General features: G+C 35.7%; 1 protein-coding gene across 2 annotated transcripts; it reads left to right on the forward strand.

Annotated features, from left to right (window-relative positions):
- The first annotated feature begins 77,229 nt into the window (after positions 1–77,229).
- STXBP5L (syntaxin binding protein 5L) lies at positions 77,230–454,563 on the forward strand. 2 transcript variants are annotated; one of them, XM_082839711.1, is made up of 28 exons: positions 77,230–77,358; positions 78,573–78,769; positions 127,032–127,129; positions 172,297–172,378; positions 176,043–176,143; positions 209,008–209,142; positions 215,358–215,421; positions 238,947–239,030; positions 244,304–244,427; positions 275,781–275,859; positions 279,062–279,216; positions 284,237–284,309; positions 287,459–287,606; positions 288,521–288,588; positions 311,717–311,757; positions 315,431–315,648; positions 317,770–317,942; positions 320,868–320,993; positions 361,357–361,508; positions 376,642–376,707; positions 383,233–383,325; positions 429,088–429,258; positions 431,508–431,747; positions 443,039–443,399; positions 447,779–447,944; positions 450,391–450,502; positions 452,461–452,681; positions 453,259–454,563. In XM_082839711.1, exons 2-28 carry the CDS (start codon positions 78,581–78,583, stop codon positions 453,298–453,300), a joined length of 3,582 nt encoding a protein of 1,193 aa, XP_082695837.1. In that variant the 5' UTR covers positions 77,230–77,358; positions 78,573–78,580; the 3' UTR covers positions 453,301–454,563. The 2 variants fall into 2 exon arrangements, with proteins under 2 accessions (XP_082695837.1, XP_082695836.1); XM_082839710.1 differs by lacking the exon at positions 383,233–383,325 and having other exon boundaries at positions 77,263–77,358.
- Positions 454,564–468,524: the final 13,961 nt, after the last annotated feature.

Here is a 468,524-nt window from a genome sequence, read left to right on the forward strand (position 1 = left end):
CATCCCATAGGTTTTGGTTGTCGTTTTTTCATTGTCATTTGTCTCTAGGTATGTTTTGATTTCCTCTTTGATTTCTTCAGTGATCTCTTGGTTATTTAGTAACGTATTGTTTAGTCTCCATGTGTTTGTGTTTTTCACATTTTTTCCCTTGTAATCCATTTCTAATCTCATAGCATTGTGGTCAGAAAAGCTGCTTGATATGATTTCAATTTTCTTAAATTTACTGAGGCTTGATTTGTGACCCAAGATGTGATCTATCCTGGAGAATGTTCCATGTGCACTTGAGAAGAAAGTGTAATCTGCTGTTTTGGGGTGGAATGTCCTATAAATATCAATTAAATCTATCTGGTCTGTTGTGTCATTTAAAGCTTCTGTTTCCTTATTTATTTTCATTTTTGATGATCTGTCCATTGGTGTAAGTGAGGTGTTAATGTCCCCCACTATTATTTTGTTACTGTCAGTTTCCTCTTTTATAGCTGTTAGCAGTTGCCATATGTATTGAGGTCTTCCTATGTTGGGTGCATTTATATTTATAATTGTTATATCTTCTTCTTGGATTGATCCCTTGATTATTAAGAGTGTCCTTCCTTGTCTCTTGTAACATTCTTTATTTTAAAGTCTATTTTATCTGATATGAGTATTGCTACTCCAGCTTTCTTTTGATTTCCATTTGCATGGAATATCTTTTTCAATCCCCTCACTTTCAGTCTGTATGTGTCCCTAAGTCTGAAGCGGGTCTTTTGTACACAGCCTATATATGGGTCTTGTTTTTGTATCCATTCCGCAAGCCTGTGTCTTTTGGGTGGAGCATTTAATCCATTCACGTTTAAGGTAATTATTGATATGTATGTTCCTATGACCATTTTCTTAATTGTTTTGGGTTTGTTTTTGTAGGTCCTTTTCTTCTCTTGTGTTTCCCACTAAGAGAATTTCCTTTAACATTTGTTGTAGAGCTGGTTTGGTGGTGCTGAATTCTCTTAGCTTTTGCTTGTCTGTGAAGCTTTTGATTTCTCCATTGAATCTGAATGAGATCTTTGCCACATAGAGTAATCTTGGTTGTAGGTTCTTCCCTTTCATCACTTTAAGTATATCATGCCACTCCCTTCTGGCTTGTAGAGTTTCTGCTGAGAAATCAGCTGTTAACCTTATGGGAGTTCCCTTGTATGTTACTTGTTGTTTTTCCCTTGCTGCTTTCAATAATTTTTCTTTGTCTCTAATTTTTGCCAATTTGATTACTATGTGTCTCGGCATGTTTCTCCTTGGGTTTATCCTGTAAGGGACTCACTGTACTTCCTGGACTTGGGTGGTTATTTCCTTTCCCATGTTAGGGAAGTTTTCGACTATAATCTCTTCAAATATTTCTCGGGTCCTTTCTCTCTCTCTTGTCTTTCTTGGACCCCTATAATGTGAACGTTGTTGCGTTTAATGTTGTCCCAGATGTCTCTAAGGCTGTCTTCATTTCTTTTCATTCTTTTTTCTTTAGTCTGTTCTGCAGCAGTGAATCCCACCATTCTGTCTTCCAGGTCACTTATCCTTCTTCTGCCTCAGTTATTCTGTTATTGATTCCTTCTAGTGTAGTTTTCATTTCAGTTATTGTATTGTTCGTTCTGTTTGTTTGTTCTTTAATTCTTCTAGGTCTTCGTTAAACATTTCTTGCATCTTCTCGATCTTTGCCTCCATTCTTTTTCCAAGGTCCTGGATCTTCTTCACTATCATTCTGAATTCTTTTTCTGGAAGGTTGCCTATCTCCACTTCATTTAGTTGTTTTCCTGTGGTTTTATCTTGTTCCTTCATCTGGTACATAGCCCTCTGCCTTTTCGTCTTGTCTATCTTTCTGTGAAGGTGGTTTTTGTTACACAGGCTGCAGGATTGTAGTTCTTCTTGCTTCTGCTGTCTGCCCTCTGGTGGATGAGGCTACCTAAGAGGCTTAAGCAAGCGTCCTGATGGGAGGGACTGGTGGTGGGTAGAGCTGTGTGTTGCTCTGGTGGGCAGAGCTCAGTAAAACTTTAATCCGCTTGGCTGCTTATGGGTGGGGCTGGTTTCCCTCCCTGTTGGTTGTTTGGCTTGAGGCAACCCAACACTGGCACCTACCTGGGTTCTTTGGTGGGGCTAATTTCAGTCTCTGGGAGGGCTCACGCCAAGGAGTACTTCCCAGAACTTCTGCTGCCATTGTCCTTGTCCTCACTGTGAGCCACAGCCACCCCTCACCTCTGCAGGAGACCCTCCAACACTAGCCGGTGGGTCTGGTTCAGTCTCCCCTGGGGTCACTGCTCCTTCCCCTGGGTCCCGATGTGCACAGTACTTTGTGTGCGCCCTCCAAGAGTGGAGTCTCTGTTTCCCCCAGTCCTGTTAAAGTCCTGCAGTCCAATCCTACTAGCCTTCAAAGTCAGATTCTCTAGGAATTCCTCCTTCCGTTACCGCACCCCCAGGTTGGGAAGCCTGACGTGGGGCTCAGAACCTTCACTCCAGTGGGTGAACTTCTGTGATATAAGTGTTCTCCAGTCTGTGAGTCACCCACCAAGCAGTTATGGGATTTGATTTTACTGTGATTGTGCCCCTCCTACCATCTCATTGTGGCTTCTCCTTTGTCTTTGGATGTGGGGTATCTTTTTTGGCGAGTTCCAGTGTCTTCCTGTGGATAATTGTTCAGCAGCTAGTTGTGATTCTGGTGTTCTCACAAGAGGGAGTGAGAGCATGTCCTTCTACTCTGCCATCTTGGTTCCTCTCCAAGTGTTATAATTTTTAAATATATTTATAATTATAATTTTTATAATTACCTAAATAATTAATGTTACTGGTTCTCTTTATTTTTTATGTGGATTTGAGTTATTTTCTTGTATCCTTCACTTTAGCCTAAAGGTCTCCCTTTAGTATTTCTTGTAAGGTAGGTCTGTTAGTGATGCATTTTCTCAGTTTTTTGTTTATCTGGACTTTCTTTATTTCACTGTTTCTGAAAGAAAATTTTGCTGGGTGTAGAATTCTTTGGTGACTGTGGTTTTCTTTTAGTCCTTTGAGTATATCAACTCACTGTCTTCTGGCCTCCACAGTTTCTGATAAGAAATCAGTTGTTAATTTTATTACAGCTTCCTTGTACATGATAAATTGCTTGCCTTACTGATTTCAAGATTCATTGTTTTTGGCTTCCAACAGTTTGATTACAATGTGTTTCAGTATGGATCTCTTTGAGTTTATCCTACTTGGACTTTTTTGAGTTTGATTATGGATATGTTGATTAATGTTTTTCATCAAATTTTGGAAATTTCCAGCAAATATTTCTTCAAATATTCTTTCTGCCCTTTCTCTCTCTGTCTCTGTCTCTCTTGCACGCGTGCTCTCCCTCCCTCCCTCCCTCCTACCCTTCCTCCTTCCTGGGACTCCTGTTGTGCCTATGTTGATATTTTTGATGTGTCCTACAGGTTTCTGACACTCTGTTCATTTACTTCTACTTCTAGAAGCATGTATACATTCTATTTTCTCTGCAAACTGGATAATCTTGATCTATCTTCAAGTTCATTGATAATTTTTCTTCTGCCATCTCAAATCAGCTGTTGAGTCAGTAACAGCTGAGGTAGTAAATTTTTTATTTCAGTACTGTACTTTTCAACTCTAGAATTTATATTTGCTTTTTAGAAAATCATAATTTCTATCTCTTGATAGTTCTTATTTGGTAAGACATTCTTCTTTTATTTTCCTTTAGTTATTTGAACATATTTCTACTAGGTTATATAAAGTCTTTGTTTAGAAAGTGCACTGCAGTATTCATAGATTGCTTTTCTTGTTTCTTTGTATGTATCTTAATTTTTTTGTTCATAACTAGGCATTTAAAATAATGTGTCAACTTTGCACATCAGATTGCCCCTCTTTCCTGGGGTTTGTTGTTTTTCCCCTTATTGTTGTTATTGCTTCTTATTTGTTTAGTAACTTTTATAAACTAATTCTGTAAATTTTGCACATGTTCCATTACTAAACTCTCTGCTTGATTATCTTAGTGGTCAGCTAATAATTGCACAGTGATTTTCTTAAATGCTTTGAACTAATAGGTCTCCTATCCTTTGCTAATGAGCTCTGTGTGTGTGTTGGGGCACACCTTCAGCTCTCTGGTAGTTCACAACTCTGCTTTATCCCTCACTACCTGTTTATGTAGAACCTCAGTGTCACCCAGAGTCAAGAATTTAGGAGCTTCTCAATTCTTTCCTGGTCATGTTCACAGCCTTGCACATGTGTGTAGCCTTCTAGATTTCTAAGAATATGATGGAGCTTTTCAAAGCCCCCTAATGATATCTTATTCCCCAGCTTTTCTTCTTAGGTTTTTTTGATAACCTCTTATTTGTCCCAAAAATTATCTTCCTTGCAGGCATTTGTGACATTAAACAACTACCACAAATTGTTTTTGACAGATGCCTCAGGGAAAAGACTATATAAACTGAATGAGTTTTGGGCCAGATCAAATAAAGCCCTGTGAGTTGGGGCTTCCAGGGAGCTGTCAAACAAGTAAGATAATGGTAATTCTCTGATAAGGTGGTGTTCCAAACCAATTTTGTCTCCTACCAGTGGCTGCTAGGCTGATATTCACAGCTATGTATTCACAAGATTGTTAATATTCAAGGCTACTGAGGAGCTGGGAAGAGTGGGGTGGGAATAGGGCAACTTAAACACTAAAAAACTTCACCTGTTTTTTGACCACTTTTCTTAAATAAATGCTTCTCAGATTATAGCAAGTCTTTGGTTAATTTCCAGGGTTCTGAAACAGTTGATTTTGACTATTTTTTTGGCTAGTGTTCTCTTTGCTTTTATGGAGGAAAGGAATTTTACTCTACCATTTCTTATACCACCATTCCATAAGGGCTCTCTTGAATATGTTAAATTTGAATTATTTATTAGCATAAGGCAAGATTGCAAAATTAACAGCATGTAATCTAGAACCAGATTTGCTTGGTCTGCTGATTTCTAGCTGTGATAATTTTGCCTTAGTTTCCTCTTCTATGAAGGGAATATATTAATAGTAACTATCTCATAGGGTTGTTGAGAGTATTACAAGAGTTAATTGCAAGTACAGTATGTAGACTAGTAGTTGGCAAACCATCGTTTGTAGGCCAGTCTTGCTATTTTGCTTTTAAGGTCCATAAACTAAGAATATTTTTTTCATTTTTAAATGGTTTTAAAATCAAAAGAATATTTCCTGACACATGAACATATGAAATTCAAATTTCAGTGTCCATAAATAAAGTTTTGTTGATACACAGCCACACTCATTCATTTACATATTGTCTATGGCATCTTTTGCACGAAAAAAACAGGGTTGAGTAGCTGTGACCAAGGCTGTATGGCCTACAAAGTCTCAAATACTTACTATATGGCTATTTGTAGGAAAAGTTTGCTGGCCTCTAATATAGTACACTAAAAGGCATCAAAGAACTCAATAATTGTTAGCTATGATTTTTTACTAGACAGCTCATAGTTACTGTTCAGTCTCTGCTCTTTTTTAAAGGTATCTTTCACTTAGTCCACAGAGGTCTCAACTTTGTTTCATTAGGTCACATTGTACTCACCATGGCCTCCCAATCTCAGCATGGTCTGGCTCCTGTCTCCTTCTCTGAGCTCATCTTTCTGTCTTTCTCACTCTGATCTAGTTGCCCTGGCCGTCTGTCAGTTCTGGGAATGTGCCAAGCAATTTCCTTCCTCAGGGTCTTTGCATTTGCTTTTATCTATGTTTGGAACATTCTCTCCCTGACTCTTCACAAATCTGGATCTATGTCATTTTTCAGGTCTCAGTTTAAAAATCACACATCAACAAGTCCTTCCCAGACCCTAGAGTAGGGTCTCTCTCCCTTGCTATTCCTTATTCAAATATTCTATTCACTTCCTTTGTGGCAATAATAATACTCTGTCATTATCTTATTTATTTATTTATTTTTAACTGCTTTTTGTCTGCTTCCCCACTAGAACATTAGCTCCTTGAGAACAGGGACTTCATATTTCTTATTCCTTATTATAGCATGGTAGTGCCCTCGCAAAATATTTGTTCAATGAATGAATGATATTTTAGCTCCAACTCCCATGGTTAAGTATATTCATTCTCTCCTTTTTCTTATATTCACATGCCAAGGAAACTGATAGCCCTTACATATCATTTTGCTCAAGGGCATGTCATAGTCTCTGGCTGAGCTATTGTTTGGCTGACTGCTGCTGAAGGTTGTCTTGTTCCTCACAGAAAACCCTCCTCGGCACTGTTCTAACCAGTTCCAGGTCAACAGCCTCTTTCCTGTGTTGTCCATAACTGACTCACAGCAAACAAGCACCTTGGCTATGCTGTCAGTGGGGATGTAGTTACCTACCAGCTGCAGTGCTCTATTCTCTGCCTCAGGGTACTTCCGTCAGTCTCTAACCCTTTAGATACCTCACCGTTGACCTGGAGATGCATTCTGAACTCTGGTGTTCTCCCTGATACTCCTCTCACTGGGCTTGAGGTGGAATAGAGGGTTCCATGTTGGTGTGAGGTGGGCATGATGCGAAAGGAGAATGTCATCCCACTTCCACAGCTCACTCTAGAAGAAATCTTTTTCTCAGTCTCCAAAAACTCTCTCAGCATCTCCAGCCTTATTTTCCTAGGTAGGGAATGGGTGATCAACTAATGGTTACAAAACAGCAAGCCCTGCTTAGGGGATCTAGCACCTCACGTTGGAATATGGGAGTGGTTGGTGTTCGTTATCCTTGGAACTTTGGCCAAAGGCCGAGTCTTATTTTAACATCTCATTACACATGTCTGGTACCCTCTGAAACATTACGTCTCATGCATGAAACATTCACTTAACTTGTGTGCGTGTATGTTTTGTGTGTGTATGTGTGTGTGGCAGTTTTTATTAATTCTAAAGTTTGCACCATATGCTTTTCAATCTGTTCTGGAGGGTTTGCAAAGGTCTGTGGCCAAAATGTTTTAGCCTCATTTATGATCTAACTTAGACTATTGAGTTAATATTTTAAAAATCATGAGCAAAAATTAATTTTTTTTTTTTTGCAGTACATGAGCCTCTCACTGTTGTGGCCTCTCCTGTTGCGGAGCATGCACAGCCTCAGCGGCCATGGCTCACGGGCCCAGCCGCTCCGCGGCATGTGGGATCTTCCCGGACCAGGGCACGAACCCGTGTCCCCTGCATTGGCAGGCGGACTCTCAGCCACTGCGCCACCAGGGAAGCCCCCCAAAATTAAATATTTTAAAAATAGTTTCAGGTGTGTTAGGTGGGGTGGTAGAGTTTTTACTGCATGGCAGATTCTACTTGTATCCCTTGAGGCATCTTTTCTGTAACACAGTTTATAAAGGCAGCAGAAGGTAGTTCTGCGTTTATTACTTATGTGTTGGTGGAGTGAGAAAGAACAATTTCTAATTTCTGCCAGTGAAATTCTTTTCTGTTCCTGTCTGTTGAGCTTGTTCTGGCAGTAATCATATTCTCCCTCCCGTTTTCTCCCCCTAGCCTTAACAGAGATACATTTGTGCTCATGCTGGATTGATGTAGGAAAAGTGGAAAAACTCTTCTTTTTTGGAACCATTAATTTCTTCTTGAATTCAGAAATTAGGATTGAGCAGCCTACACATCTAATTGTCTTCTCTGCTATAAAGTAGAGAGAGCTTATGAAGACAGATGAAGAGTTAAATGCTTTGCGTCATCTTATTAGCAGCCTGTATCTCTTTAGCTCTTACTAATTATTTTCTCTCCACTTCCTTGTCTATTCAGTGACTTACCCCTTCTTAGAACCTTCTTTTTTTGAATGTGGGTGACATTGGGCCTGGATCAGAGTCAGTACTCAATATACGTTAACAAATGGATAAATGATTTTCTAGGAGTAACTCGCTATATGGGTACCATGGGTACTATGGCATTTAAGACGTCTCATGTTAGGGCTGCTTGACTAGAGAGCTGTCCAGGTACAGAGTGCTGAGGTCAAGTGGCCATAAAGTTGGAGGAGCACTACAAAGTGGAAGTCCCTGTTCCATTTGATGCTAACTGCCCTTGGACTTAACTCAAGCAAGAATAATTTGTGCGGGCTTCCCTGGTGGCGCAGTGGTTGAGAGTCTGCCTGCCGATGCAGGGGACACAGGTTCGTGCCCTGGTCCAGGAAGATCCCACATGCCGCGGAGTGGCTAGGCCCGTGAGCCATGGCCGCTGAGCCTGCGCGTCTGGAGCCTGTGCTCCGCAACGGGAGAGGCCACAGCAGTGAGAGGCCTGCATACCGCAAAAAAAAAAAAAAAAAAAAAAGTTTGTGGCCCCAAGGTTGATCTTAACTGGCTAGGAGAATAATAATGGTAGACTCAAACTCTGGCTTAAAAAAAATATCTGTGGGTCATATTTTACATCACTTCCAGTTAATGCCTGAATGAACAATTACTACTTCTCTCAGGAATTCAACCCACCAACAATATTAGCTGTTAATATTCAGCTCTTTCCTATAGTTCGTAAGGAGTTTTGTGAAAGATGATTCTCAGGAGCCCTGGGGCATCCTTGCACTGAAGGCTGACTCCCTTACCATGGAGACTGCACTCTCTAATCAGATAGGGGAGCTGCTGTGGTTTACCATGCATGCCTCTCTCCTTTGAAAGCTCCTTGTCTGCCTTATCTTTTAAATCTGTGTTCTTAACTATAGTAAAAGCTGCCATTTATTGATCTCTTACTATATGCCTGCCACTTTACATACATAATCATATTTAATCCGCCAGTGTTCCATCTTAAATCGTGAGTTATGCTCTGTCTTTCTCTATTCACCAGGAGAGCTTATCTGTTCCAATGGCTTCAACTATCATCGTCATACTTAATCTGGATATAGCCACATCACTGGGTCCACACATGAAAACCTCAATCAATGTTTCCCCATGGATGACTCGCCATCACCATTCTAATTCAACATTTTGGAAACTCTTTCATTTTCCTCCCCCATCTTCTTTTTCTGTGTGTGGAATCATCATCTTTGCTATCACCAAGACTTAAAACTTGTAGTCATCCTTGACTCATCCTTCTCCTCCTTTCATTCGTGTATGTATATATATATATATATATATATATATATATATATATATATATATAAAAGAGACTCACCAAGTCCTACTGATTTTCTTCCCTTCATTCCCTCTACCAGAATGTTACTTCAGATCTCCTCACGTCGCAGATGAATTACTGCAGATCACTTTTGGGGGCCTTCCCAATTCCAGGTACTTTGCTCTTTGATGCATACTGCTACCACACTTGGCCAATCTTTACACACTGTTTTCTCACATTACTCTGGTTGCCAGTGGCCCACTGAGTGAAGTTCACACCCTTATTCTGACCCTATTTATCTAACTTTATCCATGGCACCTTCTTCTTTTATTTACAATATGTAGTCTCTGCCTCAGTCAAGCCCAAGATCTTCTATGACTTTCACCTCCAGGTCTCTGGTCATAAGGTTCCCTTCATCTAGAATTTTCTCCCTTCCCTCACTTGGGATAAAAAATCCAAGGCTCAAAGAAGTTGAATGATTTTCCTGAGCTTGTATTGCAAGTGACTGAGCTGGATTTAAATCTATTCTTCTGACTCTCAAGACAGTGCTTTCTTTCCTTAGCCACACTGCTTGTTTCAGAATCAGATTAATATAGGATGGAACCATAAATGGAAACTCAAATTGCATTTGTATAGCACCTGCATGACAATAAAATACAGGAAAACATTAGCCTCTGAAGACTCTCTCCCTTATACTGGACCCTAGTCCTGGCAAATGAAGATATTTTAACATATCCAGCCAAATTACTCTGTAAAATATGGCTTAATTTTTATGGCTTTTCAATCTGTAATCCTTAAAGAAAACTTAAAATTCAAAAAAATGATAGTGGGATGCCCACAATTTGTTTTAAAATTACTAAAAATTCTCTATTCAAATTCAATTACAGAGGCATTGCTCCGAGTTGTCCTGGGTTTGTACTTTAAGATGCACCCAAAGTTCCAGCACTGTTTTTTTTTTATGATTCTAAAAAAGGATCAGATAGCACATGTTCAAGCTGAGCAAGCTACTCGGATGCCAATAGTATGTTTCTGTAAACTTTTGATTGTGGATTTCCTATGCAAATGGGATTTCTCAGGGTCCTGGCTAGTATTGCTTTTAAATGAGGACATGACCTTCAGTTCAAACAGATATCAAAGATCACTGGACGCTTATTCAAAGTCTTTCTTAGGTGTTCTTAGAATGCAGAGATTTGGATTTGTGATCTGGCTGCTAACTTGCTGAATAACCAACAGATATCTTTCTTCATCTCTGTTTCCTTCTCTAGGGAAGAAAGGTAACAACTGTCTCTTTCTATTCTCCCAGGGATATCAAGGATTAAGGATGTTGTGAACATTCTTAAAAGAGAGGTTGTATTTTATTGCATAAAAATATCATAAATGTAATCACATCATGACAATAGCTAAGTTTTATTACAGGTACATACAAAGGGCAGTTCTTGTTGCTCATTTATTCAGCTTCATTATTTACCATCACCACATTGATTTCTGTCTAAAAAGCCAGAATCTCAGGAACATACATAAAATTTGATTCAAACTATCAACACTTATGCAAATGTCAGATCTTTAGAGAGAATTAGAAACTAGACATTGTTAAAATCTGCCTCGGAGTCACCTTCTTTTTTCTTAGATTTTAGTGGTTCAGCTACACAGGCTAGTTGCTGATAGTAGCAGAAGATATGTCAGCCTCATCCTGAGCTCTCCAAGCCATGATGAAAAGCTAGTAACTTTCTGTGGTGAACACAGCAACTTCTCTCTACTGCTTTCCCAATAAAAGAAAACCACACATTATACAACAAACCAGATACCACTGACCGCTAATTCTGTTATTAGTTCAGTACCTACAATGTATAAAACATTCTTTGCAATGATGGGGCTGGGGAAGAAGGTTCAATGCTGCATAAGAACACAGTCTCTGCCTTCTAGGAACCCATAATCCAATGCAAATTTGTTGCACTAGCAATACTGTTAATTTGTAATTCATATCTAATAACTGAATTATTTTTCTGCATTTCTTTTTATACATGGAGTGCTGTAAAAAGCTTCATATGAGTGGTTCAAAAGCTTGGGTCTTAGGACTGGCTCTGCCATTGACCAGCTTATTTGACCTGGACAAGTCACTTTACTTCTCTGGACCCCAATGTCTTTAAAATCCAAGCTTTAAAGTTCTGCTCATTCCTCCAACATTCATCAGCTTTAAAGTTCTGCTCATTCCTCCAACATTCATCAGAACCTACTATATGCCAGGCACTGGTCCAGTTACTTGGGTTACCTTAGTGACCTAAACAGACGTATATCCTGCCCTCTCTTCTCTTATATTCTATAGGGGAGGAAGACAGACAATGAACAACATGATAATAAATATATAATATAGTATATTAGAAGGTTATAGTCCTATGGAATAAAGAGCATAATGAAGAGGGAGTGTGGTGTGGGGAAGAGTTGCAACTTTATATAGAGTGGGACTCTATATAAAGAGTCCCTATAGAGTGGGACTCTATATAAAGAGTCTCTATAGAGTGGGACTCAGGTGGGACTGAGAAAGTACCATTTAAGCAAAGATGTGGCAATGTCCTGTCCAATGCCCTCTCAAAGTATTTTTTCCTATATGGTAAGAGGGAAAAGAATTAGTGAAGTGCTAGGGCAAATACCACAGAGCAGGTCCACCCTTTCCTTGCTTTGCTCTTTCCTTTCCTTGCAGCTGAAGTTAGATATATGATCTAGAACTTCGCTGACCAACATAGTAGCTGCTAGATATATGTGGCTATTGAGCTCTGGAAATGTGGCTAGTCCAAATTGGGATATTCTTTACGTGTGAAATGCACATCAGATTTCAAAGAATGTAGAATACCTCATTAATGCTTTTACATCGATTGCATGTTGAAATGATAATATTGTGTGTATACTGGGTTAAATAAAATATATTTTAGTGTAGCTACCAGAAAATTTAAAGTTATCCATGTAGTTCACATGATATTTCTGTTGGGTAGCTCATACCTAGAACTTGAAATGGGTGGTTTGCTATTAGAGTGAATGTCATTCTTGCTTTGCTAGGTAAGTCATCTCTCATTTTGTTGAATGTCTTCCCTCCGGTGTCTCCTCACCCCCACCACCGTGGCCTCTGGGTCAAGAAATGCAATCACAGGGTTCACATTTCTAGAATTCAGGATACTTCAGAGCTACAATTAAGATGTGGTAGGGCCAGGGAAGGAAAAGGAATTTAGGTTCCAGAATAGAACATAGATTCACAAGGGCATGTTTTAGAAACTATAAGACAGAACATTTTTATTTAGTTATTATGCTAATTAGACTGAATTATTTCTATCTTTAATATTCATTCTGAACTTGATGACAGTTGAAAATGTTAGTGGTCACAAGTGGTAAATGAGGGCAAAACTGGTATAAAATAGGAACCATTTCTCCAAACCTCAACTAGTCATGGAAGTCAACAAACTTTGGAAAGTCAAATTTAAAATTAAGAGAAGGGCCCATATAAAATACAGATACCTCTTTTTGTTTTTTATTTTAGAAAGTCAGGTTATAGCATGGGATCAATTCAGCATACAGCTCTAAACAATTCACTTTCTAGAATCCTGAATTCCCCTGAATCATGTTTTTGGAAGTATTCTAAAGTCAGGCAGAATCTGAAAGATTGTTCAGCTACCTTTCTTTAAGAAGGCAAAGAATTAAATCTTCCAGCTCAGGGAGTTGTCTGTCCTCTTTATGATGATTCCCTAAGGATAGCAATAAATATTTATTGAATGATTAGAGATTTTACAGTCCCCTTAGGAGCCTGTTTCAGTATTTTATCCATCTGAGAGTAAGGAAAGCTTTGCTGGTATACAACTAAAAATAATATTCTTTACTCTAAGCCAATTTCTTTCCTTTCCTTTCCTTTTTTTTCCTGTCCCTGGAGAATGCCTGATGAGCACTAGTCTCTTAAAATTTTTCAAGTATGTAAGAAGTCTAAATGCAGTTCCCTCTCTTTTTCCCTTTGCAAATCATTCTATTAGCTGAAAAGCTCTACACAGTTGCACAGTATTGTTCCCTACCTTGTATTTATATATTTGTGCCTCTGTCTATAAATCAACTACTTTGAATTTTCTTTATTGAATTTCATTTTATTGTTCTATTTTCACATTTATCAGGGTCACTATCAACGTTTTTTTCCTTTCACCTCCTCTTACCAAATAGATGTATTTCTGAACCTGCAGTATCAGAATGCCATGAACCATGACACTCACACTCCTAAAATATATGTTCCAACAGGGAATCAAGACAAACCAGTTTCCACTGAAGATCATAGAAGAGAAGGAACAAAGAATGTGAGATTATGAGGAAGCCAATAACTGAAAATCAGATAGGAGTCACTTACCACAGAACACCAGGGAAGAGGAAAAGACAGAACTTGTTGAAAATAAAATGATTCCTGGATATCTCAATTTAAATTACATAATTTGGATCATCTCAAGAAATAGGCTATTTAGAAGTCCCCAGCCCATGCAGTTTAGAACAATTCAGTTTGGGCTCTTTTATTCAGAGCACTTTTCCTTGAGAAAAACAGAGAGTAAATCTTGTTCAGGTCCCAAAGTTTCTTCTAGTCATTTTTTTTAGACCAGTATCACCACTGGTGAGTTAGTCAATCTAACTGCTGTTGTCTTGCTGGGCACCAAATAAAACTCTGACTGAAGGATATATAACTTTTTACCGCTGGACTTAAGAATCATTTCTTCAATAAAAATGTAAAATACTCACGAGATAATTGCTTACTAGGGTAGGGTAATACTGCCTTTTGTGACTATGTGGGTCAGGGAGGGGAATTCCTAGAAAAGTAGCTGACAATTCCAGGTGTCTGATATAATTGCAATTATCTAGTTTTTTCTCTGTCTCCTCACTGGTCTGTAAGCTCCTTGAGCGAATTGATAGTGTCTTATTCATCTTGGGATCTCCAAATCACACTTCAGTTTCAGAACAATAGGTGCTCAATAAGTAAGTAGCTGATCAGTGAATGAATGAATCTGTAGATGTATGGATCAAGTAATCTATTTATGAAGAAAAACAAATGGCAACAGCAATATTTCAAAGCAAAATTATTCATTTATTTCCTCTAAAATCATTAGTAATAATCTAGTTTCTGTATAATTCTACGTTAAAACATTAAAGTAATAAAGTCCCTTAATTTTATATAAATTAGTTTGGTTGATAAAATAAGCAATATTGATATATAAAAAGAATTATATACATAATTTATGTGTGTGTGTGTGTATATATATATATATATATATATATATATATATATATATATATATATATGAAAGTACTTGGAAATGGAAATCAAGGTGATTATCAGTGTAACCTAAGCTTAACCAAAGAAGGTAGCAAGTCAGTCTTGAATCTGACTTCAATTGAATGCTGGTCATGAATTGATGGAGAGATGTTGAGAGCCATGCAGGCAAAGAGAAAAATCATTAAAAAATGAACAAAAATGGGAATTATCAAGAGTTGGCAGGGGGGAATGGTGATAATATCAGTTTGACTTATACCATGCAGAGATACTAAGAAATGAGGAAATATTAATACATAAACATCTATCTACCTGTTATTTATATTTGAGTCACTAGACAAGTGGAAGAAATTGGTTGTTCTTAAGAGAATGACAAGATGAAAACTTTTTTTGAAAGCTTTTCTGGGAAGAGCTGGAGACCAGAGGAAGAAAGTTCAGTCAGGGGGATATTATGATGATATGATAGTGAAATGATTAGTGTTTGTACAAGAATGACAACTATGGGATAAGATAGGAAAGAAGAGATACGAAAGACATTCAGTAAAACAAACCACAGAACTTTGTACAAGGATGTACATGGAACAAAGAAAAGAAAGTAAATTTGAGATTGTGAGTAAGGGGAAACTGAAGATACATGTGTCATCAATAATAACAGAGAATTTAGGAAGGTATAATATTTTGAAGGGGATAATTTTTGACCTGTTAAGTTTGTGTCATTAAAATAGGTAGCTCTGGAAGTAGCTGGAAATTTAGGACTAACAAGAGGAAGTCAGGGCTGATTTTTGCATATTCCTTCCTCTCAGCCTGATTGTTTCTCTACTCCAGGGATGATTTTCTATTTATTTGTTTGTTTATATGTTTTATTTACTGGCTTTGGACCAATTTGGAGACTGATATTTGCCTTTACAGGAAGCCTGTGTGAGCCTCTGAGCCAAGACAAATCTTTCATTTATTCATTCTTCCAAGTGATATGAACTGAGTACTTTCTCTGTGTTAGGAACAAAGCTGAGTGCTGTAGACACAAAGACAAAAAGATGATCTCTTAGTAGTCAACCAAACAAATAATTATAAAAATATAATAATCACCAGTGAAACCCAGGTTACTTATTCATCCTTGCTTGAGGGTAAAATTCAGAGTACAAAATTCATCATGAAACTAAGTCCCTAGTTTTGTCCCTAACATGCTCAGCAGAAAATCTGGCCTTTTCAAAAGCCTTTAAAATAGTTTAGGATTCCTTATTAGTGTCACACGTTTTCCCTTACCTACCACATGGCATCTCCTTTACACACTAAGGTGTGTGGAAAGTTCTGGATCTAAACCCACCTCAGTATTGCTAGAATATAAATTATGAAGTGAAGCCTAGTAGGATTTGATGCTGGACAAGTAGGGATGGTCAGATATCCATACTGGACTTCTCTGACTTCATAGTTTGCTTTTATGAAATGGTACCTAGTCTTCATAGGAATATTCCACAGGACTGCTCTTTGTTCAGAGGAACAAAGAAAAGCAAACAGATTTCTTTGTTTTGCATACTTGGAAATCTTTTGGTGTGAGTTGGGCTTGCTTCCTCTGATGGAATGCAGCCATTTGTCTCCTTTGGATGCTCCATCTCTCTTTTTCTCTTCTTTTTTTGTCTTATAACAGAGTCTGTTACCAATTTAATCCCTGGCTCTTCATGGCTAAGTATCTTCTCCCAGTCATCTAGAACTTTCTCCTAAGAGGATCTTTAGAGTTGCCTGATATTTTTTAAACTCTTACCTGCTTTGCTGGCCAAGGAAAGGAATCTGTTCTCTCACCAAGAGGTTCCACCCTTCCCCCTGCAGTAGTGCTGTGCTGGGCCTTCACCCTCGGATTTTCCCCAGTCTAGCTTTGGTTCAAACTGCAATTCATCATCTGTCTCCAGTTCCACAGATGAGCTTCTTCCTCCTGTCCTCTCTTTATATAGTCTGTAATGCTCTTTTGGATTCTCCAAGGATGTCCTAGACCAGTATTTTTCAAACTTTAAATTACATAGAAATCACCTGTAATTTAAAATGCAGATTCTAATTTAGTAGGTCTGGGCTGGAGCCTGAGATTCTGAATCTCTAATAGTATCCTTAGGTGAAACTGATGCTGCTGGTCTATGCATCAGACTCTAAGTAGCAAGGTTCTGAAGATTGTCTTCTTGGGGGTCTATCCTAGCTCAGGTCTAAGTAAGCCACCTCAACTGAAGATGAGATGGTGGCCACCACTACATCTGCCTGGCTGAATTATGCTTTCATTCACCTGCATTCCTGGGTCCCTGAGTTTCCAACCAGGCCTCATGAGATTCAGCATGAGTCCAAGTGGAATTAACCTCATATCTGGTCACCAAATGTCAGGGAACCTCATATAGGCCCTTCTACCACTCAGCCCCAAGGTTTCCAAAGCAGCTCTCTGTGCTCTCCTGTTTTTCTTTCTGTAGCTATTGCCATCCCTGGAGATCTGTCCCCCTACCCACCCCAGCTTGGCTACAGGGACACAGACTCCTTAGCTCCCCAGTCTCACAGTCTCTTGAGGATCACAGGCTGTGTAGGTTTTAAGGGTGTTCCTTCTAATTGTTTTGAAAAAAGTTTTTTACTACATTTATAGTAAAAAGTATAAACATAAAGAAGTTACAGAGATTAAAGCTCTTAAAATCCTGGTCCCTGTTTTGCAACAGCAGCTATCTTCCTCTGAGATGGTGAAATGGATGCCTAAAATCCCTTCTCTCTGTTATCAAAGTCCTGCATTCCTCTGGTTGCCTCATACCTGTCTTTTGGTTTCTCCCTGTTTCTCTGGTTATGTGACTTTCTTCCTTAGTTGCTGTCCAATATCTGACCCACTGTCTCATGACCCTCTCACTTCTTGTACATTCCAACTCTAACTTCCTACTTCTGGTCCCTTGCCTGCTCCAGCCTGTCCAACTCGCCATTTTGCTTCCTCCAAGGAGGCAAGGGACCAGGAAACCCTGTTGGTTTGAGAGCAATCTTTTAGATGTTTTAGAATGCTGGCTCTGCCAATATTACTTGACTTTGTTCCCTTAGACTGCAGCTCTGGCTCCTGACAAACACTTTGAACCTCAGCTGTGTTAGCACTATGCCTTTGTCAACTGCCCTGGTGTTCCATTATTTCTGCCACTGATTATTTTCTGTCACTTAATTTGGACTCCTTGTTCCTATCCCCATTTTCCAGTTCTAATCCACACACCTGCTGCCAAACTACAAGTATTTAGCATAGAGCAATTAGGGCTATCTCTCACATTTATACAAGATTTACTATTAACAAATTGACTGTCCTTGCTACATTTTAAACGAGTTGGAAAATCCAAAGTTTGTATCATAAATTCAAAATAAATTCAGAGGGAATATGCATTTCTTTAAAAGTTGACCAGCCATTCCTCAGCTGCACTGGCCTTTTTGCATATGCTGTTCCCTTCCAACACTTCCTCCCATGGCTCTGTAAGTGGCTGGTTCCTTCTCATCATTTACATTTTTGTTTAAATATTACCTTCCGTAGACCCCAATGTCCTTCTTGTTTCATTATGCTTGGATACTTTATTCTGTTTATTTTCTTCTTAGGCTAATCACAAGCTGTGCTTATATATTTACTCATCTCCATTTTTTAAAACTATTCACTAGGCTATAAATTCTACAAGGACACATGAACTATATCTGGCTAGTCCAATATTAAATCAGCAGCATGCTGATTTAAATAAATATATAAATCAGCATGCTATGTTGCAGGTGTTCAATAACTACTTGGAGAATGGATACTCGAATTGGATCTAACCTTGGTTGGAGGCAAATATGCCAGCATTATGTTATCAACCAAAAGAGTGTTTTAAGGCTTCTCAGTGATGGTGGAGGTCCAAAACTTTGAGTTGAAACAGACTGAATGGGAAGCCTGAAGAATCATGGGAGTTCTGTAATTCCAGAAACCTCACAAAAGTTTCAAGGCTAATCAGCAATTGAGCATAGTTCATCCCTTGACTTACTTTTTGCTGAAATCCTTCCTGAGACCATCAAACAATTATTGGATTAATAGACAAAGGATTAATGGGGTCTCTTGTTCAAATGGTTTGAAAAGCTGATGTAAGGCATTCATATTCTCTTAGTCTGTCCCTTGAAAGGTTATCTTTTTTCTCTGTCCTTAAATTATTTGCTGTAGCTCCTATATATAGTTCAGTATAGTTAAAAAACAGATGTGATGTCTCTAGGTGAATCAAGAGGTGAGTGGAGAGAAGTACAAACTGGTATGATTAGGGAATGGAACTATGCATGATTTCAGAAAATTTAAATATATGGTTAGAGCTCCTGAAAATAGCGCTGAAGAAAATTAAAATAATTTTCTGCTATGGTTGTGAAAAGGGCAAACAGGAGCACAGTGAAGAGTTTTATACAACATTCTCAGTCTCTCTTCTCAGAAGAAGGCTCTGTTAAGCTTAGACTATCCAACTTTTATTAAATCTAGGAAAAGCAAATAAGCTTCATGTAAAAGAATAAAACATATATGAATGCAGGGAAGTTTAACTATAAGAGGGAAGGAAGAGGAAAGTTATTCTTTGTGTGCAAAGCAAAAACCAAATTCTTTCCCTGAAGTGTGAAACCATTATATCCCCAAAAGTGCTTGGTAGAACTGAAGCCAAAAATGTGCATATGACTCAGCAATTCCAGTCCCAGGATATAACCAATAGAAAGGCATACACATATTCACCAAAAAAACATGCACTTGAATGTATATAGAAACACTATTTATAATAGCCTCAAACTGGAAACTACCCAAATGTCCAACAAAAATAGAAAGGAAAAATAAATTGTGGCATATTCACACAATGGAATACTATCTTGCCATGGAGAATTAAGATCTAAAACTGAACACAACAATATGAATAAACTTCACAAATGTAGCATTGAGCAAAAGAAAACAGTCACAAAGAATATATATGATATGATTCAAATGATATAAAATATGAATACAGGCAAATCTCTGCTATTAGGAAATAGGATAGCAGTTACCTTTGAAGAGGAAAATAAGGACTAGAAGGGGCCTTGGGGTTTAGGGTTTCTGGAATGCTGCTAATATTCTGTTTCTTGATCAGAGTATTGGTTAAATGGCTGTATTCAATTTGTGAAAATTAATCAAGCTATATGCTTATCACATATGCATTTTTCTATAGGTATACATTACATATTAATTTTTAAAAAGATAGTTCTCCTTTGGAGCTAAGTTTTTTTTTCTCCCCAACTTTCAGATAGTTACACTTTCCCCCCTGCTTTCATCCTTTTTGTTTGGCATCTTGAAAATTTAAAAGAGGAACAAGAAGCAGTGATTTAAATGGCTAAGCCCAAGTGAAAGGAATGATAATCAAAGAAAGCTTTTTCAAAAAGGAGAAGGAAAGAAAGCAAGATTAAAAAAAGAAAGAAAAGCAATCCCATCACCTAGTGTCAGCCCTTATAACTCCCTTTTTGTGACTGGGCTACTAGATCTCCCATAAACAGCTGCCATCTTCCTGTAGCCTCTCCATCACAGAGAAGCCAAGTCCTACACAGTCTGGGGGCTTTGTCAGGAAGACATGGCTGAATGGAGAAAGGAGAAAGAAAAAAAGGGGAGGAAAGGATAGAAGGAAAAGGAGTCACCATCTTCAGTGAGGCTCTTTATAAATCACTACCTGCACAATGTTTTGAAAATTTTACTTATTTTCTTGTCATTTAACTATCCAATGGACACTTTGAAAAATACACTCAGTAAAAAACATTAGATTGTGGTTTTCAAATCAAACACATTTAAGCTAGATATAAATTCTCCACTTATTCCTAAATATAACAAAAATACAAAACTTACTTCTCCTTTCAATACCATGATCAAATTTTATTTTTTATCTATTTCAAACTGTATTTCTGGAAGTAAATTGCTTTCATTCTCTAAAATGTCAATGGCCTACAGGAGATAAAACTAAAAATTACTTTCTGATAAGATTCTTTTGAGCGACTAAAACTTGATCTGGCTGAGGCTGAGTTAAGCAACAGAGTAAAAAGACAAGAGTCAGTTTGATTCCAGATATTACTGATGTATATGGTAATTTGTGATGGCTCTTACCTGTTCCTGAATTGTTTACATATTAACTTCTATATGAAAAAGTCCAGTTGGCTCTTTTGTCTTCACAATACCAAAACTTCAGGAACATCTCAATGATCTCTTTTCCATCCAGAAATAAAGCATTAACATAAACATTGTTACTGTTCTCCAATAAACTGGAAAACAAACTCTCAGAAGTCAAAAGAAGTCCCATGGCCTGGAGTCCTAGGTAAAGAAACTCCAGTGATTACCAGGTGCCAATTCCTCATTTTTATAGATGAGGAGGCAGAGGTGAAATAGCTCACTTAAGGTTAGACAGGAGTTGGTAACTGGAACCCAGGCCAATCCAGTCGTGGCATCCCTGGATAATATGTGATGCATGTTATCATATATTGTTTTTCAGAATCTGGTTTCAGTTCAGGGCACAGGAGAGAATTAAACTACTTTCAGTTTTTAAACTTTAGATACAATTATCATGGAACTAGGAGTATAGATTATAGAATAGATGTCCCCCAAAAACTTCTTTAAAAAAATGTGTTCCTACAAGGATATTTTCTCTGTGTGTCATCTTTTCTTCCATAATATTTTTTCTGCCCTTTTCCCAAATCACTCACTCTTGCATTATCTGTTTTTATTCATTCATTCTTCTCATTTCTGGGTTCAACTGGGAGATGATTTAAAAATAAATATATGGTTGAAATGTTCACGTATAGACCTTTCACTAGTTTAAAGGGCCTACTTATAAGAATATTGAAGTAGAAATAAAAGTTTATCTTAGGTAAAATTTTACTCAAATTCTATTTCCTTTTGAAAAATATTTTGATACAGAACATCATTCTGAATTTTTTTTTCATTCTGAATTTTTAAAAATAAATTATTTTCTCCTCCTTAATCTAGAATAATTGTGGAAATTTAAAGAATATTGGGTAGTAAATAAATATTTTGTTATGTAAGTAAATTTTTTACAAAGCCTTTAAAAGAAGAAAGCATTTATTTTTCTCCTTTGGGAAAAAAGAGTTTAAAAGAGTTGTCTTAGACACTAGGGTATCATGAGATGAGGATGTAATCTTTTACAGTTTACGGAGTATTTTAACACATATTAAACTTGCTTGATCCTTGTTAAAGTATGAGAAATAAGCAAGAGAAACATTATTATTACCGTTTCACAGATGAGGAAACTAAGACCAGAAGTGAAGAGATTTTTGCACAGTCAACTAGCAATTTAGTGGCAAGAAACAATTTGAAACTAGATTTTTGACCTCTTAGGTTCTGTGTTCTGTGACACATGGCTGCTGCCCCTTTTCCCCCTCACCTCCCCCGTACCCCTCCACCTTGTCAACTGCCCTTCCCATAGTGCTTATAAGGTGGCCTGTTCAGAGAATATACTCAGGAAGATATATTGAATTAAGAATTCTGGCTGTACAAGCCTCCACCCTCCTACCCAAGTGAAAAAATTCTGGATGGCCATCTGTTTAGTCAAGCATGTGCCTGATGGCTGTGGGAGGATCGACAACTGTACCACCATGGATTCAGGCCCCAGAGAGTAAATATTGAAACATGTGTTTGTTTCTGTACATGTGTCTCAGGGCTCAGTGATGGGCACATTTCAAAGATCTAAATAATAATAGTGATGGTGATGCTTCCAGCCCCAGTACTATTGCAGTACCTGAGCTTCACTTGAAGAGCTGTGGCCATTTTGCTGATTACACAGTCTCTCTCCCTTTCGTGCTATGTCTCCAAAAATCCCTGCTGTTCCCATACTTGCCTTGGTTCTCTTCTTCCTACTCTCACAGCCATATTTTCTCTTTTGAAGGGGCCACTGTATATTCCCAAGGATTCTTGACAGTTGACTTCTTCCAAGGAGATGCCTAAATTCCCATTTTTTCTCCTCTATATGTTGGGCTACCTCACTCCATGTGTCAGTTAGAATCAAATAACACATCATCAGGATTTTATGAGTATGGTATGTATCGGGTGTTATGGGAGTATGCAAAACAAATGGAAAGCTGTATCTTCCCTCATTACAACTGGTTTAGAAAGTAAAGGATAAGATCACCTAAGAAAAGCAACATTTAAATGGGTGCCAAGTGTTATATGTGATGGCACTTGTAGGAGAATCAAGGGAATTCTGAGTAAAGGTATCAGGTGGGGTTACACAGGGGTAGATTTAAGGAAGAAGAGAAAAGAGTGTCAAGTAGTGATTTAAGTGTGCTTAGACTCAATAATTTCCATGAGCACTCATTCCCAAACTACCCCAAATAAACATACTATCCAAGCTAAGAAAAACAAGTTTCCTATACAATTTCAGCAGTAAAATAAGACCCGTAACTACTCCCCTCAGATCAGGTTGCCATATAACCTGAGTTCCTCAAATTTAAAAGTCCTGGAGGTATACTGAGAAGAAATGAATTTCAAAGAAAATGATGCATGTAGAATTTTATTTATTTATTTATTATTTATTTAAGCAGCAAAAGGTAGATTATTAAATTATGTAACTGAAAAGTCCAGGGGATGTTGTTGTTGTGTGTTTGTTTTTCGTTTTGATGCATGTAGAATTTTAGAAAAAAGGTTAAGGAAGATTTTTCCATTTGGAGATAGAGGTTTGTACAAAGCCAGTAACAAGCATGGAGAAAGGAGATATGGCTAAAGCAAAAAGAAAGCCATGTCAGGTTGTAGGGAGAAAAAAAATGGAGATTGGAAAAGGGTAAACTGATGGAGGTTCCTGAAAGCCAGTTAAATGATAACAAAGGCTAACACTTCTCAAGCCGCAGTTATATACTGGGCTCCATGTTACATATCACAATAAGATAGGGTACTATCTTAGCTCTACAACAATCCTACTGTTTTGCCGAAAGATTTATGTTCTGCTGGAAGACTTACTTTCGGTTTTAGGTTTAGAGGATTTACCGGCAAAATAACCACTCCACACTGCAATAAGCAAGCAATAAGGAAATTTATTATATTAGTAGTAGGTTACAGTATAAGGACAAGCTATATATATATATATATACATACATCATTGACTTGGGAGCACTTACATCGCCACAGACGTTACTAGTTTGAGAGAACTTTCATCACCAAATTGAGAGAACAAGCATCATCATCAACCTGGGAGAATTTGCATCACCAGGTTGGGAGAACAAGCAATATATAAAGAGACAGAAGCGCATACATCAGCAATTTGGGAGAACTTCATCCAGATCCAAGCAATGCTGGGGAGTCCCTGGAATAGCAATCTGAAGTCACAGTTGGGAAGGTCCTGGGTGGTGCTTCCACCCAAAGGGTGAGACTCTAGAGTGTCGTCCAAAGGAATCCTGCTTTTATCGCCAATCTGCAAACTGATAATCATCAGCTTACATGCAAATGTGTAGCTCTGGCTATTATGTTAAATGCTTGTATTTCTAATCATAAGTCTCAGAATGTTCACTGATCCCCAGGAACTGGCCAGATTCCCAGGGCCCAGGAAGCTTTGTGACTTACTCCCTTTGCTGGTTCTCAAGAACTGCCAGACTTACTCCCTCCCCTATCTGTTGGTTCTCAAGACCTACTTTCGTGGCTTCTGCTGGTCAGCAGTTTGACATGTAACTCTTTTAAGGTCTCTGTTCAGTCAAAGGCCTATTATTGCCTATGAAGCCTGAACAAGACTATTTTTATTAACTTCCCTTACACCTACCAGAAAGTATTATGAATCCTGTTTTAGATGATGCAATAAAAGGCTTAAAAAGGTTGACCAAAGTCACACAGCTAAAAAGTGACACATCTGTCTGAATCTGCAGTTCATGTTCTTTCCCCTTTTCAAAATTTGAGTGACAAGTAGTTTAGATTGACTATGCTAGGAAGCTGGGGGTATTTACAGGTTTTATTTTTCAATTCAATTTTATTTTTGTCAGAATAATATGTGCAAATAGTTTTGAAAGTCAAATATAAGACATAACAAAATTTATCAGTTCCCTGTCCACTTCTCCCTCCCTGCCTCTGGTACTGCTCCTCAAAGGCAACCATGCCCATTTCTTTCAGTTTTTTTTCATTCTGTTCTGTTTCCTATATTTCAAAATGAAATACTTGACTGCTGTTTATTGTTTCATCATTTTAAAACATTATCTATCGATATCTTGTTTTTGTAGATGAGGATTTATCTTTTATATACCTCTACCTCTTCTTCCTCTGTCTACTCCATCCTGTCAACAATCATATAATTTGGGAGGGATAAATTAATACTTAATGTTTACATTATGATGATGATATAAATAATGTTTACTGCTTAGCCAGGTATTGTACCCTGATTATGTTTCCTTCTTGTATACCTCTTTGCCTTTTTTTTTTTGAGTAAGAAATTTCCTTGTTTTTTTAATGACTTTGTTTCTTATCCACTTACTGCTAATTCTTTCTAAATGAGCCATAGATTTTTAGAAACATCTCACAATACTATTTCTATATGGTCAATTTCATCAGATAACCTATCAGTTCCCCACCCCCCCTTTTTGTGGTCTTTGAGAACCTTCTTTCTGCCCCCATCTCCTGCTCAAATCTGGACTTGTTATCCTACTATCATCTTTCACTGCTCCCTTGTGTTAGAGTTCATGTTTCCTGAATTATGTAACTCTTTATTTCTCAGTTTACTCTGTTGCTTTTAGTGGTGCACATCTCCCAGAAGCATCCTAAGAAAGGGTATATGGAAGGTCCAGTTTTGAGTCCTTGAATGCCTAAAAACATCATTAGTCTGTTCTTATAATTGATTGATAATTTAATTTAGCATAGAATTAAGGTTAAAATTTCCCTTAGACTTTTGAAGGTATTTCTCCAGTTATCTTACAGCTTTCGGTGTTGATGTTGAAAAGTCCAGTCATTTCCAATCCTTTCTTTGTGATTTGTTTTTTTCATCACAATTTTCTCTTTATCTCTTATGCTATCATTTTCTATGAGCCTTGGTACTTGGCTTTTTTCTTTTTAATCTTTTCCCTTCTATTATTCATCTCTTTGTCATTTATTCTATATTTGAGCGCTTTCCACATCTTTGTCTTCCAAGCCTTTTATTGCATTTTTATTTTTATCATATTTTTGTTTACCAAAAGTTCTTAGCCTCTAATTGTTCTTCCCTTCCCATTTTTGCTTCATAAGTGCAATAACTTTTCCTTTTTTCCCACAGATATTAAATCATGAGTATTTTGTTCTTGGAAATTTTTTTCTTTTCCTTGCATTTTCTTCTATGCTCTTTATTTTCCTGTTTGTTTTGGTCTATTTTTCATGTTGAAGGCTTTCTTTACATGTCTGGTCACCCTAGCCTGACCATTCATATTTAAGAATGACATACTATAAAACTGGAAATTCCATGAGTGGGGGCAGTGTAGGGTGATAGAGCAGTCAGATAGTTTCTTCATTGAGGACCTTCAAATGCCAGTATTGAGTAATTATGTTTTTTCTGAAGTCATTCAGTTTCTACAGAGAAAAATCCCCAATCTATTTTTTGAGGTCAACACTCCAGCCTTTGTGAAGAGAACTTATAGGAGTAAGCAGAGGGGAGGGGAGCAGTCTTCCTATTCAACATTCAGATTTTCATTTATTTCCAATATTTTCCGCTCCGAACCTCACTCCTCCTCTGGTGATCCTAGGATTCACAAATTCAGAGCCTCCCTACTCTGTTTTTTCTAGGAAATAAATCTCTAGTCTTAAGCAAAGATAAAAGAAGAAGCCTAGGAGCTGTAAGCATTTGGCATATTGATTTCAATCAGTCCCCTCTTGTCAACGTCGTTTTTGCATCTGCATCCAGAGGCTCCTGTCCTTCCAAGTCCTGAAACTTTCAGCGGTCTTCTGGAAGAAATCGTCCAACTTCTCATTGGTATCCCACTCTACAAGCATTTTTACTGCTTCCTCTTTTCTGCTAAAACAACTGTTATCCCTTCATAGACAGAGCTTCTTTTCTTTTCACCTGAGTTAAAAACAAGACTAATATTACTTTACCTTCATTTTAATGGAGTTTCTGAGATATAGAATACATATGTGTATGCCTAATCTGTCATGTTTAACATAGTCACAGTTTGGTTTCCCTGGAAACAGATGCTGAGTTAGTTTGAGGTTCAAGGTTAGAGATCAATACTTGTGAAAGGAAAGAGGAGGAAGCAGGATTGAGCAGAGGGAGAAGTCAAACCATGATGCAGGTCTGACAAAGCCTCAGGCAACCCAGCAAAGAGCTCTGTAGTGAGCACTGCTAGTCAGAATTGTTCTTGATCCAGTGGCAATAGCTGGGTCTTTATACTCCTGCCTTACTGGAATGTGGGCTGCCCTGGGAAGGGTGTGACCTTGGATGTAAAGGAAAAGCTCATTTTTCCACCTGTGCTTTTCTCCTGTGAGTCTCCTTTACTACTCACGCAGAACACTTCACTTCTGACACTTCTGGTCACCGAATGTGTGGAAGTTTACTCCCACAGCAAGCAAGTCTCTGCAACACCAGCTGGGCGTCCCACAATTTAACTCAATTATGACACTATCTACCGAAGATAGTGCCAGATCCCACAGGATAAGGGCTCAGACCCACCACCTCCTACCCTACTTTAGATGCCTACTCACAGGGAGTAGACCCCCAGGTTACCCACAGTTTCTGTCCAGTTTGGCTACAAATCAGAAGTTCCCACCACCCCCTCCTCCACTTCAATTAATTTGCTAGAGTGGCTTGCAGACCTCAGGGAAACATTTATATTTAACAGTTTATTAAAGGATATGATAAAGGATACAGATGTACAGCCAGATGAAGAGATATATAGGGTGTGGTCTGGGAAGGTCTGCAGCACAGGAGCTGTGGTCTCCATGGAGGTGGGGAGTGTCACCCTCTCAGTAGGTGGATGTGTTCACCAACCTGGAAGCTCTCCAAACCCGGTGCTATTGGGATTTTTATGGAGGTTTCCTCATGTACTCATGGTCAATTACTAACTCCATTTCCAGCCTCTCTCCCCTCTCTGGAGAAAGGGAGCAGGGGGATGGGGCTGAAAATTCCAAGCTTCTAATCATGGCTTAGTTTTTCTGGTTACCAGCCCCCATCCAGGAGCCACCCAGAGTCACCTCATTAGAACAAAAAATACTCCTAGTGCTCTTTTCACTTAGGAATTTACAAGAGTTTTAGGAGCCCTGTGTTAGGGATGGGGTCAAAGAACAAGAGGCGCTCCAGGTGTTCTTACCACTTAAAAAATTACAAGGGTTTTAGGAGCTTTGTGCCAGGAACCAGGGGCAGAGACCAATGTATATATTTTCTATCATCTCACATTGGGCAAGGCAGCTCCCTAAATCTGAGGGTAACCCTGAAGGACCTGATAGCTGTAGGCTCTCTGCTGACTATGCCCCTCACAGCTGGGCAGCAAGTCCTTCCTTGAAGGGGGATGTGGGTAGTGTATCTCCATGTCTATGATAAACAGGAGGCCCACAATAGGTTTTCTTTTAAAACAGCTTAATAGAGGTATAATCCACATACTAAGTGATTGACCTACGTAAAGTATACAATTCAATGGCTTTTAGTATATTCACAGAGTTGTGCATCCATTACCATAATTTTAGAACATTCTCTTTACTACAAAAAGAAACACTGCTCCCCTTATCTGTTACCCTTCAGTCCTCCCGTCATCTCCAGCCCTAGGCAACCACTAACCTACTTTCAATTTCTATACATCTGCCTATACTGGACATTTCATATAAATGGAATCATACAATATGTAGTTCTTTGTGACTGGCTTCTTTCACACAATATAATGTTTTCAAGGTTCATCAATGTTGTAGCATACATCAGTTCTTCAGTTCTTTTTATTGCTGAAGAATATTCCATTGTATGGGTATTATTTATCCATTTATCAGTTGATGGACATTTCACTTATTTTCACTTTTTGGCTATTGTGAATAATGCTGCTATAAATATTCATGTACAATTTTTGGTGTGGACATATGTTTTCATTTCTCTTAGATATATACCTAGGAGTAGAATTGCTGGATCATATGGTAACTCTATGTTTAACCGTTTGGGGACCCGCCAAACTATTTTCCAAAGTGGCTACACCATTTTCATTCCCACCAGCTGTTTATAAGGGTTCCAACTTCTCTATATCATTGCTAACATTTGTTATTGTCTATCTTTTTAAAATTATAGTCATTCTAACGGTGTGAAGTGGTATCTCCTTGTAGTTTTGTTTGGCATTTCCTTGATGGTTAATAATGTTGAGCTTCTTTTCATGTGTTTATGGGCCATTTATACAACTCTTTGGAGAAATGTCTATTCAAAGTCTTTGCCCATTTTAAATTGAATTATTTGTCCTCCTGTTATTGAGTTGTAGTAGTTCTTTATAGACTCTAGATACAAGTCCTTTGTCAGATATATGACAAGCAAATATTTTCTCTCATTCCATAGTTGTCTTTTCACTTCCTTTATGATGTCCACTGAAGTACAAATGTTTTAAAATTTTGGTGATGTCCAGTTTAATGTATTTTTTCTTTTGTTGTTCATGCTTTTGGTGTTATATATAAGAAACCATTCTGTAATCCAAGGTTATGAACATTTACATCTTTGTTTTCTTCTATGAGTTTTATAGTTTTAGCTCTCACATGCAGGCCTTTGACCCATTTTGAGTAATTTTCGAATATTTTGTGAGATAGGGGGGCCAAATGTGGATATCTACTTGTCCCAACCACCATAAATGTTAAAGCTTGAGAATGGCATGATTAATTTTTTAAAAAGTTAAGAAAATAGCTATTGAACACCTATTCTGTATGCAGCACTATAGTAGACATTATGAGATATAGGACCACAATCCTCTTTCTGGTTATAAGTTTCTGATTCTTATGCACTAGACGACTTGCCTTTAAAATTTTACTTGTTGATTGCTAGTATGAAAGTGTTGAAAAGGATAATGGTCATGCACAGGGCATTTGAAACATGCCACTTAATAATTCTGCTGTGGTTGACCTCTATCTGTTAAAAAGTTCATTTTGAGTAGACTTGTTTAAGTGCCTATGAATTCAGGAAAAATGGCTTGGGTACTTAGTATTTGTCAAGCATTGAATTAAGTACCGGTGATACAAAGACATATGAAATATGTTCTATTCTGTCATTGCGCTCACAGTATAGTGGGAGAGAGTGACACATTCTGAAGAAATTTCAACCCACTGTAAACCATCATCCTATCTCACAACAAATCATCTTGTCCATGACAGTCTAAAAGCCTTACTGAAATCATAATTTGTCTTTAGAATTTCTTTTATTTAGCAAACCTCTAATCTTAATGAAAGAAAATAATTTTTTTTTTAAGATCCCGTACTGGGTCCTGATGCTCACTACTTCTTTATCTATGTGCTTATTCACCATTGTAAATAAATCTGTTTGTAATTTCATACTTGTTTGTCCATAGTTCCAAGTCATAGAAAAAATTACTCTCTTTTACCTTGCCACTTTTGTTAATTAGGTAAAGTTATCTTTTTCTAATCTCTAGGCTTCTTTACTATCTTCTATGATTACTAAACATTAATCTGTAATGGTTCTGTAAAATTGACTTTTCTTGCTAATTTAGTTAGGAAAAAATTTCAACCTTACATATGACTTTTTACATAAGAGTCTTCTTTTCCATTTTAGTAAATGCAGTCACTTCATAGTGGACCAAGTAGGGCAGGGAGATATAGTCCAAAATCAAGAGCTATAATGAACAAGAATTTACCTTATATGAGGTAGGAAAAACAATTTAAAAAAATAATGGATGACGGTGACTCTGTAATTTAATGGAATGGAAAAATAAATAAGAATGAGTATAAAGACATTTACAATGTTCTAATTTTTAAAGCACAGCATATATTTTTGGTGCTAAGGATCCTAGTAAAGGTAGCAAAAGCTTATCTGAGCCTCAAATCTCCTTATCCTAAAATAAACATACTTTGGTCTGAAGACATGGTGCAAGTTCATAAGTGTCTTTCCTACCATTTCTCTCAAATTCCGGCCTCGCCTTGGCTATATGGATTCTGGGAGTCTGATTATATTCTGTTTCCTAGGAACTGGCCTAACTGGCTTTCTCAATCCCTCTCAGAGCAAATTCCTTTTCTTCTGGCTCAAAAGTCCCAGAATTGTTTGAGCTCTTGCATTTAACTTGGATTTCTCATCCCAGAGATGTGCTTTATTTACAGGCATGGCAAAAGTAATTGACATGAGTTCCCCTCTTGAGCTCAGGTTATTGATTCTCACAACTCTGGGTAATTTGAAGACATGGAATTACCAGAGAACGTAATGTTTCTTCAAAGTTTGAGGATTTTGTAGAATGAGTGAATCTTCCTGACTGTCTATCACCTATTATTGCAGATGATGTACCCAGCAGAGGTTTATAAGATTGCACCAATTCATTATGGACTTCCGAACATGCTTTAAAGTTAGTCTTTTAAAAAAATTAAACCCATGATGTCTAATTTTTTCTTGTACTTGGTCTCCTTCTAAAAATATAAAGCTATAGTAAATATCTGCAAGTGAACTCAGTCTCAGTAGCTGGGTTCCTATTAACAAAGATTCTACTATAAGAATACTCATGAAGTAGAAAATGTTATTTTTTTAAAAACGTGATTATAAGCCAAACTCTACCAGTGCTCCCAACTCATGATTAGAAGTGAAATATCTTGTCTTTCCCCGATTTTCATGTGCAAACAAAGAATTGTGTAAGCAGTATTTTCTGTTTATCATTTTTTATTATAATTTCACTGTTTATGCTGCACCATGTTGAGAGGAGCATTATATGTGAAATCACTATGAATTATTGTTGGCAGAAAGAAGAACAGCCAGAATAAATGATTAGAAAAAGAATGAGGCAAGGGTCTGGTGGAGTTAGGTTGCAGTGCTGCAGCTGCTACCTCAGCATGAGAACAGAGACGTGTTATGCACGTGGTGGGGAACACATGGTCTGCTTCCATCCTTGCAGAGTTCCTATTTCCGCTGAGTTCTCTGCTGACCCTAGTTCTCAGCCCAGAAAGAACTGGCACAATGTTTACTGCCTGGAGGGATCAGAAATAAAGACCAAGGCCCCCATGGTGCCTTTGAATAAGTAAGCTTAGAAAGCCACAGAAGGGTGGACAGATTGCTAATAGCAGTGGGAGGTGGGTGTGCCTTCTATAGTATGGTCCTAAGTGAGTACTATCTATGGACAACCAGAAAGAAGAGTCAGATCTCTGCTAGAAAAAAAAATTTCATTGCCTGGGTAGGGACTGATCAGAGACACTGGCCCTCTGTATATGTACTGTTGAGAGGACTGCTTAGGAAGAATGAGCACACATAAGCAGCCATTCCCCTGTTGGAAATTGCCTCTTGGCATGGTGAGCTCCTCATTTTTCGCATATAACATGTTGGCACCTAGACACAAAGCTCCTTGGAAATTCTCCAAGTGCACTTTCTGGGACATGCCAGGTTCATAGCAGTCACTTGGGATCACAGAATCTTAGAATTTAAAAGCCAAAAGGGACCTTAGAGGTCATCCAGTTAGCTGTGTATGCCCAACAGACATGGAGTGAATCATGAGTTTTCATCAAGTTTGGCACCTGCTTGTGAATTTACATGATGTCACTTCAATGCTGACAAAAGAACAGCCCAGCTAGAGCCAACACTTGTGTGGGATGCTTCATCCACAGGCGTTAGCTGGTTAATTTGATGAGAAATCAGTTCTTTTTGACTCAATGGACTGCAGCATCAGACTCTTGCCTGATCTGGCTTCATTTTCCTGTCACTGTCACCATGATTGCTGGGGCTCTGATCCTATCCTTTCTCCACTCTCCTGCTGACTTTCTGGTGGCTAGCTAATTGGCTCACTCTTCTCTCCTCTGTCCAGCTCCCCTTGCACTCTGTATTCTCAAATTTATCCTCTCAAATCAGGGAGAAAGAGGGGCATAGATCAGGCCTCCTGTCTCAGGATGAAGGTTGATTGTCCATCTTCCCTCAACCTGAAGTTCCTCCCTTCTCTTCCCCTCATTCTCTCCCTCATCAGCACACTGGGAGGATTAGGCAATGGGAACACCTACACTGATCCTGATTTCAGCCTGTGGGTCAGGGCCTGAGACCAGGCCAGACATGGAGAGGGAACTGCAGAGATTTAGTTCCAAAGAAGACCTTTGAGTTGGGTAAAGACACAGGAGTCTGCAACCTTAAATTAAGGGGACCTGCAGCTATAGCAACAATGAACCAGAGGTGGGATAAGCTGCAGACCTTTCTCTTAAAATCACTTGGCCAAAACCTGTCTCCTCACCTGAGGCCATGAGCCCGAGAGAAAGATACATACACATCAGAGAGATGAACATTAAGGTCAAAACCAGAGAGACAAGTGTGACTGAGATAAACCAAAACAGGGAGACAAATTTTACCTTGGGGATGAATAAAAGCAACGTTTGTCCATTCCATTTCTAAATGAATAAGTAATCCTAATCTTGTTGGAGAAGCTTGAGAGTTATGATAGTTAAACATTTGTACTAAGGGGGAAAATCCCCATAAATTCTGAATCTGTGATTTTCAACCTTGGCTGCATATTGGAATCATCTGGGGAGCTTTAAAAATACTGATGTCTGGGTCCTAGTCTCAGAAATTCTGATTTATTTGGTCTGGGGTGCTGCCTGAGCCTTGGAATCTTTAAAATCTGTCTAGGTAAATCTAACTTAACAGTCAGGGATGAGAACCAATGTTCTGAAAAGGAATGATGATAAGTAGCAGGGAAACTTTCCAGAGATTAAGTTTCTTTTTCTTTATTCTAGGAAGAGAGATACAATGAAGCATCTTGGAAATTACTTCAGGACTCTTTTAGAAGGCAAATTACCTTGGAATCTGAAGTTGGTTCCTTTCAGACTGGCAGGTGTATAGGAGCCCTGGAGTCTGAACTCAGCAGTCACTGTCTAGATAAAAGGTGATATGACATTAGATGCTTTAGGTTTTGAAAGTTCAAAAGAAAAGTCTACTCAATCCTCAGTTTCAGATCCTCAGAGAAAAGAGATAGTGGTTCAGGGTTGACTGATGTCCTGGCAGGTGTCTGTATATGATTTGCTTTTGCTGCTCTGTGCCTGAAATTCCATTCTCTCTCTTATCAAGTTCCCAGCTCAAATATCAACTCTCCTCCCTGTAGTTTTCCCTGACCACCTCAGGGAAAATTAATCTACCTTGCATTCCTAGAGTACCATATGCATATTTCTATTCACGTACTTGTCACATTGTATTACAGTTATTTCTTTACCTGCCTGTCCTCTTTCCCAGCTAGACTGTGAACTTCCTAAACTCAGTGACCTTTTCATCTTTATGTAATAAATGTTGAGAGTACCTGACATATGATAGGTTCCTCACAAATATTTTAGAAACTAATCAGAACAACAGATTATGTTCCTAGACTAGTTCAAAATCCTGTTTCACTTACAATGTAATTGAAATAGATATACATTAACAATAGAATGGTAGAAAGCAATCATATGAAATCATCTCCATATTTAAAGTACTATGACATTGGTTTAAATACACAGAATAAATAAGAACATAAAATATAGAATATATAAATTTCTCAGCATGTTACCAGTCAGTGGTCCAGGCATCATGTGGAGTGGCTGGAGGTGAGGCTGGGAAGACTGACTGCAGCCTACTGTGAGAAGCTGTGTGTGCTGTAGGAAGCATTTGGAATTTACACCGAAGTGTTAAGGAGCCAGAGAAGTCCTCCAAGCAGGAAATAACAAAATCAGATTAGTAATTTAGAAAAGGATCAATGAGTTTAGAAAAGGGTCAGTCTCATGGCTTTCTGACAGATTTAAAATAGTGCAGCAAAGTGTGATATCAGGTAGGAGGCTACTGTCCAATTAAGAGATGGCAAAACGTGTCCTCTATTCTTAGTTCCAAATAATAGACTTACCAGTTGTTATGGGCTGAATTGTGTACACCCCAAAATTCATATGTTGAAGTCCTAACCACCCTCCTCTACTACTTCAGCATGTGATTATGTTAGGAGATAGTGTCTTCAAAGTGGTACTTAAAAAAAAATGAGGTTATTAGGTTAGGCCTTAACCGATGTGACTGGTGTCCTTATAAGAAGAGGACATAAGGACACATACATACACACAGAGGGGAGACCATGTGAAAATACAGGGAGAAAACAGCCATCTGCAGCCAAGGAGAAAGGCCATAAGAAACCAATTCTCATGACAACTTAATCTCAGACTTCTAGCCTCTAAAATTGTGAGAAAATAAATTTCTGTAGTTTAAGCCACCCAGTCTATGTTATGTGTTATGGCAGCCCTAGAAAACTAATACACCAATAAACTCTTAGGACACGACCCATTGGTAAGTTGTATACTGCTGTTATGTATTATTTTTCATGATTGGCTGCTCTAGGGCTTGGTACAGTTTAGGGGCTGGAGAACAGATATTTTAACATACAGTGTGTGACTAAATTGTAAGATAAGAACATCCTAGAAACCTAGGGTTTGAAAGCACAATATGAACCTTTCAAAATCCTTGAATAAAGATATTTTTCATCCATTTTAGCTTTCCCTCAATGAATATATTAGAAATTGATATTTTTCACTTTCTCTCCCCCTCCCCTCCCATTCAACTTCAAACATGCACTCACATCCACTTAATTGTATAACCTATTGAGAGGATCTGCAGTATGACTCTGTTGGTAGCAAGTAACCCTGTCCCACCATGGCTACAGTGACCACAGGAGAAGTAGTCATCTGACTCAAAGAGATCTAATGTATAGGCAAGGCTGACCAATCAGCCTCTCTGTCACACACACATGCATTAAGAACCAAGAAGCCTAGAAGTTGAGGGCATTGGCAGCTGAATACTGTTTATGGTGGAATCCTAGACTGAAAACTGAGAATGACTGTTACTGAGGTTGATTTGACTTTTCTGAGGCCTCTAGGTTTGTAAGAGATCTGTATCATTATAATAAACTCCAAATCCCCCCTATTTTTAAAAATTTAAGTATAGTTGATTTCTAATGTTTTGGGTGTACAGCAAAGTGATTCAGTAAGAATATATATATATATATATATATATATATATATATATATCTTTTTCAGATTCTTTTCCATTATAGGTTATTACAAAATATTGAGTATAGTTCCCTGTGCTATACAGTAGGTCCTTGTTGTTTACCTATTTTATATATAGTAGTGTGTATCTGTTAATCCCAAATTCCCGATTTATCCCTCCCCTCCCTTTCCCCTTTGGTAACCATAAGTTTATTTTCTATTTCTGTGAGTCTATTTCTGTTTTGTAAATAAGTTCATTTGTATCATTTTTTTCAGATTCCACATATAAGTGATATCATATGATATTTGTCTTTCTCTGACTTACTTCATTTTGTATGATAATCTCTATGTCCATCCATGTTACTGCAAATGACATTATTTCATTCTTTTTATGGCTGAATAATATTCCACTGTGTGTGTGTTTGTGTATGTGTGTACATATATATACCTTATCTTCTTTATCCATTCATCTGTCAGTGGACATTTACGTTGCTTCCATGTCTTGGCTATTGTAAACAGTGCTGATATGAATTGGGGTGCATGTACCTTTTCAAATTAGAGTTTTTGGCTTTTCCAGTTGTATGCTCAGAAGATTACTTGAGTCATTTTAAGAAGCCTTCTCTTCCCTGCAACCACATGTGACCTAATACAAAGGATAAAATTACTTCTATGTATGAGATTAAGCTTTAGAGACCAAAACCATGAATAACTATTGATATATGCCAAAATGTGTGTAATTCTACATATCCTTTTATTCTTTAGAATAGAGGACAAAGTTCATACCATATAGAGGGGGCAGAGTAGAGAAAGAAAAACAAAGGTGGTTAAATAGCTGCTTCCATGATTCATGTAAACTTTCTTTTGAATCTTTTAAAAATAGTATTTTCGGGCTTCCCTGGTGGCACAGAGGTTGGGGGTCCGCCTGCCGATGCAGGGGACACGGGTTCGTGCCACAGTCTGGGAAGATCCCACGTGCTGCGGAGCGGCTGGGCCTGTGAGCCATGGCTGCTGAGCCTGCACATCCGGAGCCTGTGCTCCACAACGGGAGAGGCCACAACAGTGAGAAGTCTGCATACCGCAAAAAAAAACCCATAGTATTTTCATTTATACATGAAAGAGCACATATGTATGCATATATGCATATGCCAAATTTACCAGAATACTGGATAGAGTGTTACTTAGAAAAGAAAGAAGGCAGAAGATATAGAATTGAAGCATGAAGTTCCATGATATATATAGAAAGCAAACAATTTAAAATCTATTCCTATAAATACTAAAATGTACATGCGAAACATGAACATAGTCTAAATTTTTTTTCAAGAAACTCTAAACAGATGCCTGAAGTTTTCATTTTCTTCAGCAATTTTAAGTGTTATGACTAACCAATTGAAAGGCTTTATCTAAACCCGTGTATTATTTTAATCAAGGAAAATTTAGTAGATTTCTGAATTATAATTGAATTCCTGTACGTGAGTATTTAAGTCATCCTTAATTCTCTGAAAATACCTGGTGGGATGATTCTGGAGTGTGATTCATTTTCCTCTTCTCTCTGACTCAGTTCTGCCACAGGAGCATTGCTTTCTATGGGCATTGCCATAGATTCTGACTAATGGCCCAGCTTCCTTTTCCTTGTAAGAGGGTTTGGGGAAGCTTTCTGGACTTAGTGGAACATTTCTGGCAGGGTTCTGCATTCAAGGTTAGGATCTGAAAATGGGATTCTAAGCTGATGAGGTGTGGCTCTCCAGGAAGAGGCCTGAGCGCTTCATCCCTCACTGACCCAGGACCCGCTGCGCCTCAGGGTGGCCCTCCAACTGGCTCTCATTACGAGCAGAGAGAAGCCAAGTGAAGTGAATCTGACCTTCCCTTCTCAGCATCTGTGACAGAGGAAATAATTGGAAATCAAAGATTAAGTGATCAGTCCAGGGTCAGAAACATGGGGGCCAGGCTGGCTCAGAGAACAGAAGCAGCAAAGCAAATGTCCATGTAAGGACAGGATAGGATGGTCTAGCAGTTAAGTGCACAGATACTGAAGTCAGGCTACTGAGGCTTCCACTCCAGCCTGCCATTTATTTACTGAGTCTCTTGACGTCCCCAAGTCCTAATGCCCCCATCTGAATAGACATATGGTAATCATAGAACCCACCTCATAAAGTTACTTTCAGTACTAAATGTGATAATATATGTAAAATGAGTTGAGTCTATCTCATGTGTGACAAATGTTTTATGCTAGTAATATAAGGCTCGCCAACCTAGAGGAGAGACACACCGTGAGGGGGAAGGGCCAGGGGCCGTAGCACAGAGGGGATACAGGATAGGTATAGGCTGCAGGTCATACCACCTTGCTCTCTACCTGTCATAGGTGTAGCCTGTGCTCTTCTTGTCTGGGCAGCTGCACCAACACAGAATAAAATAAGAGGTGTGTAAATTCCTCAGAAAGGAAAGAACAGCTGTGATTTTCTCCTCAACTCAGCTTATTTTTGTTCCCATGAAGGCCATTATAGCTACTGAGATTAAAAACAACCCCCCCCCCCACAAAAAAGCCTCTCTCCAGTGAACCAAGAGATTTAAGTGGCAGCACCAGTGACAGAATATTTGGTTGTTTGGCTCCTGTGTGCTGGCGCTTCTCCACCCCACTCATCTCCATCCTAGTTTTGGCTTTCTTAGTCAGACTTCTCTGCATAGCAGCAGAGGGTATGTGCAGCAGCTCTGTCCAATGACTGATGGACCTGCTGCAGCCCCCGCTGGGGAGGCCAGGCTGAGATTCAGACTTCAGAGCACATTTGGAGGGTATTGCTTCTCAGCTGCCAGTAACAGTATTAGATGTTGTGTTCTGTTTGTGATGGGCACTCTGTGGTCATTTTTCTTTTCTTTTTAATATTTACTTATTTATTTTTGGCTGTGTTGGGTCTTCATTGCTGCATGTGGGCTTTTCTTTAGTTGCGGTGAGCGGGGGTTACTCTTTGCTGTGGTGCGCGGGCTTCTCACTGCGGTGGCTTCTCTTTTTGTGGAGCATGGGCTCTAGGCACATGGGCTTCAGCAGTTGTGGCACACGGGCTCAGTAGTTGTGGCTCATGGGCTCTAGAGTGCAGGCTCAGTAGTTGCCGCGCACGGGCTTAGTTGCTCCATGGCATGTGGGATCTTCTGGGACCAGGGCTCGAACCCGTGTCCTCTGCATTGGCAGGTGGATTCTTAACCACCAGGGAAGCCCTGTGGTCATTTTTCTGATTAATCAGTTCTCTTGTCTACCTAACCCTCTTCCCAATGACCCTGTATCTTTACCCCATCTCCCTTTTCTTTCACCTCCTTATTTGCCCTTGTGAATAACTACGCATTTCAGTGTATTTGGATATAAAGTTCTCTCTCTAATCAGATGGACAATGAAACTTAAATGTGAATCTCTTTGGAAGGGTTCTACTTAAAGACAAATGAGGCTACTCAAAAGAAGCCCCTTAGCCTACAACCAAAGCCCGTCCAGGGGTATATGATTTTCTTCAGCTGGAGGACCTATAGACATTTCATTGAGCTCTCAGGTTCCCAGATTCGTGGGCCCCTCAGAATGATCATGTGTGTAATCAGACTATTCTTTTCAGAGCCTGGGACCCTGAACCTTCAGAGACATGTCTGGTGCCCCTCCATCCTATGGTAAGTCCAAGTTATCTTATTCACATGCATATTGTATTTTTGCAAAGCACACAGACCTGTTGTTTATTGTGACTAAGGTATTTATAACATAAGGAGTAGACCAGAGCACTGGGGTTTGACAAAGGTGCCCTAGAGATTGCTGTGGTCACAATGAGCAAGATTAGAGAGAGGCAAGCTTGCAGACCGCCCTCCCCCACCCCGCCACCACCCAATTCAACAAGAATAGCTCTGCTTTATGAGTTTTGCATATTTGGTTTTGCACTGGATATTCTCTGTTTGCCTGTTTAAATCCATTCTCTGCCCTTCTCCATCTTGCTCTTTGCCCCCAAGAAGCTGACTTCCATGGATTGCATCATCTGGTCTTCCTTGCCCTCTAGCTAGGTTCAGCTAAAGGGAGGAGCAGTAGGAGACTGTAGGGCAGAGGAGAGAGAATCAGAGGTGTTTATTTCCCTGACTCCTTCCCTTCTAGGTTGTGGTTTGGCAATGGCTACATTGCTCTATAAAAGTCCACAGCTCCTATCTGCTGGTGGCTTCCTATAGCTACAATTCTTGCCAGATTCTGGTAACCATTCTGTCTCCTCCTTTGCCCCTTCAAGCCTAGGGGTGGCCATTGCATTCCACTGTGGTTAGTCCTGTGTTATTTTTACCATCCCTTGCTGGTTTCTCTTTACCCTATCCAGTCTTTTGTGAATAGTCCATTCATTAAACCCTTTTCAGTCACCCTTTTTTGAGTTTTCCATCTGTGTTTGAATTTTCCATGCTAGGACTATGACTGATTCAGTCTTCTATTGTAAGATCTTGTTTAGTAGAGGATTCTACTGCTAAATAAAACCACAAAATTCTACTGCAAAATAAAACCACTTGGAGAACCACAACACTGGATCAATCAGAAGCATTGTAAGAACAAATGTCACATTCTTTGTGAATGTGAATTACCCAAGATGGAGCAAAGTCTTCAAAAAACTGTTGAATTAGATAATCTTTACCATACATTTTAAAGTTTCTTTTGAAGAGTACATTTAATTCAGTACTAAATTTAGTTACTAAATAGAGGCTAAAATGACTCTGGAGTCAGACAGACTGAATCCTGACTCTGGCACTTATCATCTGTGTGATTTTGAGTAAGTTATTTAACCTCGCTAAGCCTCCACTTTCTCATCTGTAAAATGGAAGTAATAACATTCTCTGTCTCATGGAATTGTTGTGAGAATTAAGTTAGATACTATATATACAGTGCTCAATACTAAGCTTGATACTTAGCTTGATACCCAATAAACTTTAACTCTTGCTACTATGATTTATAATAATAAAATACAAAAGAATATATCAAACTAGTATAAGTCAACAGTTTGAAGAAACAATAGTTTGAAAATCTAAAAGTCTGGATGGGGAAGCAACAAGTGCTTCACTCACACAAATGCCAGACCTATTTCTTCCTGGAGCTTGTAGGAGTTTAAATCAGTCTTCCTGTTCAAAGACCCATGGTGAACCAACATGCATCCTGGGCCAGCAGAGATTCACTGGTGCCATCAGTAAATTCAGCCAGGTGTACAAAAGGCAGTGAAAGTAGAAGTTACCTGAGGAAGTTACCAATGTTGGAGATCCTTCTTCAAATCCTGGCTCAAATGTTGCCAATCTGTTTATTTATTACATTTTTGGTTTACTGTCTGTCTCTTCCAGTTGGAATATAAACTGTGTAAAGGCAGGGTTTTTTTGTCTTATACACTGATGTTTGCCAGCTTGGTACTCGGTAAATATTTGGTGAATGTGGTTGAGTCATCTCTGCATTACACTGTGTGTGAGATTTGGCTAACGCAGTATGCTAAATGATAACCTCTGGGTAATTATTTAATTGTATTCAATAGATGTTTACACCAGTTTAACAGGTCAGTTGTCATTTATCACTTGTGTCTGGCCTGTACTTGAACTGTTTCTGTTTAGCCATCTCGCACAAAGTAGACACTCAGGTGTGTTAGTCCCCTTGTGTGTTTAACTTTTTGTTGGATATAGCTTTTTTTTTTTTAAAGATTATTCTTTGTGTACATGTATCATTGCAGGTGGGTATACCTCAAGGCGCATCTGTGCTTGAGAGCAGTGTTAAAAGTCCTCAGCTATCTATTTGCAGCTTAGCAGAGAGAAGACATTAATTACCTCTTTAGTATTCCCTCTAACTTTGAGTGTTCCCCCTCATTTCCTTCTTCTCCACAAGAGTGACACATTTAGTTTTCTAAGTTTTAACCATTTAGGTTTTTTTCCACATTGAATGCTTGATAGGACAGAAGCAAGCAAAGTCCAGCATAATTTTTCTTTGTCAGTCTGGGGACTGTTTGTACTGTCCCACCCACTGTTAGAAAACCCTGTGATTCCTGTCCAAATTATCTTCTAAGGGTAGCAGATACCCTTCACTGCTTTCTTCTGATCAAAGGTGAGATTGGAAATTAACTTGATAGTTCACATATTCAGTCCAAAGGCATAGTACAAAAGGCTGGATCTAAGTCCAAGACAAAGGACATGAGATGGAGAATACATGATACTGAGTAGAAGCATCTTGGAAGGAGAAACCAGAAGTTTTGTGAATCAAAGGGAGGAGAGCTTTTATAGGATACCTGTAATATGAACTGTTAAGGGTTCTCATCTGCTCTGGAGAGCAGTTACCTGTTTTCTGAAGACCCATGGGGATAAGGTATCCTAACAAGTGATAGCAAATAGGGTCCGTCTTAGGGCCAACTGTGTTCAGTTATGGTAGTAACTGACTGAAGTAGTGTTTCTCACAGTGTGGCCCACCAACCAGCAACATTAGTATCGCCTGGCAACTTGTTAGAAATGCAAATACTTGGTCCTTACCCCAGACCTACTGCCTCAGAAACTCTGAGGTAATCTCTATTTTAATAAGTCATCTAGATGATTCTGATGCACATCAGTGTTTGAGAACAACTGGTCTGGAGTAGTGTGTTGAGCTCAGGGGAGAAAAAAATGCAGTAATCCACTGGTGATGTTACCACGAACGTGGGTGGGAGGGGTAACAGTGAGTAGACCATGTAATTTGTGATCTCACTTCTAGACAGAGTTTATAAATATAACGCAAATGAGTGATCTAAACAAGCCACCGAACTTTGGCAACCCAAAAGTTCTGAAGAACTAAAAGAACAATTGGTCAAAGTAAATAACAAATGCAGATGGAATGGTTGGTGGCAGTGGACTGAAGGAGAGTCACATGACTCCTCATCTATGAACATCTATAAACAGGTAAGAGAAGATGGTTATTGGAAGGATAACATAATAGGCCAGAAAGTGAAAGGAGTAAGAACCAGAATGGGCTGGTTTGGGGAAAAGATTTATTCTGAGTTTTTAAAGCAGTTTGGAGATAGAATTGAGGGAGGGGAAAAGTACATATAGAGAGAGATGGAGAGAGAAAACTTAAAGAAATTTTGCTATGTGTTAGGATAAAATTGATATTTTTGAGAGACTTCTGTAAAGATTTAAATTTTTTAAAATTATTATTATCACAATAATTTCTATTTTGGTTGTTGAACTGTTGTTTCTTTCTGAGTGATACCATATTAAAACTGAGCTTTATTGGATTAAGTATTTGTATATTTATTTGTTACTTTGTTTTTCCTCTGTCTTCCTCTAAAAATACTTTATTTAAGGTAGCTTATAGACAACAGTAGTGCTAATAACTTGCATTTGCTTAAAGTTTTGTAATTATAAAACTTTATAATCTTTGATTATCTTTTTGGTAGAACATTATGATGAGGCAGGTGGTGAGGGGACATTATTATCCCCATTCTCCAGATGAGGACACTGAAACTTAGTGAAGTTATGTACCTTGTTCTGAGTGAAACAACTAATAAATGATGGATTTGGGATTCAAACTTGGGTGTCCTAACTCCAGATTTGGCATTCTGTTTATTACCTCATATAGTAACAAAGAGTAAAGAAACGTCTCCTGTTGGGAAGGGTAATTTGTTTTAAACTTTAAATTTACACCGTGTTTCATAAAATATGGTTCTACTTTTAAAGCTTTTTTTTTTTTTTGGCCATGTCGTTTGGCTTGTGGAATCTTAGTTCTCTGACCAGGGATCAAACCCGGGCCCTCGGCAGTGAAAGCGTGGAGCCCTAATCACTGGACCGCCAGGGAATTCCCTTGGTTATACTTTTAGTCACACCTTGTAAGGAATTAGGGTCTCATTTGAAAGGTGAGATTACTGCAGGTTTTTGTAATGGGAACAAGGTAAGTTTTTCATTACCAGAACTGGAGCAATGACAGTTTGAAAGCAGAAGGCACTCAGTCTAGCTTAGTCTAGTTTACAGAGGATTAAAATGACCTCTTGGTGAGAGTTATTAAGAGAGGGCTTTGAGGCTCAGCATATGTCTTAATAGAGAGGGTACAGATGGAATAGGATAGAAAGCGAGCTGGCTACAAGACTGTCAGAAACTGCTGCATTGTTTTTATCCTTTTGTACTCTGCTTATTTTCTTTTTCTTCTTCTCTTCCTATTTAATAGAGTTGTGTTGAAGGTTCCATCCTGCCTAGCCAAGCCAAAGGGAACCAAGGAAAGGGATTTGGTCTTATTGGGTTGGAGCTTTACCTGTAGACCTCTGAGAATTCAAAATGGTGGTGTGGATGGAAAGGTCAATTTCTAGGATTTAGAGTTGGGGTGATGTGGTCAGTGGCTCTTCTTACTAGAGATACCCCTTCCTTGGATAAAATGTTGGAGGAATGTGGTCTTTTAATTTTTATCTGTTATTTCCGCCTTAAGAGAGAGAGAATCTTCACATGATTTGATGAGAATTGAAACAGGGTAAAGGAGTGGGTGGGAGGAAAAATTAATAATTATCTTATAAACTCAGGAATTTTTAAAATGTTCTTTTAAAAGAAAACTGACACTAAAACTGTTTTAAAAAATAAATGTTTAGAATGAGGCTTTTTTCTATTGATGTCTGGTCTTTGCGTGTTCCAAATTCAAAAGGAATTTTTTAAAAATGTAAACCTCTGTACAGTGTCAGGTGACAAGCAACACAGCACAGCTCTCAAAAGCAAAAATAAAATAAATTTCAGAATATCTTTCTATTTTTCCAAGCTGAAGAGAACAAAGAATTAAGGGCTTTCTTTGCTTATAGTCTTCTAATTTAAAAGTTGGGGAGCTTTCCTATTCTGCTGATTAGGCTTTGAAGTCTAGAGTGAAACAGTGATTACAACAAACATCTACCCGCTTAGAGACTGGAATCAAGAAGCATATTGCCCTAATTCTTCAAAGACTATTGAGGAAGAGAGAAAGTGAAAAAGAGAGAGAGAGAGGGAGAAGGAGAAAGAAAGAGAGAGAGAGAGGAAGGAGAATAAATAAATCTAAAGATATAGTAATTGGAATATGGCTTTTCCTGATCCACCAAGGAGTTGAAAGATCACCACTGACAAATAAGAGTTCAAATATACACAAATGGGAATACTAGACTATATTTTAACAACATTAGCATATTTTCCTAGCCTTAAAAATTGTCATTGAAGTTCTGTTTACCAAGTGTTATTGCATAATCACCTACTCAAACTTGGCAGCGAAATGAAGCTTAGACTTCATTTGTTTACATTTAACTTTGTGGGGACCCATCCCTATATTGGCACATGCTGTAGGTTGGCATTTACATGCAAATTAGCCAATTATTTATATATTTTTTTGTTACCCCCACAGCAGAATGGTGAAACCAATTCCTTGGATGTATAATTCTAAGAAGAAATGTAATTCTAATGAAAAAAAATTCACAAATGCTGTCCAATAAAATGTACAATTCCAATGCTACCAGGATGACCAAGCACATTTTTATATATAGGAAGTGTACTGCCTTTTTTTTTTTAAAGGAATCCTTCATGGATATAGGAGAGAAAGAGTCATAAAGAAGAGAGACAAGTTGCTTTGCCACTATTCTATCACCACATGTTCTGCTGCTACTTTTGCAAAATGAATAGAGAGGTACCCAATTAACTTCCTTGAGTAATCAAATATTTAAAACAAGTGAATACACAAAAACCTTTCAGTGACCTTCATTTGTAGGCAAGGTAACCACAGAGAATCAATAAATATATTGACCAAACACTTGTAAGAAGAATGAATTTGTCACAGGGCAGTGTTGTTTACTGACAGTACACCTGACTTTCTTCCTGTCTCCAGATTCCCCTCACCTAAATCTACCTGGACACTTTGCTTCCTCTCAGATCTTGGAATGAGTTTATCCAACTCATTGATTTGAGATCAAGTCAGGTTTGTTGATGGCCCCTCTCTAACCTTAGTGTCTGTTCTAACTGTTCCGGGTTAGGTTCCTTTCCTATTTCCTAATTACACAAGTGACTGAGCTTCTTGTCAATTTCTCCATATCTCATGTTTTTCTGTTCTCTGAAGCTTATATATTAGTTTGCTAGGGCTGCTGTAACAAAGTACCACCAACTAGGGGCTTAAACAACAGAAATTTATTCTCTCACAGTTTTCTGGAAGCTAGAAGTCCAAGATCAAAGTGTCAGCAGTGTTGGTTTCTTCTGAGGGCTGTGAGAGAGAATGTTCCATGCCTCCTAGCTTCTGGCGGGTTGTTGGAAATCTTTGGTGGTCCTTGGCTTGTGGAGGCATCACCCCAATCTCTGCCTTTATGTTCACATGGTGTTCTCCTTGTGTGTGTATGTCTATCTCTTCATATGGCATTCTTTTTATAGGGACAACAGTCTTATTGGATTAGGAGCCCAACCTACTTCAGTATGACCTCATCTTAACTAGTTGTATCTGCTGTATCTTTCTGGACTTCAACTACCTTTCCCTTATCTACAAAAGGGAGGTAAAAAGGCATACCTCTTACTATGAGGATTAGTAATAATATCTGTAAATGCAACTAACACAATGAATTGTACATTCATTGTACAATTAGGTGCATTGCACATTAGGTACTCAGAATGTGGTAGTTATTATTATGGCATTTTAACTTCTTAAGATCACTCTTCCATTTTTCTACTGCATGCTCTATTTAATCAAGGCTCATCTTGGAGTCAGAATATAAACAGGTCATGGGATCTTGAAAGGAAGAATCAGTGAGGAATTGTATCTTCTATGAATCCTAGCCTTTGAGAGTTTTAAAAAACTTCAAAAAATAGCATTAGTTATTAATAATCTTACCGTACTCAGAAAAACAGGGGCAAATCACCAAAGGCAGTATTTTGAGTTTAACTACAAAATTTAGCTACGAACTACAGAATATTTTAAAACCACAGTATTTAGTAATCATTGCCTCTGAATCAAATAGCAGTTTTGTTAGGTACTTGTCAACTAAATTATGGGTAAAGTCAACTTAAAATATATTTGGGATTCAAAATGTGTTTCTAATTTTAAGAACCAAAGAACATAAATAATAGACTTTTATTAAGAAACAGGAGTAATTGTTGTTAGTTAATTCCTGCTGCTGCAAGTTTCTTAAATCCCAGATTCAAAAAAGAAATATGGAGCCAACTCTATGATCATATTTTACAAGACTAGAAAGCAAGTGGTATCACTCTTGGAGGAACAGATGGGATCCAATGGGTAATTCCAGTTGCAGAGAGCAAGCGCAATGGCTGGAGTGAAGCCAGAATAACAGTTGTAAGAAAGAGGCTCTCCAGAATTTAGGGGAAGCTCCAGGATGGAAGTGGAGTACCTGGAAGAAATACACACCTTCCTCCTGGGGAGGAGCCAGATGCCCTGTTCAGACAGGTTGAAGATCAAAGTATGACACCAGAACGTGTGTAATGCACAAGGAAATAAGTGGGATTTATGAGGAAGTAGAAGGTTTCTGGGTGTGTCTAGAGGAGAGAGGACTGAAGAAACAGAGTCAGGAACAGCATGACATCACTCAGGATCACTGATCAAGAGCAAAGTAGGGGATACACAAGGGGATTTCAGAATCCAGCAGGCAGTTACTTCTAAAGATGAGCTTGTAGGCATGGCCTAATTTCCACACTGTCAACCAGGACCTTCTGCCCACTATTCTCAATTCTTAAAGTGGTCAGGCCTGGCCAGGTGGACAACAGTGTGAGTCTTGGCAAGCAGCATCCTTATGATTTGGTACTGCAAAGACAGAATATCTTCAGGTGGTAGGTCCCAGAATACAGGCTAGGATTCTGCTAAACCAATATGTCCTGAAATATGCTGAAAAGGCCTTTGCACAGCAAGGCTGCTGGCATCTCCTGCTTCTTGTCTGACTAAGATGTCCCTGACTTCTTCAGCCAGTGACAAAATTAAATGTTCACTCCAAACCAAGCTATAACCTGGCTTGCCATGAAGCAGAAAATTGTTTCAATTTGAGCAATCCTGTATTTTTTAGAAGTCTATAAAATGAGAAAAGTGAGATATCAGATGACCAGAGTCAACTGGAAACTTCCTAATTCATCTCAGTTATTGATTTATGTAATGATTTCAGTCAATTGGCCTTGCACGAGAAGTAAAGTCCTCAACTGCATTTATAATTCTAAATGTAATATATTGGTGTGATATCTTGCTCTTTGAGTTGGGAATACCCCAACCTCATTCCAGGGTTGATAAATGGTTGTGATATGAACTAGGAGTGTTTGCTGTATCTTACCTAGATGAATAAGTAAGTATACCTAGATAAAATACAGAAAAATATCTGAAACGTTGCAGGTTGCTGCTACATGCAACCCACATTTAATTAGAAACCATATTATTTCAATTCTGCCTCCTAAATATCTCCCAAAACAATCCACATTTTTTCGAGGCCTTTTAGTCACATTATCCTAGTTTAGAGTCCATCATCTGGATTATTGAAACAGCTTCTTAATTGGCCTCCAGTCTTGCTCTCTCTCATTTATTCCAATTCTTTTCACACTACGGGAATTATGGTTTTTCTAAATATTTGATCTAGTCATTTCACTTCCTTGGGTAACACATTTAATGGAGCTTCACTTTTCTTGGGATAAAATATTCTTTTCTCCTATATTTCTTAAAGTGGTCTGCAAAGATGTTCATGACCTGCCCATCATTCACTTCACCAATTTGAATTCCATAATCCAGCCCTAATGGACAACTTTCAAGTCCCACATGCTAAGCTCTCTCACCTCCGTGTTTTCTATTTTATGTTCTCTCACCCTATAACGTGCTTCATTACCTCTCTCCCAGTCCTCTTCCCCTTCAACTTTCACAGCTACTGCTACTCTCCCTTCAGATATGGTAGGCACTACCTGTGCTCACCAGCATCGACCTTTCCCTCTTCATCCTTGGCTCATGGCTACACTACAATCCTAGCCTCCATTGCAGTTAAGTGTGACCATGTAACTTAATAAAATGTGGTGGAAGTGATGTGCCACTGTCAGGACTGGTCCATAAAACCCTGCCACAAGCAAACCTTCTTCTATTTTGCCATCCACCATCTGACTGAAAAGGATTCAGAGAACTTAGAAGAGGACAGAGGCCAAAGATGAAGGTGTCTGGGACTTTCATTTGGCTGTAACATGAACAAGGGTAAATCACTAGTGTATTAAATTGCCCAGAAATTGGGGTTTGTTTCAGCAGCTGGTATTACTTTCCTAAGCAATACAAGGTTTTAGCTTAGTTTTAAATTTCCTTGATAAACCTTCTTTGACCGACAATGTCTGTTTCTCCACTCTACTGTAAGCTCGGTAAGAGTAAGGGCAGAGTCCATTATTTTATTCACTATTGTAGCTTCAGTTCTTATTACAGTGTCTGTATACAATGCATGAAGAAACAAAAATATCTGTTGAAACTTTAACGAATTGGCTTTATATTGAAGCTTAGAAAATTCAAATTTGAGTTTTCAGAGGTTAAACGTATGATTAAATTTGGAAAAGTACATTTAATTTCTTTACAGAACAAAGAGAAAACTATGAAACACTGGAAAATTCTTACATACTTGCAAACAAATAACTTAAAAGACCAAATCAGCATGTTGGGGACAAGAACTTTAATACAAAGTGCCTCACTTTGCCACTCTAGCTTGTCTGATTTTTTATTTTACTTAGAAGAGAAAACCATGATAAGGATATCTGTCACCTAGAGTGTCAAGAAGCTTTTGAAAAGCTGAAATAAGCTCTGATTTTTCTTATCAGTTTTTAGAGCTCCAGGCATTTCAAACCTGTTCAAACTGGCAGTTGACATGTCTGATAATGGTTGGAGCACTTTATTACAAGACCACAAAGTAATAATCATCTACTTATGAGAAAAATGTTGCCAAGAGAAAGAAACTTGTTTTCTCTATAGCATTAATATGAAGTAATTTCTACTTGGACAAACCAAATCTCTAAATTTGGCCAAGATTTTTTTTGTGTGTGTTAAGTGATTGTTAGGCTCTCTCTTAATTAGGATGTGCTGGGCTTAACAGTGGCATATAAAAAATATTCTGGAATGACAGTGTGAATGATTTTCAGAGAAGGAAAGAAGAGAGAGAGAGAGAGAGAGAGAGAACATACTAGAAAATTCTCTGTGTGACTAGAAAGCCTAAGGTTTTCATGTTTCCTAGAACTCCTTCAGCTAATAGAATTTATACAATTGAGCGTCAAGGGACATATGGCCAAGATGGCAGAGTAAGAAGACCCTGCACTCACCTCCACCCACCGGCACACCGAAGTTACAACTATTTGCAGAGCAGCTATCTATGAGAACAACCTGAAGACTATCAGAAAAGTTTTCCCACAATTAAAGATGTAAGGAAGGAACCACAAGATGGGTAGGAGGGGTGGAGATGCAGTATAGTAAAACCCACACCCTTAGCTAGATGACCTACAAACAGGAGGATAATCACAACTGCAGAGGTTCTCCCCAAGGAGTGAAGGGGTTTGAGCCCCACATCGGGTTCCCCAGCCTGGGGGTCTTGCATTGGGAAGACAAGCCCCAGAACACCAGGCTTTGAAGAACAATGGGGCTTGTGTACAGGAGGACTGGAGGGCTGTTAGAAACAGAGATTCCACTCTTAAAGGGTTTGCACAAAATCTCACGTGCTCTGAGTATCAGCACAGAATTAGTAATTTGAAAGGAGACTGGGTCAGACCTATTTGCTGATTTTGGAGAGCTGCCTGGAGAGACAAGAGGCAACTGAGATCCACCTGGGGACATAAATGTTGGTGGCAGCCATTCTGGGGAGCTTGTTCTACCAGGACACTGATGCTGGAAAGCACCATTTTTTTAAAAAAAAGACTTTTATTTATTTATACAATTAATTAATTAATAATTGAAATAGTTTATTTACAATATTATATTAGTCTCAGGTGTACAACATAATGATTCAATATTTTTATAGATTATACTCCATTTAAAGTTATAAAATGTTGGCTATAGTCCCTGTATTATACAATATATCCTTCTAATTTATTTTATGCATAATAGTTTGTACCTCTTAAACCCATACCCCTATCCTGCCCCTCCCCCATTCCTTTTCCCACTGGTAATCACTAGTTTGTTCTCTTTATATGTGGGTCTGTTTCTGTTTTGTTATATTAACTTGTTTTATTTTTTTATATTCCACTCATAAGTGACAACATATAGTATTTATCTTTCCTGTCTCACTTATTTCGCTAACTATAATGCCCTCCAGGCCCATCATGTTGCTGCAAATGGCAAAATTTTGTTCATTTTTATGGCTGAGTAATATTCCATTGTGTATGTATACCACATCTCCTTTATCTATTCATCTGTTGATGGATGTTAATGTTGCTTCCATACCTTTGCTATTGTAAATAATGCTGCTATAAACATTGGTGTGCATATATTTTTTCAAATCAGTGTTTTCATTTTCCTGGGATTTACTCCCAGACATGGAATTGCTGGATCATATGGTAGTTCTATTTTTAGGTTTTTTGAGGAAACTCTGTACTGTTTTCCATAAGGGCTGCACTAGTTTACATTCCCACCAACAGTGCACTAGTGTTCCCTTTTCTCCACATCTTTATCAACATTTGTTATTTGTGGTCTTTTTGACAATAGCCATTCTGACCAGTGTGAGGAGATATCACATTGTTGTTTTGATTTATATTTCCCTGATGATTAGTGATGTTGAACATCTTTTAATGTACCTGTTGACCAACTGTATGTCTTCTTTGGAAAAATATCTATTCAGGTTTTCTGCCCCTTGTTTAATTGGGTGGTTTGTTTTTTTAATATTGAGTGATACTGAGTTGTATAAGCTGTTTATATATTTTGGATATTAACCCCTTGTCAGTCATATCATTTCCAAATATTGATTTATTAGTTCTAATAATTTTTTGATGGCGACTTTAGGGTTTTCTATATATAGTATTATGTCATCTACAGTTAGTGAGAGTTTTACTTCTTCCCTTTCAATTTGAATTCCTTTCATTTCTTTTCCTTGTCTGATTGGTGTAGGTAGGACTTCCAATACTATGTTAAATAGAAGTGATGAGTGTAGGCAACCTTGTTTTGTTCCTGATATTAGGGAAAAGCTTTCAGTTTCTCACTATTGAGTATGATGTTAACAGTAGGTTTGTCATAAATGGGCTTTATTATGTTGAGATATGTTCCCTCTATACAAACTTTGATGAGAGTTTTTACCATGAATGGATGTTAAATTTTATCAAATGCTTTTTCTGCGTCTATGAAATAATCATTGACTTTTATCCTTTTTTTTGTTAATGTGGTGTATCACATTATTGATTTGAGGATATTGAACCATCCTTTCATTCCTGGAATAAAATACCAAGATACATTATAATTAAAAATGATAAAATTTATAGATAGAGAATCTTAAAAGCAACAGGAGAAAAGTAACTGGTTACATACAAAGGGACTCCTATATGTATCTCTGCCAACTTTTCAGCAGAAACTTTGCAAGATAGAAGGGAGTGGCATGATATATTCAAAGTGATGAAAGGAAAAAACATACAACCAAGAGTATGCTACCCAGCTAGGCTATCATTCATATTTGAAGAAGAGATAATCAAAAGCTAAGAGTTGGCAACACTAGACCAGCTTTACAAGAAGTCCCTTTAGGGACTTCTCTAAGAAGAAAAGATCACAACTAGAAATATGAAAATTATGAAAGGAAGAGTCTCATTGGTGAAGGCAAACACACAGTAAAAGTGGTAGATTGTACAAAGAACTCATACAACTCAATATCAAAAAACCAAACAACCTGATTTTAAAAATGGATAGAGGACCTGAATAGACATTTTTCTAAAGAAGACATACAGATGGTCAACAGTCATATGAAAAGATGCTCAACATCATTAATCATCAGGGTAATGCAAATCAAAATCACAATGAGATATCACCTTACACCTGTTAGAATGACTTTTATAAAAAAGACCAAGAGATAAAAAATGTTATCAAGGATGTAGAGAAAAGGAAACTTTTATACACTGTTGGTGGAAAAGTAAATTGGTATAGCCATTAAGGAAAACAGTATGGAGGCTATTCAAAAACTTAAAAATAGAACTGCCGGGCTTCCCTGGTGGCACAGTGGTAGAAAATCTGCCTGCTAATGCAGGGGACACAGGTTTGAGCCCTGGTCTGGGAGGATCCCACATGCCGTGGAGCAACTAGGCCCGTGAGCCACAACTACTGAGCCTGCGCGTCTGGAGCCTGTGCTCCACAACAAGAGAGGCTGCGATAGTGAGAGGCCTGCACACCGCGATGAAGAGTGGCCCCCACTTGCCACAACTAGAGAAAGCCCTCACACAGAAACAAAGACCCAACACAGCCAAAAGTAAATAAATAAATTAATTAATTAAAAAAAAATAGAACTGCCATATAATTCAGCAATTTTACTTCTGGGTATTTACCCAAATATACCAAAAACACTATTTTGAAAAGAGATACATACTTCAATGTTCATTGCAGCATTATTTACAATAGCCAAGATATGGAAGCAACTGGTAGATAAAGTGTCTACTGGTAGATAAAGGGATAAAGAGTATGTGGTATAAATATACAATGGAATATTACTTAGCCATAAAAAAGAAAAAGCAAAAATAAATGAGTAGGAGTACATCAAATTAAAAAGCTTCTGTATAGCAAAAGAAATAATCGGCAAATTGAGAAAGCAACCTATGCAATGGGAGAAAATACCTGCAAATCATCTATCTGATAAGGGGTTAATAACCAAAATATATAAGAAACTCATACAACTCAATAGCAAGAAAACAAACAATCTGATCAAAAAATGGGCAGAGGACTTGAATAGACTTTTTTCTATAGAAGACATACAGAGTGCCAACAGGTACATGAAAAGATGCTCAACATCAGGAAAATGCAAATCAAAACTACACTGAGATATCACCTCACACTTGTTAAAATGACTGTCATTAAGAAGATAAGAGATAAAAATTGCTGGTGAGTATGTGGAGAAAAGGGAATGCTTGTGCACTATTGGTGAGAATGTAAACAGTATAGAGGTTCCTCAAAAGATTAAAAATAGAACTACATATAATCCAGCAATACCACTTTTGGGTATTGATCTGGAGAAATTAAAATCACTATCTTGAAGAGATATCTGCACCTCTATGTTCATTGCAGGATTATTTACAAACACATTGATAAATCAATGAATAAAGAAGTTATGGTATATATATGGTATATGTATATTATATATATATGGCATATATATGATATATATATATATCATATATATATATGGTGGAATATTACTGAGTCATGAGAAAGAAGAGAATCCTGCCATTTGTGACAACATGGATGCACCTTGAGGGCGTTATGCTAAGTGAATAAGTCAGACAAAGACAGATACTCTATGTTCTCACTTATATGTGGAATCTGAAAATGTCAAACTCATAGAAATAGAGAGTAGAATGGTATTTGTCATGGGCTTGGGATTGGGCGTAATGGGGCAATGTTGGTCAAAGGGTACAAACTTCCAACTATAAGATGAATAAGTCCTGGGGATATAATGTACAGCATGATGACTGTAATTCACAACACTGTATTATACACTTTAAAGTTATTAAAAGAGTAGATCCTAAATGTTCTAACCACACACAAAAATAATGTGACAGGATAGAAGTTATAACCTTATGTGGTAATCATTTCACAACATATTCACGTATCAAATCATGTTGTACACCTTAAACTTATATATGTTATATGTCTACAGTATCTCAAAAAACTAGAAAACACACACTCTCTCCCTCAGCGAGGAGAAGCAGGTACATACTTCCTCAAGCTGCTAGTGAAGCTCCTCATCACACCAGAAGCATCTTAATGAGGATTCACTGAGGAACCCCTGCTAGTCAGGAACATGTCAAGGTTGCCCCCTGTAACCACTACTAGTTAATGTTTCACTGGAGGTATTACTTATTTCAACTATATGAGAGAAAAAAACTAGTGATATAAAATCTGAAAGAATATGTAAAATTATGACTATTTACAGAGGATATCATTGTATGATTGTAAAACACATGAGAATCAAATGACAAAAACCACTACAAATAAGAAGGTAAGTATGTTGCTGGGATATAGAATTAAAACAAAAATAAATAATTTGTAAAAAAAACCAAGTCTTATAGTTATAAGAACATGGGCACCATATTAGATGGGACTAGCAGTCAGACAGATAATACTGGAATGGTGAGATATTATTCTCACATGTCAGAATTTTTTTTAAATTACCCATGATAAGAACAGGACTGGTCATCAAGTCTGGGGCATGGCCAAACATTTGGTCCAAGCCAGGTAGGTAGACTCAAATTGTGGCATTAGGGAAAATGAGTCACTGGTAGGCAATTGTGTAGAAAGAGTTTTGATAAAGTTATGGCTATGGATCTCTATTAACCTATTATGGGGATTAGAGATGTTTGATTAATTATGTTTTGAGGGTTAGAATCTCAGGACCTCCTTATCAAATACCTCTCAGTATCAGAAATTGGGCGAGCTCAACCATTCAGCTGACCCAGGGCATAGTAAGAAAAAATAAATGCTTGGAATCAGAAAATCTGGATTTGAGTTCAGTGTTGTGACACTTAATAGCTCATTGACCTTGGAAAAATTACTCTGTTACTCAGTTTTCTCCATGAATGTAATACTCCTTTTCCTCAGTTCCTTCCAGGGTTTTTGCTAGGCTCAGATAATATAATGTATATAAGATCTTTTTGTATACTTTTAAATGCTACATGAATGTTGCTTGTCATGATGATGGTGATGATGATAGCAATTCATATGCCCACTGTGGTGCCTGGATATTACTCAGGAATTACTAATCTCAATTACCTCCTTCTAAAAACCACAGCAGGCTCTTCAGCACTGTCATTCATAAACATCTCTGTCTGGATTCAGACAGCAAACAGATATCTAGGGTCTAATTGCTGGAGTCATGGCTGGGCTATTGGCTAGCACATTTCTGGTAAACTCTCAATGTTACTGCCAACCTGAGGTGTGTTTTTCAGCTCACAGACTCCTGTCATCTGTCAGAGGCTGAGAGATTTTTAGTGAGGGAAGAAAAGTCTAAGGGCCATTTGCCTTCTTGCCCTTGAAAAGAAAATATAATTGTTTGGTAGAAAAAACATTCAGAGGTCTGACAAAGGCCTAACATTCTTTTAAAATGTGCTTATTATGAAATAGTTCAGACATACAGAAATTCATACCAATTTATAGTGGACATTCACAAACCTACTGCCCATTTTAAGAAATAAAACGCCAGCAATACAATTAAAGCCCTCTGGTACCCCTCTCAGATTGCATCTCAGGTAACTAGTATCTTGAATTATTTTGTTGTTTATCATAGAGGGAATTTCTCTATATTTTTGCTACTAACCAACCTCAATTCTTTATAAGCACAGCTCTTACTAGATTTATCACAGTTGTATATCCCAATATTCTTCTTTATCTTCTTTATCTCAAGAACTCAGTTTGGTGGAATATACATATTTTGGTAAAAAGTAAAGCATCAATACTTATTATCTTTATACATTGCAGAATGTCTCCCCCACTCACCTCCCTCTTCCTGAACCTCTTCCCCCTTCTTTATTTGCATTGGCATGTGGACTTCTTGATCCCACCAGATGAGTCAGTCAAGATAGAACGGATGTCAATGTCTCCTGAAAAAAAGATGCCATACTTTCTTGTAAAGTCACGAAAAAGCATTAGTTTGAGCCAACACTGAAAACAATTGGGAGAGCTCACATAAAAGTCTGGATTTCTGGCTTCTTTTGAAAAATTGAAAAGACTGATAACATAGTGCCCATGTTCCTAAGTGGCAATAATCCACCTGAGCCAAAGAGCAGCTGCCTCTTTTAGATGGGGCCCTCTTCATTTTGCCATATGCCTGTCACTCCTTTTTGATCCCTGAGACTAAGACCAATAACATTTGCCATTTATTATCCTACTCGGACTGCTGATGATCCACATGGTAGAGAAAAAATTTTTCCTTTACCCATATCAGTACTATCAAAAGTGGTGAAACAAAAAAATCTATCAAAAAGGCCACCTCTACTCTCACTCTACCCTTAAATAAACACAGGTGCCTAGAAAAAACAGTGTTCCTTTCACAATCACAATGTTAAGAGAAGTCCCCTTATCATTCAGATGGTTGCCTCTGAGGTCCTCTGCTGTAAAAATGTACTCTGGTCATCCCCTTCCCCTGCCCTGCCCCCGCACACACAATCACCAGCCTCTTCTCTTGTCTAGATTCATATGTAGTTTTCATAGACTTGAGGCAATGGGTGTGGAAAATGAGGCAAGAGAAATATAAGAAGAAGATAAATGTCAAAACACTCCCAATGTAAGCTAGAGCTTTAAATTTAGGAGCGAGACACAGGAATCAACACTTGGTAGATAGCACTCTTTGCAAAACAATTTCACAGGGGAGACCCACTTTAAATATCATTTATAAAGTGTTGCTGGTGAGATTAAGGTGTCCGGTCTCCTAACGTCTCATCAGGAAGCCAGTCTAAAATGTGATGATGAAGGCTAAGCTCTAACCTTGGAAATTATATTGAGAAGTAAGGCTGTAATGACTGAAGCACTTTGTGGACTAATAGGGAATATTAAAAAGGAAGAGAAGGAAAGTGAAAAAAAAAATGATGAGTCTTCAGCTAGTTGTGTCCAAGGGCAAAAAGCACTGTCTGTCTGGCAGGTAGACATAAGAATTCTAGTCTCTAGCAAGGTTTTCTCTGGACAGAGCAGGTATAAATCTTTTGGCTTTTGCACAAATTATTCAGATACCTTCTCTCTGGCTTCAGGTTTAAGAAAAATCTTATAATTATTATTTTGGGAAGAATATGTCTTAACTAATAGATATGAGGTCAAGTACTCCCAGATCTGAGAATATCTGATTTACAAACAACTGGAACCTTTGGAATATTTTCTCAATATTACTCACAACCCTGTTTCATATACCATCCTTCCCATCTCTGATACCCCTGCTATTTGTTCTCCTATTGTAGAGCACATGAGAAGTGAGGTGTAGGTGGGAAATTAAACGTTATTTGTGTCTAGAAGTATCAACCTAGCATCGGGTGACTGCTCCTATGTCACTTCTCCTCCTTCCACTTCTTCCCTAGGTCCCTGTACCATCTCTGTCATGGGAGGGGGAGTGTCACGGGAAAGCTGCTGTCACAGGATAAATGTATTCTTGGTGTCTTTATGTAGAATTCAGAATGTCTTTTTGTCTATAAATAATATTATAAACTGTGGCTAAGTGTAGTCAAAATAATATGGAAAGCACCATACTCAAGCATGTTTTGGGGTGGATCAATCTTTTAAAATTAGCCTGGGACTTCAAGTATGATTGAAAAACATACCCCACACTTAAAAAAATAAGATCTATGTACACATGAGATTTGGGGAACAACCAGTTTCGGAATTTGGGAAATGTCTTTGCTCTATCACTATTATAAATTACTGCTCATCATTAATTTATAATAATCCTATTTTCATTATTTTTGATTTTTTAAACAAATGAATGTAATTAGGGGACCTGACATCCTCCAGGAGTTAGGGAAGACTAAGGAGGGCTAATTGGGGACCTGAAAGATGAGAGGAGTTAGCCACTTAACCAAATGGAGAACAGGTATCCCCATTAAAGGAGCAAGTATCTGCAAAGAATCTGAAGTGAGGAGGAGCTTGAGGTACTGGAAGGACTGAAAGGAGGCCAGTGTGGCTAAAGTATATTTCATGAGCTAAGGCTGGAAGGTAGGCAAGGACTAGATCAGACAGGATGTTGCAGGCCTTGTCACAGATTTTAGACTTCACTCTAAGATCCATGGAAAACCACTGGAGTATGTTAGTCAGGAGAATGACACGACGACATGATTAGATTTAGGTTTAGATCCAGTATGAGGTCTACAGTGACCCCACGAAGCTTTAGCTGTCCCCCTAATTTAGTCTGTAGCAAATAGCTGCCTCAGTCCACTATACTGCAACCAGTAGCATTCTGTATAATGCATTTTTATAGTGTAACCAGTAGCATTGTATATAATGCATTTCTTAGTCCATTCTTGGAGTAAGTCCTTAAAATTTAAGATCACTGTGCTGCACATTGCTTCTTAGAAAAATTGACTTTAACTTCTTGGCCTAAGGCATGAATGCAGGGACTAATGTTTTCTTTATTTCATCTTTAGTCTTTTAAAATCTAAATAATTTATCATTTTTTCTACTAGCCTCTAAGTTCCTTTCCTAGAAGTCTGACAGGGTTTAGAGTCAATGTCAACTCTTTTAGGCCACTAGGAATTCATTTAGGGAACTGAAGAGGCAATTTATTAGCAAACTGGCAGGGAAGCCCGTTTCTTTACTTTATATTTGTTTCTGCATTTGGGCCATTCTGCAAAGTAGCAGTTACTTAAGGTCTGAGAGATCACGTGCAGCAACCAGATTGCTTAATTTATGACTAGTGAAATATTCTACTGGGAGAATTTGGTTCATTATAAAATGCTTTATAAGCATATCTAGAGACTCTTTGGCATCAGTCTCCTTAAAAAGATTAAATAAATAAAAGTAACTAAATATAACCCACCCCAGACTTGAGCTATTGTCTTTTTCTCACATGTGCAGAACTATCTCTGATTATGCAGAGAGTTCAGCCTGCAGAAGCAGTGTGGCGGGGGGGCTGGGCGGACAGAATGAAGTCTTGGCCCTCCATTGCAAACTGTTGCCTTTCCAAATGATGCACACATGCTTGGTCCATCTGTCTTCAAGGACTCGGCAGAGTAGTCAGTAAAACTTTCTATTTAGTGTTTGAAGCTGCATTGCCAAATATTAATAACTCATTTTATTTATAACTGAGTCTCGAGAGTAGGAAAAACAGGTGGTACTCATGGAAAACTCAATAGTAGCCAAATTTCAAAGGTCAGATGCTTCAAGTGTGGAATGAGAGAAAGAATTTTGTGTTCATTCTCTTCCTGTAAAAATGTTTCCTGTGGTTCCTTTTCCCAATCATAAAACTTGTACTTAAGACTGCCCAGGACTTCTCTCTAGAACTGCCCCCCACCCCCAAATCATCATTCTCAAGAAGTTCCCCAGAATGCAGACTTTTAAAAATGTCCCCATCGTCCTTCATTTCCTTCCCACATGGTCTTGCTCTGAAAACTTATGGCCATCTAATCTCACAAATTTATCCATAAATTGTTTTAGTGATGATTGATGTTAAACCCCTCCTGGAGATGATGACTGTACAACACAATGTCTATAGTGGTGAAAGATTTCAGCTATGTGGCACGTCAGTAGGAAAGATAATTGTGGGCAGACAGGATCTTTCTCTTAGTCTCCCATCCTATGACCATGAGAATATTAATAAACTTCTGAGGGATCAAGAACTGAAGGGATGCCAGGAGACAGCATAATGAAGCTCAGATTTTCAACAGGGAAAAAAAGGTTACTTTTTGGTTTTCCAGTGTCCCTCTATCCTTCTTTTCATTAAAACACCGATACTTCTTTTGAGAAATTACCTCTTTCCCCACTGACATGGGATATTAGGGGTACTTGATGTCCCCTAGCCATGGGGTGGGCATGTAACTGATTATAACCAAGCTATTCCCAACCCCTGGATGAGCAACAAAAACACTGAATTTGTGTGGATTTCATTCACCCTAATAGGGACACCTTGAAGAGGCCGTTCATTTATTTTTACTACTGAGACACCCAGAATGGCTCTGATTTTCTATCTTTCTGAACCTGGTTATTTAATCTTCTCTTTTTAGTCCTTTCTATGAATTCCTTTTTGTTGCTTAAGATAGCTAGAGTCAATTTCTGTTGTTTGCAACTAAAGAACTCTGATTGACACAAATGTTAATTCTAAACTGGTGAATATGGTATTCATCCTGTAAGACTCTAGGGATGTGGACAGTCATTAGTATTATCTTTCCATTTCCCCTGCTACTTACTTGGTAGGACTGGCCTTCCTCGTCTCCTTAGAAGGAAAGTCATATGACTTTTTTTTCATTTTGGCCAATGAAACATGATTGGAAATGATATGGAGCATTTCCAGGTGGAAACTTTAAAGAGCCTGTGTGCAATTTGCCACTGTTCTGGTGATCAGGGAAGCTCCTGTCCAGATGAAATCTATTAGCTTGGGTGTCTGAGTGACTGATGAGGAGAGATTCTCTCCTGTTTTACATGAGACTTGTAGTGTGAGGAACATAGAAACTTTCGTTATGTTAAGTTATTGAGATTAAGGAGTGGGGAGTGTTACTGACAATACTACAAGAGTGACTTTATAGGATGTAGAAAAGTGGATAGTTTTCTGGTTGCCAGCATGCGGTGATAAAGGACATGTCTCTCACTTTTTAAAATCAGAGTCATTAGACTAGAAATATAAGGAAAATGGAAAAGACTGGTGTTTCTCCAACTCTAGTAATAATTAAATCTAAATTATTTTTATTTTAATGATAATCAAATATAGATAAGACTATATACCAAGATCATCCAATATGAATCTAATAAAGCTACAAAACCAGAATTATTTAAATTCATCCCATTAATTTCATGTGACAGTTGGCATTGTTTAAATGAGCTAAAATCACTGTTTAGCAATGTGAATGTGGTACTAACTTCCATGGGTTTGATCTTCCAATCCTACCACATGCCATGTGATGATTCAGGTCACCCACGTCTTTTCTTTATTTGAAACACTGCAGAATCTTCACTTACAGAGGACACAATGATGTCATTTGGCCTGCTTTTTGTGTGCATGCGTCATTTAAGTATTAAGGCATCCTCTGTGTTTTTTTTTTTAAACTAACAATTAAAGTAGTACTTCTTGGTATCAATGTGAGGATAAATGCAGACCCAGAAACAGAAGTGTAGCAGTCTTAACTTATAAAGAGGTCATCCAAATTATATTGAATATGTCTGTATCAATTTAAAAAATTTAAATAAAAGGACACTAGAATAGTTCTCATATGGAACTTGAGGACCTCTGAGGATATATCTGCGGACTACTAGGGGCAGCATATGCTAAGCTGAGAAACACTGAACTTGATATAAAATATCAAAATTTCAATAAGGCATGCCTTGTCTCACAATACTGGACATCCTTATGGATGCACAAGATAATTATATTATTAAACCATAGCAATAATTAGTTGGATGTTTATTAATGGGTCAGTATCAACCTGGAGGGAGGTTTCTAGTGGCATGGTTTGGAGCTCTATCCTTAGATTTATTTTGTTCTATCATTTCATCTAAGTCACAAATAAAAATGTAGAATATGTGTTAAACAAAGATCAATGATAATCTGAAGATGAAAACAAGTATGTTGCGTACAGAAATATCCAAAACAACCTCTAAACCATCTCCTCTTAAGATTTGATTTTTATGTCATCAGACGTCTATTCCACCCGCTACCCCACCTGTTTGCAGTCACGTACTGACCCCCGGTAGATCACTCCTCCTCATTTTTGTCACTCTTTCCAGTAACACTGCTGTCTTGATTCTTCGTAATTTCTTTATATACATAGATGATCCTTCCAGTTGCCTGATTTTTCAGTTTCTCAACTTCCTCTCTTCCAATGACCTTGTCTTTCACCTTACCTCACTCACCCTATAGGTCACAACTTAAACCTTGTGCTTGTCAATAAGTGAAACCTCTGCATGATTTCAATGTCAAACTTTACACACCGACTACCTCTTTCTCTAACCTTTCTAGTTCATTTCTTTTAGTACCTCAATTCCAACAATCCCTTGAACTCACCAAGACCAATAAAGTATCTATCCTGTTTCCTTTTCACTATCTCATCATTTATGTCTTCACTTCCTTAGTTATTCAGCTTGAATTCTGTAGTCAATCACTATACTAACTCCTTGCCTATACTCTCAGCCTCTTTCTACTTTCTCACTAAGTTGTTCTCACTTGTCTTCAATCCTAGTTAAATCCAATTTTATGCTTCTTGCATGCCTGTACTTGTTTAGTTGATATGACTAAAGAAAAACACACAACCAAGCTGGCCAGTCTCCATTAATATTCACTACCATTAATCTTAAATGGGCCCTTAATGCTGCCTAGGAATTATACTCCCACTCTGTTAGACATAGATAATTATTTCATACTTCTTTCTTGTTAAACCTCCAACACTTCTTCCTTCATCCTCACTTTTAGTTTATGATCTTTTTTCCTGAGACAATAGAAGCAATAATTAAAGAACTTTCAAAAGCAACACCACCTTTTCTATCTACCCTCACGCGTCTGTAACCATATACTCTGCTTTCTCCCCTGTTATTGTGGATAAATTTTATGTACTTCTAGATAAGATCAGGCCCTCAACCTGTGTTCTCAATATTTTCCCTTCTCTCCCACTCAAGGATATTCTCCAACTATTCTCCCCACTTTTCATGCATCATTGATTTCCTCCTCTCTAATGGATTTTTCCTAATGGTAAACAAACATGCTGTTTTTATTCTATCTCAAAAAAAAATCACTCTTCTCTCAATCTCAGTTTCTTCCAGCTCCATGCCACTTCTCTTCTTCTTTTTGCAGAAAACCCAAAGAAAAAGTATTTATACACTTGATCTCCAATTCCTCTATTCCCATTCTTTGTTGAATCTGCTCTAAATAAGCTTTTGCTCTTGGCACTGCATCACAACCACCCTTGTCAATGTCATTCATGACCTCAAGTCTTCATCTTACAGACTTTCAGCAGTATTTGACATAGTTGAGCACACTGGCATGCAGAACACGCTCTATCAGTTTTTCAGCTATCTCATTGCTCCTTTTCATTCTTGTTTCCTGGTTATTACCTACTACTTTATGTCAGAATGCCCTAGGGCTCAGTCTTTGCATCTCTTCTCTTTTCTATCTATACTCATTCCCTTAGTGGTCTCATCCAAAATCATGTCTTGAAATACCATCTAAACACTGGGACTCACAAATTTATATCTTTCTACTATTCATAGCTCAGACCTCTTCCTTGAATACCTGACTTAAATATCCAACTACCAACTAACAGGGACCAAAATAGTAACAGGTCCAAAATTAAATCCTGTTCTACCCTTCCTTCGAAACTTTCTCCTTCCTAAGTTTTTCCCTGACTAGTTAATGGCAACTCTATTCTTTTAATTGTTCAGGCCTGAGACTATAGACTTTCATTCATAGTGTACCATTATATACTAGAGGAGTATCACTTATTTAATGGTTCTTCATATTACTAAACTTTTTAAATTGTTGATCAACTACTTATCTTAATACTTTAAGTAAGATGACCTTTATTTTATGGTATCTAGGATCAAGAAGATAATCTCCATATTTCTGGGAACAATAATTTAAGAGGGCTACAGGTATTTGGAAAGTAATAGGAGTAAAATGACCAAGATATTGAAGGAAAGTAACATGTTTTATGAGGAATAGTTGAAGAATTTGAGGGTATATTTAACCTAGAAAAGAAATTGAATAAGAAGTGGTATCTATTATTAAATATTTCTAGAGTCCTTCATGTGAAAATGTGATTACCATACTTGGACTGTCCATTTTGGTTCACTTAGATCATTAAAGATGTGACAATTGCTTTCTTCTTCTGAGAATGGATGGACTTGATAATCAGGAGAACACGATACTGTAAGAATTAGGTCATTTAGTTCCCAAGATATCTTTTATATATTTATAACAAAAAAGGAAGTAAACAATACCTTGAGATGTTTTACAGTCTTAATATCTTGCTCTATGTTCTAAGGATTTTTGTATGGTTGTTACTTTGCAATATCTCTGCTAGGTACAGAGGAAGCCCATCATTCGGTGTCCTAAAAGAAAATGTTTACTTGGATGTTATCACATCTCACATGAGAAAGAGATGGGCAGGCATCTCATGGGTAGAGAAGCAGTGACAGGGTCATGTCCATGGACCCAGACTCTACATGAAATTTTTCTGTCTAATCCTCTTTAGACAGGGGCTTCTCTTCCACTCAAATATGCAAAAGTTTAAGGAAAGAGACATTTCCTTCAAGCGCTAAAAACAAATGGGTATCAATGTGATGTCTTCACTTATAGTTTTGAAACTTTCACTCATGCTTATAAATATAACCTATTATTTAATTTTTGATCTGACAAGGAGATGAGAGTCTTTCCCTGCACTTCAGCTGAGAATTCTCAAGAAAGCTGCTTTTAGGACCAGTAGGCGAAAGTTGCAGCGTGACCGACTTTGGCTTCCAGTAAAAATCTTACAATTTTCAGGACGTATTGCCTCTAGAGAGGTGATTCTCAACCTTGGCTGCATTTGGAATCACTTGGGAAGTATTAAAAAATTTTGATTTCTGGGTCCCATCCCCAGAGGTTGATTTAGTTGACCTGGTCTGTAGCTTCAGTATGGAGATTTTAACAATCTCCCATGGATGTTCCATTGTGCAGCCAAGGTTGAAAACCTCTTCTCTAGACGTGTTTTACTCCTTCTTGCTGTTGCAGGGGATAGGTAAGGGTAGGATACTGGGAAGAGGAGGGTAATGTTTCAGATACCTGCTGGAAGACCACTTGGAGCAAATATTGTTGAGATAGTTTAAATAATAAACAGTTGATTCCAGTAGATGACCTTTTATATCTTTCCCAACCTTGAGATTCTATTATTTTATATCAGCCTACCATAATGCATGTATATGGAATCAAAGAATTATACACAAGGACACAAATTCCACTGAGCTATATTAATGAGGATGATTTTGCTAGTATAGCTGTGTTCCTAGTTGCTGCTTCTTTGGGTGGGTGAGCTATTCTTTTATTCTGGCTGCTTTTCAGTGTACATGACACAGTTTTATTAGATTACGTTATGCACAGCATCACTGAGTCAAATAGATGTTATTAGCCTGCTAGAAGAAGCTTCTTAAGCAGCTGTGAGGGCTTGTTAATATACATTATGATGTTAATAGTGCACATGAATATATGTGAGTAGGTGGTAGGGGACAGAAATTTAAACCAAATAAAAAATGTGAGAGACTGCAGCACATGGGAAATAAATGCTCATTGCTACGAGTCTCAATTATTTTTCATTATTTTCAAGGTCAAGTTGGCAATTTTTCACTTCTACCCACAAATGCCCTTCCCGACTGATTGACTCTTACAGCTAGAAGCTCTCCTTACACCCAGGAGGCAAGCCTGCTTTTTTATTGTATTAAAAAAATCTAAATGCCAAAGCAAAAAGAATACTGGGCTTCTGTTTATTTTTATCTGAATATCAAAACACCTTGCAAATTCTAAAGCAATTAATTTAGTAGTAATCTGGGATTTTAAAAAAAGTTTCAATGATTTAAAAAATAATATGTTGAGGAAATTGTTATTCTTACTGAGAAGCCGAATAAAGCCTATTATAATCCTCCTAGGTAGGAATCTTCTAAATCTTCCTTCCCATGCTCCCTGGCATTGCAAAAGAAAATCTTTCCTTCACCATTACTTCACCATTTCTACTGTAGAATGAAGAAATATCTTATGTTCACTTATAACTGTGTAGGACTTTTTCTCATGAATATTTTTGTCCTAAAAATCAACCATAACTTGGAAAATTAGGGTAAATGATCTTTTTTTTTTTTTTTTTTGCGGTACGCGTACCTCTCACTGTTGTGGCTTCTCCCGTTGCGGAGCACAGGCTCCGGACACTCAGGCTCAGTGGCCATGACTCACGGGCCCAGCCGCTCCGCGGCATGTGGGATCTTCTCAGACCGGGACATGAACCCGTGTCCCCTGCATCGGCAGGCGGCCTCTCAACCACTGTGCCACCAGGGAAGCCCTGATCGTACTTTTGCATGTAGAGAAGGTGCGAGGTTCCCAGGGATTCTTAATTGTCATACTGATAAACAAAGAGAAAGACATATGTGAAGCTTGGTAGAAGCGGGAGAGTGTAGCTAAATGTGAGAAGGAGGGAACAAGGTGGGAGGTAAGGGCTGTTAGTAGGAGCATTCCCTCTTCAATTAACAAAGGGGTGGGGTGAGAGTGCGAAGGCACAGAGGGTGCTGATGTTATTATCTATTATTGCCTTGAAGATGATGGTAGGAGGACGAGAATATTCTCATTTAATGGCTTCCATTTTCTCTGTTAAGGGCAAAACCATCTGCTAGGGTTGTAATGAGAGGGGAGAAGTTGGAGGGTTGGGGAAAGTACAAAGATTATGAAATTGTTGTTATGGACTATGACCTTGTTTCACTGGTTATCTTATTTTACTCTTGAATCTTTAATATTTTTCTTTCTGGTTTTACCTCTCTGTCCAAGAATAGTCTTCATTTCTATCCCCTCAAGCCCCTCTCTTTTCACTTTTAAATTTTCTCTACTTTCTTCTTTTCCCGTACTACCAAACTTCTTGAAATAGTAATTTATGATAACTACCAATTTTTGCTCATATTCCATTTGCTCCTTAAATCCTTAGGGGTTGGGAAAAGATGACTCAGTGAAGGAGGTGAAAAACACCTCAAAGCAGTAGAAGGAAAATCAACATAGACCTGTGTTGAGGAAGCTAAGTATACAAAAAGATTCAGGGAGAGCTAAAACCAACCTTCTCAATTCTTTCAGCTCTTCTTCACTGAGGCACCTGTAAGAAATAATTGTTTATTCTTTCAATGCAATCACAGGGCTCTGCTTATACCATTCACATTACTCTCAAAATTCTGTTTATAAGTAATTGTTTGCATGTCTGTCACTTTCCATACTCAATTATTGTAGGTCTTTTGAGTCAGTATTACTCTTTCTCTTTCTTTTGTGCCCTATAACATCCAGCATTCTACCTAGTGCAAAATAGGCATGCGATACATACTTGTTAAATAACTGAAGTCTTTTATCTAATTTGTGGCTTAATTACATTTTCAAAAAATTCAGACCTGAAATTCTTGCATGGAGCATGAATATCATACACTAGTATTCATTTGTTCAGCAAATCTAAACACCTACCACGTGCCAGACACTACTGTAAGTGCCAAGGATATAACCATGAACGAAATAGACAAAATTGATGTTTGTAAGCCATTTTACAGATTATAAAACTGACTCATATCTATTCTTGGTATTTTTCCTCTTTTCTCATCCTGTACTATAAAAGGCTAAGGCCTTCAATAGGCCTGGTATATATAAGGGAAATTAAGCTCCTTCCTCATTCTCTGCTTTGCTTCTCACATCCTTTGGAACATATGCTTTTGTAGCTACCACCCTTGATTCCTTTAGCTTCTTTCTTTCTTGGATTGTGGAAATCTCTGTAAGAGTTGATGAATTATAAATATGGTAACCACATTTTAAGATTTATAAATAAGGGCATATATTCTTACAAAAGGTTTATTTTTTCTTATTTGTAAACAAATTGACATCAAAAGTCTTACAGTGGCGTAAGTCTTTATATCACATTAGATTATACATATAATGTATAACTTTCATTTAAAAAGTATACAATTACGTGAAGAGAAATTTAAAAATTCAGCCAAGAGATATATTAGTTAATACAATATTTGCATTGTCAGTTTCATCATCTGCTGTTGAAATGATGGCACATTATTCTCCGCATACTTGTTTAAAGAACTCGGTTTGCTTAATAATTATTTATTCTTTCCAGTTTTTTTCCAGCATTTCTTGGCAAGTCTCTGAGTACTTCATGTGGATTATCAGGAAAGAGTTTATAATACCCAGTGGCTGCCAATGGTTATCCCAATTTCCAAAAGTTGTTAATGAGGAAAAAAAGACAAAGCACAAAACAACAACAAAGAGTAAGCAAGTAAACAATAACAGCAACAACTTTTCTCTATCTGGAGTTTGGACAAAGAGAGACTGAGTTTATACATTTTCTTTCTGTTTAGAGGAACAATGTTTCCTTGTTGAAAACCTTTAAACACATTCAACCATCTTTGATCTATAGATACATTTTCCTTCCTGTATTTCACTAGCAAGTTCTCATTAAGATGTGACTTAAGGATACAGTGTTCATTAAAAAGACAATATGACTAAATTAATTGCCTATTTTCCAAGATTTACCATTCTGGGCCTCCCCAACTGAAGCCAGCCAAGCTTATAGTTTCTACGAAGATTTCCTTTCCAAAGGGCTAGTTAATTATTAATCTACAAATACCCAGCTGCCTACTTCCCAAGGTCCTAATCACAACAAATAGCATTTCAGTAGTTTTCATGTTAAGATATTTTACTTTAGCAGTAGAATTAAATTTTTTTCTTACAATTCTTTTATGATCACCAATATTCATATGAGACTTCTGGTGCTGAAAAAATAATAGCTAACATGTATAGAGGGTTTCCTATGTGCCAGGCTGAGTGCCAGCATGAATTCTCTCACTTAACCTTTACAACCATCCTATGAGGTTGGTAATTTTATCTTCCTTTTATAGATAAGAAAATTGAAACACAGAAAAGATAAATAACTTGTCCAAGGTCTCATGCTGAATAACTAGCAGACCTGATTTCAGGTCTGTCTGAAATCAGAGTTCCTGCTCTTAAAAATATATTATTGTGTATCCTCCTTCTCCACAGGTTTTGCCAAATTTTAAAATGGCATCATGGAAAACAGTGGTATTTGTTGAGTAGCTGGAAAGTTTTTTGAAGTGGTTTTAATGGTTTGTGAGAAGAGTGGCATAGAATATTTTAAATAGAAACTGTTCCAGAAAATCCAAGAAGTTTGGTCTCCATAATTAAAGAACACTAGATAGACACAGACATGCTTGAAAAACTACGCAAAACAAAGTAATATTTGCATTAAATAAAGGATTATGGCTGAAGACAATAGAGAGTGTGATAATGGGGAGGAAGGAGTGACGCAGAGAAATAAAATTTGTTTTTCTAACTGAGGAGAGCTAGAAGAAGCCATAAATCACTCTGGATGTTACTGAAAAAATACTTGTAAGCTTCCTCTACTTTGCAAAAGTTAAGAGAACAACAATGTTTTGTCAGCCCAAGCTAGCCAAGGAGCTGATTGAAAGGGAAAGCTTATCCTGCAGGGCCAGAGAAGACACACAGGGTTTTCTCCTCTCTTAGAGTCTGCAACTGGGCAGACAAGAAGTCACTCATCCTTCTACACTCCTCTCTTTGGGAACTTTTGTTTATGGGAAAGCAAAGTCATGCCGGCACCCTGGCTTATACTCTGAAATTCTAGGGTGCCAATTTTTGCAGAGCTAATAACTAATATGGACATTTTATTGTCCATATTATAAAAATCTTATCTTAACCCTTTGTTAGCCATTATAAAAAATTAGGTAATGGCGTTATTAAATTTTGTGATCGCCATCACAAAAACAAATGCATATTCCTACTTAAATTGGTCCAAGCATCATGAGTCATGGTGAATCAAAGCTTCAGGAAACAAGAGGCTGGTCATAAAAGAAACTGTTTCCACTTATCTCCATATTCCAAACCCAGGAAAGGCTGTCAACACTTTATAGTTGTTATCATCTACATTAGGGACAGAGCGTCTATGGTCTGTGGTCTGAATATTTTTCTCCTGTTCAATTTGTATAACAAATTCCAAGAGTTCGCATCTCTATTTAGTCTATAGTGGCAAAAATCCAAACTATTTTTAAAAGCCTTAAATATTCTTTTAAGATTTGGTTGTTTTCCTGTGAAATTATGATTCTGTAGGTCTATCTGTATTTCTTTTTTATCCTTTAAGCTCTCCCTGTGCTTATTTTCTCATTTTCCTCCTCAAATAACAATAGCATATGACAAAATTATAATTTTAAGTTGTTGATATAACTGAATGGAAGTTTATGTTATTTCTTTTTTTTTTAATTAATTAATTTATTTTTGGCTGCGTCGGGTCTTCGCTGCTGCGTGTGGGCTTTCTTTAGTTGTGGCGAGCAGGGGCTACTTTTCATTGCGGTGCATGGGCTTCTCATTGCTGTGGCTTCTCTTGTTGCAGAGCATGGGCTCTATGCGTGCAGGCTTCAGTAGTTGTGGTGCGTGGGTTGCAGTAGTCGTGGCTCAAGGGCTCTAGAGCGCAGGCTCAGTAGCTGTGATGCATGGGCTTAGTTGCTTCCTGGCATGTGGGATCTTCCCAGACCAGGGCTGAAACCTGTGTCCCGTGCATTGGCAAGTGGATTCCTAACCACTGTGCCACCAGGGAAGCCCCTGTGTTATTATTTCTTAAATTTCAAAATCAAACATGTGAATTACTGTTTCTTTCTAAGTTTAAAGTTCTATGAAAACTTTTATATTTTCTTCCTCCAAACTGAAATTACAAGCATTACTTAAATTATATGTTTTACCTTGTCATATTTTTCTGCTCTGTTTAGTTTATTATGCTTACCAAGTCTTATAATTTTAAAACCTTATTAATTTTTTTCAACATCTAAACAAAAATGTCAATGTAGCTGGTATGGGATATCACTTTACAAAAATGTTTATTGTAACTTGAGTTCTCCACAGGAACATAAGCTCATAATGAGGGTATAATGAGGGTGCAACCTTTTAAAAATAAAATGTAGAAATAACTTTGAAGACATATTATTTTGACAGAGTAATATTCCCTAAAAAAATCTGATTGAAGAGTTCCTGTCTGAGGAATTAATATCATGCAGAAATTTAATATACAAGGCACATTTATGAAAAAATGATCTGAAACTTTGCCAAAGATCTAGTATAAAAGTCTTCTCACCATTATCATTTATAATAGTGTAAAATTAGAAATAAATGAAATATCCAAGAATGTGGAAATGATTAAATACATTGTATAAATATCTGTATGACTGAATATATACTGACATTCAAAACAGTATTTCTGAAGAATATTTAATGAAATACGGAACACAAAATTTTGAGTTCACAACAAAATGTTTAGTTAAAAAACCCCCCAAATCAAAGTGGTATATACTGGACACTTCCAATTTGTTCAAAAATGTCCTGAAATGGACTAGAAATAAATGCTTAAATTTTGTAAAGTTTCTATAACAAGCACACCTACCTTACTTTTATAATCAGATATATATGACATTCATATAAATAGAAATATTAATAAAAAATGTGATCTCCAAGTATGTCTAACTGGTAGACAGAAGGTTTTTAGGATTCCTGTGTTTTTTTGCCTACTGTAGGCTGCAGTTCAACTCTGTTGGCCTGTACCTAAATGGATATCTTTTAAATTACTTTTTCAATGATGCTTTATAGTATTTAGGAAGAGAATGCAGTGAACCTTGACTAAATAAATTATATAAAGACAGAATTCTGGATTGGAAAGAACCTTAAAGATCATCTAGTCCAAACCTCTCCTTCAATTTCAGCAACAGTAAATCCAGAGATGCAAGCATCTTTTATATTAATAATAATGGGAAAATAAATTCAACTCTAAAGTAAGTTCCTATAAACTGTTTCACTAAAACAAAAGAATAATGAAAGTAATAACAATATATTTGTATAGTGGTTTGCATTCTACAAATTCATACATAATCACATTTTTTTCTTAAAATAACCTACATATATAAAGGAAAAACCGAGGGTAGGAGGCTGAAAGGAATTGTTAGTGCTTCAGTTAGTAAACTTAGTCCTGTCTCAAGACTAAATCCCTTTCTCTTACCACATCCCAACGTGATGGATGGATATGTGAAAATCTATTTTTAAATATGCACGAAGAGCTGACTTTAATTACATGTTTAATGGCAAATATTTGCGTTTTGCCCTAGAAGGCATGAGTTCTGTTTGCAATTCTGTCATTGATTGTGTGCTGAGCCATACTTTGTATGTTTTGGGTCTATCCTAATGACACTTGTCTGTTTATCTAAAACCCATGAGGGCTATGACATTATTTAATTAACCCTGTGGTTTCTCCCTTTGTGGGCTTGGAGTAGGCTGAATAAGGGATTTTAATGCTGGTTGCTATTTCCTGCCATATGACAAAAATCTGACAATTACCAATCAGTACCCCTCCTGAAGGATATATAATAAAGTCAGAAAAAAGTCAGACGAAGATTTAGGAAGGAAATATAATTCCTAATCCTTTTGAAAGTTTTGCCAGAAAGGCTATAGGTGGAACCTGTTTTTCAACTGTGTTCTCTTAATGAAATTCTAATTCTTAGACTGGCAAATACTAAAGGGTGGTGCTATAACTTGACTGAGGAGTCAGAAACGGGTGATAAGTTAAGTTGCTCAGTCCAAAAGCCAGTATCTCTAGTAAGCAGATTGGAAACGTTCACACTTGCTAATGTAAATAATTCCCAGCCTGGCCTTATGGTAAGTCTTGCATCATCATCCAGCTGTTATGATATTTCTGAGACTACGGCCTCTCTGAGCAATGTCTAATTAGTTACAGAATAACTGATTTTCTTTGGTGGGAATACTCCCCTGGGACTCTTAATATACTTCAAATTATACTGAGATTTATTGTGAGATAAGACTTCCTATTATCTTGCCATCCCAAATGTTCTCTGCTGCTAGTTCTCACTCCCCCGCCAACTCTCAAATGTCTTTTTAGGTCTAGTATCCAAACTCCTTAGCATATATTTTTCCTTTCTTTTATCTCTTCTGTCTGTTTTATCCTAATATTTATATTCTATAATAATTTCCTTTTCTGATATCAAATATCTATATAATGGGATTTCTTTTTTTTCTCTAAAGAAAGGTAACAGCATGAGGAAAGAGCTTTGAGGTATGACTTATAGGAGTCCAAATTCCTATTTCACAACCTACTAAATGTATGATATTGGACATACTACTTAACCCTTCTTTGCTTCCATTTTCTCACCTGTAAAATAGAGTTATCAATAGCTACCATACATGACTGTGTGAGAATTAAATAAGAAATGAAATGTAAAATTGTTTACACAGTCCCAGGTCATAATAGATGCTCTCCTCAAAGAACCTTGAATTTGATTGCCACATTATTATGGGCTGAATTGTGTCCCTCCTACCCCCAAATTCTTATTTGAAGCCCTAACACCCAGTACCTCAGAATGTGACTGTATTTGGAGATAGGGCATTTAAGAGAGTAAGTTAAAATGAGACCATTAGGGTGGGCCTTAATCCAATCTGAATGGTGTCCTTATAGAAGAAAATTTGGACACACAGAGACACCAGTGATGCACACCACAGAAGAAAGACCATGTGAGGATACAGTAAGAAGGAAGTAATATACAAGCCAAGGACAGAGGCCTCAGAAGAAACCAACCCTGCTGACACTTTGATCTCGGACTTCTAGCCTACAGACTGTGAGATACTTAGTTTCTGTGTTTTAAGCCGCCCAGTCTGTAGTATTTTGTTATGGCAGCCCTAGCAAACTAGTACACATATATTCACTATTTCAGAGGAATTGACCCCCACACTTCTCCTGTTCCTGTTTTTATTTAATTCTCCACTTAGCGATAGGGCAGTGATTAAGAGCATAATCTTAGAAGTTAGCCTTGAATTTGAAGACTGGGTTATATACATAAGTGAACTCAGGTGAACTTCTCAAATGTTTTTGAGTCGCAAATTTCTTCACGTGTGAAATGGGGATAATACCTATCTCATAGAGTTATAGTAAGGATGAAGTTTAAAAAGATGTTTATAAATTTCATAGTATACTGTCTGGCATACAGGTGCTAAATAAGTTGTAGAATTTATCAACTTTATGTATGATGGACCATTTGCCTGCATTTTGTCAATTTGGCTTAGTTTTCTCCAAGCCTGGTCAGTTTAGTAAATCTTCTCTTTATGAAGTGCCACACACATACATACTTTCTACGATTATTTGATTATTTTTGGGGTGTGGAAAAGCAGCATCTGTTAGCTTCCTTGTTGGCTTGAAGCCAAGATCACAAACCCATAAAGTGAGTTGTAATATATTTTAAACATATATCCGAAAAATCCTTCTAATGTATTAGACTTGTTTAAATTATCTGATAACTTTTCTCCAAGGACCAAGTTAGGCTATTTTTCTTTCTTGAAGTTCTTCAAACTTTTCATTTTAGGAAAACATCATGGCTTATCAGAAACTCCACTCCATGAGGTATTCTAGTTTGCAGTAGAAAGAACATAGTTCTACAATTTCAGTATCTGACTCAATTCTAAAGTTCTCTATATTATTTATAAGGTATATTTCATAGTCTGGTCTCATTCCCTTTACCAGATGGTTTATAGAATAACATCTTATTTCTCTTTAATTAATTAAGAATGGAATTTGCTTCCATAGATATTTCACTATGCTTCTCTTACCTAGTAAGAATTTTAGGCTATAAATGCTTATGCTGTCTCCTCATGTATATAATTCACCCTATCTCTTGCTCATTTCTTTTGCTCACAGTTTGTAAACTGGCATCATAATATCCTTTGTCCCCAGTGTCTCTCTCTCTCTCTCTCTGTGAGACTGCAATTATGTGAAGATTTTTACTTGCTATAATTTATTCAAATTAATATTTACTGAGCACTTACTATGTATAAGACACTGTGTTACGTATCTACTGTGGAGGAAGAAGAATATTTAGAATAGCCTCAAAGAGTCCACAGTCTCATTCTAATCATATTTTTTAGGCTTCTAATATTTGTTTGAAAACATTTATATATTCTGATGACTTTTCTTCCACTTCCCATTCCTATTTGTTGTCCCATCTGAAGAGATATCTACTCTGTCACCTCTTTTTTTTTTTGTGGTACACGGGCCTCTCACTGTTGTGGCCTCTCCCGTTGTGGAGCACAGGCTCCGGACATGCAGGCTCAGTGGGCATGGCTCATGGGCCCAGCCGCTCTGTGGCATGGGGGATCATCCCGGACCGGGGCACGAACCCGTGTCCCCTGCATCGGCAGGCAGACTCTCAACCACTGCGCCACCAGGGAAGCCCTCTGTCCTCTTTTTAACTCAAGAAAGCCAATGAATTCCCTCCAGGTCCTCAAGCAGAGTCTTTGTCAATCTGTTTTGTGTGCTTTTTCATTCTCAGTTCTCCCATAATATTTAGAATAAAACCACCACTTAGTTTGCTAAGATAGTATAGTGTTAGTGATTAGCAGCTTAGGGGGTTTTCTTGCAAACATTACCTGTCACTTTGCTGAATTAGGATATCTTCTTTCTTCATTCTCATCAAAAGACCAAACAATCACTTGCTATAGGTTTGTTTCCCTTTATTTGAAAATTAAGGAGTTGCCAATAGACCTTCTGATGAAGGAAAGGAGGACATCTAAATCCATTATTTTAGACCACAATGCCTACTTCTCAAAGAGTTGAAGCAATTCCCCTCTCCCCTTTTTAAAAGAAAAGCAAGACATAAAAAAGAGGAAAGCAAACTCTTCAGCCTCACTAGGCACCCATGCTTAGAGGTGAAATGGGCCAGGAAGAAGAGAAGAAAAAGAAGAAAAAGAGAGTAAGGACAGATACACATTGTTAGGAATCCAATATAAAATTTGGAACCCTACTAAAATGGGTTTACATCAGACATGGCATTTGCTTCACCCTTATTTTTACCCCTCCAAAACCAGATATAATTGGGTGCCATCTCATAAATCTTTTACTAATGACTGTCAATAACCCAATTGTTCAAAACCCTTTAAGCACCTCTTATGTGTGAAACATTGTGTCAGGTGCTGAATAAGATAGGAGAAATATACAATACCATGTCTGACTACAAGAGCATTACTTTCTAACTGTGGCAATAAGAGACTACTAGGCAGTATTGGAGGGGTCCTTGGGAGGTCTCCAAAGGAGTAAAATAGTACTAAAAAAATAAAAAAGAGAACATGAGCATTGAGCTGAGGATCCAAAAAAACTGTGCTCTATTCTCTCTGCCATTTCCTTGCTATGTGACCTTGGGCAACTCATTTCTCTTTCAGGTCTCCCCTTTCATCCCTCATCCCTTCCATTCGCTTCCTCCAAAGGAAAAAAAAAAAGAGAGAGAAAAGAAAAGAAAGAAAAAGAAGAGGTTATCCTAGAAGATCGCTAAAATGTAAGAATATATGGGATGATTACTAATAAGCTCTGTTGCATTGCCCAGATTGTAGTCTACAGCTTGCTATGGTCCCCTGAGCTGCCCTTCATTTTCGGAGATGAAGAAATCGAGGTCCAAAATTCCCCAAATTCAGTAGCAAGTTAGGACTCAGAACCACATCTTCCCATGCATCTTTCAAAATGATTATAGTGACTCATAGAAAAAGCTTAAAAAATATTTTTGACATGGCTTACTAAGTGAGAGAGATGTTTCTTAAAATTTTTTTTTTGTATATATGAACATGGGAGGAAGGGACAAGTCTACGTATTGGAACAAGGTGAGCGATTCATTCCTCAGGATCTGAAAGGCTGTATATTCCAAAACTCTATTGCAATAACAATCCATTTGGCAGATGTGACCTGTTAAACAATTATACAAGTAGCACGGCAGTGAGGGAAGCCCATAGATGCACCTGGAGAGCGGGAAGAGGCTCAGAGGTGGTAAACTGCAAAATAGTTGCTCAAATCACAATATTGTCCAGAGTCAGACCTAGGGAAACCCTTCCTGCAGCCTTGAAGGCGCCCAAGTTCTCACGCTTCCTGGCATTCTATTGATTCACACTTGTGTCCTTCAACAGGTAGCGCCAATTACAGCCCACAAAGCACGGCCCCCCAGCATAGTGGCCAATACCGCTGTCAATCAAATACTTCACCTGCCTTTCTAAATTTTCCCCTCCCCCTTTCATTGGCGCTTCTTTCGACCTATCCACAAATTTCTTCCGCGCCTCGCACCGCGGAACTTGGCTATTTGGAGCCTAGGATTGGAGCCGAGGCTACTCCCGCCCTTTGACGTACCGGAGCTCTCCGCCCCTTTCGCGGGCCCCTAGCAGCCAGGGGAGAAGGGGCGGGCGAGCGAGGGGGTGGTTTGGGGGCGGGGCTTGCCTCCCACGGCGGGAGGGCGGAGCCTGCGGTGGAGACTGCCTGCTCCGGTAGGACCTCGGAGAGCGCCGGACGCTGCTACCAGAGGGACTGGAGAAGCGGCTGGAGCCGGGCCGGACCGACGCCTGCGAGCCCGCATCTCTCCGCACTCACAGCTTTCCGGGCTGGCAGGCGGATAGTAGCGGCTGAGGAAGGTGCCTAAGTCGGGAGTCAGTCATCCCTCTGGGACGCCGACGCCGCCGTCCAACCGCGGCTCCCTCACACCTGTGTGTGTGTCTGTGCGCGTGAGCGCCCGCGCGCGTATGTCTGCGTGAGGGTGTTTGCGTGTGCTCTGGCTGGGCGCGCGAATGTCTGTGTGAGGGTGTTTGCGTGTTAGCGCGCCCGCGGGCGAGAGCCCGGCGCCTAGGCGCTCGGCCCGGGGAGGGACCGCGGGAGCGGCGGCTCTCCTTGCCCAGCAGGCTGTGGCGGGACTCGGGCCGCAACCGTCGTCACCACTGCCTCATGTCCCCCAAGAGCCACCAACGTGCTGCGGGGAGAGCGGACGGGCGGGCTAGCGAGGCGGCGGCTGCGGGCAGAGCGGGGCGGGGGTGGTGGTGGTGGTGGTGGTGGTGGTGGTGGTGGTGGTGGTGGTGGTGGTGGTGGTGGTGGTGGTGGTGGTGGTGGTGGTGGTGGTGGTGGTGGTGGTGTGGAGGGTGAGAGCAGCGGGGTGGGGGCAGAGACTCGGGGAGGGAAGGGGGAGACGGAGGGGGAAGCGGAGGCAGTCGGCGCCGCTGCTGGCCCCTCCCGTCGGCTGTTGCTGTGGGTCACCTGCAAGTGTTTTGGGGTCCGGGCTGTACCGGGTGGAAATGGAAAAAGGCCCCCTCACCACCCCGTGTTTCCTGTTGAGAAAAAGGGAGCTTTGAAGATGATGAGGGAAAGCCCAGAAGGTGGTGGCAGAATAAATACGAGCTCTCCCCCACCACCATTTTTCTGAAAATAAAATACTGTGAGCTCAACCTTTAGGAGGAAAGCCCACCTTTAAGAAAGAGAGTCTTGGTCTGATGGACTCTGGTTTGATTGTATAATAATGATGATATAATGCTAATGACGATGATGACACTGCCTTTTATTTTTACCCCGGTGCTGATAAAGCGTAGCTACAGCTGGGGATAAAGCCCTTGAAAATTTGGTGTCTGAGGAGGGAATACTGGTGCTTTTGGAGTTGTGTTTTCTTTTTCTTTTTCAAGGATATGCTTTTTAGAATTAAAATTTGACCAAAGGTTGATTTTTTTCCTTTTTTTTTACTCATTGAAAGCCAATGCTCGTAAAATGCGGACTGGCTACTGCCATGACTGATGAAAAGCTAAACACTTTTACCCACGTATAATTCCATGTGTTAAGTCACCCTTTCCTTTGAATTTCTCAACAGTTTTTAAAATGAAGAAGTTTAATTTCCGAAAAGTTTTGGATGGCTTAACTGCCTCCTCCCCTGGCAGTAGTAGCAGCAGTGGCAGTAACAGTGGTGGCGGGGCTGGAAGTGGTTCCATGCATCCAGGAGGGACTGCAGGGGTTCTCAGAGAGGAGATTCAGGAAACCTTGACTTCAGACTATTTCCAGATTTGTAAGGTAAGTTTTGAATTGGCTTAAAGCTTATTATTTCTTTATTTTACTACTGTGAGGAAAGAATTAAAACACTCCAGGGACTGGAAATTGTTGAGATGCCAGTATCAGAGAGTCTGGTGCAGAGAATTTTGTGGGTAGGTCAGTTTGAATTAAGATATTCCAAGCATCAACTTAAAAAGCAATGATAGTTTAAGAGGGAAATAAGCAAACATAAAAAGTAGACTCTGCAAGATAATATTAAGGCCCATTAATGGACTACTTTTTAAATTTAATATTTATGTATAAATAGTTAATCCCATGCTGTCATTCAGAGAAACTAATTTTATTTCACTGTTCAGTATAAAATGATTAAAGCTATTAAGATGTTGCTAGAATTAAGTGGATAAGAGCTAGATGAATATGTCCATTTTAAAATATCTAGTGGCAGTGTTTAAAATTCTGAATAAAAACACACCCAGATTTTTAAATTCTTAATAAACAAACAAACAAACGCTATGGGCTTAATACTTGTAAGAACTCAAAAATAGCCTGTGTTCTGGTTTAGTGAGGAAGCATTTTCGGTAATTATACTTTAATATTGAACTTCTAATAAATAAGCAAAAGAAAGAGTTTCTGATGGGGAGAGATGAGAATTTACAAAACAAGCATTGTGTTAATATATAGAGATAATTGTTTTATTTTCTGACATCAAGTGATTTATAATTTGTATTGTCCTTTTTTGGGGGGTAGCCTAAGAATGTGCTTTTGACGTGTCATGTGCAGTAAGAAAGTTACCAAGTCATTCATATGATGCAGATGAATATAGTTTTATAAATGTGTTTGAATACATGAGAAGAAATAGTAAATTTTTGAAATTAAGTATTAAATTTTTCAGTAATTCAACACAAATTTTTTTGAAATTATTAAAATTATTTTTGTAGTAAACAGATTATGTGTCATGGGATAAGTTTCAATTATTCCCTTAATTTCTGTTCCCAGTAGGGTCATTATAAAAACAAATCTATAATTACTAAAATATTATAAATTACATAAAAGCGAGTTTATTTAGAATTAGGTTAGATAAACAGATTTAATTCTAATCTACCCTGTGAAATTTGTATACAATACAATTTTGTATACAAAGTTGTATACAATTTTGTCCTCACTTTGAAATAATAGATATTTTGTCAGATTAGGGAGGAGCTTAATAGTGGTCATGAGGCAAATATGTGAAAGGGTCCTAAAGGCCAAATTTGAACTGCTAAGCAGGGGACTTAGGCCCTGATTCTCTAATCTTTGATGTATTACTATTACCATTCCAAGAATCTTAAAAAATTTCCAAAGTCTCTCAGTTCGTGAATATGATAGTAATGCAGGATAGTTTTAGTAGAGGTAAACTTGATATAGAAAAGATAAATTTCTGAAACAGAATGGCATTGGACTGTTGATGGTATAAACTGGTAGAGAAGGTTTTAAGTAAAACATTTCAGGGGAAATGGGTGAATGCAAGAGAGGAAAATGGGATAGATAATCACCTTCCTATTTATTTAGGCAAGACAGTCATGCAAAGTGGCTGAAGTTAAATATGTATTACTTCAAAAACATATGGGATGGTAGGTAGAGCACTGGCCTAGGAATCAGAAAATTTATATTTTATTTAAAGCTCTGCCACTTGCCAGCCACATATTCTTTGGAAAGCCATTTATCTGCCTTGTGACTTGATTTTCTCATCCGTAGTATGGTAATAAGTATTTCTGCTCTTCTTACCTAAGAGGGTAGTTGGGAAGATCAAACAAGACAATTAGGTGAAGGCAATGTATAAGTTGGAAAAGGCAGTGAAACGCATATTTATATGATTGTTAAAGTTTTAAAATCACCTTGTTCTTGGTGGAATGACTATAACCAGTGGGTTATAAAATATTAGGTAACAATATTCAAAGAAATTATAAGGATAGAAAGCTATGTGAGCTGAACACTAATAGTATTGAAATCTCACTAAATGGGGAAAGTTCTGTGACATCTTTAGATAGGAATATAGTTAATTTTAAAAAGTGGTTATATGACTTTAGGTTACCTGGACTGTAATAAAATGTGTAAAGATGCATTAAGGAAACTCCAAAATTAAAACTGTTACTAAAATGGGGAATTAATTTGGACTCACTGATTAGATGTGCAAAGAACATTCTATTCTGAGTACTAAGCAGTTGGTACCTTCTGAGTACTTCTACCTTTTCAATATGGCCAAAATTAAAGTACAAATCAAGAATCTGCTCTTTTGAAAACTATCTTCCTCTCTATTATTTGATTGGTTGTCAAATTCTATCCTATTTCCTTAGTATTTTTACAATTTATTCCCTTTTCACCATCTCCGGTACTTGTTCATTCCACCGTATTTTCTTGCCTGGTCTCTTCTTTTTTGTGTGTGTGTATGTAAAATTTATTTTGGATCTATAACATGTTTACTGATTTGAATAAGGCTTATTTCATTAACATGTAATTTCCCCCCTGTAACTGTTACTAACAATGCACTCTGTTGAATCTCTCTCTGGTATCAGGTTCTCTTTAACAATTCAGTCCAATTTCATAACCTTAAAAAACACCTTTATTGTGAAAAGGAGGGATAAAGTGTTTAAAAAGCTTCTCTGACTGCACCTTGTTTTATAGTTTTGATTTTGGAACATGTGAACATTTCATATAATTAAAAAATTTGGATCAAAAAGGAAAAAAACTCCTACAAATCTGAAACAAATACCACAACCTAGGAGTATATAAAATTGATAGTATAAACCACACAGAAAAAAACAATTATTTCAAATGACATTAAAACTCAAACTTTTGGGCTTCCCTGGTGGCGCAGTGGTTGAGAGTCCGCCTGCCGGTGCAGGGGACACGGGTTCATGCCCTGGTTCGGGAAGATCCCACATGCCGCGGAGCGGCTGGGCCTGTGAGCCATGGCTGCTGAGCCTGCGCGTCCGGAGCCTGTGCTCTGCAACGGGAGAGGCCACAACAGTGAGAGGCCCGCGTACCGCAAAAAAAAACCAAAAAACAAAAAACTCAAACTTTTAATGGACCTCCATGGTGAGGTATATCCTAAAGAGCAAAAAGAACCACAGTGAAATATTCAGTTGCAATTCATAGTTCTTTTTGACCACACAGCTTGTGCAAGTGAAAGCATGCAAGTGAAAGCTTGGAGTCCTAACCACTGGACCACCAGGGAAGTCCCACAATTGATAGTTCTGTTGTTAGTAGTAATACTAGTCTTGTAGCTTTGAAACTATTTTATGCATAATATACATTATATATGTATATGTTATGTATATGCATAAGCAAATACGCAATCATGTTAATGTCATTAAAACCAAGATTTTCAGTGTGAAAGCAAAGGGATACAAATATAATAATTGATGATTTAATTGTTCACTTCAATTGGAAATATCCATATGAATGCATGATTTAGTTTTCTTTCTGAAATTCACATATTTCCTAGCTTTATTTACTGAGAGGGCATAGAAATAGTGACAGTAGAAGTGAGCATCCCCAGTGCTGATCATAGTCTCTGAAAGCCATTTACCAACAAAAGGAAGAAGGGCTTCTTGAAAAGAATGGCTGATTCTAGGTCCCGGGCAGGAAATGTACCAGATGAACTTGATACCTCTTGCTATGCCAGAAAGCAGGAATGCTTTCCATACCACTGGGATTGTGTGTATACAGGGGTCAACTTCAAGGAGTTCACATTGGCCAAATTTGGGACAATTTGAACCTTGAATACTGCAATGTATAAAGCATAACGTATACAGGCATACCTCATTTTATTGTGCTTTGCTTAATTGCGCTTTGCAGATACTGTGCTTTTTACAAATTGAAAGTTTGTGGCAACCCTGCGTCAAGTAATTCTATTGGAACAATTTTTCCAACAGCATTTGCTCATTCCATGTCTCTGTGTCACGTTTAGGTAATTCTCACAATAATTCAAACTTTTTCATTATAATTATATTTGTTGTGATCTGTGATCCGTGATCTTTGATGTTACTATTGTAATTGTTTTGGGGCACCACGAACCTGTGCCCATTTTTTTTTTAACATCTTTATTGGAGTATAATTGCTTAATGGTGTGTTAGTTTCTGCTGTATAACAAAGTGAATCAGCTGTACATATACATATATCCCCATATCTCTTCCTTCTTGTGTCTCCCTCCCTCCCACCCTCCCTATCCCATCCCTCTAGGTGGTCACAAAGCACAGAGCTGATCTCCCTGTGCTATGCGGTTGCTTCCCACTAGCTATCGATTTTACACTTGGTAGTGTATATATGTCCATGCCACTCTCTCACTTTGTTCCAGCTTATGCTTCCCCCTCCCCGTGTCCTCAAGTCCATTCTCTAGTAGGTCTGCGTCTTTATTTCCGTCCTGCCTCTAGGTTCTTTATGACCATTTTTTTTTTTTTTAGATTCCATATATATGTGTTAGCATACGGTATTTGTTTTTCTCTTTCTGACTTACTTCACTCTGTATGACAGACTCTAGGTCCATCCACCTCACTACAAATAACTCGATTTCATTTCTTTTTATGGCTGAGTAATATTCCATTGTATATATGTGCCACATCTTTTTTATCCATTCATCTGTCGATGGACACTTAGGTTGCTTCCATGTCCTGGCTATTGTAAATAGAGCTGCAATGAACATTGTGGTACATGACTCTTTTTGAATTATGGTTTTCTCAGGGTATGTGCCCAGTAGTGGGATTGCTGGGTCGTATGGTAGTTCTATTTTTAGTTTTTTAAGGAACCTCCATACTGTTCTCCATAGTGGCTGTATCAATTTACATTCCCACCAACAGTGCAAGAGGGTTCCCTTTTCTCCACACTCTCTCCAGCATTTATTGTTTGTAGATTTTTTGATGATGGCCATTCTGACCGGTGTGAGGTGATACCTCATTGTAGTTTTTATTTTCATTTCTCTAATTAATGATGTTGAGTATTCTTTCATGTGTTTGTTTTGCCTGGTCTCTTGAAATCACTTCCTAACTGATTTTGTCACCTCTTGTTTTACCCTATTCCAATTCATTTTGTTATAATAATGGTTATTTCTGAATTATAATGTAATTATGTCATTTTCCCTGCTAAAAATTCTATGTTGGTTTCCCTAGAGCAGTGGTGATCTAGAAACAAGGGTCTTATGTAAAATCCAAGCAAAATAACACCTATTAAAACAAATAAATATGGTACTTTATTGGTGTACATTAAAAAAATAAATTATAATAAATTATTCAGTCAATAAATAAAAAACTTTTTTATATTTGGTTTTGTTGTATGATATTATCCATAGACAGGTCGTAGGATATTTGCTAACCTTAAAAAAGTAAAAGTACAGCCTTTATAATCAGTGACACATCTATATGAAGTTCAAAAAGAGAAATGGTAGAAGAAATTTTTGTTCAAGGTCAGCAAAAAACAGGTTAACGGCATCGGTTTACTGCAGTGTTTTAAGTTCAGTATGTATGCATTTGAATTCCCATGTTGTTCAGATGTTTGTGCAGTAATGAACTGCCTTTTCCAAACTTGAATTCCATGAACACAATTTGAAACCACTGCTCTATACACTAAACTTCAAACTGTTTAATTGATCTTTATATAGTTCCTTTCAAAAGGGGCTCATGTTTACCTTTCCATCCTCATTTCCTTGATACACTAAATATATTGTATTCCCTGAAAGCACCATATTTTCTCATATCTCAACGCCTTTTCTTAGCTTATTGCTACAGATTAGAATATCTCTTCCAGCTTTAATATAATTAGAGAATTCCAGTTACTTTTCATTACTTTGTAGTTGAAACACCATCTATATGAAACCAGCTCTGACCACTGCCTTCCTCATCTACCCACCCCAGGCAGAGTTAGGTTTTTTTTCCTCCTCTTCTCTGTTTGCGTATAGCATCTGCTCTAGTGTGAATTTAGCAACTTATTGTGGTTAAAAAAGATTTTTTTGTCACTACTATTATACTATGAACTCTGGGAGACAATTATATTTTATTTTCTTATTATTGTTAGGGTGCTCACTACCTGTTAGGCCACTGGTTCTTAACTCTGTCTAAAAGAAAGATTTCTAGTTCTACTCCAGTCTTAGAAAATCAGAGTTTCTAGGAATTGGGCCTAGGCACATGCATTTTTAAAAAAGACCCCACAGGAGATTCTGATGCACAGTCAATATTGAGAACCAGTATAGCAGGCACTTGATATACTTTATAAATGAAGTAGCATATACATGGTTGGTTGATTAATTGAAAAGAGATTAAAGCATAAAGTCATTAATAATGATATATGTCTTAAACATTTTATTTTAAATGAAAACATTTAAATATGCATCAATTTACAAATCACTTGATAAATGACCAAGATTATTTTGTTGCACACTGGTTCTCTGATTAGAGTTCTATGTGAATTTCTCATCCATAAACCGTCCCAAATTCATTACGTGCAATTTTCAGTTTTTGTTTGTTTAAAGTAGAATAAGGAGGAAACTTCAGTGTCAGATGAGATATATATTTCAACAAGCAAATAAATTATATATATATACGTATACATATATATGTATATATATCAGCTGACAGTTTATACACATGGGTGTATAATCTAGATGAATATATATATATATATATATATATATATACACAGACCTATATACAAAGTATAGATGAACATACATATGTGTGTGTGTATATATATATATACATATATTTTTTTTCTAGATTTATTTTGTGTTCATCCCTATAGCTACCTGGCCCACACCTAGTTAGTCTGGGAGCAGGAGGGTGTGAGTATTCTAGCTACAAGTTTACTAGTTTCAAGCATTTAATGAACCATTAGTATCAATCTGTGTTTTACAAAGAGAATGGAGAGTTTTTGTTAATCTAGTAATTTGCTTAAGTTAAAATTAGAAAGCTTCATCTGCAAAATATCCCATCTGACCTTCGTAACAGTCCTATAAAGAAGCCAAGGGTAGTGTTAATATTTTCCTTTTACTGAGAAGATATCTGAGACCAGAGAATTTAAGTGGTATCCTTACATCTCCAAGTTGGTAAGAGACATAGATAAGTTTAATGCTCTGGTTTTTGATTCTCAAATCCAGTACTTTTTCTGCTTCATTTTTCTTACTTATTAGAAAAGGCAACATGATTAATTCCTTAGGAAACATAGAGACTTTGAGAAGATAAAGACTATTCTGTTGCCTCTCCCTTAAAAATACATCTCAAATCTGACCATGTCTCTTCCACCACATGTCTTGCCTGGGCTACTATTTTATGGCCTTTTCGGGTTTCCCCTGCTTTCACTCAATCTTCACCACAGTCTCATAATAGGTAGAAGAATCCTTTTAAAATTTAAATCATATCATGTCATTCCTGCTCAGAGTTCTTCAATGGCTTTTCATTTCTCTTAAAAATAAAATCAAAAGTCCTGTTATGTCTTACAAAGCTCTAAATGATCTGGCCCCTGACAAGACATGATTTTCAACTGTTTTCTGTTACTTATTCTGCACCAGCTACACTTGCTTTCTTACTGTTTCTCAGACATGATTCCTGCCTCAGGGCTTTTGCATTTGCTGTTTCCTTTACCTGGAACGTTTTCCCCCCAAATAATTATATTACTTGTTCCCTTTACATCATTTAATTCTTAGTTCAACTGTTAACTTCTCCGAGAGATCTTCATTGACCACTGCTCATCCCCTTTACTCTCTACCCTTATCCTGATATTTTTTCTTGATAACACTTATAACTGCCTGTTATTAAATTATATATTTATTTGCTTGGTTTTTTGCTTCTCCTATTATAATGTAATTCCATGAGGACAGAGCTTTATTTTGTTCACAACTATCTCTAATTCCTAGAGCAGAGCTTGCCACATAGAAGGCAGTCAAATATTTGTTGAGTGAATAAATGAGAGCAAGGAATCTGATAGAGTGATGTATTAAGAGCAAAATAGATATATTTTGAACAATTTTTTGGAAAAGGCTTTTATTAAATACATTTTATATTACATAAACACAAGGAAACCACTGAGCAAAAGAGTGACACCACTTTAGGAACATGGTATATATTTTTTAGAAAGATATGGAAAAGAAGATTGTAGAAAGATTCAGTTAAATTTATTTCAATTTTTATTTTTGTTTCCAAATGATCTTTTTAGGGGAACAATTCAGAAATATTAGACTGACAGTGACAAACATACAGGATGTTCTATACCTAATTAACAAAATAGACAAAATAAATATATCATTAGAACCAGATGGCGTAATAGCTGAAGTTTGAATAAACTCTTAAATTAACCAACTCACTATTCATCAACATTTATAAGTTGAATTTATAAATAGTCATGGTGTCAGAGACAATGTGTAGGTAACTAGTGTAACTTCTTACATGGAAATGGATTTGTAATCATGATATTCATACCAAACATAATATCAGATCTTTCCAGATAAACTGGTGTAAGCTCAGAAACATGGTCGTGGACTGTGGAGAGTTGGGCTTTCCAGGACCCTGGAAAGCTGAAAGGAGATTAATTGCCTAGATATCCCTTCCTCAGGTTTTTCATTGTCCCATATTCTTCCAATTTCATATCATTTTACTTGGGAGATTCTGTACCTGAGATTGGCACAAGACCATGATCATAGTTCCACATTTCTGCAGTTTTCATTCATTAAAAGAACTATACAAGATTCGCTGAGATGTGTGGACTTGTCTCATTCTATACTTATAAATGGGTTGAATAAAACATAGTACAGTTGACACTGCAGGATAACTTATTATGGATAAAGCATCTGACAAAGACTTCATGCTCCCGTCACTAGAATGTACAGTAGCGAATAGACATCTTTAAGAATAGTAATGGAGGCAAACCAAAAGAATTAAGCTCTCTTGTTAGGATTGAGGTGTTAACAAATTTAAGAACCAAAAAGAATTAAAATAAAATTTTTTTAAGAGCTAGAAAAACCAAAGCCAAGTTATTCAGTACTCTAGGCTCTCTACTTTGCCTATCCTGAGAGCATAAGGGTGCAGGGGCAGACTTGAGTAAGGAATTATAGATTTGTGGGAAGTATGATTACAAATTTTTTAGGTTACCATAGAGAACAATTATGTTTTCTCACAAAAGGTCCTTTGGTGCTAGTATATTTTCAGCAAAATGAGCTGTTGGTCTCATTTAGTATGGCAGTTCTTATGTCCTTAAAAACAAACGGTGTCGTGCTTTGTGTATGTCTCAATATAGAACTAATTTAAAATCTTGTGTAATTTCTGACTTTGGTTATCTGTAGGATTATCAGTAATGATTAGAGTAGATTCCTATCTCTTGAAGTTTAGTGCATTTCTGTAGACCCCTTCCGACTTTACTTGAAGATGTGCCTGTGAAAAATCATAGTTAAATTTCATAGTTTACTTGTAATGATAGAATGATTATATTGATTTCCTACATTATGGTTCCATGAACCATTTACATATTAGTTTAATAGCAATAACTTTGTATCCATTAAAGGTTTCAAGTACAATAGAAGTCCTGTTCTAAGCTTTTAAATTGAGTTTTTCTTCAGAGAAAATTGAGTTTTTGTTCCTAATTAATTGTCAAAATAATAATCTTTATAAAAGATCTTAGTTATAGCAAGGGTTCTTTTCTTTTTTAATTTAAAAAAGAAGACAACTTTTCTTCTTTTTATTATTTGAAGGCTAATCTTTTGATGTGTGTTAAACACAAGTGTTTTTATTTAAAAATATATATTAAGCATACTGGGGAATCATTTCTACTTATCTAAGTAAAGCTAAAAGTTATCTATAAGGACTGCTAGAAAATCAGTGATTAAGTTTTAGAAAAAAAAATAGAAATTGTATTTAAAGGATTTATGGAAGGTAGTTGTAAACAATAGAATATAAGACTTCCAAAAAGTGCATAATAGGCCTACTGTGATACATGTAGAGAGGCTTGGTTAAATGGAGCATTCATAGTCACTGAAGGAATACAAGAAGATATTTTGACAAGTTTATCATTCAAAAAATATTTATTATACAGAGTTAAAAATGATTAGGTCATAAACCATTCTCAGCCAACTGACTCTAATGAGTGAAATAATGTGTTTTGGTTGACTTATCAGAGAAATCACTTATGGTACTTTCTGGACTTACGTAAGATATTAGAAAGAAGAGTATGATTTTAGTTCTATTGGAGGCCCCAAATTACCAATTGTTGTTGATGGTGTAGAGAATGACTTTGAATATATTATGTAATGATGATATATTATCAATATAATGAATTTTAATTAAAATATATAATATTTAATGTATTAATTTTAGTTGTGTCTTATAATTGGATTATGTATATACAGTAAGTATCTCTTGGATTGAAAATAGCATAAAAGCAACAAATAATGGTGGTTTTAGATGTAGGTTTAATACCTGGATTTAAAAGGTAGGGTAGCTAGAGAAAACTGTTATATTTCTTCAGTTTTTCTCCTCTGTTAATCACCTATAGATTTCAGTCACATTAGAAATCTAGTACTTTACCTAAATGAACACAATAAAATTAGACTGTCATGAAAATTTATTGGATGGCTTAATGTTCAGTCTAATTTGTTCATTATAAATTGACTAAAAACCTGTCTATAAGTCTGCAAACCAAAGAAAGTTTGAAAATAAGTAGTACAGTAAATTGAGAAGTTAGGTTGAGTCTGGGGGAAATGCTTAGTTTGTCAACATTTAAGTAGATGGAAAATGTAAAGCTAGCAAAGGAGACATAGGAGAACTGAGCAGAATGATATGAGGAAAACTCAAAAGTAGAAGCAGATAATCTGAAGCTTTCTTAAGAAAGATTATTAAGAGACAAATTCAAGAGTATCTCAGCATTGTAAAGAGATCAAGGATGGTGAAAACAAAACAAACGAAAAACAAGCAAACAAACCAAGAACTACCAAGAGACAGCTGAATTAGACCAAGAGGAAGTTGATTAGGGTAAAAATATTTATGGTAAAATGATGGACAGAATTAAGGTCACACTATAATAGAGAGTAGAATTCATAGGATTAGTACTTTTAAGAGTAAGTGTGTAAATTGATTTTAAATAAGAGAAAAGTGTTGGGAAAGTAGCAGAGATGGTAGATTCTGATAGCATTTTGGTATATTGTAGGGGGGTAATGCAGTCTATCCACAGAAGAGAAATTGAGGCTACCAGAAAAGGAAGAGTAGGGTGGGAAATAGAGGTATGGTTTGCCCTTTAAAGTAGTAAGGGTATCTTCCTAACAGAGTTTACTGTTGTTTAGAAATTTGCAAGGGCTTCTTTTCCACAAATGCCACCAACAGATTATACTTTTGTCAGCAGTGCTCTGTTTTCTCCTTTTAGTACCACCAAACTTAGACCTGCATCATTCATGGTATAAATTTTACTCTTGCAAGATAATTCCCTCTCTCAAGACAAGACAAGGTTAGCATGATATAAAAGCCTTGTTATTTTGTTTTTCAAGACAAAGGCAAGCTTCCCTAATTGAATTTATAGTTATTAAAAAAGAAAACAAAAACAAACAAAATAAGACACAAGAAAAAGAAATATCCTGAGCAGTAAAAGATTATTTTAAACGAAAAAAACAACAAAAAAAGTAAGGGTATCTGATTTGGAAATTTTTCTTTACTTGAGGAGAATACATATTTCATTTGAATTCTCAGTAAACTCTGTGCTTTATTTCCATATAAAAATACGTGGTTCTACTAGAAGATTGTATTAGTTTCTATCTCTGCTGCAACAAAGTACCAAAAACTTAGTGGCTTAAAACAACACAAATTTATTATCTTATAGTTCAGGAGGTAAGAAGTTTGAAATGGGCATCACTGGGCTAAGATCCGGGCATTGGTAGGACTGCATCCCTTTCTGGAGGGTCTAGGAGAGAGTGTTTTCTTTCCTTTTCCAGCTTTTATAGGCTGCTCACAATTCCTTGACTGGTGGCCCCCTTCTGTCGTCAAAGCCAACAGTGGCCAGTTGAATCTTTCTCGCGTTGCATCACTTTACCTCTCCTGCTTTCCTCTTCCACGTTTAAAGACAGTCGTGATTACATTGGGCCCACCAGGATAATCCAGATTAATTTCCCCATCTCAAGGTCCACTGATTAGCAGTCTTCATTCCATCTGCAACCCTTAACTCCCCTTTGCCATATAACCTAACATATTCACAGGTTCTTTGGGGAGCCATTATTCTGCCTTTCACAAAGATGCTCATTACTTTCACCTGTCTTTTGTTTTCAGTTACTTTATGGAAAACCAAATAACAACAGAGACAATAGTATAATAAACTCTTAGCTTCAACGATTATCAACTTTGTAAATCTTCATCTCCCATTTCATTATTTTAATGCAAACCCCAGACATTATACCATTTTATCTGTAAAAACTTCAGAGATCAGATAAGGACTCCCTCTCTCTTTTAAAAGCTATGAACCCCAAACCATTGTCACATCTAAAAACATTAACAAAATTTCTTTATATAATCTAATATGCAGTTAATGTTTAAACTTCCTAAATTGTTCCATAGTATCATTTTATAATTGAATTGTTTGGATTGGGATCCAAACAAGGTCCACATTTCATTTTCATCTGACTTGAACTTATCTTTAGTTCAATTTGTGTGCTGTTACAGAGTCTGTTGGTTTGTTTTGAGATCAGCTATCCTGTGCTTTTGTGTGTGTTGTTGAGAACAAAGCTCTCTGATTCATTTCTGAACTGGATGACTATATGTGAGGAAGTGGGTGGGCTGTGCAGTGTACCACAAGATGAAAAGTAGACTTAAAAGTTATTTTCTAGAGATGGTCACATCTTTTAAGGAATTGGAAAATAATATTTTAAGTCAGCCTGAGCTATTCCTACGTTTGTTGCTACTGTGGGGTATATTTCCCTGAGAATATTAGAAAAGAGGAAAATATTAAAGACATAGGATATATCAAAGTGAATAAGAGTGGAGTAGATTTTTTAGGTTGCACTCAACAGTATTAATTTTTATCTATGAAATAACTTACTGGAGGGATAGGATGGGATCCCGTTGCACGTCTCTTTTTTTAAGTGAATATTTAAAAGACAGGTGAAAAAAGAAAACATTTGCAAGGACTCACGCTACTTAGAATTATGTAGCAAGAAGCTGAAAGTGGATTGGTCAAGTCTATTAACGTAGATTTCTTCTACATTATAGGATATCAGATTAATAGACTAAATATACTTGAAGAAATGAATTAGAGTGCATTAAGAGGAGGAGCAGAATACTGATGAGGAACGTACTTTGATTTATTGAGAAATCCATTTATAAATAATTTGTACACTATTTTTATTGGTTACTTATATAATTCAAAAGCCTCCTGGTAGTTTATTTATTATAGGATCTTTCTTTGCTTTTTCCAGTTCTATCTTAACCAAAATTCCGTTGCTATTTGAGGTAATATTCAATACTCTTTTTTTAAATTCTGGTTTTAATGAGATATAATTGACATACAGCACTGTATAAGTTTAAAGTGTACAACATAATGATGCGATTTACATCTATCATTGATTAGCACAGTAAGTTTAGTGAATATCCATCGTCTCATATAGGTTCAAAATTAAAGAAATAAAAAATTTTTTCTTGTGATGACAACTTTTAGGATTTACTGTTAACAACTTTCACATATAATTAGCAGTGTTAATTATATTTATCATTTTGTACATTACATCCCTGGTACTTATTTATTTTATAACCAGAAGTTTGTACCTTTTGACTGCCTTCATCCAACGTCCACCCCCCACCCCCTCTGGTAACCACAAATCTGATCTCTTTTTCTATGAGTTTGTTTGTTGGTTGGTTTGTTTTTGAAGTATGACTGACCTACAACACTATGTTAGTTCCTGTTACACAACATAGTGATTCAGTATTTCTCTACATTTCAAACTGATCAATATTCAGTACTCCTTTGTTCTGACACAGGTATTAGTATTAGCCTAGGCATTAGGTGAATTCATTTACTTATTATGTATATTACTTATTATGTACTTATTTATTAAAGACCTATATTATGTATAACTCTATATTAGGCACTTTTTAACTAGGTCATCATTTTTTTGGAATGAGTTTGCAAGGCCAGCACACACTATATGAACCATTTATATTTTTATGGGATTAATGATTTGCATCATGTGTACTTCATTTTTTTGGCAAGTTTTATAAAACTTCCTCTTTTATTTTTTTTAATGAAATTAAAAAAAATGGCTTAAATTCTTTGCTTCTTCCCTCCTCTTTATTTGTACTTCTACTATTTTTGCATCATTTTTAACATATTTATTGTCTTTCTCTTTCTATTTCTATTCTCTTGACTAAAAGCTCTTTTATTCTAAAATGAAAGAACCTGGAAAATGTTTAAAACATATTTCTTTTGCCACAATTTTCATTCTCCTAACAAGTCTAATAGTTTTATTGGGACTATTAATATACCAAAATAGCTGTTTAAGTCACAGATTCTCTTTTATTTATCAGTATTCTCTTTAAAGGATTGAAAGGTGTTTAAACTTGGTATGCTCAGTGTAATCCTCAAAGAATTATCTTCAAATCATGCTATTTGATAACTAACCTAATTTCTGTCTTCATACAAAGCAGGATTATACATTTATGATAAAAATTTTATTTAATTTAAACATTTTTCACATGCCCATGTATTTTATTCTGAGGAGAGCTATAGGTTTAAGAAGCTTGGAGTAAAAGATAAATATCGAGGGGATTGGATACTAGGAGCAGAACACTCGAGAGCTGACAGCTGAAAGCAACATAAGAAAGAGCAGGGAAGCAATAATTTGAGGTATAATTTACACATCATAAAATTAACAGATTTTAAGTGCTCAATTCAATGAGTTTTCAGTTATAAACACTATGTAACCATCAGTCAAAATATGATATAGCATATCTTAAATTTTTAAAAAGTTTCTTCCTGCCCCTTTCCAGTCAGTTTCTACTTCCACCACTTTCCAGAGGCAATGAATTCTTAACTGTTATCACCATAGCTTAGTTTTGCCTGTTTTTGGACTTCATATAAATAGAATCACACAGTATGTATTGTGTGTATGTGTCTACGTGTGTGTGTATGTCTTCTTTCATGCAACATAATGTTTTTGATATATGTCTGTGTTGTTGAATCTATCAGCAATTTTTCTCTTTTTTATTGCTGAGTAATAGTCCATCAGATATTTTTATTGAAAAATTACATTTCTATTACAAATATAAACATGCTCATAACAGAAAATACAACAGGTAGAGAGAAAACACTCCTAAATTATTCAAATTTGTACTTTGAATACTCAGATACAGAAAATGATTAGTGATTTTTTTGAGGTACATTTTATATCAGAATTTTTTGTTTAGTTTTTTGTTATTTGGAAATAAATGACCACCCATATGAGAAGAGATGTTGTTTTTGCAAAGCTTGCTATAGCAAGGGAGTCAGTGACCATTACTTGCTTTTGGCAAAGACTCAAAGACCAGCAAGGGAGTGGGGAAAGCTTTATACTGAAAAAAAGGGTAGGCTTCAGGTATGCTCCTTTTTTTTTTTTAAATTGAAGTACAGTTGATTTACCATGTTGTGTTAGTTTCAGGTATACAACAAAGTGATTCAGTTATATATATGTATATATATATGTTCTTTTTTCAGATTCTTTTCCATTATAGGTTATTACAAGATACTGAGTATAGTTTCCTATGACATACTTGTTTATTTTATACATAGTAGTATGTATCTGTTGATCCCAAACTCCTAATTTATCCCTCCCCCCCTTCCCCTTTGGTAAGCATAAGTTTGCTTTCTACGTCTGTGAGTCTATTTCTGATCTGTAAATATGTTCATTTGAATCATTTTTTTAGATTCCACATATAAGTGATATCATATGATATTTGTCTTTCTCTGTTTGAGCTACTTCACCTAGTATGATAATCTCTAGGTCCATCCGTGTTGCTTCAAATGGCATTATTTCACTCTTTTTTATGGCTGAGTAAGGTCTGCTCTTATTGGAGGTTGTTGGCATGAGAAGCTGGAGGCAGACTAACTATAAGTAGGGCATCCTATATGATGGGTTTGGGAATCATATTTGCCTTTCTTATTAGTACTGAGTTTGAAGTGTTGTGGAGGAGGGGTCTGCAAAAATTAGGAAGCCCAGCAGTCATTGACCAAATCTTAATATTCTGGGCTGATAGCTGCAGAGGTTGTGGTTTGGCTTCCTGGAATGATTGCTGCAGGGATTGTGGTTTGGTTTTCTGAGCTTACTTGCTGCTGCAGAGTTGTGGACCAGAGCTCTGTTGTCATACCTGGTCCAGTATTACATATTGTATTGTATGTTCAGTCTCTCAGTTGTATTTTGGTTTGTGTTGTGGATCCTGTATAGAATTCTACATCCTAGGATTTTTTTTGCTTATTATTAAACATTAATATTTTTTTCATGTTGTTAAGATTTTTTTCTTTGCATAAGTTTAATGGCTTTAGAACAGTCCATCTAGTGGATGCACTCTTCCTTTATTATTGGAAATTCAGGTTGTTTCAGTTTTCCATTCTTTTAATAATGCTGTTATGAATGTCTGTGAGCATTAAACCTTCAGCATATTTATTATTATTTCTTCAGACTAGATTCCTAGAGGTAAAATAGTTGGGTTATATAGACATATATATATATATATGAGTTGGGTTATATATCTTGCTGAATTACTTTCCAAAGGATTCACCAATTTAAACTCACTTTAGTAATATATAACTGCCAGTTAAATAATAGTCACCAGCTTTAGATATTTTAAAATATTTTTTCTAATTCAGTAGATGAAAAATAGAATTTATTTTAATTTGTATTTTTTGATTATTAGTGACCTTGATTATTTTTCCATATATTTATTAACCAGTTGAGTTTCTTCTTTCATGAATTATTTTTTCATATCCTTTACCCTCTTATCTATTTGTTCTTAGTAATTTTCTATTAGTTTGTATAACATTTTTATAAAGCATACTAATCAATTGTCTATTATATTTTTGTGAAAATATTCCCTAGTTCATGATTTTCATTTATATATATACATATATATATTTACATGTATTTATTGATTTATTTTTTGTATGGTTAAATCTATTGGTCCCTTTTTTTTTTATCTCCTAAGCAAGGAAGTGCCTCTAAAATTCAGAGTTTTGGTTAAATACCTATTTCTATTTTTTTTCTGGTGCTTTGATATTCTATATTTTAATGTTTTTATCCAAACAGAATTTGGCTGCGTAGTGTGACTCTAAAATGATTTTTCCTCCAAATAGACAGTCAGTTTTAACATACCACTTAATAACTGATTCTTCCTTTTTCTACTGTTTGTGATACTCCTTTGTCATATATTAACATTTGATATGTATTAGGATTTGTATCTGGGATTACAATGTTTTTACATCTTTCTGCCTGTTCTTATACCAATACCATACTGACAATTTTCAGGCAAAAGACTGATCAAAATAATGTGTAGGCTGGGTTTTGGAATATTTGAAAGGAAATGCAGTGCCTGTGCCCATCAACCAAAGACTGTATAAATATGGTCAAACAAATCTGGGTTTATTACAACAAAGGAGATTGCATACCATAGGGAACCATGAGACATCCCAGTAAGAGGATGTTAGGAAGGGCTTGTTATATAGGATACAGGCTTGGGTCAGGTGATTTTAGCAAAGTTCAAAGAAACATGAATTGAGTGTTGTTAGAAAGTTGGGGACATTTCTGTCATTTGGTATCCTAAGAATTTTTATCCAGGAAGCAAGAGGAATGGCATAAAACTATAATTGCTAAAGAGCAGCAGTTGCTTGTGTTAGCTAGATGAGGGGAACGTTTAATCATTAGTGTGGTTTGCGCAATGTTCTTGTATTTATCTGACCTAGACATGATTCTGCAGTGGTTTTGTTTTTATCTTGCTTCATAGAGTGGCCTTGTTTGATATCTGTTCTGTGAAATTGTACATGTTCAACAGGAGAACACCATGGCCTGCCTAGCTGTTAGTGCCAGGCAAGCTCCAGCTGACAGCTGTTAGAGGCTGCTTTTTTTCTCTTTTAGCAATTTATTACTTTAAAAGTAGCTTTTGTAGCTAAAGTTCCTACAATATGTTGCTAAGCAGGCCTGGTTCAATACTTAGACAAGAGAAATTTTTCTTATTGACAACCAACAATCCATGTTGGTTGATTTGAGTTTGTTATATAATTGTTGGACAACAGCTATTGTTTAGTATAATTATATAGTTGAAATAGTGTACTTGAAAACAACTATCCTAAATAAGTATAATTTCTTGTTTTCTTTTCATTTGCACTATTTCTCCATTTATTCACATTTTCTTTTCCTCTCCATTTTGAGAAAATAATGCAGATTTTATTTCCTCTGTAAAATGCTCCCTGGCAGGCAGCCAGGTAACTCTCTTTTTAGTTTTTTTTTAAAAAAATAATTAATTAATTTATTTTTGGCTGCGTTGGGTCTTCATTGCTGTGCATGGGCTTTCTCTAGTTGTGGTGAGCAGGGGCTACTCTTCGTTGAGGTAGCTTCTCTAGTTGCAGAGCGTGGGCTCTAGGCATGCGGGCTCCAGTAGTTGTGGCTTTCAGGCTCTAGAGCACAGGCTCAGTAGTTGTGGCACATGGGCTTCGTTGATCTGTGGCATTTGGGATCTTCCCGGACCAGGGATTGAACCTGTGTCCCCTGCATTGGCAGGTGTTTCTTAACCACTGTACCACCAGGGAAGTCCTCTTTTTAGTTTTTTAAGGAACTTCTATACTGTTCTCCATGGTGGCTGTACCAATTTACATTCCCACCAACAGCGTAGGAGGGTTTCTTTTTTTTCCACACCCTCTTCAGCATTTATTATTTGTAGACTTTTTGATGATGGCCATTCTGACCAGAGTGAGGTGGTACCGCATTGTAGTTTTGATTTGCGTTTCTCTAATAGCGATGTTGAGCATTTTTTCATGTGCCTTTTGACCATCTGTATGTTTTCCTTGGAGAAATGTCTATGTAGGTCTTCTGCCTATTTTTTGATTGGGTTGTTTGTTTTTTTGTTATTGAGTTATATGGGCTGTTTGTATATTTTGGAGATTAAACCTCATTTGCAAACATTTTCTCCCATTCTGAGGGTTGTCTTTTCGTCTTGTGTATGGTTTCCTTTGCTGTACAAAGCTTTTGAGTTTAATTAGATCCCATTTGTTTATTTTTGTTTTTATTTTCATTACTCTAGGAGACGGATCCAAAAAGATATTCCTGTGATTTATGTAAAAGAGTGTTCTGCCTTTGTTTTCTTTTAGGACTTTTATAGTATCTGGTCTTACATTTAGGTCTTTAATCCATTTTGAGTTTATTTTGGTGTATGATGTTGGAGAATGTTCTAATTTCATTCTTTTACATGTAGCTGTTCAGTTTTCCCAGCACCACTTATTGAAGAGACTGTCTTTTCTCCATTGTATATTCTTGCTTCCTTTGTCACAGATTAATTGACCATAGGTGCATGGGTTTATTTCTGGGCTTTCTATCCTGTTCCATTGATCTATATTTCTGTTTTTGTGCCAGTACCATACTATTTTGATGACTGTAGCTTTGTAATGTAGTCTGAAGCTAGGGACCCTGATTCCTCCAGCTCCATTTTTCTTTCTCAAGATTGCTTTGGCTATTCGGGGTCTTTGTGTTTCCATACAAATTAAATTTTTTTGTTCTAGTTCTGTGAAAAATGCCATTGATAATTTGATAGGGATTGCATTGAATCTGTAGATTACCTTGGGTAGTATAGTAACTTTAACAATATTGTTTCTTCCAATCTGAGAACACAGTATTTCTTTCCATCTGTTTGTGTCATTTTCAGTTTCTTTCATCAGTGTCTTATAGTTTTCCGAGTACAGTTCTTTTGCCTCCTTAGGTAGATTTATTCCTAGGTATTTTATTCCTTTTGATGTGATGGTTACTAGGGTTATTTCCTTAATTTCTCTTTCTGATTTTTCATTGTTAGTGTATATAAATGCAACACATTTCTGTGTATTAATTTTATATCCTGCAACTTTACCAAGTTCACTGATGAGCTCTAGTAGTTTTCTGGTAGCATCTTTAGGATTTTCTACGTGGAGTATCATGTCATCTGTAGGCAGTGGAAGTTTTACCTCTTCTTTTCCAACTTGGGTTCCTTTTATTTCTTTTTCTTCTTAGATAGCTGTGGCTAGCACTTCCAAAACTATGTTGAATAAAAATGGTAAGAATGGGCATCCTTGTCTTGGTTCTGATCTTGGAGGAAATGCTTTCAGCTTTCACTGTTGAATATGATATTAGCTGTATGTTTGTCATATATGGCTTTTATTATGCTGAGGTATGTTCCCTCTATGCCCAGGAGAGTTTTTATCATAAATGGATGTTGAATTTTATCAAAAGCTTTTTCCACATCTATTGAGATGCAGCCATTTTTAAGTTCCAGCAGGTTAAAAAGAAGATTTGAAGTAACTCTTGCTTTTCTGAGAGTTCAACCCAGCAAATTAATTTAGTATTTTTGTATAGCTGGGTGGATATGCAAAATTCCATTTACTGTGGAAATAAAACTGATTTTCAAAAATAAACTATTTATAGAAATAAAGCTAATTTTTGAAAATCCTTTGGGAAGCTCTGTTGTGTATGAGTGAAGTAAGCTGTCTATAATACTCTGATTTTTCTTCTGAACTCTGTGACATCAGCTAAACTAGTTATTTTAACTAAGTTCCAGAGAGAAATTATTATCTGTCCTACATCACTGCAAACATTTTACAATGCTGAAACAGTCTCACTTCTATTTTTCGAACCCTTTCTTTTTAGTCACTCCTATACTGGCAAACATAGATTATTTGATAAAAGAAAATTATGTGAGGTAAAATAATATCCTTAGCAATTATGTATTTTGAGGATAGAATTGTATTTGGGAACAGGATGGCCAGGCTGTTGAATGAATCATACTCAAAAACTTAACTTACTGAGTCTGGTGGAGATGCAGGCAAGGAAGTGCATAGGGCATAGTCACAGAAAGCAGTTAATTTGTCTAAAGATTGTATTTGCTAGCTTTAGTGTGATCATATATAGTTAGAGATTAAGATTCAAGATGAAGGCTTGGAGGGAAGAGTGATGCAGGAGAACTGTGATATCACTTGGTACCTTTCTCCATTCATTTATTTTTAATTGATCGGTGTCTTTACAAATAAAGTAGGTTACTTGTGGAAAAAGTATAGTTGAGCTCTTATTTTCTTTTAATCCACTTTGACAGTCTCTGTCTTTTAATTGGTATTTCGTCTATTGATATTTAAAATCGTTATTAATGTAGTTGGATTAACATATATTATACTTGTTACTGTTTTCTATTTGTTGCTCTTGTTCTTTGGTCATTTTTTTTTTTTTTTGTCTTAGACTTCTTCCCTACCTTTCCTGGTTTTAACTGAGCATTTTATATGATTCAATTTTCTCTCTTTAACTTATCAATTATACTTCTTTTTATGCTTCTTTAGTGATTGTCCTTGAGTTTGCAGTATACATTTACAACTAATCCAAGTCCTCTTTTAAATAACACTCTGTCACTTCATGGGTAGTACAAGTTCCTTATAACAATGTATTGCAAATTTCTCCCTCCTGTCCTTTATAACATTGCTCTTGTTCATTTCACTTATCTGTAGGTTATAATCACCGAATTCATTGTCGCTATTATTATTTTGAACAAACTATCATCTGTTAGATCGATTAAGAATAAGAAAAATAAAAGTATTTTTTAACCTCTATTTATTCCTTCTCTTACACATTACTTTTCTATATGTAGATTTAAGTTTCTGACCTATATCATTTTCCTTCTTTCTGAAGAAATTCTTTTAACATTTCTTGCGAGGTGACAAATTCACTCAATTTTTGTTTGTCTTAGAAAAATTTTATTTCTCATTCACTTTTGAAGAATAATTTCACAGGATACAGAATTACAGGCTGGTGGTTTTTTTCTTTAAACACTTTAAATATTTTACTCCACTAATGGTTTCTGAAGAGAAGTCTGATATAGTTCTTATCCTTGATTCTTTACAGGTAAGGTTTTGTTTCTCTGGCTTCTTTCAAGATTTTTCTCCTGGTCTTTGACTTTCCACAGTTTTAATATGATATGCCTATGTGTAGATTGTTTTGGTATTTATCCTGCTTGGAATTCTCTAAGTTTCCTGAAACTATGATTTGGTGTCTGTCATTAATTTTTGGAAATTTTCAGTCATTGTTGTTTCAAGTATTTGTTCTGTTTCTTTCTCTCTTCTCTTTCTCATATTCTCATTACATGTATTACACCTTCTGTAATTGTTCCATAGTTCTTGGATATTCTATTCTGATTTCTTCATTCCTTCTTCTCTTTGTATTTCAGCTTTGGAAGTTTCTGTTGACATTTCTTCAAGCTCACTTATTCAGTTCTCAGCTGTGTCCAGTTTATTGATGAACCCACCAAAAGTGTTCTTCCTTTCCATTTTATAGTGTGCTTTATTTCTAGCATTTTTTTATTCTTAGAGTTTCAATTGTTATACTTACATTACCCACCTATTCTTGTGTACTATTTTCCTTTAGAGCCCTTAGCATATTATCATAGTTGTTTTACATTCCTGGACTGATAGTTACAAAATTTCTGCCATATCTGAAGCTGGTTCTGATGTTTGTTGTCTCTTCAAACTGTGGTTTTTTTGGTTTTTAAGTATGTCTTCTAATTTCTTGTTAAGGGCCAGACATGATATACAGTGTGTTTTCCCCATGATTAGGTAACCTCCTTATATAATACATTATGGAATATATGAATACACAGATTGAATTCAGGACTATTTTACTTGGCTCATGCAACTGGGATGCAGATTGAAGACTTACAAATCTTGGGGAAACCATTGAATCCCTTGGAGATAATTTGAAATCATCACAAGATTTTAGACATGGAAGAGAATTTAGAGATAATAAAGTTGAATGTATGCCTTTTACAAGTGCAGAAATCAAGTTCAAAGACATTAAGATTATATTAAAGTAACATTAAGGTTAGACAGTGTTGACTATTGTTATATTTTTGCCAAGTTTTTTGCAAAGGAAAATAACCCATTCTGTGCTCTTGAACTAGAGATATAGTTTGAACTCTATTTTAATAAACACCTCATAATGTTTTATTCAGTATAACACATCTATTCCCATATTTCATTAATGTCTTTTTATTAATGTTAATCTCTTGAATGCCAGTTCTTATTCAAATAATGCTTTCATATGTCTCTTTGCCTTTAACAAGCTGTTCAATAAAGCTGTACTTTTTTTTTTTTTTTTTGCGGTACATGGGCCTCTCACTGTTGTGGCCTCTCCCGTTGCGGAGCACAGGCTCCGGACGCGCAGGCTCAGCGGCCATGGCTCACGGGTCTAGCCGCTCCGCGGCATGTGGGATCTTCCTGGACCGGGGCACGAACCCGTGTCCCCTGCATCGACAGGCGGACTCTCACCCACTGCGCCACCTTAATTTTCATAGTAAATTAGCAACGGATAACTACTTTGCAAACAACTCAATGTTTACTTCATTTTTATATTTGAAATTTGTTCTGAAAGGAAAGCTAGATAGCCTCCTTACTCTCCTTAACAAAATAAATAAAAAGAATTTAAGTCTTAGGAATTAAGATTCTGTGCATATTTGGTGAATGAACTCCACCGCTTTTTATGAGATGGAAATAGTAAGAGAACTTTATGGGCAAACCCAGCCAGCCTACAAGGACTATGGGTGAGGAATTGGGTAAACTAAAGTTATATTTTGGGGAAATACGGGTGTTTTTGAGCTCTTGATGTAAATTTTATTTTTGTTTTCTTGGAATTGTTCCTCATTGTCTCTGTGATAAAAGTGGTGCTCAAGAATGTGAGCAGGTCTTTGTTTTGGATGAAACAATAGCACTATAACACAATAGTTACTATAGCACTGTTTGCTAATAGGAAACACTATGGATACATGATATGGTAATTTACAAAGTAATTTGGGTGAGTTTTAGTTGTTTTTTATCTTGCTGAACCCACAATTGCTACCTGAAAGCTGACCAATGCCACCTTCAGTTTTAGCTTTTGTTGGCATTGAGTTAAAACAATTTCTAAAAGCAAAATACCCTGTATTAAACCCTAAGACATTCATTAAATAGTGTTGTGAAAAGTACGCAGGGGGGAATACACCCCTGCTATAGGAACACCCCTTTATACAATATCCTTCTTACCCCTACTTATTTGAAGATATGTGGTATATTTGATGTTTTCCTTATGGAAACCAATACTAATAAGAAGCATATGAATCTATTCTACATAGTATAGTGCTGGACAACTATTTTTAGTAAAACTTTTGAAGTTTCTTTGAATTCTTAAAAGGTATTTCAATTTTTTTCAGATTCCTCTAAAAGACAGTACTAATCTGGTCGAATAGTATATATGCCAGAGGATCCTTGAGACAGATAAAGAAATTGAAAGACAAGGAAAGCTTATTTACCCTCTGATCTATCTATTTGACCAGCTGAGCATTCTTTTTTTTTTTTTTTTTTTTGCGGTACGTGGACCTCTCACTGTTGTGGCCTCTCCCGTTAGGGAACACAGGCTCCGGACGCGCAGGCTCAGCGGCCATGGCTCAAGGGCCCAGCCCCTCCACGGCATGTGGGATCTTTCCGGACTGGGGCATGAACCTGCGTCCCCTGCATCGGCAGGCAGACTCTCAACCACTGTGCCACCAGGGAAGCCCTAGCTGAGCATTCTTTAACAAAAATATTATAGGGAAGAATTTTAATATAGACAAAAATAGAAGAATATAAAAAACTATATGTATCCCTCACTCAGTTTCAATAGTTATCACATTTTGCTGTTATTATTTTGTCAATTACCCCTTTCCTCAAACACACGACTTTTTTGTTGGAATATTTTATTTTATTAAATTTCATTTAAGTATAATTTCAGATATACAGAAAGATTGCAAAAGTAGTACAAAGAATTCCATATATCTTCACCCAGATTCCACAAATATTATTTTATCACATTTGAGTTACTATTCTTTCTCATTTTCTGTACTGTTTGAAAGTATGTTACAGACATGATGCCCCTTTGTCCCTAAATACATAAGCTTTTATTTTCTTGAAATAAAGACTTAAAAAAAACAACACAGTACAATTATCAAAATCAGGACATCTGCATTGGTATAATATTACTATCTAATCTATAGACTTTATCCAAATTTTGCCGGTTGTCTCACTAATGTCTTTTATGACAAGATAAAAATAAATTTATTTCTGAGCCAGGATCTAATCCAAGATCATATGTTATATTTAGCTGTCATGTCTTTTTAGTTTCCTTTAAAATGGGGCAATTACTCAGTCTTTGACTTCTCTCATCTTGATATTTTTGAAGAGATCAGGTCAGTTATTCTGTAGAACTTAGAAACAATTTACTGGAGTTATTGGTTTACTGGAGTAATTTAAAACAAATCCTAGAGCCTTTGTGGAGCATCTGCCCTGCTCCTTCCCCATCTTTAGCAGTCAGAGCTCCCCACCCTTCACCCCTAGCAGCCTCCCAGAGAGAGGACTACAGAGGCAGAAGCCCTTCTGCATGTTTTTAGCCCCTGCCTTTCCCCTGGAATCTGGGAAGTGCTTTTGTTTTTACTTTTATAGGTCAGCATTGTATTCAAGACAGAAGCTGTGACTGACTGTCAATGCCAAGGAAAGGGGTTTCCTGTGTGTCCCTGGGGTTTTGGGCTCTTCCCAGAGAGAGAGGTGTTCAGTGTCCCCCACTGTCACTGTCACACCCCACACAGCTCATGAGATGTGTGACCTGTGTTGGATGTTCAGTGTTTGGTAGCAAAGAGGTGGGGGATGGTGGCAAGGAGGTGGCACCCTCTTGGGAAGCCAGGCAGTGTCCCCTGTGGGTAACACCATGAGTCTGCCAGAGAAGCCCACCACGCTGGCATGTAGTGTTTCTCATTGAAAGCTGTTTCTCAGGCATTCTTTCTAGCCCTTTTTCCCCTTCAGTGTGCCTCAATTGTCTCCTTCACAGAGTGAGAGGGCTGTGACCCTCCCTCTACTGGACTAATTAAAGAAAGACACTTGTGTTCCCAAGTGGTGGTTTTATTTTTTTTAGTTCTTATGTTTGTGTGGGAAATTGTGGATAAAGTGAAAGAATTGTAAATAAATAATGTATTTCCTCCTCCAAAAAGTAAAAATAAAACAAGTCCTAGATATTTATTATTTCACCCAATAGTACTTAAGTATATATTATTAACATGTAAGGATTTAAAAGAAGCAACCATAGTGATACTATCTTAGCAAAATTAATTCCTTAATATTATTTAATATCTAATACTTGTTTAGTTTTTCCCGATTGTCTCAAAAATGTCTTTTTATAATAGATTTGTTAGTATAATGATACAAAGGCCATGCGTCCTGTTTCTTTGCATATGTCCCTTAAGATTATTTTAATTTATAATAGTTCCCTTTCCTTTTCTTCCATGCTATTGATAGTTGAAGAAACCAGGTCATTTGTCTTAGAATTTCCCACATTCTGTATTTCGCTGGTTGCTCAACTGAGTGCTCTTAACCTCAGACTTTTTAAAAAGGTGGGCAGTGGCTTAAGAAGGAAATATTGGTGCAAACCACTTCCCCTTGGTCAGCTCTCTTGGTTCCAGAGCATGTTGTTTTCATGGTGGAGGCATTCTTCTTTATAATTGTTATAATGTTGATGATGACTCTTGAATCATGATTTGGCTCTGCTCTTCAGTGTCTGCCTAAGGTGCTCTTTTTACAGTCAGGCATAGGGATCAAGTCCAGTCTAAAAGTATCAACTGAACTAGCATGATGGTCACTGTAAGAATTTTAGTATATAATCAGGGCTTATTTTGTCTCATAATTCTATTTCACTCCATCTAATACAAATATGACTTGCTTTGTTCCTAGTCCTAAAATTGTTACAACAAAAATGAAGGCTTATTTTTCATTAGCTTGTTCTACTTCTGAGACTAATTTATTTAGAAGCAGGGGCCTGATTCTTATTGACTCATCTGCTTTATCTTGCCTAGGGAAAGACAGTTGAATAAAGTAGAACATAAACTATTTTTGCCAGTACTGACCAGTTCAAGCTAATGCCTTTCTGCCACTCCATAGGATTTAGGTAACTTGGCATTTAAATATTTTTTCATCATTTTTTTTCATGTTTCATCACACACACAGACATAAATATACCCACATTTTCCACTAACTAGACTAAATCATCAGCCTGTCAGGAGGAGAAGGTAACAGTAAATTTAGAGATGCTAAACATAGAGTAAGTGGATTTTAAGGACCTGACAAAGCCAAGGATAGTCAAAATGAATATCTGGTATCATTTTTTACATTAAATTATAAAAGAAGGCAATGATAATAGTTAAAATTTATTTAGTGCCTACTTCTGGTCATGCACCAGAAATACAGTAAGTATGCAGAAAGTATGAAGCACTTTGGAGGGATTACGTCTTTTGGTTGTCATCATAACAACCCTATGAAGTAAGAACTGTTCTTATTCTCATGAATCAGATAAGAAAATTAAAGCTTAGAGAGGTTATATGAATTGTCTAAAGTCACATGACTAATAAGTGTAGGGCTATGATTCAAAATCCAGTCTGTTTAACCTGAGAGTTACACTCTAAGCCAGGTCAAATTTGCCAGTTTTTATGAGTTGTTTCACTATTGCCAAGTCATTTATCACTAGTAGTTCTCTTAATTTCTGCTTATTTATCTGAAAATAACCTCCAACCACTTAAATACTTGAATACTATCTTGGGTGTTTTCAGACAGACCTGCCTAGTAACAAAGGCAGTCCTGTCTGTAAAATAGGCAGGTCTATCTACAAAATCTTGTTACTGACAATCCAAAGGCTTTGTTTCCTTTTTTCTTTTCCTTTTCTGGCTTTACAAATAATCTTTTATTTTGCTCATGATTCTGTGAGTTAGCTGGGCAGGTTTTCTGCTGTGGACCCACCAGCTAACCACAGACACAGGCTCAGCTCTCTCCCATGTTTGGGATCAGCTGTTGGGTTGGCTGGTGGATTAATGATCTAGCATGGCCTCACTCACATGTCTGGAGTTTGTGCTGGCTGTCAACTATGATTGGTTTTCCTCCCTGTGGCTGCTCATTCTCCATTAAGCTAGTTTGGGCTGGATCACATGATGATCTTGAGGTTCTAAGAGCAGCAAAAGACCAGTTCCCAGTGTACAACACTTTTCAAATGTTGGGTCATATGTACTATTGTCCTATTGGTCAAAGCAAATCACATGACTAAGATAGAGAGGAGGGGAGGATAGGCTCTACTCATTGATTGGAGGGAAAGAATTTTTGGTCATTTTTCCATCTATCAAAGAACTCCAGGGTGAGAAATACAGTGGCACTTTTGAAACATTTTAGCCAAGACTTAGAGTTCAATCAAACATCAAGACTTTGTGTGGTGTGATTGAGAACCTAAAATTATTTTTCTGAGTAGTTATTTAATTTCCTGAATTCCAATTCCTGAATAATTAATTCCCTTCCTAGTAATTCTTGATGTTTTCTTTATCATATGTTAAATTCAACCAAAAATCATGGTCTGCTTCTGAGATATCAATTCTATTTCATTCATTGGTATCTAGTCCTACCCTAGTAGCATACGGATTTATTTAATCATTACACATTTAGAACATGTTTTATTAAGTGGTAGACCTAGTTTTTTCTTACTACACTTTTTAAAAGTGTATATATTTCTTGCTAAACTTAAGAATCTTAATCTACCTCCTCCAGTACACGTAAAATGCATTGAGATTTTGATTTTAAAAATATATTAAATCCATAAGTTAATTTGAGAAATAAGTAGTACCTTAATATTTTTCCTATCCATGCAGGTATGTGGATCTCATTCTGCATTTGTTCAAATCTTTTATCTTGGTCTTTTTATCCCATATATTTCTTGTTATAATGAATCCTGATTCCGATATTATGCATTGTTAGTTTTTGCTACTATGAATAAGCATATTTATCCTGAATCCAGATCCTTTAATGAAATTGATGAGTAGATTTAAAAATTTTCTTTCTTTCTTTCTGAAAAATAAAAATTGTATATAAGATATACAGCATGATGTTTTGATATATGTGTGCATTGTGAAATGATTACTACAAACAAACTGATACATCACTTCCCATAGTTGCCATTTTGTGTGTGAGTGTGATGAGAATCCTTGAGATCTACTCCCTTAGCAAATTTCAGAGATACATATATTATCATTAATTATAGTCACCATGTTGTATATTAGGTCTCCAGACCTTATTCGTCTTATAATTGAAAGTTTGTACCATTAAATATCTCCCCTTTTTCCCCACCCCACCAGCCTCCTGTAACCACTGTTCTACTCTCTGTTTCTATGGGTTTGACTTCTTTTAGATTCCACATATATGTAAGATCATGTAATATTTGTCTTCTGTGTTTGGCTTATTTCACTTAGTATAATGTCCTCCAGGTTCATCCATGTTGTCACATATGGCAGAATTTCCTTCCTCTTAAAGGCCAAATAATATTCCATCATGTGTGTGCACATGTGTGTGTGTGTACACAGTATTTTCTTTATCCATTCATCCATCAACAGACACTTAGGTTGTTTCTGTATCTCGTGAATAATGCTGCAGTGAATATGGGAGTGCATATAACTCTTTGAGATAATGTTTTTATTTTCTTTGGATATATACCCAGAAGTAGGATTGCTGAGTCATATCATAGTTCTATTTTTAATTTCTTGAGGAAGTTCCATACTGTTTCCTATAGTGGCTGCACCAATTTATAATTCCACCATTTGTATGTCTTCTTTGGAAAAAAATGTCTGTTCAGGTCCTTAGCCCATTTTTTTTTTTTTTTTTTTTTTTTTTTTTTTTTGCGATACATGGGCCTCTCACTGTTGTGGCCTCTCCCGTTGCAGAGCACAGGCTCCGGATGCGCAGGCTCAGCAGCCATGGTTCACGGGGCCTAGCTGCTCCACGGCATGTGGGATCTTCCCGGACCGGGGCACGAACCCGTGTCCCCTGCATCGGCGGGCGGACTCTCAACCACTGCACCACCAGGGAAGCCCCCTTAGCCCATTTTTTTTAGCTGGGTTATTAGTTTAGTTTTGTTTTTTTGCTCTTGAGTTATATGAATTCCTTATATATTCTGGATATTAACCCCTTATCAGATAGATGGTTTGCAAATATTTTCTCCCATTTTGTAGATTGCCGGTCAATGGCTTTCTTTGCAGTACAGAGGCTTTTTAGTTTGATGTAGTCCCACTTGTTTATTTTTGTTTTTGTTGCTTGTGCTTTTGGTGTCAATTCCAAACAATTGTTGCCAAGACTAATGTCAAGGAGCTTTTCCTGTATCTTTTCTTTTAGGAGTTTTATGGTTTCAGGTCTTATGTTTAAGCCTTTAATCCATTTTGAGTTGATTTTTGTATATGGTATGAGATAATGGTCTAGTTTCATACTTTTGCATGTGACTATCCAGTTTTCCCAATACCGTTTATTGAAGAGACTATTCTTTCCCTATTGAACATTCTTGGCACCTATGTTGAAAATTGATTATATATGCATGGGTTTATTTTTGGACTCTCTATTCTGTTCCATTGGTCTATGTGTCTGTTTTTATGCCTGTACCATACTGTTTTGATTACTACAGACTTGTAATATAGTTTGAAATCAGGAATTGTGATACCTCCCACTTTGTTCTTCTCTCTCAAGATTGCTTTGGCTATTTGGAGTCTTTTGTGATTCCATATAAATTTTAGGATTTTTAAAATTTTTGTGAAAATGCAATTGGAATTTTGATGGGAAATTGAATTGAATCTGTAGATCATTTTGTGAAGAATGGACATTTTAACAATATTAATTATTCCAATCCATGAACACAGGATATCTTTCCATTTATTTGTGTCTTCTTTGATTTCTTTCACCAGTGTTTTAAGAGAATTATGAGCCAATATCCCTGATGAACATAGATGCAAAAATTCTCAACATAATAGAATCAAACAGAATTCAACAGTACGTTAAAAGGATTATATACCATGGTCAAGTCAGATGATAAATCCCTAGTAAGCAAGGATGCTCAACATACACAAAGCAATAAATGTGATACACCACATTAACAAATTGAAGGATGTAAATGATATGATCATTTCAATAGATGCAGAAAAAGCGTTTGATAACATTTAATATACTCTCATGATAAAAACTCTCAACAAATTAGGTATAGAAGAGTGTACCTCAGTCTAATAAAAGCCATATATGACAAGCCCACAGCTAACATTGTACTCAATGGTGAAAAGCTAAAATCTTTTCCTCTAAGATTAGAATGAGACAAGAGTACCCACTCTCACCTCTTCTCTTCAACATAATACTGGAAGTCCTAGCCAGACTAATTAGGAAAGAAAAAGAAAGAAAAGGCATTCAAGTTGGAAAGGAGGAAGTAAAATTGTCTCTGTTTGTAGGTGACATGATCTTATTATATATAGAAAACCCTGAAGACTCTCCTAAAAATCCTGTTCAAACTAATAAATTCAGTGAAGTTGCAGCATAAAAAAAAACAACATATAAAAACCAGTTGCATTTCTATATGCTAACAATGAACTATCTGAAAAAGACATTAAGAAAACAATCCTGTTTAGAATAGCAAGAAAAAGAATAAAATACTTAGGGATGAATTTGATCAAGGAAGTGAAAGATCTGTACACCAAAGGTGTTTGTTCTTAAGGTTTCTTTTTCTTCATCTTTCTACTGCTACTACCCAAGGATCAGGGATTATAAATCTTTAAGTATTACCTTTGGGATTAATGTTTTTCAACATGAAAAATACCTTCTTTCATAGCTTCTATTTCAGTAGATGAGGTTGGTATTCAGCTTCCAGTCTTCTCTTTCTTAACTTTTTCCCTACTATTATCTTGACATCCCTCCCACACTTTAGGAGTATAAACACTGCTATCATTATGATAGTCCCATTGTGAAAAGGTGTTTAGTCAATGTGTTGTTTTATAAAATGTGTCTCCCAGGTGTTGTCTTTACTAGGTATTTGTCTTTTGAGTTTTTGTTGCTGTGGTATTAAAAAATGTGTTGACCTTCTGAGAGTTATATTTTGGGCAGCGGACTAAATTAATGGAAATTATGGGGGTATATGGAGCCAAAAAATATTTACACTGCTTCTGAAATTCTGCTTTGGTGGGTAGAACTCTTAGAGTCAGCATAAATAGCTCACATTTTGCCCTCTCAAGCATCCACCTGTTTCTCAGTTTTTACCTAATGGACTGACTGTGCTGGCTATAGTTGAGGCCTATTACCAGCAGCAACTTGAGGTGGAGGCCTGACAGAGCGCAGGGTCACTGGCCTATATTTTTTCCCTTTGGTGATCTCTGCCGGCCTTTTTCTTTCCCCTTTGAGTGTGGACCTTGTTCTCCTATTCCTTCTTTTTTTTTTAAACCATTTAAAAAAAAATTTAAGTATAATTAATGTACAATGTTTTGTTAGTTTCAGGTGTACAGCAAAGTGATTCAATTATACATATACATATATATCTATTTTTTCACATTCTTTTCCATTAGAGATTATTACAAGATATTGAATAGAGTTCCCTGTGCTATACAGTAGGTCCTTGTTGTTTATTGCATATACAGTAGTGTGTATATATTAATCCCAAACTCCTAATGTGTCTCTCCCCCTCTGCCCCTGCTATCCCTTTTTGTTCTCCCATTCTTAATTATAAATTTCTGAGTTCTTGTATCCATTTTTACTGTACCCTGAACCACCATACTTTTGCTATCACCATGCTCTTGTTTTTTTCTGCCCTATTTTTTTGTAAAATGAACTGTTTTTACACATTCCAAGAAAATTAATAAGCTAACACTTTAGATTTTTATAAGTACCTTGAGGTATAAAGCCATAAGAACTTAAAGGTTGGCATGGATCAGTTTCTTCTTAACATGAAATAGCTTATTCCAGAATGGCTCTGAGTAGTGGGAGGAAAAAAAAAACATTTTTAGCTTTTGGGGACTTCCCTGGTGGTGCAGTGGTTAAGAATCCACCTGCCAATGCAAGGGACACGGGTTTGAGCTCTGGTCCGGGAAGATCCCACATGCTGTGGAGCAACTAAGCCCGTGCGCCACAACTACTGAGCCTGTGCTCTAGAGCTTGTGAGCCACAACTGCTGAGCCCGTGTGCCACAACTACTGAAACCCGGACGCCTAGAGCCTGTGCTCCACAACAAGAGAAGCATCACGCACCACAACAAAGAGTAGCCCCCGCTCGCTGCAACTAGAGAAAGCCCACGCGCAGCAACAAAGACGAAGACGAAATAAATAAATAAAAAGGGGGAAAAAAAGCATTTTGCTGGTTTGTAATGCCCCTTTTTCCATACCCTATGACTCAAAGATCAGGGATGACCACAGCTCCTCCTTTTTTTGATACAATGTTAATATTTTCTTGATTGAAGCATGAAGCATCCTTCACTTGATTTTATTTACACAACTTAGTGAAGTTAGGAGCAGAAGTGTTTGGTTATTGTCTTTGTGGTTTCCCTTGATATTGATTCTACCCCAAGGTGAAACTCTGATATTTCTTATGATCCTTTTGAAAGGCATTTCTTGTTCTGATTTTAAATTCTTATCATGCAAATCAGAAGGTTACATTCTTTCATCCTGAGACAAGATTAGAGTACCAAAAAGCTACATGGCTCTCATTTCCAAAGCTATCAATCGAACTGTTTATCCATTAGCTTGGTGACTTTGGATAGGTTGATTAACTTTACTAAGCCTCAATTTCTTCCTCTGTAATGACACCACCTACCTCATGGGGCTACAGAAATAAATGCAAATTGAATGAGATAAACCATGTAACGTGTTCTTCACTATACCCTGTACATAGTAAACAAATGGTGGTGACAGCGACCCTGGGGGCAAGGACTGTATACATATAGTCTTCATTGTCTATTTCTAATGTAGCAAGAGGAAAATTTTCATTTTCACATTCTTTGCAATTGACAGTAAATAGGCTGAGGAAAGAAAGACATCAGCTCTGCATTACTTCTTTGGTAGAGAGCAAAATGCTGTTTCTGCAAGTAGATTGTAAATTTAGATCTTATTTTATTTGTAATGGAGGCTCAAAATGTCTACCCTTCCTATTATTGGAAATTTAAGAAGGTGCCATCTGAGGAAGAGAGGTGGCCCTCAAATACTTAAAGACTATTTATACTAATAGAAATAACAATAGTATCAGCTATCTCAGTGGACTGTTTGAAATCCAAGTATGTAGCTCACAAGGGAATCAAACTAAATAAACAGCAAATCACTTTTAATAGTCTAACACAGTAACTAAGTAGATAATTAGTCCTTTTGAATCAGGGAATATGCCACTAAATATAAGCCCATTGTTTGTTTCTTTTAAGGAATACATTCTTTGTGAGAAATATCTATTGGTCTATCATGTGTCTTTAAGTCTGCCATTGTTTCTAGTACAAGTATTTGTATTAGGAGTATAGTATGGAATTGGAAAACACCTTGAAATAATTTAGTTCATTCCCTTTATTTTATAGATGAAGAAACTGAGAGCTTAAGTAATGTGTACAGGTTAGATAGTCAATGACAGAGTTAGGACCTGGACTAGCTCTTCTAACTCCTAGTGCAATATTCTTCCACATCATCCTACCTGTAATTTTGCTTCACAAGATTTTTATTTTCTTTTCTTTTAAAAGTGATTTTTATTTTACCCCTAGTCCAGATTATTTTTCTATGACTACTGATTTCCATTTTTCTTATTTATCAATGGGAAAAGATCTTTAAGTTCCCAGAAATTTGTTTGATAGCTATATAGACATGTAAAATAGTTTCAAAAAAGATGTATATATTTCCTTTAAGCATGATACAGAATTAAGTTGAAATGTTAAATAAGTTGGGAATAGACACTAGTGTAGCCAGAAAGAAAATAAGGGTATCAAATAAGTAGGGTTTAAGCGGAAATACTAGGATAGTAAGAAAGATGGAATAGAAGTGATGACAGGAAAGGTACTGTGAGTGAATATAGAGAATGCCAAATCTGGGTTCTTGAAAGAGGTCTGGAAGTCTATGATGATAAGGCTGTGTTCATTTGAGGCTGGTGATATTAATTGTGATGCTCAGTTGAATTTAAAGGGAAGGAAGAATGATGTAGTCAAGGTGTATGATAGATTGAAGCAAGGATATTGAAGACATAAGGCTGTTAATAGGGCTCAGAGTAGAAAGAAAATATATAAGCCAGATGGTAAAATCACCTAGAAGATAAAAATGAGTCCTGTGGATGGAAGAAACAAAACATAAACGGTGGAAGTACTTTGGAGAGAACAATCTGGCCACATTGAAGACATTCTATCCTTCAGTTGTGTCCTTTATTAAATAGTAAAGATGATAGATTTGGATACCTTTGGGTATACCCATGGTTACTTGTTATTAGTGTGCTCGTATTCATATTACTTATGTCAATACATATTTGTATATATATCTCTATACGTTTCTGTAGTGAGAATTAGGCCTGTTCATATGTTACTTGGAGTGTTTTTTTGAAGGTATGTTTTAGCATACCTACGTGATATTATGAGAGAACGTGATAATATGAGAGATAATGAGATAGTATTAGAGAAGATAAATTCATTTAATTTGCACGTGATTCCCTCATGTTTTGAAAGGACACCTTTCTATTAAGTGTAAATACTATAAACATATATTTACATAGTATGCTCAATTTATAAAGCACATTTACATGCATTACCTCATTTATGAGTCAGATTTTTTTGGTAAGATTAACAGTGTGAACTATAGAGTCCAAGTTACTCACTATATGTGTTAAACTGTTGTAATAAAAATCAGTAGTTTTTTGAATGCCTGTAAGGCTGTTAAGCTTGAAACAACAGAATCTCTAACCTCAAGTAGTTTGTAATATAATATGGTAGGAAGAAACACAATTAGGTAGTAAAGAATAACCTACTTTTACATTAGATTTAATGATACATTAGTATCTATAACATATTCCCAATTAAATAACTATATATATTAAATATATTATCCAAGTGTGGGTTCTTTTTCTGTTCATCACCTTAGCATTATGTAATTGCATGTGGTTACAATAATTCACGAAGGTGCTCAGAGGGAAAAGGGTGAGAATGATAACTATTGAACATTTAAAGTAAAATCTCAAGTGTGCTTTCATTACTATGGAAAGTTGAGACAATAGCTCCAGATACAGAGATATTCTAGATAAAGATTTTATTTCAATACTTATAAAATATTTGGTTGTAATTATTCATCTTTCTTAAAAATATAAGAGAATAGTTTTTGAAGGAACTACTGCTTACATGGACAAATCATATTGATGAACTTTAAAAAGCCTAACTATTTAATCATAGCACTAAGCTTAGTGAAGGGGACACATTAAAGGCATGGTCCCTGCTCACAAAGGAGTTAGAACTTATTTGGGGAGATCAAAGGGCAATATCATTCTTCAATAAGTGCTACACTGTGGTGTTGGTTTAGAATTTTAGTAAATATTTCATGTAGGAGTGAGACCTTGACTTGGAATTTGAGAGATAAGTAGGTAAATATTTTATTTTCGAAAAACACTAATAATTAGGACCTCATTTGTTTATTACTATGTATAAATAAAATTTCCAGTTTTTCCTATGTGTAAATATATTTTCCTACAAAAAACTAGGTTTTTGTAGATACTTTGGAAAGAGATGCTTTTAGCAGCTTAAATCACACAACAATAATGAAAAAGTTTCTGAAGTATATAAACAAATAATTGCTTCTTGAATACTAAATCCTGATGGGATTTTGTTGTCCTAGCTACAACAGAAACTACATCAGCTCTGCATTTCTAATAGAATTTTAACAGTTGTGTTGTAACTTCTGTAGTATTAAATAAACATTGATACATATGAATATAATTCTATTATTAATCACTAAGTTCTAGTCTAGTGAAAAATATTTTGTCTCCCTAACCATTTTATATATTAGAAAATATATTATTCAATGCTACTGAATAAAACATTTATTTTTAGACTTTTAAAAAATTTGACAGACTTCAAATTAACAACCAAAAATAAAAATGGGGATTTCCCCCCAATTTTATTGGTAATTGGTTACTTTTAGTGGAGGGAAAAGTTGCTGATTTTTGTCTGCTTACCTTGTATCTAGACGACTTACCAGATTCTTTTTCTTCCAAAAAATTTTAGTAATTTGTTTTTTACTTTCCTATATTTATATATTATTTCAATTTCTTGTCTTACTAAATTAGCTTGAATCTCTAAAACAAAGCTGAACAATAATGGGAATAATGAACATGTATTTCTTCTTCCTGACTTTACTGGGAATACTATACCTTTCTGCCGTTTAGTATTTTATTTGTTGTTATTTTTGTTATTGTTAATATTTATCATATATAAGAAGTTTTCCTCTAATCCTATTTTACATAAGATGTTTACTTGGATTGACTGCTGAAGTTTATCAAATGTCTTTCCAGAACGTACTGATATAATCATGAGGTTTTATCTTTTTATTTGTTCATTTAATGAATGTCAGTATATATCCTCATATTGAGCTGTCTTGTGTTAATTTAAATGAGATTAGGCAACCAAACTCTATCTAAACGCAACAGAGACATACTTTAAAATTTTATTTTCTCTTCCATCCTTATGAAAGAAAAAGTACTAACGATCTTCTTATGGCTTTTTCAAGAAAACTCACATGTATTTATATTTTTCTGAAAATGCTATGTCAATTTAAATATTGTCAGGGGAACACATTAATAAATAAAACAACCAATCAGAATTATAGACTGCTTAAAAACTAAAGATTGCATTCACAAGAGGTAGCATCAATTTGTAGGGTATAGGCTCCTTTTTAGAAATGGCATTTGCAAAGATATTTATATGATGAAGAATATTATTTGCTTTTCTGTGTCTGTATCTTGTCAAGGTTTATTTTGTAAGCCGAAGTACCCTGAGTTTCAAGGCTAAGGCCTGAAAAACTTAAATTAAGGAAAAGAAAAGGATGAAATATGTTAGTAACAAATGAAATATGAGGTATATGTACTTACTTAAATTTTTGGGATAAACAATAACTTGGTCTTGGTTTATCATTGTTAGTATACATTACTGGATTGGATTTACTAGTATCTTATTTAGTATTTTGTACCTATATTCATAAGTATTTACTTTATAATGCTTAAAACAATCTGAAATTATGTATATTGTACTATGTGATGTGTTTCCTGTGAAATCACTAGGACAGACATTTTCATCACTCGTGGCCTTTGCAGCAGCCCATCCCTCTTTCTGTTCCTGGACCCAGGCAACAGCTGATTTGCTTTTAAGTCATTAGGGATTGTTTGAATTTTATGTAAATCGTCTGTCCCTTTCTCTCTCTTTCCCTCTCTGTCTCTTTCTCCTTCCTCTCTCTGAATCTATATACCTGTTGTGTTTAACATATTGAAAGATAATGTGGGCAATTGGGGAAAAGTTTGGGGTTGAATTAGTGACAAAAGCACATAAAAACTTAGCAAATGCAACTTAAAAAAATGTAACCTCAGGGAATAAAACATTTGTGAGGCAAAATAAGAGAGCAGTATTAATAGAGTGTTAACACTAACTGCTATGATTTATTGAGAAGATAGGGATATGGCAAGTGTGCTTGTATGTGTAATGAGGAGGTGGGAGAAAAGAGAGAGAATTTTTTGAAGTCAGTAAATAGCAATATAAAAATGTTATTTTCAGGGCTTCCCTGGTGGCGCAGTGGTTGAGAGTCCGCCTGCTGATGCAGGGGACACGGGTTCGTGCCCTGGTCCGGGAAGATCCCACATGCTGCGCAGTGGCTGGGCCCGAGAGCCATGGCCGCTGAGCCTGCGCGTCTGGAGCCTGTGCTCCGCAACGGGAGAGGCCACAACAGTGAGAGGCCCGCCTACCGCAATGTTATTTTCAGACTCATTAGGTAAATGCCAAAACAAATAGCAAAAAGATCCTCTAGAAAGCAGGAAATGGGTGAGGGAAGGGGACAGATTATTTCTAATTTTCGTGACATGTCCTGTAGAATTATCTGACTTTTTAAATTATGTGGCGTGATTGAGTTTGATGAAAATAAAACTAAAATGAATATAAAATTTTAAAATATTAATGATAAAATCACATTTCTGTTATATCTACTTCCAAATATCTTATCAAATGGGGGTATATTTGGGCATTATTCTAATTTAATTTTTTTTTTTTAATTTTTTGGCCACGCTACACAGCATGTGGGATCTCAGTTCCCCAACCAAGGATAGAACCCGCGCCCCCTGCATTGGAAGGGTGGAGTCTTAACCACTGTACCGCCAGGGAAGTCCCTCTCCTTTAATTTTAATATCAACTGCCTTTTAGATCTTTGAGCGTGGTGGTTTTCTCAATCTTTCAAGAGATTTAAAAGTCTTAATGAGAAACTGGTACCAATACATCAATTGCCAAGGGCATTTGCATGAGTAGGTATTTTGCCATACTTGTGCATATAGCACAATCTTACCTTTCTATCGCAAAGTGACAGGGTTTCATAGGAACTTGTTATTTTTGTTACCATTATGCCACTCCATGGTGTCATATGCCTATCATAGTTCTCTTAGTCTTATTCTTCATCTAAGGGAGCAGGAAATCATTCAGCAATATTTTCAGGGATCTAAGATGACATCACATCTAGAGAAGAGCTATGGACATACACACATATCCCTAAAAACCCTCAAAGTTCAAGTAATTTGGCTGTTATTGGAAACAAATATCATTGAAATTGAGGGACTTTTCCCATCAATGGGAGTTGCTCCAGTTACAGTAATAATTGGTTTTTGCTTACCAAAATATGTGTGTCCATGTGAATGTTCTTTTTTGTAGTAGAACAGCCCAGATATTTTATCTCAGATTATATGACTTTATGACTTACTGAACAAATTTTGAGACTGTGGTTAATTTCCAGTTTCTGGATCCAAGATCAGGAATGATTTACCCCACTCTACCCTTTGCCCAGAGTGTAACATTTGTAGACCTAACCAGGCAAGTGAACTTACATCAGAAAAAGTACATATTATGTAATCATAAATATTGAGAGGCAAATTGTCTATCTAGAGGAAGTTTAAATAGAATTAATTTATTTCATAGTTGTGATATTCTATCTTCTGTAATCTATAGGTAGTTTTATTTTCTATATATGGTAGTTTTCAATTGTTGCATTCATGTTATTAGATGAAAACTGGTATATGATATTAGGAGTTCTATGCTCAGATTATAGAAATGATAGCTTTGGCATATCAGTAGTATAGAGATGATAAATATAAGCATGAATCACCAATACAGTAGCAAGTTGGAATCCTAGTAGTATAGAATCAAAAGCCATATTTGTATCTTTTAAAAAATTAATTAATTTAGTTTTGGCTGCATTGGGTCTTTGTTGCTGTGTGCGGGCTTTCTCTAGTTGTGGTGAGCGGGGGCTACTCTTCATTGTGGTGCACAGGCTTCTCATTGAGGTGGCTTCTCTTGTTTCAGAGCACCGGCTCTAGGTGTGAGGGCTTCAGTAGTTGTGGCACGTGGGCTCAGTAGTTGTGGCTCGCAAGCTCTAGAGCACAGGTTCAGTAGTTGTGGCACATGGGCTTAGTTGCTCCCCGGCATGTGGGATCTTCCCGGACCACGGCTCGAACCCGTGTCCCCTGCATTGGCATGTGGATTCTTAACTACTGGGCCACCAGGGAAGTCCCATATTTGCTTCTTTCATTTTTCAGACTAATGAGCAATACTAGGGAACATTCCCCATAAACCAACTTGTTGGTCTAATAAATATTTACTTCTTTTTAGGAATGAATGGTTGGTATGGGTGTTAGGATGACAGTTAAGATGTTTTAACAGGCCATAATAACTGCAGCTTAAACATTGTAGAAGTTTATTTCTCTTTCATGAAATCTGTCTAATTTTAAGCAACCAAGGACTGATTCAATGGCTTTATGGTATCTAGAACCCAACAAGGTCTTTCTATCTTGGTGCTCTACTGTCCTTGACATATGGCTTTCATCTCATGTTCTAAGTTGGCTGATCCAATTCCTGCCATTGAATCCATTTTCCAGTTAGTAGAAAGGTGAGAAAAATAAGTTGTATTTGCCCTTACGTTTATGGGTTTATATCATTTCTGCTCTCATTCCTTTGTTTAGAATCTAATCTCGGCTGTGGAGGCTGGGAAATGTAGTGTGAACTGGATTGCCATGTGCTGAACTCAAAATTTTAGTACTATAGAAAAAGGGGAGAAGAAGATAGTGGGAAGCAGCAGACAGTCTCTGTCATAGGTGGTTTTGAGGCTGTTTTGAAATATTATGATAATATTAAGCCCAGTCAGCCAGGCCTAATATGAGTTCTTCTTTGTCTCATACTGCCCTTGTTCCACACTGGCCCTTCGGTGTTCTCATTTGTATACTGAGGAAATTAAAATGAAAACTAAACTAAAGCTAAATGTTCAGAATTCCTTCCTAGCTGTGTTGTGGTTAGATTCTGCCAATGGAAGGTGCCAGATTAAAAGACACGAAGAAAGTAAGTCATTTTATTTCTGCTAGTGCCTTTTGCAGTGTCAGCAATGAGTACAAGTTTGTGTCTTTCATTTCAGAGATGGTAACAGCTTCCTAACTCAGGGTGACATGACCAGCATTTCCACGTATTTGTAACCATCTTTTTTCGCTCCAGATATCTAGAGAGATTTGTGTAACTTTTGGTACAGTTGGCCACCTTACCTCATCCCCTGTAATGTTGTGAAGGGAGAATGCTATGGACTGAATTGTGTTCTCCCAAAATTCATATGTTGAAACCCTAACCCCCAGGGTGATAGTATTTGGATATGGGGCCTTTGGGAGTTAATTAGAATTAGATGAGGTCATAAGGATAAGGCCTCATGATGAGATTTGTGGCTTTATAAGAGGAAGAGACAGAGATGCTTATCTCCCCATCATATGAGGACACAGTGAGAAGGTGGCCATCTGTAACCCAGGAAGAGGGCTCTTACCAGCAACTGAATTGGCTAGTAACTTGATCTTGACTTCCTAGCCTTGAGAACTGTGAGAAATAAACATCTTGTTTAAGCTACCCAGTATTTTGTTATAGCAGCCTGAGCAGACAAATAGAGAGCAAAACAAAGCAAGAGAAACAAAATAATATTAGGAAAAATTAGATATTTAAGAACCTCATTTTATTTGTTGGTGATCAGCTTTGCTTATTTCACCAACTGAACATAAACTATAGTATTTCAACAACCCTTTCTGACTCTGTCTAAAATTGAGAATTTTTCACCTTGACAAGTTGTCTTCAGTTGTCCTACATTTTTCTCTGCTTCAATTTTTTTTTTTTACCACATCTATGCCATTCCAATTGATAGCCTTGATTCTTTTGAAATCAGCCCGGTATCCCAACTGATCCTAACTTCTTATTGTATACATTGTCTGATGATGCAATATCAGAATATTTGATATTCTTGAGGAGAACAGTATTTTTTCTTTCAAATTAAAATAAAATTCACCCAGTTAAAGCATACATTTCACTAATTTTTAGTATATTCACAGTTATGTAACAACTACCATAATCAGTTTTAGAACATTTCATCACCCCCAAAACAACTCTGTACTCATTAGCAGTAAATGCCCATTATCCAGAGCCCCTCTCCCCCATTCCTAGGCAACCAGTAATATATGGGTTGGCCAAAAAGTGCCTTCAGTTTTTAAGTAAAAATAAAAGATACATTTTCATTTTCAACAAGAACTTTATGGAACAACCTATTCACCCTTTTGTTCCCCTACCTTCTGCCATTTTTCAGGCAACTTCATAATTCCATCTTCTCAAAACTTTTTATCTTTTTGAGCAAAGAACTTTTCCAGGTGCCTTTTACAGTCTTCCAGGGAATTGAAATTTCTTCTATTAAGAGAATTTTGTAAAGACCTAAATAAATGGAAATCTGAAGGTGCAATGTCTGGTGGATATGGTGGATGAATCAGAACTTCCCAGCCAAGCTGTAACAGTTTTTGCCTAGTTGTCAAAGAAACATGCAGCCTTGCATTATCCTGATGAAAGATTGTGCGTTTTCTGTTGACTAATTCTAGATGCTTTTCATCAAGTGCTTCTTTCAGTTGGTCTGACTGGGAGCAGTACTTGTTGGAATTGTTTCGTTTTCCAGAAGGAGCTCATAATAGAGGACTCCCTTCCAATCCCACCATATAAACAACATCAACTTCTTTGGATGAAGACTGGCCTTTGGTGTGGTTGGTGGTGGTTCATTTCATTTGCCCCAGGATCTCTTCCATTCCACATTATTGTACAGTACCCACTTTTCATCACCCGTCATAATTTGTTTTTTTTTTTTTTTTGCGGTACGTGGGCCTCTCACTGTTGTGGCCTCTCCCGTTGCGGAGCACAGGCTCCAGACACGCAGGCTCAGCGGCCATGGCTCACGGGCCCAGCCGCTCCGCGGCATGCGGGATCTTCCCGGACCCGGGCACGAACCCATGTCCCCTGCATCGGCAGGCGGACTCTCAACTACTGCGCATGCACCAGGGAAGCCCCATAATTTGTTTTAAAAACGGAAGTTTTCATTATGTTTAAGTAGAGAATCGCATGGGAAATATGGTCAAGAAGTTTTTTTTCACTTAACTTATGTGGAACCCAAACATCAAAGCAATTAACATAACCAAGCTGGTGCAAATGATTTTCAACACTTGATTTGGATATTTTGAGTATGTCGGCTATCTCCAGAGGGGTATAACGTTGATTGTTCTCAATTAATGTCTCGATTTGATTGCTGTCACCTTCAACTGGTCTAATGACCGTGGAGCATCGTCCAGCGAGAAATCTCCAGCATAAAACTTCGCAAACCACTTTTGACACATTTGATCAGTCACAGCACCTTCTCCGTACACTGCACAAATCTTTTTTGCGTTTCAGTTACGTTTTTACCTTTCTTGAAATAATACAGCGTAATATGCTGAAAATGTTGCTTTCTTTCTTCCATCTTCAATTTTAAAATGGCTACACAAAAATTCACCAATTTTGGGCTTCCCTGGTGGCGCAGTGGTTGAGAGTCTGCCTGCCAATGCAGGGGACACGGGTTCGTGCCCTGGTCTGGGAAGATTCCACATGACGCGGAGCGGCTGGGCCCGTGAGCCATGGCCGCTGAGCCTGTGTGTCCGGAGCCTGTGCTCTGCAACGGGAGAGGCCACAACAGTGAGAGGCCCGCATACAGCAAAAAAAAAAAAAAAATTCACCAATTTTGTTGGCTTTTTTTAAATGCACACTGATATGACAGCTGTCACATACAATCTAACAAAATTGTTTTGAATGGAGTTAAAGATGACTAAGAGCTATTAGAGCCATCTTACAGAAAAAACTGAATGAACCTTTTGGCCAACCCAATAATTTCTGTCTCTATAGATTTTTCTGTACATTCCATGTAAATGGAATTATACAATATATGACTGGCTTCTTTCATCTTCAAGGTACATCCCTGTTGTAGCATGTATCATAGTTAAGTTGCTTTTATTGATGAATAATATTCCATTGAACAGACGTACAAATTTCATCTACTCATTCATCAGTTGATGAATGTTTGAGTTGTTTCTACTTTTTGAATATTTTGAGTCATGTTGCTATGAATATTTGTATAAAAGTTTTATATGGATTTTTTTATTTTCCTTGGTTATATACCCAGGAGTGGAATCCCTGGGTTATAGTGTAACTCTATTTCACATTTTGAGGAAATGCCAAACTATTTTCCAAAGAAACTACATGATTTTACATTTCTACCAGTAATGTATTAAGGCTCCAATTTCTCTACATCTTAGTCAGCCTGTATTAATATCTTTTTTTGTATCCATTCTAGTGAGTATGCCGTTATAGCTCATTGTGGATACGATTTGCAGTTTACTAATGGCTAATGATGTTGAGCATCTTACCATGTGCTTATTGGTCATTTATATATATATAAATGATCTATTAAGATCCTTTGCCCATTTTGTCAATTGAGTTATTTGTCTTTTTATTATTGAGTTGTAAGAGTTCTTTATTTATTCTGGATATAAATTCCTTATCAGATATATGCTTTGCAAATATTTTCTCCCATTCTTTGGGTTGTCTTTTTACTTTCTTGATAGTATCCTCTACAGCACAAAAGTTTTTAAGTCTCACGAGGTTCAATTTATCTATTTTTAATTTTATTGCTTGTGCCTTTTGGGTCATATGTAAGAAACCATTGCCTAATCCTAAGTCACTAAGATTTAAGCATATGTTTTCTCCTAAAATTTTTATAGTTTTGGTCCTTACATTTAGGTCTATGATCCATTTTGAGTTAGTTTGTATATATTAGTCCAACTTGATTCTTTTGCATGTTGATATCCAGTTGTTGCAGTATCATTTGTTAAAAGACTGTTCATTTCTCATTGAATTGTCTAAGCACCCTTGGCAGTAATCAACTGACTGAAAATGTGAACATTTATTTCTGGAATCTCAATGCTGTTCCATTGATCTAAATGTTTATCCTGTGCCAGTGCCTTATTGTCTTGATTACTGTAGATTTGTCTAAATTTTAAAAATGTGAATGCTCCAACTTTGTTCTTCCTTTTCAAGATCATTTTGGTGTTCTGGGCCTCTTGAGTACCCATATGAATCTTAGGGTCGACTCGTCAATTTCTGCAAAAAAAAGCCAGCTGGGGTTTTGTTAGGGATTGCATTGATTCTGAAGATCAATCTGTGGAGTATTGTCACCTTAACAATAGTATTTTAATCCATGGGTATGAGAAGCCTTTCTTTTTATTTAGATTGTCTTAAATTTTTTTCAAAAGTGTTTTGTAGTTTTTAGCATGTAAGTTTTGTACTTCTTTTGTTCATTTTATTACTGAATATTTTATTCCTTTGGCTGCTATTATAAATGAAATTTTTCTCTTAATTTCATTTTTGGATAGTGCATTGCTAGTATATAGAAATATAATTGATTTGTACATTAATTTTGTAATCTTGCTTAACTTCTTTATTAGTTCTAATTATTTTTCAGTGTATTTCTTAGGCTTATATACACAAGATCATGTCATCTGCAGATAGTTTTAGTTCTTTTTTCAAAAAAATCTGATGTCTTTCTTTTTTTCTTGCCTAATTGCCCTGGATAGGATGTAGAAGTGGCAAGAGCGGACATACTTGTTTCATTCCTGATCTTAGAGGGAAAGCACTTATTCTTTCACTAATTAGTATGATGTTAGCTGTAGGTTTTTTGTTATTTATCAGATTGAGGAAGTTCTCTACAGTTCTGTTTATTCAGTGCTTTTTAACATGAGTGGGTGTTGGATTTTCTGAAATAATTTTTCTGCATGTATTGAGGTGACCATGTGATTTTTGTCCTATGTTCTATTGAGACAGGATATTACATTAATTTTTTGATGTTAAACCAACCTTGCATTCCTGGGATAATTTCTACCAAGTCACATTGTATTTCCTTTTTATATGTTGCTGGAATTGGTTTGCTAATATTTTATTGGGGATTTTTATACCTATATTAATTAAGAATTAGTGGTATTTAGTTTTCTTTTCTTGTGATGACTTTGTTTCTGGGATCAGGGTAATACTGGCCATAGAGTGAGTTGGGAAGTGTTCCCACCTGTTCTGTTTTTTTTTGAGAGAAACTATATTCGATTATTGTTATCCACATTGATCTGCATGAAGATTATGAATATCTTCCTGTTGACAATTCTGTTTATAAGTCAAAATAGGAAGGACAGTTCAGAATCAAAGGGAAACACCTCAGTTAAGGATCATGAATAGAAAATGGGTCTTCTTAGTAATAATTTTTTAACCAACTTAGTTGAGAATTCTTTGGAGGTTATAGAACAGTAGTTGGTTGGTTAAAGACATTGTGGTATATTCATACTATAATAAGCTCTGCAACTTTTAAATAGGTTGAAGCATTATACATCTAAACATATTTTTTTGTGGAAATATTTCTATGATATACTGCTAAGGGAGAAAACCAGATTACAGATCTGGTTATATATTAGTTAATATGCATATGCATATATGTTCATATATGCTTTAAAAGAAAATGAGGAGTTTATGCAATGAACTCCTTACCGTGTTTTCTCTGGGGAATGAGTTTTAGATAAACTACATGCTATAGTTAATCTTTTCATCTTCAAATGTTTACAAAAGCCATATTTTATTATAAAGATATTTCCATTAAAAATAGCTTTTGGAGCACTAAATATGTGGCTGAACAAGGTATAGAATCCCTTTTATCCTGACCTATGTGGGTCCTCTATTTTTTTGGAAAAGGTATAGCACATTTCATATTGAAATTAGCTCCTGTCTAATATTGCATATTCCTTTTTTACATGTTAGTCTTATCTCTTTTGTGATATTATGAACTCTTTGTATTTTCTTTCCTTTCTTTCCCGCTGTGTTATTATGAAAGGTTTCAAACATACAGAGGAGTTGAAAGAATTATACTGGAACACTCATATATGTATTTATGTGTTGTCACAATTTTATTGTACTGTTTGATGAGTTTTGACTAAAGTATACATGTTTGTAATTCAAACCTTGTCAAAATATAGAATATTATCTTCACTCAATAAAGTTCCTTCATATCCCTTCCAGTCAGTTCTCCTCAAATCAACCACTGTTCTGATTTTTTTCACCATAGGTTAGTTTTACTTGTTTAGAATTTAATATAAATGTAATCATACTATATGTACTCTTTGTGTATTGCTTCTTTTACTTAGCATAATATATTTGAGAATCATCCATGTTTTGGCTTCTGTCATTAGTTTTTATCTTTTAATTGTTGAGTAGTATTCTATTGTATGCATATACCACAGTTTTGTTTTTGAATTCTCTTGTTGATTGTCACCTGGGCTGTTTCTAGGTTGTTATGTATAAAGCTGTTAGGGACATATACAAATTATTATGTGGGCATATGCTCTTCATTTCCTTGGGTACATACACAGGAGTGGAATTTCTAGGTCATAGGACAGGTATATGTTTAGTTTTTAAAGAACTACAGCACATTTTTCTAAAGTGGTTGTGTCATTTTACACTTCTACCAACAATACTTGGTAGTAGTTTTTAAAAAATAAATAATTATTTTAGTCATTCTGGTGGTTGGATAGTGGTATCTTGTTGTGATTTTAATTTTTATTTCCCTGATGACTATTTTCACTGTTTTCTCTCTTTCAGACAGTTCGGCATGGTTTTCCTTATCAGCCCACAGCGTTAGCCTTTGATCCAGTTCAGAAAATCTTGGCTATTGGGACGAGAACTGGTGCTATACGAATGTATCCTTATTTTTTGGTTCATTATTTGCTATATTAATACGAATTACATTTCCTTAAATATTTAGGTAAGTGAAAATATTTATGACCAAATAAAGTTTACTGTTTCTTTAGCAATGAGTAACCCACATCATCAAATTTATTGGCATATATTTAATGTCTGTGAGATAAGTATTGATGCTCCTTTTAAAATCCCTGATATTGGTGATTTGTGTCTTCTACTTTTTCCTGATTAGTCTGGCTAGAAGCTTATCAGCTGCACTGATTTTCATAAGAACCAACTTTTGGTTTCATTGCTTTTCTGTATTGTTTTCCTATATTTTATTTCATTGATTCCTGGTTTGATTTTTTTTATTTCCCCTCTTTTGATTAATTTTGGGTTTCATTTTATCTTCTTCTAGTGTTTTAAGGTGGAAACTGAAGTCACAGATTTGAGAACTTTCTTCTTTTCTAATATATGCCTGTAGGGCTGTGAATTTCCTCCCAAATTTTGTTTTAGTGTCATCCCGTTTCTGTAAATGTTTTCCTCTAAAAGTTTTATAGTGTCTGGCCTTACATTTAGGTCTTTAATCCATTTTGAGTTTATTTTGGTGTATGGTGTTAGGAAGTGTCCTAATTTCATTCCTTACATGTAGCTGTCCAGTTTTCCCAGCACCACTTATTGAAGAGGCTGTATTTTCTACATTGTATATTCTTGCCTCCTTTATCAAAGATAAGGTGACCCTATGTGCATGGGTTTATCTCTGGGCTTTCTCTCCTGTTCCATTGATCAATATTTCTGTTTTTGTGCCAGTACCATACTGTCTTGATTACTGTAGCTTTGTAGTTCAGTGTGAAGTCAGGGAGCCTGATTCCTCCAGCTCCGTTTTTCTTTCTCAAGACTGCTTTGGCTATGCGGGGTCTTTTGTGTTTCTATACAAATTGTGAAATTTTTTGTTCTAGTTCTGTGAAAAATGCCATTGGTAGTTTGATAGGGATTGCATTGAATCTGTAGATTGCTTTGGGTAGTAGAGTCATTTTCACAATATTGATTCTTCCAATTCAAGAACATGGTATATCTCTGCATCTGTTGGTATCATCTTTAATTTCTTTCATCAGTGTCTTATAGTTTTCTGCATACAGGTCTTTTGTATCCTTAGGTAGGTTAATCCCTAGGTATTTTATTCTTTTTGTTACAGTGGTAAATGGGAGTGTTTCCTTAATTTCTCTTTCATATTTTTCATCATTAGTGTATAGGAATGCAAGAGATTTCTGTGCATTAATTTTGTATCCTGCTACTTTACTAAATTCATTGATTAGCTCTAGTAGTTTTCTGGTAGCATCTTTAGGATTCTCTACGTAAAGTACATCATCTGCAAACAGTGACAGTTTTACTTCTTCTTTTTTGATTTGTATTCCTTTTATTTCTTTTTCTTCTCTGATTGCTGTGGCTAAAACTTCCAAAACTATGTTGAATAATAGTGGTGACAGTGGACATCCTTGTCTTGTTCCTGATTTTAGAGGAAATGGTTTCAGTTTTTCACCATTGAGAATGATGTTGGCTGTGGGTTTGTCATATATGGCATTTATTATGTTGAGGTAAGTTCCCTCTATGCCTACTTTCTGGAGAGTTTTTATCATAAATGGGTGTTGAATTTTGTCGAGAGCTTTTTCTGCACCTATTGAGATAATCATATGGCTTTTATCCTTCAGTTTGTTATTGTGGTGTATCACATTGATTGAATTGCGTATATTGAAGAATCATTGCATTCCTGGGATAAACCCCACTTGATCATGGTGTATGATCCTTTTAATGTGCTGTTGGATTCTGTTTGCTAGTATCTTGTTGAGGATTTTTGCATCTATGTTCATTAGGGATATTGGTCTGTAGTTTTCTTTTTTTGTGACATCTTTGTCTCGTTTTGGTATCAGGGTGGTGGCCTCGTAGAATGAGTTTGGGAGTGTTCCTCCCTCTACTATTTTTTGGAAGAGTTTGAGAAGGATAGGTGTTAGCTCTTCTCTAAATGTTTGATAGAATTTGCCTGTGAAGCCATCTGGTCCTGGGCTTTTGTTTGAAGATTTTTAATCGCAGTTTCAATTTCAGTGCTTGTGATTGGTCTGTTTATATTTTCTGTTTCTTCCTGGTTCAATTTCGGAAGGTTGTGTTTTTCTACAAATTTGTCTATTTCTTCCAGGTTGTCCATTTTACTGGCATATAGTTGCTTGTAGTAATCTCTCATGAGTCTATGTATTTCTTTTTTTTTTAAAAAAACATCATTATTGGCATATAATTGCTCTACAATGGTGTGTTAGTTTCTGCTTTATAGCAAAGTGAATTGGCCATACATATACATATATCCCCATATATCCTCCCTCTTGTGTCTCCCCCCACCCTCCCTATCCCACCCCTCTAGGTGGTCACAAACCTTTATGTATTTCTGCACTGTCAGTTTTCACTTCTTTTTCATTTCTAATTCTGTTGATTTGAGTCTTCTCCGTTTTTTCTTGATGAGTCTGGCTAATGGTTTATCAATTTTGTTTATCTTCTCAAAGAACCAGCTTTTTGTTTTCTTGAGCTTTGCTATTGTTTCCTTCATTTATTTTTTATTTTTTTTTTTGCTCTCATTTATGATTTCTTTCCTTCTGCCAACTTTGCTTTTTTTTTTTGCTCTTCTCTAATTGCTTTAGGAATAAGGTTAGGTTGTTTGAGATTGTTCTTGTTTCTTGAGGTAGGATCGTATTGCTATAAACTTCCCTCTTAGAACTGCTTTTGCTGCATCACATAGGTTTTGAGTCATTGTGTTTTCATTGTCATTTGTTTCTAGATATTTTTGATTTCCTCTTTGATTTCTTCAGTGATCACTTGGTTATTTAGTAGCGTATTGTTTAGCCTCCATGTGTTTGTATTTTTTTACAGTTTTTTTCCTGTAATTGATATCTAGTCTCATAGCGTTGTGGTCAGGAAAGATAATTGATATGATATCAATTTTCTTAAATTTACAAAGGCTTAACTTGTGACCCAAGATATGGTCTATCCTGGAGAATGTTCCATAAGCACTTGAGAAGAAAGTGTGTTCTGTTGTTTTTGGATGGAATGTCCTATAAATATCAATTAAGTCCATCTTGTTTAATGTGTCATTTAAAGCTTGTGTGTCCTTATTTATTTTTATTTTGGATGATCTGTCCATTGGTGAAAGTGGGATGTTAAAATCCCCTACTATTATTGTGTTTCTGTCGATTTCCCCTTTTCTGGCTGTTAGCATTTGCCTTATGTACTGAGGTGCTCCTGTGCTGGGTGCATAAATATTTGCATTTGTTATATCTTCTTTGATTGATCCCTTGATCATTATGTAGTGTCTTTCTTTGTTTCTTGTAATAGTCTTTATTTTAAAGTCTTTTTTGTCTGATATGAGAATTGCTACTCCAGCTTTCTTTTGATTTCCATTTGCATGGAATATCTTTTTCCATCCCCTCACTTTCAGTCTGTATGTGTCCCTAGGTCTGAAGTGGGTCTCTTGTAGACAACATATATATGGGTCTTGTTTTTGTATCCATTTAGCCTGTCTATGTCTTTTGGTTGGAGCATTTAATTCATTTACATTTTAGGTAATTATTTATATGTATGTTCCTATTACCAGTTTCTTAATTGTTTTGGCTTTGTTTTTGTAGGTCTTTTCCTTCTCTTGTGTTTCCTGCCTAGAGAAGTTCCTTTAGCATTTGTTGTAAAGCTGGTTTGGTGGTGCTGAATTCCCTTAACTTTTGCTTATTTGTAAAGGTTTTAATTTCCCCATCGAATCTGAATGGCATCCTTGCTGGCTAATCTTTTTTGTAGATTTTTCCATTTCATCACTTAAAATATGTCCTCCCACTTCCTCTGGCTTGCAGAGTTTCTGCTGAAAGATCAGCTGTTAACCTTATGGGGATTCCCTTGTATGTTATTTGTTGTTTTTCCCTTGCTGTTTTTAATATTCTTTCTTTGTATTTAATTTTGATAGTTTGATTAATTTGTGTCCTGGTGTGTTTCTCCTTGTATTTATCCTGTATGAGACTCTCTGTGCTTTCTGGACTTTATTGAGTATTTCCTTTCCCATGTTAAGGAAATTTTCAACTATAATCTCTTCAAATATTTTCTCAGTCCCTTTCTTTTTCTCTTCTTCTTCTGGAACCCCTGTAATTCGAATGTTGGTGCATTTAATATTGTCCCAGAGGTCTCTGAGACTGTCCTCAATTCTTTTCATTCTTTTTTTCTTTATTCTGCTCTGCAGTAGTTATTTCCACTATTTTATCTTCCAGGTTACCTCTCCGTTCTTCTGCCTCAGTTATTCTGCTATTGAAATCTTCTAGAGAATTTTTTTTTTGTTGTTGTTGTTGTTGTTGTACACGGGCCTCTTACTGTTGTGGCCTCTCCCATTGCAGAGCACAGGCTCTGGACACACAGGCCCAGCGGCCATGGCTCACGGGCCCAGCCTCTCCGTGGCATGTGGGATCTTCTTGGACCGGGACACGAACCCATGTCCCCTGCATTGGCAGGCGGACTCTTAGCCACTGCGGCACCTGGGAAGCCCCCTTCTAGAGAATTTTAAATTTCATTTATTGTGTTGTTCATCATTGTTTCTTTGCTCTTTAGTTCTCCTACATCCTTGTTAAACATTTCTTGTATTTTCTCCATTCTATTTCCAAGATTTTGGATTATCTTTACTATCATTACTCTGAATTCTTTTTCAGGTAGACTGCCTATTTCCTCTCATTTGTTTGGTCTGGTTGTTTTTTACCTTGCTCCCTCATCTGTCGCCTATTTTCTGTCTTCTCATTTTGCTTAACTTACTGTGTTTGGAGTCTCCTTTCACAGGCTGCAGATTTGTAGTTCCCGTTGTTTTTGGTGTCTGCCCCCAATGGGTAAGGTTGGTTCAGTGGCTTGTGCAGGCTTCCTGGTGGAGGACACTGGTGACTGTGTCCTGGTGGCTGTGGCTGGATATTGTCTTTCTGGTGGGCAGTGCTGAATCCAGTGGTGTGTTTTGCAGTGTCTGTGAACTTAGTATTAGTTTAGGCATCCTCTCTGCTAATGGGTGGGGTTGTGTTCCTGTCTTGGTAGTTGTTTGCCATGGGGCGTCCAGCACTGGAGCTTGCCTGCCATTGGGTGGAGTTGGGTCTTAGTGCTGAGATGAAGATCTCTGGGAGAGCTCTCGCCGATTGATAATACATGGGGCTCGAGGTCTCTGGTGGTCCAATGTCCTGAACACAGCTCTCCCATCTCAGAAGCTCAGGCCTGACACCAGCCTGGAGTACCAAGATCCTGTCAGCCACACGACTCAGAAGAAAAGGAAGAAAAAAAGAGAAATATAATAATTAATAATAAAGAAAGAAATAAACTTAAATAACATTAAAAATTATTAAAATAGAAAAAAAAGTAATGAAAAAAGAAGAGAGCAACCAAACCAATAAAAAAAAATCCACTAATGGTAACCAGCGCTTAAAACTATACTGAGATAAACATAAAAATCAGAAACAAGTCAGTCACAGACAGCAAACCCCAAGTCTGCAGTTGCTACCAAAGTCCACTGCCTCAATTTTGGGTTGATTTGTTGTTTATTCAGGTATTCCACAGATGCAGCGTACCTCAAGTTGATTGGGGACATTTAATCCACTGCTCCTGAGGCTGCATGGAGAAATTTCCCTTTCTCTTCTTTGTTCCCACAGCTCCTGGGGTTCAGCTTTGGTTTTGGCCCCACCTCTGTGTATAGGTTGCCCTCAGGCTTCTATTCCCACCCAGACAAGATGGGGTTAAAGCACCAGCTGATTAGGGGGCTCTGACTCACTCATGCAGTTTGGAGTTTGGAGGGAGGGGTACGGTTATTATAATTGGAATGCGGGGTGAGCCTGCAGCAGCAGAGGCCACTGTGACACCTCAACAGCCTGAGGCATGCCGTGTGTTCTCCTGGGAAATTTGTCCCTGGATCATGGGACCCTGGCAGTGGCAGGCTGCACAGGCTCCCGGAGAGTGGGTGGGTGGGGAGGGCATGTAGATAGTGATCTGTGCTTGCCCACAGGATTCTTGATGGCTGCAGCAGCAGTGTTAGTGTTTCATGCCAGTCTTTGGTGTCCGAGCTGATAGCTGCAGCTCATGCCCATGTCTGGAGCTCGTTTAGGCGGTGCTCTGCCTTCTGTGGGCAGACAGGGAAGGAATCCCCTCTCCTCGCACACCCCGAAACAATGGTCTCTTGCCTCTTAGGCTGGTCCAGAGTTTTTCCTGGACTCCCTCCCAGCTAGCTGTGGTGCACTAGCCCCCTTCAGGCTGTATTCATGCAGCCAACCCCAGTCCTCTTCCTGGGGTCTGACTTCCAAAGCCCGAGTCTCAGCTCCCAGCCCCCACCCGCCCCGGCGGGTGAGCAGACAAATTTCTCAGGGTGGTGAGTGCTGGCCGGCACTGATCCTTTGTGTTGGAATCTCTCTGCTTCGCCCTCTGCACCCCTGTTGCTGCCCACTCCTCCGTGGCTCTGGAGCTTCCCCCGCCCACTCCCTGTCTCCACCAGTGAAGGGGTTTCCTATTGAGTGGAAACTATTCCTCCTTCACAGCTCCCTCCCAGAGGTGCAGGTCCCATCCCTATTCTTTTGTCTCTGTTACTTCTTTTTTTCTTTTGCCCTACCCAGGTACGTGGGGATTTTCTTGCCTTTTGGGAAGTCTGAGGTATTCTGCCAGCGTTCAGTAGGTGTTCTACAGGAGTTCTTCCACATGTAGATGTATTTCTGATATATTTGTGGGTAGGAAGGTGATCTTCACGTCTTACTCCTCTGCCATCTTGAAGATCCCTTGTTTATCTATTTTATATATACTAGTTTATATCTGCTAATCCCAAACTCCTAATTTGTCCCTCCCTCTCTTTTCCCCTTTGGTAACCATGTTTGTTTTCTATGTCTGTGAGTCTGTTTCTGTTTTGTAAATAAATTCATTTGTATCATATTTTAGATTCCACATATAAGTGATAATATGATATTTGTCTTCTTCGTCTTTAACTTGTCTTTTCACCCTCTTAACAGGGCCTTTCAGAGTTCAGTTTATCAGTTTTTCCTTTATAGGTGCTGGGAGCTGAGGCTAGGGCTTCAGAGGTCAGACCCCAGGGATAGGACTGGGGTTGGCTGCGTGAACACAGCCTGAAGGGGGCTAGTGCACTACAGCTAGCCAGGAGGGAGTCCAGGAAAAACTCTGGACCTGCATAAGAGGCAAGAGACCATTGTTTCGGGGTGCGTGAGGAGAGGGGATTCCTTCCCTGTCTGCCCACAGAAGGCAGAGCACCGCCTAAATGAGCTCCAGAGATGGGCGTGACCCATGGCTATCAGCTCGGACACCAGAGACTGGCATGTGCTCTTTTGGAATCACCTTTTAGAACTCTTTGTCTAACCTTGGATCTTAATTATTTTCTTTCATTTTTTTCTAAAAATTTTATAGTTATACATTTTATATTTAAATACAGGTTCCATTTTGAGTTTACTTTTTATTTCTATTGTCTTTATCTGCTTTCGGTATTAGGGTAATACTGGGTTCATAAAATGAATTGAGAAGTGTTCCCTCTGCTTCTGTTTTCTGTAATAGTTTGTATAAAATTGGTGTTAATTCTTTAAGTGTTTGGAAGAGTTTTCTAATGAGAGTACCTGGGCCTAGAGATTGTGAGATTTTTTTTTTTTTTAACATCTTTATTGGGGTATAATTGCTTTACAATGGTGTGTTAGTTTCTGCTTTATAACAAAGTGAATCAGTTATACATATACATATGTTCCCATATCTCTTCCCTCTTGCGTCTCCCTCCCTCCCACCCTCCCTATGTGAGATTTTTTTTATTACAGATTCACTTTTAAAAATTAGTTTTAGGACTATTTTAGCTTTCTCTTTTATCTTGTTAAATTTGCATAGTTTGTAGTCTTACTAGTGGTTTTTAAATTTTACTGATTTTTTGTTTTTGAGGAGCTAGGCTTTTGTTTAATTGATTTTTCTCTGTTTTATTCTTTTCAATTTTTTTCTGAATTATCTTTATTATTTCCTTTCTTTACTTTTCTTTGAGATTATTTTGCTCTTTTTTCCTAGTTTTTTGAAGTAGGAACCTACGTTACTGATTTGTTCCCTTTCTCTTTTCTAAGGTATACATTTAGTGTTATTAATTCTCCTCTCAGCATGGCTTTAACTGGATTCCACAGATTTTGATATGTGCATTTGAATTTTCATTCAATCATATGCAGTTTTAAAAATTGCCTTTGAGACTTCTTTGAACCATCAGTTACTTAGAAGTATTTTAATTAATTGGCAACTGTTTGGAAGTTTTCTTGTTATTGATTTTTAGTTTTGATATCATTATGGTCAGAAAACACACTCTTTATGATTTCAGTTCTTTTAAATTTGTTAAGATTTGTTTTGTAGCCTAGGATATGATCTGTCTTGGTGGATACTCTATGGACTATGGAAAAACATGTGCATTCTTTTCTTGTTGAGTGGAATGTTTTCTATTTGTCAACTAGATATTGTTGGTTGATTGTGTTGTTGAGTTCCATATTCTTGCTAATTTTTTGTCTGAAAATTCCTGTCAAATCCTGAAAGTAGAGTGAATTAGTTCTCCAGACTCTAATTTTGGATATATTTATCTCTTTCTAACTTCATTAGTTTTTGCTTTCTGTATTTTGAGACTCTGTGGTTTGGTGTGCACACATTTAGGATTGTTATATCTTCCATGGATTGATCCCTTTACCATTATGTAATGTCTTTACTTATCTCCAGTAATTCTCTTTGCTCTATAATTGACTTTATGTGATCTTAGTATAACCACTCCTACTTTTTAAAAACAAGTTAATGTTTACATGTTATATCTATTTCCATTCTTCTACTGTAACCTTATGTCATTGTACTTGAAGTGAGTTTATTGTATACAGCATATTGTTGGATCATTTTCTTTCTTTTTTTATTGAGGTGTAATTGACATATAACATTATCTTAAGTTCAGGTGTACAACATAATGATTTGGTATCTGTATATATTGTGAAATAATCACCACAGTAAGTCTAGTTAACATGCATCACCACACATAGTTACATTTTTTTTCTTCTGATGAGAACTTTAAAGATCTACTCTCTTAGTAACTTTCAAATATACAATAGAGTATTATTAACTATAATCACCACGCTATGCATTATGTCCTCAGATCTTATTTGTTTTACAATGGAAGTTTGACCTTTTGACCACCTTCATTGATTCTGCCCACCCCACACCTCCCACCTTTGGCAACCACCAATCTGTTCTCTATATCTACGTGTTCAGTATTTCTGTTTGTTTGTTTTTTAGATTCCACTACAAATGAGATTGTACAGTATTTGTCTTTCTCTGTCTGACTTATTTCAGTCAGCATTTGCCTTTAGTGTCCATCCATGTTATCACAAATGGCTAGATTTCATTCTTTTAATATGGCTGAATAACACTCTGTTCTCTATGTATACCATATTTCTTTGTCTATTCCTCCATCATTGGACACTTAGGCTGTTTCCATATCTTGGCTATTGTAAATAATGCTGCAATGAATATGGGAGTATAGATATCTTTTTAAGTTAGGTTTTCATTTCCTTCTGATAAATACCCCAAAGTGGAATTGCTGGATTGTATGGTAGTTCTGTTTTATTTTATTCTTAAAAAAATTATTTTATTTTATATTGGAGTATAGTTGATTAACAATGATGTGTTAGTTTCAGGTGTACAGCACAGTGATTCAATTATACACATGCAAGTATCCATTCTTTTTCACATTCTTTTCCCATTTTGATTATTAAAGAATACTGAGCCGAGTTCGCTGTGCTATACAGTAGGTCCTTGTTGGTTAACTATTTTAAATATAGTAGTGTTTACATGTCAATTGCAAACTTCCATACTGTTTTTCATAGTGCCTGCACCAATTTACAGTCTCACTAACAGTGCACAAGGGTTCTCTTTTTTCTACATCCTTGCTAACACTTGTTATTCCTTGTCTTTCTGGTAATAGCCATTTTAACAGGTGTGAGCTGGTTTCCCATTGTGGTTTTAAGTTGCATTTCCCTGATGATTAGTGATGTTGTATACCTTTTCATGTACCTCTTGGCCATCTGTATATCTTCTTTGGAAAAATGTCCATTCAGCTCCTCTGCCAATTTTTTAATTGAATTGTTTGGGTTTTTTTGCTATTGAGTCATATGAATTCTTTATATATTTTGGCTATTAATCCCTTATCAGACATGATTTGCAAATATTTTCTCCCATATGATAGGTTTCTTTTCCATTTTGTTGACAGTTTGCTTTGCTGTGCAGGAGCTTTTTAGTTTGATGTAGTCCCACTTAGTTTTGTATTTTGTTGTTGTTTTTTTGCTTTTGGTGTCAACTCTAAAAAATCATTGCCAATAATGATTTACAGGAGCTTACTGCTTATATTTTCTTCTAGGAGTTTTATGGTTTCAGGTCTTTTGTTCAAGTTCTTAATCCATTTTGAGTTAGTTTTTGTGTGTAGTGTAAGATAATGTCCAGCTTCATTCTTTTGCATATGGCTGTCCAGTTTTCCCAGCATCATTTATTGAAGAGACTGCCTTTTCCCTATTAAGTATTCTTGGCTTCCTTGTCAAATATTAGTTGACCATATATGCATGGGTGTATTTCTGGAATCTTGATTCTGTTCCATTGGTTTATGTGTCTGCTTTTATGCCAGTATCGTATTGTTTTGATTACTTATAGCTTTGTAATATAGTCTGAAACCAGGGAGCATGACACCTCCAGCTTTGCTCTTCTTTCTCAAGATTGCTTTCGCTATTTGAGGCCTTCTGTGGTTCCGTACAAATTTTAGGATTATTTGTTCTAGTTCTGTGAAAAATGCCATGGGTATTTTGATAGGGATTGCATTGAATCTTTAGATTGCTTTGGATAGTATGGACATTTTAGCAGTATTAATTCTTCCACCCAAGAGTATAGTATATCTATCCATTTATTTGTGTTTTCAGTTTCTTCCATCAATGTCTTATAGTTTCCAGTATATAAGTGTTTTACCTCCTTGGGTAAACTTATTCCTAGGTCTTTTATTCTTTTTGATGCAATTGCAAATGGGATTGTCTTCTTAATTTCTCTTTCTGGTAGTGTATAGAGATGTAACAGATTCCTGTATATTAATTTTGTATCCTGCAACTTTACTGAATTTATTTATTAGTTCTAGTAGTTTTCTGATAGAGACTTTAGGATGTTATACATTTAGTATCATGTCATCTGCAAATAGTGACAGTTTTACTTCTTCATTTGCAGTTTGAGTGCCAGGTGGGTGTGCATGTTCAGTTTCTTGGTGAGCCCTGTCAACATACCCCCAGAAAAAGGATAGTGACTGACACTGCCTCACTTAAAATGGATGGGGTGGAAGTTCATCGTCCCACTGTGCTCCAGTGACATCAGGAGATAGAAGAAGCATAGCATCAATCACTTCTCCCTGCACCACCTTGTTTTGCCTCATCAATGTGAATAGAGGTTCAGCTCCTACTAGGATTCTCTGATACAGTGTGGTTGCTGACTAGCCCTGCTTCACCCACCTTGTTCAGTCTTGTTGCTGTCAGGTGGAAGTGAGGATTCTGGTTCTGAATGACCACCTTGCTGACTTGGAGTGCTAGGAGGGTGTGAGTGAAGGCTAATGATGACTAGCCCCACCTTATACTACCTCATTCAATCTTGTTGCCCCTGGACTCCACTGATGCTACCTTGGTGGGGGAATTAGAATAACTCTTCCTTATGCTTGTAAGGGGATGGAAGATCAACTGCTAATTTAGACTCACTAATACTACTGCATCAGGATTGGATTGCTGCCACCTGCCTCCGCTTGTATGGAGATGGGTGATCAGCATCCTGCTGAGTGCACTGATACAACCTGGCAGTGGAACAAAGTGCTACCTGCTTCTTCCAGGCAGGGGATGGGTGATTAGCAACCTGCTTGTGCCCTTAAATACTACCTTCTCGGGGAGTTGAAGTGTGCTCTCTGCAGCGTGGGAGTGAGATGAGGTAGAAGATCAGCTCTGCAGTCAGCTCTGTTGAACTCCCATGGAGTGGGGAAGAGAAGAGTATGGTTTTCTCGTTGTTTGGCTAGAGTATGGTTTTCTCATTGTTTGGCTAGAATTGTGGGTAATGCCACAATTTGCTTTTAGCCTACCCTCTTCTCTGTCCTTTGACTGGGAGAACAGCCTTTTCTTTGATTGTTTTTTGTTTTTGTCTTTATTTTTTGCTTGTGCTAGTTGGTGGTCCTGGGTTGGAAACTTCTGCAGTGTCCTGTCCAGGACATATGGGACACAATAAGGAAACTCAAGGAACTCACTGCTGTGTCACTTCCCATTTCCTGAGATGCCTAGGCATTTCTCCTTTCTACCTCAGAGTTTCCTTTCACTTGTTTATAATATTATCTCCAGGGCAGGGTTTTTATTTTTGTTTTCAGTTGTGAAAGACAGAAACTGGGAGGAATAGGGCTCTTTCATCTTGGCAGAATTGTAATTCTCCATCCCCAGATTTTAACACGTTGTTTTTTCCTTCCATTTACCTTAAAATATTTTCTAATTTCTGCTTGATTTCTTTTCTTTACATGTAGGTTATTTATAAGTGTTTTATTTAGTTTCTAAACATTAGAGATTTTTCCAGAGATCTTTCTGTTATTGATTTCTAATTTAATTCAATTGTGGTCAGACAATATACTTTATATGACCTGAATACTTTTAAATTAATTGAAGCTTGTTTTATGGCCCTGTCTGTGGTCTATCATGACAAATGTTAAATATGCATTTGAAATGAATATGTATTCTGCTATTGTTGCGTGGATTTATCTGTAAGTATTAATCAGGTAAAATTGATAGTGTTCCCTAATACCATACACAAAAATAAGCTCAAAATGGATTAACGACCTAAATGTAAGGCCAGAAACTATCAAACTCTTAGAGGAAAACATAGGCAGAACACTCTATGACATAAATCACAGCAAGATCCTTTTTGACCCACCTCCCAGAGAAATGGAAATAAAAACAAAAACAAATGGGACCTAATGAAACTTCAAAGCTTTTGCACAGCAAAGGAAACCATAAACAAGACCAAAAGAAAACCCTAAGAATGGGAGAAAATATTTGCAAATGAAGCAACTGACAAAGGATTAATTTCCAAAATTTACAAGCAGCTCATGCAGCTCAATAACAAAAAAACAAACAACGCAATCCAAAAATGGGCAGAAGACCTAAATAGACATTTCTCCAAAGAAGATATACAGACTGCCAACAAACACATGAAAGAATGCTCAACATCATTTATCATTAGAGAAATGCAAATCAAAACTACAATGAGATATCATCTCACACCAGTCAGAATGGCCATCATCAAAAAATCTAGAAACAATAAATGCTGGAGAGGGTGTGGAGAAAAGGGAACCCTCTTGCACTGCTGGTGGGAATGTGAATTGGTTCAGCCACTATGGAGAACAGTATGGAGGTTCCTTAAAAAACTACAAATAGAACTACCATATGACCCAGCAATCCCACTACTGGGCATATACCCTGAGAAAACCAAAATTCAAAAAGAGTCATGTACCAAAATGTTCATTGCAGCTCTATTTACAATAGCCCAGAGATGGAAACAAGCTAAGTGCCCATCATCGGATGAATGGATAAAGAGGATGTGGCACATATATACAATGGAATATTACTCAGCCATAAAAAGAAACGAAATTGAGCTATTTGTAACGAGGTGGATAGACCTAGAGTCTGTCATACAGAGTGAAGTAAGTCAGAAAGAGAAAGACAAATACCGTATGCTAATACATATATATGGAATTTAAGAAAAAAGAATGTCATGAAGAACCTAGGGGTAAGACAGGAATAAAGACACAGACCTACTGGAGAATGGACTTGAGGATATGGGGAGGGGGAAGGGTGAGCTGTGACGCGGCGAGAGAGAGTCATGGACATATATACACTAACAAACGTAAGGTAGATAGCTAGTGGGAAGCAGCCGCATGGCACAGGGATATCGGCTCGGTGCTTTGTGACTGCCTGGAGGGGTGGGATAGGGAGGGTGGGAGGGAGGGAGACGCAAGAGGGAAGAGATATGGGAACATATGTATATGTATAACTGATTCACTTTGTTATAAAGCAGAAACTAACACACCATTGTAAAGCAATTATACCCCAATAAAGATGTTAAAAAAATTGATAGTGTTATTCAAATCTATATTTGTGCTGATTTTTTATCCACTTCTATCTATTACTGAGACAGAGGTATTGAAATCTCCCACTATCATTTTAGAATGATCTGTTTATCATTGAAGTTCTATCAGTTTTGTTTTATTTCATGTATTTTGAAGCTCTGTTTTTAGCTGTATGAACAGTTAGGAGTATTAAGTTATTTTGTTGAGTTAACTCTTTTAACATTATGAAATGACCTTCTTTGTCTTTGGTAATATTCTTTGATCTGAAATTTACTTTGTCTGATATGGATATAGCCGCTGAAGCTTTCTTTTGATTATTCTTAACATGGTGCATCTTTTTCCGTCTCTTTTACTTTAACCTATTTGTGTCTTCATATTTAGTGTGTTCTTGTAGGCAGCATATAGTTGGGTATTGCTTTTCTGCCTAATTTGACAGTCTCTGTCCTTTATAATTTTTTGATTCATTTTTATATTAAAGATAGATTTATGTTTTAACATAATAGTTATTTTTAAGAGATGTTACTTTTCTTGTTAGAGAATACATTAATCAATTTAAATTTCATCTTTTAATATTATCATATAGTAAATTTGACTTTCCTTTTAATAATATACAGTTCTATGAATTAAGTACAGGTATACCTCATTTTATTTTGCTTTGCAGGTATTTGTTTTTTATAAATTGAAGGTTTGTGGCAACCCTGTGTCTTCAGGTTTATCAGCACCATTTTTCCAACAGGATTTGTTCACTTACTGTCTCTTTGTCACTTTTTGGTAATTTCTCAATATTTCAAGTCCTCCACCAGCAAAAAGAGTGCGACTCACTGAAGGCTCAGATGATGGTTAGCACTTCCTAGCAATAAAGTATTTTTAATTAAGGTATGTACATTTTTTTAGACATAATGCTATTGCACACTTAATAGACTACAGTATAGTGTAAACATTTATACACACTGGAAAATCAGAAAATTCGTGTGACGCCCTTTACTGTGACTGCCTTCCTCTATTAGTTTTATAGTTTTAGCTTTTTAATTTAAGCTGTGATTAATTTTGAGTTAATTTTTGTATATGGTGTTAGGATGGGATCTACATCCTTTCGCATGTGGATATTCAGTTGTTGTAGCACTATTTCCTAAAAACAAATAATCTGTCTCCATTAAATTGTCTTGATATCCTTGTTGAGAATCAGTTGACTAAGTATGTGAGGGTTTATTTCTAGAATCTCAATTCTGTTCCAGTTAGCTCTATGTCTGCCTTATTCCAGTACCTTATTGTTTTGATTACTGTAGCTTTCTATACAATTTTAAGTTAGAATCTTCCAACTTTATTCTTGTTTTTTAAGATTATTTTTATATTCTGTGTCTCTTAAATATCCATATGAATCTTTGGATCATTTTGTCTGTTGCTGCAAAAATGCAGCTGGGATTTTGATAGGGATTGAATTGATTCTGAATTTGGGGAGTACTACCACCTTAATAATATTGTCTTTTGATCTATAGGTATGAGATGTCTTTCCATTTATTAGGTCTTTAATATTTTCATCAATGTTTATAGTTTTTAGAATATAAGTTTTATACTTTTGTTCAGTTTATTCCTATTTTATTACTTTGGATGCTACTATAAATGGTATTATTTTCTTAATTTAATTTTTGGGTAGTGCTTTGCTAGTGTATAGAGAAACATAATTGATTTTTGTACATTGATTTTGTTACCTGCAGCCTTAATGAACTCTTTTATTAGTTGTAATAATTTTTCAGTATATTTCTTAGGATTGTGTACAGACATACCTTGGATATACTGTGGGCTCAGTTCCAGACCATTGCAATAAAGCGAATATTGCAATAAAGTGTCACATGAATTTTTTGGTTTCCCAATGGATATAAAAGTTATGTTTACACTCTGCTATTGCCTATGAAGTATGCAATAGCATTATGTTTAAAAAAATAATGTATATGCCTTAATTGAAAAACATGTGTACATGCCTTTATTGCTAAAAAGGCTAATCATCATCTGACAATGCAGGGTTGCCATAAACCTTACATTTGTAAAAAAAACTCAGTATCTGAGAAGTGCAATAAAGCAAAGCACAATAAAAGAAGGTATTCCTGTGTGTACAAGATCATGTTACCTACAAGTAATTTTAGTTCTTCCTTTGTAATCTGGGTGTCCTTTATTTCTCTTGTTTAATAACCGTTGATAAAACCTTTAGTATACATTTGTCTCATTTCTGATCTTAGAAGGAAAGCATTCATTGTTTCACTAGTATGACATTATCTAGCAGTGGGTTTTTTGTACACACCCTTTATCAGATTGAAGAAATTTCTTTCTATTGTTAATTCATTGAGAGTTTTTTATCATGAAGGTGTACAAAATTTTCTCAAATACTTTTTCTGCAGCTACTGAGATGACCAAGTGACTTTTGTTCTTTATTCTATTGATATGGTATATTACATTAATTGATTTTTTAATGTTAAACCAGTGTTGCAATCCTGGAATAAATCTCACCGGGTCATGATAAATGACCCTTTTTAGATGTTGCTGTATTCAGTTTGCTTATATTTTGCTGAGAATTTTTGTGTCTATATTAATAAATTATTGGTCTTAAGTTTTCTTTCTTTGTAATATCTTTGTCTGTTTCTGATTTCAGGGTAGTCTGGCCTAATAGAATAAGTTGGAAAGTGTTTTCTCTTCTGATTTTTAAGAGAGTTAATGAAGAATAGGTATTAATCTTAACTTTTTGGTAGAATTCACCAATGAAGCCATCTGGGCTTTTTATCCTGAGAAGTTATTTGATTACTAAATCAATCGCTTTAAAGGTCGATTCAGATTTTTAAACTTGTTTTCTAATCAATTAGCTTATGTCTTTTTAGGAATTTTTTCATTTTATCTATATTATCTAATTTGTTGGCATATAATTGTTTATAGTATCCCCTTATAATCTTTATTTTTGTAAGATTTGTAGTCTGTCCCGTTTTTTACTTCCTGATTTTAATTATTTGTGTGTTCTCTTTATGGTTGATCTAGATGAATGTTTGTAAATTTTGATGTTTTTTTAAAGAACCAACTTTTGGTTTCATTGATTTTCTTTATTTTTGTTTTATACTCCATTTTAGTAATATCAGCTCATCATTTTCATTTCCTTTCTTCTGATTGCTTGGGTTTAGTTTACTCTGCTTTTGTTTTTTCTTATGGTGCAATTTTAGGTTATTAAATTGAGATCTTTTTTTTTGTATAGATGCTTAATTTCCATCTAAGAACTTCTTTAGCTGTATCCCCTAAGTTTTATTATGTTGTGTTTTCATTTTTATTCATCTAAAATTATTTTAAAGTTTCCCTTGTGACTCCTTTGACCTGTTGGTTATTTAGGGATATGCTCTTTAATTTCCACATATTTGTGAATTTCCCAAATTTCTTTCTGTAACTGATTTCTAACTTCACTCCATTGTGGCCAGAGAACATAATTTATATGATGTCAACCCTTTTAAATGTATTAAGGCTTGTCTTATGGCCTATCTGGTTTCAACTTCTACATGTGAAGAGCTTGGAAGTTGTCAAATGAAATAAAATGAAGTTAAAATGTTGGTCAAACCTAAACTCAACAACTTTTCCTGAACCTATTAGAGAAATAAGGTTGCAGGGCATACTTCCACCCCAAAATCTGAAGAGAACAGCAAATCTAGAGAGTCACAGACATTTCAGAAGCCGCTGGAACCATAAGCTGGTAGGAGTACTCAAATAGTAATTTTTTTTTCAAATTGTTAGATGCTGAATGTGTGATTAGCATGAAAACATGAAACTCCTGAGGGCCAAAGTGTTAGGGGAGCCCCCATACTTTCATGTCTGACTTTCAACAAAAAATTGTAAGCCATTCCAACAATAAGACATGCCGTCTAAACAGCAATAGAAATGCAATCTAAATAGTTAAAGCAAGCATCATAACCAGACTCAGCTATGACACAGATTATAGAATTATTAGATAAGAAATTAAAAATAACTATGATTAATATGCTAAGAGTTCTAATGTAAACATTAGACAATGTATCTAAAAGTTAACCACATGTAAGATGGGTAATCTAAGCAGGGAGATGGAAACTCTAAGGAATAGTCCAAAGGAAATGCCAGAAATCAAAAACACTGTACAGAAATGAAGAATACCTTTGTTGAACTTATCAATGGACAAGACTCAGGCAAAGAAAGAATCATTGAGTTTGAACGTGGGTCAATAGAAATTAAAGAGTGAAGAGAGAAAATAATTGAAGAAAAAGCATGGTAGAATATCCAAGAGCTGTGTGACAGTTTCAAAAGGTATAAAGTAAATGTTCTTGGACTACCAGAAAGAGAAGAAAGAGTGAGAACAGAAGAACTATATTTGAAGTAAACTATGGCTGAGAACTTTTCAGAATTAATAACATACACCAAATCACAGATCGAGGAATCTCAGGGAACAACAAACAGGGTAAATACAAAAAAGAAAACTGCATGAGGCATGTAATATTCACTTGAGATAAGAAAATACAGAAAATTTTGAAGGAAGCCAGAGGAAGGAAACTGCCTTACTAGTAGAGGAACAAGGATAAGAGTGAAATATATAAAGTGTTGAAAGGAAAAGCCAGCAACATATAATTCTGTATCTAGGAAATTATATTTCACAAGTGAAGTGGAAACCGTAAAAATTAAAAAGAAATGTTAGAACTAATAAATAAATCCAGCAGAGCTTCAAGATACAAAATCAACACCAAAAAATCAGTTTTTTCTATATACTAACAATGAATAATCTGAAAAGGAAATTAAGAAGACAATTCCAATTACAGTAGCATCAAAAAGAATAAAATATTTGGGAATAAATTTAACCAAGGAGACAAAAGACTTGTACACTGAAAACTACAAAATGTTTCTGAAATAAGTTTAAGAAGATCTAAATAAATGGAAAGAAATCCTGTGTTCTTGGCTTAGAAGGCTTAATATTGTTAAGATGTCAGTACTACCCAAAGTGATCTACAGATTCAGTGTAATCCCTATCAACTCAATATGTTTTTCAGAAAGAGAAAAATTCATCCTAAATTTCATATGGAATTTCCAGGGACTCCAAATAGCTAAAACAATCTTGAAAGAGGGCAAAGTTGGAGGTCTCAAACTTCCTGATTTTGAAACTTATTACAAAGCTATGGTCATCAAAGCAGTGTGGTAATAGTGCAAAGACAGACATATAGACCAATGGAATAGAATAGAGAGCCCATAAATAAACCCTTGAATACATGGTCAAATGATTTTTGATAAGAGTGCCAATACCATTCAATTGGAAAAGGACAGTCCTCTCAACAAGTGGTTCTGGGAAAACTGGATATCCACATACAAATAATAGAGTTGGAATCTTACCTTAAACCATATACAAAAATTAAGTCAATATGGATCAAAGACCTAAAAGCTAAACCTATAAAACTCTTAGAAAGAAATAAAGGAAAAATTCATGACAATGGATTTAGCAATGATTTTTGCTTATGGTGTCCAAAGCATAGGCAACCAAAGAAAAAAATAGATGTATTAGACTTCTTCAATATTAAAAACTTTTGTGCATCAAAGGACACTATTAAGAGAGTGAAAAGGCAACCCGTGGAATGGGAGAAAATATTGGCAAATCATATATTTGATAAGGGATTGATATCAGAATATGTGAAGAACTCTTACAACTTAACAGCAAGAAACCAAACCCAGCTAAAACTGGGCAAAGGACTGGAATAGACATTTCTCCAAAGAAGATATACAGATGGCCATTAAACATATGAAAACATGCTCAATATTAGGGAAATGCAAATCAAAACCACAATGAAATACCACTTCACACTTACTAGGAAAGATATTATTTAAAAAAATTTAAAACGTGGATGGATTAGCAGAAAGTAGTACATATACATGGTGGAATATTATTCAGCCTTGAAAAGAAAGGAAATTTTGATACATGCTACAACATGAATGGACCTTAAAGACATTATGTTAAGTGAAAGAAGCCAGTCACAAAAGGACATGTATTGTCATTATATGAAGTTCTTTGAGTAATGAAATTCATAAAGACAGAAACTAGAATGGTAACTTCCAAGGCTAGGAATGGAGAGCGTAATGGGGAGTTATTGTTTAATAGGTACAGAGTTTCAGTTGGGGAAGAACAAAAAAGTTCTGGTGATGGATGGTGGTAATGGTTCCCAACAATGTGATTGTACTTAATGCCACAGAACTGTGTACTTGATAATGGTTAAAATGGTAAATTTTATGTTACATATATTTTTATCACAATGAAAAAATAAAATAAGAATATAATTAAAATTTTTCAAAAAGAAATAAAATTTGGGGAGAGAAGTAAATAGAAATAAAGAGTTCCTCAGACAACAAAAAATTAGAGAATTCACTGCCATCAGAGCTGCACCTAAAAATGTTAAAAAGAAGTGTTTTAGGGAAAAAGAAAATGATATGTCAGAAATGTAAATCTATGTAAAGAAAGAGTGTTGGGGAAGGAATAAATGAAGGTAAGGCAGAATCTCCTATTTTTTCTTCTTATTTTTTTATTGAGATATAATCAGAGTATAACATTGTATAAATTTAAGGTATACAGTATGTTTGATACATTTACATATTGCAATATGATTACAATGTAGTATTAGGTATTGTTCCCAACCTCAGGAGCACCCCAGGTGAAATTCAAAACTGGGTTCCATACACGGAGGGCAAAGAGAGGCCAAAGAAAGAGGCAGACCAATCCAGATTGGTAGGTGGTAGTTTTAATCAGCAAGGCAATTTGCATACAAGGCTTGTCCTGGAAGACTGCAAGATGAATAGATGACCACTCTGGCCCACCAGAATCCCGAAAGTTTATATAGAGGGCTTAACTGGGTTCAGCCATGTATTCAATCTGGATGGTCTCAATAATACATTACTCTCTCAAAGCTGCATCTTTGAAATGGCTACTAGTATGAGAATAGCAGTTGGATGGACCTTACATTCCAAGGACAAGGGAGGGTGTGTGGAGCCTCTAATTGCCTGGATAGACTGGTGGTTTTATCTTCTTGATGATATCCTCCAACATACCTTCATCATATCCCATAATTATCTTTTTATTTTTGTGATCTAGTTTCTTTATAACTTTGTAAAGAGTTTCTTCACAACTTTGAAGTATATAATACAGTATTTTTAACTATAATGACAGTGTTATACATTAGATCTCCAGAACTTATTCATCTTCTAACTGCAAGTTTGTACCTCTTGATCAACATCTCCCCAATTCCTCCACCTCCCCAGACCCTGGTAACAACCATTCTAAGTTTCTACAAGTTCAAGTTTATTAGAGTCTACATATAAGTGATAATATACAGTATTTTTTCTTCTCTGTCTGACTTATTTCACTTAGCATAATGCCAACAAAGTCCATTCATGTTGTTGCAAATGGCAGGATTTCCTTCTTTCTCATGGCTGAATGATATTCTATTGTGGTGTGTGTGTGTGTATGTGTATACATGCATTACATATATATGTATATATGTACATATATTTATACACACATATATAAAAAATGTTTTCTTTATCCATTCATCTGTTGATGGACACATAGTTTGTTTCCATGTCTTGGCTGTTGTGAATAATGCTGCAGAGCATGGGGCATGGGGATACTGATATCATTTTGAGAGAGTGATTTCATTTCCTTAGTATATATATACACCCAGAAGTGGAATTGCTGGATCATATGGTATCTCTATTTTTATCTTTTGAGGAACCTCCAAACTGTTTTCCATAATAGCTGTACCAATTTACACTTCCAGCAACAGTGCACAAGGGTTCCCTTTTCTCCACATCCTTGCCAATGCTTTTTGATTACAGTCATTCTGACAGATGTGAGATGATAGCTCATTGTGGTTTAGATTTGCATTTCCTTGATGATTAGTGATGTTGAACATGTTTTCATGCTGTTGGCCATTTGTATGTCTTTTTTGGAAAAATGTCAGAAAAAATTCAGGTCCTTTGCCCCTCCCCTCCTCTTGTGGCTATTGATTTCTATGAATATTTTGGTACATTTTGGATATTAACCTCTTACCTGATATATGGCATGCAAGTATGTTCTCTAGTTCTGTAGGTTTCTTCTTCATTCTGTTGATTACATCTTTTGCTGTACAGAAGCTTTTTTGTTTGCTGTAGTGCCACTTGTTTATTTTTGCTTTTGTTGCTTGTGCTTTTGGTGGCATATCCAAAAAATCATTGCCAAAACCAATGTCAAGGAGATTTTGGTGTATATTTTCTTCCAGGAGTTTTATAGTTCCAGGTATTACGTTGAAATCATTAATTCATTTCAAGTTACTTTCTGTGAGTGATATAAGATAGGGGTCCATTTCATTCTCTTGCATCGGAATATTTATTTCTATGTATAGAAAACACCCAATGTCATTTTTTGAAAATACTCTCCTTTCTTCATGGTGTATTCTAGGCTCCCTTGTCAAATATTAGTTGACTGTATGTGTGTGGGCTTATTTCTAGGCTCTTGATTCTGTTTCATTGGTCTCTGTGTCTGTTTCTGTACCAGTATCATACTGTCTTGGTTACTGTAGCTTTGTAATATAGTTTGAAATCAAGAAGTGTGGTGGCTCCAGCTTTGTTCTTTTTTTTAGGGGGTTTGAAAAATGTAATAGTTGAAATAAAATTCTTTTTTTATACATCTTTATTGGAGTATAATTGCTTCACAGTGCTGTGCTGGTTTCTGTTGTACAGCAAAGTGAATCAGCCATATGCATACATATATCCCCATATCTCCTCCCTCTTGAGCCTCCCTCCCACCCTCTCTATCCCACCCCTCTAGGTTGTCGCAAAGCATTGAGCTGATCTCCCTGTACTCTGCTGCTTTCCACTAGCTATCTGTTTTACATTTGGTAGTGTATATATGTTGATGCTTCTCTCACTTTGCCCAGCCTCCCCCTCCCCCACCATGTCCTCAAGTCCATTCTCTATATCTCTGTCTTTATTCCTGCTCTGCCACTAGGTTCATCAGTACCATTTTTTTAAGATTCCATTTATATGCATTAGCATATGGTATTTGTTCTCTCTTTCTGACTTACTTCACTCTATGACAGACTCTAGGTCCATCCTCCTCATTAAAAATTACTCAATTTCGTTTATTTTTATGGCTGAGTAATATTCCATTGTATATATGTGCCACATCTTCTTTCTCCATTCATCTGTTGATAGACATTTAGATTGCTTTCATGTCCTGGCTACTGTAAATAGTGCTGCAGTGAACATTGTGGTACATGTCCCTTTTTGAATTATGGTTTTCTCAGGGTATATGCCAAGTAGTGGGATTGCTCGGTCATATGGTAGTTCTATTTTGAGTTTTTTAAGGAACCTCCGTACTGTTTTCCATAGTGGTTGTATCACTTTACATTCCCACCAACAGTGCAGGAGGGTTCCCTTTTCACACACGCTATTCAGCATTTATTGTTTCTAGATTTTTTGCTAATGGCCTTTTTGACCAGTGTGAGGTGATACCTCATTCTAGTTTTGATATGCATTGCTCTAATAATTAGTGATGTTGAGCATCTTTTCATGTGCCTCTTGGCCATCTGAATGTCTTCTTTGGTGAAATGTCTATTTAGGTCTTCCACCCATTTTTTAATTGGATTGTTTGTTTTTTTGAGGTTGAGCTCCATGAGCTGTTTGTATATTTTGGAGGTTAATCCTTTGTCTGTTGGAGATTAATCCTTAGTCCATTGTTTCATTTGCAAATATTTTCTCCCATTCTGAGGGTTGTCTTTACATCTTGTTTATGGTTTCCTTTGCTGTGCAAAAGCTTTTAAGTTTTTTTTTTTTTTTAACATCTTTATTGGGGTATAATTGCTTTACAATGGTGTGTTAGTTTCTGCTTTATAACAAAGTGAATCAGTTATACATATACATATGTTCCCATATCTCTTCCCTCTTGCGTCTCCCTCCCTCCCACCCTCCCTATCCCACCCCTCCAGGCTGTCACAAAGCACCGAGCCAATATCCCTGTGCCATGCGGCTGCTTCCCACTAGCTATCTACCTTACTACGTTTGTTAGTGTGTATATGTCCATGACTCTCTCTCGCCGCGTCACAGCTCACCCTTCCCCCTCCTCATAACCTCAAGTCCGTTCTCTAGGAGGTCTGCGTCTTTATTCCTGTCTTACCCCTAGGTTCTTCATGACATTTTTTTTTCTTAAATTCCATATATATGTGTTAGCATACGGTATTTGTCTTTTTCTTTCTGACTTACTTCACTCTGTATGACAGACTCTAGGTCTATCCACCTCATTACAAATAGCTCAATTTCGTTTCTTTTTATGGCTGAGTAATATTCCATTGTATATATGTGCCACATCTTCTTTATCCATTCATCCGATGATGGGCACTTAGGTTGTTTCCATCTCCGAGCTATTGTAAATAGAGCTGCAATGAACATTTTGGTACATGACTCTTTTTGAATTTCGGTTTTCTCAGGGTATATGCCCAGTAGTGGGATTGCTGGGTCATATGGTAGTTCTATTTGTAGTTTTTTAAGGAACCTCCATACTGTTCTCCATAGTGGCTGAACCAATTCACATTCCCACCAGCAGTGCAAGAGTGTTCCCTTTTCTCCACACCCTCTCCAGCATTTATTGTTTCTAGATTTTTTGATGATGGCCATTCTGACTGGTGTGAGATGATATCTCATTGTAGTTTTGATTTGCATTTCTCTAATGATTAATGATGTTGAGCATTCTTTCATGTGTTTGTTGGCAGTCTGTATATCTTCTTTGGAGAAATGTCTATTTAGGTCTTCTGCCCATTTTTGGATTGCGTTGTTTGTTTTTTTGTTATTGAGCTGCATGAGCTGCTTGTAAATTTTGGAGATGAATCCTTTGTCAGTTGCTTCATTTGCAAATATTTTCTCCCATTCTGAGGGTTGTCTTTTGGTCTTGTTTATGGTTTCCTTTGCTGTGCAAAAGCTTTGAAGTTTCATTAGGTCCCATTTGTTTATTTTTGTTTTTATTTCCATTACTCTAGGAGGTGGGTCAGAAAGGATCTTGCTGTGATTTATGTCATAGAGTGTTCTGCCTATGTTTTCCTCTAAGAGTTTCATAGTTTCTGGCCTTATATTTAGGTCTTTAATCCATTTTGAGCTTATTTTTGTGTATGGTGTTAGGGAGTGATCTAATCTCATACTTTTACATGTACCTGTCCAGTTTTCCCAGCACCACTTATTGAAGAGGCTGTCCTTTCTCCACTGTACATGCCTGCCACCTTTATCAAAGATAAGGTGTCCATATGTGCATGGGTTTATCTCTGGGCTTTCTATCCTGTTCTACTGATCTATCTTTCTGTTTTTGTGCCAGTACCATACCGTCTTGATAACTGTAGCTTTGTAGTATAGTCTGAAGTCAGGGAGCCTGATTCCTCCAGTTCCTTTTTTTGTTCTCAAGATTGCTTTGGCTATTCGGGGTCTTTTGTGTTTCCATACAAATTGCGAAATTTTTTGTTCTAGTTCTGTGAAAAATGCCAGTGGTAGTTTGATAGGGATTGCATTGAATCTATAGATTGCTTTGGGTAGTAGAGTCATTTTCACAATGTCGATTCTTCCAATCCAAGAACATGGTATATCTCTCCATCTATTTGTATCATCTTTAATTTCTTTCATCAGTGTCTTATAATTTTCTGCATACAGGTCTTTTGTCTCCTTAGGTAGGTTTATTCCTAGATATTTTATTCTTTTTGTTGCAGTGGTAAATGGGAGTGTTTTCTTGATTTCACTTTCAGATTTTTCATCATTAGTATATAGGAATGCCAGAGATTTCTGTGCATTAATTTTGTATCCTGCCACTTTACCAAATTCATTGATTAGCTCTAGTAGTTTTCTGGTAGCATCTTTAGGATTCTCTATGTATAGGATCATGTCATCTGCAAACAGTGACAGCTTTACTTCTTCTTTTCCGATTTGGATTCCTTTTATTTCCTTCTCTTCTCTGATTGCTGTGGCTAAAACTTCCAAAACTATGTTGAATAAGAGTGGTGAGAGTGGGCACCCTTGTCTTGTTCCTGATCTTAGTGGAAATGCTTTCAGTTTTTCACCATTGAGGATGATGTTTGCTGTGGGCTTGTCGTATATGGCCTTTATTATGTTGAGGAAAGTTCCCTCTATGCCTACTTTCTGCAGGGTTTTTATCATAAATGGGTGTTGAATTTTGTCAAAAGCTTTCTCTGCATCTATTGAGATGATCATATGGTTTTTCTCCTTCAATTTGTTAATATGGTGTATCACATTGATAGATTTGCGTATATTGAAGAATCCTTGCATTCCTGGAATAAACCCCACTTGATCATGGTGTATGATCATTTTAATGTGCTGTTGGATTCTGTTTGCTAGTATTTTGTTGAGGATTTTTGCATCTATGTTCATCAGTGATATTGGTCTGTAGTTTTCTTTCTTTGTGACATCCTTGCCTGGTTTTGGTATCAAGGTGATGGTGGCCTCGTAGAAGGAGTTTGGGAGTGTTCCTCCCTCTGCTATATTTTGGAAGAGTTTGAGAAGGATAGGTGTTAGCTCTTCTCTAAATGTTTGATAGAATTCGCCTGTGAAGCCATCTGGTCCTGGGCTTTTCTTTGTTGGAAGATTTTTAATCACAGTTTCAATTTCAGTGCTTGTGATTGGTCTGTTCATATTTTCTATTTCTTCCTGATTCAGTCTTGGCAGGTTGTGTATTTCTAAGAATTTGTCCATTTCTTCCAGATTGTCCATTTTATTGGCATAGAGTTGCTTGTAGTAATCTCTCATGATCTCTTTTATTTCTGCAGTGTCAGTTGTTACCTCTCCTTTTTCATTTCTAATTCTATTGATTTGAGTCTTCTCCCTTTTTTTCTTGATGAGTCTGGCTAGTGGTTTATCTATTTTGTTTATCTTCTCAAAGAACCAGCTTTTAGTTTTATTGATCTTTGCTATTGTTTCCTTCATTTCTTTTTCATTTATTTCTGATCTGATTTTTATGATTTCTTTCCTTCTGCTAGCTTTGGGGTTTTTTTGTTCTTCTTTCTCTAATTGCTTGAGGTGCAAGGTTAGGTTGTTTATTCTAGATGTTTCCTGCTTCTTAAGGTGGGCTTGTATTGCTATAAACTTCCCCCTTAGAACTGCTTTTGCTGCATCCCACAGGTTTTGGGTCGTTGTGTCTCCAGTGTCATTTGTTTCTAGGTATTTTTTGATTTCCTCCTTGATTTCTTCAGTGATCACTTCATTATTAAGTAGTGTATTGTTTAGCCTCCATGTGTTTGTATTTTTTACAGATCTTTTCCTGTAATTGATATCTAGTCTCATGGCGTTGTGGTCAGAAAAGATACTTGATACTATTTCAATTTTCTTAAATTTACCAAGGCTTCATTTGTGACCCAAGATATGATCTATCCTGGAGAATGTTCCATGAGCACTTGAGAAAAATGTGTATTCTGTTGTTTTTGGATGGAGTGTCCTATAAATATCAATTAAGTCCATCTTGTTTAATGTATCATTTAAAGCTTGTGTTTCCTTATTTATTTTCATTTTGGATGATCTGTCCATGGGTGAAAGTGGGGTGTTTAAGTCCCCTACTATGAATGTGTTACTGTCTATTTCCCCTTTTATGGCTGTTAGTATTTGCCTTATGTATTGAGGTGCTCCTATGTTGGGGGCATAAATATTTACAATTGTTATATCTTCTTCTTGGATCGATCCCTTGATCATTATGTAGTGTCCTTCTTTGTCTCTTTTAATAGTCCTTATTTTAAAGTCTATTTTGTCTGATATGAGAATTGCTACTCCAGCTTTCTTTTGGTTTCCATTTGCGTGGAATATCTTTTTCCATCCCCTTACTTTCAGTCTGTATGTGTCTCTAGGTCTGAAGTGGGTCTCTTGTAGACAGCATATATAAGGGTCTTGTTTTTTTATCCATTCAGCTAATCTGTGTCTTTTGGTGGGAGCATTTAGTCCATTTACATTTAAGGTAATTATCGATATGTATGTTCCTATTCCCATTTTCTAAATTGTTTTGGGTTCGTTATTATAGGTCTTTTCCTTCTCTTGTGTTTCTTGCCTAGAGAAGATCCTTTAGCATTTGTTGTAAAGCTGGTTTGGTGGTGCTGAACTCTCTCAGCTTTTGCTTGTGTAAAGGTTTTAATTTCTCCATCAAATCTGAATGAGATCCTTGCTGGGTAGAGTAGTCTTGGCTGCAGGTTTTTCGCCTTCATCACTTTCAGTATGTCCTGCCACTCCCTTCTGGCTTGTAGGGTTTCTGCTGAGAGATCAGCTGTTAACCTTATGGGGATTCCCTTATGTGTTATTTGTTGTTTTTCCCTTGCTGCTTTTAATATGCTTTCTTTGTATTTAATTTTTGACAGTTTGATTAATATGTGTCTTGGCGTATTTCTCCTTGTATTTATCCTGTATGGGACTCTCTGTGCTTCCTGGACTTGATTAACTATTTCCTTTCCCATATTAGGGAAGTTTTCAACTATAATCTCTTCAAATATTTTCTCAGTCCCTTTCTTTTTCTCTTCTTCTTCTGGAACCCCTATAATTCGAATGTTGGTGCGTTTAATGTTGTCCCAGAGGTCTCTGAGACTGTCCTCAGTTCTTTTCATTCTTTTTTCTTTATTCTGCTTTGCAGTAGTTATTTCCACTATTTTATCTTCCAGGTCACTTATCCGTTCTTCTGCCTCAGTTATTCTGCTATTGATCCCATCTAGAGTATTTTTAATTTCATTTATTGTGTTGTTCATCGTTGCTTGTTTCATCTTTAGTTCTTCTAGGTCCTTGTTAACTGATTCTTGCATTTTGTCCATTCTATTGTCCATTCTATCTCCAAGATTTCGGATCAACCTTACTATCATTATTCTGAATTCTTTTTCAGGTAGACTGCCTATTTCCTCTTCATTTGTTAGGTCTGGCGCATTTTTATCTTGCTCCTTTATCTGCTGTGTGTTTTTCTGTTTTCTCATTTTGCTTATCTTACTGTGTTTGGGGTCTCCTTTTTGCAGGCTGCAGGTTCGTAGTTCCTCCTGTTTTTGATGTCTGTCTCCAGTGGCTAAGGTTGGTTCAGTGGGTTGTGTAGGCTTCCTGGTGGAGGGGACTAGTGCCTGTGTTGTGGTGGATGAGGCTGGATCTTGTCTCTCTAGTGGGCAGGTTCACGTCTGGTGGTGTGTTTTGGGGTGTCTGTGGCCTTATTATGATTTTAGGCAGCCTCTCTGCTAATGGGTGGGGTTGTGTTCCTGTTTTGCTAGTTGTTTGGCACAGGTTGTCCAGCACTGTGGCTTGCTGGTCGTTGAGTGAAGCTGGGTGCTGGTGTTAAGATGGAGGTCTCTGGGAGATTTTCGCCATTTGATATTATGTGGAGCTGGGAGGTCTCTTGTGGACCAGTGTCCTGAAGTTGGCTCTCCTACCTCAGAGGCAGAGTCCTGACTCCTGGCTGGAGCACCAAGAGCCTTTCATCCACACGGCTCAGAATAAAAGGGAGAAAAAGTAGAGGGAATTAGTAGAAGTATGAGGAAAGAAAGAAGGAAAGGAGGGAAAGAAGGAGGGAAGGAAGGAAGGAAGGAAGAAAGAAAGAAAAAGAAGCAAAGAAGGAAAGAAGGCAAGAAGGAACGAAAGGAGGTAGGGAGGGAGGAAGGAAGGAAGGAGGGAAAGAAGGAAAAACAGAAAGAAAGAAGATACAGTAAAAATAAAATAAAGTATAATAAAGTTATTGAATTAAAAAATTCTTATTTAGAAAAAAAAAAGGGACGGATATAACCTTAGGACAAATGTTGGAAGCAAAGCTATACAGGCAAAATCTTACACAGAAGCGTACACATACACCCTCACTAAAAGAGGTTAAAGGGGGAAAAATCATAAATCTTGCTGTCAGAGACCACCTCCTCAATTTGGGATGATTCGTTGTCTAAAGGAGGGAAGGAAGGAAGGAAGGAAAGAAAGAAAGAAAAAGAAAGAAAGAAAGGACGAAGGTAAAGTATAATAACGTTCTTAAAATTAAAATTGATTATTAAGAAAAAAATTTTAAGAAAAAACCATGGACGGATAGAACCCTAGGACAAATGGTGGAAGCAAGACTATACAGACAAGATCTCACACAGAAGCATACACATACACATTCACAAAAAGAGGAATAGGGAAAAAAATCATAGATCTTGCTCCCAAAGTCCACCTCCTTAATTTGGGATGATTGGCTGTCCATTCATGTATTCCACAGATGCAGGGTACATCAAGTTGATTGTGGAGCTTTAATCCGCTGCTTCTGAGGCTGCTGGGAGAGATTTCCCTTTCTCTTCTTTGTTCTCACAGCTCCCAGGGCTCAGCTTTGGATTTGGCCCTGCCTCTGCGTGTAGGTCGCTGGAGGGCGTTTGTTTTTTGCTCAGACAGGACGGGGTTAAAGGAGCCGCTGATTCGGGGGTTCTGGCGTACTGAGGCCGGCGGGGAGGGAGGGGCACGGAATGCGGGGCGGGCCTGCGGCGGCAAAGTCCGGCGTGACCCTGCACCAGCCCGAGGCCCGCCGTGCGCTCTCCCGGGGAAGTCGTCCCCGGATCCCGGGAACCCGGCAGTGGCGGGATGCACAGGCTCCGCGGAAGAGGGGCGTGGAGAGCGACCTGCGCTCGCACACAGGCCCCTTGGTGGCGGCAGCAGCAGCCCCAACGTCTCCCGCCCGCCTCTGGGGTCCGCGCCTCCAGCCGCGGCTCGCGCCCGTCTCTGGGGTCCGCGCCCTCAGCCGCGGCTCGCGCCCGTCTCTGGGGTCCGCGCTTTCAGCCGCGGCTCGCGCCCGTCTCTGGGGTCCGCGCTGTCAGCCGCGGCTCGCGCCCGTCTCTGGGGTTCGCGCTTTCAGCCGCGGCTCGTGCCCGTCTCTGGCGTTTGCGCTTTTAGCCACGGCTCGCGCCCGTCTCTGGAGTTCCTTTAAGCAGCGTTCTTAAACCCCTCTCCTCACGCACCAGGAAACAAAGAGGGAAGAAAAAGTCTCTTGCCTCTTCGGCAGGTGCAGACTTTTCCCCGGACTCCCTCCCGGCTAGCTGTGGTGCAGTAACCCCTTCAGGCTATGTTCAAGCCGCCAACCCCAGTCCTCTCCCTGCGCTCCGTCCGAAACCGAAACCCGAGCCTCAGAGCCTCAGCTCGCAGCCCCGCCCGCCCCGGCAGGTGAGCAGACAAGCCTCTCGGGCTGGTGAGTGCCGGTCGGCACCGATCCTCTGTGCGGGAATCTCCCCGCTTTGCCCTCCGCACCCGTTGCTGTGCACTCCTCCGTGGCTTCGAAGCTCCCCCCTCCGCCTCCCGCAGTCTCCGCCCGCAAAGGGGCTTCCTAGTGTGTGGAAACTTTTCCTCCTTCACAGCTCCCTCCCACTGGTGCAGGTGCCGTCCCTATCCTTTTGTCTCTGTTTATTCTTTTTTTCTTTTGCCCTACCCAGGTACGTGGGGAGTTTCTTGCCTTTTGGGAGGTCTGAGGTCTTCTGCCAGCGTTCAGTAGGTGTTCTGTAGGAGTTGTTCCACGTGTAGATGTATTTCTGGTGTATCTGTGGGGAGGAAGGTGATCTCCGCGTCTTACTCTTCCGCCATCTTCCTGCTCTCCCTCTTTTTTAGTTTTATTTTAGAGTATACTTCTTTAACAATGTTGTGTTAGTTTTAGGTGTACAGTGAACTGCAAGTGATTCAGTTATACACATACAAGTATCCATTCTTTTTCAAATTCTTTTCCCATTTAGGTTATTACAGAATATTGAGCCAAGTTCCCTGTGCTATATAGTAGGTCCTTGTTGGTTAACTATTTTAAATATAGTAGTGTGTCCATGTCAACACCAAACTACCAATCTATCCTTGCCACCACCACCTGTTCCCCCTGGAAACCATAAGTTCATTGTCTAAGTCTGTATTTCTGTTTCATAAATTAGTTCATTTGTATCATTTTTTTTAGATTCCACATATAAGCAATATCATATGATACTTGTCTTTCTCTGTCTGACTTAACTTCACTTAGTATGATAATCTCCAGGTCCATCCATGTTGCTGCAAATGGCAGTATTTCATTCTTTTTAATGGCTTAATTGTACTCCATTGTATATATGTACCACATCTTCTTTATCCATTCATCTGTCACTGGACATTTAGGTTGCTTCCATGTCTTGGCTATTGTAAACAGTGCTGCAGTGAACATTGGGGTGTGTGTATCCTTTCAAACCATGTTTTTCTCCAGGTATATGCCCAGGAGTGGGATTGCTGAATCATATGGTAGCTGTATTTGTAGTTTTTGGAGGAACCTTCATACTGTTTTCCATAGTGGCTGTACCAATTTACATTCCCAGTGGTGTAGGAGGGTTCCTTTTTCCCCCACACTCTCTCCAGCATTCATTGTTTGTAGACTTTTTGATGACGGCCATTCTGAGAGGAGTGAGCTGGTACCTCATTGTAGTCCTGATTTGCATTTCTCTAATAATTCGTGATGTTCAGCATCTTTTCATGTGCTTCTTGGCCATCTGTACGTCTTCTTTAGAGAAATGTATATTTAGATCCTCTGCCCATTTTTTGATTGGTTTGTCTGGTTTTTTCTTTTTTGTTTTTAATATATTGAGCTCATGAGCTGTTTGTAGATTTTGGAGATTAATGCCTTGTTGGTTGCATGGTTTGCAAATATTTTCTCCCAACCTGTGGGTTGTCTTTTTGTTTCATTTATGGTTTCCTTTGCTGTGCAAAGGCTTTTGAGCTTAATTAGTTCCATTTGTTTATTTTTATTTCCATTACTCTTGAAAAAGATATTGCTGTGATTTATGTCAAAAGTGTTCTGCCTATGTTTTCCTCTAAGAGTTTTATAGTATTTGGTCTTACAATTAGGGCTTTAATCCATTTTATTTTTGTGTATCATCTTAAAGAATGTTCTAATTTCATTCTTTTACATGTAGCTGTCCAGTTTTCCCTACACAATTTGTTGTAGTGACTGTCTTTTCTGCTTGTATACTCTTGTCTCCTTTGTTGTGGATTAATTGACCATAGGTGCATGGGTTTATTTCTAGGCTTTCTATCCTGTTCTATTGATGTATATTTCAGTTTTGTGCCAATACCATACTGTTGTGATGACTGTAGCTTTGTAGTGTAGTCTGAAGTGAGGGGAACTGATTCCTCCAGCTCCGTTTTTCTTTCTCAAGTTTGCTTTGGTTATTTGGGCTCTTTTGTGTCTCCATACAAATTTTAAGATTTTTTGTTCCAGTTCTGTAAAAATTGTCACTGGTAATTTGATAGGGATTGCATTGAATCTGTACATTGCCTTGGGTAGTGTAGTCATTTTCACAATGTTGATTCTTCCAGTCCAAGAACATGGATATCGTTCCATCTGTTTGTGTCATCTTCAATTTCTTTCATCAGCATCTTATAGTTTTCAGTGTACAGGTCTTCTGCCTCCTTAGGTAAGTTTATTCCTAGGTATTTTATTCTTTTTTATGCAGTGATAAATGAGAGTGTTTTTTAAATTTCTTTATCTGCTCTTTTATTGTTAGTGTATAAAAATACAACAGATTTCTGTGTATTAATTTTGTATCCTGCAACTTTACAGAATTCATTGATGAGCTCTAGTAGTTTTCTGGTAGCTACTTTGGGATTTTCTATGTATAGGATCATGTCATCTGCAAACAGTGAGTTTTACTTCTTCTTTTCCAGTTTGGATTCCTTTTATTTTTCTTCTCTGATTGCCATGGCTAGGACTTCTAAAACTATGTTGAATAAAGATGTCGAGAGTGGACATCCTTCTATTGTTCCTGAACTTAGATAAAATGCTTTTAGCTTTTTGCCTTTGACTGTGATATTAGCTGTAGGTTTGTCATATATGGCCTTTATTATGTTGAGATATGTTCCTCAGTGCCCACTTTCTGGAGAGTTTTTATCATAAATGGGTGTTGGATTTTGTTAAAATCTTTTTCTGCATCTATTGAGATGATCATATGGTTTCTATTCTTTAATTTGTTGATGTGGTGTATCACACTAAGGGCTTTGCAGATATTGAAAAACCCTTGCATCTCTGGGATAAATCCCACTTGATCATGGGATATGATCCTTTTAATGTATTGTTAGATTCAGTTTGCTAGTATTTTGTTGAGGATTTTTGCATGTATGTTCATCAGTGATATTGGCCTATAGTTTTCTTTTTTTGTGACATCTTTGTCTGGTTTTGGTATCAGAGTGATGGTGACCTCATAGAATGAGTTTGCGAGTGTTCCTTCCTCTGCATTTTTTGGAAGAGTTTCAGAAGGATAGGTGTTAACTCTTCTCTAAATGTTTGATAGAATTCACCTGTGAAGCCATATGGTCCTGGTCTTTTGTTTGCTAGGAGTTTTTAAATCACAGTTTCAATTTCAGTACTTGTGATTGGTGTGTTCTTATTTTCTATTTCTTCCTGGTTCAGTCTTGGAAGGTTGTGGCTTTCTAAAAATTTGTCCATTTCTTCTAGGTTGTCCATTTTGTTGGCATATAGTTGTTTATAGTAGTCTCTTAGGATGCTTTGTATTTCTGTGGTGTCCATTTTAACTTCTTTTTCATTTCTTATTTTATTGATTTGAACTCTATCCCTTTTTATCTTCATGAGTCTGGCTAAAGGTTTATCAATTTTGTTTATATTCTCGAAGAACCAGCTTTTAGTTTCATTGATCTTTTCTATTGTTTTATTTGTCTCTATTTCACTTATTTCTCTTCTGATCCTTATGATTTCTTTCCTTCTACTAACTTTGGATTTTGTTTGTTCTTCTTTCTCTAGTTGCTTCAGGTGTAAGGTTAGGTTGTTCATTTGAGATTTTCCTTGTTTCGTTAGGTAGGATTGTACTGCTATAAACTTCCCTCTTAGAACTGCTTTTGCTGTGTCTCATAGGTTTTGGATCATCATGCTTTCATTTTCATTTGTCTCTAGGTATTTTTTGATTTCCTCTTTGATTTCTTTAGTGATCCATTGATTTTTTAGTAGCATATTGTTCAGCCTTCACGTGCTTTGTTTTTTACAATTTTTTTATTGTAGTTGATATTTAATCTCTTAGCATTGTGGTCAGTAAAAATACTTGGTATGATTTCAGTTTTCTTAAATTTTCCATTGCTTGCTTTGTGGTCCAGCATGTGATCTATCCTGAACAACGTTCCATGTGCATTTGAAAAGAATGTGTATTCTGCTGCTTTTGGGTGGAATGCTCTATAACTATCAGTTAAGTCCATCTGGTTTAACGTGTCATTTAAGGCCTGTGTTTCCTTATTGGTTTTCTTTCTGGATGATCTGGCCATTGATGAAAGTGGGGTGTTAAAGTCCCCCACTATTATTGTGTTACTGTTGATTTCTCCTTTTATGGCTGTTAGCATTTGCCTTATATATTGAGGTGCTCCTATGTTGGGTGCATATATATTTTCCACTGTTATATCTTCTTCTTGGATTGATCCCTTGATTTTTATGTAGTGTCCTTCTTTGTCTCTGTTTCAGTCTTTGTTTTAATGTCTTTTTGTCTTATATGAGTATTGCTACTCTGGCTTTCTTTTTTTTTTTTTTTTTTAACATCTTTATTGGAGTATAATTGCTTTACAATGGTATGTTAGTTTCAGCTTCACAACAAAATGAATCAGTTATATATATACATATATTCCCATATCTCTTCCCGCTTGCGTCTCCCTCCCTCCCACCCTCCCTATCCCACCCCTCCAGGCGGTCACAAAGCACCGAGCTGATCTCCCTGTGCTATGCGGCTGCTTCCCACTAGCTATCTACCTTACGTTTGGTAGTGTATATATGTCCATGCCTCTTTATCGCTTTGTCACCGTTTACCCTTCCCCCTCCCCATAGCCTCAAGTCCATTCTCTAGTAAGTCTGTGTCTTTATTCCTGTTTCACCCCTAGGTTTTTCATGACATTTTTTTTTTCCTCTGGCTTTCTTTTGATTTCCATTTTTATGGAATACCTTTCCATTCCCTCACTTTCAGTCTGTATGTGTCCCTAGATCTGAAGTTTGTCTCTTGTAGACAGCATATATATGGGTCTTGTTTTTGTATCCATTCAGCAAGTATATGTCTTTTCATTGGGGCATTTAAACCCTTTACGTTTAAGGTAATTACTGATATGTATGTTCTTATTGCCATTTTGTTAATTGTTTAGGATTTGTTTTTGTAGGTCTTTTTTCTTCCCCTACTCTTTTGTTCTCTTCTTTTGTGATTTGATGACTAATTTTAACATTGTGTTTGGGTTTCTTTTTTGCATGTGTATCGTAGATTTTTTGGTTTGGGGTTATCATGACTTTTTTTTTTTACCATGAGGTTTTGATATAAGTCTGTATAGGAACAATATTGTTTTACGTTGCTGGTCTTTTGATTTCAAATGCATTTTCAATATCCTGCATTTGTGCTTTCCTCTTCTCACGAATGCTGATTTTGATATCATATTTGTTAGTGGATGATTTCCTACCTTTACTGTGTGTTTTTCTTTACCAGAGAGGTTTTCCATTCGTAATTTTTTTGTGTCTAGTTTTGGTCTCTTCTTTTCCCTATAGAGAAGTTCCTTAAGCATCTGTTGCAGAGCTGTTCTGGTGGTGCTGAATTCTCTTAGCTTTTGCTTTTCTATAAAGCTTTCATTTCTCTGTCGAATCTGAATGAGAGCCTTGCTGGGTAGAGTATTCTTGGTTGTAGGTTCTTTCCTTTCATAACTTTAAATATATCATGCCACTCCCTTCTGGCCTGCAGAGCTTCTCCTGAGAAACAGCTGATAACCTTTTGGGATTCCTTGTAAGTTATTTGTTGCTTTTCCCTTGTTGCTCTTTATATGTTTTCTTTGTCTTTAATTTTGTAATTTGATTACTATGTGTCTCGGCATGTTCCTCCTTGGGTTTATCCTGCCTGTGACTCACTGCGCTTCTTGGGCTTGGGTGACTGTTTCCTTTCCCATGTCAGGGAAGTTTTCACCTGTTATCTCTTTAAATATTTTCTGACGGCCTTTTTCTCTCTCTTCTCCCTCTGGGACCCCTATAATGCAAATGTTGGTGCATTTTATGTTGTCCCAGAAGTCTCTTAGACTGTCCTTGTTTCTTTTCATTCTTTTTTCTTTATTCTGTTCTGCAGCAGTGATTTCCACCACTCTGTCTTCCAGTTCACTTATCTGTTCTGCCTCAGTTATTCTGTTATTGATTCGTTCTAGTGTATTTTTCATTTCAGTTATCATGTTGTTCATCTCTGTTTGTTTATTCTTTAGTTCTTCTAGATCTTTTTTAAACATTTCTTGTGTCTTCTCGATCTGTGCCTCCACTCTCTTTCTGAGATCTTGGATCGTCTTTACTGTTATTACTGTGAATTCTTTTTTGGGTAGATTGCCTATCTCCACCTTGCTTTGTTGTTTTGGGGTTTTATCTTGTTCCTTCATCTGGGACTTATTCTTCTGCCATATATCATTTTGTCTAACTTTCTGTGATTGTGGTTTCCTTTACATTGGCTGCAGGGTTTTACATTGGCTGCTGTAGTTTTTCTTGCTTCTGCTGTCTGCTCCCTAGTGGAGGCTGTCTAAGAGGCTTGTGCAGGACACTGGTTCTTGCCCACTGGTGGGTGGAGCTGTGCCTTGTCCCTCTGGTGGGTAGGGCTGTGCCAAGGGGTGTGTCTAGAGAGCTGTGGGTTCAGGAAGACTTTATGCACCCTGTCTGCTGATGGGTGGAGCTGTTTTCCCATCTTGTTGGTTGTTTGGCCTGGGCATCCCAGCACTGGAGGCTGCAGGCTGTAAGGTGGGGCCAGGTGTTAAGAAAATGACAGTCTTTAGGAGGGCTCACACCAATGAGTACTCTCAAGAACTGCCACCGCCAGTGTCTTTGTCCCTGTAATGAGCACAGCTTTCTCCCACCTCCACAGGAGACCCTCCAATACCAGAAGATAGGTCTGGCACAGTCTTTTATGAGATCACTGCTTTTTCCATGCGTTCTGATGCACACGAGACCTTGCATGCACCCTCCAAGAGTGGTGTTTGTGTTTCCCCCAGTCCTGGAATTCCTGTGATCAAACCCTGATGGCCTTCAAAGCCAGATTCTCTGGGGGCTCCTCCTCCCCTTACCACCATTGTCAGACCCCCAGGCTGGGGAGCCTGATGTGGGGCTCAGAACTTTCACTTCTGTGGTATAATTATTTTCCAGTTTGTGGGTCACCCACCTGGTGGGTATGGGATTTGATTTTATAGCAGTTGCACCACTCTTACTGTCTCATTGTGGCTTCTTCTTTGTCTTTGGATATAGGCGATTTTTTTGGTAGGTTCCAGCTTTTTTTGTTTATTTTGTTTTGTTTTTTGTCGATAGTTGTTTAGCAGTTAGTTGTGATTTTGGTGTTTTCATAAGAGCAGTGAGCTCATGTCCCTCTACACCATCTTGTCTCCATCCTTTGTAATTTTCTTTCTTTTTTATTCTTTGCGGTGTCTTTGGTTTAGGTATTAGGATTACAATGGCCTCATAGAGTGAACTTGGAAGTGTTCCCTCTTCTTGAGTATTTTGGAATAGTTTTTGAAGGACAGGTATTGATATTAGTTCTTCTTTTTATGTTTGTAGAATTTCCTGGTGAAGTGGTTTGGTCCTGGAGCCTTGTTTGCTGGGAGCTTTTAAAAATTATAAATTCAATTTCACTACAAGTGATAGTTTGTTCAGATTGTCTGTCTCTTCCTGAATCAGTCTTGGAAGGATATGGTTCTAAGAATTTATTTATTTTATCTAGGTTGTTCAATCTATTGGCATATAACTGTAGTATTCTCTTATGTTTTTTTGTACCTTTGTGATATCAATTATAAATTCTCCTATTTCTTATGTTGTTAATTTGGATCTTGTCTTTTTTTTTCTTGATGAGCCTAGCTATAAACTTATCAATTTTGTTTATCTTTTCAAAAAATAAGTTCTTGGTTTTATTGATTTTTCTGGTTTTCTTTGGGGGGGGTCACTATTTTATTTATTTCCTTTCTGATCTTTATTATCTCCTTCCTTCTCCTGACTTTGGGCTTTGTTTGTTCCTTTTTTTTTTTTTTTTTTAATTCTTTCGGATGGTAGGTTAGGTTGTTCATGTGAGATTTTTCTTATTTCTTGATGAAGGCCTATATCACTGTAAACTTCCCTCTTAAAACGGCTTTTTTTTGTGTGTATCCCATAGATTTGGAAAGTTGCATTTTTAGGTATTTTACGATTTCTTGAGGTATTTTACGATTTCTTCATTGATCTATTGGCTTTTTAGTTGCATGTTGTTTAGTCTCCATTTTTTTTAACCCATTTTTCTTTCTGTGATTGATCTCTAGTTTTGTATTAGTTTCTAGTTTTTTTTTTTCAGAAAAAATGCTTGATGTCTTTTTATCCTTTTAAATTTGTTTAAACATGTTTTGTGGCATAGCATGTAATACGTTCTGGAGAACATTCCATGCGCCCTTGAAAAGAATGTGTAGTCTGCTGTTTGGTGATGTAAAGTCCTTTAGATACCTATTAAGTCCAGTTGGTCTAATGTGTCATTTAAGACTACTGTTTCTTAATTTTTTTTCTGGATAATCTGTTTATTGATGTAAGAGGATGTTAAAGTACCCTACTATTATTGTATTATTGTCAATTTCTCCCTTTACGTCTGTTAAAATTTGCTTCATTTACTTATGTGCTCCTATATTAGCTGTATATATGCTAACGAGTCTTATATCCTCTACTTGTATTGATCCCTTTATCATTATATGATGCCCTTCTTTTTCTTCTGTGGTTGATTTTGTCTGATGAGAGTATTGCTACTCCATCTTTCCTGTCGTTTGCATTTGCATGAAATATCGTTTTCTATTCCCTCGCTTTTAGTCTGAGTGCCTTTAGCTTTGAAGTGAGTCTCTTATAGCCAGGATATAGATGTGTCCTGGGTTTTTTAAAAATACAATCAACACTTTATGTCTTTTGATTTGAGCATTTAATCCATTGACATATAAAGAGAGCATTGATTGGTATGTACTTATTTCCATTTTGTTACTTGTTTTTTGTTATTTGTTTGTTGTTTTTGTTCTTCTCTGTTCTTTTCTTCTTCTTTTAATTTCTTCTCCTGTGGTTTGATGGGTGTGTGTGTGTGTGTGTGTGTGTGTGTGTGTGTGGTATGCTTGTGTTCCTTTCTCTCTAGTTTTTGTGTACCTATTGCCTATTGTATGGTTTTGATTTGTGGTTAACATGGAGTTTATATATGTTGACCTATAACTATGTCTACTTCTTCCAAAGCAGTAGTCATTTAAGTTTAAACACATTCTAAAAGATCTACATCTTTTACTCCCCTCCCCCATGTTTTTTGTTTTTGATGTCATATTTTACATCTTCATATTTATCCCTTAACTGTTTATTGTAGTTATAGTTGATTTTGCAATTTTTGTTTTTTAATCTTCACATTAGCTTATTTAAGTGGTTGATCCACAGTCTTTACTATATATTTGCCTTTACTAGTGGGATTTTTCCTTTCCTATAAATTCTTACTTGTTGTAGCCATTTTTTTTCCATTTAGGGAAGATGCTTTAACATTTCTTTTAGGGTCAATTTAGTTAGTATTGATGAACTCTTTTAGTTTTTGCTTGTCTGAGAAATTTTTTTCTCTCCTTCATTTATGAATGATAATCTTGTGGGACAGAGTATCTCAGGTTGTAGGTTTCCCCTTTCAGCACTTTAAATATATCATGCCACTCCCTTCTGGCCTGCAAAATCTGTAGAATAATAAGATGATAGCCTTATGGGTATTCCCTTGTATGTGACTCTTTGTTTTTCATTTGCTGCCTTTAGAATTCTCTATCTTTAACTTTTTCCATTTTAATTATGATATCTCTTGGTGTGGGTCTCTTCAATTCATTTTGTTTGGGACCCTCTGTGCTTCCTGTATCTGGATGTCTGTTTCCTTCTTCAGGCTTGAAAATTTTTTAGCCATAATTTCATCAAACACATTTTCAACCCCTTTCTCTATCGCTCCTTCTTGAACCCCTATAATGCAAATGTTAGTATGCTTGATGTTGCCTCAGTGATCCCTTAAACTATCCTTACCTTTTTTTTTTTTTTTTTGTGGTATGCGGGCCTCTCACTGCTGTGGCCTCTCCCGCTGCGGAGCACAGGCTCCAGACGCGCAGGCCCAGTGGCCATGGCTCATGGGCCCAGCCGCTTCGTGGCACATGGGATCCTCCCAGACCGGGACACGAACCCACGTCCCCTGCATCTGCAGGCGGACTCTCAACCACTGCGCCACCAGGGAAGCCCTATCCTTACCTTTTAAAATTTATTTTTCTTTTTGCTGTTATGATTGGGTGATTTCCATTATTCTTTCTTACAGATTGCTTATGCATTCTTCTGCATCACCTAGTCTGCTGTTAAATCCTTCTAGTATGTTTTTCATTCCAGTTATTATATTCTTTTTCTCTGACTGGTTCTTTTTTATATTTTCTAGTTCCCTGTTAAAATTCTCACTGTGTTCATCTATTCTCTTCCCAAGTTCAGTTAGCATTCTTATTACTAATGCTTTGAACTCTTTATCTGGCAAATTATTTATCTCTGTTTCATTAGTTGTTTTTTCAGGGCTTTGTTTCTTGTTCTTTTGCTTGAAACAAATTCCTTTGTCTTCTCATTTTACTTAACTTTCTTTGTCTTTACAAAATTAGGTGAAACATTTACCTATTTCAGTCTTGCAGGGGTGTCCTGTGTGACAGCATCCCCATGCGTTTTCACATGCTGAGTGGCTTTCTTGGGATTGCTAATCTGAAGTGAGCACAGGTCACATCTTCCCTTTGGGTGTGCTGGCAGCTACCACCTTGCTGGGAGGCAGGGGTGGACGTGGAGGGGCTAGAGCCAGAGCCAGGTGTGAGCCTGGGTTTCTTCTATGCTCAGTGGCTGTCACCACCCTATGGGAGTGGGTTTTGGGCCCAAGATGCTGGAGCTGAAGTCCCATGTGTCGATTGGAGCTGGTTCCATTCCCTGTAAGTGTGCACTCTCCCCTGCCCTCGGTGTTGGCACCTCCATCCCAGTGGAAGGGAACATAAGAGGAAGAGGGGTTTGAGCGGCCCCCAGTGGGGCTGGGTTATGCCCTGGTATGGTCCCAGCAAGCCAGTCAGAGCCCCAGGCCATTTCTGATCCGCTGTCTTCATGTGCTCACCAGAAACATTCTTCCTTGCCCTGTTTAGAAGCAGGGCCTGGCCCTAGCTGGCTCTGCTTCCTCCAAATGTGTGCCTTCACCCTAGTGGAGAGCAGCTCTGGAGCAAGAGGAGCTGGAGCAACTGCCTGCCGTGGGCCAGGGTGCCTGCTGGGTTGATTCCCATACAGAAGTCAGAGCCCCAGGCTGCTCCCAAACTGCTTCCTCCCCACATACCAGCAGTGGCTGCCCTCACCCTGTTCAGATTCAGGGCTGGTTGCACACCAGCTCCATCACCTCCAAGTATGTTATTCCTTAGCAGTGGCAGGCTTTGCCCTAGTGGAGAGGTGTGCTGGAGCAAGAGGGGCTGCAGCAGTCTCCAGATGCAGGCTGGGGTGACTGGGGCAGTAGTGGGAAACTGGCCTGAGCCCTGGGGCGTTTTCAGCCTACTTTCTCCACCTTGTTCCTGGGAGTAAGCAAGCATGTGTGAGTGGAGTCTCAGTTTCTTTCAACTCTCTGGTACATCCCACTGGTTTTTAAACCTGCTCAGGGGACTCATCTACCTGATGTCCAACCCAGTGGCTGGGGTGCCCAATATGTAGTTCAAACCCCTCAGTCCCCAGGGAGGATCTCCCAACCTGTGATATCTCCTTCCTCTTGTCTGTTTCCTGCTGCAAGAACTGGTCCCAGCCTGATCCCCTCTCCTCCCTTCCTACCTGACTTCATGTGGGTCTTTCTTTATAGCCTTGGTTGTAAAAGAGCCTTTCTGCCAGTCTCTAGTTTGTTTTCAGCTAGAGTTGCCCCACACATAGATCTGTTTTTGATGCATTCATTGGGGGAGGTGAGCCCAATGTCCTACTCCACCATCTTGATTTCTCCATTTCTTTATTAAATGCATTTAGTTCGTGAATTGTTTTCCTGATTTTGCTTAGTTGTATATCTGTGTTTTCTTGCATTTCATACAGTTTAAGATGATGATTTTACATTCTTTGTCAGGGAAATCATAAATTTCCATTTCTTTGGGGTCAGTTGCTGGAGCTCTATTACTTTCCTTTGGTGGCATCATATTTGCATAATTCTTTGTTGTCTATGTAGCCTTATATTAGTGTCTGTGCATTTGTGAAGCAAGCACCTCTTCCAGTCTTTACAGACTGGTTTCAGAAGATAAAGACGTTCTGTTTGTTTCCCGAGCTGATAGGATTACTTCCATAATTGCAGTTGTGCTGCATTGGAGCCAGTTGTGAGGCTTTTGCTGGGTCTGCAGTAGCATCTATGATTTGTGGGCTTGATACTAGGTCTTATGCTGGTGTGGATCCCTTCCAGTCCCCAGGTAGATGTGACTACCTGCAGTACCTTGTTCAGTAGGGTGGGACTGGGACAAGGGTCTGCTTTGGGGTCCACGTATGGGTCCCCAAGTAGCAAGCCTATTACCAGGTAAATGGTGGGTGTGCCTCCTGCCAGATCTTGGGTGGACTGCTGCCTGGTCACTGGATGGGTCCCTGGATGGACAGGACTGACCCTGGACTGTAGCTGAGAGGTACTGGAATTGAGCCTCAATGCTGTTTCAGATTCCACAGCCAAGATTTGCTCTGCAGTCATGGATGGGTATGGCTCCCTCCAGATCACTGGATGGGCTGAATTGGTCCCTGACTGTGGCCAGAGGGGCTGGAGTTGAGTATAGGGCCCTTTCAGGATCTCTTGGAGTGCAGTTATGTTTTCTGACAGGTTCCTATGCCAGGACTGCTTGGGGATTGTGGTTGGGAGTATTAGGCCCTTTCAGGATCTCTGGGAGTACATACAGGAGTGTGTCCTGTTGGGTACCTGTGGCAGCAGAACTGTTCACAGCCTCCAGTTGGAAGGGGCTAGGACTCAGTGTAGGGCCCTTTCAGTTCTCCAGGGTTGCAGCCAGGTGTGTTTCCTACTGAGACCTTGGACCCTCAGGACTGTTGTAGACTGGCAGACTGTAGTTATGAGGAAGCTGGAGTCACATACAGGGCCTTTTCAGGAACTCCAGAGGACAGAGACAGGAGTGTCTCCTGCCTGGTCTTTGTGCAAGCAGAAATTCTAGAAGACTGGCAGTGAGGGGGCTTGAGCTGAGTATAAACCCCTTTTAGGATCTTAGAGGGTACAGACAAGCGTGTTTCCTATAGGGTTCCTTTGCCAGCATGATTGTTCCTAGACTGTGGCTGGGACTTGCTGGAGCCCTGTTACAGGCCATTTCAGAATCCACAGTCTGACGGACTGTACCTTAACTTCCAGGGGCTTACCTTCAGGGGTTCCCACACCGCAGCCTAGTGAGGCTGGAGCTGGTTCAAAGGTCACTTCCTGTTCTACAGCCAGGAACAAGTTCTTTAAGTTCTTTATTATGCCTATTACCTGATGCATGAATGAGTGTGACTCCTTTGGGTCCCTTGACATGTGGCATATACTGATGACAGACCCAGAGCCAAATGGAGCTGTAGCTAAGTTCTCAGGGGTACAGAGCTATTTCTGTTTCTATAGCTGAGACCACAGTCAGTGAGTCAGCTGCCTAAGTGCAAGCCTGTCTCCTCAAAATGGCTGTCTTCATTCTTGGACTGCACCAGGGTTTCACAATCTCCAACCTGGATCCTGAAGCTCCTGTGAAAACACTTTTGTCTGTGAGTGTAGATGCAAAATTATTGTTCTTGAGGGGGGTTGATTATGTACGAGGGACATTTTATCCAGCCATTTTTCTGACAAGCAATGCTATATAATGTAATTTCCATCAACTAAGACCAAGATTTTTCAACTCTTTATTTACAAAAAATAAAGATAACTAGTAAGCCAAATGTCAGTTGCTAAGTAAGTTAGTTTTTTCTTTACACATTAGTATTAATGCTAATTAAAATGTTAGAATCCTTGACTTTTATTATTTTAGACTTGGGAGACCTGGCGTTGATTGTTATTGTCAACATGAAAGTGGTGCAGCTGTTCTGCAGCTCCAATTCTTGATCAATGAGGTAAGGATTTTCTTAGATATTTCTATCTCACACACACATTGTGTAATCTTTTTAATATTATTTTTCTACATGCTTAAAGATATATACGTATGCAATATTGTTCATGGTCACATTTTTCATAAAAGACTGTACTCCTGTATTTGTCAGTTTATTAAATTTTAAAGGAAAAATTTTGTATGTACCAGAAGATCCTGTTATTGTGATTGTGTAGTATAATTTATAGATTGTTTAAATGGTTTTAAAAAAATTACTAAAATCCTTTGATTGCTACACTGACCATTAAACTCTCCCTCTACACACTCTCCTCCCACCAATTTGTTTTCTAATCCAGCATTAATTTTCATGTTTTGTCTTTATCTTCCATTAAATAATCTTTTCAGTTATTTACTTTGGGCTTCTTTGTCTGTATATATCTCCATATTCATTTGTTGGTATACACATGCATAGCTTTATAACAATTGGCTGCCTACCCTACTCCTATTTTTATAGACCTATGGTAATGAGGAACTCCCTAAAGACAAAGTTTGTAAAGCTTAGAAAGTTTGCAGATCTTCCAGTAGTTGAAGGCTACTTAAGGCCTTCTTTTTTTTTTGCGGTATGCGGGCCTCTCACTGTTGTGGCCTCTCCCGTTGCGGAGCACAGGCTCCGGACGCACAGGCTCAGCGGCCACGGCTCATGGGCCCAGCTGCTCTGCGGCATGTGGGATTTTCCTGGACCGGGGCACGAACCCGTGTCCCCTGCATCGGCAGGCGGACTCTCAACCACTGCGCCACCAGGGAAGCCCCTTAAGGCCTTCTTGACTCATATTTTTACAATGGATCCTTGAGTCTTTTGAACTCTTTTATATTAAGTGATTCAGTCAATGCAAAAATGTTTTAAGAGTTTATGCCATACCAAATTTGGGCACTTAGGAGATTGAACTCAGTGTATTGAAAGAAAAAAAAAAGAGGTATCACTGGTTGTTTCTTGTGGCATGAATGATGATCTTTTATTCAGTATCTCTATATATTTGCATATATATATTCTAAGAACTTTTACTCATAAACATGGGTGAAATGTTTCATATAACTTTATACCAGAGATACCTGAGGCATGAAAAATTTGTGATACTGGGAAATGTCCACTTTTTACTTCTCTTAGCTCAAAAATCTTTCTCATAAGGCTGTGAGATTCTCCTTGTTGACCAGCCTAGCATATTTCATGTTGTAGGCATACTTGCTGTGGGGTACCAAAACGAGAGAGGGAAATAAGGAAGAGCAGGGGAAACATTAAAAAAATATTTTATCGTAATAACTAATCTTTAGTATCTAGACTGACAACCTTTTTGAAGTCTCAGTGTTACTCTATAGCTCCTAGTTGAGAGATCTCAGTCTTTTGCCTTCTGCATGGATGTTTACTGGCAGGCATAAATTGTTTCCAGGTGATTTTCTGTGTGTCCTGTCCTCTGAGAATTGTCTTCAAGGCCATAAGTTTGCCTCTGTGCTGTTACATAACTAAGAAGAAATAAAGCAAGCCTTCAACATCTTTCCAGTGTTTACATTGTCTGTCCTGAACTGCTCACCTCGATCTGCCTTATACTCAACTTCTGTACCTTTTTCCAAACTTCCCAGCTTCTGACCTCTTGACCTGTGTTTTTATTCAGTTTTTAATCTTTTCACAGATCTTCATTAGTAGTGCTTTTTATGGATTTGCTTTTGTAAATGAGCCCTAGACACCCTGCCAATGTGCTTACTTTCATGTGTCTTATGTTTCTGTTGGTGTTGTTCAGTGGTTCTATTCACCTCCCTTAAATGCTAAGTTATCTCCTAGTTTTATCATAGAGTTATTAATACTGATTTCCTTCCTAGATTTATTCAGCTATTACACTAAGATATTATTGAACATCTGCTGATTTATTTTACTTTCATTGCCGTTGGCATATTATATCTTTTGTATAACACATAACTATTTACTGTAGAGAATGTTTTATTAATTTTATATATCATAGTCTATCTTCACCCTATCCCAAATGAGTTTCCACTTTCCTGAGAAATGAGATCACTATTCTATATCTCAAAAAACAAAATTGTAATTCATCAAGTACTTCCAAGCAGTCCTAATAATTTTCTAATTTGAATATATAGAACACTTGAGAACAGTTTACAAAAAAAGCAGACAAACACAAAAATCCTCAAGGCATGTGTAGGATACATTTTATTGCATGAATGTAACTATCTATGAGTTCATTTTAAAATGTATATATCAATGTATACCTCTTTGAATATGTGTATTTACATATTTATATACAAATATGCAATTTGTATACATTTTAAAACATTTTAATGGTTATACTCTCTGGTTATGATTATTGTTTTAAAAGTTATTTTTCTTTGAGACTAAAATCATAGGTATATAATATTGAGAACCATCATAGGCTACATGAGCATATGTTTGTTGTAGGAATTGTTATGGAAGAGCATTTAGATTCCTATATTCTCTCTAATTCCTAAAGAAGAAGTAAATTCTAGGAATTTCAGTATAGTTCTTCCTAACATCTACATGGTTTATCATTTTTATATCTGTGATTGATTTAATAAACTGTGAAAGGTTACTTGTAACCGAGTACTTTGTAAAGTATGAAAAGAATTTTAGGTATCTCCGGACTACCATAATTGTGCAAGATCACTTTTACAGAACACATTCAATACTCTAGAGTAGCTTCAGGCTCTGACAGGGCAACATTGATGTTTTTTTGCTGGGAAACTCAATGGCAAAAGTTCTGACATAGTTTAAGATGATCTTACTTAACTCAGTAAAATAAATAGTTTAAAATAGTTTAAGATGATCTTACTTAACTCAGTAAAATAAATAGTTTAAAATATGTATATGAAGTCATACATGGCAGCTAATTTTCTGCCCATATGGTGTCTGCCATACTAATAGATAGAACCCATCCTATTGTATTTGAAGTAGGATCCATTTTTATTTGGAGGCTTTGTATAAAAAGGATCTTAGTATTATTTTTGTAGTTATACTGAATTCTAGTTGGAGAAATGTTTTCTTTTATTACAGATGTTTTCTTTTGTCATAGATGAAGCTTTTTGAAGTAAGAAAACAAATTAAATTATATCAAATATACTGTATAGGAAGACTATATACTTCTTAACTATACAGAAAATTTTAAGGAAGACTATATACTTCTTTTAGGAAGACTATATACTTCTTAAGTATACAGAAAATGTTTACAAACAGTGTATTTTTATATGACCAGATTGCAATTTAAAACTGGGTTGGATATTTGCTTTTCTGTAGAGCTACATGGTATATGTATAAATAGTAAAAACAACAAAAAAATTAAACTTAGTTTTTCCCAAAGAAAATATAAGAAATCTTTAATAGTCACAATGATTCTTATAATAATAATCCCTCTATTGATAAATGCATGTTCCTTGAACTAATCATTCTCACCAATCCATATACAGTAGTTTACCTGCTTCTTCTACTGTTAGCATTCTTAGGCTTCCTGACTGAAGTATGTGCATTGTCCTTCCTTGTATTTCTACATTATATAAATACAAATAACATTAAAAGCAGTGAAAAATTCAGTAAATTAGCTTGGTTTTGCTTTGCAAAAAAACCCCCATAAATTAAGTAAATCGCTCACTTTGTCTTCATTTTGTTCCAGGGTGCTTTGGTCAGTGCAGGTTCAGATGATACACTTCATTTGTGGAACCTTAGACAAAAAAGGCCAGCTGTTCTTCATTCTCTTAAATTTAACAGAGAACGGTAAGAATGTAAGAGTTAAACAATTTCTTAACGTGTAAGAAAATTATTTCCCGATCAAGTTTCAGGTTAATTTTTGAAAGAATTTAAAAAGTAATATTAATAGCTAGAAATAATATTTATGCTTACTTTTATAATAGTTTATTTTCATAGAAAATTCATAATTGATATAGATTCAGTCCTTTTCTAATGGGAACTCCTAGCATTCTTGTTCTCCTTGCTATAAACTAGGACTTCACCAATGATGTGTTCTTTTCCTTAGGTCAAGGTGCTGAAAAGCCAGACCTAAAATTTAAAAGTCAAGTAAATACTAAATGTATTTCCACACCTTTTGATCATGGAAGTTACCTCCTACACTTTCACCCTTTTGCTTAAATATTTTTTACCTTAAAAAAATATGAGACAGAGGTTTTAGACATCCAAAAATGTTGGTACTAAGTGTTGCGCAACATTGCACATCCAAGATTGATATTTTCAAAGATGGTGAATTGATCAGAATTCAAATTCTCCCATTTTAGAATGAAATAATAATTAGAAAAAGAAAATTTTATGAATGGATATGGAAAATGTTATTAGATTTTATTTGTAACAAATTGTCCCAAATTTTAATGTTTCTAGTGTTGGTTTCAACCAGAGCTGGAATATAACAGACATCTACTTAGCTGATAATCCACCTTGAGATGAAGTAAAATTTGTATTTTATTATCTGTATTTGTTATTTAACTATTAAATGATCTGATATTTGTTTATTATTTGGGAAACAGTCAGACTTTTTGGTGTGATTGAGAAGGGCTATCACAGGAAAAATTGATATTAAAGAAAGAAAAAGAAACCTCTGAGACGTAAATTTACACAGATTAGCAAGTACTAGTCAAAACTGAGTTAGGTAGATGATAGAGACAGGCAGCCACTGCTGAGAGCACAGGAAAGTACTTATTTTATTTTGTTGAATGGTAATAGTTCATAAGGAATCATCACTGTATGGGCAGAGCTTAATGAAGTAAACCTGTTTTTATAGGTTTGTTGAGAAAAAAGGATGGCAGCTATACAGACATTCTTCCTTTTTCTATTTGGAGCTTTTTCTTTTTCTTCTTATATGCGTACTGTAATATTTGAATCATTAACCTTCAATATTCTGAGTAGTATTCATGAATATTATGTCCACAGTATTTTGGGATTCAGCATCAATGGAAGTTTTTGTTAATCCAGTATTTTTTTGAGAGGAGGAAATTTATATTTTAGCTATTTGCTAAAACTAGATAGGACTTCTTTCTTTATATTATATCTAATTTTGGTTATTTTATCTTAAATTTTAAAATAAGTAATGTAGCAAATATTTCAGGATATGAAAAATTGAAAGATCAGTCAAGAGTTGTTATACTGTTCCTTGTACCTTTACCACTAAAAATATTACCTGCCTCAGATATTGCCATATTGATTTTATCTCTTTCTCTACTTGTAAGATTTTTTGTTTGTCAATGTTTTGAGTAGATCTGGCCCTACCCTTTTGTGTAGATAGGCAGAATGGGTTTTTTTCCCCTCACAATTGGAATGTTGAAGGAAATGCTCTGGCCTCTTTTATAGCCATTTTGGGGAGAAGAAATGATTGATGGTGATGATTTCCAGTTATAATTTTATTAACTCATTTGAGGTATATTTAACTGGTAGGAACGTAAAAGACCAAGCTGACAGATTTTGGACAAGTTTAAATCTTAGGAACTTTGCAGGCACTGCCTATTTTTTTAAATTAATTTTTATTGGAGTATAGTTGCTTTACAATGTTTTGTTAGTTTCTGCTGTTCACGAAAGTGAATCAGTCTTACGTATACATATATTCCCTCTTTTTTAGATTTCTTTCCCATTTAGGTCACCACAGAGCATTGAGTAGAGTTCCCTGTGCTATACAGTAGGTTCTCATTAGTTACCTATTTTATACATAGTAGTGTATATATGTCAATCCCAATCTCCTACTTCATCCCACCCACCCACCTTGGTATCCATAAGTTTGTTCTCTACATCTGTGTCTCTATTTCTGCTTTGCAAATAAGTTCATCTATACCATTTTTCTAGATTCCACATGTAAGTGATATTATACGGTGTTTGTTTTTCTCCTTCTGACTTATCTCACTCTGTATGACAGTCTCTGGGTCTGTCCACATCTCTGCAAATGGCACTATTTCATTCCTTTTATGGCTGAGTAATATTCCACTGTATATATGTAGCACATCTTCTTTATTCATTCTTCTGTTGATGGACATTTAGGTTGCTTTCATGTCCTGGCTATTGTAAATAGTGCTGTAATGAACATTGGGGTGCATGTATCTCTTTGAATTATGGTTTTCTCTGGGTATATGCCCAGGAGTGGGATTGCTGAGTCAAATGTGGTTCTGTTTTTAGTTTTTTGAGGAATCTCTGTACTGTTCTCCATAATGGCTGTGCCAATTTGCATTCCCACCAACAGTATAGGAGAGTTCCCTTTTCTCTACACACTCTCCAGTGTTTATTGTTTGTAGGTTTTTTTGATAATGGCCATTCTGACCAGTGTGAGGTGATACCTCATTGTAGTTTTGATTTGCATTTTTCTAACAATTAGTGATGTTGAGCATCTTTTCATGTGCCTCTTGGCCATCTGTATGTCTATCTAGGTCTTCCGCCCATTTTTTCTTTGGGCTATTTGTTTTTTTGATATTGAGCTGCATGAGCTGTTTGTAGACTTTGGAGATTAATCCCTTGTCAGTTGCTTCGTTTGCAAATATTTTCTCCAATTTTGAGGGTTGTCTTTTCATTTTTTTAATGGTTTCCTTTGCTGTGCAAAAGCTTTTAAGTTTAATTAGGTCCCATTTGTTTATTTTTGTTTTTATTTTCATTACTTTAGGAGGCGGTTCAAAAAAGATCTTGCTGTGATTTATATCAAAGAGTGTTCTGCCTATGTTTTCCTCTAAGAGCTTTATAGTGTCTGGTCTTACATCTAGGTCTTTAATCCATTTGGAGTTTATTTTTGTGTATGGTGTTAGGGAGTGTTCTAATTTTATTCTTTTACATGAAATTAAAAGACAATGTTGTCCGACATTGCTTGTTTTAATGCTTACAAAAATGTGATATTTATCTTTTTGTGAAAGGTAAATTAATTATCTTGAACTTGAGAATAATAATTAATATCACAATTTATTGTGGAGCGGAAAATATCTTTAAATGTATCATGAATGCAAGGCTTAAGTCAATGAAGGAGAATTTAACCAAGTGTCTTTGGGAACTCTAAGCCCTCTTAAATCGGCCATTTAACTGTATACATTTCTATATACTTGTCAACTGGAAGAAAGACACACAATATGAGAGTTGTGAGTGAAATTTTATTGAGGGTCTTACTGAGGACTATAGCTGGGAGATAGCCTCTCAGATAGCTCTGAGGAACTGCTCCAAAACCACAGGGGAGGAGCCAGTATATATATTAATTTTTTGGCTGGGAAATACACGTAGCAAGCATAAAAGATTACTGCTAATCACAAGGAACAGACATCTCAAGTTAATGATTTAAGTGCTTTTCTATGTATGGGAAGATGCAAGAATCTGGGGTCATTCAAATTCTTCCTTAGATATGCATCTTAACTGTCTAGGGACCATATATCTAAAACACAGAATGCTCCATCCTGTTTTTCTCTGTCCTGAATTCCCCTCTGGGGGCACTGTCATTGGGTGACTGCAGTGGGTTGCAACTTAATCCTTGTAGAACTGGAATGTTGGGCAATATTCTTTGTTTATGTATCCTTCTGCTTATACCATATACATATTTAGTTTATATAGTTTGTAAATTTTAGGTTTTTTTAATTAGGGCAACTTCAGTCTTTGGTTTTATAGTCTTTGAAGGTAGCAACAAGGCTTAGATTGTTGAGAAGTAGGTTTAGATATTCCAGCTGCTTCTGGTGGATGATCTTTGGGTTCCTCTCATATCAGAGTTTATAAACCTAAATATGGAAGAAAAACTTTTGATCTCTGTGGTGCATGATCTGAAAAATGAATAAAATCAAGCATTTACATTTCAGGCATATTAACAGTCCTTGCTATCACTGATCATAAATCATGTAATGTTGGGGAAAGCCTAGAATTGTTTTATATGGTTTTCAAGTAAAATTCAACAGATAGGCTATAATATACAGATCATAAAGTATTTGTACTAATTATATCAGAGTTTATTTTTTCTGTCGGTGGTGTTCTGCTAATTAATATTGTCAGAATACTTCTAAGGAATATTAGCTAAACTGCCAGGAAGGAATATGTTATTAAGAACCTTATTTCTGAAATCTCTAGCAAACTTGACCCATCAGAGTTAGCTTTGGGGGACACTATTTATAACCCAAATTTAAAATATTTTATTGCTTTATAAAGATAATCTGAATTACTTTTCTTTTAAAATTTTCTTAAGTATTAACATATTTGCCTGGTTTGACAGTCAAAAGATAAAAGTTGTATGTACAGTGAAGGATCTTTCTTCCCCTCCTGTCCCCTGGACACTCAGTGTCTATCCGCAGAGCCAAGCAGTGTTATTAATTTCTTGTGTCTTTCTAGAGATTCATTCTGTACACATATAAGCAAATATTATATGTAACATAATTTTCTTCTTTATGTATTTATAGACAAATATGAAAGTATCATATATTTCTGTTACATAAGTTGTAGCACATTATACAGTTTTGTACCTTGTTTTTTTCCCTTTACATGTTTTCAAGATCGTTCCTTATTAGTACATAAAAAGTTTCCTTATTCTTTTTTTGGTGTGTGTGCAAATGTTACCAAACTGCCAAGAAACTGTGTAAATATTAAAGTGTATGCCTTGAAATAATTTTACATCCATGTAACAAATGCACAATTCAAGAAACAGAAAATTGCTAAAGCCACAGAAATCCCTCTGTGTTACCTTCTAATCACTACCTAACCCCCTAGTGTAACACTATTCTGATTTCAAACATTATAGATTAGTTTTGCCTGTTGTTTTTGACAGTTATAGGAATGGTATTGTACATATCTACTTGTATTTGGCTTCTTTTTTTAAAAATAAATTTAATTAATTAATTAATTTGGCTGCATTGGGTCTTTGTTGCTCTGTGTGGGCTTTCTCTAGTTGTGGCGAGTGGGGGCTACTCTTCATTGCTGTGCGTGGGCTTCTCACTGAAGTGGCTTCTCTTGTTGCGGAGCATGGGCTCTAGGCACGTGGGCTTCAGTAGTTGTGGCTCCTGGGCTCTAGAGCACAGGCTTAGTAGTTGTGGCACACGGGCTTAGTTGCTCCCCGGCATGTGGGATCTTCCCGGACCAGGGCTCGAACCTGTGTCCCCTGCATTGGCAGGTGGATTCTTAACCACTGTGCCATCAGGGAAGTCCCTATTTGGCTTCTTTTGCTCAACATTATATTTGTAAGTTTCATTCATGTTGCATGTAGCCATAGTTTATTATTTTCATTGTTATGTAGTATTCAATTTAATGGATATTCTTTAATTTTAAAAATTTAATTCTTTAATTTAAAAACTTTTAAAATTTTGTAAATTTTAGAAATAACTTGTCAAATTCCACAAACACATCTGAGATTTTGATTAGAAATATCTTGAATCTGTAGATCAATTTGGGGAGAACTGACATTCCCCATGATGATGGGGAATGGCAATATCGATTGATTGTCATTAACAATGATGACATATTGATTCATTGCCTGAATCACACACAGTCAGGGAATCAAACATGGTATATATCCCACCACTTACTTAGGTATTCTTTGATTTCTCTAAGTGACATTTATAGATTTCTCGGTAGAAGTCTTCTATATTTTTATGTTTAGTCATAAATACTTGATAATTTTAAATGCTATTGAAAATTGTACATAATGATAAAAGGATAATATATTGTAAATTGTACGTAATGATAATTATATTACAATATATTATTTTTAATATTTTTGTTGGAATATGAAAATATAATTTATTTTTATATGTTGACTTTGTGTCCAATGACTTTACTTAAATTCAATTAATAATTCAAATTGTTTATCTATTGTAGATTTTCCTATGTACACAGTCATGCCGTCTTCAAATAATGACAGTTTTATTTCCTTCTTTAGTTTTATATGTATTTATATTTATTTCTTTTTATTATTGCACTGGGGTTAGGACCTTCTATTAGTTTTTTTTTTTTTCACTGTTGGAGTACTGAAGCATTTATTTATTTATTATTATTAATTTTTTTTACATCTTTATTGGAGTATAATTGCTTTACAGTGTTGTTAGTTGCTGTTGTACAACAAAGTGAGTCAGCTATATGTATACATACATCCCCGTATCCCTTCCCTCTTGAGCCTCACTCCCACCCTCCCTATCCCACCCCTCTAGGTCGTCACAAAGCATCGAGCTGATCTCCCTGTGCTATGCAGTGGCTTCCCACTAGCCTTCCATTTTACATTTGGTAGTGTACATACGTCAATGCTACTCTCTCACTTCGTCCCAGCTTCCCCTTTCCCCGCCTGTTGTACTAGTTATTTATTGCTGTGTGACAAAATTACACAAACTTAGTGGCTTAAAACAACATGCATTTCTTATCTCAGAGTTTGTAGGTCGGGAAACCAGGTGTGGCTTAGATGAGTTTCTGTTTCAGGATCTCACAAACTACAGTTAAGGTGACTGCCAGGGCTGTGACCTCATCTGAGGCTTGATTGGGAAAGGATCCATTTTCAAAACTTATTTGGTTGTTGGCAGCATTCTGTTCCCTAGCAAGTTGATGCATCGAGAGCCTTAGTTTTTACTGGCTGTTGACCAGAGACCACTGTCAATTGCTTCCAATATGCCTTTCTCCATAGGACATCTGACAACCTAGCAGCTTCCTTCTTCAGAGTCAATAAGGGAGAGAGTCTTCTCACAAGATGAATGTTACAATCACATGTGATTTAGTAATGAAAGTGGCATCTCATGACCCTTGCCATATTCCGTTGGTTATAAGCAAATCACAGGTCCTGTGCACACTGAAGGGGAAGGGGATTATGCAAGGGCAAGGATATCAGGTGGTGATTGTGGGGACTACCTTGGAATCTGTCCATCATAGACTTCCAGTACAATATTGAATAAAAGGTCCAAGGACAATGCTTTTCTTGTCTACTTACTGATCTTAGGGAAAATATTTTTATTATTTCACCTTTAAGTGTATGTTTGCTGCAAGTTTTTAAATAGATATTCTTTATTAGTTTAAGAAAGTTTCTTGTGCTCCTAATTTGTTATAAGCATATATATTTTAAAATCATGAATGGTATTAAATTTTATCACATAGTTCTTATGCATCTTTTGTGATGATCATATTATTTTTTTCTTTTTTATCTATTAATGTGGTAAATAACATCACTTGATTTTTGCATGTTAAATGACCCTTGTATTCCCAGAATAAATACAACTTTTGTGATGTATTAGCATTAATATATGTGCTGGATTTGCTAATATTTTGCTAATAAGTTGGTTAAGAGTTTTATATTTATGTTAAAAAGAGCTTTGCATGTAAGTTTCCTTTCTTTTGAATTCCCTGTTAGGTTCTTATGTCATAGTTATTTTGACCTTATAAAATGGAGCGGAATGGGGGAATGTTTCCTCTTTTCTATACTCTACAAATACTTGTGAAAGATTGGTATTATTTCTTTCTTAAAATTTGAAAAAACTTCATCAGTAAAGCAGTCTGGGCCTGGGTTTTTCTCTGTGGGAAGATTTTAAATGGCATATTCATTTCTTTAATAGGTTTAGGAATATTCAGATATTCTTTTTTTCCTTGAGTCAGTTTTGGTAAGTTATGTTTTGATAGAAATTTATCCTGTTCATCAAAATTTTTAAATTTATTGGCCTTAATAGTAGTGTCTATAGTAATTTCCTGTTTTTCATTCATTTTTTTCTCTCTTTTAAATTGAGGTATAGGTGATTTAGAATATTGTGTTAGTTTCAGGTGTAAAGCAAAGTGATTCAGTTATATATATATATTTCAGATTATTTTCCATTATAGGTTATTATAAGATATTGAATATTGTTCCCTGAGTTATACAGTAAATCCTTATTGCTTATCTGTTTTGTATATAGTAGTGTATATTCATTAATCCCATACTCCTAATTTATCCCTCCCCTCTTCCCTTTCCCCTTTGGTAACCCATAAATTTGTTTTTTAAGTCTGTTAGTCTGTTTCTGTTTTGTAAATAAGTTCATTTATATCATTTTTTTTAAAATTCCACATATAAGTGATATCATATGATATTTTTCTTTCTCTGTCTGACTTACTTCACGTAGTATGATAATCTCCAGGCCATCCATGTTGCTGCAAATGGCATTATTTCATTCTTTTTAATTCCATTGTATATATATACCACATCTTCTTTTTCCATTCCTGTCGATGGACATTTAGGTTGCTTCCATGTCTTGGCTATTGTAAACAGTGCTGCAGTGAACATTGGGGGTGCATGTATCCTTTCGAACCATGGTTTTCACTTTTCTCCACACCGTTTCCAGCATTTGTTGTTTGTAGACTTTTTGATGATGGCCATTCTGACCAGTGTGAGGTGATATCTCGTGGTTTTGATTTGCATTTCTCTGATAATTAGTGATGTTGAGCATCTTTTCATGTGCCTCTTGGTCATCTGTATGTCTTCTTTGGAGAAATGTCTATTTAGGTCTTCTGCCCATTTTTGCATTGGGTTGTTTGTGTTTTTTTTGGTATTGAACTGCATGAGCTGTTTGTAGATTTTGGAGAGTAATCCCTTGTCAGTTGATTCATTTGCAAATATTTTCTCCCATTCTGTGGGTTGTCTTTTCATTTTGTTTATGATTTCCTTTGCTGTGCCAAAGTTTTTGAGTTTAATTACGTCCCATTTGTTTACTTTTGTTTTATTTCCATTACTCTAGGAGATGGATCGAAAAAGATATTGCTACGATTTATGTCAAAGGCTGTTCTTCTGTTTTCCTCTGAGAGTTTTATAGTATCAGTCTTAAATTAGGTCTTTAATCCATTTTTAGTTTATTTTTGTGTATGGTGTTAAAGAATGTTCTAATTTCATTCTTTTTTATAGCTGAGTAATATCCCATTGTGTGTATATATATATATATATATATATATATATATATATATATATATACACACACCACATGTTCTTTATAGATGGCCAACAGGCACATGAAAAGATGCTCAGCATCGCTAATTATTAGAGAAAAGCAAGTCAAAACCACAATGAGGTATCACCTCACACTGGTCAGAATGCCATCATCAAAAAGTCTACAAATAATAAATGCTGTAGAGGGTATGGAGAAAAGCGAACCCTCCTACACTGTTGGTGGGACTGTAAATTGGTGCAGCCACTATGAAAAATCAGTATGGAGGTTCCTTAAAAAAGTAAAAACAGAGCTACTATATGATCTAGCAATTCCACTTCTGGGCATATACCCAGAAAAGCTGAAAACTCAATTCAAAAAGATACATGCACCCCAATGTTCATAGCAGCGCTATTTACAATAGCCAAGACATGAAAGCAACCTAAGTGTCCATCAACTGATGAATGGATAGAGAAGATCTGTTCTTCATTCTTGATATTGGTGATTTTTGAGTTATCATTTTTTATGATCAATCTGCATATTTATCATTTTTGTGATTTTGATAGATTTATCATTTTGATGGATTTGTTGACTTCCTCAGTTGAACAACATATGTTGCTCTAGTTCATTGATGACTACTTTTTGGAACTTTTGTTGTGTCTGATTAACTATCTTTTAACTAGATTCTTGAGATGGAATCTCATGTAATTAATTTAATATTTCTTCATTATAACAAATGAATTTAAGGCTAAAATTTTTCCTGTAAATTATACTGTTTTAGCTGTATTTGGAGATTGTAGGTATATCTTATCCTTATTAATGTGAAGCTAAAATCTGTTATAATTTCTTCATGATTTCTTGTGTTATTTATAAATGACTTAATTTCCAAGCAGTTGGAGGTTTTCTATTTATCTTTTTATTGTTAGTAAACAATGAAATACTACTGTGGAGAGATTATAGTCTATATGATTTTAGTTCTTTTTTCATTTGTTAAGACTTGTTTTATGATTCTGAATATGGACAATTTTGGTAAATGTGCACAAAAACTGAATTTTTACTCATCTGTTATTGGGTGCATGTTATATATGTAAATTAGACCAGGTTTGTTAATTGTGTTGTTTGGATTTTTAAATTATTACTGACTTCCATTTGTATTTGTTCCATGTAGTACTGAGGAGTGTTAAAATATCCCACTATGATTATAGATCTGACTACCTCTCTTTCTCTCTCTTTTTTTTTATTGGGGTATAGTTGTTTACAATGTTGTTAGTTTCTGCTGCACAGTGAAGTGAAGTAGAGGGATACTTCTCTTTTTAATGCTAACAATTTATATGTTTTGAAGCTAAATTGTTGGATGCATACAGATTTGGAATTGTTATATATATTTATTTATTCCTTTATCAGTATGAAATATCCCCTTTCTCTTTAGTAATGTATCTTGTTTTAAAATATACATTGTTGATATTTATATAGCTATACCAGCTTTCTTTGGTTAGTGTTTGCATGGTGTGTATTTTTCTATTGTTTTACTGTCAATTTCTCTATGTTCTTTTTTGTAAACATATACTTTAAAAAATTAGTCTGACAATCTTGGTCTTGTACTTGGTATATTTACATTTAATATAGTTTACTGATATATCTGGGTTTATATCTACTATCTTAATGTTTTTTGTTTCACTCTAATTTTTATATTTCTTTTTAATTTCCCTTTCTTTCAATTTAAACTTTTGATTATCCTAATTTCTCTATGTGAAGTTAATATGTATTTTTTCCCTTTTGTTTGAGGGTTTAACTTAGAGGTTTCAACATAGTAGCTTCACTTATTTCAGCCTAAAACAGTATTTCTTTTGTCACTTCTTTGATAATGACAGTAACTTAACGTTTATCTCCATTTACCATCCCTCTTGCCTTTTGTATAATTGATACCATGTGTTTTATTTCTAGATTCGCTTTAAACTCCATAATGTATTGCTAATATAGTTTATAATCTCAATATTCAGTTTATATTAATATATTTTTACCATTATATATTTATTCTTTCTTCTGATCCTTATCTCTTTCTGTAATTCTGTTTGGATTCATTTTCTTCTTCCTAAGAATATTCTTTATTCTTTATTTTACTGTAGGTTTATTGGGATGAATTCTCTCAGGCTTTGTTTGTTGTTATTTCACTTTTTAGAAAACTTCTTATTTTGAAATAATTGTATATTTGCAGGAAGTTGCAAAAATAGTACAGAGAGGTTCTGTGTTCCCTTCACCCAGTTTTCTCCAATTATAATATCTTATATAACTATAGTACAATATTAACCAAGAGATCAACATTGTACTACTCACAGTTTCAGATTTCACTCACTTTACATGTACTCATTTGTGTGTGTGTGTGTGTGTGTGTTTGTAGTTGAGTCTGCCATAAATAATGCAATTTTATCATATGTGGACACTCATGTAAACACCACTACAATCAAAATAAGAAACTGTTCTATTATTTCAGAGATCTTTTTTGTGCTGTACCTTTGTAGTTACACTCACTCTCCTCCCTCCCTGTCCCATTACTAACCCATGGAAATTTTCTGCATATAGATCTTGTACATATGTTGTTAGAATTATATCCATGCATCTCATTTTTTGGTGCTATTATAGATGATATTGTGTTTTTAAATTTAAATTTCATTTGTTTATTTCTGGTACGTAGTAAAGCAATTGACAGCAATTGTCCTGTATCCTGAAACCTTACTAAAATTGCTTATTAGTTTTAGGAGGTTGTTTTTGTCAGTTCTTTGGAATTTTCTACATAGACAATCATGTCTTCTATGAACAGACATTTTTATTTCTTTTTTTCCCAATCTATATATCATTTATTTCTTTTTAATTTTCATATTACATTAGCTACGTCATCTAATACAGTGTTGAATAGGAGTGATGAGAGGGGACATCATTCCCTTGTTTCTGATCTTAGGGGACAAGCATGTATTCTCACCATTAAGTGTGATGTTGAAGCATTTTTGTAGCTATTCTTTTTTTTTTTTTTTGCTGTACGCGGGCCTCTCACTGTTGTGGCCTCTCCTGTTGCAGAGCACAGGCTCTGGAAGCACAGACTCAGCAGCCATGGCTCACGAACCTAGCTGCTCCGTGGCATGTGGGGTCTTCCCGGACCGGGGCACGAACCCGTGTCCCCTGCATCGGCAGGCGGACTCTCAACCACTGTGCCACCAGGGAAGCCCCTGTAGCTATTCTTTATCAAGTTGAAGAAGTTCCTCTTTATTCCTAGTTTACTGAGAGTTTTTGTTATTGAGCAAGGGCTCGTGTGCCCATGGCGCAGAAAGCCAAACTCTGACAGTGGTTGTTTGAAGCCAAGTTAGGGCTTATTTGTAGGGCGGCAAGCAAGGAAGTGGGAGACGTGTCTCAGATTTACTCCAACTTGGTCTTTGAATTAGAGTTTTTTTTATAAGGGGGAAGAACATAGAGGCTGGATTAATCATCATCTCGTGACATTTCTTAATCTTTGTTTCAGGAGAAAGGATGTCTCTAGTTTATGATTCTTAGGCCAGGTGGTCCATGGCTCAGGGGTCTGTTAGCTCATCTTGCCCTGGAGAAACAACCTGAGTTTGTACGTTAATGATGATATCTATAGTAGCAATTTTAGTGCATTAATGATGTCATCAACAATAGCAATTTTAGTCATTTGACTGGTTGATTAGTTTTCAGTTAGCACCAAATTGATGTCAGAGGGGACAAGAAAGGGAATAAAGTTTTTGATGGAGAGGTTAATCATAAACTCAGTAAGGGAACTCGGATTTAGCAAGAGTTGGTTTCATTTTTGTTATGAATGAGCGCTGGATTTTTTCAAATGTTTTTCCTGCATCTATTGACAATATCCTTCTTCTTTCGACTGGTGGTATAATTCATTACATTAATTGATTTTCAAATACTGAACTAGCCTTGCATACCTAGAATAAATCACGTTGAGTTGTAGTGTAGAATTATTTTTATACATTTTAAAAATTTGATTTGTTAATATTTTGTTGAAGATTTTTGCAGGTATGCTCATGAGAATCATTGGTCTATTGTTTTCCTTTCTTGTGATGTCTTTGTCTGGTTTTGGTATTAGGCTAATGTTAGCCTCATAGCATGAGTTAGAAAGTGTTGCCTCCGCTTCTATTTTCTGGAAGAGATTATAGATAATTGGTATTTTCTTTTCCTTAAATGTTTAGTGGAGTTCACTAATGAACCCATCTGGGCCTGTTACTTTCTTTTATTTTTTTTAAAGGTTATTAATTCATTCAGTTTCTTTAATAGGTATAGTCCTACCGTGTGACTGAACCACACAGATTCCATTTTGTTAGCTCCCTCTTAGGCCTGAAGTCCTAATTCTTCCTCTTTCTGTGGGACTGAGCTTTAGCCTACTCACAAGGAATATGCCCAAACCAGATAAGTCCCCAATCAACTTCTACCCTTGCCCTTATGAAAACTAGAAGAATGCCTTTTGCTGATACAGATGCTTAATGGTCATGAGGCCCCTGGGGTGGGGGGAAACCCTTGTTCCTGTTGGTACGGACATGCTTCTCACTTGGTAGGCAGATTCTATTCTTACCTTTGGCCCTTTTATATCTCTAGGCACCCCTTTCATCCTCTTGGAGTGCAGCTGCAAATGCCTCTGAATCATTGTCCACCCAGTCCTGCCTTTGTGTAAGATAACTACAGTAAACTTCATAATTACACTTTCTGGAGATGCCTGCTTCATTTTTTGGTCTTAAAGTTCCCTCTCAGTTCAAAGGATATTATTCAATATCTCCACCTCCCAACACCTATTCAGATTATCTACTTTTCTTTGTGTGAGTTTTAGTAGTTTGTGTCTTTCAAGGACTCAGGCCATTTCTTATAGGTTATAAAGCTTGTGGACATAGAATTTTTCATAGTATTCCTTAATGATCCTTTTAATATTCATGGGAGTAGCATGATGATCCTCCTTTGTTTCTGACATTGGTAATTTGTGTTTTCTCTCTTTTGCTCTTGATTAGCCTGGCTAGAGGTTTATCAATTTTATTAATCTTTTTAAAGAACAATATTTTGGTTTTGTTATTTTCTCTATTTTTTATTTTTTTTACTTTTGCTCTAATTTTTTACTCTTTCCTTTATTCTTCTTGCTTTAATATTAAATTGCTCTTCTTTCTCTAGTTTCCCAAAGTGTAATATTAGATTATTGGTTTTAAAACTCTTTTTTTTTAAGTTTTATTTTAAATTGAGGTATAGTTGATTTACAGCATATTATGTTGTGTTAGTTTCAGGTGTACAGCAAAGTGGTTCAGTTTTATATATATATATATATATATACACATACACATATATTCATCCTTTTTCAGATTCTTTTCCCATATAGGTTATTACACAATATTGAGTATAGTTCCTTGTGCTATACAGTAGGTACTTGTTGATTATCTATTTTGTGTATACTAGTATGTATATGTTAATCCCAAATTCTTAATTTATCCCCGCACCACCACCTTTCCCCTTTGGTAACCATGTGTTTGTTTTATTTTCTCAAATATTCACTTTGGTGCTATAAATTTTCCTCTTAGCCCTGCTTTCACTGTGTCCTGTAAATTTTGAGTAGTTCTGCTTTCATTTAGTTAAAATATATAAAAAAATCTTGAGATGTCTTCTTTGAACCATGCTTTATTTAGATATGTATCTCTAAATGTGTGGGAATTTCCCAGCTATCTTTCTGTATTTGATTTCTATTTCAGTTCCATCATATTTTGAAAACACACTTTATGTAATTCCTACTTTTAGAATTTGTTAAGGTGTGTTTTATTCCAGAATGTGTTTGTCTTAGTGAATATTTCATGTGAGCCTAAACAGAATATAATTTTGCTGTTTTTATTTGGAGTAATATATAAATGTCAATTACATCAAGTTGATTGATGCTGCTATTCTGGTCACCTGTATTCTGACTTTCTGCCTTGGTGTTAGAGTCTCCAGCTATATTAATAAATTCTTCTCTTCATACTTGAATTTCTATCAGTTTTTTTCATGTATTTTAATGTCTGTTGTTAATTTATTTTTGCTGTGTTGGGTCTTTGTTTCTGTGCGAGGGCTTTCTCCAGTTATGGCAAGCGGGGGCCACTCTTCATCGTGGTGCGCGGGCCTCTCACTATGGCAGCCTCTCTTGTTGCGGAGCACAGGCTCCAGACGTGCAGGCTCAGTGGTTGTGGCTCACGGGCCTAGTTGCTCCGCGGCATGTGGGATCCTCTCAGACCAGGGCTCCAACCCGTGTCCCCTGCATTAGCAGGCAGATTCTCAACCACTGCGCCACCAGGGAAGCCCTTAATGTCTGTTGTTACGTGCATATACATTAAGATGTTACATCTTCTTGGAGAATTGACCTTTTTATCATTATTTTATGCCCATCCTTATCCCTGATAATATTTATTGTTCTGATGTCTGCTTTGTCTTAAGTTAATATAGCTACTTTAGCTTTCTTTTGATTAGTGTTAGCATCATATGTATATCTTTCTCCTTTCACATATAAGTGAAAACATGCAGTATTTGTCTTTCTCTGTCTGACTTCACTAAATATAGTACTCTCCAGGTCCATCCATGTTGTCACAAATGACAAAATTTCATTCTTTTTATGGCTGAGTAATATTCCATTGTATATATCTCCCACATCTTCTTTATTTACTCATCCGTTGTTGGACACTTAGGTTGCTTCCGTATCTTGGCTGTTGTAAGTAATGTTGTTATGAACCTTGAGGTGCGTATATTTTTTGAATTAGTGTTTTCATTTTCTTTGGATAAATATCACAGAGTGGAACACTGTCAGTATTTTTAAGAGTTTTTGTTTCAATAACACATAGTTATTTTTCTTATCTACTTTGAAAATCTCTATCTTTTAATTTGTCAACAAAGACATTTACATGTAATTGTTGAATAGTTGAATTAATATCTACCATATTTGTAACTGTTTTCTAAACATTGCACTTATTCTTTAAATCTTTTCTTCCCCCTTTTCTACCTTCTCTGGTTTTAATTGGGCATTTTGTATGATTTTGTTTTCTCTCTTCTCCTAGCATATCAGTTATACTTCTTTAGAAAGTTTGTAGTGGTTTTTCAATATGCATTTACAATGAATATAAGTCTACTTTCCAATACCATACACTAAGGACACTAACAGGTTGTAAGTGAAGGGATGGAAAAAGATATGTCAAGAAAATGGGAACCAAAAAAGAGCAAGGGTAGCTATACCTGTATCAGTAAAATATACTTTAAGTCCAACACTAACAAAAAAAAATAGTTCATTATATAATGATAAAGGGGTCAATTTATCAAGAGGATATAACAGTTGTAAACATATCCATATCAAATATTGGAGCAGTTAAGTATATTAAGCAATTGTTAACAGATATGAAAGGAAAAATAGCAATTCAATAATAGTAGGGGACTTCAGTACCTACTTTTTTAGCAATGAGTAAATCATTCAGACAGAAGATCATTGCAGAAATAATGGACCTGAATGACACTTTAGACTAAATGGATCTAACAGACATACACAGAACATTCCACCCAACAGGAGCAGAATATACATTCTTCTCAAGTGCACATGGAACATACATACTTTAGGAGAGATCACATGATACATCACAAAACATGTCTTAGCATTTAAGAAGATTGAAATCATACCAAATATCTCCTGACCACAACAGTATGAAACTAAAAATCAATAACAAGAGGAAAGCTGGAAAATTCACAAATATGTGGAGATTAAACAACATGATCTTGAACAGCCAATGGGTTGAAGAAGAAATCAATAGAGAAATCAAGAAATATCTTGAAACAAATGAAATTGGAAACATAATATATCAAAACTTATGAAAGTCTGCACAAGCAGTTCTAAGAGGGAAGTTTGTAGTGATAAATGCCTACATTACAAAATGAGACAGACCTTAATAATTTCACTTTACACTTCAAGGAACTAGAAATAGAAGAACAAACTAAGCCCAAAGTTAGCAGAAGGAAGGAAATAACAAAGAGAAGAGAAGAAATAAATGAAATAGAGACCAGAAAAACAATAGAAAAGATCAGTGAAACTAAGAGCTGGTTCTTTGAAAAGATATACAAAATAGATAAATATTTAGCTAGATTAATGAAGATAAGAAGAGAGAGGACTCAAATAAAATCAGTATTGAAAGAGAAAACATTATAACTGATACCACAGAAATAAAAAGGATTATGAGAGACTACTACCAACAAGTATGTGCCAACAAACTGGATAATCTAGAAGAAATGGATATATTCCTCCAAACATATGATCTACCAAGACCAAAAAATGAAGAAATAGAAAATCTAAACAGATGAGTAAGGATACTGAATCAGTAATTAAAAACCTCCCAACACAGAAAAGACTGGGACCAGATGGTTTAACTAGTGAATTCTACCAAACATTTTAATAATTAATACCAGTCCTCCTCAAACTCTTCCAGAAAAATTGAAGAGGGGGGAATACTCCTAAACTCATTTTATGAGGCAAGCATTACTCTGATACAAAAGCCTATTAAAGGCACTACAAGAAAAGAAAATTACAGACCAATATCCTGTTGAATATAGATGGAACAGTTCTCAACATAATATTAGCAAACTGAATTCAACAGTACATTAAAAGGATCATTCACCATGATCAAGTGGAATTTATCCCCAGAATGCAAGAATGATTCACCATACACAAATCAATTCTGTGATACACCATAGAATGAAAGATAAAACAGATAGAATGAAAAATAAAAAATAGCTACAGAAATGCGTTCAAGAAAATACAACATCCTTCCATGAGAAAAACACTTGACAAATTGGGTATAGAAGGAATGTTCCTCAGCATAAAAAAGGTCGTATATGACAAGCCAACAGGTAACATCATACTCAATGGTGAAAGTTAAAGTCCTTTCCTATAAGATCAGGAAGAAGACAGGGCTACTCACTCTTGCCATGTCTGTTCAACATAATTCTGGAAGTCCTAGCCAGAGAAGTTAAACAAGAAAAAGAAATAAAAGGCATACATATTAGAAAAGAAGAAGTAAAATTATCTCTGTTTGCAGATGACATGATCTTATGCACAGAAAACCTGAAGACCCCACTAAAAATTTTTTAGAACTCGTAAATGAATTCAATAAAGTTGCAGAATACAAAATCAGCATACAGAAACCTTTGTTTTTCTATACATAAACAGGTATCTGAAAGAGAAATTAAGAAAGCAACCCCATTTATGATAACATCAAAAGCAGTATAATACTTAGCAATAAATTTAACCAAGGTGCTGAAAAACCTGTACATCAAAAACAATAAAACATTGATTAAAAAGACTGAAGAAGACACAAATAAATGGAAAGATATCCCATGTTCTTGGATTGGAATAGTTAATATTGTTTAAATGGCCATACTACCCAAAGCAATCTACAGAGTCAATGTAGTTCCAATCAAAATTCCAATGAATTTTTCTACCAAAATAGAAAAAACTATCAAATTTGTTTGGAACCACAAAAAACCCTGAATAGCCAAAACAATCCTGAGAAAGAAGAACAAAGGTGGAGGCATCACAATACCTGATTTCAAGCATTATTTCAGAGCTATAGAAATCAAAACAGTATGGTACTGGCCTAAAAACAAGCATATAGATGTAACAGAATAAAGAGCTCAGACATAAACCCCAACAACTAATTTTTAATATGGTCACCAAGAACACTCAATGAGGAAAGGACACTCTCTTCAATAAATGGTGTTGGGAAAACTGGTATCCACATGCAGAAGAATGAAATTGGACCCCTGTCTTATGCCACTCACAATAATTAACTTGAAATGGATCAAAGATTTAAATGCAAGACCCAAAACTGTAAAACTACTAGAAGAAAACATAGGGAGAAAGATCCTTGACAATGTAGAATAAACAAGTGGGGCTATATTAAATTAAAGAGCTTCTGCACAGCAAAGGAAATAGTAAATTGAAAAGGCAACCTAGGGAATGGGAGAAAATATCCACAAACCATATATCCGAAAAGGGACTAATATCCAAAATATATAATGTATACAACTCAATAGCAAAAAAAATGAATAATCCAATTTAAAAATGGGGAAAGAACATGAATAGACATTTTTCCAAAGAGGACATGCAAATGGCCAACAGATACACGAAAAGATGTTCAACATTACTAATCATCAGGGAAATGCAAATCAAAACCACAATGAGATATTACCTTACACCTGTTTTCATAAAAGGGACTAAGAGATAAAAAATGTTGTTTGGGATATGGATAAAAAGGAACATTTAAATACTGTTGGTGGGGAAGTAAATTGATGTAGCCATTATGGAAAAGAGTATGGAGGCTTCTCAAAAAATTAAAAATTGAACTACCATATGATCCAGCAATCCCACTTTTGAGTATATATTTAAAGAATTGAAATCACTATCTCAAAGAGATATCTGTACACCCATGTTAATTGCAGCATTATTCACAATACCAAGATATCAAAACAATCTGAGTCCATCAGTGGATAAAGAGGATGTAGTTTATATGTGCAAAGAAATATTTCAGCCATAAGAAAGAAGGAAATCCTGCCATTTGCAAAAACATGGATGGACCTTGAGGGCATTATGCTAAGTGAGACAAGTGAGGCAGAGGAACACAAATACTGTATGATATCCCTTATATGTGGAATCTAACCTGAAATTGTAAAAACACAGTAGAATGGTGTTATGAGGAGCTAGGGTATGGAGGAATTGGGGAGACGTTTTTTACGGGTACAAACTTGAAACTAGTAGATAAATAAGTTCTGGAGATCTAATGCACATCATAATGATTATAGTCAACAATACTGTATTATGAACTTCAAAGGTGCTAAGCGACTAGATCTTAACTATTCTCCATACAAAAAAGAAATGATAATTATGTGAAGTGATAAATGTGTTAGCTAACATAACTGTAGTAATCATATTATACTATATAAATGTATCAAACCAACACCTTGTACACCTCAATCTTACATAATGTTATATGTCAATTATGTCTCAATAAAAATTTTAAAATAACATATATTACTTCAAATATAGCTTATAATGGAATATTCCCAAATTTTTCTTCCTGTCCTTTATGACATTGTTGCCACTTAATTCATCTATTTACAATAATTACACAGTGCATTGTTACTGTTACTACTTTGAATAGACATTTATCTTTTAGATCAATTAAGAAAAAGAAAATATGTTGTTTTACCTTCATTTATTCCTTCTCGCAAGTTCTTCTTTTTTTTTTTTGTGGTACACGGGCCTCTCACTGTTGTGGCCTCTCCTGTTGCGGAGCACAGGCTCCAGACGCGCAGGCTTAGCGGCCATGGCTCACGGGCCTAGCCTCTCTACGGCATGTGGGATCTTCCCAGACTGGGGCATGAACCCATGTCCCCTGCATCGGCAGGCAGACTCTCAACCACTGCGCCACCAGGGAAGCCCAAGTTCTTCTTGTTTTTAATGTAGATTCCATCTCCCTGAAAAATTTTCAACATTTTCTTTTGCCATGCAGCTCTACTAGCAAAAAAATTCTTAATTTAAAAATTTTTTCTGAGAGTGTTTTTTTAAATTATAGTTGCTTTAAAATATTATATTAGTTTCAGGTCTACAGTATAGTGATTCAGTATTTTTTTATAGATTATATTCCATTAAAAGTCCTTGCAAGATGATGGCTATAATTCCCTGTTCTATACAATATATCCTTGTTGCTTATCTATTTTACACATAGTAATTTGTATCTCTTAATCCCATACTCCTAACTTGTCCCTCCCATGTTCCCTATCCCATCTGGTAATCACTAGTTTGTTTTCTATATCTGTGGGTCTGTTTCTGTTTTGCTGTGTACATTCCCTTGTATTATTTTTTTGATTCCACATACAAGTGATATCATACAGTATTTGTCTTTCTCTATCTGACTTACTTCACTTAGTATGATTGTCTCTAGGTCCATCCACATTGCTGCAAATGGCAGAATTACATTCTTTTCATAGCTGAGTAATATTCCATTGTGTGTGTGTGTGTGTTTGTGTTTGTATCACATCTTCTTTATCCATTCATCTGTTGATGCATACTTGGGTTGCTTACATTATCTTGGCTATTGTAAATAGTGCTGCTATGAAGATTGGGGTGTGTATGTATTTCCAAATTAGAGGTTTGGTTTTTTTTGGTTTTTTTTTTGGATATATACCCAGGAGTGGAATTGCTGGGTCATATAGTAGTTCTATTCTTAATTTTTTGAGGAATCTCTATACTGTTTTCCATAGTGGCTGCACCACTGTACTCACTCTGACAGTGTTTTTATTTCTTCACTCTTGGAGCATAATTTCTTTGGATATACAAATCTAGGTTGGTGAGGGTATTTTCCTCTCAGCACTTTGATTATTTCACTCCACTCTTATTCTTTCATGCATGGTTTATGATGAGAAGTCCATCATAAACCTTATCCTTTTTTTCTCTAAAGGTATTGTAGGTAAGGGGGCTTCCCCTCTACCCCTGGATTTATTCAAGATTTTCTCTTTGCTGTTGGTTTTCTGCAGTTTGAGTATGATAAAGCTAGGTGTCAATTTTGTATACTTCCCCCTCCTAGGTGTCTCTGAGCTTCCTGGATCTGTGGTTTGGTGTATGTCATTAATTTTGGGAAGTTTTTAGCCATTATTGCTTCAAATACTCCTATTCAGTTCTCTCTTCTGGCATTCCACTTATAAGTATGTTACACCTTTTGAAACTATCCCACAGTCCTTGGATATTCTCCCCTGCCTCTTTTTTTTCTCGTTGTATATAAGTTTGGCAAGTTTCTAGTAACCTATGTTCATGTTCGTCGATTGTTTACTTGGCTATATTGACTCTTGATGAACACATCAAATGCATTCTTCATTTTGTATACAATGGTTTTAATATCTAACATTTCCATTTGAATCATTGTTAATGTTTTCATCTCTTTGCTTACATTACCCATCTTGCATGTTGTTTACTATTTTCATTAGTGCACTTAAAATGTTAATCATAGTTATTTTAAATTTCTTATCTAATAAGCATATTATTTTTGTCACATCTGAGTCTGGTTCTAATGTTACTTTGTCTGTTCAGACATTTTCCCTTGCTTTTTAGCATGCCTTAAAAATTTTTTGTTGAAAGCTAGACATGTGTATTGGGTAATAGTACTTGAGGTAGATAGGACTTTAATATGAGGTTTTATGTTGATACAATAAGGAGTTAGGCTGTATCGACATTTGCTGTGGCTGTAGGTACCAGAGGCTTCAAATTTTTCTAGTGTCCTTGATTTTGTCTCCCTTGCTTTTTGGATTCCCTAAGAACTTCTCATATAGAAATTTTGGAGTTGTAGTTCGTTCCAAGATTTCACTTCTCTCCTGGGTCCAGTAATTGATTTTCCATTTGTTAGCACTTTCTCATGTTTTTTTTTTTTTACCATTCAGTTTTGAGCATTTAAAAATTTATTCTAAAAACTAGTCCTTTGTTGGATATATGGTTTGTAAATGTTTTCTCCCAGTCTATAGCTTGTATTTCCATGCTTGTAAGAGTCTTTCATGTAGAAAATGGGTTATATTTTGATGAAGCACAATTTATTAGTTTTGTGATTATGGATCATACTTCTAAATTAAATCTAAGAACATACTGCTTAGTCCCAGATCCCAAGAATTTTCTCCTTTTTTTGGTAAACTTTTATACTTCACATGTAAATATAAATGTGTGATCTGTTTTGAGTTAGTTTTTGTATAAGGTTTGAAGTTTAGGTAGAGATTCAATTTTGTCTCAGTAGATATCCAGTTCTCTAGTACTATTTGTTGGCCTTCTTTCATTGAATTGACTTACAAATTTGTCAAAAGTCAGTTGGACATATTAAAGGGTTTATTTTTCTGTGTTCTCTATTCTATTGCATTGATCTATATTTCCATCCCTCTGCAAATACCACGTAGTCTTTATTATAGATATATATTGTCTTGAAATTGGGTAGGCTGGTTCCTCCCACTTCATTCTTCTTTTTCACAATTGCTTTAGCTATTCTTGTCCCTTTGCCTTTCTATATAAATATTAAAATAAGCATGTCAATGAAATCTGCAAAAATATTTTGCCAGAGTTTTATAAAAATGTGAATTGACATTTTTACAATGTTGAGTATTAAAATTCATGAACACAGGATGTCTGTTTACTTAGATCTTTTATTTCTTTCGTCTGGATTTTGTAGTTTTTAGCATTCAAGTTCTATAGTTGTTTTTTATATTTATACCTCAGTATATCATATATTGAGTGATTTTAAATGGTGTTGCATTTTCAGCTTCCACATGCTCATTGTTAGTGTGTAGAAATACAACTTAGTTTTGTATGTTTATCTTATATGCTGCAACATTACTGAACTTATTTATTAGTTCTGTGAGTTTCTTTGCAGATTCCTTGAGATTTTCTATGTGGACCATCATGTTATCTGCAAACAAGGAAGTTTTATTTTTTCCTTTCTGATCTACATGCCTTTATTTCTTGTTCTTGCTTTTCTGAACTGGCTGGAACTTCCAAAACTATGTTCATGAAGAGGGATGAGAGCAGCCATGCTTGCCTTGTTCTTGATCTTAGAGGGAAAGCATTCATTCTTTCACCATTAAGTATAATGTTTCTTGTAGGCTTTTTGTAGCTGATCATTATGAAGTTGAGAGAATACTCTCTAATACTATTTTTGATAGCTTTTATCATGAGTGCGTGTTGAATTTTGTCAAATGCTATTTCTGCATCAATTGATATGATCATGTTTTCTGTTTTAGCCTGTTACTATGGTGAATTACACTGACCGATTTCCAAATATTGAGCTAGCCTTGCATTCCTGGAATAAGCCTCTCTTGGTCTTTTTATATATTGCTGAATTCTATTTGCTAATCTTTTGTTAAGGATTTTTACATCAGTATTCATAAGGAGTATTGGTGCATACTTTTTCCCCCTCCCAGCTTTATTGAGTTAAAATGATAAGCAAAAGTTATATATTTTTAGGGTATACATTTTGTGGGTTTCTTTATTGTATTGTCTTTATCTGATTTCACTCTCAGGTAATCCTATCTTTATAGAATGAATTGGGAAGTTTTCCCTCTTGTATTTTCTGGAAGAGATTGTTAGAATTGGTGATAATTTTTCTTTAAATATTTGATAGAATTCTCTTGTGAAACCATATGGACCTGAAGATTTCTTTTCTGGAAATTTTTAAATTACTAATTAAATTTTCTTACTAGTTATAGAACTATTCAGTCTACTTCAGATTTGGGGAATTGCTCTAACTTGTGGTTTTTTTTTATTTGCTTGTTTTTTTTTGCGGTATGTGGGCCTCTCACTGTTGTGGCCTCTCCCATTGCGGAGCACAGGCTCCAGACGCGCAGGCTCAGTGGCCATGGCTCACGGGCCCAGCTGCTCCGCGGCATGTGGGATCTTCCTGGACCGGGGCACGAACCCGTGTCCCCTGCATCAGCAGGTGGACTCTCAACCACTGCGCCACCAGGGAAGCCCTCTAATTTGTACTTTTTGAGGAATTAGTTCATTTCATAAGTTGTCAGAAATACTTGTGTAAAATTGTTACTGTCATATTTAAGTTTGCATGATCTGTAGTGATATTCCTTTTTAATTCCTAATATTGCTAAATGGTCTTCCCTTTTTTTTTTTCTTGTCAGTTTTGCTGGAGATTTTTCAGTTTTATTGAACTTTTCAAGGAAACTGCTTTTTGTTTCATTGATTATTTCCATTGCTTTACTGTTTTCAATTTCATTAATTTCTGCTCTTTATTATTATTATTTTTTTGTCTACTTGGTTTAGATTTATTTTCCTCTTATTTCTCTAGGTTCTTGGGAGTGGGAACTTAGACATAGATTCGAAACTTTTCCTTTTTTCTAATGTAAGTATTTAGTGCTATAAATTCCCTTTTTGGCATTGCTTTAGGAAAAGTTTCAAATCAATGTCTAAGCTCCCACATATTTTGATTTATTGTATTTCCAGTGTCATTCAGTTCAGTGTATTTTTTGAATTCCCTTGTGATGACTTCTTAGGCCCATGGATTAGAAGTGTGTTGCTTAATTCTAAGTATTTGGAGATTTTTTCCTATTATCTTTCTTTTATTGATTTCTAGTTTGATTCCATTGTGTTTAGAGAACACATTGTATATGATCTGAATTATTTTAAATTTACTGAGGTTTTTTAGCCCAGGATATCATCTATCTTAGTATATGTTTTATGGCTGCTAGGAAAGAATGCCTATTTTGTTGTTGTTTAGCAGATTATTCTATAAATGTTGATTAGTTTCTGTTGGCTGATGGTTGTGTTGAGTTCTTCTGTATCCTTACTGATTTGCCAGAGACAGGTGTTGAAATCTACTAGCATCATGGAGTCCCTCTTTTTTTCTTTTCAGTTTTATCAGTTTTTGCTTCATGTATTTTGCAACCTGTTGTTTGGTGCATGCACATTTGGGATTGCTCTGTCTTCTTGGTGGACTGACCTTTTATCTTTACATAATGTCCTTCTCTGTCTCTGGTCATCTGAACTCTTTTTTATCTGAACTCTTTTTTTAATCTGATATTAATATAACCTCTTCTGCTTTCTTTTGATTAATGTTTGCATGATATATCTTGTCATTCTTGTTACTTTCAGCTTTTCCATGTCAATATAATTGAAGTAAGTTTCTTGTAGACAGTGTATAGTTTGGTTATGTTTTTTCAATTCACTCTGTCAATCTGTGTATTTTAATTGGTGTTTACATTTTCTGTAATTATTGATATCTCAGGACTTAAGATCTCATTTTATTTTTTGTTGTCTGCTTGATCTCTCTGTTTTTAACCTACTTGGTATTTTTTTTCTTGCCATCCTGTTTTTAATTGAACATTTTTTTAGAATTTCATTTTGATTTATCTTTATTTTTTAGTGTCTTTTTGTATCACTTCACTTCTTTAGAGGTTACTGTAGACATTTCATTATATATAAACAATTTACCACAGTCTTTTGCTATTGCATTTTCCCAGTTTGAATGAAGTATAAAGACCTTTTCTTTTTTATTTCCCTCATTTATAATAAATTTTCCTCTCTCTATATTTAGAACCAAATCAGACTGTGTTATAATTTTTCCTTCAACTGTCAAACATAATTTAGGAAATTATGAGAAGGAAAATATATTGTATTTACCCATAGTTTTACTTTTTGTTGTTTTTTATTCACACTTGATATTCAAATATTCCTATTTTAAAAAAAATTATTCCTTTTTGTTTAGTAAACTCCCTTTAACCATTCTCTTAGAGTTGATCTTTTAGTGACAAATTCTTGGCTTTCCTTCATCTAATAAAAGCAGAAATATATTTGGCATGTATAGAATTCTGGGTTGATAGTTCTTTTCTTTAAGCCCTTGAGTAATGTTCTACTTCCTTTTGGTCCCCTGTTTTCTGATGAGAAATCTGCTATCATCGGAATTTTTCCCCTGTAGTTAAAGTGTTGTTGCTCTCTTGCCACGTTCAAGATTTTTTTCTTTTCATTTTTAGTTTTCAGATATTTGGTTGTGATCTGTCTTGGTTTTATTTCTTTGGGTTTATCCTTTTCGGTTTTTTCAGCTTCTTGAATCCTTTGTTTTGCCTTTTACCAATTTGGGAAGTTTTTAGACATTATTTTTTTGACTCCTTTTTCAGTCCCATCCTTTTCCTTCTGGGACCCTGGGACCCTGATAACATGATTGTTATCACATGTTTTGTTTTTGTCCCACAGGTTTCTGAGTCTCTGATTTTTTTTTTTTTTACATCTGTTTTCTGTCTGTTTTACAGATTGGATAATTTATATTGCTTTATATTTGAGTTTACTGCCTCTTCTGTTTCCTCCATTATGCTACAGTTTATCCGTAGATTTTAAAATTTTCTTTATTGTACTTTTTAATAGTAAAATTTGCATTTGATTCTTCTTTTTATCTTCTGTTTCTTTGCTGAGACTTTCTGGTTTTTGTTTTTTTTTTCATTTTATTCATAATTGCTTGTTCCATTTTATGATAGCTTCTTTTAAATATTTTTCAGTGAATTTTAACATCTGTATCATCTTGATATTGGTATCTATTTTTTAATTCAAACTGTGTGATTTTTCTATTTCTTGGTATGAGTGATTTTTTAATACAAACTGAACACTTTCAGTATAATGTTATGGCACCCTAGGTCTTATTTAAACCTTCTGTTTTGGGTGGGTTGTTTTGACCTTGCTCTGGCAACAGAAGGGCAGATGACCTCTTGTTACTAACTGGTGGGAATAGAAGTTCAGGTTCCCTATTTGGCCTTCAACTAACACCTGAGGTTGGGAGAGGCATCTTACTGGGGTGGGGTTATGGCTCCCCATCATACTTCTACTTTTATCACCCTGACCAGAAGACCTGTGATTCATTCCTGCTCCCCACGTGGCCTCCACTAATTCAGTTCTCCCGTTCAGAAATTGAAATAGTCTATGAATTTAAATGATGATAGAAAATGTTATTTCTTTCACTGTAGGAGAATGAAAATAAGCTTCTCAGAATTGCATTTGCCAAAAATCATTGTTATTCCCTATGCAAATGCATATTTGACTTATTTTTAAAATTTGACTTACATTTGTTAGTTTTTCAACTAATTATGGGCAATAAAATTCAGTGAATTTTTTACTGTCTGGTTAATTAGAGCCCATTAAGACAATGAATGAAATTTAACTAAAATGTCACTACCTATTTAATTTTATCTCTTGTATTATAATTCAGCTAGGTATAGGTTGTCTAAAATTATCAGATTCTTTTTCATAAAGAAAATTTAATTCCTTATTTTTGCTTTTTATATGATTTGAGTTTTTCCACTAAAACTCCTAAATATCAGCCTTTGACTTAAGGTGTTGAGGGAATCTTAGGGTAGCTATCTGTCCCTTTCCCTAGCTGTTGTTGTGCTTCACCTTATCATCATTATTATAACCATCATTAGCTGTTTGGGGGGTACTACATAGCTTTATCCCTACTACTAACTTAGTAATTTAGGTTCTTATCCTAAAACTTGAAGAGTAAGTAAGCAGCAGTCATTCAGCCACAGAACTACATTTCTTAAAATGTAGTTCATGAATTGTCTGTATCAGAATCACCTAGAGAAGTGCTTCCTAAACTTTCATGTGTGTGTGACTCACCTGGGGGTTCTTCATAAAATTCAATTTTTAATTCTGGGATTGGGCCTGAGATTCTGAATTTCTACTAAGCTTCCAGGTAACATCCATGCTGCTGGTCTATGGACTTCATTTTGAATAGCAAAATATTTGTTAAAATATCAGTCATATGTTCCATCCCAAGTCCAAGGAGTCACAGTTTGTGTGACTGGAATCTGGGATATGCATTTTAATGAGATATTTATCTATACTAAAAACTTTAAGGTTGTTGTTAAAATTTAGTAGTTCTTAACTGTGGTTATGTATCAAAACCACCCAGAAAGAGTTTTAAAACAGTATTCCTAGATATTACTGCAGAACTATTGAATCGTCATCTCTGGTTTGTATTTTTAATATGCAGAATCACATACCTGATTCTGAGTATAACCAGGTTATAAAGAATGATTATAAATATTATAGAAGGGACTGGTGCCAGAGTCATCATGCCCGGTACTAGAAGTTTCACCTGGAATCCAGACAAAAAATAAGATTAAAATTGAACTATGTTAGAACTTAGTGGGGGGGAAGGTTTCAAAACTGAAATCTTCCACTAAATTTTATACAGCATAATTTTTGTAATTTTAAGCCATTTTCCTTTTTACAGTATATTTTTGGCTTGTGTGTTGACAGTGTTTCTCAAAATAGGATTTATAGTCTTGGGGTTGTGAATTATCCACAGTAATTTATAATCAGACTAATGGAAATATTCTGAATGATTTGAATAAACCCTCTTATGCAAAAATACTGCCATACAATTTCAATATGTGAAGTTATATTTGCATTTATGGTTGTGTTGGTACCAAGTAGTATTATTTTAATTGTTATGGGTTAATAAAAAATCGAAGTGGACTATGCACATGTATTATGTATTCATACCAAATGATTATAAAATTATGTGATGGTATACTATGGAACAGAATTCAAAGGTATTCAAGTAGAGGCAAGTGGTGAAAGAGAGACACAGAGTAAGTATAGACATAAAAGAACCTGTGGAGTCAGAATCATATCCATATTGTGAGATTGTTTTATTTTTGTAAAAAAAAAATTCATATGTCATGTAAATTAATTGTCATTTGAATTCTAGTTTTATTTGTATTTAATTTGTTTTTTGTTTTATGTATATATGAGTCATAAGTATGAGGAATTTCTTATTTTTATATATAAGTTAAAGAAGTTATAAAAGTAAGTCAAAGTGAGGATCAGCAAAAATTTTTTTAAAGATCTGTGTATTATTCAAGCTTGAGAAACATGTATTTTGTTTATTTAATATGCTTATGTAAAAAATATATCAAATTACAGAGTCCTTTGGCCCAATTCAAATACTGTACAGTTTTCTACCTTAGCTTTCCTTGATTTCCCTTACTTGAATTAATCCCTCCCTCCTTTGAACTCTTTATAGCAATTAACACATTTTACTTTTATTTTTCTTACTTGTCAACTTGTCTTATCTCTTCTGTTAGATGTTATATTTTTTTAAGGAAAAAGATTAGGTATGTTGTAATCAAGGACAGTACTTTTTATAAAGAATTATTCAGTGAAGCTTGAATAAATGGATGAATGGAAGGAAGACTGACAATGTGTTAGATGATTTACTACGAAAGAATGAGTGAATATGGATATAGGAACAATATTATTTTTCCAAGGGCCACATATAATAGAAAATCCTTCATCTTGCAGGTGGTGGTGGTGGTAGAAATACATTATAAATGAAAGTGTAGCTATTAAGTACAGTAAATTAAGTTCTATAAGGATATTGATTAGTCACTTATGGTTATCAAACACACAGCACAAGTTTAATCATGCCCTCTCCTTCACCTATGTCAATCATAAGTAAATCACATTACTTTTTTTTTCAATTTTAAGAGTTAATTTGAGCGAAAATCAATTTGAATTGGGCAATGCCAACAGAGGTGGTTAAGAGTGCTCCACAGATAGCTAGGGGCAAGACTTTTATAGATAAGACATGAAAGCAAAGCAAAGGATTATGGGATTGGCTATAGCTTAAGTAGTTGCTTTATTTAGGAAAGCATAGCTGGCTTTTTGCGAGTGGTTGTCCTTAGGTTTCAGTTTCTTTTTTTTCCTTGCAGTCTTATTGCAATAAAATGGACATACGGCACTGTATAACTTTAAGGTATACAGCGTAATGACTTGACTTACATACATCATGAAGTGATTATGACAATAAGAAGAGTGAACATCCATAATTTCATATAGATACTAAATAAAAGAAAAAGTATAATTGACCTACAACCCAATGTTAGTTCCAGGTGCACAACATAGTGATTTGATATTTCTGTATATAATGATCACCACGATAAGTTTAGGTATCATCTGTCACCATACAGAGATATTACATTGTTGACTGTATTTACCATGCTATACATTTCATCCCTATGACTCATTTGTTTTGTAACTAGAAGTTTGTACCTCTTAATTTTCTTCACCTATTTCACTCATCCTCCCATCTTCCTCCCCTCTGGCAACCACCTGTTTGTTCTCTGTATCTATAACTCTGTTTCTCTTTTGTTATGTTCATTTGTTTTGTTTTTTAGATACCACATATAAGTGAAGTCATCTAATAGTTGTATTTCTGTCTGACTTATTTCACTTAGCAAAAGTCCATCCATGTTGTCACAAATGGCAAGATTTCATCCATTTTGTAGCTGAGTAATATTCCATTGTACATGTATATACCACATGTTCTTTATCCATTCATCTACTGATGGGCACTTACATTGCTCCTGTATCTTGGCTATTGTCAGTAATGCTGCAGTGAACATAGGGGTGCATATATCTTTTCAAATTAGTGTTTTTATTGTTTTATTGTTCTACTTTTCAAACTGGGTTCAGATTAATTCTGGGAATCTCTTACTTGTTTAACCATGACCCATCAGTTGGACTTTGGACATAAGATGAAACCCTTTTGTCATAAAGGGTCTAGTTTCTTATCAATAAGAATGAGGAATACAGTAGTGTTGGTCCAAGGAATATTTATATTTCTGTTTGGATCTTCATGTATTCCACTGTTCTTGTACTTACTGTAAAGTCTGTCTATATTGGAATTTTGCTGCTTGCTTCAGGTCTCATTACTGAAACCTGGCAGTTCTTAGACTTTTCTTCTTAACCTTATAAATGACCATGTAATATTTAAGTTTGCTCCTTTTCTATCTGAACTCCTGTATTTGTGTCTACTTTAATGGGATTGGTGTTTTTTCTACTCTCCCAGTATTCAGAAAGGGTGATCATAGATCCTTTTTAAAATGAGCTTCCTCTTTCTACATGGATTGAATTGAAAATTGATTGTTCATTGCCTAGAAACATGACTATCAAGTTATTTTCTGTGGAACATTATTGAGTATCTCTTGGCAACAGCAATTCTAGACTTTAGGTTTTAATCAAAATTGTCCAATGTCATATATGTTATACTTTAATTAGATTGTCAATTGACTCTGTAAATGTGTATGTAATAACAAGGCTTCTAGTTTTTTGGATTGTAGTGTGCAAGGTGCCTTCAACAGAATACTTTTGAATAGATAAAGTTTGGTGTAGAGAAAGTCAATGAACCAGATTGAAAATATAAATTTGACATACTGCATGTTCACTCTTATATAAAGAGGTACAAGATGGAATCCTTTTTGGAATTTACCATTCATTTTCTTTTTTTTTTCCCCATAGTTGTGTGTCTGCTTGGTGTCAGAATTCTGTTTTGCTCTGCTAACAATTTACCAGCTCCTTTTCTAAATAAATTCTAGGAAATATTATGATTTAGTAACAAGTTCGGATAAGGAATAACTGTGAACTTATCCCCCCATGTCTTTTTAAGAGTGGTTAAGGAGCCTAAGTAGGCCCAACTAGAAAAAGTGATGATGCTGTGGATAGAAGACTCTGATAAATTCCCAAATTTCATATATAGGAGTCATGGTTGCTTTGGCTGTGGAACAGTTTCCCAGAATTGGTCAGAAAGCCCATTGTGAAGATGAAGGCAGAACAAAAGAATAAGGGAATAGTATAATGGATCTCTGACCTTATAAGTTTTCGTTATACTACTTAGATGCCAAACATCAGAATAAAAAGTAAATAATTCATCACCTCATGTAGACAAAGCTACAGACTCTCTGACCTCTGAAATTTATGTTTCATATATACCTAATATTTATTTCAAGTGAAAAAAAGCAAACAGTGTAGCATTGTAGAAATATGTCAGTTTTTCAACCAAACAGGAATGGATTTGAATCACAGTTTTGCCACTTATTAGCTGTCAGTCCTAGGCAAGTAAAAGAAAATATTCTTGTGAAACAGAAATATATATATGTCTTGAAGTGCTATTTTCAGTTAGAAATAATATATATCAATGCCCATGTTAGATACTTAATAGTGGTTGTTTTATCATTATTATTTTTAATGACATACTATTGTTATCTATCCTATAAACTCTAACTAATAACTAAGGGCTACTGAGTATATGGTAAATTTTATTGTTTATATAGGTATCACTATGTTATAAGCATAAGGAAAATATAATGCTGACCAGATATAAAATTTAGATATTTTAATTGTAATTTTCTTTCTTTCAGAATTACTTACTGTCATCTACCTTTCCAGAGTAAATGGCTCTATGTTGGAACAGAAAGAGGAAATACACATATTGTAAATATTGAATCTTTCATTCTTTCTGGATATGTTATCATGTGGAACAAGGCAATTGAACTGTAAGTTTGAACTTGAATACCACTTTATTTGGATTAAATATATCTTATGGTTATGCAGTATATATATCAAATTGCAGAGTTATTTGAAACATCAATGGCTAATTTATGATGAATTTGAGTGAAAAGTTCATCTAAAATAATTTAAAACTCGAAAGGCTTTTAAAAATAGATATTGTAGTATTAACATATGCTAATTTTAGACTTTCCAAATACTGTAAATAATTAAGGGTTATTATGTATACAAAATTTGATGATAAAATATTAAAGCTTATTCTAAAACTTATACATGAAAATCATCTCATTTCTTTATAGTCAACCTTAGTATAGCCACTTCCAGTGGGAGTGGCAAGTGGATTATGACCACATTTAGCTTTATGTAAAAATAATTATGATCAGTTCACATATTTTTAAATGCTGGTAGCTTACTCTTCACTTGCCTCATTAACATATTGTTCTGAGTTCCAAGAAGAATCAGTTCATCAGTATCTTTCATGTTGTGATGTATACAGCTCTTTGGGTATGTGGCTGATGGCAATTACCACTTTCATTTGGCACTGATATTTACGTTTCTACACATGTGAAATGTGAAATCCCTCAAATGTGAAATTTCATGGAATTCCAAGCCATCTTTTGTAGCATATACAGAGACAATTTTCCTGGTCAATGTGTTAATTGGAAAAACAATTTTTCTTTAATAAATGTTTGTGCTCTGTACATATTAGGTCCTTAATAAGGTACGTTTGACTTGAGGTTGGCTCATTCTCTCAGGTATATATACATTCTAAATTGCGTAATTAGTTTTCTCTAAAACTCTGATTAAAACAGCCTATTTTCATGAAACTTGACTGTGGTCTTTAAAATAAATCTACTATTCCCTATTCCCAATGTTTCAATGTTCATGTATATTACTTGATAGGGAAGGTTGTTACTAGTTATATTCTTATTAAAATATTCCTCTCATATTATGTCCTAATGAGTTTTTTTAATTAATGATAATTCTTCCTCATTAGATTAAGAACTGCTCCAGGGCAGAATCCTTTGTTCATTGCTCTTTTTTTCTTCATATTTGGCTTATTTTGGTGCTTTCCACAGAGTGGCTACTAAATAACTAATGACAGTGAAAATTAGTATGATAAGTAGATACAAGTGCTGTTGACTTACAGCTTTCATTTATAATTATAATTGGTATGAGCTATTTTGCTCATATATATTTTAATATTCTATGTGTATGTTTTTAAAAACACTTGTCCGGTAGACAATTATGTGTCTCCCAAAAAGTTATCTATTTTTTCAGCTATTTGGGAAAGACTTTTCCCCCTATAATCTTAGTTCTATAAAAGCACTAAATAGGGCTGAACTTAATATTTGTTTTCATAATATTGTTTTGGGATATTGATAAAGTAAACTTGAGAGATCAAACATAGAGATTTTATATAAATTTAATATTAGTACAGATAGTAATAGGTGTGTCATTTGTGGTCAATTCAATGCTGATAAAGTAATTAAGAAGAGTTTTTTATCTAAACAGATCAAATATTTCACCACACTTGCAATGTTGTTTCTATATTCATTTACTTAACAAATCCTTTTCATAGTTCCGATTAATACGACCTGAACTATGACTTACACCCTATATGTATTTACATAGTCCATACTTTATGATTTCAGAACTAATGAAAAATTTTAAATGTATATTATAAAGGAGGGTAAAATTAGGAGAAATTAAAGAAATAAAATAAGGCATTTTATTTTTTCATAATATTTTCTTATGCATGTGATTCTGAATAGAATCTCACATTTATATAAATCCGGTGTTTTATAGAGTTGTACATGCCTCTGAAAATGACTTTGAAATATCCTCAAGAAATCATTAGTAGCCACCTTATCTCCTGACTGTTTCTTGCTTTATTTACACCAGATTTCCAGAAGTCTTTTCCATGAAATTATAGTCCCACCGTGATAGATATAATTTTAAATGCTAACTTCCAGTCTCCCTGAGCAGTCAGTCTTTTAATTGCTCTCTACCTCTTGAGATACATTAGAAAATGCATGCCACTTATTAATATGTGTTAAGGGTATGGGATAATAATAAAATACGTATTTAATTAAGAAGAATCATTTTATAATTAGAAATTTAAACAAATTTTAACAGTACATGTTTTAAGTGTGAGAAATGCAGAATTATCTTTGAGCTATATGAGATTATTTCTATTTTAAGTTCTTACTTGAAATACTTTTCATTCAATGTTTGTTATTTTTTAACTTGTTTGTGTTTTTAGTGAAGTCTCCTAATTGTAATTGTAGGCAGTTCCCATAATTATAAATAGCTTGTGTTCTCATAATGTGTATATTGGTTATTTGGAAACTGGAAGCCATTTTTGTGATGTTTGTAGAAACGGTAATGTTTGTAGAATACCTTATAAAATAGTAGTATAGAACAAAAATGACATTAAAAAATTTTATATGGGAAAATATGTTCCAGGTTATAGCACAGAAATAGCTGTTTCTGAAGGACAGCCCTAGCTTTAAAAGAAAAAAAAATAACCAGTTTTTTCTACATGTGATTAAAAATTTGAGCATGAAATTTAGAACTAAATCATAGATGTAAGGCATACAGACTTCAAATGTATTTATTGAGCACTATGATATACTAGCTCCTGGAAACAAGTATAAACTGAGAAGACATAGTTTCTCTCCTCTCGGGATTCCAGTGTAATAAAGGTGAGATTAAGTAAAAAGGCAATTACAATATATTGGAAATATAAAGTGAAAATTCTATAAGAAGGATACCTAATATAGACATGAAGTCTCAGAGAAGTATCTGTGAAGGAAGTTACATCCATGAGATCTGAAGGATGAGTTTCAGTTAGGTGAGTGGAGAACTGGAGGAGAGGGCTTCCAGGAAGAGGGAACAGAAGTTTTAAAGGATAGAATGTGAGAGTTTTTGTTCCATGCACAGAAATTTTAAGTAGTTTAGTTGGTTGGAAAGGCTGGGGGAAAGGATGGCAAGAGATAAGGTTGAGAAGATAATAAAAATATATAGTATGAAAGGCTTGTAAGCCAGTTTGAGCATTTAGACTTTATCTAAGGTCGGGAGCTAGATTTTGAAGAGTTTTAAGCGAAGAATTGACTTGACCAAATTTGCATTTAGGAAGTCCACTCTGAATGCAGGTATGGAGAAATCATTGAAAAGAGAAAAGACTGTATTCTTGGTAAAAATTAGGGTGGATTTAGGAGTGAAGATAAGCTGACATATTAAACAAATAGTTAGAAGATAGAAGAGGCAATACTTGGGTATTGTGGGAAGATGTAAGAATAATATATTAAGAATTAAGAGTGACCCAAAGCGTTTGACCTGAGTAACTGTGTTGATAAGGGTGCCATTTAGTGAAAGAATGCAGGAGATGGAGTAGGTTGGGAGTAAAATAATGAGTTCAATTTTAGGTAGGTTGAGTTGTATGTGTTTTTAAGTTATTCAGATGGAATTGGTATGGGAGAATGGTAGGATGTTGGATGTATGAATCTGAACCTAATGAGATCAGAATTTACATGGTCATTGAAATTATAAGAATATTTGAGATTGTGCATGAAAAGTGTATATAAATGAGGTAGCAAACTTGTAGACAGTGAACCAATTCTGACTCACAGATATGTTTTGTTTGCCCATCAGAGTATTTAAATATATTCTGAATTATTAGTTTCAAATATTTAAGAACTGGTAGAGTAGAGATAAAAATTTGGATTTCCATCTTTTCATGAAAAAATTCCTGATGAAACAGTCCCAGTCCAGTATTCTTGCATGGAAGTCAGTAATCAACAGGAACTGACAACTTTCCTTTTGTAGGTGGGTAATGTGCTATCCAGTTTGGCACAGTTCTTATTCAGCCTGTTGAACTCATTTGCAGTACCTGCCTGGCTCCTGTGGGCTCTTGAATTCATGACCATATATAATATGGGAATACACTGCAGTCTAGGACAGAATACAAAGGAATACCAGTATTTAAGATAAGGGAAGAGTAAGTCCACAAAGAAAACTATCGAGAAGCCATTCTGGTGAATGGGAGGGAGAGAAATAAATAGGGATATTAGAAAAATTGTTTAGATGACTATCCCATGAAGTTAATTTCATTGATAATTCTATCTAAAGTAATTTTTATGGGATTTATAGAATCCAGGGTACACAGTTGCTTTTTAAAGTCAATTTCTAATGGCTGTAAATTTTGCAAGTAATGCTTGGTAGTTTTTGGAAATTTAATATTAGGGAAAAAGTCAGAAAAAGTATCAAAATGTTAACAGTCATATCTAGGCAGTGAAATAATATGAGAGATTTTTTCTCTTAACTTTTGTTATCTTCTGAGTTTCAGGGTTTTTTTTTTTTGTTTTTTTTTTTTACAATTAAAAAGAAGTCTCTTCTATAGTCTGAAAAAGTTATTACAAATACCTGAAGATTAATTGTAGATTTTTTTCCTGAACTTGAGTGTTTTATAGAGTCATAAGCTAAATGGAAGAGTCTTTCATATGGTCTAAGTAGTGTTTCTCAACGTGTATTTCAGTGATTCCCTCAATAGAGGATCAATGAAAAAGGATTATATGGACCAAAATTTTGGAAAATATTGAAGATTTGCAATGGTGATTTGCATATTATGGCTCTAAGAAGTTCTGTAAAAGAACTTTAATATTATTAAATAAAAATATTTAATTTTAATGCAAGGTTTCCCAAACTTTTTTTTTTTGATATGGGACAGTCTTTATGTGAAACACCTTATATATATTCACTAGTTTATCATGGTGTACACTTTGGGTATTTGTTGTTGCAATCAAACCCAAAAGACAGATAGGGTTTTTGGTTTGTTGGATACTATTAGTTACCAAAAGATAATTGAAAAACATTGTCTTTTATCAGAGGCATTTATACTGTAATAAAGCACTGCATTTATATGTGAATAATATATTACATATAAACATAAAAGAAATGCAAAAAACCCTGTAAACGTTTTATGAAGCCTTTTCTTCCTGCACATATCCCAGAATGCAAATAGTAACTCTAATTTCTAATTATTCCAATGATTTACAACAATCATAATACATACTATTTATTGAGTACTATGTTTTGGCATTATGTTAGATGCTATATGTATATTTTAACCCTCACAGTTACTCAGTAGGTACACTGCTATCATCTCCATTTTTAAGTGAGAAAATTTAGGATAAAGCCACTAACAAAATATCTAAAAAAGATGTATTTTTCTGAGTTACTCTGGTGAGTCAGTATCTAGGGAACCTGGAGTTACTTAATTTGTCACTTTTGTCTGAGTCCAAAGAATTTCTAAAATTTAAATCTTCATTATTTTTTTTGTGCAGAATATTTGATGACTTTCATGTGTGCTTAAGAAATAAATTATAAGTATGTCAATATACTTATACTAGGGTTAATCTGGCACAATTAGGTCATTGAAGAAAGGATTTGGAAAAAAGAGCAATAATAAATCTATGTCATATCCGTTCATGTCATATTTAACCATGACATATTCATACTCAACGGTGACATCAGTTAAAGTAGGAAATATAAAAGAAACATGCCAGATATTAGAATAGAATAAATTTAAAGTCAGATTAACAGAGCAAAGATCCCTTTAACAATACGCTCTTACACTATTATTGATTACCCTAGTTAACCAGATAAATGAGACAGAACCAGTGAACTAGGTTTCCCTAGTTGCTCAGTTTTCTGTAAGATGGCTATCACTAGAAGGGGTCTATTTGTAAATAAAAGGAGCCACTGTACTTTCCTTTAGGAGCAAAATCAGAGATTTCATGTCAAAGGAAATTTTAAATTTGGTATGTAATTTGCGGTTTGGTTGAAACAGGTTTGCAGCATTAGCCTTGTGGCTGTATAAGTAAAACTTCATTGTCAAATTTTCAGAGAACCAGATCTGGCAACAAACATATAAGCATATAAGATAATAAAGAATCCCATTGTTATGTGGATCTATGTCCTTAAACCTGATTTTTAAAAATAGACCTACTTTAATAGAGTTAGTAGGAGAAAAAAAAGTAGTCTTAAAGAAAAACAACCAAAGACTCAAATCAGTCTAAGCTAAACTCTAGAATATTGGGAGTGTATTCCAGTATAATCTTAATTTCTTTGTTTCAGTCTCTAACGGTAAGGTGTTTTAATGTTTTTTTTTAATTACTCTTTTGAATTGATTTAACAGATCCACAAAGACTCATCCAGGTCCAGTTGTACATTTAAGTGATAGCCCAAGAGATGAAGGGAAAGTGAGTATTACAATACCACTATTCTTGAATTTATTTTCCTTATTCTTGAATAAAGGTGTTTCTTACTATTATTTTATACCTAACATCTAGCACAGTGCATTCAGTGTAATCTAAAATTAAAATATGTTGAATGAATGAATGAGCAAATAAATGAATGAACATATTATTTACACTAATAATGGTCCCAAATTGAGTCTTTAGTTTCACCTAAAGTTGATATTTAATTCTAGAATTTTGAGGAAGGCATATAACACATAGAACAACTTTAATTTTCAAATATTCAATGCCTGAAGTTAAAAATATTGTCAATATTATTAATCATTGGCCCCTGATATTCAGTAATGGTAATGATAAACAACCAATATTAAATAATCATAAATTAGCTAATCTTAATTTTATAAATAGGTAATAATATAGAAAATGTTCTAAGATTACAGAAATAATCCTTATTAATTTTGATTATTCATAATTTTCCTTTAATTATGAGAAACAAAGTTGATAATGTGAAAATCTCTAGAGTGTCACTTTCATTATAAATATCCCTTCAAGTATATAATTTTTGCTAAGTACTATATAAAACACCTAAAATTATTTAGTATGGGTTTGGTTCTTTATTTTTAAATGATAGAAACTGAATTAGCCTAATAAATATTGAACCTGAAAGACAAGTCCCCTGATGGTGAGAGAAAGAACATTGAATTTCTTCAAACTGATTTATAAATACAGTGTAATTCCAATCAGATGTCATTAGAATTTACTTTTTTAATTGAAGTATAGTTGATTTACATTATTATATCACTTTCAGGTGTACAACATAGTGATTAAGTATGTTTACAGATTATACTCCATTCAAAGTTATTGAAAGATAATGGCTCTAATTCCCTGTGCTATACAATATATCCCTGTTGCTTATCTATTTTATACATAGTAGTTTGTATCTCTTAATCCCATACCCCTAACTTGCCCCTCTGCCCTTCCCACTCCCATCTGGTAATCACTAGTTTATTCTCTATATCTGTGCATCTGTTTCTGTTTTGCTATACACACTCATTTGTATTATTTTTTAGATTCCAAATATAAGTGATATATATTTTTGTGTTTGTTTGAATAATTTCACTAAGCGTAATATTCTGTAGGTCCATCCATGTTGCTGAAAATGGCAGGATTTCATTCCTTTCTATGGCTGAATAATATTTCATTGTGCATATATGTATATATACCACATCATTTTTATCTGTTCATCTGTTCATGGGCACTTGGGTTGCTTCCATATCTTAGCTATTGTAAATAACGCTGCTATGAAGATTGGGGTACATGTATTTTTTTGAGTTAGTGTTTTCATTTTCTTAAGATATATACCCAGGAGTGGAATTGCTGGATGATATGGTTGTTCTATTTTTAGTTTTTTGAGAAACCTCCTTACTGTTTTCCATAGTGGCTACACCAATTTACATTCCCACCAACAATGTACAAGAGTTCCATTTTTTCCATATCCTCTCCAACATTTGTTATTTATGGACTTTTTTTTAATAGCTTTTAAAAAAATTTATTTAATTTACTATTTATTTATTTTTGGCTGCTTTGGGTCTTCATTGCTGCGCGTGGGCTTTCTCTAGTCGCGGTGAACAGGGGCTACTCTTGATTGCCGTGCATGGGCTTCTCATTGTGGTGACTTCTCTTGTTGCAGGGCACAGGCTCTAGGCGATGGACTTCAGTAGTTGTGGCTCATGGGCTCTGTAATTGTGGCTCATGGGCTCTAGAGCCCAGGCTCAGTAGTTGTGGCACACGGGCTTAGTTGCTCTGCTGCATGTAGGATCTTCCTGGACCAGGGCTTGAACCCGCATCCCCTGCATTGGCAGGCAGATTCTTAACCACTGTGCCACCAGGGAAGCCCTATTTATGGTTTTTTTTTTTTTTTTTTTGCGGTATACGGGCCTCTCACTGTTGTGGCCTCTCCTGTTGCGGAGCACAGGCTCCAGACACGCAGGCCTAGTGGCCATGGCTCACGGGCCTAGCCGCTCCGCGGCATGTGCGATCTTCCCGGACCGGGGCATGAACCCATGTCCCCTGCATCGGCAGGCGGACTCTCAACCACTGCGCCACCAGGGAAGCCCTTTTTATGGACTTTTTGATGACAGCCATTCTCACAGGTATGAGGTGATATCTCACTGTGGTTTTGATTTGCATTTCTCTGATAATTAGCAATGTCGATCATAATTAGCAATGTCATGTGCCTGTTTGCCATCTGTAAGTCTTCTTTGGAAAAATGTCTATTCAGGTCTTCTACCCATTTTTTAATCACATTGTTTGTTTTTAAATATTGAGTTGTATGAGCTGTTTATATATTTTGAATATCAGCCTCTTGTCAGCCATATCATTTACAAATATTTTCTCCCATACTATAGGTTGTCTTTTCATTTTGTCAGTGGTTTCCTTAGCTGTTCAAAAACTTTTAAATTTAATTAGGCCCCATTTTTTTATTTTTGCTTTGTTTCTTTTGCCTTAGGAGGCAGATCCAAAAAATCTTGCTACAATTTATGTCAAGAGTGTTCTGCCTAGGTTTTCTTCCAGGAGTTTTATGGTTTCAGGACTTATATTTAGGTCTTTAATCCATTTTGAGTTTATTTTTGTATATGCTGTGAGGACATGTTCTAATCTCACTGTTCTACATGTAGCTCTCCAGTTTTCCCAGAACCACTTGTTGAAGAGACTGTCTTTTCTCCATTTTATATTTTTACCTTCTTTGCCATAGATTAATTGACCATAGGTACAAGGGTTTACTTCTGGAATCTCTATTCTTTTTCATTGATGTATGTGTCTTGTTTTGTGACAGTACCATACTTTTTCATTACTGTAACATTATAGTACAGTCTGAAGTCTTGGAGCATGATAACCTCCAGTTTTGTTCTTTTTTCTGAAGATTGCTTTGGCAATTTAGCATCTTTTGTGATTCTATATGAAGTTTAGGATATTTGTTCTAGTTCTGTGAAAAATATCTTGGGTATTTTGATAGGGATTGCATTAAATCTGTATATTGCTTTGGGTGTATAGACATTTTAACATAATTAATTTTTCCAATTCGAGAGCACAGGGTATCAGTTTCTTTGTATCATTCTCAGTTTCCTTTATCAATGTTTTAAATTTTTCAGAGTGTAGATATTTTATCTCTTTGATTGTTTATTTCTAGGTATTCTTTTTGATGAGATTTTAAATTGGATTGTGTTTTTACTTTCTCTTTCTGATAGTTCATTGTTAGTGTATAGAAAAGCAATAGATTTCTATATATTAATCTTGTATCCTGCAATTTTGTTAAATTTGTTTATTCTAACAGTTTTGGGGCGGAGACTCTAGGATTTTCTATATAAAGTATCATGTCATCTGCAAATAGTGACAGTTACTATTTCTTCCATTCCAATTTGAATTCCTTTTCTTTTTCTTGTCTGATTCCTGTGGCTAAGACTTCTAATACTGTGTTAAATAGAAATGGCACGAGTGGGTATCCTTGTCTTATTCCTGAATTTATAGGAAAGGCTTTCAGCTTCTCACTGTTGAGTATGATGTTAGCTGTGGGTTTGTTATAAAGAGCCTTTATTATGTTGAGGATAGATCAAAAGCTAAGCCAGAAAACAAGTCTCAGCAAATTTAAGAGGATGGAAGTTATACCGAACATTTTTTCAAACCACAACAGTATGAAAGTAGAAATCAATTACAAAGAGAAAAATGGGGAAAGAACAAACATGGAGACTTAACAACATGCTACCAAAATACCAATGGGTCAATGAGTAAATCAGAAAATACCTTGAGACAAATGAAAATGGAAACACCACACTCCAAAATCAGTGGAATACAACAAAAGCAGTTCTAAGAGGGAAGTTTTTAGTGATACAGGCTTTCATAAAGAAACAAGAAAAATCTCAAACAATCTAACCTATCACCTAAAAGAATTATAAAAAGAGAAAGAAACAAAGTCCAGAGTTAGTAGAAAGAAAGAAATAATAAAGATCAGAGAGGAAATACATAAAGTAGGGATTAAAAAACAATAGAAAAGATCAGTGAAACCAAGAGCTGTTTTTTTGTAAAGATAAACAAAATTGATAATCCTTTAGCCAGGCTCACCAAGAAGAAAAGAGAGATGACCCAAATAAACAAAATAAGAAATTAGAGAGGAGAAATAACAACCAGTACCGCAGAGACACAAAAAAATCATGAGGGAATACTACATACAGAATAATAAGATAATAATACAACAGTTATATGCCAACAAATTGGACAACCTAGATGAAATGGACAAATTTCTAGAAACATACAACCTACCAGGACCGGATCAAGAAGAAACATAATTTGAACAGACCAATCACTAGGAGTGAAGTTGCATTTGTAATTAAAAAAAAAAGAAACCTTGCAGCAAAAATGTCTAGGATTGGACAGCTTCATAGGAAAATTCTGACTAACATATAAAGAAGAACTTATACCTATCATTCCCAAACTATTGCAAAAAAATTGAAGAGGACAGAACACTCCAAAAATCATTCTACTAGTCTAGCACTACCCTGATACCAAAAACCATAAAAAGACATTACAAAAAAAAGAAAATTACAGGCCAATATCTCTGATGGATATACATGTAAAAATCCTCAACAAAATGTTAGGAAGCGGAATCCAACAGTGTGCAAAAAAGATCATGCACTATGATCAAATGGGATTTATTCCAGGAATGCAAGGATGGTTCAACATTTGCAAATCAATTGATGTGATACACACATTAACAAAAGGAAAAATAAAAATCACATGATCATCTCAATAGATGCAGAAAAAAGCATTTGGCAAAATTCAACATCCTTTCATGAAAAAAACTCTCATCAAAGTGGATATAGAGAATTTACTTACATTTTTAAAGAATTTACAAGCTGATTTTAAAATTCATAAGAAAAATGAAATGTTTAAGAATAGGCAAAACATTTTTTCAGAATGAATAACATTGTGATATTGGTACAGGGGAATATAAGAAGACCAATAGATCTAAACAGATATTCCAGAAATGGTTCAGGTGTTTGGGAGAATTTTGTATATTTTGAGAAGATGTTTCAGGGTATGATAAACTATTGAATAAATGGCTTTGGCCAATTAGTATCCATTTTGGAAAAAATATAAGACCTCTACCTTATACCATTCACAGAAGTAAATTCCAGATGGAGAAAATACACAGATATTCAAATAGCAACTCAGAGAGTTTTAGAAAACAATAAGAAACAGGTTGTTACTGTGGAGTAGGGACCTCCTTAGGAAAGCTTTAAGGAATATGCCATAAGATAAGAGACAGGCAACAAAGTGGGAGACAGTGTTTTCTAGATATATAGCAGGCAAATAATGAATATGCAAAATCTATAAAGATCTTTTGCTAAATCCTCATCTTTCATAATAGGAAATCAATAGATAATGTCTAATTAATAAATCAAGAAATGGCATTATAAATATAATTAGAAATATGAAACTAAGTCTACTAGAAAAGATGATTTTAAGAGTTGAAGGTGTGGTTGCCTCTTACCTCTGAAGATAAGGGTTTGGCAGTGAGGAGGAACCAGCCTCATTAGTAATCACTAGGGAAATGCAGTATGCCCCTTGTCCCCCATTAGACTGGCAAAATATTAAAAGTTGAAAATATTAATAATATCAGGTAATGGAAAAGGCATTGAAAAATGGGCATCTAGATGCAGCAATCATGGGTATACATACCAGTATGGGCAATTTGTTATCAACATTTACAACATGTTGATAGATAGAAAATCCATTTCAGATATCTATCCTATTTATATGACCAAAGGTCAAAATACTGAAAACAGCCTAAAGATCTATTAATAGAAAATTGAATAAATGAATGATGATGTATACTTACTGTGGAAGGCAGTGATGATAAGGAAAGTTCTTCAAACCACATTTTTAAAAGAAAAGATGCAGAACACTAAGTGTAGTATAAAACCACTTGAATAATGAATTTGTGTTTTTACTTATATATTCAGATACTCAAGGGAAAAAGCCTAAAAGGAAATGTATAAATCTGGGGAGGATACTAGTGATTAGAATTGCGGAAAATGGTCAAAGTTATTCTTATTTTACTTGTGTTCAAATTTTTATGAAAGAATATAATATGTGTTAATTATGTAATTAAAAATTAAAAGGAATGCAAAATAAATTAGTATTACAGGCAGAAGACTGTGTTTGAATTGTGGCTCCACTGCTTATTAGCATATAACCTTAAATAAATCACTTGACTTCCCGTTGACTAGTTTTTCCATCCGTAGCCTTTTGTCACATACAAATTCTTGATTTGAATGTACTCAGCCTTTTCAGTCTTTTTATTTGACTCCTGCATTTTGTTTGTTACCCAGTAGATCTTTCCCTTCCTGAGGGAAAATATAATTCTATTTTTTCTATCAGTTTTAAGGCTTTCCATTTCACAATTCGATTTTAATCTATGTGTAATTTATTTTATGTTGGTTTGTAATAAGGGTATACTTTCATTTTTACATATGAATAATTCATTTATTGAATAGTCAGTTCAGTTTCCACTGATTTATAAGGACATCTCACTTATATATCAAGTTCCCATATTTGGGTGGGTCTTTTTCTGGATTTTTTTTCTCTGTTGCACTGATATATTTATCTATTATTCTACTAATAGCACACTTTATTAATTATAATAACTTTACAAAATATCTTGATATTTGGTAGGTCTCCCCTTCTCTCTCTCTCATCTTGGCTTTTTATGACCATTTATTCTGCTATATGAATTTTAGGATTAGCTTATCAAGCTCTGTGTAAATCCTTGTTGGGATTTTGTTTGAAACTTGAACATATTGATGTATTTAGAGAAGATTTACATAGTTAAGACATGAGTGTTCCATCTTTCCATCTTATAAACACGGTATATTTACTTTGGCTTTCTTTTATGTTTTTTATATGGCTTCATAACTTGTTCACGAAAGTCATACATATCTTTTGTTACCTTAAATTTAAGTATCTTATAGATTTTATTGCTCCTATGAATTAGTTTTCTTAAAATCAGTTTCATAATTAATTGTTAGTATATAATATATTGTTCATTTTTGTTATTTTATATTTGACTACATCACGGAATATTTTATATTTGACTACATCACGGAATGTTTTATATTTGACTACATCACGGAAAGATAGTAGCTATCTTTAGATTATCTGAAATATTTTGTGTATAAAAGCATAGCAATTGTAGACAAATTTTGTTTCATATATATGTTGATGGAAAATTAACCAATAGTCAATTTTTGAAAGAGATGGAAAACATTATTCGAGCCAAATTGAAGATTATAACCTGGGAACAGCTTCTCAGAAAACTCTGAGAACTGTTCTACCCATTAGAGGTCAAAGCACAGTTATATAGGTTTTTGAGACAGAGGGCTATACCCTTAATTATGTAGATAGTTTACACAATCCAGATCTGCAAGTACAAAGTGATGGGTCATTGTGACCCCTTACAAGATTAAAAAGGAATGTTATCTTTTAAGGAGTTGTCTAGTTGGTGCTAGGAGAATGTTGCTCTTTATCGTTGAGCAGGTATTTCTGCCGATGCGGGTGGGGGGGGGTTGGTCAATGCGAAATGCAGGTGCACAAAGTACAGTAGAGGGGAGAGAGGAGGCCAAAGGGCAGGAAAAATTTTTGTGTTTAAATTTTCCTTGACTTGCCTTAAAATATATATATTATATATATATTTGTTTTGTTGGATAGGAACCCAGTGTAGTGCTGAATATAAATTGTTTTAATGGGAACTGTCTTTTGTTTCTAATTGCAAAGCAAATGCCTCCAAGGTTTCAACTTTAAGATGTTTGCTGCAGACCTTTGATTGATGAAGTTAGAAAGTTTCCACCTCTTTCCAGTATTCCAAGGGCTTTACATTATGAATGGTGTGGAATTTTATTTAATGCTTTTCTATAGTATCAAGATGTGTTTTGTACCAGTCTCAGCCTATTGATAAAGATGGTATTGACAGTGATAGTAGAAATGCCTGGTGACACTCAATTGGGTGAGTCTTCACAAATGTTAACCCTTTTGAAGCCAGTGTTGAGGCTGGAACAGCCCTTGTGATTCTTATTATGATTGCAAGACACACCTCAGCAACAACTATCTGAGAACTTTGAAAAACATGGTTTATTACTCATAGCTCCTGGAGAGTACATGGCATGCCTGGGGCCACACAGGGATGTCGTGGTCAGGGAGAGAGGGAAATAGGGAGGGGGAGACAGAGAGAAAGAGAGAGAGAGAGAGAGAGACAGAGAGAGAGAGGGACAGAGAGAGAGAGAGGGAGGGGGGAGAGAGAGAGAGAGAGAGAAAGAGAGAAAGAGAGAGAGAGAGAGAGAGAGAGAGAGAGGGAGGGAGGGAGGGAGGGAGGGAGGGAGGGAGGGAACATGGACCTGGAGTTTTATTGAGATCGGGGTGGGATACCTATGGTTTCGCAGGTTCACTTTATTGGTGAATTTAAAACAAGAGGAGGCATTAAAGTGCAAGAAGGGAAATGCAAGCAGTCAGTCAAATGGCCAGTTTATCTAAGTCAACCAGAGCTTTCTTAAGAAAAAAAAAAGGAAACTTCCTGGGTGGCTCATCCTGGCTCTTTATCTAGTAGTGTAGCTGGCAATGGGTTTATTTCAGGTGGAGGTCTTTGCAATAGATGCCTCAGTAATCAAAAGCTTAGTGTCAGGCACTTACATTGCAATTTAAAAAGCTAACTGTCAGGTACTTACACTACAAAATGACTGTTCCTTAATTATTTGTTGAAATATGTAAATAGATTTTCTAATGTAAATATTTTTGCATTTCTGGGATAAATTCAACCTGGAAGGGGAAAACTTTCATGGAGGCTTGTTGGTGCAGTGAAAGAAGGAACAAATTACTGATGTTAAGGTTCCTGCTGAAACAAAATAGTATCATAAAATCAGAAAATAGAACCCCCTGTCCCTGAGACACCATTTACTAAAGAAACTGCATATTAGCCTATCAAATACAAGAGGGTGCTCTTGGACTGAGAGGTACCTGTATTGGGCATGTTACTGTGTATAGCTCCTTAGATTCTCTCAGCTTTGCATATCTCTCAAACCCTTGGCTGCTTGCTTCATCTCAGTTTTGTCAGGGTTAATCAGCTTCATGCAGTACTACTTTTTGAAGCTGACTGGCTATACCCAGAGTCTTTGGCTCCTCTCTTTAATTCTGGATTTAGATAATGTGCCATACTGTAAGGCATGAGATCTGGCTTCCCTAACAGATGCCAAAGGGGTCAAATGACACAGCCCTGGAGTGAAGGGGTGTTAATTTCCCATGGAGAAAACCTTGACCAATATTATTAGACAAGACACAAGAAATAAATTCTCCCTCCCTTCCTTCCTATGGTTGGGCTATTCTGAATCATGGTTTTTCCCTGTAAGCTGTTAGAGACATCCTGCAAGCCAAGTAAATACACCTGCTGGGTTATTGGCTATGTCTCTTCTGCTTCTCCCCAAGAAATAGTGGTTAGTATGATAATGAATCATCTTTTACTTCTTTGCTTTACTTCACTTTTCCTTTATTATTGCAGCCCTGAGATTATACTTCTTAGTGAAACATTAGCACTTAGGCCTTGCCTCAGTCTATTTTCTACAGTACCCTAGTTAAGATAATAGTATCAGAATTGTTCTAGATCAGGGATAGGAAACTGTAGCCCATGGGACAAATCTAGTGTACTGCCTGTTTTTGTAAAATGATTTCTTGGAACACAGCCATGCTCATGCGTTAACATGTTTTTCTGTGGCTGTTTTCTTACTACAAAAGCAAAGCTGAACAGTTGTGACAGAACTATATGCCTGCAAAGCCTAACATATTTGCTCTCTATCCCTGCATAAAAAGTTTGTTGACCCCTGTTCTAGACTGTAGACCTTCAGGATGGGATTTTAGAGTTGAGTTATCTCCTACCTAAAATCAAAGGACCCAGTGAAGGTGTCAAGTGAAGTATTAAACCCTATCATGTGGTGACATCAAAATTACTCAAACATTCTTTGATTAATTAGGATGAGGGGCTAATGGAAAGGCAAGCCAACAGGAGATCGAATATTTGTGGTACTTAATTCATAAAGGGCAATGATAATTATAATGATGATGGAATAAAATAGCTTGCTTTGATGCCATTTGTGTTATTTTCTATTCCAATTTAAATTATGACAAATTTGGTAGTTTGAAACAACACAAATGTATTGTCTTACAGTTCTGTAGGCCAGAAGTCCAACACAGGTCTCACTGGGATAAAATCAAAATACTACAGGGTTGCATTACTTTCTGGTAGCTCTAGAGGAGAACTTTTCTTGCCTTTTTCAGATTTTATAGGCTTTACACATTTCTAAGCTTGTAGCCACCTTCCTCCATCTATAAAGACAGTAATTTAGCATCTCTTTGACTTCCTTCCACCATCAAACCTCTTTCTAACCACATCTGGGAAAGGTTCATCACTCTTAAGGACTCGTATGTTCAGATTGGGCCCACTTGGATAATCCAGGATACTCTCTCCATCTCAACAAACCTTAATTACATCTAAAGTCTTTTTTTGTAATATCAGGTAATATATTTATGGGTTCTGAGGATTAAGGCATAGACAGTTTTGGAGGGAGCATTATTTCACCTACCAAAACACAGAGACTGTATGAAAATAAAATGATCAACTTAGAACAGTTCATTACTGATTTAAGGCATTCCAGAGGCCCTCTAAAACAACTTTAAAGGAACTCTTAGCTTCTGCAGCTCTAGGGCAGACTGTGCTAAAAATAGGCCCAGGATCTTTTTATAAGGAGACTGAACACATAGTTTGAAAGGTCTTATTTGTTAAAGTCAAAGCCCTGATAGGAAAGAGTATGACCCTGACACCTGGTATAGCTTTCTAGGGCTGCCATAACAATGTTGTATAAACTGGGTAGCTTAAAACAACAGAAATTTACTAATTCACAGTTTGCACACCAGAAGTCTTGGTTGGGCCATTCTCTCTCTGAAGGCTCTGGAAGAGAATCCTTCTTTGCCTTTTCCAGCTTCCGGTGCCTCCTAATGTTCCTTGATTTTTGGCAGGATAACTCCAATCTCTTTCTCTGTCTTTACATGGCCTTTTCCTCTGTGTCTCTTTATCCTCTCTTCTTCTTTTATAAGGACACCAGTCATTTGATTTTAGGGCCCACCCTAAATTAAGGATGATTTCGTCGCAAAATTCTTAACTAATTACATCTTCAAAGACCCTATTTCCAAGTAAGGACACTTTCTGAGGTCTTCCAACTCTCATCTGGTGAGCAGAAGTGGCAAGTAGCTATATAGCTCATAAGATTCATATGTCAGAGACTCATGTGTCCTAAGGCTTTATCCCATAAATATCTAGGACCTGGCCCTATATGTGATGATTTTGAAGGTCTAATGGTCTGGGGATGGAGGGGCATCTCCTCTAAGATAAAATGTAAGCTTTTGTATTTCTCCTTATTAAGAAAGTGTCATGTCAGTTGGTGGGTGCTTTTGGATTTAGATAATAGTATATAAGGCCCTAGAAATTACTGTTCCAAATCAGTTTTTTAGGTTATCCAAAATTCTGCCACTTTTGAGTAGAGCCTAGAGAAAAAAAGGTCTCTTCCCTAAGTCCAAGTGCAGCCTACCCTACCATTTGGTATCTATGATCTGCTAGAGCTTAATGTATTTGGTAGTTAAGAACACTCTATTGGAAAGCCCCATAAGAGAGGAACAACAGCTGCTCTCCATTTTCAAAGTAACTTCTGGTATGCTAATGGGCCCTTGTGGAGACTGAACACCTAACGATGGGACACCAAGTGACTGTGACTTGACCTGTCCAGCATGAGTTGGATGTCATCATATTCATTGATTCCTAGGATTGGGTGAGGGATGTGACAGTCCATTTTACAATGGAAGAGGTATATTTGGGAAATCAGCCTTGAACTGTCCAAAAGGCCTAAGTGAATTGGATAAATGGGGAACCAAGAATTCCTATGTTGCAACAATGCCTTTCTCTCAACCCACATATATGGTCTTATGGAGTAGGAGGGGAATATCTAAAACCAGCTAATGGAGTAGGACAGAATTCAGGCCTGGTTCATAGACAGGGTCAGATGATTGGTTGGTACTATCTGGGCAAGGAGTACTGCTCAATTATGTCTTCACTTAGGGGGTGACATGGAGCGGCCTGATGAAGAAAAATTCTTACAGTGCATAGATTCCCACACAGTATACTTGATTGTGCATTTCATATTGAGAATGAAACACAATAATAAAAAAATCCAGAAACAAAAATTTCTTTCCATTCGATGGGAATGTACATTGATGCAGCCACTATGGAAGGCATAGTGGTTTTCCACTATGAAGGCGCCTCAAAAAATTAAAAATAAATTGATCTTGTAATTCCACTCCTGGATATTTATCCAAAGAAAGCATAGACACTAATTAGAAAGGATATGTGCACCTCTATGTTTATTGCAGCATTATTTACAATAGGCAAGGTTTGGAAGCAACCTAAGTGCCCATTAATAGATGAAAGGATTAAGATGTGGTACACACACACACACACACACACACACACACACACACAGGAATATTTTTCAGTCATGAAAAGAATGAAATCTTGTCATTTGCAACAATATGGGTAGACCTAGAGTGTATCATGCTAAGTAAAATAAGTCAGACAGAGAAAGACAAATACTGTTGTGAATCACTTATATGTGGAATCTAAAATACAAAACGAACAAATATAACAAAACAGAAACAGAGTTACGAATACAGAGAACAAACAAGTGGTTGCAAGAGAGGAGAGTTTGGCGTGAGGAAAGAAATAGGTGGGGGAGATTAAGCTTAACAAACTTCCAGTTGCAAAATAAATGAGTCATGTGAGGAATACAGTCAATAACTATGACTCATTGTGGTGATCATTTTGAAATGTATAGAAATACCAAATCACTATGTTGTGTAATAGGAACTAACAAAATGTGGTAGGTCAATTATACTTCAAAATAACAAAAAACTCATAGAAAAAAATGATCAAATTTTTGGTTACCAGAGACAGGGAGTGGAAGGAGGGGGAATTGGATGAAGGCTGTCAAAAGGTAGAACCATCCAGTTATAAGATAAATAAGTACTAGGGATGTAATGTACAACATAATAAATATAATTAACACTGTTGTATGTTATATATGAAAGTTGTTAAAAAAGCAAAACCTAAGAGGTCTCATCAAAAGAAAAAAATTTTTCTATTTTATTTTGTATCTGTATGAGATGATGGATGTTCACTAAACTTATTTGATGAACATTTCATGATGTATCTAAGTCAAGTCATTTTGTGGTACACCTGAAACTTATACAGTGCTGTATGTCAATTATGTCTCAAAATTGGAAGAAAAAAATTAAATGTCATTACTAAAGAAAGACACAGCTGTAATTTGTGTACTTTTCTATATGTATATTTCAATAAAAATATTAAAAAATTAAACATCTATTCCTGATAAAATAAATTTATAAAATATTGAATGAATTCATACTTCTTTAATGATATATGTTATATATATTATATATATATGTATAATTATATAATAATTTTATATATATATATATATAATCTGGGATTTTATTTAATAGGGAAACACCGAGAGACATTGTCACTAAAGTTAGGAAGAAAGCAAGGATGCTCATCCCCTCCACTATTTTTAACACTATAGGATGTTTTAGTAATGCAGTTAGACAAGTACAAACAATTAGAGGTATAAAAATTGGAAAGGAAGAAGTAAAATAGTCTCTATTTTAGATTATATGATAATATAACCTGGAATGCCTAAGAAAATCAACATTAAAATTAATACAAAGAATAAAATAATTTAGAAGGTAGCATACTAAAATCCAACTATAGAAACAATACCCTCTTAGAAAACATAATAAAGAGAAGATCCTGTACAAAATAGCAACAAAAGTTTTAAAAATAATTTGCTATAAAATTAACAAGGAAATCTATATGTGGAAAACTCAAAATTCCTGAAAACTTGAATAAGTGAAAGGTATGCTTTGCTCCTGGATAAGATGACTCATTTTTTCTTCTATTTGTTGGACTTTATTCTTTTTCTTGACATTCTACTGTTAAATGCTTATATTTATTAAAAATTTATACTTTTCTCCTTTTAATATGTACAGGCACGCCTCGATTTATTGTGCTTCACTTAATTGCACTTCACAGATACTGCATCTTTTTTCAAATTGAAGATTTGTGGCAACCATGAGTTGAGCAAGTCTATTGGCACCATTTTCCCAACAGCATTTGCTCACTTTATGTCTCTGTGTCACATTTTGGTAATTCTCACAGTATTTCAAACTTTTTCGTTATTATATTTCTTAAGGTGGTCTGTCATCAGTGATTATTTTTAATTGAAATACAGTTTACTTATATTAATTTCAGCTGTACAACATAGTGATTTGATACTTTTATAGATTATGCACCATACAAAGTTACTATGATATTATTGACTATGTTCCCTGTGCTGTATATCACATGCCTATGACTTATTTTAAAACTGGTAGTTTGTGCCTCTTAATCCCCTTCACCTATTTTGCAACCCTTCCCTCTGGCAACCACTAGTTTGTTCTCTGTTGTGAGTCTGTTTCTGTTCTGTTGTATTTGATTGTTTTGTTTTTTAGATTCCACATATATAAGTAAAAACATATACTATTTGTCTTTCTTAGTCTGACTTATTTCACTTAGCATACTACCCTCCAGGTCCATTCATGCTGTCGCAAATGGCATTATTTCATTCCTTTTTATGGCTGAGAAATATTGCAGTGTGTGTGTGTGTGTGTGTGTGTGCGTGTGTGTGTGTGTGTGTACCACATCTTTATCCATTCATCTGTTTATGGACATTTAAGTTGCTTCATATCTTGGCTATTGTATATAATGCTACAGTGAACATTGGGGTGCATATATGTTTTTGAATTAGTGTTTTCCTTTTTTTAAAATAAATACCCAGGAGTGGAATTGCTGGATCGTATGGTAGTTCAATTTTTAATTTTTTTGAGGAACCTCCATACTGCTTTCCATAGCGGCTGCACCAGTTTATATTCTCCCCAACAATGCACAAGTGTTCCCTTTTCTCCACATCCTTGCCAACACTTGTTAATTATTTGTTGTCTTTTTGATGACAGCCATTTTGACAGGTGTGAGGTGATATCTCATTGTGGTTGTGACTTGCATTTTCCTGTTGATTAGTGATGTTGAGCATCTTTTCATGTGCCTGTATAGCTTCTTTGGAAAAATGCCATTTTTTAATCGGATGGTTTGTTTTTTTTGATATTGAATTGTATGAGTTCTTTATATATTTTGAATGTCAGTCACATCATTTGCAAATATTTTCTCCTATTCCGTACTTGTCTTTTAATTTTGTTGATGCTTTCCTTCACTGTGCAAAAGATTTTTAGTTTGATGTGGTCCTGTTTGCTTATTTTTGCTTTTGTTGTCCTTGCCTGAGGAGACAGATCCAAATAAATATTGCTAAGACTGATTTCAAAGAACATACTGCCTATGTTTTCTTCTAGGAGTTTTGTTGTTTCAGGTCTTATATTTAAGTCTTTTGTACATTTATTTATTTATTTATTTTTTAATGGTATGCCCATTGCTATGGCTTTTTAAAAAAAAATATTTATTGGGCTGCATCAGGTCTTTGTTGTGGCACATGGGATCTTCATTGTGGCATGTGGGATCTTTCGTTGCAGTGCTCATTGTGGTGCATGGGCTCTTCGTTGCAGCACGTGGGCTTCTCTCTAGTAGTGGCATGAGGGTTTTCTCTCTCTAGTTGTGGCATGCAGGCTCCAGGGTGAGTGGGCTCTGTAGTTGTGGTGCACGGGTTCCAGAGCATGTGGGCTCTGTAGTTTGCAGCATGCAGGCTGTCTCGTTGAGGTGCATGAGCTCAGTAGTTGTGGCGTGCGGGCTTAGTTGCCCCGCAGCATGTGGGATCTTAGTTCCCCAACCAGAGATCGAACCCCCGTCCCCTGCATTGGAAGGCAGATTCTTTACCACTGGACCACCAGGGAAGTCCTCTTTTGTCCGTTTAGAGTTTATTTTTTATATGTTGTGAGAAAATGGTCTAGTTTCATTCTTTTACATGTAGCTGTCCAGTTTTCCCCAAACCACTTATGTGAAGAAACTGTCTTTTTCCCATTGTATATTGTTGCCTCCTTTGTTGTTGATTAATTGACCATATGTGTGTGAGTTTATTTCTAGGCTCTCTATTCTGTTCCATTGATCTATGTGTCTGTTTTTGTGCAGTGTCATACTGTTTTGATTACTTTAGCTTTATAGTATATTTTGATAGGGATTTCATTGAATATGTAGATTGCTTTGGGTGGTATAGACTTTTTTTTTTTTTTTTGCGGTACGTGGGCCTCTCACTGCTGTGGCCTCTCCTGCCATGGAGCACAGGCTCCAGATGCGCAGGCCCAGTGGCCATGGCTCACAGGCCCAGCCACTCCATGGCACATGGGATCCTCCTGGACAGGGGCATGAACCCGTGTCTCTTGCATCGGCAGGTGGACTCTCAACCACTGTGCCACCAGGGAAGCCCCTAGACTTTTTAACACTATTAATTCTTCCAATCCATGAACATAGAATATCTTTATTTATGTTGTCTTCAGTTTCTTTCATCAGTGTCATATAGTTTTCAGAGTGTAGGTCTTTCACCTCCTTGGTTAACTTTATTCCTAAATATTTTATATTTTTTGATGCAATTTTAAGTGGGATTGCTTTCTTGCATTCTCTTTCTGATAGTTCATTTTTAATGTATAGAAATGAAGATTTATGTATATTAATTTTGTATCCTGCATCTTTACTGAATTTATTTATTAGTTCTAATAGTCTTTAGGGATTTTTATATAAAGTATCATGTCATCTCCAAATAGTGACAATTTTACTTTTTCCCTTCTAATTTAGATGACTTTCATTTCTTTTTCTTGTCTGATTCCTGGGGCTAGGACTTCCAATACTGTGTTGAATAAGAGTGGACATTCTTGTCTTGTTCCTGAACTTAGAGGAAAAGCTTTTAGCTTGTCACCATTGAGTGTGATGTTAGCTGTGGTTCTGTCACAAATGGCTTTTATTATATTGAGATATATTTCCTCTATACCAACTTTGATAAGGATTTTTATCATGAATAGTTGTTGAATTTTGTCAAATGCTTTTTCTGCACTGATTGTAATGATCATGTGATTTTATCCTTCCTTTAGTTAATATGGTGTATCACATTGATTGATTTGGAGATACTGAACCAAACTTGCACCATTGGGATAAATCCCATTTGATCATGGTGTATGATCCTTTTTATATATTGTTGAATTTTGTTTGCTAATATTTTGTTGAGGATCTTTGCATCTATATTTTTCAGATTTATTGACGTGTAATTTCCTTTTGTTGTAGTGTCTTTGCCTGGCTTTGGTATCAGTGTAATGCTGGATTCAAAGAATGAGTTTGGAAGTGTTCCCTTCTCTTCAGTTTTTTAAAAGAGTTTGAAAAGGATAGATACTAAATCTTCTTTCAGTGTTTGGTAGAATTCCAGTGTGAAGCTATGTGATACTGGACTTTTGCTTGTTGGGAGTTTTGTTTTTGTTTTTTATTACTGATTCAATTTCATTACTGGTAATTGGTGTCTGTTCATACTTTCTGTTTTTTCCTGGGATATTGTACATTTATGAGTTTGTCCATTTCTTCTAGATTGTTCAAGTTGTTGTTGTGTAAATGTTTGTAGTATTCTTCAATTATTGTATTCCTGTGATATCTTGTATAACTTCATGTTCATTTTTTTTTTTTTTTTTTTGCTGTACGCAGGCCTCTCACTGTTGTGGCCTCTCCCGTTGCGGAGCACAGGCTCCGGATGCGCAGGCTCAGCGGCCATGGCTCATGGGCCCAGCCGCTCTGCGGCATGTGGGATCCTCCCGGACCGGGGCACGAACCCGCGTCCCCTGCATCGGCAGGCAGACTCTCAACCACTAGCGCCACCAGGGAAGCCCTCATGTTCATTTTTGATTGTATTTAATTGGACCTTCTCTCTTTTTTCTTGATGAGTCTGGCTAAAGTTTCATCAATTTTCTTTATCTTAAAAAAATAACCTCTTAGTTTCATTGATCTTTTTCTCCTTTTTTTTGTCTCTATTTTATTTATTTCTCCCCTGATCTTTATTATTTCCTTCCTTCTACTAACTCTGAGTTTTTTCTTTTTGTAATTCCTTTAGGTTTCAAGTCAGGTTTTTTGAGATTTTTTAAATTTCTTGAGATAGGCCTGTATTGCTACAAACTTCCCCCTAAGAACTGTATTTGCTGCATCCCACAGATTTTGAAAAGTTGTGTTTCAATTTTCATTCATCTCAAGACATTTAAAAAAATTTTTCTCTTTGATTTCTTCATTGACCCATTATTTTTTTTTAGCAGCCCATTGTTTAGCCTTCATGTGTTTGTGTCTTTTCCACCTCTCATTCTGTAATTGATATCTAGTTTCATACCACTGTGGTCAGAAAAGATACTTTATATGATTTTACTCTTTAAATTACTGAGATTAGTTTTGTGGCCTACCATGTGATCTATCTTGGAGAATGTTCCATGTGTACTTGAAGAAGATGTGTATTCTATAGTTTTTGGATGGAATACTCTGTAGATATCTATTAAGTCCAACTGCTCAAAGTATCGTTGAAGGCCAACGTTTTCTTATTGATTTTCTGTCTGGATGATTTATTCATTGATGTATGTGGGGTATTAAATCCGCTACTAATACTGTGTTACTGTCAATTTCTCCTTTTATGTCTGTTAATATTTGGTTTATATATTTAGTTGCTCCTATGTTAGGTGCATATATGTTATGAATATTAGTTCCTCTTTTTGGATTGACCCCCCTTTAACATTATGTAATGCCCTTCTTTGCCTTTTGTTACAATCTTTGTTTTAAAGTCTATTTTGTCTGATATGAGTTATATTACTCCTGCTTTCTTTTCATTTCCATTTCCATGGAATATCTTTTCCCATCCTTTCACTTTCAGTCTATGTGTGTCTTTAGCTCAGAAGTGAGTCTCTTATAGGCAGCATATAGATGTCTTGTTTTTTTTATCCATTCAGCCACCCTGTGTCTTTTGATTGGGGCATTTAGTTCATTTACACTTAAAGTGATTATTGATAGGCATGTCCTTTTTGCCATTTTGTTATATGTTTTCTGGTTGTTTTTGTAGTTCTTCTCTATTCTTTTCTTCTTCTTTTAGTCTCTTCCCTATGGTTTGATGATTTTTTTTAGTATTATGTTTGGGTTTCTTTCTCTTTGTATTTGTGTATCTATTCTAGGTTTTTGGTTTTTGGTTACTATGCAATAAATAGGTAGGTAGGTAGATAGATATTTGTTTTAAACTGATAGTCATTTAAATTCAAACACATTCTTAAAGTTCTACAGTTTTTATAATCCCATCACCATGTTTTATGTTTTTGACATTATATTTTACATCTTTTTGTGTATCCTTTAATTACTCATTGTAATTAGAATTGATTTTACAACTTTTGTCATCTAACCTCCATATCAGCTTTTTAAGCAGTTGATCCACTGCCTTTACTATTATATTTGCTTCTACCAATGAGATTTATTTTCTTCATGTATTTTCTCATTTCTTGTTATGGCCTTTTCTTTTTTGCTTAAAGAAGATCCTTTAACATTTCTTGTGTGGCCTGCTTAGCGGCGATAAACTCTTTTACTTTTTGCTCGTCTTGGGAACCTTTATATTGCCTTCAATTCTGAATGCCTAACCTTGTTGTGTAGAGTATCCTTGGTTTAGGTTTTTCCCTTTCAGCACTTTAAATATATCATGCCACTGTCTTCTGGCCTACAGTTTCTGCTGAAAAATCCATGAGAGCCTTATGGGGGTTCCCTTTTGTTTGATTCTTTGTTTTTCTCTTGTTACCTTTAGAATTCTCTCTCTTTAACTCTGGCTGTTTTTCTTATGATGTGTCTTGGTGTTGACTCTTTGGGTTCATCTTTTTAGGACTGTCTCTGATTCCTGGACCTGGATATCTATTTCATTCCCCAGGGTAGAGAATTTGTCAGCCCTTATTTCATCAAATATATTTTCTGCCCCTTTTCCTCTCTTTTCTCCTCCTGGGACTAAATCCTATAACATGAATATTGTGACACTCAGTGTTGTCTCAGAGGTCCCTTAAACTATCCTCATTTTAAAAACTTTTTCTTTTTACTGTTCTGATTGGGTGATTTCCACTATTCTGTTTTCCAACTCATTTATTAATTCTTCTTTACCACTTAATCTGCTTTTTATTCTCTCTGGTATATTTTTCATTTCAGTTATTGTATTCTTCAGCTCTGATTGGTTCTTTTTTAATATTTTCTAATTTTTTATTGAAGTTCTCACTGTGATCCTCTATTCTTCTGAGTTTGGTAAGCATTTTTATGACATTGCTTTGAAATCTTTATCATGTAAATTACTTATCTTCATTTCATTAGGAGTTTTATCTTGTTATTTCATTTGGAACATATTCCTCTGCCTTCTTAATTTGTTTCACTTTCAGTGTTTGTCTTTATTAATTAGGCAAAACATTTGTCTCACCTGGTGTGGAAAGTGTGTCATTGTATAGGAGTGTCCCTTTGCAGACTGTGTGTGCTTGGTGGCTTTGGTGGGAGGTCTGGAGCTGAAGTGAGCATTGGCTGGGACCTCTGAGTTTGTAATATCCCCTTTGTCTTTTGGGTGACCTGCTGGGGGTGTGGGTCCTGACTAGATCACTTCTTTCACCCTTGTACCTGTCTCTGTGTGATTAAAAAAATATATATCCTTAATTGTAAAAAAGCTGTACAGCCAGTCTTCAGGTTGTTCTGAGAGAGAGTTATTTTATATATATGTTGTAGTTTTGGTGTGTGCACAGGAGGAGGTGAGCTCAGGGTCTTCCTACTCTTCCATCTTGATCCCACCTCTGCCCAGTGATCTTTGATATTACTCTTGAAAAAATATGAGTCACTGAAGGCTCAGATGATGGTTAGCATTTTTTAGCTATAAAGTACTTTTAATTAAGTTATGTGCATTGCTTTTTTAGACATAATGCTATTGTACACTTAATAGATTACAGTATAGAAGTCTACATGCACTGAGAAACCAAAAAAAACTTGTATAACTCACTTTATTTTGATATTACATTCTGTTGAGGTGGTCTGGAACTGAACCCACAATATCTTCAAGGTATGCCTGTATTTATAAAACCATATATTTCCCTCTTGATGAGGATCATCTGTATCCCACAAGGTTCTATATGAGGCATTTTTGTTCTTTTCTGTTTCATACTTTTCATTATGATTTCTTGTTTGGCCATAATTACTTAAATGCATATTTTTTAGTTTCCAAAATATTTTTGTCAATGAGTTCTAATTTTATTTCATGTTTGTTAGAGAATATATAGTATCTTTGATTTTGATTATTTGGTATTTACTAACTAATTTAACAGATATTTTTGCAGATATCTATTTTCTTCAGAAACTTTTCCAGGTCCTGATAATATGTAGTGAAGAAATCACCTACTTCTTTGCCTATATATATATATATAAATATATACACACACACACATATATATGTATATGTATATATATACACACACACACATGTACATATATGATATGTATTTGTGATGTGGGCAATATTCCTGTTTTGATGTGATCAGGCATGATTACAGAGGGATCTTATTTTTGTCTTGATTCATCATGGTCACAGAATGACTTTGTCTGGTGTCTCCTGGATGTCAGGGGCTGTTTTTCTCATTCTCAATTCTTTAAGTGTTTCTAATGTATTTTCATATTTCCCATATCACAATCTTGTATAGTTATCTCAATTTTTTGATACTTTGAGGTTTATTATTTTATATTTTGTGATTTACTGGGGCTATTGCTTATAATGTTTTATAAACAAAATGACTTCTATCTTGTGTTTATTATAAAAAATATAATAGCATTTTAGATATCATTCCATTACATCTTGAGGCTCAGTTTCTGAAAGGTTATATTATTCATTTTCTTGCTTAGGTCAGATTTTCCAAACTTTTTAGACTTATAAATCTTCTTTCCGTACATTTCATAGAAACTTTTATCATACACCTCATAGGATTTGGTTTTATTGTTTATCATTTTCTCTGGTATATAAAAAAAAGTTGAAGTTAATACATATCTTAGTACAGTATATATTACTTTATATAAATTTTATTTTAAGAAAGTCTTTGTTTACACTAATTTTGACTTTTTAAATTTATGAAGTCATTATGCCATTTACTTTAACTTAATATGTAGAAAGCTCAATTTTTTAAGTCAATTTTAGAATTTATTGTTTGCAGTTTAATAATAAAACATTTAAGTATATGCTATGCCTTCAAAAGTAATATGCATTGCTTTCATGATCTGATATTTGAAATTTTGTTTCCTGTTAAAACTACTAGCTGGCTTATTTTTGTTGTTTTTTTGTGTTCTGTTATAAAATTTCTAGGGAAATGATTAGGTCTCAAGAAGCTATGTAGGAGTAACTTATAACTACCATTATATTTTCTGTTTTTACCACTGTGTTTTGGAGTTACTGAAACATCTTTATTAAGAGTATAAGAATTTTCACCAGAGAAATACTAATGGATTTCAAGAAAATCATCTTAAGGCACATTCCTGTGAAATATCATTATTTGAACGTTGGCCTATTTTTATCCTTTCTGGGTTTTTTTTTACTAATGGTAGATTAAATTTAACAAAATATAACTACAAATAAAACTCAGAATCATAGTAAAAACCATCAGCACAGCTAGCAGTATTTAACTGAATGACTGAGTCTTGAATATGATCATCTAATAATCATTTTCTGTTCTCAAATCCTTTTCTTTTGAAATGAAGAATGTATATTTTGTTAATTGTCTTATTTATTGATTTATAAGTCAGTATCAACTATATTTAATGATGTGAATCTCTAGAATACCTTTGTGAACTGCAGAGAGTTCATAAATCACCAATTTAAAATACTGACGTAAGTCAGAAAATTGGATTTGATAGAAAGAAATTTGAAGCCAAATTTGTGGCCACATTTTTCAAGTGCAAAAAACTGAATGGCATATACACTGTTTGTTAAAGTTATCACATTTCATCCTTTATTTCATCTTCATTTTCTATCCCATTTTTCTTTTGTTCCAATGTTCTCATTTATTTTTATGTTGTTTCATATATACTTACATATTTTCTCAATATACTCTTTGGAATGAGGTAGATTTCATTGGTAAATGTTTGTATTGAAGTAGAGTTCATTTGCCAATTTTTTTCAATGTAGAAAACCTGTATTCAGTTTTGGAAAAATTGGTATTCTAAATAAAGTTGTATAATGTAGTATGATTATACTTTATTGTATTAACATTAATCTTTATTTGGAGCAAGGTAAAATTAATGTTAGAATTACAAAAATGATTGTTCTAATGTTTTCCAGCTGCTAATAGGTTATGAAAATGGTACTGTAGTATTCTGGGACTTGAAATCTAAAAGAGCAGAACTGAGAGTTTATTATGATGAGGTAAGTGATTTCTACTGGAATATTTGAAAAGAGTATTGTGATTTTATGCCTGTTTTCTACATTTAAGGCTTGTATGTTACCAGTATTTTTATCATTGGAAAACTGCCTAGTTCTGATCCAGTGCCTCACACTGCCTGTTGGTATTTGCACGAGTTCCACCTCTGGGTTGTTCTCCTGAGTGGAAATTTTGCCTTGACGGATTATTTTTAAGCCTTTTTTGGGCATTTACATATGTTGGTGTCTATTACCTATCTTTTTCTTTCCTTTAGGCTCTATGTTTGTTTATTTCTTTTTTTTTTTGCGGTACACGGTCCTCTCACTGTTGTGGCCTCTCCCGTTGCGGAGCACAGGCTCCAGACGCGCAGGCTCAGCGGCCACGGCTCATGGGCCCAGCCACTCCATGGCATGTGGGATCCTCCTGGACCGGGGCACGAACCCGTGTCCCCTGCATCGGCAGGCGGACTCTCAACCACTGCGCCACCAGGGAAGCCCTATGCTTATTTCTTAACCTTTTTGTCCTTAAGGTCTCTAAAGATACTACTAAAGATACTCTAAAGATACACATCTTTAGAAAATTGTTTTTCTGTGGCAGAAAGTTTAAGTAGTCAGTTTGAAAGGCCTTATCTTCTAATACTTGCCTTCTTACAGTAAAGAGAGATTTTTAAAATAGTAATACTTAATAATAAAAGTCAGATCTTGAAGTACATTTTATCGTACAGAATTGAGATTTTAGGTTTTCATGTAGAGAAAACAATGAACTCTTATCAAGGATAGTCTGTTAATTGATACTTCGGTTGTTTGAAGATTGATTCTAGGCTATTATTTCCTTCTTAAGAAGAAGCTAATGTGAAAAGAGTGAGGCTAGGGGCAAAAGGTGAGAAAGGGAAATTATATCTTGTAGCTGTGGAAATAAAGGTGATCATCTAGGCTCTCAATTAAATTAAAAATTGTTACAGTGATGAGAGATAGGAAAATACAGGTCAAAAATCACTGTTTAGAATTACCCAGGCTTAAATGGGAAGAGTGCCAAAGAATTTAAGACAACACTAAGATAAATAGAGAAATAAATTTGAAAGGAAAACACATTTTTTTAGAACAGTTTCTTTTTATGCCCTCTTCCATCCCCTTATAAAAGTAAAATTTAAATTTTGGTGCTTAAAGGTACAAGCCTTCGGCTATCCCATAACCCCCACCCCCCATTCATTTCTTAGTGGTTCTGGAAAACTAAGATTTTATGATATATACAAGATTATTGTCATGGTGACAAAGAATTCAGAAGTAAATGATATAACAGCTGGGTAATTTGGTCATGATTAGTGAACAGTACTCTGGCAAGCAATGTCATACAATTATGCTCTTTATGATCAACTTACGAGGCACCTTGAATCATAAGGCAAGAAGGTCCTAGAGAGCTAAGCTAGGGTTTTCCTTTTGTTAAATACATAAAATACAAAGATGAGTATGAAGATCACTTCCTCTCTTAAGACTAGCAGTTAAGGCTTCCTAACCGGATGCCCGGGTCCGGGAAGATCCAACGTGCTGCAGAGCGGCTAGGCCCGTGAGCCATGGCCACTGAGCTTGTGTGTCCAGAGCCTGTGCTCCACAACGGGAGAGGCCACAACAGTGAGAGGCCCGCGTACTGCAAAAAAAAAAAAAAAAAAAAAAAAAGACTAGCAGTTAGGTAAGAGTCCAAATACCATCTGTGTATTTAGCCAGTTGGAACTAGAGTGGAGCAGCTGAAATGGAAATCCAGAAGAGAATGCTCAATCAGCTAGTTTTCCTGTGGCCTTAAAAAGTGTGGAAGGAAGATTTCTAACTTTAAAAAGTAAGTGAAAGTAATTTTGCAATGAAATGTTTAAATAAAGATTAACAATGTTTAAGACAGTAGAATACTACACTTTATACTTAGAATTATATGAATATATATAAAATTGATTTACTTTAATGCATAATTATATGTCCTATCATTTTAATAAAGATAGTTGTATACTTCATGTTATTACCAAACTTTTCAAACTTTCCTCATCACTTTACGTCTCATATTTTGAAATCATCTGTCCTGAAATGGTTTCTCATAAGTCACCAATGATCAGTGACCCCTTCTTAGTCTTTTAAGTTCCTCACTAAACCTGTGACTTTACATCAATTCTTCCTTCTTAAAATGGTTTCTTCCCTTGTTTGTGTTTTTCCACCTCATTTTTCACCCCTCCTTTCTCCATCACTGGTTCTTTCCTTAACTCTCCTTTACATTATAGATACTCTTCAGGATTCTACATCTTCACCCTCTCTTCATTTCTCCTTCAGTTTACATTTATGTTCATATCCCCTCTCACCATTTCAAATATTACCTATATTATGCTGATAAATTAAAAATTCATATATCTTTAACTCTTACCTCTCTCCTGAGATCTAGATCCAAATATCTAATAATCTATAAGTCCAGATGAATATTCCATTGGCACTGAATTTATAGTTACAGGTCTGAACCTCTTTTTCAGTTTTTCAATTTTGATTTAGTTATTTTAATTTATAACCCTCAGAGTCATATTTGACCCTTTTTTCTTCTTCATATATCATATGCAATCACTTTTGTGGTCTTCTTGATCCAATTTTTATATTGTCTCTCATTTATTTCTTCTCCTTTTTCATTCCCACATTCAGCGTCCTCGTTGAGGATGTTGTCTTTTGCCTGGAAGACTTACAATTGCCTTTTAACTAATCATGTTTCCTCAGATATCTTACCTTTTCAAAATATCTTTCACTAACAAGATTATCATTTTAAGACATAGCAGATCAGGTAATTCTCTACCTCAAAACCTTTGAATGGCTCCCAGTTGTCAACAGTACAAAGTCTTATTCCTTGACAGGAGGTTTAAGGCCCTGGTGCTTTTTCCCTTGAATTTAATTTACTGCATCCTTCTACACACTTCTACACTTCAGACATGTTACTCACTGTCTCCTAAACATACCATTTACTTCCTACCTCCAGGCCTTTGCTTCTGCTAATACCTTATCATGAACTCCCTTCTTTCCTCTTATGCATATCAAAATTCTATTATTTAGCTACTGTAAAGCTATTTGGACTATCTAACTAGCCACTTGATAAATAACCACTGATGAATTCAGAGTTTTGTTTTGGAAATCCAAGATCATTTTCAGAAATAACCATATGAATTTTACTTCCACATTAGCTGTGAAATTTTTGTTTCATTGCATCAATATTTCTTAAATAATCTCTCATAGAGAAATCTCTCAGAGTCTGACATGAGGATAAATTTTAATTCCTTACTAACTGCTGTTTTTCCTTTTTTCAGATTGTTACCTAGCTTTTTGGGTTTCCTTTGTCTTTTTCGTTTACAAGAAATTCAGTCACAGCCACTGAGTTTATTTTCCATATTGTTCTTCATTAAAAAATTTTTTCTTTAATTAGTTGTATTATATTTGGTTTTTCAGCAAATGCTTAAGGTCCTTTTTAAAGAAAAGAGTGGGGTATAATCAAATAAATAGAAATTGAATTTTTACCCATTAAGTCAGTTCAAATTCCAGCTGTTCAGTCTCTTCAATGATGGGCTATTTGACATCCTATTCTTTAATAACAAGTTGGTTTTACATGCCTACTCTTCTGTACAATAAATGTACTTCTTTTATAGTACTTATCTTGGTTTTATGTTATATATATCATTTTTATATCTGTCTTCTCCAGTAGACAGAAATGCAGTGGGATAGAAAGAAAGGTTAGGGCTGGGGCTCTGCACCTACCATTTATAGCAAAGTAGTCTGAGAGAACTTTAAATTGACTGAGGTTCATCCAGGTTAACATGTAGAGGAGGCAAGAAGTGACATTTCCCTTTAGTCACATAAAAAATGAGAAGAAATACGCAGAGGAGAAGACAAAGAAGAGCGTTTTTTCCCTCTCACTGCCTCTACTGAACCCTGGCAATAAAGAAGTCTTCTCTGCCCAGTAATAAAGACCAGGGTGAGAGAAAACATAAGTCCAGTGTGTCATGGTATCTTTTGCAATTAACCAAATCTTAACTTGTCTTGAGGTCCACTCATATACTATTTCATTTCTGATGTGTCTAATGACTGCTCTAGTCATCATTTATTTATAACTCTAACAATACTTATTGTTTGGAAATATGTGTGTGTGTGTGTGTATATATGTATAAGTTTGGTATAAAATAAATATATACATAACTTAGTTTTATAAATATAGATTAAAAAACTAAACATTAAAAGTTCCAAACGATAAGTAGTATTAATATTGGTATAAATGTTTCCTACCTCGCAGTTGTTTAAGTTCTTTTAAGGAAAGGATCATGCTGTCTGTATATACATCTGTTCAACTTTTATGCCTACTAGAGTTTCTTTCATTCTGCTTATTAGCACATTACCCAAGTTCCATATATACTTTATTAATTTTGAAAGAATACCAAGAGTGTGGAAATATTTGATAACATTAATTACTTATTCATTTAACAGATTTTTTGAGTACCTACTTTATGCAAGACACTGTGCAACCACTGGGAATAAAACAAATTAGGAAAATATAATGATCACTTTTTAATTTTATTTAATTCACATCTACAGAATGAATCTGTAAATACAAAAATTTTAAACTCTTCTTGATTTAAGTCAAATTAAGTAGTATATGTTAGAGTTAATATAGTCCAATGATTCCAAATATGGGTTTTGTAGTCAGACACTGGCTTTGAGTGGTGTAACCTGAGCAAGTATCTCAATCTTTCTAGGCCTATTTCACCACGTGTAATTTGGAAAAACATAATATCTGTTTTGTAGGATTAAATGAGATAATGTACATAAACTGCTTACCCTGGGGTCTGGCATGTAGTAAGCCCTCAAATTGCAACTCTTATGTAAACTACCTTTTAAGTTGGCTATTTTAAGTGGAACTAGGCTTCTACCTCACCAGAGATTATTTTCTGATAACCTTGCTTTTACTTCTGTGTAATAATTTTCAAAGAAGCATTAAAGGATACGGGGAAGACCTAGAATTTACAACAAAAAGTTCTGGGATCTAACAATACTATGAAATTTACTTAACTTTTCTTAGGAGGTGAGTTTTTGTAGCCTTCTATAAGCCTATAGAAGGTTGAAACCAAAGGTAGTATGACCTAGGTCAGAAAAATTACATATGTTTCCTAAGTGTTATTGCTATAATAATTCTGTGTTAACATATTTTTCCTTTGGAATATAGAATGATATATCAACTTTTCCCCTCCTCTACTTGTTTTTAATTGTTATTTCATTAGGCTATTCATTCAATTGATTGGCATCATGAGGGCAAACAATTCATGTGCAGCCATTCAGATGGTAGCTTGACTTTATGGAACCTGAAAAGCCCAAGTCGTCCTTTCCAGACCACAATTCCACATGGTAAGATGTATGCTTTCAAAAGAAATCAACTCTGGAGATTCAGTGCCGTTACTTGAAGTAGGAAAGTTGGTATCATTATCACTAGAAAGAGGTAATAGGACATAGCTTCTGATTCTAAATACCCCTTTATACCTCCTTCAGATCCCTACATTATGACCCAAAGGCTCTATACTTCCCTTCCTCCTATCTATCAACTTTCCTACATTGTAAGTGATACCTATTCAATTTTGATACCAAAAATTGAATAACTGATGGTTGATGTACCTGAAGCAGAGGAGATAATGTAGGATATTTGACGAATTTTAAGGGGTAAGGAGCTAGTGAGAGAATGGCACTTTATAGATCTGACTCTTGGACCTAATTTCTATACTGCTTTAGAGTCTGTTGTTTTCTAAATTCTCCCATTTATTTCCATTTCTGCCATTTGATTCCACTAAATTATGACTACATGGTTTTTATCGTAGGTTGTATTTATCTTATTATATTCCTCATTGAAAGGAGATATTTAGCATTTATGTTGGATCTAACTAGGCAGAATAAAAATTTCAAATGTATGAATATTTTTTATTCAGAGGCCATATTATTTTCCCTAATATTGGTGATGATCTGAGTTTCGTGTTTATCTCTTACCATTGGTTGGTTGTAAGAATAAAGAGGTCAAAACCTAGAGGTTAATGAAATACATTCTATTTCATAGTTTCTGAGTGTTTATTATAGTTTCACATTGAGAAAATAGTGGTATGTTTTTATAGTGGGTGAAATCAAAAGATGGAACTATTCCAGCTTGGGTTGGTTTGCCATTTTTTGTACCACAGTTGCATGTTCCACCACAAAAGATTAAATTATTGCAACATTTACCTTAGCAGTTTACTTAGCGATTATCTTACATTTAAAAACTTACTTAGAGATGCTTTATTTATTTATTTATTTAAATAGAAGTACAGTTGATATATTATTTATATCAGTTTCAGGTGTACAACATAGTTTTTCAATATTTTTATAGATTACACTCCAGTTAAAGTTTTTACAAAACAATGGCTATAATTCCTTGTGCTGTACAATATTCCTTATTGCTTATTTATTTTATACATATAAATGTATATGTATCTCTTAATCTCATACCCCTAATTTGCCCCTCCCCCCTTCCATCTCTACTCTGGTAACCACTAGTCTGTTCTCTATATCTGTGAGTCTGTTTCTGCTTTGTTTTTGTTTTATTGTTTGGTTCCACGTATAAGTGATAACATAGAGTGTTTGTCTTTCTTTGAATTATTTAACTTAGCATAGTACTCTATGCTATTCTGCCATCCCTGTTGTTGCAAATGGCAGAATTTCATTCTTTTACATGGCTGAGTAATATCCATTATATAGATGTGAGATATATACACACACACACACATATATGATCTGAGTCAAATTTGAAATTCTCATTTTTACTTTGTACTGTTTAAATCTTCACTGTTTTTTATTATTGGTTGATTTTTCAATTCTTAGAGAAGTAAGTTAAAATATGTGTTATGAATATTTTCCTTGTACTTCTATTTATTTTTGTTTTTATACTCTAAAAATCAAATAGCTAAATGTGGCTGATATCGTTTATCAGATATTCTGTGATTTAACTGGTGTTTGACTAGGAATCAATTTCTGAGAAAGCGGTATTAAAATTTAATGATTATGGAATTGTCTACTTTTCATTTTAATTCTGTACTTTTTTTTTCATGTATTTTAAGGTTTTATTGTTAGGTAGCTATCATGTCTCCTGTAGAGAACATATAGTTGGGTCTTGCTTTTTTATTCAGTCTTACATAATTTAGTTGGAGTGTTTAGTCCGTTAATATTAAATATAATTACTGATGGGATTGGATTTAGGTATACCAGTTTATTTTTTGTTGTTGTTGGTCCTATCATTTTTTGTTCCTTTTATCTCCCCTTTTTGCCTTCTTTTGGATTATTTGAAAGTTTTTATTATGATTCCATTTGAATTTACATATAGGCAATTTATCTTCACATATTCTTTTTAATCTGTTGCTCTAGGGATTACAATATATTGTACTTCCTTAACTTTCCATATTCTATTAGGGTTAATTGTAACACTTTACATAAAATGTAGAATTTTCACTACCACATATATTTATTTGTCTTCACCCATTGTCCTTCATGCAACAGTTATCATATGTATTACATCTAAATACAATGTTACAATTTTTGCTTTCAATACTCTTTAAGTATGTTTTTATTGATGTATAGTTAACTTACAATGTTTTGTTAGTTTCAGGTGTACAGTGTAGTGATTCAGTTATTTTTATTTTCATATTATATTACAGTATAGGTTATTATAAGATACTGAATATAATTCACTGTTTGATACAGTAAATCCTTGTTGCTTATCTATTTTATGTATAGTAGTTTATATCTGTTAATCCAATACATGTAATTTGTCCCTCCCAACCTCCCTCCCCTTTGGTAACCATAGATTTGTTTTTTATATTTATAAGTCTGTTTCTGTTTTGTATATAGATTAATTTTTAGATTCCACATATAAGTGATATCATATAGTATTTGTCTTTCTCTGTCTGACTTACTTCACTAAGTATAATATTCTCTAGGTCCATCCATTCAAATGACAATATTTCATTCTTTTTTATGGATGAGTAATATTCCATTGTATTTATATACCACATCTTCTTTATCGATTCATCTGTTGGTGGACATTTAGGTTGTTTCCATGTCTTGGCTATTGTAAATAGTGCTGGTATGAACATTGCAGCGCATGTATCTTTTCAAATTAGAGTTTTCATTTTTTTCTGGATATATACCCAGGAGTGGGATTGTTGGATCATATGGGTAGCTCTATTTTTAGTTTTTTGAAGAACCTCCATACTATTTTCCATAATGGCTGCACCAATTTACATTCCTTCCAACAACATACAAGGGTTCCCTTTCCTCCACATCCTCTCCAGCATATATTATTTGTAGACATTTTGATGATAACCATTCTAACCAGTGTGAGGTGATAACTCATTGTGGTTTTGACTTGCATTTCTCTAATAATTAGCAATGTTGAGCATCTTTTCATGTGCCTGTTAGCTATCTGTATGTCTTCCTTGGAAAACTGTCTATTTAGGTTTTTGCCCATGTTTTGATTGGGGTTTTTTTTTGATATTGAGTTATATGAGCTGCTTGTATATATTGGATATTAACCCCTTGTCAGTTGCATCATTTACAAACATTTTCTCCCATTTTGTAGGTTGTCTTTTTTTTTTTTTTTTTTTTTTTTTGCGGTACGTGGGCCTCTCACTGTTGTGGCCTCTCCCGTTGTGGAGCACAGGCTCCGGACGCACAGGCTCAGCGGCCATGGCTCACGGGCCCAGCCGCTCTGCGGCACATGGGATCCTCCTGGACCGGGGCACGAACCCGCGTCCCCTGCATCGGCAGGCGGACTCGCAACCACTGCGCCACCAGGGAAGCCCTGTAGGTTGTCTTTTTATTTTGTTGATGGTTTCCTTTACTCTGTAAAAGCTTTTAAGTTTGATTAAGTGCCATTTGTTTATTTTTGCTTGGATTTCTTTTGCCTTGGGAGACTGATCTAAGATAATATTGCTACGATTTATATCAGAGAATATTTTGCCTATGTTCTGTTCTGGGAGTTTTATGGTGTCAAGTCTTGTATTTAAGTCTTTAAACCATTTTGAGTTTATATTTGTATCTGGTGTGAGGAAGTGTTCAAATTTCATTGATTTATATGTAGCTGTCCAGCTTTCCAAGCACCCCTTGCTGAAGAGACTATTTTTTCTCCTTGTATATTCTTGCCTCCTTTCTCGTAGATTAATTGACCATAAGTTGTGGGTTTATTTCTGGGCTCTCTGTCCTGTTCCATTGATCTATGTGCCTTTTTTAGTGTGTGCAAGTACCACACTGTTTTGATGACTGTAGCTTTTTCTGAAGTCTGTAAGGGTTATACCTCCAGCTTTGTACTTTTTCCTCAGAATTGCTTTGACAATTCTGGGCCTTTTGTGGTTCCATATAAATTTTAAGATTGATCTAGTTCTGTGAAAAATGTCATGGATATTTTGATAAAGATTGCACTAAATCTGTAGTTTGCTTTGGGTAGTATGGCCATTTTTAACAATATTAATTCTTCCAATCCAAGAGCATGGAATATATATTTTTTTAAATCACTTTTAGTTTCATTTATCAAAGTTTTATAGTTTTCAGTGTAAGGTCTTTCACCTCCTTGGTTAAGTTTATCCCTAGGTATTTTATATTTTTGATGCAATTTTAAACAGGATTTTTCTTTTATTTTCTCTTTCTGACATTTCATTGTTAATATAAAGAAATACAACAAATTTATGTATATTAATCTTGTATTCTGCTACCTTGCTGACTTCTTTTATTAGTTCTGATAGTTTCTATGTGGAAACTTTAGGGTTCTCTACATACAGTACCATGTCATCTTCATAGAGTGACAGTTTTACCCCTTCCTTTCCAGTTTCTTATTGCTCTGGTTAGGTTAGGACTTCCAATACTATGTTAAATAGAAGTGATGAGAGTGAACATCCTTGTCTTGCTCCTGAGTTTAGCAGGAAGTCTGTCAGCTTTTCACTGTTGAGTATTATATTGGCTCTGTGTTTGGTGTAAATGGCCTTTATTATGTTGAGATATGTTCCTTATACCCACTTTGATGAGAGTTTTTATTATGAATGGATGTTGAATTTTGCCAAATGCTTTTTCTGTGTCTATTGAGATTATGATGTGATTTTTATTTTTTCTTTTGTTAATGTGGTGTATCACATTGATTGGTTTGTGAATATTGAACAATTCTCATGACCCTGGAATAAAACAAACTTGATCATGGTGTATGATCCTTTTTATGTATTGTTGGATTTGATTTGCTAATATTTTGGTGGGGATTTTTGCGTCTATATTCATCAGAGATATTGGCCTGTAATTTTCTTTTCTTTCTTTTTTTTTTTAGTGTATTTGTTTGGTTTTGGTATCAGGGTGATGGTGGCCTTATAGAATGAATTAGAGAGTGTTCTATTCTCTTCAGTTTTTTGGAATAGTTTGAAAAGGATAGGAATAAGTTATTCTTTGTATGTTTGGTAGATTTCCCCAGTGAATCTGTCCAGTACTGGACTTCTATTTGCAGGGAATTTTTTTTTAAGATTTATTCATTATTTATTTATTTATTTTTGGTTGCATTGGGTCTTAGTTGCAGACCTCGGGACCTTCATTGAGGCATGTGGGCTCTTCATCATGGTGCATGGGCCTGTCTCTTGTTGCTGCATGTGGGTTTCTCTCTAGTTGTGGCGTGTAGGTTTTCTCTCTCTAGTTGTGGTGCGCAGGCTCCAGAGCAAGTGGGCTCTGTAGTTTGCAGCACGTGGGCTCTCTCGTTGAGGTACATGAGCTCAGTAGTTGTGACACGCAGGCTTAGTTGCCCCATGGCATGTGGGATCTTAGTTCCTTGACCAGGGATCAAACCCCTGTCCCCTGCATTGTAAGGTGGATTCTTTGCCACTGGACCACCAGGGAAGTCCCTAATTTTTTTTTTTTTATTTATTACAGATTCTATTTTACTTCTAGTGATTGGTCTGTCCACATTATCTGTTTCTTCTTGACTAAGTTTTGGCAGGCTGTATGTTTCTAGAAACTTGTCCATTTTTTCCAAGTTGTCTAGTTTTTGGCATATAATAGTTGTTCATAGTATTTTCTTATGATGTTTTGTATTTCTGTGCTATCAGTTATTATTTCTCCTCTTTCCTGTCTTATTTTGTTTATTTGGGTCCTCTTTCTTTTCTTCTTTGTGACCTTGGCTAGTGAATTGTCGATTTTGTTTATCTTTCTAAAAAACGGCTCTTGGTTTCATTGCTCTTTTCTGTTATTTTTTAAATCTTTATTTATTTCTTCTCTGATCTTTATTATTTCTTTCTTTCTGATAACTTTAGGCATTTTTGTTCTTTTTTTCTAATTCTTTAAGGTGGTCACTTAGGCTGTTTGAGATTTTTGTTGTTTCTTGACGAAGAACTGTATCAGTATAAACTGCCCTCTTAGAAATGCTTTTGCTGCATCCCATAGATTTTGTAAGGTTCTGTATTCATTGCTATTTGTCTTGAGGTATTTTCTGATTTCTTCTTTGATTTCATCATTGACCGATTGGTTTTTTTAGTAGCATGTTGTTTCGTCTCCATATGTTTCTTATTTTTCCATTTTTCTTTGTATTGTTTATTTCTAGTTTCATACTGTTGTGGTCAGAAAAGATGCTTGAAATAATTTCTGTCCTCTTAAATTTGTTGAGACTTTGTTTTGTGAGCTAATATGTGCTCTATCCTAGAGAGTGTTCCATAAATACTTGAAAATAATGTTTTCTATTATTTTTTGGATGTAGTGTCCTGTAGATATAAACTAAGTCCACCTGGTCTCTTGTGTCATTTAGGACCTGTATTGCTTTATTGATTTTCTCTCTGCATGATCTGTCCATTGATGTCAGTCGGGTGTTAACTTCTCCTATTATTATTGTATTCCTGTAAATTTCTCCCTTTATGTCTCTTAGTATTTGTTTTATATATTTAGGTGTGCCTGTATTGTATGCTTATATGTTGATGTGTGTAATATCCTCTTCTTATGTTGATTCTGTTATCATTATATAATTCCCTTCTTTGTCTTTGTTATAGACTTTGTTTTAAAGTCTATTTTGCCTGATATGAGTATTGCTACCATCTCTTTCTTCTCATTTCCATTTGCAGGAAATATCATTTTCCATCCCCTCACTTTCAGTCTCTGTCTTTAGCCCTGAAGAGAATCTCTAGTAGGCAGCATATGGTAGGCTCTTGTGTTATTTATTTTTTATCAACTCTGCCACTCCATGTGTTTTGATCAGAGCATTTATTCCATGTATTGATAGGTATGTATTTATTGTCATTTTATTCCTTGTTTTCAAGTTGATTTTGTAATTTTTCTTTGTTTATTCTTTTTTTTTAAACATCTTTATTGGGGTATAATTGCTTTACAATGGTGTGTTAGTTTCTGCTTTATAACAAAGTGAATCAGTTATACATATACATATGTTCCCATATCTCTTCCCTCTTGCGTCTCCCTCCCTCCCACCGTCCCTATCCCACCCCTCCAGGCAGTCACAAAGCACCGAGCCGATCGATATCCCTGTGCCATGCGGCTGCTTCCCACTAGCTATCTACCTTACGTTTGTTAGTGTGTATATGTCCATGACTCTCTCTCGCCCTGTCACAGCTCACCCTTCCCCCTCTCCATATCCTCAAGTCTGTTCTCCAGTCCTGTCTTACCCCTAGGTTCTTCATGACATTTTTTTTCTTCTTAAATTCCATATATATGTGTTAGCATACGGTATTTGTCTTTTTCTTTCTGACTTACTTCACTCTGTATGACTGAAGCTAGGTCTATCCACCTCATTACAAATCTCAATTTTGTTTCTTTTTATGGCTGAATAATATTCCATTGTATATATGTGCCACATCTTCTTTATCCATTCATCCGATGATGGGCACTTAGGTTGTTTCCATCTCCGGGCTATTGTAAATAGAGCTGCAATGAACATTTTGGTACATGACTCTTTTTGAATTTTGGTTTTCTCAGGGTATATGCCCAGTAGTGGGATTGCTGGGTCATATGGTAGTGCTATTTGTAGTTTTTTAAGGAACCTCCATACTGTTCTCCATAGTGGCTGAACCAATTCACATTCGTACCAGCAATGCAAGAGTGTTCCCTTTTCTTCACACCCTCGCCAGCATTTATTGTTTCTAGATTTTTTGATGATGGCCATTCTGACTGGTGTGAGATGATATCTCATTGTAGTTTTGATTTGCATTTCTCTAATGATTAATGATGTTGAGCATTCTTTCATGTGTTTGTTGGCAGTCTGTATATCTTCTTTGGAGAAATGTCTATTTAGGTCTTCTGCCCATTTTTGGATTGGGTTGTTTGTTATTGAGCTGCATGAGCTGCTTGTAAATTTTGGAGATTAATCCTTTGTCAGTTGCTTCATTTGCAAATATTTTCTCCCATTCTGAGGGTTGTCTTTTGGTCTTGTTTATGGTTTCCTTTGCTGTGCAAAAGCTTTGAAGTTTCATTAGGTCCCATTTGTTTATTTTTGTTTTTATTTCTATTTCTCTGGGAGGTGGATCAAAAAGGATCTTGTTGTGATTTATGTCATAGAGTGTTCTGCCTATGTTTTCCTCTAAGAGTTTGATAGTTTCTGGCCTTACACTTAGGTCTTTAATCCATTTTGAGCTTATTTTTGTGTATGGTGTTAGGGAGTGATCTAATCTCATAATTTTACATGTAGCTGTCCAGTTTTCCCAGCACCACTTATTGAAGAGGCTGTCCTTTCTCCACTGTACATGCCTGCCTCCTTTATCAAAGATAAGGTGACCATATGTGCGTGGGTTTATCTCTGGGCTTTCTATCCTGTTCCATTGATCTATATTTCTGTTTTTGTGCCAGTACCATATTCTCTTAATTACTATAGCTTTGTAGTATAGTCTGAAGTCAGGGAGCCTGATTCCTCCAGCTCCGTTTTTCATTCTCAAGATTGCTTTGGCTATTCGGGGTCTTTTGTGTTTCCATACAAATTGTGAAATTTTTTGTCCTAGTTCTGTGAAAAATGCCAGTGGTAGTTTGATAGAGATTGCATTGAATCTGTAGATTGCTTTGGGTAGTAGAGTCATTTTCACAATGTCGATTCTTCCAATCCAAGAACATGGTATCTCTCTCCATCTATTTGTATCATCTTTAATTTCTTTCATCAGTGTCTTATAATTTTCTGCATACAGGTCTTTTATCTCCTTAGGTAGGTTTAATCCTAGGTATTTTATTCTTTTTGTTTCAATGGTAAATGGTAGTGTTTTCTTCATTTCACTTTCAGATTTTTCATCATTAGTGTATAGGAATGCCAGAGATTTCTGTGCATTAATTTTGTATCCTGCTACTTTACCAAATTCATTGATTAGCTCTAGTAGTTTTCTGGTAGCATCTTTAGGATTCTCTATGTATAGTATCATGTCATCTGCAAACAGTGACAGCTTTACTTCTTTTTTTCTGATTTGGATTCCTTTTATTTCCTTCTCTTCTCTGATTGCTGTGGCTAAAACTTCCAAAACTATGTTGAATAAGAGTGGTGAGAGTGGGCGACCTTGTCTTTTTCCTGATCTTAGTGGAAATCCTTTCAGTTTTTCACCATGGAGGACAATGTTGGCTGTGTGTTTGTCATAGTCATATATGGCCTTTATTATGTTGAGGAAAGTTCCCTTTATGTCTACTTTCTGCAGGGTTTTTATCATAAATGGGTGTTGAATTTTGTCGAAAGCTTTCTCTGCATCTATTGAGATGATCATATGGTTTTTCTTCTTCAATTTGTTAATATGGTGTATCACATTGATTGATTTGTGTATATTGAAGAATCCTTGCATTCCTGGAATAAGCCCCACTTGATCATGGTGTATGATCCTTTTAATGTGCTGTTGGATTCTGTTTGCTAGTATCTTGTTGAGGATTTTTGCATCTATGTTCATCAGTGATATTGGCCTGTAGTTTTCTTCCTTTGTGACATCCTTGTCTGGTTTTGGTATCAGGGTGATGGTGGCCTCGTAGAATGAGTTTGGGAGTGTTCCTCCTTCTGCTATATTTTGGAAGAGTTTGAGAAGGATAGGTGTTAGCTCTTCTCTAAATGTAGATAGAATTCGCCTGTGAAGCCATCTGGTCCTGGGCTTTTGTTTGTTGGAAGAATTTTAATCACAGTTTCAATTTTAGTGCTTGTGATTGGCCTGTTCATATTTTCTATTTCTTCCTAATTCAGTCTTGGAAGGTTGTGCTTTTCTAAAAATTTGTCTATTTCTTCCAGGTTGTCCATTTTATTGGCATATAGTTGCTTGTTGTAATCTCCCATGATCCTTTGTATTTCTGCAGTGTCAGTTGTTACTTGTCCTTTTTCATTTTTAATTCTATTGATTTGAGTCTTCTCCCTTTTTTTCTTGATGAGTCTGGCTAATGGTTTATCAATTTTGTTTATCTTCTCAAAGAACCAGCTTTTAGTTTTATTGACCTTTGCTATCGTTTCCTTCATTTCTTTTTCATTTATTTCTGATCTGATCTTTATGATTTCTTTCCTTCTGCTAACTTTGGAGTTCTTTTGTTCTTCTTTCTCTAATTGCTTTAGGTGCAAGGTTAGGTTGTTTATTCTAGATGTTTCCTGTTTCTTATGGTGGGATTGTATTGCTATAAACTTCCCTCTTAGAACTGCTTTTGCTGCATCCCATAGGTTTGGGTCGTCGTGTCTCCATTGTCATTTGTTTCCAAGTATTTTTTGATTTCCTCTTTGATTTCATCAGTGATCACTTCGTTATTAAGAAGTGTATTGTTTAGCCTCCGTGTGTTTGTATTTTTTACAGATCTTTTCCTGTAATTGATATCTAGTCTTATAGCGTTATGGTCAGAAAAGATACTTGATACAATTTCAATTTTCTTAAATTTATCAAGGCTTTATTTGTGACACAAGATATGATCTATCCTGGAGAATGTTCCATGAGCACTTGAGAAAAATGTGTATTCTGTTGTTTCTGGATCGAATGTCCTATAAATATCCATTAAATCCATCTTGTTTAATGTATCATTTAAAGCTTGTGTTTCCTTATGAATTTTCATTTTGGATGATCTGTCCATTGGTGAAAGTGGGGTGTTAAAATCCCCTACTATGAATGTGTTACTGTCGATTTCCCCTTTTATAGCTGTTAATATTTGCTTTATGTATTGAGGTGCTCCTATGTTGGGTGCATAAATATTTATAATTGTTATATCGTCTTCTTGGATTGATCCCTTGGTCATAATTTAGTGTCATTCTTTGTGTCTTCTAATAGTCTTTATTTTAAAGTCTATTTTGTCTGATATGAGAATTGCTACTCCAGCTTTGTTTTGGTTTCCATTTGCATGGCATATCTATTTCCATCCCCTCACTTTCAGTCTGTTTGTGTCTCTAGGTCAGAAGTGGGTCTCTTGTAGACAGCATGTATATGGGTCTTGTTTTTGTATCCAGTCAGCCCATCTGTGTCTTTTGGTGGGAGCATTTAATCCATTTACATTGAAGGTAATTATCGATATGTATGGTCCTATTCCCATTTTCTTAATTGTTTTGGGTTCGTTATTGTAGGTCTTTTCCTTCTCTTGTGTTTCTTGCCTAGAGCAGGTCCTTTAGCATTTGTTATAAAGCTGATTTGGTGGTGCTGAACTCTCTCAGCTTTTGCTTGTCTATAAAGGTTTTAATTTCTCCATCAAATCTGAATGAGATCCTTGCTGGGTAGAATAATCTTGGTTGTAGGTTTTTCTCCTTCATCACTTTAAATATGTCCTGCCAGTCCCTTCTGGCTTGCAGACTTTCTGCTGAAAGATCAGCTGTTAACCTTATTAGGATTCTGTTGTGTGTTATTTTTCCCTTACTGCTTTTAATATGTTTTCTTTGTATTTAATTTTTGACCGTTTGATTAACATGTGTCTTGGCGTGTTTCTCATTGGATTTATCCTGTATGGGACTTTCTGTGCTTCCTTGACTTGATTAACTATTTCCTTTCCCATATTAGGGAAGTTTTCAACTATAATCTCTTCAAATATTTTCTCAGTCCCTTTCTTTTTCTCTTCTTCTTCTGGAACCCCTATAATTCGATTGTTGGTGCGTTTAATATTGTCCCAGAGGTCTCTGAGACTGTCCTCAGTTCTTTTCATTCTTTTTTCTTTATTCTGCTTTGCAGTAGTTACTTCCACTATTTTATCTTCCAGGTCACTTATCCGTTCTTCTGTCTTAGTTATTCTGCTGTTGATCCCATCTAGAGTATTTTTAATTTCATTTATTGTGTTGTTCATCATTGCTTGCTTCATCTTTAGTTCTTCTAGGTCCTTGTTAAATGTTTCTTGCATTTTCTCTATTCTATTTCCAAGATTTTGGATCATGTTTACTATCATTATTCTGAATTCTTTTTCAGGTAGACTGCCTAATTCCTCTTCATTTGTTAGGTCTGGTGGGTTTTGATCTTGCTCCTTCATCTGCTGTGTGTTTTTCTGTCTTCTCATTTTGCTTATCTTACTGTGTTTGGGGTTTCCTTTTTGCAGGCTGCAGGTTCGTAGTTCCTGTTGTTTTTGGTGTCTTTCCCCAGTGCCTAAAGTTGTTTCAGTGGGTTGTGTAGGCTTCCTGGTGGAGGGGACTAGTGCCTGTGTTCTGGTGGATGAGGCTGGATCTTGTCTTTCTGGTGGGCAAGTCCACGTCTGGTGGTGTGTTTTGGGGTGTCTGTGGTCTTATGATTTTAGGCAGCCTCTCTGCTAATGGGTGGGGTTGTGTTCCTGTCTTGCTAGTTGTTTGGCATAGGGTGTCCAGCACTGTAGCTTGCTGGTCATTGAGTGAAGCTGGGTGCTGGTGTTGAGATGGAGATCTCTGGGAGATTTTCACCATTTGATATTACATGGAGCTAGGAGGTCTCTTGTGGACCAGTGTCCTGAAGTTGGCTCTCCTACCTCAGGGGCACAGCACTGACTCCTGGCTGCAGCACCAAGAGCCTTTCATCCACATGGCTCAGAATAAAAGGGAGAAAAAGTAGAAAGAAAGAAAGAAGGAAAGAAAGGAAGGAAGGAGGGAAGGAAGAAAGGAAGGAAGGAGGGAACAAGGGAAGGAGGGAAGGAAGAAAGGAAGGAAAGAAAGGATAAAATAAAATAAGATAAAATAAAATAAAGTTATTAAAATAAAAATAATTATTAAGAAAAAATTTTTTAAAAAGAAAAAAATGGATAGATAGAACACTAGGACAGATGGTGACAGCAAAATCTATAGAGACAAAATCTCACATGGAAGCATACACATACACACTTACAAAAAGAGGAAAAAATAGTCAGTCTGCTCTCAAAGTCCACCTCCTCAATATGGGATGATTCGTTGTCTATTCATGTATTCCACAGACATCAAATTGATTGTGGAGCTTTAATCCACTGCTTCTGAGGCTGCTTGGAGAGATTTCCCTTTCTGTTCTTTGTTCGCACAGCTCCCGGGGTTCACCTTTGGATTTGGCCCTGCCTCTGTGTGTAGGTCGCCGGAGGGCATCTGTTCTTCGCTCAGACAGGACGGGGTTAAAGGAGCAGCTGCTTCGGGGACTCTGGCTCACTCAGGCCAGGGGGAGCGAGGGGTGCGGATGCGGGACGAGCTTGCGGCGGCAGAGGCCGGCGTGACGTTGCACCAGCCTGAGGCGCGCCGTGCGTCTCCCGTGGAAATTGTCCCTGGATCACAGGACCCTGGTAGTGGCGGGCTGCAGAAGTTCCCAGGAGGGGAGGTGGGGATAGTGACCTGTGCTCGCACACAGGCTTCTTGGTGGCAGCAGCAGCAGCCTTAGCATCTGATGCCCGTCTCTGGGGTCCGCGCTGTTAGCTGCGGCTCACGCCCGTCTCTGGAGCTCCTTTAAGCAGCGCTCTTAATCCCCTCTCCTTGCACACCAGGAAACAAAGAGGGAAGAAAAAGTCTCTTGCCTCTCTGGCAGGTCCAGAATTTTCCCCGGACTCCCTCCCGGCTAGCCATGGTGCACTAACCCCTGCAGGCTGTGTTCACTCCGCCAACCCCAGTCCTTTCCCTGGGATCCTACCGAAGCTGGAGCCTCAGCTCCCAGCCCCGCCCGCCCTGGCGGGTGAGCAGACAAGACTCTCGGGCTGGTGAGTGCCAGTTGGCACCAATCCTCTGTGTGGGAATCTCTCCACTTTGCCCTCCGCACCCCTGTTGCTGTGCTCTCCTCCGCGGCTCCGAAGCTTCCCCCTCTGCCACCCGCTGTCTCCGCCCATGAAGCAGCTTCCTAGTGTGTGAAAACTTTTCCTCCTTCACAGCTTCCTCCCACTGGTGCAGGTCCCGTCCCTGTTCTTTTGTCTCTGTTTATGCTTTTTTCTTTTGCCCTACCCAGGTACGTGGGGAGTTTCTTGCCTTTTGGGAGGTCTGAGGTCTTTTGCCATTGTTCAGTAGGTGTTCTGTAGGAGTTGCTCCACATGTAGATGTATTTCTCGTGTATCTGTGGGGAGCAAGGTGATCTCCGCATCTTAGTCTTCCGCCATCTTCCCGATTCCCCCCACTCTGTGGTTTTGATTGGCATTTCCCTAATGAGTAAAGATGTTGAGCATCTGTTCATGTGCTTGTTGCCTGTTCCTGTGTATTCTTTGGAGAAATGTCTATTCAGTTGTTTGCCCATTTACAAACTGAAGGGTTTTTTTTTAAAATTATGGAGTTGTAACAGTTCACTGTACATTCTGAATACACATCTCTTATTAAATATATGATTTGAAAATATTTTCTCCTGTTCTGTATGTTGTCTTTTCACTTTCTTAATGGTGCCCTTTAAGCACAAAATTTTTAATTTTGATAAAGCTCATTTTATCTGCTTTTGATTTTATTGTTTATGCCTTTAGTATAGTATCTAAGAAATAATTGCCTAACCTAAGGTCACAAAGATTTATTCCTGTTTTCCTCTAACAGTATATAATTTTTTTTTTTTTTTTTTTTTTTTTTTTTTTTTTTTTTGCTATATGCGGGCCTCTCACTGTTGTGGCCTCTCCCGTTGCGGAGCACAGGCTCCGGACGCGCAGGCTCAGTGGCCATGGCTCACGGGCCCAGCCACTCCGCGGCATGTGGGATCTTCCTGGACCAGGGCACGAACCCGTGTCCCCTGCATCGGCAGGCGGACTCTGAACTACTGCACCACCAGGGAAGCCCTAACAGTATATAATTTTAGCTCTTATATTTAGGTCTGTGATCCATTTTGAGCTAGTTTTTATGAATGGTGTAAGGAAGAGGTTCAGTATCATTCTTTTACATGAGGATAGTTTATTGTTCCAGCATCATTTGTTAAAAGATTATTTACCCATTGAATTTTGTTGGCACCCTTTTTGAAAATTAATTTATGAATAATGTAAGAGTTTATTTTTGTATTCTCAGTTCCATTCCATTAATCTATATGCCAGCACCACACTGTCTTGATTACTGTAGTTCTTTGGTAGGTTTTGGAATCAACAAATACAAATACTCCAAATGCAGACTTGAACGTTTGCTCCAAAGGCTCTATGGAGTAGAATGGAGGGGAGTAGGTAAAACCTAGAGGCCTACTCAAGGTGAATAGTCTAATAAGAAACACTTGTGCAAAGCCTGTACTCAAGGTGGTTGTACAGTTAGTGAAACTAGTTAACAAGAAGTAAGTTCTACCTTTCAAAAATGCACAAAAGTAAAACTTGATTGCCTGCATCAAAACTAGTGCTTATTAGGAAGGGAGATAAAAGTAACCTGAGAACTGCCAACCAGAAACCTGCTTTAAAAATGCTATTGTGCACTGCAAATTTATATTACCTGTTCTCAGAAGGAGAATTTAATTTTATTAATTTATTCAAGTTTAGAATTTTTAGGATGTAAGAAACCATTGGTCATTTTGTAAATCATCTCTATGCCTAATAATGCTTGTTGTCTTAAAACATTTTGTCTGATAAGAAATACGACTGTACTAGCTTTCCTTTGAACAGTAGTTGCCTGATATATATAGTTTTTTTTTGTTATTATATGATTCTTTATTCATGTAGTCAACAAGCACAATAAAATTCCTGTTTTTCATGTTCATGTATTGTTTTATTAATTTTCCTATTGAACAAACTTTGATTTTTATTTTATTTTTTATACAGCAGGTTCTTATTAGTTATCTATTTTATACATATTAGTGTATATATGTCAATCCAAATCTCCCAATTCATCCCACCACCACCATCCCACTCCCGCTTTATCCCCTTGGTGTCCGTATGTTTGTTCTCTACATCTGTGTCTCTATTTCTGCCATGCAATCCAGTTCATCTGTACCATTTCTCTAGATTCCACATATATGCATTAATATACAATATTTGTTTTTATCTTCCTGACTTACTTCATTTTGTATGACAGTCTCTAGTTCCATCCATGTCTCTACAAATGACCCAGTTTTGTTCCTTTTTATGGCTGAGTAATATTCCATTGTATATATGTACCACATCTTCTTTATCCATTCATCATTTGATGGGAATTTAGGTTGCTTCCATGACCTGGCTATTGTAAATAGTGCTGCAGTGAACATTGGGGTTCATGTGTCGTTTTGAATTGTGGTTTTCTCAGGGTCTATGCCCAGCAGTGGGATTACTGGGTCATATGGCAATTCTATTTTAAGGTTTTTTTTTGTTTTTTTTTGGTACGTGGGCCTCTCACTGTTGTGGCCTCTCCTGTTGCAGAGCACAGACTCAGCAGCTATGGCTCACAGTCCCAGCCGCTCCACGGCATGTGGGATCTTTCTGGACTGTGGCATGAACCCATGTCCCCTGCATCAGCAGGCGGACTCTCAACCACTGCGCCACCAGGGAAGCCCTATTTTTAGTTTTTTAAGGAACCTCCATACTGTTCTCCATAGTGGCTGTGTTAATTTACATTCCCACCAACAGTGCAAGAGGGTTCCCTTTTCTTCACACCCTCTCCAGCATTTGGTTTTTGTAGATTTTCTGATGATGCCAATTCTAACTGGTGTGAGGTGGTACCTCATTGTAGTTTTGATTTGCATTTCTCTAATAATTAGTGATGTTGAGCAGCTTTTCATGTGCCTCTTGGCCATCTGTATGTCTTCTTTGGAGAAATGTCTATTTAGGTCTTCTGCCCATTTTTTGATTGGGTTGTTTGTTTTTTTAATATTGAGCTGCATGAGCTGTTTATATATTTTGGAGGTCAATCCTTTGTCCACTGATTCATTTGCAAATATTTTCTCCCATTCTGAGGGCTGTCTTTTTGTCTTGTTTATAGTTTCATTTGCTGTGCAAAAGCTTTTAAGTTTCATTAGGGCCCATTTGTTTATTTTTGTTTTTATTTCCAGTACTCTTGGAGGTGGGTCAAAAAGATTTTGCTGTATTTTATATCAAAGAGTGTTCTTCCTATGTTTTCCTCTAAGAGTTTTATAGTTCTGGTCTTACATTTAGGTCTTTAATCCACTTTGAGTTTATTTTTCTGTATGGTGTTAAGGAGTGTTCTAATTTCATTCTTTTGCATATAACTCTCCAGTTTTCCCAGCACCACTTATTGACGAGACTGTCTTTTCTCCACTGTATATCCTTGCCTTCTTTGTCATAGATTAGTTGACCATAGGGCTGTGGGTTTATCTCTGGGCTTTCTATCCTGTTCCATTGATCTATACTTCACTTTTTGTGCCAGTACCATATTGTCTTTATGACTGTAACTTTGTAGTATAGTCTGAGATCAGGAGTCTGATTACTCCAGCTGCAGTTTTCTTTCTCAAGATTGCTTTGGCTACTTGCGGTCTTTTGTATCTCCATACAAATTTTAAGATTTTTTGTTCTAGTTGTGTAAAAAATACCATTGGTAATTTGTTAGGGATTGAATTGAATCTGTAGATTGCTGTGTGTAATATAGTCATTTTCACAATATTGATTCTTCCAATTCAAGAACATGGTATATCTCTCCAGCTGTTTGTGTCATCTTTGATTTCTTTCATCAATGTCGTATAGTTTTCTGAGTACAGGTCTTTTACCTTCTTAGGTAGGTTTATTCCTAGGTATTTTATTCTTTTTGTTGCAATGGTGAATGGGATTGTTTCCTTAATTTCCTTTCTGATTTTTCGTTGTTAGTGTATAAGAATGCAAGAGATTTCTGTGCGTTAATTTTGTATCCTGCAACTTTACCAAATTCATTGAATAGCTCTAGTAGTTTTCTGGTGGCATCTTTAGGAGTCTCTATCTATAGTATCATGTCATCTGCAAACAGTGACAGTTTTACTTCTTTTTGTCCAATTTGTATTCCTTTTATTTCTTTTTCTTCTCTGATTGCCATGGCTAGGACATCCTAAACTATGTTGAATCATAGTGGACATCCTTCTCTTGTTCCTGATCTTAGAGGAAATGGTTTCAGTTTTTCACCATTGAGAATAATGTTTGCTGTGGGTTTGTCATATATGGCCTTTATTATGTTGAGGTAGGTATCTTCTGTGCCCACTTTCTGGAGAGTTTCTATATAAATAGTGGTGAATTTTGTCAAAAGCATTTTCTGCATCTATTGAGATGATCATATGGTTTTTATTCTTCAGTTTGTTAATATGATGTAATCACAGTGATTGATTTGCATATATTGAAGAATTCTTGCATCTGTGGGATAAATCCTACTTGATCATGGTGTATGATCCTTTTAATGTGCTGTTGGATTCTGTTTGCTAGTATTTTGTTGAGGATTTTTGCATCTATATTCCTCAGTGATATTGGTCTGTAATTTTCTTTTTTTGTAGTATCTTTGTCTGGTTTTGGTGTCAGGGTGATGGTGACCTTGTAGAATGAGTTTAGGATGTTCCTTCCTGCAAGTTTTTGGAAGAGTTTGAGAAGGCTGGGTGTTAGCTCTTCTCCGAATGTTTGATAGAATTCACCTGTGAAGCCCTCTGATCCTGAACTTTGTTGGAAAATTTTTAATCACAGTTTCAATTTCATTACTTGTGATTGGTCTGTTCATATTTTCTATTTCTTCCTGGTTAAGTCTTGGAAGGTTATACCTTTCTAAGTGTTTTTCCGTTTCTTCCAGGTTGTCCAACTTATTGGTATAGAGTTGCTTGTAGCAGTCGCTTATGATTCTTTTGTATTTCTACAGTTTCCGTTATAACTTCTCCTTTTTCCTAATTTTATTGATTTGAGTTCTCTTCCTCTTTTTCTTGATGAGTCTGGCTAAAGGTTTATCAATTTTATTTATCTTCTCAAGAATCAGCTTTTTGTTTTATTGATCTTTCCTATTGTTTTCTTTGTTTCTATTTCATTTATTTCTGCTCTGATCTTTATGGTTTCTTTCCTTCTACTAACTTTGGGTTTTGTTTGTTCTTCTTTCTCTAGTTCCTTTAGGTGTAAGGTTAGATTGTTTATTTGAGATGTTTATTGTTTCTTGAGGTACGATTCTATTGCTATAAACTTCCCCCTTAGAACTGCTTTTGCTGCATTCCATAGGTTTTGGGTCATCGTGTTTTCATTGTCATTTGTTTCTAGGTATTTTTTGATTTCCTGTTTGATTTCTTCAGTGATCTCTCAGTTATTTAGTAGCATATTGTTTAGCCTCCACGTGTTTGTTTTTTTACAGTTTTTTCCCCTGTATTTGATAGCTAGTCTCATAGCGTTGTGGTTGGAAAAGATACTTGATACAATTTCAATTTTCTTAAATTTACCAAGGCTTAATTTGTGACCCAAGATATGATCTATCCTGGAGAATGTTCAATGAACACTTGAGAAGGAAGTGTATTCTGTTGTTTTTGGATGGAATGTCCTATAAATATCAATTAAGTCCATGTTGTTTAATGTGTCATTTAAAGCTTGTGTTTCCTTGTTTATTTTTATTTTGGATGATCTGTCCATTGGTGAAAGTGGGGTGTTAAAGTCCCCCAATATTATTGTGTTACTGTTGATTTTCCCTTTTACAGCTGTTAACATTTGCCTTATGTATTGAGGTGCTCCTATGATGGGTGCATATATATTTATAATTGGTATATCTTCTTCTTGGATTGATCCCTTGATCATTATGTAGTGCCCTTCCTTGTCTCTTGTAACATTCTTTATATTTAAAGTCTATTTTATTTGATATAAGTATTGCTACTCTAGCTTTCTTTTGATTTCCATTTTCATGGAATATCTTCTTCCATCCTCTCACTTTCAGTCTGATTGTGTCCCTAGGTCTGAAGTGGGTCTCTTGTAGACAGCATATATATGGGTCTTATTTTAGTATCCATTCAGCAAGTCTTTTTTTTTCATTGGAGTATTTAGTCCATTCACATTTAAGATAATTTTCAATATTTATGTTTCTGTTACCATTTTCTTAGTTGTTTTGGGTTTGTTTTTGTAGGTCCTTTTCTTCTCTTGTGTTTCCCCCTTAGAGAAGTTCCTTTAGCACTTGCTGTAGAGCTGGTTTGGTGGTGCTGAATTCTCTTAGCTTTTGCTTGTCTGTAAAGCTTTTGATTTCTCCATCGAATCTGAATGAGATCCTTGCCGGGTAGAGTAATCTTCGTTTTAGGTTCTTCCCTTTCATCACTTTAAGTATATCATGTACTCCCTTCTGGCTTGTAGAGTTTCTGCTGAGAAATCAGCTGTTAACCTTATGGGAGTTCCCTTGTATGTTATTTGTCATTTGTCTCTTGTTGCTTTTAACAGTTTTTCTTTGTCTTTAGTTTTTGTCAGTTTGATTACTATGTGTCTCTGCGTGTTTCTCCTTGGGTTTATCCTGTTTGGGACTCTCTGCGCTTCCTGGACTTGGGTGGCTATTTCCTTTCCCATGTTAGGGAAGTTTTCGACTATAATCTCTTCAAATATTTTCTCGGGTCCTTTCTCTCTCTCTTCTCCTTCTGTGACCCCTATAGTGTGAATGTTGTTGCGTTTAATGTTGTCCCAGAGGTCTCTTAGGCTGTCTTCATTTCTTTTCATTTTTTTTTTCTTTATTCTATTCTACGGCAGTGAATTCCACCATTCTGTCTTGCAGGTCACTTATCCATTCTTCTGCCTCAGTTTTTCTGCTATTGATTCCTTCTAGTGTATTTTTCATTTCAGTTGTTGTATTGTTCATCTGTTTGTTTGTTCTTTAATTCTTCTAGGTGTTTGTTCTTTAATTCTTCTATTCTTTGTTAACCATTTCTTGCATCTTCTCAATCTTTGCTTCCATATTTTTCCAGGTCCTGGATCATCTTCACTATCATTATTCTGAATTCTTTTTTTGGAAGGTTGCCTGTCTCCACTTCATTTATTTGTTTTTGGGGGGCTTTATCTTATTCCTTTATCTGGTACATAGTCCTCTACCTTTTAATTTTTTCTATCTTTCTGTGAAAGTGATTTTCATTCCACGGGCTGCAGGATTGTAGTTCTTGCTTCTGTTGTCTGCCTTCTGGTGAATGAGGCTCTCAAACAGGCTTGTGCAAGTTCCCTGATTGGAGGGACTAGTGGTGGGTAGAGCTGGGTGTTGCTCTGGTGGACAGAGCTCATTAAAATTTTAATGTGCTTGTCTCTTGATTGGTTGGGCTGAGTTCCTTCTCTGTCGGTTGTTTGGCCTGAGGCGACCCAGCACTGGAGCCTACAGGCCCTTTGGTGGGGCTAATGGCGGACTCTGGCAGGGTTCCCACCAAGGAGTACTTCCCAGAACCTCTGCTGCCAGTGTCCTTGTCCCTTTGGTGAGCCACAGTCACCCCCAACCTCTGCAGAAGACCCTCCAACACTAGCAGGTAGGTCTGGTTCAGTCTCCTATGGGTTCAGTCCTTCATCCCCCTGGGCCCTCATGCACACACTACTTTCTGTGTGTCCTCCAAGAGTGGAGTCTCTGTTTTCCTTAGACCTGTAGAAGTTCTGCAATCAAATCCTGCTAGCCTTCCAAGTCTGATTCTCTGGGAATTCCTCCTCCAGTTGCCGGACCCCCAGCTTGGGAAGCCTGACGTGGGGCTCAGAACCTTCACTCCAGTGGGTGGACTTCTCTGATATAATTGTTCTCCAGTTTGTGAGTCACCCACCCAGTGGTTATGGGATTTGATTTTATTGTGATTTCACCCCTCCTACTGTCTCATTGCAGCTTCTTCTTTGTCTTTGGATGTGGGATATCTTTTTTAGTGAGTTCCAGTGTCTTCCTGTTGATGATTGTTCAGCAGTTATTTGTGATTACGGTGCTCTCACAAGAGGGAGTGAGCACATGTCCTTCTACTGATATATTTAGTTTTAAAGACAGTTTTTAGAGCAGTTTTAGGTTCACAGCAAAATTAAGAAGGAGATACAAATGTTTCCCATAAACCCCCTGCCCCGCACACATGAGTAGCCTCTTCCATTATCAACATCCTCAAGCAAAGTGGTACATTTGTTATAACTGATGAACCTACATTTCCACATCATAATTAACCAAAGTCCATAGTTTACCTTAGGGTTCACTCTTGGTGTTGTGCATTCTGTGGATTTGCACAAATGTATAATGACTATATCCATCATTCTAGTATCATACAAAGTAGTTTTAATAACTTAAAAATCCTCATGCTCTGCCTATTCATCTCTCTCTCACCCTCTTCCCCCACAACCCCTGGCATTTTTACTTTCTCCGTAATTTTGCCTTTTCCAGAATATAGTTGGAATCATACAATATGTAGCCTTTTCAGATTGTCTTCTTTCACTTAGTAACATACATTTAAGGTTTTCCATATCTTTCATGGCTTGATAGCTCATTATTTTTAGTGCCAAATATTATTCCATTATCTGGTTGTACCACGATTGATTTATGCATTCACCTATTTTAGGACGTCTTGGTTGCCTCCAAGTTTTGGCAGTTTTGAACAAAGTTGCTATTAGCATACATGTGTGAGTTTTGTGTAGATGTATGTTTTTAGCTTCTTTGGGTACATACTAAGGAGTGAAATTCCTGGATCCTATGGTAACAGTATGTTTAGTTTTTTTACAAAATTGCCAAATTGTCTGGTTTTCCAAAGTGGTGTACCATTTTGCATTCCCATCAGCAATGAAAGAGCGTTCCTGTTATTGCACATCCTCTTCAGCATTTGATGTTGTCAGTATTCCAGATTTTGGCCATACTAATAAATGTGTCCTGGTATCTCATTGTGGTTTTAATTTTCATTTCCCTTGTAACATATGGTGTGGAGCATATTTTCATATGCTCATTTACCATCTGTATATCTTCTTTGGTGAGGTATCTGTCAAGACCTTTGGCTCATTTTTTGTTGGGTTGGTTGTCTTATTGCTGCCTTTTAAGAGTTCTATGTAAATTTTGGATAACAATCCTTTATCAGCTGTGCCTTAGCAAATATTTTCTCTCAGTCTGTGGCTTGTCTTTAATTCTCTTATCTTCCACAGAGCAGAAGCTTTTAATTTTAATGAAGTCCAACTTACCCATTATTTCTTTCATATATTATGTCTTTGGTGTTGTATCTAAAACGTCATACCAAAGGTCAGATAGGTTTTTTCCTATGTTATCTTCTAGGAGTTACGTAGTTTTGTGTTTACACAAATTGATCTATGACCCATTTTTAGTTAATTTTTGTAAAAAGTGTAACATCTGTGTCTAGATTCACTTTTTTTTTGCATGTAGGTGTCTAGTTGTTCCAACATCATTTGTTGAAAAGACTGTCTTTGCTCCATTGTATTGCTTTTGCTCTTTTGTCAAAGGTCAGTTGGCTATATTTACAGAGGTCTATTTCTGGGATCCCTCTTCTGTTGTATTGATCTATTTGTCTATCTTTCTCCACATTGTTTTGATCATTTTAGCTTTATAGTAAATCTTGAAGTCCCGGTACTTTCAGCCCTCCCATTTTGTTCTTCAGTATTGTGTTGGCTATGCTAGATATTTTGCCTTTCCATATAAACTTTAAAAATCAGTTTGTTGGTATCCACAAAATCCCAAATTCGATTGGGATTGCATTGAATCTATAGACTACATTGGGAAAACTGACATCTTGACAATATAGTGTCTAACTATCCGTGAACATGAAATATCTCTCCATTTATTTAGTTCTTTGATTTCATCATCAGCGTTTTTTAGTTTTACTCCTGTAGATCTTGTACATATTCAGTAGACTTATACCTAAGTATTTCATTTTTTTGGATGCTAATGTAAATGGTATTGTGTTTCAATTTCAAATTCCACTTAGTTTTTGCTGGTATATAGGAAATAAATTGACTTTTGTATATTAGCAATGTATCCTGCAACCTTGCTATAATCATTTCTTAGTTCCAGAAGATTTTTTGTCAATGCTTTTGGATTTTCTACATAGGTGATTATGTTATCTATGGATGGATAGTTTTATTTCTTCTTTCCCAGTCTGTATACCTTTTATTTCATATTTTTGTCTTATTTCATTAGCTAGAACTTCAGTACAATGTTGAAAAACAGTAGTGAGTGGTGACAGCCTAGCCTTGTTCCTAATCTTAGTGGGAAAGATTTTAGTTTCTCACCATTAAGTACCATATTACCTATAGAATTTTTGGTAGGTATTATCAAGTTAACAAAGTTCCCATCTATTTCTGTTAGTGAAGCAAACTTGGGTACACTTGCCTGTGTGCAGTAAAGTCAATCTGCTGATACTGGATTTTTGTGAAGAAAAGTACAGCGTTTATTGCAAAGCGCCCAATGTGGGGCAAGCAAGGAGAATGGGCAGCTCATGCTCAAAAGACCTGAACTCCCCATTGGCCTTTAGGGCTTTTGAAGACAGTGTGAGGGAGAGGGTTGCAGAGTACATGATCAGCTTGTGCTCAATTCTCTGGCTGGTTGATGGTGACATAACAGGGTGATGTTTCTAAAATCTCGATCATCAACTTTCTGGTTCCAGCTAGTCTGGGGTCTACATGCTGGTTGTCAGCATGCAGTTAACTTCTTCCACCTGGTGGGGTTTTTTTAGTATCTGCAAAACAACTTAAGGATATGGCTCTAAATATTATCTATAGCTCTTGTGGAGGAGCTAAATATCCTCATGATGTTTTATGGCTAATTAATATTATTTTGTCTTGCTTGGCTGTTTTCCTTTGTTCCTGTATTTTCTCACTTCTTTAATTAAAGTTGCTCTTTGGAACTCGGCAAAGGCCTAGGAGGCTAAACCTTCTTCTACAAACAAAAGGCAGGGGACACAGTGGGGTGTCTGTGTCTGAGAAGGCCTTTCAGCGTCCTGCTCAGTTTCATTCTAGTCTACTGAGAATTTTTGTCATGAATGGGTGTTGGATTTTGTCACATGCTTTTTATGCATCTATTTATATGATGATGTGGTTTTTCTTTTTTAGCCTATTGATGTGATGGATTTATCAATTGGTTTTTGAATGTTGAACCAGCCTTGCACACTTGGGATAAATAGCACTTAGTCATGGTGTAGAATTCTTTTTACTACACTCTCTTTCTTCTCATATCTATTTTCATGAAATACCTTTTTCCATCGCTTCAATTTCAGTCTGTGTCTTTAGCCCTGAAATGAATCTCTTATAAACAGCGTATTGTGGGCTCTTGTTTTATTATCCAGTCTGCCACTCTGTGCCTTTTGATTTGAATGTTTAGTGCATTGACATTTAAGGTAATTTTTGATGATTGCCATTTTAAACCTTGTTTTCCAGTTGATTTTATATTTCTTTTTTGTTCCTTTCTTTTAGTTTTTCTTTCCTTTTATGGTTTGATAATTTTCTTTTGTATTATGCTTGTGTTCTTTTTGGGTTTTGTGAATCTATTTTATGTTTTTGATTTGTGGTTAGTGTTTTTCAAGTGTATTAACCCATTACTATACCTACTTGCTTTAGACTTGTAGTCATATAGGCTCAAACACATTTTTTAAAAATTCTCCATTTTCTTACACCCCTCCTCAACATTTTATTATTTTGATGCACTGTTTCACATCTTCATGTTTATCCTTTTGCTATTCATTGTAGTTTCATCACGTTCAAGTTTTTTTATCTTTATTTTTTAAATTTATGTACTGGCTTTTTAAAGTGATTTGCTTTCCAACTGTGATTTTCTCTTTCCTATAGATTCTTGCTTCTTTTCTGTTTACATAAGTCCTTTCAATAGTTCTTTTGGGTTACATTTAGTATTGCTGTATTCCTTTAGTTTTTGCTTATCTGAGAAATTCTTTATCTCTTCTTCTAGTCTAAATGCTAATCTTGCTGGATAGAGTATCCTAGGTTGCAGGTTTTTCCCTTCTAGGGCTTTGAATATATCTTGCCACTCCCCTCTGGTCTGTGTTTCTGTAGAGAAATCAGATGATAGCGTTATGGGGGTTCCCTTGTAACTGACTCTTTGTTTTTCTCTTGCTGCCTTTAGAATCCTCTCTTTAACTATAACTTTTGCCATTTTAATTATAATATATCTTGGTGTAGGTCTATTTGGGTTCATTTTTTTTGGGACCCTCTGTACTTCTTGTACCTAGATATAATTTCCTTCTTTAGATTTGGGAAGTTTTCAGCCAATTTATTTGTAACTTCTTCAAATACATTTTCAATCCTCTTTTCTCTTTCTTCTCCTTCTGGGATCCCTATTATGTGTAAATTTGTTTGCTTTATATTATCCCATAGGTCTTGTATGTTGCTTTCATTTTTTTTTTTTTCATTTGTCTTTCTGTCTGTTGTTCTGACTGGGTGATTTCCATTCTAATCTTCCAGATCACTTATTCGTTCTTCTGAATTATGTAGTTTGGTATTTATTGCTTTAGCTCAGCAAATTAGTTTTCTAATTTTAATTGGCTCCTCTTTATAGTTTCTAGTTCCTTGTTACAGTGGTCTGCATTTCTATTAATAGCCTTTCTTAATTCCTTCAGTATTTTTATTACATCCTTTTTGAACTCAGGATCTGGTAGACTGGAGAGATCTGTTTAATTGTTTTTTCATTCAGGGGATTTCTCTTGTTCTTTTAATTGGAAGTGGTTCCTCTGATTCTTCATTTTATATTTCTGTGACTCTACGAATTTAGGAGAAACAGTTATCTACTGTGGTCTTGAAGGGCTGTTTTTATGTGGGACCCTCCCTGTCTAGCCTGTGTGAGTCTAATATTTTTGGTTAGAGGACTGTTTTTAGTATGGATGCCTTCCTTGGCTTTCCTCAGTGTGTGCTGCCTGTTATCCTCTTGATGTGGGGTGTGGCTGGTGTTGTGGTGATCAGAGCCTGCACTGGATGTTGAGCGGGGCCTCCGTTTTGCTCTGTGGTTTACACAGCCCTGTTGTGGGTAGGGTCTGTTCCCCAACTGTTGGAGTAGAAGCTTCCTGATCTGTTTCTAAGCTGTGGTGTGAGGTAGGTGGGACTGAAACACTTCCACTGGAAGAAGAGCCACTGAGTGTTCCTCCACAGGAGCTGTCTATTGGGAAGTGCACTCTGTGGTCTAGCCCATTACCTGTTGTGTGGGCTCACAAAATATACTGTTGTTGGCACTGCCCTTGGCCCTGCCTCAGCCTTGAGAATGCAAGCAATCAGCCCAGATGTCCCTCAGGCGCTGTGCTCACCAGTCCACCAGCATAGATAGGCTGGCACAGATCCACTGAAATCAGACACTGGGACCAGCCGAGACCTATGGAGTCAACCCACACCTCGACCCTGCCTCTGTGTGTTCTGGAAGCTGCTAATGCTGGATCCACCCAGCCACAGGAGTACCAGTAGTCTGCTCGAATGTTCCGTAGGCACTGAGCTTACAAAGGAGATGATGGCATAAAACCTCAAAAGCCACCAGGACACTGCTCAGATTTCAGCCCCGCTTCGAAAGTTGTGCGGTTCCTGGGGATCAGCACAGATTTCAGCCTTGCCTCTGAGTGTGGACAGCCCATGGTCCTTGTGTACTCCCAGAGCTCACAGAGGCAGAGCTGTGCCCACTGCAAGCATGTTTTGGTGGGGCTCCACCCTTCCCTTCTTGCACACACTAACAATGGGGCTTCAATGGGAGACTTGGGCTCTGTCCTGTGTACCCCCAGTTGCAGCCTAAGGCACACTCCAGCCCCTTCAGGCTGAAATAGGTAATTATGTTCCATCTTTTGTGTGTGTGTGTAAGTCTTTTATCTCTGTCTGTCTCTTTTCTGGTCAGTTTAGCTAAAGGATTGTCAATTTTCTTGATCTCTTTAGAGAATCAAATTTTAGTTTAATTGATTTTCTATATTTTTCTCTTTTCTATGTCATTAATTTCTGCTCAAACCTTTATTATCTCTTTCTTTCTTTTTTCTTCAGCTTCAGGTTGTTCTTTTATTCTGTGACTTAAGGTGAATGGTTAGGTTAGTGATTTCATATATTCTTTTTTAATATAGCTGCTCGTAGGTATAAATTTCCCTCTCTGCTCTGCTTAGGCTTCATCTCAGAAGTTTTGATGTGTTGTATTATACATTGTTCTACAATTGTTGAACAATGTTGTGAACACTGTTCATTGTATGAATGGCATTGTAGCATACACTGTTCTACAATATTCTTGTTTTTTTCTTTCACCCATTTGTTATTTAGTCAAGGGTATATATTATATATATATGTGTGTGTGTGTGTATATATATATATATATATATATATATATATATATACAAACTCACATATGTATAAAATTTGTTACATTAGCCTTTTTGCTTCTGATTTGTGGTTCTCTTCCTTTGTTCTTGTGGACTCAGGTTGCCATTTGGTGTCATTTTCTTCCTCCAGTGTAACCTTGTTCCCATACACCTTCTTTGTGTTATTATTTTCAAATATATTATATATCCCATATTACAATAATATACATATTACTTTTTACATTGCTTTTTTAACCAGTTAAGATTGGAGAGGAAATATGCAATTATACTGTCTTTTATAATTATCTACGTTAATTACTTTTCCTTGTAATCTTTTTTTTTGTGTGTAGATTCATATTACTCTCTTTCAGCCTGAAGAACTTAAGTATTTTTTGAAAGGGAGCTCTGCTAGCAACACATTCTGTCAGTTTTTGTTATCTGGAAACATCTTTATTTCACCTCCATTTTTTTTTTTTTTTTTTTTTTTTTTTTTTTTTTTTTGCAGTACGCGGGCCTCTCACTGTTGTGGCCTCTCCGGTTGTGGAGCACAGGCTCCGGACGCGCAGGCTCAGCGGCCATGGCTCACGGGCCCAGCCACTCCGCGGCATGCGGGATCTTCCTGGACCGGGGCACGAACCCGTGTCCCTTGCATTGGCAGGCGGACTCTCAACCACTCCGCCACCAGGGAAGCCCTCACCTCCATTTTTGAAAGATAATTTTGATGAACTTTGATTCTTGGTTAACAGGGTTGTTGTTTTTTTTCCCAGTACATTAAGTATGTCATTCCACTACCTTTTGGCTTCATTGTCTTTGGTAAGAAAGTCAGCTATTAATCTTATTGGGGCTCCCTTGTATACAATGAATCATTTTCCTCTTGCTGCTTTCAATATATTTTTTTTTGATTTTAGCATTTTTACCTTGATGTGTCTGGGAGTAGGTTTCTTTGATTTTATCCTACATGGAGTTTATTGAGGTTCTTAGATGTATAAATAATGCTTTTCAAAAAATTTAGAACATTTTCAACCAATATTTCTGAGTGTTTTTCTCCTCCTTTCTCTCCTTTCCTTCCAGTACTCTCAAGATGCACAAGATCCCACTTTTCTTTGAGACTGTTCACTTTTCTTCAGTTTTTCCTGCACAGTTGTGATTATCTTCTCCTTGTTTTCCATTATCAGTATCTTACATCCTCAAAATTTCTTTATTAAATAAATCCATATTAATATTTCTGAGGCATTGCTTACACATATTATTTCCCAACTTGAAAACTTCCAGTGACTCTCCCTTGTCTATACTGCAAATCAGTTTTATAGATTGCCATTGTATGGCTCTTTTGTACCTCATCAGCCTTTTTGTACTCTTCTTCTACATTAATCTTTTAATCTGCCCAATTTGGCTTATCCATTATTCTCTCAACATACTAGGCACATTCTGCCTTCATGTCTTTTCTTATGCTCTCCTAGCCAACTTCTATCTTTTAATGTTTAATCTAGCTTCTAGGAAGTCTTCTGTGAAAATCTAGGTAAGTCTGTTGTAAAAGGAAGCCACAGTTTTATTCTCAACTCCTACAACACTTCATGTCTATCACTTGTTTATGGTACCACGTGTTGTCATTTTCAAAAATTGTTTTGTTCAGTTTAGTAAATTTTAAGCTTTTTGGTAGTTAGTTATTTCTTTGCATCTTCCCACTTAACACAGTACTCTGAACATAAGGAAAAGCAATAAATGCAGTTGTTGATAATGTTTTATGCAACATGACATTTAAGCATATTTCAATTACTGACAGGCAATGAATATAATCAAAACAGAAAAGCTTTACCCCCAAATTAATTATTAGAGTTGGAAATTGAAGTAAAACATTAATTAATTAAACAATTACTCTTTTCTACTAAAATCAGTGCATGATAGTGGTATTTATTGATTGAAAAATAGTAGTTGGTCCCATATATATAAACAACTGCAAATATACTGTTTTGGTCAACTAATGGTTTGGCGATTATTAGAGAAGCTCTGGATAGAAAAAACATCAACTGAGAAGAATGGGTCTCTTTGCTGACTCTGTCATTTCCTTCAGTTCTCTCTATTTCCATTCATTATCAAAACTAGTAATCACCAACCAGATGTTCCTCACCTCTAAGACCACTGTTCAGAGTGAGTCCCTGAGCCAAAGTTGTCTCTTTGTAATGATCTATATTTAATATCAGCAATTGTTTTTCATATATAATACAGTTAATGTCAGCACTTCTTTTTCACATATAATATAGATACTTTTAATCCTGTTTTACAATGTGAATGATACTGACCAATATTTTATTATTGGGTTGCCTCTTTAGTTGACATAAAAGAAAGAGAAGGCACTTTCAGAAAGCATGCCATGGAGCAGATAAGGTGTATTCTATGCTGATAGCCCGTTAAGCAAATTGGATAAAATTGTCCTGACATCCTAGTTGGATTTGGCTTTGCCATTCTGAAATTTTAACTTATATGCCTGTAAACATCTATCTACATAATAGGTTTCTGTGTCTATAAACAGCTATGGCAATACAAGAATAAATAGGGTACTTATTAAAATAACAAACAAACATATCTTGAAAAACAGATGAATTTTATCAAAATGAGATGTAGAATTATGAGTAAAATCATAACTAGAAAGATAAGTATGTTATAGGCAGAAGCAGCTTTATTTCCATTTTCAACTCTTCTTGATCTTTCATTTAGACTCTTATGGAGTCTAAACAACATAATCCTTCCCTTATAAGAAACTATTATTTTTGTTTTATGCAAATAGAGAACATCATTAAAATTTTAAAAAATCATGAAATATACCATCAGTGTTCATTGTCTAATGGACTTTCCTTTAAATAAATTTGATGAAAATGCAAAGATTTTCATAAGTTTTAAATGGCAAATCTTCCTGCATAAGAAAGGGATTTGCTTGTTTTATAGGTAAAATTTTCAGCCTAGTATGGATTTTCATTATACGTTTCATTATGCAGATAAGTATGTATGTGTATGTCTTCAATTCTGAAGTTGTTTATCTTGAAACTTAAATAATTAAGATAACTTTATATGATACTATATTTATACATGGAAAATGTGAAGCAATACAAATATGTTTACAAATAACTTTATTGTTTATATAACAGTCAATTATTAGGGTTCAACAAATTGTTTATAAATTTAACAAATATGTTAGGATGCGTAGAAATGTGTTTATTGTATTATGAAAAACACATAATTACATTTAAAAATATTCCTTTAATTAAGCTTTTAAAATTCTCATGGGTTAGTAGAATTTAAATCATATTTAATAAAGTCCTTTTTCTTTCTTTAGGAAAAACTCAAAGAGAAGGAAGAAAATCTGAATCTTGCAAACCAATTCTTAAAGTAGAATACAAAACCTGTAGAAACAGGTATGCATTTTTACTTTGAGAGTTATGGGAAAATATGTAAGAAACAGAGACAAGAAATTCAGATAACCTTTAATGTTTATATATTGTTTAAAGTTTTACATAATTATATTAACTGGCTGAATCTTCTTCATTGATAATAACAGATTTCTTATTGTTCAAGTGGCAAATGTATTATGTCAACGTTATTATAAATAGCAAATCAGTTATTTTAAAATTTATATGAATATTCAGATGAGTATTATATACATTAATTTTAACAATGTAGGGCTTTTGGGCCATGCAATTACAAGCAGCAGTCATTCAACATTATTAAACAGCAGAAGCTATGTACCTGTTGGTATTACACATGAATTAAATACATAACCAAGTCTCTGTACTTTAGGATCTTACATTCTGAAGTTGGAAAGACTATAGTTAGTTGTGAAGGTAAACATTTATGTATATTGCCATAATACAATAGTGCTAAATTTTAAGATACAGAAAATTAAATAAAAAATAATATTTAATAGAAATTTATCTTGTATATACAGCAGCCATATCCTATGCATCAGCAATGTTTATACTTACAGTAATTATTAGTGGCAATACTCTCATCCAGAATTACCATAATTACAAATCTTGCCTAGACCTTAGTTTTATTTTAAGTCTAAATTGGATAATTCTACTTTATATTACTTAAATGTTCACACTAGAATATTTTCCTGTTGTCATAGGTGCATTTAATGTTTGCTTATAGCTGCTCTTCTCAAGGTATAGTAGATAGTTCATTAGTTCAGCCTAATGTTACTATGTATAACTAGTAAAAATCATCATGGTTTTATTACTATTGTAACTAAAGTATTAAAACACTTAAAATTTAATCATTATGGATGAAAATATTTTACATATATTCTTTTCCTTCTTAAATCAGTGTTTATAACTTAAACTTTGCTTGAGTCTTCAGGCTCAATGTTATTTACATCCATTGTTATACAGTGTCACACTTAAAGGACTATTGAAGCAGTTGAGCACTTCACACTTATTAACTGTTCCTAGCAGCTTGTGGTGTCTTTTTTTTCTTTTCTTTTCATGTATGTATTTGTTTTTGAAAGTTTTCCTCTATCCTTCAGTTTTGGGCTTTTGGGACTTCTAATTTCCATTGTGTTTATCCACTAGTATCTAGTCTTTTATTTGCTATAGACTAAGAAATTTGAAACCCTAGTTTGTAAAATGAGAATGAAGAGGTTCATGTGAAGGCGTGAGAGGTTTTTCCCTGATAAAGTACATGATCCATGGACTTTATGACATGTATTTTGTTATATATAAATGTATTTTTTATGAGGTGCTCAACAATATGTAGCTTAATTCAATTAAAACAAAATGTATTAAGTTATTACTGCATAATGTGCATTGAGCAATTTGTTTGGCACACTAAAATAGAAATTACCGCCTGCTTTTGAATCTGTTATGGTCTAGTACCAGAAGTAAGCCCATAAACTCGTGGTTTCTATACAACATGTAAGGTGCTTTTATAGAGACATGCTATGAGAGCACAGCAAAAGGACAGCTAACCTTGCCTAAAGGGAGTAGGGAGGACAACAGTGAAGAGAGAAATCACTGAAATTCTTCTTAGGAAAGGAGATGCCTGAGATGGGATTTAAGGGATGGAAGATAGGATGGTGCCAGATGAAGGGAGAAAAGGGTAAACATGAAGAAAATGTACTTCAGAAATCAAGAATTCAAGGCAAGGCAGTTTAAAATAATGATTAAGATCATTGCGGCACTATTTACAATAGCTAGGACATGGAAGCAACCTAAATGTCCATCAACAGATGAATGGATAAAGAAGATATGGCACATAAATACAATGGAATATTACTCAGCCATAAAAAGGAATGAAATTGAGTTATTTGTAATAAGATGGATGGACCTAGAGCCTGGCATACAGAGTGAAGTAAGTCAGAAAGAGAAAAACAAATACCGTGTGCTAACGCACATATATGGAATCTAAAAAAATAAATTAGAGCATTTTCCCTTTTTTAGCTTACAACACAAATATTTATATGAAAATATTAAGACAGAACTTTAAATAAAAAGTAGTGAAGGCATTTTATATGTAGGTTTTGATGGAAACTTTTTAAAAGGGTTTTTTGTTGTTACTACATAGCCAGCATAAGATTAGCAAATGTCCCTTTGATAATGTTTGGTATTATGTATGATACAAAATGGAAAAGAAAGGGAAATTTTATGGAGTGAGTTCTAGAAACAAGTAGATTCTTCAGTTTAGTAGATGGATAGAAGTGAATTATTTAGAGAAACATGTTCTCAAGGAATTTGGTACAATAAAAGGGTCTAGTTCCTTTAAAAAAATTTTGGAGAGTATTTTCAGTTTGGTCTTATTGAAAAATACTTCATATCAACACACATTTTCTTTTATATACATATACTAGAGATACAGATATTTGAGAAAAGGAAAATGAAAACTTTTGGAGATATTTCATAGCTATGATATTTTATGGTCATTTCAGCCCCACTCTATTATCTAACTGTAACCTGCAGTTAACAGAAATGAAAAAATTTGTTCGAAGTTAGTTTTACAAGCTAAATAGACCTGGCTGACCCTAGGTAAAGTTGAGAAGAAGGTCACATTTACTTTTGGTGAATCATTTTCCCGTTATATATTCGTTTTCTCCATCTGTTTGTCATAACCGTTTCCCACAGAAACTCTATTATGTAGACTTTTCATGTTACCGTCTACCATTCTGGGCTTGCCACTGTCACATTTCATTTCATGTTGAAATTTGCCTCTATTTCTTAGTGATTTGGGGTCCCACATGCCTACTGGTTAATATGATAAAGTAACATAGCCTAATATTCCAATAGTAGTAATTTAGAGTTTGGTAACCAACTAATATATGTGAAGATGTTCTGTTGAGTCAGTCAGCATCTTCCCCTCTCACCAAACTCACTGCCTTTCCCCCATCTCACCTCAACATCTTTAGATTGATTCATTAGTAATTTTAATGGTGAGAATATACATCCAGAAAAAAGGAAATGGTAGAATAGTAAATTGTTGGGTGAGATATTTGGGGCCAGGAAAGGCTTTTACTCTCTGTCAAATTATTGTATATAATCCCTACTAAGCCCATTCCTTTTTGCCTCAATACTGTGAGATTGTGTCATTTTAAAGAACTCAGTCTCATTAACTTTTTTTCCTCTGTAGTGAACCATTCATAATATTTTCTGGTGGGCTGTCCTATGACAAAGCTTGCAGAAGACCAAGTTTAACCATCATGCATGGAAAAGCAATTACAGTGCTTGAAATGGATCATCCTATTGTTGAATTTCTAACTTTATGTGAAACACCCTATCCAAATGGTAAGTAACTAAAATGAAACTATTAATGTTGAAAAATCATTTTTTAAATGATAAGTTCCTAACAAAATTAAGCTTAAATATTTTTAGTTTTAGCAGCTGATATCGACTGTGATACAACACGGTGAGCTACAGGTGCTGGAGCAGGTTCTGCAGCTGTACCTACTTGAGAAAATGGAAGTAAGACAGATGTAGTGCAACAGTGCTGGAGTTTCAGGTTCTAATATCAGGTAAGTGCTTTAAACTTTGATAAGGATGGTGGAAGCTGAGCTGGGAGGGTCCACTCAGGGTCCGGGGTGAAATCACTTGGAGAAACTGAGGTCTCCTAATAGCCTTTCCTAGGCCAGCTCCACCCATCCCAATCCTGTGCCAATCAAAGTTAAAGCACTTACCTGATATCAGTGATCTGTAACTCTGGTGGTGCTGCATCTGTTTCACATCTGGCTTTGCTTCAGATGCAACTGTAGCACCTGTGATTACTCTAGGATTGCTGATGTATGGTTAGTGATTTATTCCAATTTTGAAAATAATTAGAAGAGCCTTTGGGAGGAGAGGTGCTTATGTATTTTTATTATCCCAAATATAAAGACTTCGTAAACGTAAAAAACCAGTCTAAACTTATATGCAAACTGTATAATGGAATCTAATGATGAAATATTTTAATAATGGAATCTAAAAATTGAGAAGGGTGAAATATAAAAAGGGAAATATGAGTTTATGATTACAAAAGGTAGTATGTATATATATATATATATTACTACATTTTCAAGAGGGAACATAGATGTAGGGAAAGGAGCACTGTACTTGGAGACAGAGTATTTGGGCTTATGATTTAGCTCTGTCACTTACTAGCTATGTGACCTTGGACAAGTCACTTCATATTTACAAGTTTGATTAATCATTTGAAGAAAGAATATAATATTGATACCACATGATTACTGGAAGACCAAAGGGAATATACCTTATAAACTATGAAGATAAATAGCTATTAGTTTTATTATAAATGTATTCATTGTTTTAAATTATTGAGTTTCATGTTTAAAAACTGAAATAAAGTGATATAAAATAACAATCAGTGTGGCACTTTATTCCCAGAGTTTCCAGGGGCAGACAAATCACTTGTGTTGTAAATTAACCAACAAACATTTATTGGATGCTTCTATGGCCTCAGTATGACAAAAACTTGTTGAGAATATGGATGAAGTATGAAACTGATCTCTGATGTCAAATCAGAAAATCTGGCCACATGAGGAAGATAATTATGACTTAAGTTTAAAAAATATAATGGCTTAATTAAGTGCTGAGTTATAGGAATCAGAGTTTAAATAATGTACCAATTTATAGACTAGTCAGGTAGTAGATGACTGAGATATTCATGCAAAACTTCATGGAAAAAGTAGGATTTAGATAGGGCTTGAAGAATGACTTGGGCCTTGAAAATAATATTGAGTAAAGGTTTTAGAAATTGTGAGGTTTTGCTAGAGTGAGATCAATTCAGAGAAAAATTTGAAAGCCTTTTGTAGGTATTTGGAAATAGGGAACTACAGAGGAATTTTGAGGAAATATTAAGTGAAAGAAAGCAATGTTTTAGTGTGTGGGTTTGAAGAGAGAGACCCTGAAATCTAAAACTTCAGATTCCAACTGGGAGGCTTTTGTGGTAATGTACATTAAAATGGTCAAGATCTGAAACAGAGTGCTGCTTGTAGGAATGGAAGATGAAAACCCATTGAATTTGGTCAACAACTGGATTAGGGAGTGATATGAGAGATGAGTCAAAGACAACATTTTAGGAATAGTGGTTTCATATGAAGTAATAACCGTTCTTGGAAAGAGAGAAAAATAAGTTTGAGTCAGTAGAGTTGTTTAGAGAGCAGAAAAAGAGAGGGAAAAGGTCTTTAATATTTATTTTTGAGTCATCAGAATATAGATGCTCTTTGGAGTTGTGAGAATGAATGATAAAGGAACAAAGAAAGAAAGAAAGAACAGAGGACCAAAAGATGAGCTTAGGAAAATGCCTTCTACTAAAGAGCCTCAAGAAAAAAGGTGTGCATACCAGTAATAGAAACTGAAAATGTGCGGTTGCCAAGATCAAACACTATAGGTATATGGGTATATGCATTTGTGCACATCAGTAGAGATGTTAGGACAGTTTCTAATAATGTTAAACAAATTATAAATGTACTGTAACCAAGCCTAATCACTTCCAAGCCACATATATTACTTTGCTTTTCAGAGAAGTGGTAATGAGGATGGAACTTTTTACTTACTAGGAGCTGGGAGAAATAGTTTAACTTAGTAAAATATAAGTGTATTTTATTAACTATTTCTGATTAAAACAATAGTACATGAAAATGCCAGAAAAGAATCCTACAATACACAATAGTATATAGTGAAAACTTTCTCACTGCCCTTCCAGGGGCAACCACTATTACTAAGTTTCTTATGTATTCTCCCCCAAATAATGTATGCATATATGCATTATCTTTTTTATACAAATGACAGCATACTCTATATGTTGTTCTGTATCACACTTTTTTCACTTAACAGTATACAGTATTTGATTAGTAAATATGGAACTTTAATCTCCTTTATAGCCACATAATGATAAGTGTTATGCATATGTTAAACAAAATACACTTATTAACAGTTTTTAATATTGCTGAATCATTTGTGACATCTGACAATTCAGCCTATTTCTCAAAGAACACAAATGCCTAATCCTCTTATCTCAGGGGGCATTGCCCAGAGTAACTAACCAACTATACTCCGAATTTGTCAGTTTTGCATCTATATTTAATTGTATCTGGTCTTCTACAAGTGTCATAAATAATGCATTTCTCTTCAGAGAAGTAGTATTTATGATAGAGCTTTTCCATCTTGTTGGGGGCTAGGGTTAAAAGGCTGAGCCTGCTCAAAAACAACCAATCTAATAAAAAAAGTAATACCGTTGGCATCTATTGAGTACTTACTATAAGCCAGCCTTTGCATCAAACATCTTTATATACATCTAATCTTTATTAACAGTCTAAGGTAGTATTATTTTGCCATTTCAATGGGTAGAGAAATTGAAAATCAAAGAAGTTAACTAATTTGCCTAGGATCAAACTGTTAATAAATAATAGACACAAATTGAACCTAACACTGACTCCAAAAGAAATCTTTTTATTCAGTGGTTACCACAGCACACCAAGTACTTCTACAAACGTGAAACTTTTGCTACCAGTTTTTATTATTTGAAAAGAAACAATAATCTAAAACAGGTGTAATTACCTAAAATAAAAATTTATTTAAGACTTTTGCTCATTCATGCCAATGTCTCAGCTGTTTTATTTTTGTAGCCATTGCTTCCCAACCAGTGATTTTCCTAGAGAGGGATGAGAAGACAAAGAGGAAACTAGTAGTATTCTTCAAACTGAAAAACAAACAAAAAAATCCCCAAACTCTGAAACGTTTTGAAATAATGTTGAAAACTTAAAACAGCTCTAAGAGATAAGGGAGAAGAGGGGAAATGCCTCAGTTTGAAAAAGTTTGAGTAGCAAATAGTTTGAGAACTGTATACTGTTGTATAAATATGCACCCAAACAAGGTCAGGCTCCTCAGTTTTTGTTTTTTTGTGTTTTTTTGATTTTAACTTTTCTCTCATAGTTTGTGACTTAAAAAATAAATATGAATAGGTTCTGTAGCTTCTCAGGACTGGAAGGACTGTGAAGGCCATCTATTTTAATTTACCATTCAAGACTTGAATACTCTTGAATACAAAATTCCTGCCAAGTGATTGTTGAGTTTAGGATTAAATACCTCTTAAACTAGCCAGTAGAAACGGCTGGTATAATGAAAACAGCATGCATTAAAGTTTCAGGTCTATAACTTACTAGTTTTGTAACCTTGTGCCAATCTCATAACCTCTTTGGACTCCAGTTTTCTTTATGAAATGAAAAAATGATGATACATGCTCTAGCTACTGAGAATCAAATACCATGTATGTAAAATGTTTTTGTAAATACTTTTTTCCTTAAATTGAGCTAACACTGTAACTGTGGCTTTCCTTTATTAGTCCTTTATTACAGATGGAAAGCAATGTCTTCCTTGACCACTATAACTAAATTAGTGTTCCCCCACCAACCAGAAGTCATTTCTTATACTATTACCCTTGTTATTTTTTTCATAGTTCACTTTACTTTCTGAATTAATCTTATTTGTTTACTTGTTCATTGTTTGTATGTACCCCTAGATTGTAAACTTTATTAGAACAAAGACCTTGTCATTCTTATTCCCCATATATCCTTTGTTCTTAAGACAGTTTCTGAAACATCTTGAAGGAAGGAAGGGAGGATGGAGAAAGGGAGAAAGGAAGGGTTGAATTTTAAGAACTTGAAAATCCTAGGCTATCCTCAGACTCTGATTTTTTGAGATATATACTCCTGGGCACATAGTAGGAAGTCTTTAAGTACCTGTTAAATCACATTGAATTGAAAGTAATTTTTTTAGTATAAGGAGTGTTGCTCTCATAGGGAGGTGAATATGTATCACAACTGAGAGAAGCAGAACTGTTTCCTTAGTATATCTCCTGTAGGCATGAAATCAGATCTGAAATGGAAGGTTACGGAAGACTAAGATAAATGTGAGATGGAGGTGACAGACTCACTCTCTTCAAATAATCTACTACTATCATGATTATTGAGATAATATTTAACTCTATGCTATGCAACGTCTCATTGTTTCCTTGTTTCCTATAATGGTCTTAAACATTGTTTGAGAAACACAACATATATATATATTTTTTGAGTCCCACATTTTTCTTTTTCTCTTTTTTTTTAAACATCTTTATTGGAGTATAATTGCTTTACAGTGGACAACATATATTTTTAAAAAGTGCTCTTTGTTACTTCTTATTTTAGCTCATACTTTGGTCTTCTCAAATCATTTAAATAACATTTATACAGGAGATAAAGGAAATACAAGTTTGGTGATTTTATAAAATGTTAAATATGAAAACTTTTCCATTTTTCTTTTCTACTTGTAGAATTTCAAGAACCCTATGCCGTTGCTGTACTTCTGGAGAAAGATCTCATTGTAGTTGATCTGACACAAAGCAAGTAAGTTGTCCATGTACGGATTAACACTATTTTAGACTCTATTTATTGCAATTAAAATATAGGAGGACATTATAGATAATTGGCATTAGAATTCTTTAGATGGTAAATATTCTTTATGTGTAATATTGTTTTGCTAGAATTACAAAAATGTAATTTGGTTCAATAATGAAAACTAAACCAGGAGAGTTTAGGGGACACTGAGAATATTGTAAGATATTTTAAAGGCAACACCTAATGTTTAAAAAGTTGCCTTTGGGGACTCCAAACACATAAAATGGATCACATTTCTGCTATTTCCCTAAGCAAAAAACAATTGTTACAAAAATTACATAATGTACTGTTTGTCCATCTGCTCTATTGACTAAAAGAAAATGGCACATGATAAAAGTATTATTGAACTACTGTGGCAGACAATACAGAAGATCAGGATCTCGAGGCAAGAGATGATAGATGCCTTCTTTTACTTTCTTTTCTTTTTCATTATGTTGTGGGCAGTAGAAACAAATATAAAATATTGCTGTTAGAGTGGTGCTCTCCACTACTTTACATGGACAGTAAAAGTAGACTTGAAGCCGATGAACACTGTCTTCCTGCTACATATTTTCATTATCAATGATGATAGGCATGAAGCTCATTTTCCCTCGTTCTTTGTTCTAGACTCACTGATCATTTTTTAGCCCGTTATATTTGCAGAGCTTTTGTACATTCTCTCTTCTCTGCATGGAATAATCTTCCATTCCTTTTTCTCCTTACTAACATCTATAAGAATCTCAACTCAGATATCGTTTTCTCATTAAAGAAAATCTTTCATTATCTGTATAATTTGGTCAAATATCCTATTAAGGGCTGTCTTAGATCCATGTTTCTGTCCTTCATAGCTTTGACACAGATGAAATTTTCCATTTGTTATTGTTTTAAAGATTGTCTCCCTACTAGACTGTAGGCCTCATGAAGGACAGGTTTTGTCTCCACATGAAGTAGGTTCTTAATAAATTTTTGTTGGATGAAGTACAGTCTGAGTTTTACTCTCAGTGTAGTTTGTGAATGTAAGAGCCAAAGTTCTTCTTTGTGATAATTTGCATCACATAGTATTTCAATATTTTGAAAGGGAATAGGGTTGGTCCATAATATCACCATAACTGAATTCTGCCTAGCTGCTCTATTTATCAGCATAAAACCTGATTAAGTTTTATGTACGAGTGTGGATTTATGCCTCTTTCTCTAAGTTCTAATATAGGTTTTATTAAAATATACTTTTCTGATCTCACTGGTAGTCACCTCTTCCTTCTGTGCCATATTTGTTGGTTCCTCGTACCTTGTCTAATTGTCTAACATCCTCCAAGGCCCACTATACTTTGTCTTTAATACTCACATTCTTTAACATATACATTTATTCTTTTTAAAACTTTTTTATTGTGGTAAAATACATATAACATAAAAGTTACTATTTTTATACACTAATTCTTATGCTTTTCATTACCTTATATAAGTATGTGAATTGACGTTTTGTTTGCACGTTTTCATCTAATATTTTGCCTTCTTCAGCACCATGTTTTAAAATCTATGTGACATTCCTATTTTGTTGTCTATTACAAGAAGTTTAATGTGAAAAAACTGAACATGTTCTCTCTCCCTCCAAATAGTTACTTTTAGCCATGTTTAATGTTAACAAATTGCAGCTTTGTACTCATTTTTCAAATTAATTTATTCCTTCCTTCCTTCTTTTCCAGTTAATCCTCTACATGAAAGCAAGCATTAGGGCTTAAAAATTTTTCCTCTTCTTGGATTTACATCTTTGTTTACATTTCTACAACAACCAGTTCACACTTTCACACGTAAATTTTTGTAATACATTTTTAGTTATTTCTTTCTTAAATGTCATTTTTCTACTCTTTGCCAATATAATAAAGTTATTTTCCACAAACATTTCCATGATATTGTTCACCTTCTCAGGAGTCTATCATTGTAATCTCTTGCTATTATCAAATCCCAAATTGTAGATCTGATCTTTAAGGTGATCCACTTATTTTACTTCTAATTCTTCAATATCAGAAATATAATTTCTGCTCTGAAACAGGGAACCTCTGATCCATTCAGTTTAAACTACTTGCCATTTATTAAACACAACTTTCTCCTTTCCATGTGATTTTGCATATACTACTATTCTTATCTGGGAAACCATTAAGATTGGAGGGAAGAGAACCGCTGTCAACACACACATAGACACACACACACATACACACACACACACACACCAGACTCCTTCTGGTGTTTGAACTAAGTTTCTGATTAAGTTCCTATAATATGGGGAAAATTATTTTTAATAGTCCTCCCCGCCCCCCAAAAGCACGCTGTATCAGAAGTAACATGATCACACAGACTGAGAACGGATGCAGCATAGAATAATACTCCATTCCATCTACTACAGTACCTGGTACATCTGGTACATGAGAAGTGTACAATATATTGTGGTTCTAAGAATTCTTAATTTGGTTCTTACTGATACCCGTTTTTAAAATGATATATGGCTTGAGGATATGAAATTTACTACAGCCATAGGTCTGCATTTCCACTGTTTTCTAGTTTACATAGGAAACAATCTTAAACATGTGTAATCACACACATACCTACATTGCACACACAACTTTCAGTTACTCCCTATAAAAATACAAAACCAAAATACTTGCCTATGTATTATGTCCCTTGGAGAGCATGTAAAATTTTCTAAGATATTTTAATACTTGTATTATATAAATATATAGATAAAATTGTATGTAGATAAAGTACCTAGTTGATAATGTTTTAATAACTGACTGATAAGTCAACTTGCTATATATTTTCAATTCAACATAATTTAGTCTATCCATTTTAGAAAGTGATATCACTGTGCAATTTTGAAATTACTGGAAAGAAAATGAGTTTATTCAAGTAAAATTCTACCAGTATTCATATTACATTTTATAGATACATATTTTTAAAAGAGAATTCTTGTTCAGGTGATCATTGTTTTATGATGTTTAAAGAAAACAATTATGTGAAATATATTCAATATAATCAATATTTAGAAGAGTTTAGGGTTTGTTTTATAAAAGTTATTTCATTTTTATATCAGTGCAAAATGACACTAATATATTATCTTTATCTATTAGCTTTCCTATCTTTGAAAATCCATATCCCATGGACATTCATGAATCACCAGTTACGTGCACAGCATACTTTGCTGATTGCCCACCAGATTTGATTCTAGTGCTCTACTCTATAGGAGTCAAGCATAAAAAACAAGGATACAGTAATAAGGTAAAAGCAACAATTAGAAATTTTCTTGTATTCATATCCATATCATATGATCATACTTTTTTCTGTTATTTTCTGACTTTCCGTAGAAGAAGACTTGAACTAAATTCTTTTCAAGTCATAAGCTGGCACCTATAAAAGACATAATTTCTGAAATTCAAATTTCCTAAATGCTACATAGCTTTAAGTCTACGAGAATATAAATTTCTTATATAAAAAGTATACAATTATCTACTAAGATATACTTACGTATCATATATATTTATATACTAAATATATGTTTAAACTAACATATGCTTGAATCATAGATGTTACTTTTGATTATTTTAGGTGAAGGATTACGTTTTAAGAAATTCAGGAGTCAACTCTCTCTAGTAATTTCTTATCAATCAATGGTTAATAAGACATAATTGTCAGAGACTTTCATTAAATAACTTTCTAGAATTCCATTTTGTTATATTTAACTACAGGATTCAAATACTTACAATTATAATAGACCCCCCTATTATGATTTCTGTTATTTGAACAGGACTGTTGAGATGGACAACTCCAGGGGGCACAATTTACATAGTATTTTGTGTTAAATGGCACCACCACAGTTTGGAGGTACATAGACTACATGGAAAATGTAGCAACACCACATTTGTATGATTAAAGATACTTCTTTGCATTTTTAATATGAATGGTAATATCTGTTAAAATCTATATTTTTAAAGGATATGAAATTTTGCATTTGGAATTGTTTGTTCAATGAAGGAGTTAAAAAATAGGTACACATTTCATTCTTCATTACTTAACAGCTATTTATTTTTAAGTGAAACTTTTACTGTTATTTTAAAATATTTTTATTTTAAATTTCTAAGTTATTTAAATTTAAAAAATAAAACTTATAAATTCTTCCCACATAATCTGTTTAGGAGTGGCCAATCAGTGGAGGAGCTTGGAACCTTGGCACACAGACATATCCAGAAATTATTATTACTGGGTAAGTGGGATGTGATTTATGAGTTTATCAATTTATCATCAAAAAGATTTCATTGAATTTTCACACTTTCCCATAATTGTGCTGTAGGAATGCTGACAGTTTAAATTAAAATATAAGACACAGCTTCTATCCAAAGATTATAACCTTTATAGAAGATAAAATCAAATCATTGAAAACATAGACATATAACAAAAATAAGTAAGTATAGATTATAAGACCAGAAGAAAGTCAGAGATAGAAAAATCATGAGAGATTAGTCAAAGAAGAATTTCTGTAGAAATCATAGATTATTAGCCTTAGGCAGGCCCTTACCAATATCTCTTGATTCCATCTAAATCCAGGAATCAGTGCTCTGTATCTCCATCAAGTGGCTATTTAAAGTATACTTCAAAACTTATAGCACCGGAAATGTTGTTACTTCCTATAGCAACCCACTTCATGCTCTAATATTAGGAATGAAAATGGAAACATAGCAACAGATAAAGATAAGACTTAAAAGATCATAAGGAGTTCTGCTTATGAGGTATGGAATAGATGTACTTTTCCCTATTCTTCCCACTAAGTACAATTAAAACCCCTGGATATTATTATAATATGACTGGAAAAGATGGAGAGAAGTCAGACTGGATAGGTCCCCAAAGACTCAAGAAATGACATGGAAGTGAGTTTCCTGGCTTTTCTTTTTGCCTCATATATCCCAGAATTGGAGCTGAAGAAGCTGGCAACCTGGAGCTCCAGGCACAAACCTAAAAAGCCCAACGAAAGCTAGCTCTCTCTAGCCAAAAGGTGAGGAAAGGAGAAGCCTATAAAGACAGTAAACTTTTAGAAAATAATCTTTCTATTATAGCTAACCAACACAGAAAAAAACTATGACTCCACCCCTACCCACTTCATCAAAGGTTGAGTGGAGAGGGTGGACTTTCACCCTCATCAGGCCATAATAAGGTGCCTCAACTTGCCCATGAAGGGGGTGTCAGTTTCTGACACTGAGCTAAGGCTGAGTAGGGTGCTGGGACTTTTAACCCTGCTGAATGGTAGTGAAACTCTTTACCTGTGGTGACAGAGATAATGTGGGGAGAGAATTCCCAGCACTGCCCAGCAGTAATGAGGAGCCATATACCCTCCCCTTTTTTGTCAATGGAAGTCCAGTGAGGAAGGAGGAAAGAACAGAGCTTAAAAAGTTCATAAGGAAATAATGGTTGAAAACTTCCCAAATTTGGCAAAAGACATGAACCTAGAGATTGCAGAAGGTGAGCGAACCACAAGAAATTCACAATAAGACACATCATAGTCAAACTTTTGAATACTAAACACCAAGGAAAAAAATATGAAAACAGCAAAAGAGAAATCACACCTCACCAACAGGGCAAAACCAATTTGAATGATGGCATATTTCCATTAGAAACCATGGAGGCCAGAGGAAACCTGAATCTTTTTCAAGTGCTGAAAAAAAAGAACTGGCAACCTAGAATAATATACCTAGCAAAAATATCTTCCAGGAATTAATTAGAAATTAATACATTCTAAGATGAGGGAAACTAAGACTATGTCAACATCAGACTACTCTGAAAGAATGGCTAAAGGAAATTCTGTAAACAGAAAGCAAATGATAAAAGAAGGAACCTTGGAATATGAGGAAGGAAGGAAGAACACAGTAAGCAAAAATATGGGTTAATACAATAGGCTTTCTTTCTCTTGAGTTGCTAAAATTATATTTGATGGTTGAAGAAAATATTATGGTTACATTGTTTGATGTGGTTCTACATATGTATAGAGGAAATATTTAAGGTAATTATAAATGGGTGAGGGTAAACTGGTATAAAGAAACGTAAGGTTTTTATACTTCCCTTAAAATGGTAGTATGATAACACCAGTAGACTGTGACAAGTTAAATGAATATTACAATGCAGTACCTAAAGCAACGCTGTAAAAAGATCTGGGCTAAGAGATACACTGAAAAACATTATTGACACATAAAAATGGATGTACTAAAATAATTCAATTAACCTACAGGAAAGCAGGGGGAAAAAAACAGTGACAATAAAAGAGGGAAAAATAGAAAAGAAAAAAAAAAGACGGACTTAATTAATCATGGAAGTGTTAAGGCTTAAATGTAAATGGTCTAAATACATCAATTCAAATGCATTGATTAGCAGAGTGGATTAAAAAACATAAACCAACGCTATGCCATTAACAATACACTCACTTCAAATACCACAGTATAATCAGGTTTAGAGAAGAAGGACAGAGAAATACTTTATAAAAGAATCAATGGAGGGCTTCCCTGGTGGCGCAGTGGTTGAGAGTCCGCCTGCCAATGCAGGGGACACAGGTTCATGCCCCATTCTGGGAGGATCCCACATGCCACGGAGCGGCTGGGCCCGTGAGCCATGGCCGCTGAGCCTGCGCGTCCGGAGCCTGTGCTCTGCAACGGGAGAGGCCATGATAGTGAGAGGCCCGCGTACCGCAAAAAAAAAAAGAATCAATGGAGAGTGACATCAGCAAGATGTCAAAATAAGAAGCCCCAGACCTCGTTCTCCTACAGACACACTGATGTAACAATATATGGTCCAAAAACCTTTATGAAAACTCTAGAAACCAATTAGGAAATCATAGTACCCCAGGGGAGCTCAAAGCCAAGAGTAGCCACACTGAAATGGGTAAAAACAGCCATTTTATTTCAACTATATCAGATTCTTCCCCAAATTGGCACAGCTCTTGTTCAGGAGGAATCTTCTCTCATGAGAGGGAAGTAGTGGAGTAGACTGTACATCCAGTGTTCCTGCTTTTCAGGGGACTTCCAAAGAGACTAGTTTTTATCTCCCCTGAGTCAGAGTACTGATGGAACCTGGATGCCTGGGGGCTGCAGAGAACAAAAGAGAGCTCAGTGGCTTATTGAAGTGCTAAGAAACTTGCAGAACTAAGACAGATAATAGAAGGAGCAAGAGATGCAAGCTCCTGAAAAAGAAACCAGCAAACCTCTCTAATTGGGAAATTACACATACAGTCCCAGAGAAGATGCATCCCCATTGAAGGTTTGAGAGACCCCAAGGATCTTGAGCTTGGAGAAGGTCTTCCCCTGTATAAAGCCGTCCATAACAGGTGGCTGTTTTCCAAATGCTAAATTCACAGTAAAAAATAACAAGGTGCAGGAAGAAACAGACAAACACAACCCAATCAAAGGAACAAGATAATTATCTAGAAACTGACCCTAAACAATTTGGTATCTGTGAATTACCTGACAAGCAGTTGAAAATAACTGTCTTAAAGAAGCTCAATGCATGAAAAGAGAACACAGGTAGACAACTAAATGAAATCAGGAAAATGATGTATGAATGAAATGAAAATATCAACAAAGAGGTAGAAACTTTTAAAAAGAACCAGAAAGAAACTCTTAGAAGAATACAATAACTGAATTGAAGATTTTACTAGAAGGGATTAACAGCAGATTTAATCAGAAGAAAGAACCAGCAAACTTGAAGATAGGTAATAAGAAATCACTGAGTCAGAGGAACAAAAGGAAAAAGAATGAAGAAAAGTGGCGAATCCATAAAGGACTTATGGGAAACCATCAAACATACCAGTATAGCATTATGGAAGTCCCAGAAGACTAGAGAGAGAATGGGACAGAGAACCAATTTGAAGAAATCTTGGCTAAAAACTTCTCAAATCTGAGGAGGTAAATGGACTTCCATATTCATTGGATATGTATCAGAATATTCTAATGAGGATGAACCCAAAGAGGTCCACACTGAGACACATTATAATCGAATTGTCAAAGACAAAGAAACAATCTTAAAAGCAGCAACAGAAAAGCTATTCATTATCTGTATGGAAAATGTCATGAGATTATCATTGCATTTCTCAGCAGAAATATTACAGGCTAGAAGGGAGAAGGATGATATATTTAAAGTGCATAAAGAAAAAAGAAAAGCCAGCCATGGGACACTATATCTGGAAAACTGTACTTCAAAAATAAAGGAGAAATAAAGACCTTCCAAGATAAACAAAAATTGAAACCAGGGCTTCCCTGGTGGCGCAGTGGTTGAGAGTCCGCCTGCCAATGCAGGGGACACGGGTTCGTGCCCCGGTCCAAGAATATCCCACATGCCACGGAGCGGCTGGGCCCGTGAGCCATGACCGCTGAGCCTGCGTGTCCGGAGCCTGTGCTCCGCAATGGGAGAGGCCATGACAGTGACAGGCCGTGTACTGCAAAAACAAAAACCAAAAAAAACAAACTGAAACCATTTATTACCACTATACCTGCCTCACAAGAATTGATAAAGGGAATCCTTTGAGTTGAAATGGATGAACACTAGACAACAAAATGAAAGCATATGAAAATATAAAGCTCTGTGGTAAAAGTAAATACACAGACAAAAACAGCATCCTGTAACACTGTAGTGGTGGTGCATGAATCACTTTAAATTCAGGTATAGAATTTAAAAGATAAAAGCATTTTTAAAAACTATAACTATAGGAGGGAAAGCTTCGGAGCCGCAGAGGAGAGCACAGCAACAGGGGTGCGGAGGGCAAAGCAGAGAGATTCCCGCACAGAGGATCAGTGCCGACCAGCACTCACTCACCAGCCCGAGAGGCTTGTCTGCTCACCTGCAGGGGCGGGCGGGGCTGGGAGCTGAGGCTTGGGCTTCAGTCGGAGCGCAGGGAGAGGACTGGGGTTGGCAGAGTGAACACAGCCTGAAGGGATTAGTGCACCACGGCTAGCCGGGAGGGAGTCTGGGGAAAAGTCTGGACCTGCCGAAGAGGCAAGAGACTTTTTCTTCCCTCTTTGTTTCCTGGTGCGCGAGGAGAGGGGATAAAGAGCGCTGCTTAAAGGAGCTCCAGAGACGGGCGTGAGCCGCAGCTAACAGCGCGGACCCCAGAGACGGGCATGAGACGCTAAGGCTGCTGCTGCCGCCACCAAGAAGCCTGTGTGCGAGCACAGGTCACTATCCACACCTCCCTTCCAGGGAGCCTGTGCAGCCCGCCACTGCCAGGGTCCCGGGATCCAGGGACAATTTCCCCGGGAGAATGCACAGCGCGCCTCAGGCTGGTGCAACGTCCCACCGGCCTCTGCCACTGCAGGCTCGCCCCGCATCCGCACCCCTCCCGCGCACCGGCCTGAGTGAGCCAGAGTCCCCGAAGCAGCTGCTCCTTTAACCCTGTCCTGTCTGAGCGAAGAACAGACGCCCTCCGGCGACCTACACGCAGAGGCAGGGCCAAATCCAAAGCTGAGCCACGGGAGCTGTGCAAACAAAGAAGAGAAAGGGAAATCTCTCCCAGCAGCCTCAGATGCAGCGGATTAAAGCTCCACAATCACCTTAATGTACCCTGCATCTGTGGAATACATGAATAGACAACGAATCATCCCAAATTGAGGAGGTGGAGTTTGAGAGCAAGATTGACTATTTTTTCCCCCTTTTCCTCTTTCTGTGAGTGTGTATGTTTCTGTGTGAGATTTTGTCTGTATAGCTTTGCTGTCACCATTTATCCTACGGTTCTATCCGTTTTTTTTGTTTCTTCTTGGTTTTTTTTTCTTAAAAAAATTGTTTTTCTTAATTTTTATTTTAATAACTTTAGTTTATTTTATCTTACTTTATTTTATCCTCTTTCCTCTTTCTTTTCTTTTTTCCTTCCTTCCCTCCTTCCTTCCTTCCCTCCCTCCTTTCCTTTCTCTTTCTTTCTTTCTTTCTTTCTTTCTTTCTTTCTTTCTTTCTTTCTTTCTTTCCTTCCTTCTTTCTCTCTTTCTTTCTTTCTTTCTACTTTTTCACGCTTTTATTCTGAGCCGTGTGGATGAAAGGCTCTTGGTACTGCAGCCAGGAGTCACTGCTGTGCCTTTGAGGTGGGAGAGCCAACTTCAGGACACTGGTCCACAAGAGACCTCCTAGCTCCACATAATATCAAATGACGAAAATCTCCCAGAGATCTCCATCTCAACACCAGCACCCAGCTTCACTCAATGACCAGCAAGCTACAGTGCTGGACACCCTATGCCAAACAACTAGCAAGACAGGAACACAACCCCACCCATTAGCAGAGAGGCTGCCTAAAATCATAATAAGTCCACAGACACCCCAAAACACACCACCAGACGTGGACTTGCCCACCAGAAAGACAAGATCCAGCCTCATCCACCAGAACACAGGCAATAGTCTCCTCCACCAGGAGGCCTACACAACCCACTGAAACAACTTTAGCCACTGGGGAAAGGCATCAAAAACAACGGGAACTACGAACCTGCAGCCTGCAAAAAGGAGACCCCAAATACAGTAAGATAAGCAAAATGAGAAGACAGAAAAACACAGCAGATGAAGGAGCAAGATAAAAACCCACCAGACCTAACAAATGAAGAGGAAATAGGCAGTCTACCTGAAAAAGAATTCAGAATAATGATAGTAAAGAGGACCCAAAATCTTGGATATAGAATAGAGAAAATGCAAGAAACATTTAACGAGGACCTAGAAGAACTAAAGATGAAACAAGCAATGATGAACAACACAATAAATGAAATTAAAAATACTCTAGATGGGATCAATAGCAGAATACCAGAGGCAGAAGAACGGATAAGTGACCTGGAAGATAAAATAGTGGAAGTAACTACTGCAGAGCAGAATAAAGAAAAAAGAATGAAAAGAACTGAGGACAGTCTCAGAGACCTCTGGGACAACATGAAACGCACCAACATTTGAATTATAGGGGTTCCAGAAGAAGAGAAAAAGAAAGGGACTGAGAAAATATTTGAAGAGATTATAGTTGAAAACTTCCCTAATATGGAAAAGGAAATAGTTAATCAAGTCCAGGAAGCACAGAGAGTCCCATATAGGATAAATCCAAGGAGAAACATGCCAAGACACATATTAATCAAACAGTCAAAAATTAAATACAAAGAAAACATATTAAAAGCAGCAAGGGGGCTTCCCTGGTGGCGCAGTAGTTGAGAGTCCACCTGCCGATGCAGGGGACGTGGGTTCCTGCCCCGGTCCGGGAAGATCCCACATGCCGCGGAGTGGCTGGGCCCGTGAGCCATGGCCGCTGAGCCTGTGCGTCCAGAGCCCATGCTCTGCAATGGGAGAGGCCACAACAGTGAGAGGCCCGCGTACCGCAAAAAAAAAAAAAAAAAAAAAAAGCAGCAAGGGAAACACAACAAATAACACAAAACGGAATCCCCATAAGGTTAAGAGCTGATCTTTCAGCAGAAACTCTGCAAGCCAGAAGGGACTGGCAGGACATATTTAAAGTGATGAAGGAGAAAAACCTACAACCAAGATTACTCTACCCAGCAAGGATCTTATTCAGATTTGATGGAGAAATTAAAACCTTTACAGACAAGCAAAAGCTGAGAGTTCAGCACCACCAAACCAGCTTTACAACAAATGCTAAAGGACCTTCACTAGGCAAGAAACACAAGAGAAGGAAAAGACCTACAATAATAAACCCAAAACAGTTAAGAAAATGGGAATAGGAACATACATATCGATAATTACCTTAAATGTAACTGGATTAAATGCTCTCACCAAAAGACACAGACTGGGGCTTCCCTGGTATCTCAGTAGTTGAGAGTCCCCCTGCCGATGCAGGGAACACGGGTTCGTTGCCTGGTCCGGGAAAATCCCAGGTGGCGCAGAGCGGCTGGGCTCGTGAGCCATGGCCGCTGAACCTGCGCAACCTGTGCTCCGTTACCGCAAAAAAAAAAAAAAAAAGACACAGATGGGCTGAATGGATACAAAAACAAGACCCATTTATATGCTGTCTACAAGAGACCCACTTCAGACCTAGAGACACATACAGACTCAAAGTGAGGGGATGGAAAAATATATTCCATGCAAATGGAAACCAAAAGAAAGCTGGAGTAGCAATTCTCATATCATACAAAATAGAGTTTAAAATAAAAACTATTAGAAGAGAAAAAGAAGGACACTACATAATGATCAATCCAAGAAGAAGATATAACAATTGTAAATATTTATGCACCCAGTATAGGAGCACCTCAATACATAAGGCAAATACTAACAGCCATAAAAGGAGAAATCGACAGTAACACATTCATAGTAGGGGGCTTTAACACCCCACTTTCACCAATGGACAGATCATCCAAAATGAAAATAAATAAGGAAACACAAGCTTTAAATGATACATTAAACAAGATGGACTTAATGGATATTTAGAGGACATTTGATCCAAAAACAACAGAATACACATTTTTCTCAAGTGCTCATGGAACATTCTCCAGGATAGATCATATCTTGCGTCACAAATGAAGCCTTGGTAAATTTAAGAAAATTGAAATTGTATCAAGTATTTTTTCTGACCACAATGCTATGAGACTAGATATCAATTACAGGAAAAGATCTGTAAAAAATACAAACACATGGAGGCTAAACAAAACACTACTTAATAACGAAGTGATCACTGATGAAATCAAAGAGGAAATCAAAAAATACCTAGAAACAAATGACACTGGAGACACGACGACTCAAAACCTATGGGATGCAGCAAAAGCAGTTCTAAGAGGGTAGTTTATAGCTATACAATCCTACCTTAAGAAACAGGAAACATCTCAACCTAACCTTGCACCTAAAGCAATTAGAGAAAGAAGAACAAACAAAACCCAAAATTAGCAGAAGGAAGGAAATCATAAAGATCAGATCAGAAAGAAATGAAGGAAATGATAGCAAAGATTAATAAAACTAAAAGCTGGTTCTTTGAGAATATAAACAAAATTGATAAACCATTAGCCAGACTCATCAAGAAAAAAAGGGAGAAGACTCAAATCAATAGAAATAGAAATGAAACAGGAGAAGGAACAACTGACACTGCAGAAATACAAAGGATCATGAGAGATTACAACAAGCAACTCTTTGCCAGTAAAATGGACAACCTGGAAGAAATGGACACATTCTTATAAATGCACAACCTGTCAAGACTGAATCAGGAAGAAATAGAAAATATGAACAGGCCAATCACAAGCACTGAAATTGAAACTGTGATTAAAAATCTTCCAACAAACAAAAGCCCAGGACCTGATGGCTTCACAGGCGAATTCTATCAAACATTTAAAGAAGAGCTAACACCTATCCTTCTCAAACTCCTCCAAAATGTAGCAGAGGGAGGAACACTCCCAAACTCATTCTATGAGGCCACCATCACTCTGATACCAAAACCAGACAAGGATGTCACAAAGAAAGAAAACTACAGGCCAATATCACTGATGAACATAGATGCAAAAATCCTCAACAAAATGCTAGCAAACAGAATCCAAAAGCACATTAAAAGGATCATACACCATGATCAAGTGGGGTTTATTTCAGGAATGCAAGGATTCTTCAGTATATGCAAATCAATCAACGTGATGCACCATATTAACAAATTGAAGGAGAAAAAACATATGATCATCTCAATAGATGCAGAGAAAGCTTTTGACAAAAATAAACACCTATTTATGATTAAAACCCTGCAGAAAGTAGGCATAGAGTGATTTTTCCTCAACATAATAAAGCCATGTATGACTAACCCACAGCCAACATCGTCTTCAATGGTGAAAAACTCAACTCATTTACACTAAGATCAGGAACAAGACAAGGGTGTCCACTCTCAACTCTTATTCAACGTAGTTTTGGAAGTTTTAGCCAAAGCAATCAGAGAAGAAAAGGAAATAAAAGGAATCCAAATCAGAAAAGAAGTAAAGCTGTCACTGTTTGCAGATGACATGATACTATACATAGAGACTCCTAAAGATGCTACTAGAAAGCTACTAGAGCTAATCAATGAATTTGGTAAAGTAGCAGTATACAAAATTAATGCACAGAAATCTCTGGCATTCCTATACACTAATGATGAAAAATCTGAAAGTGAAATGAAGAAAACACTCCCATTTACCATTGCAACAAAAAGAATAAAATATCTAGGAATAAACCTACCTAAGGAGACAAAAGACCTGTATGCAGAAAATTATAAGACACTGATGAAAGAAATTAAAGATGATACAAATAGATGGAGAGAGATACCATGTTCTTGGATTGGAAGAATCAACATTGTGAAAATGACTCTACTACCCAAAGCAATCTACAGATTCAATGCAATCCCTATCAAACTACCACTGGCATTTTTCACAGAACTAGAACAAAAAATTTCACAATTTGTATGGAAACACAAAAGACCCCGAATAGCCAAAGCAATCTTGAGAATGAAAAACGGAGCTGGAGGAATCAGGCTCCGTCACTTCAGATTATACTACAAAGCTACAGTAATCAAGACAGTATGGTACTGGCACAAAAACAGAAAGATAGATCAATGGAACAGGATAGAAAGCCCAGAGATAAAACCACACACATATGGTCACGTTATCTTTAATAACGGAGGCAGGAATGTACAGTGGAGAAAGTACAGTCTCTACAATAAGTAGTGCTGGAAAAACTGGACAGGTACATGTAGAGGTATGAGATTAGGTCACTTCCTAACACCATACACAAAAATAAGCTCAAAATGGATTAACAACCTAAATGTTAGGCCAGAAACTATCAAACTCTTAGAAGAAAACATAGGCAGAACACTCTTATGACATAAATCACAGCAAGATCCTTTGTGACCCACCTCTCAGAGAAATAGAAATAAAAATAAATGGGACCTAATGAAACTTCAAAGCTTTTGCACAGCAAATGAAACCATAAACAAGACCAAAAGACAACCCTCAGAATGGGTGAAAATATTTGCAAATGAAGCAACTGACAAAATTTACAAGCAGCTCATGCAGCTCAATAACAAAAGAACGAAAAACCCAATCCAGAAATGGACCGAAGACCTAAATAGACATTTCTCCAAAGAAGATATACAGACTGCCAAGAAACAGATGAAAGAATGCTCAACATCATTAATCATTAGAGAAATACAAATCAAAACTACAATGAGATATCATCTCACACCAGTCAGAATGGCCATCATCAAAAAATCTAGAAACAATAAATGCTGGAGAGGGTGTGGAGAAAAGGGAACACTCTTGCAGTGCTGGTGGGAATGTGAATTGCTACAGCCACTATGGAGAACAGTATGGAGGTTCCTTAAAAAACTACAAATAGAACTACCATATGACCCAGCAATCCCACTCCTGGGCATATACCTTGAGAAAACCATAATTCAAAAAGAGTCATGTACCAAAATGTTCATTTCAGCTCTATTTACAATAGCCAGGAGATGGAAACAACCTAAGTGTCCATCATCGGATGAATGGATAAAGAGGATGTGGCACATATATACAATGGAATGTTACTCAACCATAAAAAGAAATGAAATTGAGCTGTTTGTAATGAGGTGGATGGACCCAGAGTCTGTCATACAGAGTGAAGTAAGTCAGAAAGAGAAAGACAAATACCGTATGCTAACACATATATATGGAATTTAAGAAAAAAAAATGTCATGAAGAACCTAGGGGTAAAACAGGAATAAAGACACAGACCTACTAGAGAATGGACTTAAGGATATTGGGAGGGGGAACGGTAAGCTGTGACAAAGCGAGAGAGTGGCATGGACATATATGCACTACCAAACGTAAAATAGATAGCCAGTGGGAAGCAGCCGCGTAGCATAGGGAGATCAGTTCGGTGCTTTGTGACCACTAGAGGGGTGGGATAGGGAGGGTGGGAGGGAGGGAGACACAAGAGGGAAGAGATATGGGAACATATGTATATGTATAACTGATCACTTTGTTATAAAGCAGAAACTAGCACACCATTGTAAAGCAATTATACTCCAATAAAGATGTAAAAAAAAAAAACAAAAAGACACTATAACTATAAAGGTGTGTTAATGGTTACAAAATATAAAGAGATGTATTGATAATTTACAGCATCATTAACATTAAAGTGAGGGGAGAGAGAAAGGAGTAGTGTTTTTTTCAGTTATAACGTGCTGTATTACTTAACGTAGATCACATCTTCCGCTGTTAATCCTCAAATATGCATTCATGGCATCGTTTTCAAAGGTTTCTGTCCATTCCCAACACAATATATTAATCCAGCCTCCACTGAAACCTTTGGTTTATTTTCAAACAGATCTGTGATGTAAAGAACTTCATGCTCTGGATCTTATGGGGAATGGAGGCTCAGCTCACCTGAGGACAGGTGGTCATGCCTTGCCCTCGGGGATTCCTGTGGGTCAAGTGGGCCCTGAGAGGAGAGGGGGCTAAAGGCCCTGAGGACTAAGGGTATTTTGGGGTAGATTTCTAAGGGCGACCCCTCACACAACCCTAAACCTTAAATACACCATGTGATTTCCACTAACCCAGCAGCATCTACCCTAGGCAACAACAAGGCCACACCTATTCCAGGAGGAGCTCAGCCACTAGGAAACAGGCCCTGGAAAAACTACTCAGTGGTCTCAGGTGTGCTATGTGTGATATCTCTAGCTCAGTGCTACTGAATACGGGCCTGAGGGAATAATATCTGCACCAATAAGAAAACTTGTTAAAGGTGCCATTTCATGAGCCCCACAGGAGAATCATAACTTACAGTGGGGCCCTGATTCCCTCCAAATTTGTATGCACTTTAAAGAATCAGAAGAAATGTTTGCTATGTGGTTCCCATGCACTAGTATTATACGATGAGTATTACATGTATACTAGTATACACTAGTATACTAGTATTACATGATGTATACTATACACTAGTATACACTAGTATTACATGATGAGTATTTAGAAATTACGTCACATGTGCCCTCCCCACAGAGTCTGTCTATTGATCTGGGTGGGAGCATCCATGTTGTTTTAACTCCAGGTGATTCTAAGTTTAGACCAGGTTTAAGCCCAAGGGCTGCTGGGTACATTGGTGAGAGTTACTTCCAGTCTTTAGTCCCTTTGCCTTTGGGAAGACATCAGTGTCTGCTCTACATGGTATTGGAATGGGCAGGTCAGTGTAGCCCACTTAAGGAGTAGGGTTTTTGTATGCAATTGAAGTTAAATTGTCACTTTAAAATAGATCAGTATAACTATAAGATGTTTTACATAATACACAAGGTAACTGCAAAGAAAATACCTATAGAATATGAACAAAAGAAAGTGAGAAACAAATCAAAACATGTCACTATAAAAAATCAATGAAACAAAAGGAGGGCAGCAAGAAAGGAAACAAGGGGCAAAATAAATACAATATAAGCATAAAACAACTTTTAAATGGCAGTGGTAAGTCCTATACTATCATTTCTTTAAAGATAAATGAATTAAACTCCCAAATCAAAAGACACAGAGTGGAAGAATGGAAAAAGAAACAAGATCCAACTGTATGCTGTCTACAGGAGACTCACTTTAGATATAAGGGTGTACATAGCCTGAAATGAAAGAATGGATAAAGATACTGCATGTAAATGCTAACAAAAAAAGGCATCGGGGTGAGCATGCTTTTATCAGACAAAAGAGACTTTACGCCAAAAACTGTCAAAAAGACAAAGGAGGATAATATATGATGATAAAATAGTCAATTCACCAGAAAGAAATAAAAATTATAAATGTATATTCACCTAACAACATATCGCCCAAATATATAAAGCAAACACTGACAGAATTGAAGGGAGAAATAGGAAATAGTGCAAAAATAGTAGTTTTCAATACCCCCACTTTCAATAATGGATAGAGAGCACCCAGACAGAAGTTCAATAAGGAACAGAAGACTTGAAAAACAGTATAGAACAATTGGACCTCATAGCCATGTACAGCACACTCTACCCAGCAACAGCAGAATATACATTCTCCTCAAGTACACGTGAAACATTCTCCAGGATAGATCACATGTTAGGCCATAAAACAAGTCTTAAAATTTTTAAGAAGATTGAAATCATAACAAGTATTTCTTTTATAACCACAATGAAATGAAATTAGAAATGAATAGCAAAAGGAAGACTGGAAAATCCACAAAATATGTGGAAATTAGGCAATACCCTCTTGAACAACCAATGGGTTAAAGAAATCACAAGGAAGTTGGAAAATGTCTGAGAAAAATGATAAAGAAGACAACATATCAAACTTATGGGATACAACAAAAGCACAACTAAGAGGTTTACAAGTAAACCTCTAAGAAGTTTATAGTAGTAAATGCCAACATTAAAAAAAGATCTAAAATCAACAATTTAACTGTACACCTCAAGGGATTAGAAAAAACTAAACCCAAATTTAGCAGAAGGAAGGAAATAACAAAGATTAGAACAGAAATAAAAACAAAATAGAGGGTAGAAAAACAATAGAAAATATTAAAAACTGAGATTTTTAAAGATCAACAAAATTGACAAACTCTTAGCTAGACTAAGAAAAGAAGAAAAGACTCAACAAATATCAGAAATGAAAAAGGAGACATTACAGCTGATGCCACAGAAATAAAAAAGGTTCATAAGAGACTACTCTGAAGAATTATATGCCAACAAAATGGATAACTTAAAAGAAATGGATAAATTTCTGGAAACATACAACTGACCAAGACTGAATAATGAAGAAATTTAAAAATCTGACAGACTTATAATCAGTAAGAACATTGAATCAGTAATAAAAAAATCTCCCAACAAAGAAAAGCCCAGAAGTAGAGGGCTTAACTGGAGAATTCTACCTAACATTTAAAGAATTAACAGTAGTTCTTTTTAAACTCCTCAAAAAATTGAAGAGGGAACACTTCCAAACTCATTGTATGAGACCAGCATTACATGATGTCAAAATCAGACAAAGATACTACCAGAAAAGAAAACTACAGAGCAATATCCCCAGTGACTATTATTGCAAAAATCCTCAACAAAACACGAGCAAAACAAATTCAACTACACATTAAAATGATCATAAACAAGTGGGATATATCCTCAGGATGCAAGGATGGTTCAACATGAAAAGCAATCAGTGTGATATACCACACCAACAAAATGAAGGACAAAAACCACATGAACATCTCAGATGAAGCAGAAAAAGCATTTGACAAAATTCAACACTCTTTAATGATAAAAACATTCAACAATCTAGTAATAGAAGGAAATTACCACAACATAATAAAGGTCATGTGTGAAAAGCACATAGCTAACATCATACTCAATGGTGAATAACTACAAGTTTTCCCTCTAAGATCAGAAACAAAGGAAGGATACCCACTCACACAACTTGATTCAACATAAAGCTGGAGTCCTTACACTTCCTGATTTCAAAACATGATACAAAGCTAATCAAAAATATTACAAAGTAATCAAAACAGTATGGTACTCACATAAAGACAGAGATATTGACCACTGAAACAGAATAAAGAACTTATAAATAAACCATCACCTATATGGTCAAATCTTTGATAAAGATACCAAGGCTATACAAAGGGGATAGGATAGCCTCTTCAACAAATGATGTTGGTAAAACATTATTTGCACATGTGAAAGAATGAAATTGGACCTTTACCATGTACCATACACAAAATCAACTGAAAACAAAAACCCCTAAATCTAAGACCTGAAACTAAAGAACACCCAAAAGAAAATGGGAAATATTTCATGACACTGGATTTGGCAATTATTTCTTAGTTGTGACACCAAAAACACAGGCAACAAAAGCAAAAATAGACAAATGGGACTACGTCAACTTAAAACCTTCTGTGAAAAAAAGGGAACAATCAACAGAGTGAAAAGACATCCTACAGAGTCAGAGAAGTTATTTTCAAAACATATATCTGATAAGGGGTTAATATCCAAACTATATAAAGAACTCCTGTAACTCAACAAGAAAAACATACAATTCAATTAAAATGGGCAAAGGACTCGAATTAGGTATTTCTCCAGAGATACACAATTGGCTTATAAGCGTATGAAAAGATGTTCAACATCACTACTCATCAGGGAAATGCAAGTCAAATCCACAATGAGATATCACTTTACAACTGTTAAGATAGCACTATGCAGCACCAACAGGAAAATAAGTGTTGGTGAAGATGTGGAGAAATTGAAACCTTTGTTCACTGTTGGTCGAAATGTAAACTGAGGTAGCTGCTATGGAAAACGATATGGAGTTTCCTCAAAAAATTAAAGTTAGAATTACCATATAATCCAGCAATCCCATTTCTAAGCACGTATTCAAAAGAATTGAAAACAGGGTGTCAAAGGTGTTCCATGTTTATTGCACATCCATGTTTATTGCAGCATTTATTCACAGTATCCAAGAGGTGGAAGCAACATAAATGTCCATCAAAAAATGAATGGGTTTCTTAAATGCGTTGTATACAATGGAATACTATTTAGTTTAGCCTTAGAAAAGAAGGAAATCTTTCTATTACATGGATGAACCAGAAGGAAATTATGCTAAGTGAAATAAGCCAGTCTCAAAAAGACAAATACTGCATGATTCCACTTATATCAGGTACTTAGAATAGACAAATTCATAAAGCCAGAAGACAGAAAGAATGGTGTTTGCTCAGGAGAGAGGGTAAAAGGGAGTTGTTGTTCAATGGATGTGGAGTTCAATTTTTCTAGATGAAAAAATTCTAGAGATTTGCTGCACAACAATGTGCATATCGTTAATACTATTGTATTATACACTTAAAAATGGTTAACATAGTAAACTTTATGTTATGTGTTTTTTACCACAATAAAAAAAAATCAATATGTAACTAAAAGTTACCATAACTGAAAATAAGAACTAAATAAATTGGCTTAACAGCATGTAGTGACAGCTGAAGAAAGGATTCGTAATCTGGAAGATAGTGAGTAGAAAATATCTAGATGGAATCACAGAGAAAAAGGAAAACCATAAGAGATATACGATACTTGGTGAAGAAGTTTGAACATATATATAACTGGAGACACAAACAAAAGAGAGAGAGAATAAAGCAGAATAAATTATTGAATGATAATGGCTCAGATTTTTTCCATTGAGAACACAAATTCAAAATGTGCTAAAAACTAAAAGCAGAGTAAATAAAAGGAAAACCATCTACACAGATTGTAGTAAAACTGATGAAAACAAAGGGTAATGAAAAAATTCTCGAAAGCAGCCAAGGTGGACACTTTACAATAAAACAAACAGTAGTAAGATTGAGAGTTGATATTTTAACAGAAATGGTGAAAAGAGAAGGTATTGGTATAAAATCTCTATACTACTGGGAAAAATGCTAATATAGAATTTCATACTTAGCAAAAATATTCTTCAACTATAAAGGCAAATTTTTTTTCAAACAAATGTTGAGAGAATTAAAATGAATGCTTTAAATAGAAGGAAAACAATACCAGATAGAATAATAGAAATGCAGAAATTAAATAATAACAACAGAAAAAGGTAAATGCAAGAATAAATCTAAATAAATAGCAATAATATGTTTTGGTATAAGTATTAAAATGTCAATAATTTTTAATAATATTGTGATGTAGAATGAAAATATATCATAATGCTAGCACAAAAGGTGGGAGAAAGGAAAATAGAGATAAAATATTTAACATTCTTGCTTTGTCTGGGTAGGTGTAAAATTAACAACTGAAGGATCAACAATTTAAGGGTCAGTTTTGTAATATCTGTGTTAGCCACTAAAATAATAGTGCAAGAATATAATACTCAAAAACTAATAAAATAGAGTAATATTTTAAAATGTGATTAATCCTTAAAAGGACAGAAAAGAGAGAGAAAGAAGACAGAATTGGTTAGACAAATAGAATATAATTGTGAGGTTGGCAGATTTAAATTCCAGTATATCAGTAATTACACTAAATATAATTTGACTGTATTCTGCAGTCATAAGCAAAGACTGTCAGTCTAAATAAAAAAAATTCTAAATCACTTATGAGACACATTAAGTATATGTATGCTAAAAATTTGAAAGTAAATACATGAAAAATTGTAACATGAACAATTTAAAATTTTGGTACATCTCTACTTATATCTACTTATATCAGTAGTTTTCCATTGCTGCATAACAAATCACCACAAACTTAACAGCTGAAAACTCATTTATTAACTCACAGCTCTATAGGTCAGACATCTGGCACTGTATGATTGAGATATTTGCTCAGTGTACCATAAGACTGAAATCAAGGGGTCAACAAGGCTGAGTTGTCATCTGGAGGTTCTGAGGGAAAATCTGCTTCCAAACTCATTGTTTTTATTAGAAAAATGTAGTTCCTTGTGGTTGTGGGACTGAGCTCCCAATTTCCTTGCTAGGTGTCATGGAGGGAGAGCATGTTAGCTACCTAAGTCTGCCTGCATTTCTTGCCACGTGGCCCCTTCTTACTTCAAGCCAGTAACAATGCATCTAGTACTTCTCATGCTTCAAATTTCAAAATTCTTTCATCTTTGACCTCTAGATCTATATTTATAGGTTTCATGTGATAGGTTCACCCAAATAGTATCCTTTTCTTAAAGTCAACATAATATAACTGTCATGGGAGTGATATATTCTCTATTATATCCACAGTCCCAGAGAATATACAGGATTATCCAGAAGGCAGGAATCCTGGGGAATATTTTAGAATTCTGCCTACCACAGTAAACTTTAAAGCAAGAAGCATTATCAAATGTAAAAAGGACTATTTTAAAATAATAAAAGGATGAATCCATAAGAATTTTGAGTTCAGGGCCCCAAAATATACAAAGAGATAGACAATTCTGCAATAAGTGGAAGAAAATATAACAAACCTCTCTCTGCAACTGATTTTAAAATTAAAGGAAAAATCCATAACAATAAAGAAAGTTTTGAACAGCATGATTAATAAGTCTGACTTAACTGACATATTTAAAACATTACACTCTACAGTTCAAGAATGTACATTCTTTTCAAGTGCACATGAGACACAGGCCAAAATTGACCATATGCAGGACCATAATAAAAGTGCCAATAAATGTCACAAGATTGTAATCATATATAACATGTTCTCTGACCACAGGGGAATTAAACTAGGAACGAATGACAAAAATATATAAAGAACATTCACAAGTTTTCAAAATTAAACAGTCTATTCCCAACTAGCTTACTGGTTAATAAGCAAATCACAATATAAAATTTTAATATATCACAAACAGAAAGATAGTGAAACTAAATTATAACATGTGGATAAATCTAAATCTATGTTTAGAGGTAAGCTTATACCCATGTTATATGTTTATATAAGTTAATATAAGTTTATACCCATGCATGTTAATAAGAAGACTAAAATTTAATGATCTAATTATCTATCTTAAGAAGTTAAAAAGGATAAAAAATTATTCCTCCAAAAGTAAAAAGGAAAATAATACTGTTAAGAACAAAAATTAATGAAATAGAAAGAAAATGTACAATAGCAAAGATTTACAAAGCCAAAGTTGGTTTATGGAAATAAATAATAAAGTTGCTAAAGGTATGTACAAGATTGTCAAGAAACACAAAAGAAACAAAATGGAACAATCATAAATATATGGAAATCAAGCAACACACTCTTAAACAACCAACAGACCAAATGAGAAATCACAAGGGAAATTAGAAAATATTTTGATATAAATAAAAAGAAAAATAATAGCATGGAGATGTAGCAAAAACAGTACTCATAGGGGAATTTATAGCTGTAATCACCTACATTAAAGGAAGAAGAAAGTTCAATAACCTATCTTTACACCTTGAGGAACTAGAAGAAAAACTGATACCAGCAGATATAAGAAATAATAAAAATTCGAGCAGAGATAAACAAAACAGAGAATAGAAAAGCAATAAAGGAATTCAATGAAACCAAAAGTTTGTTCTTTGAAAATTTCAACAGAATTGACAAAACTTCAGTTAGAGTGACTCAAGAAAAAAAAAGGGGGACAATTATTAAAATCACAATGAAAAATGAGTATAATACTGTCAGTCTTACAAAAATAAAAAGGATTATAAGAATACTGTAAACAATTCTATGCCAACAAATTAAATAACCTAAATGAATGAATAAATTCTGAGAAATTCACAAACTATCAAAACTGACTCAAGAAGAAATAGATAATCTGAACAGTTTTATAACGAGTAAAGAGATTAAATCAGTAATTGAAACCTTCCATCAAAGGAAAGACCACGACCAGATGGCTTTGTGATGAATTCTATCAGTCATTTAAATAGGTAACACCAAATGCTTTTCAAACTTTTCCAAAAAATAGAAGGGAAAACGTCCTAACTCATTATCTGAGGCATCATTCTAATACCAAACTAGACAAAGACACTGAATGAAAAGAAAACTGCAACAATATTCCTTATAAATATAGATTCAAGTATACTAAACAAAATATTAGCAAACTGAATCTTACAGCATATTAAAAGGATTATAAACTGTGATCAAGTGGGATTTATCCTAGGAATACAAGACTGTTTCAACATATAAAAATCAATGTAATACCCACACTAATAGAATAAAGGGGAAAAAACACATAGTCATCTCACGCATAAAAAAGCATTTGGCAAAATTAAACACCACTTTCACGATTTAAAACTGCAACAACAGCAACATGCAGAAAACTAGGAGCAGAATGGAACTTCCTTAACCTGGTAAAGGGCATTTTTGCAAAACCCACAGGTAACGTCATATTCAATGGTGAAAGACTAAAAGCTTTCCCTCTGAGATCAGGAACAAGACAAAGATTTCTGCTTTTGCTACTTCTATTTCTTATTGAACCAGAAATTCTAGCCAGAGGAGTGAGGCAGGAAAAATAAAAGGGCATTTGCAAGAAAAATAAAAGGGCATTTGCAAAAATGCCCTTTACCAGGTTAAGGAAGTTCTATTCTACTCCTAGTTTTCTGAGTGTTGCTGTTGTTGCAGTTTTAAATAAAAGACATCACAATGGAAAGGAAGAAGTAAAATTATATCTATTTGCAGATGACATAATCTTATATATATGTTAGTGTGTTTCTATATACTAACAATGAACAATCTGCAAAGAAAATTAAGAAAGCAATTTTATTTACAATAGCATCAAAAAATAAAATACTTATAAATAAATTTAACCAAGGAGATAAAAGGCTTGTGCACTGGAAACTATAAAACTTTGCCGAAAAAAATTAACTAATACACAAATAAGTGGAATCATTCCATGTTTATGAATTAGAAGGCAATATTATTAAGATGGCAGTATCTCAAAGTGATACAGATTCACTACAATTCATATCAAAATCCCAATGATCTTTTTGCAGAAATGAAAAAAGTTTATCCTAAAATTCATATGAGATGGCAAGTGACCCAAAATAGCCAAAATCATCTTAAAATAGACCAAAATTGAAGGACTTACACTTCTCAATTGTAAAATTACCTACACAGCTACAGTAATCAAAACAGTGTGGTACTGACATAAGATTAGATTTATAATTTAATGGAATGGAATTGGGAGTCCAGAAATAAAACCATACATCTATGACTAATTGGTTTTTCACAATGGTGTCAAGCCTATTTAATGGGGCAAACAATAATCTCATCAACAAATGGTGTTGGGAGAATTGAATATCCACATGCTAAAGAATAAAGTTGGACCATTATTACCTCCTAGCATATACAAAAATTAACTCAAATGTGGTCAAAGATGTAAATTTACAGCTAAGACTATAAAACTCAAGAAAACAGGGATAATATTTCCTGAATATGATTGTGGCTGTGGCTCTTAGATATTACACCAAAACATAGAAATTATAGGAAATGGATGCTGGATTACTAGCATGGCAGCTCAGGCAGCAGGAGAATTTTCAGGGAAAAAAAAAGGAAGCAGAAAAATGCTCCTAAACACCAAGGGGCTCCTCTATGGAACCCATGACCAAGTCAATAAAAAGCAACTCCTGTCTCCCTTCCCCAGTCTCTCTGGCTTTCTTTTCTATTATCTACCTGCTTCATCCCAGCCAGAAGAGAGCCTGTAAGCTCCCCATCTGTCTTCAGAGCAAAAGAGCTTGGACACCAGGAAGAATAGGCTGTAAGATCACTTCCTTGGGAGGGTGGCTCAGTGCCCTCACTCCTGGCTCCATTCCAGTTCAGCAGAATCTTGCTGTGGGATATTTACCCACTCCTTTGCAGGCCATAGAACTGGCCCAACTATGAGCAGTAGCTGCTCTGCCAACATGAGAAAGGGGCAGCAGTTTTCCTAGTTTTAGCTATGCACTCAACCCTTTAACGGCCCATACACAGCTCAGGCTTCATGCAATTATGCATTTAATAAATGTACTGAAGAAAAAGGGGAAAAAGCATAAGCAACAAAGAAAAAAATAGATAAAATGGTCTTCACTATCAGGTGAAAAGGTAACAGTGAATGGAAGAAACTTTTAAAAATCATATATCTGATAAGGGTTTAGTATTCAGGATATATAAAGAACCCTTACAGCTCAAAAACAAAAAGACAAATATACGAATTTTTTAAAAGTGGGCGAAGGATTTGTATAGATTTTTTTCAAAAAAAGATATACAAATGGCTAATGAAAAGATGCTCAACATCATTAGTCATTGGGGAAATGACGATTATTTGTAGACGATTTCTTATAGAATTACCATTATACCTATTATCAAATAATGATACAACTCTAGATAGGTTTAAGGATTTGCTTTTTATATTTTTATGCTCAACTTTAATTCCGCTATGATATTCATTTCAAAATTATTTTAATGTAATCTAACTCAGGTCTCTTTATTCAGTGTAAACAATTTTATATAAAATTATACTGTTCATTCTTCACAGATCAGTTTTCATTGTTATTACATATAAAATATTCTTACAGTAAATCTAAGTAATTATTGTCTTTTTCTAAAATTTAGATTCTTGTGTGGTATTTAAAAAATAAACCATTGGGGCTTCCCTGGTGGCGCAGTGGTTGAGAGTCCGCCTGCCGATGCAGGGGATGCGGGTTCGCGCCCCGGTCCGGGAGGATCCCACATGCCGCGGAGCGGCTGGGCCCGTGAGCCATGGCCGCTGAGCCTGCGCGTCCGGAGCCTGTGCTCCGCAAAGGGAGAGGCCACGACAGTGAGAGGCCCGCATACCACAAAAAAAAATAAATAAAAAAAAAATAAAATAAAATAAACCATTGTTTTAAGCTTAGAAATGGTTTAGCATACATTAGTTTTTATTGAAATGGTATTTTTAAACCAAATTTTGATAGTAATTCAAGTTTTTATACATTTAGAACAATTATGATTTTTATTTACCATACTTAATGCTAATTTATTTCTTATCTAGTCATGCAGATGGATCGATAAAGTTTTGGGATGCTTCTGCAAGTAAGTTTTAAGTTTCTCCTTATATTACAGAAAACACTTGGTTAATATTTACTCATAGCCATTGACCACTTTTTAGTTTGGACAGTTAATATTTTTGATACATATTTAGCATACACATATGGCTGTGTTACAAAAATGCATTTCCTATATTATTGAATCAGTCTAAAGTATTATCTCTACTGTAGTTTTATGATATAAACAGACACAACTGAAATCACTCTTTATCAACAACCTATTATATTTATGAGGTAATGTACATTGGAAAAAGTACCAAACTTTGTCAGACTAACTCTTTTCAAGGAATTTCCTTCACCTCCTCACTCTTAGAAAAGTGCTTTTATCCCACTAGTCTTCACTTTTCTTTGCCACTTGTCTACCAAGTCCGTGAGAATCAAAAGAGATAATTTGATAAATGTAAAACTTCTTTTGAAATCTTGAGAATTACATAATTTGAGGACTACAGGTACTCTGCTCAATGTTGAAGGGCATGCAAAGATTTAAGACTTGATTATACCCATACATACCCTTCAGAGAACTTACAGGGCAAACAATATGATAAGAACTCTAAATGTAGTACAACCCAAATTCTATTTTTTATCGGAAATGGGAGATTTATTTGAACCAGGTAGATCCAGGAAGGGTATTTTGGTGGGGTGACATTTAATGTGAGTTTTGGGAGATAGTTAAGATTTTGATAGGACTAGGAGGAGAAGAAGTGAGCAATGTCTCTAAGTTTCTGAGTAACCATCAAGATAGAGATAACTCTTTGGAAATAAGGATACAGAAGAGTTCTGGAAGTTTGGATTTTGTTGGAACACCAGGAAATTCAAGTAAAACTGTCTATCAGGTAAGGAGAACAGTCAAGAATGGTAACTAATTAAGAAGCAGCATAGAAGTGATACTTGAAGCTATAGAAGTGAACTGAGAAAGACTGATAAACAGAAAAGCAGAGGGAAGAAGGTTGAACATTAGTGATAATCTAGTCTGCAATCTAGAGTCCTTTAGCAGTGGAGCAAAGCATCAGCAAGAGGAAATGATTAAAAGATTTAAAGCCATGAAATCTGAGGGCCCTTTCTGACCTCACACAATAAAGATCAATTGTTCAGGGGGAAATTCCAAGGGACAACAGATTTTTTATTTTTATGAACCTTTTCATGTAAATCTGAGTCTGTTCCACGAACACAGTTAATTGTATAGTTACAATTACAACGAGCAAACATCTTTGCTCGTTTTCCACCACCTCAGAGTCACTCCTTAGCTTCTAAAATGTGAGAAGACACTTTAACACTCTAATGACTGAAGTGCATACCACCCTTAAGCATGCACGATAATATTTTAAGAAGTTAATTTTAAATAAAATATTTTATTACATTCAGAACATATGTTGCAGAGGTTTGCAGCATGTTTAATATTTTTACTGGGCATATCTCCAAATCGATGGATGTCCTTGGAGAAATATCACTTAATTTGCCAATTTTGTGGGATAAGGTCCAGTACAGGAAATGAGGTTATACCGAATTTGAAAGTTGAGTTTATGTTAATATGACCTTATGTTAATATGACCATTGACCTTGAACAACATGGGAGTCAGTCAGATTGTGCCAACCCTCTACACAATCTGAGCATAACTTATAGTTGGGGCATAATTTATAGTTGGCCCTCACTATACACTATTTCTCTGTATCTGTGGTTCAGCATCTGAGGATTCTATCAACCTCAGATTGTGTAGTACTGTAGTATTTACTATTGAAAATTATCTGAGAATAAGTGGACCCATGCATTTCAAACCCATACTGTTCAAGGGTCAACTGTATTCATCTTCAGTTGCTGAGTATTAAATTACCACAATTTAGCAGTTTAAAACAAAACCCATATACTGTCTCACAGTTTCCGTGTGTCATGAATCTGGTTCAGGTTAGCTGAGTTCTTTGCTCAGGGTCTCAGAGACTGCAGTTCAGGTGTTGCCTAGGACTGCAGTTTCACCTGCAGCTCAGAGTTCTGTTCCAAGCTTTTGTGGTTGTTGGCAGAATTCATTTTCTTGCAGCTTTAAAACTCGTGATTTGTTTCTTCAAGGCCAGCAAGGGAGTGTCTCTCTAACTTCAGGGAAGGCCCTGATCCCTCTTTTAAAGGGCTCACCTGATTCTGTCAGGCCTACTAAGGATAATCTCTGTTGATTAACTCAAAGTTAAATAATTATGTCTGTAATATTCTTTAATATTTCCATGTCACATCAGGCTTACAGAAAAATCATAAAAACATACTATGAACTGTTGTATAGCCTTCAGCCAGATTCCCCAAATATCAATGTATGCATGTGTTCCCTTCACCCGCCCTCCTCTCAATCTAGCACTTGCTTGCTCCCTCCCTCTCTCTCCCCTTCCCTCCCCGCTTCCTCCCTCCCCCTCCCTCCTGTCCTCCCCCACCCCTCTTCCTCTCTTCCCTCCATTTTCACACACACACACACACACACACACACACATATACATATATACATATATATATAGCTTTTTATAATCATTTGAGAGTAAGTTGCAAACATCATGCTCCTCTAACAGTACATGCCCCCCTAAATACTTCAGTGTATACTTCCTACAAACAAGGGCATTCTTCTATATAATCAAATTATAGTTATCAAAATCAGGAGCTTAATATTAATACAATACTATTATCTAACTTCCACATCTGACTCAGTTTTAGCCAGTTGTTCCAATAATATCTCTCATAATAAAAGAAAATCTAGGATTATTTGTTGGATTTAGTTATCGTATCTGTTGAGTTTTCTTTAGTCTAGAATGGTTGCTGAGTATTTGAAATTGACATTTTTAGGAGTTCAGGCCAGTTATTTTGTAGAATCTCTTCCAATTTGTGTTTGACTAATGTTTCTCATGATTAGGTTCAGATTATGCACTTTTGGCAGGAACTCCTAGAGTTTTAGAATGTTTCTCAAGGATCCTTTGTAGAATCAGAGCTTTTATATAGCGGAGTTATCATCAGGTTCTAAAATGGAAATAATATTCCCCCAAATAAATATTCCCAAAAACAATTCACAAAACCAGACTTTTTAAGCAATTACAACTGACCATTTCCTAACACAGAGCCACTCAGAAAAGATTCTTTCTAAAAGAGTCCAGATCATTGGACTCCCAGTATTACTAACTGGTACTGGTAAATTACAAATGTTTCTCATCTGAAGGAGTGTATAAAAATTTGTTGAGAGGAATAAACCCTCGAAGAATAGCATTAACCTCTCATCTAACAATCAAAGGAAAAAATTGTGAAATAGTATTGAGGAGTCTCCCTTAAGAGAGAAGTAGGCTCAGTAGTTTCATTTAAAAGTTTCTGAACCCAAGTATTTTTGTCAATAAACAAGGATAAAAATACTCACTTCGCAGGACTTTTCTGAGGAGCTCATGAGACAATGCATACAAAGGTCCTACATGTTCTTTGGTATATAGTATATGTTCAATAAATGTTTATTTTTTCCCTATAGTCTTCCTCCAGCTAAATGGTACTGATATGAGAGCATGACATTGAATGATTCCTTGTTAAAATGTAGTTTATTTTGTTCAGTTGGGTTTTACTTTTGTGATTTAATACGTATATTTAAAAGGCTTCGACAACATCTATGAATTAAGTTCAAATTAGAAGATAACTATGATTCAATATCTTATAGTAACACTGCAGATGCTGTACAAGCTAAAAACTTCAAAAGTGTTTGAAAAACAGAAGGTAGGAGAAGGAAAACAAACATGTGAAATTGTAGAGGAAGATCCATATGCCATTCAGATGATCCACTGGTGTCCAGAGAGCAGAATATTCTGTGTATCAGGAGTCTCTGCATATGTCATAATTTATAAATTCAGCAGACATGAAATTACAACAGAAATAGTGGTAAGTCATTTAAAATTTAACTTTCACACTTAGTTATTAAAAGAAAACAGTTATCATAGATCTTAACTAGTGCTTGTTATGGTTTTAAGCCACCAAGAGTACAGTATGTGGCCAGTAATCCAATTCATAGAATTTTTAATTGTTCTTGTTACTTATTATGACATATTAAAAAAAATTTGGCTTAAAATGACGAAAACAGTTCTCTATCAAAATTTAGTATTATTAAATAGGATAGATTGTGCCTATAGGTTTTATGTAGATAGTTACTGATTTATTTTATATATAAATGTCAAATTAATGCAAGCTTTGTTCTATATCTTTATTAAAATTTTAAAAAATTTATCTTTTTGCCAACTAATTGCCATAAATGATTATTTCTCAACTACAATAAGATTACTTTGAATGATTTTTTAAATAGCAACATATTTGTAGGGTGGAAATAATTATGGGCCTGCCTTACGTAATCTTAATTTTTAAACTGATGAAATAATTTAATTATTCAAAATAATGATGCTCTCATGGGATAAATTAAATCTAACTTAAGGCACCTATAGATAATGGGTCTTCTCTACCCAGTCCATTTTACCATTTTATCAGAAAATAAAGATTATCTATTAAAGGCCTATGTATAACTGTTTTTACCTCAATGGCTAAAATTAAACATTGCCCTTAAAGTATATATTAGTTAAAACCCAGGCTTTGGAGTCAGATGAGCCTAGCTTTTAATTCTGGCTTTACCAATGAATATCTGTGTGATTCTGAACAAGTCACAAGGCCCATTAGTCAGTAGTACAGTCTGGGTAAGTCTCAACTTCATCACTCATATAACTTCCTGTGTAAATAAAATAGAAAAACAGAAAATAATCATAAACTAGAAATTGTAATGCCACTTTCATAGAGTTCTTGTGATGATTATAAAAAGTCATTAGCAGAGTGTCTTAGTAAGCACTCAATAATTGGTAATTATTATTGTCACCAGAGGTTTTAAGTTTTAAGATAATTATGACAATCATTTTGATAATATTGCTGTATTCACTACTCCATAATTACACTTTTTGTAAGCAATTGTTTTTAATCTCAAAAATGCTTATTTTTACATTGAAAAGTGAATGTTTATGTTATAAAATAGATTTTATTTGAGCATTGAATGCAGTCATAAAGTAATTTAAAAACATTTTCAGCTTTAAAAAAAAAGGGTTTGGATCACCTTTTTATTCCAGTATAAATTATCATATGTTTTTCATTAAGCAATTCTGACCAAGCTAATGAAATTATATAAGAGCTAAACTAATGAAACAAACAAAAATATGGAATTTATTTTGGAAAATTTATACTGAAGTAATTCAAAGTCAAGATTGAATGAAGGTTTTTTAAAGCTAAGAAGCTTTGTACAAATAACAATTTGTGTGTTGCGTGTGTGTGTGTTTTTACAGACACACATCCAATTTAGTTTCTTTCATTGGAATAACCATGACCAGTTTCTCCTTTTATTTTATCATATATGGAATTGTAATTTATACTTTATCTTAAGGAATATTTATTATACAGAAAATTTATCTCCACTGGTAGGTATTTTCTTATAATTCTGAAGAATTAACAAACATTTTAAGGACTTCCCTGGTGGCGCAGTGGTTAAGAATCCACCTGCCAATGCAGGGAACATGGGTACAAGCCCTGGTCCAGGAAGATCCCACATGCCGCAGAGCAACTAAGCCCATGTGCCATAACTACTGAGCCCGTGTGCCACACAACTGCTGAAGCCCACGTGCCTAGAGCCCATGCTCTGCAACAAGAGAAGCCACCGCAGTGAGAAGCCCGCACACCACAATGAAGAGTAGCCCCTGCTCGCCACAACTAGAGAAAGCCGTGCACAGCAACGAAGACCCGACACAGCCAAAAATAAATAAATTTATTTATTTTTTTAATTTACATTTTTTTGTGAATGCCACTGAATATTCTATATAATTTATTATTTAATTCAGTTTGGGGTATCTCAACTTTACTATGAATTGAACTAATTAATCTGAAAAAAATAATAATTACTGAAAGAGTACCAGATATTTTAATGTGATTGTTATGAAAATCTAGGTTAAATCAAAACTTGATTTTTCTTTTTTTAAGTCATTAGAGGTACGACTTCAGTGTGATATTGAAGATATTATTACGCCGGAACCAGACACAAGTCCTCCATTTCCTGATCTCTCATCCCAGCTTCCTTCTTCAAGGAGTCTTTCTGGGAGCACTAACACTGTGGCTAGTGAAGGAGTAACGAAGGATAGTATCCCATGCCTCAAGTAAGAGTTGCTACCAAATTTTAAAACAATTTTACATGTTAATTGTATAATTCATTGAAACTGTACCAAATAAAATCATCCTCCTCTTTTATTAAGTTGTTGTCAAGTGGTCTACAGTCCACCAAGGGGTACCTTTGTCTTCTTTTTTTTGGAATATCTATGAAGAGGGCACAATATTTCCATTCTTCATTACTAATAAATATATTTCCTTCCCTGACCGACCCTAAAGAAAACATAGCTTTGATAGAATGGGAAAACGTTTGGCAGAGCAGAAACTTGCCACTTGCCTGGTACTTCTCAACTGATAAAGTATTTTTAGGGAACGTCTTCAGCCTTCTTGTAATCCAAAAGTTAAACCAAGTTTACTACAAGAATACTATGTCAGAAAAAAGGCTTTTTTTCTCTCATGGTTACTAGGATATTGCATAATATTTTTTTCTCTTTTTTCAACTGATACTATTTTGTAATAAACTGCATTGTCTCAGTATATCTAAACAAATTTAGTGTCATGCTCAAATAAAACTTAAAGTTAATCAAGCCTATAGTGATGTTTATCTTGTTTTTATGCTTTCTGGTAATAGGGTACAAAAGAATGCAGTTTCCTTAAGTTACCACTTACTGCTTCTACATTGTCAAACCAAATGTTTCTAATATTAGCTGGTTGGAGAATTTAGCCTAAGCAAGGAATTTCTCTGAGCCTCATATGAAACTATCTGAGTCTGCTACTCAAGGAACTGTGGATAACTAGTTTCCTCATTTCCTATAAAAACACTTATGGAAAATTTAAAGATGAGGTTTCAGGAGAAAAATAAGCTTACCATACAGTTAGCAGTTGCTGTACTTTTGTAATCATTGCTTCTGCCCCGCACCCCAAATTTTTCTTGTGAAATTAAAAAAGGAAGTATAAGTAGGCATTACTGAGAGGAAAATCTATGAAGGGGAAACAAAATCATTAAACTTTAGCAAATGGAAAACTTTCATAATGTTATAATTTTACACATTTAATTTTTCCTTCATATCACTTTGCTTCACTTAATTGATTTATATTAAAATGAAAGACAGAGAACAAAAAATTAAACAAAGCTTAAGAAAGCACTGTAGATTTATTAGCTAAGAAGACCCATCACTAAAGTGGGTCCTGCAATGACCTGAGTATTTTTCTATAAAATTTAAAAAATATAAAAGATAGGGATAAAAGAGAAAAACCAGTAAAATCAGCAGAAATCTGATAGTGGAGATGAAGTAAATAATACCATGTGTTGTAGCATTTAATGCAGATTTGTAAAGTAGTAGTGACAATCTTAAGGATTATCAAGAGAACCAAGGGGATTCAGTATAATCCTATATGTATATAAGCTCCAAAGGACCAAGCAGCAGAAGTATATTATTCTTTGAGTTACAGTATATTACAAGTGGTTCTTGAGTTGCATATAATCTATGCTTTACTAAATTATATGTTGACATCCATCCCTAAATGACTTTCCTTTGCTGGATTTAGATATCCATATACATAAGCTAATAAATAAGCCTTTCAATACTGCCAGCTCTTCATTTTTAGCAATATTACAATTCTTACCAATATACACATGTTTGTGCAATTATCTGATTTTCTTTTGATTTTGTATGAGGTCATCATAGGCCTCATTAGGAGGATGAGACTTAAACCAAATGTAGATGAGGGAGTTATCTGAAGAATATCTGGTGGAAGAGTATTCCAGGCAGCAGGAACAGCTAAAGCAAAGGTCTTAAAGTGCCTGGCATATAAGGAGGTCAGTGTAGCTAGAACAAGGAAAGGATGGTGGGCAGTAGAGGACAGGGTAGTAGGAGATGAAGTCAGATGGGTAATAGAGGGCAAATTATAGGCCATTGTAAGGACCTTGACTTTTATTCCTAATTAAATGGGGATGATTATAGGGTTTTAAATACAGAAGTGATATGATCAGACTTAAATTTTAAACTGGTCACTTTGGTCACTATGGTGAAGGTAGATTTGGGGATGGAAGGGGAAAGGTAAAAGATGGGAGACCAATAAGGAGGCTATTGCACCTACCTAGAGATAATGTTAAGGTCTGGCAGATTCAGCAAAACAGAAGAAAACAAAACAGAACAGGATACACTAATTTGAATTTCAGAGAAACAATGAACATTTTTAGTATCAGTATATCCCAAATATTACATGGGAAATACAGTAAAAAAACCCAAATAAACAAAATAAACCCATTATTTATTGTTTATTTGAAATTCAGATTTAAATGGATATCCCATATTTTTATTTGTCAACTGTAACTAGGATGGTAGCTGTACTAAAGTATTATAAAAAGTGGTCAGCTTCTGCATATATTTTGAAGGTAGCACCAATACATTTGATAATTGGTTGGATGTGAGATATGAGATGCAAGGTATAAGAATATTAGTCAAGGATTACTTTAAGGTTTTTAAACTCAATAACTAGAAGGATAAGAGCTGCTATCAGCTGGAATAGAGAAGGATGCAAGTGGAGCAAATTCATAGAGAAAGCAGGAATTCAGCTTTTGAATATGTTGAACTCTTAAGTTGGGTGGTAGATTAATGGTCATAGTTTTTATTGTTATGCATTATAACTTACATATATGTAACAAATATTATGTAAAAAAATAAATAATAAAAATAATTAAAAATACTACTATCACAAGAGAAAAAGGAACTGATGAAAGCCAGGTGAAGTTGTGGATCTGACTGAAAAACTACTTAAAGGAAAGGCTAAGAAATCACAAGTGTCTTGGTTTATTTTGAGAAAGCTAGAGAAGATACTGCCTACCTGCATAATGTCCTCAATGCCTGGTGTTTTATATTTCTGTAGGAAGATTTGTTGTAAATTCTGAAAATAAGCATGAACATACGTATTTGAACTGTATATGATGCAATTACTTTTTCTCTGTTTTCTAGTGTTAAGACACGACCAGTGCGGATGCCTCCAGGGTATCAAGCAGAACTTGTTATTCAGTTGGTCTGGGTGGATGGTGAACCTCCACAACAGATTACTAGCCTTGCTGTAAGCTCGGCATATGGAATGTAAGTAGTTAACAGTCTTTTAATGTGTACTATTTATCTGATATGTTTGATATATTTAAATGTTTCTTTTAAAATACTTAAGTGAAATCCTAAAAATGGAAAGAAGCCCTTACCTGGATTTTTATTAGATTGAAAATGGTACTAAGAAAAATAATAATTTAAATATAAACTGTGATTCTGTGTTCTTTCTTGATGTCAAACTTTAATAGTATCCCCACTTTAAATGTTGTTGGGAGGTTGTTAGGATGTTAATACACTCATACATGTTTGTTTGTTTGCTTTGTCTTTTCTATCCTTTCCCTCCTTGTGTTTCATTTTGGATACTTTCTTCTGACTTGTCTTTAAAAGTTCACTAATTCTTCAGTGCTGTCTAATCTAATGGTAGATTGACTCATGGAGTTCAATTTCAGTTATTTTTTAGTTCTAGACCTTCCATTTGGTTCTTTTTAAAGCTTTCTGTTACCTTCTTAAATTATCGCTCTTGTCTTTTATTTCCTTGAACATGTTGAATATAGTTACTTTAAATATGTGTTTGATAACTCCATAACTGGTTTCTAGCTTAGCATTTGTCTTGGTTTTTGGTCACATTATATCGTCTTCATGTAACCTACGTTTGCTTTTTGATTTTGTTTCCGTTTTGTTTTTTTTAATTCAAAATTATATGAACATTATCTACTCCCATATATATATATATATATATATATATATGAATATTATAGAGATAATTTGAGGTTCTAAATGATGTTATCATTCTCCAAAAAGTATTTTTCATTTCCTCTGACAGGGTAAACTGAGAGTCAGTAGAAAGTGCAGAACAGCATAATCCAGTCAGACATCCTATCTTTGAAAGTTGGATTGTATTCCCTTTAAAAGCTAATTTAGTTCTAATTAATCCTTATTCCTAGATTGTTGCCCTGCATAGAAGTTGTACCAAATTCTACTCCCACCAGCAATGTTTGAGAATACCTGATTCCCTACAACCTTTCTAACAATAGTATATAACCAAACTTTTAATCCCTGTCATTTTAAGTAAAAGGAAGTATATTATTATAATATTAACACTTCCCTTGTATCTTAAGTGAAATTGGACATCTTTTTCTCTACTGTGACATTTCTGTTTCTATTCTTTGTCCATTTTTTGGCAGAGTTGTTGTCTTTTAGATTTGTGAAAAATGTTTACATAGTAAGTAAGTTAGCTTTCTCTGTGATGTAACCTATAGATATTTTCCTTTCTCTTGTTTCTTTTATGACTTTGTTTAGGATGGTTTTTTCCATGCAAAAATTTAAAATTTTTTAATTTAATTTTTAAATTCTATTTTTTTCTTTTATAGCTCTGGATTTTGTGTCATACTTAGAAAAGCCTTTTTCACTTCAAAATAATGAAGAATATTGTCCTATATCATTGTTTGTTTAATATATTTAAGTCTTTATCTGGAGTTTATTTAGGTATGAGGTATGAAATAGGGATTAAACTTTATTTCTTACCTGATGACTAAGAGTTATGCCAATACCACTTCCTGGATATTTCATCTTTCCCGTCTAAATTTGGAATCATTTTTTATCAAATAATACATTAAAATATATATATATTTGGCTCTATTTCTATACTTCCCAGTCTGCCCCTAAGCTAAGTCTCATGAGCTCCAAGAGAACTCCTTGAAGCCAGCTGAAAGGGTGAATACCTGAAAAAAACCTGTGTTCCTAGAATTTGGGGCGGAGGTAGATGTATGTGAATATGATATTGGGAGCTTGCTTCTTGGCTGAAAAATTCTTTGGTAGGAAAGCTGGCAGGAACAGTCCATGGATGAGGGGAGGAAAGGAAGGGAGTGTGGGGACAGCTGATAATCCCATTGTTTGATATGGCAAGAAGATATGCTTATCTTTTTACCCGGGTAGTTACCACTGAAGTTGGCTGAGCTCAAGCCATTTTCAGGGTTCCCTACTTAGAGACTGACCTACAAAGGCAAGGCAATGCCAAAATTAAGAGCTGTGAAGGTGTATTGCCAGGTTCAGGAGCTGAAGGTTGTTGGAATAAGTAAGTCAGGTAGAGAGCATATTTCCCTTATAAAGTTACTGTGGGGTTGACAGTCATTACAAAGCCTCTGAAGAACCTACACTTGTATGAGAAAGCTTGGACGCCTGCCTCATAGATACTCTCAACTGCCAAAAAACTCCAGTTCAATTGGCTATCCATGTATATTCCACCAAAGTTTTAGGAAATAAGTAACAACAGTACTTATTTTCTTTCTGAGAACTTATTCCTCTTTCTGAGAATTGTGAAAGAAAAAAAGCATATTCCTCTCGTTTTATGAGGCCAACATAACCTGATATCAAAACTTGAAAAGGGATTGGATCAAGATGGCAGAGTAGGAGGATGTGGAACTCATCACCCCCCACAAACAACTCAAAAATTCACCTACATGTGGAACAAGTCTCATGGAACTGGAAACTGTCAGAAGAATTCCTATACAACTAAAGCTGCAAGAAAGATTTCCATGTAACAGGGTAGGATGGAAAAAAGTCATAGGGTTGGGACCTCCACCCTGGGTAGGGAGCTGAAAGGTTGAGAAGGTCTGCACCTGTGGACCCTTACCCTGGGGGCTGAGTAGGTCAAGCCACAGACTGGAATTCCCAGTCCTGGGGCCCTACACAGAGGAGACAAGCCCCTTTGGCTGTAGATAGAACTGCCTGCCAAAACTGAATCAAGAAGAAACAGATAATTTGAACAGACTGATCACTAGAAGTGAAGTAGAATCTGTAATTAAAAAAACAAAAACAAACAAACAAAACAACCTCCCTGCACAGAAGTCAAGGACTGGATGGTTTCAGTGAGGAATTCTACCAAAATTACAAAGAAGGACTTATACCTATCCTTCTCAAACTATTCCAGAAAATTGAAGAAGAGGGAACACTCCCAAATTCATTCTATGAAGCCACCATCACCCTGACACCAAAACCAGACAAATATACTACAAGACAAAAAAATTATAGGCCAATATCACTGATGAATATAGATGCAAAAATCCTTGACAAAATATTAGCAAACCAAATCCAACAATACGTAAAAAGGATCATACAACATGATCGAGTTGAATTCGTTCCAGAGTCACAAGGATGGATGGTTCAACATACACAACTCAATCAATATGATACACCACATTAACAAAAGGAAAGACAAAAACCATGTGATCATCTCAGTAGACAAAGAAAGAGCATCTGACAAAATTCAATATCCATTTATGATAAAAACTCTCATCAAAGTGGGTATAGAGGGAACATATCTCAACATCATAAAGGCCATTTATGACAAACCCACGACTCACATAATACTCAATGGTTAAAAGCTAAAAATTTTCCTATTAAATTCAGGAAGAAGACAAGGATACCCACTCTCACCACTTCTGTTCAACATAGTATTGGAAATCCTAGCCACAGCCATCAGGCAAGAAAAAGAAATAAAAGGTATCCAAGTTGGAAGGGGAGAGGTAAAACTGTCACTATTTACAGGTGACATGATACTCTGTATAGAGAACCCTAAAGTCTTCACCCCAAAACTATTAGAACTAATAAATGTATTCAGCAAGGTCACAGGATACAAGATTAATATACAGAGATTTGCTGCATTTCTATACACTAATAATGAAATATCAGAAAGAGAAATTTTTAAAAATCCCATGTAAAATTGCATCCAAAAAACAAAAAAAAAACCCCTAGGAATAAACTTAACTGAAGAGGTGAAATACCTATATGCTGAAAGTATAAAACATTGATGTAGGAAATTGAAGATTATTCAAAGAAACAGAAAGGTATCCCATGCTCTTGGATTGGAAGAATTAATATTGTTAAAATGGCCATACTACCCAAAGCAATCTACAGATTTACATGGAACCAGAAAAGACCCATAATTGCCAAAGCAATCCTGGGGGAAAAAAACAAGGCATACCCTTCCAGATTCTATACTATACTACAAATCTACTGTGATCAAAACAGTGTGGTAGGGCTTCCCTGGTGGCGCAGTGGTTGAGAGTCCGCCTGCCTATGCAGGGGACGCGGGTTCGTGCCCCGGTCCGGGAAGATCCCACATGCCACGGAGCAGCTGGGCGCATGAGCCATGGCCACTGAGCCTGTGCATCTGGAGCCTGTGCTTTGCAACGGGAGAGGCCACAACAGTGAGAGGCCCGTGTACCGCCAAAAAAAAAAAAAAAAAAAACAACAGTGTGGTATTGGCACAAAAATAGACATATAGAACAATGGAACAGAATAGAGAGCCCAGAAATAAACCTACACACCTACACATCAATTAATCTATGACAAAGGAGGCAGGAATATACAATAGAGAAAAGACCATTTCTTCAACAAGTGGTGTTGGGAAAGCTGGACAACTGCATATAAAACAATGAAATTAGAACATTCCCTCACACCATATACAAAAATAAACTTAAAATAGTTTAAAAACCTGAATGTAAGACATGACACCAAAACTCCTAGAAGAGAACATAGGCAAAACATTCTTTGACATAAAGTGTAGCAATATTTTCTTTGATTAGTCTCCCAAGGCAAAAGAAATCAAAGCAAATGTAAAAGCTTTTGCACAGCAAAGGAAACCATCAATAAAATGAAAAGACAACCTATGGAATAGGAGAAAATATTTGCAAACTGTGCCTCCAACAAGGGGTTAATATCCAAAATATACAAACAGCTCATACAACTCAATATCAAACACACACACACACACACACACACACACACACACAAAGAATCCAATGTTAAAAATGGGCAGAAGACCTAAATAAACATTTTTCTAAAGAAGATGTACAGATAGCTAACAGGCATGTGAAAAGATGCTCAACATCGTTGATTATTAGAGAAATGCAAATCAAAACCACAATGAGTTATCACCTCACACTAATCAGAATGGCTGTCATCAAAAGGTCTACAAATAATAAGGGCTTCCCTGGTGGCGCAGTGGTTGAGAGTCCGCCTGCCGATGCAGGGGACACGGGTTCGTGCCCCGGTCCGGGAAGATCCCACATGCGGCGGAGCGGCTGGGCCCGTGAGCCATGGCCGCTGAGCCTGCGCATCCGGAGCCTGTGCTCCGCAACGGGAGAGGCCACAGCAGTGAGAGGCACGCATACCACAAAAAAAAAAAAAAAAAAAAAAAAAAAAGGTCTACAAATAATAAATGTTGGAGAGGATGTGGAGAAAAGAGAACCCTTGTATACTGTTGGAGAGAATGTAAATTGGTGCATCTGCTAAGGAAAATAGAATGGAGGTTTCTTAAAAAGCTAAAAGTAGAACTACCATATGATAAGCAATTCTACTCCTGGGTATATATCCAGAAAAAATAAAAACTCTAATTTGAAAAGATACATGCACACCAATCAATGTTCATAGCAGCACTATTTACAATAGCCAAGACATGGAAGCAACCCAAATGCCCATCAATAGATGATTGGCTTAAGAAGATGTGGTACATATATACCATGGAATATTACTCAGACATAAAAAAAGAATGAAATATTGCCATTTGCAGCAACATGGATGGGCCTAGAGAATATTATGCTTGGTGAAATAAGTCAGAGAAAGACAAATACTATATGATATCACTTGTATTGTAGAATCTGAAAAATATACACACGAATCTATATACAAAACAGAAACAGACTCACATACATAGAAAACAAATGTGTGGTTGCCAAAGGGTAGAGGGAAGAGGGGAGGGACAAATTAGGAAAATGGGGTTAACAAACACAACTACTATACATAAAATAGATAAGCACAAGGTTTTTACTGTATACCACATGGAATTATATGCAGTATCTTGTAATAACCTATAATGGAATATAATCTACAAAAAACCCAAATTACCATGCTGAAACTAACACAATACTATAAATCAACTATAGTTGAATTTAAAATTTTTTTAAATTAAAAAATAAAAATTTGAAAAAAGCATTACAAAAAGTGAAAATTATAAGTCCATATCATGCATGAACATAGATACAAAAATCCCAGCCAAACTATAAATAAATATAGCAATAAAAATATCATAATCGAGTTTGGTTTTATACCAGGAATGCAAGGTTTGTTCAACATTTGAAATGAATCAGTGTAAATCATCACATTAATAGGATAACGTAGAAAACCATAATGATTAAGCCATAGATGAGAAAAGCAAAATAAACATTTACTAACAACTAACTAAAACAAGAAGGGAATTTCTTTAGTGTGATATATGACAACAAATATTATTCGTACTTAATAATGTTAAAAGCTTTACCTCTGGGATAAAAACAAGACAAGGATGACTGCTGTGACCACTTCTATTTTCATTGTACTGAGAAAGGTAAATAAATCAGTCGTATGGATTGGAAACAAAGGAAATGTAAAAAAAAATCATTTAGCAGATAAATTATTACAATTAGTAATTGAGTTTAACAAGGTTACTGGATACAGAGTCCAGGTAAAAAATAGACTATATTTTCATATACTTACAAAATAGTTAGAAACTAAAATTGTATAAAGATTTCATCTACAATAAAATAAAAATAAAAGATCTAGGAATAAATCTAATAAAAGATATTTAAGACTTCTACCCAGAAAACTATAAAACTTAAGATAAATTTAAGAACCTAAATCATGGAATGAAAAATTCAGTAGTAGTGTAAAGATGACAATTTTTCACAAATTGATCTATAGATATACCAGAATACCAATATAAATTTCAGCTATAGATATACCAGAATACCAATATAAATTTCCCTTCTAAAACGTACAGAGAAATGCAAAGGGCCACAACTAGCTGAGACAGTATGGAAGAAAAACAGAATTAGAAGGCTCTACTTGAAAACAAGACTTACTAAATAAAGCTGTATTAGTCATGACAGTGTTCTTATTGGTGCAGGATAGACAAATAGACCAATGAACAGAATAAAGAGCACAGAAATAGATACAAGCATATTTAGCCAAATTGGTTCTGCAGAGCAATGGAGGAAATGACAGGTTCCCTGCCACCCAATAAGTAGTAAAAAGTCAATTGAATAATTATATAGAAAAAATGAAATTTGACTCTTCCACTGTACACAAAGATTCTAGAAAGTGTAATAGGAGAGTTTCTTCATAATACTTGGGTTAAGGAATTATTTCTTAAACAGTACTCAAAAAGTATAAACCATAGAGGAAAACATTAAGAATTTCTTGGGGGCTTCCCTGGTGGCGCAGTGGTTGAGAGTCCACCTGCTGATGCAGGGGACACGGGTTCGTGCCCCGGTCCGGGAGGATCCCACATGCCACGGAGCAGCTGGGCCCGTGAGCCATGGCCGCTGAGCCTGCGCGTCCGGAGCCTGAGCTCCGCAATGGGAGAGGCCACAGCAGTGAGAGGCCTGCGTACCGCAAAAAACAAACAAACAAACAAACAAACAACAAAAAAAATTTCTTGGAAAAAAATGCACAATTAAGAGAGTGAAATGGCAGGACAAGGAAGAGATACTTGGATTAATTTTATCTGACAGTGGACTCCTATCCAGAGTGTAAACAGAATCATCAATAAGAAAAATATAACTCAATAGCAAAAAATGCAGAAGAAATTTGAACAAACATGTCATAAAAGAGAGTATCTAAATGACATATATTTTCATATTTATATGAAAAGGTACACCATTACCATTGGTAATGTTGGTAGTGTTTGCAATGATATTGGGTATCAAGAACTCTCAAACGCTGCTGCTAAGAGGGTAAATTGGTGAATCTACTTTATAAAGTTGTTAACTTTATTTACTTCATTTTAGCATACCTATGTATGCATGCCCTACAACCCAGAAGTTTCATTTCTAGGTATATACCCAATGAAATGCAAGCACATATGCACCAAATGACAGTAGCATTATTTGCAATGGCAGTTTTATATTTATAATAGTCCCAAACTACAAACAAATGACCATCAGAGTAGACTGAATAAATAAATTGTATTATATTAATCCAATTGAATTCTACAGCAATGAAATGAATTAACTTCATTTATGTGCAACAGTATTTTAGAAAAAAGTGAAACATTTATCAACAGCAAGCAAAACTGATTTTTGGTGTATGTAGGAAGTCAGATTTGGGGAGATGAGAGAGGAGCAAAAATCAGGAGATGCACAGCACAGCTGCTGGTAACATTCTATTTCTTGATGTAGTGGTAATTATTTAAGGTTGTTCACTTTGTGATAATTCATTGAAGTGTACAATTTCATTTATGTGTCTTATACTTGAATTAAAGAGTAAAATATAAAGTTTTTTTCAAATAATTGAGTAATTTTATTTCTAGAAATTTATCCCGTAAATATACTCAATATTTGAATGCAAGGTAATTTATAAAGGATATTCATTATTGTGTTGTTAATAGCAAAAGACTAGAAGCAACCTTGTTGTCTGTAACAAAATTCTAAGTAAATAAATTAGAATATACACAAATATTTTGAAGCCATTTAAAAAACTAGCTTCCTATGAATTTATATAAATAATTACCAAAATATATAGTAAACTTTATAAAATCAAGATTCATGATATTATTTGCACCAGGCAAAATTTGTTTGTCTGTAATATGCTATAAACATCCAGAATACATTTCTATATGCTATAAGCTCCCAGAATACATTAAAAATTTCTGTAAATTGATATGAAAAATAACCCAATCAAAAGTAAGCAAAGTATGTAAACAAAAGAAATACAAATGGCTAACAAACCTGAAAAGATTCTCAACGTCACTAACAAGGAAAAAGAAAAATGAAATAACAAAATAGTGATTTTTGCTTATTATATGAGCAAATTTTTAAAGATTACTAGTATTTTCTGTTAACAGTGTTAGAAAGTGGATCCTCACATATACATATATTTTATTTTTTTAAATAAAACTAAGCATATCTTTTGACTCTAAAAATCTAATCTTACTGAAATTTTAATAATTTCTGGAGACTGTCACTTATGCACAAAGTTTGTCGAAGGATGTTCTTTGCATCATTATATATAATAGCAAGATATTTGGAACCCATGTAACAGTCCATAAATAGGAAGATACTTTTTTTTAATGTTACTTTTATACTATAGAATACAATGCAAAAGTTAAAAAACACAGCAAGGAAATACCTCTTAGACATATTTTAGTGAAAACAAGAAAGTTATAGAACAAATATCTACTTGTTAAAATATAGAAAAAGGCCAAGAGGATATAAACGAAACTGTTCGTGGAAGTAATCTGAAAAGGGGATTGGCATACAGTGGGTTGATTTAAGGGAACTTTCATTTTATATTTATTGTTTGAATTTTTTAAAGTAAGCATATTTTCAAGTGTAATTTTTAAAACTTTAAAAAAAAAAAAACCAAGAAGAAATAGCACTGTGCCTCTGAAAAGTACCTTCCTTTGGGATTTGGGGGTGTGAGGTGGTGAGAATCATCAGATATCAAAAATGACTATAAAAACTTGGACCTTTGAAAATAATTACTCCCTAGAATTCAGGGGGAAAAATGTACTACCCTCATTCAGTTTATATTCTAGTCAGGGTATTTAATAATGGAAATATTAATATACTGTGACTTGAAAGTCATTTAAAAGAGTAAATATAGAAATTGATAGAATGCAGCAAAGTAACTGAGAGAACAAAATGAGTGTAAAAAAGAGCGTGAGAAATCAAAGTCATTGAAGGAATCTTATGAGAAGATAAAGTGTGACTACTTCACTTTTATTCCAAAGATAAAAGGAATTATGTTGAGTCAGCTTTTCTATTATTATCAGCTCTTTCTCCTCCCATCATTTCCAGAGGATACAGAACCATGGAGCTTTGATAATTAGGCTTAGTGGAGAGCTCTGTTTTTTTATTTGTTTGTTTTTACTTACTAAGATAGTCTAGTATAGAGTTAAAGAGCATTAACACTAGAGTCAGATTCTTTGAGACTCAAATCCTAATTCTGCTTCTTTCTAGCTGTTGGATCTTAGAAAAGTTATTTAAGCTTTTTGTGCTCAGTTTCTTTTTCTGTAAAATGACAATAAAATGTTGAGAGGATTAAATAAATATATTAACACATATAAAGTATAATCTGTTAGGCTTAGAGCAGGATACACATGACATATTCAAAATAGAATAATTTGAGGAGTTTTTATAAATTGATTATTTATCTAGGATGTAGAGAAACAACATGAGGTAATGTAGTGCTCCAGAGCTAGAAAGAACAGTACTTTATTACCACCTGTCAAAGGATAACTCAGACATACTTAATTGTTAACACATTATTTACTTGAATACAAAGTAAACCAATAGGTCAATTTTGTCTAATACATACAAAACAGAATTTATATATGAGAAAGGAGAAAGCAGAGAAAGAAAAACCACATACACTTTCTAAATAATGAACTTTGCGTTTTCCATTAAAATGGTAATGGGTTAGCAGCTAACAAAGAGACCAGTCAGGGTATTTGCTGTTGGGCAACTGTATGATTCATTAACTAAAGCAGTTTTAGTTATATATGGCTTCTCCAGAAGACCTTAGCTGTTTAATTTGTGACCTATATGTAAAAACCATTTTCTGCATTATGTTTGTCATCATTTAGAAATACTTCCATCTGAAATATGCCAGGTCTGTACCATTTTTCTTGTTAGAATTTCTCACTTCCACCCTTTTGGTCAAACTCAACCCCCTCAGCTGACTGACTACGAAGGCCTCAGCCTCTTTACAAAGCAGATAATTTGTTGAATAGTGCCCCAGATCAGTGATTTTGTAGCAGCATTTAAGTACCTGGATATCAGACATCAAAGAAGGAGAAAAACATAAGGACAATCACAATTATTATAAAAAAGATTTGAAACCACTTGCTGTCCAATATCCTAGTTGGCCTAAGTCTAACCCAGAGAATAAGTCCCAAGGATTAGTGTAATCAAGTTTAGCCAACTGAGTAGCCCTATTTTCCCATTGATTATTGATTGTTCTACTCTTGAGCAATTTATCAAAGGTCAACTCTTAAGTCAGAAACTTTGCAAGATTAAGATTTTCCCCTCTTACAAGCTAGTTAATTAGCCTTGCCACACTTTTGTGTGTATAGTGACAGAAGACAGGCATATGTGTCAGAGACAAAGATAGTTTATTACTGATAGCAAAACCAGCAGCTAGAGCAACATCTTGCATCAGTTCCTGACCCTCAGTCCCAACATGTTAACATGGTGAGGAACAGAAGTTTCCTGCATGTGCAGTGGTATAACAAGAGAAGAACGCAAGTTTTTAAAACTCAGATCTGAAAATAGTTCTGCTGGTGGTCTATCCATTCTCCCATCTGGAGAAAGAAACCTTATCTTTACTCTGGAATGTAAGAAAATCTTCTCTGGGGAAGAAAGGGAGAGGTCTTTATCTTTACTCCCCTGGAATGTCTTCAGGGAGGGAGCTACCTCGAAGCCTGGGATGTCTGGGAACGTTATACAAACGTCCTTAACTTGGCTGTAAATGCCTTCACTAAGAAGACCCGGAGGATTAACAGGGAACTATTCATGGAGAATGGTCTACAAACAACAGTGTGATGTGGTACCTATTGTACATTGTTATTTAGGAATAATTTACTCAATTTGGTTATGTTAGTCTGTGAGGCCCTTAAAGCTTGAATTGTTTTACTTGCCGTTTGAGTCTATGATCAGAGACAATTTGTAGATCTCTCCTTTTTCTTTAGGAATTTTTTTTTGCTGTAATAGAGATTCTTGTAAGAACCTTTGAAATCTAGATTCGGGGGGTATATTACCATATTGGACTTTTAATAAGATGTGAGTAACTGAGGGTTTTTCTCTGAACTTGGAAAGATAACAAATTTAAGAGTTGAAAAGTGATCTATATCACTGTGTATTTCTTAAGAACAAGGACATTCTTTTATAGCATAAGTATAGTACATTCCCAGAACAGAATCAAATCCAGGCTCTTACATCTTAGTTTTCATTTCTTAATTTCCTTTAATCTGGGATAGTTCCTCAGCATTTGTTTTTTTTTTTTTTTAGTTGATATTTTTCAAGAGTACAGACCAGTTATTTTGTTTAATGTACTTCAGTTGGAGTTTGTCTGATACTTTCTCGTGATTAGAATCAAATTAAGCATTTTGGCAGGTATAGCACAGAAGGCAGTGTCTTCCTTAGTTTGTCGTATCAAAAGGCACTTGAAAATAGTTTATCCTAACATTAGTCGTGATAATTTTGATTGTTTGGTGAAGATGATGCCCACTAGGTTTCACCGTTATAACGTTATTATTTTCCTTTGTAAATGGTAAGTAATTTATGGGGAGATTTGTGAAATTATGTAAAAATTTTATCCAAGTTTCACTCATTAGTTTTAGTATCCGTTGGTGATTTTCTAACTCCATTATTTCCTCTACATTTATTCATAAGCATTTTACTGGTTAGAGAGTATAACCTCCTATCTTACATAAATATTTACTTATTCATTTGTTTATATCACTATGGAATCATGAATTTCTATTTTATTCAATGAGATAAGATCTGTTATTATCATTTGTTATTGTGATGCTCAAATTGTTCCAGATTCAGCCCTATGGGACCCTATCAAGATGGCTTCTGTGTCCTTTTTATACATACCCATCATTTTTTGAGCAGGTTCTTATTTTCTCGTTCTCCATAACGTTTCATATTTATCTTTTTTTTTTCTTTTTGTGACTGGTTTATTTTCACTTAGCATTATGTGCTCAAGGTTTATCCATGTTGTGGCATATTGCAGAATTTCCTTCCTTTTTATATTTTTATATTTATATATTTTTAATTGAAGTGTAGTTGATTTACAATGTTGTGCCAATCACTGCTGTGCAGCAATGACTCAGTTATACACATACATTCTTTTTCTAATATTCTTTTTCATTATGGTTTATCACAGGATATTAAATATAGTTCCCTGTCCTATACAGTAGGACCTTGTTGTTTATCTGTCCTTATATATAGTAGTTTACATCTGCTAATCCCAAACTCCCAGTCCTTCCGACCCTCCTCCCCCCTCCCGCTTGGCAACCACAAGTCCGTTCTCTATGTCTGTTTCTGTTTCCTAGGTAGGTTCATTTGTGTCCTATTTTAGATTACACATGTAAGTGATATCATATGGTGTTTGTCTTTCTCTTTCTGACTTACTTCACTTAGTATGATAATCTCTAGTTGCATCCATGTTGCTGCAAATGGCATTATTTCATTTTTTATGGCTGAGTAGTATTCCATAGTATATATGTACCACATCTTCTTTATCCATTCATCTGTCAATGGACATTTAGGTTGTTTCTGTGTTTTGGCTATTGTGAATAGTGCTGCTATGAACATAAGAGTGCATGTATCTTTTTGAATTATAGTTTGTTCAGGTATATGCCGAGGAGTGGGATTGCTGGATCATATGGTAATTTTATTTTTAGTTTTCTGAGGAACTTCCACACTGTTTTCCATAGTGCCTGCACCAACTTACATTCCCACCAACAGTGTAGGAGGGTTCCCTTTTCTCCACACCCTCTCCAGCATTTGTTATTTGTAGACTTTTTAATGATGGCCGTTCTGAATGGTGTGAGGTGGTACCTCATTGTAGTTTTGACTTGCATTTCTCTAATAATTAATGATGTTGAGCATCTTTTCGTGTGCCTACTGGCCATCTGTATGTCATCTTTGGAGAAATGTCTATTAAGGTCTTCTGCCCATTTTTTGATTGTTTTGTTGTTGTTGACTGGTATGAGCTGTTTGTATATTTTGGAGATTAAGCCTCTGTCTGTACCATCATTTGCAAATATTTTCTCCCATTCTGTAGGTTGTCTTTTTTTTTTTTTTATGGTTTCCTTTGCTGTGCAAAAGCCTGTAGGTTTGATAAGGTCCCATTTGTTTATTTTTGTTTTTATTTCTATTGCCTTGGGAGACTGACCTAAGAAAACATTGGTTCTATTTATGTCAGAGAATGTTTTGCCTGTGCTCTCTTCTAGGAGTTTTATGGTGTCATGTGTTATGTTTAAGTCTTTAAGCCATTTTGACTTTACTTTTGTGCATGGTGTGAGGGTGTAGTCTAACTACATTGATTTACATGCAGCTGTCCAACTTTCCCAGCAGCACTTGCTGAAGAGACTGTCTTTTTCCCATTTTATATTCTTGCCTCCTTTGTCGAAGATTGACTGTAGGTGTGTGGGTTTATTTCTGGGCTCTCTATTCTGTTCTATTGATCCATATGTCTGCTTTTGTACCAATACCACACTGTTTTGATTACTTTAGCTTTGTAGTATTGTCTGAAGTATGGGAGAGTTATGCCTCCTGCTTTGTTTTTTTCCCTCAGGATTGCTTTGGCAATTCTGGGTCTTCTATGGTTCTGTAAAAATATTTAGATTGTTTTATATTTATCTTATAGATTCCTTGCCCTAACCCTGGAATCAAATTTTTGCAAGGAACTCTGGTTCCTTTTATTAGAGAATTATAAACCAGTATGTATGTGGGTATATGTGTATGTGTATATATGTATATATGCACACACACACATACTCAAGTATATGTATATATATAGTTGATCCTTGAACAACATGGATTTGAACTGCACGGGTCCACTTATCCATGGAATTTTTTCAATAAATACTACAATACTACACCATTGTGGTTGATTGAATCCAAGGATATGGACCCACAGATATAGAGGGCCAACTACAAAGTTATATGGGAATTTCAATGCAGAGGGTTGGCACCCCTAACCCATCTTCCATGTTGTTCAAGGATTAACTGTATAAATATGTTTGTATGTGTATATATGTATACATATATATATATACACACACACACATATATGTATACACACAAGTTTGTATCAGATACTGGTTTCTAAATAATATTCACCAATATATAAAAACATATACATATGTATGTATATGTGTGTGCATGAGTGTCCAATCCTTTTATTGCTTGGAAGTTTACCAGTATATGAATACGTCACGATTTGTGAATACGTGAATTCCAACATGTGAATACGTCACATTCTCCTGTTAATGGACATTTGGGCTATTTCTATTTGGAGGCTATTGTAAATGAAGCTTCTAAGAATATTCTTGTACAAGTTTTAAGGGACTTGTACAGTCATCCCTTGGTATCCATGAGGGGGTTGGCTCCAGGACTCTACACAGATACCAAAATCTGTGTATACTTAAGTCCCATAGTCACCCCTCCATATATGTGTGTTCCATATCCACGGATTCAACCAGCTAAGGATCATGTATTACAGTTTACAATCCACAGTTGGTTGAATCAACAAATGTGGAATCCATGGATACAGAGAGCTGACTGTATTTATTGAAAAAAATCTGCATATAAGTGAATCTGCACAATTCAAACCTGTTTTGTTCAAGGGTCAACTGTATTTTCATTTCTATCAGTAAATACCTAGGATTGGAATCACAGGGTAATAGGATAGATGTATGTTTAATTTTTATAAAAAATACTTTAAAAAATTTCAAAGTGGTTGTACAATTTACATTACAGCCAGCAGTATGTAAACATTCAGTTGTTCTATATCCTCAACAATCAATTTGGTGTTGTAAGTCTTCTTAATTAACCTTTCCACACGGTCTAACTCATGATGTTGAACACTTTTTTCACACGTCTGTTGATCATTTATATATCTTCCCTTATGGACAGTGTGTTCAAAATTTTACCCATTGTTTTTCTTTTTATTATTGAATGCAGAATGTTTTAAAAGTTAATTCTGTATTCAAGTCTCTTTGTTAAGTATATGTATTGCTAATATTCACCCCCCAATTTGTGGCTTACCTGTTTTTAATGGTGTCTTTTTATGAGCAGATTTTAATTTTGAAGTAGCTTAAGTTATCAATTTTTTTCTTTTATGTTTATTGCTTTTTGTGTTTTAAGAAATCTTTGCCTACCTCAGGAGACTTTTTTGAACCAGAAGTTTTATAACTGTAGGATTTATGTTTAGGTGTATGAGCAATCTCAAATTAATTTTGAGTATGATGTGTAGCAGTTGATTTCTTTTCTGTTCCTCATATATTCAGCTGTTCCAATACCATTTGATAAAAAAGATCCTCTGTTCCCCATTGAATTCTTTTGGCATGGTTGTCAAAAAATCAGCTGTGAATCTATTTCCAGAATCTCTAATCTGCTCCATTAATCTATTTTATTCCCTATGCCAGTATCACAATGTCTTGATTAATGTAGCTTTGTAGTAAGTCTTGAAATCAGGTAGTATAAGGCCTTTGAATTTGTACTACTTTTTCAGAATTGTTCTGGCTATTCCAGGTCTTCTGAATTTCTGTCAGAAACACAGCTGGGCTAGAGAGAGAGCTGAGCTCCTTAGGTATCAGAGTAGCTGCTTAACACAATGAGCCAAAATGAAGCCTTCAATCACTTACTTTGATAGAGTAAGCAAGAAGTAAAACTGGAAAAAGCACCAACTGCCCCCTGTTCTATTTTCCCCCTATGGAACAGCACATCAGTGGAGGATCAAGTGAATCAGCACAGGAATAAGGGTCTTCTCACTGTTGGGATGGCCCCAAACAGAAGGCTCTGGCAGTGCTATGGACCTTGAGGTCAGAGGAGAGGGCAAAGGGGGAGGGCTAGGAGTGGAAGAGTACTAGGTACAGAGACAGAGTGGGGAAAAAGTATATTCAGAGTACCACCTCATCCCCAATGAGGAGGCATCAGCAGAGGTGCTTGAAGACTTCTGCAAAGGCCTCAGAAAAAAATACCTACCAATGAAGGCACTTGAGCTAGGAATGAAAATGGGCATAAGAGTATAACCTGCTAGAGGGGCCTGGATCCTTGACCGCACCTCCCTTCAGAGACTGCAGTGCATTGGCTGTGCACTAAATCTGGTCTTGCGAGGGCAGCTTTGCCTTGAGAAGCCTACCAAGTAAAGCCTTTGTAATTGCCTATGGTCAGACTGAAAAATCACACAAAGGTTTTTAGCCCGGAACTGGACTCCTCAATTTCCATATACATTTTAGAATCAGCCTGTCAGTTTCATCCAAAACAGCTTGCTGGGTTTATGATTCAGGTTATATTTATTCCATGGAAAAATTTGGGGAAAATTGGCATGTTGATATTATTGTCTTCCCATCTATAAACATGGTGTAGCATTCTATTTATTTGGCATCTTTAATTTCTCTCAGCAATGCTTCATAATTTTGCAAGTATACTGTTATTGCATATATTTTGTTAAATTTATTTCAAAGTATTTTGCATATGTTGATAATATTGCAAATGGTATTATTTTTAAATTCATTTTCTAATTGTTCACTGCTTGTGTTTAGACACACTAGTGTTTTTGTATACTTAACTTGTATCCTATAGCTTTGTTAGTTAACTTATTGGTCTTAGTACTTACATGTGGTTTCCTTAAGATTTTATATATAGTCAATTATGTTTCTATGAATAGAAATCAGTTCTACTTTTGACTTTCTAGTTTTTTTGTCTAGTACAGTGTTGAATAGACATGGTAAGAATGGACACTTTGCTTTATTACCAACCTTGGGGGAGAGTATTCAGTATTTCACCATTAAGAATATCATTAGCTGTAGATTTGTCAGAGATGCCTTTTAATCCTTATTTGCTGAAAAATTTTATCGTGAGTGACTTGTACATTCAGTCAAATTTGTTCACTGTATCTATTAAGATGGTTGTATTATTTTCTCCTTTATTTTGTTACTTTGGTGAAGTACACTGATTAATTTTCAAATAGTATACTATTGCAGTCTTAGAATAAAATCCATTTGGTCATAATGTGTTATGCTTTTAATATATTACTCTGTCTGATATGGCAGTGTTTTATTAGGGATTTCTTAGAGCTTTTTTTTTTTTTTTTTTTTTTTTTTTTTTTTTGTGGTGTGGGCCTCTCACTGTTGTGGCCTCTCCCGTTGCGGAGCACAGGCTCCGGATGCGCAGGCTCAGTGGCCATGGCTCACGGGCCCAGCCGCTCCACGGCATATGGGATCTTCCCGGACCAGGGCACGAACCCGTGTCCCCTGCATTAGCAGGCGGACTCTCAACCACTGCGCCACCAGGGAAGCCATCTTAGAGCTTTTTGATGAGGAATGTTAACCTTTAATTTTCTGTTTCTGTAATGTGTTTGTCAGGTTTTGGTATCAAGGTTTTTAGGCCTCATAAAATGAATTGAAAAGTGTTCTCACCTCCTCTGTTTTCAGAAAAATTTGTATAAGATTTGTATTATTTCTCTCCTAGATATTTGAACTAGCCAGGAAAGCCATGTGGCCTAGAGTTTTCTTTGTGGGAAGGTTTTAAATTACAGATCAATTTTTAAAACACATATAGGGCTATTCAGATTTTCTTTTTTTTTTCTGGTTGTAATATATAATTGTATTCATGAAATCAATTTAACAATACTATAAAAATCTATTAAAATGTCCTTTTTTATTTTTTAATTGAATGGAATATTCTTTAAGTTCTGTAGTGCTTTACAATTTTCTTTTTTTTGGCTGCATTGGGTCTTCGTTGCTGCATACGGACGTTCTCTAGTTGCGGTGCACAGGCTTCTCATTTGCAGTGGCTTCTCTTGTTGCGGAGCACAGGCTCTAGATGCGTGGGCTTCAGTAGTTGCAGCATGCGGGCTCATTAGTTGTGGCACGTGGACCCTAGAGCATTCAGGCTTCAGTAGTTGCAGCACGTTGGCCCTAGAGTGCGTGGGCTTCAGTAGTTGTGTCATGTGGGCTCAGTAGTTGTGGCTTGCGGGCTCTAGATTGCAGGCTCTATAGTTGTGGCACACGGGATTAGTTGCTCCATGGCATGTGGGATCTTCCAGGACCAGGGATTGAACCCATGTCCCCTGCATTGGCAGGCAGATTCTTAACCACTGCGCCACCAGGGAAGTTCAACTTTACAATTTTCAAGTTTCACACACATGATTTCATATAATTCCATAATAACCCTTTTATTTATCACCTACCTCTATCTTGCCCTCTCCCCACTGGTAACAACTAGTTTATTCTCTGTATCTGCGATTCTGCTTCTTTTTTGTCTTATTCACTAGTTTTTATATTTTTTAGATTCCACATATAAGTGATATTATACAGTATTTGTCTTTCTTTGTCTGACTTATTTCACTTAGCATAATGCCCTCCAAGTCCATCCATGTTGCTGCAAGTGGCAAAATTTCATTCTTTTTTATGGCTGAGTAGTATTCCATTGTATATATCTATCTGCCAGATCTTCTTTATTTATTCATCTGTTGTTGAACACTAAGGTTGCTTTAATACCTTGGCAGTTGTAAAGAATGCTGCTATGAACACTAGGGTGCCTTTATCTTTTCAAATTAGTCAGGGTTTTTAGGTTGTGGGTTTTTTTGTTTTTGTTTTTTTTTGGATTATATACCTAGAAGCAGAATTGCTGGCCACATGGTAGTTCTATTTTTAGTTTTTGAGAAACCTCCACACTGTTATCCACAGTGGCTGCACCAGGGGCTATTTAGGTTTTCTATTTCTCTTTGTGTCCATTTTAGTAATATGTGATTTTCAAGGGACTTGTCATACATGTGAGACATGAAAAAAGCAATAAACATAATGATAGTTTGAAGTGGTTTTCAAAATTATTTTAATATAATTTTTATAACTTAAAATTCACCCATTTAAATTTACAGTTCAGTTATTTTGCAGAGTTGTCAAAACCATAAACACAATCAAGTTTTATAACTTTTTAACCACTCCCCCAAAAGACCCTCACTTTAATTTGTCATCAATTCTTATTCCTACCACTAATTTCTTTTTCATCTCTATAGATTTGCCTTTTCTGGACATATGGCATACATGAAATCATTTAATATGTGGTCGTTTCATCCAGCTTCCTTAACTTAGCATAATGTTTCTGAGATTCATCAATGTTGTAGAATCTATCAGTATTTCATTTCCTTTTATTGCTAAATAATATTTCATTTTATAGATATGCTAGATTTTATTTTTCTACTCAAAGCTCATGGACATTTAGATTGTTAATACTTTTTGGATATTATGAATAATGTTGCTATGAAAATTTATTAATAAGTCTTTGTGTAGAGATAAGTTTTCATTTCTCTTGGGGATTTACCTAGAAGTGGAACTGATCTAGTTTTCTTGGGATATCTTTATCTAACTTTGATATGAGGGTAATACTGACTATGTAGAATGAATTCCATCTTGTATTTTCTGGCAAAGTTTGTAAAGGATTGGTCTTTTTCCTTAAATGTTTGATAGAATTCAACACTAAAGACATCTGGGCTTGGGTTTGCTCTGGTAGAACCCAGGCCGTGAAACTGGGGAGGGAGGAATCAGAGCAGCCCCTGGCCAAAATTCCACAGACTTCCACTGTTTTTACTCAGTTTCAGTAGATTTTCTTCAACAAACAATTCTCAATTTGATGTATGCTTTGGGAAATTTCCAGAGGCCTAAATACTGGTTTATGTCAATTTTGTCCACTTTTATCATTGCTTTTTGAGGAAAGGACTTCTTGAGCTCCATATGCAGCCATTTCTATAAGTCCTGCTGACATAAAATTAATATATAACATTTCCTCATTATCCTTTTTATGTCACTGGGATTCTCATTTCTGATGTTGGTAACTTACATCTTCTCTCTTTTTTTTTCTTGATCCATCTTATTAGAGACTTTCAATTTTATGAATATATTCAGAGAACCAACTTTTGGCTTCTGAATAGTCCCAATTGTTTTTCTGTTGTCTATATCATTAATTTAACCTCTTATTTTTATTTTCTTCCTTCTACTTAGTTTGGATTTAATTTCCTCTTCTTTTTGTAGCTTCTTAAGCTGGAAGATTGCATAATTGCTTTCAGGTCTTTCTTTCATTTTTTCTTCTTTTTTTAATTGGGGTATGGTTGTTTTCTTTCTTATATTACCATTTAGAGTAATACATTTTTTCCTGCAAGCACTGCTTGAGCTACCTCCCATAAATATTGCCTTGTTATTTTCAATATCATTTAGTTTAAAATATTTCTTTCCTTTTTGCTCTTGGGTTATTTAGAACTGTGTTGTTTAATTTCCAAATATTTGGGACTTTTCTATATACCTAATGATTATTGATTACCAATTTAATTACGTGTTTGAAAGAACATATTTTGTCATTTTTAATTCCTTTAACATTTATTGAAAATTTTGTTATGACCCAGCATATGATTTATTTTGGTAAATGTTCTGTTCCTTGTTTAGCCCCCAATTCTATAGTTTTAATCTGGTGTCATTTCCTTTTAGCCGCAGTAACTTATTTAGTATTCTTGTGGTAGAGTCTGATGACAGTGAATCTTCTTTCTATTTAATGGTGTAAATGCATGTAGGACTACTTATTTGTAAATCAACTAGAGAACTTTATTAATCTGGGCTTTATTCTTAATAATTGAGGGGATTTTTTCCCCCAGGTGTTAGATTACTTCCAATAGTCATAATTTCTTTTCCTTTTTTAAAAACTGAAATATCCAAATAAGATATTCCTTTTATTTTTACAGTATATCAAAATCATGTGCCTCCCTGGATGCACATCTACTATCAGTACATTAAAGTGGATCTAAATAAAATAAGTATAGGTAATAGAATATTTTATTTTAGATACTTTATATTAAAATTATAATATTTAACTATAAGATATATCTGATTTCTTAAGTATACAAACCACAATCAATTAATAGTATATTAGAGTTGAACATCGGTCAAGTCAGGATGAGACAAGTTAAAAGTTTCAATAGCTATTAGATGATCATGTGATTCACCTTCATCAGGAAGGGAAGTAGTTTAGCTGGGTTTAGATTACAGCTATATTTAACAGTTATGTGGGAAACAAATATTAGCAATTTCATCAGCACTACTGTGACCAGCTGACAAATATTGAATATTGTTTGGTCATCACTTTAAGCAGGTAAAAAATAAATAAACTTTTTCTAAGTGTTAAGAGAAATATTAGGCTGAGCAGAAAACTTGTAATACGTTTCTCATTTTGAATTAGAAACCCTAAAACATAACCTTGTCTTTTATACATAGTGAAAAGTGTTTAACATAATTAGAAAGGTCCATCTGCTTAAGAAAAAAACAGATTTTATGATCTGAATACCTATCTGTATGTCTTTTTCTTGTAAATCATCCAGGTATCCTAAATTATCAGTAAATTCAGTTTGACACTAAACTAAGTTCTTGAATATAATTAAAGATCTAGAAATTATAATTTGAGCCAATACATGAAGGCCTAATGATTTGTAGTGTTATAAGTCCATTTTATTCAGGTCTTGTCTTTTATAATTTCTTTAAATACAGAATTTTATAATATTAAAATAGTATTTGTTTCTTTGACCAAGACAATTAATATTGGGAATTTAGGAAATTAAAATAATTAGACTTTTTATGAGAAAATAAACCTAAGGCTTACATAACTTACAGCTGTCCAATAGAACTTTGTGCAGTAAGGAAATGTTCTATAATCTGTGCAGTAAAATATGGTACTGCTAGCTACACTGAGCACTTGAAATAAAGCTACTAAGATTAAGGAACTGAGCTTTCAATTCTGTTCGATCGCGCTTAAATGTTTAATTTTAATTTAACTTAATGTTAGCACTACTTGTTTATTTTTACATGGTGGTAATATCAGAGAGAAAACACAAAGCTGTTTTAAAGATGAAATTATTAAATCAGTCTAATTTTTCCAGAGTGTATCAACTACATATCACATGAGCATTTTTCCTGAGTATATATCAATTACAAAAATGTTAAGGTACTTGAAAGCAAATTTTTGCTTTTCATGTTGTGACCTAGTATCCAGTCATTAAATAAACTCATATTTAAACTTGTTTTTTGTCAATATTTTGAGTTACAGCTTTAGAAAGAAAAGTAATTTCTTTTTTTAAATTTAATTTTATTTATTTTTGGCTATATCGGGTCTTAGTTGCGGCACGTGGGATCTTCTTTGAGGCATGCGGGTTCTTTCATTGAGGTGTGCGGGCTCTTCATTGTGGCGCACAGGCTCTTTGTTGTGGTGCAGGTGTCTCTCGTTGTGGCGCAGAGGCTCCAGGGCACGTGGGCTCTCTAGTTGTGGTGCGTGGATTCCAGAGCACGTGGGCTCTGTAGTTTATGGCACACAGGCTCTCTAGTTGAGGCACGAGAGGTCAGTAGTTCTGGTGCCCTGGCTTAGTTGCCCTGTGGCATGTGGGATCTTAGTTACCTGACCAGGGATCAAACCCACATCCACTGCATTGTAGGGTGGATTCTTTACCACTCGACCACCAGAGAAGTCCCAGGAAAGTAATTTCTTGAAGCACCAACATACATTTAAAGATATGAAATAGGAATATTTTTAAAATATTTGATTTTCACTTATGTAAGTGCTTATACATTAACATTGTTTATAAATGGCAAATAGAACAGGATGCCCATAGGACTTGTAGAGAATTTATAATCTATACTTTTAATTCCCTTTCTAAGGTAGACAAATTATATTAATTTCTTTATTTAAAAATATTTTATACTAATAAAATAGAAAAGTTTATCAACCCATACAATTTAAAAGAGCTAATTTAATAAGACACAGACTTGAAGGTAGATGTTGATTAAAGAAACAAAGAAGGGACTAATAAAATTAGTTATTTTTATTATAAATCCCAAATCTTGAAAATATCTCCCTGTTGATTAGTATTTTCTTTTGAATTTCTTCACCTACAAAATATTGAAAGCAAAAAATCACACACTTTTTTCTCAGTGAAATTACCTTTTGTGTAGGTTAACCAAAATATCCAATTAAAAGTATTTTTTTCTCTACCTATTGTTCTCTGTCCGTTTCTCTCCAGAACACTATTAGGGACCACAATCCACAACTCTATAACTCTAGCTGTGATTCTTTCAGACTGCCATTTTGGTGGTATTTTTTTTAATTTAATGTTTTTTATATTGGGGTATAGTTGATTTACAATGTTCTGTTAGTTTCAGGTGTAGAGCAAAGTGGTTCAGTTATACATATACATAGATCCATTCTTTTTCAGATTCTTTTCCAATATAGATTATTACAGGATATTGAGTAGAGTTCCCTGTGCTATACAGTAGGTCCTTGTTGATTATATATTTTATATATAGTAGTGTGTATATGTTAATCTCAACCTCCTAATTTATCCAACCCACACACCTTTCCCCTTTGAAAACCATAAGTTTGTTTTTGAAGTCTGTGAGTCTGCTTCTGTTTTGTAAATAAGTTCATTTGCATCATCTTTTTAGTTTCCACATATAAGTGATATCATATGATATTTGTCTTTCTCTGTCTGACTTAATATGATAATCTCTAGGTCCATCTGTGTTGCTGCAAATGGCATTATTTTTCTTTTTTATGGCTGAGTAATATTCCATTATATGTATGTACCATATCTTCTTTATCCATTCATCTGTCAATGGACATTTAGGTTGTTTCCAAGTTTTGGATATTGTAAATAGTGGTCTTGGATATTGTAAATAGTGCTGCAATGAACACTGGGGTGAATGTATCCTTTCGAACCATGGTTTTCTCCAGATATATGCCCAGGAGTGGGATTGCTGGATCATATGGAAGTATTATTTTTAATTTTTTTAGGAACCTCCATACTGTTCTCCATAGTGGTTATACTAATTTATCTATACTTTACCACCAACATTGTCGAAGGGTCCCCTTTTCTCCACATCCTCTTCAGCATTTATTATTTGTAGACTTTTTGATAATGGCCATTCCGACAGGTGTGAGGTGATACCTCATTGTGCTTTAGATTTGAATTTCTCTAGTAATTAGGAACGTTGAGCATCTTTTCACGTGCTTTTTGGCCATCTCTATAAATTCTTTGGAGAAATGTCTGTTTAGATCTGCCCATTTTTTGATTAGGTTATTTGTTTTTTGTTATTGAGTGGCATGAGCTGTTTGTAGATTTTGGAGATTAATCCCTTGTCAGTGGCTTCATTTCCAAATATTTTCTCCCATTCTGTGGGTTGTCTTTTTGTTTTGTTTATGGTTTCCTTTTCTGTGCAAAAGCTTTAACTTTAATGAGGTCCCATTTGTTTATTTTTATTACTGTAGGAGGTAAATCCAAAAAGATACTGCTGCCATTTATGTCAAAGAGTCTTCTGCCTATCTTTTCCTCTAAGAGTTCTATAGTATCCAGTCTTACATTTAGGGCTTTGATCCATATTTGTGTATGGAATTAGAGAATGTTCTAATTTCATTCCTTTACCTGTAGCTGTCCAGTTTTCCCAGCATCACTTATTGAGCAGGCTGTGTTTTCTCCATTGTATATTCTTGCCTTCTTTGTTGTAGATTAATTGACCATAGGTTCATGGGTTTATTTCTGGGCTTTCTATCCAGTTCCATTAATCTGTATTTCTGTTTTTCTGGCAGTACCATACTGTTTTGATGACTGTAGCTTTGTAGTATAGCCTGAAGAAGTCAGGGAGCCTGATTCATCCAGCTCTGTTTTTCTTTCTCAGGATTGCTTTGGCTATTTCAGGTCTTTTGTGTTTCCATACAAATTGTAAAATGTTTTGTTCTACTGCTCTGAAAAATGCCATTGGTAATTTGATAGGGATTGCATTAAATCTGTATATTGCCTTGGGTGTATAGTCATTTTGACAATATTGATTCTTCCAGCCCAAGAACATGGTGTATCTTTCCAACTGTTTTTGTCATCTTCAAATTCTTTCATCAGTGTCTTAGAGTTTTCAGAGTACAGCTCTTTTGCCTCCTTAGATAGGTTTATTCCTAGGTATTTTATTCTTTTTGATGCAGTGGTAAATGGGATTGTTTCCTTAATTTCTCTTTCTGATCTTTCATTGTTAGTGTATAGAAATGCAACAGGTTTCTGTGTATTAATGTTGTATCCTGCAACTTTATTGAATTCATTGATGAGATCTAGTAGTTTTCTGGTAGCATCTTTAGGATTCTCTATGTATAGTATCATGTCATCTGCAAACAGTGACAGTTTTATTTCTTCTTTTCCAATTTGGAAGTATATGGCTCATATGGCCTTAATTATGTTGAGGTATGTTCCCTCTCTGTGCCCACTTGCTGGAGAGTTTTTATCATAAATGGGTATTGAATTTTGTCAAAAGCTTTTTCTACATCTATTGAGATGATCATATGGTTTTTATTCTTCAATTTGTTGATGTATTGTATCACATTGATTGATTTGTGGATATTGAAGAATCTTTGCATCCCTGGAATAAATCCCACTTGATCATGGTGTATGATCGTCTTAATGTATTGTTGGATTTGGTTTACTAGCACTTCGTTGAGAATTTTTGTGTCTATGATCATCAATGATATTTGCCTGTAATTTTCTTTTTTTGTGATATCTTTGTCTGGATTTGGTATCAGGATGACGGTAGCCTCATAGAATGAGTATGAGACTGTTCCTTCTTCTGAAATTTTTTGGAAGAGTTTCAGAAGGATAGGTGTTAACTCTTCTCCAAATATTTGATAGAATTCACCCATGAAGCCATCTGGTCCTGGACTTTTGTTTGTTGGAAGTTTTTAAATCGCTGTTTCAATTTCAGTGCTGTGATTGGTCTGTTCGTATATTCTATTTCTTCCTGATTCAGTCTTTGAAGGTTGTACCTTGCTAAGAGTTTGTCCATTTCTTCTAGGTTGTCCATTTTATTGGCATACTGTTGTTTGCAGTAATCTCTTTTGATCCTTTGTATTTCTGTGGTGTCAGTTGTAACTGCACCTTTTTCATTTCTACTTTTATTGATTTGAGCACTTTCCCCTTTTTTTCTTGATGAGTCTGGATAAAGGTTTATCAATTTTATCTTTTCAAGAACCAGCTTTTAGTTTCATTGATCTTTTCTACTGTTTTCTTCATCTCTATTTCATTTATTTCTTCTCTGATCTTTATGATTTCTTTTCCTTCTGCTAACTTTGGGTTTTGTTTTTTCTTTCTCTAGTTGCTTAAGGTGTAAGGTTGTTTATTTTTCTTGTTTCCTGAGGTAAGATTGTATTTCTGTAAACTTCCCTCTTAGAACTGCTTTTGCTGCATCCTGTAGGTTTTGGATCATTGTGTTTTTGTTTTCATATGTCTCTAGGTATTTTTTTATTTCCTCTCTGATTTCTTTGGTGATCCATTGGTTTTTTAGTAACATGTTGTTTAACCTCTACGTGTTTGTGATTTTTACAATTTTTTTTCTTGTAGTTGATTTCTAATCTCATAGTGTTCTGGCTGGAAAATATGCTCGATATGATTTCAGTTTTCTTAAATTTACCAAGGCTCACTTTGTGGCCCAGCATGTGATCTATCCTTGAAAATGTTCCATGTGCACTTGAGAAGAATGTGTATTCTCCTGCTTTTGGATGGAATGTTCATCTGGTCTAATGTGTCATTTAAGGCCCATGTTTCCTTACTGATTTTCTGTCTGGATGATCGGTCCATTGATGTAAGTGGGATGTTAAAGTCCCCCACTATTATTTTTGTGTTACTGTTGACTTCTCCTTTTATGGCTGTTAATATTAACCTTACATATTGAGGTGCTCCTATGTTGGATGCATATATATTTACAATTGTTATAATTTCTTCTTGGATTGACCCCTTGATCATTATGTAGTGCCCTTCTTTGTCCCTTGTAATGGACTTTATTATAAAGTCTATTTTGTCTGATGTGAGTATTGCTACTCCAGCTTTCTTTTGATTTCCACTTGCATGGCATACCTTTTTCCATCCTCACTTTCAGGCTGTTTGTGTCCTTAGATCTGAAGTGGTTCTCTTATAGACAGCATATATACGGGTCTTGTTTTTGTGTCCATTTGGCCAGTCTTTTGGTTGGAGCATTTACATTTAAGGTAATTATCAATATGTATGTTCTTATTGCCATTCTGTTAATTGTTTAGGATTTGTTTCTGAAGTTCTTTTTTCTTCCCTTTCTCTTTTGTTCTTGTTCTTCAGGCATCCCAGCACTGGAGTCTGTAGGCTGTTGGGTGGGGACATGTCTCAGTGCCAAAAGAGAGTTGTGTTTGGATTGATTTTTCTGTTTTGTTTGTGTATCTATTGTAGGTTTTTCATTTGCAGTTACCATGATGTTTTAATATAGCAGTCTATGTATATACAAGATTTTTTAAGTTGCTGGTTTCTTACTTTCAAATGCCTTTCCAATATCCTGCATTTGTGCTCTCCTCTTCTCACAATTGCTGGTTTTGTGATCATATTTGTGTGTGTATATTTTCCTACCTTTACTATATGTTTGCCTTTACTGGTGTGCTTTCCCATTTGTAATGTTCTTGTTTCTAGTTGTGGCCTTTTCTTTTCTGCCTAGAGAAGTTCCTTTAGCATTTGTTGTAAAGCTGGTTTGGTGGTACTGAATTCTGTTAGCTTCTGCTTGTCTGTAAAGCTTTTGATTTCTCCACTGAATCTGAATGAGAGCCTTGCTGGGTAGAGTATTCTTGGTTATAGGTTTTCCCCTTTCATCACTTTAAATATATCATGCCACCACTTTCTGGCCTGCAGAGTTTCTGCTGAAAAATCAGCTGATAACCATGTGGGACATTCCTTTGTATGTTATTTGTTGCTTTTCCCTTTTGCTTTTAATATTTTCTCTGTCTTTATTTTTTGTCAGCTTGATTAATATGTGTCTTGGGGTGTTCCTTCTTGGTTTTATCCTGTATGGGACTATCTGTGCTTCCTGGACTTGAGTATTTCCTTTCCCATGTTAGGGAATTTTTTGGCTATTATGTCTGCAAATATTTTCTCAGGGCCTTTCTCTCCTCTCCTTCTGAGATGCATATAATGTGAATGTTGGTGCATTTAATGTTATCCCAGAGGTCTTTGAGACTGTGCTCATTTCTTTTCATTCTTTTTTCTTTATTCTGTTCCATGGCCGTGATTTCCACCAATCTGTCTTCCAGCTCACTTATCCTTTCTTCTGCCTCATTTATTCTGCTACTGATTCCGTCTAGTATATTATTTCAGTTATTGTATTGTTTATCTCTGTTCTTTAAATTTTCTATCCCTTTGTTAAACATTTCTTATATCTTCTTGGTCTGCGCCTCCATTCTTTTTCTGAGATCTTGGATCATCTTTTACTCTGAATTATTTTTCAGGCAGATTGCCTATCTTCACTTATTTGTTCTTCTGGGGTTTTATCCTATTCTTTCACCTGGAACATATTTCTCTGCCATCTCATATTTCACGTCTAACTTTCTGTGTTTGTGGTCTCCATTTCTCAGGCTGCATGTTTGTAGTTTCTCTTGCTTCTGGTTTCTCTTGCCCCCTGGTGTGTGAGGTTGGTCCAGGGGCTTGTGCAGGCTTCCTGATGGGAGGGACTAGTGCCTGCCCACTGGTGGGTGGAGCTGGGTCTTGTCCCTCTGGTGGGCAGGGCCTTGTCAAGGAATGGCTTGCACTCCAGACAACTTTACGAGGCCTGTCTGCTGATGGGTGTGGCTGTGTTCCCACCCTGTTGGTTGTTTGATCTGAGGCATCCCAGCACTGGAGTCTGTAGGCTGTTGGGTGGGGACATGTCTCAGTGCCAAAATGGTGACCTCCTGGAGAGCTCACACCAATGAATATTCCCTGGGGCCTCCACCACAAGTGCCCTTGCTCCCAGAGTGAGCTACAGCTGACCCCCACATCCCCAGGAGACCCTCCAGGACCCACAGGTAGGTCCAGCTCAGGCTCTTATGGAGTCACTGCTTTGCCATGGATCCCAGTGCACATAAGACCTTGTGTTTGTCCTCCCAAAGTGTAGTCTCTGTTTACCCCAGTCCTGTGCAGCTCCTGTACTCATGCCCCACTGGCCTTCAAAGCTAAATGCACTGGGGGCTCCTCCTCCTGATGCCAGACCTCCAGGCTGGGAAGCCTGATGCGGGGCTCAGAACTCTCACTCCTATGGGAGAACCTTTGTGATATAATTATTTTTCAGTTTGTGGGTAATCCAGACAGCAGGTATGGGATTTGACTATATTACAAAAGTGCCCCTCCTACCATCTTGTTGTGGCTTCTTTGTCTTTGGAATATAGAATATCTTTTTTGGTAGGTTCCAGTCTATTTTGTTGATGGTTGTTTAGCAGTTAATTGCAATTTTGGTGTTTTCGTGAGAAGAGCTGAGCTCAAGTCCTTCTACTCCACCATCTTGTCCTCAACCTCCCCCAGACTGCGGGTGCTGTGCCATGCCATGCCAGGGGCATAACAGCCTGTGGCTTCCCCGAGTCCAGGCTGGTGAGCTGGAGTCATTGCTCTGGCCTAGCTGCTTTTTCTGGCCTCACTGATTCAGGGCTGGGGCCACAACCCTAGGCCAGAGGTGGCACCCTCAAAGCATGGTGGGATGGTCAACCACCAGGTCAGGAAGCACGTGGGTCCATTCTGGTAATAATTTAATTAAATATTAATGTTAAAAATAAACTTTATTAAAGTATTAATGTATATGAAATAAAGTTTCCTAATTATAAGTATGTAATATGAGTTTTGACAAATATACATGACAATATAAGTTATGTAACCACCAACAGACTAATTTTATAAAAACTATTCATCACCTTAAAAGGTTCTCTTGTGCCCTTTGCATTCAATTATTACCTCTCACTCCTTGGCCCCACAAAACCACTGATTTGCTTTGTGTCACCATAGTTTTTACATTCACTACAATTTTATATAAATAGAAATATAAATAATTTTGTTTTCTTTCACTTAGCATAATGCTTTTGTGATTCATCCTTATTTTCATTGCTGCATAATATACCATTATGTGGATGTACAAAAATGTGTTGTGTCCATTAACGGTGGAAATTTGGGTTGTTTCCAGTTTGGGGCTGTTATGAATAAATCTGCTATTAACATTCAGGTAAAAGTCCTTGTGTAACATTTATTTGTATTTTCTTGAGTAGATAAGAGGAGAATTACTGAGTCATATGGTAAGTATATGTTTATGAGACAGGATAAACTATTTTATAAAGAGGTTATATCATTTTGCTATCCCACCAGCAATGTATGAGGGTTTTGGTTTTTCCACATTCTTGTCAACACTTCCTATTGTCGATCTTTTCAATTAGATACCAGTGATGGGTTCACTGGTATCTAGTAGTGATTTTAATTTACATATTCCTAGTAACTAATGATGTTCAGCATCTTTCAAGTGCTTATTTCACATTTGTGCATCTTGTTTGGTGAAATGTCTGTTCAAAACTTTTACCTACTTTTTAAATCAAGTTGTCTTATTATTACTGGGAGTTCTGTAAATATTTTGAATAAGATATGTATTTTCCAAATATCTTCTCTCAGTCTGTGGCTAATCTTTTCATTTTGTTAATGGTATCTTTTGTATAGCAAAATGATTTAATTTTGATGTCATGCAGGTTATCAATTTTTTATTTTATGGTTTGTGCTTTTCATGCCCTTTTAAACTGTTGTCTAACCCAAGATTACTATGATTTTCTTCTGATCCATTTTAAGTTAATTTTTGCGTTTTATGAAAGGTGAACGTTAAGGCTCCATTTTTAATTTATGGGTATCTAATTGTTTTATCATTTATTGAAAATATTATCTTTCCTCTGAGTTGCCATAGCACTTTCGCCAAATATTGTCATTTATGTGTGTGTTTGTGGATATTGTTCCATTACACTAATATTTATATTTTTTCAATACTTTTTCAATACCAGCCTATTGTGATTCCTGTAGCTTTAGAGTATGTCTTGAAATTTTATAGTGTAGCTCCTTAAACTTTTTTATTTTTCAAAACCGTTTGGGCTATTTTAGATCACTGCATTTTCATACATAGTTTAGAATCATGTTTCAATATCTTAAACAAAAAAAGTCTGCTGGGATTTTGTTTGGAATTGCTTTCACTTTGTAGATCAATTTGGGGAAAATGAACAATATTGAGTTTTCTGACCATTGATCAAGGTACATCTCTTTATTTAGGTCTTCTTTCATTTCCCTCAACATGGTTTATAATTTTCAGTATACATATTTTCTACATGTGTTAAATTTATACCTATTTTATAATTTGATGCTATTATGAGTATTGGATGGAGAGTTCTATAAATTTCAGTTTAGTCAAGGATGTCAATAGTGTTGTTCAGAACTTCTATATTCTAATTATTTTTTGCCTAATAATTCTATTGATTATTGAAAGAAGAATGTTTGCAACCTCAGCCTTAATTGTAGATTTGTCTGTTTTTCCTTCTAACTCTCAGTATTTCTCCATGTATTTTGAAGGTCTGTTACCAGATGAATCCACATAAAAGGTTGCTATATCTTCTTGATGAATTGACTTCATAATCATTCTCCCTATTTATCTCTCAAAATTTTTCTTGTTCTGAAATATACTTTGTCTATATTAATGATCCATTAATATAGTCACTTCAACCTTCATTTAATTAGTGTTTTCATGGTATACATTTTCCATTCTTTTAATTTATTTTTAAACTGTATTTGTCGTAGGCAACATATATTGGATCTGAATTTTTTTTTCCACTCAGGCAATCTCCGCCCTTAATTGGAGTGTTTAGACAATTTATTGACTTTAATGTGATTATCCCTATTGTTGCCTTGAATGAAAAGATTTTTCTATTTTCTATTTGTCCCATTTGTTCTCGCATTTGTTTTTTTTATGGTACCTTTTAATGATTCTATTTTATGTCCTATTGTCCTAAGTATTTGTTTTAAATTTTAATTAAAAAACTTTTTTTTTAATTTACATTTTGCTCTTTGGTTTATTATGTATATTATATATATATCTTTAACTTCCAATAAATAAACAGCATTATACCACTTCACATATAAGAATCCTTTAACAGTATACTTCTATCTCTCTTCCTGTTCTCTCTCTCTTCCTGTTCTTAGTACTACTGTTGCCATATATTTTATTTCTATCATGTTATAAATCCCACAATACATTGTTATTTGCATTTTAAGTGATCAATGATTTTTTGAAGAAATGAGTCTTTAATATTAATCCACATATTTAACCACTTATGGTGTTCTTCATTACTTAGTGTAGATCCATATTTTAATCTGGAATCATTTTTATTCTGCCTAAAGGACTTCCTTTATTATTTCTTTTTAATACTTCAGCTATTTTATTTAAAGATAAGTTATCAATACTGACAGGCCAAAAAATTCTAGAATAAGATAATGCTATGGAGAACAGGGTAGCTATTTTATATACAAGGGATTAGAAGGCATATTGTGTTCCTACAGTACAGTTGCTCTAGTTTTTATATACAATGTTTAAAGGTTACTTTCCATTTATAGTTATTACAAAATATTGGCTGCATTCCCCATGTTGTACAATACATCCTGGAGCCTATCTTACACCCAATAGTTTATACTTCCTACTCCCAGACCCCTCCCCTTCTCTCCCCACTGGTAACCACTAGTTTGTTCTCTTTATCTGTTGAGTCTGCTTCTTTTTTGTTATATTCACTAGTTTGTTGTATTTTTTTTCGATTCCACATATAAGTGATAACACGCAGTATTTGTCTTTCTCTGTCTGACTTATTTCACTTAGCATAATGCCATCTGAGTCCACTCATGCTGCTGCAAATGGCAACATTTCATTCCCTTTTTTGCTCTATTTTATATTGGAAATGCTTTTTAAAATTTTAATGTTTATTTTCTTATTAGTCATCCTTTTTTTTTAAGAACATTAAAATGTGAAAAGTGTATATTTAGGAGTTGAGCAAATAGTACATATGTATGTGTGTGTGTGTGTATATATATATATATTTTATTTTTTTATTCAAACAGAAAGTCACAAAAATTATAAACATCCTCATCAGTTCACTCAGTCCCGTGTAATTAATTTTTTTTATCTTGATCTTTTGTTAGCACTTTTATGAGTTCATCAGTTTTCCATTAGAGTTCTGAAAATGCTTATTCATTCAGTTCAGCAGTATAGTCAGTTACCAGAAACCTGTACTTGTCAGAGTCTTTTCCATGAATTCCTTGAAGATGAAACCCTTTTATAGGAACATACTTTCAAAAGCATCAGAATACACCCAGAACTGTCTGTAAATGACAAAAGACTTAAAAATGACCACGGTTAAAGATTTGATGAAAGTTCATAATAATGCAATTGACAAGGAAATTTAGTTATTTCTGAGATACATTTTAAATAATAACTAGAATTATGACATATAACATTATACCAGAACATATAAGATTTTTAGAAATTCCATGTAATGTCTGAAACATTTATATTAACATATTTCCATACAAATAACCCAAAAAAAGTTTAGTATTAGTTGTTTTGTTTGTTTGTTTATATTGAAGGTTCTTATTAGTCATCCATTTTATACACATCAGCGTATACATGTCAATCCCAATCTCCCACTTCAGCACACCACCACCACCACCCCCCGCCACTTTCCCCCCTTGGTGTCTATATGGTTTGTTCTCTATATCTGTGTCTCAATTTCTGCTCTGCAAACCAGTTCATCTGTACCATTTTCTAGGTTCCACATATTTGTGCTAATATACGATATTTGTTTTTCTCTTTCTGACTTACTTCACTCTGTATAACAGTCTCTAGATGCATCCACGTCTCTACAAATGACCCAATTTTGTTCCTTTTTATGGCTGAGTATATTCCATTGTATATATGTACCACATCGTCTTTATCCATTCGTCTGTTCATGGGTATTTAGGTTGCTTCCATGATCTGGCTATTGTAAATAGTGCTGCAGTGAACATTGGGATGCATGTGTTTTTTTGAATTATGGTTTCCTCTGGGTATATATATGCCCAGTAGTGGGATTGCTGGGTCATATGGTAATTCTATTTTTAGTTCTCTAAGGAACCCCTATACTGTTCTCCATAGTGGCTGTATCAATTTACATTCCCACCAACAGTGCAAGAGGGTTCCCTTTTTCTCCACACCCTCTCCAGCATTTGTTGTTTGTAGATTTTCTGATGATGCCCATTCTAACTGGTGTGAGGTGATACCTCATTGTAGTTTTGATTTGATTCTCTAATGATTAGTGATGTTGAGCAGCTTTTCATGTGCTTCTTGGCCATCTGTATGTCTTCTTTGGAGAAATATCTATTTAGGTATTCTGCCCATTTTTGGATTGGGTTTTTTGTTTTTTTAATATTGAGCTGCATGAGCTGTTTATATATTTTGCTGATTAATCCCTTGTCAGTTGCTTCGTTTGCAAATATTTTCTCCCATTCTGAGGGTTGTCTTTTCGTCTTATTTATGGTTTCCTTTGCTGTGCAAAAGCTTTTAAGTTTCATTAGGTCCCATTTGTTTATTTTTGTTTTTATTTCCATTACTCTAGGAGGTGGATCAAAAAATATCTTGGGTTTATTTTTGTAGGTCCGTTTCTTCTCTTGTGTTTCCCACTTAGAGAAGTTCCTTTAGCATTTGTTGTAGAGCTGGTTTGGTGGTGCTGAATTCTCTTAGCTTTTGCTTGTCTGTAAAGCTTTTGATTTCTCCATCGAATCTGAATGAGATCCTTGCTGGGTAGAGTAATCTTGGTTGTACGTTCTTCCCTTTCATCACTTTAAGTATATCATGCCACTCCCTTCTGGCTTGTAGAGCTTCTGCAGAGAAATCTGCTGTTAACCTTATGGGAGTTCCCTTGTATGTTATTTGTCATTTTTCCCTTGCTGCTTTCAGTAATTTTTCTTTGTGTAATTTTTGCCAATTTGATTACTATGTGTCTCGGCATGTTTCTCCTTGGGTTTGTCCTGTATGGGACTCTCTGCACTTGCTGGATTTGGGTGGCAATTTCCTTTCCCATGTTAGGGAAGTTTTCGACTATAATCTCCTTAAATATTTTCTCGGGTCCTTTCTCTCTCTCTTCTTCTTCTGAGACCCCTATAATGCGAATGTTGTTGCGTTTGATGCTGTCCCAGAGGTCTCTTAGGCTGTCTTCATTTGTTTTCATTCTTTTTTCTTTATTCTTTTCTACAGCTGTGAATTCCACCGTTCTGTATTCCAGGTCACTTATCCGTTCTTCTGCCTCCATTATTCTGCTATTGATTCCTTCTAGTGTATTTTTCATTTCAGCTATTGTATTGTTCATCTGTTTCTTCTTTAATTCTTCTAGGTCTTTATTAAACATTTCTTGCATCTTCTGGATCTTTGCCTCTGTTCTTTTTACGAGGTCCTGGATCATCTTTGCTATCATTATTCTGAATTCTTTTTCTGCAAGGTTGCCTATCTCCACTTCATTTAGTTTTTCTGGGGTTTTATCTTGTTCCTTCATCTGGTACATAGCCGTCTGCCTTTTCATCTTATTTTTCTGTGAATGTGGTTTTTATTCCACAGGCTGCAGGACTATAGTTCTTCTTGCTTCTGCTGTCTGCCCTCTGGTGGATGAGGCTATCTAAGAGGCTTGTAGAAGTTTCCTGATGGGAGGGACTGGTAGTGGGTAGAGCTGACTGTTGCTCTGGTGGGCAGAGCTCAGTAAAACTTTAATCCACTTGTCTGCTGATGGGTGGGGCTGGGTTCCCTCCCTGTTGCTTGTTTGGCCTGAGGTGACCCAACACTGGAGCCTACCGCGGCTGTTTGGTGGGGCTAATGGCAGTCTCTGGGAGGGCTCACGCCAAGGAGTACTTCCCAGAACTTCTGCTGCCAGTGTCCTTGTCCCCTGGTGAGCCACAGCTGCCCCCCTCCTCTGCAGGAGACCCTCCAACACTAGCAGGTAGGTCTGGTTCAGTCTCCTATGGGGTCACTGCTCCTTCCTCTGGGTCCCGATGTGCATACTACTTTGTGTGTGCCCTCCAAGAGTGGAGTCTCTGTTTCCCCCAGTCCTGCTATCAAATCCCACTAGCCTTCAAAGTCTGATTCTCTAGGAATTCCTCCTCCCATTGCCAGACCCCCAGGTTGGGAAGCCTGACGTGGGGCTCAGAACCTTCACTCCAGTGGGTGGACTTCTGTGGTATAAGTATTCTCCAGTTTGTGAGTCACCCACGCAGCAGTTATGGGGTTTGATTTTATTGTGATAGCACCCCTCCTATCATCTCATTGCAGCTTGTCCTTTGTCTTTGCATGTGGGGTATCTTTTGGTGAGTTCCAGTGTCCTTCTGTCGATGATTGTTCAGCAGTTAGTTATGATTCCAGTGTTCTCGAAAGAGGGAGTGAGAGCATGTCCTTCTACTCCGCCATTTTGTACCAATCTCTTCCTTTATTATTTCTTGTAGTACATGTCTCCTAGTGATGAATTCCCTCAGATTTTTATTCATGAGTAAAAATCTGTGTTTCACCATTTGAAAGATATGTGCTGAGTATAGAATTTTATTTTGACCCATTATAATCATTTGTTGCTTTCAAGATGTCATGTCATTTTGGACTGTGTAGTTTCCAATGAGTAGATTTCATCATTCTTATCTTTGCCTCTGTGTAGGAAATATATCTTTTCTCTCTGGCTGCTTTTAACATTTTTTCTTCATCACTAGTTTTCAACAGTGTGATGATGTATTTTTCTTTGTTTATTCTGCTTAGGATCCTTTGAGTTTTTTGGATCTTTAGGTTTACTGTTACCAAGTTTGACTATCATTTTGCTATTTTGGCTTCATTGCTGTAAATATGTTTTCTGCTGATCTTCCTTTCTGAGGCTCCAATTACATTTATTCTAGACTGCTCAATTTTGTCCCAGGGGTCAGTGATGCTTTGGGGTTTTCTTCTCTCTCATGTTTCTTTTTGGAAATTTTCTATTGCTTTTTATTCAAGTTCACTATTCTTCTCTGCTATGATGTCTAATATTCAGATAAAAATATATCTGAAATGATTAAATTACCTCTCAAAATTTGAGTCTTTTTAATATCTTCTAATTCTCACTTTATCACATTCATGTTTTCCTCAGCCTTCTTGAATATCTGGAATATATTTTCCAAAGCATTTTTAATATCCTTTTCTACTAATTTTATCATCTCTTTTATTTCTAGGTATGTTTCTGGTGATTTACTTTTTTCCTCTGGTTATCCATCTTTTTCTTGATACCTACTACTTTTCATATAGTTAACATTGTGAATTTTACATTTATGGTGATATTTTGTTGGATTCTTTTCAATAGATAGTTATCTGGAAGGAAGTTATGTTACTTAGAATCAGTTTTTAAGCTTTTTTAGGGTGGGTCTAGAAAAGCCTTTAGTTTATGGCTAATTTGTTCCCACTACTGAAGTGACACCCCTATATCTGTTTTCCCATGTAGTTGGAGATCTCAGCAGTTTGGCTGGTAGTGACATGAAATACTCTCAGCCTTGTATGAGCTTTGTGAATTGTTCTGCTTTATCCTTTTGGTGGTTTGTTCCCAAGCCTGGGGTAGTTTATTCACATGGATGCACAGATCAGTAACCAGACAAAATTTCAAGAGAACCATTCTATAAATCTCTGGGGTATTCTATCTATGCAGCTCTCTTCTCTCTAGTATTTTGCCTCATAAATTATGTTTTTGCCACATTAGACTCTGATTTCTGTCTCCTTGGTTTGGTGAGACGTCTGATCTCTCCTTGAGTTTCGGTTTCCTGGGAAATCTCTCCATTCAGTAAGCTAGAACACTTAAACTAAAGTTTACTTCGATTGTTATCCTTCTCTCATCTTATTCTCAGTTGCCTGTTGACCAATATGTGAAGACTGCCGTTTAATATATTTTGTTCAGCTTCCTAGTTAAGGTAGGAGATTAAATCCAGTATCCATGTTGACTTTTCAACAACAATTGCCTAACCTCTCCAAACCTAAGGTATAACTTTCCAGGATTCTTACTTACTTACTTGTTTATTTATGGCTGTGTTGAGTCTTTGTTGCTGCATGCAGGCTTTCTCAGTTGCATCAAGTGGGGGCTACTTTTCATTGTGGTGCACAGGCTTCTCATTGCGGTGGAGTTTGTTGCGGAGCACGGGCTTTAGGCACATGGGCTTCAGTAGTTGTGGCTCACAGGCTTAGTTGCTCCCCGGCACATGGGGTCTTCCCGGACCAGGGATCGAACCCGTGTCCCCTACACTGGCATGTGGATTCTTAAGCACCGCACCACCAGGGAAGTCCCCAGTATTCTTATTTTTAATTCAAAAAGAAAAATATTTTTGTTGGTGTCATACTTTCTAGTTGCCTTTTTTTCTCTTCTCAGTACTGCATTTGGGAACTCTCTCATACCTGTAAACAGAAGTAATTAACTACTTTTTAACATTAAAAGTTTAGAGATATTAATTTGCTACAATATATAGTATGTATAATATTGCACTTATAATAATAAGATCAGTTCTACTTTTGTGTGGAAATTTTTCAAACTACTTTAATAACATTTCTGACTTGATGCTAATAAAAGCTCTGTGAACTAGATAAATCTGGCGTTATAATTCTCATTACAAAGTAAAGAAGCTAAGGCCTCACAAGATTCATTAATTTTTCTCAATCGCATAACCTATAAATGATGAGATAGGATCTTCTGACTTTTATAACAATGTTTTTTCCAATTTTCCAGAGTCTGTCTTCCTGGAAGATGTAGAACTTTATGTAAAATAGCAAAACATCTAGTATAGTATGGTAGCAAAACTTTTCACTTTTCGTGAGGAAGGCAATATGGTGGAATAGAAATAACTAGATTTAGAGTAAACGGATGATTTGTCAGTCATATTCAATCTAAGTAATAAAAACAACGTGGAATTACATAAAATGAGCAAAACAACTTTTATACAACTATTTTATATTTACTTTAGGAAACAAAAAGCAGATTTACAATTGTTCAGCTAGAGGGCATGTTGTAAATGGAGCAAAAAGAGAGTTTAGTGTATGCCAATTGTTAAGGTGACCAAAATGCCTGCTTAGGAGATCCATTTTAATTTTTCAGGAGATTTAGTTAAGAAATTAATCAAATGGCCTTTGTATTTTAGTAAATGGGACAAAATAAAGAACAAAAGATTGAGAAATTTTTAAATTTTTGTGAATGAGTTAGATCTCTGTTCATATCTACTATGGTGTCAAAATATTTGATATATGTAGTTAATCTTTATGTAAAATCTTGTGTTAAGTATACACTCTGTTTAAGAAGAGAATTAATTTTGAACCTAATAATTATTTTTGAAAAAAGTCACCTAATTGCATACCTAAGCAGCTGTAGCTATTGAAGTATGACATTTCTTGATCTGTTCCCCCCTTCATAGCAAAAAGATTTTATATGATTCATCTGTAAAAACATAAAATCAAGTTAAAGAGCAAGTTGAGTAATCACTACTTACATGATAAAATATATGAGAAAATATGATTGCAGGTCATTCCTATTTTTTGCAGTGGTCATGGCTATTATATAAGGTTAACCTATCCTATGTAAAGGCACCATATCCTTCCTGACTTTCACCAGTCACTGCCTGACTTACCCAACCCTAAAGCATTACTTTCCAATAATCTTATTTATTTTTAAATTCAGAGATAAAAATAATAATGGTTGGTGTAATACATTCTAGTTGCATTTTTTTTTTCTCTCAGAGTTGCATTTGGGAACTGCAATGGGTTGGCTGTGGTGGATTTTATACAGAAGACAGTACTGTTAAGCATGGGGACCATTGACCTATATAGATCAAGTGACCTATACCAACGACAACCACGGTCTCCTCGAAAAAACAAGCAGTTCATTGCAGGTAGGAGATAAGATCATTATGAACTTGATTAGTTCACCTGTTTTCTTACCTTTAGATTTCTTGTCTTTCTTCTGTGATGCTATTCAAATGCACAGCAATATAAAGTCAACATACTTTACAATACCACGTAAGTAAAATTGGTCAGAAACATAGTAAGAATCTTTGAAAGGGTAAAGGAGGTGTTTAAACTTCAATTTGTTGTTAACGTTAGGAAGGATCTCAAGTTTCTTAAGTTGAATTCCTAAAAAATAATAAAAGATAAGAAGGTATTAAATATAAAAATGCTAAAATCAGGCTATCTAGTTGAAAAAGCTGCTTGCAATGGTTGTGTTAACTGGGATAGTTTTCTTCTAATATATGATAGCTTTAAAAATATAACTTAAGGTCATTCACTAGTTTTAATATTTTAAAGTAACTCCATTTTTTGGCTGTCACCTTTCCTTGTTGGATGGTGACTTTCTTGGAGTAACAAATGCAGTAAACATTATTAACATCTTAAAATGCTATGAAAGATGATATTTTTCTTGACAAATTAGAAAAACATACAAAGTTAGTAAAATACAAGCCAAAATACTTTCTACGCATAACGCCAAACCTTGATATGCCAAATTATCCAAAGTTGTACTAAAATTTCAGTACATATCCAAATAGCTGGCTTTGCAAACGTTGCCAACATTTTGTATATTTTCTGTCCACTGACATAGTTTAGTTGGTAAAATATTGGTTGAGCTAAAAGGTTTGCAGGTGGAAATGCATCTATAGTATTATGTGTTATTTTATACAGTTTTTAAAATTTTCTACTGTTTTTTAAAATAATCAGTTGAATATTGACACTTTTACTAAATATACCCACGTAAAGACTATTTTAAAGTAAAAAGAGTACATTATGGTAGGTGTTATTTTCTAAATAGCAAATGTGCCAAATTTAACATCTGAATGTGGTAATAAATGAAGTTTCCTTTTGAACTAATGAAAAATTACTTGATATACTGAAATTCTCCTTCTTTGTTAATCTTTCTTTTGTAAACCTATACCCTTTCCAAATTGCTAATTTAGACCCTTTTCAGGAGCACAAAAGTTCTCCTTCAGAACCTGGAGTTTCTCTGTTTTTTGTTAGGGATCTCAACTTTTAGCAATATTTTATGGGTGCTAGCAATGTAAAATTAGACAGGTTCTGCTTCTACCACTACTGGCTTTTGAAAGAAAGGCAGAGTAAGAGAAATTGTGCATGAATATACCATGAGATCCCCTCACGATTGAGAAAGAGAAAGTTGACTTTTGAAAGTTCATGGACTCTTGATTGATAGAAAGATGTTAGGGGATAGTAGGCACTGTTTGCATGCTGAAACACTAATTCAATCAGAAAAGCTGTGGATCCTAAGACAACATCTAAATTACTTGCTGGATATACACAGTGGGATGACAAAGTATATATTTTGACAGAGGTAATACAATTATTATTTAATTTAAACTTACTGAGCCTCAAAAATTATGATTAGAGCTCAGAATTTTAATGACTTTAAAATTAGGAAAAACTGTGATGAAGTTGTAAACTCTGCTTGTATTTAGTATATATAATGAGTACTCTGTTATTAAAAAAAAAGACTAAAATCCCTAAGCTTTCTTGTTCATACTGAAGATTAAAGACAACCATTTTTATATTTATGAGGTAACATACATATTACTTATAAGCTAAATAAGTTTACTATGTAAAAAGCATAAAGAGAAATATGCCATTTATTTTTATAAGATATTTGATTAAATAAAATTACTACAGCATTCTCATCATTCATCTATCACCTCACTTTCTAATTGATTTAATTTTTTAATATCTCCTTTCTAATTTGATTACCTAAACTTGCTGCAATTTCTTCATCTTGGCTGTTCTGTATTCTGGTATGATATCACTTCCTTTCACTTTAGACTATTTTTCTCTCTTTCTTCTGCCTGCTGCTGATGCTGGTGTTCTGGCATGTTCCAAAGACAACTTTTGCATGCGTGGCCTGTCTAACTTTTATCCTGATTTAACGAAACGGATCCGTACTTCCTACCAGAGTAAGTTCAATAAAGGTTAGGCAAATAGCTTTTTTTTAAGTCATAATGCTTGAGTTAAATCCATATATCTGTGCTTAGTAATGTGTTTTTAAAAACACATTCAGCATGCATGCAAATTTTTGTTTTGTTACGGAAATGCAACCTGATAATTTTAATAAAAATTATATAAATATTTCAAATAGTTATATACCCATTTACCCATATTCATTGTTTCAGTGTTTATTTCAAACCATGTGTACCACGTGCTATTAGTCCAAGAGCCATTGTCTTTTGTTTTGAGGAGGAAGAGCCATGGTGTCCTTGTAAATAATAAACCTGATATTCTAGCATCAATAATAATTGAATGCTTATTTTGGAAACCTTATGCCTTTGGCCATTTTATAAAATTATTTTAACCAGGGCCACAATACTTGCTTTTTCTAATGTAATTAGATTTCTTGGAGGTAGCATTTCTGATGCTTTTCATTAAAATAGAATATACAAACACACATTTCTATAGTGAATTTAGGAAACAAACATTGTGAAACTGGGGAATTAAGGTCACAAATAAAAGTCACTAATATTAACATTTACCATGGTAGCAAATGCAAATCTGAAGATGATGTGTCAGATATTCTATTAAATGGTGCAGAAAGAGTGGGGAGTGAGAGTATGATTGGAGGTGCAGATGATACTAGTGATATTATGGGTGAATATTTATTGACATGAGAAGATGTATATAATATGTTAATCAATATGTTTAAAAAGAACTTAATACATATAAGACAATCTCATATTTGTATAAAATATATATATGGATACATACATGTTGCTTGTATCCTAAATTTCTTTAGACCTCACCTCACCAGCTTGTACATACTTAATGGAATTACATCACTTATAAAAACCTAAAATTTTGTGTTCCATTAGCTAAAAGAAGTCAATACCTATGAAAGCCTTAAAGTTTTTCTGGGGTGCAGAGGGTGACTTATTTTTGCTCGGAACTATTCTTTAGTTTTCTACTCTGAGCACCCCCTTTTTCAGTGCTTCCCACTGCCTCTACTCCTGGTGCCTTGTGATAGAACACATATCTGTGTTGGCTTCTGCTGTTACTAAAACAGAAACTTATTAGGTATTATAACATTTCTTGACACCTGAAAATTATATGAAATTTTAGTTTCCATAATTAAAATTTCCATAAAAGTTGTATTGGAACACAGCCAAACTCATTCATTTACATATTGTTTCTGGCTGCTTCCAAACTACAATGGCAGAATTGAGTAGTTGCAACAGAAACCATATGGCCCCTAGAGAATGGACTTGAGGATACGGGGAAGGGAAAGGGTAAGCTGGGACAAAGTGAGAGAGTGGCATGGACATATATACACTACCAAACGTAAAATAGATAGCTAGTGGGAAGCAACTACATAGCACAGGGAGATCAGCTCGATGCTTTGTGACCACCTAGAGGGGTGGGATAGGGAGGGTGGGAGGGAGGGAGATGCAAGAGGGAAGAGATATGGGGACATATGTATATGTATAACTGATTCACTTTGTTATAAAGCAGAAACTGACACACGATTGTAAAGCAATTATACTCTAATAAAGATGTTAAGGGCTTCCCTGGTGGCACAATGGTTGAGAGTCCGCCTGCCGATGCAGGGGACACGGGTTCGTGCCCTGGTCCGGGAAGATCCCACATGCCGCAGAGCGGCTGGGTCCGTGAGCCATGGCCGCTGAGCCTGCGTGTCCGGAGCCTGTGCTCCGCAACGGGAGAGGCCACAACAGTGAGAGGCCCGTGTACAGCCAAAAAAAAAAGAAAAGATGTTAAAAAAAAAATTGCCCACCCGAAAAAAAAAAAGAAACCATATGGCCCATGAGACCTAAATATTTACTGTCTTGCCCCTCACATAAATTTGCTGACCTCTCCCCTATACTATTCTTCGTTACCCATCCCCTACCACCTAAATGGTTTCAGCCACAACCTTTCCTGAAAATAGTTTCCAGGTGGTTTAACACACATACTCAGACTTCAGAATCCTAGTTTAGCCTTCTCAAGGTAGAATCCCCCTACTGTGTGTGTGTGTGAGAATGCATCCATCTGTACAGATAGAAAAAGTTTCTGGAACATGAGACTGTAGATTTTATAAATTTCTTTTAATGTATTTTATGGTATTTCTATAATAAAGACATAATGCTTTTATAGTAAAAAGAAGTTGGATTCTGAGGATAAGAAGCAGGCTCTTAGTTAATCTGAATTCTACAATATCAACCATGATATTAAAGTTAATTACTTCAATAATCTTATGTTGCCTTCAGAATAAAAAAGCCAAGATTTTAAACCTTCATTCAGGGTACTCTAAAATATAATTCTTATCTGCATCTTCAAATGAATTTTCTACTACTGCTATAAAAACACTCCTCTTAAGCCAGTGTATGTATCTTACTACACTTATAATTTATTTATAAGTGAAACTTTCCTTAGATTTCACTCCCTATAGTAAACCTTTCCTGCTGCCATTAGAGCCCTTTGCACCAATTCCTTAATTTAAATGTCTATAGTGCCTACGGTGTACAGGCTTCTACACAGTAGTGTCTGAACCATTTAATTGGTACTTAGATTTATTTGTATTTTTATGCATATGCTCTACCTTTATAAATGCATGATAAAAGCCTGAAAACCATATCTAAAATTGTTATTATCCTCTACACCCAGCACAAGTATGAGCTCAGCAAGTCAATGATGATGGTAGTGAGATGGAGCATGACAGGAGACTCTTTGCTCACAAGAATAGCCAGCAGAATTTTCAGATTTGATAAATGAGAGTAGACATGGCTTCTGGGTTCACTGGAATTTTGCAAAAGAAATCATAGTTTCTTCTAAACAAAGAATTAAAGTGTCAAGACAGAAGTAAAATCAAGTCCTCAGAAGGCCATAAAAGATGTTCTATGTCTTCCATGGGACTATGATTTGTGGATGCAAAGAAATGCTTTGGAAAGAGCAAGAGACATAGGGTGAGAAGGTTTATATCAAGTTCTGCCTTTTCTTCTTATTGACTAATTACATTTATAATCTTAAGCAAGTCATTTAACTGCTCTGAGTTTCTTTTTTCTCATATATAAAGTAAAAATCATAGGGCTTCCCTGGTGGCGCAGTGGTTGAGAGTCCGCCTGCGGATGCAGGGGACACGGGTTCGTGCCCCGGTCTGGGAAGATCCCACATGCCGCGGAGCGGCTGGGCCCGTGAGCCATGGCCGCTGAGCCTGCGCGTCCGGAGCCTGTGCTCCACAACGGGAGAGGCCACAGCAGTGAGAGGCCCGCGTACCGCAAAAAAAAAAAAAAAAAAAAAAAAAAAATCATAATCCCTACTTTCCCCTTAGAGACTTTTGGAACTTTTCAAGATTAGTGTTTATAATTGCACTTCTATAAATATTAGATATTATTATTATAATAGAAGATGAAACCACGTCACATGTTAAATAACCTTTCCAGAATACAACAAATCTATGGAAGAATTTAGGGCTAACATCCAGTCAGCTGCCTCATCACCTAGTGCTCTTTCTACTTGTTATAATGACAAATTCTGCTAGTTAATGCTTTGTGGTTAAAGGTTTTTGTTTGTTGGTAATATCTATAATTTGACTACATAGTAGAAGTGCACATTTGAGAAAAGTTCACAATGTACATAAACAAAAGGACATGCTTGCTTGACAACTTAAAAGGTAGTTGAGAAAGAACATTATTAGAACAACCTTACCAGTGTTGAAGAGGTATTTACTTAAAAAAAAAAATTGATAATATACCATTTGCACCAAAGGAGGTTTGGAAGGTATGCTGAAGGTAGAACATTGTCAGAAAAGGTGCTTATGCATCAATTTCTAGTTATGCATTGGGAAATCCTTTGGAAAGTTTCAGTCCTATCTACAGACATTTTCTCTCTTTCACTGCATAGTTTGTTCAGAATGTGGGGAGTCATAACAGATCCTGGAAATACAAATCAGTAACATAAAGAAAAATTGAACGAAAAGGGGAAGATAAGAGAAAACTAGCAAAGAGAGGCAAATAAACATTTTCAAAAATGAATGGAGCGGGCTTTCCTGGTGGCACAGTGGTTAAGAATCTGCCTGCCAATGCAGGGGATACAGGTTCGAGCCCTGGTCCGGGAAGATCCCACATGCCATGGAGCAACTAAATCCGTGAGCCACAACTACTGAGCCCACATGCCACAACTGAAGCCCACGAGCCTAGAGCCCATGCTCCACAACGAGAAGCCACCGTGATGAGAAGCCTGTGCACCGCAACGAAGAGTAGCCCCCACTTGCTGCAACTAGAGAAAGCCCACGCGCAGCAACAAAGACCCAACGCAGCCAAAAATAAATAAATAAAATAAATTTATTTTTTTAAAAATGGAGAAAGTCAAGAATGGAGGAGGAGTAAAACAAATAAGAGGAATGCCTCAAGGAACAAAAACTAGCAAAAATTATGGTAAACAATGAATGGGAAAAGTCCATTTATTTAAAAAATATTTATTAAGCATCCTCTGTATAAAACATTTTTTAGGCAGTAGATATATAATGATGAATGAAATAATTATAGTCTCTTCCCTCAATTTATAAGAGAAAACATATAAAGAAATTCATAGATATACAATTACAGTTGAAAAAAGAAAGCAATCCTATGAAAGAAAAAGTAGACGTGGAAAAGTTGGACCTATTTTTGAGAGTGTTGTTAGGGAAGGGCCTATCTGAGGAGGAAACATTTAAGTGAATCCTTACAAGATAAGAAGGAATCAGACAAAGCTTTGAACTTACACTTCTGACCAAGGTAGAGTAACAGGGACAAGATTTAACATCCTGCCTCAAACAAACAGAAACAGCCATAATAAATGAAGCTGTGGTTTTTAAGACATGGGACATCAGACAATGAAGAAGAGTAATTTCTGACAGATAAGAAACAATTGAACCCTATAACCATACCTCTTTATTGCCCTGAGAGAGTTTCTAGACCGCAGCAAAGGGAGAAGGGGAAACCCAAGAGGAAACCAGTCAACTCCCTATGCTGAGAAGATGGAGATGAGAAACTGGGGACACCAAAGCAGCTACAGCTCCTAAAGAGAGGATCCCAGATATCTACAGTTTCCTCCTCCAACAGATCAACACATACCTATGATGTAGCTACACAGGGACAGGTAAAGAACCATCTGAAAGGATTAAAGGAAATGGTATCCAACACTCAAAGGGAATAGTGCCTATTTTTTCCCACCAGGCAGACTAAAAAAAAAAAAAAAAAAATATATATATATATATATATATATATATATATATATATATATATGAAATTCACATCTGCTTCTAATTAACATTGTACTGGGGATTCTAGCCAGTGTAGTCAGGCAAGATAAAGAAAAGTTATCCAGACTGGAAAAGAAGTTAAATCATCCTTTTTCATAGACAACATGATCATCTATGAAGAAAATCTAATGAAGTCTACAAAAGAGCTACTAGAACTAGTAAGTGAGTTTAACAAAGTACAGGATATAAGGTCAGTGTACAAAAATCAATTTTATTTCTGTCAACCTGCAACACTTAGCCATAAATTAAACAACAGATGTGAAAGACTCATGCGTTGAAAACCGGAAAACATTTCTGAGAGAAGTTAAAGAAGACCTTAAAAAATGAAAAATTACATGTCTCAATATTATTAAGATATCAGTTCTCTCCCAATTGATCTGTAGTTCAATACAATCCCAATAAATATCCAGCAGACTTTTTAATAGAAATTGACAAACTGATTTCTAAAGTCCATATAGAAATGCAAAGGATTTACAGTAGTCAAAACAGCTTTGAAAAGAACAATCTTGGAGAACCAACACTACCTAATTTCAAGACTTTTTAAAAAATTAGTATGTTATTGAGTCAGGTTGGTATTGGTCCAAAGACAGATATGTTAATGGAACTCAACAGACTCCAGAAATACATCTACACATATATGGACAACCGATTTTTTTACAAAGATGCAAAGGTAATTAAGCAGAGAAAGAATAATCTTTTCTACAAATGATATTTAAACAGTTGAATATCCTTTTGTAAAAAAAATAACTTTGATCCCTACTTTGTACTATATTTTTAACAGTTAACTTACAGTGGATCATAAGCTTTAATATAAAACCTAAAACCATAAATCTAGGAAGAAAGAAGAAAAATTTTGTTACCCTAGGTTAGGCAAAAGTGTTTTAGGTAATATACCAATGACATACTCCGTAAAAGAACAAATGTATGGATAAATTGGATTTTTTCAAAAGTAAAAATTTCTGCTCTTTATAAGACACTGTTTTGAGAGTGAAAAGTTAAGCCATGGACTAGGAGAAAATATTTGCAAAGCATATATCTGATAAAGGATTTGTATCTAGAATAACATTTTTTAATTTCTCAGAACTCAATAATAAGTAAGCAACCCAATAAAAATATAGGCCAAAAATTTGAATAAATAATTCACAAATGAAAATATAGTGATAAAAATAAGAATATGAAAAGATACTCAAAAACATTCATTATTAAGAAAATCAAATTAAAACTACAATGAGATATAATAATACATCTATTATCATGACTATAATTTAAAAGACTGATCATACCAAGTACTGGCAAGAATGTAGAAAAAATAGAATCTCTTACACGCTACTGGTGGGAATGTACAATGGTATAACCATTTGTCAGGTTCTAAAGATTTAAACATACACTTATAATATGACCTAGCCACTTTAATCTAGTTATTTACCCTAGATAAATGAAAGCATATATCCATACAAAGACATTCATAGCAGCCAAAAATTCAAATATCTTTAGTAATCAAAAACTAAAACAACTAAAATCTCCGTCAAAAACTAAATGAATAAACAAATCTCGTATGTTTGTTCATTGGTCTACTACGCAGTAATAAAAATGTATGCACTATTGATATGTGCTATACCATGGATGAATCTCAAAATAATGAATCTTACATTGAATTAGAGAAACCAGACAAAAAAGGGCAGATACTGTATGATTCCATTTATATAAAATTCTAGGAACTGAAAACTAATGCAGAGTGACAGAAAGCAGACCAGTGGTTGCCTGGGGATGGGGAAGGGGCTGATATGGAGAGGGCTGGAAGGGAGGGTTACAAAAGGACACAAAGAAACTCTTGGATACATTTATTATCTTGATTGTAGAGATGGTTTCACAGGGGTATACATATGTCAAGATTTATCAAATTAAATACTTTATAAATATGTCAGTTGAACCTCAAAGAGTTATTTTTTAAAAGAGAACTAGGCACATAAAGGGCAGGGAGCAGTGTATTCCAGGCAGAATGAACAGCCTATAAGAAGGTTCTAAGGTGGTTCTAAGGTGGTCAAGGACTTTAACTATCTTCTAGAAATAGAAGGTCAAGGAGGCTTGGGGTGTAGTGATTGAGAGGGAAAGTGGGTTAAGATTTTGATGTCTAGATGAGCAGGGACAAGATCATACAAACTTCTAAAGCAATTATAAGAAATTCTGTTTTGAGCAAGAAAATGATATGCTTTGATTTATATCTTAAAAATGTTATCCACACTGCTGAATGAAGAAAATATTGTGGGGCCAAAAAGAATGAAAGCCAGTATACCAGTTGGGAGGTCAATATTATACTCCAGGCAGGAAAAGGTAGCTTTGGCCAGGGTGATAGCACTGTTGTTGGAGAAAAAAGATAGGTGCAAGAATCACTTACAGAGCTACTAATTATAATTCAATTTGGGAGATCAGAAAGTGGAATCAAAGATTATTTCCAAATTTGGGCTTGAGCCAATGACTGTCATGATATTATTTACAAAGATGAAGAAACTAGGGTTGAGGCACAGTATGTTGGTAGGGAATAGAGTTCGGTTTTAGACATGTTAAATTTTGGTGTGTATTGTTTATCCAAGTGAAGACAATAAGTGGATAGGTAAACCAATCTGAATATCAGGGCTGTAATTTAGTATGTAATGGCATGGGAATGAAGTTATGTAGGCATGGAGGGAGCAGAAGAAGGGAAGAGGGGACTTGTGGATAAAGAAACAGGAATTTCAACATTTAATTTCCAAAGGAAGAAGAATAGCTGGCAGAGAGGACTTGCCAGAGAGAAGAGAAGAAATGAGACTATTGCAGAAGCCAAATTAAAGGGGAGTGTTTCAAGAAGTGGTCAACCACATCAAATGCTACAGATAGGATAAGTAGGGTAAGCTTAGAAAAGGGTCTAGTGCGTGCTGTGCTGTGAAGGTTATTAGTGACTGTCTAAAAAGTAGTTTTGAAAAATATTGGGATAGAAGCTACAATTATATTAGACTAAGGAGTGGCAAGTGAGGAAACAGCACAACTAAATAACTCTTTTGAGATGTTTGGTTATGAAGGGGTGCCAAAAAATAGGTCAGTACCTGCATTGGAATAAAGTGTTAAAAGAAGGATTTTTTTCATTTTAGATAAAGAGCATATTTTAAAGTTGATGTGAATATTGAATGATCCATAGAGAAAGAGAGATTGGTGGTAGGGGACAGAGGGAATAATAACTAAAGAAGCAAAATCCTTCAGAAAGTTACAGGAGAGGAAATCAGAGCATATGTACAAAGATTAGTATTTAATACGAAGTTTTCTCTATTGTAATAGAGAGGTACATAAAAGAAAAGGAGAAAGCTACAGAATCAGAGGGATAAGTTACAAAATGTATGATTTGGTTGAGAAATGAAACAAGTGATTTTCACATCTCTGCTTTTCAGTTCTGTATTTTAATAGGTTTCTTTTTGAAATCAGTTTTACAGTGTTTTCTTACTCCAAACTTTGTACTGAAAAGCACACTGATAAAAATATAAGGTTCCATCTTTGAATTCTAAAAAAATGAACAAAGAAATTAAAAATAGGGGAGATATTATTTAGTAATTTATGTGAGTTTTCTAGAGTTTAGTTTAATAGTAATTTCAGTGTGACTCGAACAAATAAAACAGCTAATATAACTTAGGGCAGTGGTTCTCAACCCGGCAAGATTTTGTCCCCCAGAGGATATTTGGCAATGCCTGGAAACATTTTTTTTTGTCACAATTGCGGGGAGGAGTACTCTACTGGCATCTAGTGGGTAGAAGCCATAGATGCTGATAAACATCCTGCAATATATCACCCCACAACAAAAAAATTATTTGGCTAAAATGTCAATCAAATTTGAAAGCATTGAGACCAGAGAAGTTTATATGGTAAATGGTAATTTGGTAAGAACATTCCCAAAGTGTAGACTATTTATATATGTGAAGACATTTGTACACTGGGTATTAGTCTCCTAAAGAATATTGGTATTTTATTTAACATTCACAAGTTGCTACTTCAAATAAGATATTGATTAAATTATCCATTAAGACACATTATAGGTATATATTCTTAGAAATCTTTAAATAAATGTTGATATAATTCATTGTACCCAAGGGGGTTTTGTCTTCTGATATTCAATTATTTATTTACCATAAAATATCTCTATCTGATCTTAACCGGGATTTACTATTTTCTAATGAATCACCATACAAATCTTCCAAATTTAGTTGTCCATTTGCTTTACTTATCCATATATCAGACATAACTTTCTCCACATAATCTTTGGGAAATCTCACCATTGAGTGTTCAATATATTATGAGGAAAAACACAATTATTTGGCATTACCCTGAGCACTTCAATGAATACCTACCAGTGTCAGTAATGGATTAACCAGTTTACCTGGTTTCCATTCCTTTGTTCCACATGCCTTCAGTACAGCTTTAACAGTATTTCCAAGAGATTAGACATAAATGGAGGGGCTTTCCATTTCCAGATAGGATGTTGAAAGATATAAAAATTCTTCATCCCCATGGTAACAATGATGACACAACAATAATAAAATCCTGTGATAATAACAATGATAAAATTAAAATTATACTTTTCTACGAGGCTTCTGAAGAGTGGATTCAAAGAAGCCTTGATTAACTGAATTCCAGAGAGATAAGAGCCATTCATAGATAAGCAGAAAACCGCAGCTGCTTTTATACCTGGGGCAAGTGACTGAGCTGGACACAGGTCAGGAAAGGAATGGGCCTTCTATAGATGGACAGACTGCAAAGAATAGGAACAACTACAGGTTTAATGACTATCTGGACTGAACTGTTGAATGGGAATCTGAAATAGCTCTAAACACAAAATTATTCAGTTTGGCAATTCTCTGCCAACTAACCCCACCACTCTCAGAATTTTTCTGAGAAAGTGGCAGCAAATGAGAAAGCACAGAGAATTTATGCACTCTCAAAGTGCTTGCATTCAGGGGTTATTATAGAATTTGACCCAAGCTGAATTAAACTATCTGAAACTGCATCTCAACCCTCTTTCTGCACAAATACTGGGAAAATTAGGAATCAGCCCCTTGAGGAAGGGTTAGGGAAGTTTGAGTGTTGGATTGAGGAGCAAAGAGATTTTGAAGGGAAACAATCTAATTAAGGCTGCAGACCAGCCCTAGTTCAATTCAGTACTGTGTAGAATCTGATTGATTAGCACTTCACTTGAGTTGTCTAAGGACAAAAATTGGTAAGGCTATAAAAAACTTAAGCAACTCTCTTAACCAAATTGACCTAACTGACATAAATAGACACCTACACCACACTAATGAAAATGTGCATTGTTTTCTTTAGATGTGGCATATTCACAAATATAGACTGAGTCATGAAACAATAAAGAATTAAAATCAAGCAGAGTAAGCTCTCTGATCATAAAAGAAATTAAATTAGAAATCAGTAACAAATATGTCTTAAAATCCCCAAATATTTGAAAATTAAGAATAGCTCATGACTTAAAAAAGAAATCACAAGGGAATTTAAAAAATATTTTTAACTTAGTGAAAGTATAAACACAAAATATCAAAATTTGTGATATTGAGATGTTACTAAAGTAGTGCCTAATGGAAAATTTACAACATTAGAAGCTTAAATTAGAAAAAAGATCTCAGATCAGTAAACTAATAGCTCTACCAATATCAGACAAAATAGATTTTAAATCAAAAAATTTCACTAAAGAGGAACAATTTAAAATGATTAAATGGTCAATATATCAAAAAGATATAACAATTATAAATATATGCACCTGACAACAGAGCTACAAAGTACATGAAGCAATATCTGACAGAATCAAAGGGATAGACAATTCAACAATTATTGGTAATTTTAATACTCCACTTTTAAATATAATATGAGAACTAGGCAAAAGGCCAAAGAGGAAATAGAAGACTTGAAAAATGCCATGTATAAGACCTGTACACTCAAATCTACAGAAAGAAAATGTTTAAACATTATTTAAATGGAGGAGATACCATCTTTATGGGTTGGAAGACTCAATATTTTTAAGATATTTATTCTACCAAATTATCTATAGATTTATCACAACTCAATAATAATCTAACATATCTTTTTATAGAAATTGACAAACTGATTTTAAAATGTATGTAGAAATGCAAAGAATCTAAAATAACTAAAACACTTTTGCAAAAGAACAAAGTTGGAAGATTTCACTTCCTGATTACAAGATGTAATATAAACCTGCATTAATTAGATAGTGTGGTAGTCAAAAAAAAAAAAAACAAATAGGCCAATGATTACAGAATAGAGAATCCAGAACTTGACCCACACATACATGGTCAATTTATTTTTGACTAAGGCACTAACACAAATCAATGAGGAGGGAAAATCTTTTTAATAAATAATCATGAACAACTGGGCAAATAGGGGGAAAATGGACCTTAATCCCTACCTCACACCATAATCAAAATTAACTTGAGATTAATTATAGCCCTGAAAATGAAAGCTAAAAATTAAAAAAGTTTCTTGAGAAAACAAAGAGTGATATTTTCATTACCATGGGGTAGGCAATGATTACTTATACAGGAACCAAAAAAAAAAAAAATTCTAAAGAAAAGAAAAAAATCAATAAATTGCCCTTAAGGCAAGTTAATCTTTTGCTCATCAAAAGACATCTTATTGTCACCAAGAAAATGGAAAGTTAAGTCACAAATGGAAGAAAATATTCACAATACCTACTTCCGACAAAAGACTCTTAAGCAAAATATATAAAGAATTCTATTGAAGATTTGGCACTACTCAGTTCTGTAACCTTAAATAGTTTAAACTCTCCAAACTTACAGTTTCTTATTTATAAAATGTAAGGGTTGGGATAGAGTGTGACAATGGACATTTTCTAAAATTCTATGATTTTTTTGAACCTACAGCAAGTTTATTGGTACAAATTATATAAAGGAGGTGGTGGAAAGGAATATGAATAAAGATGATTTGGGTAATTGACAATGGCTCTTAAGTACCCCTGGGTATGGGATTTACATTAAAGTAGAAACTCTGAATACTTATTTACAAAGAAAAAATATGAAACTCTCCAATAAGGGTAGGAAAACCCTAAGGATATTTTGTGAATGACACAGGAAAGCAGACTGGCAGATAGTGGGAATTACAAAACGTTTATTAATCTATTGTGCCTATCCTTATATTTTTCAGGAAAGTGACAATAGAATATAAGAAATATTAGAAATGAGGAAAATATAGTGCTTATTATAAGAAGGATTTGATACCATTGAACAAATCATTTAGTATTTACTATACAATACTGCATTTTTATAAATAGGTATAATATTTAAAATTTGTTACATCTCCTTGAAGGTCTTTTAAAAAGCCAATAACTGTTTCTCTTGGAAGTGGAAGATTTGATTAGATCTTTTTAAAAACCCCTTCTACTTCATGTTTTTCTTGGTCTATTTTCAGATGAAACTACATCATTTACTAAAATAGTTACTTCATATGAAAAAATAAGAAAAGGACTTTTATATCTTTCCACCATCATATTCAGTTACCCTTTATATATCAGTTATTGCTTATTTTTTCCTATGTCATTGTTAAAATTTTTCAAAATAATTGTCATAACATAAGCATAGAAAAGTTCTCACAGGGGAAAAATAAAACTTTTAAAACTTATAGGAATTAATAAGAATTATCTGCGAAATTTTAGCAAATTTTCTCATTTTTTGTCATTTTATTTTCAGGTTTAACTGAGCTGAATGACAGTCCAGTTCCCCTGGAACTTGAGCGTTGCAAGTCTCCCACTTCAGGTAAACATGAGTGGTATTTTTCAATCTTCTGAAGATTACTTCACTGCAGTAATCTACTGCTTTATCTTCATAATTCTTGAGAAATTCATAATTTTGGTAATTAGGTGTAATTTCATTTTGAAATTTAACCATAAGCAAATTCTATTCCAAAATAAATGTCTTAAAATATTTATTACTTCCCAAAAAAATTAAGATCAGAGGTATGGGTATAATACTTTTAAAAACATTTTAAAGGAAGTTATTTTGCAGATATATTAATAATGCTAAGTAAAAATTGTAATATTATACAGAAACTGTCTCATAGCTAGAGCTGAATTAGTGGGAAATACATACTGTAGGTGCAGTAACATATGAAACCATCCCTCTGGATCATAGTTTTGAAACATGTATATTCATTGGCAAAAGAAAAATGATAATATATGTTGTGAGCCCATTATATTAAAAATATGAGTATAAAGCTTCTTAGGAATAAGTTTTTAAGGTCTGTGAAAAAAAAGGTATAGTACAAATTGTTGGGTGTCAGCATTGTGAATAATTTGCTTTTTAAAAATTTTTTATTTACCTGATTTTTCTGTAATATACACATAGTAATGTGTAAATTTTTAAGCACCAAAAAATTAGGTATATCTTTGACATTGAATTGTAGATCTGTTTTCATAGAGTATCAAAAAATTATTTTTTTATTTAAATTATTTTATTTATTTTAACTTCATGCAAATTTATAAACATTTAGTTATCTCTTTATAAAGCAATGAATTTTGACTTCTAGAAATTCAGCTGGAATTGTGACATTCTTCAGTCTACTTCCTTTAGAGTTGTTAGTTGTTTATTGTTATTCTTCAGGAATGTAGGCTGAATAGAATCTAGTTGTGTCCTGTGTAAATTTCTGTTTTAATCATATCCATCTAATCCTTATTTTACTGCTTTCATGTTAAGCATGGTCTCATACATTTACCCTTTCTTTTGCATTCCCATTGGCACCATCCTAATATAGGTATTTATTACACCATACCTAGAATATTACAAAATTATTCTAACAGGTGTCTCTATTTTCCATCTCTCCCTCTTAGAATTCATTTTGCATATCATGTTGCAAAATTAATCTCCTTAAAATATTACTTTGATATTTTCCTGTGTCGGAAATCTTCAATTAAAATATAATTTAATATTCTATATCAAATTCAATTAATTTAACCTCACTTTAAATTCTCATCCATAATCTGAATTTGAATAGTAATACATTTATTAGGTTCTAATATCAAAAAGAAATAGAATAAAAATAAATTTCCCTCCCATCCTTCCCCATACATTGTTTCTACTCTCTTGAAAAATTAAACATTATTGGTAGTTTCTTGTTTATCCTTCCAGGCAATTTGTGTTTGTAAACAAACCAAAAAGAAACAGACTTTTGCCTTCTGTTTTGTACAAAAGTAGTAATATTATGCATTTCGTTGTACTTTGCTTGTTTCACTTTACAGTGTATCTTGCTTTCCATTTCATTACATAAAGTATTTTCTTATTATTTACATTTATATGATATTGAATTACATGTGTGTACTATAATTTATTTAATCATTTTACCAATTAAAGGACATATAGTTTAGTGCCAGTCTACTGCTATGTCAAACAATGCCACAGTGACTAACCTTGGTACATTCCTCACTTTAAATGTGTGCAGGTATATCTATCAGATAAATTCCTAAAATTGAAGTTGCTGGGTCAAAGAGTATACACCTGTTTAATCTTTATAGATACTCCCCAACTGCTCTTCTTGGGGTTTGCACAGTTCTCTCTCCTTCTAGCAATAACATGAAAATATTGGTTATCAAATTTTTTTATCTTTGCAAGTCTATTTGGTAAAAAGAATATGTCAATGCAGTTTCAATTTACCTCTCACATATTATAAGTGATGTTGAACACCCTTTTATATATTTAAGAGTTCTTTAAATATTTTTTGTAAATTATCTATTCATATACTTTGCCCATTTTCTATAGGGTTGTTCATTCTTTTTAAATTAATTAGTCCTCTTCATAAGTTAAGAAGATTTTCCCTTTATGACATGAGATCCAAATATTTTTCTCAATTTTAACTTTTAACTTTGCTTGTGGTATATCTTGCCTTAGAGCAGTTTTTTTCTAATCATTGATCTTTTCTTTTAAGGACTTCTTTATGCCCAACAATTTAAATACTATTGGTTATCTACTTTTTAACATTTTAGTAGAATTCCCCTGTCATTTACCCTTTATAGTTACTTATCTTGTATGTTTGTACTGTCTCTGAAAAGAAAAATTTTTTCATTACGGAACATTTCTATAAATATACAATACACATATGAAAAGATTTAGAGCCTTTCTTTAATTAGGGTAACTAAGTTGATCTATTTTGCTGTTTAAACCCAAACAGTGGTTTTACTGGTTTTTTTAAATTTGTTTTTTAGCTTACTGATTTCTGCTTTATCTTTATTAGTCTCCTCTGTTTTCCTTCATTTTACTTTTTCCTTTTTCACCTTTTGGTGGTAGATGCTTAATTCATTTATATTTATTGTTTCTTACATATTGATAAAACAAGGCTAAATTTCTCTTTGAACTCTGTTTTAACATGTAATAGCTTTTGATATATTATGATTGCATTAACAGTATTTTCTATATAGTAAACAGTTTGTTTATATTTCTTTGACCCAAGAGTTATTTAATGTAAATATGTGGCATTAGGTAGCTGTAAGTTTTACCTTATTAATCATGTTATTTAAGTCTCTCATGTCATTACTTATATTTTGATTACTTGACTTGTCAAAGATGGGGAAAAGGTGAATTAAAATATTGTATTAATCATGTGTTTCTGTCTATTTTTCCTTGTATCTGCTGTTTATTTTTTAAAATATTCATGTGTAAATATTCAACGATATATCCATACATTCTTTACCATTAATCACCATTGTTCATTTCATGTTGTGTCCTTCACCTGAATTCACCTTGTTTGCTATTAATACCACAACTCTTGCTTTTATTTGTAATTTCTTTTTGTATTCCTTGGCCTTACCTCTTTTGAGGTAAACTTTTTTTAAACTGAGGTGCAATATGTAAACCTCAAAGTGCATAATTCTTAAGAGTTCAGGTAGACTAGTTTTTACAAATGAATACACCAAGTAAACTTACCCAGATCAAGATATGGAATGTTACTGGAACCCCGGGCACCTCCCCTTATGCCCCTCTCAGCCACTAACCCCCACAAAGTTACCTACTATTCTGACTTTTATCATCATAGATTAGTTTTGTGGGTTTTGGACTCTCAGATGAATGGAATCATTCAGTATTTACTTTTATTTTTTGCTTATTTTGTTCAACATTATGTGTATGATATCTATGTTGCTGAATGATTTTTATTGATGTGTAATGATCCATTATATGAATATATGTCAATTTATTTATGCAGTTTATTATTGCTGAACATTTTAGATGGTTTTCAGTTGGGGGCTATTATAAGTAAAGCTTTTATGACCAATCTTGTCTAATTTTTAATACAAATATAACTCATTTCTGTGTTACATGTATCTGGGAGTGAGTTTTGAGGTCATAGGGTATGCATATGTTCAGCTTCAGGAAATACTACCAAGTTTTCTAAAGTGGTTGCACCAATTTTACTTCCATTAACGGTGTATAAAAGTTCTATTTGTTCCACATACTTTCCAATTTTCTTTTTTCAGTTTCAATCATTCTGGAGTGTATATAGTGCTGTCTTGCTGTAGAATTAACTTGCAGTGCATATCCCTGATGTCTAATGATTTTGATGAACTTTTACATTTATTGACTATTTTTAATATCCTCTTTTATAAGATATTCAAGTATTTTACTCATTGTTATTATGTTGCCAACTTTCTTTGATATATAAGAAATTCTGCATATGTATGTAGATAGGTAGATACATACATAAAAAGAAGTACTTTTGTTGGATGTATATAGGGCAAAATATCTTTTCCCATTCTGTGCCTTGCTTTTACTCTCTTAAAGGTGATCTTTTCATGAGCAGAAGTTTTTAATGCTAATGTTATTCAATTGATCAATACTTTTATTGTTAGTGCGTTATGTGCTTTGTTTTATTTTTAAGAAAATCTTTGCCCACCCCAAGTTCATAAAACTATTTCCCTATCATCTAGGAGGCTAATTGTTGTACCTTCACTTTTAAGTTCAAGTTCCATTTGAAATGTATTTCTGTGTCTAATGTGAGGAAAGAGTCAAGGTTTATTACTTTCATTTAGGTATCCAGTTGACAAGGACCATTTATGAGAAAACTATCGTTTCCCCCACTACACTAAAATGGTACTTTTGCCACAAATTAGTGTACTCTACCATGTATGTGGCATGTTTCTAGACTTTATGTTCTATTTCATTTGTGTGTTTACCATTAATCCGATTCCACACTGTTTTAATTGCTGTAGCTTTATAGTATTGCTGGTTGTATAGGTCCTTCAATTTTGTTTTTGTAGCTCTTTTTCAAGAATGCTATAGCTATTTTAGGTCTTTTCTTTTCATATAACTTTTAGAAAAAACTTGTCAGTTTGCACACAAACAAATATGTTTGGATAGTGATTGTAATTTTATTTCATCTGTAGATCAGTTGGTCAGAAATGACATTCAACAATGAATTTTCCACTTGGTATCTCTCCATTTATGTGTCTTCTTTAATATTTTTAGTCTTCTTTGTAGAGGTCTTACACATCTTTCATTAGCTTTATTACTCAGTATTTGATATTTTTATGTTGTAAATTTTTAAATATCTTTTTATTATTTTTTATGGCTAGAATATAAAAATAATTAATTTTTGTATATTGACCTCATGTCCAGAATATTTGATAAACTTATTTCAGTAATTTGTCAATTCTTTTAGATTATCTATGTATCCAATTATGCTCCCCCCTGTTAAGGAAAAAATTAGCTAGGACCTCCAAAACAATGCTGAATAGATGTGGTGTTAGCAGATATCTTTTCTTTTTTCCAGTCTCAGGTATGAGTCTTTCAAGATTTCAGAGTTAATTATGAGGAATATCTCTGAGTAAGAGAGGTCAGAAATTAGGAGAGCCAGAAACTGATAATCATTTTATAACTCTGCTTTCCTACATGGATCTTAAACTCCCTTTTAGCCCAATAAACCACAAGTAATATAGGGTGAAGTTTAATATTTTATTAAATTAAATATTAATAGAATAATAATTCTAATTAATAGAATGACTATTAAATATTTCCTTTAGGATGATGAGAGAGACAAGAGTAGGGATTGGGAGCTGAAAGGGTCCCAGTGAGCCAACCAGAATGCTGATGTTCTCAGCTTCCAGGATAACAATCATTTCATATTATTCATTCACCCAACTATTTAACAAGTAATTTACAATATCTACAGTTAGAGTGATATTATGATATCCACTGAGAATAAACTAATGAACAAAATTAACATACCCCATGCCAAATGGAACTGACAGTCTATCTGCAGAAACCAACATTAAAGCAATAGTTATACAAATTGTTATTATTTTTCCTTAAAGCTGTGTAACCATTTTTCCCTCACCAGGTAAGCTTGTGCAGTTTGTGCACTGCATAAACATACATCCCAAGGGGGTGAGCAGAAGCTATCATGAGCCCTAGCTCCACTTACCTGGAACAGAACTGCAGTCCCCTAAAGGAAACAGCCCCTTTTTCTTTGGCCCAAGAAACTAACCAAGCCTTCAACTGTAGGGTTATATCTGCCCACAAGGTGTGCATTTTTCTAATTTGTCCTACTTGAAGGTTTGCCTTTAAAAATCATTTTCCTAGTTCAACATCATTTTCTAGGTTAGCATTATGTCCTAATACAGCTGCTACCTATGCAGCTATCCATCCTCATGATTCTCACTGTCCACAATGTACAACAGACTTATAATGCTACCAAATTCAAGTGAAGACTAGGGTGATAGAAATATTTATCCTTAAAAATATCTTGGGCTTCCCTGGTGGCGCAGTGGTTGAGAGTCCACCTGCTGATGCAGGGGACGCGGGTTCGTGCCCCGGTCCGGGAATATCCCACATGCCACGGAGCGGCTGGGCCCGTGAGCCATGGCCGCTGAGCCTGTGCATCCGGAGCCTGTGCTCCACAACGGGAGAGGCCACAACAGTGAGAAGCCCACATACCGCAAAAAAAAAAAAAAAAAAAAATCTTTATTAAAAAATATCACAAAAAATAATGTCACAAAATACTAAAAAAGAAGCAATCAACTCTGTTGTTCTCAAACCTGAGTTAGAACTAGGTCTCATAGCCTAGTTTGAATGCTGCCTCTGTGTGATTCTACATGTCTAGAACCCCATTACATCCTCCAAAGAAGAATGCTGCTTCCTTTCAAAGAGTCCTCTGTTGAGGCAGTACCAAAATACTCAGGTAAAGGCACAAAACAGACACCCTTCCAAATAGTTATCATGAAATTCACCTCTAAGGTAAAAATACTTGGTTTACTTGGGCTAAAAATTACATGCCAATAGTTTTTTATTCCCTTCCTTTAGGACTTGCTACCAGAACTCCCGAGGCAGCACCAGGCTTTTATAGGAATGAAATACCAGCTGTGAGACAGAGGAATCAAGTACATCACTTGCCAGGTGAAAGTGAAAATCTCTTTTATGAACAAAGAAGCTATTCATACTCCATAATTTTCTAGACTTCACAATTTGTCTCAAAACCTTTATTCTTACTTGTTGTGCTGAAAACACAGGTCTCTCACGGTGAATGAAGACTAATTTTCCTAAAGCAATGGTTAAAACTACAGACACCAACTTCAGGAGATATAAAGCAGGAATACCTAAGGCTTTTGACATTTGCCATAGAATTTAGATAGTGGTGGGTTTTTTTTTTTACTGTAAACCTGGATAATTTCATCAGGCCTATAAGAAAATAATGGAGTGGCCAACAGATAATTTAGGGAAAACCTAAGAGCCAAAAAGTAGTTTTGTAAAAATTCTCCTTAACTCTTCATGATACAATTAAATATTTTCTGTGATCAGACACAACTGTGATTATCATGGAAACTCCAAAGAATCACCTCAGAGGGGCACTGCTCTCTCAAAAGTAGTGAGCAGAAAAAAGGTCCTGTAAATTTTATGCAGATTCATTGAATATTTGATGCTGCTCATAGGGACCAAATCAGAATCAAACACAAGTTGTACAGCCTTCTTAAATTAGGCATTCATTAAAAAATAGTTGTGACTAGATTTACAACTTTAACAAGCCTGAATTACCAATGTTCTAGACCCCAAGTAAAGTCAGTGACTAAGGAACCTAAAAATAATTGTAACCCACAATTTTCCAAGACAGCAGTTTCTTTTTTTTTCCTTGTGTAATACAACACCCCTGTGATATGCCTTTTTTCTGATGAGAAAACTGAAGCTCAGAGTATTTAAATAAGTGGAGCTAGAATCCCAACTGAGTTTTATTTGGTTGTAAAGCCTAAGCTTTCCCCCTGATTTTCATTAATAAATTGAGAACAAAAAATATGGGAATTACAAAAAATAATCACAATTGGAATTATATGACATCTGGTCAGTGGAGACAAGATGGCAGAGTAGAAGGATGTGAGCACACCCCTTCTTACAAAAACACCAAAATAATAACTGCTGAACAATCAACCACAAAAAATGCTGGCAAATACCAAAAATGATCCTCTACATCCTACAAGACAAAGAAACCACAGTGAGACAGTAGGAGCACAATCGTGATAAATCCCATACCCACCAAGTGGCCAATCCACAAACTGGAAAATAATTATACCACAGAAGTTCTCCCACAGGAGTGAAAGTCTGAGCCCCACATCAGGCTCCCTAGCTTGGGGTTCTAGCAATGGAAGGAAGAGCCCACAGAGAATCAGGCTTTGAAGCGCAGTGGAGTTTGATCACAGGAATTCCACAGGACTGGGGGAGACAAAAACTCCACTCTTGGAGGCACACACAAGGGCTCGTGTGCACCAGGACCAGGAAAAAAAGATGCCTCATAAGAGCCTGGGGCAGACTTACCTGCTAGTATTGGGGGGGGTCTCCTGTGGAGGTTGGGGGGGCAGTTGTGGCTCACTGCAAGGACAAAAACACTGGTGGAATCTCATTGGTGTGATCCCTCCTGGAGGCCATCATTTCCTCTCCAAGATCTGGCCCCACCCAACAGCATGTAGGCTCCAGTGTGGGGACACCTCAGGCCAAACAACCTACAGGGCAGGAACTCAGCCCCACGCATCATCCAACAGGCAACTTAAAGTCTTCTGAGCACACAGCTGCCCGTAAAACACATCCCCTGACATGGCCCTGCCCTCCAGAGGAAAAAGACCCAGCTCCAGCCGCCAGTGGGCAGGAAGCAGTCCCTCCCATCATGAAGCCTTCATAAGCCTCTTAGACAGCCTCATCCACCAGGGGGAAGACAACAAAAGCAAAAGAACTACAACCCCACAGCCTGCAGCATGGAAACCACAATCACAGAAAATTAGACAACATGAGACATCAGAGGAATATGTCCCAGATGAAGGAAGAAGATAAAACCCCAGAAGAACAGCTAAATGAAGTGGAGATAGGCAATCTACCTGAAAAACAATTCAGAGTAATGATAGTAAAGATGATCCAAGATCTCAGAAAAAGAATGGAGGCACAGATCAAAAAGATACAAGAAATGTTTAACAAAGACCTAGAAGAACTAAAGAACAAACAAACAGATGAATAATATCATAAGTGAAATACAAAATACACTGGAAGGAATCAATAGCAGAATAAGTGAGGCAGAAGAATGGATAAATGAACTGGAAGACAGAATGGTGGAAATCACTGCTACAGAACAGAATAAAGAAAAAAGAATGAAAAGAAATGAAGACAGTCTAAGAGTCCTCTGGGACAATATAAAATGCACCAACATTCACTTTATAGGGGTCCCAGAAGGAGGAGACAGAGAGAAAGGATCTGAGAAAACATTTGAAGAGATAATAGTTGAAAACTTCCCTAACATGGGAAAGGAAACAGTCACCCAAGTCTAGGAAGCACAGAGAGTCCCAGGCAGGATAAACCCAAGAAGGAACATGCAGAGACACACAGTAATCAAATTGAAAAAATTAAAGTCAAAGAAAAAATATTAAAAAGAACAAGAGAAAAATCAACAAATAATATACAAGGGAACTCCCATAAGGTTATCAGCTGATTTTTCAGCAGAAATTCTGCAGGCCAGAAGGGGTTGGCAAGATACATTTAAAGTGATGAAAGGGAAGAACCTACAACCAAGAATACACTACCCAGCAAGGTTCTCATTCAGATTTGATGGAGAAGTCAAAAGCTTTACAGACAAGCAAAAGCTAAGAGAATTCAGCACTACCAGACCAGCTTTACAAAATATGCTAAAGGAACTTCTCTAGGTGGAAAAGAAAAGGCCACAACTAAAAACAAGAAAATTACAAAGGGAAAAGCTCTCTGGTAAAGGCCAACACACAGTAAACGTAGGAAATCATCCACATACAAATACGAATTCAAAACCAGCAATTGTGAGAAGAGGAGAGTACAAATGCAGGATATAGGAAATGCATTTAAAATGAAAAGATCATCAACTTAAAACAATCTTCTTTATACATAGAGTGCTACATCAAAACCTCATGGTAACCACAAATGGAAAATCTACAAAGATACACAAAAAAGAAAAAGCAATCCAAACACAACATGAAAGATATTCATCAAATCACAAGAGAAGAGAACAAAACAGGAAAAAAAAAGACCTTCAAAAACAAATCCAAAACAATTAACAAAATGGAAATAAGAATATGTATATCAGTAATTACCTTAAACATAAACAGATTAAATGCCCCAACCAAAAGACAGAGTGGCTGAATGGATACAAAAACAAGACCCATATATGTGCTCTCTACAAGAGACCCACCCACTTCAGATCTAGGGACAAATACAGCCTGAAAGTGAGGGGATGGAAAAAGGTATTCCATGCAAATGGAAATCAAAAGAAAGCTGGAGTAACAATACTCATATCAGAGAAAATAGACTTTGAAATAAAGACTGTTACAAGAGAAAAAGAAAGACACTACATAATGATCAAGGAATAAATCCAAGAAGAAGATACAATTGTGAAGATTTATGCACCCAACATAGGAGCATCTCAATATATAAGGCAAACACTAACAGCCATAAAAGGAGAAATTCACAATAACAATGGGGGACTTTAACACCCCACTTTCCTCAATAGATTGACAGACAGAAGATCAGTAAGGAAACACAGGCCTTAAATGACACATTAGACCAGATGGACTTAATTGAGATTTATAGACCATTCCATCCAAAAGCAAGAGAATACACATTCTTCTCAAGCACACATGGAACATTCTGAAGGATAGATCACATGCTAGGCCACAAAGTGAGCCTTGGAAAATTTAAGAAAACTGAAATCATATCAAGCATATTTTCGAACCACAACACTATGAGATTAGAAATCAACTACAAGAAAACAACTAAAAGAAACACAAATACTTGGAGGAAAACAATATGCTACTAAACAACCAATGGCTCACTGAAGAAATCAAAAAGGAAATAATACCTAGAGACAAATGAAAACAAAAGCACAATGATCTAAAACCTATGGGATGCAGCAAAAGCAGTTCTAAGAGGAAAGTTTATAGCAATATAGTCTTACCACAGGAAACAAGAAAATCTCAAATAAACAAGTTAACCTTACAACTAAAGCAACTAGAGAAACAAGAAACAACAAAACCCAAAGTTAGTAGAAGGAAAGAAATCATAAAGCTCAGAGAGGAAATAAATGAAATAGAGACAAAGAAAACAATAGCAAAGATCAATGAAACTAAAATCTGGTTCTTTGAAAAGATAAACAATATTGATAAACCTTTAGCCAGAATCATCAAGAAAAAAAGAGAGAGGGCTCAAATCAATAAAATTAGGAATGAAAAAGGAAAAGTTACAATGGACACCACAGAAATACAAAGCATCCTAAGAGACCACGACAATCAACTCTATGCCAACAACATGGACAACCTACAAGAAATGGACAAATTCTTAGAAAGGTACAACCTTCCAAGACTGAACCAGGAAGAAATTGAAAATATGAACAGACCAATCACAATTACTGAAATTGAAACTGTGATTTAAAAACTCCCAACAGGGCTTTCCTGGTGGCGTAGTGGTTGAGAGTCTGCCTGCCGATGCAGTGGACACGGGTTTGTGCCCTGGTCCGGGAAGATCCCACGTGCTGTGGAGCAGCTGGGCCCGTGAGCCATGGCCACTGAGCCTGCACATCCAGAGCCTGTGCTCCGCAACGGGAGAGGCCACAACAGTGAGAGGCCCGCATACTGAAAAAAACAATAATAATAAATAAATAATAAAAACTCCCAACAAAAGTCCACAACCAGATGGCTTCACAGGCGAATTCTATCAAACATTTAGAGAAGAGGTAACACCTATCCTTCTGAAACTCTTCCAAAAAATTGCAGAGGAAGGAACACTACCAAACTCATTCTATGAGGCCACCATCACCCTAATACCAAAACCAGACAAAGATATCACACAAAAAAGAAAACTACAGATCAATATTGCTGATGAACATAGATGCAAAAATTCTCAACAAAGTACTAGCAAACCGAATCCAACAATACAATAAAAAGATCATACACCATGATCAAGTGGGATTTGTCCCAGGGATGCAAAGATTCTTCAATATCTGCAAATCAATGTGATACACCACATCAACAGATTGAAGAATATAAGCCATATAATCATCTCAATAGATGCAGAAAAACCTTTTGACAAAATCAACACTGATTTATGGTAAAAGCTCTCCAGAAAGTGGGCACACAGGGAACATACCTCAACATAATAAAGGCCATATATGACAAACCTACAGATAACATCATACTCAATGGTGAAAAGCTGAAAGCATTTCCTCTAAGAACAGGAACAAGACAAGGATGTCCACTATTGCCACTTTTATTAAACATAGTTTTGGAAGTCCTAGCCATGGCAGTCAGAGAAGAAAAAGAAATAAAAGGAATACAAATTGGAAAAGAAGTAAAACTGTCACTGTTTGCAGATGACATGATACTATACATAGAAAATCCTAAAGATGCTACCAGAAAACTACTAGATCTCATCAATGAATTTGGTAGTTGCAGGATACAAAATTTATACACAGAAATCTGTTGCATTTCTATACACTAACAACGAAAGATCAGAAAGAGAAATTAAGGAAACAATCCCATTTACCATTGCATCAAAAAGAATAAAATAACTAGGAATAAACCTACCTAAGGAAGCAAAAGACTTGTACTCTGACAACTATAAGATGCTAATGAAAGAAATCAAAGATGACACAAACAGGATGAAAAGATATACCATGTTCTTGGATTGGAAGAATCAATATTGTCAAAATGACCATACTACAGCTTCAGTGCAATCTCTATCAAATTACCAATGGCATTTTTCACAGAACTAGAATTAAAAATTTCACAATTTGTATGGAGACACAAAAGACCATGAATATCCAAAGCAATCTTGAGAAAGAAAAATGGAGCTGGAAGAATCAGGCTCCCTGACTTCAGACTATACTACAAAGCTACAGCCATCAAAACAGTATGGAACTGGCACAAAAACAGAAATATAGATCAGTGAAACAGATAGAAAGCCTAGAAATAAACCCAGCACCTATGGTCAATTAATCTATGACAAAGGAGGCAAGACTATACAATGGATAAAAGACAGTCTCTTCAATAAATTGTGCTGGGAAAACTGGACAGCTACATGTACAAGAATGAAATTAGAACATTCTTTAACACCATACACAAAAATAAACTCAAAATGGATTAAAGACCTATATATAAGGCCTGATACTATAAAACTCTTAGAGGAAAACAATTGAAGAACACTCTTTGACATAAATCACAGCAATATATTTTCAATCCATCTCCTAGCATAATGGAAATAAAAACAAAAATAAACAAATGGGAACTAATTAAAGTCAAAAGCTTTTGCACAGCAAAGGAAACCATAAATAAGACGAAAAGACAACCCTCAGAATGGGAGAAAATATTTGCAAACGAAGCAACTGACAAGGGATTAATCTCCAAAATCTAAAAACAGCTCATGCAGCTCAACATCAAAAAAACGAACACCCCAATAAAAAAATGGCCATAAGACCTAAATAGACATTTCTCCAAAGAAGACATTCAGATGGCCAAGAGGCACATGAAAAGATGCTCAACACTGCTAATTATTAGAGAAATGCAAATCAAATTACAATGAGATATTACTGCACACCAGTCAGAGCAGCCATCATTAAAAAGGCTACAAACAATAAATGCTGGAGAGGGTGTGGAGAAAAGGAAACCCTCGTACACTGTTGGTGGGAATGTAAATTGGTATAGCCACTATGGAGGACAGTATGGAAGTTCCTTTACAAACTAAAAATAGAGTTACCATATGACCCAGCAATCCCACTCCTGGGCATATACCTGGAGAAAACCATGGTTTGAAAGGATACATGCACCCCAATGTTTATTGCAGCACTGTTTACAATAGCCAAGGCATGGAAGCAACCTAAATGTCCATTGACAGATAAATGGATAAAGAAGCTGTGATACATTTATACAATGGAATGTTACTCAGCCATTAAAAAGAATGAAACAACGCCCTTTGCAGCAACATGGATGGACCTGGAGCTTATCACACTAAGTGAAGTAAGTCATACAGAGAAATACAATTATCATATGATACCACTTTTATGTGGAATCTAAAAAAATGATATAAATTTATTTACAAAACAGAAACAGACTCACAGAGTTGGAGGATGGACTTGTGGTTGCCGGGGGGGGGGGGAGGAATGGGAGGGGATGGATTGGGAGTTTGAGATTGACATATACACACTACTATGTGTTGAACAGATGGCCAACGGGGACCTGCTATGTAGTGAAGGGAGCTCTGTTCAATATTCTGTGGTGGCCTAGATGGGAAAGGAATTTGAAAAAGAATAAATACACGTACATGTATGGCTGAGTCACTTTGCTGTACACTGAGGCTGATGCATCATTGTTAATCAACTATACCCCAATATAAAATAAAAATTTTTTAAAAGAGCTGGAAAGGGCTTCCCTGGTGGCGCAGTGATTGAGAGTCCGCCTGCCAATGCAGGGGACACAGGTTCATGCCCCAGTCCAGGAAGATCCCACATGCCGCAGAGCAGCTAAGCCCATGAGCCATGGCCGCTGAGCCTGCGTGTCTGGAGCCTGTGATCGGCAACGGGAGAGGACACAAAAGTGAGAGGCCCGCGTACCGCAAAAAAAAAAAAAAAAAAAAAGCTGGAAAAAAAAAAAACCCAAGCAATTATGACATCCAAGCAGAGAGAAGTTGCTAAATTATAAAGAGACAATGTTTTAACAAAAAAATTAAAAAGAACTTAGATATATTTTTCATGAAACATCAGAAACACTGTTTACCATTTAAGTTCCAGGAAAAACTGGTTTTGAAAGTAATTTTTAGTTTTTATAATTTATATAATCAAATTATCACAATCTGAATTTATTAAACCTTGTTTGCTAAAAACAGTAATCAACATTGGTATAGTACTTTAAAGTACTCAAGGTATTTTTCATGAGTATTATCATATTTAGTTCTATAGCAATCCTGTAAGGTTGGTATAGTTCTCATTTTATATGAGTGGAGAATTATGGCTAAGAAAAATAATTCTATAACTTGCCCAAGTTTATCCTGCTAGTACATGGCTTAGCTGGAACCAATCTAATCTTTAGACCTCAAGGTCCTCTCACTCCACAAATTACTTGACCTCCTTTTGTATGCTTTCAAAAAGGTGTGTTGAAGAACCTAGTTCTCTCTAGGAGTTTATAATTCAAGATAGACAAGAACAGAAATAAAGTTTCATAATCAGTTAACATTTGCTCATATGGAGCTTATCATATGACACTAACATTTGCTCATATGACACTAAGAAAAGTCACTGATTCACTAACATCATTTAGATAGAAATGTAATACATATTTTCAGGTGGCAAGAAAGCTAGAGTCATGACATTAAAATTTTGTATGCTGGGGCAAATTCTAATAAATATACCTCTTTGCCTGGCTATATCATAACCACTTATAAAAAAATGGGGGGTGGGAAATGGCAACAAAATTAGAGGTGTGTAGGTCTTTCAGGACTCCACCATGGCACGGTAACTCCAAAATATTTTTATGTGTGTGTTTTTTAACTACACTTGCACATATATATATGTATATGTATATATGCATATATATGTATATTTATTTATGTGTATATATATACACATACATACACACACACACACACACACACACACACACCCCAGGTGTTTTTGTCCTATCTTCGTTTCTAGCATAGGGAAGATAGAGACAAATGAAATTAATTAATTGACTGGTTGGAATATAGTAATGAATCAATAGATAGATAAACTTTACAAACATTTTAATCTAAACAACTTTTTATTTTAATTTACTGTTAGGTTTATTTATTTTATAGAAGATGTCTAGGATACATAGGTATCTTCTATGTCAGGAAGATTGTATTGCTTAGTGCAAAGGGCATAGCTTTGGAGTCTTAGAAATTTGACCTTACCCTACCTCTTTCTACCATTATAACTTTAGCCAAGTTTCTTAATCTTAACTGTGTGCTAGTGCCCAGAACAGAGATTCTCAATAATATACAATAGTGGTTATATTATAAAAGCAATGATGAACTCCCATGGTCTAAAGAGACTAAACTTGTTCTCCTTGACCATTCTAAATTTCCAATTAATAGTTGTAGCTTAGCCTTAAAGTAGAAATCCTTCATGGGAAATCAAAAAGTCAATCCAGTTGTTTCTAATCAACAAACAGCTTATCAAAGATTTGAGTTAGAAACTTCTAACCTAGCTTTTTATGATATTTCCCATTAAAGTAGTAGCCATATTCAGACTGATTGAGGGTTCATCTCTGTTGCTAAAATTTTGATTCAAATGTGGAACCAAGGATCTGAATAAAAAATTATTTGAAGCCAATACGACATTCCTCTGATAAGCCAGGCTGCACTAATTATTTACTTTAAATTGAATCAGGACTTAGGAAAAAGGCATATGAATATACAGGCAATGATACAGTCAAGATATACTGAATCCTCCTAGGCAAAACCCTGTTGTAATACCTAAACTTCTGTTTATATTTAGGGCTGAGCATATGACCCCATTCTGGCATAAGCTATGGTAAACCATCACAGTACCATGTCTCATTACTGTAAATGAACCTGAATTTGGGAGGCAGATAATCTAGGAGTAGAGATGAATAGTTTTGCAAAGGTTTATAATCTGGTCCTATTGTAGTGCTTGGCTGTCACCAAATCTTTAGGCCTGAATTTATAAATATTAATATGTATTTTGCCATCAGCTAATCCTTTTACTCATTTGCATCATCTTTGGTCTCTTATGACATCCTACCTAACAATTTCTAGGTGATTCATAAGGTGATAGATGTGGTTAGGTAAGTGAATAAAACTATCTGTGGGGATGCTTCAAATTTTTTAAAACTCAGATTTAGTGGCATGTAATTTACATTAGAATAAAATTCACCTTTTTAAATGTACAGTTATTCATTTTCTTTCCTTTGTTTTTAATTTTGTTTTTATTTTCAAAAATGTAAGCCACAACATGTTAAAGTAGCAAGAATTTCCTGACAATTTTCCCAGAATCTAACAGGACTAGGATAATAAGAAATCAAACTGTTCTAATACTTGCTGCAGCAATATTTCCTGCCCCGCAGCTGGATTACAGTATGGTACTGTTTTCTGTATTACTGTCTGTGAGCCAAGACAGGCAGCTTTTCAAGGTATTGAGGGATTGTGCAGAGGAAAGAAATAATGGTACCATATGCAACTGGAGGCATTATCAAACATGCTGTATTTAATACTAGACACTAGATTGCAAAAAGGACATGTTGTCTGGGTAAGTCATTTTTGATACAGAATACCACAGAATGACAAGCTTTCTTGCCAACTAAGTTTAATAATGAATATAATACCTAATATTATTTACCACACCATGCTAAGTACTTTACACATATTTCTTTAATACTGAAAAGATCCCTTTGAAGTAGGGACTAATTATCAAACCCATTCTACAAAGGAAGAGAAACAGTCATCCTGAGATTTAAGTAACTACCAGACCAGGGTCACTCAGCTGGCAGATGTTTGAGTTATGGTTTGACTTCAGCTATGGTTTTGATCACTGGGCTTCATTTCACCAGACCCTAGGAAACTCACCTTGGAGAAAAGCAGAAGTCTTTGTGGAGCTTTACAGAAGGGAAAAAATATATCTATTCTCTTCTAATAGGAGCATTACTATCCTTGTAACTATCAACTTCTCTTCCTCATTAGAAAATGGAAGATCAAAGACAGATACGAAAAAAAATTGCTCAAAAGGAACTAAAAAAGTACCTGTTAACTTTATATATATATATATATATATATATATATATATATATATATATATATAAATCATAATCACCTTAAAATTCTCAGCAGCATAACATCTATATCAAACTTAACAACTAAGGACAACATGGCGTCTCTTTAATGGAAAATCTGAGATGCATCGCAGGATGTACTTTTTTGTGGAAGGGTCTTGAGTGAAAGTCCCATAGGTTGGTTAAAGTTTATAAAACAGCAAAACATGATTTCTCAAAATGTGATCTATCTGCCAACCTCTTTTATTAGTGTTGCCTGCAACACTTATTAAAATACAGATTCCTGCTGACCAAATGAGAGTACCTAGAGATGGCCCGTAATGCTTTAAGAACTGGCATATGAGAGCAAAAATGAGTTACTTTTTTTTTTTTTAATTGTGCCAGAGGTTAGAACTGGAACAAACTAGTAAATGGTAAAGGAAAGTAGTTTGAGCTCAAATGGAAGGAAATTTTGTAGCAATTATAGCAACCCAAAATTGGATTTTTTTATACTTTGAAGGTTTCTATCACAAACAGGTATGTCAAGAATGTTGTAAGAGAATACTTGCATTGAGTAGGATATTGGACTATGTGACCTTAAAGATTCCTTTGAGCCAGGATTCTCCACCTCTCTTAGTGCAGTGTGCTAAGACAATGAGTAATGTGAAGTTTCTATTTCCCATTTTCTCCTCTTTGGCTAACAATATGCAATGATAGTGGTATGTATGCTTTTGCTAGGTAACAGTAAAAATGAAGAAATTCAGAGAGCTGCATTCCCAAGGGCACATTGCACAGGTTAATATGTACTGTTTTCATTCAGTTTATTTCCAGGACTACTTGCCTCTTATTCCCTCTTGCCTTACTCATCTTCCAACCCAAATTCCTCAAATGTTAATGTGTAACATATTCTTGTACCACTTGAAACATGCTTTCTGTCTGTTTAGCCCTCTTCAGAATAACCCTTCACCCCTACCTTCCGACTTTACTGTTTTTTTTAAACTTTCATTCAGCAAACACTTATTGTACATCTATTCTATGCCAATAATTAATTAGGTATTGGGAATATAATCCCCATCCCTAGAGAACGCAAAGTTTCAGGATTTTAGTCGATAGTAGACAGAGTAAAAAAAAATCAAGTATAATAAAATGTGTTGTAAAAGATGTGTACAAGGTGCTATGAAAGTTAAGATAATGGCACCAAATGAAGCCTTAAGGCTGAGGCTGCCTTCGAGGAGTTGGTGATTTTTCAGCTGTCTTAAAGGATGAGTATGAGTTTACTAGTAGCTGAACAAGTGAAGATTTTTCTGTGCATAAATAACAGACACCTGTTATTAACATTGTTATTAAAGAAGTTTGTCAATCAATCCCACCATATAATTGCTCCCTTTTCCTCCCCCATTTATACAATTGAGGTTGGGGTTTGTTACGGGCCCCCAATTTTTAGGTAGGAAGCAGTCTACAGGAAGCCAAGAAGGTTGGTGGTGAAGTGGAAGAGGTATCCCAAAAAGTGGAGATTTGAGAGCCAGAGTAAATTAGATACTAGACTAATAGAAAGGAACTGTTTGACTTCTTTCTGAAAGCATCTTTATAATCCATTTTTGAATTTATACTATATAGATATATTGAAATACCCTATTTAAAAACAAAATAGAAACAATTAAAAGATAAATTCTGAAACAAATCCTTACATTATAAAGAATTAGTTCCTATTTTAAAAATTAAGTGAAAGATTTAAAATAGTAACATCCCACTTCCTCAGTCTATCTGAATTGTGAATCAATTTACAAAATATACTTTATTTGCAACCTGTTCTGGCATAATTATTACATATATTTATTTAGTTTGACATATTTTTATATAAATACAATCTTTTTGTTGTGCTGCTGATTCTAAACCCAAATTGCTCAAATTTGATTTGATTTCTCCTTAATAGAATTATTTAATATCTTTTTTATAGAGACAACTGCCTGTTGCTATTATTTTTATTAGAATGATAATGCTTAGATTTCCTTTAATAAGTAGTTTAGCATGGCATATTGTAGTCAGCAAGCTACAGCCCACAGGCCAAATCCAGTTTGCAACCTATTTTGGTATGACTTGTGAATTAAGAATGGGTTTTTTAAATGGTTGGAAAAAAATCAAAAGATGAGTAATATTTCATGACACACAAAAAGTATATTTAGGTTTCTATTATATTTAGGTTTTATAAAATATATTCCAATAATTCCAGCTGAAATATTAGAGATAGTATCAAACATGTTATTTGACAGATGGGAAGATTAAGCTGAAAATTGATGAAGGGATTTTTATAAAACTTTTTCAAAGTTTTGTAATTAGGTGGTAACAATTCAGAAATTTGTGACTCATGTTTTCTGGTTTTAAATTGAGTATTCTTCCTACTATATCATACTGCATCTTTATTTTAAAATATCTTTCCTAATTGTAAAGAAAATCACTCATTAGAAGGTATAAATTAATTGATAGTATCAATTTGAGTCTTAATAAATATTAACTGACAGAAAATATTTCTAACATGATTTCCCCTAATGCAATTTCTTTCTATTATAACATTCCAGTTAAATATTTTATGAGATGCCCAATGTAAAATTTTTATTAACAGATAATGAGGCAAATTTTCAATAAATTGTAGGAGTTTTCTTGGTTTATTCAAACATTTTATGACAGCTTGATTTATAATAATATAATTAAATTTATTTTCAAATATTTTTTATTTAAGATTTTTTTATCTACTGAATTTAACATTGTAGTATTCAATATATAAGTCATTTCATCTGCCATAGGTATGGTAAAGTTTCCTTCACTATATCATACACATCTATAATAGAATTTTCTTTCTATTTCAAAAAATGCTTACAGAGTTAATCAGTTTTCCCCCTTACCATTGTTATTTATGATCTGAACTTATACATTTGTTGCAGTACTTCTTTATCTATCAGATTTATCTGGAATTGATTTTTGGTTCTTTCCAAAATAAGAAATCACTTCTCATGCTACATGTGAAAAAAACTATGCAAAGATGCACTTAATTATTTACTGTAATAACAATTGCTTTTCTTATGTTTCTGTTTGCATATTATTTATTCCTGAATGACAACAAACTAACACTGAACAATATTTCTGCTTCCATAATGCTCACTAAATGTAACGTTCACAATACTTATACTGTAAAACATACTGTTCCCTCACACTCCTCTTTAATTTTATATAATTAACAACTGCCTTTTTCCTTTTTCTGTTGTTTCAGTTAAAGGATCAAGAAAGTTAAGTCTGCCAACAGATCTTAAGGCTGATCTTGGTACGGTAGGCAAAAGCCAACAATTTTAAGTTTTCTTACATTCATTTGGCTGAACATTTTAACCAACCAGTCCATGAATAACAAGTTTCCTAGATGGCAGTGTTTAATGGCTTTCCAAAAAGCCTTTCTTAAAAATCACCATACAGTTCTGTTGGCAGCATTCAACATTTTGTTTGTTAATCATTTTACAAAATTATGTTTCATAAATCATTACACACCAAGGTATATAATGTTTTCGGGTTTTTTTTTTTTTTATCATGAGAATGGTTTTAAACATTAACTAGTCATGCATATGGACCCTTGTGACTGTAACCATGTAAATGAACATCACTTTTTCTGGAACTATTTTTCCCATTTTGTATATTAATATCATTTAGAATTAATGCTATTTAACAACAACAACAACAAAGTCCGATACATAAAAGAATAGAGTTCTCTCCATTTAAGAAAGTTATAGAAGATTTTATTCACTTTTAGTTTATTTTTTGTGGTGGTTAAGAGCTTATTCATAATTCTAGCTCTGAAATAAATAGGCTTTCATAAATTTTTCTTTCAGAACTTTTATCTGCTTGTGCCAAGATAGTATTTTTTCTGAAATTTAATTGAATTACTTTTATTTTCATCTCCTTTATTCTGACTTAAAGTCATAGCATTAAATCCTACTAATGTCATGGTTGAAATAAGAAAAATACAATAATTAGTCTTTGCATTATTTTTTAGTGTACAAAGCTGTTTCACATACATTATTTTATTTGACTTTCTTAGCGACTCTTTAAGATAGTTATCATTGTTCCCAGTCTTTTTTTTCAGAGTAGAAACTGAGGTTATATTGTTAATAAATTGTAGAATTAAGACTTTAACCTAGATCACAGAACATAATACCCAAAGTTTATGGAGCATATTCACATACCTCATCTCATTGTATCTAAATTAAATAACTTTTAGTCGAATAGTTTGTTACATTCAAAATCTGATTACATATCATCTTAGACGAATTTGATTAAATTGGACAATTATGTTATTGCATTTTTAAATGCAAAGCACTAACATATTCAGTATTATTATTAGTTTAATATTAACAAAATTGTTATGAAGTTAATTAGTATTTTGCCAATGTAATTGATGTCAGAAGAAGAATCAACATTCTAGTTCCATTTATTGACCTGCTACTACATGTCAGACATTATGTTACATAATGTGTACAAATTATCCGAAATAGATCAGTAATATTGTTCCCACTTTACAAATAAATTAAGGCTATGAAAAATTCAAATTTGCCTAAGGTCATACAACTATAGCAAAACTGAATTTAAATCAGGTATATATCATTGCAAAACTTATAATCTTATAATTACCTATCATTTTGTATAGCATGTACTGTGACAAATTCAAATGAAGACTAAAGAATGAGAATGCTTTTCTCTAGAAAAATATGCATTCTGATATTTATTCACGTAATTTCCACATATCATAATTTCTTTCCTAGAATGTTGAAAAGGAATAATAAAAAAAAATAGAAGATTCTCAGCCCACTTCCATATTTATTGGAAGTAGCAAAGAAAGCTCTTAGTTTTAATTCTAATCTGGAGGTCAGTTAGGCATGATTGTTATTAATAAACATATTAATAAACAATTCCTAAAACTGTCAGTCGACAATTATCTCCTTCCCAGTTGCTTCATTCTATTTTTACACATACTTTAGACAAAGATGATTATGAAAACTCACGTATATAAAAGATAAAATAGTCAAGTGCTTATCACTTTACTAAAGGATTTTTTGCAATTAAAAGTATTCACAATAAAATTTCGTTAAATCCCTATTTCTAAGTATGTTGTCAATGTAATTTCATTTTTAAAACTTGTTTCCCACAAATCTCCAGAAAAAAAATTGTAAGGATTCTGAAAGAGGATAAATGTCTTTATGTATGTAAATTCTTCCAATGTAAAACCTTGCTGTAAAATATATCCTGGGTTGCTTGTAACATGGTTTTAGGGAGAATATTCTCCAGTGGTGTATAATCCTTTAGTGAAGGAGGAAAATGTATAAGAAGCTATTGTAGTACACCAAATAAGGACCAAAGTAGGATAACAACAGTGAAAATGAAGAGGTGTTACCATGGGAGACTTTACAACTGGGATTGGGAACAGTGAGGGAACAGGGCTGGTAAGGCATAGGAAATAGGGGGAGTCAAGGATGACTACAGAGTGCAGAAAATGGAGAATACCATTCTCATGGAGAATACCTGGTTTGAGAGGAAAGGAAAATGAGTTTGAGTTGCTCAGGGACATTCATGTTAACCACTCAGTGAGCAATTAGAAATGTAGGACTGTTTACCATATAGCACAGGGAACAATATTCAAAATCTTACAATACCCTATAATGAAAAATAATCTGAAAAAAAATTTGTATATATCATTTTGCTGTACACCTAAAACTAACACAAATTGTAAGTCAACTATACTTCAATTTAAAAAATAAGGAAAAAAAAGAAATGTAGGGCTAGAGTGTAGAGGGGAAATCTCAAGCCCAAAGTAATAGATAACAGTCATCTGTGTAAAGGTATTAGTGACTGTGTATATGAGCTGTTCACTGAAGACAAAGGAAAGATGACAACGTGTTGGAGAGCTTTGGGTACTAATGTAATAACTTCTTTGTTACAAAAATCCTTATCTGGAGTGGCAGTATAACAGTAAAAGTAAAATTATAGTAATAACAGTAAAAACCTCATACGTTGGACAGTTATGCAATTAGAACCCTCAAGTTGTTAGCCTTTTATGAAGTAGTTACCAGAATCATGGTAAATTGCTTTATTCCCTAACATTTTAACATTCAGTGAAAAACTATCTTGTTTCTCAATTTTTAACAAAAAATACAGACATTTCTCTTTCTTAATAAAGATTTTGAATTAATGACCTAAAAATGAATTGATAATTCAAACCCTGAATGCACATAATCCAGGGGCTGGCACAACGTTATGAATATAGTGTTATATATGCATTATAGAATACTGTAAATGAAACACAGGCCCCCGTGAACCCTTAAAAATATCTACTACAGGATGGCCTCCAGCCAATGAAAAGATGCGTGGAGAGGCCATGGTCAAAGGACAAGTAGTGATAATTTAATTTATTTAATTGTAAAACTAAAGTTAAATGACAGTGGCAAATATTATTATAAAATAAAATGTAAACATAAAATCCATAATGATATAGAAATACCTTAACTTTTATTTTTTCGAGAGGGAAAAGAGAGGTTAAAGTTGCTAACAAGAGTTAGTATTTCTATAGCTAAGTGTGGTGGTTAATCGGTGATGAACTGAGAGCAAAGATAAGCAGAGGAAGAGGAATTATACTTAATTTCACCTTTCACAAGGGGAAATAAATTGACATTATGCATATATAGCAAGTCAAGAAGAATTAAAATTATATCTTCAAGATAACCACTAAAAAAAATTAATACCCCAAATAAATCAGGCAAAGGATAATACATATAAAAAAGAAAATACAGGCCATATAATGAAAGAAGCTACAGAAACTAGAGAAGGAAAAAGAAGAAGGAAGAGGAAGAAGGGGGGAAGAGGAGGAGGAGAAGGAAGAGGAAGATGAAATAATCTACATAAAAGTTGCAGAATGGAACACAGCCTGTTCCTGTTGACTGACCAGAGTCTTCAAATTCTACACTCTGAGCCTGTCAGGACTGCCCTGACCCCAGCTTTCTAACCTTTAAAAACACCAAAAATATTGTCCCTGCAACAATTTTTACTGGAGCCAGTTGACGTGCCATACTCAGATTGCCCTTAGCCACAATACCCACAAAGTTCCCACCTATAAGAGGAATGGGAGCCAGTGGGTGAAACCTCATGCACTCCAGGAGCACAGTGGAGACATCACAGGTAGGGATAGAGCTCTCGAGCATGATCACACTGTCCTTTGCAGGAGTTGGAAAGATGGGGTTTGGACGCTAACCCTGGTAACCTTGAGAATTAATCATGCAGCCACTTTTGTGAAGTGGTCCCCTCTAAAGAACAAATTTGCTGTGGAGAGTGAAAATTCATTTCTGTCTGTCACTTGGATATAAAAATGACGAGTGGGTAAGCAAGCACATTAAAAAGCCAGTTCATTCACTGTCCTTAGTTTGGACCGGTATCTCCGTGTTTTGCTGACAGCAGGATCATGTGACTTCAAATGCAGAGTGCTTCTACATACAATTAAAAAGTGGATGAAAAGCCAACCAGCATGCCATGGAGCAGCAAGATGCATTTTGGTTAACTGATGTCACAGTTTGGTGGCACTGGAGGCTGGGTCCCCGGTTCAACTTCTCTACCACTGGAAGCCTGAGTAAGCACCACGTGCAGTCCTGATGTCTCAAATAGTGTTCAGGTTGCAATCTGAAAACAGAGTTCCTGTCACTCCTGAGTGTATTATTTGTCTCAGAGAACAGTGTTGTTGTAGCTTCTGGCCAAGAATGCTGCCCAGTGCTTTTTAACTAAGATGACCATGGCTGCTTGACCTTAGTCTCCAAACTAGACTTTCCAAAACACAGCATCCAGCACATGTTAGCCATGGAACACTTCCACAACATAGACAAGAGTCACAATCAAGAACCATAATACAGCCTCAGAGATGCTACACCAGAATAGCATCACTCAAGTACCTATTTGCAAGATAGACAAGCAAGATGATCAGAAATTTTGCCCTATAGGAATCATTGGAGCCATGATGATTTGGGATTTCAAGACCTTAGAGTCCTCCACCCAGGGCCTTCAACTAATATGAAGCTGAGTGAACCTCTATGATCTAGCATGACAGACTACAACTGACTGCAGCTCTGTTTGTAACTTGCAAGATGGTGAGGAAAGCCAACCACAAGGAAACACTAAAAATGCATATGCCGATATCATTTGAGTGTTGTTTGAATATAACTGGTGAAAATGTTGGATTTTTAAACAGTCTTTTAAAGTTTTTAATCTATTTTTTTGTACGTTTGGTTTTTGGCTGTTTCATTCCATTCTAGACCAAAGCTTCTCTTTAAGCAGTTCATTATGGAAAATTGTCACATTAACTTAAGAAGGGGGTTAGTATGTAAATTGTCTCCCAGAAAATTAAGTAAAAATACTAAATGTGTTTTTTTAAATGACAGAACTATAATGAAATGTCTCTGTCAATAGACATAAAAAGTGAATTACTTTACTTACACGAAAAAGGCTTTCAGCATGTATAGCAAAACAAAATTCACAAGAGAGACATCTAAAGCAAAGTGATTCAAAGGCTAGTAGTAGGACATATAAGACAACTACTAGCAAAAATAAAACAGGAATTATGATGTTAATATCAGCTGAGTTCAAGGCAAAATACATTAAATTAGAAAAGTGCTGATATTTATAGTGCGGAAATGTACCATCTACAATGAAACTGTTTACAAATTTTAATAAACCAAATAATGTAGGATAATAATTACATTTCTTACAGTTCTTGATGTACAAGAAACATTAAACAGAAATGTGATAACCATAAGAGATTCTAACATAATTTAATGACAACTCAAGGAGGCAAAAAGTAAGAAGAACCATATGGGAACAAAGAAACATAATTTACTTGGAAGATTTATTTAATATATCCTGAGCTTTATACCTTGAAAATGTGTTATAATTTCAAGTGCCCACTGAAAAACTTATAAAAGTTAAACCAATGTTAAAACCACAAAGAAGACCTTAATATGTAAAAGTAGAATCTTACAAACCACATTTTTAAATCAAATTAATGACCTAAGAAATTAAAACAAAAAAATAGAGAAAACAACAACAACCCCTACCACCTGCATGATTTTAAAACTCTCAAACAATTCTTGGGCCTGGTTTCTGACTTACTAGATGAGTAGCTAGCTCTTTTTTCTTTTTCTTTTTCTTTTTTTTTTTTTGGCCGTGCCGTGCATTTTACAGGATCTCAGTTCCCTGACCAAGGATCGAACCCAGGCCCACAGCAGTGAAAGCACCAAGTCATGACCACTGGACCGACAGGATTTCCCACTAGCTTTTTTTTCATAGCTCCTGCAATATCATGGATCAAGAACTCTGAAAATTATAGACTTAAAGATCTGGAAACTAGTGGAAAGCAACTACAAAACTACTTATCCAGAGTAGAGAACAAAGAAGGGGGAGCTGGAGGAAAAATTCCAGACTACATAAAAAAAATCTCGTGCTAAAAAAGACAAAAGTTAAGTACTACAATAGTTCATTCTATATGAAATTAATTTTATTAAAAGAATAACAAAGACTTATTTTAAAGACTTTTAGGATACTCAAAGGGAGCAATGAAACAATTTTTTAGAAGATTATGAAGCTAAAACAAGCACAAATGAAAAAGCCAATTAAGAATTGGATAACAATGGATGAACAAATAGAGACTATTAATAAAGAAATAGAAATTATAAAAAGGAACTAAGTAGAAATTCTGGAGCTAAAAATTACAAAGGCTAAAGTGAAAAATTCACCAGAAAGGTTTAACAGCAGATTTGAGCTGGCAGAAGAAAGTGGCCAATTGAAATTATCAACTCAGAGGAGCAAAAAAATATGAAAGAAAATGAACAAAGGTTAAGTGACTTGTGAGACACCATTGAGTATGCCAGTATATTATGGGAGTACCAGAAGAAGAGAAGGAGAACAAAGGGAAGAAAGAATATTTGAGGAAATGGCTGAAAACATCCCAAACTTGAGGAAAGATGTGAATCTCTACAGCCAAGAAAGTCATGAGCTCCAAATGTGAAAAACTCAAAGAGACCCACACTGGGACACATTACAATCAAACTTTACACAAAGAGAGAATCTTAAAAGCAGCAAGAGAGAAGCGACTCATCATGTATAAGGGCTCCTCAATAAGATTAAAAGCCAGTTGCACATCAGAAACCATAAAAGCCAAAATGCAGTAAAATGACATATTTAAAGTGCTGAAAGAAAAGAAAAATGTCGACAAAGAATTCTATAACTGGCAAAATTTTCCTTCAAAACTGAAAGAGAAATTAAGACATTCCCAGATAAACAAAAGCAAAGAGAGTTTATCACTAGTAGACCCCCACACACACACACACAAGAAATACTAACGGGAGTCTGCTGGCTGAAGTGAAAAGACACTAGACAGTAACTTGAAGCCATTTAAGGAAATAAAGAACACTGGTAAAGGTAACTAAATAGGCAGATACAAAAGCCAGTATTATTATATTTTTCTTAACCCCTCTATTTTGTTTCCTACATGACTTAAGAGACAAATGTATAAAACTGTTATAAATCTTTTTTAATGGGCATGCAATGTATAAAGATACTAAGGCAACAACAACATAAGGGGAGGTGAGGGAGCTCTATAAGAGCTGAGTTTTGTATGCTATTGAAGCTAAGTTGGTATCAATTCAAAATAGATTGTTATAAATTTATGATGTTAATTATAATCACCAGAATAACCATTTGAAAATAACTAAAAAATACACAGAAAAGGAAATGTGGAGGGATAAAAAAGGTATATTAGAAAAAAAAATGAATCAAAAAAGAAGGCAGTATTGGAGCAATTCAGAAAGATATTTTTTGAAAACAAATATAAAAATGGCAGAAGTGCTTCTTTATTAGTAATTATTTTTTTAAAGTAATTACTTTAAATGGATTAAACTCACCATTTAAAAGTCAAATTGGCAGACTAAAAAGTATATAAGATCCAACTATACAAGAGACTCATTTTAGATTAAAAAAACAAATATATTAAAATTAAAATGATAGAAAATGATATTCCATGCAAATAGTAAACAAAGCTTGGGTGGCAATATTAATACTAACAAAGTAGACTTTAAGTCAAAAGCTAACAAAGAAGGACATTATATATTGATAAAAGCATCAATTCAGTGAGAAGATAAAACAATTGTAAATAAATATGCACCAAATAGCAGAGTCCCAAATATATGAATCAAACATTAACAGAATTGAAGGGAGAATTAGACAATTCTACAATAATAGTTGGAGAATTCAATAGGCTGCTTTCAATGAGGATAGAAAATTTACACAGGTGATCAAAAAAGAGGATGTGAATAACACTGTAAACCAGTTAGTCCTAATACACATATATAAAGTACTCTACACAATAATAGTAGAAGACATATTCTTCTCAAGGGCTCATGGAACACTGTCCAGGACAGGACATATATTAGGCCACAAAACAAGACTCAGTAAATTTAAAAAGATTAAAATCATACAAAGTTTTCTCTTTAACCACAATGGAAAGAAACTAGAAGTCAGAAATAAAGCTGGAAGGCTTCCTGGTGGTGCAGTGGTTGAGAATCTGCCTGCCAATGCAGGGGACACGGGTTTGAGCCCTGGTCTGGGAAGATCCCACATGCCACGGAGCAACTAGGCCTGTGAGCCACAACTACTGAGCCTGCACGTCTGGAGCCTGTGCTCCGCAACGAGAGGCCACGACAGTGAGGCCCGCGCACTGTGATGAAGAGTGGCTCCCGCTTGCCGCAACTAGAGAAAGCCCTTGCACAGAAACGAAGACCCAACACAGCCAAAAATAAATTAATTAATTAATTTTAAAAAAAAAAGGAAAAGAAAAGAAATAAAGCTGGAAAATTCATAAAACTTGGAAATTAAATAGAACACTCTTAAACAACTAATGGATCAAAGAGGAAATTAAAAGGGAAATTGGAGATACTTTGAGACGAATGAAAACAAACAACTAAATCTATAGGTTACACCATAGACACATCTCAGAGGAAAATTATAGTTATAAATGCCTATATTAAAAAGAAGAAGGCTCCTATTTACAATAGCCAGGACATGGAAGCAACCTCAGTGTCCATCGACAGATGAATGGATAAAGAAGATGTGGCACATATATACAATGGAATATTACTCAGCCATAAAAAGAAACAAAATTGAGTTATTTGTAGTGAGGTGGATAGACCTAGAGTCTGTCATACAGCGTGAAGTAAGTCAGAAAGAGAAAAACAAATACCGTATGCTAATACATATATATGGAATCTAAAAAAAAAAAAAGGTTATGAAGAACCTAGGGGCAGGACAGGAATAAAGATGCAGACGTAGAGAATGGACTTGAGGACATGGGGAGGGGGAAGGCTAAGCTGGGATGAAGTGAGAGAGTGGCATGGACTTATATATACTACTAAATGTAAAATAGATAGCTAGGGGGAAGCAGCTGTATAGCACAGGGAGATCAGCTCAGTGCTTTGTGACCACCTAGAGGGGTGGGATAGGGAGGGTGGGAGGGATACACAAGAGGGAGGAGATATGGGGATATATGTATATGTATAACTGATTCACTTTGTTATAAAGTAGAAACTGACACACCATTGTAAAGCAATTTTACTCCAATAAAAATGTTAAAAAAGAAGAAAGCTCTCAGAACAATAATCCAACTCTACACCTTAACAAACTAGAGAAGATCAGCCAATTAAACCCAAAGCTAGCAGAGTAAGAAAAAAAATAAAGATGAAAGGAAATAAAATAGATAATGGAAAATCAATAATCAAGCCATAAGTTGACTCTGAAAAGATCAACAAATTGACAAACCCTCACCTAGACTAAGAAAAAAAAAGAGAATATACAAACAGTTATAATCAGGAATAAAAGTGGGTACATTACTATCAACCTTACAGAAGTTAGAGGATTATAAGAGAATACTATGAACAACTGTATGCCAACATTAGATAATCTAGATGAAATAGGCAAATTCCTAGAAATACATGAATTACCAAAACTGACTTAAGAAGAAAGAAAATCTGAGCTTAGCTATTCAATGTCAAGTAAGGACATTGAATCAGTACTCAGAAACCTCCTGACAAAGAAAAGTCCAGGATGAGATGGCTTCACTGGTGAATTCTACCAAATATGTAAAGAAGAATTAACACGTATCCTTATCAAACTCTTGCAAAAAAATAGAAGAGGGAACCTTTCCTAATGCATTCTATGAACCAGCATTACTCTGATTTCAAACCTAGACAAAGAACACCCAAGAAAATAAAATTAAAGACCAATATCCCTTATGAATATACATGCAAATATTCTCAAAGTATTAGCAAACAAAATCCAACAGCATATTAAAAGGATTATATACCATAATCAAGTGAGATTTATCTCAGAAATACAAGAGTGGTTCAACAGAAGAAAATTAAAAAGGTAAAAAAACCACACTAACAGAATGAAGGAAAAATCCCACACATGATCATCTCAATTGGTGCAGAAAAAGGATTTGACAAAATTGAATACCGTTTCATGATTCAAAAAAAAAAAAACCACACAAAACAAACAAAAAAATTCAGAAAACTAGAAATAGAAGGGAACGTCCTTAAACTGATAAAAAGTCATTCATGATAAGCCCACAGTCATTCTACTCAAGGGTGAAAGACTGAAAACTTTCTTCATTAAGATCAAGAACAAGACAAGGATGCCTTTGTTTACCACTTCTATTTTGTACTGGAAGTTCTAGCCAGAGATATTAAGCAAAATAAATAAATAAGTAAAGAGCATCCAAATTAATAAAGAAGTAAAACTATCCCTGTGGCAGATGGCATGATCCTCTATACAGAAAATCCCAAAGAATCCACAAAAGAACTAGAACTAATAATTTAGCAAAGTTGCAGCATATAAGATAAACACACAGAAATCAGCTGCATTTCTATACATCAGCAGTGAAAATTTTGAAAAAGAAATTTTAAAAAATTCCATTTGTAAGTCTCCCAAATAATAAAATACCTAGAAATAAATTTAACTAAGGACATGTAAAACTTGTACACTGAAAACTACAAAACATTGCTAAAAGAAATTAAAGAAGACCTATGTAAGTGAAAATACATCCCTTGTTCATGAATTGAAATGCTTAATATTGTTTAAGTCATACCCAAAACAATCTAACAGATTTAATGCAGTCACAGCCAAAATACCAATAGCCATTTTAAATAATGGAAAAGCTTATCCTAAAATTCATGTGGAAATGACAAAGCAAAAATAGACAAAACAATACTGAAAAAAGGAGAAAGTTGGAAGACTCACACTTCCCAATTTCAAAACTTCCTGCATAGGTACACATATCAAAACAGTGTGATATTGGCATAAAGATAGACATATAGATCGATGATAGAACTGAGAGTCCAGAAATAAAACCATACATCTATGACCAATTGATTTTTCAACAAGTTACCAGGACAATTCAGTGAGGTTTGGGGTGGGGGGCAGGGAATAGTCTCTTCAACAAATGATACTGAGACAACTGGAAATCCACATGCAAAATATTGGAGATGGACCACTACCTCATACCACTTCCAAAAAAAAAAAAAAAATGGATCAATGACTTAACTTTAAGAGATAAAGCTAAAAAACTCTTAGAAGAAAACATAAGGGAAAATGTTCATGACACTGAATTTGGCGATGGATTCTCAAATATGACACCAAAAACACAAGCAACAAAAGAAAAATTGGACTTCAAAATTAAAAATTTTTGCACAAAGGACATTATCAAGAAAGTGAAAAGACCACCTACAGGGAAAATATTTACAAATCGTATGTCTGATAAGGTTCTACTATCCAGAATATTCAGAGAACTCCTAAAGTTCCATAACAAACAACTCAATTTAAAAATGGGAAAAAGAGTTATATAGATATTTCTCCAAAGAAGATATACAGATGGCCAATAAGCACATGAAAAGATCTTCAACTCACTAATCATCGGGGAAATGCAAATCAAAACCACAATGAAATATCACCTCATACCCAATAGGTGGTGGCTACCATTAAAAAATAAAACCAGAAAATAATGTGTTGACGAGGATGTGGAGAAGTTAGAAACCTTGTGTACTGTTGGTGGGAATGTGAAATTGTACAGCTGCCATGGAAAACACACATTATTGACAATAGCTAAAATATGGAAGCAACCTAATCCACAGTCTATCAGTGGATGAATGGATAAACAAAATATGTGTAAAACATACAGTGGAATTTGTTCAGCCTTAGAAAGGAAGGAAATTCTGACATACGCTACAACATGAATGAACCTTGAGGATACTATGCTAAGTAAACTAAGCCAGTCACAAAAAGAGAAAAATTGTATGATTCCAATTATATGAGGTACCCAGAGTAGTCATATGTATAGATAAAGAAAGAATTGTGGTTGCCAGGAGCTGGGGGAGAGGGAAATGGGGAGTTATTTTTTAATGGGTAATGTGTTTCATTTTTACAAGGTGAAAAGAGTTCTGGAGATGGCTGGTGCACAGTACAAATGTGCTTAATACCACTGAGTTGTACACTTAAAATTGGTTAAGATGGTAAATTTTATGTGTATTTTACAATCTTAAAATATTTTATCTTAAAAAGGCATTACTGATACATGCTACATAGATGAACCTCAAAAACATTACATGAAGTGAAAGAAGCCAGACAAAAGGCCACATATTGTATGATTCCATTTATATGAAATATGCGGAATAAGTACATCCCTAGAAACAGAGAGCAGATTGATGGTCATCAGTGGCTAGGGAAGAGTAGAGTGGGCAGTGACTACTTAATGGGTCAGTGCTGTTTTTTGTGGTGATGAAAATGTTTTGGAGCTATATAGTGGTAGTTGTTGCACAACACTGTGAATGTATTAAATGCCACTGAACTGTACATTTTAAAATGGTTTTATATGAATTTCACCTCAATAAAAACTGTAGGAAAAAAAATTTTAAAACTGGTGAAATATGAATGAAGTCTAGAGTTCAGCCAATAGTAGTGCACCAAGGTGACACTGGGAAAGGGGAATGAGAAATTTATGTATTCTATTTGCTACTTTCCTCTAAATGTAAAATTATTCCAAAATGAAATATTTCCTTTAAAAAAAATGGGCAAACTACTTGAAAAGACTCTTTGCCAAAGAAGATAGATGGCAAATAAGCACATGAAAAGATATTCAACAGCATTAGCCACTAGAGGAATGCAAATTTAAACAAGAATGGAATGCCACTAAATACGCATTAGAATGGCTAAAATTAAGCATACTGGCAAAAACGAAGTGATGATGAGGATAACACAGATCAACTGAAACTCTCATACTCTGCTGGTGGGAATGCAAAATGGTATAAGCATTGTAGAAAAAAGATTGGCATTTTCTTATAAAGTTAAAACACAATTACTGTATTATCTAACAATCCCATTCCTGGGTACTTACTCTAGAGCAGCAGTCCCCAGCCTTTTTGGCACCAGGGACCGGTTTCGTGGAAACCGTGGGAAAAAACAATTTTTCCACAGATGAGGGGAGGGGATAGTTCAGGCAGTAATGCAAGGGATGGGGAGCAATGGGGAGTGGCAGATGAAGCTTCACTGGCTCGCCCGCCGCTCACCTACTACTGTGTGGCCTGGTTCCTAACAGGCCATGGACTGGTACCTGGGGGTTGGGGACCCCTATTCTACACAATGAAAAGTGATCTTCACTCAAAAATTTATATATAGATTTCATAGCAGCTTTATTGTAATAGCCAAAAGCTAGAAACAACCCACATGTCCTTCAACTGGTGAATGGTTAAACAAAATGTGGCACCTTATACCATTAAATGCTATTCAGCAATAAAAGAGAACAAACTGTTGATATTCACAACTTGTATGGATCTCAAGATAATTGCACTGAGTGAAATAAAGCTGATCTTAAAAGGTTAAGTACTATATGAATCCATTTATATAGCAGTCTTGAAATAAAATTATAGAGCTGGAAAACTGATTAGTGTTTGCCAAAAGTTAGGAATGGGTGAGGGAAGGACTAGTGTGGCTATAAAGAAGTAACACGGGAGATCCTGTTGATGATGGAACAGTTCTGAATCTTGATTATAGTGGTAGTTCCCCAAATTGACACATGTGACAAAATTATATGGAACTACACATACATACAAATAAGTACATCTAAAACTGACAAATCTGAGTAAGCTCTGTGAATTGTACAAATGTCATCTTGGTTTTGATTTTAAACTATAGTTATGCAAGATATTAGTGATGGGGAAATGGGTGAAGAGTACATGGAAACTCCCTGTACGCTTTTAAAAATAATATATATATATATATTTTACTTTTTATACAATTTTTAAAGGTTATACCCACTTTAGTTATTACAAAATATTGGTTATATCCTCTGTGTTGTACAATACATCCTTGTAGCCTATAATACACCCAATAGTTTATATAACACCCACTCCCCCACCCCTATGTTGCCCCTCCCACCTCCCCACTGGTAACCACTAGATTGTTCTCTGTATCTGAGTCTGCTTCCTTTTTGTTATATTCACTAGTTCGTTGTATTTTTTAGATTGCACATATAAGTGATATCATACAGTATTTGTCTTTGTCTGACTGACTTCATTTAGCAAATGCCCTCCAAGACCAACCATGTTGCAGCAAATGGCAAAATTTTTTTACCATTAGTATTCCACTGTGTGTGTGCATGGGTGTGTGTTTTATATATATATATTTATATATATAACATCTTCCTTATCTATTCATCTGTCGATGGACACTTAAGTTGCTTCCATATCTTAGCAATTGTAAATAATGCTGCTATGTACATTGGGGTGCATGTATCTTTTCAAATTAGTGTTTTGGGTTTTTTTTGGATATCTACCTAGGAGTGGAATTGCTCGTTCATATGGTAGTTCTATTTTTAGTTTTTTGAGAAACCCTCATGCCATTTTCCACGGTGGCTGCACCAATTTACATTCCCACTAACAGTGTATGAGGGTTCCCTTTTCATATTTTTAATATAATTAATGTTTTAAAGCAATTTTACATATTGCATATTCCCCTTCCCTCCCCCCACGAGAGCCTTCCCCACTCTTAACATCCTCCACCAGAACGGTACGTTTGTTATAACTGATGAACCTATATGAATATATCATCATCTCCCCAAATCCATAGTTTGCAATAGGGCTTACACTTGATGTTTTAACATATGTATAATGACATGTATCCATCATTATAATACATTACAGTGTAATACAGAATAGTTTTACTGCTCTGAAAATCTTGCATCACCCTGCTCATCCCTCCTTCCCCCTTAACTGCTAGCAACCACAGATCTTTTTACTGTCTCCATAATTTTGCCTTTTTGAGACTATCATACAGTTGGAATCACACAGTATGCAGTCTGTTCAGATTGACTTCCTTCCTTTAGTAATATGTAACTAAGTTTCCTTTATGTTCTTTTCATGGCTTGATAGCTCATTTCTTTTCAGCACTGAATAATATTCCATTGTCTGGATGTACCACAGTTTATTTATCCATTCAGGCTTTTGTATGGACATAAGTTTAACCTCTTTGGGTAAATACCAAGAAGTATGATTGCTGAGCATATGGTAAAATTATGTTTAGCTTTTTAAGAAACTAGCAAACTGTCTTTCCACAATCAATTTAGCATTCCCACCATCAATGAGAGTTCCTGTTGTTACACATCCATTCTAGCATTTGGTGTTGACAGTGTCTTAGATTTTTGCCATTCTAATAGCTGTGTAGTGGTTTCTCATTCTTGTTTTGATTTGAAATTTAAAATATTTTTGTGTGGTCATTTGCCGTCTATCTTCTGGTGTGGTATCTATCTTCTGGTGTTTAGACCTTTTGCCCATTTTTTAGTCAGGTTGTTTTCTTTTTGTTGAATTTTAAGAGTTCTTTGTGTATTTTGGTTAACGGTCCTTTATCAGATATATATTTTGCAACCATTTTCTTCTAGTCTGCGGCTTGCCTTCTCATTTTCTTGATAATGTCTTTTACAAAGTAGAAGTTTTCAATTTTAGTGAAGTCAAACTTACCAATCTTTCTTTCATGGATTGTGCCTTTGTGTTTGATAATGTCTTTTTAGATGTAACACCAAAGTCATCTACATTTTCTCCTATGTTCTCTTCTAGTAGTTTTACAATTTTGTATTTAATATTTAGGACTATGATCAATTTTGAGTTAACTTTTGTGAAGGGTGTAAAGTCTGTCTAGATTTGTTTTTTGTGTATGTATATGTCTAGTTGTTCCAGTACCATTTGTTGAGAAGACTATCTTTTCTCCATTGTATTGCTTTTGCTCCTTTGTCAAGGATCAGTTAACTATATTTGTTGAATTTGTTTCTAGGCTATTTCATTCCAATGATATATTTATCTTTTTACCAATATCATCTGTCTTCACTACTTTAGGTTTATAATAAGTCTTAAAGTCAAGTAGCATCAGTCCTAAGACTTTGTTCTTCTCCTTTAGTATCCTATTGGGTATTCTGGGTCTTTCTCCTCTCCATATAAACTTTAGAATCAGTTTGTCAACATCCACAAAGTAACTTGCTGGAATTTTTATTGGGATTGTGTTGAATCTATAGATCAAGTTGGGAAGAAGTGATGGCTTGACAGTATTGAGCCCTCCTATCCATGAACATGGAATCTCTCTCCATTTATTTGTTCTTCAGTTCCTTTTATCAGTAAGGAATTTTTGTAATTTTAGTTTTCTTCATATAGATCATGCACATATTTTGTTAGATTTATATAACATGCTTTGTTAGATTTATACCTAAGTATTTTATTTTTCAGGATACTAGTGTAAATGTTAATTGCTTTTAATTTCAAATTCTGTTGCTAGTATATAGGAAGGTTTTTGTCCCATGTGAATGCTTACCAAAGGGTGACCTCAGCTGGGGAGAATTTTAACACTCAAGTAGATAGAACGACCCATTCTGTGGATACCAGTCAGCTTCTTTCCCAGCCACCCTGTCATCGCCAAATGTGCTCATGAACAGAGTAACCATGGTCGCAGGGATGCAGGTTATGCATGGGCTCAGCAACATGGACTTCCACTCACCAAGGTCATCTTGACTACAACCACTGTTGAGTGCCCATTATGACAACAGCAAAAATCAACACTGTCTCCAATATGGCACCATGTCTCAGGTGATCAGTTACCTGGTGGCAGGTTGATGACACTGAACTTTCATCATGGAAGGAACAGCATGTTGTTCTTACTAGAATAGACACTTACACTGGATATGGATCTGCCTTCCCTGAATGGAATGCTTCTACTATAACTATTATCCATGGGCTAACAGAATGCCTTATTATGATATTCTGCATAGCATTACTTTTCATCAAGGAACTCATTTCACAACAAATGAAGTATGGCATCGGGCCAATGCTTATGGGGGGCATTGGGCCAATGCTTATGGGGTCACTGGTCTAACAATGTTCCTCACTATCCTAAAGCAAATATATATATATATATATACAGCTATTAATCTATTGATTAATGTTAGGGTGGTATATCTTTCTCTATCCGTTTACTTTTAATCTATATATGTATCCTTAAATTTCTTGTAGACAACATAAAGTTGGGTCCCTTTTTTTTTTTTTGGCGGTACGTGGGCCTCTCACTGTTGTGGCCTCTCCCGCTATGGAGCACAGGCTCCGGATGCACAGGCTCAGCGGCCATGGCTCACGGGCCCAGCCGCTCTGCAGCATGTGGGATTCTCCCAGACCGGGGCACAAACCCATGTCCCCTGCATCGGCAGGCGGACTCTCAACCACTGTACCACCATGGAAGCCCTGGGTCCCATTTTTTGAATCACTTTGATAGTCTGTCTTTTAATTGATGTATTTAGACAATTGACATTTAAAGTGGTTATATAGTTGGAATAATGTCTACCACAGTTGTTACTTTCTATTCATTTCCCTTCTTCTTTGTTTCTATTTTCTTCTTCCACTTATTTCTTCTTTTTGTGGTTTGAATTGGGCATTTTATATGATTCCTTTTCCTCTCCTTTCTTAGCTTATCAATTATACTTCTTTTTTACTTTTTTTTTTAGCAGTTGCCCTAAAGTTTGCAATATACATTTACAACAGATACAAGTCCACTTTTAAATAATACTGTACTGCTTCATGGATAGTGAAAGTATCTTATAATAACAAAATATTCCTAATTTCTCCCTCCTGTTACTTGTATTACTACTGCCATTCATTTCACTTATCCACAAGCTATACTGCTATCCTGTATACTTTTTGGGAACTTGGTGTGGTTATATATTTATTTCAAAATAAAAAGCAAAAAACTGTACCATTTCTAAAAAACACTGTGCCCTGGAACAAAAATCAATATCTAAAGAATAGAAAACAAATAGCACTTAATAACACAGGCATCCAGGCAATGATACCATGTCAACAGGAAAATACAATCCATGATAAATGGAAAATACAATTGATAAAGACAAAATATCAGTCAGTAGAAACTGACCCAGAAGTGACACATAGGATAAAATTAGTGGACAAGGACATTAAATCAGCTATTGTAAATATACAGATGATCCTTGACTTACAATGGTTCAACTTACAGTTTTTCAACTTTATGATGATGCAAATGCAATACACATTCAGTAGAAACCATACTTCAAATTTTGAATTTTGATCTCTTCCCAGGCTAGAAATGTGCAGTACAATACTCTCTTGTGATGCTGGGCAGCAACAGTGAGCCACAGCTCCCAGTCAACCACATGATCATGAGGGTTAACAACTGATACACTTCTAATCATTCAGTGCCCATACTAACATTTTGTTTTTTACTGTCAGCATAGTATTCAATAAATTACATGACATATTCAACACTTTATTATAAAATAGGCTTCGTGTTAAATTATTTTGCCCAACTGTAGGCTAATATAAGTGTTCTGAGCATATTTAAGGTAGGCTAGGCTAAGCTATGATGTTTGGTAGGTTAGGTGTATTAAATGCATTTTCGACATAGGATATATTCAATTTATGATGGCTTTATTGGGACTTAACCCCCTCATAACTCGAAGATCTATACCTCATATATTCAAGGAGATAGAGGAAAGCACCAGCATGTTAAGAAGAGCCATGGAAAATATAAAAAAGACCTGAATTAAACTTCTAGAAGTGAAAAATACATATGAGATGAAATATACACTGGACGGGATTAACATCAGAATTGACACTGAAAAAGAAAACATTGCTGAAATCAAAGATTTACCATCCAAAATGACACAAAGGAAGAAAAAGACCAAAATCAGTGAACAGAGAATGAGCAATCTATTGTTCAACTTCAAGTTGCCTAATAAACATGCAATAGGATTCCTAGGAGAGGAAAGAAATGATGGGACAGAAAAAATGTTTGAAAAAGTAATGCCAAAAATCTTTCTAATTTGATGAACATGTAAATCCACAGATCAAAAAAATTCAATGAACTTCAAGCATAAGAAACATGAAGAAAATTACGCCAAAGCACATCATAATCAAGTCATAAAAAACCAGCCAGCCAAAAAAATATATATATATTAACATATAGAGGAACAAATAACAGCAGACTTCTCCTCAAATTATACAAGCTAGAAGACAGTGGAAGAACATATTTAAAGTACTGAAAGAAATTGTCAATCTACATTTCTATACTTGACAAAATATCATTGAAAAGTGAAGGTAAAATATATTACAGACCCAAAAGCTAAAAGAATCCAGCACTAGAAAATCAGCACTACAAGAAATATTATAGGAAGTCCTTCTGGAAAGAAAGGAAAATAATACCAGAGGGAAATCTAGATCTACACAGAAATGAAGAGCACTGGAAATGGTAAATGCATGAGTAAGTAAAAACAATTACTTACTTAGTTTGTAAATCTCTTTAAAAGATAATTGATGACTGGAAACACCCCAAATATTCATCAGCAGGTAAATAGTTAAGCAAATTGTGGCATATCCATACAGTCAAATACTCCTCAGCGATAAAAAGAAATGAGCTCTTAATACATACAACAACATGGTGGAATCTCAAACTAATCATAGTGAGTAAAAGAAGCCAGACAAAATCACGTATAAGTTGTATGATGCTCTAATATAAAATTCTATGAAATATAAATTAATGTATAGTAACAGAAAGTACATCAGTGGTTGTTGAGAGTAGAGTGCCAATAGGGAGAGGCAGGATAGAGGGATTACAAATAGAAATGAGAAAACTGACCAGAGGTGATGGATATATTTATTATTTTTACTGTGAGATTAAGAACATATTAGTGGTTGTCAATTTTAAATATGTGCAGTATGTCAATTATATCTCAACCTGTGCTGAGGAATGTAATTGTCAAATAAGAATCTATCATCCAAGAATGAAGGGGAGCAATGACCTGTTCAGACATCCAAAAATTAAGAGTTTACCATCTGTAGACTGTTAGCTTACATTTTAAGTTCTAGCCAATGAAATTATATAAAAGAAAGATATATTATGTATATGTATTCAAAAGAATGCAATAAAAAGTATAAAAAGATATATTATGTATATGTATTCAAAAGAATGCAATAAAAAGTATACTTACAGGGGATAAAATTTTATACCTGAAATCTCAAGAGAATCAACTGAAAACTAATAAAAATAGAATGAGTATTCAGTGATATGGCTGATTACAGATTCATACCCCAGTAGTAAATAAACAAACATCAACTTTAAAATGGGGAAAACCACGTTTATAATGCTATCAAAAAGATAATATGTAGTAATAAACTTGAATCCATAGGATCTATGTGAAAATGATTTTAACCTCTATTAAAGAACATTTAAAGGACTTGAATTAATGATAAGACATATATTGCTTTCTTCCTTTTGGATAAGAAGACTTGAAATTGGTGTACATTTTATACTTTAGAAATAAATAATTCTACTGAAAATAACAGTAGAAAAATCTACTGATTTTTCAGAGGAGTAAAAGGTGATTTTAAAATTCATCTGAAAATGTCAACATGTAAGATAGCCAGGAAAATTCTGAAAAACAAGTCATAACTATCTGGTCTAGCCCCACCAGATAGTTAAATACAGTATTAAATTACTGTTTAAAATATATTATGTATCTACTAATAATTATACCAATTTTGGTACTGATGTATAGAAAGTTCAATCAGTAGAACAAAGCAGAAAATCCAGAAAGAGACCCAAATGCATACATAAATTTTGTCATTGTAAATAAGTAGTCTTGAAAATCAGGTAGGCCATTCAATAAATAGGGATAGGTCATTTAATAAATGTTTTGGGGATGAGTAACTGGGCATCAGAAAAGTAATCTCCTTAAGCCAAAATAAATTCTAGATGATAAAAATATAAATGTATAGAGAAAAACCATGAAAAGTGCTAGAAGAAAACATGAGAAATATTTAGGCTTTGCTAAAGATGGCATAAAATTCAATACCCATGTAAAAACAAAACAAAAAAGTTGATAAATTTGATTATATAAAAATATAGAAAAAATACAAATGACAGTCTGCAATAACTTGACAAGACTAGTTTCTATAATGTGCAAAGTGCTCATACATAAACAAGAAATGGAAGAAAACACTGGACAAATTTACAAAGGTTAAGTACTGGTAGTTCACAAAGAAATATAAGTGTCTTTAGAATAAAAAGGTGTCCAACACTTATTATTAAAGAAATGAATATTAAAATAGTATTTTTCCTATTAGATCAACAAATATCAAAGAACTGTATAAAGCAAAATGTTAGTGAAAATGTTGGGAGACTGGAGTTCTCATATACTGTTGGTGTGAATGTAAATTGGTTAACCATTTTGGAAACCATTTGCAATCAAAACTTAAAATGCATATTCTTTTGCCAAGCAATTTCAATTCTGAGAATTCATTCTACAGATATAATCATGCATGTGTACAAAGAAGTATTACTATGGTCATTAAAGTTTGTTTTGAAATAGTAAATGCTGAAAGCCTAATGTTCATTAATAAGAAAACAGTCAAATTAATTGTTATATAGCCCTAAAAATGGATACTTTTTCCCTATGTAAACTATTATACTATACTAAAAACAATTACGTATATCTATGTAGAATGGTCTCCAAGGCACAGTGTGAAATGGAAAAAATATTAAGGTACAAAATATTGTGAAATGTGCTTCCACTTCTTTTGAAAAATGATTAGATTAATTCTGGAAGGATACTCAAAGAAAATGTTAACACTCTGTCTAAATGGGAGGTGGGACTCTGAGGGAATTAAGCTAAAATTTTAAAATTAAAAGTTATTTTAAAGAAAAGTAAATTGGAGATGGATACTACAGTATCCAGAGAACACTGTTAGAGCATAACATTGCATAGTATATACAATAATAAAACTCAGTCTTAATCTTTTTAACCAAACAATTTAAACTCAACGTATTAGGATATTTCCCCCTCAAAAGGAACAGATTCAAATTATTCATTATAAGTTTTCACATGACTTAGAAAATATATACTGTATGTACAGTTCATTGTGAAAGGAATATTCAGACACAAAAACATTAAGAAGTGATTATTGGTTTGCAAGTGTTTTACAAGGAAGTTCAGAATTTGAAGAACTGGCTCACTGAATGTAAATTACAGCAGGTGTTTCAAAGAAACAAAAAACTCATAAGCTTTTTCAAAGTTGAGGTAAATTTGTTCATACTGGGAGAGGGGGGATGATTTTACCCACATGATTATTATATCTTTAGACATTAGTTTTGCAAATTTCAGGAATTACAACATTTTGTTAAGCAATGAGCAATTTAGCAACTCAAGATTTCATCTCTTTGGAGACTATTTAGATAGACTAACTTCTTTCTTATTTGTTTCTCAGCATACACTGTGGGTTCACCCCCACACACACACTCTTCCCACTCTTAACATGGGACTTGAAGTGAACACTTACTTATATGGTGCAGGGTAAGGTGTCAGTTTGCTTCTTCATCATCAATCAGGATATACTGGTGTTTTAATGTTACAATTTTTTGTTATTTCAAGTTATGGTCCAAGATGACAACATAGCAGACTTTTGAACTCACCTCCTCCCACTGATACACCAAATCTAAAGATCTAAATGGAGCAATTTCCTCTGAAAGATGTCCAGAAGTAGCTGATTAACTTCTAAACATTGGATGAATGAGAAAATACCCATGTGGAAACAGGTCTTGGCATACTCTCAAATACTGGGAGCCACTAAGAACAAAAATGAGCTTGGACAATCACAAAGGATTTAGAGACTACCAAGAGCTCACGCCAGGCTGAACGCTAAGGGTCACCTCCTGTAAAATGCCACTCCATCAAGCCTGGGGGAGGCCACAGCTTTGTCTATTGTGTAGAAACCAACACAAGGGAAACAAAGGAGGAGGAACATAATCCAAACAAAAGAAAAAGGTAAACTCCAGAAACAGAACTTAGTGAAACAGAGATAAGTGACTTACCTGATAAAGTGTTCAAAATAACAATGCATTGAACAATGAATTTAAACAAAGAGATAGAAAATATATGAAAGTACCAAAAAGAAATCACAAACCTGAAGAACCCATAACTGCACAGAAAAATAGAGGCATTCAACAGACTGGATGGAGCAGAAAAGGATCAGTGAACTGTAAGACAGGAGAGTGGATTACATACAATCAGAAAAAAAAAGAGAGTGAAGATTACTTAGGGGACTTATAGGACAACATCCAGTGGACCAGTATTTGCATTATAGGGATCCCAGATGGAGAAGAAAGAGAAAAGGAAGAAACTTATTTGAAGAAATACTGGCTGAAAACTTCCGTAATCTGGGGAAGGAAACAGACATCTAGATCCAGGAAGCCCAGAAAGTTCAAAATAAGATAAATCCAAAGAGACCTATATCAAGACACATAATTGTCCAAAGTTAAAGACAAGGACAGAACCTTAAAAGTAACAAGAGAAAAACAACTTGTTATCTACAATGGAATTTCCCATAAGACTATTAGCAGATTAGCAGAAAATTTGTAGGCCATCATGGAGTGGCATGATATATTCAAAGTGCTAAAAGAAGAAAAAAAACCTGCCAAATGAGTAACCTCTACCCAGAAAAGTTGTTCTTCAGAATTGAAGTAGAGATAAAGAGTTTTCCAAACAAGCAAAAGCAGAAAGAGTTCATCACCACTAGACTGGCCTTGAAAAAGTTATTAAAGGGATTTCTTTAATTTGAAACAAAAGGGTATTAATTAGTAACAGGAAAACACATGAAAGTATAAATCTCACTAAGTAAATATATAGTAGAATTAAGAATGATCTAATGTTGTAATGGAGGTGGGTAAATCAGTTATAAATCTAGTATGAAGGCTAAAAGACAAAAGTAGTAAAAATAACTATAGCTAAAATAATTTCTTAAAGGATACACAAGATAAAAAGATGTAAATTATGATGCCAAAAATACAAAATTTGGGAGGGAGGGTAAAAATATACAGCTTCAGTATGCATTTGAACTTAAGTTGTTATGAACTTAAAATAGACTGTTATAAATATGTTTGCATACCTAAAACTAATACAGTTGTTCCTTGGTATCATTGGGGGATTGGTTCTAGGACTCCATGCTGATACCAGAATCTGCAGATGCTCAAGTCCTTTCTATAAAATGTCATAGTATGGTTGGCCCTCCATACCTGAGGGCTCCGTGGTTGGTTGAATCCATGGATGTGGAACCCATGGACACAGAGGTACAATGTTATGTGTCAAAAAATACATCAAGTTTTAAGGAATTAAAATAATGGTTTATATAAGCCTCATGGTAACCACAAAGCAAAAACTTACACATAAAAGAGAAAGGAAATCTAATCATACCACTACAGGAAAGCATCCAATCACAAAGGAAGAGAGCAAGAAAAGAAAGAAACAGCACTTATAAACAGCCAGAAAACAATTAACAAAATGGCAGTAAGTTCATACCTATCAATAGTTCCTCTAAATACAAATGGACTAAATTATTCAATGAAAGGACAAAGAGTGGCTGAATGGATTTATTGGGTTGGCCAAATAGTTCATTTGGGTTTTCCCCGTAACAGCTTATGGAAAAACCTGAATGAACTTTTTGGCCAGCCCAACTTAAAAATAAATAAATAAATATTAAGAGTTTTAGAGGCAGAAATAGACAACAGTAGAAATAGTAGGGGAATATCCCAATTTCATCAAATGACAGTTCATCCAGACAGAAAATCAACTTATGTGTCAAATAAGAAATCAAAAGAAAAATTAAAAATCTCTTGACACAAATGAAAATGGAAATACAATATAACAAAACTTACGGTATGCAGCAAAAGCAGTTCTAAGAGGGAAGTTCATAGTGATAAATGCCTACATTAAGAAACAAAATCTCAAACAACCCAATATACCTCAGGAACTGGAAAAAAGAAGGACAAATGAAGCCCAAAATTAGTAGAAGGAAGGAAATAAAGATCAGAACAGAAATAAATGAAATAGAGACTAAAAAGACAGTAGAAAAGATCAAAGAGCTGGTTTTTGAAAATACAAAATATACAAACCTTTAGCCAGATTCAAAGAAGAGAGGACTAAAATAAATAGTCAGAAATGAAAGAGGAGATGTTACAACTGGTACCACAAAAATACAAAGAATCGTAACATTCTACTATGAGAAATTGTATGCCAACAAATTGGAGAACCTAGAAGAAATAGATCAATTCTTAGATACAACCTCCTGGGACCAAGTCATGAAGAAATACAAAATCTGAACAGACCAGTTACTAGTAAAGAGATTAAATTAGTAATCAAACACCTCTTCATTGGTCAATTCTACCAAACATTAAAAGAATTAACAACACTCCTTCTCAAATTCTTCCAAAAAATAAAGAGGAGGGAACACTTCCAAACTCATTTTACAAGGCCAATATTACCCTGATACCAAAACCAGAAAAGGACACTACAAGAGAAGAAAATAACAGGCTAATATCACTGATGAACATAGATACAAAATCCTCAACAAAATATTATCAAACCAAATTCAGCAGTACATTAAGAGGATCTTATGATCAAGTAGAATTTATTCCAGGGATGAAAGGATGTTTCAACATATGCAAATTAATGTGATATATCATATTAACAAAATGAAGAAAAATTATATGATCATCTTGATAGATGCAGGAAAAACGTTTGACAAAATTCAGTATCTGTTTTTAATAAAAATTCACAACCAAGAGCGCATAGAGGGAATGTGCCTCAACACATACTGAAGACCATAAATTGACAAGGCCACAACTAACACTGTACTTAGAAGTGAAAAGCTGAAAGCTTTTCCTCCAAGATCAGGAATAAGACAAGGATGCCCATTCTTGCCACTTTCATTTAACATAATACTGGAAGTTCTAGCCAGAGCAATAAGGCAAGAAATATAAAGGGCATCCAAATCAGAATAGAAGAAGTAAAACTTTCTCTATTTGCAGATGACATAATCTTTACAGAAAACCACAAAGACTCCACCAAAAACTGTTAGAACTAATCAACAAATTCAGCAAAATTCCAAGATAGAAAATCAATATATAAAAGTCAATTGCGGGCTTCCCTGGTGGCATAGTGGTTGAGAGTCCACCTGCCGATGCAGGGGACACAGGTTCGTGCTCCGGTCCGGGAAGATCCCACATGCTGCGGAGCAGCTAGGCCCGTGAGCCATGGCCGCTGAGCCTGCGCATCCAGAGCCTGTGCTCCGCAACGGGAGAGGCCACAACAGTGAGAGCCCGCGTACCAAAAAAAAAAATTAAAAAAAGTCAATTGCCCAGCTTCCCTGGTGGTGCAGTAGTTTAGAGTCCGCCTGCCAATGCAGGGGACACGGGTTCGTGCCCCGGTCCGGGAAGATCCCACATGCCGCAGAGCGGCTGGGCCCGTGAGTCATGGCCGCTGAGCCTGCGCGTCTGGAGCCTGTACTCCACAATGGGAGAGGCCACAACAGTGAGAGGCCCGCATACCGCAACAAACAAACAAAAAAGTCAATTACCTTTCTATACACCAACAACAAATTATCAGAGAAATTAAGAAAAGAATAAAATATCCAGGAATAGATTTTACTGGGGAGTTGAAAGATCTAGACACTGAAAATAAGATGTTAATGAAAGAAACTGAATAAAACACAAATAAATGGAAAGATATTCTGTGCTCATGGACTGGAAGAACTAATATTTTTTAAACGTCCATACAGATTTAATGCAACCCCCTATGAAAATTCCAGTGGTATTTTTCACAGAAATAGAACAATCCTAAAATTTGTATGGAACCACGAAGGACCCCAAAGAGTCAAAGCAATCTTGAGAAAGAAGAACAAAGCTAGAGGCATCACATTTTCTGGTTTCAAACTGTTTCAAAGTTATAGCAATCAAAACAATATGGTATTGGCACAAAAACAGACACAGATCAGTGGAACAGAAGAGAGATCCCAGAAATAAATTCATGCATATATGGTCAATTGATTTACAACAAAGAAGCCAAGAGTATACAATAGGCAAAGTATTCTCTTTCAAAATATTCTGGTGCTGGGAAAACTGGACAGTCACATGCAAAAGACTGAAACTTAACCTCTGTTTTACACCATACAGAAAAGCAACTCAAAATGGATTAAAGACTTGCATGTAAGACCTGAAACCTTAAAACTTCTAGAAGAAAACATAGGCAATATGCTCTTTGACATCAGTCTTAGCATTATTTTTTTTGGATTTGACACTAAAAGCAAAATTCAACTACATCAAACTAAAAAAGCTTCTGCACAACAAATGAAACCATCAATAAATGAAAAGTCACCCTACAGAATGGGAGAAAATATTTGCAAATCATATATCTTATAAGGGATAATATTCAAACTATATAAAGAGGTCATACAACTCAGTAACAAAAATCAAACAATCTGATTTAAAAAATGGGCAAAGGTATTGGGGTGGTGGTGTGATGAACTGGGAGATTGGGATTGACATATATACACTAATATGTATAAAATAGTGTATATATGTCAATCCCAATCTCCCAGTTCATCATACCACCACCCCAATACCTTTGCCCATTTTTTGAACCTACTGTATAAAAAAATAAATAAAATAAAATTTTTGATTTGAATAAAATTCAAATCAAAAAAAATAATAAGGGAGGGAGGGAAAGAAGAGTTACCTCTGAACTATAAAAGTAAGCAAGGGTAAAGTTATGTGGGTTTTCATATATTTTAACTAACTGTTTGATACTGGCTACATTTTATATAGTTCAAAGCAAAGCCTTTTTATTTCATTTGTTTTCATGAATTTTAAAATCCAGTACTTATTTTGATTTAGTATTATGTTGAACATTTATTTCACCATAGAATCACCCTCTGTGGCATAGGCATAATACTAATTTTCATTTTCTAGGAATCGTATGGTATATTAAAAAGTTTAACAAGACTAGTGTATCAAGTATTAAATTAAATCTTCATTTACATACTACTATAAAGCTTTGGCAAGGACTACGTTAAAAACAATTTCAACTGGAGTCAATAAGCCATTTTTCAGTAAATCACTATTGTACCTTACTCTATATAATATATACAATAAATCAAATACTGATTTAAAGATACAAGAGAATCAGCTAATTTAAAGAAACTCGTAATTTTTTTAGATTTGAGAATCTTTCTGTAAAATAAAGAATAACAATTTCCCATTTGCTCTAATCTGCTTATTGTTTTAAGGTTGAATTTTTTAGAATGTTGAATTTTCTCTAAATGGCATAGAGCACTACAGCTGAGATAAAACATCATTGTAATCAGGAAGCAGTTGTAGGAAACAAACCATTCCATTTATATTATGCAGAAAGTGACTTAATACAAGAAACTAGGTGCTTATAAAGTCATTGAAAGATGGAGACGTAAACTCTAAGCTTGGCCTACAGGTATGACTTTCAGAATAAGGCCACCAAACAGACATACCAGGGAAGCAGACAACTTTGCTACTGTTAGAAACAGAATCAGAAGACTACTGCCAATCAATTGTTGAACTGAAGAGCACATTGTTATAAGATCAGCATTCTACTACAACTGCCTCTTGACATACAGAAAGCTTGTGACTGGACACTGGAATGTTGCTTCCAAAAACAAAACAAAGTAAAATCTCCATTGCAATAACACCAAAGCAGCATAAATATTGCTTCCATCCCATTTTCAAAATCACTTGCCAGACATTTTGAAGCCCTGAGCCACTATGTAAAAATGGCCACCATGCTATGAGGAAGCCCAAGCCTTCTAAAGAAGCCACCATTGACAGTCCCAACTGAGCTCAACCTTTGCATCATTCTAGCCCAGGCCATGTGAGTAAAGAAGCCTCCAAAAGGGGCTTCCCTGGTGGCGCAGTGGTTGAGAATCTGCCTGCTAATGCAGGGGACACGGGTTCGAGCCCTGGTCTGGGAAGATCCCACATGCCGCGGAGCAACTGGGCCTGTGAGCCACAACTACTGAGCCTGTGCGTCTGGAGCCTGTGCTCTGCAACAAGAGGCCACGATAGTGAGAGGCCTGCGCACCGCGATGAAGAGTGGCCCCCGCTTGCCACAACTAGAGAAAGCCCTCACACAGAAACGAAGACCCAACACAGCAAAAATAAATAATAAACTCCTAACTAACCCCAACATCTTCTTAAAAAAAAAAAAAAAGAAGCCTTGAAAAGATTCCAAGCCCTCAGCCATTCAAGCATTCCTGACTAATGCCACAGACATCATGGATATAATATCCCCACCTTGCCTTAGTCTAAGTCCTTGCCCGCAGAATCTGTAAGCATAATAAAATGATTGTTATTTTACATTATTAACATTTGGAGTGGTTTTTATGCAACAAGAGCTAAGCGAAACACATCATAGATATTTTATAAGTTTCAACAAGCATTTCAGAAACATTTTTAAAGATTATAATACTCTATTATGTAATATATACCACAGTGTACCTAAAAGTTTATGCTAAATTGTAAAGGAGAGCTGGTTTCCAATTTTTATCTATAACTTAAACTATACTGAATAATTTTTATCAATAGAGGTTTTTGTTTCTCTTTTGTATTTAGCATTATTTCTTTATCATAAATTTCCAGAATGACTGTGTCCGGGCTATAACCAAATTTCTTTATAAGTGTTTTGTATCTACTCATATATCTATCTTGAATATCTACTGTGGTTTTAAAAAAATTAAAGCAAATTAACTTCCATATATTTAAAAATTTTTAGCAACAACAAAAAAAATCCTTTAAGTTAATCAGCCCTATTGAAAACAGAAGAATATGGCCAAAAACTCTGGGCTACCCATGTATAGTAATTTCAGCCAGACCTCATGAGTCAATCATGAGGAGCTGGGGAAAATGTGGCCATACAGTGGGTAGGGGGAAAAAAAGACCAGCATATTGAGTAATCTAATAATTGATACTGCCCTATTATGAGCTCAAATGAAACAATATTCACATGAAACAGCCACCAAATGATGGAAATAGATAGGCAGGGACCTTGGCTTAGCAAGTCCAGAGTCCTGGCTAAGTGAACAAATTTTACTGTTCTCAGAGCTCTGCTATATACTTTTGTACCTAGATAAGAGAGCGTGAAGAGGACTGTAATCCATCCCACATTACTCTGGATAAGCCCTAGAACAAGGCTTCACACCTGTGGAAGGGGCAACTTTTCCTAACTGGTATGCCCAGAGGGGGGCAATTTGTACCTCCAAAGTAGTCACTCTAAGTCTTTGTTACTGGCAGCTATTGCCCTCAGTGTTCTTCCTATTTATAAGACTAGATTTGTTAGCAAAGGAGGGCTAGAGCTCTTGACTTCTGCTTCCCCCTAGCTAACTCATCGTGTGATATTTGTGCCTTTCCATTCAGGAAATCTGATTTCAGAGATCTATGTTAATATGGAAGATGACTGGTCCCAAAGGTCTTGGATCTCAATGTACATTATACAGGCTACTCCTAAACCCTACGAAATATCCATCAAAATTGCTACTCCTTACCAAATATTTTAGCTGACCCTGTGGCCTAGTTTTTAAGCATACAGACACTAAGTGAGAAAAATCTGGATTAGAATCCTGCCTCCATGAATACTACTTATGTAATATTAGATGATTTTCTGAACCCTTTTTTCTGACCTTCATTTTCCTCATCTGCAAAAATCAGGATAATAAAGCACCTACCTTGCATAGTTGTTGTGAAGATTAAATGAATAATGTGTATAAAATACCTAGCATTTAAGTATTCAATAAATGTTAACTCATTTTTAAAAAATAGTAAAACAGGGCTTCCCTGGTGGTGCAGTGGTTGAGGGTCTGCCTGCCGATGCAGGGGACACGGGTTCGTGCCCCGGTCCAGGAAGATCCCACGTGCTGCGGAGCGGCTGGGCCCGTGAACCATGGCCGCTGAGCCTGCGCGTCCGGAGCCTGTGCTCCGCAACGGGAGAGGCCACAACAGTGAGAGGCCCGCGTACCGCAAAAAAAAAAAAAAAAAAAATTTATGCAAAAGAAAGTCTAATACTATAACCTATTTTGTATTGCTATTAAATGGCAGAATACATAATGAGGACATAGAATAAATTTTAAACTATGTTAACTAGTCAAATTTTAAAAACGAATCTTATATTTAATAAATATCATGAAAAATTTGGCTAAATACTTTGGCAAAATTGAAATTGTGACTAAATACTAAAATAGCACGGACTTAGCCATCTTTATATGTTTTGAAAAAAGGAATTCTCTTCATTTATTAATCTACACACTTAGATTCCTTTATATTAAGATTTAATTATGATATTTATGCTGCCTTCTTCCTCTTGGTACAGATCATGTAAATGGACACTGCACAAGTCCAACTTCTCAGAGTTGCAGTTCTGGAAAACGTCTTTCCAGTGCTGATGTTTCAAAAGTAAATCGCTGGGGTCCTGGAAGACCACCATTTCGAAAAGCACAGTCAGCTGCTTGCATGGAGATTTCTTTGCCAGTTACAACAGAAGGTAGGTTAAACATACAAATTTTTGTGGATACAATTAAAATTTGACATACCACAGTAACAGGAGCTGGAGGATAAGGGATGGTGGTCAGGTGTGAAAGATCTGAAAAACTATGGTCAACTAGACAGTGAGCAGCTGAGAACCTGGTCGAGCCGTGGCCATGACTCCAAATCCATTCCTCACTACACCTCTTTCATCTCTAAAACCAGAATGGCTGTTTATGAGTAGGCTTTCACCTCCTCTGTACAAAGTGAGACCTATGTCTTAATCTGCACTCCCAGTTTCTTTCCATCTCAATGGTAAGCCTCTTAGTGTCTCTATCTGTAGATAGTTATTTAATGTCTTATAACCTTAGTTTCCTCAACTGTTAAGTGAATGTGACCAAGAAAAAGGGAAGACATTCAATTCTAAAGTTTGCAATCTCATCTTCATATGTTTGAAAAAGGGAGGATTATTTGCTTACTTATGGAATTACTGTTAGGGGCAGGGAGTAAAGTACAAGAGCCAGAAGGCCTAAAATTTAGACACACACACACACACACACACACACACACACACACACACACACACACACACACACACACACACACACGGGAGTCCTGTAACTGCTGCTATTGTCTTGCTGATAAAAAGCTTTGGGACTAGAAATAGGAAAAAATAATCTTAGGAATATGCTATGGTAATTCTATGCTATAAAGTAATTCACTATTACCACCCCTCAAAAAACTTGGTAGTAATGATCTATATTATTCTTCAAATTTTTAAAATAAAATTTTTAGGGACTTCCCTGGTGGTCCAGTGGTTAAGGCTCTGCACTTCCACTGGAGGGAGCGTGGGTTCGATCCCTGGTTGGGGAACTAAGATCCCACATGCCATGCAGCTTGGCCAAGTAAAAAAAGAAAATTTTTAGTTTTTTCCTTTAACACTATGCCATACTAAATTTGGTCCAGATGATCTTCTCTCACAGGTGCCTATGAATAGCAACCTAGAAACATTAGCTAGGAATGTTATAATGGAAGCAAAATGTAAAGGTTATAAAGGAAGTAGTACTTTTAATCACTGGATTGAATTGGGAATTTTGAGTTTTAGACTTTTCTGCCTCTAACTTGTTGATTCTGGGAAAATTACTTAACTCTATGTCTCTGTCTCCAAATCTGTAAAATATATAGATTATATCCAAGCTCCCTCTCAGATCTAAATTCTATTACAAACAATTATTTGTATAAACTTGCTGAGGGACAGAAGGGGGAAATTAGGAATATTATATTTTGGTTTGTAGAAAAAGGGATAGTCTGGGGAACTTATATTTGGTTTTATTGTGTATTATTTATTTATATATTATCTCTTTTTATAAAAATGAGTCACACTTATACCTATCAAAAAGGAAAGGAGAGGGAAGGCAGTAGAAAGAGGAATATGAGGAACTTGTACTCTGGAGTGATTATATGAACAATACAACCTTCCTAATATTTACCTGAGGTGGTGAGTTTCTGCTTGTTGGAGTGTTACACATGTGTAAGAGTTGATGAGCAGGAGAACCTGAAACCACCTTGTTTCCTTTAAGTGGGCTGAAGCCCTCTCAGAAAGATTATTGGTGGGGTGGCATTGTCTACGACTCTGTATTTGGCCCTAGGCAAAGCCAAGACTGTATTTGGATTCAAAGTAGGCAGCTTGTAACTAGTTCAGGGAGATAACATTTGCTCTTTAGTCTTGGTGTAAATAGTTCAATTTTTACAATTTTAATTACTCCAAATATTACAAAATCAGAGGAATGTATTTACCACAGAACATTTGTGACCCTTCAGGTAAGTAGCCACAATGTTGTCAGTAAGTGGGAATTGTCAAGAAATCATTAGAAGTACTTCCAACAATTGAGAGATAGGAGGGAAACATAATTAAAACTGCACCAGAAGTTCTTGTAACCTTAACTATTTAGACTAAACATTTTTTTTTCTAGATTAGAGAATTTCAACTAACTTGTGAGGTGAGGTAGAGAGAAAAACACAGTGGACTGGAACTCTGGAGACTCAAGGTCTAGTTCCAGCTCTTCCTACGTTTATGATTTACACTTCTGGACTTGTCTCTTCATCTTCAAAATAAGCTGGTGAACTGGATAAACTGCCTTACAGATCAGTTAACAACGAATCAAGTTCTACTTCTCCCCCATAATTTTGGTTTTCACTTACTAAGTTTGACTTTACTTGTTCTGGAAACACACTAAAACTAAATTTTTGGTTTTTAAATTTCCATAGAAAGTCGAGAAAATTCCTATAATCGCTCGAGAAGCTCTAGCATCTCCAGTATTGACAAAGATTCTAAAGAAGCGATTACAGCACTATACTTCATGGAGTCCTTTGTTCGGAAAAATGACTGTACTATCTCCCCTTGTTTGTTTGTTGGAACTAGTCTGGGAATGGTGTTAATCATCTCCCTAAACCTACCTTCAGCAGATGAACAAAGATTTACAGAGCCAGTCATGGTATTGCCAAGTGGTAAGAGTTTTTATTTATTCCTTCATTGCTACTTTTTCAAATTTAAATATATGGTATTTTAAAACATTTAATTTGTATTGATCTGGAGCAAAGATTTAAGTATTCTGTATAATAGGAACTATTAAGAATTTTATAAATCATATACTATCCCAAGTATTGCAGCTTACTTGCAGGGTGAAATAGTCAACCATTTCTATGGTAATAAATTGTGGAACTCCCAACCTAAACAATGCCTTGGGAAATAAGTTTCTGAAAAGCCTTTAGGAAAGCCTTAAAGCGAAAGTTTAAAATTTTTAATGAATTGAAGCATTTCTCCAAAGTTACATGCCAGATCAGAGCCTATGAGTGTTTTACATCATCCTTAAAGAACTCAGATGATTAAGTTGGAAGCAGTCTGACTTGAGGTGGCTTTCTGAATTCATTGATGATCTGTGCCCATCTTGTTTTGAAGCCATGCCACACAATTTCTTCCCTTTTTATCCTAGTACCTAGAGAGTTTGACCCACGTTATGAGTATTGTTGCTAAAGTATATGTTGTATTCTTTTCCTACTTGACTTGTCTTTTTCCTTTTAAAGAGATGTGTGATTCCTTCTGTTATTCCTTTGAGTATTTTAAAATTTATTCTGATCAATAGTTTTTTCATATATAGAAAAGAGAGTAAAAGTTAACTGAAAAACATTTCTTAAGTAAAAATAATTTTATTAATATATAGGATAAGGGATTTTATTTTAAAAGAACACATATATGGCATGGTAGGTTAGACAGAGTTCTGTTTTCTTTGTTAACTGGTATGCTAAATTCATATAGATGGATTGTAACTTACTGTAGGTAGAACAGTCAGCCCTCTACTAGTGAGGCAAATTCAGATAAACATATTGTATTTTGTGTGTGTATGGCTTAAAAAACAGAAGTTTATTTTCTCACACTTCTGGAGGCTCAAGATTAAGGTGTTGGCAGGGCTGGTTTCTTCTGAGGCTTCTCTACTTGGCTTGCAGTTGGCCACACTCTCACCATATTCTCACGTGGCTGTCCCTCTGTGTGCTTGTACCCCTGGTGTCTCCCCATGTTTCCTAATCTCTTCTTCAAAAGGCATTCGACAGTTTGGATGAGGGCCTACCCTATCAGCCTCATTTTAACTTAATCACCTCTTTAAAGGCTCTGTCTCAAATATGGTCACGTTCTAAGTCAATGGAGTTTAGGCCTTCAACATATGAATTTGGCGTGGGGGAGGACAAAATGCAGCCCATAACATGCACTGTATTTTAAAAGTTAATCTGTTAGGATCACTAGATTTTAATTGTAAACATATTTCACAATAAGAAAATATCTTTTATTATAGTTCTAATTTTAAGGAAATATGTATAATTCTCTTATACTGGTTGAGAGAGAGCCAGATCAGTAAGGTCAAAATGAATTTTTAAGTATTAATTCAATCCATTATTTAACTCAATAAATTTGTATACAGATTGGATACCTAATATATGCCATGTATTCATCAAATTTAAAGGTAAAAATCAAACTCCTGTATACACAAGTTTACAACTGTGAGTGAAAGACAGTTTTCTAATAAGAGATTTTCTAACGAATGTGGTTTTCTATGCCACAAGCATAGAAATAAACAAGTGTCTGGAACTAATTTAATGGATCTCTCAGTACTATAAGAAAGTTCTTCAACATTCTTAGCAAATAGACTTAGACTTAAAATGATGGCAAAATACAAAATAAGTATATATTTAACTTACTATTCTGGCATCTGGTTCATAAATATTTGCATACTCTTTCCTTATCCATTTAAAGAGAGATAATGAGAAGCTATCTTCAAGTTTCTATGTCAGTATTCCATTCTTTCAAGATGTTAGTTAATATATCAGTATCACTTCATCAGTTGTAACAAATGTACCACACTAGTACAAGACGTTAATAACAGGAAAGGACAAAGGGGGCATATGGGAACTCTCTGTACTATCTGCTCAATTTTCTGTAAACCTAAGATTGCTCTAAAAAAATTAAGTCTATTAAGCAGTACCTATAAGGGAGGAAACTATGAGTCTAGGTTCAGATCTGTTTTATAATTAACCACTGAAAGAGAAATAGCCTAATTGGAAGCCATAATTTATGACAATAAAAAGAAAAAAGGAAGGTGGAGTTTCATAAGAAAATATAGACGAACTTCCCTGGTGGTCCAGTGGTTAGGAATCCGTCTTGCAATGCAGGGGACACTGGTTCGATCCCTGGTCGGGAAACTAAGATCCCACGTGCTGCGGGGAACTAAGCCCGCGCGCCGCAACTACTGAGCCCATGCGCCACAACTAGAGAGCCCGAGTGCCACAACTAGAGAGCCCACGTGCTCTGGAGCCTGTGCACCACAACTAGAGAGAGAAGCCAGCACGCCCGCGCACTGCAACAAGATCCCGGGTGCCACAACTAAGACCCGATGCAGCAATCAATCAATCAATACATACTACAACAAGAAAGGGTTGCAAGTGGAATAGTCTGATAGAACTTAAAAAAGAAAGAAAAAGAAAAACTATAGAGATGACAGAAAGCCAATTCAAATTTAAATAGAAAACTTGTCCCCTCTTCCTCACATCTCACTTCCTGACTCCTTCTTCACCTTCTTTCCAGTATCTACTCTCCACTAGTCTCCACTGTTCCACTAGTCCCTGCCCTATCAGTACTGCTCTAGATTATGGGAACCATTTTTAAAGGTTTGGAATCGGAGGCATTCCCCTCTTCTGTTGCCAGTGCTAAAGTGGGTGACATGTTCTTAGGCTCTGAAGGCATTCTTCCCATCAAAACATTGTTAAATTACCTTTTATCAGTTGGCCTAGCAAAATTTATCTGAGTCTAGCAATTTCCTCAAAGTTGAATACAATCTATTTTGAAATTTATTCATCCATTCATTCAACATACATTTCCCAAGCTCATACTAATTAATTAGTCACTGGGGATACAATGGTGATCAGAACACAGAATGATCTTTATTCCCAGATTATATGTAGGGAAGAACAAAAGTAAACAGAAAATTACAATCAGGAAAGTAAAGAATACTGTGCAGCATAGGAGGCGGGGGTTTGGGAAAGACCTCTCTAACACAGCAGCCATCTGAAATGGGACCGGTTTGGAAGGGAGCTGTGCACAGTACTGATGTTTAAGAGTAATTTAAAGCAGCATGAGTAAAAACCTAGAGGTAAAAAAGAGCATGGCACATCCAAAGCCTAGAGATAGAATGGTGCTAGTTGAGGCTGGAAAAGCAGGCAGGGGAAGATTAGAGGGCCTTACAACCATGTTAAGGAGCTGGAAAAGACTTCCTAGATCTGTGGGGTTTTTGTTTGTACAAAAAAAAAATTTGTGACGTGGTATGCTTTTTTATCTCAAACGCTGGTGCTTAAATTTTCTAATTGTAAAAAAATCCAAATACAGATGAAGATAAATGAAAATTATGCCACCAGCAAACATTCCCCCTTCTCTGTCGCATCTCCCCCTCCACACTTCGACCCTAGAAATTTTACTCTCCAACAGTAATTCTTTGAGAAATTTGCTGGGATTCTAATTTTAAAGCCACTTTATTGAAGTATGATTGACATATAAAAAGCTGTACATATTTAACGTAAACACCTTGATGAGTTTGGAGACAAGTATACAGCCATGAAACCATGACCAAAATCTATGCCATAAACTTATTTATAACCTCCAAAAGTTTCCTACCCCTCTAATTTTTTGAGACTCACTTTAAATCGTATTTCATTTCCATGTAACGCTTTGTGCTACCAGCTACAAATTATTCTGTAATTACCAATCCTGCCACATGAAGTGCCTATCACTGCTTTGTAAAAAAAAATTATTTTCATGCTTCATGATCAAACTAGAGATTTAAACTCATGATTAAACTAAAGATTTTCCATAATAAATTCATTCTCTTTACCCCCGAACTATTTCTTCTTGCTCTTCTCCCCATTTCTGTTAATAGTGCCATGATACTACCTAGATGACTTCCATCACTTCCGTTTCTTTTCTGATCCCTTTACTTACTGCCTCTGTACTGGTCTTATTACAATATTGTCTTCATCACCTAATTTCTATACACCATATTCTCTGATACCTTTCACTTACCCATAGAAGCAATTTCTTGAAAATCTTGGAAATCAGTGATCTCTGTAAGCTCAGCTTTGTTCTACCTTTCTAATCTGATTTCCTGCTACTTCCCAGCACCAGCTCTCTGGTCCAACCAGTCTTATTTCCTCACTTCCCTCTTCTCTTTGCTACCTGTCAATCATCTATCATTGGTGGATATCATATGAACTTTTATGCTTGTTGCCAAAATTTTGGAAAACGTGTATCAAGTTTCTTGGGAGCTGTAAGATTTGGAAGAATTTTCTACAGACTAGCTCTTGGATCCAGACATTTCAAATTTCAAATCTTGTTTCTTCTACATTATCTATATATTTCTAATATTGACATAATATATAATTTGTAATATGATCTTCAGCCCTGCACTTCCATGTCAGATTAATGCTGAGTTGCATCAGGGTGGTGGGAGTTTTCCTAGGAGCCATTCCTATACCTAAAAGGCTTTCAATAACCTAGACATGGTAGTGATTGTGAATCACGTACATAAGTCTACTAAATTCTAGATGTACCCCCATCTTAATTTCCCCTTGTCCAGATTCCTGAAATGCCTATTCACTACAATGTCACTTAACTGGAAGAAAATTACAGTGGAAAGAGAAAGGAGTTTAACTTGATTGTGGTTAAAATATTTTAGTTTCACAAACTTAAAACCCATGAACACGTGCCTCACTTAAAGAAGGGCTGATAAAGAAAAATTAAAAATGTGGGCTTCCCTGGTGGCGCGGTGGTTGAGAGTCCGCCTGCCGATGCAGGGGACATGGGTTCGTGCCCCGGTCCGGGAGGATCCCACGTGCCGCGGAGCGGCTGGGCCCGTGAGCCATGGCCGCTGAGCCTGCGTGTCCGGAGCCTGTGCTCCGCGGGGGTAGAGGCCACAGCAGTGAGAGGCCCGCATACCGCAAAAAAAAAAAAAAAAAAAAAAAAATGTAAGAGATAAAGATTTGTGTAGATGGACTTACCTCATTTTCTCTAGATTTTCCTTTTTGTATACTAAGGATATGATTTTAACTTACTAATTCAGTTTTTTATTACATATTATCTAAGCTTAGATATATTTGTTTACATATCATCTAAGCTTAGATATATTTGTTTTCATATGCAAAAGTATATCAGAGATGATCTTCTTGCCTTCATTCTTTTTCTTACAGTATTCTTGTGTTGTCCTTTGCCTGCTGACAAGAAATATCTCCTAGACTTACCCTCTACTCTAGACTTTTCCCAGCCCACTCCCTATGTCAGACTTACTTGCTAGCATTTAATTCCTTTAAAATCTAGCTCTCTGATGAAGAACAATTAACTTATGCAAATGTATAGATGAGTGAATGTACTATCTCACAGATATAATATGAAACTAGTTAATAGGTTTTGTCTGGAGATCAAATGAGAAGGATGTAGTTTTTCATCTTAAGTCTAAACCTTGATGAGAAATTTCGCTCTATGCAAGTATTTAGTTAGGGCCTTTCCATGTAAGATGTGTATATTTCAAACATATTTGTGAAATTCATGCATTATATCTTAAAAACTAATACAGTAAGAATATAGTTCAAGCATAATGATTGTATTTGACTGAAGTATAATCACAGCTTAATACAGGAAAACAAATATACACACTCCACTTACAGGTAGCAGCTCTATTAGTTGTTTACAGTTCTTATTACTAGTTGTATTGAATGTGTTTGTAGCAATTCTGTTTTCCCCAAAGTAGATATACTGTCACTTGAAACTGCTAAATAAAGCATGGAATCTGTCTAAGCCCTTAATAGCTAGACACGTGGGAAGCTATTAAGATTTTTAGATATTTTAAAATTCATTGAATTAAAAAAGCAAAATAAAATTCTCTACAGGTACTATCAAAAAAATGAAATTTCACATACCCTTTTGTCACATGCTACTGTCATGAATTCAAACTTTTGCCAGACTCCCTTCTTTTATGGAGAGATTAAAAGAATGTACTTCTTTGGGAAAATCCAATGATCTAGATATATAGTTCTTAATATAGTAGGATAACCTAGAAGAAATGGATAAACTCCTAGAAACATATAACCGACCAAGACTGAATCATGAAGAAATAGAAAGTCTCAACAGACCTGTAACTAATAAGATTTAATCAGTAATCAAAAATCTCTCAACAAAGAAAAGCCCACTTATCTTTTTAAATTTAATTTCACATTAATTTATCTTGATTGTCTTGACAACAAATTCTCATCAATGATACGGAAATTTGAACTAAAGCACTAAATCACTGAATTTTAGAGTGAGAAAACACCTAAAGATTATCCATCCCAGTAGCCATCACTTTAGTCTGTATCAGAATCATTTGGAGGGTTTGTTACAACCATTCTCAGAGTTTCTAATTCAGTAGGTCTGGGATGGAGTCTGAGAATTTGCTTTTAAATAAGCCACAGGTGATAATAGTACAAATGCAGTTTTGCATGCTGGGATGGAGAAAACAATGTTCTTTCCTCCTGTATAGGGAAAAAGCCAGTCGTTCCTCCTTCCGTGTTTCTCCTGTGCGTCTCCTTTACTTTCACACAACTACCACACTCACAACACTTCTGACACCAGATGAGTGGAGGTTTTCTCCACAAACAAGCAAGTCTCTGAGACACCAGCTGGGTGTTCCACAATTTAACGCAATTCAGACACTATCTACATGGAAATAGTGTCAGATCACACAGGGTAAGTTCTCAGTCCAATGAGACTGTCCCCTCCAGCTCTTTCAGATGCCAATCCCAAGTCACCTGTTCTTCTGACCTGAGGTTTCCATAACCTCCTCCTCGGGTTCAATTAATTTGCTACAGCAGCTCACAGAAATCAAAAAAACTGTTTACTTACTGCTTAGCAGTTTCCTATAAAAGGATATAGCTGAACATCCGATGGAAGAGATGCCTAGGGCAAGGAACGTAGGATGGGACGTGGAGCTTCCATGCCTTCTCCAAGAGCTCTCTCCCACAGCTCTGCCTGCTCAACCCGGAAGCTCTCCAAACCCCCACCTTTTGGGTTTTTAATGGAAGTTTCCTTACACAGGTGTGATTAATTAAACCATTGCCCATTGGTGATTGAACTCAATCTCCTGCTTCTTTCTTCGCCCCAAAAGTAGGGGGGTGGGGCTGAAAGTGCTAACCCTCTAATCACCTGGTTGGTTCCCCTGGCAAGAAGCCCCTATCCTTAGGTGAGGCCCCCAATCACCTAATTAACAAAATGAAAGACACCTGTGTTGCTCTTGTCAGGCAATTCCAAGGATTTTAGAGCACTGTGCCAGAAACAGGAATAAAGACCAAATAGATATTTATCATAAATCATAACATCATACATACATAATATGGTTAATCACAATCCGGGTTAAATTTAATTCTACCTACTTTATTTCTGTATCTGTGTAGCTGGATATGGCTGGAGAATATATAACCAGACTAAAAAGTCTCATTTTGAAATAAATCATCATTAACCTCAAGTGGGTTCCTGGGCTGCTGGGTAGTCCTCTGTCCACCCTCTTGAACAATAATTACATATTTTCTCCACTCTCCTCAGAGCTCCCATACCTCCTCCACTGTTTTCAGTCTCAGCTAATGACCATGTGTCCTCTTTCACTGAGAAAACTGAAACGATCAGATAAGAACTTCAGCAGCTGCCACCACCATGTCTACCAACCTGTCTGTCTGTATCTCCATGGTCTCTACCTTTTCTCCTGTTGTGACTGAACTGTAAGCTCCTGACTTGGTGAATGTCTCCAGTTGTACACTAGATTCTACTCCCTTTCACCTACACAAGAAAGTCAGTCCAGCAATTTTTCCTGTTTCCTTTATATAATTATAATAAATATTCATCATTTTACTAGATCAGCATACAAACATGCTGTTATTTCTCCCATTAAAAGAGAAAAACCCTCCTTGAATCTATTCTCCTACAATGCCCCATTTCACGTCTTTTTCTTTAGTGCAAAATTCCTTGAAATAGTTATGTTATATTCACTATTTCCAGTTTTATTCTCCCATTCTCTCTTGAGTGCATTCTAATCAAACTTTCCCCCACACCAATCAACAAAAAGCTCTATATAGGTCATCACTGACCTCACTGCTAAATCCAATGGTCAATTCTCAAGTCACATCTTACCTGACACATCAGCAACATATTGCAGTTTACCATTTTCCCTACCTTATAACATTGCACTTTTCACTTAGATTCCAGGATACTTTATTTACCTAGTTTTCTTCCACCTTTATAGCCATTCTTTTTCAGTCCCCTTTGCTCACTCCTCTACATTTCATTGGACTTAAAACACCAGCATGCTCAAAAACAGACTCCTTAAACCTTTTCTGTTTTCTATTTATATTCAAGCCCTGCATGAAATCAGCCAGCCTCATTACCTTAAATGCCTTTTGTAATCTAATGGGTCATATATATATACTTATAGTCTGGCCTATCCCCAAATTCCTGACATAGGTATCCAGTTATAGGTATATGACATACACTTTGATGTCTAATAAGTATCTCAAACTTATGTCCCAAACTGAGTTCCTAATATTCCTTTCCTTTCTCCCACAGTCTTTCTCATATCTGTTAATGGCAATTCCATCCTTCCAGTTTCTCAGGTCAAAAGCATTAGAATCAATCTTGACCACTGTATCTCTTTCACACTCTAACCCCAACTTATTGGCATATTCTGTTGGCTTGACCTTTATAATATACTCAGATTCTGACCATTTCTCACCCTTTTATACTATTACTACCTGGTTTGAGCAAGCCTCTATCCATTTCTCACCTGAATTATTGTACTAACCTTTTAACTGCTCTCCTTTCTTCCAACCTTGACTCCCTTTAGGATATACCCAGCACGAAGAGTGATCCTGTTAAATGGAAATTAGATTATATTACTCTATTCTCAAAATCTTCCCATCTCATACCAAGTAAAAGTCTAAGTCTTTACTGTGTCCTACAAGAACCTACATGACTTAGCTCCGTATTATCTCTGATCTCATCTCCTATAAGTCTGCCCGTAACTGCTCCAGAAGGTCAAGATCTGTGAATAGTTTGAGATGTTACTTTACTTGCAAGCTAATAAATTTAAGTTGCCAGTTTCATGGATGCTGATAGAAGACGTGAGACTTTTGGATCAGAGATAAAGGATAATCACAGTTGCCAGAATATTTTGTGCTGGTTTCCTGAGCCTTAATTCCACAGTACAATGCAAAGAAGCCTCCTCTTCTGTATAAATCTGCTCAGGCTGCCTTAACAAAATACCACAAACCAGGTGACTTCAACAACAGAATTTTATTTTCTCACACTTCTGGAGACTGGAAGTCTCAAATCAACATACCTGCAGTGTTGGTATCCGGTGAGAGCTCTCTCCCTGAGTTGCAGAGAGCTGCCTTCTCACTGTGTACTCATGTGACCTTTCCTATGTGTGGGGGAGGGGAGGGGAGGGGGGGGAGAGAGAGAGAGAGAGAGGGAGAGAGAGAAAGAAAGAGCTAGGTCTCTGGGTGTCTCTTCTTATAAGGACACCAATTCTATCAGATCAGGGCCCTACCCTTAAGACCTCCTTTAACCTTAAATATTCCCATAGAGGGCCCATCTCCAAATATCAATACATTCACACTGGGGGAGGGGGGAGGGCTTTAATATATGAATTTGGGGAGGGGAAATGAACAAACATTAGTCCTTAACATCTTCTACTCTATTTAAAATTTAATCACACCGTTTTCCAAGATTTTCTATCCCCTTTTCTGCTTTATTTTTTCCTTAGTACTTATTGCTATCTAATCTCATATATATACTTATCGTATATATTGTCTGTCTCTATCATAGAAAGTTAGTTCTGTGAAGGTACGGATTTTTATCTGTTTTATTCACTATTTTATTCCCCTGTGCCTAAAACAGAGCCTAGAACACATGGTAAACCCTCAATAAGTATTTGTTGATTGAATGAATTAAGATTTTAGTGGGGAAGACTGGTAATTTGGAAAGCTGGAGAAGGTACACTTCTAGCCAGTAAGACCTCTTTTAGGAGGAAAATCCTCATTAATTGTCTGGTGAATTATTTACTGTAGACCGAATTGTTAATATCTTACTATAGAAGTCCTTAAATTTAAGCTTCCTTTGTAATGTGTATTTCTGAAATAGTAGAGGCTATATTTTGGACTTACTGAGCTTTTTTTAAAAAATCATGTTACATCATCTAAACATGTTATTTTTAATTTTAAATACTTTATAAAGTACTTTCTAAATGGAATGTATTTTTATAACACCCTTCCTAAGTCTCTGGTACATGTACACTCCTGAGGTATATCAGCCTGGGATAACTTCCTTACTTACTCTCTCTACATGATGTCAAAGGAGAAAGGAAAGAAAAGGCTGCTAGGGCGCTGCTTAGGGGAGAATCTGCAAATGTCCAAAGGTCAGTCTACCCCAAGTTACTTCCTAAGCTTCATTGTATCTTGTCTCTGGGACTGGTAAAAATCACCCATAGGTAATAGTTTGGCATGGATATTCAACCTTGGAGAGTCTAGGTGAGTAAACCATTTTTCTGTATAAAAGATGCAGAAGCCTGCCTAAACACCAAAGCTAGTTTGGATTTTTTTTAATACAATCAAAATTGCTAGCATGAACTCTAGATATTTAAATTTCATGAAATATTCTGAGTGTTCATTTTCAGAAGAAGAAAAATAGCATTTTCTAGTGAATGAGTCTATAAAATAAAGAAGTGGAATCAGTTGGCATTATTTTTTCAGCTGGTTATTCAATAAATTAAAATTATAAATTTTCTAAAATTTGCTCTTTAAAAAAGTATTTTAATGAATACTATACAGTATAATGAAAGGATACTGGATTAGGAATTAGGAAACCTGAGTTCTAGTCCAGGCTCAGCCACTGACTTGCTATGTGACCTGGCCCAAGTCTCATCATTTTTCTGGGTCTCTGTTTTCTCATTAATATAATGAGAGGATTTGACAAGTTGATGTCTTAGACTCCTTTTAGACCCCACCTTTTATGATTCCAAGTTACTGCAACTGACAAACTCACAAATCTACTGATTTATGTATAATACTGCAATATTATGACACTATAGATATGAATTATCATAATATAAAACATTTATCACCCATAGATGAATAGCAGCTGTTTTAGAATTTCATGTGCCAGTGATATGAAATTGTTTTTATAGGTACATTCCTCTCATTGAAAGGAGCTGTCCTAACATTCTCCTGTATGGACCGAACTGGCAGATTAATGCAACCACCATATGAAGTCTGGAGGGATCCAAACAACATAGATGAAAATGAGAAATCTTGGAGAAGAAAGCTGGTCATGAACTGCCCCTCTCCATCCCAAGAAATAGGAGATCATCAGTATACAATAATCTGCTCAGAAAAACAAGCCAAAGTCTTCTCACTGCCTTCTCAGACTTGCCTCTATGTTCATAACATCACCGAGACATCTTTTATACTGCAAGCAGATGTGGTGGTCATGTGTAACAGTGCCTGCTTGGCATGCTTTTGTGCCAATGGGCATATCATGATAATGAGGTACTTGCCTTCTTATAAATTATCTGGTAATCATAACAGTGCAAACAAGGTACAATTATGAAAAGTATATGTGTAATGTGCAAGATGTTATCAAGAAGCAACCTGAGATCATTGTTTCATTATGTTTGTGAATGTTTTATTGCTCAAAAGTTTGAGGAGACTTTGAGTTTTTATTTGTTTTTGTTTGCTTTTTGTTTTTGTTTTTGCTAAAAATGCTTTGCATTGTGAATGAAATATGCTAATTGACATCAAGGAATCTAAGGAAAGAGTGATTCTCCAGTCATTCACACATTCATTCAACATTTATTGAGCACATGTTATCTCCCAGATGCTATGCTAGGCACAGGATATATGAAGATGAATAAACTACAAGGAAAAGAAATGAACTGTTACCTTTACTATGTTTCATAGTACACACAAGAATTTTCCATACAGAATTTAATTTTATCCTTATCACTTCTCTAGGACATAGGAAAATAAAGTGTTATTTGCATCCTCCATTTTACATATGTTAACAAATTTGCCTGAGGTTGCAAGTCTAGGAAAAAGTGAGATCAACACTGAACAGTATACTAAAAGTCATTTTATTTTAACCTGCTCTAGCTATGCATTAAGAAATATACATGGAGGGAGAGCTTGGATGGGCTTTTGAACTGAAGTCGTAACTATATTGAAGGCTAGGTGGAAACAGATGTGAGGGATAATTGAGGGAAATTTGCTGAATGTAAAACCAATTGGTTGTGAAAGGTAATGGAGGTCTTTAAATCTTAGGGTTAGAAAAGAACTTAAAGGTTAAAAAGTTTTATCATGAACTTGGATAATAGTGAGGAAAGGTTAAAAAGTTTTATCATGAACTTGGATAACAGTGAGGTCATTAGCAGATAAGAAAGTCAGAATTTAGAAAGACTGATAATGAGAAGTTTGGGAATGAATTGAGAATGAATGCTTGGAATGTGAGGTGCTTATATGCCAGCCTGCAGAAGTTTAGCCAGCAATTTAAGGTCTGGACTCTTAAAAAAATAGGGATGGAAGATACAGCTCTGGAAACCATTTACGTAAATGCATTAGTGAAAGTTGTAGCAGTGAATGAAATCATCAAAGAGGACACTATAAAAAAAGTGGAGAAATAGACTGGTCTTAGGACAAAAATTGAGGGGGAGGGGTGCATATGTCTACATTTATGTAGTGGAGAAAAAAGAAACTCCAGCAAAGGAGATTGAGAAGTCATCAGAGAGCTAGGAAAAGGATCAGAGTAGCAGAACTTCATGAAATGAAAACGACAGCAGAGTATCAAAACGATGGTCAAGAGGTAGTCAGAGCAGAAAGGTCAAAGAGTTTGGGTACAAGAAAAAACCCTAGATCTGGCACCTAGATATTAGTGATCTTTGAGAAAGCAAATCTTAGGAGCACGGTGGAGGTAAGACTAAATTTCAAGGGGGCAAGAAGAGGCAGTGGCATAGATCAGGGGCTGAGAGACTACAGCCCCAGGCCGTATCTACCCTGCCCTCCCCCCAATCTGATATTGTAAAGCTTGCAAGCTAAGAATGGTTTTTACATTTTCAAATTGTTGAAAGAAATCAGAGAAGAATATTTCATGATATGTGAAAAGTATATGAAATTCAAATTTTCAATGGCCATAAACAAAGGTTCAGGGAACACAACCACACCCATTTGCTTACACACTGCCCAGAGGGGCTTGTGCACAGTAGGGCAGAGTCGAGTAGTTGCACTGGAGGCCTAAAATATTTACTATCTGGCTCTTTAAAAAAAAGTTTGCCAACCCCTGAGACAGTATTCTTTGGGGAAATTTTGGTAAAAAGAGAGATGAGAGACAGGAAAGTAGTTCGAGAGCAAACCTGGGTGTTTGAGAGTGTTTTTATTGTTATATTTTAATAGGGGAGACATGAGTAGATTTGTAAGCCAAGAAGTAGTTAATGAAGGAGAAAGTTTTGAAAATAAAATCATTTATGGCCTGCTCATTCTCTTACATATATTTCTTACTCTCTCTTCATCTGGTTTCTCTTTCTCAAGCTCTTTTTAAAGATTTCTGAAGGCCATTCCAGTCTTGTTTGAAAATAACGACTTAACTCCTAGACATGCCTTAGTTTAGAAGGAAAAAAAAAATGTGTGTATACACTCCCCTGAGCTCACGTTTAGTCACTCAAAAATGTTATTTCGCAATTGAGTTTTTAGCTTGATAGTGACTACTTACCCTGTTTTTGCAAAATTTTAGTATGTCTTCTTTTCTTAAATGGTACATCTGAAGATTAATTTCTACTTAAATGAATACATGCTACATCTACATTTATGAGGAGGGGAATTTCTTGAGAAATGAAAAGCAAGAGTTTAAAAAGCAACAGGAGTCATAGCGATAGGAAAGATAAAATGATCTCTCTGTCTCTGCCCTTTGTAAAAGCTGTTTTACATGATAATGACTACTTTAATATTATGTCCTAGTGGAAACTCTTTATGTGTTCATGAGGATCTCAAAAATATTTGAAAAGTGATTTTGACATGATTTTAGTAATGTGTAAGGTGTGGCTAGGAAACATGTGGCTTGAGTAACTGGAGTCTACAAATTGGCATGCTCCTGACCTTGCTAAGCATATTCCCAGATCTTTCCAGACCCTGTCAGAACTTAACTACGGGACTTTCCTGGCAGTCCAGTGGTTAGGACTCCGTACTTCCAATGCAGAACTTAACTACACTGAGCCCAATCTCCTCAAGTCCTAGTTTTCAGATAGTTGCTAGGTAGGTATGATTGCTCATGTGCCAATGTACCCAGACCTAGAAAAGAGTAGAGAGAGATGCAAGAGGCTCATCTATGTATAAAGTTCTCAAATTGGGCTGAGAGAGCCATTTTTAGTGGGAACCATCTTTAGTTACCTGACACTATTTCCTTATAAAAATGTCCTTGCACAGAAAAAAACTTTTTTTTTTCATCTTTAAGAGTACTTGTTTCCTAGACCTTAGCAATTGACTTACTCTTTCCTTTTCCTACCAAAAGTGATTACACCTGTTGTATTTTGTTGGCTTACTTTTATTATGCTACATAGACAACACAACTTATCAGGAAAGTCCATAGGAACCTCTTCCCCACCACAGCCCATTAATCTGAATGAATGGAAGTCTGTTTAACTGGGTTTGTTTTGGACTCATATCCTAAGGATCTTTGTTACTTCAAACGCCATCACATGTATTTTTAATATACTTTTTTCATACTAAATCTTTGAAATTCAGTATATAATTTACACTTACAGAATATCTCAAGTCAGACAAGCCATATATCAACTGCTCAATAGCCACATGTGGCTAGTGGCTACCATATTGGACAGCACAGCACTAGGACCTCATGAAAAACTTATTCCTATAGCACAGATTTCAGGTCCCATTTTATATGGTAAGATTCTAGGGCTTAAGCTGTAATTACAAACTACTTTGATAAGAGAAATAAGTACTTTTTTTTCAAGGTGCTGGTTTTATGATCTGGGTTAATTTAAAATCATTGTGCACACTACAATTAGTAGAATGATTTCAAAGCTTGAGATTTAACTACAAGTTTATTGTTCTCTTTTTGGCATTAGAGATGTGCTTTAAAAGCATTGAGATTGGTTTTCTTTAGTAGTTTGTAAATCTGGCTCCAGTGACAGTATCCAAAAGTACATTTTTATAAATATATAAGCAGAATCATTTGACTACAACATTAGGATAAGCATAGAGCCAATCAGTAAGACATTTGAGATGTGGTATTAGCTTGGATGTGCAAATTTTGATCTATTATTTGTAACTAATTCTGTTACAGCCCCCAGCCATGTTTGTTTATTAATCATCTCTTCAGTGCAGGTGCCCTAAGTCATAGGTGATTTTCACTTTCTGTGTATAGAGGAAGTAAAGGAATGGGGAGCAAAGCCACTCCATTCCCAGGCACAGTGAACAAGACCCACTTCATCCATGTATAACCTCCTCAGACCCAGTTCTGCCTTAAAAAGAGACAATAGACCAAGTATGCAGGCAGCCACTTTCTAGCTGTGGTGTTTCTGCCATAATCAAAGATTATAACTGTACTGTAGGAACCTGTGAAATGCTCCAAAAAGCATTTTGAAATTGCTGGCCACTGTGTTTAATCCATCCTTCAAAGACATTTGCTAAGTATCTGTGTGGATTAAGATAGAAGAACTGTGCCCATAATTTTTTGTGAATATGATTTTATGTGAAAGTCTAGTTTACTACCATTGAAAATTCAAGAGGATAAAGAAACAACCATAAAGTAGTGGTATAAAAAGTATTGTTTCATGTAAGGATCTGCATATTTTATACGAAGAAATTAAAAGCTTCTAACAACTTGAAAATGAAATGTGGATTTGTTTTTTTCCATTCAGCCTACCTAGTCTTCGCCCAATGTTGGATGTTAATTATTTGCCACTGACAGACATGAGGATAGCACGGACGTTTTGTTTTACCAATGAAGGACAGGCATTATACCTTGTCTCTCCTACTGAAATTCAGCGGTTAACATACAGCCAAGAGATGTGTGATAATCTACAGGTAGGTCAGGCACATTTATGAATAAACATCGGACACAGTTGTAAAAAGAGAAAAAGTTAGATGTCTAAAAGCTAAAATATTATTGAGGCAGACAATAAATATGCCTGCCCTAGAACATGTTTTGAATATATGTTCATCATTGTGATGCTACCAAGTTCTAGTGTGGTTCCAGATATACACAGAAAAAAATAAGAAAAAACGGGATGTGCGAAGAATGTGATCACACATACCAATGGTTGTTTTGTGTGTTTTATTGGTTTTTTTGCCTATGGAGAATCCTCTGAAAGATTATGAAAATCTTCCTCCAGGGTGGGGAATATGTATGTACACACAAAAATTCTGCATACAATTCAGGGAGTTAATGAAATTTTTTTAAAGAAATCTTAATTGTGATTAAGAGCCATACAAAATAAATACATATCCTGTAGGTTAGAATTGGGCATTTGTCTTTGATCATAGCGGTTAAGCAGAACCTAGAAACAAATATAAAAGCCTATCTAACCTTGGATAAGTAAATGTGGTCACAAAATGTTAAAAGGCATCTTAGGGATTTAATTGGTTTCTCCTTATTTTAGAAATAAGAAAACTAAAACCCATTCATTACAATATAGAGGTTCAGAGTATAAGCTCTGAACTATTTAAGTAGCATTTTGCTCACTTATATAACTTTGGCCATTTTACTTAATCTACTACCTTGAAGCACTGCTGTGAGAATTAAGAAAGAATTCATATAAAGCACTGAGCACAGTGCCTGGAACATAATAAGCTTTAAAAATAAATAATAATAAATGTTATTCAACAAATACTTAGAGTTTTTTATATGCCTGGTACTTGGCTGGGCTCTAGGAACACAATCATAAACAAGATACGAGTCCCTACCTGTTAGTGTGGAGGGAGAGATAAGTAAACAGACAACCACAATACTCTGGAAAATGCTGTTATATGGCTGTGCCTGTGCTGGGGAGACATGTGAGAGGGGCACCTGGGTTGATGGAACAAAAGGGAAGGGGTAGTTAGAAAAAGGTTGTGAAGGATGAATAGGAGTTATCCATAGGAATGGATGGCTGGAGATGGAAAAGGTAATAATATTCTTGACAGAGCAGAGGCATGCGACAGCCCCAAGGTTCAGGCAATTTCCAACAAAGTGCTGAGTTGGGAAGTGGAGAGAGTGAAGGGTTGATGCTGGAGAGTTAGTCAAGAACAGAGCTTGGAACACCTTGTAAGCTCCTTAAGGAATCTGGCATTTATCCCCAGGGCAATAGCAAGTCATTGAAAAGGTTTAACAAATTTGTTTATTAAAGCTAATATTCTGGTTGCAGTATGGCAATTAGTTTTGTGGAATTAAGACTAAAAGTAGGGAGAAAAATTTGGAGGCTTTTTAAAATAATTAAGGCCAAAAATAATAGTGGTTTGAAATAAGGCAGCCAACAGTGAGGAGAGAGAAAAGTTAGCAGATTCAATGGCTATAAAGTGTAATCAGTCGGATTGGAGGGTTATTAGATGTAGGAGTGAAGGAAAGGAAGGAATTAATAATTATTCCTGTATTTCTGGGTTGGGGAACTAAGTAGATGGTGCAGCCATTTCCAAAGAGAAGGGATTCGGAGGAAGAGCACAGGTCTGGGGAGTAGAGGTGAAAGGGGATGATGATGACAGTCATGCTGCAAGTTCACAGACAAACTGATATTAGGTCAACGGTCTGACTTTGGGTTGAAGTTCCTTCCTCCAAACCAATGGTTCTCAAATTTTGGTCTGCTTTAGAAAGACCAAAGCAAGTTAAAACTTTTTAGGGCAAGTTAAAAGTTAGGAAAAGTTAGAGCAAGTTAAAAATACAGATAACCAGAACACATCTATGCAAATTTTGATTTAGCGCATGTGGAATAAAGCCAGTGCATCTGTGTTTCTAACAAGATATCTCCCCAGTCATTCTAAATTACATCAAATATTAAGAACAATTTTACCTCACCATGCAGTAGCTGCCTACTTTGACTCATTTAAATTATCTTGAGCTACTTCATTATTTTGTACGTGATATAAAAATAAATCCAGCCTTTCTCTACACACCACCTGGTTCCAGAAAGGGAACTAGGACAGGAAAGACGCTATGGTAATTGAAAAAGAATCAGAAGTCTAGATTGGCAGTCACTGATCAAGTGTAAATTAATCCTAGGGTGAATATTAGCTTCCCATGCTTTCTAATTGTAGAAGGAAGAAACGAAGAGGGCAGAAAAGTGAAAATTTTAGGATGTCAGTTCTTGGAGAAGGGAAGGGAAAGGAAGGAGATGGAGAAAGAAAGGCCAGAGAGAACTGGGAGCAAAGCAAAAATCACCAGGAAAATATATGGAGAACAGACTGCCTTTTCATGACATGCTCTAACCTGCCACCATGTTATCTTTTGATCTGTTACTTTACTCTTAGTCTAATGCTGTTTTCTTTTGATCTGATATAGGACATGCTAGGAGATTTGTTTACTCCCATAGAGACACCAGAAGCTCAAAACAGAGGCTTTCTCAAAGGACTGTTTGGTGGAAGTGGACAAACATTTGACAGAGAAGAGCTCTGTGAGTAACAGAAGACCTATTTCTAGACTAGCGTTTTGCTTCTATACCATGAAAACTATTTGTTTACCAAACATGAATAAAATTGGTCGCTTTATATTAGATGCAATTCTAATAGTACATGCAATTCATAGTACATGCAATTCATACAAAAAATGAGTAAGCTAATAAATGTGTCATTTGCAGGTAGATCATACCTGCAAGGCAGGGTGAAGACATTTGATTACTAAAATCTGAAAAAATGTTTTTGAATCTGCCTGCCTTTACTTCTCGGAAACAGATTATTTATTCAGAATTCAAGGTTTACCAATGGTACAGAATAAATTACTTTAAAAAAAATCTACCTGTGAAACTCTGATGAACAATAATCAAAATGCAGTAGAAAGATACTAGGGAACATTTTCAGAGATAAAGAATACATTTTCCAGAATATCTCACCCACCATTTGGTCTTACAGATCAAAACTCCTTTTTTCTTGAATTTTTAACTATGCAAAAGATCTAGGTACCTCCATACAATGGAATAGTATTCAGCCATAAAAGGGAATGATGTTTGATACATACTACAACATGGATGAATCTTGAAAACATCATGCTAAATTAAAGAAGGAAGACAAAAATGGCCACATATTGTATGATTCCTTTTATACAAAATGTTCTGAATAGACAAATCCATAGAGACAGAAAGTAAATTAATAGTTGCCAGGGACTGAGGCAAGGAGGGACTAGAAAGGGACTGAGTTTTCTTTTTGGGGTGATGAAAATGTTCTAAAATTAGACAGTGGTGATAGTTGCACAAATCTGTGAATATGCTAAAAACCACTGAATTGTACACTTAAGAAGGGTGAGTTTTGGGAATCCCCTGGCAGTCCAGTGGTTAGGATTTGGAGCTTTCACTGCCATGGCCAGGAGTTTGATCGCTGTTCTGGAAACCAAGATCCCGCAAGCTGTGCAGCATGGCCAAAAATTAAAAAAAAAAAAGGGGTGGTGGTGAATTTTATGATATGTGAATTTTATCTCAATAAGCCTCTTATTTTTTAAAAAACTGATCTAGATTCCATTCCTAATGTTATATCCTTGGGAATTCTCACTAAATTTTTACTAAGATAGCTGTTTTTCAATATTTAAAAGTTACTTCATTAAAATTAAGTGAAAATGCGCTTTGTAAATGATGGGGAAATTTTTAGTCTTTTATAAAGTAATAAAGTTCCTACAAATGTTTATTAATGCCCATCATGCATACACCCCATTCTCTAGTATTTACATACACACACACAGAGATTTTTGAAAAAACGACAACTGCGGCCTAAAAGACTGACAGCAAGATGAATACAGAAGATTGGAATGCCAACTTGGGCAGAAATTTAAATAAATGATCAGGCCTGAGACTGGAACAGACACTAATATGGGTTAAATATGAGGTCACAATAAAATTGTGAGCATCCCAATTCAGCAATGTCAAGAAATGCAATTGGGCTTCCCTGGTGGCGCAGTGGTTGAGAGTCCGCCTGCCGGTGCAGGGGACACGGGTTCGTGCCCCGGTCCGGGGGTATCCCACATGCCACGGAGTGGCTGGGCCAGTGAGCCATGGCCGCTGGGCCTGTGCGTCCGGAGCCTGTGCTCCGCAAGGGGAGAGGCCACAGCAGTGGGAGGCCCGTATACCACAAAAAAAAAAAAAAAAAAAAGAAAAGAAATGCAATTATGCCGTATTGTATGGAACACCCCCCCACACACACACACAATAAGGCATATGGTACCAATATCTCTCTCAGTCTCTTTCGTGGGCATTTTTCTTCGGTAAATGCTAACATCTGCAAATACAGATCTATGATAGGAACAAATATGTCTCTTTATGAGAATTACGACAGTAGAATTCAATGTAAGTACTTTGGTGATAAACTTGACTATAACTACTTGAATTACTGACAGAATGTTTTAAATTGCTATGGCTTGAACTCCCAGTTGGGGAAGCTTCAGCAGGAAAAGCATCACGCAGCCTCGCACAGCACATTCCTGGACCAGGTGGTATAGAAGGGATGAAAGGTGCTGCCGGAGGGGTGATGGGAGAGCTGACTCGTGCACGGATCGCACTTGATGAGAGAGGACAGAGGCTAGGAGAGCTGGAAGAGAAAACTGCAGGCATGATGACCAGTGCAGAAGCATTTTCCAAACATGCACATGAGGTAAACTGCCTAAGTAAATAAAGGCATCTTCATACAGTAATAACTTTAAACATTTAGGTCCTGCAAAAGAAAGCCTAAACAGAGATGTCACTGAAAGTAATCCTGTGTGAGAGCCAAGGTAACTGGGATCTCATTATAAGTATTATAACTCCCCTAATATTGGGGAGAAAAAAATTTTTTTAATACTGTATTGATACTTCTTTACCTTAGAGGATGACGTAAAAGAAAACTATCCACTGGTTCTGGTACACTGGGTCTATATTGTGCATCAGCTGCTAAAAAGGTACTTAGGTTGATTACATGATCTCCCCCAACAAGGTGTGAGGGGGCAGTAGAGGCTGGGATCCACACACCCCTTTTTGTCTCAATCATTAAAAATCATTTCCTGTCAGGCAAATCTTTAGAGCTTGATTGGTTTTTTAAAAAGTCTTTCTATATGCACTTTATTTCAAAAAATAAAGGAAGTCTTATAAGTTTTGAGATTTTGATATGCATGATTAGCTCAATATGAGCTTGCTTTGATTAGCACTTTTAAATAATTTTTTAACATCTTATGGTGACTATTTTTTCTTTGCAGTTAATGCTGAAATATAAGGATAAGAAATGGTACCAATTCTAAACTTCTAAAGAAGCTATGACTGCTTTGAGAAACCATTATTCAGGGAAACCAAATTTATTCCCGGCATCACTATTCAACTGCTAGAAGACAGTTTCTTCCACAAAATGTTCCATTACAGTCCATCTGAAGTTATCATAAGGGAGACTTATCGGAGACACTGTACAACCCAAAGGCTGGAACCCTGGTTAAAACCCCAAGATATGGCTGAATTTGCCTCTTCCCACGTGGAATGGAGCTATCATCTTGGCATGTCGTTTGCTAAGGATTTACATTTAGGAACTACGGGGAGTCCTGATTTGAAAAAATCCTGTACAAACAAAAACCATTAATGCACTTAATGAAAAAAATTTTTGCATGATAAATTAACATCTTAAGAGGAAAAGAAAAAAAAAAGCATGTTGTGACAGAAGAAAAAAAGATTTATGGTAAACTATTTTTATAAATTGGACCACACCTGACAATTTAAAAAAATCTGTGTTAGAAGATATCAGTGCATTTCAAGTACATTTGCAATACCCAACTGAAAAAACAAACAAAACCAGACTTTTCTTTTCATCTATAACTTTCATTATACTAGGACATTATTGAATTCTTATGGCAAGAGTCTGATTAACATTCTTCTCTCTCCATAATATTTTACATTATTCACAGTTCTTGGTCATAATCAAATATTGCCAGTACAGTAAATTATTCCTAACACAATTATATCCATTTCTATCACCTTCAGAACAAGTTGCTATTTTTAGTCACAAACCGTGCAGGGTTGGGTCACCTCGAAGCATTTTTTCAGCCTGGCTTATACTCTGCAGGGGAGTTGACAATAGTTTTGGGGAAACTAGACTTACAGGAACAATGTAGTTAGCTTTGAGACTGATTTCACTCACTCTGGTTTCAGGTTCTAAAGTGATATATTTTTAATGCTCCATTTGTATCCTTGCCTGCCAATTACACAGTATATTACTGTTCAATCCCAGTGGGGTCTTCAATTCAAAGGTGCTCTTGCAGCCTGACACTCACAGACCAAACTGGTCATTCTCTTTAGTCTGATTCAGTAAAACCTCAGTTAATGTTTTAGGAAAGGGATTCTGACATTTCTGATTAACAAGGGCTTTCATTAGAAATTACTTTTTGGTTCAATACTTACTATTGAAAATTGTTATGAAGTGGTGGTGTTTTTGCTATCTTGGCTTTAGTCACCATTATGAACAACAGAAATTTTATCACTCAACAGGCTAAATAACATAAGCCACAGGATTATGTCAACAGATACCAAATACCTATTCCTTATTAAAAGCTCTTTTAAAAATGGAATGAAGAGGCTGCCCTGGTGGCGCAGTGGTTGAGAATCTGCCTGCTAATGCAGGGGACACGGGTTCGAGCCCTGGTCTGGGAAGATCCCACATGCCGTGGAGCAACTAGGCCCATGAGCCACAACTGCTGAGCCTGCGCATCTGGAGCCTGTGCTCCGCAACAAGAGAGGCCACAATAGTGAGAGGCCCGCATACCGCGATGAGGAGTGGCCCCCGCTTGCTACAACTAGAGAAAGCCCTCGCACAGAAGCGAAGACCTAACACAGCAAAAATAAATAAATTAATAAACTCCTACCCCAAACATCTAAAAAAAAAAAAAGGAATAAAGAATATCCTTAACATGATAAAAGATTATCTATTATAACTCAACAGAGAGCTAGTAGAGGCAAACAAAATAAAGATGTCTGCTACCATCATTTAATATGATTCTGGAAGTCAAAAGTCTTAGGAAATGAACATACGCAGATTCTGGGACCCATCCTATAATATGTATGTTGTTCTTTCAAAAAGAATCTTTTTAAAGAAAATTAATGGGTTCGGCTCATTGAATTTTGATTAATCAAGGTCTTATCAGACTCACATTGTGTTTCTTAAGAATTCGCCATTTTCCTGAAGTCCAGGCTATTTGAGTAGCCAAAAATAGTATTTCTGCTTGTTTTTTTAGTTTTTAAATTTTTAGTGAATTTGTTTAAAGTGGCACTTCTTTCAAATGTTCTCAGTTATTTTGAGAAGAACAAATTAATCTTTGAGAAGAGTAATCTTTGAAAAGAGATGGGGGAAAGAGTCAGAAAATGTATACCAGGATAGCATTTCTCAGAGTCCTTGAATTCTCCTGATTTCTCAAAAAAGCCTCTCTAGGAATCTCTCCAGACTCCTGTGAACAGCCTTAGGGTAACAGAACCTGACTTTGAAATACAAACATGATACATAAAATTATATAGTAAAAATACTGAAGAAACTTGAGACCAGGATTTGGAAAACACTGGTAGGCAAATTGCACTGCACTATTTGTACCATCAGTTTCAAGGACCCAGTTTTCTGATTTTCTGAACAAATACTTTATCATTTCTATACTTAAAAAAAAACCTAAGAGTAAAATATTGGTTTATTTTAGAAGCAATGAAATAAAGCTCAACGTGGCATTAAATTCAATGACTATCTCTAAAGCCCCAATAGGATGTGACTTAACTTGTTCTATATCAGGGTTTCTCAACAATGGCACTGTTAACAGGAAATTCTTTGTTATGTGGCACTGTCCTTTGCACTGCAGATGTCTAGCAGCACCCCTGGCCTCTCTCCACTAGATGCCAGTAGCGACCCCCACTCCCACCCGCCCCAAAATGACAATCAAAAATGTCTCCAGCCATTGACAAAATTACCCCCAGTTGAGAGCCACTGTTCTACATCATTTGGAGACAGATTAAGTGTGAATATGTAATATGTCTTGTATAAAATTAAACATCGTTAGTACACAGTAACAAATTATTATACCCAAAATTACATGTGTGGTTCATATGCAATAAAATGCTATTTTGGGGAAAGCTTACATGAATCACTGAAAGATAACAATTACAGAATATTTTAAAGCATACAGAAAAAATACCAGAAAGGACAAAATAGCATTTCACAGAAGTGCTTAAAACTGGCTTTAATGAATAGATCAAAAGTTTATAATTGGCAGGTCAATTGGAAGTAAGGTGCTTCTGAAATGCTTGAAAAGAATAGGTTCTTTTCGTCTTTCAATATTGTTTTTATAAACCCTTTCTTAATGTAAGGGTAACTTCATCCCACAAACTCCTGATTAGTGGAATACAAATTAATGAGGTTTTACTGTATCAAAATTATTTTTCTGATTCAGAGACAGCAATAACAAGAATCTAATATGGACGTGATTTTTCTCTTTGAACATTTCTGTTCTGTTGCACTGACCTTAGCATGCGCGTGCGCGCACGCACACACACACACACCACCATCTTACCATCATCTTTAGAAAACGACTACTGTTGATCCATGTAATACTTTACATCTCTCTTCTCTACTATTTAAATGTCTTGCCTCTATCTTGGAACATAAGAAAAATACTCCTAGTAACTTGAACAATGATAGAGAAAATGACTCTGAGCCTTAGTTGTCATCAAAATTACATTTTGTCTGCTTAAGGTGACATCAGAAGATAAGGCTTGCAAACCACAGTCTCTCTACAAGTTGACCGTATCTCATTATGATTCCCTGAAGAGATAACCCCTTCTTAGTGTCCCAGGAGAAAATGGGCCTTTAGCATTATAATTCATCATGGAGCTAGAAGTATTTTTTTTCCTGGTTCTAATATGCGAGCAATAATCCCTACCAAGAAATCATCCATTAACCTTGGAGTTTGGAGGGATGGATGATTGATTTATCATTTATTTTAATCCACTGCAAAAGCAGTACTGCCAGCTCTGCTTTCTACACTTCATTGAGACCCAGACTTAGTGCCCGTCATCATCATGGCCATTATCTAACTTTGGAAGGATGGTGACAGAACTGAGTGAGATGTTTTCTGATAATTCAGTCATAAAGATAATGTTTCAAATCTTTCATATAGCATTTGAATGATTCTCCAGTTAATAAATCAGAATTCAGGTCTCTAGTACTCAAAGATCTTAAGGGACTGTAAAGGAAAAAGTTTACTGTTGGAGTCCTTTTTTAAAATGTGAACCATGTGTCTGTTATCTGCATTAAGGGATCACCATGGCTTTGAGGAAGGAAAAGGAAAATAAAGATTATGCCCAAGGTTGGTTGAAGAAGATTAAGATTAGCTCTTTGAGATACTTGGTTTTAAAATGTTTGGCAGAAGGGAAAAATGAAGCATATTTAGAAGAGTAAGCTAAAAGCCCTCTCATTGGTTTAGGGTCATTGGGACAACCCAGGAGTATCTGTGTGATTATAGCCCGTGTCCATGGGAAGGCATTGTTAACTTGACCACTTTTGTTCTGAGAGGGCAATGTCAAGAGTCAGATGTTTCTGCGAGGCCTGCCCTTTGCATCAGGAGAAAAGTGGTAGCCTTTGCAGCTTCTTCACCTATATCTTCTGTAGCCCCAACCCCACTTGTGACGTTACTGTTTCACAGACACACTGCTCCAGGGGCCAGAAATACTTGCCAGTAAGTCATGTATTTGGATTGCACCATTCCAGGGAGCATGGCTGTAGAAGTTTATTGTGTATATGTGCAGACAACATAGCCCTGAAAGGACAAAATTCAAAATAGGAAAGGTCTGACTTAGGAAAGAAGAGGAAGTGCAATTTGGTACAAGCGGGCTGGGGTAAAAAGGGACATGGGAGCCAGAGTGAAGCATAAGAAGCTTTGATGAGGAACCGAGGCACAGTTGGTCTATTTATACATTTATGTAGGGAAGTGATTCTCAACTTTGGCTGTGCATAAGCATCACCTAAGGCGCTTCTAAAATTCCCAGTTACACCAAAATCTTTCAGAGTGGGAACCAAACATCAGTGTTTTTGAAAGCCTCCAAGATAGTTCCAATGTCCAGCCAAGGTTGATAACTATTACTAAGGAAGACACATTTGTCTACCCTGACTGGCTTCTCAGCCCCACTTCTGAGGGGTCAAGGAAAACAAGATATTGGAGATATTGGCCAGATTGATATTTATTCTGTGTCGCAACCCAAAACAAATGTTCTGTAAAAATTTCTGACCAGGCAGTGCCCCATTAATTCTTAACATCTCTGTCTTTGTGATTTTCTCCTATATGACTGGCCACTAATTATTGCAATTCAAACATCTAGGTTTCGATTGCCTTATACATGTGACATCACCAGACACCAAAGCTATCATAAGAAATTTAATACCATGCAACGTGAAGTGGAAAACTAATTCTCAATAGTTGGATAGTAGAAATTCTCAAAACAATCATTTACCAAATCAGGTCCAAATTTATTACTCATTCTTCATTTGGAGGAGACATGGGTACCAGGTACCTGGTTCTGCCACAGCTATATTTTATTGGATATGATCTTTGCAAGAAGGGAGAGCAACTCTCCCTTTTTGATTTTTGTCTTTGCTCTCAGGGCAAAGGAGTTTGGATTTATTTTCTTAGTTACTGGACATGTGTTTAAAGGGAGAAGAATGCCTGCAGCTGACTATGTGGCCTCCAGTGCCCTGAAAGAGTGATTTCACCTTCAAAAACGGGAGAGTCCGCCTATCCAACGCAATACTAGTCAATGAGAAAACAGAAGAGTTCTCTCCTCTCACACTGCTCCCCTCTGGTATTGGCCCATCCTTCTCAACTGCAAAGCCAGAAAATAAACTAGGTGGTAGTTATGGACAAGTGTGCACAGGATCAAAATCTCTAATAACCTATAATTTTTAGTACTTAATTATGTGATGTTTTATTCTAGGAAATAAGAAACAGATGACATCATTGATGTATCTTTCTTTCATCTTAAGAATTTTTGCATCTTTTCAGAAAATGACAAATTACTATTTTTCTGTTGCACTCAGCAATTGTGACTATACTTAAAATTCTTGTAGTCTGTAGAGATATCAATAAAATTGTATATGTTTGTACATAGATGCTCTCTTATGTTATGTCATACACCACTAATGATTGTCGCCAAGATTAAATGTGGACAGAGGTAAGACCCTCATTTGCAACAGTGTGAACTATGGTTTTGCAAACTAAAATTGTTTTAAAAAGGGGAGGTGGGTGGGGGAGTGATGTAAAGCATATGTATTTGAACTAAAATAAAGGGGTAAAAAAAAAAACTGAACACAAGTTCCCCAAACTGAAAGATTTTACTAGTTTATTAATCTAAAATGGTAGAAATAAATAAGATGTACTTACAAATTCAACATTCATACCTACTTCCTCACTTTTTTAAAGTTCAGACTTTAATCCAATGCAGGCAAAAAAAATAAGCTATTATGGGCTTACACCACCACCTACTGGTTATTATGAACATACATTAACCAGCACCTCCAAAAGTCCCCCAGAAAGCCTGCACTCTTCTGCTCCTCTGGCTTTCAGCTGCATGGTTAATTCCTCTTCATGCACTTTCTTTATATTTACCTCCACTGTGGCCTTGGCCAACTACTCTTACTCTTCCAAATGCTGTTTAAGTATTTCAGAAAAAATTTCCCACCACCACCATTTCCCTCCTAGTTTCGGTCTATATAAAAATGGGAAAAAAACCGAACCAACCCTAGGCTAAAGAATGTTTTCTGATTTAAAGTTAAAACTATTGAGATAGACTCTTTAAAAATCCAAATACCCAGTCTCCCCTTCGGAATTTTCTCAAAAGGATCCATTTACTTCCTCACCCTCTTTGAATTACAATCACTCAGGCTTCACGTATCTGTAATTCAGTGTTTAAAATACTGATTTGACATTTTTCCTTCCTTCTCTCCCTCCCTCTTTTCTTTGTCCATTCATTCAGTCCAAAAGTCAACCAACCTGAGCAAGTTCTGACCACAGCCCCATGTAGGGACTGCACTGGAGCAGGGTGAGAGGGACAGCCCACAGGAGGACAGAGCTGGAGCAAAGGGCAGGGTCAGCCCTCAGGTGGTCAGTAGTGGTGCCTGTGTGAGGGAGGCGGTGGAACAGGGCAGAAGCCAGCCCAGCAGGTCAGGAGATTAGGGACTGAGCAATTGGGTGAATACACTGAGGAGGCAAGAGGCAGGTTTCTCACTGATGGAGAAGAACAAGTAAAAGGGAAAGTGAGAATAACCTCTGTAGCACTGGACTAGAATTTGAACTGTCAGTATGAGTTTTATATATACACATACACACACATATATATGATGTAACAAAGTGTGTGCGTGTGTTGTACACATGCATATCCTAAGTCCGAACACCGAGAGGACTGGGAACACCACCCGAGGAAAAAGGAGCATACCTAGTGCCTAGATTTTTATTTCTAAACACTATTCTCTGTTAAAAGGAACTGGGGCTCCTTGAAGAAATAGCTGATTTCAAGGGTGAAGCATGTTTTTGTGCCAGAAAATATTCAAAGAATCATGGGGATGTGTCAAAAGGACACAGAAGTCAGCTTGAAAAGGAATATACAGGCCAAATCAGGGATAATTTGTATCAAAAAGTAATAATAGGAATTGAATAAAATAGGAACTCATGAGTCCACATTGACATTAATTGATTAATTAGGAAAAGAGAAAGCTCTTCTTTACTGTCAACTTTAATGTCAACTAATAAATGTGGATGGAATTTTCAAATTTCTCTTTGGCAGCCACTGTAGTGATAATATGGACAACAGATACCAGTGGATGTTAAAACTAGCGAGTTAACGTGGAATAGAGGAATAGGATATTTACATTGTCTCAAAGTATCTTCACAAAAAGTACTTACTAATCACCATACACACACACACACACACACACACACAATATATGTAAATAATTTTACACTGGAGAAACCCGGCAGACAATATTTTAATCAGGTGATCAATGTTACCATCACCAGTAGGGGAACAATCATGTGCCATCTGACAGCATGTAATGAAAAGAACACAGCATCACCTCTGTGATAATTCTGACAAAAATGAACAATATGGAAATATTGGATAAAACCAAACTGAGAGACATTCTATAAAATGACTACCTTGTATTCCAACTTTCCAAGGTCATGAAAGTAGAGGAAAGATGGATGTTCCAGATTTAAGGAGACGTGACAAGTGGGTGCAACACATGATCTGGAATTGGACCGATTTGCTATATAAGACATAATTGGCAAATCACAAAACTTAAGTGTGGTTTCCCACTTAAGTGGGAATGTTTGTGCTATTCTTGAAACTTTTATTTAGGTTTGAAATTATTTCAAAATAAAATTATAAAAATAAAAAATACTAAATAAATAAAAATTAAAAAATACTTTCAATTTTGTTGATTTACTTGCATTTCAAAAACACTGTCTTCTACCTTTCACAGCAAATGAACAGCTGCTTTATGGATTAAAGAGTAGTTCTGAGCTGGTTTGGGAATCCAAACATTATTTAAAATTTTTCTTTCAAAAATGTGTTTTAATTACACATGTAATACATGAATACATATTTGTAGTGACACCAAATAATAAATTCAGACAAGATAAAAGTGCAATTTCCCTTGGTCACCTCCTTATCTGTACTAGTTATTGGTTTATTTCCTTCCAAACATTTTTCCCTGCTGCAACTTGCTTATTCAAATACTGTGTCTGAGATACCTTTCCAGGTCAGTACTTCAAACATCAATCATTCTTTTTAACTTACTTATATTATTGCATGGTGTCAATAAAGCATACTTTGTTACTATTACTCTACTAGTAAACATTTAGATATTTCCCAATCCCTCAATATTACGAACAAGACTGCAGTGAACATTGTTGCACATGCATTTAGCATATCTGCAAGTGTTTCTCCAAGGAAGATACTGTGGAATTCAGTCAAATGGTGTGCTGGTTTAAACCTCTTAAATAGATGTTGCCAATTAAACTATTCTTCACCAGTATATGAGAACTACTGTTGCCCTACATCTTTGCCCACTCTCAATATTAATTTTTTCTCAATCTGAAAGGTGAAAATGGCATCTTGTTTTTATTATTCCTGATTAGTGAAATTGAACACCTTTTTATGTTTACGTTCTTACCCTCTCTTTTGTGACTTGTCTGTTCGTAATTTTTTATTATGTTCTCTTAATAGTTCTGTTGTGGTAATCCTACAGAAGTAGACTAGACACCCTACCCAAAATTTGGTTTGGATATTAAGACTAATGACACATACACACACCCTAGGAGGACACAAAAAAGATTTACTATTGACATAAAGAGGCTTTCTGGGGAGAGGAGGGTAGCACTCAAAATGGTCTAAAATGGCTTGAGAGCACAGGTAAAGAGACTGGCTCAGGGTTTTTATTGTGGTTGGAAGTGGGACCAGAGTTTGCAGAGAGAGGCTGCACTGGAAAGAGGGGAGCACTCAGGCTTTCTTCTCAGTTCACCCAGACATGGGGCTGGAGGGGAAAAGAGGGGGTGAGGCTTGAAACTTGTCAGCAAACATCAAGAGATGGAGTCAGACTCTTTAACACAGGTTATCTATTATTGATTTTTAGTATAACTCTGGAAATTAGTGTAGTTACTTTTTATAACTGCTTTTTCCTTATTTTTGAGTCTTCCTAAAGATGATTGGTTTCTGGGTTTAGAGGAAGGCTTACATGAACTCGGTGTAAAGGAAGAAGGGTCCTGGTCCTTGTGCTTCACTCTGAGTCCTCTGTGATTCCCTCTATAAGAGTGGCAGGTCTGTTCGAGACACTTGAGCACCTTTCACTGGTTTGTGCTAAAGTACACTTAGTGAATGTGTGCCTTGCTCTCTTGTTTGGGGCAGGGCCCTGTGGTCTCACTTGCTAACTCAGACTCATCTAGGCTATGGATCCCTCTGGGGTTATCTATGCCCTTCTCCTGGATTAGGCTGTTCAGTATCTTGATGTCATCACTTTTTCATATTGAGGATTTTTTTCTTTTAATGTAGTCAAATTTTATCATCTTTTAGCTTTATGATTTTTGAACTTTGTTTTAAAGGCCTTTACATCTATAAAATAATAAACTCTCATATCTCCTTTACTTTCAAAGTTTTATTTTTTATATTTAAGCCTTTAATCCATCTGGAGTCTCCATACTTTGACAAATGGAAAACATATCATTACACCCCTATTTTTAAATGACTTATCCTTTCACCTCTAATTTGAAGTGACATTTAAATCATTTCCCATATACACCTAAGTCTGTTTTCTAAATTTTTAGTCTGCCCAAGTAATCTATTTGTCTATTTCTAGGTCCTTATCAAATAGTTAAATTACTACAATCTTTATAATATGTCCTAATATTGATCTTTTTTAGTTTAATAGGTATTGAGTTTTTTTCTCTAGGTGAATTTTAGTATATTATCTATCTCAAAAAAAAAATTCCTGTTGAGACTTTGATTGGAATTACAGTAAATTTGGAGGTTAATAAATAACAAAGATTTTTGCTGGGATCGCTTCTCCTAGGATATCTTCATCCTCTTTGTCACAACCATTTCCCTCATTTATGTTGATAATTTTGCCTTCTAGGTTTTTCAAGTTGCATATCTAGAGTATCTAGAATGGCATCAGTGTCAATACTTCCACAGTCAACTATTTCTTATATAACTCTACATCCAATTTGAAGTTCACTTTATACTGCTGTCATTTTTCATTTCATTTCATTTTTCATTTCATGGTGCACCTGCATCTTAATTAGCCAATTTCCTCTTCTGGTTAACCATTTTTATAAAATGTCACATGGATTTAACACTGGGAGACCAGGAGTCAACACTGCTACGTGCTTTATTGTCTGTATGTAAAGTAAATGACAGATGTACAGTGACCAGTCATTGACAGACTTTGAAAGAAATGACGCAATTGGTAACTCACCATGCGTATTAGTTTCCTATTACTGCTATAACAAGTGACTACAAACTTACTGGCTTAAAACAACACAAATTTAGGGGTGACATCACCAAGATGGTGACATAGGTCGTTCCCAACTTCACTCCTCCTCACAAGAACTAACAACTATTCATGGACAAGACACCACTGAGAAAATCCTAGAATGTGGGGTGAGACTGAAGCATCCCCTGCACCACAGAGACTGAGACAGACCATGTTAGAAGGATGAGAGGAGCTGCTACATGCTGACCATACTGCCACTCCCCCAGGCCAGCACAGCATGGGTCTCCCCTGAACTTACAGTTCTTCCAGTGGGAAAAGAGATCCCAGTGGACATCCAGTTCTTCCAGTGTTTTGGGTCCCTTCTTAGGAGTCCCACTGGGGTCTTGCCTTATGGGGATAACAAGGGAATCTGCAGGGCTTGACCTCTGAGAATCAGATCCTGATGAAGAAGGGGTGAGAGGCCTGCAACAACCAGCACTCAGATCTTGCAGACCCAGGTCCTATTTACAACACCCAGGTGGTAGTCCCAACTAGTGGCTTTGCTCATCAGCATAGCCAAGACAGTGGTGCAGTCTGACCAGGGAACTCAGCAAGGTGCAGGTCTGCCTGACTTGGGACCTCAAACAAATACCCCTACCCACCCTGGAGCCTGGTCTGCCTCCCCTCACCCTCCACTCTCCCCATCCAGGCAGGGGAGCAGAATCATAGCTCCACTCACTGTTCAGTGTAGCTCCCAGTCCTGCCCAACCAGAAAGCATCCGGGTGCAATAATTACTTTCATGGATTAAACTATTCAATCAAAACATGAATGGATTAAAAAAAAAAAAAGAACACTACATGACCCTCACTTTAGCCTTAAAGACACACACAGACTAACAGCAAAGGGATGGAAAAAGATAGTTGAGCAAATGATAAATGCTGCCCCCCTCCAAAAAAAAAGCAGGGGGTATCTAGACTTATATCAGACAAAATAGACTTTAACATAAAAATGACAAAAAAATGATTATTATATAATGTTAAAGAGGCCAGTTCATCAAGAGGATGTAACAATTGTAAATATTTATGCATCCAGTATTGGAGCACCTATATATGTTAGCAGAAGCTAACAGAACTGAATGGAGAAATAAACAGTAATACAAATATAGTTGGGGACATTAATACCCCACTCTCAAAAATGGATTCTCATCCAAAAAGAGAATCATTAAAGAAGAGCGAATTTGAACAATACTATTGATCAAATGGCTCTAACCGCCATATACAGAACTTTCTATCCAACAACAGCAAAATATACACACTTCTCAAGCACAAATGGAACATTTTCTAGGATAGATCACAGGTTAGGCCATAAAACAAGTCTTAGCAAATTCAACAAGACTGAGATTATACCAAATACCTTCTATGACCACAATGGTATAGAAACTAGAAATCAGCAACAGGAAAACTCACAATTACAAGGAAATTAAACAATACTTTCCTCAACAACCAATGGATCAAAGAAGAAATTAAAGGGGAAATAAAAGAGAAGCTTGAGAAAAATGAAAAAGGAAACACAATTTATCAAGATGTATGAGATACAGTAAAAGCAGTTCTAAGAGAGAAGTTCACAGCAAAAAATGCCTACGTTAAGAAACAAGACAAACTCATAAATATTGTGTATTTTACAAATTAAAGGTTTGTGGCAACCCTGTGTCAAGCAAGTCTATCGACACCATTTATCCAATAGCATTTACTCATTTTGTGTCTCTGTGTCACATTTTGGTAATTCTCCCAATATTTCCAACTTTTTCATTATGATTATATTTGTTACGGTGATCTGTGATCAATGATCTTTGACATTACCATTGCAAAAAGATTATAACTTGCTGAAGGCTCAGATGATGGTCAGCATTTTTTAGCAATAAAGTATTTTTTAATTAAAGAAAAAAAACCCCAAGATCTCAAATAATCAACCTAACTCTACAGCTCAAGAAACTAGAAAAGGAAGCGCAAACTAAGCCCAAATTTAGCAGAAGGAAGTAAATAATAAAGATTAGAGCAGAAATAAATGAAACAGAAAACAGGAACAATAGAAAAGATTAACAAAACTAAGAATTGGTTCTTTAAAAAGATAAAACTGACAAATCATCAGTTACACTAACCAAGGAAAAAAGAGGACCCAAATCAACAAAATTATAAATGAAAGAGGAGACATTACAAATGATACCACAGAAATACATGGGATCGTAAGAGGCTACTATGAACGACTATATTCCAACAAACTGGGTAATCTAAAGAAATGGAAAAACTGCTAGAAACATAAAACCTACCAAGACTGAATCATGAAAATTTGGACAGAGCAATTACTAGTAAAGATACTAATTCAGTAATTAAAAAAAACCTCCCAACAAACAAAAGCCCAGAACCAGATAACTTCACTGGTGAATTTTACCAAACATTTAGAGAAAAATTAATGCCAATCCCTCTCAAAGTCTTCGGAAAAAAAATCAAAGAGAAGGGAACACTTCCAAACTCATTTTATAAGGTCAGCATTACCCTGATACCAAAGCCAGAAAAGGACACTACAAGAGAAGAAAATTACAAGCCAATATAACTGATATACCCAGATGCAAATATCCTCAACAAAATACTAGCAGACTGACTTCAGCAGCACATTAAAGGGATTATACCGCATTATCAACTGAAATTTATACCTGGGATGCAAGGATGTTTCAACATATGCAAATCAATAAGTGTGATACACCATGTTAACAGAATGAAGGATAAAAATCATACAATTGGGCTTCCCTGGTGGCGCAGTGGTTGAGAGTTCGCCTGCCGATGCAGGGGACACGGGTTCGTGCCCCGGTCTGGGAAGATCACACATGTCACGGAGCGGCTGGGCCCGTGAGCCATGGCCGCTGAGCCTGCGCGTCCGGAGCCTGTGCTCCACAACGGAAGAGGCCACAACAGTGAGAGGCCCGCGTACTGTATTAAAAAAAAAAAAAAATCATACAATCATCTCAATAGATGCAGAAAAAGCATGACAATATTCAACATCTTTTCATAATAAAAACTCTTAATAAATTAGGTATGGAAGGAATGTACCTCAACAGAATAAATGCCATATATGACAAGCCCAAAGCTAACATCATGCTCAATGGTGAAAGGTTAAAAGCTTTTCCTCTAAGATTTGGAATAAGACAGGTGTGCCAACTCTCAACCACTCCTGTTAAAAACAGTACTGGAAGGGGGCTTCCTTGGCGGCACAGTGGTTAAGAATCCACCTGCCAATGCACGGGATATGGGTCAAAGCCCTGGTCCAGGAAGATCCCACATGCCACAGAGCAACTAAGCCCATGCCCCACAACTACTGAGCCTGCAAGCCACAACTACTGAGTCTGCATGCCACAACTACTGAGCCTGCAAGCCACAACTACTGAGTCTGCATGCCACAACTACTGAGCCTGCATGCCACAACTACTGAAGCCCACACACCTAGAGCCTGTGCTCCGTAATAAGAGAAGCCACCGCAACGAGAAGCCCACGCAGCACAATGAAGAGTAGCAACTAGAGAAAGCCCGCGCACAGCAACAAAGACCCAACAGTCAAAAATAAATAAATTAATTAATTAATTTAAAAAAATAGTACTGGAAGTCCTACACTAGACATCAGCCAAGAAAAAGAAATAAACAGCTTCTAAATTGGAAAGGAAGAAGGAAAATTGTCTCTATTTGCAGATCACATGATTTTATATATAGAAAATAGGGATGTAATGCACAGAATGAAGACTATAGTTAACACTACTGGACGGTATATTTGAAAGTTGCTAAGAGAGTAGATCCTAAAAGTTCTCATCACAAGGAAAAAAAACGTTTTTGTATCTAATGAGATGATGGATGCTAACTAAACTTATAGTAGAAATCAATTCACAATATATGTAAGTCATTATGTTGTACACAAACTTACACAGTGCTGTATGTCAATTATATCTCAATAAAACTGAAAAACAAACAAAAACACAAATTAGTATCTTACAGTTCTGAAGGTCAGAAGTCCAATATGATCTTATTGGGCTAAAATCAAGGTGCTGCCAGGACTGTGTCTCTTCTGGAGGCTGTACATTCCACTGCCTTTTCCAGTTTTTAGAGGCTGTCTGCATTCCTTGGCTCATGGCTCCTTCTTCCATCTTTAAAGTCAGCAGTGCAGCATCTTCAAACCTCAATCTCACTCTTTCCATCGTCACATTTCCTCCTCCGATTCTGATCGTCTGTCTGCCTCTCACAAGGACCCTTGTGTTCATATTGGAACCACCCAGATAATCTCCCCATTTCATGATCTCTAACTTAATCACATCAGCAATGTTCCTTTTGCCATGTGACGAAAATGTTCACAGGTTTTGGGGATTAGGATGTGAGCAGTTGGGGAGGGGAGGTGCATTATTCTGCCTACAACAAAGGGCATCTGTTACTAACACAGTGATTTGTAGACTGA

The sequence above is a fragment of the Leucopleurus acutus genome, assembly GCF_964270905.1.
Source record: "Leucopleurus acutus genome assembly, chromosome: 5".
NCBI classification, from domain to species: domain Eukaryota; kingdom Metazoa; phylum Chordata; class Mammalia; order Artiodactyla; family Delphinidae; genus Leucopleurus; species Leucopleurus acutus.

Coding starts and splice junctions, on each gene's coding strand:
- STXBP5L (XM_082839711.1), top strand. CDS start 78,581: ATGAAGAAGTTTAATTTCCGAAAAGTTTTGGATGGCTTAACTGCCTCC. Junction 215,422..238,946: donor GCCCAAGAGATGAAGGGAAA/GTGAGTATTACA, acceptor AATGTTTTCCAG/CTGCTAATAGGTTATGAAAA. Junction 429,259..431,507: donor TTTGCCAGTTACAACAGAAG/GTAGGTTAAACA, acceptor AAATTTCCATAG/AAAGTCGAGAAAATTCCTAT.